General features: G+C 43.4%; 3 protein-coding genes and 1 long non-coding RNA gene across 9 annotated transcripts; 3 read left to right on the plus strand and 1 right to left on the minus strand.

Annotated features, from left to right (window-relative positions):
- Positions 1-141990: 141990 nt before the first annotated feature.
- MIB1 (mindbomb E3 ubiquitin protein ligase 1) lies at positions 141991-415825 on the minus strand. The gene is made up of 21 exons (XM_033933912.1): positions 415413-415825; positions 394048-394219; positions 385416-385545; positions 364923-365027; positions 338310-338376; positions 316879-317083; positions 306521-306704; positions 289167-289311; positions 273402-273535; positions 259663-259770; positions 252104-252301; positions 240520-240671; positions 215675-215807; positions 196642-196728; positions 195297-195458; positions 192888-193069; positions 188000-188192; positions 172443-172521; positions 161222-161335; positions 151608-151708; positions 141991-143402 (listed from the first exon to the last, which is right to left on the minus strand). Exons 1-21 carry the CDS (start codon positions 415639-415641, stop codon positions 143262-143264), a joined length of 3021 nt encoding a protein of 1006 aa, XP_033789803.1. The 5' UTR covers positions 415642-415825; the 3' UTR covers positions 141991-143261.
- On the plus strand, positions 226899-233093 carry LOC117355406. The gene is made up of 2 exons (XR_004538353.1): positions 226899-227520; positions 228727-233093. It is a non-coding gene; the product is annotated as an uncharacterized LOC117355406 (long non-coding RNA).
- Positions 415826-432866: 17041 nt separating the features above from the next.
- Positions 432867-477462, plus strand: ABHD3 (abhydrolase domain containing 3, phospholipase). Its single transcript, XM_033934907.1, has 9 exons — positions 432867-433219; positions 433333-433496; positions 434128-434310; positions 443226-443271; positions 454169-454281; positions 463573-463746; positions 463831-463879; positions 465401-465566; positions 474430-477462. Exons 1-9 carry the CDS (start codon positions 433070-433072, stop codon positions 474606-474608), a joined length of 1224 nt encoding a protein of 407 aa, XP_033790798.1. The 5' UTR covers positions 432867-433069; the 3' UTR covers positions 474609-477462.
- A 20749-nt stretch (positions 477463-498211) lies between these two features.
- On the plus strand, positions 498212-568349 carry ESCO1 (establishment of sister chromatid cohesion N-acetyltransferase 1). 6 transcript variants are annotated; one of them, XM_033933919.1, is made up of 12 exons: positions 498258-498335; positions 499117-499277; positions 515654-515713; positions 516908-519054; positions 528743-528854; positions 531462-531528; positions 531851-531968; positions 540634-540765; positions 545995-546084; positions 558527-558670; positions 559722-559909; positions 566465-568349. In XM_033933919.1, exons 4-12 carry the CDS (start codon positions 516910-516912, stop codon positions 566613-566615), a joined length of 3147 nt encoding a protein of 1048 aa, XP_033789810.1. In that variant the 5' UTR covers positions 498258-498335; positions 499117-499277; positions 515654-515713; positions 516908-516909; the 3' UTR covers positions 566616-568349. The 6 variants fall into 6 exon arrangements, with proteins under 6 accessions (XP_033789808.1, XP_033789810.1, XP_033789811.1 ...); XM_033933920.1 differs by lacking the exon at positions 515654-515713; XM_033933918.1 differs by lacking the exon at positions 499117-499277 and having other exon boundaries at positions 498276-498335.
- Positions 568350-576716: the final 8367 nt, after the last annotated feature.

The following is a 576716-nucleotide window of genomic DNA, read 5'->3' on the forward strand; positions in this document are numbered from 1 at the left end:
GGGGGATTTAGAGGGAGGCAGAACTGCAGTTGGAGGGAGAGAGGGAACTGAGGAGGCTGGAACCTGAGAGAAGAAAAGGCAGGAAAGAATTTTCAGGCCTCAAGATAGGAGAATTCTACGCAAAACACTACAAATAAAGTTTGCAGAATTTTGAAATACTGTGCACAGAATTTTCAAAATGTTTGTGCAGAATTCCACCAGGAATAATAGTTCAAACTTCAGATTTAAACCAGAAAATGGGAGGGGGGGGAGCAGGAAGAAGCATTGCCAAGATCCTGCCAGCAGGAGGGGAAAGAGGAGCACAGCAGAGGCACCCCAGGGTGCATGCCTATTGTGCCCAAAGGTAAATATGGCCCTGTATAAAAAGTATTTGCTATGAAAACCATAACACAAAGAAAAAGTCAGAATGATCAAAAAAAAAAAACAAGCCCAGAAGAGATGAAATAATAGGCTGGAGAGAGAAATGAGTTAGTGCTAATGAGACTGGAAAGGGAGTCAAGCATAGGTAAATTTAAGTTTATCTGTCTCTCTAGCCCTGAAGAAGAGCACTCCAAGGACACATTGACAATAAAAGAATGTTTAGACTTTTCATGCTGCAGCTGTGACGTTTTATGGCCTGTACTTTGGCAATCTCCCAGGCCCAGAACCTTAATTCCTCAACAGTTTTCTTCTAAACATATCCTTAAGTTCATGTAAGACTATGTTCTGCCATATATTTTACACTTGTTGAAATCTAAAATGTAAGGGGCCTGGGTCTCGCTGGGAGATTATTTTTTAAAATGTAGGCAAACTTCCTGATTCTCCATTTTCTATCTCCTACTGCAAAATTTTCCCAAGAGCCATAGCTTCTTATCAGAAGCAAAAAAAACTGCAATAATGCAAGATGCCAAGAATGGCCCTTCTCAAAGACTGAGATTCACAACCACAATGAGTGAGACTGAAGGCCAGCGAATGAGGTTTTCATCAAGGATATGAATTTGGAAAGATCTGCATATTGTTTTGCTTTCTAAATGCTGATGAAGTTCTGGGTTAGTGGCTTTCAAATGTTTTTTGGTCAGGACAGACAATACTTGCATACGTGACACACTGCATTCATGACTCTCATGGACCTTTGGTCTGACACAGTACAGCATTTCTTATGAGTTAACATGTATACATGCTTTGCGTCTACAGATAGCTAAAGAACTAACCCCCTCCTTTACTAAGCCGCGGTAGAGGTTTCTACCACGGCCCAGAGTGCTAAGTGCTCCAACACTACTCTGACGCTCATTGAATTCCTATGAGCTTCAGAACAGCATCGGAACATTAATGCCCTGGGCCATTGTAGAAACCTCTACCGCAGCTTAGTAAAAAGTGTGTGTGTGTGTGGGGGGGGTTAAGACATCACCATGGAAGACACCATACAAAACCAAAATATTTTGATTCTCATGTCATCTGAGCAGCAACATCAATCTCTCCACTACCAGACACATTGTGGAAATGCAAAATCTGAAAATATCCTAGCGCAATGTGCATGTAGCAAACATGTAATACAACAGTAGCACTTCAAATATTTAACTGGGCCCTAAAACACTGGTAATCCTACCACAGCAATAATAAACGAGTGGGACTGCCACAGATCTATGCACAGAAGCTATGTGCAAACAGAATACTACCTCAATCACACAAAACACAGACCCTCACCAAATATAGAAAAAAGGATCATTGCGTCCTTTTCTCTGAACGTCCAAGTGCTGATAATCGAAATTGTCTTTGGGACATTGCTGAAACAAGGCTGCCCTGTGAACTTCTAAAAGCTAAGTTACCATTTCATATTCTGCTCTTTTCACTGGTTTTCAGCATTATATCTGCTTAATTTCTCTTCTCCTCCCTGTTCTTACTAAAAAAAAAATATAAAAAAGCACAAAAAAATCATTCTCTTTCCTCTGTTAAATCTTATTTCTTCTTCCTGCAGTTTTGTTTAAAATACTGTGTTTTAGGTGGTATAGAGCCTATATTTCTGGTGTCTGTGGCTCAGGGGGACTAAAGTAGGGAAAATCCTGTTATAAATCCTGTGTTTTAGGGTAGCACTGATAGAACCTGCGTTTTTGTTTAAAATACTGTGTTTTAGGTGGTATAGAGCCTATATTTCTGGTGTCTGTGGCTCAGGGGGACTAAAGTAGGGAAAATCCTGTTATAAATCCTGTGTTTTAGGGTAGCACTGATAGAACCTGCATTTTTGTTTAAAATACTGTGTTTTAGGTGGTATAGAGCCTATATTTCTGTCTTACCAGTATTCAGCCATTGTTTTCTGCTGATTAGGTGGAGAAGGGAGGGGTTCTGTTTTACTTCTAAGGTTAATTGCATTATCTTTGGGACATTGCTGAAACAAGGCTGCCCTGTGAACTTCTAAAAGCTAAGTTACCATTTCATATTCTGCTCTTTTCACTGGTTTTCAGCATTATATCTGCTTAATTTCTCTTCTTCTCCCTGTTTCTTACTAAAAAAAAAATATAAAAAAGCACAAAAAAATCCTTCTCATTCCTCTGTTAAATCTTATTTCTTCTTCCTGCAGTTTTGTTTAAAATACTGTGTTTTAGGTGGTATAGAGCCTATATTTCTGCCTTACTAGTAGTCTTACTTATAGTCCCACCAACCCCAGGGACCACTATTCATATATAGAGACCCATATAATCAGGACTTCACAACCAATCAAGATGACCTTTATTCTATGCAATCACTGTGGTGCTTTAATTCCAAGACATACTATTTGGAGGCTTAAGGCTTGCCCCATCTGTCTTCAACTTGCCAGTATTAAGGAGGAGCTCTGCAAACTTAAACAGGAATTGAATACAATTAAAGCAGCTTCCATCACTCCACAAAATCATACCAACTTACCACCTCTACCTCAAAGAATAAAACAGCCCAGGAATAAATGGGTCACAGTAGGCTCAGGAAGACTGCGACATGTAACACAGAAACATCCACCTTCACTAATATTACCTCTACAGAATTCCTTCGCTCCACTAGTGCACTGCGATACTCAGGAAAACAGAAGGGAGGTGGGACTGGAACCAATGAAGGAAACTCAAGAGAACAAGAGCACCCTAAGTACAAATAAAAAAGCCAAAAACAGTAAACTATTACTGTTGGGGGATTCCATCATCAGAGGCATTAACCTTGGAACACAGGGCGAGGAGTCCAAAATAGTGAAATGTCTTCCAGGATCCTCAGCTACCAGGAGTTCCAGGCAAATACTGACTATAGTTAAGGAAGAAACTAAGGATTTTAACACTGATGTTGTTATCCATCTGGGAACAAATGACCTGGCCAACAACTCCACACTTGCAGCACAGAAAGCTTTTCGGGAGCTTGGTGAGGGCGTGAAACCTTTTGTAAAGACTTTAGCTTTTTCTGAAATACTGCCTGCATATGGAAAAGGAGAGCAAAGAGTGAAAAACACAGAGGACTTTAATAGATGGCTCAGAGCCTGGTGTCATCAAGAAGGCTTCAGGTACATAGGAGGATGGGGAAATACATGGAAGGACAAGAAGCTATATTGCACTGATGGGCTACATATTACTACAGCAGGAAAAAGAAACCTTGCAGAGAAATTTAGACAATATTTTTCCAGGCATTTAAACTAGAAGGTGGGGGTGGTGTATGTACGAAGGACAATTATAAAGACCACCCCCGGCAAAAGAAAAGATGTGATAGTAGTAAAGGCTGCAACATAAGCAATATCAGCAACTCATTTCTTAGTATTGCAACGGAAAGTGAAACGACACAAAAATCCATACGAAGAAGGAGATTATCGCTGAAAAATAGCTGGAAAGCGATGACCACAAATGCTCGCAGTCTAAGCAACAAAGTTCATGATCTGCAAGCCCTGATATTAGAGGCAGATCTAGATATTGTTGCTATCACAGAGACATGGTTCAGTGAATCACATGGATGGGATGCAAACATACCGGGATATAATCTTTTTAGGAAGGACAGAGATGGTCATAAAGGTGGAGGAGTAGCTCTCTATGTAAAGATCAATATCCAAGCGACCGAAATGCAAGGGACCTGGGGAGAGGAAGAAGCGATATGGATTGCTCTGAAAAGAGAAGATGGAACTTCTATCTACGTGGGTGTAGTCTACAGACCTCCGACTCAATCGCAGCAAATTGATAAGGATCTGATTGTGGATATCCAAAAGTTTGGAAGGAAAGAGGAGGTTCTGCTGTTGGGAGATTTCAACCTGCCGGATGCGGACTGGAATGTTCCGTCTGCGGAATCGGAAAGAAGTAGGGAGATTGTGGATGCCTTTCAAGAGGCTCTGCTCAGACAAATGGTGACGGAACCCACAAGGGAAAAAGCGATATTGGATCTGGTCCTCACAAATGGAGAGAGTATCTCTAATGTTCGAGTGGGTGCTCACCTGGGTAGTAGCGATCATCAAACGGTTTGGTTTGATATAACGGCTAAAGTGGAGAGCGGCCGCACGATACTTAAAGTCCTAGATTTCAAACGTACGGACTTTAATGCAATGGGAAAGTACCTGAAGAAAGAGCTGTTAGGATGGGAGGACATAAGAGAAGTGGAAAGACAGTGGTCTAAGCTGAAAGGAGCGATAAAAATGGCTACGGACCTTTATGTGAAGAAAATCAATAAAAACAAAAGAAAAAGGAAGCCGATATGGTTCTCCAACCTAGTGGCTGAGAAAATAAAGGCGAAAGAGTTGGCGTTCATGAAATATAAAAAAACCCAAGAAGAGGAGAGCAGAAAGGACTACAGGGTGAAACTGAAAGAAGCCAAGAGAGAGATACGTTTGGCGAAGGCACAGGCGGAAGAACAAATGGCTAAAAATGTAAAAAAGGGAGATAAAAATTTTTTCAGATATATTAGTGAAAGGAGGAAGATAAAAAATGGAATTGCTAGGCTAAAAGATGCTGGGAACAAATATGTGGAGAGTGATGAGGAGAAAGCAAATGTGCTAAACAAATACTTCTGTTCTGTGTTCACAGAAGAAAATCCTGGAGAAGGACCGAGATTGTCCGGCAAAGTTACACGAGAAAATGGAGTAGATTCTGCGCCGTTCACGGAGGAGGGTGTTTATGAGCAACTTGAAAAACTGAAGGTGGACAAAGCGATGGGACCAGACGGGATCCATCCCAGGATACTAAGGGAACTCAGAGAGGTTCTGGCGAGTCCTATTAAAGACTTGTTCAACAAATCTCTGGAGACGGGAGTGATTCCTGGGGATTGGAGGAGAGCGGATGTGGTCCCTATTCATAAAAGTGGTCACAGGGATGAAGCAGGAAACTACAGGCCGGTGAGCCTCACTTCAGTTGTTGGAAAAATAATGGAAGTGTTGCTGAAAGAAAGGATAGTGTATTTCCTTGAATCTAATGGGTTACAGGATCCGAGGCAACATGGCTTTACAAAAGGTAAATCGTGCCAAACGAACCTGATTGAATTTTTTGATTGGGTGACCAGAGAGCTGGATCGAGGACATATGCTAGATGTAATTTATTTGGATTTCAGCAAAGCCTTTGATACAGTTCCTCATAGGAGGCTGTTGAACAAACTTGAAGGGCTAAAGTTAGGACCCAAAGTGGTGAACTGGGTCAGAAACTGGCTGTCGGACAGACGCCAGAGGGTGGTGGTTAATGGAAGTCGCTCGAAGGAAGGAAAGGTGACTAGTGGAGTCCCTCAGGGTTCGGTGCTGGGGCCAATCCTGTTCAATATGTATGTAAGTGACATTGCTGAAGGGTTAGAAGGAAAAGTGTGCCTTTTTGCAGATGATACCAAGATTTGTAACAGAGTAGACACCGAAGAGGGAGTGGAAAATATGAAAAAGGATCTGCAAAAGTTAGAGGAATGGTCTAATGCCTGGCAACTAAAATTCAATGCAAAGAAATGCAGAGTAATGCATTTGGGGATTAATAATAGGAAGGAACCGTATATGCTGGGAGGAGAGAAGCTGATATGCACGGACGGGGAGAGGGACCTTGGGGTGATAGTGTCCGAAGATCTAAAGGCGAAAAAACAGTGTGACAAGGCAGTGGCTGCTGCCAGAAGGATTCTGGGCTGTATAAAGAGAGGCGTAGTCAGTAGAAGAAAGAAGGTGTTGATGCCCCTGTACAGGTCATTGGTGAGGCCCCACTTGGAGTATTGTGTTCAGTTTTGGAGACCGTATCTGGCGAAAGACGTAAGAAGACTTGAGGCGGTCCAGAGGAGGGCGACGAAAATGATAGGAGGCTTGCACCAGAAGACATATGAGGAGAGACTGGAAGCCCTGAATATGTATACCCTAGAGGAAAGGAGAGACAGGGGAGATATGATTCAGACGTTCAAATACTTAAAGGGTATTAACGTAGAACAAAATCTTTTCCAGAGAAAGGAAAATGGTAAAACCAGAGGACATAATTTGAGGTTGAGGGGTGGTAGATTCAGGGGCAATGTTAGGAAATTCTACTTTACGGAGAGGGTGGTGGATGCCTGGAATGCGCTCCCGGGAGAGGTGGTGGAGAGTAAAACTGTGACTGAGTTCAAAGAAGCGTGGGATGAACACAGAAGATTTAGAATCAGAAAATAATATTAAAGATTGAACTAGGCCAGTTACTGGGCAGACTTGTACGGTCTGTGTCTGTGTATGGCCGTTTGGAGGAGGATGGGCAGGGGAGGGCTTCAATGGCTGGGAGGGTGTAGATGGGCTGGAGTAAGTCTTAACAGAGATTTCGGCAGTTGGAACCCAAGCACAGTACCGGGTAAAGCTTTGGATTCTCGCCCAGAAATAGCTAAGAAGAAAAAAAAAAAAAAAAAAATTTTAAATTGAATCAGGTTGGGCAGACTGGATGGACCATTCGGGTCTTTATCTGCCGTCATCTACTATGTTACTATGTTGTACGTCTAGCAAGGTATTTCAACCCCCGTAGCTTCAGAGCACAAGATGGGCGTGGTGGAGACGTGTTATGGGTGGGCTTTTTTGGGCAGTATCAAGGGCAGGTTAGACATGGACATCTTGCAGTGAAAACATCTTGCAAGACATCCGGGATGGAAGTTAGACGTTTAGAACTAGACCTGTTTTCGAAGGGTCTAAGTGCCACAAAGGTGCCCAAACTGAGCAGATGACTACTGCACGCATCAAGGCAAGACTCCCCCACACTCCCCCAGTGCTCGCTGACACCCTTCCACCACACAAAAATGAGAACAAAAAGGTACATACCTGTCTCTAAAACAGCAGCATCCCAGCAGAGCTGCACACAGGTGTCTTAAATAGCCCGGGGAATAGGCTAATGAAGCAAAGAGACGAGGACCCAGGCCCATAAGTCACTCTAACCCTACTCTACTACCATATAGGTGCCACCTGCAGCCATAAGGGCTATTGGGGTTATAGACAGGTGGGTATAGTGGGAGTTTTTTTGGGGGGGGGCTCTCCATAACCCATAAAGGAGTTCTTGTGAGATGTTTATATGGCACCATTTTTGTGAATAATAATAATAATAATAACTTTATTCTTCTTTACCGCCATAATCGTGCGACTTCTAGGCGGTTCACATTGAAGAGAGCTGGACAATCAGCGAGTTACAATACGCAGATAGTCAGTGAAATTACAGTATGCAGAATCTTAAAATGCAGCGAATTACAATATAACATACAGTTTGTTAAGAATTTCAGAGGGGACATATTAGAAATAATAGAATTGGATTTAGTGTTTGGTGTAGTTACTGTTTCGGTGATATATCTGTCGAATAAGGCAGTTTTTATGACTTTTCTGAAAACGTCATAGGTCAGTCTAGCTCCATTAATGTAGTTGTCTAGCCAATGTTGTTGTTTGTTTGCTTGGTACATAAAAGTTCTATCCAGAAAGGTTTTGAAGTTCACAGCAGTGCCCTCTAAGGTGCCCCACTGCTCCATTGCCATGTATGGGTGACCAGTCCATTACTGGTCTTGTTCTGTGCATTTGGGGCCTGTGGTTATTCAACTCTCCAGCTGTTGTGCTGTGTTTACTATTGTACAGAGATATGATTTGTGGTGTCAGCTTCTTCTAGGTAAATCTAAGCATGGAGACATTCAGCTACAGAAGTGTCTCTGCATTTAAATAATACAATCAAATACAAAAGCTGTGTGTTTAAATTATACTACGAATATAATAAAAACAAAAGAAAAATAATATCTTTTTTATTGGACTAACTTAATATAATTTATCATTAGCTTTCAAAGTTAACCCCTTATTCCTCAGATCAGAAATCTGATCTGAGACAGAAGGGGATGCCTTCGAAAGCTAATCATAAACTACATTAAGGGCTCCTTTTACAAAGGCTCGCTAGGGCCTGAATGCGCGGAATAATGCATGCTAAAATGCCGCGTGCGCTAGCTGCTACCGCCTCCTTTTGAGCAGGCAGTAGGTTTTTGGCTAGCGCATGCTATAGCGTGTGCTAATCTGGTGTGCGCGGTAAAACCCTAAGTTAGTCCAATAAAAAAGGTATTGTTTTTGTATTATTTCTCTATATTAGTCCACTTGAAGAGTGGACTAACACAGCCACCACACTATTTTACTCACATTATACGACCAAATACTAAGTCATCCTTCTTTAGGCCCCCTTTTATGAAGCCGCATTAGGCTTTTTTAATCGCCAGTGGTATAAGCTCTGACATTCATAGGAATTCTATGAGCGTCAGAGATTTTACCGCCACGGCTAGCAATAAAAAAGCCTAACATGGCTTCATAAAAAGGGGGTGGGGGTGTTAGTGATTTAAGAAAATGAGAATGATGGTCTTGATAATGAATTGCCTTGATAATGAATGTGACGGTTGGGCAGACTGGATGGACCATGCAGGTCTTTAACTCCCGTCATTTACTATGTTACTATGGCAAGGGCTGAAGAAAAGGGAGAAAAGTGAAGTAAGATAGTGGTGGTGATCTAGTGGTGAACTTGAGAAGAAGCTGATGAGTCTTGCTGTTGAAGAGGTTTTCCAGAGTCAGGGAAGACAGCGAGGGGTGGGTGGGAAGGGAAGGAGCCTTACAAGCATCAATTTTTATTGACCTCATGCAGGCATTTTGACAATTAATAAGAAGTAACTGCAAAATCTTACAACACTTTAGTAAAAAGCTCCTGAAATAAATTTATTGATTAATATATAACACATATTAAATAATGTTAATTTGGAGAATGCGCTGCTTACTTATAACCTGGCTCTGTGTAATATTTAAGAACAGATACTTAAAGCATTTAAGGAAGAACTAGAATTTTATTTTTACTGAGCAAAATTTATTTATAAGATTAGACAGGCAATGCAGTAATTTTAGTTCTAAACTAAGTGATTTATATATCAGGTCATCTCCCAACAGAGCTCGACTCGGTTTAATAGTAATTAAAAACCAGAGAAATAACAAAGGGCATAAGAGAAAATAAGTATTGTAGAGCTATCAGTTCGTTAAATCTTTAAGTATACTGTTCCTTTAAAAGAAGGGACCAGTAGTTTATATCTCTGTGTATTCCTCAAATAGCAAGATCTAAGGGTGTTCCAATATAAAGGGAAAAGAGGGCCAAATATTCCGTAAGGAAGCTTAAAAATGACACATGCACATTTTAAACTGGATCCCAAAATGGATTGGGAGCCAATGAAGCTTTCGCAACAGAGGGAAGACATGATCGTACTTTCTCTTCCCTTGAAGAGTTTGGCTGCTGTATTCTGTATTAGCTGGAATCTTCTTAAACTACCCTGTTTGATACCTAAATAAACAGAATTACAATAATCCAACCGGATCTCTAAACAAGGGAAATGTGCCACAAGATAAAATATTGTTAGATAAATGGAATGATTAATTTAAGCTGAATTAAAAGTAACTCACTATAAGAAGGCCCTTGCTGGAAGAAGAGTTATTCAGTTGGAGAATAGCTGGAAGCACATGGAGCCAGCAATATGTGTTGCAGAATGTCCAGTGCCATCCAATGAGGAGGAGCTTAGGCGAATCTCCCCTTTTTATGGATTATAGGGGCTTGAAGTCAGATCCAATCCAAGTCATGAATTCAGTTCAAAATTTTTTTGTTCTGGGTGGATAATGTGGTTTGCTTTCTAGCTGATCAAAGCCTTGATTAAATTTTAATAGGGTCATTGTCCAGTGGCTCTGTCTTATCCCAATCTCCGATTACTAAGTATTGTTTATGTAGACTGAGAGTGGTTAATTCTCCTGCTCCAGACCCAGTGCCCTTTTGTTCTACTCCAGCCTCTGTTTGCTGTCCATAGCTTGAAGAATAGAGTTCAGTTTAACACTGCAACATCTTCTTTTATGGTACATATCTTGCAGAGTATAATTCTGTTTAACACTGATACTAAATCTAGCTGTCTTTCATATTGTTTCAGACTTTCAGACAGATGACTAGTTTTCAGAGTTCAGGTAATAAACTTTAGTTCCGGCAATATTTTTATAATTGCATGATCCAGTAAAAATTAATCATATAAAGCTACAAACATAGAAGCATGATGGTAGATAAAGGCCAAATAGCCCATCCTGTCTGTCCATCTGCAGTAAACATTATCTCTTCCTCTCCTTAAGAGATATCACATGCCTGACCCACGCTTTCTTGAATTCAGCCACAGTCTTTGTCTCCAGCACCTCTACCAAGAGACTGTTCCACATATCTACCATCCTTTCTGTAAAAAAGTATTTCCTTAGATTACTCTTGAGCCTATCACCTTTTAACTTCATCCTATGCCCTCTCATTCCGGAGCTTGCTTTCAAATTAAGCCAATTACAAGTGCCTTTATCAGTGGCGTACCTAGGGTATGTGGCACCCGGGGCCCATCATTTTTTGACACCCCCCCCCATGTAAAAAAATATTTTTTGTAATGACCATGAAACGGAATAAATGGTCAGAATAGAAACAGGCAGTGAAAATTTTCTTATATTCCAAACATAACATAAATTATGTCTGAATTGTCATGACATCAGAAGTACATATGGAGTAGTTGCAGGTGATGCTTGGGACAGTTCTGATTGTGTTAGTTCGGTTTTATGTGTTTTTTGAATAGAAGGGTTTTTATTTCTTTTTGAAGGTTTTGCAGTCTGTGGTCGATGTCAATTGGTTGTAGAGTTGGGGGTCGAGTGTTGCAGCTCGAATGGCTAGGAGGTTGTCGAACAGTTTTTTTCTTTTGACGTTTTTGGTTGGAGGGTGTGTGAATGGTGCGTGAGTTCTCCTATGTCTGTTTGAAGTGGATTGAATTATTTAGCTGAAGAAATTAGTTACCCCCTCATCCCACACACATTAATTCTCTTCCATTTTTGTTCCCATTATAAAAAACACTGATAAGTTCCCAGAAAAAAAATACATTAAAATAAGAAGTGAAAACAAAGGCCCCCTACAGATGAGAACATAACATAAGAATAGCCTAACTGGGTCAGACCAATGGTCCATCATGCCCAGTAGCCCATTCTCATGGTAGCCAATCCAGGACACTAATACCTGGTCAAAACCCAAAGAGTAGCAACATTCCATGCTACCGATCCAGGGCAAGCAGACACTTCCCCCATGTCTTAATAACAGATTATGGACTTTTCCTCCAGGAATTTGTCCAAATCTTTCTTAAAACCAGCTACACTATCTGCTTTTACCATAACTTCTGGCCACTTCATTTTTAAGTTTAGATCTTTCCTTTCAAACAGAGACCTTGCTAGATGTCAAATACAGCACAAGGTAACTTCACATGGACTTAGCTGTGCAGGAAATGTGAATCTCCTCATACACCCACCATATAGTGCAAAAATGTGCAAAGGTCTGTTTTTTTCTTTCGATCACTACATAGCCTAATGCCACACAAGCAGCGCTGTTACAAACATATTCTGTAGGTCAATGCTAAGGATAACAAAGTTTCCTTCCTTGGACCAGAAGGAGATAAACCACTGGAAGAGATCCCAAAACAACACCCAAAGACCCACTCAGTGTGTGAACCAGTTGAGTGGAGTGGACTAACTGGGGGGTGGAAATGGGCCCAGAGTTTGCTCAGCAGAATTTCCCAGACCACCTCTTCCTCTCAACACATTGACACGCTGCCACCATCACCACTAGGAACACCTCACTGGGTAGGCCAGCTATGCTATAAACTTTATAAAACACATTATTATATTTTCTTATAAAGCACATATTTTAACTGAACTCTCTGACATCCTCAGCCTTTCCATTCACAAAAATAGAAGGAAGAAAAGTTCCCATTTCCTGCTGTTTCATGTCCCCGGCCTATACAATATTTTTTTTCTGCAGACCCTTCAAAAGTCTGACCAAATCCTCGTTTCACTTGCATTATAAAGTACTGAGGATGCCATCTCTCCCCAATCCCAGGTCCTAAAGTCTAAGACAGTAGCGCAAACTAATGCTGCCAGATACAGGAAAAAAAATTTTGATTCGATTCAGCCCTATTGAATTGGTTTTTCAATTCGATTTTCCTGCCCAGTTGGGTGATTTTTTTCAAAACTCATGGTGGGTTTTATAGCTTTTTCACTCCCTTTGGCTTCTCCTAACCACACTGGCGCTGTGGTGTAAATAAAATAAAGAAACAAAAAGGACTTTTCCTCTCTCTGTTAAATCCTAGCTCACGTTTGCAGTCCAACACCAGCTCTGGCAGGATACACATTTCAAATCTGACATATTATACTCACAAAACAGAAAATAAAATTAATTTTTCTACCTTTTGTTGTCTGGTTATATTTCAAATCTTGTTGGTCCAAGGCTCTGGTTTTCTTCTGATAACTTGCTTGCCAGGGTCTCCTTCTTTCTGCATGCTAACCATCCATCTGCCAACTCTGTCCTCCCTTTCCATTTCCCTTCCCTTCCCAGGAAGTCTGGTATCTTTCCTTTTTTTCATCTCCCTCCACAGATCCACCTTTTCTTAAATACCCTTTCATCCGGCATCTCTCCCTCCTTCCCCACCATCCCAGAGTCCACCATCTCTCCCTTTCTTTTCCTAATTACCCTCCTATCCAGTATCTCTATCCCTCCTCCACACCATCCCTTGTGTCCAATTTCTCTCCCTTTCTGTTCCTTCCCTCCCTAAATCCCATGGTCCATCATCTCTCTCCCTCTCCTCTATTTTCAGACCCATTATTTCTTCCCCCCCCCAAGTTTGGCATATGCACGTCTCTTTGAACACCCCCTTCCCTCCGTGTACTTCTAAATCATGGTCCCCCCCAAAGGCCTGTCCCCCCTTAAAAGTCTACCTGTCCCCCCTTGAAGGCCTGCACCCCCCTTGAAGGCCTGTCCCATCCCCTTGTAGGCCTGTCCCCCCGTTGAAGGCCTGCACCCCCCGAAGGCCTGCACCCCCCCTTGAAGGCCTGCACCCCCCCTTGGAGGCCTGTCCCCCCCTTGAAGGCCTGCCTGCCTGCCTGTCCCCCACTTGAAGGCCTGTCCCCCCTTTAAGGCCTGCCTGCCTTTCCCCCCCTTTAAGGCCTGTCTCCCCCTTGAAGGCCTGCACCCCCCCTTGAAGGCCTGCACCCCCCCTTGTAGGCCTGTCCCCCCCTTGAAGGCCTGCCTGCCTGCCTTTCCCCCCCTTGAAGGCCTGCACCCCCTTGAAGGCCTGCACCCCCCCCCCCCGAAGGCCTGCACTCCCTTGAAGGTCTGTACCCCCCCCGAAGGCCTGTCCCCCCCCTTGAAGGCCTGTCCCACCCCCTTGTAGGCCTGTCCCCCCCTTGTAGGCCTGTCCCCCCCTTTAAGGCCTGCCTGCCTGCCTTTCCCCCCCCTTTAAGGCCTGTCTCCCCCTTGAAGGCCTGCACCCCCCCTTGAAGGCCTACACCCCCCCTTGAAGGCCTGTCCCACCCCCTTGTAGGCCTGTCCCCCCCTTGTAGGCCTGTCCCCCCCTTGAAGGCCTGCACCCCTTGCAGGTCTGCACCCCCCCCCGAAGGCCTGTCCCCCCTTGAAGTCCTGCCTGCCTGCCTGTCACCCCCTCCCCCTTGAAAGCCTGCTTGCCTGCCCGCCCGCCCCACCCTGAAGGCCTGATGCCCCGACCCACCCCGAAGGACCGCTCGCCCCCCTAGCCTCCCCGCACCACCTATGAAGCAGCCGCAGCAGGATCGCGAAGTCAGCATCAGCGATCCCTGCGCTGCTTCCTGCGCCACGGTCCCGCCCCTCCTCTGACATCAGAGGAGGGGCGGGATCACGGCGCAGGAAGCAGCGCAGGAATCGCTGACGCTGACTTCGCGATCCTGCTGCGGGCTGCTTCACAGGTGGTGCAGGAAGGTCAGTGGGGCGAGCGGTCCTTCGGGGGTGGCGGGGGACTGAACGGCAAGGCCGGGAACACCCCCTTAGGGCTGGCACCCGGGGCGCACCGCCCCCCCCCCCCCCGCCCCCCCTCTTGGTACGCCACTGGCCTTTATGCCATGTAGGTATTTAAATGTCTCTATCATATCTCCCCTCTCCTGCCTTTCCTCCAAACTATACAAATTGAGATCTTTAAGTCTGTCCTCATACGCCTTATGACAAAGACCAAGCATCATTTTAATAGCCTTGCTCTGGACCGACTCCATTCTTTTTATATCTTTCTGAAGGTGCAGTCTCCAGAATTATACACAATATTCTAAATGAGGTCTCACCAGACTCTTATACAGGGGCATCAATAATTCCTTTTTCCTACTGGCCATACTTCTTCCTATGCACCTTAACACCCTTCTAGCTTTTGAAACATAGAAACCTAGAAACAAGATGGCAAATAGAGGCCAAATGGCCCATCTAATCTGACCATCCACAGTAACCATTATCTCTTTCTCTCCCTGAGAAATCCCACATGCTTATCCCAGGCCCTCTTGAATTCAGACACAGTCTCTGTTTCCACCACCTCTTCCGGAAGACTGTTCCACGCATCTACCACCCTTTCCGTAAAAAAGTATTTCCTCAGATTACTCCGTAGCCTATCACCTCTTAACTTCATCCTACGCCCTCTTGTTGCAGAGTTTCCTTTCAAATGAGAGACTCGACTCATGCGCATTTATATTGCATAGGTATTTAAATGTCTCTATCATATCTTCCCTCTCCCGCATTTCCTCCAAAGTATACAGATTGAGATCTTTAAGTCTATCCCCATACACCTTATCTTGAACACCACACACCATTTTAGTAGCCAACCGACTCCATCCTTTTTATATCTTTTTGAAGGTGTGGCCTCCAGAATTGTGCACAATATTCTAAATGAGGTCTCACCAGAGTCTTATACAGAGGCATCAATACCTCCTTTTTCCTACTGGCCAAACTTCTTATGCAACCTAGCGTCCTTCTAGCTTTCGCCGTCACCTCTTCAATCTGTTTGGCTACCTTAAAATCATCACATGCAATCACACCCAAGTCCTGCTCTTCCATCGTGCACATAAGTTCTTCACCCCCTAAACTGTACTGTTCCCTTGGGTTTTTGCAGCCCAAATGCATGACCTTGCATTTCTTAGCATTAAATTTTACCTGCCAAATTTCATACCATTCTTCAAGCTTTGCCAGGTCTTTCTTCATATTATTCACACCATCCAGCATGTCTACTCTATTGCAGATATTGGTATCATCCGCAAAGAGGCAAATCATTTCTATAAATGTTACAAAGAACAGGCCCAAGAACAGAACCTTGAGGCACACCACTGATACATCCCTTTCCTCAAAGCGATCTCCATTGATCACTACCCTCTGTCGCCTTCCACCCAACCAGTTCCTGACCCAGCCTGCCACTTCGGGACTCATCCCAAGGGCACTCAGTTTATTTATCAGACGTCTGTGTGGAACAGTGTCAAAGGCTTTGCTAAAATCTAAATACACCACATCTAGCTCACATCCTCTATCCAATTCTGTGGTCACCAAGTCAAAGAAATTGATCAGATTTGTAAAAGCGTTTCTATTAATTTGCTTACCGGCCTGTAATTCCCTACTTCTTCCTTACTTCCACTTTTGTTAAGAGGAACCACATCCGCTCTTCCCCAGTCCTCCAGTACCACTCCTGACTCTAGAGACTCATTGAAAAGGTCAGTCAGCGGAGCTACCAGAAGTTCCCTAAGTTCCCTTCAGCACCCTAGGATGTACACCATCCGGCCCCATTACTTTGTCTACCTTTATTTTAGCTAGCTCCTCACGAACACAACCCTCTGAAAATCGATCAGGGTCTATTTCTCATCCATCCCTATTCACGTTTGTCTTCTGCAGTCCCGCCTGTTTGGCCACCTTTAGATCATCATATTGATTGATTGGGATTTATTAACCACCTTTATGAAGAGGTGTATAGCAGAATTGTTTTTCTGGTATCTAGGGTTTGTAAAATTTGTTATGCTCATAGATTAAATTGTTTATTTGATAATGTCTACAAGGGGAGGGGCACCCTATAGCAGTCCTGCTTTGTGTGTTGAAACTACTGGTTCTGCCTCTGAAGTGGGCTACCTGATTGTAGCAGTATTCCAGCCAGGAATTACTCATGCCTCAGGCCAGAATTAAAATGTTCCAGATATCTTTATTTTGGCCCAATATATCCCATATATCTTCTTTTACCATTGCTGTTTGACTTTATTTCAATATTCGTCCTCTGAAGGACAACATTTACTTTCCAGTAAATCATGTCTCATATGAATAACTTGTGCATTTTTTCCTACTTACATACTGTTCCCTATGACCAGTTAACAACTCAACAAGCATGTCAACATCTTTTCTGTAAGTAATTGGATTGAAACTAGCACATACTCAAACAGAGACCTATTAAAAGCAAAGAATCTTATCATGTATGTGATAGTGGTGGAAGTGAGGGATGAAAACAATAGATGTCCAAGAGAAATGAGTGTTTATCAGCTTGCCATCTGAACAGGGCAGTCATGGGTTTTTTTTTCCTATATGGCATAAGAGCCAGCAACAGTGTACAGTACCAGGCAGTGCAAAAGACTGCTCTTATGTCTTTCTGTTTGAACGTTCTGTTGACATAAGGTGGAGTTCCAGGTTATTGTGATGTGAGCATTTTGCTACCTCTGTTTCTGATGGTCATAAATCATAACTTGTCTGTATGCTGGAGGTTATGCCTATGCTTAAAAAAAAATTAATTAAAGGTTTCAGCTTTATCCAACTTGAAAACCTGCTAAATTACAGGCAAAATTGACTTGTGTGCAAAACTGTATTCACTAAAAATTTACAAAACTTCTTTCAGAAAGGCCACTTCAAAAACCATAAATAAAAGTGCAGGAAAACAAAATAACCTTTCATTGCTTCATAGGTCAAATACCATAGAAATGTGTTTCTTTGATGTTAGACTTATTTCCTGATAATTTTGCTAGGTGTGACCACAGTTATAACAGCAGTGGGCTGAAAACCAAGGAGACTCAAATCCCACTGCCTCCACGGACACTCCTTTTGACCTTTGGCAAGTCACTCTGGGGGTAATTTTATTACCGTCCCACCTAAGTGCAAAGTACACATAGATTCTGTCACCTTTTCAAAAAGAAAGTATACCTATACCTTTTACTTCAAAAATTAACCCTGGGACAACTGTGCACACATTTACACCTGCTGTTTGGTAAGCATGGTTTGTTGAGGAAAAGATATCTGTATGTGCAAACCCCACCCAAACTTTTCCCAACAAAACACCTCTGCCGAAGGTAAAATGTTTCTGGATTTAGGCCCTATGCACATACAGATACCAACATATCAGCAGGAATTTTTATAAACGCTGTGCTTCGTCCATGGATATAACTTTGAAAATTACTAACACTAAGGGCCTCTTGTATTACACTGCGCTAGCAGTTTCTAGCGCTGGGAGCTGCGCTGAATGGCCTGCTCTGCTTTCAACGCTCATAGAATTCCTATGAGCGTTGGGAGCAGCGTGGGCCATTCAGCGTGGCTCTCTGTACACAGGGTTATTTATAAATAATCTGGAAATGGGAACGAAGAGTGAGGTGATTAAATTTGCAGATGAGACTAAACTGTTTAAAAATTTTAAAACGCATGCGGATTATGAAAAATTGCAGGCAGACTTTAGGTTTGTAAAATTGGAAGAATGGGCATCCAAGTGGCAGATGAAATTTAACATGGACAAATGAAAAGTGATGCACATTGGGAAGAATAACCCAAGTCATAGTTACCGGATGCTAGGGTCCACCTTGCGGGTTAGTGCCCCAAAAAAGGATCTGGGTGTCATTGTAGACAATACGATGAAACCTTCTGCCCAATGTGTGGTGTCAGCCAAAAAAGCAAACAAGATGCTAGGATTAAAAAAGGGATGGTTAACAAGACTAAGAATGTTATAATGTCTCTGTATCGTTCCATGGTGCGACCTCACTTTGAGTATTGTGTTCAATTCTGGTCTCCTTATCTCAAGAAAGATATAGCGGCCCTAGAAAAGGTTCAAAGAGTGACCAAGACGGTAAAGGGGATGGAACTCCTCTTATATGAAGAAAGACTAAAAAGGTTAGGGCTCTTCAGCTTGGCTAAGGGGAGATATGATTAAAGTCTATAAAATCCTGAGTGGAGTAGAACAGGTACAAGTGGATCGATTTTTCACTCCATGAAAAATTACAAAGACTAGGGGACACTCGATGAAGTTATGGGGAAATACTTTTAAAACCAAAAGGAGGACATATTTTTTCACTCAGAGGATAGTTAAGCTCTGAAATGCATTGCCAGAGAGTGTGGTAAGAGCGGATAACGTAGCCAGTTTAAAGGTTTGGACAAGTTCCTGGAGGAAAAGTCCATAGTCTGTTATTGTGAAAGACATGGGGCATGCCACTGCTTGCCCTAAATTGGTAGCATGGAATGTTGCTACTCTTTGGGTTTTGGCCAGATACTAGTGACCTGGATTGGCCACTGAGAGAACGGGATACTGGGCTTGATGGACCTTTGGACTGACCCAGTAAGGCTATTCTTATGTTCTTATGTGATTTGATGAGTCATTTCTTACATAAAGAAAGAGGTATTAAATTGTCTCATGAATGGATACATTTGTGTAAACTTAGGAAGTCTTTTGCTAATCTGCTTTAAAAAGTGTCCTTTGTCCTGTGGTATCAGTAGCACAGTGCTTTCACTTGAACTAAGGTCAATTTTAGTGCAGCTTTAAAATGGCCACATTTCCTATTTCTCCCATTAATGGCCTTGTGCTAATTTCCCAATTAGCCCGTAGCCACTGATGCAGTCACGGCTCCTGCAGTAACCACGTGGCAGTGCAGCTGCACTAAACAATTAAGACTGGGCACACCTACTCTTCACCCCAAAAACGCATCCAGCTTCCAGCTTCTTGCAGCTTAGTAAAAGAACCCCTTATTGTGTATGCACCCTATAAGTATGTAAGTTTCTCTGATCTGAAAGGAAATGTTCCTGGGAGTGTATTTTGGCGGGGTATTATACGTATGGGTATATCTTTTTTTTAAATATGTAAAAGGAAATGGGGAAAGTTGTGAATGCAGCAGAATGGGAGTAACTGTGCAGGAGCATTCTAAGGTAACTTAATAATGGCGATGAAGTACATATGTTCTCTTTTTCTCTTTCTTTCTTCAATCTTTTGTATACGTATGTTCTCTTTCTTTCTTCAATCTTTTGTAGTTTATGATAGTTAACCTTTTTTTCCTTTACCTTCTCAGCTACTACTTTTGAGGACCAAAGCGGCCTTTCTTTTCCTCTTACTTCAGGGGTGTCAAAGTCCCTCCTCGAGGGCCGCAATCCAGTCGGGTTTTGAGGATTTCCCCAATGAATCTGCATGAGGTCTATTAGCATACAATGAAAGCAGCGCATGCAAATGGATCTCATGTATATTCATTGGGGAAATCCTGAAAACCCAACTGGATTGCGGCCCTCGAGGAGGGACTTTGACACCCCTGTCTTACTTACTTTCCTTACAAAATGGCTTGTTGTCCTTACAATAGTTCCTTTCAGTTTTGCCCACTGCTTTCCTACTTCTTCCAGATGTTCCCGTCCAGATATCAATTCCTTGATGTAATTCCCCATCTGAACAAAGTTATTTTTTTCAATGTCTAGAACTTTACTTTTGAATGACCTCTCTGTACATCTGTCTTAATATTACCAGATGATCACCCACTGAAATATAAGAAGCACTATCCTGGGCTCTTGTTGTTTTGAGAATGGACATTTTCTCTACTGGATTTCTGGATGTCTTTCCCAAAACATCCAAACTCAGACTTAGACATCCTATCGAAAATGCCTCTCTTTACATTCTATCAAAAAGTATACAAGCTGAATATCCAAAAAAATCAAAAAAATAACCAACAAATATTCAGAATAAAGCTGCTAATAGTAGAAGGAAACAGGCTGAAAGGCAAGTAACTAACATGGAGAAAAAGACCTCAGTGTTTCAAGGAAACAACCAAGAAACTATATGTTCAGTTATAAACTGCCATACAAAACACATCCCAGGTCAAAAAACTCCATGGAAAAGATTCATAAAGATATAGTTTAAAATACACAAGTTAAACTGCAAAAAAACAGCAAAAAACTGTAAAAACTTGCACTTATCTTCCATTGATCTCCCACAAGCAGTGGAAATAAATATCCATTGCTCCAATACATTCTACCATTCTTGTGGTCATTCCCTTACTTGAACTATATCCCCTGATAGCCACACCAGAGGTTCTAACACTATTTAAAATAAAAGCTGTGATGAAAAACGCTAGTTTCTGGTACCTCTGGGCCAATTCAACTAGAATGCAAGTTGTCAATGTGTAGTTTCACTTTTGTTTTTGTATCCAGTACCTAAATGTAGGTCCAAAACTAAACCAGTCTAAGACATAAACAGGCCTGTTTTAGACAAGTCATAGAAATAGGACATGAGATGTGCAAGTCACTGTGTCTCAAGTTTCACTAGTGTTTTATAACAAAATATGCCGGCATAGGCCTGTTTTAAAATACAGGAGAAATGGATGTTTATGCACCTGGGGTATGCAACATGAATACCCATTTTAGAAAAAAAATGAACAGGTTCAAAGCCAGCACATAACCTGTTATCTTTGCGGCCTTAGAAATATAATGGGATATTATCCCGACGCTATCACAGTGAACAGAAAGAAGTTCATAGACATACAGGGAAAAGATGCATGAGGAGGGATGTGAGAGAAGAAAGCAGAGACACACACTCATGGAGGAAAGTTAGAGATGGATACAGAGAAGCACACAAGGGAGAGGAGAGATAAACAGCAAAGAAACCCAGAGAATATAAACACAAGAGGGAGAGATATTAGGAGATACATGGAAGGAGAAGAGAAAGATTAGCAGAGACATAGGGAAGAAGAAAGAGAAAACAGAAGAGCAGAGACACATTGGAAGGGAAGGGAGAGATATGCAATGAAGGTACGATGTCACGAAATAAAGGAAGTTGCTTTGATTAAATTTCAGGGGGAAAAAATTCTGCAAAATCAGGTCTCTGTTTATCATCCCATGCAGGGCATGGAGAGTGGGAATCATCAAGTTGGATGTGATCAAATGGCACATGCAGGAATGGCAGAGCAGACAGCAGCTAATTGAAAAGCATTGCAAATGGGAAGAGAAGATAAAGCCAAGAGAAAGAGAGAGGATACGGGCTTCATGATCATCAGTGATGAGCCCAAGCATTGATAGCAAGGAGGAGTAAGCTGTAGATCAAGGCCTTGGAGGGTAGACGGTTGCACTTTGGATAGGCAGACCAGGTAGGCTACATAAGGCATCTGTTACAGATAAGGATGTTTGATTACTACATCAGAAATTTTTAAGCAACCTGGGGGTCCTTTTAGATTCTGATTTGAACATGCAAATTGCAGCTGTAGAGCACAATGTTTTCTAGCATCTGCGCCTGTATATTATTAAGCTGGGTTTAACTGCACTGATACATTCTCTTATAATAAGGACTGATTATTATAGTATGTTGGGATACGGACAGTCTGTTCATATCACCCTGCGCATTCATCCCTACTGGCTTCCTGTTGAGCTTAGGGCACTTTTCCAAACAATGTTGTGTTCCAGGCTTTGTGCACTAATTTTCCTAAGTGTCTGGCAAATTGTTTGATCAACTATCGGCCAACCAACCTCAATATCTTTGATCTTAACAGCAGGTCTTGCTTCAGCTTCCAGATTCTAGGGCTCCTTTTACTAAGCTGCGTTAGGGCATTAATGTACGGAATAGCGCACGCTACAATACCATGCGCGCTAGACACTAACGCCAGCATTGAGCTGGCATTGGTTCTAGCCGCGTAGCGCGGGGTTAGCGCACGCTAATCTGCTGCGTGCACTAAAAATGCCAGCGCACCTTGGTAAAAGGAGCCCCTAGTGTAGTTAGGCTGTTCATTTGTAGCAAGTCTCAGCTTAATGTTCAAACAATTTATATGTTGAGTGGCTGCCATAAAGTGCCCTTCTGAATTTTCAGCAGCACTTGAGGCCATATTCTCTAAATAGCACCGTGAGTTAGGCGGCAATAGGTGCCTTACCACTGCCTAAATTATTTTCATTGACTTTAATCAATGTGGTAATTGACCACGTTGTTTAAAATCGATTAAAAACTCAATAAAGTAGGCGCCAGGAGGCATCTACAGCAGGACGCCTTATGTTTAAATGGGCATGGAGAGGGGCGGAGCAGGACATAGGCGCCGTTAGATGCGATTCAATGCGATGCAATGTAGGAATTGGACGAATGAAGAAGGCGAAAGCAGGACAAGAAAAACTTGAGAAGGGTTTTGGATCCAAGATGGCCGCATGCAAGGTTGTCTGAGCTACACTCTCCCTGAAGCTCCCTCGAATTTACTTACTTCGGTAATTTTTACTTGCCTAGAGCAATGCCGAAGAGGAGGGGGACGTTGCGCTGCTGGAGCCTCGCAGCGCTCCAGAACAGCCGTCTTCAGCAACATCGAGGAGCTGGTGAGGAGAATGCAGGGCACGCCATTATCATCGGGGAGTCCCCTGCAGGAGACGCACGGTGGAGGCGATCCCGTGCCGCTCTCCATAGGGTTGGAGACATCGCTGAGCCCCGATGTGAGAGCACCTCCCCCACACCCTCAGTCAACCAGTTCCCCGTGAGCGGAGGTATTTCCGCAAGTCGGAGTACACCTCCTCCCGGAGGCTAAGGAGAACGAGAGTGGGACTGTGTTGCCGTATTCCTTGTCGGAGCAGAGGAATCTGAGCGTGGAGACTGAGGAGAAACCCCAGGAGGTAACATTGGATTCTCTGTGGGATCTTGTAGCTAATTTGGCAAGATCTATAAATCCACAATTACAACAATTGGAAAGGAAATTTAAAGAAAAACTTGAGAAGAAAGGAAGTCTAGGCAACAGCAGTGAACATGTTCGAGTAGCTTGAATAGGAAGGGGAAGAGAGAGATGGAGCAGTAGTTGGAGGGGGATGTGGGGGTCTAGTGAGGGGTTTTTGAGGGGAGGTATAACTACGGCATGTTTGAAGACATCAGGAAGTGTTGCAGGGTGAGTGATAGGTTGAGGATATGACAGATGGGAGGGTTGACAGTGGGAACGGGTGGGAATCTGATCAGAGGAACATGTGGTGGATTTGGAGGAGGAGAGAAGGTGAGCATGTTTCCTCTTTTCTGATTTCTGAAAAGGAGGAACGGGTGGCAGAGGTTGTTGAAGGGAGGTGGACAGCTGGAAGGAGTGACTTGGTTGAGAATTCAAGGTGGATCTTATGAATCTTGTCATAGAAGCACTCTGCCATCATCTGGGAGGGAGTGAGGAGGGGATAGGAGGTGGGGATACATGAAAAATACGCCACAATCTGTGCCCTAGCCATGCTTACTTTCTGGTAGGCGCCTTGGACTAAGTGCCTACCTCTAGGGTTACCAGACGTCCGGATTTCCCCGGCTGGCTTTTCAAAACCCGGCACTTTGTCCAGGATTTGAAAAGCTTCCAGCTAGGAGCGACATCGGGACAGCTTCTGCGCATGCACAGATAGAACATGGTGACATCATGCACATGCATGAGACATCATTGTGTCACATCAGCGCATGTGCAGATGCCCTCCTGACAACAGGTTGAGGGGGTGGAATGGGGTGTGACTCAGGCAGAACTGGGTGGTACTGGGCAGAACTGGGCGGGGTCATGGGTCCAGATTTAAGTTCCGGAAAATCTGGTAACCCTGCCTACCTCAAAGTGGTAGGCGTCTACCATCCAATTAAGTGCAATTTCAATTAATTACAAGGTATTCATTTTTAATTATATGCGCTGATCTAGGATTCAAGACAAAGTTGGACAAGTTCCTGCTAAACTGGAACGTACGCAGGTGAGGCTGGACTCATTTAGAGCACTGGTCTTTGACCTGGGGACCACCGCGTGAGCGTACTGATGGGCCCGATAACCACTGGTCTGACCCAGCAGCGGCAATTCTTATGTTCTTATCATTTGTAGAATCAGGACCTATTTGTTTACTTTGTTCACTGAATGCTGGGAGATGTTGGACATGCTCCCTGCATTTACCACTTAAGGTTTGCACTTATTACACCTTTGCAGTTAAGGTACAGTATGGGCTGTGTTACAGTTTAAGCAGTCCATCAAGATTTAAATACAGTGTTTCCCCCGGTGGTTCGCGGTCCCAGTAATTCGCGGTATTTTCTGACCACGAACCCCCGACAAGGAGAGGGCAGCGGGAGAGGCAGGAGAGAGCAACCGGAGCGCCGCAAGTGCATGAAATCATTCGCGGTACGCTCCGACTGCCTCTTCCTGCACTAAGTCGGGCCTTATCCAATCAGGAGCTGCTTTGACACACAGCTCCTGATTGGATAAGGCCCGACTTAGTGCAGGAAGAGGCAGTCAGAGCGTACCGCGAGGGATTTCCTGCACTCGCAATGCAATGGCTGCTCTCCTGCTGCCCTCTTCAGGCTCCCCTATGAAAAACCGTATTCGCGTTTTTTTGAGATTCGCGGGGGTTCCTGGAATGGAACCCCCTCGAATCTCAGGGGAGTACTGTAAACGTAAAACTTACCACAGTTTAATAAAAGAGCCCCATAGAATTAGGGTTGCCAGATTTCCTCTGAAAAAATAGGACACCTGGTCCCGCCCTCTTCTGCCCTAAGTCCCGTCCCATTCTGCCTCCAGCTCCGCCCTGTTCTGCCCCCACGTGAACCTCCCTGAGCTCAGGACCGCGTCTGTGCATGTGTGGGCATCGACACAATGACGTCAAATGCATACTTGCATGTGTGTGACATCATCACGTCGACATCCATGCATGCGCAGACACCCTCCAGACGCAGTCCTGAGGTCAGAGACTTCCAAAACCCGAACAAACTGCCAGGTTTTGGAAATCCCTCCGGGCTCTGGACAGTCTTCTAAAAAAAAGGACATGGACCAGATGTCTGGTAATCCTATATAGAATCTCAGGCCAGGAAAGAGTGAGATTTCGTGGCCAGGCATAGGATGCAAGAGTACTGGATTCCTGAGAGAGCTGTCATGTGTGAGACTCCTGACTGAGAACTATCACTACAATAGTAGGGCTGGAAGGAAAGGGTGAGAGAACTGAGGGTTAAAATTAAGAAAATAAAACCCCAGCCAGGGAATCTATAGCCCTATTAGAAACCAATATCAAATTGGTCTAGAGCAGTAGGAAATTACTGGGCTTGAGAAAAGAAGCCATATTTGTTTCTCTTCTGTTCTGTAAAACTCTTCATGTGGTCTAAAGCAGTGGTTCCCAACCCTGTGCCAGTCAGATTTTCAGGATAGCCTAATGAATATGCATGGAGCAGATTTGCACGCTGGTCACCTCCATTATATATAAATCTCTCTCATGCGTATTCATTAGGGCTATCCTGAAAACCTGATTGGTCCTCCAGGGTTGGGAACCACTGGTCTAAAGTAGGCCTGCACAACTCCGGTCCTCGAGGGCTGATTCCAGTCGGGTTTTCGGGATTTCCCCAATGAATATGCATTGAAAGCAGTGCATGCAAATAGATCTCATGCATATTCATTGGGGAAATCCTGGAAACCTGGCCTGGCGAGGGCCTAAGTTGTGCAGGCCTGGTCTAAAGCATTCTAGTAGCACTTAGTAATGTGCCTTTCATTCACAATATCAGATGTGCTCGCCGCTTTGACCACTCCGGAGTCCACACTGAACTCTGATTGACTGTGTATGTCAACCTGGAGCACTGAGAAAGCAAGTACAAGGAACCTTCAGAAAAATATCAGGCACCTGTTTCATTTCAGAAAGTAAATACAAATCGGAAAGGAAAGTAGGCAGGAGGTGGTCTTAACAGCCTTGTTTGCTCTGTCAACTAAAATTCTTTGAAATGTTTTATTATTACTGCCTTATTTGCTAAGGCCCAGGTTCAAGACTTTTATATGTCTCCATGTGAGAATGGATAGATTTATGCAGGAACAAACAGAACAGATCGGGACAGCACTCGCCAGGCATCCAGACAAATAACACCTATAACCACAGCTCAATAGACTTAAGCCAGAGGTATACAGAAATTAACCTTCTGCGTGATTTTTGTTATAAGTACTTTTGGCACAACTCTATTGACTGGGACAAAGAGTCTGTTATTCACTCCATAGCAGAGGAAATGGCTGGTACGACCATGGTCCCAACTCTTTGGGCTCCTTTTACGAAGGTGCGTTAGGGCCTTAACGCGCGGAATAACGCACGCTAAAATGCCACGCGCACTAGCCGCTACTACCTCCTCTTGAGCAGGCGGTAGTTTTTCAGCTAGCGCGCGCGCGCTAATCCGGTGCGTGCGCTAAAAACGCTAGCGCGCCTTCGTAAAAGGAGCCCTTTGTTTCCATCTGCTGAAGGAGCAACGAGCCGCAGTTTCCCTCCGGTACACTTAAGCATCACATATCATAATGGGCCGTAACTATCATTGCAATGGTTATGCTGTGTCTTTGAGTCATGTGCCAGGAAAGCTGATTTAGGCTTTTCTAACATATTGTAGAGCATTTATGACTACATACTTTGAATAAGGATCCAAGAGGCCCATGGCTGGTGCTTCCATCAGATGAACCATGTTGTCACCTAGCTCACCGAGATTCTCAGGGCAGCAAAAGGTCCAGTATTTACAAGGATACATCAATGACTGATTTTTTGAATCCTTTGTACTGTTATACTATCACTCGTGTTCTCCACAGCAGTACTTCATAACATGTTTATTTATCATTTTTACTTATTCATTGGTCTTCAGAAGTGCCAGTATTATCTAATTGGTTTGAATAGCCAAATGCTATGTGGCACTAGCCTCCTCATCAGACCGCTATGTTTTATATAAAGTGCTTTAGTGCTTCTATACTTCAGTGCTTGAATAAATAAATACTTAATCTTTCAATTTATCTTTTTATCTGCATTTTCTGAGTTTTCCCTTTGTCAGTAGCTATCGGGAAGGGACCTGTCATTCTGACATGTTTCGCCCGAAGGCTGTATCAAGAAAAAGTCCCCCCCCCCCTTCTGATTTAGCTCCACACCATCCCGATCATTGGAAATTTTGTGGCAAAGCACGTTATATAAAACATAATGGTCTGATGAGGAGGCTAGTACCACATAGTATTTGGCCATTCAAACCAATTGGCTAATACTGGCACTTCTGAAGACCAATGAATAAGTAAAAATTATAAATGAACATGTTATGAAGTACTGTTTGTGGAGAACACGTGTGATTTTTTTGAAAGCATTGACTCATAAGGTAGCAGTCATTGATGTATTATTAAGAATAGCTTTTGATGTGACATAGTGACATATAGTAAATAACTGCAGATAAAGACCCGAGGGGTTCACCCAACCATACATGCTCCATAAATTAATTATTTAGTTTAAATGGTCCTTTTCCTTAGATATTTCTGGGCCAGAAACCCAGAACCCTGCCCGATAGTGTGCTTAGGTTTCATCTACTGGAGTCTCCATCAAAGCTCACTCCAGCCCATCTTAATCATCCCAGCCATCGAAGCCCTTTCCAGCCCGTCCTCAACTGAATATCCAATATTTGTTAAATTATGGGGGAGTGGGGTCTTGCATAAATGATAGACAAGAGGAACCAGGTATCACCAGCACTATCATTTGTAAGGTGCTGTGTTATGGTTTCTGAGATCCTTTTTTCTCCCTTCTATCTGGTGTATGCATGAATTTACAGTACTGTACTTTCTAAAGGTCTCTGGGTTTTGCTCTATATATCTGAGTTCAGTGGTAAAGCAAGGGAGCTGTCCGTCCCGGGCGCCATCTTGGTGGGGGCACCAGTACCCGTAGTCCTCTCCGCCCCACGCTCCTTCCCAGCCCCCCCTCTGGATTTAGCTCACACCTTTCTCAATAGTAACTCAAGGTGCATTATATTCAGATAGAGTGCCTACCTTGTTGTCCCTGGAAGACTTACAGGCTAAATTTGTAACTTAGGCAATGGAGAGTTAAGTGACTTGTCCAAGATCTTGAGGTGCAATAGTGGGATTTGAACCCTGGCTTTCCAAGTTTCCAAGTTTACTGTAAATTTGATTGAACGCTTATCAAATACTAAGCGTTTTACAACAGTAAAATAAGGGGAAGAACAAATTAAAAACATCAATGATAAACAAACAAATTTTAACTCAGACAAGCACAAAACATAAAATAAATGAACTAAGAATAAGCAGGAGAGGGGGAGAACAATAAATACAGGAAAGAGAACGAATAAAGGAGAAGAACAAAAGGACTGAGGGGGTCAATAATGAGTTCATTAATCAAAAGCGGCGGCGGCAAAAAGGGTGAACAGAATGCTAGGAATGATTAAGAAGGGGATCACAAACAGATCGGAGAAGTTTATCATGCCGCTGTACCAAGCCATGGTGCGCCCTCACCTGGAATACTGCATCCAGCACTGATCACCGTACATGAAGAAGGACACAGTAATACTCAAAAGTGTCCAGAGAAGAGCAACTAAAATGGTTAAGGGGCTGGAGGAGTTGCCGTACAGTGAGAGATTAGAGAAACATGATCTAAACATTCAAGGTACTGAAGGGGATAGATGACTAGATAAGGACATGTTGTTCACCCTCTCCAAGGTAGGGAGAACGAGAGGGCACTCTCTAAAGTTGAAAGGGGATAGATTCCGTACAAACGTAAGGAAGTTCTTCTTCACCCGGAGAGTGGTAGTAAACTGGAACACTCTTCCGGAGTCTGTTATAGGGGAAAACACCCTCCAGGGATTCAAGATAAAGTTAGACAAGTTCCTGCTGAACCAGAACGTACGCAGGTAAGGCTAGACTCAATTAGGGCACTGGTCTTTGACCCAAGGGCTGTCGCGACAGACCACTGATCTGACCCAGCAGCGGCAATTCTTATGTTCTTAAGCTTTTTAAAGCTCCTTTAAATATGTCTAAATTTTGCTCTGCCTGAAGATGAGTAGGTAATGCATTCCAAATTGTAGGTGCAATAACTAAGAATATTGTTGATCTACGGGTATTTATAATTTTTAGAGAAGGAACCCAGAGCAGATGTTGTCTAGTGCAGTGGTTCCCAACCCTGTCCTGGAGGAACACCAGGCCAATTGGGTTTTCAGGCTAGCCCTAATGAATATGCATGAAGCAAATTTGCATGCCTATCACTTCCATCATATGCAAATCTCTCTCATGCATATTCATTAGGGCTAGCCTGAAAACCCGATTGGCCTGGTGTTCCTCCAGGACAGGGTTGGGAATCACTGGTCTAGTGGATCTTAAGGATCTATTAGATTTGTAAGGTATAAGATTTTTGTCGAGGAAGGCCGGTTCCTTAGTTTTGAGAGTTTTGAATGTTAAGAGGGCAATCTTATAGGTCAGAGATAGGGAACTCCGGTCCTCGAGAGCCGTACTCTGGTCGGTTTTTCAGGATTTCCCCAATGAATATGCATGAGATCTATTTGCATGCATTGCTTTCAATGCATATTCATTGGGGAAATCCTGAAAACCCGACTGGAATACAGCTCTCGAGGACCGGAGTTCCCTACCCCTGACCTATAAGATTGTCTACCCCTGTTTTAGGTTATTCTATGTTGGACTGGAAGCCAACTGGATTTTTTTAACAGAGGGGTAACATGTTCATATTTTCCGGCGTGTGTAATGACTTTGATAGCAGTATTTTGTATTAACTGAAGGCATCTACTGTCTTTCTGACAGATTCTCTTATATGAAGAGTTACAATAATCTATTTTTGAGATGATAAGGGAATGAATCAAAATATTCAATGATGAGGGTTCCAGGATTTTTGCCAGAGATCTGATCATTCTGAGTCTGCTGCTCTAACCATTAGGTACAACTAATACAGATAATACCATAAACAATAAACCAAAGGTCAGCAGATCTGATGGTCTTTGGTAACCTAGAAAGAGCAAACCAGAGGGAAACAGCAACACAAATAACAGGCACAGAAATGCAGTCTAGTGGGTTTGGATGGGAAGCAGAACCTTGATCAGAGGAAACAAATTTTATTATTGGGCCTAACACAGCCCATGTCAGGGGTTTCACAGGGCTTCCTTAAATTGCTCAAATCAGAACACCCAAAGTAAAATGCCACTGTAAAGAGATTAAAAAGTTACACATCGAGGGGTTATGAAATCTCTGTTTACAATTTATCTACTTATACGTTAGCATGATTATTTTCATAGGTGTATTCATTATCCCTCCCCTCACCCCTTTTACAAAGCTGCAGTAGCGGCTGCCATGCGGTAATCACTCCAAAGCTCATGAAATCCCTATTACCGCAGCAGCAGCCGCTACTGTGGCTTTGTAAAAGGAATCCTATATATTTCATCAAAAATATTGTCTCCCCACTCAACTCTTTCCTTAAGGGGGAAAACAATTTTTTGAATGGAGAATTTAAATATATACAGGTACAGTAGCTATTTTACTGTCCCTGGAGGGCTTACAGGCTAAATTCGCACCCAAGGCAACGGAGGGTTAAGTGACTTGTCCAAGATCACAAGGGTAAGCAGTGGAACTTGAACCCTGGTTTCCCTGGTTCTCAGCCTGTTGCTCTAACCATTAGGGCGCAATACAGATAATACTTTGCTCAAAACATATTTGGTAACATGACAAAACATAAGGCCAGCAGATCTGAAAAGTGTTGGTCTTTGGTAACCTACCAAAGACTCTGATAAGCAAATCATTTTATGGTTGCCAATAACCACAGCATTTCTGTTACAGAGATGCTGAACATTATTGTTTATAAGGCAAACAGGAAGAGGCTGGACTGGAATGCTAGGGCTGACTGAGAGCCAAGTGCTATTGTTCTGTTTAATATGTTGTATTATTTTGGAGCATTGTTTTGATTTTTTTTCTGGCACATACCGGTAATTCCCTGGAGTGTATTAAGTGTGTATAATACCATCTGGAGCATTGGTACCAAAGGGGGGGGGGAGGGGAATGCAGCGGATGTAGAATGACACAGTGAAGGGATCCTTTCCCCAATGGGTTCAAAAGTGCCCCCGATGTCCCTTTACTTCTGACATAGGTATTGTTTCCGCTTCCAAGGACTTTAATTTGCTCTGCCACGTCCCGCCCTGTCCTAGCTCTGCTCTAACCCACCCCAGCTCTGCCAAAGCCCCACCCCACTTTGGCTTCCCCAGATATACAAGTCGCCAGCCAACTCTGACATAGGACCACAGCCTACAGCTCTGTGCACCCTTAATAGCTCCGGTTTATCTTGGTTGAGCTTTAATTTATTTTGGCACAATCAATATTTAAATTGTGGAAGCCCCTGCTTTATCCTATGTACCTCTACAGTCCTATCCTTCATTGAGCACATACAATACAAACGGTATCCAACACTCTAGGTGACAGCGCAGGGTCTACCCTCCTACCCTGTAGACCAGGGCACACTACACCAGGTGCCGTGGCTGGAAGGCACCCAGAAGTGCGTGGACATCGATGCGATGATGTCACGCGCATGTGTGATGTCATCACGTTGACATTTGCACATGCACGGAGGCCCTCCGGCCGGACCCTAACCCTGTTCCTTTGCCAGTGGGGAAGAGGAGGAGAGGCACCAGCGAGGAGTAGAGTCGTCGGCGCTGACTGACAGCCTATAGGATGTGCCTCTTGCCGTGAGAAGCATGTCCTGTAAGCAGTCAGATGGCGCATCTCCTCCTTGCTGGCATCTCGCGGCATACTTGGAATCTTGCACACAGTTTGTGATACACTGCTGTAGACCCACATCTCCCCTGTAGCTTCTTAGACTATACTTCCTGGGCAATCCTCGTATGTTCTCTAGTTTCCTCCTGCTTGAATTATTATAATATAGTGCTTTCAGCACTTCCAAAAGTAGTCCTCAAGAGTCTCCAAACTGTAGAGAATGTTGCGATTCACATACTTGCTCACACTCATAGGTTAGACTATATTTCTCCCCTCCTTGCCCATCATCACTGGCTTCCTATCTCTTTCCATTTACATTTCAAGATTCATACCTTGACTCATAAAGTCCTCTGTTCTGGCAAGTCCGCGTACCTTTTGGCTCTCATTTCCTCATATGTTCCCTCCAGAACTCTTTCTTCGGTGTAAGCTTCCCTATTGACCCTCCCCCTCTGTTCATATTTCCTGCTTGAAATCAACACATCATCGTTCAGCTTTTTTTCTGTACTGTGCTTACTCTTTTGAATGGTCTCCCATTACGAACAATCATACTCCTGTTTTCATGCCCTCCTTAAAACCTACTTACTTTACACTCCATTTGACCCGTCGCTGCTGCCTGCCTTGGTGTCAGTTATTAGCTTTTAAATGTTGAATGCTCTGATGTTCACTCTGTGCTTTACCTTTGACTTGACATTATACTCAAATATAGGATGAGATTTTTGGGCCAAAAAAATGGCCCCAAAATGGGGGTCTCGTCCTATATTCAGGGCATCAACCCAACCCCCTCCCGGATGATACTGCAGGCTGGGACAGGAGGCATCCCTCATGTCCTGGCCTACCACTAGACCACCAGATGTAGGAAGGTGAGGCAGGGTGCAAAGCCTGGCATGGAGTGAGGGAGGCTGGGTATAGAGCCTGTCTAGGAGTGAGGGGGGCTGAGTACAGAGCCTGGGAGGACAGGGAGGTAAGAGAACTGGTTGCAGAACCTGGCAGGGAGTGAGGGGGGCTGGGAACAGAACTTGGCAGGGAGTGAGAGGGGCTGGGTGCAGAGCCTTGTAGGGGAGGGTGTGAGGGAGGGGACACTGGGTGCAGATCCTGGCAGGGCATGGCACTTGAATATTAAGCCCCCGTCTTATATTTGAGTCAACCACTTTTCCTCCTTTTTGGGGAGGAAAAATGGGGGTCTCGACTTATATTCAAGTATATATAGTAGTTCCTTTCTGTTTCAATGAGATTTGTTTATTTTGTACACTGCTCTGATTTGTCCTGAAAGATATCTTAGACTATCAAGTCTTATTAAACTAAACTAAACATCTTCCTTTTCCTATTCACTCTATATTAATTATCTCCACTTCTACTCTCTCCCCACCATCACTCATAACTAAGGTGACCATATGTCCTGTTTTGAATGGGACAGTCCCTTTTACAGATCCCCTGTCCCGTTGTCCCCACTCACAGCTTCAGGACGCCCTCTCTGAAAACGGGACATTTTGGCATCCCGAATATGTGAGTGGGGACAATGGGACAGGGGATTGCAGCCTGGATTCGGCAGTGGCAGCATCATCGCTCGGGCCCCGCTGACCCTCCTATCTCTCCCTCCCATGTGAGCCCTGCCAACCCTCCCAGCGAGATGACCGAGCAACAAACCTCCCTCCAGCAATGTTGGCAGCCAAAGCACGCTAAACAGGCTGCTTCGTGGCTTTCTCCTGCCGGTGAGTCCCTCTGCCGCGTCACTGATGATGTCATCGGTGACGCTTCACTGGCAGGTGAAAGCCGCAAAGCAGCCTTTTTAGCGTGCTGCGGCTGCCAACGCTGCTGGAGGGAGATTTGTTGCTCAGTCATCTCACTGGAGGGTTTACCAAAGTGGTGAACTGGGTTAGAAACTGGCTGTCGGACAGACGCCAGAGAGTGGTGGTTAATGGAAGTCACTCGGAGAAAGGAAAGGTGAGTAGTGGAGTCCCTCAGGGTTCGGTGCTGGGGCCAATTCTGTTCAATATGTTTGTGAGTGACATTGCTGAAGGGTTAGAAGGAAAAGTGTGCCTTTTTGCAGATGATACCAAGATTTGTAACAGAGTAGACACCGAAGAGGGAGTGGAAAATATGAAAAAGGATCTGCAAAAGTTAGAGGAAAGGTCTAATGCCTGGCAACTAAAATTCAATGCAAAGAAATGCAGAGTAATGCATTTGGGGATTAATAATAGGAAGGAACCGTATATGCTGGGAGAAGAGAAGCTGATATGCACGGACAGGGAGAGGGACCTTGGGGTGATAGTGTCCGAAGATCTAAAGGTGAAAAAACAGTGTGACAAGGCAGTGGCTGCTGCCAGAAGGATGATGGGCTGTATAAAGAGAGGCATAGCCAGTAGAAGGAAGAAGGTGTTGATGCCCCTGTATGAACAAAGTCAGCGAGCTACAACATAAGAGGTTTCCAGAAGAGGTAAAGTTGATCAAAGTCAAATGACTACAACAAAAGTCAGAACGGCGGTTAGCATTATTACAAAGGTTGACAACTGGAGTGGGGGAGGAGGTAGAGTAGGCCTACAGTCAGTAAGTGAGGTCAGTGGCGTAGCAAGGGTGAGAGGCGCCCAGGGTGGTGGTGCTCCACCCCCACTCCTTCCCCAATCCCCCCTGCCGCATGCACCCTCTTTCCCTTCCCCCATACCTGTAGTTGTTCACTGCCACGAGCAACGAGAACTTCAACGTGCTCCTCGCGACCCTGTCGGCTCTCCCTCTGATGTCACTTCGAAAGTGTGGCACCCGGAAGTGATGTCTGCGGAAGAGAGGACACGGTCGCGAGGAACACGTTGAAGTTGTTGCTCGCCGCAGTGAACAACTAGAACTACGGAAGATGGGAAGGGGGTGTGCGCAAGGCAAGAAGAGGAGTGGGAGGGGTGCTGGTGCCCCCACCAATATGGCGCCCAGGACAGACACCCCCCGACACCCCCCCTTACTACACCACTGGGTGAGATTGCATCTTTAAAGTCTCCTTAAGTGGGGCTGCAGAATATGGAGAATAGATGTGTTTTTAGGAGCTTTCTGAAGTGCATGTAGGTGGTTGATGCTTTGACCAGTTGGTTCAATTCTGGGTCTCTGGAGGCGACTTGATAAGATAGGAGTCTGTTGATGAATCTTTTTTGAGTGCATCCTTTGATTGAGGGCAAGGTGAAAAATGATTGTTGACGAGTAGGTCGTCCTGGCTCAGCGAAAATGAATTGATTGGTAAAGTAATCGGGCAGTAAACCGTGTAGTGCTTTATAGAAGAGGGAGCCAAATTTGAAGAGCACTCATCCCTCTATTGTCAGCCAGTGCAGTTTCTGATAAAATAAGGTTACATGATCGAATTTTTTTAGATTGAAGATTAGTCTGACTGCTGTGTTTTGTAAGTGTTTGCGTAAGCCTGCTAAGTATATAATGTTGTAATAGTCAAGAATGCTTAGGATTAGTGCTTGGACTAGGAGCTGGAATGATGTCAGTTCAAAGTATTTTCTTATGGATCTGAGTTTCCATAGTGTGTTGAAGCGTTCGATACCCTAATCTCGATTTTCTACTCCATCTTTCTCTTTTATTTTCTCTGCTCTTCCTCTTCTCATCCAGGATGGCCCCTTCTCTATCCCCTCCCTCAATACCAACCCAGCATGGCCCCACTTTTTCCACTCACAATACAACACAGCCCTGTCTCCCATCCCTCTCCCTACCCACAATCCAACATGACCCTTCTTCTCTCTCTCTCTCTCTCTCTCTCTCTCTCTTGCTCTTTGGATCCCCCTCCCCAATCCAACATTGCTCCATTTCTCTCTCTCTCTCTCATCCAATATTGCTCCATTTATTTCTCTTCCCTTTCCAGCATTGCCCCATCTCTGTCTGTCTCCATAACCATTAGTATTGCCTCTTCTCTATTTCCCCATCCGGTATTGCTTACTAGCTCTCCCAGCCCTCCCCCCATATTTTGATGAATTACAAAGAAATCTAGCCGTTGTGTTCTGGAAAAGTTGAAAACAACGATGCTGATATTGGGGAAGTCTGGCGTAGATCACATTGCAATAAACGGGAAAAACTAAATAAATGATCTAGGAATATATTGTCTTAAAATCAAAAGGAAGCACTGAATTACAGAAGAAATCTGAGGTTTAAAGAAAGGGTTGAATCAAAGAAGACCCTCAATGATTTAAAGCAGTACCTGGGGGCCACATGCGGCCCGCCAGATACTATTTTGAGGCCCTCGGTATTATAAAGAATGATTCTTTATAGAAAACTTGTGCCTTAAGTGTCCGGTGGTCGTGTTCTGGAACGTTGCCCGCCTCACTGCTGTAACCTCACACAAGCGCTTTCCTGCGTCTGTACACAATTGTCCTCTCCATTCCACCTCACAATCACGTACAGACGCAGGAAAGCGCTTGCGTGAAGTTACAGCAGTGAGGCGGGCAACGTTCCAAAACATAAGGTAACCATTGGAGGCAGTGCAGCTTGTGCTGGAGGAGGTGAAAGTTGAAGGCGGTTGCGGATGCGACCGCCAAACACTTAAGGTACAAGTTTTCCATAAAGAATCATTCTTTATAATACCAAGGGACTCAAAATAATTGGTCCAAAATAGCTGGTCCAAAATCTTGTCTCTTGCAGTTGATACTTTGATAGTTTTTTACTTTCTGCATGTTGCACTGCTTTCAGCTGTATATAGCTGAAATGATCAGCAGCAATTAAGGAATGATTTAGAAACTATAGTTAATAAATATTTCCTTAATTGCTTCTGATAATTTCAGATTTCAGATAATCCACATTTTGGATTTGTAGATACTTACCTCATGCAAAGTTGTCATTTCTTTAATATGACATTAACTATTTTTTCTGCGGCCCTCCAAGTACCTACAAATCCAAAATGTGGCCCTGCAAAGGGTTTGAGTTTGGGACCACTGATTTAAAGGAATCAGCTGGTTGAAACTAAGGGCTCCTTTTACGCAGCCGCGTTAGCGGCTTTATCGCACGCACATTTTTGGCACGTGCTAACCGAAAAACTACTGTCTGCTCAAGAGAAGGCGATAGTGGTTAGCACGGCCGGAAAATTAGCGTGCACTATTATGCACATTAAACCGCTAACGCGGCTTCGTGAAAGGAGCCCTAAGAGTCCCAAAGATAAATAGGAGTAGAGGGAGGTCTAGAAAACCAGTAGACAGTAGTCTTGGATGTATTTAATCCTAATTTATGAAGATCCAGCCAAGTGGCAACTTTTCTTACATAAACAGAGCCTGTAAATTAACAGAATAAGGTACTGTAGGAAAAACAAGAATAATGTCTGCATAAATGTAAGCACTAATTTAACATTCTTGGATAAGAACGGTCGAAGGGCTCAAAAAAGCATTAAATAAAGAAGACAAGATTGAGCTCTGTGGAACACCACAATTAATGTGTTGAACTTGGGAACAAATGACCTGGCCAACAACTCCACACTTGCAGCACAGAAAGCTTTTCGGGAGCTTGGTGAGGGCGTGAAACCTTTTGTAAAGAACATAAGAACATAAGAACATAAGAAGTTGCCTCCGCTGAGGCAGACCATAGGTCCATCCTGCCCAGCGGTCCGCTCCCGCGGCGGCCCATCAGGCCCATCGCCTGAGTAGTGGTCTATATCTATCTATACCCTTCAATCCCTTTTTCTTCTAGGAATCTATCCAAACTTTCTTTGAAACCATTTAATGTGTTCCTGTCTACCACAGCCTCCGGAAGTGCGTTCCATGTATCCACCACCCTCTGAGTGAAAAAGAACTTCCTAGCGTTTGTTCTAAACCTGTCCCCTTTCAATTTCTCCGAGTGCCCCCTTGTACTTGTGGTGGTCCTTAATTTGAAAAATCTGTCCCTGTCTACTTTTTCTATGCCCTTCAGGATCTTGAAGGTTTCTATCATGTCTCCTCTAAGTCTCCGCTTTTCCAGTGAGAAAAGTCCCAACTGCTTCAACCTGTCGGTATATGGGAGATTTTCCATTCCCTTTATCAGTTTAGTTGCTCTTCTCTGTACTCCCTCAAGTACTGCCATGTCCTTCTTGAGGTACGGCGACCAGTACTGGACACAGTACTCCAGATGCGGCCGCACCATTGCTCGATACAGCGGCATGATGACTTCCTTCGTCCTGGTCGTAATACCCTTCTTAATGATACCCAACATTCTGTTAGCTTTCTTTGAGGCTGTAGCGCACTGCGCCGATGCCTTCAGTGTTGCGTCTACCATCACTCCCAGGTCTCTCTCCAGGTTACTGATCCCTAGCGGTTTTCCCCCCATTCTGTATGTGAACATCGGGTTCTTTTTCCCCACGTGCATGACCTTGCATTTCCCTATGTTGAAGCTCATTTGCCATTTTTCGGCCCACTTTTCCAGCTGCGTTAGATCCTTTTGGAGATTTTCGCAGTCTCCCCTGGTTTGAGCCCTGCTGTATAGTTTGGTGTCATCTGCAAATTTAATAACCTCACACTTGGTTCCCGCCTCTAGGTCGTTTATATAGATATTGAACAGGAGCGGTCCCAGCACCGACCCTCGCGGAACTCCGCTCGTGACCCCTTTCCAGTCTGAGTAATGGCCCTTTACGCCAACCCTCTGTTCCCTGTTCGCCAGCCAGTTTTTGATCCATCGGTGGATCACCCCTTGTACCCCGTGGTTCCATATCTTCTTAAGCAGCCTTTCGTGTGGTACCTTGTCGAAGGCTTTTTGGAAGTCGTGAACTTTGTCTTGACTTTAGCTTTTTCTGAAATACTGCCTGCATATGGAAAAGGAGAGCAAAGAATGAAAAACACAGAGGACTTTAATAGATGGCTCAGAGCCTGGTGTCATCAAGAAGGCTTCAGGTACATAGGAGGATGGGGAAATACATGGAAGGACAAGAAGCTATATTGCACTGATGGGCTACATATTACTACAGCAGGAAAAAGAAACCTTGCAGAGAAATTTAGACAATATTTTTCTAGGCATTTAAACTAGAAGGTGGGGGTGGTGTATGTAGAGACCACCCCCGGCAAAAGAAAAGATGTGATAGTAGTAAAGGCTGCAACAAAAGCAATATCAGCAACTCATTTCTTAGTATTGCAGCGGAAAGTGAAACGACACAAAAATCCATACGAAAAAGGAGATTATCGCTGAAAAATAGCTGGAAAGCGATGACCACAAATGCTCGCAGTCTAAGCAACAAAGTTCATGATCTGCAAGCCCTGATATTAGAGGCAGATCTAGATATTGTTGCTATCACAGAGACATGGTTCAGTGAATCACATGGATGGGATGCAAACATACCGGGATATAATCTTTTTAGGAAGGACAGAGATGGTCATAAAGGTGGAGGAGTAGCTCTCTATGTAAAGATCAATATCCAAGCGACCGAAATGCAAGGGACCTGGGGAGAGGAAGAAGCGATATGGATTGCTCTGAAAAGAGAAGATGGAACTTCTATCTACGTGGGTGTAGTCTACAGACCTCCGACTCAATCGCAGCAAATTGATAAGGATCTGATTGTGGATATCCAAAAGTTTGGAAGGAAAGAGGAGGTTCTGCTGTTGGGAGATTTCAACCTGCCGGATGCGGACTGGAATGTTCCGACTGCGGAATCGGAAAGAAGTAGGGAGATTGTGGATGCCTTTCAAGAGGCTCTGCTCAGACAAATGGTGACGGAACCCACAAGGGAAAAAGCGATATTGGATCTGGTCCTCACAAATGGAGAGAGTATATCTAATGTTCGAGTGGGTGCTCACCTGGGTAGTAGCGATCATCAAACGGTTTGGTTTGATATAACGGCTAAAGTGGAGAGCGGCCGCACGATACTTAAAGTCCTAGATTTCAAACGTACGGACTTTAATGCAATGGGAAAGTACCTGAAGAAAGAGCTGTTAGGATGGGAGGACATAAGAGAAGTGGAAAGACAGTGGTCTAAGCTGAAAGGAGCGATAAAAATGGCTACGGACCTTTATGTGAAGAAAATCAATAAAAACAAGAGAAAAAGGAAGCCGATATGGTTCTCCAACCTAGTGGCTGAGAAAATAAAGGCGTAAGAGTTGGCGTTCATGAAATATAAAAAAACCCAAGAAGAGGAGAGCAGAAAGGACTACAGGGTGAAACTGAAAGAAGCCAAGAGAGAGATACGTTTAGCGAAGGCACAGGCGGAAGAACAAATGGCTAAAAATGTAAAAAAGGGAGATAAAAATTTTTTCAGATATATTAGTGAAAGGAGGAAGATAAAAAATGGAATTGCTAGGCTAAAAGATGCTGGGAACAAATATGTGGAGAGTGATGAGGAGAAAGCAAATGTGCTAAACAAATACTTCTGTTCTGTGTTCACAGAAGAAAATCCTGGAGAAGGACCGAGATTGTCCGGCAAAGTTACACGAGAAAATGGAGTAGATTCTGCGCCGTTCACGGAGGAGGGTGTTTATGAGCAACTTGAAAAACTGAAGGTGGACAAAGCGATGGGACCAGACGGGATCCATCCCAGGATACTAAGGGAACTCAGAGAGGTTCTGGCGAGTCCTATTAAAGACTTGTTCAACAAATCTCTGGAGACGGGAGTGATTCCTGGGGATTGGAGGAGAGCGGATGTGGTCCCTATTCATAAAAGTGGTCACAGGGATGAAGCAGGAAACTACAGGCCGGTGAGCCTCACTTCAGTTGTTGGAAAAATAATGGAAGTGTTGCTGAAAGAAAGGATAGTGTATTTCCTTGAATCTAATGGGTTACAGGATCCGAGGCAACATGGCTTTACAAAAGGTAAATCGTGCCAAACGAACCTGATTGAATTTTTTGATTGGGTGACCAGAGAGCTGGATCAAGGACATATGCTAGATGTAATTTACTTGGATTTCAGCAAAGCCTTTGATACAGTTCCTCATAGGAGGCTGTTGAACAAACTTGAAGGGCTGAAGTTAGGACCCAAAGTGGTGAACTGGGTCAGAAACTGGCTATCGGACAGACGCCAGAGGGTGGTGGTTAATGGAAGTCGCTCGAAGGAAGGAAAGGTGACTAGTGGAGTCCCTCAGGGTTCGGTGCTGGGGCCAATCCTGTTCAATATGTATGTAAGTGACATTGCTGAAGGGCTAGAAGGAAAAGTGTGCCTTTTTGCAGATGATACCAAGATTTGTAACAGAGTAGACACCGAAGAGGGAGTGGAAAATATGAAAAAGGATCTGCAAAAGTTAGAGGAATGGTCTAATGCCTGGCAACTAAAATTCAATGCAAAGAAATGCAGAGTAATGCATTTGGGGATTAATAATAGGAAGGAACCGTATATGCTGGGAGGAGAGAAGCTGATATGCACGGACGGAGAGAGGGACCTTGGGGTGATAGTGTCCGAAGATCTAAAGGCGAAAAAACAGTGTGATAAGGCAGTGGCTGCTGCCAGAAGGATTCTGGGCTGTATAAAGAGAGGCGTAGTCAGTAGAAGGAAGAAGGTGTTGATGCCCCTGTACAGGTCATTGGTGAGGCCCCACTTGGAGTATTGTGTTCAGTTTTGGAGACCGTATCTGGCGAAAGACATAAGAAGACTTGAGGCGGTCCAGAGGAGGGCGACGAAAATGATAGGAGGCTTGCGCCAGAAGACGTATGAGGAGAGACTGGAAGACCTGAATATGTATACCCTAGAGGAAAGGAGAGGCAGGGGAGATATGATTCAGACGTTCAAATACTTAAAGGGTATTAACGTAGAACAAAATCTTTTCCAGAGAAAGGAAAATGGTAAAACCAGAGGACATAATTTGAGGTTGAGGGGTGGTAGATTCAGGGGCAATGTTAGGAAATTCTACTTTACGGAGAGGGTGGTCGATGCCTGGAATGCGCTCCCGAGAGAGGTGGTGGAGAGTAAAACTGTGACTGAGTTCAAAGAAGCGTGGGATGAACACAGAAGATTTAGAATCAGAAAATAATATTAAATATTGAACTAGGCCAGTTACTGGGCAGACTTGCACGGTCTGTGTCTGTATATGGCCGTTTGGTGGAGGATGGGCTGGGGAGGGCTTCAATGGCTGGGAGGGTGTAGATGGGCTGGAGTAAGTCTTAACAGAGATTTTGGCAGTTGGAACTCAAGCACAGTACCGGGTAAAGCTTTGGATTCTCGCCCAGAAATAGCTAAGAAGAAAAAAAATAAAAATAAAAATAAATAAATAAATAAATTTAAATTGAATCAGGTTGGGCAGACTGGATGGACCATTCGGGTCTTTATCTGCCGTCATCTACTATGTTACTATGTTACTATGTAGATAATAAACCTGAGTGATCTATTTTGAAAGTCCTATCGGAAATCTAATGCCTGACCCCCTAATACCTATCTCATGCAATTGTAAAAGTAGAGAATGGTCAACAATGTTCTACAAGGAAAGCAAACAATCAATGTAGACCAGTGGTCTCAAACTCAAACCCTTTGCAGGGCCACAATTTGGACTTGGAGGTACTTGGAGGGCCTCAGAAAAAAATAGTTAATGTCTTATTAAAGAAATGACAATTTTGCATGAGGTAAAACTCTTTATAGTTTATATTTCTTTTCTTTTGGCTAAGTCTTAATAATAACATTGTAATTTATAGCTAAAGAGACATATGATCAAGAAACTTTTATTTTACTTTTGTGATTATGATAAACATACTAAGGGCCTCAAAATAGTACCTGGCAGGCCACATATGGCCCCCGGGCCGCAAGTTTGAGACCACTGATGTAGACTACATAACAGAGGATTTGCTATTGTGTCTAGGCATAAAAAGAAGAACAAAATAAAAGAATCCATCTCACTCTAAAAGGAATTTTTTTAAAAACCACACAGGAAACTGAGAAATCCTAGAAACAGGTTCAACCTACATATTTGGATTTTCGCAACACATTATACTTAGGTTTACCTTGATACCATTTGAGAAAATTGCAGTTGCTCTAAAATATTGCTGCCAGTGGAATCACTCGTACTCGGTTATGTGAGTATTTTACAGCACTATCGCTGTATCAGCACTGGATCAGCATAGGTGACTGATAAATAAACTGAGTGCCCTCAGAATGACTAACTGGGTTAGAAACTGGTTAAGTGGAAGGAGGGTAATGGCAGATAAAGGCCAAATGGCCCATCCAGTCTGCCCATCCGCAGTAACCATTATCTCTTCCTTTCTCTAAGAGATCCCAAGTGCATCCCATGCCTTCTTGAATTCAGACATAGTTTCTGTCTCCACTACTTCCTCCGGGAGACCAGAGCAAATGGAGATTACTGAGTATTCTTTTAGCAGAAACAAACAAACAAAAAAAAAATGTTTTCTCATGTGTGGGCCCAGCTGTATACACTTCTCCCTCCAAATTTGAGGGTTTAGGACTCACGACTTTGGTTATTTGAGAATTTGTAAACCCTCACCCACCCCACTCCCTCCCACCTCCTAGACCTCTCCACATCATACCTGGTGGTCTAGCGGTGAAGTGGGGCAGGAACGATCTTCCTATGTTCCTGCCCCATGCAGAGCCGTCAACAAAAATGGTTGCCATGAGTTCCTGTAGTCTTACGAGAATACAGCGGAAACTCACAGCAGCCATTTTTGTTGATGGCTCTGCATGGGGCAGGACGCAGGAAGACTGCTCCTGCCCTGCTTTACCGCTAGACCACCAGGCAAGTAGGGAGAGGTCCAGGAGGCAGGAGGGAGGTAGAGGTTGGTCAGAGTCAGCCCTAAAGTTGTTTGCAATTTTTCATATTCACGGGATGGCTCTGCCACTAATCCCCCTGTCCCCCCCCTGCCCCCCCCCCCCGCAAATGTGGAGGGGAAAGTGTACAATAATTTGCCTGGAGAATTATGAAAGGTTACAGAGCAGGTATATTTTCATGAAAAATATAAAACCTGGTTGTTTAGATTTGTGTGCAGGGTAGAAGATAGTGTGATAATGAAGGCTGCTGGAGAATTTCAGTTTCTCTGCTGTAATTTTTTTATTGTCTAAATCAGGGGTGCCCACACTTTTTTGGCTTGAGAGCTGCTTTTAAAATGACCAAGTCAAAATGATCTACCAACAATAAAATTTAAAAAAATACAAAGCACACTGTACGTAGAGAAAATGTTAATTATCATTTGTATTTGGGGGTTTTATCAGAGGTCAAGGCAGATGACTTTAAAATATGCAATGTCAATTCAGTAACAATTATACAGAAATAGGCAAATATACCCCATCCCCTTTTACTAAACCGCAATAGCGGTTTTTAGCGCAGGAAGCTGTGCTGAATGCCCTGCGCTGCTCTCGATACTCATAGGCTCCCTGCACTAAAAACCGCTATTGCGGTTTAGTAAAAGGGGACCATAGTGCAAAATATAGACAGCAGATAAAAATTCTCATAATGGACACATTTTGATCACTAAATTGAAAATAAAATCAGTTTTCCTAACTTTTTGTCTGGTGATTTCATGAGTCTCTGGTTGCACTTCCTTCTTCTGTAAAGCCAATATTTCTTTCTTTCTGTCTCCCTCTGCCCCCCTCTTTATTTCTGCCTTTCTTTCTCTCTCCCCCTGCCTGCCTGTCTTTTTTTATCTCTCCCCCTGCCCTCCAAAGCCATCTTGCCCATTTCTCCACTTCTCCGATTTTTTTCCCTACCCCCACCCCCAAGCCACCATTTCTCCCTGCTGCTTCCCCAAGCCAGGTCTGGCACATATAAGCACCGAGCCCACAAGACTTCACCTCTGACATCAATTCTAATGTCAGGGAGGAAGTTCAAGGCCAGCGAGGCAGCGATTGGCTGGCCCAGAACTTCTTCTCCGATGTCAGAATTGACATCGGAGGTGAAGTCTTGTGAATCCGGCGATTTTACGCGCCAGGCCTGTCTTGGGAAAGCAGCAGGAAGAAAAATATAGCAAAGGCAACGCGATCGACTCATGTTGCCTTTGCGATCTACTGGTCGATCACGATCGACCATTTGGGCACCCCTGGTCTAAACCATTATGATACAGTATTTTATAAATTAACAATATATGAAATAAATGAAAATTAAATAAATATATAAATACCACAAGACTATTCCCATAGGGCAGAGGAAGCTGACACACTAATAAGCACCCTTTCTCCTGCTGGCTACTAGGGCAAAGCAAGCTAGGACAAAGACTGGGTTATGATTAGAGAGCTGCACAAGAACGGGGACGATGGGAATCCCGCGGGACCTGCGGGGATCCCGCGGGTTCCCCCTTTGGGTCGCGGGGATCCCGTGGGGACGCCCCTAGGGTCACAGAGATCCCATGGGGATGCCCCCTAGGGTCGTGGGGATCCTACGGGGTTCGTTGCATCTCGAGCCGCGAGGCTCGTCTTCTTTTCTTACCTGCCCTGCCCCAGCACACATAGCCGACCGGAAGTCTTCCCCGATGTCAGTGCTGACTTTGGAGGGAGGGCTTTGCTTAAGCCTTTCCTCTGACGTCAGCGCTGACATCGGGGAAGACTTCCGGTCGGCTATGTGCTGCGGCAATGCAGGCAGGAAATAGAAGATGAGCCTCGCGGTTGGCGGAGTGGTGCGGGTGTGGCAGTTGTGCTGCTGTGGCCTTTTCTAGTATTTTACCATGTCCGGTGCTAGCAATGTGAAACGGCGGAAAACTGTGGTACGGGCTCCTGGTGAGAATTCTTCGCGGCGACGGCTTGGTACCCCTACACCAGCAGCAACAACTACAAGGTGCAATGTTACATTTGTAACCACTTGCTTTTCCCAGCATGATGTAACACCTGCCCGCAGAAATACACCTTTTCGGCAGGTCCCATCTAAAAGAAAAATTCCACCAAACACTCCTATTTTGGAGGTGAGAGTTTTACAAGCAAGGTTTAAATGAGAAAGCATTTAGAAAGGCACATAGTGGTAACCAAAGTTAGATTGATTGTACTTGGCTTTGACATGTTTTCAGTAATGGCGGTGTATCAAGAAATATAAAGCTAATAGCTTGTTTAATGTAACAGCAATGAGTTGGTATTCTTACTCAAGGTCACACAGCATTATTTGAAAATCACAGATGTTCCTTTGTTTATAGAACATGTAAAGTGGCACACAGCATGATGGAATGTTAAAAACAGTATTGCAGAGCTATATATACTGAATGTTGCCTTCTATTGGCTGATCTCTTAAATGGATTAAACAGAAACTTTTAACTGGCAAAGTGTGTTTTAAAATTATTTCATTTTTGACAGCATGCAAAATGTTGACATTATACCAGAAGTAATTATTATTATTTTTTTAATATATATCTAAAAATATTGGGTAAACATTCCCTTTTAGAAGTCATTTCATACTGACTTGATTATGTAATGTATATGCTGATATGATACTGTTTTTGCTTTTCTTTCCAATGAAATTGCAACTATGATCAAGTGGCATTATGGGGCAAAGATCTGGAACAATTGCTCATGCCTACTACTTATGGGGAATTTAGGAAACACCTAAAAACATATCTGTTCCTGAAGTATTTAGGCAACTAACCTGTAGAATCCTACTCCACAATAACTGATCTCTAGCGCTGTTAATAACTAGCTTCTAACCTTGTTAATTCTACTTAATTTGTAACATCTTTTAACCATTGTAAACCGCAAAGAACTTCACGGTCCTGCGGTATATAAACTGTTATTATTATTATTATATTTGGATGGTAATTTGCTGGCAGATGAGGAAGGGAGGGAAAGAGATGGTTGTGTACACGGGGAATGGAAGAAAGGAGAATTTTTGGTCATAGGGAGGGAGTGAGATACAGTTGAGAGAGAAATATTGTGGTGGAACGGACAGATTGAAATGGATGCATGAGGGAGGAATGTTGGACATAGTGGTGAAGGGAATGGAGGGAGAGATGTGGCATGGTGCTGGAGAGGGGTGATAGAAGGAGAAATGTTGGGCTTGGGACTGGTGGGCAGGGGCAAAAGATGAGAAAGGGATAAATGCTGGACCATGGTAGGAGGAACCAATGGACAGCAACAAGAATTTACAGAAGATGGCAAAGCAGAAAAAAGAAACTGGGACCAACTTTATGTAAAAATAAGTCTCCAGACAACAAAGGTAAAAAAGGGAATTTATTGACTAAAATATGTTAGCTTTGAGAAATGCATATAGCAGATGTCTTTGTATTGTGTTCAAAAGAAAAGGAAATGCATTTCTGGTTTTATTTCTACAGTGTTGAAGTACTTGCTGACCCTTGCTGTGGCTGGTGGGGATCCCCAAGCACCGCCAGCAGAGGACCTCCTCTAGAGACTGCCAGAACTCCCCTCCACCAAGCACAGCAGTCGCTGGCAGCATCCATGAGCCACTGAGGTGCCAGCATCTGTGACTCAGGGACGCTACTGCTGCCTGCCAAGCTTTGCAAAAGGGACCCACGGCCAACTGCAAAGGAAGTCCTCAGTTGACAGCTTGGGGGTTCTTATCAGCTGAATATTTATATTTACATTAGAGGCTCTGGTAGAAATCCGTTTACAAAGTATGTATTCTTCCCAATTAATATTTCCAAATGAATAAAGTGTCTTTGATTATTTGTAAATGGGTCTCTACCAGAGCCTTTAATTCAGTAGCATAATTAAATGAAATAACTATTTCTGAAGTTTATAGGGACGGGCGGGGACGAAGGGGATTCCTCGCGGGGACAGATGGGGACAGAGGTGATTCCTCGTGGGAATGGGTGGGGACGGAGGGATTCCTCGCGGGGACAGATGGGGATGGAGGGATTCCTCACGGAGACGGGTAGGGATGGGTGGGATTTTGGCGGGGACGGGTGGGATTTCTGTCCCTGTGCAACTCTCTAGTTATGATCTCCAGAGGAGGCAGGCACTGTTCTTTCTAAGCTGAGCAGGAGTCCTCCAACTGCATTGCTTCCACTGAAAGTTGGTGATTCAGTATTGTATTTTCAGTCACTAGAGACAGGCAGGAGTTCTGCAGTTTGCCTATCCCTCAGCATTGAAAATGTGATAGTGAAACAGCACCCCCCACTGGCAGGACTATAGGTAGACGATTCCCGCTCAACTTGGAGGAAACAGTGGAGGCAGAAATTTAAAATACTTGCCTACTGAATTTTTACCATGCCAAATTGTTGGTACTTTTAAATATTATGCCTTCTTTGTGTCAGCTGGGTCTGAGCCACTAGGTTGGTAGGTTGCAAAGAAAGAATAGGAGCCAGAGTCCAAGGTGCAAGATTAAAGTTCACATAGGGCAGGGGTAGGCAATTCTGATCCTTGAGAGATGGAGCCAGGTCAGGTTTTCAGGATATCCACAATGAATATGTATGAAATAGATTTGCATGCATTGCCTCCTTGAGATGCAAATCTATCTCATACATATTTATTGTGGATATCCTGAAAACCTGACCTGGCTCCAGCTCTCGAGGACCGGAATTGCCTATCCCTGACCTAGGGCACCTGATATTCTTGTACCAACCCTCATGGCCACAGTAATGGGAGGGAAACCCCTTATTAAACATGGTTTAGTATCAGTCAGACAAAGGGTGTTGCCCAGGAAAATTCCATCGCGACAATATAATTAATGAATTTGAAGAAAATTATTGCCCAAAGTTAAAGAAGCATGACATCAATTCAGCCTTTTCATAAACTTTATGGTGAGTTGCAGAAACATAGAAACATAGAAGATGACGGCAGAAAAGGGCTATAGCCCATCAAGTCTGCCCACTCTGCTTACCCACCCCCTATGCCCTAATGACCCAATTTCCTTATCTTGACCCTCGTAGTGATCCCACATGAGTATCCCATTTATTCTTAAAGTCTGGCACGCTGTCTGCCTCGATCACCTGCACTGGAAGCTTGTTCCAATGATCAACCACTCTCTCTGTGAAGAAATACTTTCTGGTGTCGCCATGAAATTTTCCGCCCCTGAGTTTGAGCGGGTGCCCTCTTGTGGCCGAGGGTCCCTTGAGAAAGAAAATATCATCTTCCACTTCGACACGTCCCGTGAGGTACTTAAATGTTTCGATCATGTCTCCCCTCTCCCTACGTACCTCGAGAGTGTAGAGCTGCAATTTGTTCAGTCTCTCTTCGTACGAGAGACCCTTGAGCCCCGAGATCTTCCTGGTGGCCGTCTGCTGAACCAATTCAATTCTGCGCACATCTTTACTGTAATGTGGCCTCCAGAATTGCATACAGTACTCCAGATGAGGTCTCACCTTGGCCCTGTACAACGGCATTATGACTTTAGGCTTTCGGCAGAGGTCCTGTCTACTGTAGAACTATTTAACTTATTCATAAATGATCTGGAAATTGGAATGAAAAGTGAGGTGATTAAATTTGCTGATGACACTAAACTTTTCAAAGTTGTTAAAACGCATGAAGATTGTGAAAAATTGCAGGCAGGCCTTAGGAAATTGGAAGACCAGGTGTCCAAATGGCAGGCGAAATTTAATGTGGACAAATGCAAAGTGATGCACATTGGGAAGAATAATCTAAATCATAGTTACCAAATGCTAGGGTTCACCTTGAGCATTAATGCCCAAGAAAAAGACCTGGGTGTCATTTTAGACAATACAATGAAACCTTCTGTCCAATGTGCATTGGCAGCCAATAAAGCAAACAAGATGTTAGGAATTATTTAAAAAGGGATGGTTAACAAGACTAAGAATGTTATAATGCCTCTGTATTGCTCCATGGTCAGACCTCACTTTGAGTACTGCGTTCAATTCTGATCACCTTAGCTCAAGAAAGATATAGCAGAACTAGAAAAGGTTCAAAGAAGAGTTTATTGTGAGCTTCTATACTGCTACTACTACTGGAGAGTCATTTCAGAGCAGTTTGCATGAGCTTCTGTAAAGGTGTTACAATGCATGAGCTTCTGTAGAGGTGTTACAATACATGGGCTCTATACGAGTTACAGGGCTTCTGTAGCAGTGTTACAATACAGAGTTTTTAAGACCGGCATAATTATGACATAATCAATCATCCTTCTTATGTTACCAGCACATCAATCGTTCTTCTTATTTGCATATGTTCATACCAAATCAATCGTCCTACCTATATTCACATCTTATATTAGGTTTACTATTGCAGCTAGGTACACTATGGTGTAGCGTGCGCTAAATTGCCATGCGCGCTAGATGCTAATGCCAGCATTGAGCTAGCGTTATTTCTAGCCATGTAGCGCGGGTTTAGCGCGCGCTAAAGTGCTGCGTGCATTAAAAATGCTAACGCAGCTTAGTAAAAGGAGCCCATAATATACGGTCAGAGAGATGAGATGCTACCCAATCGTAAATAAGAACATAACATAAGAACATAAGCAAAGCCTCCGCTGGGTCAGACCTGAGGTCCATCGTGCCCAGCAGTCCGCTCCCACGGCGGCCCAACAGGTCCAAGACCTGTGCAGTTATCCTCTATCTATACCCCTCTATCTCTTTTTCCAACAGAAAATTGTCCAATCCCTTCTTCAACCCCAATACCGTACTCTGTCCTATCACGCCCTCTGGAAGCACATTCCAGGTGTCCACCACACGTTGGGTAAAGAAAAACTTCCTAGCATTTGTTTTGAAGCTGTCCCCTTTAAACTTTTCCGAATGCCCTCTCGTTCTTGTATTTTTCGAAGGTTTGAAGAATCTGTCCCTCTCCACTTTCTCTATGCCCTTCATGATCTTGTAGGTCTCAATCATATCCCCTCTAAGCAGTGGCATACCTAGAGGGGGGCGGTCCGCCCCGGGTGCACGCCCCAAGGGGGTGCACAGGAGAGAGCTGAACGGGGACGACGGGGTACCTGTGGGTTTAAATATAACTCGAGCCGCGAGGCTCGTCTTCTGCTCCTACGTGCCCTGCCGCGCACACATAGCTGACCGGAAGTCTTCCCCGATGTCAGCGCTGACGTCGGAGGGCAGGCTTTGCTTAAGCCCTCCCTCGACTTGCTTGTTTTTATGTACATGCGCTGAAGGAAAGTGGAGAGAGAGTGGGCTGAGGACGCTGAAGGGAAATGGGGAAGAGAGAGTGGGGAGAAGACGCTGATTTATAAATTGACAATTGTACAGAATATTATTTCTTTTTATATTTTAATATAAACAATTCAAGGCTTGTGTGGATGGAATCAGGTGGTTTGCGGGGATGGGGACCGAGCTTACGGGAATTAGTCCAATAAAATGGTATTTTTTTTATTTCTCATTTGTTTTATTTTTATTTGTTAATTTGTAAAGTGGTGATTGTTATGTATCAGTTTTTTCAAATTTACATCTACTGTCTTTATATTTTGCACTGTATTAGAGGACATGTGTTACTGTTTTTGTCGTGTTGCATTGTATCCAGGGTCTGGTTTCTTGGCGGTTCAGTTTAACTTTTGTCTACATATTTCTATTTTTAGTTTGTGATTATTCCATATTGGGCGAGGGTGTATCTCTGTTCTGTGTGTATGAAAAGAACATAGTTTTCAGTTGGCATTTACTATAGGATCAATTGACTGTGCGGGATCTGGCTTGTTTAGTTTTACAATGTATGTGTTGGTGTTCTAGTGCTCACTGCAGTGTTTAAGATGCTGCCTTTTCCTAGGTATACTCTTGTTGTGCGATATGTGGATTGTTACTAAAAATCATATTTTTCATATAGATGGGAGGGTGTCAAAAAAATGATGGGCCCCGGGTGCCACATACCCTAGGTACACCACTGCCTCAAAGTCTCTTCTTCTCCAGGGAAAAGAGCCCAAGTTTCTCTAATCTCTCAGCGTATGAAAGGTTTTCCATACCTTTTATCAGACGTGTCACTCTCCTTTGCACCCTCTCGAGTATCACCATATCCTTCTTAAGGTATGGCGACCAATATTGTATGCAGTACTCCAGATGCGGACACACCATCGCCCGATACAATGGCAGGATAACTTCTCTCGTTCTAGTTGTAATACCCTTCTTGATTATACCTAGCATTCTATTCGCTTTCTTAGCGGCCGCTGCACACTGTGCCGCCGGCTTCATTGACTTGTCCACCAAGACAGAGAGGGTAAGTTGGGAGGAGGGGTAGCACTTTACATCAAAGAGAACATCAAGACAACCAGGATCACAGATGTCAAGTACACTGGGGAATCCATCTGGGCAAACCTGGCCAGAGGCAGAGAAAAATGCCTGTATCTTGGAGTGGTGTACAGACCTCCAAGGCAATCGGAGGACAAAGACGCAGAATTAATTGAAGACATTGAGAATATCACCTTACGGGGGGATGTCGTTCTGTTAGGAGACTTCAACATGCCTGATGTGGACTGGAACACACTCTCAGCGACAACTTGTGATAGCAGGAGGATATTAACGTCCATGAAGGGAGTAAGGCTCAAACAAATGGTACTAGAGCCCACTAGGGCCCAGGCCATCCTGGACCTGGTACTTACAAATGGGGAAAGCATCTCGGAGGTCTCGGTGGGAGAAAAGCTAGCCACCAGTGACCATAACATGGTATGGTTTAACCTTAAGAAAGGCTTCCCTAGGTCACAAACAAAAACAAGAGTACTCAATTTCCGAGGCACTGACTTCGCACGCATGGGAGATTTCATCCATCAGACGCTGCAGGTTCATGAAGTATCTGATAATGTGGAAACTATGTGGTCAACCTTGAAATCGACCCTTCATGAGGCAACTCAATGCTACATAAAATCAGTAACCAAACAGCAAAGAAAAAAGAAACCCCAATGGTTCACTGATGAGGTCTCGTACCTCGTCAAAGAGAAGAAAAGAGCATTTCTCGTATACAAATGCTCGGGGGAAAAAGAAGCAAACTGTATACAGGGCAAAGTCTGCAGCGGTCAAAACAGCAGTCAGGGAAGCCAAACTTCGAATGGAAGAAAATCTAGCGAAAAACATTAAGAAAGGGAACAAATCCTTCTTCAGGTACATTAGCGACAGGAAAAAGAATGCAAACGGGGTAGTACGCCTTAGAACGCCAGAAGGGAACTATGTGGAAACAGATTCCGATAAGGCCAAATTGCTGAATGATTACTTCTGTTCAGTCTTCACCTGCGAAGCACCAGGACACGGGCCACGGATTGAAGCAAAGCAAAGCATGGAAGACCCATTTCGGAATTTTGATTTCACACCAGAAGAGGTTTACAGAGAACTGTCGAAACTCAAGGTGAACAAAGCCATGGGACCGGACAATTTGCATCCAAGAGTGCTCAGAGAGCTATGCGATGTTTTGGCGGAACCGTTAGCCATGCTCTTCAATCTCTCCCTAAGTACGGGGAGAGTCCCCCTGGACTGGAAAACTGCCAATGTTGTTCCTCTGCACAAAAAGGGTTGCAGAGCAGAGGCTGCGAATTACAGACCAGTAAGTCTCACATCAATAGTGTGTAAACTCATGGAAACTCTACTTAAAGGGAAATTAGACACGATATTGGATGAGGGAAATCTGAGGGATCCCTGTCAACATGGATTCACTAGGGGCAGGTCATGCCAATCCAATCTCATCAGCTTCTTTGACTGGGTGACAGGAAAACTAGACTCGGGAGAGTCTCTGGACATAGTGTACTTGGATTTCAGTAAAGCTTTTGACAGCGTCCCGCACCGTAGACTATTAAACAAGATGAAATCAATGGGGTTGGGTGAGAAACTAACTGCATGGGTCAATGATTGGCTGAGTGGAAGACTTCAAAGGGTGGTGGTCAACGGCACCCTCTCTGAGACATCGAAGGTGACTAGCGGAGTGCCGCAGGGATCAGTACTGGGACCGTCCCTTTTCAACATATTCATAAGGGACTTGACCCAGGGGCTTCAGGGAAAAGTAGCACTGTTTGCCGACGACGCCAAACTGTGTAACATAGTAAGTGAAAGCAATCTCAAGGATAATATGACGCAGGATCTGCTCGCGCTGGAAAACTGGTCCTCGACATGGCAGCTGGGATTCAACGCTAAGAAGTGTAAGGTCATGCATCTCGGCAGCAGAAATCCATGCAGAACATACACCTTGAATGGAGAGGCACTAGCTAGGACTTCAGAAGAACGGGACTTGGGAGTAATCATCAGTGCAGACATGAAAGCTGCCAAACAAGTAGAGAAGGCCTCGTCCAAGGCAAGGCAAATGATGGGATGTATCAAGAGAAGCTTCGTCAGCCGCAAACCTGAAGTCATGATGCCACTGTATAGAGCCATGGTGAGACCTCATCTGGAATACTGTGTGCAATTCTGGAGGCCACATTACCGTAAAGATGTGCTTCGAGCCGAGTCGGTCCAGCGGATGGCCACTAGAATGGTCTCCGGACTCAAGGGTCTCTCATACGAAGAAAGACTGGGCAAATTACAGCTCTATACTCTAGAGGAACGCAGGGAAAGGGGTGACATGATTGAGACATTTAAATACGTCACAGGTCGTGTAGAGCTGGAAGACGACATATTCGTTCCCAAGGGACCCTCGGTCACAAGGGGGCACCCGCTTAAACTTAGAGGAGGGAAATTTAGTAGTGACACCAGGAAGTACTTCTTCACAGAAAGGGTGGTGGATCAATGGAACAGACTTCCGGTGCAGGTGATCAAGGCCACCAGCGTGCTCGACTTTAAGAATAAATGGGACATCCACGTGGGATCCCTACGAAGGTCGAGCTAAGGAACTAAGTCATATGCACTCAGACTTAATGGGGTGGGTCAGTAGAGTGGGCAGACTTGATGGGCTGTAGCCCTTTTCTGCCGTCATCTTTCTATGTTTCTATGTTTCTAATACCCCCAAGTCCCTTTCTTGGGTACTCTCATTCAATAACATCCCTCCCATCGTATAGCTGTACCTCGGGTTTCTGCTTCCTACATGTAATACTTTACATTTCTCTACGTTGAACTTCATCTGCCATCTCGTTGCCCATTCCTCTAGTTTGTTCAAATCCCTTTGCAATTAAATGGAGGTTTTTAACCAGTGAAAAATATCCACAGTCAATTTGTGAAACATAATCATGTGGTGTCCTCTAGTGTCTGAGATCTTTTATTCTTCTATTTTTAATATTAAGGTTATTTGAATTATTATTATTTTGCATTTGTTGTAGCTATTATTTAGAGTTCAAGTGTCTTTCCTTATACAGTTCTGGGAGCTTTTAAAAAGGCACTTCTCTGATATCTTGCATTTCAATGTCTATTTCTTTATGATTGCTGTATATGTAGAGTTTGATTTCTTGAGATTTTCAATTCGTGTCTTTATTAATGATCTGTGGTCCCTTATTTCATATTTGTTGAGAGTGTCTGTGTTTTATACCAGTGGCCAAGGTACGATATTCTGCTAGTGGAGAGATCTTAGAGCAGTCCCGTTTGTTCTGTTTTCTCACTAGATGAAACATTGGTGTTTTAGGACCTAGTATATTTACACATCCCCCTCCATATTTGCGGGGGTTAAGGGCCCTTGAATACCAAAAAAATCACAAATAACTTTAGGGCCAACTCTGACTCTCCCCTGCCTCCTGGACCTCTCCACTGTGCTTACTTTTTAAAGCTCGTTGGTCTAGCGGTGACACGGGGCAGGAGCAATCGTCCTATGTTTCAAGTTTCAAGTTTATTTCATTTCTTTGATTACTTCGCATAGTCCAAATCCAATGCAATTTACATAAGTTCAAAAATTGAATAAAATTTTAAAAACCGACAAACATAACATACACTACTAATACATTAATACATGTAAGGAGGGAAGCGGTTGACAGCAATTGACATAAATACAATTCTAAAAAAATTAAAAGTAAAAATAAAACCAGGGGAGGGTCAGACACAGAAGGTCAGATCGTCTCCTGAAGTTATTATAGGTTATAACATATCTATTGGAAAGCGTCCTTGAATAGCCAGCTCTTTAAAAGACTTTTAAACTTGCTCAGTGCTTTTTCTTCTCTTATATTAAATGGCAATGAATTCCAGATTTGTGAGTCTGTGGCCGAAAAAAAATCATCTCTCTCCTAGAATATATAACTTTTAAGGAAGGCACTACTAGCAGAGCTTTATCTTCAGATCTTAAGGATTTTATGGGAGAGTATGGTATTAGATACCTTTCTAAAAACATGGGCGCATTATGCTCCTACCCTATGCAAAGCCAGGAACAAAAATGGCTGCAGGATCACGGGAACTCACAGCAGTCAATTTTGTTCCCAGTTCTGCACAAGCAGGAACGTAGGAAGATCGCTCCTGCTCTGCTTCACTGCGAGACCACCAGGTTTTTAAAAAGTAAGTAAGTGAAGAGGTCCAGGACGTGGGGGTGGGTCATCCAGATGAAAACTATGAATAATTGAAGTCGCAAGTTCCAAACCCGCAAGGGGGGATGTGTACAGTGCTGCCTTTCATATATAAGGTTGTTCTATTTGAGTCCTGAGAGTTAGTATATGGTATGGTAACATTCTGAATGTGTTTTTGCATAAGGTTGTATATAATGTTTTGCAATACAGTGTTCACCCGCTCATTCGCAGTTCACGAATCGTGGACTCGCTCATTCGCGGTCTGCTCCGACCGCCTCTTCCTGTAGTAAAGTCGGGCTACATCAATCAGGAGCTGCGTGTCAAAACAGCTCCTGATTGGTGTAGCCCGACTATACTACAAGAAGAGGCGGTCGGAGCAGACCACGAGTGATTTTCTTCACCCGCCGCCACTCCAGCTGCCCTTTCCTGCCTCTCCAGCTGCCCTCTCCTGCCTCCCCTGCCTTTTGACAGGTGAAAAACTACATTTGCGGTTTTTCAAAATTTACAGGGGTTCCAGAAACAGAACCCCCGCGAATTTCGGGGAAGTACTGTAGGGGGATTGTGCCATCAAAACTTTTACTTTGTCATAACATCAGACAGTATCTCATGGTTGAGGGCAAGTGGGATGTGTAAGAGAGAAGACAGACTCTAAGGAGCTGTACGAATACTATATATCAACTGAAATTTGCACTGTTTCATTTTCTTGTCACTTTATTCTTTGGTGTTTGGTACATATTTTAGATTTAAATTTAACAAAATGTAATGCCTGCAACTATTTTGCCGATCCTTCTCTCTGGAGGTAGGCAGACAATTATGAACTCAGGCCCAGCCACACCCACTTTAGCCTCCCTAAACAGCTGTGCCATCAACCATAGGGTTACCATATGGCTCCAGAAAAAGGAGGACAGATTGAGACATCTGGGTTTTTCTTCCTCTGCTTTCAGTGGAAGTAACAGAGATCTTTCAATCTGTCCTTCTTACTTCTATTGCTTTCAATCTGACCTCCTTTTTCTGGAGCCGTATGGTACCCCTATCAAGCCACAATTAGCTCATTCTGCAGGCTTTACCACGGATAATCTCTAGAAAGATTCATTTATCCGTAACCTGCTTTTGGAAAAGAAAGAAGCCAAAAGAGGTTGTGAGAATAAGGGGCAGAACCTTCCATAATACAGGCCCCCCTCCTCTGGCTTTCCAAACATTATGAGTCAAGTCCTTGGAAAAAGGTACAGAGGGAGATAAGTACATAGAAAAGGCACAGTAAAACAAAACAGAACAGCTATGATTTATGGATGTGGAAAAACCTCCACCTGTTCTTTTCTGAATTACCTCAACCTGCTAATCAATCTCATTACAATGCTGTCACACAAGCTTGAGCTGGAGAGCAGGAAGCCTGGAGGATCTCCCAACCTACCTACCTACCAGACAAGATTTCTCATTCCATTATGAAAACCCCAAAACAACTGTGGCAAAGAATCTAAACACAGAAAGGAAGAGAACAAAGTGCTCACTCATTGTTTCTCACCCTCGCTCGCTGTTTCAAAACAAAGCCTGTTTTGTTTACCCGTTTGTTTATCTATGCTCTGGTAACGTGAATATTAAATGTGTATTTTGAGAGTGACAGGAATCAGGATTATGACGTGGCCAAAGTTCACTTTTATGCTCTTAATTAAATTTGTTTCTGGATCCCATCTCGGCACACCAATAGAAGTAAGAAAGGCTTTTCAGCGATTCCCCTGTAGAAAGTGGAACAATGAATGTCTGTTTGATCAACTTTAATAGCTATCAACAAAGTACGGCTGAGAAACAAGAAACTCTAAGGTGCTCTGCTTACTGATTCACTTCCTACCTCCTCCTAAACCAGTGGTTGGTATTTCGGGGCCTGTGTCCATGAAACTGGCAATTTGTGGTAGAGTTGTAAAAGGGGCAAAAAAAAAAAAAAAAAAATCAAAGGGGAAAACTAAATTAAAAACTTTAACTGAACTGATTCTGTGATGTATATATATTTAAAAAAGAACACCTGTCTAACATTTGTATTCTTCTATCACATAGACAGTCACTTAGATATGAGATACGAAGAGCCAACAGCCAAGCATTAGGTAACAACTGTGAATATGAATGTTTATGTGCCAGTGAGATGGAGGACCATATAATCTGTTCATAGGCAAAGTAATCTATGCAGGTGTGACAGAAGGAAGGATTGTTAGCTATGGGCCAGAAGCCAGAGTTAGACAGGATTCAGGAAAGAACAAATGGCTAGATTCACAAAGCAAACCGATCATGTATCGATCGGTTTGCGACCTCTTTACTATCAAATTTCCATCCGGCCTGATTCACTTACCTCTCCTGCGATCCGCTTCGAATCCTTGCATGCAAATGAGGTGAAACGCATGCAAATTGGACAGCGATGCGATTCACAACACCAAATTTCCAATCCGACTGGGCTGGCCGATCACCTGAAGAAGCGACTGCTGGGGACCAGTCGAAAACATCTTTCCGACTAGAAGCCCTGCTCTCTGCCCTGCAATCTCTCCTGCCTGCTCGCCCCGAATGCTGCCCTGCTTCTTATCTCCTGCTGCTCGTCTTTCCGATGCTCTTCTCCTGCCTGCCCCGAACTGCCATGATTTCCTGCCTGCCTCGACTCTCCCACCCTTCCCCGCAGTGCAAGCCCGTGGTTTTAACCCGCGGGCTCTAAGCGGGTTAAAACCATGGGCTCCATTTATCTTTTTATTAGCCTTGGTAACTGGTTAGTTTAGTTCCGTGCTCTATTTTTATCAGCCGCGAGTGCAAAGAACTTTTTCTCTCGTGCTCCACATTACAGCGGCAAGGTGACGGCGGCAGCTGGCAAGAGCGGGACCAGCTTTCTGGGAGTCACACAGGTTGGGGTCAGTGGAGGTAATGGCGTTTGGTTCAGTCTGTGGTGAGGGAGGAGAAATAAGGGCTTGATAGAGCAGAAAAAGCAGGAGAGTCGGCGTGAATCTACTAGTTAAAAATCTCCCTGAAGTCCTGCCGCCCTACATTGCCCTTCCCCGCTCTGCAAGCCCATGGTTTTAACCCATGGGTTAAAACCAGGGGCTCACAAGGCTCAAAACTACCACAAAAAAAAGTACAAAGTTAAAAAAAAAAAAATCACTGCTCCGATGGTCTGTGCATGTGCTATCCATGCAGGCAGATGGGGGCGTTCCTCCATTCACCCCATCTGCATATTTTACTTTCGTGAATTCGTCAGACCTGCCCGGATCGGACCCGATCGGGCAGGTTAGTGAATCCATCCCAAAGAACCAAAAAGGCACTTATAGGAATCACTAATTTTGTTTTACAGCACTTTGATCAAGATAAAGCTGTTATGCTTATCTCACTAGACTTAACAACTGCATTTAATATCATCGACCAGGTTCTTCTTCATTGCTTACAGGAAATTGGTGGACGACACCAAACTATTTAGTGAAGCTCGGACTAAAGAGGACTTTGAACAATTGCAAAGGGACTTGAATGGGCAACGAGATGGCAGATGAAGTTCAACGTTGAGAAATGTAAAGTACTACATGTGGGAAGCAGAAACCCGAGGTACAGCTATACGATGGGAAGGAGGTTATTGAATGAGAGTACCCAAGAAAGGGACTTGGGGGTAATGGTGGACATGACAATGAAGCCGACGGCACAGTGCGCAGCGGCCGCTAAGAGAGCGAATAGAATGTTAGGTATAATCAAGAAGGGTATTACTACCAGAACAAAAGAAGTTATCCTCCCATTGTATCGGGCGATGGTGCGTCCGCATCTGGAGTACCGCATCTGGAGTACTTAAGAAGGACATGGCATTACTCGAGAGGTTCAGAGGAGAGGGACGCGTCTGATAAAGGGGATGGAAAACCTTTCATACGCTGAGAGATTTTTCCAAACTGGGTTTCTTTTCTCTAGAGAAGAGGAGACTTAGAGGGGATATGATAGAGACTTATAAGATCATGAAGGGCATAGAGAGAGTAGAGAGGGACAGATTCTTCAAACTTCAAAGAACAAGAGGGCATTCAGAAAAGTTGAAAGGGGACAGATTCAAAACGAATGCTAGGAAGTTCTTCTTTATCCAACGTGTGGTGGACACCTGGAATGCGCTTCCAGAGGACGTAATAGGGCAGAGTACGGTACTGGGGTTTAAGAAAGGATTGGACAATTTCCTGCTGGAAAAGGGGATAGAGGGGTATAGATAGAGGATTACTGCACAGGTCCTGGACCTGTTGGGCCGCCGCGTGAGCGGACTGCTGGGCACGATGGACCTCAGGTCTGACCCAGCTGAGGCTTTGCTTATGTTCTTATTTACGATTGGGTAGCATCTCATCTCTCTGACCGTACATTATGGGCTCCTTTTACTAAGCTGCATTAGTGTTTTTAAGCACGCAGCATTTTAGTGCGCACTAAACCCACGCTACGTGGCTAGAAATAACGCCAGTTCAATGCTGGCATTAGCATCTAGCGCGCGTGGCAATTTAGCGCATGCTATTCCACGCGTTAATGCCCTAACGCAGCTAAGTAAAAGGAGCCCTATATTCTTCAACGGAAAGATTCTATATAATGTCCCTATCCTCTTCTATGTGGTGTCTCTCGAGACTCATTGATAGCCTCAATTTTATTTAATATCTTTATGACCTCTGTACTTTGGCATAATTCCTAGAATTTACTCCATATGCTGATGATATTCAAGCCTTATATACCATCAACTAAACGTACCCTCAGAAAATTCAGAGTATATCATATAGGATAGACTTGCTGATTGGCTTAGTCACAACAGACTTAAGTTAAATCCAGAGAAATTAAGCGGAGTTCTATTTACTAGGAGTCGAACCCGGAATAAAAGATCCCTCTCTATATGGCAAGTACAAAGTTCAATTTTAATACTACTGTAAAAGTTTTAGGTGTCATACACAACCTACACCTAAATTTTCAAACTCAGATTTCTAGTGTGGTTCAATGTAGCTTTTTTAATGAAGGATGATATATTTGGTAAGAAATTAGTTTTCCATTTCAGCCCTTCAAGTTCTAATGTATTTATTTGTAATTAATCAAATTGACTATTGCAATTCGCTTGACATTAGCATCTATGCTTTCAATATCAAAAGACTTCAGGTTGTCCAAAATATGGCTGTGAAATTACTCCACTGATATACATGGTCCCATGTCTGACCATGCTATCTTTGGTCATACAATGCTCTACCACACTTGTCATATTGCTCACCATTTTTGTCTTTCTATACTATATGTCATTTTCACCATACTATGCATAACATACTATGGGGTCCTTTTATCAAACTGCGGTAGGGGTTTAATGCGGGTAATACCACACGTTAAACCGCCTGCCGCGCTAGCCGCTAACGTCTGCATTGAGCAGGCGTTAGTTTTTTAGACGGCTGTGGGGGTTAGCGCATGATGAAATGTCCGACGCGCTAACCCTGCTAGCGCGGCTTGATAAAAGGACCCCTATGTCTGCCATACTACAATTTCTCATGCTATGTTTGCCACCCAATTTTTGCCGTTCCATGCCTACCATGCTCTTTTTTTCATGCTATATTAGCCATCCTTTGTAATACTATAATTACCATGCTATGTTATGTCCTTGCTATGCACACCATGCTATGTTTACTATATTTTATTGTACCATGCTTTGTTAACTATATTTTGCCATTTTTGTCAGACATTTGCCTTCTATTTTCTACCATACTATGTGTGCCATCACTTTGCATAAATATGCTCTATTACAGGGGTGTCAAACTCAATCACATAAGGGGCCAAAATCTAAAACATAGGCTAAGTCACGGGCCAAATTTTTTATTAAGATACTTAGGGGTCCTTTTATTAAGGTACGCTAACCAAATTAGCGTGCACTAAATATGCACCTTAATAAAAGGACCCCTTAGTCTTAATAGAAGTATAGGGTTACAACCTGTCCAACCCCACGCCGGTTCTGTGATGTAAGCAAAATAAATAAAAAAGTCTTTTCTTCTCTCTTTTAGGTCCTAGTTCGCACTTGCTGTCTAACACCAGCTCTGGCAGGATACACATTTCAAATCTGATATAGTGTAATCACAAAACAGAAAATAAAATTATTTTTTCTACCTTTTGTTGTCTGGCCATTATTCAAATCATGCTGTGGTCCCAGGCTCTGGTTGTCTTCTGATGACTCGCTTGCTAGGGTTTTCTTCATTCTTCTTCTCTTACTTTTCCCTTCCCTCCCTCGGAGGTCTGGCATCTTTCCTTTTGGCCGGCTCTGTGATGTAAACAAAATAAAGCAAACACAAGCAAAAAATGCAGTGAAATGTCAAGCAACAAACAAAAAGGAGGAAACTGCAGTAATAATGTACAAGATGCCAAGTTCTTGATTTTAAAAAAAACAAGACTTTTATTTGCAATCCTCAAAAATGTTGAACAGTTTGTACCCAAAATATGGTTCAGTTGTGTGGAAAACTGGGACTCGACATGGTCCTTCTTCAAGGGTTCTAGTGTGAGAATGTTAATGTGTAAACAAATATGTATACATTGTGAATAAAATAGTGAGTATACATGGGATGTGTATGCATTGTGAATAAGATGGTGACAGAATCATGTGAATCGGGACAGCGTTAAATGTGGATGGTGACAGCATTGTTGTGAGATTGTGGAACGTTGACCCAAGGTGATGGTGGGATATAGAAACTACTGGTGAATAAAATGAAAAAAATGGATCAATGAATGTGAATCAGTAACGGTGAGCAATGTGAATACATATGGGCAACCTATACATACCTCAGTGAGAACTAGTGCCTTAATGAACGTTAAGACCAGTGGGTGTGCGACATGTGGGAAAATGCAAAGACGTCAAAGAGAAGAATCTGTATGATACCAAACATACATACCTATAAGGTAGTCAATCGACTTGCTAGGGAACCATAAGTATTACAACTGGAAACAAAATCTAAAGGGGACATATAGGACCAATGAGATGGGGTAAAGTGCTTCTTGAGGTTGTAGTATCGACTTTTTTACAACAGCACTTATGGTGATGATTGAAATGAAGTAGGCAGACTGGAATATGTCCAGTTTCTACTTTTTGGTCCGATTCTCTGATGAAGCAGTGGGCAAAACGGGCCCATTAGAATCAGCATTCTGAATTAATGCAGGAAGACCTTAGGAAATTGGAAGACAGGGCGTCCAAATGGCAGATGAAATTTAATGTGGACAAATATAAAGTGTTGCACATTGGGAACAATAACCAAAATCATAGTTATCGGATGCTAGGGACTAACTTGAGGGTCAGCGCTCAAGAAAAGGATCTGGGTGTCTTCTTAGACAATATGCTGAAGCCTTTCCTCCCCATGCGTGGCGGTGGCCAAGAAGGCAAACAGGATGCTGAGAATTATTAGAAAAGGGAGGGTTAAGGCTAAGAATGTTATAATGCCTCTGTACCACTCAATGGTACGACCTCACCTCAAGTATTGCATTCCGTTCAAGATATAGCAGCATTAGAAAAAGTTCAAAGAAGAGTGACCAAGATGATTAAAGGGATGGAACTCATCTCATATGAGGAAAGGCTAGAGAAATTAGGGCTCTTCAGCTTGGAAAAGAGACGGCTGAGGGGAGATATGATTGAAGTCTACAAAATGCTGAGTGATATAGAACGGGTACAACTGGATCGATTTTTGTACTGCATCAAGATTTACAAAGACTTGGGGACACTCAATGATGTTACAGAGTAATACTTTTAAAACCAATCGGAGGAAATATTTATTCACTCAGAGAATAGTTAAGCTCTGGAACGCGTTGACAGAGGATGTGGTAAGAGTAGTTACTGGAGCTGGTTTTAAAAAAGGTTTGGACAAGTTACTGGAGGAAAAGCCCATAGTCTGCTGTTGAGATAGACATGGGACAGTAGCATGGAATGCTGCTACTATTCCAGTTTTGCCAGGTACTTGTATTGGCCTCCACGAAGATGGGATACTGGGCTAGATGAACCGTTGTTCTGACCCAGTAAGGCTATTCTTATGTTCTTATATACTGCCTAAAAGTTACTTCTTGGAGGTGGTATGTCAGTGAAAACAAATCAAAGCAAAAAGATAGAACAAAAGTTTCTGGATGTCACAGGAACTAATTCAAATTTAACTGAATCAAATAATAATAATTAAAAAAAAGAAACTGCCCGGAGATGATCCTTCTCTCACAGTATGGCAAAACTGTGGAACCTGCTCCCCACAGACATTCAAGCTCTAGATAGCCTTCTACCTTTTTAGGAAAGCGGTAGAAAAACATATTGTTCTCAAACCTGCCTCTCTGACATCACTTCATGGTCCAACGACCAGGACATGATGTCAGAGGGAAAGCTGTGGCCAGCATGAGCAGCAGGTAAGAGATACTGCTTACTGCTGGCAATCATTTGAAGAGGTAGCTGGGTGGGCAGAGGTGCCAGCATTCCTGCTAAGATGGCACCTGGAGTGGTCTGCATCCCCCCTCCCCCATGCTACACCACTGCTCATTCCCCTGCAGTACAGACTCCTTTCTAATCAACTCCATTTCCATTTTTAGTTGATATATCACACATCTCGCATAACCTTATATGGAAGGCTGACCTTAGTGGTAGTACTGCAAGAATATCACCATTTTGAACCCAGAGCCAGATGGGTTCGGAAGAGGCTAGCCCAGTCCCAATAGGCTACCAGAGATCGTCTTTGGATATGTCCCAAGGATGGCAAGGGGTCCCTGGGGTCCAGGGATAAGGATACAGTCACATTGTAGTTCTTCCTTTTATCCTCCCCAAAGGTTTGGGTAATGTCTGTCGTTTATATGTTTTAAGGTACCTATTTTGACATTGTAAATCGCTTAGCAATTTTTTGTAAGCGTTTTTATCAAATTATAATAAAACTTGAAACTTGAGAGGGATTGGGAGAGATCAGAACCTGGAGGGGAGTATGGCGAAGATTGTAACAAAGGGGAATGGATTGGGGGGATTGGAACCAAAGAGCATAGAAGAGAAATTGGAACCTGAGGGGGAGCATGGAGGGCCATCAAAACCCTGAGTACTATGGGAGGGAGGCTGGGGTGCTGCCACTGGACAGATTACCTTATGTTGGTTCTGGCCAATATTTAATGGAGTAGAGGAATAGCACAGTGTAGGGAAACCCAGTTCATATCCCACTGCTGCTCCTGGTGGTCTTGAACGAGACCACTTAACCTTCTATTGCCTCAGATACAAACTTAGGGCTCCTTTTATCAAGGTGCGATAGGCGGTTAACATGCGGAATATCGCACGTTCAACCGCCTGCCGTGCTAGTCGCTAACGCCTCCATTGATGAGGCATTAGTTTTTTGGCATGCCGCAGGGATTAGCACATGATAAAATGTACAACGCGCTAACCCCCATAGCGCACTTTGATAAAAGGAGCCCTTAGATTATAAGCCCTCTGGGAATAAGAAAATACCTAGTGTACCTGAATGTAATTCACCATGAGCTACTACTGAAAAGGTGTTAGCTAAATCCCAATAAATAAATGAAGTGTTTTATTTGGGTCCCAGCTGAATATTGACCAGACCCAGTCTAAATACCAGCAGCTAGCTCCTAGCCAGCAAGGCCCAGATTTTCAGTGTGGTGCTCAGATATGGCTCAGCACTGAATATCCAGGTCTAGTTCAGCGAGAAGTTGTCAGCATTAAAAAAAATAAATAAATAAGACTGTTACCGGCTGAATATTGACTGGCAGGTTTCTAAGATGGTTTTAAAATTTCCTTAAAGAGGGTTCCGACCTTATACATAAGGGTAAGATGTTCCACAGAGAAGCTCCCAGTCCAGGCTGAATAATTGCAATTATATTCAGTCAATTTAAATAAACAGGAGCACAGAGATTTCAGCCTGTTGGATTAATCAACACCCTCCACTAGAAAGTAACTTCAGAGAGTCTTGCCATCACTCAGACAATAGGCTGAGATATCACAGCAGTAGTTTATGTGTCTCAGTGTTTGCACACACTTGGTAAAGTGTCCCAGCCCAGATTTCAATAGGACAATCCCTCTGCAGGTCCAGTTTGTTTAATAAGGCAATCCCAAAGATAAGAAGTGATTTTCCTCCTGTTTGAGTGCCAGGAATGTCAGAGGAGGATCCTTGGTTTGGGCTGCCAGAATAGGCTGCAGAAAACCTTTGTTAAATCTTTCCCACTATTGGCTTGGCCTTGTAATTCCACAGCAGTGCGCTCAGGTATCTACAAGGAGGTATAAAACAATGTTCATAAATCACCAAATCATAGTGCATACAACAAAAATTTACCCAACAGCAAAAGTTAAGAAGTCATTGTAGAAAAAGCAAAGAGTTTAGGACAACACTGCCTAAGTAGCTTACCATGAATAATGATTTCTACCAAATAACCAAAAGTTATTTTGTCAACTAATCTCCTCCCACCAAAACATTCTAGTGATTCCTAAATTGTAGCTCGGGATCCCAAATCAATAAAATCAAATTGAAAGGAATGCCAATAATGCAGGACAATCAAACAAGAAACACACATACAGTCAAAATAAAACAATATACAGATACATAATTAAAACATAATTAATGATAAACATACCTTGAAGATGTACTAAGCCAAATTGACAAGTTAAAGAGTGATAAATCACCTGGACCGGATGGTATACATCCCAGGGTACTGAAAGAACTCATACATGAAATAGCTGATCTGCTGTTAGTGATCTGTAACTTGTTGTTAAAATTGTCTATAGTACCTAAAGATTGGAGGGTGGCCAATGTTACGCCAATTTTTAAAAAGGGCTCCAGGGGAGATTTGGTCCCTGAAAATTAAACAACCATGGGATAGGAGGTTCAATTGTGGATTAAAAACTAGTTATCAGATAAAAAACAGAGGAAGGTAAAACAGTGATGTACCACAGGGATCTGTGCTGGGAACGGTGCTATTTAACTTATTTATAATTGATCTAGAAATTGGAACTATGAGTGAGGTGATTAAATTTGCAGATGACACTCAACTGTTCAAAGTTGTTAAAATGCATGCGAACTGTGAAAACCTGCAGGAAGGCCTTAGGAAATTAGAACACTAGGCATCCAAATGGCAGATGAAATTCAATGTAGACAAATGCAAAGTGATATATATTGAAAAGAATGATCCAAATCATTGTTATCGAATGCTAGGGACCACCTTGGAGGTCAGCGCTCAAGAAAAGGACCTGGGTGTCATCGTGGACAATACACTGAAGCCAGCAATTGGGGCACAGTGCAGCCTTACCTAAGTCTACCTTCTAATGCAGTGGTCTCAAACTCAAACCCTTTGCAGGGCCACATTTTGGATTTGCAGGTACTTGGAGGGCCTCAGAAAAAATAGTTAATGTCTTATTAAAGAAATGACAATTTTGCATGAGGTAAAACTCTTTATTGTTTATAAATCTTTCCTTTTCGCTAAGTCTTAATAATAATATTGTAATTTATAGCTAAAGAGACATATGATCAAGAAACTGTTTTATTTTACTTTTGTGATTATGATAAACATACCAAGTGCCTCAAAATAGTACCCAGTGGGCCCGCATGTGGCCCCCAGGCTGCAGGTTTGAGACCACTGTTCTAATGTCTCTGTTAGTCTAGTGGCCTCATCAGGTGCAGGGAAGAACCCAAATCTTTCCTGCCTCTGCAGCTATAGCCACCACCCCTGATCCAAAGAATTTCAAGATGGCTTCCGAGACTTTGTCTTACGAGGCTTCTGCTCATAGTTTCGGCAGCCATCTTGAAAATCTTTGGGAAAGCACTAGCAGCTATAGTAGCAGGGGCAGGAAAGAGCTGGGTCATTTCCTGCCCCCTACAAGGCTACTAGAGCACCAGGGATGTTCAGGTAGGGCATGGGGGGTTATGTCAGGGTCATACTGCAGGGGAAGGGAAGAGGAGGGAGGGAAGGAAGGATAGATGGATGCCAGTGGAGAGAAGGAAGGAAGGAAGGAAGGAAGGATGCCACAGGAAGGAGGGAGGGAGAGAAGCAATGAAGGATGAGGCCAGAGGAGGAAGGAAGGAAAGAAGGATGCCAGGGGAGGGAGAAAAGGATGCCAGAGTAGGGAACGAAGGACCCCAGAGCAGGAATGGAGGGTTGCCAGGTGAGGAAGAGAGGGAGGGAAGGAAGGATTCCATGGCAGGGATGGAGGGATAGATAGATGGATGTCAGAGGAGCGAGGGAGGGAAGGAAGGATGCCAAAAGGATGCTAGGGGAGGAAGGGAGGGAAGGAAAGAGGGAAGGAATGAAGGATGCTAGAGCAGGGAGGGAGGGATGCCAGAGTGGGAAGGATGGCATGGCAGGGAGTGAGGGAAGGAAGGATGTTATGGGAGGAAGTGAAGGAGAGAAGGAAAGAAGGAAGCCAGGGCAGAGAGGGAGGGGTGCCAGAGTGGGATGGATGCCAGAGCAGGGAGGAAGGGAAGGAAGGATGCTAGAGGAGGGAAAGAAGGATACTAGGGGAGGGATGGAAGGAAAGAAGGATATCTGGGAAGGAGGGAGGGATGGATGGATGCCAGAGCAGGGAGGGAGGGAGGGATGCCAGAGCAGGGAAAGAGGGAGGGATGGATAGATAGATGCTAGAGAAGGGAAGGGAGGAATGAATTGATGCCAGAGGAAGGAAGGAAGGAAGAAAGGGAAGGACACCAGCCAACCTGAAAGAGCATGGAAGGTGAGAAGAGAGAGATGCTAGAGGGGAGGGAAGGGAGGAGACAGAGATGCTGGGGGAAGGGAAGGATATAGATATACTGGGGGATGGAAGGGAAGGAAAGAAAATATGATTGAGATGCCAAGGCATGGGGGAGGAGTGGAGACAAAGGGGAGATAGAAAAATGGTGAGGGATGAAGAAATGAATTATGTATAAAGGGGAGAAGGGACAAAGTTTAGATGGAAGGGGTGAGGGTGGACAGTTTATGGAAGGGGCATAGAAAGAGGGGAAATGCCATATGGAAGGTAGAGAAATATTTTAGATACCATACGGAAGACAGAAAAATATTGTAGTTCTCCTTACTTTCCTTTTGTTTTATCATATGTTATGTCTGCTAGGCACCTTGGCCAATCAGGCCTTAGGATTAGTGGGGATGGGCGGACCCGCTATGCCTAAGGCCTGATTGGTCCAGGATTTAGCGGGGAAGGGGCATGCCGTCTCATTTCCACGAGGCAGACCCGTCGGCTGGACGGCAGCAAGACCCGTCCAGCTGACCAACATTGAAAGGTTAGTTGGGGGAGGGAGATTAGTTGGGGCGGGGGGTCGTTGTGCTTTCCGGCAGGAGGAGTTGGGCATCCTCCTGTCGGCGATTACGAGTTTGGGGGAGGGGGTTCCGGGGTTCCGACAGGAGGAGTTGGGCATCCTCCTGTCGGCGATTACGAGTTTGGGGGGGGAGGGGGTTCCAGGGTTCCGACAGGAGGAGTTGGGCATCCTCCTGTCGGCGATTACGAGTTTGGGGGGGGGAGGGGGTTCCGGGGTTCCGACAGGAGGAGTTGGGCATCCTCCTGTCGGCGATTAAGAGTTTGGGGGGGAGGGGGTTCCGGGGTTCCGACAGGAGGAGTTGGGCATCCTCCTGTCGGCGATTACGAGTTTGGGGGGGAGGGGGTTCCGGGGTTCCGACAGGAGGAGTTGGGCATCCTCCTGTCGGTGATTACGAGTTTGGGGGGGGGAGGGGGTTCCAGGGTTCGGGGTTCCGACAGGAGGAGTTAGGCATCCTCCTGTCGGTGATGGGACAGGCGGCCGCGGCCGCTATACTTTATTGCAGCAGGGAGATCCCTTGCCGCGATCAGTATAGCGGCCGCGTCTACTTACAATGTAGACCAGCATTTTGCTGGCCTACATTTTAAGCGTCTCTTCCTCTACTAGGGAGACGCGTAGGGCCGCCTAAGTTCGCCTAAGGCCTGTAGGCGAGCTTAGGCATCTTGCGGGTCTCCCTAGGCTACCGGAGGCGCCTTCAGGCCTGCCTGGGGAGCATTTTTTTTTTTAAAAACGTGCATCCCGATTGGCTGATTAGACAGCTGTAGGACGTCTACAGCTGCCTAAAATCGGGACGCACTTTTGGAGAATCAGGGCCTTAGTGTACCAGGGTTTAAAAAAGGGTTTGAAAAGTTCCCTGGAAGCAAAGTCCATAAACTGTTATTGAGATGGACTTGGGAAAATTCATTGCTTGTTCCTGGAATAAGCAGCATAAAATCTGTTTTGGATCACCAGGTACTTGTGACTTGGATTGGCCACAGCTGGAAACAGGATACTGTGCTTGATGGATCCTTTGCAACTGTGTGTACTTACGATACAAATTTCCAGAATAGCAACAATCAAGAAACTTATATGTTCACTGAAGGACAATTAGGATAGCTACGATAATATTGGGGTTTCATCTTGCAGAAATGTAAATAGCCCTCTTGGGGCATGACTAAATGCTCAATGATAGTGAATATGTACTATCTTTTGATAGTTGCCTGCTATATTTTGTTAATCCTTTCCCTCTGAACAGCACTTGGGTAATGTTTCCTGATACTCTGGTGGGCTTTCAATCAAAGTCAACAAGAGGGCAGAGTTAATGCATTACATTACTGAGTGGCACGATGTTTTCTTTTAATTGATATGCTTTGTCTTTTAGCTGCATGCTGTGTCATTTGTATGGCCTGGGTTTTTCAATGGGTCCTGTATGATTGCAAGCTTCATTGTATTTTTCTATGTGTTTCCATCATTAAAAGAATTTCAAAATAAATAAAGGGCTGAAGCAAGGGCAGTAAAAGGGAGGGAAAAACCAGTTATCTTGTCCATAGGCATCGTAATGGGGGAAGCTACAGGGGCCATGGCCTCCCCCAAAATTGGTGGTCAGTTATGGCTTTACTCCCCTACCTCCCTCCTCCCGGCCACTGTAATTTTAAATATTTGGGCAGCCGCCATGCAGAATCAACGAGCAGGCCTGCCCTGGAACCCTTCATTCTGCATCGTTCTGCCTATGTGGGAACAGGAAGTTGCCGCGGAATGAAGTCCTCCAGGGCAGGCCTGCTTGTTGATGCTACACAGAGGCTACCCAGAGATTTAAAATTACAGTGACCAGGAAAGGTAGGTGGGGAAATAGGGAGCTGGACAGAGAGGTTGTGCCGCAGGATTCTGCTGGGTCTAGGGCAGAGCCTTTGCCCCCCCCCCCCAAAAAAAAAAGCGCATTCCGCTACCTATGATCTTGTCAGCAGCAATATTTAGCAACTATCAGGATCTGTTTAGTGTACACCTGCTGTTTAGTTGATTGTATAGCAGTGGCATGGTATCCATGCAATGCATATGTCCTATGCCAGTGTTTTCTACCCCCTTGCCAGTCAGGTTTTTAAAATATCCACAACGCATATGCAAGAGATTAATTTGCATACACTGCCTCCGTTATATGCAAATATCCGTCTTGCATTTTCATTGTGAATATCCTGAAAACCTGACTGGCAAGAGGGTACTCCAGGACTAGGGTTACCAGACGTCCAGATTTCACCGGACATGTCCTCCTTTTGAGGACATGTCCGGAGGTCCAGACGGCTTTTCCAAAACCCAGCACTTTGTCCAGGTTTTGAAAAGCTTCTAAGAAATCGCCAAGGGGCAGGAGGGCATCCGCAGATGCGCTCCTGCCTGACGAGAGCAGGCGGGGGTGGGACAAGGTTTGTGGGGTGGGACTGAGGCAGGGATGGGTAGAACTAGGTGGGCCTGTGGGCGGGTCTAGGGGGGGTCTGGATTTTCCAAATGGAAAATCTGGTAACCCTATCCAGGACTAACTTGGGAAACACTGTGCTGCAGGCCTGGCAGTCAAGAGAACTTTCTATGTGCTTCTGCCCCTGCTGTGCTACCTCCCCCCTCCCCATTTCTATGTACATGCAAGGGGTGGGGGTCAGCATGGTAGCAGCAGCCCATAGAAAGTGCCGTTGACTGACAGGCCACAGGTGGAGGATCTCTTTGGCTAGTAGGGCTTGGGGATCCCTGCCAACAACTTCAGGTATTTGGGGTTGAGGGGGTTGGGGGTGAGGCTCAGCCACTCCCCCAATTGACAGTCTTTGTTACATGAATGGTTGTACCACAGAAAGGTAGTAAATCGAAAGCATTCATTGTAATGATTCTTTAGTCAGTGAAAGAATGGGGAGTGGAATTTTCTTTTTCATTTACAATTTTCCCTCTTTTAACAAGAACATAAGCAGTACCTGTTAACCAGAGCTGGGGCAGTCAGTGGACAGAATGAGGGCAGTCCCAATAGTTAATGTCTTATTAAAGAAATGACAATTTTGCATGAGGTAAAACTCTTTATAGTTTATAAATCTTTCCTTTTGGCTAAGTCTTAATAATAATATTGTAATTTATAGCTGAGGAGCCATATGATCAAGAAACTGTTTTATTTTATTTTGTGATTATGATAAACATACCGAGGGCCTCAAAATAGTACCTGGCGGGCCGCATGTGGCCCCCTGGGCCGCGAGTTTGAGACCACTGCTCTACCATGACATTTAGAAGTGCACTAGAGCTACTTTCTTGTGATCCAATCCAGTCATAGGAACATGATGGCAGATAAAGGCCAAATGGCCCATACAGTCTGCCCATCCCACATGACTATCCCAGGCTTTCTTGAAATCAGACACAGTCTCTGTCTCCACCACCTCTTCCTGGAGACTGTTCCATGCATCTATCACCTCTTAACTTCATCCTATGCCCTCTCATTCCAGAACTTCCTTTCAAATGAAAGAGACTCGACTCATTTGCATTTACATCACGTATCTCCCCTCTCCCGCCTTTCCTTCAAAGTATACAGATTGAGATCTTTAATTCTGTCCCCATACGCCTTATGACAAAGACCACGCACCATTTCCTCTGGACAAGGCTAGGAAATAAAAAATAAAAAAAATTCAGAGAATGCTCTCTGGCCTAGCTTTTACATTCAACCTACTGTAAGCATTCAGCACCAGGACAGCTTGCCCTTTCAATGACCCTTAGCTTGACCTAACACTCTGGTCACTCTCACCAACAGATTTGTTTATCTTTGGAGCTCAAGGCTCCACAGCCCAAAGCATTGGCTTCCCTCTCTGGACCTTGATTGAGTTAGTTACCAGTAATGTTGGGTTTAGGTATATTTACCAATCACTCCATGAGGTATTTATGCAAGAGACAAGCATTGTCCAGGGACTGCTGAATTTAGTTAACATAAAAGACATATTAAAAAATACAACCCCCAGAAAGTCTTTGACCCTGTCCCCTGCTACAAAGCACTTATCAGGCTGCCTGTAATTTAAACAAAGTTTGCTGTCCCCTCCCTTCACTCAGAATTTAAACATTCACCTTTTTATGATAGCCTAGAATGGTCCGCCTGCGATTTTCCTCACAAATCCCAGGAATGGATCCCTGTCCCTGCCTGCTGATTCACACACCTTCCATAAAAGCCTCTTATCCCAATCTTTCCTTTGGCTCTAGGTGATAGTAAAGCAAACAGCTTCAACTGATTATATTTAACACATCACTCCACCCTTTCATAACTGCCTAGGTGAGACTCTGTGAGGTTGTCGGCTTTGGTCTTGAAAAGTAGTTTTTGCAGGACTGAATGGAAAGGCCGGTAGTAGATGTTGAATTATGAAAGGACAGAAGGAATCCTTGTGATATCCTCAGAGGGTTAAGAAGGTAATTTCATAAAACTTAGATGCTAGTTGTATAAATATAAATAGGATTTATATGTACAAAATGGCATTTATGTACCTTTTAAAGCAGTGGTTTCAAACTGGCGGCCCGGGGGCCACATGCGGCCCGCCATGTACTATTTTGAGGCCCTCAGTATGTTTATCAATCACAAAAGTAAAATAAAACAGTTTCTTGATCATATGTCTCTAACTATAAATGACAATATTATTATTAAGACTTAGCCGAAAGGAAAGATTTATAAACTATAAAGAGTTTTTTACCTTATGCAAAATTGTAATTTCTTTAATAAGACATTAACTATTTTTTTCTGAGGCCCTCCAAGTACCTACAAATCCAAAATGTGGCCTTGCATAGGGTTTGAGTTTGAGACCATTGCTTTTAAAGGGATACAAGAAAAGGATTTATTCCAGAAAAGCAGAAGCCTAGAAGTGTTTTGCCCAGTCCTTTCATTATGGAGGCAGGTGTGTTAAACGTGCCAAAAAGGCTGAGGACTATGTGTGAATTCTATAACAAGATCTGGACACCCAAATTCAGTAAAGAATACTAGCAGGAGTCTGCACTTATTTATTTTATATACTGCCTACCAAAGTTATCTAAGTGGTTTTACAATCAGGCACTCAAGCATTTTCCCTATCTGTTCCAGTGGGCTCAGAATCTATCTAATGTATCTGGGGCAAGGGAGGATTGAGTGACTTGCCCAAAGTTACAAGAAACAGCCTGGGATTTGAACCCAAAATATCAGGGTGCTGAAGCTTTTGCTCTAACTACTATGCCACTCCTGCCTGCCCACCCACACCATGTCTATAGCAAGTATAAATGTGCACGCTGAAATGTGGCAGTTTAGCATGTAAATAACACTATTAGAGAATGACACGAAGACAAATTTTTCACCGTCCCTACGGGAACTCATTTTCCCATCCCGGCGAGTCCTTTTCCTCTCCCTGCCCCATTCCTGCAAGCGCTGTCCTCATCTGCACAAGCCTCAAACACTTTAAAATCATAAGTGTTTGAGGCTTGTGAGGTTAAGGCAGAGCTTATAGGAATGGGACAGGGAAAGGGACAGGGACAAAACTTGCGGGGACAGGGAAATTGAGTTCCTGTGGGGATAGGGACAAATTTGTCCCCATGTCATTCTATCCATGGGCATAATTGTGAGAGATGCCACGATCCACCCTTTCATTTGCGCACTGTGCAAATTGTGCGCTGATTATAGAAAACCGCCTAGTGCCCCATCTAGCACTTATGCACAAATCTGTAACATTCACATATGTAAGTGCTAGGAAACTCTGTTTCACGGAGAGGGTGGTAGATGCCTGGAATGCCCTCCCGAGGGAAGTAGTGGAGAGGGAAACGGTGATGGAATTCAAAAAAGCATGGGATACACATAGAGGGTCACTAATTAGAAAACGAAGGATATAAATTAAAGAACTAAGGCCAGTACTGGACGGACTTGCACGGTCTGTGTCCCATATGCGGTGATTTGGTGTAGGATTGGGCTGGGGAGGGCATCAATGGGAACTCCACTAACTTGGAACATGAGAATGTTACTGGCCAGACTTTATGGTAGATATCCTGCAAACAAGATGATTGGATAGGCTGGAGAGAGCTTGGATGGCAACTTCAGCTTTTGGAGTCTAGGACAATGCTAGGTGGACTTTACAGTCTATGACCCAGAAATATCAAAGAAGAGACAAGTTAATTTAATCATGCATTTTTAACCCTTTCAGGACCATAAGGATCGTAGGCCAATTTTTGTGGTTTTGACGACATTTTTATAGTAAAAAGGGCTTGCAGATGCCAAAAAATTGATTTTTTTTGTGAAATATCATTATTTTTTTTAAAAAAAATCAAACTTCTGGCTTATGGACAGTGTGGCAAGTGAATCTTCTCGTCAATCTGGCAACGACGCTAATAAATGAATGTCGGAACCAGTTTGTTTACATAAAGGCAGTATCATATGGAATCCGTACATATCAAATTTAGAACTGTAGACTATCCCAATCAAAATTTATAGGATTTTAAAGTTATGGGACAAATATGTCCCTTGGTCCTGAAAGGGTTAATGGGTATAACTAGTGGGCAGACTGGATGGACCATTCAGGTCTTTATCTGTTGTCGATAGAATACATACAACTGACACTTATGCTTCATTATCTCTTTAACGCACTGGTTCCCAACTTTGTCTTGGAGGACCACCAGGCCAATCGGGTTTTCAAGCTAGCCCTAATGAATATGCATGAGAGAGATTTGCACATAATGGAAGTGAGAGGCATGCAAATCTGCTCCATGCATATTCATTAGGGCTATCCTGAAAACCTGATTGGCCTGGTGGTCCTCCAGGACAGGGTTGGGAACCACTGCTTTAACCTATTAGGAATGTTACAAGGATTCTTCCTGTCATTTCAGAATGCGCCATTGACCTTTCCATTTAGTCGTGTAAAAATACAATACTTTTCAAGACCAAGCCTGACAAGTACACAAGGTCTCACCTAGGATATCTGACAGTATTTAGCAACATAAGAACAGCCATACTGTGGGGTCTCAAAGTCCCACCTTGAGGGCCGCAATCCAGTCGGGTTTTAGGATTTCCCCAATGAATATGCATGAGATCTATGTGCATGCACTGCTTTCAATGCATATTCATTGGGGAAATCCTGAAAACCCGACTGGATTGTGGCCCTCAAAGAGGGACTTTGAGATCTTCAACCATATTTTTTGTAAGATTAAAAGAAAGGAGATGTTCTGAAGGGGAAAAGAGATGGGATTTGATATATTTTCTTTCTATGGCTGCAATCATAGTAGTTTACATATTATATACAGGTATTTATTTAGTACCTGGAGCAATGGAGGGTAAGAGATTTGCCCAGAATCACAAGGAGCTGCAGTGGGAATCGTACCCAGTATTCTTGTTTCTCAGGCCACTGTACTAACCATTAAACATTTTCCTGAGAAAATTAGAGTCATGGGATAGGAGGCAATGTTCAATTGTGGATTAAGAATTGGTTATCGGACAGAAAACAAAGGGTAGGATTAAATGTCCATTTTTCTCAATGGAGGAGGGTGAATAGTGGTGTGTTGTTGGAAGACTAACGAGGTTAGGGCTCTTCAGCTTGGAAAAGACAACTGAGGGGAGTTATGATTAAAGTCTTCAAAATCCTGAGTGGTGCAGAATGGGTACAAGTGGATTGATTTTTTACAGCATCAAGATTTACAAAGACTAGGGGACACTTGATGAAGTTACAGAGGGAGAGTGCAGCACAGTGGTTAAAAGCTACAGCCTCAGCACCATGGGGTTGTGGGTTCAAACCCACACTGCTCCTTGTGACCCTGGGCAAGTCACTTAATCAAGTTTCAAGTTTATTAAAGTTTTGGATTAATCGCTTAATCGTACTTCAAAGCGATGAACATACATAAAAAAACAATTCAAATTACAATATTAAAAATAATACATTATTTAAACATAAACATTAAAATAAACTAGACTATATACAAACTTAACAAACAAGAACAAAAGGCGAAGGGGATTTGAACTACAAATTATTATAGTAAAGGTGGTCAGGTAAAAACACAAGGTTAGGAATTTAAGATGGATGGTCAATTACAACATCATTAGTAAATTCAAGATTAAGAATTATTGCTCAAAAGCATCTTTAAAAAGGAATGTTTTTAAATTAGTCTTAAATTTATCAATATTATTTTCTTCTCTTAAATAAATTGGAAGAGAATTCCAGATTTGTGGGGCAGTAACGGAAAAGATAAATTGTCTTCTAGTATTGATGATTTTGAGAGAGGAATTGTCAGTAAATTAGATAGATTGTGAGCCCACCAGGACAGACAGGGGAAAATGCTTGAGTGCCTGAATAAAGTCATGTAAACCATTCTGAGCTCTCCTGGGAGAATGGTATAGAAAATTGAATAAATAAATAAAACCAATAGGTAGAAATATGTTTTCACTCAGAGAATATTTAAGCTCTGGAATGCATTGCCAGAGGATGTGGTAAGAGCATTTAATGTAGATGGTTTTAAAAAAAGGTTTGGACAAGTTCCTGGAGGAAAAGTCCATACTGTGCTGTTGAGACAGACATAGGAGAAGCCACTGCTTGCTCTGAATCGGTAACATGGAATGCTGCTACTATTTGGGTTTTTGCCAGGTACTTGAGACTTGGATTGACGTCCGTGAAGATGGGATACTGGGCTAGATGGACCATTGGTCTGATCCAGTAAGGCTATTCTTTTTTTATTATTATTATTTATTACTAGTGAATGAAGGAATCTTAATTTCAGACAGTAGATGTTAATCCTTTCTCAAGACGTTTAAGAGATATAAAACTGGTCAGCTGTGAAGGTTCTAGGAAAACATATTTTAGGGACTGATACCTAATCACACACTTGCAAGGAAACCTCAAATAAAAAAACACCTCCTATCTCTGTTACTGCTGGTCTCAAAATCAGAAATTGACGTCTCCTTTTTTGTGTCTCTCTCGAGACATCTGGAAATATTTGGATTTTATGTCCCAAAAATTCTTTAGATCTGTTCTTGAAGAACAACTTTAAAATCCAATCTTTATCTGGTAGAAGAGCTACCGTCAGTATTAGTGTAGCTGGAGAAGCAATAGAAGCATCAGATGTCTCCAATATATTGGTCAATGCTTGGAGAATGGTCTACCTTTGACCACCTCTTAATCACCCTCACATATATAGTTAATCTTCAGACCCTCAGAAATGCCACCAGATACTCAAGTGTATTTCATAGTATCTGGCTTTATGCATTTGATCTTCACTGGGTCACTTAAATCAATTTTCCATATTGTGAATTGTGAACATCTTAGAAATTCATGATAATTTAGTAAAACTTAATGATTTAAAGTTTATACTTAGCTTAGGTGGTCAATTCTAAGGGATAAATGTGCCAACATGTTTCACCCTGGGAGGTTTCTTCAGGGCTAAATGGAACTAGTTACCCGTAACGCGACCACTAAATTCCTGTATCCTGGTGGCATTTCTGAGGGTCTGAAGATTAACTATATATGTGAGGGCGATTAAGAGGTGGTCAAAGGTAGACCATTCTCCAAGCATTGGTTGATATATACCCTCTTACAACTATTTTGAGACGCTGATCATTAATCCAATATATTGGTGACATCTAATAGGGTCTCACGTAGATTTCCATTTTCAGGTTTTTGCAGGTCTTTTCTCTGTGGTAGATAATATGCTCTTGCAAGGGGAGGTATAGATTGGTCTGGTATGTTCAAAATTTCCATAAAATATCTTTTTATCATATCTATTGGAGTAACCACAGGTATCTTAGGAAAATTTAATATGCGCAGGTTATTAGCCCTGCTCATATTTTCAAGTACCTCCATTTTTTTTCTTAGGAAAATATTATCAGTTATGATCGCTTCTTGAATTTTTTTCCCGGAAGTCATCTCAGTAGAAACTTTCATAGAATCTGTTTTAATTGTCTTGGTCTCTTGTTTTAAATCACGAAGTTCTTTAGCATGTATATTTAGTCTCTCACCTTGCCTATTTATTTGCAGGACAATAGAGTTTCCAAGGTTAACTACTAAGGGGTCATTTTACAAAGGCGCGGTAGCGGTTTAACACGTGTAATACCGCGCGTTAAACCGCCTGCCGCGCTAGTACCTAACGCCTCCATTGACGAGGCATTAGGATTTTAGGCTGCCGCGCCTTGATAAAAGGAGCCCTAAGTCCCATAAGGCATCCATTGTAACTTCAGGGGGTTTATTTGCCATCGAAAAAGTTACCAGTGGTGAAAAGGAAGTTTCAGCTTCCAGGCATACCTCCTGAGCGCCTCTGTTCGCCTCCGCGGATGCTCCTTCCTCAGGTATTCGTTCCGGAGAAGTCAAACTCTCCTCAGGAGCCCGTAGCAAGCTCTCACCAGCCTCCCGTCACTCATCCATCGCCTCTTCGGACGTGCTGAGCGTGCGCGGGGAGCTTGCTCTCTGTGGCTGCGGGGGCGGTAGTCTGCTATCGGGGCTCAAGGTGGCATCAAGCCCAGGGAGACCAACAACAACGGCACTCTCCGCGGTGTAAGGCTATTCTTATGTTCTTAATTATCAGTGCCAATTAGCTTATTAAACAATTAAGTTTGCACACAATTTGACCATGCGACCAAATTTTCTTGTGCAACTTTAGTCACCATGTATAGAATTTGGGGGATTGTGTAGAAGTAGGCGTAATTTTGTAGGGGTCATTTTGGCTCTGATTCTATAAATGGTGCTTAACTTTTATTTACTACTGCTACTACTATTTATTATTTCTATAACACTGCCAGATGCACGCGACGCTGTACATTAAACACACAAGAGGCGGTCCCTACTCGAAAGAGCTTACAATGTAATTATGACAGACAATTTGGAGACAAATTAATCTTATTCTTGATTCAGTAATTCCCCTAATATATGAAGCCATAATTTGTGGTACGCTTTTGCATGTCGAGCCTTCTTTGGATAAATATAAATGTCATCTTTTTATGATAATGACGGGAATAGCTATCCAATTGATTACACACAATTGGAAAAGGTATGACAGACTAAATTATACGTTTTGATTGACAAATGTTTGTACCACGTATAAATATGAGAAAATGAATGCAGAGTGTTTGGGGTTTAGCAGTACATTTAATAAAGTGTGGAGCCCATTGACTATATTTGTGACATCATAATAATTGTAATGTATTTATCTATTTATTTATTTTTTTGTGGTTGGTGGACTTCCTTACACATCCAGGGGAGGGTGGGGGGTGGGAAAGGTATTTTAATTATTAAAATTACTTGATTATAATATTATAATTACATAATTTGACTTCTTGTATTAAATCTGGGAAGGTGGGGAGAAAATGATTGTTATAAGTATAAATTGTATGTTTAATAATGCGTTTTATGAAATATTTATGTTCAGATAATTGTATTGCATTGTCTAAGTTTTGAAAAATCAATAAAGATTTATTTAAAAAAAAAATAATTATGACAGACACACAGGACAAAGGAAGAATCAATATGTATGCTGTCCATGAAGGGATATACAAAGGGATAAAGAGGTAGAGAGGGTAGGGGGCTATAGAGGGAATGAGAAACAGATATAGTGTATTACAAGTTGGAAGGGTTAGGACCTAAACGCAGCTTTTAAAAAGTGGGCAAGTGTGGAAGAGAAATAGCAGAAGTGAGAGTGGAAGAAAAAAGGGCTGGGGAGGGGGAGAGAAGGGGCACAGCAACAGGAAGGATAGGAAGAGACAGTGGGAGCGGTAACAGGGCGGAGGAGAAAACTGAAAGGAAGGTAAAGTGCAATTGTCAATCGTCTGCTAGGCACTATTTATGGAATCAGGCCTAGTGATGCCTAAGCAGTCTTAGGTGCCAGTAGGTGCTGAAACCTTAGGTGCACTCTCATTTAAGCTAGGATTTTCTTGAGCTAAATGAGTGTACCAAAGTTGGAAACTAGGCCCAAACTCTGCACCTAACCTCACCTACTTTCTGGTAGATGCCTCGGAGTAGATGCTTAACTTTGTGTGAATATTATTTTTATTCAATGCGGGCATGATTACTTTTTATTTCTTCTATATGGTGAGCTAGTATAATTAAGAAGAGCACTTATCTTTTCAGCCCTTTTTTGACGGCTACCCAGCCATTTCACTGTTTTCCTCAGGGGCTCATACTCTTCATAATATCACCTTAACCCTGCATCAAAGGAATGAATTGTAATAATAAATAATTAATTGAGTGAAAATCCCAACTCTTTCCTATTAACCATTAATTCATTAATAAATGTTTATAAAATTCATACCTTCAAATTTTACATTAATAGTGTGATAGCCCAGGGCTGAAAAGATAAGTGCTCTTCTTAAATATACTAGCTTACCATATAGAAGTAATAAAAAGTAATCGTGCCCGCATTGAATAAAAATAATATTCACGCAAAGACCGATGATGAATATCCAACCCCAGTAAGAGCACAAAAAATTATATAAGTAGTGCTTCGGGTGTTTGAGGTCTTGCGATAAATAGAATTGCATATACAAGACTGTTCATATCAAGTACGATCTTCCTAGACAAACCATTCAAACTTGATTGCTTGAAATCTATAGACAACTGACTTAAAAATAACTGTCTCCTTCTCAACCTTACAAAAGCTGTCAGAGTGATGGAGTAGCCTAGTGGTTAGTGCAGTATCCTGAGAACCTGGGGAATTGGGTTCAGTTTCCATTATAGCTCCTTGTGACTCCTGGTTCAAAATAAATACCTATGTATAATATATAAACCACATTGCTTGTATCAAGTCTCATCCCCATCCATCCATCTTGGGCAGGTCACTTAACCCTCCAATGCCTCAGGTACAAACTTAGGGGTCCTTTTACTAAAGAGTATTAAACCTTAATGCATCAGGATCTTCTTTGTGGACCCTGGAAATATCACAATGCCACACCTCTACTAAAGATAAAGTAGTAGTTATTCCATTTTTATTTAGATCAAGTTTAAAATTCTGCTGCTTGTTCATTGGGTTGACTTACACCAGGTCTCTCCGCAGGTTGCCACTGGCCCCGTCAGTCCCTCCTCCAGTCACTCGCCAGTCACCTTTGGCCAATGTTCTCAGGGCCTAAAGGCTGCTTCCACTTGAGTCTTCTGGTGGCTTCCAGTACCATTTACTGCTCACTCCGCTGGTCGCCACTGGTCCCACTGGTCCCTCTGCCAGTCACTCACCAGTCACCAACCACCTCAGACCTCAGATTCTTCCAGCTCTCCTAGCTGCTTATGGGGCCACCACTGGTCCCTTCTTCCCAGCCTCTTGGGTCCCCATGGGTCCTGGACACTGCACCAGTCCCTAAGTCTGAGTCCTCCCTGGACTCCAAGCTCTTCTGTGCCCTCCAGCTACTCCTTCTTTCAGACCTAGTCACTCAGGTGTCTTTTCTCAGACTCATGCACTGAGGACTTTCCCAGTACCCTCAGTCATCTTTTCCTGGGCTCACACCCTTTGGACTCTTTCCAGCCACTCTCTGTGAGGACTCTCCCAGTCACTCACTCTCCTGGTCTCTCCCCACCAGGTCCCCTTCTCCCTGCCACTCATCAAGCTTGAGCCCCCCTTAGACTCCAAGCTCTACCAGGCAGGCCAGTCTATCAGGCCAAAGCCAGCATTTCTTCTCTTGAGGGTCGCCGAGGTCCCAAAGCTTCTGCTGTTTTCAGTTCTTAGCTTGAGAACTGTCCTTTTCAGCACCTTACTTTACTCAGAGTGAGTGAATAGCTTTTTTTGCAAATTAGCTCCTTTTTTCTGCTGCTCAGACTCCCTCTGCTGGCCAGGGACAGGTATTTCACCCTGTCAAAGACACATGATACATAAAATTATACTTGTAATGTAAGATAACGCATCTAAAACAGTAACCACTAACTCAGATGAGGAGTGGCCTAGTGGTAGAGCTGCTGCCTTTGCACTTAGACACTGTAGGAATGAATCCTAACACTGCTCTTTGTGATCCTGGGCAAGTCACTTAATCCTCCATTGCCACAGGAACAAAATAAGTACCTATATGTATGTAAAAACTGCTTTGAATGTGGAACCACAAAATGACAGTGTACAAGTTGCATTGAGAGTGTGGCGCAGTGGTTAGAGCTACAGCCTCAGCACTCTGAGGTTGTAGGTTCAAACCCTGCCCTGCTCTTTTGTTACCTTAGGCAAGTCACTTAATCCCCCACTGCCCCAGGTACTTTAGATAGATTGTGAGCCCACTAGGACAGCTATGGAAAATGCTTGAAGTACTTGTATGTAAACTTCTTTGAGTGCAGTTGTATAACTTTAAAAAGGTGGCATACAAGTCCCAATACATCTCCACCCTCCCCCCCCCACACCCACCCCCAACATTGTCATTCTGGTATACAAGTAGAGGTCTGCACGGGAACGGGGATCGCGGGGATCCCGCGGGTCCCGCGGGGATCCCGCGGGTTCCCCCCCTGGCCCACGGGACTCCCACGGGGACGCCCCCTGGCCCACGGGACTCCCACGGGGATGCCCCCCTGATCCACGGGACTCCCACGGGGACGCCCCCTTGCCCACGGGACTCCCACGGGGATGAAAACAACCTACCTAAATTCTGGCGATGCAAGTCTGGCGTCGCGTCGGGAAATAGCCATGTTGAGCAGTGAGCTCAGCACGTACACAGATGAAAGCCTTGCTTGCTGATTGGTCCGGCGGCCCCGCCCCACCGTGCCGCCGGACCAATCAGCAAGCAAGGCTTTCATCTGTGTACGTGCTGAGCTCACTGCTCAGCATGGCTATTTCCCGATGCGGGCATTAGGCTCTATTTTTTGTCATTTCGGGTGGGGGATGGCAGCGGCAGCAGCAGCCTGAAAAAGAAATCATCCTGGCCGGGTTCGGTGTCATGCTCCGGAGCTTCTACAGCCTTCCTATCTCCCTCTCCCTTCTACCTGCGGCTCTCTTCGGCAACTTAGCAGCAACGATCGACACAAGCTTCTGACGTCGGGGCCTACCCTCTGCGAGTCCCGCTTGTTTCAACTTCCTTTTTCCACAAAGGCGGGACTCGTAGAGGGAAGGCCTCGATGTCGGCAGCTTGTCTTGATCACCGCTGCTGACGAGTTGCTTAAGAGAGCCGCGGAGCAGGGGGGTGTTGCCAGGTGCAGGTAGAAGGGAGAGGGCCAGATGCAGGACTCGTGGGTGAGGGAGGAGAAGAGAGAGGGGAGAGAAACAAAAGGAAATATTTCATACTGGGCTGGGCCGGAGTGGAGAGAGGGTGGAAAGATTCTGGCTACAGGGTGCATTAACAAAGGAAAAAGGGGGAAAGCTGAAAATGGAGATAGTGACACAAAGAAGAGAAAGGGTAAGCAGGACCTTCTGAATAAGGATAGAGATACAGAGGGGACATGAAGAGGAGGTGAAATAGAGACATAGAAGTAATGCTGAAAAAGTGTGTATGGGGGGGGGAGATAAAGACATTGAAAGGGCAAATGGTGAATATGGGGTAAAGACAAGGACAGAGACAAATGAAGATTCTGAAAAAGTGGTGAGATAGGGATATAGGTGAGATGGACACAAAGAAGGGTGATGCTGGAAAATAGGTGGAATGGTAATTCTGACAGACACAGAAGGGAAATGCTGGATCAAGGAGAGATGGGGCTCAGGCTGGATGGAATGAGGAGAAATGCCTTGTTGGCCCGGAACTTCCTCTCCTACGTCAGAATTGACGTCAGGGAGCGGAATGCTGGTCAGCGCGACGCTTCTGCAGGGAAAGCTTGGGACAGCGGTGGCTTGGGGACTATTCCCCGATGGCGGTGGCAGCAAACCGAGTGGCTTGGGGGAGGGCACGGAGAAAGAAAGAAAGGGGGCAGACAGAGAGACAGAAAGAAGGGGGAACAGGGAGACAGAAAGAAAAAGTTGGGGGAGAGAATGAGGTCTGGAGGAGAGGAAACATACAGGAGGCTGAAAGAAAGGAAGAAAGATTGGATGTACAGTCAGAAGAAGAAAGTGCAACCAGAGACTCATGAAATCACCAAACAGCAAAGGTAGGAAAAATGATTTTATTTTCAATTTAGTGATCAAAATGTGTCTGTTTTGAGAATTTATATCTGCTGTCTATATTTTGCACTATGGCTCCCTTTTACTAAACCGCAATATTGTTTTTTAGCGCAGGGAGCCTATGAGCATTGAGAGCAGCGCGAGGCATTCAGCGTAACTCCCTGTGCTAAAACCTACTATTGTGGTTTAGTAAAAAGGGAGGGGGTGTATTTGTCTATTTTTGTATTTTGTTACCGAGGTGACATTGCATAGAGTCATCTGCCTTGGGAAATGTATATGGCAGATATCTTTGTTTTGTGTTCAAAAGAAAAGGAAATGCATTTCTGGTTTTATTTCTACAGTGTTGAAGTACTTGTTGGCCCTTGCTGTGACTGGTGGGGATCCCCAAGCACCGCCAGCAGAGGACCTCCTCTAGAGATGGTCAGAACTCCCCTCCACCAAGCGCAGCAGTCGCTGGCAGCATCCATGAGCCACTGAGGTGCCAGCATCTGTGACTCAGGGACGCTACTGCTGCCTGCCAAGCTTGGCAAAAGGGACCCCAGGCCAACTGCAAAGGAAGTCCTCAGCTGACAGTTTGTGGGTTCTCATCAGCTGAGTATTTATATTTTATATTTACATTAGAGGTTCTGGTAGAAACCCATTTACAAAGTATGTATTCTTCCCAATTAATATTTCCAAATTAATAGTCTCTTTGCTTATTTGTAAATGGGTCTCTACCAGAGCCTTTAATTCAGTAGCATAATTAAATAAAATAACTATTTCTGAAGTTTATAGGGAAGGATGGTGACGGAGGGGATTCCTCGCGGGGACGGGTGGGGACGGAGGGGATTCCTCGCGGGGACGGGTGGGGACGGAGGGGATTCCTCGCGGGGACGGGTGGGGACGGAGGGATTCCTCACGGGGACGGGTGGGGACGGAGGGATTCCTCACGGGGACGGGTGGGGATGGGTGGGATTTTGGCGGGGACGGGTGGGGACGGGTGGGATTTCTGTCCCCGCGCAACTCTCTATATACAAGTCCCTTTCCCCTCCCCCCTAAACAATGTCATTCTATTGGGTAAACATTTATTACAAAGTCTGAGATTCTAAGCCATGCTTTCAGACTTTTGCAGAGCAGTGCATATACAGTGCACCCACTGCCATTTATAGGAACGTCTGTGATCTCAAGGTTGACTAGAAGTAACCTATCAGAAAAGTGCAGAACCTTTATCAACCAAAGGCTTAAATAAACTTTACTGTCCATTCAGTGATCAATCTCCCACAGAGTTTCCAGCTCCATTCATCAATGTCAGGTTTTCAAAGTGGCTGCAATGACACCTCATGATCATTAACTGGTAATGGTGTGCTTTGCATTGAAATAAGATCAAATTCAGACAGACATTCACATTTGGAACAGTTAACAAATTATATAATAGACATTCTCCCACCAGCCGCATACCGATGGCAGTGAGAGCAAAAGGTGAAATCAAAATGTTAAGTTAAGATGGGGGAGGGAATTTTATTTTTTGTATAAATTCTTTTTTTTTTTTTTTTAATTTATCGTTTTCATATTTAAACAATCAAGCTAACAACTTGTACAGAAAGTTTTAAGCATAAAATAATAATATTATAAAAATTATTTAAACAAAAAAACAATACATGCTTAAACTTAGCTCTAGTCCCCAATTAATGGATTCCAAGATTAAACTTAATGGGATAAAGAAAAATTAATGAAGAATACATTGGCTGACTTGACTGGGATCAAGGTGATTTAGTCACCTCAATACATTTCCTAATATTGGGCTTTTAGATCTTATCTTTTTCCTTCTCCAGTCGTGACAGTGATAGGAAAGTTGTCAATTGAGCAGGCTCAAAAAATACTAAACTAAACTAAACCTTGGGTTTATATACCGCACCATCTCCACGAATGCGGAGCTCGGCACGGTTTACAGGAAGAAAGATGAGAGAGGAACTACAGTGGAGAGATTAAAGAGTTAGGTGTAAAGGGGGAAGGTGAGAGGCCTAAGAGGGGGGAAGTGTTACAGTTTTGAGAATAGCCAGGTTTTTAGGTGTTTGCGGAAGAGTTGGAGGGAGCTTGAGGTTCGGAGAGGGGAGGTGAGGTTATTCCAGATCTCAGTGATTCTAAAGGGGAGGGATGACCCAAGTTTGCCTACATGGGAAATACCTTTTATGGAAGGGAAGGATAGTTTAAAAATTTGGGAGGATCTGGAGGAAGTAGGGGTTGGGGAGTTCCAGGATAGAGGGATAACGGCAGGAAGGATGCCATGTAGGATCTTGTAGGCCAGACATGCACATTTGAAGTGGATCCTGGGGATTACTGGGAGCCAATGGAGCTTAGACAGGAGTGGTGAGACGTGATCAAATTTGCTTTTCGCGAAAACAAGCTTAGCTGCGGCGTTCTGAATCCGCTGAAGTCTGTGGAGGCTTTTCTTGGTTAGGCTGAGGTAGATAGAATTGCAGTAATCCAATCTGGAGAGGATGATGGATTGTACTAGGACTGCGAAGTGTTTTTGGTGAAAATAGGGTCTGACTTTCCTTAGCATGTGAAGGCTGAAGAAGCATTTCTTCACCAGGGATTGGAGATGTTCGTTGAAGGATAGAGAAGAGTCTAAGGTGACACCCAGAACTTTGCTTGAGAACTCGAGCTGTAATGGGGGGCCGGAGGACAATGGGTTGAAGGAAGGTAGATGGTCTAATTTTGGGCCGAGCCAAAGGAGTTTTGTTTTGGACTCGTTTAGTTTCATATGCATTGTGAATGCCCAGGATTGGAGGTTCTTTATGCATGAGGATATGTTCGTGGAGAGGTTAGTGAGGTTCGAGTCGGTCTCAAGGAGGACGAGGATGTCATCAGCGTAAGTGTAAAGAGTTTCAAGGGGGGATAGTTGGGAGTAGTTTCAGGGAGGACATGTAAATGTTAAAGAGGATGGGGAGAGGGGTGAGCCTTGTGGGACACCACAAGTCGGGGTCCAGGGGGAGGATGAGGTGCCGCTCATGTTAACCATGTAAGAGCGGGAGCGCAAGAATTTGGAGAACCAATCAAGAACTATGGAGCTAATGCCTATCTCGGAGAGTTGGAAAATTAGAATGTCGTGGTGGACAACGTCAAAAGCTGCGGAGAGGTCGAATTGTAGAAGGACAGCAAACTTGTTACGAGAATGCAGTTGCTGAACCTTAGAGATTAGAGAGGCCAATAGGGATTCAGTGCAGAAGTTGGGTCTGAAGCCATATTGGTAAGGTAAGAGGATGGAGAATCTTTCTAAGTAGGAAGAGAGCTGGGTAGATAAGATAGACTCGAGCAGTTTGGTGAGGAGAGGGATATTTGCTATATACATACTTTTGAGAGGAATAACGTATTACACATTTACAAGGATGACATAAGTAAAATGTTTCAACAACAAGAATTCTTTTCTACGTTTTTGGGTATTCCTGGCCAAATCCAGATACATTTGCACTTTTAAACCTAAAAAGTCCTTCTGCTTATGCTTAAAGAAATTTCTCATAAGCCAATTTTTATCCGGTGCCATTGCTACCTTCAATAACAATGTAGCCGGTGTAACTGTTTCACGGTCAGATAGCTCAAGCAATTTTGTTACGTTCAAATCAGGAGCAATTCCTTGCTGCTGATTTTGTATTTTTGCCGGTAAGTAATAAACCTGAGATAAAGGTGGTAATTATTCCTCAGGAATCTCCAAAGTTTCCATCATAAATCTTTTTAACATTTCCCTAGGAGTATACACATCACTTCTAGGGAAATTAATCAATCTAATATTATTGGAGCATGATAAATTTTCTAAGGTTCCTCCTCAGGTTAACATTGTCTTTTATTAAAGTTTCTTGAATCTTCTTAGCCGAGGACAATTCTTGTTTCACAGTATCCACTAAATTTTTAGATTCATGAATTTCAGATTGTAAATTCTTAATGTCAGTTGCTTGAGCCTTCAATTGATTATCTATACGTTGAAATTGAGGATTTAATACAGCAGGCAGATTTGCCACAAGGTCCCAAATAGAGTCTAAAGTTACCTCTTGACTTGAGGAAAGGAAAATGTCCCAGAAGAATCCTGGTCAATCACTTCTATTCCACGCTGTTCACCTCCTGGATACTTCCGTCTCCATGCTGGATCATTACTTCAGCTTCCAAGCTCAGACTTCCATCCGAATGAGAGAGGTCCGATTCAGCTCTACCCTCCATGATATCTCTGGCCTCCAGGACTTGCAGCATCTGTAATCCTTGACGATGCTCCATCCTCGAGGAGCTGGCTGTCTGAGGGTGTGGGGGCAGAGCCCTGACATCGGGATTCAGTGTAGTGTCTAGTCACAAGGAGACCGCCTCCGTTCCGCTTCCCCGGGGCATCTCCAGCGGGAACGTCTCCGATGAAGTTGAGGGGGTGTCCTGCAAACGCCGTAGAAGAGCCTCTATATCGCCATAGCCGGCCAAGGAAGGGCTAAGTGAGGCTCTAGCAGAGCTCTTCCCTCTCCACTTAAGCATTACAATGCAAAGGTGAGCTAGAGAATGAATCCAGAGCAATTCTCCGAGCGTGCAGCTTAGTCAGATCTGGCCACGGCCATCAAGGAATCCCACTCTGCCTTTTTAGGGGTATAGATTCTGATTGTTTATAAGTGCTTATTTGATTATTATTATTTGTATGTAAATTGTATTGCACTTTTTGTTGGCATTAAAAACTAAATAAAGTAAAAAAAAAAAAAAATGTTAAGTTAACATTTTCTAAATTAGATATTGTCCACCTTGATACACAGTTTGTTATCCAGTTGTCTTATAATAAGATATTTTGGTGTTGTATTTAAATGTTTACTGTTTTCCATTTTGCCTCTATTTTTATTAATGCCTCACTAGGATTTCCCAGACTAGGAGCAGCTGTTATAAAGACATGTATGTAGTGTTTCATTCAGATATTGGGGGGTGGGAGGGAGTCAGTGACCACTGGAGGGGGGGTCATAACCTATTCACTCCACTGGTCATCTGGTCAGTTTGGGTACCTTTTTGACACTTAGATGCTTTTAAAACAGGTCTAGCTCATAACATCTAAGTTCCGTCAAGGACGTCTTGGGAAAGGTTCAATTATTACCACAAGATGTCAAAATCTAAGCCCATTCAGAACAACTCTTTAACACACACCCTTTAGTACTGGATGCAAAGCAGCTAGGACGCCTTACAGTATGTCCAGAAAGATAGTTTTGAGAATCGGCACTTAGACATTTTGGTAAGAAAAGTGTTCAAGTGCCGATTTATGCCATTTTTTTTTAGATGTGTTAGTGTTTTGAAAATGCCCCTAAAAGTAACACAGTAGATGATAGCAGATAAAGAGCAGAATGGTCCATTCAATCTGCCCAATAGTCACTCTCATTATCAATTCACAATTAAATAAACAATGAATAGGGTGTGAAATACTTATACTTGATCCTGATCTTTCTTTGCCAATTTTGGGACACAGACCTTAGGAGCCCATCTGGCACTTTCCTTATGTCTCACCTACTGGAGTTGGACTCATGGAGGGAGAGAGAAAGATATTGGTTGAGGGAGGAAAGGAAGCATGCAGGAGGAAGAGAGAACATAAGATGTGCCGCTGTTGGGTTAGACCAGTGCCCCATCATGCCCTGCAGTCCGCTCACGCAGCGGCCCCTAGGTCAAAGATCAGTGCCTGTTTGAGTCTAGCCTTACTTGCGTATGTTCTGCTCCAGCAGGAACTTATCCAACCGTTTCTTGAATCCCTGAAGGGTGCTTTCCCCTTTAACAGCCTTTAGAAGAGCGTTCCAGATTTCTACCACTCTCTGGGTGAAGAAGAACTTCCTTACGTTTGTACGGAATCTATTTCCTTTTAACTTTAAAGAGTGCCCTGTGTTGGACTGGTGAAAAGGAGGGAGAAATGTTGGACTGGGGGGGAGATGTTGGACTGCAAGGGGAAGAGCTTGGGCGGTCGGTGGTTGGGGGTACTCAGCTGATATGGTAGACTTAGGGGGTACTTGGCTTGAAGTTGAGAAACACTGTTTTAGATTAACAGTAAGATAAAACAACTCTCATTCTTGCAACTGTCCAAAGCAGGAATTGAAACCAAGAACATACAAAGCAAACCAGAACAGAAAATAGGGCATACAAGAATACTAGATGTAAGGGTTCAGTCAATGATCACCGTACAGGTCATGGGCCTGATGGGCCTCCGCGAGTGCGGACTGTTGGGCGCGATGGACCTCTGGTCTGACCCAGGAGAGGCAACTTCTTATGTTCTTAAGTCAAGCTGGAACCTCAGGAACAAGAGCATGATATGTGGATAAGGAATGCAGACAATGACAATGGAAGCACAAGACAACATAATATAAAAAAATAACCCAGCACTACCTAGCCCAGAGGCAGGGCAGATAAATCCTTGGCTCACTAGGCTAGCCCCAGCAAGGCCTATTAGGACAAGACAAAACAGGAGACACAGGAACACAAAGACTCATTCAACAAAAATCAGAGAGACAGGTGCACAACTCTCATTCTGCAAAGGCAGAAGCACAATTCCAGTATTGTATAGTACAAACATATAAATAGCCTTACTGGGTCAGACCAATGGTCCATCAAGCCCAGTAGCCCATTCTCACAGTGGCCAATCCAGGTCACTAGTACCTGGCCAAAACCCAAAGAGTAGCAACATTCTATCCTACCGATCCAGGGCAAGCAGTGGATTCCCCCATGTCTTTCTCAACAACAGACTATGGGCTTTTTCTCCAGGAACTTGTCCAAACCTTTCTTAAAACCAGCTACGCTATCCGCTCTTACCACAACCTTTGGCAATGCGTTCCAGAGCTTAACTATTCTCTGAGTGAAAAAATATTTCCTCCTATTGGTTTTAAAAGTATTTCTCTGTAATTTTGAGTGTCCCCTAGTCTTTGTAATTTTTGATAGAGTGAAATATTGATCCACTTGTACCCGTTTTACTCCACTCAGGATTTTGTAGATTTCAATCATATCTCTTCTCAGCCGTCTCTTTTCCAAGCTGAAGAGCTCTAACCTTTTTAGTCTTTCCTCATACAAGTGGAGTTCCATCCCCTAAGTACATGTAACCATTTACTGTACTTAAGTAAAAGTTATGTCACTTTTACATGTAAAGTACAGGATTCCTCAGTAAACCAAATGAAACAGCTATTACAAACCTCATCACACAAACTGTAAATCATGTCTTCTTAAATTTTGCTGTTCAGTGAATATAGGCTATATAAGAACAATGGTGCTGCTTGTTTTTGTTGAACTGGTTACTGGTCTCCAGCCAAACAGAACACTGATGAGTTGGATTCAGTGGTGTAGTAAAGGGGGGTACAGGGGGTGTGGACAGCCCCAGGCACCAAGTCGGTGGGGGCGCTGGCACCTATCCACCTCGCCCTGCCACATCACACACCCTTGCACCATCCCTCCCTCACCCTGTACCTCCTTATTATCTTTGCTATTGCAAGCAACTTTTGCCTGTTGCTCACACCAGCCTGGTTCCCCTGTGAATCCTTTCCGTGTCAAGGGGCCAGGAAGTGATGTCAGAAGGAAATCCAATGCTGGCATAAGGAGTATGCTTGCAGAAGCTACTCGCACTGGTGAAGATTAAGAGGTACGGGGAGAGGGAGAGAGCAAGTGTGTAAAGGGGAGCGGAAAGGAGCAAGGGGGGTATGGAAGGAGTGGAGGTGCCTTCTATCCTTACTATGACACTGGTTGGATTACTCTAAAGTGGTGATAAAGCTGAAGCTTTTAGCAATTCTTGTTGAAAAGATATATGTGTCTATCACTACAAACTGCTGGTTATCCCATGGAAAATTTGACATAGGGGGGTGACTGTTCACTGGATTGAAGGAGTCTTTAGAGAGGAAGTCTGCTTGTATGGCCTTAAGATGTCCTTGTATCAGTTTTTGAAGAAAAATTGTTAGAACAACAACAGACAATGATTGCAACTTAGTGAAAGCCTTCTCTGTAATTGGGCAGCATGACAATGATAACAAAGGTGAAGGTGAAGATGCATGTGATGAATTAGACCAGTGGTCCCCAACCCTGTCCTGGAGGCCCACCAGGCCAATGGGGTTTTCAGGATAGCCCTAATGAATATGCATGGAGTAGATTTGCATGCCTTTCACTTCCATTATATGCAAATCTCTCTCATGCATATTCATTAGGGCTAGCCTGAAAACCTGATTGGCCTGGTGGGCCTCCAGGACAGGGTTGGGAACCACTGAATTAGACAGCACTACTAATGCAGATGATAATGACAATGATGATAACAAAGCATTCTTTGCTATAAGCAAGTCAAATGGTTCACACAGAGATTTCCTTGGATCAATACCTGCAAACCCAGTCAAAAGACATGAGTAGTTTTTCAACCTAATCCGCTATGAAGGAACTTTTTATGAGACTAACCCCCCTCCCCCCACTTTTACAAGACCGCGATAGCAGTTATTAGCACAGGGAATCGTGCAGAATGCTCCGCGCTGCTCCTAACACTCATAGGAACAGCACAGAGCATTCAGCTCGGCTTTTTACACTAATAACCACTATCGTGGTTTAGTAAAGGGGGGGTAGGGAGGTAAATAATCCAATTCCTGTCAGTGCAGTTGTTGAACACCATTTTAGCTGTGCTAGATTAGCAACTCACAAGCGCACTTGCATGACTGTCAGAGAAGAGCGACTAAGATGGTTAAAGGGCTGGAGGAGTTGCCGTACAGTGAGAGATTAGAGAAACTGGGCCTCTTCTCCCTTGAAAAGAGGAGACTGAGAAGGGACGTGATCGAAACATTCAAGATAATGAAGGGAATAGACTTAGTAGATAAAAACAAGTTGTTCACCCTCTCTAAGGTAGAGAGAACGAGAGGGCACTCTCTAAATCTAAAAGGAGATAGATTCCGTACAAACGTAAGGAAGTTCTTCTTCACCCAGAGAGTGGTGGAAAACTGGAACGCTCTTCCGGAGGCTGTTATAGGGGAAAACACCCTCCAGGGATTCAAGACAAAGTTAGACAAGTTCCTGCTGAACCAGAACGTACGCAGGTAAGGCTAGTCTCAGTTAGGACACTGGTCTTTGACCTAAGGACCGCCGCGGGAGCAGACTGTTGGGCACGATGGACCACTGGTCTGATCCAGAAGTGGCAATTCTTATGTTCTTAACTTTTGTTTTCTTAGATGCAAAGTGGACTGAATTGTAGAGCAATAAAATTGTTGGGCTAAAAACATGAACAAAAGTGTTATGTTAGCGATAACATTTTTACTTGCACTTAAGCAAAAATTTTAATGTGTAAATCACCGTACTTTAACATAGGACCCCTTTTACAAAGCTGCAGTAGTGATACTGTAGAGTAAATGCACCGAAGGCCCCATAAGAATTCAATGGGCTTTGGCACATGTACTGCGACAGCATCACTACCGCGGCTTTGTAAAAAGGGCCCTTGGGTATTAAAATATACATTTATTTTTACTTGACCTAGTACTTTGAACAACACTGCAAAACTCTTTCCTCCTGGAGGAGCAGAGGCAAATGCCCAGCAGCAGTCGGTCTAGTTCAGGCAAGCTGCCCGCCCTGGTACATGCCAACATCCTGCTAGCCCTGGCAGTTTTTCAGCAAAGGTGAAATAATTGACTGGCAAAGGGAAAAGCACCCTCCCCCAGTGATCACAGATTTATAACAGAAGGATTAGCACTCTATTAGGCCCTAGGCCAGGGGTGTCAAAGTCCCTCCTCGAGGGCCGTAATCCAGTCGGGTTTTCAGGATTTCCCCAATGAATATGCATTGAAAGCAGTGCATGCACATAGATCTCATGCATATTCATTGGGGAAATCCTGAAAACCCGACTGGATTACGGCCCTCGAGGACCGACTTTGACACCTGTGCCCTAGGCAAACATATATTTGTGGGGGCCCTCACCAGGCCCTCCCTCACCCCCCCCACCCCCCCGCCCTCCTGTTATTTCACTTCTCAAGAAATAACAGGGAAAAGTGCAAAGCCCAGCTGTGGGTATGATAGCAATAATAGTTTTTGAGTGAGCATGGGGACCATGCAAGCACATGCTTTAAACCAGGGGTGTCAAAGTCCCTCCTCGAGAGCCACAATCCAGTCGGGTTTTTAGGATTTCCCCAATGAATATGCATGAGATCTATTAGCATACAATGAAAGCAGTGCATGCAAATAGATCTCATGCATATTCATTGGGGAAATACTTAAAAAAACCGACTGGATTGCCACCCTCAAGGAGAGACTTTGACACCTCTGCTTTAAACAGAGATGTTTAATGGGTAGAGCTGCAGAGCAGCCAAGTTACTCGGTTCTAGGAGGGAAATTCTAAGCCAGTCCTGGATTCATGCAACTCTATTCTGGTACATTATGGGAGCTAAAGTGCTGATTTCAATTGGTGGTATCAGGGACTACAAACAGAACACTGAAACGGGATGTAAGTTCAACAACAGGACTGACCAAAAAATCTCCCTCCTGGAGCTGGGCAACTTAGCAGCTCTGCAACAGCGGGCTGAGAACCAGGAAAGTTGGGCAAGTCGCTTTCACTCTCCATTGCCTCTGGTACAAAGCAGACATTCCAAGAGTGGACTGCTCAAAAGAGTGACATTTAAGGGCAATGGGTACAAGGTATATTGTTGTTAGGTGCTATTGATTCGTGTGCTAGCGACTTGATGAATTACAGATCTAAAAAGAAATTGGTTTTGTGCTAGCCCGGTAAGGGCCTCCAGTGTCATCCCCTTGGTTGTTTTCAACGTGTCCAGCCATCTGATTGCAAGTCCTAAATTTTACAGGTGAAAAAAGGTTCATAAATGAAAAAAGCAAATTAAAATATGTAATTTTTTTTTAATGCTTCTGATAGGCAGAGTGGAGACAGTATTGGGAGAGTGTTCAAGGAATAACTTCAATCTAATTAGCATGTGTACAGGCATCAATGATCCTCTTCATTCTAGCTCAGATTTTCAAAGGGAAGCTTTAAGCTTGGGGCAGCATCTGGAGCGCATCTGTGCATGCATGGATGCAACACAGTGGCATCACAATGCATCTGCACATGTGCAGATACCTTCCAGATGTGGTCCAAAGAGACGAGGTTTGTATGGGGCCGGGGTTGAGGGGACAGAATGAGGCAGGGCTAAATGCGGGATGGGGTGGGGTGGGAAAAATCTGTTAACCATAACCCCCCCCCCCAGGTCTGCCCACCTTCATGTAAATTCTGGCATTTATTGCCAGATCTTTTTCTCAGCTGCCAGCAAACCCTTCATATTTTCCCTCATTCATCAGTCCTAATCCTTTTCAACAGTCCCAACCCACAGACCACACACTAGTTCCATTGATTATCTCCTAAGATCCTGTGCAAAGATTTAGTTCCCCCATAGCCCTTGCAACTCAGCCCCCGCCTTCCTGTGACTACAAGTCTTCCCATTGACTGGATCCTACCACAGCCCCTGCTTCCTCCTGTGACTAGAGCACATACAATCAACTTGCGTGCATTAAAAAAAAGTTCTGTGTACTCAAAAATGTTTTTACACTGAATATATAAAATGAACTGGTAAAATTTCTAAGAATTTCCAAAACAAACCAAAATGTTGCCTGTATCACATCCTTAAACATGGCAAGCCCCTTTTTACCTAGCTAATAATTGATAACTGGCCTATCTTTCAGAAACTTCTCCAAACCTTTTTTAAAAACAGCTGTATTATGAACCTTGTCCACATCCTCCAGCATAAATTACCATAGTTTACATGTTGGTTGACAGATATAAAAAAAAAAACAACTCCTCATTTTATTTAAAATCTTCTATCAGTTAGTTGCTTTGAGTGTCCTTGAGGACAATTCCCATAACTATTTAAACAGATTTGAAGGATTTTATCCATGTAAACTAAAAGTTGTTGGCCTTCAATGCAGCTAAAAGTCCATGCCCTTTGGAATAACACACAGACTCTCGTCAGCACTTGTGTGCCAACAGCTTATTAGATCATCAGAGGAAGAAAAGTTCACGCCTCTAAATGGAATTTCAAAATTCTCCTCCTAGAAAAGGCAGGAGTAAGTGTCCACATATGCTTTCTATCTATTTTCAAAGTGATTGCCCTCGTGTAATTCCCTTTGAGTTGTGAATAGTGAAGATTATACATAAATAGAATGCATAGTTTGAATACTATGTCCCTTCACCTCCACCCCAAGTCTTACTGAAATTTTTGAAACAGTAAATAATTGTTCCCTATTAATTGTATTTTTTGTATACAGTATTTTATTACTTTGTAAGCTGCCTTGGATTGAACTTTGATTTAAGGAAGGAGTTATTTAAGCACAGCACAACATAAGATAACTTTCTCCACCCAACTCTTTGTCATATCCCCTTTTCAGCTATATTTTATTTGGTTGACTGATTCCTCTCAGTGTATCGCAACATATTGCATGGAGCAGAGTCGGACTAAGAGTAATCTGGGCCCTTGAGAAATATGGGTCATGAGCACCTAACATAAGAACATAAGAGTTTCCATTCTGGGATAGACCAAAGGTCCATCAAGCCCAGAATCCTCTTTCCAACAGTCGCCAACCCAGGTCATGAGTACTTGGCAAGATCCCAAAGAGTAAGACAGATTTTATGCTGCTTATCCTAAGAATAAACAGTTGATTTTCCCAAGCCCATCTTAATAATGGCTTATGGTTTTTTATTTTAGGAAATTAGCCATACCTTTTTTAAATCCTGCTAAGCTAAATGCTTTCGCCACAAACTCTGACAACAAATTCTAGAGTTAAATTACATGTTGCGTGAAGAACTATTTTCCCTGGCTTATTTTAAATATACTACTTAGTAGCTTCATTGCATGCTCCCTAGTCCTAGTATTTTTGAAAATAGTAAACAAGCAATTCACACCTACCCTTTACACTCCACTAAGTATTTTATAGACCTCTATCATATCTCCCCTGAGCCTTCTCTTTTCCAGGCTGAAGAGCTCTAGCCATTTTAGCCTTTCTTCATAGGGAAGTGTTCCCATCAGTGGCGTACCTAGCATATGTGACACCCGGGGCCCATCATTTTTTGACACCCCCCCCCCCATCTATATGAAAAATATGATTTTTAGTAACAATCCACATATCGCACAACAAGAGTGTACCTAGGAAAAGGCAGCATCTTACATACTGCAGTGAGCAGTTCATCAATAAACCCATTGTAAAACTAAACAAGCCAGACTAGTACAGATCAATCCTACAGTCATTCCTAACAGAAAACCATGTCTTATTGAACACACAGAACACAGAAAACACCTTTGCCTAGTATGTAATCACAAACTAACCCCTCCCCCTTTTACAAAACTATAGTGTGGTTTTTAGCCACAGTGGTAACAGCTCAGATGCCAACGCTAAAAAACGCTCTACAGTTTTGTAAATGGGGAGATAGAATAAAAATACATAGACAAAGGTTAAACTGAAGCACCAAGAAGCTGGACTCTGCATACAATGCAACATCACAGAAATAGCGATGCATCTCACCTAAAGCAAAAAAAAAATAAATAAATAGAATTTTTTTCTATCTTGTCTTCTCTTTGGTTTCTGCTGTCCTAATCTTTTTGTCACTCTCTTCCTTTCATCCACTGTCTACCCTCTTTCTGCCCCTTCTATATGGCATCTTCTCTCTTTCTATTCCCATTCTAGAAACTATATGCATCCCCCTTCCATTTCTCCCTTCACCCCCATTAGTCTGGCATCCATCTTCTTCCCTTCCCTCCTCCAATGGTCTGGCATCTCTCCTCTCCTCTTCTTCCCTTCCCTCTCCCACACCCACATAAGTCTGGCATTTCACTCTCTCCTCTCCCTTCCCCCCACTTCCATCAGCATCTGCCCCTTTCTCTCCCTCCACCACGCTTCCATACCACCCTGACCCCCTTTCTCACCCTTCACCCTGATTCCATACCACCCTAACCCCCTTTCTCACCCTTCACCATGATTCCATACCACCCTGACTCCCTTTCTCACCCTCCACACCCTTCCATACCACCCTGAACCCCTTTCTCACCCTTCACCATGATTCTATACCACCCTGACCCCCCTTTCTCATCCTCCACACCCTTCCATACCACCCGGACTCCCTTTCTCACCCTTCACCATGTTTCCATACCACCATGACCCTCTTTCTCACCCTTTACCATGATTTCATACCACCCTGACCCCCCCTTTCTCACCCTCCACACCCTTCCATAACACCCTGACCTCCTTTCTCTCCCTTCACCATCCTACTATGCTCCTTTCTTTCTCCATCCCAAATCAGTAAGGTCCCGCGATGACTGCTTCTGCTCCGGATGGAAAAGGTAAGTGACGTCGGAGGGGGCTGGGCCGGCAGACGCAGGGAGTTGCGGCAAGATCCTGCGATGACTGCGGCTGCCAGTCCATCCTCCCCCCTACTCCCCCCCGCCTCCCTCCTTGGTACGCCACTGCTCTGGTGCAATGTTGGGTGTCTAGTCTATCACTTTGCTGACCCCGCCCACATCCAAAAGGTCTTTTTTAGGTGTTTTTGACTTGGACGAATTTTTGGATGAAAATGGGGTATAAAGACAGACGACTTAGCGGTCTGGACGATCAGACGGCTGGATGTACAGTTAGATGATTTTCAAAAATAAAAATATTTTGGATGTATTTTTCAAAAATGGACCTTTTCCTATTTCCGACTTTGGGTGATTAGCAACTTAGGCCCAAACCGGACTTAGACGTATCTTTTGATTATGCCCCTCCATGTGTATAGTCCTCAATGAAGAATGCCCCAACTTTGTTGATTGGGCTAAGAACTTTTCAGTGGCCTCTCGTACACTTTTTTTTGGTTTGGCAGAGTAAACAAAGTTGAAATTAATTTAGTACCTCACATTTTGTTTCTTTTCCATAAGTTCAGCTATGAAATTCCCAATTCCTTTTTTTGCAATGTTAGTCAGTCACTCATATCCTCTCTGAGTTTATAAAAGGCTAGAGTACCACTTGACTTCCTGTAACAAGATAAATTATCAGGGGACTGTACCTTAACAAACTTGTTAATTATTATCTACAGTATTCTGCTCAGAACAATTTTATATTGGAGGACATTATCATGCGAGAGCCTATGCAACCTCTTCTCTCTACTCACTTATATTTCCTAAATGCTAGAGATAACACTTTTAATCCTTTTAGAATTTGATTCCAAGTAATTAATATGTAGACATTTCATTTTATTCTCTTATCTCTGGGTTATGACAGTCCCTCCATTAAAGCCTCCTTTGGAAACCTGTAATTGTCAGTGTATTAACAACCTTATTCTATCATTTAATTACATTTATGCCAGAGAGATTACACAAAGATATGAACCATTACATCCATTTTTTCCCCTTCTTTACAGCTGGAACACTGCATTCTATCCACAAAGACAAACTGTAAAATGTTCTTTTTATTTTTTGCTTACATTGAGTTTCTAGATTAATTTGTGACATCTGCTAATAATTCAGATTCTGATATACCAATAGAGACCTTATCTGGCTCCACCTTTGACCCAGAAAATTGGCATGCTATCTGGAATGTGGTTAAGAGCTTTCCTGTCTACTAGGTATATAATGTAAGATTCCTATGAGACTACATGAGAGCAATATATATATTTATTTAAAAAAAATTTATTCCACATAAAACCTACTAGTTACAAAACTAATTTGATAAAATTACAGTATAGTTACAATGCAGATGTCTCAAACACGTACAATCTTTCAATAAGCAAGTAACACAGAGTAATAGCAATGAGACATTTTCTTCAGTATCTATGAGGTACAGATTAGTATGTAAATAGATGACAAGGAATGATTTTAGAATGTATGTTTGTTGTGCTTTTGTATTGGAATTGTGATTATTTTATGAATGTTTCATTGTAAATATTTTTTTCAATTAACTTCAAGGGTATGGTCAAGTGCCATGCCATTTAAGCTAATTAAAACAATTTGGGTTGCAGGTGGATTATAGTTTGGCTTCGCAAGGCATCCGCGATTAGGGCGCCTAGCAGCGCCCAGCAAAGGCACCATTTATAAAATCTGGCCCTTAATTTTGTGATCCTAGGAGTCAATATTCAAAGGTACTTATCTTGTTAGCCTGGGCTGCTAAATGGATAAGTGTTGTCCAGTGGAATAGTCAAGAGTTATAACCAGATATTGTCACTGACTATTTCCAGGGACTGCCTTAGCAGTCCAGGAAATAGTGCTGATTAGCAAGGTTATTCAGTATGCTAAGCAAATACCTATCCAGGTATAGGCTCCAATAACTGGCATTAACAATCACTAATTGGCACTAATTAGCCATTGCCCTCAACAGACATTACTATGTACAATTTCTATAGAACTGAAAGGCATACCCCGCACTGTATATTTAACATGCAATAGACAGTCCCTGCTCCAAAGAGCTTACACTCTAATTTGGACAGACAGGGCATAAAGGAGTTGGGGAGTTTCTTGCAGAGGTAATTATGCCCCTTTTCTCTATATTGAGCGCCTAAGTTCTATAGCACACAATGCAAAGGGGACATTAACATGAGAGGGACATGAGCATGTCAGGGTATTCCAACTATTCCTAAGAACATAAGAATTGCCGCTGCTGGGTCAGACCAGTCCACTCACGCGGCGGCCCTCCGGTCAAAGACCAGCACCCTAACTGAGATTAGCCCTACCTGCGTACGTTCTGGCTCAGCAGGAACTTGTCCAACTTTGTCATGAATGCCTGGAGGGTGTTTTCCCCTTCGACAGACTCCGGAAGAGCGTTCCAGATATCTACCACTCTCTGGATGAAGAAGAACTTCCTTATGTTCATACGGAATCTATCCACTTTAAATTTTAGAGAGTGTCCTCTCGTTCTCCCTACCTTGGAGAGGGTGAACAACCTGCCCTTATCTACTAAGTCTATTCCCTTCAGTACCTTGAATGTTTCGATCATGTCCCCTCTCAATCTCCTCTGTTTGAGGAAGAAAAGGCCGAGTTTCTCTAATCTTTCGCTGTACGGCAACTCCTCCAGCCCCTTAACCATCATAGTCGCTCTTCTCTGGACCCTTTCGAGTAGTACTGTGTCCTTCTTCATGTTACGGCGACCAGTGCTGTACGCAGTACTCCAGGTGACGGCGCACCATGGCTCACACTCTATAGAATTGTTGCATTTACGCAGTCAACTGCTGCTTTTAGGCGCCAACTATAGACCTGGCATAATTTGTCACACCTAACATTTGGCGTCTAACTGTGGAATTATTTATTTATTTGTTTTCTATCCTGTTTTCCCCAAAGAGCTCAGAACAGGTTACAGGTTAAACGTTCAAAATATACAGTTAACAGGTTACAATTTGCACTGTATTTATCCTAAATTGACACATACTAGGGATCTAATACCAAACTACAGTACATATGCTAATATTCTATAACTGGTTTGGCACCCAGTTATTTGGGCACTTAAGCTTATGCAACGCTTACAATTAATGCAAAATGCAGCGGTCAGACTAATCTTCGGGCTAAAGAAATTTGATCACGTGACACCTTACTACTGGCAGTTGCACTGGCTGCCGATGGAAGCTCGCCTAAAGTTCAAGTTCGCCTGCCTCTGCTTTAAAGTACTATACGGACTAGCCCCTAAATACATAACTGACCTTTTCTTCTTCTCAGCCAACAAACACAAGAGAAGCTCACATTTGACCTTCGTTTCCCCCCCAGTTAGAGGATGTAAACTAAAAAAAACACCCATGAACACCTTCTCTCACATCAGGCAGCATTATGGGGTAAAGATCTAGAACAATTGCTTTCGCCCACTACTTATGAGGAATTCAGGAAGAGCCTAAAAACACATCTGTTCCTGAAGAATCTAGACAGCTGACCCATACATCTCTCTCTCCTCAATAACGGTTCTCTTGACCTATCAACCACTTGCTTTCACCTCTTTTAAGTTCATTCAATTTGTACCTTCTTTTATTCTTTTGTAAACCTCATAGAACTTCACGGTACTGCGGTATATAAACTGTTATTATTATTATTATTATTTGCGAGGGGCTGCTGAAAAGTTCTCAACCCACCAAAGAAGAGAATGAGGTGGAGCCTTGAAACTCACAAGTCATTCCACGCTTTTCATTTCATTTCATATCGGCTCCACATCATTCTCTTCCTGGGTGGGCTGAAAACTTTTCAGTGGCCCTTCATCTAGCATTTTTCCTTAGCACACTACATGTGCTGTACACAAAACATATAAGAGACCATAGGCATCGGAACGGGTGGGGGGGGGGGCACAGGGGTCATGGCCCCCCAAAATAAAAAAGCGTTCCGCTGCCTATGTAAGAGACAGTCTATGCTTGATAGAGTTCTCAGTCTATTCAAGAAAAACAAACAGGAACAGCAGGTACAACCCCAAACAAGAGCAGAAAGGGATGTAACTACCATTACTACAGTAAATCACTCATTCACATGAACCATGCAAGGTAGAAAAAATACTGCATATGCAAAGACTTAATGACAAGGATGGAAAAAGCCTCCGACAACAGATCTTCCCACCATTCATGGATGGGATTTAAGGTGTTCAGGCTAAACCTCATAGACATTAAAAAAAACCACCCTCGACCATATAAAACTGGCTCTGTGCGGCGCAAAACTAGAGTTAAACAAAATACGAGCGGATGAGAAAAAGCAACTTATCTTGTGAGACCGACCGGTACCGCAACGATGGTCAGCGTTTCACATTACTGATGCATCTTTTGTGCATGGAGGCTTTTTGAAGAGTCCTGTTTTGAAGATACACCCTGAGGCAGCAGTAATGTGAAACGCTGGCCATCGTTGCGGTACCGGTCGGTCTCACAAGATAAGCTGATTTTTCTCATCTATTATGTTTTGCACCGCACAGAGCCAGTTTTATTACATTACATTAGTGATTTCTATTCCGCCTGTGCCTTGCGGTTCTAAGAGGATTAAAAATTAGAAGAAATCTGGACATTTCCAGGAAGTTTACATATCAAGTAAGAATAACAACACATTCAGGTTATAGAAGATTATTACATAACGTTGAGGGAAGAAATATTCTGGTTACAAATAGAGGTTGCTTGTTTAGGTTTCTGAATATATATTGGGGATATGGTTTGAAGAATTGGCTAGGAGATACTATAGGGGTGGTATTCATGAAGGAATATGCATGTGCGAGTAGGATGGAGGTTACAATTATGGGGGGTATTTTTTGAATAGAAGAGTTTTGATTTCTTTTCGGAACACTTTAATGTCTGTTGTTTTGGTCAGCAGTTTGGAGATGGTAGGGTCAATTTTTGCTGCCTGTGTCGCCAGAAGGTTGTCGTAAAGTTTCTTGCGTCGAGTACCATTGAGAGGTGGGTAGATGAATAGGCTTTGAGTTTTCCTTATTCTGTGTGTGAGGTTGCGGTATAGGCGATTGTTTAGGTAACTTGCTGCAGCTCCATGGGTTACTTTAAATAGTAGACAGTAGAATTTGAATTGGTCCAGGGTGGTTTTTTTCATGCCTATGAGGTTTAGCCTGAACTACTTAAATCCCATCTGTAGATGGTAGGAGGGTCTGTTGTCCGAGGCTTTTTCCATCCTTAACATATTAAGTCTGGTCTGTGCATATGTAGTATTTTTCTACCTTGTGAATGAGTGATTTACTGACGTTATTGGATTTTCACTTTATCTATGTTATTTTTACTAGCATTACTACAACCAGTGGCATAGTAAGGGGGGAGGTCCACCCAGGGCACCAGCACCCATCCTTCTCTCCATTCCCCACACCTTCCCCATCCTTCCGTGCATGTGCACCCCTTCCCCCCAATGCTCCTTAACGTTCCTGCCACAAGCAGCAACCCCAACCTGCTGCTCGTTCCACTGTCGACTCTTCCTCTGATGTTACTTCCTGGACCTGCACCTAGGAAGCGACATTAGAGGAAGAGCCAATGTTTCTGCTCAGAAACATGAAAGAGGTATGTGGGAAGGGACGGGGCAGGCGTGTGGAAGAAAGGGACAGAGAAGGAGCGGATGGAGGTAGGGGGGGCGGAGAAGAGGGCAGGGCACCCCCGCCACTTCTCACCCTCGCTATGCTACTGACTCATTAGGTAGATTGTGAGCCCACTGAACAGATAAGGAAAGTGCTTGAAGTTCCTGTATGTAAACCGCTTTGAGTGTGGTTGTAAAACTACAAAAAAAAGATGGTACAACTACCGTGTTTCCCCGAAAATAAGACAGTGTCTTATATTAATTTTGGGTCCAAAAAACGCACTAGGTCTTATTTTTGGGGATGTCTTATTTTTTTCATGTACAACAATCATCTCTCCCTTCTTCTGCTCTACCCCAATTCTTCCTCTTTCCTTTCTTCCCCCCCCATGTGCAGCATCTTTCCTCCCCTCTCACTCATCCCTTTATGCAGCATCTTTCTTTCCCTCCCTCCCATCCCCCTGTGAAGCAGAACCCCACCAACCCTCCCACTGTGAGACTGACATACCTCCGCTCCGAGGCCTCCTAAAGCAGCAGGGATGGGGGGTGTTGTTGCTGAATTGACAAGTCTAATTTTTTCAGCAAATCAGGCAGCACTAGTGTCAAGGATGGAGTCAGGGAGTGTCGGGGACAATCGGAGGGAGGGGGGAGCTTTGGGGGTCAATCTTATATTCGGGGGTAGGGCTTATATTAGGAGCATCTTTAAAAATACAGCTAGGGCTTATTTCCGGGATAGGTCTTATTTTCCGGGAAACAGGGTACTACTTATTTTCATAGCAGTACTAAACATACACAGTTCTGTATACATAACACATAAGAGACAATCCCTGCTTGACAGAGTTTACAATCTATTCAGGACAAACAGAAGAAGCAGGTACAACCCCAAACAAGGGCAGAGAGGGATGTAACCTGCATGGAGTAGCTGGTGCAACTCTAGCCACTATACTGGGCAGACTAGGAAGACTATACTGGCCTTTATCTGCTAACTTTTACTATGTTACTTTGTAAATGCAGAACTTTACCACAAAGCAAAGTGTAGCATTGCCTGTAAGACATCAACTTGCTATATTTTATTTCTTATGGTTGCATAATATTTAGGATAATGACTTTGTACATGCCTGATACTATGACTATACGTTCTACTTAAAGGAGACATGATAGAAACCTTCAAAATCCTGAGGGGCATAGAGAAGGTGGGCAGGGACAGATTCTTCAGACTGTGGGGAACCACAAGTACAAGGGGTCACTTGGAGAAATTGAGAGGGGACAGGTTTAGAACAAATGCGAGGAAGTTCTTTTTTACCCAGAGTGTGGTAGACACATGGAACGCGCTTCCGGAGGTTGTGATAGGCCAGAGCACACTACAGGGTTTCAAGGAAGGTTTAGATAGGTTCCTAAAGGATGAGGGGATTGAGGGTTACAAATAGATGTAGAGGTAGGTTACAGAAATAGTCAGGAACCACTTCACAGGCCACAGACCTGATGGGCCGCCGTGGGAGCAGACCGCTGGGCACGATGAACCTCTGGTCTGACCCAGTGGTGGCAACTTCTTATGTTCTTACCTTTGCTGAAAGAGGACAGCTGAACGCAGACCAACAGCGTTTGCAGAATCAACGCGCCGACTCCATTGTCCCTCAAACTGGTGTGCAGCCCTGGAAATAGAGAAGGCAAGATAATCTCAGGATTGCTCAAGGAGTAACTGTAGAAATTACTTGTGTTAAATCTTTAAGAATTAGAAATATATCTCCACAAGTTCGATTTCCAAAATAAAAAATAATTAATAAATATAAATATACTAGTATAAAGTGCAATGTGTGCTTTTAAAGTGCTTAGTCACCAACCAAAAAGTGCAATTGTACCATCAAATGTACAAGCGCTGGTTGTATTGAGGGACCATCATTGCACTAAAGCATCCCTCTTTCTGCATTCCATTTCATTGAGTAACATATATAAAAATTTCATAGATGTAAAATCCATGTCACTTATCTGATGTATGGAAAGTTAAGTGAAGGCAGATCATAGCAGTAATACAGCGCTGTAATCATTTCATTACATTATTGAGTGCTCTTAACAAACCCCATGTTTTTATAAAAATGGCCTCCCTTCAACTTGAGTTTCGCAACAGCGTTGTCAGGCTTCTATGATCTGCCTTCATTTCACTTTCCATACATCAGATAAGTGACTTATGAATTTTACATCTATGAAATTTTTATATATGTTACTCAATGAAATGGAAAGCAGAAAGAGGGACACTTTAGAGCAATGTTGGTACCTCAATACAACCAGCACTTGTACGTTTGATGGTACAAGTGCACTTTTTGGTTGGTGACTGAGCACTTTAAAAGCACACATTGCACTTTATACTAGTATATTTATATTTATTAATTATTTTTTTATTTTGGAAATCGAACTTGTGGAGATATATTTTTAATTCTTAAAGATAATCTCAGGAACAGGAAGTGTGCTGTCTTCTGGGTGCCAGGATCCAAGATGTTGGAGAGAGTTTGCCGAAAATCATCAAGCCTATTGACTATTTGCCGATGCTGCTTATCTATCTTATTACAAATGATACTGCTAGGCACCCATTCACACATATCAAAAGTGGTTCTGGAGAGTTTGGATCTGCTTGTTGTCTATAGACAAGGAAAAATAGCAGATGGGATGCCCACTCCCTCCTGCCACCAGACATCCCCTGCCGCTCTTAAATATGGCAGGAGGGATGCCCACTCCCTCTAGCCATCGGGCCCCCCATATCTTTAAGTTGGGAGCAGGAGGGGTGCTCAGTCCCTCCTGCTCCTACAGCCTCCTCCTACACAATGCAGGTCTTAGGCCCTGCCCTGGTACATCATGTAATGCACAGGGAGGAGCTTAAGGCCCTGAATGGCTTAGGCACCTTGGGCTCCTCCCTTGGGAGAGGCCTGAGGCATCTGAGCCAATCAAGGACTTCCTTAGGCTCCTCCTCCTCTGATCGCTGACTTTAGTGAATCGGGGCCTTTCTTTGACACAGCTTTGAAATAAATCATTTGCTCTGTTTTGATAAATGAAAATTTTTTGATTTAATATTAAGTAGTATTTTAGAAATGGTTAGGTGAATGTCATTGTGCCAAAGGAATATGCATATATGATGACATGCATAACAGGAACAACTATTTTATAAATACAATTTAAAAAATAGTTGTATTGGTAGTAGGTTTACACATTTTAATAACACTACAAGCAAATATAACATGCAAGTTTGCTATTAAAGCATAAGTAGCACTTCCAGGACCAGACTTTTCTTCTGTAAAATAAAGGATTTCTTCCCCTTCTATACAGGAGTTATGACAGATTTTGGAAATCTGCAAGGAGTTGTTTAGGGAGCCATCCTCCAAAACACAATTTAAACACTAGAGATGAGCCCATTTCCCCTCTGAAGCACTTCTTTGGACCTCAGCTTCAGACTGGTTTTCAAGATACTCATAAATGAATATGAATGAGATAAATTTGCATACAACAGATGTAGTGAATGCAAATTTAACACACAAAAACACATTCAGATGGATTGTGCAATAAGGTAACAAAGCTACAGCATAAACCAGATGTGCCACCAACAGGAGGAAAAACCCTCAGACAGCAACCCTCCCATCGCAACAGCCATGGCTTAAGGTGTTCAAGTGGAGAACCTCATTGGCAAAAAACCTCCCATGGGGCCTGGTAGGGCCCTGTGCCATGCAATGCAATTATACGTATAACACAGTGGTTAAAAATAATTTCAAAGGTGATTCAAACTTATCTTTTTCAACTTTTGTGAAGCTTGGTCAGAACACCAATTGTGGCCAGCGTTTCACATCAAGCTGCCTTAAGGTGTGACCTCCAATCGTGAGCTTTCAAAAAGGGACAAGCAAAATCATGTCTCCCTGCACAAAAAGATGGCCAATGCAAATTTAACTCATGCATATTTGTTGTGGATATCCTGAAAACCTCAATAGCTAGGGGACTCATTTTCATAAAAGAAAAATGTCTAAAAAGTGGCGGAGGCAGATGGATTTTTTCTCGCTAAACCCTTCCAAATTCACTAATTTCAAAACCCATGTTCTAGATCAAGGGTAGGCAATTCCAGTCCTCGAGAGCCACAGGCAGGTCAGGATTTCAGGATATCCACAATAAATATGCATGAGATAGATTTGCATCTCAAGGAGGCAGTGCATGTAAATCCATCTCATATATATTCATTGACCTAAAGCCTAAGCTTGGGGGTTTTTTCCCAGTTAGTTAAATAGCTGCCTATTGGATAACTCAAATTCTTAAAACCAGCTATTAAATATTTAATACAAACAAGTATTATCTGAATCAATTCAATTTTAATCTATCTCCCACAGTTCATTTCATTACAGTACTTTTACAACTTACCAATACTTAATTTATTAATAAATATCAGAATAATTTAGTCAGTGAACCTAATCCCCATCACTCACACTCACACTCACTTCCCAACTTTCACACACATACTACAGTCATTGTGATTACTTTTATCCAAAACTGGATCTTGGTTAGTTCATGAGTTCATTAATCTATGATCATCTAGTCAGAGAGGCTTCAAACTGAGAATTTCACAACAGTCTAGCACATGAGAATCACAGTTTCTTAAACACAATCAGCAGGCCTCTCTATCCTCATGATGGTCCTGTTCTTCAATTCATAAAGCATTCAGCTGACTAAATTATTCTGATATTTATTAATAAATTAAATATTGGTAAGTTGTAAAAGTACTATAATGAAATGAACTGTGGGAGATAAGATTAAAATTGAATTGATTCAGATAATACTTGTTTGTATTAAATTTTTAATAACTGGTTTTAAGAATTTGATATATATTCATTGTGAATAACCTGAAAACTTGACCTGCCTTTGGCTCTCAAGGACTGGAATTGCCTACCCCTGGTTCTAGATGAATTTCAATGGTGGTTGTCTGCAGTGCATCTAAATCTGAAGGGGGCACGTTAGAGACATAGTTTGGGCAGGTCTTGGACAGACTTATGATTTGGACTTTTTTCTGCAACAATCAAAAATTTTAGAAAACATCCAGGGCTTAATTTGTTCTAATAGTGGCGTAGCTGGGGAGGTTGGAACCTGGGGCGGGGGCACTTGACATCGCCATGCCGTGTGCTCCCACTCTTCACTGCCCCTCACATATCTCTTGAAATGTTCATCAGTGTGAGTAGCATCTTTTGCCTACTGCTCGCACTGGCCTCAACTCCCTTCTGATGTCATGTCCTGGTCCCGCACCCAGGAAGTGACATCAGAAGGAAGGTGGAAGACAGCAGGTAGAAGATGCCAGTGAACATTTCAAGAGGTACACCGGGAGGGTGGACAGGAGGAGAGGTGCCAATACCCCCATGAAGATGGCATCCAGGGCCGCCCCTCCCCATCCTCCACCCCCGCTCCAAAAAGACCAGATGGCTACTGGAGGGATGAAAGCATGACCCCACACACAACCCCAGTGGTCACTGGCAAAAGATGCAAATGAAAAGTACATACCGGCCTGTATGATGGATTCAGATGTTATGGTCAGTGCTAGTGGAGGAGTGGATCAGCAAGCAGGTTCCTGGAGTAGCCTAGTGGACAATGTAATGAACTCAGGCCCATTCCCCACTCTAACTCCTACACTTATGGTAGAATATGTGAGCCTGCCAAAGTCTACCCTAATCCCACTGTACCTACATACAGGTGATACCTACAGGCATAAGGGCTATTGGTTTGTTGTCCAGTTGGGTTCAGTAGGTTCTGGGTGAGTTTTGGAGGGCTCACCATACAATAAAAGGGGATTATGGTGAGACATGTACCTGGGCCTTTTTATGTGAAGTTCACTTCAGTGCCCCACTGCTCTACTGCGACATCTTTGTGGCCAGTCTACTATAAATGCTGGCCCCTCCTACATCCCACTGTCTTATTTTGTGCATTTTTGTTCTGGACATTTTTTTTTTAATGGTTCGTAGAGATAGATGCACTGAGGACAAACACATCTAAGAAATGGTCATTTTGGAATCAAAAATACATTTCTCTGCTTTGAAAATGGTCACGTTTGCTATTGGATTTTTGCACATGTTCTACAAAATGTCCAAACTCGGATTTGGACATCATATCAAAAATGTCCCTTTAGGTGTGTCCGGAGGACTGGGTTGAGAACCCCTGAACTTGAAGATAGCTATAAGTTATGCAGGACCGAAAACATTTCTAAAATGCTAATGGTGAAATTTTCTGAGATATATGGATTGTACAATGCATGCTCGGTATCTCTGAATGCTGTGTCATACATGCATAAGGAGCACCTTTTCTAAAAATTCTACTTATACATATGTACGCAACGATTTGCATATTAATCCACTTTTTTAGAAATGGCTTGTCAGTCTTTTAAAAATTGCCTACATAATCTAGAGAATGCTGAGCTTTTAATAGACCTTATTTAATAATAAGCTTTAATCCCCATAAACAGAGAAGGGGAAAGTATCTTAGTAAATCAGGCCGTATGTTATCTCAGTTCTTCAACATCCCATTTAGATGACACCACATTTGCTTCAATTTATTTGCCGACCTTTGCATCGAAGTGCTGCATTCAGTAGCCATCCTCATGTGGAAAGGGCTGAATGATGTGTAATCGTCCAATATGGTAAAAGAATGCTGACTGCCGATGGAAACATGCCAGTAAAACTATCTGAACTGCAGCACAGCAGAGATGAAGCATTGTGTTGGAGTCAGTGACCGACATACTGCAACGAATTAGGACAAAGATGATGTGGGAAAAGAACTTCTGTTCCCCAACACAAAGTCAATTCATATAGTTTTAGACAGAATTAGTTTGTATTAGTTGCTGCCTGACTTTTCTGGAAAATAAAACGTAACATTTCCACAATGAACATGCATAAGATTGTTTTCCAAATACTGCTTCATTTATTTATTTTTTATTTATACTGCTTCAATTTATGCAAACTGATCTCATGTCCATTGCAGAAATCTTGACAACCTAACTGGGTTGTGGCCAAGGATCTCGGTTGCCCACCCCTGAGTTACAAGGTTTAAAAACTGGACCAATGTATGTAGAAAAAGCCCATCAGTTTAGAGGAAATAGGTTTATTGTCTCACTGCAACCTTGGAGTGATGTTAATTGCAGCACATACTTAGAAACATTTAGTTAAGTGTCTGTTCAAAATGCCAACTTCTCTAACATTAGCACAAACAGAAGAATTGAAAAATCAATAATTCAGAGTTCAGGATTTGTTGCATCTTTCATATGTTGCCGGCGAGAACCAGAGCAGTAACCTCTAGTAAAGTTAATGTGTAACATGTTTAATTTGCTGTATTAGGAGAGGAGTTTCACTTAATCAATATACAGGCCTCAAAGTGCCTCTACGTATTCGAAGTATCTTTTTGATGGAATCTGCAGTTCTACACTACATAATGCCAGTCAGAATAACTCTGAAGGTGACTCTCAGACCAAATCATAACATCGTTCAGCAGAAACAGTGAGTACATTAGCTTCAAGTTTATTTAAGAGTTTGATTAAATCGCTTTTTCAGAATTTCAAAGTGGATGTACAATAAAAATCCTTGGTTAAGAATACATATTGCACTAATGTTTAGCACAGGGGTGTCCAGCATCGTGCATATTCATTGGCGAAATCCTGAAAATGCAGCCAGACAAAGGCCGAGATTGGACACTTTTGGTTTAGCACATCTACTGAATCCCCTGCTATAAATGTCACCAAATGCCACTGATGGGTGATAATTTATAAACACAAGAGAAGACATCTTCACAAGCAACAAACAAGAAGAGTGGTGAAGATGACCAATGGTGCAAAACAGTATTTATTTACTATGAGTGACCTGACAAGTATGCGTTTTAGCCCCAAGGCCTGCGTCAGGGGTCTAAACAAATATAAAAACATATTATTAGAGTATATCCTAGATAAATGTGAACCATATATCATGATAAAAATGGAAAATACATCAAAGTGATTGTGGTATACATAATATTTTGATTACTTTTAATTCTTTTGTTTTTCTTGTTTTTATGTATCTTCTATTTTTATCATGATATATGGTTTACATTTATGCAACACAACAAAGAAAAATGGGGAGACCCAATAATCCACAGTAAAAACAATCCACCGATGAAAACAAAAAAACTGTGGATACAGATGTTCTAGAGATAATTTATTAAACACTGACATATAAAAACATGAAAATTCAATTAAAAAAGTACATTGATAAAAAATACAGTGATAAAATTCCAACCGGACCCTACAGGGCCCGTGTTTCGGTGAACACGCCTTCCTCAGGGGTCCAATGTTTGCAAACTCACATATAAAGAATTAGATTGAAAACAGTCTATTGTCTTTAAACATGTGAGCAAAGAACACCACAGAGAAGTTGAAGTAGCAAAAAAATGCTAAGAAAGTTACTGCTGGACAGGGGGAGGAGGGAAGGGAGAAGGAAAAAAGGAAGGAAACAGCTGGCAGGGAAATTAGAGGAGGGGAAGCGATCAGGGTGGAATGGAGAGATCAGATGAAGGAAAGGGAAGAGACAAGAATGAGAAAGTAGAGAGATTGATGCTGGGAAGGGGGTCAGCAGAGAAATAAGCAGAGAGGCTCTATTTTCACAGCCTTTCTGCTTGGATGGCTGAAGAGTAATAGTTGAGGATATGCAGTATTTTATTTGATGTTAGAATACGTTAGTATTGTCTGTATGTTTTTCATATGTATTTTTGTTTTATCAATTATATGTATGCATTTCTTGAACCCACTTATTTTTTAAATAAAATTATACTATGCTATTGATTTCCTTTTGTTTCTCTTCTGAATAAAAAGATCCTTCTGCTGTTACTGAAAGTATCAAAATAACAAAACTCAAATACAAAAAGCCTGCGTGCTGCCAGATGACATTAAGCTGGTAGAGATTTATGAAATTATTAAATAAACAATTGTGGTAGCCTGAGATATTATAACAGATACAGATTAATCAGGCAATTTGAAATGTTATATGCTATTTCATTGTATTTCTCAGGGAAATGAAAACTATGACATTCTGTACATGGCATTTTCCTTTCCCTATGCATCAGGGGACAGTTTGCAAAGCTTTTTCCACATGTAAAACATGTTTCACATAGGGGAAATGGCAGGGAGAAAGCACACATACAAGTACTGTATTTTATCTATTTATTTCATTTTCTATCCCATTCTCCCCAAAGAGCTCAGAGCGGGTTACAGGTTAACATACATAATATACATAGTTAAAAGGCGAGATTTTTCCAAACCAATTTTTATTCTAACTCGACACATACCAAGGATCTAGTACCAATATACATTTCTTTGTAATCCATCAGTCGTTGGCAGGGGAGTTAGGTGAAGAGTTGTGGTTTTAGAGCTTTCCCAAAGTTGAGGAATCTTTCAAGGGATCTGATCTGTGGGGGCAGTTGATTCTAGTGGCTTGATATTAAGTGGGAGTAGGAACGTCATTTGGTGGTTTGCAGTTGAAGGGCATGAGCAGAGGGCGTTTTAAGGCATATTTCATCCTGGGAGCAAAGGAACTTGTTCGGCACGTACAGAAGAAGCTTGGTTGTCATGTAGCCTAGTGCCATGTTGTGCAAGGATTTGAACTCTAGCATCAGGCCCTTGAAGACACAGCATTTGGCTATGGGCAACCAGTGAGCCGACGATAGAGCCTGGGAGACAGGGTTGTGGGCATGAAGGCTTTTTAGAATTAATTTTAATATACCAACCATCGATGTGCACCTGGCTGATTTACAATGCTAAAAATGTAAGGTTAAAATAAATTTTTGTAGGGGGGGAATGTGAACGTTAAATAGACTGATAGTCCGATTGCCACATTTTGTACTCGCTGGAGATGTTTATGTTCTTCACTGTGAGACCATTGAATAGCATGTTGCAGTAGTCCATGAGGGAGAGGACTAAGGCATAGAGTAGTTGGGTGAATTCAGACTCAGAAAAGTAGTTCCTTATTTTTCTGAGTTGATGTAAGTAGTAAAATGAGGAAACATAGAAACATAGAAAATGACGGCAGAAAAGGGCCACGGCCCATCAAGTCTGCCCACTCTAATGACCCACCCCCTAACTTATTCCATGAAGAGATCCCACATGCCTATCCCATTTTTTCTTAAAATCTGGCACGCTGCTGGCCTCAATTACCTGTAGTGGAAGATCACCTGAGAGATATAGTTGGAAAGCAATAGGTTGGAGTCAAGGAGTATTGCTAGGCTGCATGCTTGGTCCTTCGCAGTTATGGTAGTTGAGTCCTAGTGTAGTGAGGGACAGGTGCAGTGTTCTTTGTGGATCCAAAGGAGTTCCATTTTGGTGGTGTTTCATTGTAATTTGTTGACAGACATCCAGTTTTTGATTTCCAAGAGGCAATTTAGGAGTTTTGTGATCTGAGCATCATGATTTTCTCCTAGTGGTAGGTATAGTTGGATATCATCCACAAAGGAGTGAATCTGTATTTTGTATGTGTGAGCTATGTCTATAGACATAGCTCACACATACAAAATACAGATGTAGAGACTGAATGTAGAGATTGAATAATAAGGAGGATAGTAGAGTCCCCTGTGGAACACCGTATTTGATCAGTTTTGGTTTCGATAGTGCATTCTTGCACAATATGCTTTGGGATCTATTATTCAGAAAAAGGAGGTATTTAAATTTATTTATGCCCAGCTGACTTACAAAATATATATGGTTATAATACATGGCTGAAGTGACAGGAGCGAGACAGCAGAAAACAAACGTGAATAGGGATGGAGTAGACCCTGATCAATTTTCAGAGGGTTGGGTTTGTGAAGAGCTAGCTAAATTAAAGGTAGGCAAAGCAATGGAACCGGATGGTGTACATCCAAGGGTGCTGAAGGAACTTAGGGAAGTTCTGGTGGCTCCACTGACTGACCTTTTCAATGCTTCTCTAGAGTCGGAAGTGATACCAGAGGTCTGGAGAAGGGCAGATGTGGTCTCTCTCCACAAAAGTGGAAGTAAGGAAGAAGTAGGGAATTACGGCTAGTAAGTCTGACTTCTGTGGTACACAAATTAATAGAAATGCTTTTAAAATGAGAATGGTGAAGTTTCTGGAATCCTGTGGATTACAGGACCAGAGGCAACATGGATTCATGAGAGGTAGGTCTTGTCAGACAAATCCGATCAGTTTCTTTGACTGGGTGACCATAGAATTGGATAGAGGGAGTGCGCTAAATGTGATGCATTTTGATTTTAGCAAAGCCTTTCATAGTGTTCCACATAGGCATCTAATAAATAAACTGAGTGCCCTCAGGATGGGCCCCAAAGTGACAGGTTGGGTCAGGAACTGCTTGAGTGGAAGGCAACAGAGGGTAGTGATCAATGGAGATCGCTCTGAGGAAAGGGATGTTACCAGTGGTGTACCTCAAGGTTCTGTTCTTAGGCCTGTTCTTTTTAACATTTTTATAAGTGATATTGCTGAAGGGCTGTCAGGTAAGATTTGCCTCTTTGCGGATGGTGTGAATAACATGAAGAAAGACCTAGCAAAGCTTGAAGAATGCCTGAAATTTGGCAGCTAAGATTTAATGCTAAGAAATGCAAGGTCAAGCATTTCAATTGCAAAAACCCAAGAGAACAGTACAATTTAGGGGGTGAAGAACTTATGTGCATGATAGAAGAGCGGGACTTGGGTGTGATTGTATGTGATGATCTTAATGTGGTCAAACAGGTTGAAAAGGTGACAGCAAAAGCTAGAAGGATGGTAGGGTGTATAGGGAGAAGTATGTCCAGTAAGAAAATGGAGGTATTGATGCCCCTGTACAAGACTCTGGTGGGACATCATTTAGAATATTGTGTACAATTCTGGAAGCTGCACCTTGAAAAAGATATAAAAAGGATGGAGTCAATCCAGAGGAAGGCTACTAAAATGGTCAGTGGTCTTCATCATGAGGCTTATGGGGATAGACAAAGATTAACTCAAAATGTATACTTTGGAGGAAAGGTGGGAGGTGGGAGAGTGGAGATATAATAGAGATGTTTAAATACCTATATGGCGTAAATGCGCATAAGTCAAGTCTCTTTCATTTGAAAGGAAGCTCTGAAATGAGAGGGCACAGTATGAAGTTAAGAGATGATAGGCTCCGGCATAATCTAAGGAAATACTTTTTTACAGAAAGGGTGGTAGCTGAGTGAAATAGTCACCCAATACACGGTGGAGACAAAGACTGTGTCTGAATTCAAGAAAGTATGGGATAGGCATGTGGGATCTCTTAGAGAGAGGAAGAGATAATGGTTACTATGGAATGACAGATTGGATGGGTCATTTGGCCTTTATTTTCCATCATGTTTCTATGTTACCCACTCTCCCTTATACAAAACCGTGAAAGAGGTTTTTAGCACCGGCTGTGTGCTGAATGTTCTGCGCTGCTCCAACGCTTATAGGAACTCTATGACCGTTGGAGCAGTACAGAGCATTGTGTGTCGGTCGGCATTAAAAACTTCTTGTGCGGTTGTATAAAAGGGGGGAGGGGTAAAATGCCCTATAACAATAATATAAAAATAACAGAATCATAAATGAAAATGCTTCCAACAAAATGCAATAAGTTCCAGTTATCTATAACAAAAAGATTTTTTTCTCTAACAACATCAGGTAGATCAGAACACAAAAACTAATGTTACTAAAACAAACATAGGCTCCCGTTTACAAAGACGATTACCATGGCAGTCTGCAGTAATCGCACTGAAGTCCATTGGGAATTAATGAGCTTCAGTGCAGTTGCCACACGGCTTTATAAATGGGAAGATAGTTAATAAATTCAGATGTAGTTTTTTTTGCAAGATCTGCACAAAGGTATTTTTGGAAGCATACATTTCAACATAACTGGGGGGTATCAAACACAATACAAAGGACCCCCCTCCCTGGACCCATTGAAAGAGCTTACTCAATATTTGGAGTGCTTAGCACTCACTGGCACTTCCATAATCTGGTTACTATGCCAGGGGCACAATTTGGTTGGAACAGGGGTAGCGTTTCCATGTATGCATGTTATTTTAGAAAATACAAGGGGGTGCTGAAAAGATCTCAGCCCAACCAAGAAGAGAATGAAGTGGATATGGTTCAATCAATGATCTGAAACAAATCTCTAAACATAGAATTTTGTTACTACAAATTGGCACTTAATGAAATAACACTATTTCCAGTTACAGTGGCAAAATAATGTTCAGAATTTAGGAAGTTGGTTGGTTAGTTGGGCTGAGAACTTTACAGCAGCCCCTCATATGCATGTACGAGGAGCAGCTGAAAAGTTCTCAGCCCAACCCAAAAAAGTTGGGGCAATCTCCATCGAGGGCTATACATTTAGTCCAGCGATTTTCCACTTTTTTCATTCCGTATTTTTCTGACAGAACAAAAAAAGTGGAAAATCACTGGACTAAGTTCCGGATTCTCTATTATTGCCAGTAAAATCCGACAGGTTGCTGTAGTGGTCGTAAATCTAATGATTCCAAAAAGATGAGCCATTCTCAAAGAACCGCACATGCAAATTTGGTTCATGGAGGTTTGTAGAGGGTCGCCAGATTTACATGAGATCAGTCGCTGGTGATGGCGATCGGCACATGTGCAGAATAGTTCACAAAAAGAGGCATGGGTGGATAGGAGGGGTGGAGAACTACTAGCAAATGCTACATCGTTGTGTCAATCATAGGCATGCCAGCACTATTGGATGGAGGGGAAGGAGGAGCTGTGCAATATAGTGATGGGAGGAAGATCTCGGAAGCATGACTCTCAAGCATGTGTATTAAAGGTGTGTCTTATACACGCTTGTTGAAAGCTGCCTTTAATACACGTGCTCAAGATGCGTACTTTTGAGATTTTTTTTTCCCCCCATCACTTTATTACTATAATTTATATGAATTGTGTTTTCTTTGATTTTTATCATGAGCCACAGACAGAAACACATGCCTGAGACACGCTTTTCACAGTACCAGCACCTCCAGACCTACCAGTAATTTTTGTCCATTAAAATCCATGTATAGCCCTCGACGGAGACTGCCCCAACTTTGTAGGTTGGGCTGAGAACTTTTCAACACCCCCTCGTATAGATGTATATTCATGCTCACATTTAAACACTCTTTAAAGGAGGTGCAAATCTGTGCATGAGGATTTGTGCAATAGCAGGCTCTTTGAAGGCAATTCAATAGAGAGGTTGCCCGTTTTTAGGCACCTACAACATACCTACTTGGAAGGTATTCTAGAAAGAAAAGTAGCCAACTACTTTTCTTTATAGAATACTTGTGCAATTGGGTATATACAAGTATGAGTATTACATTATTGACTTCTATTCCGCTCCTACCTTGCAGTTCTGGGCGGATTACAAAAGTGACATCTGGACATTTCCAGGAGAATTACAAAGAGATATCTGGATATTTTCGGGAGAATTACAAGAAGATTGGTGAATTACAATTTAGGGAATGGGATACAGTGAGGAAGATTGGGCAGTTTCCAGGGGTATATTTACCAGGCTCTTTTGTTATCCACAGTAAACTGTTGGCATCTATCAGAATATATGTATACAACACAATATATCCATATATGCATTTTGAGCTCTAGTGTTTATGTCAGCTATTGCTCTTGCCAACTAAGGATATGTGTGGATCTTATAGTATTCTATAATTTCCGTACGCATGCTTTGCCCATATGAACACCCACATACAAAGACTATGCACATACTTACACAATAGTCTGTAGCCAGATTAATTTCATTTATGTGTTCACATGGGCACATTAATAATTAGAATACCTACATTTATGTGTGTACTTTTTTGCCAACATTTTTGCAGCTTCTTTTAGAATTATCCACTTTGAGAATTTTATAAGTGCTCTATTATGAGATAACACTCATCTTGTTTTAGAGCACAAGTGAATTAATTTTTCCCCCCCAAAGAATGTGTCTGTATTACACCACAGACTATAGGGGTTGGTTTTCTTGTTTTGTTTTGTTTTAACAAGCATATGAAGCAACTGGGTGACATCTTTATCAGCCCTCATAAACCTTGATTGACTCCATGGTGATAAGGCCTGTTTAAACTGTCATCCACATGATAATGTACACAGAGCCAACTCAGGCCTTAGCAACGACCTGTGTAAATGAGACCTATGAAAGTGCAGAGACCAGTTAGGTAATGTATATCATGTAAACAGTTCAAAGCTCTGTTGCTGGTTTATTTTCGTGATGGTGTATGCTCATTTTCTCGTGGCACCAACTTTAAGGACGTTTTCTCCAGAGCACATCTGTTTTGAGAGGTGAACACTTTGTAATAGGCCAAGTCTGTTTTAGGAGCATTACTTGGTGGCTTTAAGGTGGATTGACCTTTAGCACTTGGATTTCCAAATAATGAGGCATCTATATCAGCTATTTGAAAAGACCTGGAAATCCCTGCTCTGTTTTACCAGCAGGATTGTAAATGTTAATGCAAGTCTATAAAATCAAAACACCCATCTAGGTTAGTAAAGCATTTATATTAAGAAATGCTCCTCAACATTGAACAATTATTCCTATTTTCTTAAAAACACTAATATAAGTCCTTGCATAAAATAGTACCTGGCTACATGTCAACTAAGCTTCCTCCATACGTACCAAACAGGTCACTCCACTCCCAGGAAGCAACATGTCTCCAGATTTCGCCTGGTCGCGCCCTCTATCTACAAAACACCAAAGTAGTAGTATTTGGAATTCCTGTATCCTGCCACAATGCAAGACCAGCCACATCAACTATTTCTTTGCCTGCATTCACTTTAGTGCTGGCAGCCATTTCTACAATGTCATTGTTTTGTTCCTTTTCTACTGGGGTAGCCACACACTTTGAAGCTGTGTAATTTATACCCTAATCTCATGCATTTTCCCATTTTTCTGATCTCCAGTGGGAGGCGCTCTATCTGTAAACTGATTCCAGCCACTGTACATTACATTACTGTATCAATCAAAACAAATTTATCCTGACCCTACTAACACTGGGGCGGCCAAAAGTGTCCAATATCAAAGGTGCCACATACCTCGAGCTGAATTCTGAGTCTGAATCCTTTCCTTTATCCTGCATCTCCTGAAGTGAGTCCACAGGTAAGTCAGTCAGTCAGGTCTATGAAGGCCTGAGTCACCTTAGTATTTTGACACAGAGGGTCAGGACTAGAGAATGACACAGGGACAAATTTGTCCCCATCCATCCCATCCCCGTGAGTTTTGTCACTGTTCCTGCCCCATTTCTGTAAGCTCTACCTTAACCGTATAAGCCTCGACCATTTATGATTTTAAAGTGTTTGAGGCTTGTGCAGATGAAGACAGAGCTTGCAGGAATGGAGCAGGGACAGGAAAAGAACTTGCGGGGATGGGAAAATGAGTTACCATCATGACCTATAAGGGAGTTGTGGTGAGATGTTTATGTGGAACCCTTTTTGTGAAGTTCACAGCAGTGCCCTGTAAAGTGCCCCACTTCTCTATTGCCATGTCTGGGTGACTAGTTCATCACAATACTGGCCCCTCCCATGTCCAAAAGGTCTTATTCTGGACGTTTTAGACTTTTAGAATTTTTGGATGAGAATGTGGTATAAAGATAAATGTACTGGCGGTCTGGACAATCAAACACCTGGATGTACAGATAGATGATTTTCAAAAAAAAATTTTGGAAATACTTTTCAAGAATGGACATTTTGCTACTGCCAACTTGTGGCAACTAGTGCCCTATGTCCAAATCGGATTTAGATGTTTTTGATTTTGCCCATCTACATATACATTTTTTATACTTATATGGCATTAGGCAAGGGAGTTTAGGTGAAGATGTAAGTTTTTATTGCTCTCCCAAAGTTTAGGAGCCCATTAAGGGATGTGATTTGTGGTGGTAGTTGATTCCAGTAGCTTGGTATGAAATGGGAGTAGGATCATGGCCCCAACAGAAATATACCCTGGAAAGTTTGTAGGAATTCTTACAATGACATACTTTGCATCTAGTTGTAAATTTGAATAATATTAATTTTTGTAGGTGTGAAATAGAGAAGTGCACGGGGACAGAAATCCTACCTGTCCCCGCCAGAAGCCCCTCCATCTCTGCCCAACCCTGCGAGGAATCTCCTCTGTCCCTGTCTGTCCCCCCCCTAAAAGTTACCTGTCCCCATAAAAAGCAGCAATTACTTTTGACAGTTTTGATTTTTTTAAAAGTCATAGTTTATTTAATCCAACAATAAAATACAATATAAACAAATAACAGTGAACAGAAATAAGAGATGCATACATCACCAGAAAGAATTAGAATAGACAGTAGGTCCTATGACTGTAGGGTCAACCATTTCTTGTTAAAAGAAATAAAAGAGTTGGATTTTTTGGCAATATAAAGCTCATATCTGTAGAGCAAACAAATCTGGTTCCACCATCTGGCATAGGTAACTTGTGAGAGGTCCTTACAAGATCCACAAATGGCTTTTAATGCAGCAATGTGTAAAGAATCAAGCAATACAGCATCAAAATCATTTAAACCAGAATTGAGAGAGGCACTTTTCAGGACAATGGTTGCATAAGAAAAATGTGCCAAAACTGAACTGAAACCCCAAAACAAACTCAGCAAGTACTTCATTTTGTAAACACAATTGGTGGCATAACCATGAGAGGGGGCTGGGTCTCCCACTTTGAGCTTAGCCCACCTCAAAATGAACATCTCCCTTGCTGTAGCTGGTGGGACATTTTGTTTATCTATTATCTTGGTCCCAGTTTTTGCTTTTGTCTATAAGAACATAAGAATTGCCGCTGCTGGGTCAGACCAGTGGTCCATTGTGCCCAGCAGTCCGCTCACGCAGTGGCCCTTTGGTCAAAGACCAGTGCCCTGAGTCTAGCCTTACCTGCGTACGTTCTGATTCAGCAGGAACTTGTCTAATTTTGTCTTGAATCCCTGGAGGGTGTTTTCCCCTATAACAGTCTCTGGAAGAGTGTTCCAGATTTCTACCACTCTCTGGGTGAAGAAGAACTTCCTTATGTTTGTACGGAATCTATTCCCTTTTAGCTTTAGAGAATGCCCTCTCATTCTCTGTACCTTGGAGAGGGTGAACAACCTGTTTTTATCTACTAAGTCTATTCCCTTCATTATCTTGAATGTTTCGATCATGTCCCCTCTCAGTCTCCTCTTTTCAAGTTAGAAGAGGCCCAGTTTCTCTAATCTCTCACTGTACAGCAACTCCTCCAGCCCCTTAACCATTTTAGTCGCTCTTCTCTGGACCCTTTTGAGTGGTACTATGTCCTTTTTCATGTACAGGAACCCCAGCTCCATCCCTGAGGGAGTCCCATGAGCTTGTGGGGATCCCCACGGGTGTCCCATAAGCCTGGAGGGATCCCTGCAGGAGTTCCGCAATCCCCATTTCCGTGCATACTTCTAGTGTGAAAGTATGGATAGATTCCATTTCATTCTTTCTTGGTGGGTTTTTTTTAAATTAAATTTGAATCCAAAAGGATACAGGATATGGAAATCAAAAGGAAATACAAAGAAGAAGAAACAACATTTTCAAATATATTATTTCATCAAGCCCACATCAAGAGAGAATGATAGCTAACTTTTAAGGAAATCCAGGATCACAAAGTTTGAAACTAACATATTAAGAGGAAAATCAAACTTTTTGGCATTATTATTTAAACTCCTTTTCATATCAGTCATTATTTTTTACTTTCATGTAATTTAAGAAATTGTTCAAATTGCTATAGATCCCAAAATACAAAATCGTTATCTTAAAATTTCAATAAACATTTAACGTGAAACTTCAAAAAATGTGCAGCTCCCAAAGCTAATACCCTAAAATTTAATACCAAAAAAGCCTTCTGTCTCAACTGTGTAGCTTTGGCCACACCTGGAAAAATCAATACTTTAGCACCACAAAACATAGCATCCTTATTTGATTCCATTTCATTCTGACCATCAGCCAAATGACAATTCTGCATGGATCCTAGACATACAAAGTTACATGTTACTATCATTCAGCATGCCAGACAGCGATGAAAACCTCTTGCACAGTTTTGTAAAAAAAAAAAGGGGGGGGATGTCCAAATGCCACTTTATGCCATTTTTGGGACATTTTTCTCTTTTGAAGATGAGTTCTATAGAAACATAGAAACATAGAAATAGACGGCAGATAAGGGCCCACGGCCCATCTGGGCAGACTAGATGGGCCGTGGGCCCTTATCTGCCGTCTATTTCTATGTTTCTATGTTTCTATAGAACTCATCTTCAAAAGAGAAAAATGTCCCAAAAATGGCATAAAGTGGCATTTGGACATCCCCCCCTTTTTTTTTTTTTACAAAACTGTGCAAGAGGTTTTCATCGCTGTCTGGCATGCTGAATGCTCTGCGCTGCTCCGATGCTCATAGGAACTCTGTGACTGTCAGAGTAGCACATAGCATTCAGTGTGCCGGCCGGCACTAAAAACCTTTTGCACAGTTTTGTAAAAGGGGGGGGGGGGGGAATTTGCTATAACATCTAAAATAGCCATTTTTGAAACACAATTTTTTAGATCGTTTTCTATGCTGTTTGCATCAGTGCATTTAAATCTCAAGAGGGTATATGTTGGAGTATCTTTTGGGCAGGATTAGGGAAGACATACGATTTGGACATTTTTCTGCAATAATGAAACATTGCAGAATATGTCTAGGGCAAAACTTGGACATTTGAGGCTAGAACTGTTTCAATAACAAATAAGTGCCAAAAGGTGGCAAACTGACCAGATTGTTGTTAACCGTGTCGAGCTCTGCGAATGTTGAGATGATGCAGTATACAAACCTAAGGTTTAGTTTAGTTTAGATAACCACTGTATGATAGCTTCCAATTTTATGGCCAGTCCTATTAGAACAAGCAGGTCATTGGGGTACCCTAGTGGTTGGTGCAATGGACTATAGAGATGGGGACCCAGGCTCCTGTCCCACTCTAACTAGTACACTTGTGGTGGAAAGTGAGAGTCCTCCATAAACCACCTAAAATCTACTTTATCAACATAGGTTGCATCTGCAGTCATAAGGGCTATTGGGGGTCATATACTGTTGGGGACAGTAGATTCTAGATGAGTTTTCAAAGACTCACCATGTACTATAATAAAACACTAAGCGCGCATGCGCACTCTTACATAGAAACATAGAAGATGACGGCAGAAAAGGGCCACAGCCCATCAAGTCTGCCCACCCCAACAACCCTACCCCCTTGAATTTACCCCCCTAGAGATCCCACATGTGTATCCTATTTCCTTTTAAAATCCTTCACGCTGCTGGCCTGAATCACCTGAGGTGGAAGTTCATTCCAACGATCGACCACCCTTTCGGTGAAGAAGAACTTCCTGGTGTCGCCATGAAATTTCCCACCCCTGATTTTCAGCGGATGGCCTCTTGTGGCAGAGGGGCCTTTAAAAAAGAAGATATCATCTTCCACCTCAATACGGCCGGTGATATATTTAAACGTCTCTATCATGTCTCCTCTCTCTCTACGTTCTTCAAGTGAATATAGCTGCAATTTATTCAGCCTTTCTTCATACGGGAGGTCTTTGAGTCCCGAGACCATTTTGGTGGCCATTCTTTGAACTGACTCAACTCTCAGCACATCCTTTTGGTAATGTGGCCTCCAGAATTGTACACAATACTCCAGATGAGGCCTCACCATGGATCTGTACAATGGCATTATAACTTCGGGCTTCCGGCTGATAAAACTTCTTCGGATGCAACCCATCATTTGTCTTGCCTTTGATGAAGCCTTCTCCACTTGATTGGCAGTCTTCATGTCTTCGCTAATGATCACCCCCAAATCACGTTCCGCCTTGGTCCTAACTAAGGTTTCACCATTTAGTGTGTAAGTTTTGCATGGATTCCTGCTGCCGAGGTGCATGACCTTACATTTTCTAGCATTGAAGTTTAGCTGCCAAGTCGAGGACCAATGTTCCAATAGAAGTAGGTCCTGCGTCATACTGTCTGGTAAAGTGTTCTCACTTACTATGTTGCATAGTTTGGCGTCATCGGCGAATAATGTGATTTTACCCTGAAGCCCCTGAGTCAGATCTCCCACAAATATGTTGAAGAGGATCGGGCCCAAGACCGAGCCCTGAGGCACTCCACTGATCACCTCCGACGTTTTTGAAGGGGCACCATTTACCACCACTCTCTGAAGTCTACTGTTTAGCCAATCACCGACCCATGTAGTTAACGTCTCTCCCAGTCCCATTGATTTCATCTTGTTCAATAGTCTGCGGTGTGGAACGCTATCAAAAGCTTTACTAAAGTCCAAGTAAACGACGTCCAGGGACTCACCCACATCCAGTTTCCTTGTTATCCAATCAAAGAAACTAATCAGATTGGATTGGCAGGACCTGCCTCTGGTAAATCCATGTTGGCGGGGATCCCGTAGATTCTTCTCGTCTAGGATTGTATCTAATTTATGCTTAATTAGTGTTTCCATGAGTTTACTCACTATGGATGTGAGACTCACCGGTCTGTAATTCTCAGCCTCTGTCCTGCAGCCCTTTTTGTGGAGTGGGATTACATTGGCTGTTTTCCAGTCCAAGGGGACTTTTCCCGCCTTCAAGGAAAGATTGAAGAGCACAGACAATGGCTCTGCCAGGACATCACACAGCTCTCTAAGCACCCTGGGGTGTAGATTGTCCGGTCCCATGGCTTTGTTCACTTTGAGTCTTGATAGCTCGCAGTAGACGCTGCTGGGTGTAAACTCGAAATTCCAGAACGGGTCATCTGAGCTATGCCTTGCTTGCAACTGTGGACCGGACCCTGGCGCCTCGCAGGTAAAGACTGAGCAGAAGTATTCGTTTAGTAGTTCGGCTTTATCGGAATCTGATTCTGCATAAGTCCCGTCTGCTTTCCTAAGGCGTACTATCCCATTTGTGTTTCTTTTCCTATCACTGATGTACCTGAAGAAGGATTTATCCCTTTTCTTAATGTCCTTTGCTAGATTCTCTTCTATCTGAAGCTTGGCCTCTCTGACTGCCGTTTTGACAGCTTTGGACTTGGTCAGATAGTCTTCTTTTACTGCTCCTCTTCCTGAATGTTTGTAGGAAACAAATGCTTTTTTCTTTTTCTTAACGAGGTCCGAGATTTCTGTAGTGAACCACTGGGGTCTGTTATTCCTCCGTCGTTTGCTTGTTGTTTTTATATAGCGATTTATTGCTTCATGTAGGGTAGATTTCAGGTTTGCCCACATAGCCTCTACATTATTGGTTTTGGCATGGTCTTGCAGTGCCCGATGGACGAAGTCTCCCATGCGTTTGAAGTCAGTGCCACGAAAATTTAGGACCTTTGTTGTTGTGGTCGATCTGGAGAAACCCTTCCTAAGGTTGAACCAAACCATGTTATGGTCGCTGGAGGCCAGCGTATCACCTACCGAAACTTCTGATACGCTGTCTCCGTTGGTGAGTACCAGGTCTAGTAATGCCTGGTCCCTAGTGGGCTCCAATACCAATTGTTTGAGCTGTGCACCCTTTATGGAGGTTAACAACCTTCTACTGCCGCTAGTTTGTGTGGTAAGTGCATTCCAATCTGTATCGGGCATATTAAAATCCCCTAACAGTACTGTGTCCCCACGCAAGGTGATTACCTGCGTGATCCGTAGGTCCTTGACCAGCAGGAGTGCGCATGCGCGCATACAACGTTCCCTCTCTCGCAGACCCCCAAGGTGATGTGGATCTTGCTGGCTCCCTTACATTTCACGCCCGGACGAAGTTTATTTTTAAGTTTAAAAGCCGCAGCGGCAGCTCCTCTCACAAGCCGCACCTGCATCGGAGAAGGTTTCTGACGCAGGCGGCAATCGTGAGAGGAGCCGCCGTGGCACCTTTAAACTTAAAAATAAACTCCGGCAAGGGACTAAGGGAGCCGGCCAGACCGCAGGAAGGGAAGGGAAAAGGGGGGGGGGGGGGCGGCAAGGGACTAAGGGTGGAGGCCAGACTGCGGGAAGAGGAGGTAGGGGAAAATGCTGGTGCTGATGCACAGGGAAATGGAAGGGGAGGAAAATACTGCTGCTGCTGCTGCACAGAGAAGTGGGGTAGGTGGAGGGAAATGCTGCTGCACAGGGAAATGGAGGGGGAGGGAATGCTGCTGCGGCTGCTGCACAGGAAAGTGGGGGAAGGAAATGCTGTTGCTGCTGCACAGGGAACTGGAGGGGGAGGGAATGCTGCTGCTGCAAAGGGAAGTGGGGGGAAAGAAATGCTGCTGATGCACAGAGAAGTGGGGTGGGGAGGAAATGCTGCTGCACAGGGAAATGGAGGGGAGGGAAATGCTGCTGCAGCAAAGGGAAGTGGGTTGGTGGAAATGCTGCTGCACAGGGAAATGGAGAGGGAGAGAATGCTGCTGTGGCTGCTGCACAGGGAAATGGGTTGGGGGGACATGCTGCTGCACAGAGAAATGGAGGGGGAGGGAATGCTGCTTTGGCTGCTGCACAGGGAGGGGGAGAGAAATGCTGCTTCTGCTGCTGCTGCTGCTGCTTAGGGGGCAGGGAGAGAGACAGATAGAAAGAAAGACAGACAGCGGGAGGGAGGGAGAAAGAAAGACAGACAGTGGGAGGAAAAAAAAAGAAAGGAAGAAAGCCACAGGGGCAGTGAGAGAGACAGAAAGACAGACAGACAAAGGGGGCCAGGGAGAGAGACAGATGAAAGAAAGACAGACAGACATATATTCTAGCACCCGTTAATGTAATGGGCTAAAAGACTAGTACAATATAAGGGGATTGTGGTGAGATGCGTACCTGGGACCTTTAATGTGAAGTTCACTGCAATGCCCCCTGGGGTGCCCCACTGCTCTGCTGGAATGTCTGTGTATCCAGTCTGCTAAGAAGGCTGGCCCTTCCTACATCCCAATGGTTGTTTTCTGGGTGTTTTTCAAAAAGATAGACACACTGAGGACAATCAAATCCTAGGAAATGGCTATTAAAAAAAATAACAAAACAGAGTAATAATTTCAAAAAAATATTATTCAAATAATATCAAATTACACATAGTAACATAGTAAATGACGATGGATAAAGACCTGAATAGTCAATCCAGTCTGCCCACTACTATTTATAATTTCTATAGCGCTGGAAGGCGTATGCAAACATACACTCTCTATATCTAGACATTATCTTTACTACAATCCAACCACTTCAGACATTGCTGTTGTATTATACTTTTCATATCATAAATGCTGACTGTGAACTACCAATAAAGGAGGAAAAAAGACCCGAATCTCTTTAAACATTCATAGATTGACATTGTGAGCCAGTTGGATTGGATATCTTCAGTTATCAGTCATAAAAAAAAACCTCCTTGCAACTTGCATTAAAGTATAATATAATTCTGATCCCAATAGGACCCGTTTCACCAAAGGTTTCCTCAGGGGATCAGAAAAATATCACCATATACAGGAACTTTAATGAACATGTAATCTGTTGCACCATATAAAAAAAAGTCAGCTATCTAAAGCCATGAATCAACTACCCCCTCCTTTACAAAGCCGTACTAGAATTCCTATGAGTGTCTGAGCTGTTACCATGGTGGCCGGCACTAAAAACACTAGCGTGGATTTGTAAAGGAGGGGGTTAATGGGTTTTTTAAAAATAACTAAACTAATCACATGTGAATACAATTATAAAAATGGCAAGCAAACCTTTTGCTGGTTACATGGAGGGGCATAATAATAATAAAAAAAAGTCTAAGTCTGTTTTTGGCCTAAGGCAGGGATCTCAAAGTCCCTCCTTGAGGGCCACAATCCAGTCGGGTTTTCAGGATTTCCCCAATGAATATGCATTGAAAGTAGTGCATGCACATAGATCTCATGCATATTCATTGGGGAAATCCTAAAACCCGACTGGATTGCGGCCCTCAAGGAGGGACTTTGAGATCCCTGGCCTAAGGTGCTAGTCACCCAAAGTAAGCAGCAGGAAAATGTTCACTTGAAAAATATGTCCAAAATGTGTTTTTTTTCCCAAGAATGGCCTACCTGTACGTCCAGGGGTTTAATCACCCAGACTGCCACTATGTCTATCTTTATACTATATCCTGGACCAAAAGTTTGTCCAAGTCCCAAACACCCAAAATAAGACCTTTTAGATGTGGGAGGGGTCAGCCCTTTGTCTAACACCACGATTCTCTAGCCGATGTCTGGCATAAGCACAGGTTTGAGGAACCTGTCCCCTGCCCCCCTCCCCACAAAGATCACTGGCAGGAAGGATGCCCAGTCCCTCCTTCTGGACCCCCCCCACAAAGATTGCTGGCAGGAGGGAGGCCCAATCCCTCCTGCCAGAACCCCCCCCCCCCCCAAGCCCACCCAGATAGACACCCCACCTGGACCCCAAAGTACCTTAAAAATTGACTGGCCAGATACTTTCTCCATCCTGCTTGTAGGCCCGTCTTCAATGAAAGGTGGGCCTGCCCCTTCCTGGTGCTTGGTGGGATACACTGGGGAGGGGCCTTGCTGCCTGGCCCAACCAGAACCTTAGGCCTGTCTCCCAGTACATTCTGGAATGCACTGGGAGTGGCCTAAGATTCTGATTGGCCAGATCCCTTAGGTCACTCTCATGGGGGTTGGGCTAAGGGATCTGGCCAATTGGAATCTTGGGTCACTTCCATCATATCCCAAAATGTACTGGGAGACAGGCCTAAGATTCTGATTGGCCAGATGCCACTCCCATGAAGGGCCTTAGGCCCCTCCCCAGTGCATTCCATCATGCACCCAGAAGGGGCAGGCCCACCATTCAGTAAAGGCAGGCTTGACAGCAGGATGGAGAAAGCATCCAGCCCGCTGGCCAGCTAACTCCTGCCAGTGATCTTTGCGGGGGTGGGGTGGGGTGAGTCCAGCAGGAGGGACTGGACATCCATTCCTCTGGCAATCTTTGCGGGGGGGGGGAGGTGGAACCGGCAGGAGGGACTGGGCATCCCTCCTGCCATTGGATGTCAGCATAGTGGCTGCAGGAGGAATTGGGCACTCCTCCTGGTGCGGACATTCAGGGGTGGGAGGCAGCTTCCAGCAGGAGGGACTGGGCATCCCTCCTGCCAGTAATCTTCACATGGGGGGACGGATACCCTGCTGCATCCTCTAAAGATCACGGCAGGGAGATTCCCTTGCCGCAATCAGCTGTCAACCTGAACCGGTACTTGTACTTGTTGTAACTTCTAAGTCACAAAGTATAAGTTCCGTCCAGGTAGCCTTGTAAAACTTTCAATTATTGCTGCAGGATGATTAAGTCTAGGTCTGCCCACATCCTGCTCATCTCCCACCCTCACCAATCCTCCTAAAATGCCCTTTTCAGCTCTAGGCGTACTGCGACATTCAGAGGCCTAATAGGTTCATGGATACATCTAAAAACCCGTTTCGATTATCGGCACTTGGATGACCTGTCTTTTAGATCATCCAAATACCAATTTGGGTGGGATTTTAGATGTATTTATGCTTCAATTAAGAGCCCCATATTCATCAAAGAACACCGATATTACAAACAGAGAACAATAACTTTCTTATTTATTGTGTATTGTGTGATCAACCTCTAACTTTTTTTTCATGATGCTATGTTAATCATATAGAAATCTCATTCACAACAAAACATTCAAACAGCTCACCATTATGACGAGTAACCTTATGATCAAAACATGGCTTTTTCTGGTTTGAAAATTGTCATTTTCTGTAGTGTATTTTTGGACATCTTTCCCAAAATGTCCATAATCAAATTTGAATGCCATAATGGAAATGCCCCCTTTGTAACTTTGCAAGTGTGCTCTGAAAATGAGCCTCTACATATCTCACTTTTGAGATCTTTTCATTTCAGGAAAGTATGCAGTTTAATAAATAAAAGTGTATACTCTTATGACAGTGGTCTCAAACTCAAACCCTTAGTGGGGCAACATTTTGGATTTGTAAGTACTTGGAGGGCTGCAGAAAAAATAGTTAATGTCTTATTAAAGAAATGACAACTTTGCATGAGGTAAAACTCTTTATAGTTTATAAATCTTTCCTTTAACAGTTAAAGGAAAGATTTATAAACTATAAAGTTTTACCTTATGCAAAATTGTCATTAACTATTTTTTCTGCGGCCCTCCAAGTACCCTATTTTTTCTGCAGCCCTCACATTTAAAGTTTAATATCTTTCCTTTCTCAAAACTGACACATTTCAATCACTATATTGAAAATAAAATCATTTTCCCTACCTTTGTTGTCTGGTGACTTTATTTTTCTGTGCATTTAACTATGTTTCCAGGGTCTTCTTATCCTTTGACTGGTTTTCTCTCCATCTTCACTTTCTACCTTGCATCATCTTTGGCATTAACTTAATATTCAATTTTTCTGCTTTCTTTTCAAAATCTACGTTTTCATGTCTTACCTTCCCTTCTATCTCTCTCTTCTTCTGTCCCTATTTCCATGGTCTGACATCTCTTTCTTTCCTTTCTCTCCCTCTCTCCTTCCTTCCTTTCCCCTGGTCTGGCATCTGTCTCCTTCCCTCCCCAAACTTTTTATTTCTTTCACCCTGCTCCCTTCTTTCTTTCTCTATCCATGCCCCCATTCTTTCTATATGTCTATCTTTCTCTCTCTCTCTGCCCCCTTTCTTTCTCCATGCCCGCCCTTTCTTTCTGTTTTTCTCTCTCCATACCCCTTTCTGTCTGTGTCCCGTTTCCCTTCTTTCTTTCTGTCTCCTTGTCCCCCCTTTCTTTCTTTACTTCTCCCTGCTCTCCCCCAAGCCACCACCATTGGGGAACAGGCTGCCGCCGCCACATTCGGGGAACAGGCCAGCGCCGAGGTCTTAACTCTCCCTGCTTATCTTCCCCAGCGCAGGGCCAACCAATTCACGCCACCCGATGTCAATTCTAACGTTGGGGAGGAACTTCCGGGCCAGCCAGGTAGCGATTGGCTGGCCCGGAACTTCCTCCCCGTTAGAATTGACATCGGGTGGCGTGAATTGGTCGGCCCCACGCTGGGGAAGATAAGCAGGGAGAGTTAAGACCTCAGGCGCTGGCCTGTTCCCTGATTGCAGTGGCTTGGGGGAGGGCAGTGGGAAGGTAAGCAGATTGGGGATCCCTGCTTTAGGCGAGGACAGATCGCAGGCCGCAAAATAGTCCCTGGGGGGGGCCACATGCGGCCCATAGGCCGCGTGTTTGAAACCGCTGTCTTATGAGGAGTTTGACACATTTTCTGAATCCTTTATCTCCATCTATAATAAAGTGAATAGAAACTGAGAATTTTTAGAATGGGATTAAAAGAAACAATTTTGAACAATAATGCATGCAAGTTTTCTTCCTCAGTTTGATCCACCTCTCTCTCCTGTGTCTCTCCTTATTAAACTCTTCAGTTGGGAAAGTTCTGTTACCCCAACATCATAATCATAGTATGTTCTCAGAATTCTGAGCACTCTCTATTACTTCTAATGGCTTTTAACTGAAACTAAAGGTAATCAGTGTATTGGAACTTTGCCCTAATCAATAGCAGTAATGCTCATGCCACATGTGAGCCAGAGTACAGGTGCTTACTGCAGTCAGCAAATAACCCATTTATAAATGGTCCAATCTGGCACAGCAGACAAGGGAAGGTCAGGACCGCCCACATCCATGTAATCATCCTTACCCCTGTTCTGTTTGTACTATAGCTGTAATAAATTGTCTGGAAGTGAGCTCTTGCCATCATGATACCAAGGTATGTGGCTGCCACCTTGTGGAATAAAAGATTTGGCTTTTTTTGTTTTGTTTTTCAATTCAACCATTTGTTACAACTTCTGCATTTTTCTGCATTTATTCTAAGAGGATCAAAAATGGTCAAACACAAACTGCTTTTTTTTTTAACATACTTGTACTATCTGGCCTTTAAAGCATCATAAAGATGTCTTGAAGAACTTTAAAGGATTCTTCTACAAGATTATATTACACTGGCCAACACTCATTTTGGTGCCTCAAATGTTAAGACCTGTTTCTGGGTATATTTGACCTGCTGATTCCAAAAAATGGCACCAGTTTTTTCCTATCAGCTCTAGTTTTTGAGATACAAAACATGTGCCATATACCACTCTTCACTCTGCTCATCCATTAAAAATATTGCTGTAGACCTTTTTGTTCTTGTTAGCTGTCAATAATTTATATACTATCATACAAAATAACTTATGCCAAATTCTATATCAGACATCTTATATAAATTTTTGTTAAGTCTTCAGAATGTGCCATCCACCCGCCAATTGATTCCTGGCTTAGGTCTCTTTTAACAAGTTCATCCTCATCAGACTTGTTTTTCTTAAAATTTTCAAAATAATTGCGATTGTAAGTGTTTATAAAGTGCTTCTAGTGCATTCCAAAATAATAAAATGGCTTAAATATTTTGTAGAAACTTTATAGAAATTTTGTACTTAGCTTTCATGCATGTTGGTTACATGAATCGCTATTAGTAGAATCTTAAGACATCAGGTGCGAGTAACGCAAGGTTAAAAGCCTAAACAATAAACGCTGTGGCCATCTTAACACTTTAGAAGTTAGGGCAGGATGCAGCGGATCAACACTGAAGGGGGGACTACTTCTTGATACAGCCTTTGGTGAAACATGTTGCCCTACCCATCGTCTTTATTCTACTAATAGCGATTCATGTAACCAACATGCATGAAAGCTAAGTACAAAATTTCTATAAAGTTTCTACATAATATTTAAGCCATTTTATTATTTTGGAATGCGAAGCACTTTATAAACACTTACAATCACAATTATTTTGAAAATTTTAAGTAAAACAAGTCTGATGAGGATGAACATGCCAAAAGAGACCTAAGCCAGGAATCAATTGGCTGGTGGATGGCACATTCTGAAGACTTAACAAAAATTTATATAAGATATCTGATATAGAATTTGGCACCCATTAAAAAGTCAGGATATTCTAATGTAGTGCTTAAATTAACATCTTTTAAGCATGAAGGAAACATTAAAAACTAAAAGAAAAGTATATGGAAATCTACTTATTTTATACCAAAAGCACAAGTTTATGATACAAACTTTCCAATCATTCGACACACAAGAAGCTCCTTTTGTAAGACTTCCAAGAATTGGATCTGCCAGGACAATCCTGCATAAGATTCCAAGAATAGTCTGCCATCATGTGTGCATCCCATCTTCCTTGGTATCTGGCTTCCATTGTTTTGCTCTTTGCTTAAGTCACCAAAATTCTCTGGAAGCAATCTAAGTGACTGTGCAAATAATGGACTTTAAAACTCATGTTACAGCCAAGCCTGCTGCAATGAAAAAGCATATCCTCTACTAATTCTGTGTAGTTGTCTGCCTTCTTATTGCCAAGAAAGTTTTTCACAAGAACAAATGAAGTCCAGGCACATGATTTGATTTCATTCACTGATGCTATGAAATGTGGGTCATTTATAAATTGTCTGATCTGTCGACCATCGAAAATTCCTGCCTTCAGTTTTTCCATGGTAAGTACAGGTAACATACAATATGCGTTATGTATTCAATGCACAAACTGTCTTTATTCAAAGCCTTTACATGCAGTGGTGGCAGTATGATTCTTTAGGTTCATTGATTACATTTTGTCCTCCAACCACCATATATTTCCTCAGAGGACAATCTTTTTTTGCTCAAAATACATGTTTGGCTCTACTATCCCAAAGGCATAAAAAGCAAGGATGCTTTTGTGTAGCCATTTTGTTGACAAGAAGAAAATTAACCATCTTCAAGTCTACAAAAATCACCCACTAATGTTCTTGGTAATTTATCTTTTCCTAGACTAAAGATATGGCCTTGTACTGTTTTTTCATCCCTGTGAAGTGACCAATTGGAATAGAACCATATTTGTTGACGTTATTTAAAAGAACACATTTCAAACCACGTTTTGAATTATCGATGAAAAGACACCACTCACTTGGGTTATATTCTGAAACACCCATTTTCTTCAGAAAGTATTCTGCAATGACATCAGAAACCAAGTTGTCGTCTCCGGTAAAGAATGGCAGCAAGTCCTTTTCTCTCTTTCGATAAAATGTAATTTTCATTCCATGATGAAGTACACTTCTCCCTCCATATTCGCGGTTTCAGCAATCGTGGTTTCGATTATTCACGGTTTTTAGCTTGCTGGCTCCTTCAGCTTGCATAGAAAAATCACTGATTCCAAGCGTTTATAAAGAAAATCGCTGATTCCCAGCACTTTCTTCACCGTGTTTTGCCTCTCCTTCAGGAACAGGCCAGGTCTCCCACCGTTTTTATTCACGGTTTCATCATATTCACAATGGTTTTTAATAGAAAACAGCGAATAACATATGAAAATGTTATTCACTGTTTTTCTGTATTTGCGGTTCTGTTAATCCCCTATCACAGCAAATACAGAGGGAGAAGTGTAAATTATTTTCCTTTAGGCTGGAGGCAAGCAATTCAGAAAACTCCTTGGAAAGATTTAAGTCCCTGATCAGATCACTCAAGTCATTCTGGTCAAAATGTTCACTATGTGAAGTTGTTTGGGAATCCAGGTGATTTGCTACTGCTCAATTTGTCAAATTAACCCATTACATCATCCAGTGTTACAGAGATTTGTAAGATTTGAAGTTAAGAGGTGATAGTCTCAGGAGTAATCTAGAGCAGTATTCTTCAACCTTTTTACACCCGTGGACCGGTAGAAATAAAAGAATTATTTTGTGAACCGGCAAACTACTAAGACCGAAATAAAAAAACACATTTCCGCCCCGTCTCCACAAGCTCGGTCCCCACAAACCATCTGATTCCATCTGCACAAGCCTCAGTTATGATTTTATATTGAACGTATTTTATTAAAGTATAAAAAGAAACAATATTCTGTACAATTGTCATTTTATAAATATTCAGAGCAAGAACCAACAAAACCCCTGTCTCTCCCCTTCACATATATCCCCTCTACTATCAAGAAAACTGAACAAGCCAAATTATTACAGAATGCTACACAGAAATATCATGCTAACAGAATACTGCAGTCAACACATGACAGGAATAGTGTTAGGCTTTGCAGTCCCCACTTATGTCTCTAACAGGATATATATTTCAAATCTGATATATTGTAATGACAAAATAGAAATAAAATGATTTTTTTCTACCTTTTGTGGTCTCTGCTTTCATCTTCTTTTCACTCTTTTCCTTCCAGCATCTGCCCGTTCCATCCACTGTCTGCCCTCTCCCCCTTCCATATGTATCTGACTTCTTTCTATGCCCCTCTCCCCTTTCCATCCAGCCTGTGCCTCCTCTCTCCTTTTTACATCATTCATTCCAGCTTCACTGCCTTCTTCATTTTTATCTCTCCTACACCATATCTATCATCTTTATCCCTCTTTCATTTCTCTGCTGACCCCCTTTCCAGCATCAATCTCTCTCTACTTTCTCATTCCTCTCTCTCTCCCCTTTCTCATCTGATCTCTCCATTCCACCCTGACCCCCCTTTACCTTCCTGTAATCTCCCTGCCAGCTGTTTCCTTACTTTTTTCCTTCTCCCCCTATCCAACAGTAGCTCTCTTCCCATCCCTTTCCCTCTTCCCCTCCCAGCAGTATCTCTCCTTCTACCTCCCTCCAGGTGCAGTAGCAGCTCTCCCTTTATCCAGCAGCTTCCCAGACTCCAACAGTGGCTTCCTCTTCTTCTAGCAGCTGTCAGTACTTGCCTGCGGCAGTGATTTCCTTAGGCAGCCTTGGGTCCGTTGCCGCCTCCGAGGAAAGGGGAAGTTGCCAAAGTGAATCACTGACCTGGTAAGTACAGAGCTGCTAGGAAAGGAGATAGCCACTGTTGAAGGCTCCCTGCACATTCGCGACCCCCCAAGTCAGCAAAAACAGCTTTGCACCGCAGGCCCTGTCGCCTAAGATGAGCCGGAGGCCCCTACCCACTGCATCCTGCACGTGGGCAAACTCTCAGCACAGACGCTGCTGATGGCCCCAATCCACACGCTGACACACACACACACCCCCCCCCCCCGCGTACGCTGACCATCTCCTTTATATCTACACTTCCTCTTCAGCGACTCGGCAGGGGCAGTGATCAAGACAGGCTGCCGACGTCGGGATTTTTCCTCTCTGAGTCTCAACTATTTTGTTTCAACTTCCTGTTTCCGCATAGGTGAGACTTAGAGGGAATGCCCGACGTCGGCAGCTTGTCTTGATTGCCCAAGGCTGGGAAGAACAGAAGATTTCCGCGAACACCACCGGGGCAGGAAATTTAAAGGCGTCAATCTCGCCGGCCCTGCGTGGACCGGCAGGAATTTTCTGCGGACCGGCGATTGAAGAACTATGCGCTAGACCACCAGGTAATGCCAGGACGCCGGGGAGAAGGCTAAACTGTGGGGTTTTTTTCTTTTTTTCCCCCCTCCCCAAAAAATCATGAATATGTGAAATCGCGATTGCCGAAACCGCGAATGGGGAGGGGGAAGTGTAAATATACAGTGTATACGTACAAATATTTACCAGTACAAAAGGGAAGGAGGGTGAACTACAATCTTTAAAGAAAATAGAAATACATTTAGGGAAAAAACAACTGGAGGGTAGAAAATAGAGATCTTCCAAGAGGCCAGTTAATGCTAAAAACTACTATAATTTTTGCTGTGCTGATTAAAGGAGGAATTGAAAGAAAAAAAGGAGAGGAAAGCTGTGGAAAGGAATTCTCTTTTTGCAAGATAATGCACCTGCTCACAAGGCTGGCAAAATGATGGATGTTTTGATGCAGTTGGGGCTTCAGTGCATGGACCACCCATCCTACTCACCAGATCTTGTTCCACCTGACTATTTTCTGTTTCCAACCCTTAAAGAGAATTTGGAAGGGTGACAATTTTAAAGTGATTTGGAGGTGATTGTAGCAGCAGAGCAGTATTTCAGTGACCAGACAGAGTATTTTTGGTAGGGTTATAGAAACTTCATGCATGATATGCCAAGTGTGTTGAACTTAGGGGTGAATATGTAGAATAACTTGTAAGTTTCATGGCTCCATGTCTTTCCCTTCTTGGTTGGGCGTAGAACTTTCCAGCACCCCTCGTATCAAAAAGGACCAATTTACTAACTTGTGTTAGCAAAACCTCTATGTAAACCCTTGGGAGCATTCCCAGGATTTTCAGGAGGCAGCCCTAGAGTTAACAGTTGTTTCAGTCAATTAATGATACCGCTGATAAATAGAATACAGTTATGGAGGCATAATTGTGTCATAACAACTACATTAGCAGTTACTTGCTGTAACAATTCCATGTTAAATGCAAGGTGCAGTCCTCTTAGAAAATAGGCCTCATAATGCATATCAGTGCCAGCTTAATGTATAGGTAGTGTTATAGACTTGTATGGCAGACTAAACTGTGATATTCATGTTTTATGACAAATATTTTTATTTCCTCTGCAAATGAACTTTTTATTGTTCTGCAAAAGGTTATGCATTTCCAAAGACAAAGGACAAAAAATTCTGGAGTCAAATACCTTGGTTAACTGAATATTTATTTGAAACAGAGTCCCTGTTAATGACTTTGAAAGAAGTAGTTAACCACAAGAATATTTCTTAAATATACTTTAAAAAAAAGTGGAGATGTTGTAGTACAATTTAGATCCCTAAAGAAAGGGAGCAAAGTCCTCCATAATCAATGTTGCTTAAAAAATGTAATAGTAACCCAACAAATACCTAGACGTGTGCTCTGGATAGGGCTACTACAGGGGTTTATAAACTGTATATTTAGGTGTTTATTTTCCACCTGATAATTGGTTTAAGAGTACAAAAAAACCTGTGCTTAAAAACATTTTGGGGATGCAGGTGCAATTGCTGGGTTACTTTTCCAGTGGAATCAAACACAATTCTGCAGAGGTGGAGTCATCAGTATGGAAAAGATATACAACAGACTGATGTAATTAAGGGAGGCAAGGAAAAGGGCAAAACATTACTCAAATGTGGTGGGTTTCTAGTATAACTCTTACTGAGAGTGATTTATCAGTGTTTACTGGCTAAACCCTAAAACTAGAAATCCTGTCTGAGCTACTGTAGAAACTCCCATATAGGCCATTCTTAAGTGTAAGTCACATCCCTAACTTTCTCCTTAAGCATCAGGAAAATGTGATGACTCACATAGCGGTTGCAATAAGGGGGTCCCCTCCCTAATCCCCCTCTCCAAGATCATCTCATCTCCCATTCCTCCAATCAGCATCTCCTTCCCCTCCCTAGATCCAATGTCTCATGTCCTGTTCCCATTGCCAAGATACCAACATACCAGGACAGGGAGAACCACAGAACACTAGGTCCTAGTGTTCTGTGGTTCTCCCTGGCCTGGGAGGCCGTTCTATCTTCTATCATCAGCTTCAGCTAAGTCGGCTTTTTGATCTTATTGGGAGTTCTCTGGGGGAAGTTCTCAGAGAGACTGTTTGCATGACCTTACTTGTGCTATTATTGTGCTTTATTTTGCACTTTTTCACGTTTTGATTTACTTATTTCACACATCACGGTAGTACCCTATGATGGTGTGGGGGCAGGGATTGGTTGGCCCTTGTCTCAGATGTGAAGCGTAGGAGTACTGCTCCCTTTGCTGCTTTATCACACTGAGGGTACACCATTATCAAATTACATTAATTTCAAACGTGACTTTTCACTATTGGTGTTCATAGGCTGGTCAGCAAACAGTCTCTCTGAGAACCATATGATTTTTACTGCCTCCTTGTTGGTATCTTGTTAAGTTTCGTTGGCAGGTGTTTTGGAGTTATTATTTTTTGGGCTGTTCCCATTGCCTGCATCTCCCTTTCTGGTCCCTCAGCCAGCATCTCCTCCTCCTTTCCTTCCTCATTGGGCTACTTCTCCCATACCTCTTCTGGCATTCCAAGGGTATTATGCCAGCATGGGGCCTTCCTGTACAGGCCGAGGCTCAAATGTGCTACTATGACCTGCCCTTGCCCTGACAGGAAAAGCATGATGTATTATGACGTACTTGTGTGTGGGCCTGTATAGGAAGTCCCTGTGCTGGCACACAAGGTCTCTGAAGCACTGAAAGAGGTATGGGGTACAGAAGCTACATGAGGAAGCGTAAGGGAGCAGATGCTGACAGATACTGCCCATAGGGCTAGGTGAGGGCACCAAAGATGAGATCATAGATCCTGGAGTGAATAAAAAGTGGAGGAGCTGGATCCAGTGTGAGTGGGTAGGGAAGAGAAATGCTAGATCAAAAAATAGAGTAACATACAGATCACCCTCTTGACTTTTGACTTTTAAATTGGTTCTAAATATTGCAACCCATACGTGAGAATCTATGGAATTGTCTTTTATCAGTCAGGATCATTTAATAATCATCATTTAGCACTGCAGAGAAAGTGACTCAGACACAAGGAAATGAGAGCATTCAACAAAATTTGAAATAAGAAAAGGATACCATGTTTAGAGAGAGGACTACAAAAACCATGCCATTTATACACATGGAGAATTTTTTTTCTTTTTAATAAACTGAACCCAAAAGTTATTCTATGCCAAATACACTGCTGGTAACAATTCATGATAAGGAATTAAATAGTTTTTCTTTAATATTAAACATGAAAAATGTGTACAAATAAGTGATAATATGTATCCAATGCATAAATAATAATGCATCCAATAAGTGTTGCCTTGTCTACAAGGCTTCAGCAGTTTATCTATCATGCTAGAAATGTCACTTTGGGAAGATTTTGATAAAAAGAAAGATAAATATCTAAGCCTCCCACTGAAATGTACTTGATTAGGAAAACTTTTAAGACACAAAAAGCAGATTTTAGACAAGGAGAGAGGAATTTAGATATCCAGGTTGAGATGTGGAAAATTCCCGAAGTATTTTACAAGCAGCTCTATCAAATGCAGATTCTCTCGTAAAATAGGTATGTTGATGGTTCCCCATGTCCCATGGGAAATGCATTTTAAAAAGCTGCATGTAGAGGAAAACCCTGTCTATCATCACCCCACATATGCATGGAAGTAGTTTTTTTTTTAATCTTTGCTCCCGATCAGAACCCACACCTGATCCTACAACATCAGTCCTCCCCTTCCACTGAATATCTTGCCCTGTCAGTGATCCCTTCCTGATACCCCCAACCTCAGGATCTCCCCCCCAAAAGGCATTTAAAAAAAATCCCCTACCACTTTCCCAAAAGCTAATCTTCCTAATCTCCTCCGCAATGCATCTAATGTCCAATCCCCTCCCCCCTAAGTATGAAAAACCCTTTTTCCTCATACCTGCCACTATCCCTCCCCTGGCAGAAACAACATCCTCAAAGGACTTTGGGTAGACTGCCCCCCTACACACTCTGCAATCCCCTTAACCTGGTTCCTACAAGGGTCCAATGTTCCTTAGTGTCTAATGGGAGGAGGAGTAAACCCCACTCACAACCTGCTCCACATTTAAAAATGGTTGTTGTGACCACTGGCTATAATCTCACAGTATTATCATTGGGAGTCAGGCTGCCAAATAAGTGCATGAATACCAACGAACATCATACCCAGTAGGAGCCAAAGTAGGGGAATTGGGGTCAGAGATGTCTGCCTAAATCCCTTTGGGTGGGGGAGGATATTTCTGTCAGCATGAAAGATGGGTGCAAGGTTTTATATGGCAGGGGGAGATAAAATGCATGAGGGGTAGAGAGAACTGGAAATGAGCTTTTACACCCGCCCTTATTTGTGCCTTGGAGCAAGTATAAATGCCAACATTCACATATTTTTGTCATCAACATACTTTACCCTTGGGGAATCCATGTTAATATTTTAGGTGCATCCTAACCACCTAAATGACATACGAATCACTATGTATAAATAGCGCATGTAAATGCTGCTACTTACAAATGCTACTAACCAAAATGTGATAAGAGGATCCTTCTATAATAGGGAAAATTCAGTTATGTACAGACAAGTGCTCTTTGCATGTAAAAGACAGACTTCAGAGAAGGTAACAAAGATCTACATAGAAAAACTTCACAAACTAAAGCAAATACAAAAATGGCATTGCATTTTACAGAGAAAACAACTTAGCTTCAGCTTATTCTAACTATCCTGGACTGTAAAATTAGAATTTGTTATTTTTTTTTTTAAATACTGCCTTTTGAGTGTTCAAGTCTTTAAGCAATGAAAATGTAGTGCATGTGCAACACTGGAGATGCTTTCATCATAAAAAAAAAAGCAGTTAATTGCCTTTAAAGCTTACAGGAAAGGAATCCGATGATCAAGATAGCACTATTTGTTATGCTCACAAAAGACAGGTAATTCTGATTTAGTACAACAGGATCCTTCGTTCTATGCCTTTGCGACAGATAGGGCATTCGCTCATTCGGTCTCCACAGAGTTGACAAGTTCCATGACCACAAAGGAAGATCATATTCTTCAAGCGATCTAAACATACAGGGCACATTGTCTGCATAAAAACATAAGATAATTGTGAAAGATCAACAAAAAAATAACTGTAAAGCACATCACATAAAACAATTCAGTTTTGAAATACAGCAATGATTCAGATTCTCACAACACTTCTTTGGAAAACATCATAAGAAAAACAAATAATGCATTGAAGCATACATCAATGATAGGCGTCACTTAGTACAAAAACCTTCAGGATCCTGACGTATAGCTTTTGTTTTCCAATCTCTTTATTGACTAAAAAGTATACAGAGATTTGGTTCTTACCTTGATAATATCTTTTCCAGTAGATAGGGATGGTATGCTGAACCAACAGTCTTCCATCTGCTTCCACGAGTCTGTTGGAGATACTGTTTTCAGTACCTCCTCCTTCTCCCTGCTGCCCCTGGGCAGTTGGTTTCAAAGTCAATGACAGCCCTATAGGAGAGAACAGAAGAAGGAGAACGAGGAGATACCCCCAAGAAAACCTTGATCTGCTCATAAATTCAAACACATAGCTCAGAAACACGCCATGGAAAGGAAAGGATCTAATAACAAAGTTTATTAACCGGAAACCAAAATAAACTGTAGAACTCTGGGTAAACTCCTAAAGAATTACATGCATTGTATATACAATGTCTTCCAATTTACGAAAGCAGGCGGTCCAGGCAGGTGCATCAACAATGATGGGCGGGGGTTCAGCATACCATCCCTATCTACTGGAAAATATATTATCAAAGTAAGAACCTAATTTCTTTTTCCAGTGCAATAGGGATGATTTGCTGAACCAAGGGATGTAACTAAGCAATCCCCAAAACCCCAGGCATGAGAGATAAGCTTGCCCTCAAAACTGACGCTCCAAAGGATGAGTCCTCCTGAGCTGCCACATTCACCCTATAAATTTGGTGAAGTGTGAAGGGATGACCAAGTCGCCACCTGGCAAATCTCATCTGGAGGAACTGTCCTGGCTTCCTCCCAGGAAGAGGCAATCTCTCTAGTCAAATGGGCCCGAAGAGCAAAAGGAGGCTGCTTTCCGCAGACAATGTGGGAGGATGAAATAGCTGACTTAATCCATCATGAAATGATAGCTTTAGAAGCCAGCCTCCCCTACTTCACTGGATTTGTCAGAACGAAGAGATAGTTTGAGAGACAAAACTCATTTGTGACTTCCAGGTAACACATGATAGCCCTCTGGACATCCAGCACCCTCAAGACTTTATCCTTCTTCTTAGATCCAGAGGGCTGAAAGTTGAATTTCCTGGTTGATGTGAAACACCAAAACCACCTTTGGTAAAAAGGAGGGAATGGTCCTCAAAGAAACCCCTGCCTCTGTGATATGCAGGTAAGGGTCCTGCAGGATAAGGCTTGCAATTCAGAGACACGCCTCACTGAAGTAATGGCAACCAGGAACACAGTCTTGATAGTCAGGGAGGCATCTTGCAAGGGCTCAAATTGAGGCCACGAGAGCCCCTCCAGCATGATGTTCAGCTTCCAGAATGGAAAGGGCTGTCAAACTGGAGGCTGGAGCCTCAGAGCCCCCTAAAAAAAAATCTGATAATATCCAGGTGCAGAGAGAGAGAATATCTGGCACCTTGAATCTGGAAATTCCCGCAACTTGGACCTTCAGGGAAGAAACTACCAGCCCCATATCCAGACCTTCGTGAAAAAAAAGACAGGACAGCTGACACCGAAGTCATGGCAGGATCCAGCTGCTCCTTGTGGCACCAACATTGGAATGTATCCTTGCTGTGGCCGGCTTCCTGGCTTTCAGATGGGTGTACACTATCAAATCTGAGTAGCCCTCTCGGTTCAAAGCCGAGCGCTCAAGAGCCATGCCATGAGACCAAAGTGCTCCGGATCTTGCAGGACAATTGGACTTTGAGAGAGGTCTCTGGAGTGGCTGAAGCCTCAGAGAGGAACTGATTTGAAGATGCACCAGATGTGCATATCATGGGTGCCGGGGCCAGTCCAGAGCCACTGGGATAATTTGTCCCTGATGCCTGGCCACTTGCTACAGAACTCTTCCCCACCATGGGCCAGGGAGGGAACGCATAGAAGAGTTCATCCACTGGCCAAGGCTAAACCAATGCCTCTATCCCAGCACTTCCTTGCTCATATCTGTGGCTGAAGAAACGAACTGCCTTTTTGTTTCTTGCCATCATCGTGAGGTCAAACATTGGGCTGCCCCAGTGGTCGACAATGGACTGAAACATCTGAGGCGAGAGAGACCACTCCACTGGGTCCAGAGTGTCTGCTAAGAAAACTTGCCTGCATGTTTTGCACTCCAATGATGTGAGCCACAGTAATGGCTAGAAAATGAGTTTCTGCCTAATGGAAGAGAGCTTCGCCTCCTTCTGGAGGCGGACACTCCTGGTGACCCCTTGCTTGTTGACATAAGCCACTGCTGTTGTGTTGTTGGAAAACACACTAACCGCCTTGTTCGAAAACCAGGGCTAAAACCGAATCAGTACAAATCTGATGGCTTGCAGCTCCAGCCTTTTGATGGACCAACGGCACTGTGATGGGGACCATCGCCCCTGGGCTGGGTAATCCTCACAATGCACTCCCCAGCCCAGTAGGCTGACATCCACTGTAAGTGTGGCCCAAGAGTCGATCTGTAGAAGCATCCCTCAAGTCAATGCCTGAGTACGAAGCCACCATGCCATGCTGCAGTGGGCCACTGACGTCCAGGGCAGGCGAACATGCAGAGGGTCCCTCTGTGGAGACCAAGGAGAAAGAAGGGAGTGCTGCAGGGGATACACATGCACTTTCGTCCAAGGAACCACTTCTATCATTGCCACCATCAATTCCAGGACTTGAAGATAATCCCAGGCTGACGGAGACTGATGTGCCAGGAGAGCGAGGATTTGGTTCCCAAGTTTCAGTCAGCGTGCCTCTGGAAGAAATACCCGGCTTATCTCCATGTCGAATCGGATACCCAGGTATCCAGAGAGTGAACAGGCTGCAGCTGGCTCTTTATCAAGTTGACAATCGATTCTAGACTCTGAAGAGTCGCCAAGACAGTCTGTACCACTCTCTCTGCTTCCTCCTGCGAGGAAACTCTGATGAGCCAGTGGTCCAATTAAGGGTGGACAAGCCAACCTAGTTTGAGGAGGTGAACCACTACCACAACCTTGGTGAAGGTCCACAGAGCTGTGGCAAGACTTAAGGGAAGAGCCGTGAATTGAAAGTGTTGTTCCAGGACATGAAAGTGAAGGAAGCGCTTGTGATCTGGAAATAGCGGGATGTGGAGATATGCCTCCATCAGATCCAATACCGCCAGGAACTCTCCTGGCTGCACCAAGGCAATGACCAACTGAAAGGTTTCCATACAAAAATGAGGTAGCTAGAGCACTGCATTGACGTACTTGAGGTCCAGATTCGGCCTCCAATCCTCTGAGCCTCTCTTGGGCATGACAAAGTATATGGAGTATCTGCCAGAGCCCGAATCTATAACAGGTTTCAGGTTTTATTAAAATTTGATAAACACTTACAAAATAATTTCAAAGTGATTTACAGCAGAATTAAAATACTCTTTGAGACATAAAAACAAAACATATTATAACGTACTTTGGGGTGGATAGAAGGTAGAACTACAATTTAGATAGGACAACACAAAAAAGGAAAAAACAACAGAAAGGGGTCAGCCATTACTTAGAATGAATTGCTGTTTAAAATATGCCTGAACTATGAGTGACTAAAGAGTGACTGGGCTACCCGTTCGATTGCCTGAATGTCCAGTAACCTTTGCAGGGTTGCCAAGTTCACGACCTTGGTAGAGAGGGGATGGGCGAACTCCAACTTGTAGCCATCCCTGATGACTTCCAGGACCCATTGGTCAGTTGTGATTGCCTTCCATGCTTCCATAAAGTCCTGCAGCCTGCCTCCGATTTTGCACGGAGAGGCTGGAGACCTGTTGTCATTGCAACTTCTTGGGCCAACCACCAGGATGGAAGGCGGAGCTTTGGGATTTTCTATTCCCGGAGAATCTCTGCTGTGGGCTCTGAAAGGATCTTTGGACCTAGAGGAGAAAAGGCTTGAACGGCGCAAGCCTCAAAAGGACCCATTGGCCTGTCCTTTAGAAGTCCTAGGCCTGCTGTCCAGAAGTGACTTCGGATGGCAGTCCTGTACACTATCCATGAAGTCATCCAACCCAAGGGCAAACAGCATATTGCCCCTGAATGGAGGCCTGTTGAGAGTGGCCTTGGACGTGGAATCCTCAGCCTAATGTCTGATCAATAAAATTCTACAAGCAGAGACAGAATATGCCGAAACCTTGCTTACTAATCTCAGCAGATCATATAGAGCATCAGCCACATAGTCTATTCTCATCAGCAACAGCTGGGAAGGAAGATAAGAAGGTGCACCAATTTAGAATTTATTTATTTAAAACATTTATATCCTGCATATCATAAAATCTATGGGAGTTACAAAATACATATTCATAAATTAATAATCAGACATTTTAAAAACACAAGTCAAACAAAACAGAAATATTAAAAATAAACTATATACAAGTTTAAAACAAAACCAATATTATAAAAAACTGCACAGTATTTTCCCATCATACATTCCCAGAATGGCATGCTCAAGCCATAAAGGAGGCTGCTGCAGCAGCCCTCACCACCAGAAACAAGGCCTCAAACTGCCTTTTGAACAACATGTCCAGTCTGTGATCCTTAAGCACTACGCCCCCTTTCACTTGGAAGGGACTTGAGCTTGGTCACCAGAGAGTCCAGTTTAGGCATTGCAAACATCTGCTGGAACTCCTGGTCCATAGGATATAACCTAGACATAGCTTTAGCCACCATAAGAGAGCCCTCAGGGTTCTCCCAGTGCTCAGATATCAGAACTTTCATATCCAGACGCCACGGAAAGGATGAGAGTATATTACACTGAGCAGAGAACATTGTGTAGTAGGCTGAGGAGGATCAATTTAGAGCTCCTTCAGAGACTCAATGAGAAGATCCATCAGTGCAGTAGACTTGAACAGCTTGCGCACACAAGGGTCCTTGCCCTGGTCCATAGCAGCACTCAGACCCTGATCCACTTTGTCCAGTGTCACATCATCTCTGACTGAAGCTTCACTCTGTGAAAAAGGATAAGTATCTATATCAACATCTTCAGTGACCCCGTCCGACCAACTGTCAGAGTCAGGGGGAGATGCAGTCCTCTGTGGAGGAGGAGCAGATACCAAAACACAGGGAGGATGCGCAGGTCGCACTTTAGCTGATCCAGAAGGTGCACCAGCACCACTGACAAAGGTTTACCAGAGCAAGTTCACAAAATCAGATGTGAACAGCAAAGAGGATGAGGAACCTCCCCCCCCCCTCCCGAAGAGGAGGGTTAGAGCGCTTTCTTTTCGTTTCAGGGCCATCAGTGCCTTTAGGTACTGGCACCACAGTAAGGGACTCCAAGAGGGAAATGTCATCCCTTAACCATCCCAACAGTCGTTTGGCAGCATTAATAAGATGTTCAGAGGCTGAAACCAAGGTCCCCGCCTCCTTAGCATGTGTAGCAGAACATGCGGTACAAGGGAGCTCTTCTGATGCCCACCTGGTACAAACTTTGCATGAATTTATGTTACTGGAACATAAGGACTCTATCTCTGGTAATCAAAGTCCAAAATGAGGATTTTTGAAGAAGTTGGATAACTTATTTAAATCTGGAAAAATCCAAGATGGTCACCGGCAGGATTTCCCACTAAAAAAATGGCTGTTAACTCCACTGGAGAACAGCCAAAACCAGCAATTTTAGGATTTTTGGGGTGGGGGAACAAGGCTACAAGTTATAATCACAACAACCTCCAATTCAGACCCCTACCCCTGAACTGCCCTGCGGGCTGTGAAAGCCCTACTCACAGTTCAGATGCTGGAAAGATGTGCTGCAGTCTGCCATAGCTCCTCTCAGGGTAGCTGGAAATCGGAGAGGACCTCTGCCATCATGAAAGCTGCCTCTTCTGATTCTTTGGCTGCTAGTCAGGCCACAGACAAACTGAGCCTTAAACCCTGGGACCAGAATCCAAACACCATGAGGAGGAGGAGGAGGAGGGAAAGTGCAATCGACACCATGTGCATTCCGAAGAAACACAATTGGTGCTTATATAGCCTGCACTAGCACTAAGTCAAGAAGTGAGCAAACTGAAGGGGAAAACCCTGAGCTCCATAGTTCAAGCAGGATGGTTGAGTAGGTCATCGCAGGAGCCATCTGTCAGCTACAGACCCAAGTTTGCTCCTCTCATGGAGCTAAGCAGTCACTGGAGCTGAAGGAAGCACAAAAACAATGCAACAACAACAACAACAAACCATTAAAAAATACTTGAAAAACAAAAAATACAACCAGAAGATCAAAGTTGCTCCTGCAGGCTCATCTGCAGAAGAAATAACTGACTGGGGGCAGCAGAGAGCAGGGAGAAGGAGGAGGTACTGAAAACAGTGAGCATAATATCCTGCAACGGACTCACTGGAGCAAATGGAAGACCCTTGGTTCAGCATACCATCTCTATTGCATTGGAATTTATTTTTATATACTATCAAGGCTGTCCTTAGGATATCAAAGCCAAGCTACCCCTTCCCCATCCCTTGAAATTCATCATCTCCACTTCTCACCCCCCCCTACACGTCTAGGTTACCAGCAACTCATCTCCACCCCCTTCCCTCCCCACTTTTGGGTTGCTGCCAGCAACAAGTTTGAAGTTGTTTTTGTAGTGTGCAGCTTCTGTAAGTATAGGTCCAAACTGAAGCACTAACATATCTGTTCCACTTCAACATGAGTCTGCTCAGAGGTGGCTTAAGACAAAGCAGTGCTTGAGTATGGGCCTATGCTTACAGGGTCCATGCAGCACTCACACCTCTTTAAGCTCAGTGCCAGAGAGGGAGGAGGCAGCAGTGACTGATCCAGCATAGAAAAGGATCTCATAGGTACTAATGCTGCATTGCCATCCCGGGCAGATACCTAGTCTGTCGTAGCAGGACCATTATCTGCCACAAATATGACAAAAAAGTTCATGGTATGTGTTTTTCTAACACCAGACCACAAAGTACCATGACATTAATGAAATATCTGAACTTCTGTAAAAACTTATATTACAAGATACAGGATTTGATTACATGTAGGCAAACATCTTGCCAAACTTCAAAAAAGAGATACTTCATATGCATATATTCCTAAATCTCTATAAAGCAACTATATCATATCACTTAATTCTAAAGATAGCACTATTTCTTACCATTGTACTGTTCCAAGGATTTGTTCCATGGGTATACCATGAAAGAAACTACTTTGAAGATAAGATTTTATTTCACAATCAATAAAATATCAAAATTATAGTGACATCATCACAGCAAAGCTTACTACAGTAGCTGAAAAACTCATGACTGAATCACACCACATTTATCTTTAAATCAACCAAAGTCATAAGAAATGAATCCTGAAATTCTTTGTGACAAGATAAATGCTGGCTTTTACAAAGCTGTGGTAGAGATTTCTACTGCAGGCCAGTGAGGTATATGCTCCAACACTTATAATTTCTATGAGCATCGAAGCATTTACCTTGCCGGCCTGGGATAGAAACCTCTATTGCAGCCTTGTAAAAGGTGCCCAAAGTCACTGACTCTAGCTGATAGGGTTGGGGAGGGGAGAATGTAAAGGGTGGGGGAGGGGAGAAGGTAAAGGGTGGGAGGAGAGATCCACTGGGCCTCTTTTTTGCCTTATTCCAAGAGTTGTTAAAGTGTTCTTTGTTGCCTAGAATTTTCTCTAGTGAGCTTGAATTTCAGTTGGGTCTAGGGCTAGGGGATGCTCCTGGCATGGTATAAGCTTGTAAGTAATTTGTTCTTTGAGATGTTTGCATTGCTGATAACATGACTGGTTCTGTTTTCTGACTAGCTGTATGACCTCAGGGTGTGGCCAGTGGCGGAGGGTGGTGGGGTTGCAGAGATAGGTTATTGGATTCCTTTCTTGGCTGTGACACCATAAGAGTCCAGGTGTCTCAATTTTCTGTTATACTTCCTTGACTATATATATATTTTTTTATGGCGGGGGGGGGGGGGTTGTGAAGGGGGAACAGGAGGATTGTTTGGGGAATTTGGGGTTGAGTCGATATATTTTGTAAGTATGTTTATATGGCTTGTTCTTGTAAAACTAATAAAAAGATTTTGACTAAAAGGTGCCCAAAGTCTTTATCACCTTCCCTTATTGATATGTTCACTAGCAGAGAGAACTTTACCTGCTCCTTGATGTCCTGTAACTGCTGCTGTAGTTTCTGTACATCTGCATTGACATTGGTGTTATCTTTATCCTTCTGTAAAGCTGGAATGTTTCCACTTACTAGAATGCAGGAAAACAAAACATTTTATAAAATCTAAATGATGCTCTGTTGTCACCGTGCAGTATCTAAATGGCTAAATAGGATTTTAAATACAAAAAAATTAAGTAGACAAAAGTTTCAAATCACAAAGCAGTCAAATATAAATAAGAAATTCCCATTATTTATAAAGGAGATTTACTACCAAAAGTCTAGAGATAAAAAAATACAAAAAGAAAAAAAGAACAAGCAGACATATCAAAACGACCAAGGTTTCATTAAAAGACTGTTCCATATAGTGTGAATATGCAATCCTAAACAAATTTCCTTTCCTTGAGTCTTACCAGACCAGTACAGATGACTGAATTAAGTAATGACAAAGATCCAAACTATTTCCCTACAAGCTTGGTGCAGCTGGGAATCTAGACAGTGGGTGTCAAACATAAAGCCCATAGGGTAGAAATGACTTGCAGAGAACTTTGATCCAGCCTGATGAGCAAAGCCAGAAAAAGGAAGTACTGATGACATCATAGGTACTTTAAAAAGACTTCCCTGGGCAAACCTCTTTAGACTGAACAATTTGATATACCACCAAAAAAAAAGATTAGGCTCTTATCTTGCTAATATATTTTCTAGTAGATAGGTGTATCGTTCTGGACAGTAGGGTATTTTCTCACTGCTTGCGAGTTGTGCAGAAGGAATTCACTCTAAGTTTTCAACTCCTCCTCCTTTTTACTGAGGGCTCTGCTGCCCCTTTCAGTTTGTATCAAAGCAAGCGATAACCCTATATAGGTGTACATAAGGAGGGATACAGGGAGACTTTCCAAAATACAGTGCTGTTCTGCTTTGAAAGTATAACACACACGTTAAACATTGCAACGGAACAATCCAAACTTTGGAATAATCATACAAATCAGAAACATTTATGGAGTTCAAACATTCCCCGATGTGCTAAAGCAATACATTGTTCTTCATACACTTCAGGGCTGACTGACATCAAAATCTCAGCTTTGACAAACCATTTGATTTAAGAGAGTAGATAAGCGAAGAAATAACTGACAGGGCAGTGCTCCAGAATGACACACCTATCCATTAGAAAAGATATGAGCAAGGTAAGAACCTAATCTCTTTTTCTAGTGCAATAGTGCAATCCATTAGAAAAGATATTAGCAAGGTAAGAATCTAATCTCTTTTTCTAGTGCAATAGTGCAATCTCTTTTTCTAGTGGATAGTAGCGATACATAAAAGCAGTCTCAGAAATCTAGGGCAGGACCTCTGTGCATGCTTGTACCACTGAGGACCCAAATATGGTGCCCTCCCATGCTGCCATGTCCACTCTATAGAACTTGGAAATGCAGTGTGAACCAGGTCGCTGCTCTATAAATTTCCTCGGGTGAAATCGCCTACAAAGAAGCCATGTTTCTTGCCGAATGCTCTTTCAAGGAGACCAGTGATTGCTTGCCACAGTCAATATATGCTGACAAGATGACCACGTGAATACATTTTAAACTGGTACCCTAGGATGCCGGTCTATTGCATCTAGCCTGACTGGTGAGCACAAACAGATAGACCGACAGTTGAAACTCATTGGTGACCTCAATATAACGTAGGAGAACTCTCCTTGAATCCAACTTTCTCAGAGTCTGATCCTTTTTTTCTTTTTTGAATTTGTGGTCTGGAATGCTGGTAATCTTACTTCTGATTGAAACACCCTTTGACAAAAAGAACAGGACCATGCGTAGGGAAACCTCTGCCTTCATAACCTTCAGGAAGGGCTCCCAGCACGACAGCAACTGCAGCTCTGAGACTCTTCTCGCTGACTTAATAGCCACGAGGAGAACGGTCTTGATGGTTAGGTCCATCACAGATGCCTCCTGAATTGGCTCACATGGAGCCTGACTGAGGCCATGGAGTACCACATTAAGGTTGCATGACGGAAATGGCTGTTTTACTGGTGGACTTAGTGTTAGTGCCCCTTCTAAGAATCTGGCTACATCTGGATGAGAAGCCAGGGGAGCTTTGAATTCTTGGGCTCTGAACACGAGAGCCCTTCCACTTGGGAAAGTCAGCACCACTGAGTTCAGAACACTAAATGAAACCACCTTTTCTTTTGTGCACCAGTGCTGAAAAGTTTCCCACACCTTAGCGGAAGCAGAGATCATCGCAGGTTCTTGGCTCTAAGGAGAGTAGCAATGATTACCTAAGAGTATCCTTTGTGTTCTAACAGCATGCGCTCAAGAGCTATGCCATAAGACTAAAGTGATCCAGATCTTCTATGCCCACTAGTCCCTGGGAAAGAAGACTGAGCTGAACCTGCAGTCTGAGACCTTTGTCCCTCTGAAGATGCACTAGGTCCGCACATCACGGCCTGTGCGGCCAATCCAGAACCACAAGGACTACTTTCCCTGGGTGGTTGCTATTCTGTGGAGAAACCATCTTATCATGGGCCATGGAGGAAACACATACAAGAGCTTGCTCTTTGGTCATGGGTGGACTAGGGTAGCCAGGCTTTTGCTTCCGGCCTCAGATCTTTGACTGAAGAAACGGTCTGTTTTCTTGTTCCTTGCCTTAGTCTTAGATCGAAAGTTGGCCGACCCATTGAAGAACAATGGACCGGAATGCTGCTGCAGATAAGGAGAAATTAGGTTCTTACCTGCTAATTTACTTTCTTTTAGCTTCTCCAGACCAGTAGAGGTTAATCCTTACGAATGGGTATATATCTAATCATGACCAGCAGGTGGAAACTGAAAACAAAACTTTGGGACAGTATATACTATCCTCCCTTCTCTATTTCCCTCAGTCTGCCGAATAGCCAAGCAGAACCAAGAACTGGAAAACAGGAAGAAAACAATACTCCGAACAGGAGTAACAAATAACATACCCAAATGCTGTTGGAAAATGCAGAGGAGAAATACCCGAAGGAAAATGTCCCCACAGCTCGCCAGCTAAGCCAGCCGAGCCACAGCCGCTGTTCTTTAATTCTCCCCGGCCCTAGAAAAATACTAGAACCCGCAGCAAAAAACAAAAACTGCCCGCGAAACAGCCCCAACAACAACAACAATAACAGACAGGGTGGGGACCTCTACTGGTCTGGAGAAGCTAAAAGAAAGTAAATTAGCAGGTAAGAACCTAATTTCTCCTTCTTTAGCACTCTCCAGACCAGTAGAGGTTAATCCTTACGAATGGGACGTACCAAAGCAGTCCCCTCACGGGCGGGACCCCCGAAGGGCCGAAACCAGAACACGCTCACCGAACACCGCGTCCCGACGCGCCTGAACATCTACCCGATAATGCCTAACAAATGAATGCAAGGAGGACCAAACCGCAGCCTTACAAATATCCACCGGAGGCACGAGCAACGACTCAGCCCAAGAAGCCGCCTGACCCCGAGTGGAAAGAGCCTTGAGAAACTCCGGAACCGGCTTCTGACTCAGAAGATAAGCGGAAGCAATCGTCTCCTTGATCCAGCGCGCAATAGTAGCCCTAGAAGCTCCAGCCCCCCGACGAGGACCCGCCAGAAGGACAAAGAGATGATCGGAGCTCCGAAATTCCCGGGTCCTCTGCACATAAGCGCGGAGGACCCGACCGACATCCAACTTGCGCAGCTGCCGATGCTCAGAAGAACCCTCCCGACTACCCAAGACCGGGAGGACCACCAATTGATTGACATGAAAAGGAGAAAACTACTTTCGGCAGAAAGGAAGGAACAGGCCGCAAAACAACCCGCTCCCTCGAAAATTCCAGGAAGGGAGCCCTACAAGAGAAAGCCTGTAGCTCAGACACCCGCCTAGCGGAAGTAATGGCCACCAAAAAGACCGACTTCAGCGTAAGGTCCTTCAAAGAACAGCCATCCAACGGCTCGAAAGGCGGGCGCACCAGAACTGAAAGAACCAGATTGAGATCCCAAGAGGGAATCGAGGGCCTTATGGGAGGCCTGAGCAACTTGGCCGCCCAAAGAAAGCGAATCACATCAGGAATGGCCGACAAACGCTGACCTGTCACCAGCCCCCGAAAAGCCGACAGGGCCGCCAGTGGAACCCGGAGAGAAGACCAAGCCAGGCCTCTATCCAGGCCAGCCTGCAAGAACTCTAGAATGTTAGGCAGGGAAGCGCGAAAAGAGACCACTCCCCGCGCCCGGCACCATTCCTCAAAAAGACGCCAAACCCGCACATAAGCCCGAGAGGTAGAAAGCCTCCGGGACCCCAAAAGTGTAGAGATCACCTTATCTGAATATCCCTTCTTACTCAGGCGGCCCCTTTCAAGAGCCAAGCCGTAAGACAAAAGGGAGACGGGTCGAACATGGGAATGGGACCCTGTGTCAGAAGATCGCACACGAGAGGCAGAGGAAGAGGATCCGCCACCAGATGCCTCACCAGATCCGCATACCACGGACGACGAGGCCAATCCAGAGCCACCAAAACCACCAGCCCCGGGTGGCGAACAATGCGAAGCAGTACTCTGCCCACTAATGGCCAAGGAGGGAACACATACAACAGCCCCTCCGTTGGCCACGGTTGGACCAGAGCATCCAGACCCTCGGCCAGACCGTCCCTGCGACGACTGAAGAAGCGGGGTACTTTGGCGTTGCCACTTGTGGCCATCAGATCCATCAGGGGCTGCCCATCCAAGAAGTGACGACTGAGGAAGTCCGCCTGAACGTTTTCTACCCCGGCAATGTGAGAGGCCGAGAGGTCCAGAAGATGCGACTCCGCCCAAACCATGAGCCGAGCCGCCTCCTGCGTCACCTGAGTGCTCTTGGTGCCCCCCTGACGATTGACATAAGCCACCGCCGTGGCATTGTCCGACAGGACTCTGACCGACTTGCCCAACAAAAGGGAGTGGAAAGCCAACAGCGCCAGCCGGACCGCTCTGGTCTCCAACACGTTGATCGACCAGGAGGCCTCCTCCGCGGACCAGGTACCCCGAGCTGAGTGACCCAGACACTGAGCCCCCCAACCCAGGAGACTCGCATCCGTAAGGAGCACCGTCCACTGCGGAAGATCCAGACCCACCCCCTGAACTAGGTGAGGGGTCTGGAGCCACCAACGCAGACTGCAGCGTGCCAAGCCTCGCAGGGGAACCGGAACATCCATTCCGTGCCTCTGGGGAGACCACCTCCGGAGCAGAGCATACTGGAGAGGACGCATGTGGGCCCGCGCCCACCTCACCACGTCCAGGGACGCCGCCATCGACCCCAAGACCTGGAGGAAATCTCGCGCCCGAGGACACCGGGACGCCAAAAGCAGGCGAATCTGAGATTGCAATTTTCTCACCCGGGCCTCTGGGAGGAAGACCCTCCCCAAGGAGGTGTCGAACAGCACCCCTAGGTACTCCAGACGCTGAGCCGGGACCAACCAACTCTTGGAAAGGTTGACCACCCAGCCCAGCGACCGGAGAAACTCCACCACCCGAGCCGTAACCCGGGAGCTTTCCTGCAACGACTTTGCCCGAATTAACCAGTCGTCCAGGTAGGGGTGTACCAGGATGCCCTCCGACCGCAAGGCTGCCCCGACGACCACCATCACCTTGGTGAACGTCCGGGGAACCGTGGCCAGCCCAAAGGGAAGCGCACAGAACTGATAGTGCTGACCCAAGATCGCAAAGCGCAGGGAACGCTGATGAGAGGCCCGAATGGGAACATGCAAGTAGGCCTCCGTCAGATCGAGAGAAGTGAGAAACTCCCCCGGCTGAACCGCCAGAATGACCAACCGCAGAGGTTCCATACGGAAAGAGGGAATCTTGAGAGCCCTGTTGACCCCTTTCAAATCGAGGATGGGCCGAAAGGTCCCCTCCTTCTTGGGCACCACAAAGTAAATGGAGTACCTGCCCGTGCCCCACTCCGGAGGGGGCACTGGAACAACTGCCCTGAGATCTAGCAAGTGCTGAAGGGTCTGGCGAAAAGCCTGCGTCTTCCCAGGAGTCTGACATGGAGAAGCGAGGAAAAAGTCCGGCCGAGAGCGGGCGAACTCCAGGGCATAACCGTCCCGCACCACCCCCAGGACCCACTGATCGGACGTGATCTCGGCCCATTTTGGGGAAAAAGTTGCGCAGCCGGGCCCCCACCGGAACCAAAGGGGGCGCCGGCAAGGCGTCATTGAGCAGGACGGGAAGCGGGGGAACCGGCGGAGGGATTCCCTGCCCCCCGACGGACCCCCCGAAAGGGCTGCATGCGCTGGAAGAACCGACCCCGGGAAAACCCTGGAGACTGGAAAGAAGCAGCCCCACGCCCAGGGCGATACTTGCGAAATTCCCGCAAACGCCCCCGGGCCGCACCACCCCGAGACGCAGGGCGGGCACGGTCCTCCGGCAGACGGGGAACTTTCGAGTCTGACAGAGTCTGAATCAACTTATCCAAGTCCTCTCCAAATAAAAACGACCCCCGAAAGGGAAATTTAGTAAGCTTAGCTTTGGACGCAGCATCCGCCGCCCAAGCGCGCAGCCACAACACACGCCTTGTGGCCACGCCAAAAGCCATAGACTTAGCCGAGATCCGCACCAAGTCATATAGAGCATCTGAGAGGAATGAGGCAGCCATCTCAATCTTCGCTACCTCTTGATCCACCAGAGACCAGTCATCAGACTCCCAATCCAAGACACGCTCCGCCCACCGAAAACACGGCGCGAGCGACCAGTCCCCCACAAATAGCCGCCTGGACCCCAAAGGCAGAGACCTGAAAATTTTGCTTAAGTATGTTCTCCAACTTGCGCTCCTCAGAGTCCCGCAAGGCAGAACCGCCCTCAACAGGCACGGTATGCCGCTTGGAAATTGCCGAGACCACCGCATCCACAACTGGCGAAGCTAACGTAGCCCGATCCCCTTCAGGAATGGGATATAGGCGAGCCTTGCTGCGCGCCAGCCGAAACGGCGTCTCCGGCGTTTTCCACTGCTCCAGAATAATATCCCGAATATCCTGATGCATAGGAAAAGAGCGGGAAACGGAACGGATCCCCCGTAACAGAGGGTCCCCCACACGCGGAGTCTCCGGCGGCGCGTCCTCAAAACGCAAAACCGAAGAAACCTGTTGAATAAGGTCAGGCAGCTCATCTCTCTGAAAAAGGCGCACCACGGACGCCTCCTCACTGGAGAACGGGACACCCGACAACCCGCCGCCAGCTTCCGTCCCCTCCAGAGGGTCCTGGAATTCCTCAGAAGGGTCCAGGACCTCCTCCAGACCGACACGTTCCTCCGACCACAAATCCTCGTCCCACGACACCCGCGGACGCTTGGACAAGGGAGGCGGCGGAGGGGACGTCACGTCAGACGAGAGAGGCAAAGCCGCAGGGAGCGCGGAGGAAACCCCACCCCCCGAAACCCCCTGGGCGCAACCGGGACCCCCAGCCGCCTGAAAATAGGCTCTGCATAAAGAAAAGAAAAAAATCAGGAGAAAAACCCCCCGAGGGTCCCAAGGGACTCCCTGCCACAGCAGGGGACCCAGCAGAAACCTGCCCCTGCATAGACAAAACAGGGGGAAGGTCACCTGAGGTGGAAGACAAAATGGAGGGGCCAGACAGAGAAGATGGCGACTTTCCCGCCAAAAAAGCTCCCTCCATAGCCTGTAGCGGCTGAGAGACCTGAACAGTCTCAGCCGCTAAAGCAGGCAAGCCGGCATCAGCTGTCAAAAAATCAGCTGAGAGGGAATCCTCAAAAACCCGACCGTCGGCGGCTCGGGGAATCCCTCCGTGGGCGGATGGAGAAGACCGGGCTTCTCCACTGCTCCTTGCCGACTCACGAGGCACCATCGGCGGGAAGCTCTGGGCGCCTGCAGCCGCTGCCGACGGAGCTCCACCACCTCACCGACCCAAACCGCCGAGTTCAGGCCGGCCGCGAGTGCCTCGCGGCTGGACTCAAATGTGTCCTACTCCCCCGGAGAAGGGCACAATTGCTCCATACGCGACCTAGCTATAAAAAAGTGCCGGTTACATGAAAAAATACAGTAAAATACAGTTTTCTTAAAGGGAAACAACCCTTCAGACCAGCACTACCTCAGGATTATTTTTTTTTTTTTTTTTTTTTACAGAACAGACTCCACAGGCTCTCGAAGCAATATGCCTTGCTTGATTTAGGGGGCAAGGCTTACTGCTGAGGCTCCTCTAAAAAAATGTGGGGAGGTGGAGGAAGTGGGGGGAGGGACCCCGCTCGTGACCCGCCGGGTTTGACACCCCCGAGGTCGGACGAACCCCCAAACAGAGTCCGCCCAAGCTCCGTCCGGCTAAAAACAGGGACAATAAACCCCCTAAACAAATTCCAACAGCCCTACCAAGGGAGATGGGCACAGATCACTCACACCTGCTGGAGACTGAAAGAAGACTGAGGGAAATAGAGAAGGGAGGATAGTATATACTGTCCCAAAGTTTTGTTTTCAGTCTCCACCTGCTGGTCATGATTAGATATATACCCATTCGTAAGGATTAACCTCTACTGGTCTGGAGAGTGCTAAAGAACGCCCATTCTCCTGGGTCCAAGGTCTGCCTGCTAAGGTAATCGGCCTGGACATTGTCCACTCCTGCTACATGCACCATGAAGATTGCCTGTAGGTATATCTCTGCCCACAGGAACAATAAGTAGACCTTCAGGCTCAGCTGAACACTCATGGAGCCTCCATGATGATCGACATATACCACCACTGTAGCATTGTCCAAGATTATTTGGATGGCCTGCCCTTCCAGAATCATCTCCAGCTTCTGCAATGCCAACCAAATAGCCTGAAGCTCCATTTTGTTGATGGACTACTTTATCTGGGAGGCCAACCACTTCCCCTAGACTGGGTGACCCTAGACAGTGGTTGCTCCAGCTGAATAGGCTGGCATCTATTGTGAGAATCACCCATGATACTAGTTTGTGGGGCATGCCCCATAATAATGACTGTGGACAAAGCCACCAACTCATACTGCTGCAGGAATCTAGATTATAGGAGTGTCATATATTTTTAGTGCAGTTTATTGGTATCATCTGCTCATATATTCTTTTTGTCTATATATATTAATTTTACAACAACCTCCCCCCCCCCACTTTATGAAGCTGTGTTAGGGATTTTTATGGCAGGCCACAGTGGTAAAACCACCAACGCTCATAGGAATTCTATGAGCATCAGAGCTTTTACTGCTGCGGCCTGTGATAAAAAAAACTTTAACATGGCTTCATAAAAGGGGGGTTAATTTTATATGGTAATTTGTCTTACATGTTATTTTATCTTTGGTAGGACCCCTGACTTAGGCATCACTGCAAAACACAGCCATGTCAGGTCTATTGTTATTAATAAAGAACCTTGTTGGCACCTATGGCTTAAGGCTCCATTTTCTTTAGCCACTTCCATTCTTTGATTGTTTGTATTTCTCCTGCAAAGATTTCTTCTTTTGTTGTGTAATATTTAAAATTAGTCAAGAGATGCATCTGTGAAACAGTGCATAGAATACACAACTTTAACTGGTTTGAACATGTATTTTTCAAGATATTCTTCTACTAGAAATTGTTCGGATTTTTATTTGAAAACAGGGACTGGCAACAATAATAACTGTTTGTATTAAGATATACTTACTTATATCATCAACAACATCCTCTGCACCTTTTCCACCACAACAGAGAATGAAAGGCACCCTCCGCTCCACCACAGAACGACACTGAACACATTTTTTCATTAAACTGGCACAATCTGCAAAAATAAATAATTTTTGAAAAACTGCTTTAGTGCTTTAATGATAACATGTACTTTCTTTCCTCCTTTCCTTTTATCTCTGTTCACTTTATTCTCCCTTAAGAAACAGCATATCCAACTGCTGGCAGAGTGGCAAAAAACAATGCATTTTTAGTGGTTTGGCAGGGTAAAGAAAGTTGAGTTAACTTTTTTAAGGTTTAGGGCTAGATTCACTAATCCAACAGATCCGATCCAATCAGTTATTGATCCAATCCATGAGGTTGCCAGCCGCCCGATTCACGATGCGTCCTTATGCAAATGGGGGCGATCAGAGTCACGCCGCAAATCGACCTCACGGATCACTGAAGAGCAATCCTGACGCATGCCCAGACCATCTTCTTTGCCTGTAGATGGTCTGCACATACTTACAGAGCTTGAAACTTTTTTACTTTGCGAGCCCATGGTTTTAACCCACTTTAAACCCGTGGGTTAAAACCATGGACTCGCACTGCAGAGAAGGGCAGGAGAGTCGGGGCAGAGAGCAGGGCGGCAAGAGGAGAGTCGGGGCAAAGAACAGGGCAGTCGGAAAAGACGTGAGCAACTGGTTCTCAGCAGTCACTTATTTTTTGATTGGCCAGCCCATTCGGTATTCCTGAAATTTTTTAGTGAATCTCTGGCTTCCTACATTTGCATGCCATTCCCCTCAATTGCATGCATGGATTGGATCGGGCATGGATCGGGAGTAAGGTTAGTGAATCGGGTTGGGGTCGCAAAGTGGTTGGGACATGATCGGTGTCCTTAGTGAATCTAGCCCTTTAGTGATCTGATCTGTGAGGTTGCCGGCCGCCCGAATCATTATGCGTCCTCATGCAAATGGGAGCAATCGGAGTCATGCCCCCAACTGACCGCATGGATTGCTGAAGAGCAATCCCGACGCATGCGCAGACCATCTTCTTTGCCTGTAGATGGTCTGCACATGCTTATAGAGCTTGAAACTTTTTTTTTTTTTTTTACTTTTTTACTTCACGAGCCCATGGTTTTAACCCACTTTAAACCCACGGGTTAAAACCACAGGCTCAAACTGCGGGGAAGGGCAGGAGAGTCGGGGCAGAGAGCAGGGCGGCAAGAAGAGAATCAAGGCAGAAAGCAGGGCAGCAAGAGGAAAGTCAGGGCAGAGAGCAGAGCGGCAAGAGAAGAGTCGGGGCAGAGAGCAGGGCGGTAAGAGGAGAATCGGGCAGAGAGCAGGGTGGCAAGAGGAGAGTCGAGGCAGAGAGCAGGGCTGTCAGAAAGGACCTGAGCGACTGGTCCTCAGCAATCGCTTATTTTTTGATCGGCCAACCCAGTCAGTGTTCCTGAAATTTTTTAGTGAATCGCTGCTTTCCTACATTTGCATGCCATTCCCCCTCGCTTGCATGCGCGGATCGGGAGTAAGGTTCCTGAATCGGGTCGGGATCACAAAGTGATCAGGACACAATCGGTATCCATAGTGAATCTAGCCCTAAGTTTGGACAAAATACTCTCATAATCTCCTGCATAAAGTGCAGCTTTTTCTGTATGACTACAGGACAAAGAAAAATGTTGGCATGACAACCAATTAAAGTGGTGGTTCAACAGAATCTTGTATTTCTCTGCTATGATGAAAATTAATAATAATAACAGCTTATATACCGCAATACCGTGAAGTTCTATGCGGTTTACAAAGATTAAGCAAAGGTACAAATTGATTGACTTTAAGAGGGGAGGAAGAAAGAGGGTTAATAGGACAGGAAATCCATTACTCTACATTACTAGGGTTTAGAGCACACTGATTCTGGACTGATGAGGCAGCCATCAAAAAAGCAGTTACTTACTGTAACAGGTGCTATCCAGAGACAGCAGGCAGATATTCTCACATATGGATGACATCATCCACAGAGCCTAGTAGACAGTATGAAAAGTGTACTGTCACTTTAAGTTTTAAGAAACTTCGTGACTGCCCGCACCATGCATGCGCGAGTGTTGTCTTGCCGATGCCCGCTCATGGTACCTCAGTTCCGTAAGCAAGCTAAGAAGCCAACAAGGGGAGGTGGGTGGGTTGTAAGAATATCTGCCTGCTGTCTCCGGATAACACCTGTTATGGTAAGTAATTGTGCTTTCTCCTAGGACAAGCAGGCAGCATATTAGAAACATAGAAACATAGAAAGTGATGGCAGAAAAGGGCCAAGGCCCATCAAGTCTGCCCACTCTGATGACCCATCCCCTCTTAGAGATCCTACATGAGCATCCCATCTGTTCTTAAAATCTGGCACGCAGCTGGCCTCGATCACCTGTACCGGAAGCTCATTCCAATTGTCAACCACTCTTTCAGTGAAGAAGTACTTCCTGGTGTCGCCATGAAACTTCCCGCCCTTTATTTTCAGCGGATGCCCCCTTGTGGCCGAGGGTCCTCTAAGAAAGAAAATATCATCTTCTACCTCGATACGACCAGTGATTAAACGTCTCAATCATGTCTCCCCTCTCTCTACGTTCTTCGAGAGAGTATAGCCGCAATTTGTTCATATTCTCACATGTGGGACTCCCTAGCTTATTGAAATGGGATGGAGGGAGAGATGACCAATGAAGGAAAGAAATTTTATAGAAAAGTACTTGCCAATACAACCCTCCCTTCTGGAAAAGATTTCAGACAGGAGAGGGGCATGAATGAGTAAACTGAGGACCAAGTAGCTGCACTGCAGAATGTACCTTTAGGAAAGGAATGTAAGAATGCAATTGAAGCCATAAGGGCTAAGATCTTATGTGCTATCAGAGATGCCTGAATGTGCAGTATAGCCCAAACATGGCAAAAGAGATACAGATTGTAAAGTATGAGGGAATAGATCGCCAGGGATAGGCAAAGCTAACCCGTGAGAAATGAAGGGGATGAACCGGTGAGAAGAGGTTTTATAGAGCATAGTTCCTTGTAAGAGAAAACCAAGGTCCTTTTGCAGTCCAAGGAATGAAGAGCCATTTCTCCAGGTTGAGAATGAGGCTTAAAAGAGAAAAAATAGAAACTCAATGATAAGATGTATAGAACATCTCCTGACCTTTGTTGCCCAGACAAAAAAAGAAGGGATATACAGAAACTACTGTATCATAGTGCAAAAACTGTACAAGGCCCAAGAGAAGGAAGTGACAATGTGGAGAGAACAAGTTGAGCATCCCAAACCACTAGAGACTGGTGGAGGTCGACAAACCTGTACAAAGCTAGAAATCAGAGGATGAACAGTTTGTTGAGCTGAACATGGAAAATACTCATAAACCAAAACAAACTCTGACTGAAGTGAAGCCAAGAGCTCAGTAAGAGAGGGGTAGGAAATATTGCCGGAAGATAGAAATGAAGTGGCTTAAAGGCTTGATAATAAAAAGAGCCTAGAAAAGGGCTGCCCAAGTCCGGGCCTCGAGATCTACTGGCAGGTCAGGTTTTCAGGATATCCACAATGAACATGCATGAGAGAGAGATGGTAAAATTATGGTCTTACCTGCTAATTTTCTTTCCTTTAGAAGCAGCAGATGAATCCAGAGACTAGTGGGTATAGCTCACATCGACCAGCAGGTGGAGATAGAGAACTGATTAACAGTTGGCCTTAAAGCCTGGTGTTCCTCCTGTTGATTCAGTTATGCACTTTGCCCAAGCATCCCGAAAGGAGAATGAGCAGCCACAAAACTTCATTCCAGTAGAAAATGTGCTCCTCAGCAATGAAATAATACAATTACCAACCAACTAAACCAATAAACCAAACACCCTACACACAGACAGTGCACTTGGGGAGGGGCTCTGGATTCATCTGCTGCTTCTAAAGGAAAGAAAATTAACAGGTAAGACCATAATTTTACCTTCCATAGCAAAGCAGCAGATGAATCCAGAGACTAGTGGGATGTAGCAAAGCAAACTCAAACCGGGTGGGACGCCAATGCCGCCTCTGCCAGCACTGCAGCGCCAAAACTTGCCTCCGAACGGGCCGCTACGTCTAAACGGTAATGCTTTGAAAAGGTATTTCCCGACGACCAAGTGGCCGCCCGGCAAATTTCCTCTAAAGACATCCCCCCGGACTCCGCCCAAGACGTAGCCAAAGCCCGAGTGGAATGAGCATGAAGGTGCTCCAGTACTTTCTTCCCTGTCAACACATAAGCCGAAGCAATAGTTTCCTTGACCCAACGCGCAATGGACGCTTTAGACGCCGCCATCCCCTTGTTTTTACCCGCGAACAACACAAAGAGATGGTCCGACCTACGAAAATCATTCGTCACCCCCAAATAATGGAGAAGCATACGTCGTACATCCAGTAGATGCAAAGACAAAAATCGTTTTCCCCAATCCTCCTTCCGGAAGGATGGGAGGAACAAACTCTGGTTCACATGAAAGGAAGAAATAACTTTAGGCAGGAAGGACGGCACCGTACGCACCGACACCCCAGTTTCCGAAAAACGAAAAAAGGGTTCTCTGCAAGAAAGCGCCTGTAGTTCCGATACACGCCTTACTGAAGCCATCGCCACCAAAAACACTGTTTTCAGCGTGACATCTTTTAAAGTGGCCGCTGACAGGGGCTCAAAAGGTGCCCCCTGCAACTTCCCAAGGACGAGTTTAAGGTTCCATGTTGGACAAATTCGCTTTACCGGCGGCCGGATATGGTGAACCCCCTTGAGGAAACGGACCACATCCGGCTGTGAAGCGAGCGTCGAGCGAGCCACCTGGCCCCTGTAACAGGCAATGGCCGCCACCTGAACCTTTAAAGAGTTATAGGCTAACCCTTTCTCTACGCCCTCCTGCAGGAAAGCAAGAATAGCCGGCAAAGATGCATGGAAGGGCGCAATTCCATGTCGTCCACACCATGCATCAAAAATCCTCCAGACTCTCGCATAGGAGGCTGAAGTCGAAATTTTCTTAGCTTTAAGCAGGGTGGAAATCACCCGTTCTGAATAGCCCTTCTTTTTTAGCCTTGACCGCTCAATAGCCAGGCCGTAAGACCAAAGCGGGCCGGATCTTCCATCAATATTGGACCCTGAGTTAGTAAGTCCGGAGTTACCTGGAACGTTACCCGATCGCCTACAGAAAGCTGAATCAGATCTGCGTACCACGGCCGACGCGGCCAATCCGGAGCCACCAGGATCACTCTGCCGCGAAAGCGAGAGATGCGTTGTAACACCCGACCTATCATGGGCCAAGGCGGGAACACATACAGAAGGGAATTTGGAGGCCATGGGAGAGCTAACGCGTCCACCCCCTCCGATCCCTTTTCCTTGCGTCTGCTGAAGAACCGAGGCAACTTCGCATTGCGGGATGAGGCCATGAGATCCATCTCTGGCAACCCCCAACGACGGACTAGCAGGCCGAACGCTCGAGCAGACAACTCCCACTCGCCCGGATCTAGAAGATTTCTGCTGAGGAAGTCCGCTTGCACGTTTTCGTGACCTGCAATGTGTGCCGCCGACAGAAGCGGAACATGCCCCTCTGCCCATCGAAACAAACTTCTTGCCTCTTCGGCCAACTGCGGACTCCGGGTGCCCCCCTGACGATTGACATATGCGACCGCCGTGACACTGTCCGAAAAGATCCTGGTCGGCTTGTCCTGAATCAGTGACTGAAAAGCCCGCAGCGCCAGCCTGATCGCTCTTAATTCCAGCAAATTGATGGGCCACTGAGCCTCCTGGAAGGACCACATCCCCTGCACTGACGTTTGCAGGCACTGGGCCCCCCAGCCTCGCAGACTGGCATCCGTTGTAACTACCACCCAGTCCGGCGTGGCCAACGGCATGCCCCTCCAAAGATGCAACTCTTGGAGCCACCAGTGCATGCTGCGAGCTGCTCGAAGACTCCATTGGAGACGCACATTGTAGTTCAGAGAAGCTGGGGACCAGCGAGAGAGCAGAGACTGTTGTAAGGGCCTCATGTGGCTCCGCGCCCAGGGGACCACCTCCAGAGTCGCCACCATGGAGCCCAGAACCTGTACATAATCCCAAACTCGAGGTCTGGCTGACCCGAGAAGTAGGCGAATCTGAGCCTGCAATTTCTCCACCCGGTCTCGGGGTAGAAACACTTTCCCCAGAGCCGTGTCGAACCGCACCCCCAGATGCACCAACGACTGCGACGGGGACAGAAAACTCTTGGGAAAGTTGACAACCCACCCCAACGACTGAAGGAGAGAGATCACTCTCTGAGTTACCGACAAACTCTCCTGTCTGGACGAGGCGCGGATCAACCAGTCGTCTAAGTAAGGGTGTACCCGAATCCCTTCCTTGCGTAGAAAGGTGGCTACCACCACCATGACTTTGGAAAAGGTGCGGGGAGCCGTTGCCAGGCCAAAGGGCATTGCCCGAAACTGATAATGCTGGCCCAGAATCGCAAACCGCAGATACCGCTGATGCGGAGGCCATATCGGAATATGGAGGTACGCCTCCTTGAGATCGAGGGACGTGAGGAACTCTCCCGGTCTTACAGCCGCAATCACCGAGCGTACCGTCTCCATCCGGAAATGGCGAACACTGAGAAATCTGTTGACCCCTTTGAGATCCAGCACCGGTCTGAAGGACCCCCCTTCTTTGGTACAATGAAGTAAAGGGAATATATACCGCGGCCTACCTCTTCCGGGGGCACCGGTACCACCGCCCCCAGATCGAGCAGCACCTGAAGAGTCATGCGGACCGCGTCTCCCTTGGCCGCCCCATTGCACGGGGACACCAAGAAAGAATCTACGACGGGAGAGGCGAACTCTAACTTGTACCCTTCTTGAACAATGTCCAACACCCACTGATCTGACGTGACTGTGGCCCACTCCGCCCGGAACGCCGAAAGCCGGCCCCCTAAGGGCAAGGCGGAGGGAGCCAAGCCCCCGTCATTGTGGAGTGCGATTGGCTGGGGTACGTGTTGACTGCCCTGAAGAGGGCTTCGTCGTACGAAAGGAACTCCTCTGCTGAAACCTAGGTCTCGAAGCAGAGAACGAACCAGATGCAGATCTGAAGAAAGGTTTACCAGCCCTGGATCGCCTAACATCCTGGAAGCGCGGTCTAGACGATGAGGATCTCACCGGGGGCCTAGCCCTATCCTCCGGTAAACGCTGAGTTTTGGCATCCCCAAAATCCTTCACCAGTTTATCTAAATCTTCTCCAAACAATAAACCCCCTTTAAAAGGGAGTCTCACCAGCCGAAGCTTGGATGCTGCATCGGCCGCCCAATGACGGAGCCATAAGGATCTGCGTGATACCACTGAAAGAGACATCTGTTTCGCAGACGCCCTGATAATATCATATAAGGAGTCTGCCAAATAAGCCAAGCCTGACTCCAAATCAGCCAGCTCCGAAGGGACAGAACCCCCAGACTCCAGTAAATTATCGGTCATCCCTTGCGACCACTGCAGACATGCTCGCGCCGCATAAGAGCTGCAGATTGCGGCCTGTAAAGTAACCGCAGCTACCTCAAAGGACATTTTTAGGGAAGATTCAATCTTCCTATCCTGCGCATCCTTAAGTGTAACTCCCCCTTCCACCGGCAAGGTAGTCTTTTTTGTTACCGCTGCCACCAAGGCGTCCACCCTAGGTAACCTAAACTTTTCCAGTTCGGTCGGGTCAACCGGATACAAGAGCCGCATGGCTTTTGCTACTCTTAAACTGGCCTCCGGCGCATCCCATTGCGCCGAGATCAGCTCCTGCATGGCTTCATGTACCGGAAAGGACTTAGGTGGCCTACGGGTACCTGCCATCAGGGGGTTACCTGACACCTTAGCGTCTTCCTGAGAAATGTTCAAACTCTGCAAAGCCTTTGAAATTAAGGAAGAAAGCTCCTCTCTATGGAACAAACGGAGAGCGGAAGGGTCATCCACCTCCCTACCCGGGGGACTCTCCGCGTCCCAATCTAATACCTCACCTTCCTCTAACGACTCAGGAAGCGAGAAAGGGGACCTTGGCAAATTATCTTCTGCATCCGCAGTCGCAAGTCTGCACTTCTTTGCCCCCAGCGACCGCCCTGGCGACCCTACCGCCCCCGCAGTGGGTCTGGCATCATTCCCATACCCCACCACAGAGGTAGAGGGTACCGCAAGGGACGGCCCGGTCACCGGCACCGGCTGGGCAGACTGCGAGGACTGCAACCTAAAAGCCTGGTGCAACAGCATCACAAATTTGGGCGAAAATGAGCCCAAGTTAAAGGACGCTAAACCGCCCTGATCCATACCGGGGAGCGGGACCGCGCCTTCCTCCAGCGCTCCCGACTCCCCCTCCCCCGCCGCCTCACACCTCTCCGCCGTGGAAGAGCTCTGCAGCAATCCTGCGTTGACTTCAAGCGGCGGGGACATCGAGCGAGCCTCCCTCACCCGGGAAATGGCCACATCACAAGCTTTCAAAAAGGCATCTTCTGCCGGTGCGTTCAAACACCCGGCAGAGCAAAAGCCCGACAGTGTTCGGCGCTTCCCACAGCGCGAACACTGCTGACCAGCCTCTGTAGCCATCCCTCGCCTCGGCACCAAAACAAAACTTTCGATGTTTTTTTTTTGTTTTTTTTACACCCGCGGCGAACGCCGCCGAACGCCGACTCCGCCCACCAACAAGCCCAGCACCCGGGAACGCGACCAAGAACCACGCTAAACGAGTAAGTAAACTTACTCACCCAAATGCTCAGCCGCTCCCCCCGAAGCCAGGTTATCGTTGGTAAATGCACTGGAAGCCGAGCCAAACACTGCACGGCTTAGCGCAAGCAGGAAGTCGGCCCCCGTTTTTTTTTTTTTTTTATACTGGAATGAAGAAGCCAGAAAGCCAGACAGCACTCCTGCAGCGTCTACAGAAACCCCTCAATCCAACGGAGGGGAGGGTGGAGAAGGGACCTGGGAGGGCCCAGGTGTAACCCCCAAAGCCGGCACCACTCAGCCAGGCACCCCTGACCTACTGAAGAGAACTAGTCTCAACAGAGGAATCCCAACAGAACACCAATCTATCCGGCAGCAGCCAGAATCCAGGAGCTAGAGAGTTAGCTCCACCCCTGCTGGGAGATAGAGCAAAACTGAATCAACAGGAGGAACACCAGGCTTTAAGGCCAACTGTTAATCAGTTCTCTATCTCCACCTGCTGGTCGATGTGAGCTATACCCACTAGTCTCTGGATTCATCTGCTGCTTTGCTATGGAATTGCATACCAAGAAGGCAGTGCAGGCAAATCTCTCTCATGCATATTCATTGTGGATATCCTGAAAACCTGGCCTGCCAGTAGTCTCAAGGACCGGACTTGGGCAGCTCTGGCCTACAACAATGGAAACCAGCTCCCCCACTCCTCCATATGGCTACTGCAAGAAGGTTGTCTGGACATAGCTAAAAGAGTCTGGAAGGATGAGAAAAGACCAGCGTTTTGTTGAGGTCACCTCGAAAGGCACTAAAAGGTGAAAACAGACTTCCGACTCTAGAGAGAAAAAACTTTTGTCTATGGCTAGAATAAAAAGAAGTATTATGGCTGTCTGGCCCACCAGGGGCTACAAGAAGCCTAGAAGCCGATTCTTGCTGAAGCTGAACTAGCTAATTGAGCAAGAGAGGAATTGGAGGAAACACATAGAGGGATTGGTCCATTCCATCCAGGAGAAAGGCCACCATTGCTAGACAATGAGGAGAAGATTGTCTAGAACAAAATGGTAATTTGTGATTGAAAGATATATGTCAAGTACTTTCCTAGAGCTAAATATTCTCAGATCATTGACAGAAAGCCCGAGAACTAGAATCACCGGCTGAGGTATATAAAACAGAGCAACTTGAATGACTCAGCAACAAGAATTTGAGATGAAGTGTATTTGAGCACAGAAGTTATCTGTGTGCGTAAAGCAAAACTGAAAAATAAAATGTAAGAGACCTGTATGGAAACCTCAGTAAGAATGCGCATACTGACTCCAGAATGCATAAGCATCTAATTGTAGACTATATGGAAGAAACCATCAGTCCAGAAACTATGACTGAGATAAACTGGAGGAAAAAGAAAAAACATCCTAAAAAGGCCTCCTCCACTGCCACTTCTAAACCTCCGGGCCTTTTGGAATCAGAAGGAAATGGAATAAAAGCTTTTGTGAGGAATGTTCATAAATGAACAGGTGTAGGGAAAAATAGTTGAAGTAAATGGATGCCTTCTGGAAGGTACTATATAAACTTTGATGGTACAGTGGAAGACATGTTTCAAGAAAAACATGGTTGGTCCTACTTCAAAAATAAAGCAGTGGTAGGTTCTGATATGGGTAGAATCTAACTTACAGGCCCTACACCCCTGTTAGATCCTATCATAACGTTATGTTCATTTATCCCAGCAGCAGGAAAAAGAATCACCTTACAGGCTCCTGTTACAAAATACTTACTATACCGCTAATACAAGACTAGTAGATCAAAGCAGATACAGACTTTAAAAAAATGGAAAAAGCAATCAACTGGTGGTAGGAATGGATGTACCTATTGTGAGAAATGAAATTCATAATATAGAGACACAGAGACAGAGACACAGAGACAGACAGAGACAGAGAGAGAGAGATTAACACATAACATAGGGAATAGGTAACATAACACATACATACATACTAACACATTAATAATGTGTGGTAATGTTAATTGAATAATTAATTATTGTGAACTGCGGAGAAAGAGGCAGAGAAAGTATCTGATAGGTTGTGAACTGTCCTTGCTCCATCCAATGAGCAAGCAGGCAGGAGGGGGCCAAGAAAAGTTTATATTAACTATAAAACTGATGGATGTATTGATCTCTGTGTGCCTACCTTGCCATTTTTGTGCAATTTGGACACCCTTCCTGGCCAGAAAGAAAATAAATAAAATTACTTTATCAAAATCTCTGTGGAATTCTTTGCAGACTTGGGCAGCGTTTCTCACACTATCAGCTTTATAAAGAGACCACAAAATGTTCAACTGACATTTTAGTTTAAAGAAAAACATTTGGCTTCAAGACACACACACATATACGAGTGCATCAGGGTTCCACGCACTAAAATTAAGACCGTCATTTGAATGTTTTACTACACAAACCATTGACACACAGCACTTTTCTGGTTTCAGGTCTCTATATACCAATTTTTATCCTACAATCGAAAAAGTCTATCTTGATACCTATACAGTAAGTCTAATTTTCTTCTAATTTTACTTACTTTCACAAGCACACATATGACCACAAGGTTGAAAGAGTACAGCTGCTTTCTTGTCTGAGCAAACAACACATTCTTCAATCTGCAAAGCAGTATATAAGACAGTTGTCAGTAGGGAGAAAAAGTGGTAAAAACAAAACCTAAAAGTTCTCTAACCTTTTAACCTTATAAAGTAGTATGACAGTAGAATTCAGATAAAACAACACAATAAAATTAATATACTTCTTGGTTGCTTTGGAAGCTGATTAACCCCTTGCTTTTTGGCCTCCAAAAGGCATGCAGCAGGTATACATTGGGTTTTCTCAGCTATTTAGAATCATAAAAGAAGATACTAACGCTCCAATAAATTACAGTAGCCCACATAAGTATATGAAGCACGCATGAGGTGGCCCACCTACTATTTTCACTAGCAAGAGTTCTCTCTATTCCCAATTTGTTCTGCAAAATCCTATTTGTCCATCCTAATATTCTGCCTTTTTTTTAACCTCCACAAGCACTCACTCCAAAATATATTTAAGCCAGTTTAGAAGAATATTATGTCGGCGTGGCTTAGCGTGCACACAAAATGGTCGTGTGATCGCAGCGCTCCTCTTACCTGGGCAACCGTTGAATAAATAAAGATTTCCTTTTAAACTGTTTTCGGCTGAAAACATCGAAGAGGACAGCGGGAGCATGGCGAGCACCCGACAGAGTAAGAGTGAAACCGGAGGGGCTGTGAAAAGGCAGAAGCAGGATCAAATTACCCCGAGTAAGGTTCCGCTTCCTGCTGATGTATCAGAGGAGTTAAGCAAAGCTGAAGTTATGGGGGAACTGAGGCAAATCAAACAAATGCTGACAGAGACTGTGAGTAATATGGCAGAACTGAAGGAAGAAATCCTGAATATACACAGACAAATGGAAGTAGCTAATAAAAGAACAACAGAGTTAGAAGTTAAAATGGAGAGCTTAGAATGTGAAGGAAATAATTCAATTGAAAAGTCAGCTGGAAGATTACGAAAACCGTGGAAGAAGAAAGAATATAAAACTTTTTGGAATACAGGAAAATTTGGAAGGGAAAAATGCAATACAGTTTTTAGAAAATTTTTTTTTTTTTTTTTTTTTTAAATTTTATTTATAAAATTTTTCAATTTTTACAATAGTTGAATTTCAAGTGATATAATTAATTACTATATATCATTGTATCTATCATTAATACAACTTAATTTATAAACAGTATATATTATAAATTATATATAATCAAAAGTTATACATCCCTCCCCTTTTTTCAATTAATGATTCTAAAAATTATACATATCCCACCCCTTTTCTATATAAGTATTATAATTGTGCTAAGAAATCTAATCATTAGAATAATTAGTCAATGGTTGCCAAATTTTATTGAAATTATGAAAGTTCCCATGTTGTAATGCTATTACTTTTTCCATTTTGTAGATATGACAAGACAGAGTTCCACCAGAACGTATAATTTAATTTGGTATAGTCTTTCCAATTTTGAGTGATTTGTTGCATGGTGACTCCTGTCAATATTAATAGTAGTTTATTATTGTTTACTGAGATCGGACTCTGAGTTCTCATTGCAGTTCCAAATAATACAGTGTCATATGAGAGTCCTACATGATTTTCTAGTAATTTGTTAATTTGGGGCCAAATCATATTCCAAAAGGCATTTACACAGGGACAAAAAAAAATTAGGTGATCTAACGTCCCTATTTCTATTTTACAATGCCAGCATCTATTGGATCTAGTATTATCTATCTTTTGCAAGCGCGTCGGGGTCCATAACACTCTATGTAATAAAAACATCCATGTTTGACTCATAGATGCTGACTTTGTAGATCTTAATCTCCAGGACCAAAATCGTGGCCATTGAGACGCAGAAATTGTCTGTCCAATCTCAATACTCCAAATATCCCTAAGACCAGTTTTCTTTTTTTTATTTAAAAATCCATATATCAATTTGTACCATTTTGCGGCTTGGTGACCTAAGAAATCCGCCTGGAAACATAAAATCTGCAGACTATATTGAGTATTAAGATTTTTCCATTCAGGGAACCCTACCTGAATGGCCTGCTTCAATTGCATCCATTTAAAATATTGTGATTTATTTAATCCAAATTTATTTTGCAATTGTGAAAAACTAAGCAGTGAACCTTCTGAAATGACATCATTTAATGTTCGTATACCTGCACTTATCCATTGTTTCCAGACGATCTTAAATCCGCCAATTTTGATCCTGGAGTTTACCCAAATAGATTGATTTAGTGATTTACAAATTGGATCTGGTGATAGATTACTTATATATCTTAATGTTTTCCAAGTGTCTAATAATATTCTGTTATCTTTGTATCTTCTAGGCATTGTTATACTAATTAAATGATCTAAATGTAATGGGAACAGGAGCCGCCATTCTAAATATAGCCAATCTGGTACATTCTCCATAAGATCTGGGAGGATCCAATACATACCCTGTCTTAGAATATAGGCTTGATGGTACCTATAAAAATTTGGAAAATTTACCCCTCCCTCCATAATTGGTCTTTGTAAAGATACTAAAGCAATTCTGGGTCTTTTCCCAAACCAAACAAATTTTGTAATAATATTATTTAATTTTTTATAAAAGGACCCCTGAAAGAATATTGGTATCATACTCATTTGATAACAAACCACAGGCAATATCATCATTTTAATTGTTTGAACTCTTCCCCACCATGAAAGATGTAAAGGATTCCATTGTTCACACATTTCTGTAATTTTTTTCAATAAAAGTTTTTCATTTTCTTTGACTGTATCATCAATTGTATTTTTTATCATAATTCCTAAATATTTTAATCCTTCCTCTTTCCAAATAAATGAATATGAATCAAATAATCCTTTGGTGCAGTGAACATTAATTGGAAGAATTTCTGATTTACTCCAATTAATTTTATATCCAGAGAATTTTCCAAATTCCTCTAGAAGATTAAGTAAATTTGGAATAGTAATCCCCGGTTCTCTCAAATATAATAATATATCATCTGCATATGCAGAAAGTTTATATTCCCAGTAAGAAAATGGGATTCCCTTTATCTCCTTAGTTTGATTAATTGCAATTAACAAGGGTTCTAAAACAATATCAAAAAGTAAGGGAGACAAAGGACATCCTTGTCTAACTCCCCTTTGCAAATTAAATTTATCTGATAAATTGTTATTTATATATAATCTTGCACCAGGAGAGCTATACAATGTCTGAATCATTTTAATAAAACCGGGTCCTATTCCAAACCATTCTAGAGCTTGATACATAAATTTCCATTCTACTCTATCAAATGCTTTTTCTGCATCTAAAGATAGCATAAAAGTTGGATCATTCATATTTTTTGCTAAATTTAAAGAGTGAAATGCTAATCTGGTGTTATTTGATGAATGTCTTTTAGCAATAAATCCTGTTTGATGTACATCAATAATGAAAGGAAGAGCTTTTGCCAATCTTATTGCTAGTACTTTAGAAATTAATTTACCATCTACATTTAATAAGGAAATAGGCCTGTAATTTGAAACCAAGGTAGGATCTTTGTTTGGTTTTGGTAAGACAATAATTAGTGAATCAGCCATAGTACCTGATATATTTCCATTATTCATTTGATATTGATACAATTTTAATAGATATGGTAAAATAATGTTTTGAAATGATTTATAAAATTCAACTGTATAACCATCACCACCCGGAGCGGATCCAACTCTAAGAGACTTCAATGCTAATTCTATTTCTTTTAAAGATATAGGTTCTTCTAAACTTCTTTTTATATGATCTGGAACATTTGGTCCAATAAATGAATTTAAAAATTTTTGTCCATCTTGTTCTTTATTTTCATAAGATTCAGAAGAATATAAATCTTTATAAAAATCAAGAAACTGTCTTAAAATGTCTTTATTGTTAGTGTGTGTATTACCTTGTATATCTTTAATTGCAATAATCTTGGATTTTCTTTTTTTTGCTTTAAGGAAATTTGCCAACAATTTTCCAGCTTTATTTGAATTTCCGTAAAATTGAACTTGTCTATTAAATAAATCTTTTCTCACAAATTGAGAAGAAATCTCATTATATTTAACTTTTAATTTTAATAAATCTTGTAATGTTTTATTTTCCCATTTTTCAATTAATTTATTTTCTAATAATTTAATTTGTTTTCCTAATTCAAGAAACTGTTTTTTATGTTGTTTATTAATATATGCTGAATATGAAATAATATTTCCTCTCATTGTTGCTTTAAAAGCGTCCCATAAAATCTCAGTATTAATATTATCTGAATCATTAATTTGAAAAAATTCTTGTATTTTTAATTTAAATTCTTCGAGGAAATTTGAATCCGCTAAAAAATTATTATTAAATCTCCAAATTGAATTGAAATGTTCAATATCATAATTTTGAAGATTAATCCACACACCAGCATGATCCGAAATTATAATAGGATCTATAACTGCTTTTAACACACGCTGCGCTAGATTATTAGAAACAAATATATAATCAATTCGTGAAAAGGATTTGTGGACCTGAGAACAAAAAGAAAATTCCTGATCATTAAAATGAAGAATACGCCATATATCTACTAAATCACAAGATTGAATCAAATTATCTAAGCCTAATGATTTCATAATTCTACTTGGTTTTTTATCCAAAATTGGATCCATTACAGCATTGAAATCTCCTGCTACTATTAAATTAGATGTAGCCAGTGGTAAAAGTAATTGTTGAATTTGTTTGAAAAACTCCATTTGATTCGTATTAGGAGCATATAAATTGAATAAATTCATGGTTGTATTTCCCAGATCCATTTCGACATGCACCCATCTACCTAAGGGGTCATAATTTATTAATTTGAAATTCGCATTGCATTTTTTGTTTATCAGAATAGCCACTCCAGCTTTTTTCTTTATAGCCGGTGCAAATAAACATTTAGAAATCCAACCCCCAGATAATTTTTTAGATTCAATTTCAGAAAGATGGGTCTCTTGTATGAAGTAGATATCCGCATTTTGATTTTTAAGGAACGATAATATTTTCTTTTTCTTAATAGGATGATTTAAACCATTGACATTCATAGAATAAATTTTTATATCCATCTTATTTATCATTAAATTTTAAGCAATATTCTATGATAATATACATGATTAGATCTCAGCACAATTAATATATATTGATTCCCATTCCCACCCTCTATTTTCCCTCCCCACCCTCCCACTATCAATGTTTGACCTGGAACACACATTGGTCGTGCAAAACCTAAATCCCCTCCCCCAGGCAACTAATCATTCATAAAAATATTCTCTAATTCAATACATTTCATATTTCTTTACCCACCTTATTATTCATTTAAAACTTCATTAAATCCCCTTGTATATTATAGTTCATATCAAATTTAATTTGATAAATCATATTAATCTTTTCAAGTCTTAGACATAAATAATATATTACCCCTTCAATAGATTAAATATATTTCAAATATAGTTCTAATTTCATATATATAAATTAGATATATCTATTCCTATATATGTAATAATAAATATTTTAGTAAATCATTTTATATATTTGAAAATCATCATTTATAGTATCGTAATATGTATAGGTAAATATTTATATCAAAAAGATTTTATATTTAATACCTATGTTATAATAATTTCCCTTTCATTTAATCAAATCCAAAAAAATTTTTCAATTAATATTAACAGTATTAAATATAGATGTAGTAATTCATATAAATTATAATTGGATAAATCATCTTAATATTTTCAAGTCTTAGATAAAACTAATATATTATCCCTACAGTAAATTCAATATATTTAAAATATAGCTCTAATTCCATATATCATATTGTAATAATAACATTTTTAAACATCATCATTTATAATAACCTAATATGTATAGGAATTAAATATCTATGTTATAATAATTTCCATATTCATTTAATCAATTCTAAAAAAATTTTTTTTTTTCCAATTAATAATAGCAGTATTAAATATATATGCAATAATTCTATAAATAGTATTCAATTCAATTATAATGTAAATTTATCATAGATCCAATATATTAATAATAATTGAAACAAAAATTATAAAATGTTTTTTTTGTTTTTTTTTTAAATATATGGAATAAAATCAAAAATTAATTTAAATCATAAAATTCAATATATTGTAATAAAATTTGAATCAAAAATTGTCATTCTTATTTTATCTTGCATTTTCTATATCCTTTCTTCAGATGAAACTTCCATTTTATTCTGATTATATGTAGACATTAGTTCCTCTTCTTTTTTCCTTCTTTATTTCCATCTATTTTCATTAGATAAATTTGCTTTATTCTGCTTTATTATGTAGACATTGGTTCTTCTTGTGTCAAAAATTCTTTCAGTTTAGCAGGATCTTGAAAATACATAGATTTATTTCCTGTAGAAATTCTCATTGTAGATGGATAGTAAAGACCATACATGTAGCCCTTTTCTTTTAATTGTTGTCTGAATGTAAGGAATTGTTTCCTTATATTTGCAGTATCTTTAGCAAAATCAGGAACGAAAATCAGTTTAGATCCTTTATAGTTTAGGTTTTTATTTGCTTTTGCCACTTTTAAGATCTCAAATGCTTGTTGGTATCTTAATACTTTGAAGATCAGAGGTCTAGGAGCTGCCTGGTTTGTTGGTTTTCTTGTGGGGATTCTGTGGGCACGTTGTATCTCCAACGGCCATTTAGAATTTAGCTGCAGCAGTTTAGGCAAAAGATTTTCCAAGAACTGTATAGGGTTTTCTCCTTCAATATTTTCAGCTAAGCCAAGGATTCTAATATTCTTTCTTTTTCCTCGATTCTCCATATCAATTAGTTGATTTTTTAAGGCTGTTACATCTTTCTTTTCCTCTTCACACTTTTGTGTGAAAGTTTCCAACTGACAGATTCTTTCCTCCATCACAGACATTCTTTGTCTGTCAGTTTGGATTTCTTGTTTCAAGTTAATCAACTCTTCCTTTACTTCTGTTAATTTGTTGGCATTATCAGTCAACATTATTTTGATTTTAAATAATTCCGCCATGATGTCAGCTTTTTCATTAATTTCATCTGCTTCCAGCAGGATTGGTACGCTGGACGGCGATACAGGGGTTACCTTTGACCTTTTCGCCGACACTCCCGATGTACAAGGTTTTTCATTTTTTCCTTGCCTTATCGCTGCCATCTCCGCCGTTGATTTTTATTATTTTTAAGTCGGACAAGTGAAGTAAATAGTTTTATTTTATTCAGTTGTTGCCTGGGACTCAGGAGCGCCGCGGTTAAGCTGCCATATCGTGCGCGCTCCAAGCCACGCCCCCTCGTTTTTAGAAAATTTAATTCCTAGATTATTGCAGTTGGATTTCAAACAGCCTTTGGAAATAGAACAGGCACACAGGATTCCAATAAAGAGTCTGGAAAATCAAGGGAGACCAAGACCATTAATATTCAAGATGTTAAGATACCAGCAAGCAATAGAAATTTTAAATGCTGCCAAAAAGGATAAAAACTTAAACTATAAAGGATCCAAAATATGGTTTTTACCAGACTTTGCTAAAAATACAGCAAATATTAGGAAGAAATTCCTTGAGCTGAGATCTCAATTAAAGGAAAAAGGATATAAGTATGGGTTATATTACCCAGCAAAAATGAGGGTATCTTGTGGGGATAAATCTTTGTATTTTGTTGATCCGGAAAAACTAAAGACCTTTCTTTCAAAATCAGAACCTATGTCATTTTAGCACAATGGGTATTGAAATGAAGGGATAAATACTAAGACTGGATTGGTGGATATTGAACAAAAAATTAAATATAAAGAACTATGGGACTTTTTGTTTGTTGGAAAAAGAAGAATATGCAACAAAGAACAGGAAATAAAAATGGACAAGTGAAAAAGAAAATAAAAGAATGTAAAGAAGAAAGAAGGATAGACTGGAAAGACAAAGTGAAGATATTAGACTGAACTTTTAGGAGACTGACAGATGGATGGTTGGAGTAAAGAATGAACAAGAAGGATTAAATGACTGGACAAATTAACACAAAAGGAAAAGTGAAGACTGAATAGGAAAATAAATAGATGTGAAGAAGAAGAAAGCAGGACTGATAGACTCACTAAAAGGATATTATAAAAAAAAAGAAAAAAAAAAATGAATGACAATTGGCAGTCAAAAGTCTTTAAGAGTGGATGGATGGAGATAAGAAATAAATATGAAAGTTCATTTTATTTAATAAGTCAGAAAAGGAGAAAGTAAAGAATGAAAGGACAATAAGGAAAAGATTGCAGAATGGACTAATGATAGAAAGGACAAGTTATATGATATTTAAATGCAAGTAAAGGAAAGGAAAATGAATAATATAAAAGAAAGATACATAAGAATTTATTGGTAGCTGAAGGAATGTAAAGATTGATGTTGTGATAATATAGTTTTAAAAAGATTGGATTTAATTTGGAGAAGAGGAAATATAAAAAGGGGGGGGAAAAAAAATTATTTTGAAAATGAAATACAAATGTTTAAATACAAATAGGGGATAAAAACTTATAAAATTGAAATTTTTTTTTTTTTAAACAGAAATATATGAAGAGATGGATATTTGCTGATGGATATTTAAAGGAGGATAGGAGAAGATGGATTAGATAATATAAGATATAGGAAAATGATACTTTTTATTAAATATATGACTATGATAGAATTTTCTTGAATGAAATAAAATGTTGGGGGAATGAATTAGAGATTGGTGAAATGATAAAAATGCATTAATGGAATGTTAGGAAATAAATATGGTTATGTGACTAAAGGTTAAATAATAGATAGAGAAATTAATTACTTTAAAATGGAAAAAAAAAAAGAAAAAAAGGTTTTATGATTAGAAGAGAGATATAATTAGATATATTGTGGAGAGGTAGTGAGTTTGTCTCAATAAAGGATAAAGGGGTTATTAATAAATATTGGTTGCCTGGGGGGGGAGGGGGGAAGTTGGGATTACTGTCCAATGTGTGTCCTTAAGCAGTCATTATATTGGGGAGGGAGGGGTGGGAAGAAGGTGGGTATTAAAGATATTACTAGGATGATTAAGGAAAAGATTAATAAGGGATTAGGTAATTTGGAGGTAAGAATGTGTGCCATGGGGAGAAGTTTTTTAGATCTTAGTTATGGAAGAAGGGAAGAGGAAGATTATGATAAGGAGTATAAAATATATTATGTCTTTTAAGATATTTTCTATTAATGTCAATGGCCTGAATCATGTAATCAAAAGGAAAAAGGTATTATCATTTTTAAAGAAGCAAAACGCGGATGTTTATTGTCTGCAGGAGACCCATCTTAATATAAAGGAATCACAGAAACTAACAGGTGGGTGGGTGAAAGAATGTTTTTTTGCTCCAGCAGAGGGTAAAAAAGCAGGAGTAGCAGTTCTTATAAATAAAAAGTGTATGGCCAATTTTAAGATAGTAAATTCGGACCCACATGGAAGATGGCTACATGTTGATATAAGTTGGACCGGACAGCTCCTCGCTCGTCTGGCCAGCAGGCCTGCCTCCGTCCAAATGAGGCGGGCCCGCCCCTCTCCTCCCCTGCCTAACCCACAGGATCCTAGGGCCTGATTGGCCCAAGCACCTAAGGCCCCTCCTATAGCGGGAGTGGCTTTAGGTGCCTAGACCAATCAGGCCCTAGGATCCTGTGGGTTGGGCAGGGTAGGGGCGGGCCCGCCTCATTTGGACGGAGGCAAGCCTGCTGGCCATACGTGTGAGGAGCCGTCCGGTCCAACTTGGAAAGTAAGACTAAGGGGGTTCCGGGGTGGGAGGGTTCGTTGGGGGGGGGTCCAGCAGGAGGGGTTGGGTACCCTCCTGCCGGCGATCTTAGGGGAGGCCATTGGGAGGACCGGCAGGAGGGGTTGGGTACCCTTCTGCTGCGATTGTCGGGAGGGCCGTTGGGGGGGGTCTATAGGAGGGGTTGGGTGCCCTCCTGCCGTGATCGCTGGGGGGAGGGGAGACTTGCAGCCATAGCCGCGGTCACTATGCTAATCATGGCAGGGAGATCTTTGCCGCGATTAGGTACAGCGGCCGCGTCTACTTACCATGTAGGCTAACATTGTAAGCATTAAAAGTACATGTCGTGTTTGTTTTTGTATAGTTATTAACTAATATTTAACTAAGTTTTAAAGTTTTAAAGTTTTAAAGAATGTTTCCTTTATACGTAAATAAAGAAAAGTATATAAAATCGTACCCGTTTGAGGCTTTTATGTATGCAGCGGTGACGGTGACGGGGCGGTGAATAGGGTTGCAGTGGCGGTGACGGGGCGGTGAATAGGGTTGCAGTGGCGGTGACGGGGCGGTGAATGGGGTGGCAGTGGCGGTGACGGGGCGGTGAAGGGAATGGCGGTGACGGGGCGGTGCAGAGGATGGTGAGACGGGGACGGGGCGGTGACGGGGACCAATTTTTTCACCGTGTCATTCTCTAATCTGTCCCTCTCCACTTTCTCTATGTCTTTCATGATCTTGTAAGTCTCTATCATGTCCCCTCTAAGTCTCCTCTTTTCCAGGGAAAAGAGCCCCAGTTTCTTTAATCTCTCAGCATATGAAAGGTTTTCCATACCCTTTATCAATCGTGTCGTTCTTTTCTGGACCCTCTCGAGTATCGCCATATCCTTCTTAAGGTACGGCGTCCAATATTGGACGCAGTACTCGAGATGCGCCCGATACAACAGCAGGATAACTTCTTTCATTCTGGTTGTAATACCTTTCTTGATAATACCTAGCATTCTGTTTGCTTTCTTAGAGGCCGCTGCATACTGTGCCGACAGCTTCATTGTCTTGTCCACCAGTACCCCTAAGTCCTTTTTTAGGCTACTTTCACCCATTACCAACCCTCCCCATTGTATAGCTGTACATCGGGTTTCTGTTTCCTACATGCAAGACTTTACATTTTTCTGCATTAAAGTTCATTTGTCATCTCTTCGCCCACTCTTCCATTTTGTTCAGGTTCCTTTGTAAATCTTCACTGTCCTCTTTAGTCCTAACTCCACTAAATAGTTTTGTGTCGTCTGTGAATTTTATAACTTTGCACTTCGTCCCTGTTTCTAGATCATTTATAAATACATTGAACAGAAAGCTCTTTTGGAAAATGTGCTTGCAGCTCCATGTTTAGTTTACAATTTACACCCAACATGCACATACCAGATTCTTTTGCTTTCCAAAGCCAATTTAAAGGCGAAAACACAGACATTCAATAAGACTGCTCAGTGTACTAGTGAGCATCATTTCTTTGCTGTATTTTCTAAGCAATTTTAAGTTGTATAAAAATATGAATCAAACAGCAACAGAACAGCAATCCTATGGATATCTATGACAAAAAACAAAGTAAGAATAGGATCAAAAAGATGACTTCATTTCTGGGTTCAGTATCCACACACAAAAATTATTACATTATCTTGCATAAATTCATAAAACCCAACATAGTAACATGTTTTGACAGGAGTTTGGCTTCCTCAGGAGTTAGCATGATAATATATTGGATACTGTAATCAGAGTATACTTATTGTTAAACAGGATAAGGACAAGACCCAAGTCACTGAAGATGAAGAACATTGTGTCTGGCATCTTGGGGAAAACCATGGGTTATCCAATATTATCTTGCAAACCCCCGAGGAAGGCAAACTCCCGCCAAAACATGATACTATGTTGGGTTTTGTGAATTTATGCAAGATGATGTAATAAATTTTGTGTGTGGATACTGAACCCAGGGAATAAGTCATTTTTTTGATCCTGGTATAAATAAGACTCGCGTAGCTTTAATGGTTTGCCTTTACTACAAGAATTCCAAAACACCAAAAAGCCCAAATAGTAAAACGACCTACAAATAATTCTACCAACAGTCACAGTAACAAACCTCAAGGGGAATGTAACACTTTAAAACCCCACAAAATAAATTAACTCTGAGTGTGTGGGTCCTAAGCGTGAAGGCTTAAGCTATTAAGAACCAATCCCATAGTGAGGGCAGGGCTCAAATGCTTATGTGTAGCCTAAATATTAAAGGTTGGCTTATTTTCACCAATCAGTACTGCACACATCATCAGATCCCACCTGTGTGCATAATTTTGATGACTTTGACCAATTTAGTGTTACAACAATTACTGTATTTTTCCGCTCCATAAGACAAACTTGACCATAAGACGCACCCTAGATTTAGAGGAGGAAAACAAGAAAAAAAAACAACCATTCTGAACCCAGGCTCTGCACCCAGCCCCCCTCACTCCCTGTCAGACCCAACCCCACACTCCTTGCCAGGCTCTGTACCCTGTGTCCCCCCCCCCCCCGCCAGACTCTGCACCCCATATCTTTTAAAAACATCCCCTCTACCTTTTAAACCCCCCAGCTCGTCGTACCTTTTAAAAACACCCTTATAGGCTGGTGGTCCAGCGTGTATCGGCATGGGCAGGAGCCAGCTTTCCACGTTGCTGCCTGGGCCCGCACAGCTTCCTAAATGGATACCTTCAGTTCTCATGGGACATGCGAGAACTGATGGCAGCCAATCAGAAAGCGGCACAGGCACAGGCAGCAACGCGGAAAGCTGGATCCTGCCCGTGCCGATCCACGCTGGACCAAAGGCTATAAGGGTGCTTTTAAAAGGTAGGACGGGGCGCCGGCGGCGGCCGAGTTCCCTCTAAGCTGAGCAGGTGTCCTCCAGCTGCATTGCTACCACTAGGGGGTGGAATATTTTCAGTCGCTAAGGACAGGTATGTTCCCTGGAGTCCTGCAGAACTTGCCTGTCCCTCACAATTGAAAAATGTGACAGTAAAACAGCACCCTCTATTGGTGAGACTGTGGGTGGAGGACTCCTGCTCAGCTTAGAGGGAACAGTGTTGTTTTAAAAGATAGGATGGGACGGGGGTGTTTTTTTTAAAGATATGACGGGGTGGGAGGGTATTTAAAAAAGGTACAGGCGGTAAAAATTTGTATCTTTGCTGCATAAGAAGCACCAACATTTCCACCCACTTTTGGGTGCAAAAAAATGTGCGTCTTATGGAGCGAAATACACTGTACTTTACAAATAGAACTGACTGTCAAGATCAAACACATGGGGTGGTCATGAGAACATCTATGGCCCCAAGTGTGGTTAATTTGTATGTGACTGTTTGAAGAAAAATATTTATATACCTCTGCTTGGTTCACTCATATGAAAATATGGGTTAGGTTTATTGATGGTGTTTCTATGATTTGGACACACATAGAAGCCTCTTTAACTGATTTTATGTCATGGTTAAATTTATTGGACCCCCATTTGAAATTTACTAAGACAAGTGACTTTAATGCAGTGGTTTTTTTAGACACTAAAATGGAGAAATGTGAATTTGGCCTTAAAACTACTGTATACTGGAAGATAGTAGAAAGGAATACTTATTTACAATATGATAGATGCCATTCTAAATGATTAAGGCAAGCTCTACCTATCAGCCAGTTTCTCTTTGAGGGAACATTTGAGGGAATATTTTGATTGCTGCACTATTATTATTATGACTATCATTTTGTTATATATTATTCTGTGTCACATTTACTTTAAATATACAAACAGGTGGGATCCAATGATGGTGTGCAGTACTAGTTGGTGAAAATAAACCAACCTTTAATGTTTAGGCTGTCATCCCTCCTATCTCTCATATCCTCAACCTATTGCTCTCAACTGTCCCTGATGCCTTCAAACATATCATGGTCACACCCCTCCTCAAAAAATCCTTTCTAGACCCCACGTGCACCTCCAATTATCGCACCATCTCCCTCCTCTCCTTCTTATCCATGTTACTTGAATGTGCTGTTCACCGTATTTGCCTGAACTGCTTCTCATCCCCAGCTATTCTTGATCCGCTTCAGACAGGCTTTTGCCCATGCCCTTACTAAAGTTTCCAATGATCTCTTCCTGGCTAGATCCAAAGGCCTCTACTCTATCCTCGTCTTTCTCGATCTACCACCTTTGATACTGTTGATCACCACCTATTCCTTGATATGCTATGCTCACTGGGATTCCAGGGTTCTGCTCTCTCCTGCTTTTTTTCCTCTCTCCCATTGCTCCTTCACTGTATGCAACAGTGGTTCCTCTTTCATAGCTATCTCTCTATCAACTGGTATACCTCAAGGTTCTGTCCTGGGACCACTCATTTTCTCAATCTACACCTGCTCACTTGGAGCGCTGATCTACTTCCATGGTTTCCAGTATCACCTCTATGATGACAACTCTCAGATCTACCAATCTGCACCAGATGTCTCCACTGAAACCCAGACCTGAGTCTCAGCCTGCCTGATTGACGTTGCCGCTTTGATGTCTCACCACCATCTAAAACTGAATATGGCTAAAATGGAGCTACTCATCTTCTCGCCTAAACCCACCTCCCCACTTCCCCCATTCTCTGTCTCTGTGGACAACACTCTTATCCTTCCTGTCTTATCTGCTCGCAATCGTGGAGTCATCTTTGACTTCTCTCTCTCCTTTCTCCACCCAGATACAACATATCATTAAAACCTGCCGCTTCTTCCTTTATAGTATTACCATAATCAGACCCCTCCTCTCCAAGCACATTAGTAAAACCCTTATCCACGCCCTCATCACCTCATGCTTAGATTGCTGCAACTTGCTACTCTCAGGTCTTCCGTTCATCCATCTTTCTTCAATTCATTTAAAATTCAGTTGCATAACTCATATTCTGCAAGAGCCACTATGCTCATGTTACCCCTCTCCTAAAGTCACTTCAATGGCTCCCCATCCGTTTCCGAATACAATTCAAAATCCTTTTACTGTCCTACAAATGCATTCACTCAGCAGCCCCTCTTTATCTCTCTTCACTTATTTCCCCCCTATATCACCCTCTCCCCCCCAGTGAGATCCGCTCAGTCGGTAGGTTTCTCCTGTGCCCTTCTCCTCCACTGCCTCCAGACTGTCCCTTCTGTCTTGCTGTGCTGTATGCTTGGAACAAACTGCCCAAATCCTACCGCGGGCTCCGTCTCTGGCAGTGTTCATGTCCAAGTTAAAAGCCCACCTCTTCAAGACTGCTTTCAACTCCTAACTCTTCTCACTTTGTGTTCTGCATCCCCAACCCTATATGTCATGTCTATCTGTCCAAATTAGACTGTAAACTCTTCCGAGCAGCACTGCATATGCCTTTCAGTACTATAGACGTGATAAATAGTTGTAGTAGTAGGCCACACATAAGCATTTGAGCCGTGTCCTCACTGTGGGGTTGTTTCTGAAGTCTTCACACTGAGGACCCACACACTCAATTTATTTTGTAGAGTTTGTTACATTCCCCTTGAAGTTTGTATTACTGTGACTGTTGGAAAAACTATTTGCAGTGAACTATGACAGGGTAGATTTTTTTCTGCTGAACTCTAAGCATTAGAAAAAATATTAAGTACCAGCCGCCAAGTGTAATATTTATTTATTTAGATTTGCCTCATGCCTTTTTAATTGTAGCTTAAGGCAAATTATATTGAGGTACAGTAAGTATTTCCATGTCCCTGTTGCTCTGCCCTGGAAAAAGACAGTAAAAATAAGATTTAAGAAAAATACCTTTGTTCTTGACTGAACTTGATCTTTGCATATGAGACACTTTTTGACTCTTGGAGAGCACAAAGAGCAAGTAGCAATATGTCCACATGGTCCAAATAGAGTATCTCTCTTCATATCAGAACATACCATACATTCTTCTAAGGTTTCGGTGTCATTGGTAATCATGGAAGGACTGCGAGATCCTACCTGACCACTAAAAGAGAAATATGTTTCAGTACTTTTTCAAATAGACCTGCTAAAAGAAATCTGGGGCTCAATACACAACCTTCACTAGTCCTCTCCTTCCCTTCCTTTAAATCAGGGGTGTCCAACCTGCGGGCCGAGGGCAGTATGCGGCCCCGTGCAGTATTTTGTGCGGCCCCGGTCAAGGGCGATGCAGTGTTTTCCTCTGCTGCCCCTGGGTGTTTGCCATCTTGCCGGCTCCCTCCTCTGTCTTGCTGCAGCATTTGCGCGGCCCCAGAAACATTTTTTTTGGCCAATGCGGCCCAGGGAAGTCAAAAGGTTGGACACCCCTGCTTTAAATAATCCAATTATTTCTAACATGAAGCTATTGTTGGCCTTAATATTTAAAATGTTACCACTCCTCTATTTAATAATACCTTGTTTAACAAGATATGTCCTACACTTGTTACTTTGCTATTTGCTGTGTGCCGTACAACTAAGTTCTTAGACAACATGAGCAAAACAGAAAATCGAAAAATTTTTGGCAGAACTATATGATGATCTATTGTCCTAGTGATCACTGGAGTAGAAATCTTAGTTTGTGCTTTTCTTGTTCCCATTTTTAGTAATAAAATTAAAAAGTACCTTGACTTTAATTCCGTCGCTCCATGGAACTCCAAGGAGCTCACAAGGGGCAGTATGTCTAATTCCTTATCTGATGGTGTTGGCAAACACAGACAGTCTGCCGCTGTTGTCCAGAAAGCTGGAAACAGGTAAAATAATTCCCCAAACTTAAGGATGCTCTCAAAAGTAACTTTTCAAGCACTAGGCAGAAGCGTGGGTTTTAGTAGGGAGCAGCAAGGCCTCCTATGATGTTACAGTAGAGAATGACACAGGGACAAATTTTTCCCCGTCCCTGCAAGTTTTGTCACTATCCCTGCCCCATTCCTGTAAGCTCAGCCTTAACTGCACAAACCTCAAATACTTATGATTTTTAAGTGTTTGAGGCTTATGCAGAGTGCAGATGAAGACAGCTTACAGGAATGGGACAGGGACAGAACTCGCTGGGATGGAATGAGAAAATGAGTTCCCACAGGAAAGGGGAAAAATTTGTTCTGAGAGAGAATAAAGCATGGAAGCTCTGGATACATCCCGGAAAGTCCTGACATTGGCCAGGTGAAGGGGGATGGAAGGAAGACAAAGATCACTTTTCTCTTTACAGAAAAATCTGCTCTCACCCCCTGCAACTGACATCTACCTTATCTATCTCTGCAGATGATAGAAACAGTAGATTAACTATGGAAAGATATTTCACCATTAACTGAAGAGCATGCAAAGATGGAGAAATACGCTGTTTTATGAGTTCAATTAGCTACTAAAGCTAGAGAAAAAGCAACAGGTCCTGAGGCTGTGGGCTAGCTGTGGTTTTACACCAAGGCCCACCCAGCCAGATACCATAAAGAGATAAACAGACCATGGTCAGAAGACAGAATTCTCGGAAGAAAGAATTCATAAGAAATATCATCTAATAGAAAGTATCAGAGATGTTTAGAGTTGGGAGGGGGGCTTGTGCTCGGAAATACTAATATGGTGGGGAAACAGGCATTTCGGGGAAAAGGTAGGCTTTACGGAAAACAGAGTAGACATATAACATGACGTAGGTGAGAATAGCCAATAAATGAATGTAGTTAGGCAGTAATGCATAAGTAAATAACCAATAAGGATGTATCATGTGATGTAAACCAACGTGGTGTTGGCCACTAAGAAATGTATAAAAACCAGGCCTTTAGAAGGGAGAGGTCAGAACAGACATCGGAGGACCTCTAGGCCTAGAGATCGTCACCTTCTGTTACGCTATATACTATATGATCTATTCTTGTAAGCTGTTATTGATTGACTAAATAAATATATACTTATTGAAACTAGTATATAGCGTTCGAGGTCTCATTACCGAGGTAGGCCTGGACAGCGGCCTATCTACCTCAGTTCCTGTGTCATTTTCTATGTCATAGGAGCACCCACTTCCTTGCCTGGTGTTGGCAAACATAGACAATCCACTGCTGTTGCCCGGAAAGCTAGAAACAAGTAAAGCAATTTCGAGAGGAACGAGGCAGCAATCTCAATCTTTGCCACCTCCTGATCCACTAAGGACCAGTCATCAGACTCACGATCCAGGACACGCTCGGCCCACCAAAATGTGGCGTGAGCCACCAGCCACCCCCCCCCCCCCCCAAATAGCCGCCTGGACCGCCAAGGCAGAGACATCAAAATTCTGCTTAAGAATTGTCTTCAACTTACGCTCATGAGTCCCGTAAAGCAGAACCGCCCTCGTTATGCCACTTATGCCATGTTATGCCACTTAGCAATCGCTGAAACCACGACGTCCACCACTGGTGACTTTAAAGTAGCCCTATCCCCCTCTGGGATAGGATACAAATGAACCATGACGCACGCTAACCGAAATGGCGCCTCCGGAGTATTCCACTGCGCCAATACAATATCCCGAATATCCTGATGCATAGGAAAAGAGCGGGAAACAGTACATATCCCCTAAGAAGAGGGTCCCTCACACGCGGGGTCTCCAGTGGTGCTTCTTCAAAACGCAGCACCAAGGAAACCTGCTGAATCAGTCTGGTAGCTCATCCCTCTGAAAAAGGAAATTTGTCCCCGTGTCATTCTCTACTCACAAATGGTCAATCAACTCCAAAACCATGCATCAGATCTTAATGGACTGGGGGGACCCCGGAGATAGATCTCTTTGCTTCCCCCCACAACCACAAACTTCCACTTTTCTGTTTCAGACTCTATGATCCCAATCGTCTGGAGTCAGATGCCTTCATCCTAGACTGGCAGAACCAATTCCTTTAAGTTTCCCACCAATACCTCTAATCAGGAAGACTCTCCTCAAGCTTTGTCAGGACCGATCCACCATGATTCTCATAGCATCTTGGTGGCCACATCAACCTTAGTTTACACTCCTCCTGCAACTCAACAGCAGGGAACCCATCAATCTTTCCAACCTTAGTTTACACTCCTCCTGCAACTCAACAGCAGGGAACCCATCAATCTTTCCAACCTTGAGACAGAATGAGGATTCTCTTCTCCATCCCAATCTACGTTCGTTAGCACTCACAGGTAGTATCTCTCTCCCAAACATTAGATGCCACTACATTTTTGGTATCGGTTTTAAATATCAAAACTTCCAGAAGACCACCCACAAAGCGTTGCTATCGCTTTAAATAAACTTGCTTCTCAGTTTGGTGTAATCTACATTTGCTAAATCTACATTTGCTAAATCTGATAACCTGCAGCTCTCCAACATTTTCAGTGAGAGTCCACCTCAGTGCTATTAGCACTTTTCACGCATCAATAGACAAAATATCAATGTCTCTCCGTATTCGAGTAACTAGATTCATGAAAGGACTTAACAATATCAAGTTGCCCCCTCTAGCCCCCCTAGTGCCATGGGATATTAATGTAGTAACTTTCTCATCTGAGAAAAGCCTCCATTTGAACCACTATCAACCTCATCTCTTAAATATCTCACTTGGAAAGTGATATTACTTATAGTAATCACATCTGCATAGAGTTAGTGAACTTCAAGCACTAATATTAGATCCACCTCATACAATTTTCTACCAGGACAGAGTTGTTCTCTGAACTTGTCCAAAGTTCCTTCCGAAGGTCATCTCAGAATTTCATCTATATCAATCTACAGTTCTTCCTGGGTGTGTCACTGCTCATAAAGTTCAAGCAACAGCAACTTCAGTAGCTCATTTACATTACACTCCTATTGAGGACATTCATAAAGCAGCCATTTAGAAGCCAACTTACCTCCAACCCTGTTGGATTTTGCCAGGCTCATGGTTGTTCTCAATAACCCTCTTTTTAAGGTCATGATTCTGGCAGCTAAGGAATCCCACGTGTGTGAGAATATACTGCTTGTTTATCCTCAGATAAAGCAACGTTACTTACTTGTAGAAGGGGTTATTAAAGTACCTAGATAATCTCACAACCCTCCCACCTCCCCTGGTTGACTTCTCAACTTTTTTTACTGAACTGGCAGACCCACGAGTCATCATAAGGCAGGAAGGTACTTGCGCATGTGCAGTGCAGGTGGTCTTCAATTTTTTAAAGTGACAGTACACTTGTTGACTGTCCGTACCGGGGCTCTGTGGATGATGCCACCTATATGTGAGAATATCTGCCTGCTGTTCTCAGATAACACATGCTACATGTAAGTAACTTCGCTTTTTTGGAACATACCTATACACGGTTTTTGCTGCTACACTTGTGAAATGGAATGTTTCCATTCATAATACAAAAATTACACAACAGCTGCTTTTTGAGGAAATTATTATAGCTTAGCTCCAACTGCTTTAAAGGCAAGACAAACTACCAAATTTGTTTAAAAAAATGTCCTTCAGTCCTAAAAATAAATAGAATCCTAGTGAATTCTAAGAAATACTTTTGCTCCTCAGATACAAAATCCATTCCTAAACACAGTTTACATCAGCGATTCATTGCCCAGTTCTCAGGAGCAGTCCAGCTAGTTTAATTTTCATGCTATCCAAATAAGTATGTGATACTTGGGTTTAAGAATCAAGTTTGTTTCCAAATTTATCAAATGTATTTGCAGTATGGAAAGCCTGGCAAACAAAGAGAAAGCTTTACAGGTATCAATAGTAAATAGGACCTTATATTTTAAGTTTCTTAACATACAAACCTGACTTTTTCTTTGTGACATTTAGCCAAAGCTTTACAGAGACTAGGATCAGGGCAAAGATCAAGGGGAGACTGTCCTTTTTTATTACGAATTGTGAGATCGGCTCCTTTTGCAGCAAGAAAGCAAGCAATAGATGCTGCACTCTTCTTTTCTGCTCCTTGCGTTCCAAGTCCCATTATTAGCTGCAACAAAGCAAAAATTAAATATAGCAGAAATATCATGAACCTTTGTAAGTTGCCAGGTTTTTGCTTTCTTTATCAGTACTCTAAATCCCCATCTATAGCCTCTCATGTTTTAGGATCCTACTGAAAATAGGCACCTAAATTTAGATGGTAGAATGGCACTTTTACAGACTATTAACACTAGGATTTCCATTCTCAAGGCAGTGCACATTGAACATATTGGCATATAAACACTTTTAAATAAATAATTTAAACTAACTAAACAGGAATAAAAAATTAAACATGTGAAACAATGAAAGCAAAGAAAATATACTTACTTTATTAAATATTTAGAGTTAATCAGAAGGGAAAATTATTCTTCATTATACAATGCTTTTACAATGCTTCTCTAGAGTTGGGAGTGTTACCAGAGGATTGGGGTCCCTCTCTACAAAAGTGGAATTAAGGAAGCGGTAGGGAACTACAGGCCGGTAAGTCTGACTTCTGTGGTAAATTAATGGAAACACTTTTAAAACAGAGAATAGTGAAGCTTCTGGAATCCAATGGATTACAGGACCTGAGGCAATATGGATTCACTAGATCACACAAATCTGATCAACTAGATGTGGGGTGTTTAGATTTTAGCAAAACCTTTGAAAGTGTTCCACAAAGGCGTCTAATAAATAAACCGAGTGCCCTCGGGATGGGCCCCAAAGTGACTGATTGGGTCAGAATCTGGTTGAGAGGAAGGTGACTGAGGGTAGTGGTCAATGGAGATCACTCTTGAGGAAAGGGATGTTACACCACTGGTGCACTTCAAGGTTCGGTTCTTGGGTCAGGTTTTTTTTTTTTACATTTTTGTAAACAATATTGTTGAAGAGCTGTCTGGTAAGATTTTCCTCTTTGTAAATGATACCAAAATCTGCAAGAGTAGACATAACATAACAATAATCTTATATACCATCTCAACCTCACTGTTTACAAGAGAACTGCGCATACATAGTGAAATGACAATTCTATAAAAAGAATTCAAAGAGAAAAAAGTGGAAATAATACAACTGAGTTACTAAAAGTTTTTAATAATTTCCTGAATTAATGTAAGAGTAGGAACTAGAGATCAACTTACTGAAGCTCTAGCTCTTATCCCAAAGGGCAGACTGGTAAGCCATACTTCGGCTGAAAAATCTTTTATATCGGCAACCCCTTACCACAGGAAAAGTAAAGAGTCTAATACCTCAAACAAGACAACTACCATTTGCAAAAAGGAAATGCTCAGAGATTTAAGATGGAATTAAGCTATGTCGAGTTTTATAACAAAAACACCCAAATTTGAATACAGTGCTCCCCCATGAATTCACGGTTCATGACTCAGTAATGCTCTGACCGCCTCTTCCTGCATTAGTCAGGCTACACCAATCAAGAGCTGCGTGTCAAAGCAGCTCCTGATTAGTGTAGCTTGACTTTAGTAACAGGAAGAGGTGGTCGGAGCATACCGGGTATGATTTACTGTACCGCCGGCTGTACAGCTGCCCTCTCCTGCCTCTTGACATACTTTTTTGAAATTCGAGGGTGTTCCTGGAATGGAACCCCTGCAAATTTCGGGGGAGTACTGTATTATCCTTGATTCAATTTGCAACCAATGAAGTTTCTGATAGGAGCCTGAGACATGATCAAATCTCTTGAGGTTAAATATCAACCTGATGGCGGAGTTCTGGATGAGTTGAAGCCTCTTAATATTTTTCTTACTTGAAGCTAAATAAATCAGATTGCAATAATCTAAGGTACTCAGAATCAGGAAGGTTCACTGTTGCGGCAGGAGTAAGGGCTGTTGCGGACAGTTGGGGAAGGGCTTCAGGGGTTCTGGCAGGAGGGAGTGGGCTTTCCCCTTGCTGGCCGACTTCGTGGGGGGACGGGTTCCCTGCTGCAGCTGCTAAACTGATCACGGCAGGGAGATTCCCTTGCCATGATTAGCTCAGCAGCAACATGATTCTCTAACTGGCGCCTTTGACATGGATGCCAGTTAGAGAATTGGGGTGGTTATACGACGGACATACGCGATTCTATATAGGATGTCCATGTGTGATTCTCAAAAGCCGCTTAGGTGGCTGCTGAGACTGGTCGTCCTACACAGAATCAGGCCCTGAAAGTTTGTCATCTGTAAAAATCAATACCATTAGAGATCAACAATACAATAATTTCACAACTGATTATAGAAAGGAAAAAAAAAGGAAGAAAGTAAATTATTTACTGTGTTCTTTGATGGCTCCCAAGTGGTATCTACTTTGCCCACATCTTGCATATCTTGGAGTTGGCGAAGCTGTGACAAAGTATGGTGTCTCAAGGCTTCATGCAAAGGAGTGTCCCCATCTTTATCTTGAATGTCTAGCTTAGCACCTGCACGAACTAACAACTGGAAGAAAATGAGAAAAATCTTACTCATGGAGAACTGAGAACTATCACCCCCCCCAATAGCTTACCCAAGTAGTTAAGAATATGATTCCAAAAAAGCTTTACATGTTTGCAATGCCATACTGCATAAGAGATATTATTGGGCTGTCTGCTTGCACCATCTGCACAGTGACATGTCCGTCATATCTAAGTAGTAAGCTTGTACCTGAGTAAATTATGCCCTACTGAGAATCCTAAATGTACATTCTCTCCAGGCAACCCCTGGTATACGCGCAATCACTTGATAAATGTCTTTGGCACCTACGGCCACCTCCATAGCTATAATGGGAAACGTTTAGACTACTGAGTTGCTCTTCTAGGGAAGCAAGGTAGACGTTTAAGAACAAGGACGATAATGGGGAACCTTGTGGGACACCACAGTCACTGGTCCATGCCATAGATAGTGTGTCCCCAATCTTGACTTGATAACTGCAAGATTCCAGGAAGCCTTTGAACTAGTTCAGTACATTTCCCGATAGTCCGTAGGCATCTAGGCAGGACAGAAGCAGGTCATGATCCACAAGTCAATGGAATTGATCCCCTCTCTTGCCCCCACACACCCCTCTAAGTCTCCAACTTTTCCTAGAGGCTTGCCATTGGCACTAGTGTTGGAATAGTAGCTGTTTTCTTCCTGCACCATTCGGGTTTTACCGAGCTTGAGCCCAATCTCCTGCATTGTACTCAGTTTCCTGGTATGGGAATTTAGGCACTTTGCAGGTCAGACTCACTTAACAAGAACCTCATGATGCCAGAAGAACACCGAATAAATGTTTTAGAGGAAGTGTTGGCAACAAACCTCCATTAAAGATAGGAAAGCGTGTACATTAGAGGAACATGCACATAAGAGTTAATGAAGACAAACTGGCTCTGGGCCTCATAGTGAAGAACACTAAACTAGAAAGAAAGACAAGATTGAAAAAGAGGAAGAAGGAAGAATTCTAGCGTAATTACAAATGAAGGATTATGGCACCCTACCTTCACTCAAAAGTATTTCCAACTGAGATATTAAAGGAGCTAAAGAAAAGACAGGCACAAAAAAGGTCATTTTTAAAGAATAATAGATTTAAAAATGATACTCAAGAAAAACAAAAATTACACACTAACTTGATTTTTGTTCCTTTAACTATTAACAGGAAAACTCTTACCCTGACTATTTGTGTGTGCTGACGTTCAACTGCCAGGTGCAGTGCCGTTTGCAGGTTTACATTCTGGATGTCCAAGTTAGCACTACCCTGTGAAGCACATAAGCAGAATTACAGAAGTCACAAATGAAAGTACATATTAAAACAAAAGAAAGTCATACTCCCCACTATAGCCTTTTTTCCTCTTATCTCTAAATTTCTAAGAATTCCTAATTTCTTAACCCTCTGCTTGCTTTCCTTCCTCTCTCCTAAATCATGTCTCCTTCTCCTAGCTCCCTTTCGCCATCATTGCCCATGCAGCTCCTCACAACTTCTTTCTTGTTCACTCACACAGTTCCAATCCGAGTTACTGACCCCATCAGTCAGCCTCTCTACCCTTTAAAGCTGCATTAAGCCACTTCCAGTTACTTAGTGTATATATTCTCTCTCCCAACCACTAACCCAGTGATTCCCAAACCTGTACTGGGAGAATAGAGGTCAGTCAGGTTTTCAGCAGGGCCGGATTAACCAATAGGCCCAGTAGACATGTGTCTAGGGCCCGAAATAGTCAGGGGGGCCTGCTGAAGGATGACTTACCATGCCATTTTTTTTCAGATGACAAAGGGCCCCACCTCTTCCCTCTCTGCACGGCAATGGGCCCCCACCTGACAACAACGCCGGCCCCCCCCCTCGGCATCGACGGACGGCAATACAGCCAACCACCGGCATCAACACAATGCAGCTTCAAGAAGGTCCCACGATGACTGCGTCTGCCAGAAGAAGTGACGTTGGAGGGGGATGGATCGGCAGACGCAGTCATCACGGGATCTTCTTGGAGCTGCATTGGCCGCATTGCCGTTGATGCCGGCGGTTGGCTGCATTGCCGTCCGTCGATGCCGGGGGGTGGGGGCGATGTTGTTGTCATCGTCGATGCCAGGTGGGGGCCCATTGCCATTGCTGGGGGGGGTGCGTTGCCGTTGCTGTGTGGAAAGAGTGGTGGAGGGAGAGAAAGGGGGCATATGCTGATGGAATTGGTATGCAGGGAAAGGGGGACAACAAGGAGGAAAACAAGGAGGAAGGATACTGGATGGATTTAGGTTGGAGGGAAAGAAAGGGGGCTAATGTTGATGGAATTTGTATGCAGGGAAAGGGGGAAAACAAGGGTGAAGGATACTGGATGGATTTAGGTTGGAGGGAAAGAAAGGGGGCAGATGCTGATGGAAGTGGGGGGGGGAGAAGGAAGAGAGAGGAGACAGTGAAATGCCAGACCATGGGGTTGTGGGTGTGGGAGAGGGAAGGGAAGAAGAGGAGAGAGAGATGCCAGATCATTGGGAGGAGGGAATGGAAGAAGATGGATGCCAGACCAATGGGGATGAAGGGAAAGATGAAAGGGGGAGGGACATACAGTTTCTGGAAGTGGCATAAGACAGGGTAGTTGGGAAGAGAGATGATGGACCCTGGGGTGGTGGGGAAGGAGGGAGAGATGCTGAATGAAAGGGTAGTTGAAAAAATGACAGATGGTGGGGTCCATTGCCGAAGCTGCGGATATGGACACGAGAAAAAGCACAGTTACTTACCGTAACAGGTGTTATCCAGGGACAGCAGGCAGATATTCTTGACTGATGGGTGACGGCACCGACGGAGCCCCGGTACGGACAATTTTAGAGTGATTGCACTCTAAGAACTTTAGAAAGTTCTAGCTAGGCCGCACCGCGCGTGCGCGAGTGCCTTCCCGCCCGACAGAGGCGCGCGGTCCCCAGTTAGGATAAGCCAGCTAAGAAGCCAACCCGGGGAGGTGGGAGGGACGCAAGAATATCTGCCTGCTGTCCCTGGATAACACCTGTTACGGTAAGTAACTGTGCTTTATCCCAGGACAAGCAGGCAGCATATTCTTGACTCATGGGTGACCTCCAAGCTAACAAAAAGAGGGATGGAGGGAAGGTTGGCCATTATGAAAATAAATTTTGCAAAACAGATTGGCCGAAGTGTCCATCCCGTCTGGAGAATGAATCCAGACAATAATGAGATGTAAAAGTATGAACTGAGGACCAAGTAGCAGCCTTGCAGATTTCCTCAATAGGAGTGGAACGGAGGAAAGCTACAGATGCTGCCATAGCTCTAATTTTGTGGCCAGTGACAGAACCCTCCAGTGTCAGGCCCGACTGAGCATAACAAAAAGAAACGCAAGCAGCAAGCCAATTGGACAGAGTGCGTTTAGATACAGGATGACCCAGCTTGTTAGGATCAAAGGACAAAAACAGTTGAGGAGATGATCTGTGAGGTTTGGTGCGATCAAGATAGTAAGCCAGAGCACGTTTACAATCCAAGGAATGCAAAGCCTGTTCACCTGGATTAGAATGAGGCTTTGGGAAAAAAACAGGTAGAACGATGGATTGATTAAGGTGAAACTCAGACACAACCTTAGGAAGGAATTTTGGATGTGTACGAAGGACAACCTTATCATGGTGAAAAACAGTGAAAGGTGGATCAGCCACCAGTGCATGGAGCTCACTGACCCTCCTGGCAGAAGTGAGAGCTATCAGAAAGACCACTTTCCAAGTTAGAAATTTAAAATGCGTTGTGGCCAAAGGCTCGAAAGGAGGCTTCATTAACGCAGAAAGAACCACATTAAGATCCCATACAACAGGAGGGGCCTTAAGAGGTGGTTTTACATTGAAAAGGCCTTTCATGAACCTTGAAACTAAGGGATGAGCTGAGAGGGGTTTTCCATGGATCGGCTCATGAAAAGCTGCAATGGCACTAAGGTGGACCCTTATCGAAGAGGATTTAAGACCAGAGTCAGATAAGGACAAAAGATAGTCCAATACCAATCCCACTGCTGTAGATATGGGATTATGGTGATGTAACAGGCACCAGGAAGAAAACCGAGACCACTTCTGCTGGTAACACTGAAGAGTAGACGGTTTCCTGGAGGCATCAATAATAGAACGGACAGGCTGAGAAAGGAGAGCATGAGGTGCAGTCAGCCCGAGAGATACCAAGCTGTCAGGTGCAGAGACTGTAAGTTGGGATGAAGAAGCGTTTGCTGATTCTGTGTAAGTAGTGAAGGAAACAGAGGAAGAGGTATGGGTTCCCTGGAACTGAGTTGAAGTAGAAGGGAAAACCAATGCTGTCTGGGCCACCGTGGAGCGATGAGGATCATGGTGGCTTGTTCCCTCTTGAGCTTGAATAAGGTGCGCAGCATGAGCGGAAGAGGAGGGAATGCATAAAGGAAGAGATTGGTCCAATCCAGAAGAAATGCATCGGGTTCCAGACGGTGAGGAGAGTAAAGTCTGGAGCAAAACCGGGGCAGCTGATGGTTGTGGGGAGCTGCAAAGAGATCCACCTGAGGAGTGCCCCATAGGGAGAAAATGGACTGGAGAGTCGAGGGGTCGAGAGTCCATTCGTGAGGTTGAAGAATTCTGCTGAGATTGTCTGCTAAGCAATTCTGTTCCCCTTGTATGTAGACTGCTTTCAGGAATAGGTGACGAGCAGTCGCCCATGTCCAAATTCTTTGAGCTTCCTGACATAAAGGACGGGATCCCGTCCCTCCTTGTTTGTTGAGGTAATACATTGCAACTTGGTTGTCTGTGCAAATGAGAAGAACCTGAGGAAAGAGGAGATGTTGAAAAGCTTTGAGGGCGTAAAATATCGCTCTGAGTTCCAGGAAATTGATGTGGTGCTTCTTTTCCTGGGTGGTCCAAAACCCCTGAGTTTGGAACTCGTTCAAGTGAGCTCCCCATGCATAGGGGGAGGAATCTGTGGTGATGACTAGTTGATGAGGAGGTAGATGGAACAGTAGACCTCTGGATAGATTTGATGAGTTCAACCACCAAAGAAGCGACTGTCGAAGAGACGAGGTCACAGATATGTGTTGTGAACAAGGATCCGTCGCTTGTGACCACTGAGTCGCTAGGGTCCATTGAGGAGTGCGCAGGTGGAGACGTGCAAAGGGGGTGACATGCACTGTGGATGCCATGTGCCCCAAAAGTACCATCATTTGATTTGCTGAGATGGAAGTTCTCTGGAAAACCTGCTGACAGAGATGAAGGATGGTGTGAAGGCGGTTTGGAGGAAGAAACGCCCTCATTTGAACAGTATCCAGAATGGCTCCAATGAATTGAAGTCGCTGAGTTGGAATGAGGTGTGACTTGGGTAGATTGATCTCGAACCCCAACAGTCGAAGGAAGGAAATGGTCTGATTGGTGGCTATGTGAACGGACTGAGGAGAAGGAGCCTTGATGAGCCAGTCGTCCAGATAAGGGAAGACTTGAAAATTGTGGGAGCGGAGATAAGCTGCGACCACAATCAGACATTTGGTGAATACCCTGGGAGAGGAGGCTAAGCCGAAGGGTAGCACCTTGTATTGGTAATGATGTTGGTTGACAAGAAAGCGAAGGTATTGTCTGGACATCAGATGAATTGGAATGTGAGTATACGCCTCCTTGAGATCGAGGGAACATAGCCAGTCTTCCTGAGAGAGAAGAGGGTATAGGGTGGCAAGAGATAACATCTTGAACTTCTCCTTGACCAGACATTTGTTGAGGTCTCTGAGATCTAATATTGGTCTGAGATCTCCGGTTTTTTTGGGGACAAGAAAGTACCGGGAATAAAATCCCAGGCCTTGCTGGTCTAGAGGAACTGGTTCGATGGCATTGAGAAGGAGGAGGGATTGAACCTCCTGACCGAGAAGGAGGGACTGAGCCTTGTTGGAAGCAGACTCTTTTGGTAGACTTAACGGTGGAGGAGTCTGAAAGTTCAGGGCATATCCGTGAGCGATGATAGCAAGTACCCACTGGTCGGAGGTAATTGCTTCCCATCGAGACAGAAAAACCTGGAGTCGACCTCCTATGGGCTGAGTTTGAAGGCATGAGGGAGGAAGACTGGCAATGTTCTCGAGAAGAGAGTCAAAAGGGCTGTGTAGACTTAGGTTGAACAGCCGGTTTTACAGCAGGCTGTTGTTGTTGACGAGCCTGTTGCTGCTGTTGACGCTGCCTGCGAGGTTGAGGAGGATGAGTCTGAGCTGGGCGAGCAGAAAACCTTCTTTGATAAGAAGGTTGTTGCCTGAATGGACGAGGAGGAGGAGGCTTCTTCTTGTTTTTCAACAAGGAGTCCCACCTAGTCTCATGCGCGGAGAGCTTTTGTGTGGCGGTATCCATGGACTCCCCAAACAGCTCATCCCCAAGACAAGGCGCATTGGCTAGTCGGTCTTGATGGTTTACATCCAGTTCCGAGACCCGTAGCCATGCCAACCTTCTCATTGCTACAGAAATAGCAGTGGCCCGTGACGTCAGTTCAAAAGTATCATAAATGGAACGGACCATAAACTTCCTTAGTTGCAAAAGACTAGAAGTACATTGCTGGAAAGCAGGAAGTTTACGGTCCGGAATGTACTTTTGAAAAGAGGTCACCTGTTGAATGAGATGCTTCAGGTAAAACGAGAAGTGGAATGCGTAATTACCTGAACGGTTGGCCAGCATGGCGTTTTGGTAAAGGCGCTTTCCAAATTTATCCATGGCCTTTCCTTCTCTGCCAGGAGGAACAGAGGCGTAAACACTGGCACCTACAGACTTCTTCAGGGTTGATTCCACCAACAAGGATTCATGGGGAAGTTGTTGCTTATCGAACCCTGGAATTGGAATGACTTTATAAAGAGATTCCAATTTTCTTGGGGCTCCCGGGATGGTTAAGGGAGTTTCCAAGTTCTTATAGAAAGTTTCCCTCAAGATATCATGGAGGGGCAACTTTAAGAACTCCTTAGGAGGATGATCAAAGTCCAAGGCATCTAAGAATGCCTTGGACTTTTTAGAATCAGACTCCAAAGGAATTGAAAGGGTGTCTGACATTTCCCTTAAAAATTTGGTAAATGAGGAGTGCTCTGGCTTAGTAGCAGGGTCTTGCACCGATACATCCTCCTCTTCAGATGAATAATCTTCCTCGGTACCGAGGTGATCATCCGAGTCATCCCACAAGTTAGGGTCCCGTACCGATTGGAGACGGCCCTGAGAAAGTGGAGTCGAGGTGCCAACATGTTTAGTCTTGCGTACCGATTTCCCCGAACGGTTGGAGACGGTACCAGGAGAGTGTAGAACGGTACGGGGCTCAGAGAACGGTACCGGTTCAGAAGTGTCCGGAGCAGAACGTCGTTTCGGCTCCGCTGAAAGAATAGGCATGGACATGGATTTGTGCGGTGCCAACAAAGTCGATGTCAATAAAAGGGGTTGATCGACGGTCGGCACCGAAGGCTCACTGGGTACCGACACTGGAGGATTCGGTGTCAACAGAGCCGGGAGCAAATGTTGTAGTTGCTGTTTAAGCTGGACCTGGAGGATAGAGGCAATGCGCTCATCCAACGTAGGTCCCGATTGCACCGGTACCGGTCTTTTCTTGCTCGGTACCTTCGGTGCCGCTCGACGCTCGGGTGAAGTCGATGCCGATGACGAGGCAGTGACTTCAATGGGAGCGGAGCGTTTACGGGGCCGGCGCTCAGTCTGCAGGACTTGGCTCACTGCATGCTCGACTGGTGGCCCTAGGACAGTAGGGGAAGGCTTCTTAGCCGGCTTACCTACAGGGACCGACGTCGGCGATGTATCTGTCGGTGCCGAGACAGTCGGTGTCGATTTGGAGGAAGTTGCCGATGTCGATACTGGTGCAACTTCCATGTCGGTGCCGAACAGAATTAGTTGTTGAATTTGTCGGTTTTTTAAAGTTCTTTTTTGTAAAGAACTACAGCGGGTGCAGGTGTCAGCCCTATGGTCCGGACCCAGACACTGAAGGCACCACTTGTGCGGGTCGGAGAGAGATATAGGGCGCGCACACCGCTGACACTTTTTGAAACCCGGTGACGGGGGCATGAAGGGAAAAACTGCTGTAGCAAAATCGAAGCCGGAGGCTTCGATGGTGCCAACAGGCCCCGCCGGGGTAGTCAATAAAAAGTGAAAAAAATAAAACAATTTTTTTTTTTTTTTTTTTACAAACGGTAAAAGAACAAGAAAGAAATAAAATGAAGAGAAAAATACGCGCGAGCGGGAAGGCAAGTGAACAGTTAAGGAAAAAACTTCCAACAGCCGTTGGAAACACGCGTCTTCTTAGCTCCGCGGAATTAAGAAAACTGGGGACCGCGCGCCTCTGTCGGGCGGGAAGGCACTCGCGCACGCGCGGTGCGGCCTAGCTAGAACTTTCTAAAGTTCTTAGAGTGCAATCACTCTAAAATTGTCCGTACCGGGGCTCCGTCGGTGCCGTCACCCATCAGTCAAGAATATGCTGCCTGCTTGTCCTGGGATAAAGGAAAGATGCCAGACCTCCGAGGGAGGGAAGGGAAATGGAAGGGGAGGACAGAGATGGAAGATGGATGGTTAGCACGGAGAAAGAAGAAAACAACAAATGGGCAGGAGACCCTGGCAAGCGAGTTATCAAAAGACAAGAGCCTGGGACCAACAAAAGGTAGAAAAAAATAATTTTATTTTCTGTTTTGTGATTACAATATTTATTTTGTTTACACCACAGAGCCGGTGTGGGGTTGGAGATGTTGTAATCCTATATATCTGCTAAGACTAAGCCTTAGTCGCTTAGGGGTCCTTTTATTAAGGTGCACATTTAGCGTGCTTAATAAAACTTAATTTAATAAGCGTAACTTAATAAAAGGACCTCTAAGTATCTTAATTAAAAATTTGGCCCGCGACTTAGCCTTTTTTTCCAGATTTTGGCCCCTTATGTGATTGAGTTTGACACCCCTGATGTAGAGTGAGGCAGTTAGGCGATATAAACTTGGTTATTAATATAGACTTATATTTCAGATAGTATTACTGCTTTACAATATATTTGAACGCTTTTATATACGTATTGAAAGGGTTCAGAGTTAATGTCCTGGGTAAGTAGGTGGGAAGGGAAGGAAGGGGGATTTGTTGAGATGTTTGGGGGTTGCATAGAAGAAAAACTGTGCACTGGTATGCTAATCTTTCTTTGTTTTGAATTTAAAAAAAAAAGAAATAAATGGAAATAAAGAAGTAAATAAGAAAACAGATAAATGGGGGCGGGGTGTGGGCGGGGCAGGCCCAGGGGAGCCCAGGGTACTTGTGTGCCTAGGGGCTCTCGAAGAATTAATCCTGCCCTGGTTTTCAGGATGTCTGCAATGAATATTCATGAACTAGATTTGCATGCAATAGAGGTAGTGCAGGCAAACTTAACTCTTGAATATTTATTGTGAACGTCCTGAAAATGTGACTGGCTTGAGTTTCCTCAGGACAGGTTGGGAACCACTGCAGCAATCCTTTTCAATACCCTTGACCCCTTCATAGCACCCTCATTCCTTCCAACTCTACTCCCAGACTCTATCCCCATTACCCAGCTTCTCTTCCCCTTACAACCTTTTGCTTCTTCCAGCCTTTCATAGCAGAATTCTCTCCAACAGTAACTCCTTTCAGTTCCCTTCACCCCTTCCTAGCCCCCTCTATTCTTCTCTCCACAGAGCTCTCAGCCTTTTCCCTTGCAGAAGATTTCATAGCTGTAATCTGCCTCCCAGCCAGTAATCTCTTTCAAACCCCTTCACACCTTCCTTGCTCCTCTTCCAATACTCCTGTTTTTCCCCCTCAGTAGTTAAACATATTGCTGTAGCAACATATGTAAAATTGTCGTAAAGGTATGTGACCCAGTCTCATTTCCTTTTCTTAGTGTCTATCCTCTACTCTTCCCTTTTGCATTGGCACCTGCAGGCAAGAAGTACCTTTACTTTTAGTTACAGTTGCTCCTTCCTCCCCCCTGAAACTCATCACTCACACACAGCCAGTCAACAGGCTGCAAAACAGCTCTCTTCCTCCTGTAGCCCACTGTTCAGCTATTCCAACAAATAGGCTACAGGGGGAGGCGGGAGCAGTAATTGGACTAGAAAAGCATTTCCATCCTACCTTCCATTGTTGCTCTGCAGCTTGGAGATTTCTGCTCCAAATTTAATAAAGTATAGCATAAAAATATTGAGGATCCTCAGGCACCCACAAAGCTGGTGCCTATAGTTCCAGCAATAAAGAAATTACGAGCATGTTGCTCCTCATGTTCTGATTCCACAGTTCAGAAATTTGGGGGAAGGGATTCAGGTTCTGTCAATGGAGTGGCATGGAGCCACTATGCTTAAGGAGCTGGGATACCTTTGTTGAGGGGGCTGTAAGGAGAGTACAGCAGCAGATGGTGATTTTGAATCTTGCCAGGCAAAGTTAATTAATACATTATTTCTACCCATATATACTTGTACGTAAATATTAGGCCACCACTGCAGTGAGAAACTAGAGCGGGCTTAAGGGACTGTGGCATCCTAAGCCAAATTCTTCATTGGTGATCACTCCCCGCTCCCCAATTTCTCTCAACCCTCCAAGTTTATTTAAAATTTTCCAACCTGCCCTTGGGAAAACCTTCAATGCGGCTTACTATGTAAAACAAAGTAGTTAAAAGGAATTAACAATACAATACACAAAGTAATCCATACGTACTAGAGTACATAAGGTTTAAGGAAAAAATACAATTTTTTTTTACAAAAAAAAGAAGCTACATTAGGGATATTTGTTTTCACAGATACCAATAGTGCCACCCATTATACCTGAGAGTATGCATCAGAAAAAAAAGATAGGTCTTTAAATTTTCTTTAAACTTATCAACTGAAATTATTGTTTTAAGTGCCAATGGGATTTGTGTTCCAATATCTTGGATCAGTTACAGAAAAAATTGGGTCTTGTACATGTTCATGTACAATATCTTCGTATGATGGGATTATAAGCAATTGCTTATTTGTGGATCTCAAGTTCCTACCATCTATATAGAGAGTTAGCAAGTGTGCTAGATAGAGTGGTTCGAACTTTCTCAGTACTTTGAAAGTAGTAAGAATCAACTTATATACAATACGATATTTTACTGGGAGCCAGTGAGCATTTTTCAAAAATGAAGATATATGGTCAAATTTACGGAGACTATGAATTAATCTAATAGCTGTATTCTGCATTATCTGCAATCTTTGAATGTCCTTCTGTCATAACCCAGCATAAAGAGAATTGAAGTAATCTATTTGTTGAATAACGAGAGAATGTACCAAAATGTTCAAAGTCTCTGGAAATAACAAAGAGCGAATTGATCTAATCGGATGTAGTTTGAAAAAGGAGCTGTTCATCACCTTTGAAATTTGCGAATGATATAATAAATTTGTATCTAGGATTACTCCTAATATTTTAGTGCTAGTCACAGATGGAATTGGATTATGTCCAAATTTAATCTCTGATGGCAAAATTATTAGATCCTGATGGCTAAAGATTATTGATGTTGATTTTTCTGTATTAAGTTTCAATTTCTGAATATATAGCGATACGATCTATATTCTCATTAAAGAGTAAAATTTCTTGAGGGAACCAGATTCAAAAGTATACACTAATTGTGTATCATTCTCGTAAACAAACATGGCCAGTCCAATTGATTGTCCCAAGGTCAAGAGCAGTGCTAAAAAGATATTAAACAGCAGCGGTGACAAGATTGGTCCTTGAGATAATCCCACTCCCATATCAAAGGAGTTTGACTCTGAGTTTCCCATTTTAACGATGCTACGTCTGTCCTTGAACTATGATTGAAACCAATCCAGAGCCACATCAGTAATACCAATATCGGTTAATTGGGCAAGAAGGAGATTATAGTCCAAGACATCAAATGCCAATGAGAGATCTAAAGAGATCATCAAAACGGATTTAAAACAATCCAATCTCTCTGTGGATATAAGTGGTTTCAGTGTTCCCGCTAAGCTGCGTTGGCCTGCGCTCGCGCACAAAATATTACATCGCAGCGCAAAGTTTCTCTTCACAGCGCACACACGCGTCGGTAAGGTAAGGGGACGCATTGGGGGGATTGCACTTCCCCACAATTGCCATGCTTCGGTTCCTCTTCTTCCTTCCTTCCTCCCCCCCACCCCCGCGGGACCCTGCGGCACCATCAACTCTTACTCCCTCTAATGTCGGCCCTGCAGCTCCAGACTTCCTCGCACCTTCTCCCCTCCCCCTTTGGATCGCTATTATTTTAAATGTTATAGCCGCGGAGCTGTATCCATCAGTGGAGATGTCTAACCTCGGCCTGCCCCGGAACTCTTACTGCAACAGTGACTTCCTGTTCCTGCCTAGACGGGCGGCTGCTGCAGTAAGAGTTCCGGGGCAGGCCGAGGTTAGACATCTCCACTGATGGATACAGCTCCGCGGCTATAACATTTAAAATAATAGCGATCCAAAGGGGGAGGGGAGAAGGTGCGAGGAAGTCTGGAGCTGCAGGGCCGACATTAGAGGGAGTAAGAGTTGATGGTGCCGCAGGGTCCCGCGGGGGGGGGGGGGAGGAAGGAAGGAAGAAGAGGAACCGAAGCATGGCAATTGTGGGGAAGTGCAGAGCTGCAGGGAAGAGTGTTGCGGTACCCAGCTGGAGGGAGAAGGAAGATGAGGGAGGGAATTAAAGGAGATGCCAGGGCTTGGAGCGTAGGAGGAAGGTATGCCAGTCTAAGGGAAAAGGAAGGGGGAGATGTGAGAGCATGGAGGGGGAGCGAAAGATGGAAGAAAAGGAAAGGAGAGAGATGCCAGAGAATCAGGGAAGGGGAGATACCAGACTATGAGGAGAGGTGTGGGAGAGGGAAGGCGAGGAGAGAGATGCCAGACCAATGGGGTGAAAGGAGAGATGGAAGGGGGAGGCATACAGTTTCTGGAAGGGGCATAGAAGGAGAGAAGATGCCATATAGGGGAAGAGAGACGGCAGACAGTGGATGGAAGGAAGAGAGTTACAAGAAGATGAGGAAAGGAGAAACCACAGAAGACAAAGGTAGAAAAAAATTTCTATTTATTTATTGCTTTAGGAGACATGTGTCACTGTTTCTGTGAAGCATTGTATGCAGAGTCCAGCTTCTTGCTGGTTCAATTTAACCTTTGTCTATGTATTTTTATTTTATCCCCCCTTTTACAAAACTGTGAAGCGTTTTTAGCACCAGCCTTGGTGGTAGCAGCTCTGATGCTCAGAATTTTATGAGCATCAGAGCTGTTACCTCCGTAGCTAAAATCCACACTACAGTTTTGTAAAAGAGGGAGGGGTTAGTTTGTGATTACATATTCCTTACTAGGCGAAGGTGTTTTCTGTGTTCTGTGTGTTCGAAAGACATGGTTTTCTGTTAGGATTGACGGTGTAGGATTGATCTGTGCTGGTCTGGCTTGTTTAGTTTTACAATGGGTGTATTGATGTACTGCTCACTGCAATATGTAAGATGCTGCCTTTTCCTAGGTACTCATGTGTGACGTGTGGTTTGTTACTAAAAATCATGTTTTTCTTACAGATGGGGGGGGGGTGCCAAAAAATGATGGGCCCCGGATGTTACATATGCTAGGTACGCCACTGTATGTAAAGATACCAGAAAGCTGGCGTAGCAAAAACTTCTAAGTTTTGAGTATTTAACCCTCCCACAATCTCACGGGCACTCGTTTCAAGTTTATTGAGATTTTGATTTAAACGCAATATCAAATATTTTCAATGCGTATAACAAAAATAAATTTGGGGAAATAAATAAAACCATTTGAACCAGTGTTCCCGCTAAGCTGCGCTGGCGTGCGCTGGCGCACAAAATATTACATCGCAGCGCACACGTTTCTCGTCACAGCGCACGATCGGAAGAGGCGTACGGCAGATGGCAGGGCGGCGAGAGGAGAATCGGGCGAGTTGGCTCATAACTTGCTGGCGCCCGATATTTTTGGCTCACGGTGAAAAAAGTTTGCTCACAACACCCGCCCGCTTAGAGGGAACACTGTTATACCAAGTAAAATTGTCTCAGTATTATGATACTTACAAAATGCGGTCTGATGGGGATGAAGTATGTTAGCGCTACTTAATGAAATTTCATAATTGGAGATGCACTGTTGCTTCCACTATCTTCGCTAGGAACGGGATATTAGCAATTGGACAATAGTTGCTAGGGTCTGAAATTGCCTTTAATGCATTTTTCAGTATAGGTGTGAGGTATGTTATTTTTCATTGCTCTGGAAAATCCTGTCTCTAAGCTTGTACTAACCATCGAATGTACATCCCCCTGCAATGGCTATCTTCAAACTCCTAGAGGGTACTACAAATGTTGCCTGAGTCCTGCCCAAAGAATTCCCTTCTGTCATAACTTTTTGTTTCCAGTGAGACAGCATACAGCAGAGGAAAGGCTCTGGGCCAAGTGCAAGTAGCACATTTGAATTGCTGCACTGCAGGCACCATCTAGAATTCTGAAGATATATCGGGATGTGGGGTGAGAAAAAAAGAGAGATGTCAATGTGTATGTGTGTGGGGGGTGGGTGAAAGTAAGAGAGTGAAATACCAGGCAGATATTTTGAAGGCCTTAGCTAGTGCCTTACTTAGTTCACAGGTTGAGCTAGTCCTGGATTTATTGCCTTGCTGTGTGTATGCATGCACATTGCATTTATTGTTTTCCCTCTTTTTGTGGTTCCTCTATCCTTCTCTCTTTTCTTCATGCCCCCTCTCTGCACTCTACCCACTGCTCCCTTCTGATATCCTCCCTTTTATGCCATGGCCCTCTCCCTGCTCAGTGTCATCATGATTTTCATTAGCAACGGTTTTTGTTGAAGTTCATTTACAAATATGCTAGTACAGTGTTCCAATTCTCCAGGGAAACCTCTAAAGCTAGGAAACACAGAAAGTCACAAGTTATGCAGGTGTTGAAGTGCTTAAGTTTGCTAAACAAGTCCTTCTCCAATGACTGTGGTTGGCCGAGGGAAGGAAAGGAGAATTCTTCATTTAACACTTATAACTTCTCCAGCACCCTTTTTTCTAAAATATGTTTCAAGGCAACCCAGTTGTCCCAGGTCACTGAAATTAAGATAGTCCCATGGATTCCAGCATATGACGACAGGTAGTGATAGCATATGACGACAGGTAGTGATGTGGTGGGGGTAAGGTGATAGAAAGAAGCCTAATCAGTGGGTTTAAAATATGCAGTTACTCACTGGCCGCACACTGGGCAGGAGTGGCTGGAAAGAGAAGAGAAGCAGCACAGCAGGAGTTTTTTGAGAGCCAGGCACCAACCTTTGTGCCACTGGTCACAGCAGAAGCATGATGGAGAAAGGAGCCAAGCCAGGTACACAGATGCTTAGAGAAAGTATACAGAGCAAGGAGACAGTGATCTGGTGTAGAGTTGCTAGGGGAACCTGCAACAAGAGAGCGCCCTGGAGATTCAAAGAGTGGAGAAAAGAAAAGGCTGATGAATGCAGTAAAGGCCCTGGAGGAAGGGAAGAATCAGCTGAAGTACTAGAGAATGACATGGGGATGAGGACCTGCGGTTAACTGTGAGACGGGGGTGGGGATAGGGACAGAGCCCATAGGAAAGGGGCAGAGACAAAGCTTTTGGGGATGGGATGGGGACAAACTGTCAGCCTAAAAACTTGTGACTAGCCTTAAACAAACTGTTCCAACTAGAAGAAACAGCATTTATAAGATGCTAGTATCAATATGTAAAAACATTAACATCTTTAGACAACTGACAATTGAACTGAATAATTAAAAAACTGCAGAAGATGCTTTTGGATTTAAATTAACTACTATTAAATGACATTACTTGTGTTTTGTCTGCCTGTGATGTGGCAACGAGAGTCTTTGTCTGCTGATCAGGCTCCTTCCTTCATGTGCCCAGTTGCTCAAGAATCTTATTATTACTGCAACAGATTCATCCACCGTTGCTGGCATCAAGGAGCATTTCCAACATTTAGACAAAACTTATTTTCCCATTCATGCACTAGACAGTGGTGTTTCTCTTTTACATCCATGTCTGAAAGACAATCCAATTATCTTTCCAGCTGATGTAAAAACACTAAACTAACTAAACTAAACTAAACCTTAGGTTTGTATACCGCACCATCTCCACAAGCGTAGAGCTCGGCACGGTTTACAGGGTTAGGTTGAAAAGGAGCTACAATGAAGGGTTATAGGAAAGGAGCTAGGAAGATAAAGAGGGACAGGGTACCAAAGGGCCAACCAAATCGTTAGGAAGGTTGTGCTAAAACAAGATTGAAATGTAAGACTATTTGTGAATTATAAACAGTTGTAAAGAATATTGTCCGTTTTTATACTTTAATAAAAAGATTTAAATATAAAATCATAACTGTTCAAGGCTTGTGCAGATGAAGACAGAGCCCGCAGAGAAAGGGTATGGGCAAGGGCTGAACTTGCAGGAATGGAGCAGTCCCCATATCATTCTCTATGAAGTAGTCAAGAAGCAGAGGCCAAATCAGTGGATCCAGAAGAAGCAGGTAATGGATATTCAAATGCCGACTCAAGACTGTGCTGTGTTACTTTCACCAACATTAGACACTGGATGCAATGGCAGAAATAAAAAGAAACTAAACTGTAAGGGGCGGGAGCAAGGCAGGGATGAAGATAGCTAATGGAGCTTGGGTCTTGCAGACAGAGTAGACGGATCTCTTACAAAATTTCATTAATAACTTTTAAAACATTACAGATTAAATCCCCCCCCCCAATTTATTGATTTATATCTGATTCCATATGAGCCATCCCGCCTTCTCAGATCCTCAGATCACAGATTACTTACTGTTCCCTCGCTGTATGTAATTGGCACTAAACGTCAAGACATCTTTTCTGTGGTTGCCCCACATCTTTGGAATACTCTCCCCGCTCTTGTGAGGGAAGAAAGCAATCTAGATTGTTTCAAAGGCCTCAAGAGCCATCTGTTCAAAGAAGATTTTAATATCTAATTCTTTCTCACGCCTTCTCATATCATTCTATCCAAAGAAATAATTTACAGCATTTACCTTCTTTTTTGTTCTTTCCTTAAATGTTCTTCTATCCTATTTTCAATTGTATTTCTTCCCCAACCTACTATTTTCCTGTTAGTCTAGTCTTGTAAGTTCAATTAAGTATGCCTTTAAGTTAAAGTTGTTTTATCTTCTTTTTATAATATTTGTATTGTCATAGGTGTTCTTCCTTTCTCCCTTATTGTAAACTCGCTTAGAAATGTGATAAATGATAGAATCAAATTTTCATAACAACTTGAAACTTGAAAACCTGATGTGAAAGGCTGAAACAATCTTCAGTAGAAAGGAAGGTACTATGTGTAGGAAAATTCCTGCTTCTGTAATCCTGAGGTATAGTTCTCCGAGACAAACACCACTAGAAACACTGTCTTTACCGTAAGATCCAGCAGGGACATCCTTTGAAAGGGTTCATACGGAGACTTACAAAGTCCTTTCAGGACAATGTTAAGATTCCACATCAGAAAAGGCTGCAAGCTGAGCATCCCCTTCAAAAATTTGGTCACATCTAGATGAGATGCCAGTGAAACATTTCCCACTCGGGCTTGAAAGCACAAGAGGCCTGTCACCTGTACTTTGAGCAATGCTACTGCCAGGCCTTTCTTTAGACCTGCCTGTAGAAAGTCAAAAATCACCGGAAATGGGGCCTTCAGGGGCTCCACATCATCTTTGGCGCACCAGAGCTGAAAAGCATTCCAGGTCTTAGTGTAGGCTGCAACAGTCGAAGCCTTTTTAGTTCGGAGGAGAGTAGAAATGACTACCTCCGAATATCCTCTGCATATTAAGGCAAAGCACTCAACAGCCATGCCATAAGACCAAAGCAATCTAGGTTCTCCATGTGGATTTGACCCTGAATGAGTAGCCCCATATGGACCGGTAAATTGATGCATTTGTCCCGTTTGAGTCATTCTAGCTCTGCACACTATGGTTGGCGAGGCCAATCTGGGGCTACCAGGATCACATGCCCTGGGTGGGTTGCATATTTTGAATGACCCAGCCCACTTTTGGCCACAATGGAAACACAAAGCAGCCTCTCCTGTGGCCAAGAGCTGAACCAAAACATTCAATCCTGCGCTTCCTGATTCATCTCTTCGGCTGTAGAAATTAGTTTTCCTCGTGTTTTTGGCTGAAGGCATCAAAGACCATCACTGGACTTCTCCAGTGTTGCACAATGAGATTGAATGTTCTTCGAGACAGTAACCATTCTCCTGGGTCTAGCGTGTGCCTGCTGAGAAAAATCGGCCTGCATGATTTTCACTCCTTATACATTGGCTGCGGATAGCGCCTGAAAGTGAGCTTCCGCCCACCTGAAAACATCTGAGCCTTCAAACATAATGGAGTACTCCTGATGCCTCATTGTCTGTTCACATATGCAACCGTGGTGGCATTCTCCAAGAACACTCTCAAACAAATCTCTGTAACATTGGAAGAAGTAATGGGTCAATCTCACAAACTTGAACAGTAGCAAATCACCTGGACAGGATGTTATACTTCCTAGAGTGTTGATAGAATTGAAAAATTAACTTGCAGAACTATTGTTGGTAATTTGTCATTTTTCTTTGAAACTCAGCATAGTACCGGAAGACAAGGGTAGCCAATGTGACGCCAATTTTTAAAAAAGGTTCCAGAGGTGAACTGGAAATTACAGAACTGAAAGAAATGAAAAATACACAAAAATACTGAAGAAAAATAAAGAAATAAGCAGAGTAAATCAGAAACACTCCTTCAAGCTCATGTACAGAATGAAAGAAATTGTACGGAGTAGCAGAGCCCTCTGTGAAGTAGGAGGGATTAAAAAACTGAAGTGGAGTCTTTCTGCGTGGCTTGCGGGCACAGGGATATAACCCGTCCATCCAGAATGATACACCTATTGCACTAGAAACATATTTTGTTCTCCAAGTCTCACCTCATAGCCCTCTTCTAGAATTTTCTCTATATCCCTTTGAGACAAGGGCCTCCAGAACTGTTTTATTGTACACTAGGTGCTGAAGCCTGCTTCCAGATGCTACAGTATAAACATTTCAAAGTGAAGAAAAAGAGGGCCCCCTCAATACTCAAATCTGTATCAAATATGAGTGTGTGTTAGTGGATATCTATATCCCTAAATATAAAATATATACATATATATATATATATATATCCATTTTTTTAGCCCATTACATTAATGGGTGCTAGAATAGATGTGTAGACAGGCATTTCTTTCTTTCTTTTTCTTTCTTTCTTTCTCTCTCCCTGCCCCCTTTCTTTCTTTCTGTCTATCTTTCTTTCTGTCTCTTTCCCTGGCCCCCTGTCTGTCTTTCTTTCTGTTGCTCTCCCTTCCCCCTGTCTGTCTTTCTTTCTTTTTGTCTCTCTCCCCCTGTCTCTTTTTCTTTCCGTCTCTCTCCCTGTCTGTCTGTCTTCCCCCGGACAGCCACAGCGCCCGCCCACCTACCAGTCTCGCGCTCCCAGCCGGGGCTTCTGAGCGCCGTCGCCCCAGGCAATTGTCGGCTGCCTTGGTCTGGGTCGCTCCGTAGAACTGAGCATGTGTAGGGTACCAGCATTGGGGCTCCAAGGGCTGACTGCTGCAAGCTTTAAAAAGGGGTTCACATCTTTATTGAGTGGCTGATGTCTTCCACTGGCAGGGCTTGGAGATTCCTGCTATGTTCTTCGTCACTCTAACGGCCTCGCCTCCAACCCCCGGACAGTAACAGCGCCCGCCCCCTACCAGTCTCGCGCTCCCAGCCGGGGCTTCTGAGCGCTGTCGCCCCAGCCAATCGTCGGCCGCCTTGGTCTGGGCTGCTCCGCGGTGCTAAGCAGGCGCAACCCATGCCGCTGTCACGCCAACCCGCCACCGAGCTGTCTTTCCTTCTCTGCCGGCAGGGACCGCCGGGGCCGGGTGCGGCGGGGAAGGGGGGTCTTGCCTGGCCGGGGCCAGCCGAATCCAGGGCCTGCTCTCCTTCCCCTAAGTCCCGGCCCCTCACTCCGCACCATCTAGCGCATGCGTACTCTTGCCGCCACATCCCGACAGATCAGGGATCAGGGAACATGCGGCGAGAGTGCGCATGCGCGCGTAGCGTTTTATTATTATAGATAGGAGAGGTCATATCTGTATATATTCAGAGAGATAGATAGCTATGACCTCTCCTATTTATGATAAAATGGATACAAGTATGAGAAAAGCATTTAATTAGTCTATATATAAAGGTAGTATGTGATTATTATTTTGCCTTATATGGAGAGCTGAAATATAATTACCAACATTAACTTACCTGATGCACTAACAGTTCAGCCACTTCAACATGATTATTGAGTGCTGCCAGATGTAATGAAGTATAACCATCATCCTTCTTCTCATCCACAATCCATGGCCTTGGAAGTTTTGACAAAAGTACACGCATTGCGCTGAAGGAAATTAAAAAGTCAATGTGAAGGCAGCAGTGGAAATCAAATTAAGCAGTTGGCAATTACACAGCTGAGTCTCTAGAAGGAATGAAACTATGAGATCTTGATAGCACATACTGAATATTCCTCAACTCTCTCAGATGCTAGAACAATAAAGCTAAGATCCCATCTAGATGGCTATATATAAACAAAAAAAGTTTTACTCAACAACAAAAAAACCAAACATTGACCATTCAATTTGGGGGAAGGGAGGGAATCACCACAGCTATGTCTTGTTTGGTTGGCTGGCAGGATCTAGACTTTCCTCAAACTGTATCATTTGGCTTGCCAGATCACACCTAGCACTGTGAGCTTCCTTTCACATGTACATGTGGCACTCTCGTTGCAACATTCACAGGAACAAACTACCTTTTATATATAGGGAATTAATCCCATGCCTATTTGAATAATCTTTTCGTTTACCTTCAAATCAAATTTTCCTATATAATAGGGGATTTCAATAAACAATGCTAAAAGTTAGGCACCCAAATCTAGGCGCTAAGCTAGTATGAGGATTTTATAACACCAAATTTGTACACTTAATGTATTATAGAATAGGTTCCACCACTTACTCCAGTACTATGGCAGGTACAAACATGAATGCTTTAAATGCAATAGTTAGGTGCTTAATTGACAGCATTCAATAAAACATGTGCTCAAACAGCTGTTAACATCCATGACCCTCCTATGTGAATACCCCCTTTACACTTAGAGCTAGAACATTTAGGTGCTCAGTTATAGAATAGTGCCTAAGTGCACTTAAGTGCTAAAATGAAGGTGGGGGGAGGAAGAATGACAGTTAGGCACCTAACTATCTTTAACTTCCATTTGAGCACCTAGAGTTAGGTGCTAAACTTTTAGTACATTACAGTGGAACCTTGGTTTACGAGCATAGTTTGTTCCAGAAGCATGCTCGTAAACCAAAATACTCGTATATCAAAGCGAGTTTCTCCATAGGAAATAATGGAAACTCACTTTGTTACGTTCCCACCCCCCGAGGCCAGCGGCACTGCCCCCCCCCCCTCCACTTGCAAAGACCCTCCTCCGCGCGAATCGGCACCCCCCACCCGAACAATTTAAACTTACCCCCCCCCCCAATCTGGCACTGGCATGCAGCCTACAAGACGTGCCGATGCTGCTAGAAGATCTTCCTGCTTCTGCTGGCCTTGAGCATGCATCTGCGCATGCTCAAGGACTTCTAATTCTCCCTCTCACCGAGATGATGCATATTCATTGGGGAAATCCTGAAAACCCGACTGGATTGTGGCCCTTTAAGAGGGACTTTGACATCCCTGCTCTAGGTAGTGTTTATAGAGTATGATAGTGTGGTACTGAGTGATTTCAATTACCCCAATATTGACTGGTTAAATGTTACATCGGGGTGTGCCAGGGAGGTAAAATTCCTAGATGTCATAAATGACTGCTTCTTGGAACAACTGGTCTGGGAACCGGCAAGAGGGGGAGCTATTTTTGATTTAGTCCTTAATGGAATGCAAGGCATAGTACAGGAGTTAACTGTGTCCACTGGGAAAAAGTGATCATAACATGATCAAATTTGAACTGATTCTGGGAGTGACATCGCAAAAGAAATCGACTGTAGAGGTATTTAATTTTTGAAGGGCAATTATGATAAAATGAGGAAAATGGTTAAAAAAAAAAGCTAAAAGGATCAGTTGCAAAGGTTAGTATTGTAAACCAGGCGTGGATGTTATTTAAAAATACCATCGTGGAAGCCCAGACCAGATGTATTCCATTTATCAGAAAAGGTAGAAAGAAGAGGAAACAAGAGCCAGCATGGTTTAAAATGTGAAGTGAAAGAGGCTACTATTAGAGCCAAAAAAAACCATCCTTTAAAGAAAGGAAAAAAGGGTTCAAATGAAGAAAATAAAAAGAGAGACACAAGCAGTGGCAAGTTAGATGCAAAGCATTGATAAAGAAAGCTAAGAAAGAATATGAAGAGAAATTTGCAAAAGAGGCAAAAACTCATAACAATTTTTTTAGGTACATCAGAAGCAGAAAACCTGTGAGGGAATCTGTGGGACCATTGGATGATCAAGGAGCAAAAGAAGGGCTCAGATACGATAAGACTATAGCGGAGAAACTGAATGAATCTTTTGCTTCGGTCTTTATGGAAGAAGATGTAAGAGATCTACTTGAACTGGAAATGATTTTCAAGAATGATGATGTGGAGGATATCTCAGTGAATCTGGAAGATGTCTAAGCCAAATTGACAAGTTAAAAAATGATAAATCGCCTGGACCAGATGCTATACATCCCAGGGTACTAAAAGAACTCAAACATGAAATTGCCGACCTGGTGTTAGTGATCTGTAACCTGTTGCTAAAATCGTCTGTAGTACCTGAAGATTGGAGGGTGACCAATGTTACACTGATTTTTAAAAAGGGTTCCAGCTGAAATCTGAGAAATTACAGACCAGTAAGCCTGACTTCAGTGCCAGACAAAATGGTGGAAACAATTATAAAAAATAAAATTGTGGAATACGTAGACAAACGCGATTTAATGAGACAGTCAGCATGGGTTCAGCTGAGGGAGATCTTGTCTCACCAATTTGCTTGACTTGCACAATAAACGCCATAATGAAACACCAGGCTTCTTTAGGAAACATAGAAACATAGAAGATGACGGCAGAAAAGGGCCTCAGTCCATCAAGTCTGCCCACTCCAACAACCCTACCCCCTTGAATTTACCCCCCTAGAGATCCCACATGTGTATCCCATTTCCTTTTAAAATCCTTCACGCTGCTGGCCTGAATCACCTGAGGTGGAAGTTCATTCCAACGATCGACCACCCTTTCGGTGAAGAAGAACTTCCTGGTGTCGCCATGAAATTTCTGTAGTGCTGTAGTGCCATTTTTCTCAATGAAAAACAATACAAAGCACTACAGCACTTTCCCTGAAGAAGTCTGGGTTATCCTGGTGAAACGGAGGCTACATCGTGCTTGAAGAGCAGTACTGGCGTTTCATCATCTTTTTGCATAAAATACGTTTGAAATGAAAATTCACTTTTCCAATTTGCACTTTATATATGAAGTAATCACAAGGGGTTTTGACTGGTGACTGAGACATGACCTGCTCCATTTGCTAAATCTTAAGCAGCACTGTGGCTTTTTAAAGGTCTCTGAGGTTTTTCCATCCCCTTATATATAGTAGTGATTTGAATTATTATATGGATGTGTTTGTTTGAGCTAAAGCATAGCCCAGGGTTGCAAAACGTAGAGCCAAAAAATGTAAATGATGCCTTCTACACAACTTGTGATTAAAGAAGAATAACCCATTATTTCAAGATTTGTATGTCTTTTGCACTAGAATTATGTTTGAAAGGATGCTCCAGAATGAGAGGGCACAGAATGAAGTTAAGAGTTTATAGACTCAAGAGTACTCTAAGGAAATACTTTTTTACAGAAAGAGTGGTAGATGAGTGTAATAGTCTCCTGGTAGAAGTGGTGGAAACAAAAACTGTGTCTGAATTCAAGAAAGCGTGGGGAAGGCATGTGGTATCTCTTAGGGAGAGGAGATGTAGATGCTGTGGATGGGCAGACTGGTTGGGCCATTTGGCCTTTATCTGCCATCATGTTTCTATGTAAAAATTAACAGAAAAGCACCGGACACAGTAGCGTACTAAGGGGGGGGGGCGGTCCGCCCGGGGTGCCAGCCCTGAGGGGGTGCTCCCGGCCTTGCCGTTCAGTCCCCCCCACCCCGAAGGACTGCTCGCCCCACTGACCTTCCTGCATCACCTATGAAGCAGCCCGCAGCAGGATCGCGATGTCAGCGATCCCTGAGCTGCTTGGGTGCTGCTTCCTGCGCCGCGGTCCCGCCCCTCCTCTGATGTCAAAGGAGGGGCGGGACCGCAGCGCCAAAGCAGCGCAGGGATCGCTGACATCGCAATCCTGCTGCGGGCTGCTTCATAGGTGGTGCGGGGAGGCCAGGGGGGGCGAGCGGTCCTTCGGGGTGGGTCGGGGCATCAGGCCTTCAGGGTGGGACGGGCAGGCAGGCAGGCAGGCTTTCAAGGGGGAGGGGGGGTGACAGGCAGGCAGGCCTTCAAGGGGGGACAGGCCTTCAAGGGGGGGGACAGGCTGGCCTTCAAGGGGGGGACAGGCAGGCCTTCGGGGGGGGTGCAGACCTTCAAGGGGGAGGGACAGGCCTTCAAGGGGGGCAGGCAGGCCTACAAGGGGGTGGGACAGGCCTACAAGGGGGTAGGACAGGCCTTCAAGGGGGGGAGACCGGCCTTCGGGGGGGTGCAGGCCTTCGGGGGGGTGACCTTCAAGGGGGGTGCAGGCCTTCAAGGGGGTGCAGGCCTTCAAGGGGGGGACAGGCCTTCAAGGGGGGGACAGGCAGGCAGGCCTTCAAGGGGGGGGACAGGTCTTCAAGGGGGGGACAGGCCTTCGGGGGGGTGCAGGCCTTCAAGGGGGGGGACAGGCCTTCAAGGGGGGGATAGGCCTACAAGGGGGGACAGGCCTTCAAGTGGGGGGGGACAGGCCTACAAGGGGGTGGGACAGGCCTACAAGGGGGTGGGACAGGCCTTCGGGGGTGTGCAGGCCTTCAAGGGGGGGACAGGCCTACAAGGGGGTGGGACAGGCATTCGGGAGTGTGCAGGCCTTCAAGGGGGGGACAGGCCTTCAAGGGGGGGATAGGCAGGCAGGCCTTCAAGGGGGGGACAGGCCTTCAAGGGGGGACAGGCCGTGGGGGGGACCCTGGTTTAGAAGTACACGGAGGGAAGGGGGTGTTCAAAGAGACGTGCATATGCCAAACTTTGGGGGGGGGAAAGAAATAATGGGTCTGAAAATAGAGGAGAGGGAGAGAGATGATGGACCATGGGATTTAGGGAGGGAAGGAGCAGAAAGGGAGAGAAATTGGACACAAGGGATGGTGTGGAGGAGAGATAGAGATACTGGATAGGAGGATAATTGGGAAAAGAAAGGGAGAGATGGTGGACTCGGGGGTGGTGGGGAAGGAGGGAGAGATGCCGGATGAAAGGGTAGTTAAGAAAAGGTGGATCTGTGGAGGGAGATGAAAAAAAGGAAAGATACCAGACTTCCTGGGAAGGGAAGGGAAATGGAAAGGGAGGACAGAGTTGGCAGATGGATAGTTAGCATGCAGAAAGAAGAAAGAAGGAGACCCTGGCAAGCAAGTTATCAGAAGAAAACCAGAGCCTTGGACCAACAAGATTTGAAATATAACCAGACAACAAAAGGTAGAAAAATTAATTTTATTTTCTGTTTTATGATTACAATATGTCAGTATTTGAAATGTGTATCCTGCCAGAGCTGGTGTTGGACTGCAAACGTGAGCTAGGATTTAACAGAGAGAGGAAAAGTCCTTTTTGTTTCTTTATTTTATTTACACCACAGCGCCAGTGTGGTTAGGAGAAGCCAAAGGGGGTGAAAAAGCTATAAAACCCACCAGGAGTTTTGAAAAAAATCACCCAACTGGGCAGGAAAATCGAATTGAAAAACCAATTCAATAGGCTGAATCAAATCGAAATTTTTTTTCCTGAATCTGGCAGCATTAGTTTGCGCTACTGTCTTAGACTTTAGGACCTGGGATTGGGGAGAGATGGCATCCTCAGTACTTTATAATGCAAGTGAAACGAGGATTTGGTCAGACTTTTGAAGGGTCTGCAGAAAAAAAATATTGTATAGGTCGGGGACATGAGACAGCAGGAAATGGGAACTTTTCTTCCTTCTATTTTTGTGAATGGAAAGGCTGAGGATGTCAGAGTTCAGTTAAAATATGTGATTTATAAGAAAATATAATAATGTGTTTTATAAAGTTTATAGCATAGCTGGCCTACCCAGTGAGGTGTTCCTAGTGGTGGTGGTGGCAGCGTGTCAATGTGTTGAGAGGAAGAGGTGGTCTGGGAAATTCTGCTGAGCAAACTCCGGGCCCACTTCCACCCCCCAGTTAGTCCACTCCACTCAACTGGTTCACACACTGAGTGGGTCTTTGGGTGTTGTTTTGGGATCTCTTCCAGTGGTTTATCAGTATCTCCTTCTGGTCCAAGGAAGGAAACTTTGTTATCCTTAGCATTGACCTACAGAATATGTTTGTAACAGCGCTGCTTGTGTGGCATTAGGCTATGTTGTGATCGAAAGAAAAAAACAGACCTTTGCACATTTTTGGACTATATGGTAGGTGTATGAGGAGATTCACATTTCCTGCACAGCTAAGTCCATGTGAAGTTACCTTGTGCTGTATTTGACATCTAGCAAGGTCTCTGTTTGAAAGGAAAGATCTAAACTTAAAAATGAAGTGGCCAGAAGTTATGGTAAAAGCAGATAGTGTAGCTGGTTTTAAGAAAGATTTGGACAAATTCCTGGAGGAAAAGTCCATAATCTGTTATTAAGACATGGGGGAAGTGTCTGCTTGCCCTGGATCGGTAGCATGGAATGTTGCTACTCTTTGGGTTTTGACCAGGTATTAGTGTCCTGGATTGGCTACCATGAGAATGATGGACCATTGGTCTGACCCAGTTAGGCTATTCTTATTTTATGTTCTCATCTGTAGGGGCCTTTGTTTTCACTTCTTATTTTAATGTATTTTTTTTTCTGGGAACTTATCAGTGTTTTTTATAATGGGAACAAAAATGGAAGAGAATTAATGTGTGTGGGATGAGGGGGTAACTAATTTCTTCAGGAAATAATTCAATCTACCTCAAACAGACATAGGAGAACTCACACACCATTCACACACCCTCCAATCCAAAACATCAAAAGAAAAAAACTGTTCGACAACCTCCTAGCCATTCGAGCTGCAACACTCGACCCCCAACTCTACAACCTATTGACCTCGACCACAGACTACAAAACCTTCAAAAAGAAATAAAAACCCTTCTATTCAAAAAACACATAAAACCGAACTAACACAATCAGAACTGTCCCAAGCATCACCTGCAACTACTCCATATGTACTTCTGATGTTATGACAATTCAGACATAATTTATGTTATGTTATGTTTGGAATATAAGAAAATTTTCACTGCCTGTTTCTATTCTGACCATTTATTCCGTTTCATGGTCATTACAAAAAATATTTTTTTACATGGGGGGGGGGTGTCAAAAAATGATGGGCCCCGGGTGCCATATACCCTAGGTACGCTACTGACTGGACATAATAATACTTTCAGGCTTCACTGTTAGCAATTTACTTTCCACTTCTAAATTTTAATAATCACAGCTACCTATGAGGGGCACACAATAATTTATCTACCCGAGTATGAAAGTAGCAAGTGTGTTAAAATAAGTCTGTACAGGTTACTCATGCACAGTTGCAGCTCAGTGCAAGTTTAATATTTCAAGAGACATTACTGTCAGGAGAGTTCTCGTATGAATAACGTAAGAAACTGCTAGATTTGGAGCACTGTTCAGTGATAAAAATTTCTCACAAAAGAAGAGAAAAAGCCAAAGGAGATCCATGAACGCATGATTGCAGTTTACAGCGAGTCTGCCCCATCATCCTACAAAGTAAAATTTTGTAGCAAGCTGTTTAAGTGGGGTAGAGTATTCACTGAAGATGACCCTCACACTGGACGGCCTATGGCAGCAACTTCCACAGAAATGTGCAAGAACGTTGAGGATTTAATTTTGTCAGACAAATAAATTAAGAAGAAATGGGCATCTTGGCAGGCACAGTTTGGAAAATAATTCATGAAAAGTTGGGCATGTCCAAGGTTAGTGCCAGATGAGTTCCAAGAATGCTGACACCATGTTAGAAAGCCACAAGGCTTCAGTGCTGTCAGGAGAACTTGGAGATGCTCTGTGAAGACCAAGTGATTTCTTTTCATCATTTGGTTACTGGAGATGACACTTGGGTCTATCACAGAGATCCTGAGTACAAAATGGAGTCCATGCAGTGGAAGCACAAGTCGGAGAAACAAGATGGCCGCGTCGTAGAGAGGACGCTGAGTTGAGCTCTCCTGCGAAATTAAATTCCTACCTGGTATCGGGCTTAATCTTGCTGGCGACATGCCAAAAAGATGAGGCAGAGCGGCTGCTTCAGCCCGGCAGCCGGGATCCGCTTCAACGAGGCAGGAGGGAATAACTCGTTTCTTCACATCTTCACCACAGGGCGTTCCGGCTGAGCCGAATCGGAGAGAGATTTCGGCTCTCGGGAGCGAAGTCTCGCTCAGCCCCGCGGGACCTCCATCTCCTCTGCAGCCGCGAGACTGGGGAATAGCGGCGGTTCCACAGGGATGGATGGCGTCGCCGATGGAACTGGAGGGCTTGCCTAATCCTCAAGTGCTCTCGGCAGGAATAACTACATCGGAGGAGGTGGTTGAGATTTCAGCGAGTGAAGGGCAGGTTTCTACAGTCCTTCCTTTGGTAAGACCAGCTGAGATAACTTTAGAGTCTATTTGGATGGCGTTAGACTCTTTGTATAAACTATGTGCAGGAACCCTACCTCAGGTGACTCTTCAAGAAAGGAGATTGGACAAATTACAAGAGGAGTTGAAGGATCAGGAAGGAAAGGTTCAAAATTTGGATCAGAAATTTCAAAGTTTACAAGCTTCTCAGTCTGTTATTTTGCAGGACAGATTACTATTTACTTGGAAAATGGAAAACTTTGAAAATTATATGAAAATGTTGAATTTAAGAATCCTTAATTTTCCTAAGGTGTTAACAACACCGCCTAAGGAAATGTTTTACAAGTTCCTAAAAGAAATATTCAAATATCCTGATGCCGGACTACCTCCTTTACATAGGATATATTATTTACCATATCAAAACAGAAAACTTCAGGTACAGAAGTTTCTCCTGAATTTCCTAATCCTTTGAACTTAACAGAAGTTCTTGAAACTTCAGAGGATGAAGTAATCTGTCGTTCTACTCTTGTGGTGGCGTTTGTCTTTCAACAAGACAAAGAGGCACTTCTTAGACTGTTTTTCAGGTTGAAAGAAGTGACCTTTCTGGATAGTAAGATCAGTATGTTTCCAGACGTCTCAAAAGCAACTCAGACCAGACGGAAGAGGTTCCTTGAACTGAAACAGTTTGTAATACAATTGGGGGCCAAATACCAATTGAGATATCCTTGTAAATGTAAGATCCTTTTGGATCAACATTCATATATATTCTTTGAGCCCTCACAATTACAATTTTTTCTTGAAGGAAAGGTAATAACAACTTCAAATATCTCTGAAGGGAATGTAGGATAACTTCCAAAGTAAAGTAAGAGGAAGATGTACTCTACAAATATGGTTTACTGATACTATCTTATTATAAATATCTCTCACAAATGTGAATTGTTTCTCCTCCAGAATGTGGACTAATTAAGAGTGAATTTTTGGCTCAATTATGAAAATGGACATTATCCAGATATATTTTTCTCCTTTAAAACTTGTGGAAGTTCTCTCTTTATTTTCTTATACAAGTAATGTATATGTATCTATATATAAAATGATAAATAAATAAAAAAAAAAGGAAGCACAAGTCATCTGCACCCCCAAAAAGTTCAAGATAGAAAAATCTGTAGTCAAAGTCATGGCAACTCTCTTCTGGGATGAAGGGTTTCTGGAGTTCATGTCACACAAGACAACCATAACCAGGGAGAGTTACGCCAACACAGTGATCGTTTTGCAGGAGTCAATCAAGGAGAAAAGACAAGGAGAATTCACAGCAGGCATGCTGTTTCTTCATGACAATGTACTAGTACACTTGTCACAACAATCACAGGCTGCCATCCGAGAATGTGGGTTTCAGCACCTGATCATCCACCCTACAGTCTTGACCTGGCTCCCTCAGATTATTTCCTGTTCTGAGTTTTGAAGAAATCTCTCCACGGACAGCGGTTATCAAGTGATGAAAACATCAAGGAAGCTGTGACATCCTGGTTTGAAGGTCAAACTGAAGAATTATTTTCAAAGGTGTTAAAGTCATTTCAGGAAAGTGGAAGCATACATATATTGAAAAATAAAACAAACATTTTTTGAAAACTCTTTTCTTTCCTACTGAGGTAGATAAATTATTGAACACCCCTTGTACATTCTCAAATAAATATTTCTCTGTCTTTCTAAGAAATGAAGTATGAATGAGTATTTTATATGTTGTTAAAGTTTCCAAGTTTGACATAACTAAATTCAGTGATATGTATTTGCAAATAATGTTTTTTAACATACCTAAAAGAGAAACTAAATTCAGAGTCAAAGACAATGTTTTAGTAAATCAAGATAAATGTCATTAAAATGCTTTGTGTTGCCTAAATAAACACTACTTAATGAATTTTCTGAACCTGAAATAATTTTAGTGCTTTTGTCATAAAATACATTTTTTTTCTCTTTGCTATCTTGGAAGTGTCAACAAAGTTTTAAAATGCCATCTAATAAGGCAAGCTAACTAACTAGGATTTCAGAACTTGCTGCTAACCATCTCAGCCTTTCACTGTCACATAACACCTATAAGATCTAAATTACAAAAAAACCTTTCTTTTGGGGGTGCTGGGAAGGGGGGGGGGGAAGAGGCTAAAGCTTCTGCAAGGACCAAAAAAATACTCTCATGGAGAAGCTTAAACAGTCCCTGCACAATCAACTGGGCTACTTGGGCCACTCACAAAAGTCATATACTGTACTTATAATAAAGTGACCAGAACAACTTTTTCAATCTGTTGTGGCAGTAGAGAGATACACATTGTTCCATATCTCCCCTTTTTTTTCTCATATTCACTCTCCATTGTTTCTAAGTACAGTGATAGCCACATTAAGTTCTACCAGTAATGGCACAAGCTCTGTGCAAATCTGGGAAATCTAAGTGGAAATATGAGAAACCGCTTTATTTGGCTGTGCTAAAAATAGCACAACAAATGGCAAAGCAGTGCTTAGACACTACAGGATGAAGAATCAATAGGCAGAAAGAAAGATAGAGGCTCCCTGAGCTCTTGGATCGACAATCGACAGCTGAGAGACTATTTTTTGCTATGGTTGACTAAATATGGTCAGGGAAGAGAGAGACACAAGCGAGCCCATTTGCCTACAAGTGCATGTTTCAAATGCTTAGCTGCCTATAAAGCTGTAACAGTTTTGCTCGTGCTTTCTGAGTGGGAAATAGTGTTAAGGTTGGAGACCTGACCTTGCTAAATGACTTGGCTTCTGGAGAAGAAAAAGTAGCTTCAACACAGATATGTCTGCAGCTGATCCTGGAACTAAACAAAAAACAAAACAAAAGTCCAAAGCAAAAAAAAAAACCACAAAACAAAAACACTCTGAAGAAAAGATGCAGAGCTCTATGTCTAAGGATCTGGAAAAATACTTCAATATGTGCTGTCTTTTTAAAGAACTATTTTCTCTGCAGCTTACTCCTCTACAGATTCTTTGCATCTGTGCATGGGTTAGCTTCATCTAAGCATCCTTCTCTGAACGCTTTGGGTTCAGCTGCCACAAGGTACTCTTTTCTCTACTGTGTTAATAGTAATTCTCTCCCTCCCAAGATAAAGGGTAGCAAGTACTAACTGATAAACCATTTACACTGTTTTTCTGTTGTTTTTTTTTAAATTGTATTTGAGAATGTGAAGTACTCCGGTTTATAACAGTCTCACCCTCCTCCCACTACTATTTGCTGAATCAGCGAAAAGGATAAACACTTGAGATGGTGGCTGCTGGTCTCTTTCTTTCTCTCTCTCTCTCCAGGTCATTACCTCTCTTCCAGCTGCAGGATACTAACACTTAAAAGGTAACAGTACTGGGAGGCCTCTGCAAATTGGACTTCTAAGAATGCCTGTGACTTTCTGCATGCTTTATTCTTTGCTAATTGTTTGAACTAATAATCTCCTTTTTATATTGTACCTTGCTTAATTTTAATTAGTTTACATAACCCTCAATTATACTTAAAATAAAAACCCAACAGCAGACTTGGTCTAAAACTATCACATATGTCATAGCGGATAACTTGTTTATAGTGCTATTACTGAAGGACACTCAAGTTATATTCCAAAGATTCATGAAAATAGAAATGTTCACTGCTTATAGTTTTGTTATAAATTCACTCACCCTTTGCAAAGAACTTGAACTGATTAAATCTATTCCCATCATTATATTTTTGTCAATGTTATGCAATGTTATGCAATATTTATTAGAACAAAAGTACATTTGAATAGACAATCTAAAACTTAGTGCAGACAATCATGTTGAGCACCAGATTGTATATTCTGTCATTCTAATGCTGCATTGCTGCTCCTCCCTGTACTGCGGTGCTAACTACAGCTACACATTGATTTGTTCTCTATTTGCTGCACTAGATTATTTTGTCATAGGCTGCAGGAATTCTGCTGCCTCCAAATCCCTCTTTATCCAGTGTTCTCTGAAAATATATAATTTGTAAAGTTTTAAATGCATCTTTAAAAAACTACATTTAATGTTTAAATCCATTTGACCACTGCTAACATTTGGACTTTATTATGGTATTATAAAATTAATTTCTTACAAACATTTTTTTTTACTAAAAACATTGTTGCAACAGAACAGCACACCAAAGAGATATTGTCCATTCCAATGCTTTTGATATTTACAGGAGAAAAGGGGGAATATGCTCTTGCACACATTTATGTACTCAAAGCACAACTGCTATAGAAAACTGTTAAAAAAAAAAAAGGCTAGCAATAATAGCGAGAGAAAGCAAGTGATTGACTAATCAGAGTTTTTAAACCATTCAGAAGTTTCAAATGGACAGTATCTTGCACGTTGCCTCTGGCCTAACAGAAGTCTAAAGGCTACTGGAAACGCTTATCTGTGCTTGTCTTTTTACCATTTTAAATTCTGGGACAATATTTAAAATACTAAAAACTGCACTACCATTCTCTGCCATATGCCATGGAAAAACAAGTTATTATTTTGCATGAAAGTATTCTTTAGGCTTCAAATAACTAACTTGTCTTCTTAGGATGCTACAGTAAATTATAAACCAGTCAGACAACCCTGGTGGAATACCTCAGGAACTGTACAGTGGAATGAAGCTACAATTTTCAAACATCGTGCAAGCATCAGACCGGAATGGAAGGGAAAGAAAGGGAGCAAGACAGAAGGGCCCACATCTCAAAGTTTGAAAATTCTGAACGTACTGTAGTTCATTGTTCTATTACATTCTGGAACAAAGAGGCCTGAGGGAATTCTGCAGGTAAAACTAAAGGTAAAAGCCTTACCTTGGAATGAAAGAGCATCTTACATGTAAGCAAGCATATTAATACAGTGCATCTAACAAGCAGTTTTCAGCTCCAGAATCATGCAAGACTGGAAAATTAGAGATACACCTTTACATCTCATTCATCAGATGATGACCTACAACCTGCCCAGAGAACATACTTCTTTATGTACCCATATTAACATGCAGTGTTATGGAATGTAAAGAAGTATGTATTTTTGGTAGGAACAACAACTACAACTTTAATATTGCTGAAGTCACGCACCTTATCTCATTTGAAAGACTGGATCTTGATATAGTAACAGTGCAAGTCAGTCATTACTATTTGCAGGTGCCATAATAAATATCACGGTTAACTGTAATAATATGTGACTCAAATATATCACAAATGATGTTCTTAAACTATTAGTGTTTAAAAATTTTTTTTTTTGGGGGGGGGTACAAAAGATAGACTATAATATATAATTGTGGTTTTAGTGAAAATGTGTTAGACCATGTATACAGTTATTTGAACGCATATACATTTAGGTCTTGATCATCAACATAATTCAAATAATCACTTATGAAAAAGGTAAGGGAGAGCTTTTGGACAAACTATTTTGAAGTGCAAACATAAAACTCTTCAGTCCATAAAATTAAATTAAGACTATTTGAAAAGAAACCACAAAGGGTAGTAAACTATAAATATGTTTTCCCCTGAATATATTAGAATATGTTTTTCCTGTAAATAATTCCAGTAAGATTCAGTCTCAGAATTTTGACAACTGATCTATGATTGAGAAAATATGGAATAGGTCTATAAGTTTGTTTCTTCCAATCTGCTCAAGATCTGATGTGCTCATGAGAGCACTTTCATCTAACATGCTTAAAGTGATGCCACAGAAATTAATTATCCGCCTCCTTTCCCTTAAGTCTGACAGGTCTTTCTCAAATTAACACTTGTTAAGCTTGCTGTTCACTTTGCTGGAAAAGGGTTATGTATGAAAAAAGTGCTTATGCAAAAAAAATGCATTGGGGCTATGCTGAGTGAATCCACGTTACCAATAAGATTCTCAAGTAAAAAAATATAGGAATAGTGCAGAACTATTTATAGATATTATTTTGAAAATTAAAATTATTTTGATATTATGGGGTTTTTTTTTCTTTTATTGAGAATTTCTTTTATAATGTTGACAAATTAACTAACTTGTCTTTAGATTAATGAAAGATACCAATAATAACTTCTTGCTGTTCTAGCATTTTTGATTATTTTCCAATTGCTGCAAAAAAATAAAAAAATAATTGAGCTCTGCAAAATAATTCTAAAAAAGATGTGCTGGTATGCCAGGAGTATCAGTAACTACAGCAAAATATGCATTCATATAGTACAATGGTGTACATTATGCTGATAATGCATGTTTACTGATTAAAGAATGCATTAAAGTTTTCTACTGTACAGTTTGGCTCTTAAAGACTATTAAATTAAAACAAATTGTCATTAATATAATTTTTCCCCTTAAGAGAGAGACAAAATTCATTAATATAAAACAACACTGATGACCTGTGGCTTACAAAAGTTAAAATTTATTACTGGCATTGCTACTTGCTGCTTCATGTCAAGGGATTTCTAAAAGTGCACTGAGCCACTCTCAAATGTCACACCCATCACTTAGATCAGCTGTTCATTTTTAACTGAGCACACAGTGAACTCGGAGCATGTGCTGACACTGTTGTAACTCAAACATTTCAACCATCTGAGTGACATGGAAAACAGATGCTGACATTATCAAATGCTACACTGCTTTTTTCCATGGCTGCCTCTTGCCCTGATATGGCTAATACATGAAACTGTTTTGCCGTCCAAAAGCGCACTTGAGCAGCTGGATCTGAAGAACAGTTCCCATATAACTGGTAAAAATAGCAGCTAGTCTTAGAACCTGCCTTTATTGCTTAAGACTAGACAAATGACACCTGCTAGGTTTCTATAATACATGGTGTAAAGAATATCGATATATAAATCTCATCATGGTTATCAGACTTAAACAACTTCAAACATTCCATACTATGAGGGCTGCTAGAGAGCATTTCAGCTAAAATCAGCCCTGTATCTTCATCAAGAAACTGAGCACATGTTTTAAAATCAACTTGCTGAGCATACACGGGAGATTGCAATATTTTTTATTTATTAAATTTTCTATACCATTCTCCCAGAACGGTTTTACATGAATTTATTCAGGTACTCAAGCATTTTTCTCTGTCTGTCCTAGCAGGCTCACAATCTATCTAATGTACCTGGGGCAATGGGGGGATTAAATGACTTGCCCAGGGTCACAAGAAGCAGCTGTTTAAATGAGAACTATATATCTGAAAACAAAATCCAGTGAATTTTAGCTGCAAAGATAAGCCGACTACTAAAAATCTTGAAACTACAGTGTAGTAAGTGCTCATAGCTAAGGCTTGCTAAACCTATGCACCCCTCAATCCAACCAGTTATTGTGTGCCCATTAGCAATTTTTTTTAATCCGGAGGGGAACAAACAAACTGTGATTTTAACAATGTCCACATGTGTACAGAATCCAATCAACACTATATCTGAATACCAGAGCTCTCATGAGCTTGTGGGGGATGTCAATATAGGTTTACTCAATTCATGACAGGCTGCCTTCATTGTCTAAGTAAGATTCCATTTATTTCAATAGGCATCCAATTTTTATTTAAAATAATACTATTTCACAAAACAATCTAAAGTTTAGCTCCTTAAATTTGGGTAATTTACATCTACATATGTTTCTTTCTCCCACACTCTCCAGGCTATTAATCTTCAAAAATCAATTTGATCAAAACTATCATATAACTGGCATATGCCAGTCAACACAGAAATATCTTGCTTCTCACTAAAGCACTGAATAACTGTATATGCTAATTTTTGTTCTTTCATAAAAGATACTAAAAGACATAAAGATTGCCATTTTCAGGTATTATTTTTCTAGCCAAGAAATTTAAATAAGAGCTTTAACAAAGTGAATTATCTTTAAAATGACTGAAGGGTTGACCTGACAACTCACTGGCATTGCTGTGCCTTCTGCTGCTTCTTGGTATGCAAGTGATAGATGCTATAGGAGCAGCTTTCACAGCCCAGGAACAGGAAGTCTTCACACAATAGTGATACAATGAACAGACTCAAGGTTCCAAAGAGAGCTACTGTCTATGGGCCCTGGTAAAAGGTCTGTTTTTATCCATCTCGGCCACAGTAACAAATAGGAGAGGGATGAAAATGGGCAAAACTTATTGTATAGTTATAAATGAAGGTTCAGAATTCTGCAGTTTAGTAGAAGCCAGCTCTCATTAGGCTAGAAGCTTAAAAAGACTGTCAGGTAAAAATAAATTTAAAATAGATATAGATATAGATATATACACACATGTACATACACGTGTATATATATATATATATATATATATATATATATATATATATATATAAATAACATCTATAAGAACGTTGAATAAATAATTCTCTTCGATATTAGATTCAGAGACAAAATTTGTTTCTGAATGCTGCTTGGCAACTGTACACTTTTAGGACAATCCCCTGTGCAAGTGGTTATCATACAACTTAGTACAATGTTAACTCATATCTACCCTAAAAACAAATGCTGAAACACAGAAATCAATATACAGACATAAAAAGATCATATAAATTCTAGAGGAGAACTGCATATGGACATTCCATTTATTATGTACCACTATGTGAGCATTTTAAAAACAAATGTAGAAAATTATTCTATATGCAAGTGTTTGTGACATGATTTATTGAAAGCCAATGCTTTGCTGAAGCTGGTAAAATGGAACCAAATCACCTCTTCAATGGATTTGGTCCCCTTCAACCAGCTGTAGCTATGCATTGAATGCTACGCCAGGCTATTATGTAATGTTGGACATAAACAAAAAGAACTAACAATTTCTGGAAAATGAACTCCACAGGTGAACTGCTGAAAAGCATTTGACACACTTATTTTATTTTCTTTACTTTTATCAATCACTATGAAAATCTGGTTGTATTATACACAAATGTCACAAAATAGTGGCTATTCTGTGATGAAAAAGGTTCAATAAACTATTTACAAATATTACTTCTTCATATGTGTTCCTAACAAAGTCTGCAAAAATGTTTTACATTATATGTATTTGCTAGAGCAATTGATCATTCTCCATGCAACAGTGTTTCAGTACTAGTTATTTTTGAAACTGACCCTGATCTTGTTACTCTTACCAGCTTTTTTACTAGTTCAGTGTGTGAGGTTACAATAATTTTAACTGAACCACATCTCTACTGAAAAGATTCTGGTTTAAAAAGTGTATCTGCACTTTCTACAATATGGTTAGAATATGTCACAAGCTGGGTGGCTACAAATCAAAGATTTTTTTAAAAAAAATTTTAAATCTGATTTTTATTAAAATTTGATTTTTTTTTTTCAGATTGAGTTAAATTGGACTCTCCTTTTTTTTTTAAGAAAATGTATTTTTTGAGTAACAGTCTATCTAAAGATAGCTTTCTAATTAAGATATACTATAGTCCAAAATAATAATTAGGATTAGTTTTTAATTATGTAGCATGAGGCTGTATATTCATGCAATGTTTACATTTTTTGATAAGTCTTGATGGGTGGAGTAATATACACAATGATCCTTTTGTATGTGCTTGTATAATAACAAAAGAAGGGAATGTCTTTCTTGCAGAAATAATTGATACCTCAGGAAATGCACATACAGCAGGAAGTAGCAGCAAGTTATAATAAAATGTGAACAAAAATTAAAATGTCTAGTATGCAGTGTAGTCACAGACAATGCTGCAAATGTATTCAGGATGAGAAGTAATGTGAACCATTCTTTGGATAACGTTTTATTGACTCTAATAAAAGTTCATGTATCCTGTACATCATCTCTCTGCAATTTTTTATTTTATTTGGTTGATTGACATTTTACCGCAGGCCTGTTGGATTTTTCTTTGTCAAGTAATTTAGAAGAGCAGGAAGAGAATATCTAGCTAATAACATAAGGTTGCAGTGCTCATTTTTCTACACCTCCTAGTCAAAGAATTCAGTGTCCCAGAACTAAAGACTAATCTCATTGAAATTGCTAAATACATCCATAACAATCATTTTGCAGTAGCAGCTCTAAAAACAATGGGTGGAATCAAGCTAACGCTCCCACAAGATGCTAAATGGAACTCTGTAGTGGGCTGTTTTGAGCAGTAAATCAAGAACTGGCATATACTGATGAAATCTGGTTGTAAATATTAAGATTATATCGAAAAGAAATGAGGCTGTAGAAAACCATGATTTAAATCAAAATCACCCTGGTCACAAGTAACTGCTGTTTAGACACATCAACCTTATATATACTCATATTATAAAAATATCAGGTTCAAATTTACCAAGATTTCATGTTTCAAGTTTATTAAAATTTTGATAAAACGTCTATCATAAATTCTAAGCGTTTTAGAGTAAAAAGGGGAACATAAACAAGAGACTAATAAAACAAGACATACAATAGGTAAGAGGGGAGAGCTACAATATTTAAAAGTAAAGCAGACAATGAAGGAAAAAACAAAAGGTGGAGCAGGTGAGATCAGCTTACTGTTGAAACAAGAAGCATTAAGAGGACAGGATCAGTCTTCATAAGCGTCTTTAAAGAGGAAGGATTTTAATCGACCTTTGAATTTATCCAGATTATGCTCTGCCCTGATATTAGTTGGCAGTGCATTCCAGATCGTAGGAGCTGTTACGGAGAAAGAAGTGGCCCAATGAGTACTGATAATCTTTAGTGAGGGAACGTGGAGAAGATGTTGGATGGTAGATCTTAGGGTTCTAGGCAGATCGTGAGGGATGAGAAGTCTGTGGATGAAGACAGGTTCTTTAGTATTTTGGGCTTTGAATATTAAAATAGCGATTTTGTAAGTTATTCTATGTGGTATTGGTAGCCAATGAGCTTTTTTTTTTTTTAAAGGGGATTGGCATGATCCAATTTCTTAGTGTTAGCGATGATTTTAATAGCAGTGTTTTGGATTAATTGGAGGCGTCGAATATCTTTCTGACATATACCTTTCTATAACGAGTTGCAGTAGTCTATTTTAGATATAATGAGAGTGAATCAATATGTTTAGAGACTGAGGGTCTAGAATGCTTGCTAAAGACCTAATCATTCTGAGTTTGTAGAAACAATTTTTGACTACTACACTGATTTGTGGACGATAAGATAGTTTACTATCGATAATTACACCCAGGATTTTGACTGAACTGACAGATTCAATTGGAGTGTCTGATGGATATAGGAGATACAAGTTGAAGATTAATTTTCCATGGAAAGAGAAGACAGTTAGTTTTAGAGATACTGAGCGAGAACATGTTTTCGCTTAGTCAATGACTGATACTAACTTTGAATTAATAATGTTGATGTCTTTGGGATCAGTGGAATCGATAGGGTGGATAATCTGTATATCATCAGCGTAGGCGAAAGCAGTGAGACCTACACATTGACATTATGTTAGTAAAGGGGCCAGATAAATGTTAAAAAGTAGAAGAGAAAGTATAGCACATTGAAGAATGCCAAAGTTATTTTGGAAAGATGAGGACCTGGAGTTATTAAAGGAGACTGTGGGTTAGTAAAATAGGAGGTGAACCATTTAAGAATTTGATTGGAAATACCCACCGAAGCTAGCCTTTTAAGTAGAAATTGATGATCTGTTGTGTCAAAGGCCGCGGAGAGGTCCAAAGAAACAAGAATAACTGATTTTTGCTGGTCAAGAAAATACTGTATGGTGGTTGTTAAACCTAATAGTGAGTGCTCTGTGGAATGATTTTTACGAAACCCCATCTGATTAGGGTGCAGGATTGTGTTTGTCAGCAAAATCTGAAATTTTATTAAATACGATATTTTCTGTTAATTTAGTTAGGAATGGGAAATTAGCGATTGGCCTATAATTGAACTAGGCCAGTTACTGGGCAGACTTGTACGGTCTGTGTCTGTGCATGGCCGTTTGGAGGAGGATGGGCAGGGGAGGACTTCAATGGCTGGGAGGGTGTAGATGGGCTGGAGTAAGTCTTAACAGAGATTTCGGCGGTTGGAACCCAAGCACAGTACCGGGTAAAGCTTTGGATTCTCGCCCAGAAATAGCTAAGAAGAAAAAAATAATAATAATAATAATTTAAATTGAATCAGGTTGGGCAGACTGGATGGACCATTCGGGTCTTTATCTGCCGTCATCTACTAATTAGAGCATTTTTGAGTACTTCCTTTATAATTTTTGATTGTAGGGTAGATAATGGAGTGCTTCCAGGCATTGGGCATTGTAGCTGTGATAAGGCTTTTGTTAATGAGATTAAAGATGTATGAACCAAAGATAGAAAAATACTGTTTTAAGATAAATGGCGGAATGGGTTCAGAATTCATTCCTTTTAGGTTAAGAGATTGCATGATATGTTGAATGTTTTTTAAAGAAGGGAGAGAGAAACTAGAACAGGAGGAGCATAGAGGATTTAGTTTTAATTCTTCGGAGTGAGATATTAAACTAGCTTTACTTTTAATTTCTTTCCTAATGGTGTTAATTTTTCCTTGGAAAAAGTCTGTGAGATTTTGAGCTGAGGGAGAGACCCCATTTAAAGTGACTTGTTTCTGCTTAAATTGAGTGATTTTTTGAGGATGAAAAAGAGAGCAGATGAGTATTTTTTCTTTTCTGAGTTTATAGAAACATAGAAAATGACGGCAGAAAAGGGCCACGGGCCCATCAAGTCTGCCCACTCTAATGACCCACCCCCCCTAACTTCTTCCCCCAAGAGATCCCACAAGCCTATCCCATTTTTCATTAAAATCTAGCACGCTGCTGGTCTCAATTACTTGCAGTGGAAGATCATTCCAATGATCAACCACCCTTTCGGTGAAGAAATGCTTCCTGGTGTCGCCATGAAATTTCCCGCCCCTGATTTTCAGCGGATGCCCTCTTGTGGCCATGGTCCTTTAAGAAAAATGATATCATCTTCCACCTCAATACGGCCCGTGATATATTTGAACATCTCAATCATGTCTCCCCTCTCTCTACGTTCCTCCCCTCTCTCTGTTTATAAAATTGCGAGTCCTCCTTGTATTTACTGAGGTTAGGTAATGTAGGATTAGAACACCACTTGCGTTCCAGTGAATGCAGCTGATAAGAAGGAGCAGCAAAGAATTGAATCAAGGGTTTTTCTGCTTTTTTGAAGAAATAGTGTGGGTAGAAATAGGGGCTATATTATCTAGGAGGGAGCGACAAGTGTCATCCCAGATCTTTATTCTATATCTTAAAAAAGAAACATTCTACCTCATGTGGTACACATACATAATTCTTTTTCTAGATCTGCTAACAAATTAAACTGTACAAGAAAAGTCAAATTTAGTTCTTTAATTCACTTAACACTGCCTAAGTAACTTTTATAGAGATAATTTACATTCATACTATATTTAGAGTTAAAAAAAATAATCATGGAAATAGAAAGACCTGGTTTTGTTTCAGTATTCAGAGCATTTAAGATTTGCTTCTAAAATATTAAAAGTATCAAATGCACAAATCACTACTAAGAGTACACAGAAATATGGAGAAATGTACTGGGGCAGAGGTTCTCAACCACGGTGTTGTGACTCACCAGCTTTTGCAAAGAACTGAGGTGTGTTGCCAAAAGTTTGACAGACATTAAGCCTGCACTTTCCATAATGGCCAATGTGCCTGCTCAGGCCTGAAGAGTGCAGAAAATCAAGTACTTGAAATTCCTGTCACTTCTTCCTATGTTGTTGCTCCCCCACCCACCCTCCAGATCTGACTGGAAATATGGGGTCTTGCTTGCTCTCCTTCCCCTCTTCTGCCAACTCAGATCACTGAAAGGAGAGCAAGTTTCAAAAAAATGGACACAGCAGAGGGGAGAGAGAGAATATAAATCGCTGTGATCTGCTCATTAGTCCAGGCAGTATTATAAAGATTTTAATAAATATAAACAAGAGTGTGTGTGAAAAGACTAGCAAGTTGCATCATAAAAGAGGCATGCCCCCATAATCCCTTGTATATAGTGTGTCACATGAATGAGCCTGTCAGGTTGTATCACAAGAAATAAAAATTGAATCATTTTACTAGGGGATCAAAACCACAACAGAATCCAACTCTACAGTTTGAAAATCCTAATTTACCACACTTATTTTAATGAAACGGTCAACAGTATAAGTTAACTGGATAATAAATCAAACATATCCATTTAGTTAAACAAAATAATATAATAAGATAAAAACTGTTTTATCATCTAAACTGCTGAATTTTTATTCAGGTAACTGAAAACTGTAAACAGTCAATCAGCTTTCAAAGAACACTACAGTACTGTAGATACTACCAAAACTTTCACTGAACAGCATTAAAGACAGGGGAAAATAGAACACAATAAAATTATAATAAGAGATGTTGTAAGAGTAATGTGACCATTTATTTTTTTCATCAAAAGGGGACATCTATTAATTATCAGTCCCGCCCCCAATCCTGCCCTAGCCCGCCCCAATCCCGCCCTAGCCTCACCCCCAATTTCTTCCATTCATTTTTCATGTACACATAATATCTTATTAATTCATAATGGTAACAATAAAATTTTTAAAAACTACAAAGCACACTATATGCAGAGAAAATGTTAATTATTTATATTTGGGGGGTTTCAAAGATATCAAGGCAGATGACTTTAAAATATGCAATGTCATCTCAGTAACTATAGAAAAATAGACAAATATAGTGCAAAATATAGACAGCAGATATAAAGTCTCAAAACTGACACATTTTGAACACTAAATTGAAAATAAAATTATTTTTCCTACCTTTGCTGTCTGGTGATTTCATGAGTCTCTGGTTGCGTTTCCTTCTGACTGTGTATCCTTTCTTTCATTTCTTTCTTTCTGCACTCAGGCCCAACAATTATCCATTCCCTCCCTCCTTCCTTCACATGTCCTTAGTGCCTCCAGTGCCTCTTTCTTATGCCCTCAGTGCTCCTTCCCATGTCCTTGGTGCCCCCAGTGCCTCCTTCCCATGTCCTTGGTGCCCCTTCCCATGTCCTTAGTGCCCCTTCCCATGTCCTTGGTGCCCTCAGTGCCTCCTTCCTATGTCCTTAGTGCCCCAGTGTCTCATTCCCATGTCCCTCTCACTGCCTTCTAGACTTTGTCCCACCCCCTAAACCTGCCTGCCTACCTACTTACCTCCCTGCCGTGCCAAAGCCAGCCTGCTTGCCTACCTCCGTCCCTCCCTGCCGCGCAAAAAAAAAGCCTTACTTCCAGCCCCCCACCCAGTCCGCCATCGCTGCTGCTGATTGCCAGCCTCTCTCCTTACCTCACTGCTGCTGCTAATCGCCACCCAGAAGCCTTCTTCCCTATGTCAATTCTGACGTCGGAGAGGACGTTCCGGGCCTATCGCTGCCTGGTTGGCCCAGAACGTCCTCTCTGACATCAGAATTGACATCGGGAAGAAGGCATCTGGGTGGCGATTAGCAGCAGCAGGGAGGTAAGGAGAGCAGCAGTGGCGGCGGACCGGGAGGGTTTGAATCAGGCGCTGGAGGGAGGCTTTTTTTCGCAGCAGGAAGGAACAGGAAGCGATCGTCTGTCCCGTTGTCCCCGCACACAGCTTCGGGACACTGTCCCTGAAAATGGAACAGCGTCCCGAAGCTGTGTGTAGGGACAACAGGACAGGGGATCTAAAAACGGGAGGGTCCCGTTCAAAACGAGATGTATGGTCACCTTATGTAAGAGGATTTCCAGAGAAGGAGAAAACTTCACTGGTGTGAGTATTTTACCTGCTGGGAAATTACCTAATAAACTTGGAAAAATGTAGGCAGAGTTAAATAGGTATATTTTAGTGTCTTTATTTTAAATTACTCTGATTATTTAGCAAAGGCAGTTTAAGAAACTTTTTTTTTTTAGTATTTAAAATATCCGTTACAAAGACCCCTAGGCATTATTGTTTTGAGAAGTGACACAATTAGAGAAGCCATATTCACATTCAAGGCACGCTAAACACAATGTGTGCTTGTCTAACTACCAACGTCATGGTGTAATACCTACACATCCCAAAACTGCTAAACGTATTCTCTTTTTGGAAATTGATAGAAAAACAACAGATGCAAAACCAAACGACTCAATGGCAAACATCTTAACCACTGCCGCTCAATACATCAAACCTAAAACCCTATCTAGGTGTTTCTAAGAGGAGAATTCTGTGGGCTCTAAGGAAAAACAAACTAAGGAAGCCCAGTAAGACCATACCAGTACAGAAAGACTGCGTGTCCTGCCTGTTTTCTGAGAACTTCTCTTCTGACTACTATGATTTGAGAATTCCAACCATTACTTAAAAAAAATAATTACAAGTATTTGTTAAAAAAATTTAAAAATAAAATAAAATCATGCATCATACAGATAAATTAAAAGACTTAAGCACTCATTGTATTATAAAACTAAGGATCAACTAATATCAAACAATCCTTACAGTTCAACAACAACAAAAGTCTGCATTACCTGGGATTTCCTCGCAGTGCAGCATGATGGAGCGCATTGAAACCATTGTTGTTTGTGATGGTAACATCTGCAGCAGCCTCTAAGAGTACAGCTAGTATATCATCACGTTTTTTACTTATTGCATCATGTAGAGGAGTATCTCCTTCAGAATCCTTAAAAAACAAAGAAAATGGGGAGAAGAGAGAACAGATCAATTTTTACCCAAATCACTCAAATACGAGTTTCTTCTCTACAACTTCCACCTTCAAAACACAAATTTATTGTAACCTGAAAAATATTGATGACTTAAGGGCCCCTTTTACAAAGATGTGGTAGCAAGTCCTGTCATGGCAAATGTGACGCAGCCCATAGGAACTGAACTGGCTGCGTCACATTTGCTGCGTGGGAATCACTACCACAGCATTGTAAAATTGCCTTTTCATAAGAAGCTAGTAAAGAATTATCTCTAGATAACCAAAAGCAAACAGCAACTCAGACATATGCAATTTATAGAGTGGGAAATGGCATAAAGCAACCTGACTCGCAAGAACTGATGGCAGCCATTCAGAAAGCGGCGCAAGGCCAGGAAGAAGCACAAAAATCTTGCTCCTGCCTTGTGCGCCGCTGGCCAGAAGAGATGAGGAGGCAGCCATCCAGCAAGGGAGGGGCAGGGGCACGGAAAGCTCCTGCTGATACAGCGCTGGACTACCAGAATTAAAAAAGGTACCAGGCCGGTGGGGAGGGGGACTGCCTGCCTTCCACTAGATCTGCCCTGTGTCCTGTCCCGGCCTACTAATAGACCACCAGAGGGAGGACAGGGTACAGGGCAGGGCAGTTGGACAGGGTACACAGCCTAGAGGGAGGGGGGGCTGGGTGTACAGCCTGGCAGGGAAGGGGGAACAGGGTTCAGAGCCTGGTAGGGAAGGGGGAACAGGGTGCAGAGCCTGGCAGGGAGTGAGGGAAGCTGGGTGCAGAGCCTGGTATATTTTATTAAATAGTAACACAATCTGGTTCAGAATGTTTTTTTTCCTTGTTTTCCTCCTCTAAACCTAGGTGCGTCTTATGATCAGGTGTGTCTTATGGTCAGGTGTGTCTTACAGTACGAAAAATACGGTAGGTTGTTCAGTAAAATTTGATAATACTGAGTTGCAATTTCTTTATAGTGTAAGTATCTTGGAGTTATATTGTGCTCTTAAAACACAAATAAAGATTGTCATTCAGAAGGTTTTTTTAGGCTGAGACTATCAAGACGCCTGAAGAAATTGTTACCAAAGGTTAATTTTCATACAGTGTTGTAGCAATGATCTTATCAGTTTTAGGTTATTATAACTCACTCTATTTAGATCTTTTGAATACTATGGTTCATTCTTTACAAATTGTGCAAAATTCAGCTGCTAAATTACTGATGTTTTATCAAATTTCAACCATGTCTCTATAGCATTACAGAATTACCGTATTTTTCGCTCCATAAGACATAGTTTTTCCACCCCAAAAAGTGGGTGCATCTTATGGAGCGAACACAATTTTTTAAACAGCTCCCCCCGCCCCTGGTACCTTTTTTTTAAATGTTGGTGGTCCAGGGCAGTCTCGCCAGGGCTTTCCATGCTCCTACTGGATGGCTGCCTCCTTTGTTGCTGCAGAGCAGCAAATAAGGCAGGAGCAGGAGCTTTTCACTTCCTGCCTGGTCCCGTGCCACTCCATGAATGGCTGCCGTCAGTTCTTGCAAATCGCGAGAACTGATGGCAGCCATTCACAAAGCGGTACGGAATCAGGAAAGAAGCGAAAAGCTCACGCTCCTGCCTTATTTGCCTCTCTGCAGCAACAAAGGAGACAGCCGTCCAGCAGGAGCGTGGAAAGCTCCTGGCTAGATCCGCACTGGACCACCGGCATTTTAAAAAAAGGGGAGGGGGCTGCCTACCACCAGACGCACCTACGTGTAGAGGAGGGAAAACTAAGAAAAAAGAATTCTGAACCAAATTTTTTTTCTTGGTTTTTCCTCCTCTACATGTAGGTGCGTCTTATGGTCAGGTGCGTCTTATAGGCCAAAAAATATGGTACATTGGCTGCCTGTCTATTGGCATATTATATTTAAGTACCGACACTGATTGTTATAGCCCTGAGTGATGATGCTTTGGCTAAAGTTCTATCAACCTATCCACAGTTTAAAGTCAGCTGACAAATTATTGTTAGATTTTTCCATTGTATAAACATGTCAGATTAGAAATGAATCACACAGCAATGCTTCTGAATGAAGGTGCACATATTTGGAATATATTGCCTACTGTAATATGTATGATGATATCAATACTTCAATTCAGGATATAATTAAAAACACTCTCTTTCTCTCAAGCTTTCTCAGATTAATAGTATAAAATTGTTCATAGTACAACTTGACTTTTTTTTTAATATCAAGATATTTTATAATTGTCTTATTATGAAAGTTTCTTATGAGATTGTGTACATTTAACCTGTACACTGTCTATAGTACTATTGAACAAAGCAGTGTACAAATAATTTAAATAAATAAAAGCACCAGAACTGAATATCCAGTTGTATGTGGCCGGCTAAAACTAAATGCAATATTCAGCACTTAAACGTATAAAATGGCATATAGTCAGGACTATGTTTTGTGCAGTCCTATTTTTGTGGTCACTTTACGTAGTTATCAGCATTTAACCATATAAGTGCTGACTCTGCCCCCAGAATAACCAGTTTTGTGTTTGGCAGATAGTGCCGATAAGTGCAACTGAATATCAGTGGACAGCCCTATACAACATTCATAATGTATTACTACCAAAACTTTTTTTAAGTACAAATACACCCCCGGAAATTCAACTGGTAAATGTCAATAAGTTTTTAAGCAGTGACCATCTCAGCTAAATTAGGTCCAGATATTCAATGTCTGGTTATGTCTGGGCATAAAAGTATTAAAAGTTCTTAGTTTGTTCCTTTTTTGTTTTTTGTCGTTATATATCCTTTGGGAACAAATCTTTGTATATTATTCACCCAGTTGTTGGTCTTGGGTATGTCTGGGCATAGGCATGAAATATCCAAGTCTGTTCACCAAGATTTATGTTGATTATTGCTAAATATCAGGGGGACACATATAAGGGGGATCTCCAATTTCCTACCTCCAACAAAGCACAGTTACTTACCGTAACAGGTGTTATCCAGGGACAGCAGGCATATATTCTCACATGTGGGTGATGTCATCTACGGAGCCCCGATGCGGAAGCATTTTCAAGCGAACTTGATTGAAGATTTAAGTTTGCTCTGCTGCTCCACGCATGCGTGCCTTCCTGCTCCACTAGGGGGTGCATCCCCTCGTGGTCTCCAGTTCACTTAATTAGCAAAGAAGCCAACCTCGGGGAGGTGGGCGGGTTGTGAGAATATATGCCTGCTGTCTCTGGATAACACCTGTTACGGTAAGTAACTGTGCTTTATCCCAGGACAAGCAGGCATGATATTCTCACATGTGGGTGACCTCCAAGCTGACTGAAAAGGGATGGAGGGAAGTTGGCGATTTAAGCAAATAGATTTCGTAAAACCGATTAGCTGAACCGGCAATCGCTCCTGGACAGTGAGTCCAGACAGTAGTGGGAGGTGAAGGTATGAACCGAAGACCACGTGGCAGCCTTGCAGATTTCCTCAATAGGTGTGGACCTGAGGAACGCTACGGAGGCTGCCATCGCTCGGACCTTGTGTCCTGTTACTCGACCATGCAGCGTGAGACCAGCCTGAGCGTAGCAGAAGGAGATGCAGTCGGCCAACCAGTTGGACAAGGTGCGCTTGGAGACTGGGTGACCTAACCGGTTTGAGTCGAAGGACAAAAACAATTGTGGTACTTTCCGGTGTGACTGAGTACGTTGGAGGTAAAAGGCCAACGCTCTCTTACAGTCAAGAGTATGGAGCGCCACCTCTCCGGGGTGAGAGTGGGGCTTGGGAAAGAACACAGGCAAGACAATGGACTGATTGAGGTGAAAATCAGACACTACTTTAGGCAAGAACTTTGGATGGGTGCGGAGTACCACCTTGTCGTGATGGAATACCGTGAAGGGTGAGTCCGCTACCAGAGCTTGTAACTCACTAACCCGCCGGGCGGAAGTGAGCGCGAGCAGGAAAATCACCTTCCAAGTGAGGAATTTTGTGTGGCATTTGTCTAGGGGCTCAAATGGAGGTTTCATTAGTTGAGCCAGAACCACGTTAAGGTCCCAAACCACCGGGGGAGGTTTGAGAGGAGGGTGGACATTCAGAAGACCCTTCATGAAGCGAGAGACTAAGGGATGGAGCGAGAGGGCTTTCCCTTCCAGGGGCTGATGAAAGGCCGCAATCGCACTGAGGTGTACTCGAATGGAGTTGGTCTTTAGGCCGGAATGAGATAATTGAAGTAAATAGTCAAGGACCAGAGGGACGGGGACCGACACCGGGTCCTGGCTGTGGGAGAAGCACCAGGTTGAGAATCTGGTCCACTTTTGGGAGTAGCAGGTTCTCGTCAAGGTCTTTCTAGAGGCCTCCAATATCTCCTTGACTGATTGAGACACGGGGAGAGCAGTCAGGGGGAGAGGAACCAAGCATTCAGATGAAGAGATTGAAGATTGGGATGTAACAGCGAACCCTGACCCTGTGATAGTAGAGAGGGAAACAGAGGCAGAGGCAGTGGATCTCTGACACTGAGTTGAAGTAGAAGGGAAAACCAAGGCTGGCGTGGCCAGCGAGGAGCAATCAGGATCAGGGTGGTTTGTACTGTTTTCAGGTGGACAAGCGTCCGCAGTATCAGAGGAAACGGTGGGAACGCGTATAGGAACCTTCCCTCCCAGTCGAGGAGGAAGGCGTCGGCCTTGAGCCGGTCTGGGGAGTACATCCGGGAGCAGAAGAGAGGCAGCTTGTGGTTGTGGGGGGATGCGAATAGATCTATTTGAGGCGTCCCCCACTTTTCGAACACCTGTCGTAGGATCTGAGAGTGCAGTGACCACTCGTGTGGCTGGAGGAGGGGGCTGAGTCTGTCCGCCAGACAGTTTTGTTCTCCTTGTATGTACACCGCTCGAAGGAAGGTGTTGTTGGAGATTGCCCATTTCCAGAGGCGCAGGGCTTCCCGGCAAAGGGACCAAGACCCTGTTCCCCCTTGTTTGTTTACGTAGTACATTGCTACCTGGTTGTCGGTTCGGATGAGAACCACTCGGTCGTGGAGCAGATGTTGAAAAGCTACAGCTGCGAGATAGATGGCCCAAAGCTCTAGCACGTTGATGTGGCAGCGACGGTCTTCTGCTGACCACATCCCTTGAGTGCGTAGGCCGTCCAGATGGGCTCCCCAAGCGTACTCCGACGAGTCCGTGGTAAGTATCTTGCTGTGGGGTGGGGTGAGGAAGAGCAAACCTTTGGAAAGATTTGAAGAGTCGGCCCACCAGCGGAGCGATCGTTGCAAAGAAGGCGTCACTGTCACGGGGCGGTCGATCGGGTCCCGGTCTTGACACCATTGAGAGGCCAGGGTCCATTAAGGAATTCTCAGATGGAGGCGGGCGAAGGGTGTGACGTGGACGATGGAGGCCATGTGGCCCAGAAGAGTCATCATCTGCCGAGCTGATACCGAGGTCAGCAGGGAAAACCTTCGACTCAGGCTTACTAACGCCTCTAGACGCGGAGGGGGGAGGAAGGAACGGAGGTGAACCGTGTCCAGCGTGGCCCCGATGAACTGTAGGGACTGGGAGGGGCGTAGTTGGGATTTTGGGAAGTTTATCTCGAACCCCAGACTTTGTAGGTAGGTAATAATCTGTTGGGTCGCTGAGATAACCGCTTCCCTGGAAGGGGCTTTGATCAGCCAGTCGTCCAGGTAGGGGAATACCTGGAGGCCCTGGGAGCGTAAGGTTGCTGCGACCACCACGAGGCACTTGGTGAAGACCCGAGGTGACGATGCTAGGCCGAAGGGAAGGACACGGTATTGTAGGTGCCAGTCCCCTACCTGAAAACGCAAGAACTTGCGGTGAGCGGGGTGCACTGGGACATGTGTGTACGCCTCCTTCAGATCGAGGGAGCAGAGCCAGTCGCCCTCGTCGATCAGGGGGTAGAGGGTCGGTAGGGAAAGCATCCGAAATTTTTCTCGTATCAGAAATTTGTTGAGGCGTCTCAAGTCTAGTATTGGGCGTAAGCCTCCCGTTTTTTTCGGTACCAGGAAGTAACGGGAGTAGAAGCCCTTCCCCCGTTGGTCGGGGGGAACCTCCTCCACTGCTCTCAGGCGAAGCAGGTCTCGAGCTTCGGAGAGGAGTAGGGGTAGCTGTGTCCGGTTGGGAGGGCAATTCCTTGGGGGGTTTTCCGGAGGAATGGTCTGAAAGTTGAGAGAGTATCCTGATGAGATCACGCCAAGGACCCATGCGTCTGATGTGACTTGTTCCCAGCGAGGGTAAAAGGCTTTGAGGCGACCCCCGATGGGAAGGAGGCCTGGGACTATGGCGGAGGGGGCCCGCCCCCTTCCGCGTATCCCGTCAAAAGGACGGGGATGGTTTGGAAGTCGCAGGCGGTTGGGACTTGGGCATGGCCCGGTGGTGGGCTTGCGGGCGCCTGGGTGGAGGCCGCGAGAAGGCAGGAGTGGATTTTTGTGGGTAGCAGCGCGGAGGGGCCCTATACGGCCTGGACGCGGGCGGTTTGGGCTTTTGTCGGACGAGGGAGGCAAACGAGCATTCGTGTTCGGAGAGGCGTTTTGTAGCCGCCTCGATAGTGTCATCGAACAGTTCTTTTCCCACGCAGGGGAGGTTAGCCAACCGGTCCTGTAAGTTGGGGTCCATGTCGACTAGGCGTAGCCAAGCTAGTCGGCACATGGCGATAGCGAAAGCTGCCTCTCTGGAGGAGAGTTCGAAGCCATCGTAGGCCGCGTGGAATAGATGGAGGCGTAGGTTGGAGAGGGATTCCAAAAGCAGGCTAAAGGCTCCTTGGCGGGAGGCCGGTAGGTCAGTCTCAAAGGCTCTCAGTAGTCCAATGAGGTGTTTGAGGTAGGATGTGAAGGTGAAAGTGTAGCTTTGCACCCTAGAGGCCATCATCGCATTTTGATATAGTCTCCTGCCGAACTTGTCTAGGGTTCGGCTTTCTCGGCCTGGGGGGACCGCCGCTGAGACCCGGGAGGGGTGAGCCTTTTTTAAGGAGGATTCTACTAACAGCGACTGGTGGGAGAGCTGTGGTTGTTCAAATCCCGGAAAGGGTACTGTACGGTACTTGGCCTCCATTTTGGAGGGCATGGCTGTGACCTTATAGGGGGTCTCCAGGTTCCTGAAGAGAGCCTGTTGGAGTATCGGGATAGGTGGTAAGCGAAGGGACTCTCTGGGTAGTGATGGCATATCCAGTTCCGCTAGGTACTCTTTAGAGTATCTGGAGTCGGACTGGAGGTCTAAATTCAAAGCGTGGCCCATGTCCTGGACAAAGCGTGAGAAGGATGGTCAGGATGTTCCCGAGGCCCCGTGGGGGGTCGGTGAACGAGACCTCCGTCGGGTGGAGAAGGAAGGGGAGGCTTCCCTCGAGTAGCGAGGTTCCTGCTCCGATCCAAGCTCCGAGACCGGGGAAGTACCGTGAAAGTGTTCCGGGGTCGTGGATCTCCGACGTCTCGAGGAGCCCCTCGGAGACGATGCCGGGGTTCGGGGTACCATATCGATGTCGAATCAGTGACCTCAACCCGGACTCCCTTGGTGAAAGCCTGAAACCTCGGATCGGAGCCCCGGTCCAAGGGGGAGTTCGGAGGATGCGTGGGTTGGAGAGTGATAACTCTGCCACCTTCAGCGGTCCCGTACGAGGTGTAGGTGAACGGCCTCGTAGAGTGGGGGAACCCCGGGCCTTCTTAGAGGTACGGCGGTTCGAGGTTTCTGCTGGTTTAGCCCGACGTTTTGCCCTGTGGCGGTCTGTGGAGGGAGAGCGCCTCGGTTGCCTCGGCGAGGAGTCCGAGGAAGATGAGATGCGGCGAAGTTTGCGCACTTTTCCCCGAGGTGGCTCGACGCGAGGCTCAGGCTGGTCTGGCACATGCGGGGTCGAGGTCGAGGCATAGGCCGGTTGTAGATGGGCCATTGCAGCGGACAGCTCCGACGAGATCATTGTTCGGAGTAAGTCCTGGAAGACGGGCACGGACAGCATCGAAGGCATGTCCCCTGCCTCGGTGCACTCCACCGGGGATCGACTTCGTATCAGAGTATTCCCATGTGGTGGAGGCACGGCCCGAAGGCTTGGAGGGCTTCGTCGGGGCTGTAAGCATGGGACTTCCGCCATGCGTCGCCGGTGTCCCCGAGGTTGGTTTCTTCGCTGGTACAGAACCTGAAGAGGGAAGAGGGGACTTACCCGGAGCCGAGGCTTTCTGTTGTCCCGAGGACTTCGGAGTCGAGTCTTGAGGCGATGCCGAGGTATTCGGGGCCGAGGTCAAGGCCGGGGCCGAGGCCGAGGTAGAAGGTTGGTCTGGGGCGAAAAGATCCGCCATGCGGGCTTTCCTTCGACGGAGGGCCCGGTTCTGGAAAGTAGCGCACTGGGGACAGGAGTCGGTTGGATGAGCGGCCCCCAGGCAGAGGATGCACTGGCGATGCGGGTCTGTGATGGAAAGAAGCCGCTCGCACCGGGTGCACTTTTTAAAGCCGGTCAAAGGCTGGGACATAGAATTGAAAGTGGCCGCGGCTCGAGTAGCCACGCGGCCACGGGGACCCGGAAGCCTCCGGGTCGGTCAAACAAAGCAGGAATCAAGTTGAAGAAGAAAAAATTTCGCGCACAGCGACTTAAACGATGAAAAACAAGAAAAATCACGGTGCTAGAAGGCAGTTGGGGCAGAGCCTGAAAAAACACAACTTCTAGGCTCAGCGTAAAATTTTGAACTGGAGACCACGAGGGGATGCACCCCCTAGTGGAGCAGGAAGGCATGCATGCGTGGAGCAGCAGAGCAAACTTAAATCTTCAATCAAGTTTGCTTGAAAATGCTTCCGCATCGGGGCTCCGTAGATGACGTCACCCACATGTGAGAATATCATGCCTGCTTGTCCTGGAATAATTCTGCCTGCCAGAACAGCACCCACTCTAGAACCCCCCCCCCCCAAAAAAAAAAAAAAAAAAATCACACACACTCTGGACCTATTGGCACATTCTTGGTAGTCTAGTAGCTCTTCAGGGTAGAAATAATCTATAGTTGCTTAACCTGGAATCACTCTCAAAATGTGTGCTGCCTCTAGAAGCAGTCTTGTGGTTTCTATGGTGGTTCCAGAGGGGGGTACTTCCAGAGGTAGCATTGTTCTTAGGGAAGGGGTAGGTAGCTGAAATCAACGAGTAAGGTCGACTCTTGCCAGGACTTCAACAGTGAATTATCCCGGCTGCAATCCTGGAGCTCTGTAGGTGCCAGGGGATATAAAGTGCCAGCACCTGTTCAGCTAAGCAACTAAAATAGGACTGCACAAAAGGCTGTCCTATTTACTCAGCTATGAGGGTACCAGCACTGAATATGTATGGTGCTCACATTTCTCCTGACTCCACCTCTGAATATCGGCAGCCAGCCCACTCAGTGTATTTTAATCAGCCATGAGCCTGCTTAATCAGCCCCCAGCAAACTGCTGAAATAGCCAGGTCTTAAGAAGTTTCAAAAAATTTCAATAAATCAGAATCTTCCCTAATCTCTCTTAAGAGCATTCCCAGAACTATGGCACCACACATAAATGGATGAGCCCAAGTATTTTTGGTCCTAAACTATTTTACTGATAAGACCTTAAAAGCATCTCCTCCAGGGATTTTCATTTATACTTATCCTCTCCAATAAGTATTTAGGGCCTAATCAACGCAAAGCTTTAAAGAAATGAGCAGCCTAGTTTAAAGTGGATTTTCTAAGCAATAAGTAAGCAACGTAGCTGTTGCAGATAGGAAGAAATGGGTTTGAGGCCAAAGCCCTGAGAAGAAGCACAAGCAGGCGTGCGATTTTGCGCTGCTGCTCAGTGCTGAGCGGCTTCCATAATGGCTCCTGCAAATTCTGAGTGTGAGGAAATGGTGACTTGGTGATAGTTGAGAAAGATACCTGATAAAGGTTTGGTAGTAAGTCTCCATTAGTGATGATATTCAATTGTCAGAATCAGTTGGTGGATTGCTGAGGGTGATTGATAGGTGTATAAATGTAATGTACGCTTAGGGATGGGTGGGATAAGGGGCAAGGTGGGAGGGCCTAAGCAAAATGGCTGTGTACACAGTGTAGCTGGGAAAACAATCTGTAGTACTGCCAATCAAGCAGAAAGGGGGAACGCATCAGGGAACATAGCACACACACAAATATTATTAAACTCTGCTTAAAAATTAATACCAACCATAACATTTTTGGTTGTGTGCATCTCTATGAAATTGAACAAAAAAGCAGTACCAAACATCACTTTTAAGGTTTCACGCAAGATCTTCAGAAGTGCGTCTCATGGGCTCTCAATTATACTCCATAAGATATGCACTTAAAATCATTTGATCTGCTGATATTTTACTTTTTAGTCTTATATTGTGAATACATCTAAATAAATTGAATGTGATTCACAGATAACTTATATCACTCTTTCACTTAGCGTCGGGTAGGGACGTAACTTTCCAACATGTTTTGCCCTGCGGCTTTTTCAATGAAGTGAAGGTATGGGGCACTTCCTTGAAAACATGCAGGAAAGTTATATCTCCACCCGACGCTAAGTGAATATCAGCAGATCAAATGACGGTTTTAAGTCACCCTTTCCTCATACTCAGAAGCTAGCTGGCCTAGTGATCAAGCCACTGCCTCTGCACCCAGAGTTTGAGAGATCAAATCTCAGCACTGCTCCTTGTGACTCTGGGCAAGTCGGTTAATCCCCTACTGCCCTCCACTTTGAATATATAACCACAAGATTGCAATACCCATTCACTCTCCCCTTTCCCTTATTACTGCTCATTTAAAGTAACCTCTTCACCACATCCACTTCTCTCACTAAAAGGTAAAAAAATAACAGCAAATCAAATGACGATTTGCGTGCATAATATCTTATGGAGCATAATTGAGAGCCCATGAGATGCACTACTGAAGATCTTGTGTGAAACCTTAAAAGTGATTATTTGGTACTGCTTTTTTGATCATAGTAACATAATAAATGATGGCAGATAAAGACCCGAATGGTCCACATCCAGTCTGCCCAACCGTACATGCTCTATAAATTCATGATTTAATTTAAAATGTCCTTTTCCTTAGATATTTCTGGGCCAAAACCCAGCGCTCTGCCCAATACTGTGCTTAGGCTCCATTTATGAAGTCTCCGTCAAAGCTTACTCTAGCCCATCTAAACCATCCCAGCCAGCGAAGCCCTTCCCTAGCTCATCCTCAACCAAATGGCCATATATGGGACATAGACCATGCAAGTCTGCCCAGTACTGGCCTTAATTCTTCAATATATACCCATTATTTTCTGATTAGAGATCCTCTGTGTTCATCCCATGCTTTTTTGAACCCTGTAACAATTTTTCTCTCCACCACCTAACTCGGGAGCACATTGGATCAGTTTCACAGCAACAGTACTATTTATTAAACTAACTGCATTTATATAGCATCTCTAAGAAATAGCATATTAGTTAAATAATATGATCAAACTTTTTGATTTAATGTAAATGGTTTTACCTGAAGACTAGGATGGCAGCTATAAACCAATAATGTTTTCACAACCTGAAGATGGCCTTTGTTGACAGCAATATGGAGCGGAGTCTGTCTACGCTTGTTGCGAGCATTCAGATCTACACCACCTCTGTGTAAGACTTCAATAACAGCTCCTTCATCACCAAAAGCTGCATGATGTACTGCTCGGTCTCCATCTTTATCCTAAATCAACACATTAATTACCAATAGTAAAACAGTTAATTCTATCTAATTCAACCTTCTATAAACTTTTAATTTAAAAAAAAATACTAAGTGATGGGATTATTCTATTGTTAAGCCTTTCTGGCAGAATGTTTTTAATGTTATTTTATCCATAACGGGGACAAAGGGTACACTGTCTCTAGGTCTACGTCGGGTATAGGGCTATCAGATAGTAGTAGTAAATTGCCTCATAACTGTTCAGAAGACCAAAGTGAAGGGATGGAAATTTCTAGTTCCTCCTACTTGGATCACTAGCATAGGAAACTTCACTATGTAACTTTCACAGAGAACTTGCCAGCCATTAGCTATGATTACAAGAAGAAATTCACTAAAAGCTAGGGTATACTACAGCATGGGGGAAGCCACTTCTTGCCCAAGATCAGTAGCATAGAATATTTCTACTTCTTAGGTTTCGGCCAGGTACTAGTGACCTGGAACAGCCACCGTGAGTGCGGGCTACTGGGCTTGATGGTCCATTGGTCTGACCCAGTAAGGCTATTCTTATGTTCTCAATACTAGAACAAAACTGGAACACAGAGACTTGGCTACTCATATATCACTTTATCTGTTGGGTAGTTGATTTGTTGATTTTACATATGTACAGGGCTAGATCTGATTTACTGGAGACTGGAAATGATGAGAGTTACGGGGGGATTTTGGGTGTAGAGGGAATGGAAACATTAGGTTCTTACCACGATAATCTTCTTTTCAGTATAAAGGAATGAGTCTCAACCAGTGGGTTATTCACCTCTATCCACAAGGTTTTGTAGAAGGAATCATCTCCAGCTTTTCAACTCTGCCTCCTTGTGTCAGTGGCTAGTCCCCATCTCCTCAGTTTGTACCAAAGCAGTTGATCACCCCTAAAAGAGGAGAAATAACAAAGAGGGCACGGGGAACTCCCTGACCAAGTTAAGTCATTTCTGCTCTGCAACAAAGCCAATTAATTAATTCCCATAAAACGTAATACAAACTAGGTAGACCCAAACAAACCACCTACCTGAATGCAACTAGCATTAACATTTCTACAGCTATTATAGGCTCTCCCACAGATGTTGCCACTACGAGCTATTGCATTACTCATTGAACTTGTTGGACAGTCAAAACAAAAATCTTCATCATACTCTCTTGGCCACTCCAACGCAAGCACTTGGAAACACATATACATGTCTGAGACAGGAAACAGGCTAAATTGAAATCTGAGAGGGCAGGCATCAAGACTAATGTTCCTTTATAATGGAAAAAAGATTATCAAGGAAAGAACCTTCCCTTTCAGTGCAAAAGAAACACAAGTCTTTACCAGTGGGACATACCAAAGTTGTTCCCTGAGTTTAGGCTGGGGTATATGAGCCTGAAGCTGGGTCCATTTGCACCATCATGTCCACTCTGTAAAACTTTGGAAAGTATGGAGAGTGTTCATTGTTAAATAATCTTTTATAAACCACGTTGTACTAATGGTTACGCGGTTAACAAGTAACAATGTAATGTAATGTAAGTGGACCAAGTAGCTGCCCTACAAATCTTAGGTGGAACTGTCCGGGATTCTGCCCATGAAGAAGCCAACTTTCTGGTGGAATGTGCCTTCAATGAGATTGGCAGCTGTTTACCACAGTCAATGTATGCAGATGAAATAGCCATGTGGATCCATCTGGAAACAAAAGCCTTAGATGCTGGCTTTCTCAGTCTACCAGGACTGGTGAGCACAAAAAGATGATCTGAAAGATGAAATTAATTTGTCAACTCGACATAATGGAGAACTCTCCTCATGTATAGCAGCTTCAGAATTTTGTCCTTTTTCTTTATATCTGCAGCCTGGCATGCAGAGAGTCGGACTTCCTGATTGATATGGAATGCCAACACCACCTTTGGCAGAAAGGAATGCACCATGCACAGAGACACACAGCTCTCTACATGATAGAGTCTGAAGTTACAAAACCCTTCTTGCTGAGGTGACAGCTACCAGGAAAACCATCTTTGACAAATTCATCAGCGAAACCTTTTGTAAGGGCTTATACAGGGCTCTACTGAGGGATCATAGCACAATGTTAAGATTCCACATTGCAAATGGTTGTTGCAAGGTTGGATGCAAATGCAATGCTCCCTTCAGAAACCTAGACACGTCAAGATGGGCAGCCAAAGACCCTTTCTCCACTTGAGCCCTAAAGCAAAAGATGCCTGCCACCTGTACCTTGAGGGAGCCAACCTCCAGGCCTTTTAGAGACTCCTGAAGGAACAATAGGACCACAGAAATCAGGGCGCTGAAAAGTCTTCCAAGTCTTAGAATAGGCTGTGACCATAGCCAGCTTCTTAGATTGTAGGAGGGTAGCTATAACCCCCTCCGAATATCCTTTCTTTTTGGAGCTGCATGTTCAAGAGCTATGCCGTAAGCCCAAAGTGTTACAGACTCTCCAAGACAACTGGACCCTGCGAAAGCAGCACTGGAAGCAGTGGCAATCTGAGGCACTTGTCCTGCTCTAGCTGAACCTGATCCACCTACCATGGGTGATGCAGCCAATCCAGTGCCAAGAGAATCACCACTCCTTAGTTGCTGTTCTTCAAATAATCTGGCCTATCATTGGCCCTGGAAGGAATAAATACAACAGTTCCTTTGCTGGCCATGGTTGCACCAAGGCATCTATGCTGGTGCATCCCAGTTCCAATTTGCAGCTGAAGTATTGAGAAGCCTTCTTGTTGACTAATGACGCCATTAAATCGAATGTTGGCCTCCCCTGGTGCTTTACAATTGTATTGAAAGCACTCTGGAGCAAAGATCATTCCCCCATATCCAGAGTCTCGAGACTGAGATAGGCTGCTTACATATTGTCCACTCCCAATATACACATCACTGAAATGGCTTGTAGCTGTGTTTCTTCCCAGCAAAACAAATGGGTCTCTAGCTTCAATAGAGAACTCTTGGTGCCTTCCTGACTGTTGACATATGCATTGTCCCAAAAGACCCATAGCGTTTTGCCTCCAGGATATTTTTGAATGACAATGGTGCTAGACGAATGGCTCTCAGTTCAAATCTGTTGATGGACCATTTTCTCTGAGAGGGTAACCATCGTTCCTAAACCAAGCGACCCTTGCAATGACATTAGCCACAGAGATTGACATCTATCATCATTAAAAGCATAAAAGTATCCCCCCATGTGGGGAAAAAGACCACTTCCCAAGCCAAGGGCGACAGCTCACAACCCCTATCCACAACCAAGAAACCTCCTCCACCCAAAAAGTACCGCCAACCCTCACACAAAGTACACCTCAATAGCCTGTGCTTACATGAACATAAGATCGATTGGCCCAAAGGCAGACCTAATAAAGGACTGGATAGTTAAAGAACAGCTAGGTTGCCTGTTCCTAGTCGAAACCTGGCTAACCTCCGTCTCAGACCCCAGCATAACAGAATTCTGCCCCAGAGGATACAAACTAGAAATGATCTGCCATGAGAAAAAGCGTGGGGGAGGACTGGCCATCCTAGTCAAAAACAACCTTAACATAAAAGTTCTAGACAAATACTCTACTCCCCATTTGGATCTTCTCGCCTGCCAAATATCCGATGACACATTCAAAGGCACCATGACCTGCCTTCTCTGCTACATAACACCAGGAAAATGGAGCGCCACAAAACATGAACCCGAAGACTTCATCTCCCAGAACTCTCTAACGTCAACACATAACCTGCTCCATGGAGACTTATACCTCCACCTCCAAACATGTTGAAAGCATTCTCTCATACCTCAAAGCACTATCCTACCAGATACTTAACTCCCAACCCACACATTAAAAAGGCCACCAACTTGATATTGCTGCATACATGACCCAACACCTTCACACACCAAAAATCCACATCTCAAATGGGGCTTGGCACCCCTCCCTCTGGTCAGACCATTACAAATACACCTTCAACATCAATTGGGCTCATTGCAAACACAAACACGAACCCCATAAAACTCCCTTCAAAACCCAACAAAAAATCGAACCCACCACATTCTGGGACAAAGCAGACTCCGCGATCGATTCCATAGACCCCCAAAGAATTCATAATCCAATGGCGTACCTTAAGCGAAACAATCCTGAATGAGATAGCACCAGTAAAATTGAAATACAGAATCTGCAGACCGTCTGACAAATGGTTCGACACCGAACTTCTCCAACTCAAAAGGCAATGCAGACAACTGGAAAGAGACTGGAGAAAAAAAGAACCAAGAACACACTAAAGTAGCATGGAGAAGCCAAATAAAACAATACAAGATCAAGCTCAAGACACAAAAATACTATTCAAACTAGTAAAAAACCTCACCGATACCAAACCATTCCTAGCCGCACAAGGAAACCACCCACCAACAGCTACCCAATTAGCAGACCACTTCAAAAACAAGATCACTACAATCAGGACCATCTTCAACAACACACCAAGCCACCTCGATAAGATAATAATATATCCTGCAACAGGAGAAGCCATTGCAGCAGACAGGACCTGGACCGACTTCCCATCAGTACAATGGCCTGATATGAACCGACTTCATAAAAAATACAGCCAAGCATCATGCGACCTGAACAGTTGTCCCACTTATCTGATAACAAATGCCTCCCCCAAATTCAGAGCCCACCTCATGCAATGGGTACAAACCACACTCACGGAAGGTCAATTCCCACAGGAACTAGACAAGATCATAATCACCCCAATTGTGAAAGATCATAAAGGCCCAATAGATATCCCCTCCAACTACAGACCCATCGCTTCAATACCAATATACGTTAAGCTAATAGAAGGACTAGTTGCACAATACCTCACCAACTACCTGGAAGACACAACCTACTTCATCCCTCACAATCAGGATTCAGCTTCTCAACTCCATGGAAAATGAAGAACTGATGGGCCTGCAAGCCAACTCCGTGCAGGAAGACACTAGTATGGGCATGGCCAAAAATTTTAAAGTGACAATGCACTTGGGTAGTGTCTGTACCAGGTTCTCTGGATGATGTCACCCACATCTGAGAATATAATGCCTACTTGCCTTGGAGAACACTAAGTTCTATAGTGTGACTCCTAATGAGAGAGAGCTTCTTTGACCAGGATAAGCTGAAGACCTATCGGTCAGTATCTAATAACACTTTCCTGAGAAAGCTTATAGAACAGTCTGCATTCAACTCAACAACTGGCTATAAAAACAGAAAACTGGCTAGACTTATTTCAATCTGGCTTTAGACCTGGGTATATTTCTCTACTGATGTTTGTCTAAGTTGCTGCTCTTACAAATTGATGTTTGTCTAATAATGAATTGCAATTTGAACTGAATAATTAAAAATTACATATAAGAGTCACACTCACGGGATGGGAAGGAGGTTTTGATATAAATGATTATATGGTATAAATTATACAGGATGTGGACTTAAGATAACATATAAGGTATATGAGGTTCTATGTACTGAGATTTCTTATCTATGTGATATATCATCCTCCTAGTGATACACCACTTGGGAGAGGCTCAATATATGGGTTGGTTGTTAGCTAATTAAAAGGTTGCGGGTGGGGATTGTAACTGTGAAAATTAGTTGCATTAGTTTGCGTTAAAATCTTAGGTTATATGTTTTTGATTATCCACGGACCCTTATTCTAATAACTATATAGAAACCGTGAAGGAATAAGGCCTGATACTAACGCTGCTGAATTTCTCAACAACCTTCAATACTGTAGACCAGTGTTCTTCAACCTTTTGACACCTATGGACCAGCGGAAATAAAATAATTATTTTGTGGACCGGCAGTTGAAGAACACTGGGCTAAGACATGCCCATCTCTACCCAATCTCCGCCCCAGACCCCGACACCATAATAGTACTAATTGTGACACTATTTTTCCATTAATTTTTCATATATACACAAACATACAGTATAATCGTATTAACAACAAATAATGGTTAACCATAAAATTAAAAGACACAAAAGCACACTGTCGGCCTCTTTTACAAAGCCACGCTAGCGGCTGCTGCGTGGCAACAGCCCCGAAGCCCTTCAAATCTCTATGAGCTTCAGGGCCCTTAGCGCAGAGCAGCCGCTAGCGCGGATTTGTAAAAGAAGCCATGTATGCTTTTCAATATTCATTCCTACCAGAAAACAGATAATCCCATGCAAATGCAGGACCAAAAACTAAAAGTACTAATTTTACAGACAAACCATAAGATGCAAAGACTCTGCAAGCAGTACAACCTCAGAGGAAAAGAAACAAATGCATTTGTTCCTGAACAGACAGCAGATGTAAATCATACATAGAAACATAGAACATGACGGCAGAAAAGGGCCATGGCCCATCTAGTCTGCCCACACTAATGGCCCACCCCCTAACTATCTCCATGAAGAGATCCCACATGCCAATCCCATCTTTTCTTAAAATCTGGCACGCTGCTTGCCTCAATTACCTGTTGTGGAAGATTATTCCAGCGATCAACCACCCTTTCGGTGAAGAAATATTTTCTGGTGTCGCCATGAAATTTCCCACCCCTGATTTTCAACGGATGCCCTTTTGCCATGGGTCCTTTAAGGAAAAAAGAGATCCTCTTCCACCTCGTTATGGCCTGTGACATATTTGAACGTCTCGATCATGTCCCCCTACTGCTGTTGTCTCTCTCCCTCCATGCTGTGCCTTGCCTTCTGGCCTGCCCCTCGGTGTTATCTTTGGGCCAGTCCATGGTGCGATTAATGCAGCGTCTTCAGGCAGGCTCCCTGAGTGCTGCATTGCACAAAGCTGTGGGCAGCGGCTCCTCGCGCACGCCCCACACCTCATCTGGAAGCCTTCCCTTTGACATTGCGACATCAGAGAGAAGGCTTACGGTTCAGGCGCAGGATGCACATAGGAGCCTTTTCCCACAGCTTTGTGCACTGCAGCACTCAGGGAGCTGGCCTAAAGGCGTTGATCGCACCATGGACCGGCGTCTGAAGAACACCATCTTCTGCCCGATGGACATGCATGCCCTGTGGACCAGCAGAAAATTTCTGCGGACCGGCACCAGTCAACAGACCGGCGGTTGAAGAACACTGCTGTAGACCACAATATCATACTTATATGGTTAACAGAAACAGGTACTGGAAGCACAGTATTTGCATGGTTCAAATCCTGTCAACTAATCAGTTCTGCTCACCTCCATGGACACCAAACTGTGGGGGTACTACAGGGATTCATACACTGGTCATATTTACTATATTCTTCCCCAAATTTTCAAAATTACAGGGTAGGTTTGGTTTTTTTTTTTAAGATGGGACCTCAGAGACTACATTCACCTCCTGAGACAAAATGAAAGCAAACATTTACATTTTACAAATACTTACCTCAGCTTCAACATCAACATTATGCTTCAAAAGCAGTTTCAAAATGTCAACGTGTCCATTTTGACTGGCTGCTTGCATAGCAGTATGTCCAGCACACTGACCATTCACCTTAAAGAGAACACATATTACTGAAAAGTTAGTACGCTAATAAATATAAATATTGATGTCAAATACATTTAGAATGTTTATAAATGACTACAGACAAAGCTAACTAACAGTTTGTACTCAAAGTGCTCTCATGCTTATACAATTTAGCAATAAAAACCCCTGCCTCAAATGTTTTCTCTCATATAAGAATAAAATTACATTCACAGGTATGGGAATCAATTTTTTATGCAAAGCTTTGCTATTCACAACTGAAACATGACAATGTTGTAAACTACATAAACAGCTCAGGATGATACTAGAAAAAATTTCTGCATTAAGTGAAACAAAACATCTTTGAATATTTTAGTCTAATTTCAAGCAAGTTATGGCAGGATTCCTATTTAGATCGTACAAAGGAAATTCAAAGTCCACTCAAAAATACCTCATACATGCAAATGCTTTAAAGCAGTGGTCTCAAACTCAAACCCTTTGCAGGGCCACATTTTGTATTTGTAGGTACTTGGAGGGCCGCAGAAAAAAATAGTTAATGTCTTATTAAAGAAATGACAATTTTGCATGAGGTAAAACTCTTTATAGTTTATAAATCTTTCCTTTTGGCTAAGTCTTAATAATAATATTGTAATTTATAGCTAAAGAGACGTATGATCAAGAAACTGTTTTATTTTACTTTTATGATTATGATAAACAAACAGAGGGCTTCAAAATAGTACCTGGCGGGCCGCATGTGGCCCCCGGGCCGCGAGTTTGAGACCACTGCTTTAAAGTAAGCAAACTATGCTATATAACTAATTTTTTTCACACAAGACCTCATACCCAAGGCACTACTTTAATTTCTTTTGTGCCCTTGCTGGAGTGGTGCATTCACCATTAGTCTTGTTGGCAATCAAATGTATGAATTAAAATATAGGCTATTATATAAATTATTGTGTGTGATTGATAATATCTCTTCTGTAGCACTGAAAGGCTTATGCAGCACTGTACATGGACATTTATATCCAAAAGAACACTTATCTCCAACCCAAAATATACAAGAAGTTAAGTCTCTTCTTGTATATTCTGGGTTGGAGATAAGTGTTTTTTGGATATATTATAAATCACACACAATCATTTATATGATAGCCTATATATTTATTCATACATTTGATTGCCAACATGATCAATGATGAATGCACCACCCCAGCAAGGGCACAAAAGAAATTAAAGTAGTGCCTTGGGTGTATGAGGTCTTGGGTGAAAAAAGTTAAATTATATTACACAGTTTGCTCTCTTTAAGCATTTGCATGAATGAGGATGCCTATTTATTCAGTTTTTTAGGGGCCTTAATCTCTGTAGTTTCCTTCCTTTCCTCTAAACCTCTAGCTCAATAAAATCCAGGTCCGAGATCCTAGGGTTATTTTTCTTTCCAATCCAGCTAATTCTGAAAATTTTACAGAATAGTATGAAACTTTGCATAAAGGAAAAACACTAAAAAGACTCAAGTTTGAAAATGGGCCAAATTGGACAGCAGGTTCCAGAGATAAAAGTGATCCAGTGCATTTCTATGAAAGAAGGAATTTAAGCTTCTGTAGAATAGAAAAATTAACAGAATGGAATGAAACTTGGTATGTAAAGGGAAAAAACCCCACCAAATCCCCACACTATCTTTGAAAATGGGCCAAATAAGACCAGGGATTCCAGAAAAATGAGCCCCATCCCCCTCCCAAAAATTGGTTAAGAGATGTCTTTTTTGGACAGTTTGGCCCAGGTGCCTTTGAAGTATAATAATCTCATTTTTTATGACTGTATTTTCCAGTAGATATCTGGGGGATTCCTTTGTGCCTTTGATAACCAAATCTGTATATGGGTAATTTTGAGAAAAAAATGGGTATACCCTTCTGATTATTTTTCCTTTGTTCATGTGTAGTATTTTCACATCTGACATTTTTGCTGTATGGACAGGATTAGTATTTTTTCACCAATTTGTTGACATTTTTGCAGATTACTTTTTTGGATGTAAAACTGAAGTGTACTAGAGATTAATTTTTTTAATATTCTGTCCCATGGGTTATCCAATATCCAGATATCCTCTGCAACTGCCACACCACCCCTAAACTACCCCACTCCCAAAACTACTTCATTCAAAACTGCTCCACTCCCAAATAAACTACCCAACCCACAAAAGCTACCACCCTCTGCCTCATAGCTACCCCATCATACCACTGCCCCCACTCCTTTAAATATTACCCTCTACCAACTAACCCACACCCAAATACTACTCTATCTACTAACTGTCCCCCCGCAATTCTCTACTACTGGTTGCCCCCCCCAAACTAGTCCCCATATTTAATGTTGGTGAGTTTCAGGGTGGCACCGAAACCATCCTAGCTGCCCTGACAAATTACCTCCTCCACCTGTTCTCTCTGGGTAAAAGCGCCCTGATACTTCAATTCGACCTGAGTAGTGCCTTCGACCTGGTCGACCACGACATTATGCTCAACTGCCTTGACTCCATCGGCATCTCCGGACAGGTAATAGATTGGTTCACAGGCTTCCTAACAAACCGTACCTACCAGGTCCACAGTAATGGAGCCTTCTCCCACCACTGGCGTAACCCTTGTGGAGTCCCACAAGGCTCTCCCCTATCCCCCTCCCTATTCAATATTTACTTGACCCCTCTGGCACGAAGCCTAGCAAACTCTAACCTAAAATCGTTCATATATGCAGATGACATCACCATCATTGTCCCCATTACCTCACACACTCTAGAAACGGAAAAACTCATCGCATCTATCCTCACCAAGTTAGAATTGTGGACCTCAAAACTCAAATTAAAATTGAACTCTGAAAAAACCAAAATCTTCCTAGCGAGTCCCAACCACAAATTAACAAACACTTCCCTCAGATTGAATGGGCTAGATTACCCTATCTTACCCACCATAAAAATCCTTGGAGTCATCCTGGACCGCACCCTAACCTTCGATGACCATACCAGTGCCCAGGTGAAAAAATGTTTCTATACCCTCTGGAAACTGCGCTCCATCAAACGCTACTTCGACCACCAAGCCTTCCGTCTACTCGTTCAATCTCTGGTATTAAGCATATTAGACTACTGCAACATTATTTACCTGGGATCCTATAAAAATACCATCAAACGTCTTAGAACAGTCCAAAATGCGGCCGTCCGCCTCATCTATGATCTCAAAAAATACGACCATGTTAGCCCCTACTACACCAAACTCCATTGGCTTCCAGTTGAGGCAAGGATCATCTTTAAGTTCGCCTGCCTCTGTTTCAAAACTCTTACAGGATCTTCCCCAATCTACTTGTCTGAGCACCTTGAAATAGCAGGCCCCTCTCGCACACGAAACGCCCACCTATTCACCTTTCCCTCCCTAAAAGGCTGCCTCTACAAGAGATTCATTGATAGAACACTAGCATTCCAAGCGGGCAAATGGAACAATTGCCTTACCACCCTCATCTTCAACTCCCCGCCCTACCACCTGTTCAGGAAGTCACTAAAAACCTACCTCTTCGACAAATTCCGCTAACGCTGCCTTCCCTCCTTCCCTGCACCCTCCTGACCTCGACATGCCTCCATTCCCTCTGACTACGCCCCCCTCCCAAGCCACTATGGCCTCTCTTTCTCAATCTCTGTTTTATCTAATTGCCCTGACTTTTCATTGCCTCCATTTACCACCGCTATAACATGTAACATCGCTATATACGTACTGTCTCTTCCTTAGTATATGCCTTTTTATTACTGCTATTTATGTAACTTCGCTGTAAATGTAACAACACTGTAATATGTATCATCGCTGTAAATGTACAGTCTCTTCTATTGTTAACCACATTGAACTTCCATGGTATTGCGGTATACAAGAATAAAGTTATTATTATTATTATTATTATTACAGTACCCAGGATGGGTTTCTGGGATGGTTTATGTCAATGTTCTTCAACCGCCAGTCCGCAGACCGGTGCCGGTTCAAAAAAATTTCCTGCCGGTCCATGAAGAATTAGTGTCCCCTGCAAGCGCATGTCTGTCTTCGCTGCTCCTTATCTTCAGCTTTGTGCACACTGCGGCAGTGAGGAGGAGGGAGCTGGCCAGAAGATAACACCAGGGGTCAGCAATGATAACATTGCATAACAGCCAGGCGGGAGCCAGCCAGAAGGTAAGACACCCGCCAGAGGGAGGAACCTAGTTGAGGCACAGCATGGAGGGAGGGAAACAACAAAGGTATGCGGAATGATTTTATTTTCAATTTAGTGATTGAAATGTGTTAATTTTAAGAATTTAAAAATAATAATAATAACAGTTTATATACCGCAATACCGTTAAGTTCTATGCGGTTTACAATAGATTAAGCGAGGTACAAATTGATTGAATTTAAGAGGGGGGAAGAGGAGAGTTAATAGGACCGGAAATGCGTTGTTGAGGAGAAAGATTAATAGGACAGAGGAATCACCATGGAGGAGAAAGAAGATGAGTGGGTCAGTTGTCTAGATACTTTAGGAACAGTTGAGTTTTTAGACGTTTTCTGAATTTACATCTGCTGTCTATATTTTGCACTGTTCAGGAAGAAATGCATTTGTTTCTTTTTTTCTGGGGTTGTACTGCATCTTTAGGGTTTCCTTTGTATATATTAGTATTTTTTGTTTTTGGTCCCATATTTGCATAGGGGTTATCTGTGTTCTGGTAGGAATGAATGTTGAGAAGCATACAGTGCGCTTTGAGTAGTTTAATTTTGTGGTTAACCATTATGTGTTGTTAAGATTATATTGTGTGTGTATACATGAAAAATGAATGGAAAAAATGGTGTTACAATTAGTACTATTATGGGGGCAGGGTCTTGTCCACGACTTAGCCTGTATTTTGGATTTTGGCTCCCTTGAGTTTGACACCCCTGATCTACACTATGTGAAAACTGCGACTCACCAGGCCATACTTTCACCCATATCATTTTGCTCTGATCGTCCAGATGATGGTTTTGCCTCAATTATACTACTGCAACTCCGCCTACCTAGGAATCAACACCACCCTTATCCACAAACTGCAGCTCATCCAGAACACAGCTGTAAGACTTATCTTCAACCTAAAGAAATATGATTCAATCTCAACATTCAAAACAATTGCATTGGTTTCTAAAATCATCCCGGATTAATTTCCAAATATCATGCATATTACACCACATATTACATGGAAGCTGAGCTGCCCCCTTTATTCAGTTATTCTCAATGGCTTGGTCCACATCCAGAGAATCCTTAATAGAATCCAGCTAAACCTGCCATCCACAAAGAATCTCCACTACAAGCGAATCTTCCACTCTATGCTAACCTACCTGGGTGTAAGAACCTGAAATGACCTCCCTGAAGTAACCAGGAAGGAGATCAACTACACCTCATTCCGGAAAACTATTTATTTGACAACTAATGTTTTTTGCTTATGCTTATCTTCCCTCCCTCCCCAAGGCCCTCCCTTTTGCCCCGCCTCTTTCCTTCCTTGCCCCTCCCTTTCCCCTCTTCCCCCTTCCCCTCTTGATCTCCGATCAGTCGCCTAGAGCTTGAATAGATTTGTACGACTCACAAATGGAAGATTAGATTAGATATTCTCTTTTTCATTTCAAAAAGAGAATAAAAATGTATTTAAAACAGAAAGAAATAAAACAGCAGAGGGCAAAACTGAAAGGAACTATTTTAAAGGTGACAAACCTTTATGTTACAAAAGTACATAAAGGTAAAAGGAAAAGAAGGCCACTTTGGTTCTCAAATGTAGTAACTGAAAAGATAAGAGAAAAAAGGTTAGCCTTCATAAATTACAAGACATTGCAGAAAAGAAAACGGCAGGCAAAAATATATGGAAAAGCTGTCAGAAAATCAAAGATACAAATGGAAGAAAAGATAGCCAATATGGTAAAACTGGAGGACAAGATAGTATTTTTGGAAATGTACCGTATATACTTGAATATAAATTGAGATTTTGGGGCCAAAAAAAATAAAAAGGCCTAAAAAATGGGGGTCTTGATTTATATTCAGGTCAGCGCTGACCTGCCCTCTCCCAAACCTGTTTGCAGGTCCTGGTTGGCCAGCAGTGGCTGAGACAGCCTCCTGTCCCAGCCAATTCTAATTATTTTTATCTCCCTCCTGCCTCCCCTACGTACTTTTAGTTTCCCTAGTGGTCCAGCAGTGAATCATGGTAGAAGCAACCTTCCTTCAAGAACTCCCAGCAGCCAATAAGCTAGTGGCTCTGCATGAGCAGGAGTGAAGGAAGGTCGCTCCTGCCGTGATTCACCGCTGGACCACCAGGGAAACTAAAAGGTACCGGGGAAGGCAGGAGGGAGATAAAAATAATTAGAATCGGTTGGGACAGAAGGCAGGAAGGATCCCTCCTGTCCTGGACACTGCTGGCCCAGTGGAGGCCTGCAAGGCATCGGGAGGGAAGGGGGAAAGGGTAAATAACCTAGCAGGGAGCGAATGGGGCTGGGTGAAGAGATTGTCAGGGCAGGGAGGGAGTGAGGGGACTGGATGCAGAGACTGGCAGGGCCAGGGAGGGAGGGAGTGAGGGGGCTGGATGCAGAAACTGGCAGAGCAGTGAGGGAGGGGGAACAGGGTGCAGGGCAGAGCAAAGGCACTGCACTTAAATATTAACCTAGGAGATTGACGTTATGAACATTGAGGTGAGTGCTCAGACGATCGTCAACAAATCGTGATGAACATGGCAAGGAGTGTCGATAATAGGATGATGAATTGTGTTCCTTCAATGATTTATGCAGGCCTCAATGCAGATCCTTGACATTGTGGCATCCGAGCTTGATGCCTCAATGGAGCTCTTGGGCGTTACATTGAGTTGAGGCTGGGAGTGTGGAAGTAGAAATTGGCACAGTGTGCATCTGCAGTAGCCCAGCTGGTTCTTTCTGTAACAGCATGAGAAGCTGTTCCTGCAGAGATGGCGTCAGTACTAATGTTGGCAAGGGTGCATTAGGCACTGATTGTGCTGGGTGTTGAGGGATCAGGGACCTCAATGTCAAGGCACATCTCAGAGAAGATACCAACTGTGCAGAAGATCTGGCATCAATGCACTCATGCTTTTAATGCGTCAAGGGCTACAATGCTTGAGAGGATGTTGAAGCATGCTTGGAGGGAGAAACGCGTCTGTTTCATAGCTTTCTTATGCATTTCCCCCGAGGCTGGCAACACTGATGAAGAAGAGGTTGATGGCGCTGGTGCCAGTGTCTTTGCTGGAGTTTTTGATGTTGAGTGTCAGCATTGGAGTCTCCAGCTATTTTGTACTGCAACTTACCAGCTTTAAGCAACCTCTTCTGCAGTTTTGAGCAAAGTGGACAGAAAGGCCCTGATTCTGCAAAGTGCGTCCCAATTGTAGGCAGCTGTAGGCGTCGTTCAGCTGTCTAAATCAGCAAATCGGGAGGCACATTTTCTAAAAAAAATGCTCCCAAGGCAGGCTGCCTATATTGAAGGCACTTCTGGGAGCCTAGGGAGGCCCACAAGCCCGTCTAAGCTCGCCTAAGGCTAAACAGTAGCCTTAGGCGTCCTTAGACGGCCCTGCACGTCTCCCTAGCAGAGCGGGAGACGCTTACAATGTAGGCTTGCAAAATGCTAGTCTACATGATAAGTAGATGCGGCCGCTATACTTTATCGCGGCAAGGGATCTCCCTGCTGCGATTAGTATAGCAGCCGCAGCTACAGCTGCCAGTCTCCCCAACCGATGTTCGCGGCAGGAGGGTGCCCAACCCCTCCTGCCAAAAGAACCTGCCCCCACCCAAAGATCGCCGGCAGGAGGGTACCCAACCCCTCCTGCCGGACCCCCCCAAACGACCCCCCAAACAAAATGCCCTAACCATCCTCCCCGGACCCCCCCAACGGCCTCCTCGAAGATCACCAGCAGGAGGGTGCCCAACCCATCCTGCCGGACCTAACGCCCCCCCCCCGAAGATCGCCAGCAGGAGGGTGCCCAACCCCTCCTGCCGGACACCCCCCTAATGAACCCCCCCCACCCCAGAACCCCACCCTCAAGCTTACCGCCAAGTTGGTCGGATGGGTCTTCGCACCGTCCGGCCAGCAGGCCCGCCTTTGTCCAAATGAGGTGGGCCCGCCCCTCCCCTGCCCATCCCACAGGATCCTAGGGCCTGATTTGCCCAAGCGCCTAAGGCCCCTCCCACTATAGGAGGCCGTTGGGGGGGTTCAGGGAGGGAGGTTAGGGCATTTTGTTTGGGGGAGTCATTGGGGGGCCGGCAGGAGGGGTTGGGTACCCTCCTGCCGGCGATCTTTGGGGGGGCAGGTTCTTTCAGCAGGAGGGGTTGGGCACCCTCCTCCCGCAAATATCAGGGGGGGGGGGTTGGGGAGACTGGTGGCCGTAGTTGTGTTACAAATCCCCTACCCAACCCAGTTTCTAAACTTAACATTATGATAGAGTCAAGTTAATATCAAGTTTCAAGTTTCAAGTTTTATTGGATATTTGATTAATCGCCTATTACAAAATTTCTAGGCGATGTACATTAACAAAATAAAAGTATTCAAGAGGCTAAAATATAACAAATATTGACAAATTACACATTACACTTAATATAAAACCTACATGAGGGGTAAGGAATAGCATAAAGTTACACTGTGGGTTCGGAGAAAAAGGAAAAAAACAAGAGGATAGGTTTAACTATATCATAACACAAGCTAATCTATCTTTAAAGGAAGTGAACACTATAAAATTCAAAAGGCTCTTTAAGTAAGTAATTTAAAAAAGATAAAACAATAAGTTTCAAGCCTATATTAAAAAGCGTTTTTAGGTCAGTCAGAAGTAAAAGCATCTTTAAATAAATACGTTTTTAACAATTTTTTAAAAGTTGTGATATCCTGTTCCATTCTGATATACTGGGGAATTGCATTCCACCATTGTGGCCCCATTACTGTAAACGTGTCAGCTCTTCGTGTACCTATAATTTTCAATGACGGTACTGTTAACAGATTTTGTTCCGATGATCGTAATGGACGTTGGGTTGTGTAAGGGATTAATGATTTTGAAATAAATTGTGGTTCATTGTATAATAAAGTCTTAAAGATGAGAAGCATTGTTTTGAATAGAGTTCTGTGACTTATAGGTAACCAGTGTGCGTCTTTGAGTAGTGGGGAGACATGATCATATTTTTTTGCATTATATATTATTTTTATAGCAGTATTTTGGATGGTCTGTAATCTCCTTTTTTCTTTTTGTGTAATATTAAGAAATAATGCATTACAGTAATCTATTTTCGATATCAGAACCTGAGCCTTGGCCTCTAATCCAAGTGTCACATCTGTTGTTGCCATGCTCCTTATGGTTTGAACCAAAATGAAAAATAGATGAGCTCTCAGTCCTGTGCCCATATCAGAGCCATACTTGATGCCAAATCCATCCAAGTGAAACAGAGCAATATATGAGGAACCCCTCAGTAAAAAAATACCTTCATGCGGGTGCTGTGTCTGTTGAAAGAAAGTCACAGAAACATTGAGCGTCTGCAACTTGCTCAAAGAAGCGAGTTTGGCCCGCATGAGAGACACACAATTTAGCTGGGTAAAAGAGCACAAATCGAATCTATTTCCCATGGACAGCAGTGCAAATCGGAGCAAATAATCTACATCGCTGCTGTACTTGTGCAGAATAATCTTGGAAACAGAGTATTGGTTTATTTTGGTAAGACAATGTTCTCCCTGTTCTTATGGCCTGTAGTATGCGTTATATTGGAAATTGAGAACGCGGAGAATCATGACACGTGGCCTGGTCATGTCCTCTCTTCGTACTCCTAATCAATGGGCCCATTTGATATAAAACGCAGGTATGGAGTCCGTAAGGGCCAAAGTGTTGGGGATCCAAGTTTCTAGAAAAGTCAATAGGTCTTTATCCAAGATTGTTTCCAAGAGCCCCACTAACCTCAAATTGTTATGGCTTGATCGATTTTCTAGATCATCCAGTTTTTGCTCTAAATCCTGGTCTGACTTTTGAAGGGATGTTTGCAATTGTTTCAGCTGGTTGGGGGCGATCTTCTAATTCTGAAGTTCTCTGGAGGCTCACATCTAGTTCCAAATTCAGGCTATCATTTTTCTTCTGGGCTTCTTCTGCCAGGTCATACAGTTGTTGGAAGTTTTTTTTATCCAATAAAGCCTCAACCGCCACCATTACTTCGGCTGTTATTTCCGCCATCCAGGCCAAGCTGAATGTATTTGTAGTGGACAAAGATGGCGTTGCCATTTTAAGGTCTGCCAAACGCAGCCTCTCTATCTTTTTTCATCATTTTAGATGCCATTTGCAGCTGCAATGTTCTGGCAATGCCGGTCCGTTGGTACGTAAGTAATAGGAGCTTAATTCAGTTTCCCAACGTTGCTACTATAGGCATTTATACTTAAGGTCTTGAAGGGTAGCATGACAACACATCAAACGTGTTTTAATGAGAAAGAGTCAGCATGGATTTAGCTGAGGAAGGTCTTGCCTTATCAATTTACTTGACATCTTTGAAGGTGTGAATAAACATGTGGATAAAGGTGAGCTGGTTGATGTAGTATATCTAGATTTCCAGAAAACTTTTGATAAAGTTCTTCATGAGAGGCTCCTGAGAAAGTTAGAGTCATGGGATAGGAAGTAATGTTCAATTGTGGATTAAGAATTCATTATCAGACATAAAACAAAGGGTGGGTTAAATGGTTATTTCTCAAGTAAATAATGGTGTGTCGCAGGGATCTGTACTGGGACTGGTGCTATTTAGCTTAAAATTTTAAATGATCTGGAAATATAGGTGAGGTAATTAAATTTGCGGATGACACTAAACTGTTTAAAGTTGTTAAAATGCATGCAGACTGTGAAAAACTGCAGGAAGACCTTAGGAAATTGTAAGACTGGGCATCCAAATGGCAGATGAAATTTAATGTGGACAAATGAAAAGTGATGCACATTGAGAAAAATAATCCAAATCATAGTTACCAGATGCTAGGGTCTACCTTAGGAGTCAGCACTCAAGACAAAGATCTGGGTGTCATCATTGACAATACGCTGAAACCTTTTGCCCAATGTGCGGCAGAAACTAAGAGAGCAAACAAGATGCTAGGAATAATTGGAAAAGGGATGGTTAACAAGACTAAGAAGGTTATAATGCCTCTGTATTGCTCAGTTCTGGTCTCAAAAAAGATATAGCGGCAGTAGAAAAGGTTCAAAGAAGAGCAACCAAGATGATAAAGGGGATGGAACTCCTCTCGTATGAGGGAAGACTAAAGAGGTTAGGGCTCTTCAGCTTGGAAAAGAGACAGCTGAAGGGAGATATGATCGAAGTCTACAAAATCCTAAGTGATGTAGAACTAGTACAAGTGGATCAATTTTTTACTGCATCAAGATTTACAAAGACATGGGAAAACTCAATCAAGTTACAGAGTAATACTTTTAAAACCAATAGGAAGAAATAATTTTTTCACTGAGAGAATAGTTAAGCTCTGAAATGTGATGCCAGAGAATGTGGTAAGAGCGGTTATTGTAACTGGTTTTAAAAAAGATTTGGACAAGTTCCTGGAAGAGTAGTCCATAAACTCTTGTTGAGACAGATATGGGAGAAGCCACTGCTTGCCCTGGATTGGTGGCATGGAATGCTGCTACTATTTGAGTTTTGCCAGTTACTTATGACCTGGATTGGCCTCCGTGAAGATGGGATACTGGACTAGATGGACCACTGGTCTGATCCAGTAAGGCTATTCTTATGTTCTTATATCAGTATCTCATAACTGTGTTTGTGTCGATGTATGGCTGTGTCTTGCTAAGTGATGTTCATTATAGTTGCATGTTTTTGTATGCCGTCGCAAGAATGTCGGAGCTTGAATTGGAGCAACAAACATACAATAAATTTCTTGTTAAACTTGGCAAGAATGAAAGTGAAATCGGGAACATGTTAGTCCAAATTTATGTGGATAATACCATGAAGAAAACAAACATTTTTCCGAGGGTAGAGAAAGCATCACTGATGAAGAGAGGTCAGGGCAGCCAGTAAAGACCAGAACTGACGAAAACATTGCAAAATTTATCAAATTGTGTGTCAAAAATCATCTGCTTTCTGTGGGAAGAATAGCAGACCAAGTAAACATCGATAGAAATACAGGAAAATCTTAACTGAAAATCTTGGCGTAAAAAGGTGTGTGCAAAAATGATCCCTCATGGCTCTTGCATCATGACAATGAATCAGCTTACACGGCACTGTCTGTGAGGGAGTTTTTAGGCCAGTAAACAAAAAACTGTATTGGAACACCCTCCCTACTCACCTGATATGGCCCCCATTGACTTTTTCTTTACCCGAAGATAAAGGAAATATTGAAAGGAAGATACGAGGATCATTTCATAAATAATGCACACTATTTTTTTTAAATTTACATGTTTTATTTTTTTCCAAGTATTTCTTTACAATCCTTCAATATAGTCTCCCTGCTTTGCAATGACCAAGTCCCAACGTCCGGGAAGCTTCATTATTCCATCCAAGACACCGTTTTTGTTCAGTTGCTGAATGTCTTGGGTACCGGTGGAAAAAAGCTCTTGCAGAGATGCAAAACGATGTCCACGTATAGGTTGTTTCAACTTTGAAAAAAGGTCGAAGTCGGGTGGACTCATGTCTGGACTGTAGGGAGCATGAGGTAACACCTCCCAGCCATATTTGTGTAGTTTTTTGATGACGAGTAGAGCGCTCCATCTTCCCAATTTCAACGAGCTCAATCAAAGGTCAAACAAATGATGATTGTTTGCTTATGATCATGAAGGCATCATCATTACAGACAAAGTTTCATATGGATGAAGTGTCATAGTAGAGTATTATCATGATTTATTTTGCAAAAAATGTGCAGAAAAATGCACAAAACCCAACCTCAGTTGCTCTTGGCTGGGCCACTCATTCTTCACAACAATGCTATCCCGCACATTGGGAATGTCGTCATTGAAAAAATACACAAATACGGCTTCCAAAGTTGAAATAACCTATGCGTGGACATTGTTTTGCATCTCTGGAAGAGATTTTTTTCCGCCAGTACCCGAGCTATTCGGCAACTGAACAAAAACGGTGTCTTGGATGGAATAAGGAAGCTTCCCGGACATTGGGACTCAGTCATTACAAAGAAGGGAGACTATATTGAAGGATTGTAAAGAAATATTTGAAAAAAAAAATTATAAAAAAATAGTGTGCATTATTTATGAAATGACCCTCGTATTTTGATAACATTCAGGACATCAAGAGTATTACAATGACAGCTCTGATGGCCATTCCAAAAAAAGAGTTCCAAAATTGCTTTGAAGGGTGAACTAGGTGCCGGCATCGGTGCATAGCTTCCCAAGGGGAGTACTTTAAAGATGACCATAATGATATTCAGCAATGAGGTATGTAGCACTTTTTCTAGGATGAGTTCATGAACTTAAATTGTCAGACCTCGTAAAATAAGTTTCAAAATATATTACCTTGTTGAAGGACTCTTTTACTAAACATTAGTGTGTGCTATTTGCTGTACATCCTAATTTATACATATGGAATAGTGGTACATAGCACACCCTAAAGCTTTAGTAAAAGGGCCTCCTAGGCTCCAATAACAAACATACAAAGAGTTGTTAAACACAATAACTAGAATAAGACTAAATGAAAAGCAAGGATTCTTACATCCACATCTGGCCTTTTCAGTAGGTCCTCCACTTTAGCCACATCTCCATTAGCAGCTGCTTTTACCAGTTCTTCATTTAGGTCCCCAGACTCTTGAGTCTCAAACAGCTTCTTCAATAGCTGCGACAATCGCTCTAAAGCAATAAAAGATTTTTCTTTAAGCACGTATTATTTTATGCCTATGTGCCATGTGGTACAAGTTAATATCTGTTAGAGCCTTTAGTCATATACATATATATGTGTCTACTAGTGCTGCCTGATTCACGATTCGAATCGGTTCACCGATTCACTTTGGGTGAACCGATTCGAATCAATTTAAAACAATAAAAAAATTGGCTTCTCGATTTGGACCCTCCCCCCTCGCCCACTAAAGCAGGAGCGGCAGCGCTGCTCTTGCTGGCCTTCCGCTGCCGCTCTTGATTTAGAGGGTGAAGGGGGAGAGTCAGTCAGGAAGTGCTGCAGCGTCCGGCTTCTCCCCTGGCCTCCCGGCATCAAATTTACCTAAATCCATCAGCCTGCATAAGATCACTAGTGCTAGCGATCTTTGCAAGCTACCGTCGGGTCTTCTGAGCTGTCTTCTCTCTGCCGCGGTCCCGCCTCCTTCTCTGACATCAGAGGAGAGGCGGGACCGCGGCAGAGAGAAGACAGCTCGGAAGACCCAACGGTAGCTTGCAAAGATCGCTAGCACTAGCGACCTTATGCAGGCTAATGGATTTAGGTAAATTGAGACCAGAGGGAACACACAGGCCTTCTGGGGGGGTGCAGTCCTTCGTGGATGGTGTTGTACAGGCCTTCCAGGGGGGGTGCAGTCCTTCGTGGGGGGGTTGTACGGGTCTTCCGTGGGGGTGCAGTCCTTCGTGGGAGGGATTGTACAGGCCTTCGGGGGGGGATAGGCAGGCCTTGGGTGCAGACCTTCAGGGGGGACAGGCAGTTCTTGGGTGCAGGCCTTCAGGGGTGGGATGTAGGCCTTCAGGGGGGGACAGACCTTCAAGGGGGGACAAACCTTCAGGGGAATGGGCCCTGGTGTAAAAGTACACAGAGGGAGGGAGGAAGGGAAGGGGGGTTCAAAGAGATGTGAATATGCCGGACTTTGGGGGGGAAGAAATAATGGATCTAAAAATAGAGGAGAGGGAGAGAAATGATGGGCAATGGGATTTAGGGAGGGAACAGAAAGGGAGAGATGGTGTGGAGGTGGGGGGATAGGGATACTGAATAGGAGGGCAGTTGGGAAGGAGGGAGAGATGCTGGATGAAAGGGTAGTTAAGAAAAAGTGGATCTGTGGATGGAGACAAAAAAAAGGAAAGATACCAGACCTCTAGGGAAGGGAAACAGAAGGGGAGGAGAGATGGCAGATGGATGATTAGCCCGGAGAAAGAAGGAGACCCTGGCAAGCAAGTTATCAGAAGACAACCAGAGCCTGGGACTAACAAGATTTGAATAATGACCAGACAACAAAAGGTAGAAAAAATCATTTTATTTTCTGTTTTGTGATTACAATATGTCAGATTTGAAACATGTATCCTGCCAGAGCTGGTGTTAGACCGCAAACGTGAGCTAGGATTTAACAGAGAGAGGAAAAGTCTTTTTTGTTTGTTTACACCACAGCGCCAGTGTGGTTAGGAGAAGGCAAAGGGGGTGAAGAGACTATAAAAGGGTGAAGAAGTTATAAAATAAACTCACCAAGATGTTTTTTTAAAAAACACCCAATTGGGCAGGAAAATCGAATTGAATCAAAAAATCGATTCAATAGGCTGAATCGAATTGATATTTTTTTTCCTGAATCGGGCAGCACTAGTGTCTACATATGCAAGTAAATGACCTCTACATGCGAACAAATGAAACTCTGAAGTAACAACTATCACATGGCACTCAAATATTTTACAGTTTTCAGTTTCCTGATTGAACTCTACTCAGATTTTATTTCAGAGTATCTATAAACACTACACAAAACAAACTGCAGAATTCAAAAATACTGTTTACAGAATTTTAAACTGTAATATAACAGTTTAAACCCCATCTTGACCATAGGCAGCACAGCGCTTCCTGGGTCTGTTAAGTAGGCTTTTCATAAAAAGCTGACAAAGTCAGTAAAGCCCTACATCAGAGGACCTGAGGCTCCATGTACAACCCTGGTCTGGGGGATAGAAGATTCTTCTGCCACCAGGCTTTTGCGCTTTACCCCATCACTGCTCAGCTTTTCTGAGCAAGATCTCTTTCCCTTAGACCAGTTCTTTCAGGACTTTGGGGGTTCCAAGGCCTCGGAGGACTGAATAAGGCTCAAGCCCAAAGCTCCCATCCATTCCTCTCATGCCCCATGGCAAGTGCAACACGACCGCTCCACAACCGGTAAATCTGTACAAATAATGCAGAATACAGGGCTAGAATGGCCTGGGGCATCCATGAGAGGTGAACTCTAGGCAAATCAATTGGTTCTGAGGCAGAAAAAAGTGAAATTTAAAAATGATCGCTAAAAATCCAAGATGGCTGCTGTCGGGAAACAGCTTGGTGCCATGTATGGAGAGCAGAGGTATTTTAGTTTTCTAAGAGCCACATAAATATTTTAGTCTCTGAAAATGTGACTTAACCACCCAGCACATCAATGGTGTACTGGATTCCGGTACAGTAGTTAAGGCTGCCCCAGCGCACTGCTCTTTCTGACCCTGGGCAGATTTCCCTTGAAAGCCTTTGAAAAAAACATTCCCATACTGTTGTCTTGGTATGTTGCCAGTTTCTTATCAAAATGCTGTCTGCGCAAGCCTATTTTAATTAACAGGCTCTAATCCATCTTCCTTCAATAAGGGAGAAATTTTTGTTATAAAATTATCTGGAAGGCCCTCTAAATTAAATTATGCATCACTTCTGTTGACACCCTTTTTCCTTTATGTATTCTCTCTCTTTTGTCATCGTGGTGTCCCCACTTTCTAATTAGAGTGTCCTGTTTAAGGGGCATTTGCAAAAAGCCGAAGATTGTTATAACTTCAACTCCCTAGGTAAGGTGACCATACGTCCCGTTTTCAACGGGACTGTCCCTTTTTTAGATCCCCTGTCCCGTTGTCCTCACGCACACCTTCAAGATACCGAAATCTCCCGAAGTTGTCCGTGGGGACAACGGGACAGGCGATTGCTTCCCCTTCCTCTAGCGCCGAAGCCTGCCCCCCCCCCCCCCGGACTGGCCCCTGCTGCTGCTGCATACCGCCACTTCAAACACCCCCCCCCACCCTGTTTTGAAGGCGACGTTGGACCGGCACGCTTAGTTGCCCTGTTCTCATTCCCTCTAACACCGGCCCTGCAGCTCTGGACTTCCCCACACCTGCTCCCCCCTCTCCCCTCCCATATCGCTATTATTTTAAATGTTATGATAGCTGCGGCGCTGTATCCATCAGAGGAGACTTCTAGCCTCGGCCTGCCCCGGAACTCTTCCTACAGCAGCCACCCACCTAGGTGGGAACAGGAAGTTGCTGTTGCAGAAAGAGTTCCGGGGCAGGCCAACGGCAGAAGTCTCCTCTGATGGATACAGTGCCATGGCTGCCATAACATTTAAAATAATACCAATCCGTGGAGGGAGGGGGAAGCAGGTGTGGGGAAGTCCGGAGCTGCAAAGCCGAAATTAGAGGGAGTGAGAGCTGATGGTGCCGCAGGGTCCTGCTGGGGGGAGGGAGGAAGGAAGAAAGAAGAGGAACCAAAGCATCAGCAATTTTGGGGGAGCAGGTGAGGGGAAGTCCGGAGCTGCAGGGGAGAGTGTTGCTGTACCCAATTGGAGGGAGAAGGAAGATGAGGAAGGAAATAAAAGGAGATGCTATGGCTTGGAGGGAAGGAGGAAGGTATGCCAGACCAAGGGGAAAGGAAGGAGGAGATGTCAGAGCATGGAGGGGGAGGGAAAGATGGAAGAAAAGGAAAGGAGAGAGATGCCAGGGAATCAGGGAAGGGATGTTGCCAGACAGTGGGGTGGGAAGGAAAGAAAGGAGAAGAGAGAGATGCCAGAGCATAGGGGAGGGGGTGGTGACAGAGAGAGAAAAATGGAGAGGTGACAGAGCTGAAATCAATCATGTACAAAGGAGAGAAGGGGCCCAGGATAGTTTATGGAAGAAGCATAGAAAGAGGGAAGATGCCATATGAAAGAGAGAGAGGGCGGACAGGATGGAAAGGGCACAGAGGGCAGTGAATGGAAGGGGCGAGACAGAGGGTGAACAGTAGATGGAAGGGGTAGAGAGAGGGAGACAGACACTGAATGGAAGTGTGAGGGAGAGGGGGAGCAGATGCTGGAAGGAAGTGGGGAGGAGAACGAAAAAAGGGCACATGGTGGATTGGGGGAAGAGGATAGAGTTAGATATTGAAGGGGTGAGGGAAAGAGGTGGCAAGCTATAGGTAGACACAGTGAATGAGGGAAATAGAGGACTGAATAGTAAAAAAGAATTTAGACAGAGTCAGAAAATAAATTGAAAAGGAAGAACAGGAGGAAGGGAGCGGAGAGAGAGATGCCAGAGCAGGGGGAAGGGGAGGAGACAGATACCAGACCTGGGAGGAGGAAAAGAGGAAGGAGATAGAAACTAGATCTGAGGGGAAAAAAGGAGGAGAAAGATATGCTAAAATCTGCTGGGAGGGAGGAAGGAAAGAAGGAGAGAAAGAGGCAGAGAAAGGGGGGGGGGTTGTAAGCAAATTAGAAAGACTACAGAGAGAAAGGCCTGGACAAAAGGGGAAAGACAGGAAGCAGATGCAGGACTATGGGAGGTTCAGACAGAGAGGGAGAGAGAGGGAGACCTGAAACAAAGGTTCAGAGAAGAACTGACACTGGATCTGGGGAGGGTAATAGAGGGAAAAGAAAGAGAGAGAGACCTGGACCCAAAGGGGATAGGGCTGGATTGTAAAGAAATGTTGGATGCAAAAGAAATAAAGATTGGATGCACAGTCAGAAGGAAGTGCAACCAGAGACTCATTTTTTTTAAGTTCAATAAGTTTTTATTAAGGTTTTACAGAACACAGAAAAGAAAAAGAAAATACATGAGAATAACATCAAAGCATTGCAGCAATACTTAAGTCGATATATAACAAATCCATGAATCAATGCTTCACTTCAGGTGATCAATAATATACAGGATTAGTACAACCAGGAAAGGGGGAAAAGTAAAAGGGAGAAATAAACAGATCAGAATATCTTATATTGAGATAATGATGTAATGTCTGTATACAGTCAAGAAATGAGCACATACCACTATAATGTACCATAATCAATAAGAAAATGAAGTACAAATGAATTATGAATATCGATAACTAACATCTAAGCGTATCAAAGGGTATATTGAAATAAAACCATCAAGCATTACAAGGGTATATTTGAATTATGGGATGGCAATTCAGCATATTGCAATAAAGGACCCCAGAGCCTGTTAAACTTATGCAACAAGCCTAATCTTTCCGCCGTTATTTTCTCGTATTTAACTGTCATGCATGTGGTATTCCACCAGGTGTCATAGCTCACTCGTTCCAGGTTTTTCCAGTTAGATAGGATGATCTTGACCGCTATTAGGAAGAGCATGTGAATGAGACAGTCCACATCTTTGTTAAAAACACCAGAGGCGTTAACGCTACCCAATATAATGGAGTTATATGATAAAGGAATAGACGTTTGAAGTATGTTGTTAATGTCTGATATGACTCTGGCCCAGAAGTGTTGTAACAACGGGCAATCGAAAAGCATATGCTTGAGTGTACCTTGTGATGAGTTGCAGGACCAGCATTTATCTGATTCCTCTTTTTTAAATCGAGCCAATCGACTGGGAGTCCAAAAAGCTCTGTGAGTGAGAAATAGAGAAGTCTGGAGGAAGGACGCCGATTTGCAAATGGTATGAGTACGGGACCACAGATATTCCCAATGCTTTTCATCTAATGGAATCTGTAGATCTAATGACCATTTATGTTCCGTTTCAAGGGGATGTTGGATTTTCTGCTTTCTCGCATATTTATACCACCTCGATGCTTCTTTTTTGTGAATAGGAAAGAACGCACAGAGCGAAAGCAGGGGCGGGGCAACATTGAGAAGAGGCTTGCGTTTAAACTGTGACGCTATAGCGTGTTTGAGCTGTATCCAGCGATAGTACTGGGCGCTAGGTAAACCAAAAGTAGCATGTAATTGATCGAAAGATTTCCACTCTTCACCATCCCATAACTGGGAAATTTGGTGCACTCCTGCTGCCTACCACATCTTCCAATCAACAACATTTTTATCAATACGAATTGAATTGTTGCGCCAAATAGTAACAGAAGTTGTATCCAACCAGCTGAGATTAAGCGACGATTCTAACCATTTAACAACTTGGATCATGGATAATAAAATGTGGTCACGTACGATAGGAGATGCAGGCGGCATCATAAAGGGGAGGTGTTGCAAGCTGTAAGGGTAATATCTTGCTCGTTCAAATTCAAGCCAGCGATTAGTTGGAGTTGTGAAGATTTCCGGAAGCAACCATCTTACACTTTGACGCGATAAGAAGGCATGGTGATATTCCAAGAGGTCAGGGAAGTTCACGCCCCCACTATATCTTCCTTGTTTCAATTTGTGGAGAGCAATTCTGGGCGTGTTATTATTCCACAAGTACTTGGTTAGTAACGATTCCAGATTTTTATAAACCGACAATGGTAGTAGTGTAGGAAGCATGCTCAGAGTATACAGTATTTTAGGCGTCAACACCATTTTGATCGATGCTAAGCGACCCCACCAAGAAAGATTTAGAGGATTCCAATTAAGAATTTGAGCCTTAATAGAGTTTAATAGATGAGATGAACAGTTCTCAATGGTGGAGTCTAGTGATTTGCCAAACGGAATGCCCTGATATGTCAATGTAGAGTCGGACCAACGAAAGCCATATTGAGAGATTAAGTGTTGATGAACATGAGAGTTTAAGGGCATGAGTTCCGTTTTACTATTGTTGAGTTTGTATCCAGAAATAGATGAGAAGTCATCAATGAGGGAAATCAATGCAGGAATGGACTCAGGAGTTAGATACAGGAGAACGTCATCCGCATATGCAGAAAACTTTACTTCAGAGTCACCGCAGCGTACCCCACAGATACGATCATTATTTCTGATGGATTGTAAGAAAGGCTCCAATGCTAGATTAAAAAGCAAGGGTGAAAGAGGGCACCCTTGTCTCGTACCTCTAGTAGGTTTAAATTGGGCAGATGTGTAACCATTGATACGCACATTTGTTGTGGGAGCTGAATAAAGAACTTTGATCATTTGTATGGAGGAATTGTCAAAACCAAACCACCTAAGAGTCTTGAAGAGGTATTCCCATTCCACCCTATCAAACGCCTTTTCTGCATCCAACGCTAAAGCAAGTAATGGAGTTTTTTGTAAATTGGCATGAAGTATGACATTTGTAAACATACGTGAGTTATCACTGGAAAGTCTATTCAGCATGAAACCATTTTGATCAATTCCGATTAATTTAGGAAGAAAGGTCTGCAGGCGAGTTGCCATGATCTTTGCGTAAATTTTTGCATCAACATTGATTAGGGCTAACGGCCGATAATTAGCCACATGAAGATGATCCTTGCCTGGTTTGGGCAGAACGATTATACTTGCTTCGGTGAATGTTCCTCTCACATCGCCTGTGCGTATAAAGTAATCATAGAGGTTAACTAGGTGTGGTGCAAGTTCCTGCTGAAATGCAGCATAAAATTCTGATGTGAACCCATCGGGACCAGGGGCTTTCCTTTTCGCCATGTGGTGCAGAACCAATCCAATGTCTGACTCCGTTATATTCATAGCTAAGACCACGTTGTCCTCAGGCGTGAGGGTGGGATGAGGGGCATTTGTTAATATCTTTGAAGAGTCAGGGTTGGAGATTTCCGAAGTATAAAGTTTTTCATAAAATTGACTGAATGTTTGTGAGATCGAATGAGGATCTGCAGTGATGGACCCGTCAACACCAGTGATAGCAGATATAGTTAAACGTTCCTCCTGTATTTTCAGATATTGAGCCAAGGCTCTGCCAGCTTAGTTTGAAGTACAATAATAATTCGCTTTTTGCATAAATAAAGCATTCCCAGCCTTTTTGCTGAGTAGCAAGTTGTAGCTTAGCCTCTCGTGATGTAACATCTGTAAGGTTTTCATGTCTGATGGGTTAGTTTGGTGACTCCTTTCTAGATCTTTAATAGATTTTTCATGAGCTAATAGTTGTTTGGTGAACATTTTAGATTGACGAGCCTGATACGATATGATGGTGCCTCTGAGCGTGGCTTTGAAAGCATCCCACAAGGTCGGCCAACTAACATCGTCAACCGTATTAAATGTGAAGTATTCAGAAATCGCCGTTCTAATAAGTTTCTTGAATTCATCGTCCAATAATAAAGCATTATTAAACCGCCATGTCTTCCCTTTTTTTGAGAGGGAGTCTTCGTCGAAGGTCAGGTCAATGGCTGCATGGTCCGAGACTGAAATTTCATGGATATAAGCATGTGTTACCGAGTTCAAAAGGTTGTTGCTGAGTAAAAAGTAGTCCAGTCTCGAGTACGAGTTATGAGGGGCAGAGTAGAAAGTATATTGCCTGTCTTCTCCGTTCAAGAGTCGCCATACATCAACTAGTTTCAGTTGTGTAATTAGATTATGAAGACTGTGCCAAGACCTGGTGGGCTTATGGGAGGCAGTTGATTTTCTGTCAATCATCGGGTCAAGAATTAGATTAAAATCACCAGTCAATATATGATGATGTGATTTATCTTCGAGCACCGAGGCTAAAAGATTGTCAAAAAATTCTGGTGTATCTTGATTGGGTGCATATATGTTCAACAAGGATATCTCTTTCTGATGAATGAGGAGCTTAGCGAGAATCCAACGTCCTTCAGTATCTGTAGTATGTGATAATATCTTAATATGGTCACATTTTCTAATCAACAAGGCCGTACCATTCTTTTTATGGGTAGCAGGTGATGCTATGATGGGTAGTGACCAGTTGGTTTTCAATTTAGCTGATTCTAGCATAGTTAAATGAGTTTCTTGAAGACATACAATATCTGGTGATTTTTTAGTGACATAATCTAATATTTTTTTTCGCTTGATAGGGTTATTAAACCCCTTGACATTTAAGGACAAGATTTTTACCATACTGTGACATAAAGATGATTAGTCATAAATACAACAGTGTTATTGAAAATATCAACAGAAAAGCAGTGTGGTATGTTACACCAAGTATGACAGATTATCAGTAAAGTGAGATACAGACATACATAAAAGCGGCCATGTCCTGAGAAGGACAGGTGGCAGCTATACCCCATGGGAAGAGGGAGCATAAGGGAAGTGCAATCAGTGCACTGACAATGTAAATATAATATCCTCTTAGGTTATAACCGATATGTCCAGTGTCGGCGATGTGGTAGACATGAAGGGAAAAATGTGCATGACTATTTCGAAGAATATACGAGTAATCATACAGATGAGCAACATGTGAAGAATAACTATAGTAATATGCATTAAGAACCTCAAACTGTCAAATACTTGTATCAAGCAGTACAATAAAAAATATCTTTAACATAACTATAAAATTCCAACATAGCAGTAAACAGTGGAGTCATACCAGTAGGGATGTCATAAGAGACCCCCGGAATGTAACATTACAAGGAGGAACATGGCTAAGATATTGACGAGGTGACAGGACACAGCATGAGAGAGTGCAATTATCAGACAAGAAGAGGGTGGACTTCTGATACTGCTAAGAGCTTAGCACAAACTGGTCACATCGAGTCATACACATGTGAACACATCCGTACTAAGCAGTAACTTGTGAATTGGAAGCATTGAATACATTAGCATAACTAGGAGTGCAAAGACATTATAATAATCAAGTAAAGCAGTTCATAGAATATGCATCCAATCGAAGGCTGATATTGTTAAAATAAATCATAAATTAATGGTGGGATGTTAGTGTGAATTGTAAAGGTAAAACAGCTCATGGATAATGATAACAAAAACTGAAGTTAACGATAATGATATAATGTAAGTAGATTAAGAAGAGAATAAATTAAATGACTAATGTAAGGATTAATAATGCGATACAAAAATTCATAAAAATAATGAGCACACAATATATTACCACTGTCATACTTAATAAATGCTAGATATGAGGTAAGTTACTAACAAGGCATAGATTAAACAGGAAGAGATAATTCATGTATAAACAGTACAAAATATCAAAGAGAGATTACCCAAAAGGAAAGTTCATGCAAATCCTGGAAGTTCATGCGACAGTTTAAAATACATTAATAATTCATAGAATGCTTAATAAGGTAATCACGCTATGGTGAACAACGTAATTCAATGGTGGGGACAGGGTCTATTATAGTAAAGATTGAATAAAACAACAATTAAATTGATAATGTCAGTTGATGGTGAGTGCAGTGTTAAAGGAGGATAATAATAAATTAGAGCACCAATGAGAGGAAATAGTAGCAACGAAAAAGAATCGGGTGATAGTTCATAGGGGAGAGCACAGTGATTCATAAAGAGTAATACATACAACATAGAGAATATAAAGAAGTTTAAGCAGCCCCAAGAAATTCATGTGACAGGCCAAAATTCATTAGTAATTCATATGATGCAAAGAGTAGTTAATCATGCTGCATGAAGGACAGTAAATTAACGGTAATATGAAGTTCCTGTAAACTACGAATTGATTGATATAAGGAAAAGAGTGACAGTGGCAAGCAAAATTAATTTATGACTATAAATAAGTAAGAGAGGTAATGGGAAAAGAGAGAGTAGAAGAGTTAAGATGTGTGATGCATAAAAATAAATCATAGAACAGGTGCCATGGTGTTTAACAACATAATAGTTCACGCTGTAAGAATGAATAATTAATGAGGCTCCGATATATGTAAAGGAGACGGTAGCTAATGACACCAACAACAGAATAAGCATTAAACTAAAACAAGAAGAAATAAGGTGAAAAACAAAAGAAACAATCGAAAATGATGAGAGCAAGTGAATGATATTAAAGAACCTTCAATAGATAAGTTTGGTAGTGAGAAGGCAACGTCCACGAGGTTGGCAAAATATGGCTGCCATGCTGTACTAATCTCCCTTCATCATGTTCAAAAGACTCCATCGACGAACCCGGTGAGCTTAAGTAGTTTAAACTCTGTCGATAGTGGTCGGGTTAAGCTCCTCCAGGAAATCCGATAACAGCTGTGGGTCGGTGAAGTTTTTGGTCTGATTATTGATCGTGACCCGCATCGTGGCTGGAAAAAGCAAGCCAAATTGAGCCTTGAGTTCTCTGAGCCTCGGGCGATAGGCTAGCAACTGCTTTCTTCGTTGCGCCGCATTTTTGGTGAGATCCGGAACGAAGAGAACCGTGTGAGTGTCAAGTTTAAGAGGTGATTTCAGCTTTGCACATTGCATAACTTCCGAAAGTTGTGTGTAGCGAAGAAACTTGACAATGATGGCTCTTGGGTACCTGACGTTCGCCGGACGAAACGAGGGAACCCTATGTGCTCGTTCCAGTTCAAATTCTCTTGTGAATTGCAGCTCTAGGATGTCAGGTATCAGCTTTTCCATAAACGATAAGATATCAGCTCCTTCTTTTCCTTCTGGAATCCCAAGCACACGTAGGTTATTTCTACGTGATCGAAGCTGAAGATCCTCGAGATCTTTTTCAAGTTGTGGAACTTTTTTCATTTGCCCTTGCATGCTTTTAATAGTAGCCTGCGACGATGTTTGTATGGCTTCAACATTGTCCAGTCTGGATGACAATTGTGCTAAGTCTTGTTTCATCTCGGTTAGATCTTGTTTTATTTCTGTAGTGTCTTCTTTCGTATCATGGACTATTTCTTCTATAGCACGTAGCTCAGTGAGGAGCGCATGGTTGGATTCTGGATCCGATTTATCATCCGTTGTTTTTTGAGGAGAAGTAGGCTCAGGTTTGTGGCGTTTGCCTACCTTTGATGCAGCCATCAGTAAAGGCAAGGTGGAGGGCTAAATAAATTGAAAATCCACAGAGGATAACTTCGATTTTATTTCGATATTTGTGTTGTATTGTCAGAGCTCACTGATTACGCCGCCATTTCCTATCGCGCCCTCTAGCGCCCCCCGCAACCAAAGACTCATGAAATCACCAGACAAAGGTAGGAAAAATGATTTTATTTTCAATTTAGTGATCAAAATGTGTCTGTTATGAGAATTTATATCTGCTGTCTATATTTTGCACTATATTTGTCTATTTTTCTATAGTTACTGAGGTGACATTGCATATTTTAAAGTAATCTGCCTTGACATCTTTGAAAAAACCCTGAAACTCGTAAATGATAATTAACATTTTCTCTGCGTACAGTGTGCTTTTGTGTTTTTTTTTATATATTTTATGTTTACCATTATGAATTAATAAGATATTGTGTGTACATGAAAATGAATGGAAGAAATTGGGGCGGGGGCGGGACTGAATATTAATAGATGTCCCGTTTTGACAAAAAAAATAAATGGTAGAACTTGTATCCTCGGTTGAAGAGCGTTATGACTATATAGCATTGTGTACCTCATGAGATTATGAAAAGGTAGCTTAAGGAGGTCTTTAGGAGGTTCATCAAAATCCAAGGTTTCCGAAAGTTCTGCCCTTGGTTCTATATCCGTTTCCATAAGGCAGGAGAGCTTTCCCCATCTGCTGGATATAACTGGTGAAGGACAAACCTTCTAGAAGAGAACGGCGCCTAGGTTCAGAGGGCAATGGGTCATAAAGTATGCCATCTGACTCTGGAGCTGATAAGTCAGGCTCTGGTTCAGTGTCATTATGCTGAGAAACGTCAGCATCTTATTCAGGCATCCCCAGTGATTCTTTATAAGATGGCGAGGAGGTGTGTTTATGACTGGAAGTGGTAGGAGTCCAATGTCGATATCGACATTGAGAAGGACTCTGATGCCAGTGTCAGTACCGATCCAATGATGAAGATTGTGATCGACGTCGAGAGTGCCTCAAGGAGGATTTACATCGAGACCACTGGTATTCAGTATCGATAGATCTCGAAGCTCTCTGAGGACTGGCTTTAGTAGGAGAGCGAGATGCAGTACCATGGGGCTGTAACTGCACTAGTACCACTTGCATTTGTAGAATCATAACAAGCTCTCAGTGTTAACTGGTCATGTATTGATTGCATCGGTATCATTTGTTGCACAGGTATTTTGGGTGCTACAAGACATCAGGGTGATGGTGATCCTGATGAGGAGGTGCGGTGCACAGATGACACTGCACCGATGGAGAACAATGGTGTCAAAGTTTGGCATGCATCGATTGAGGGCTCGATGCAAGAGATGCCTGCAATGCTTGCTGGAAAGGTGGTTTCGTAGACAGCTTACCCAATGCCGGTACTGACTCCAATGGCGATGGAGGTGATAATGTCAGTACCGCTGGTGATGTCTTCTGTTCCAACAACATGGAAATTGATGGCACTCCCGAATAAACTTTTGTTGCTGGATGAGTCGGGCTTTTAGAGACCATTTCAATAGCGTGGAAGGGCAGGTAGAGGCGTTCACCCGATGCTCCGGCCCAAGACACTGGAGACACCATTTCTGGGGGTCAGTAATTTAAATGGGCCAATTACACAGTGTGTACTTTTTAAACATTGATGCTGGTTTGGAAATGAGAGGAAACACAGCAGCTGCTAATTCAAACAGCTCAATGGCTGCTGTTGAGACAAAGAATGGGACTAGGCCAAACTGAGGCAAAAAGAAAAAAAAAAAATCTGTATAAAAATTGAGTTAGCTGGAAAAAAGCTGTATGAAGGGCAGAGAATATAAGAATAGCCTCACTGGGTCAAACCAATGGTCCATCAAGCCCAGTAGCTCATTCCCACGGTGGCCAACCCAAGGAGTAGCAATATTCCATTTTACCGATACACGGCAAGCAGTGGCTTCTCCTATGTCTCTCTCAATAACAGACTATGGACTTTTCCTCCAGAAACTTGTCCAAACCTTTATTAAAACCAGCTACGCTATTTGAAGGTATAAAAAAACATGTCGGAAGGCTAGAAAAATGCTTGGACGAAGTCCAACTAGAACTTCGCTCTGCAGAGAAGGAAGAACTGATGTATTGTGAGCCAATGTCAGGCACAAAGGAACTTGCATATGCACGGTGTGGAGAATCGCAAAGCTTCTGCGAAGCTTAAAGTGACACTACACTTTTCATTGTCCGTACCGGGCTCCGTGGATGACATCACCCACATGTGAGAACATGCTGCTGCTTGTCCTAAGATAAAGGATATTACCACAAAAATAAACGCACAGAGTAGGCTTTGGAATCCTGAAGGCGGCATGCATATCAACTACTTCAGACTGCGTAAGGTGCCTGATAAAAGAAATAAGTAGAATGTAACTTGCTAGAAGAAGTAGTCGCAGCAAGTTACAAAAGCAACATCACATGATTTGAATGGTAGCATTGAGAGAAAACCGGGATAGATTTTGATTGCAAATCCTTTGGACGTCAGCGTATCATAGGCAAAAGCAGGCTATTTTGACATGTGTAGCTAGTGGAGAAAGTGTACATGTTACCAGGATTAGCCAGGAGGGGAGCTGTGTTGTTTCCTGCGAGCCACAGAAAAGAATGGAAAGTCCGGAATAAAACTGACATTAATAGATAAACATAACTCATCAGCGAGATAGGGACTGGTAAACAATAATAGAGCTGAAGTGGAAATTGAACCAGAATCAGTCTACAGTTTATTGTATGTGACCACTGAGCGATGGTTCAGACATGATCTCTTGTTTCTTGTATCTGTTCTCAGGTATACTCCTTAGTAGTATTAACAGGTAGAAAAAACAATAATGCTCTGAAGAAAGAGCGATTTATACATAGGAATAGAAAATAAAGTGTTAACAAAAGCATGTCCCAGTATAAGTATTAGAACAATACCAAATGCAGAAAAAAGAAAGCTGTGTAGAAATCCTCAATAGGTTATGCGCTTCAGAATGACAATCTGCATCAAAGAATGATGGCGTCGAGGAGAGGCATGCATCAAGAGACTCGATGCTAGATACGCCAATGACACTAGTTTATGTCGATGTCCACCGGTACCGACAGAGATCAGTACTACAGAGAAGTACAAGTTGCTGGAAATTTGACTCCAGGCCTAAGATTTCTAAAAAAAAGAAGAAAAAAACATGCTGGTAGCTTGTTGATTTGGGGTTTTCTTGGAGTTTTTTTGTCCCAGAGGCAGGACCAGTCAGAAAAATGTTGACGCTGACGGCAGGAACAACAGCTTTAAAGTTGTGTAAAGGCTCCTTGAAACCAAAAGTTATTTTTATTTTGAAATAGAAGGTAGAAAATAAAAATGAACAAATAAGTAAAAGAATAGTAAATATGTAGAAAATGAAGCGGGAAAGCAAACCTGAGGGAACAAAGTTGAGAGCCTTCTTTATTCCATGGAAAATGCAAAACTGATGACCTCGCAAGCTGGCATCGGGCTGAAAGGCACTTGCTCATGTGTGCTTCGGGCAGTCTCGAAGCTTTGCAAAAAGCTTAAAGTGACAGTATACTTTACCACTGTCCGTACACCAGGCTCCACATGTAAGAACATGTTGCCTGCTTGTCTAAGGATAATCACTACTTTGACCTGCACTCTACTGACATCCCCATGTAAATAGAGTCAATATTTTCTCCACTCACTGTTCTAACAATGTTTTATTTTCACTATAATGCATCATGATAGTCAACAGTGCTATTATGAGTATAATGGGACTTCTGTTATTTCTACCATTGTGGAAAAAAGGGAAAAACCTAATATACATACCACCAGAAGCATTGCTTATTGCTGATCCTGCTGATGCCACTTTGGAGACAGCTGCTGGATTGTATGTCCAAGAGGTTCCACAAACCTCCACCTTCAGATCACTGTCTGAATAAATCTGTTGCACCCGACCAACTTTACCCAAAGTCTGCATTATAACAAAAGAAGAAAAAAATAAAATATTTTTAAACACTTCTTAATTCTTGTTACACAATTTAAGCCAAAGGGAAGAAAATTAATTAGCTGTTCACATAGAGGAGCATTTTCAAAAGATTGTCTATATCAGAATATTTATTGTTTATTGAAAGCTTCTATACCGCTACTAATGACTGGGGAGTCAATTCAGAGCGGTTTACATGAGCTTCTGTAATGGTGTTACAACAAAAGATTAGGTTCTTATCTTTGCTAATCTTCTTTCTTGTAAATCCACACTTTATTCCGGGACCTGTAGGTTATTTCCATCTACCCACCAGGACTTTGTAGGAAGCCTCAAACTTCAAAGACTTAAACCCCTTCCCCTCTTACCTCATCACTGTCCCTGTGAACATCAGTTAGTCTTAAAGCAGCCAGGAACCAACAGTTAATGGGTCTTTATTCATTCTTTCTATTCTGTGCTGTTTGTGTGCGGGGCACTGTTTGTTTTTTTGCTGTATATGATGCCTAGGCAGGGTTCACGAATGTCCCATTTGTCTGTTCTTTTTGCTATATCTATGTTTATGTTCTGGGACTTGGGTTGTGCTGTATAATTCCTCCGCATTGTTTATGGATACTGTGCCTTTGCTTTGTTTGTTTGCTTTCTTAATAAAAATTTTCAAACAAAAAGCAGCCTGGAACATCTGTAGAGGATAAGAAAAAGAGAGAAAGGGAAACAGGACACACCCCAACAAATAAGTCAATTCTGCTCATATTAACAAATACAACAATTAAAAACGAGAGAATGTTATAAAAAATTAAAAACCTGAACGACAAAACATTGCTACCAGGAGGCACAGCCTGCACTGTCAGAAGGATGCGCCTGAACTAGGGACCCCCCCCCCCCAACTAAGTGCTAAACCCATTCTGATGGCACGCTAGTCAGAAACAGAAATCCCACTTACCAGTACTTGGAAAAGCAGACAATTGGCAAATCAGCAAGATATAGGGAGGGGTCCCAAAATTAAACTTTGGATTTATAAGAAAGAAGATTACCAAAAGTAAGAACCTTCATTCTTGTACAATCCCATTTTATTCCGGGATCTGTGAGAAGCAACAGAGCAGTCCCAAGCAGAGGCACCAAAAGCAGTATCCTTCTTGGCCGCCACATCAATCCTGTAAAACTTTGTGAATGTATAAAAGGAAGACCAGGTAGCAGCCCTACAAATCTCATCCAGAGAAACAGCTGACAACTCTGTCCAAGAGGACGAAACACCTCTGGTAGAATGAGCCCACACCACGAGGAGGGACATATTTCTAGATGCTACGTAAGCCACAGAAATGGCTATAAGGATTCACCTAGAAATGGTAGCCTTACAAGCTGGGCTACCCTTGCGAGCAGGACCCACCAGAACAAATAGACGGTCAGAAACGTGAAACTTGTTGGTGACCTCCAGATACCGTAACAAGATCTTACACACATCCAGGGACCTCAACACCCAGTCCAGCTCCCTCGAACCAGAGAAAGCAAAAGCAGGAAGTTGGACTTCCTGATTCACATAGAAAGTGGAAACCACTTTGGGAAGAAAGGAAGGAACAGTGGGCAGCATCACACCAGAAACCATTATACGCAGAAAATGATCCTGGCGGGAAAGAGCCTGAAGCTGTGAAACCCTATGGGCTGATGTAATAGCCACCAGGAGGACCATCTTAATCGTGAGATCCATAAGGGATGCCTTCTTCAGAGGCTCATATGGTAGACGAGCCAGAGAACGGAGAACCAGGTTAAGATTCCAAGTCGGAAGGCACAATGGAAGCCGAAGCCGCAGAGCACTCTACAGAAAATGAGCTGTCTGGATGAGCCCCTCAGAGGAGGGCCCATACATGAAAAGACCGGCAATCTGCACCCGTAGAGAAATTACCGCTCGGCCCTTCTTCAGGATATCCTGCAGGAACTCCAGGGATAGATGAACAGACAGGTTCACCTGTCGCAGGCCGCACCAGGCCTGATAACACCTCCAAGCCTTCACATAGGCAGCCACTGTGGATTTCCTTTTGCTGTGTAGCAATGAAGAATAGCCCCATCTAGCCAAGGCTGCACACTCAAGAGCCAAGCTGTAATACCAAAGTAGTCCGGATCCTGCATCTCAATCGGACTCTGCATGAGTAGGCAAGAATGACAAGGTAGCCAGAGCGATTGATCCTGATAAACGGGTATGACCAGGATCACTGGACCTATATTGGCTGCTATCCATCTCAACAGATGCCCTATCATGGGCCATGCAGGGAAGACATATAGGTGACCTTCCTGTAGCCAGGACTGAACCAGAGCATCTAGGCCTTCGCTGCCAGCCCCACGATGGCGACTGAAGAATCGATGTGCTTTCTTCAAATCACCAGACAAAGGTAGGAAAAATTATTTTCAATTTAGTGATCGAAATGTGTCAGTTTTGAGAATTTATATCTACTGTCTATATTTTGCACTATATTTGTCTTTTTCTACAGTTGTTACTGAGGTGACATTGCATATTTTAAAGTCATCTGCCTTGACCTCTTTGAAAAAGAAATAAATATAAATGATAATTAACATTTTCTCTGTGTACAGTGTATTTGTGTTTTCTAAATTTTTTGGTTACCATTATGTATTAATAAGATTATATTGTGTATATATGAAAAATGGATAGAAGAAATCGCATTACAATTAGTACTATTATTATAGGGGTGGGGTCTGGGGCAGAGCTTGGGCAGGGTACTCGGTTGATATTTGTTAGACTTAAGGAGTACTTTGCTTGAAGAAGTTGAGAAACATTGTAGCATTCTAGATAATCTATTCATTACATTCTAGATAAACTATTCATTACATGTACTAGTACAGAGAAGTTAGAGTGTAGCTAAATGGGACAAGTTTATACAAGGCATCAGCCATATAATCCACTCCAGAGATCACAAAATCCACGTCGCGAAGCACCACAGGGTCAGGATCATGGCGTAGCTTGGAATGGCATGCCCGAGCCATGACAAAGGCCAATGCTGCCTTAATACCAACAGCGGCAGAATCATACAGACCCTTAAGGGACAAAATCCACACATCTGTCCTGAACATCCTTCAGGACTACTCACCCATCACTAAGGAGAGATGTACGCTTGGTGACCTACACCACCAAGGAATCCACCTTTGGGGAAGCAAAGTGCTTGTTAAAGGCATCTGCCATGGGATAAAGCTATGCCATGGCACGAGCACATTTCAAGGGACCCTCAGGTGTCTCCCAGATGTCCATAAGAATCCAAACGAGGGCAGGATGATCAGGAAAGGAGGCAGATTGTGGTCTTTGGTCACTCATGAGAGAACATTCTGCAGTGACAGGCTGCTCAGCCTGCAGCTTCAATTCCTGTAGAGATTCAGAGATCAAATCAACAAGGTGTGCATGCTTGAAAACTCGGCACACAATAGGATCCTCCCCAAAGTCAGGGAGTCCACACTGATCCAGATCCTGGAGATCTGCCAAATTCACCACATCTGCAATTGTCGCAGTGCCTTGGATGACTCTCAGTCGTTTGATGGTTTTCTTGAGAGATCCCAAGTATATAATATTGCAGTAGTCTAAGGTACTTAAGATCAGGGATTGAACCAGCAGTCGAAAGGAAAAGAAATCGAAGTATTGTTTAATGGTACGAAGTTTCCATAGAGTGAGAAAGCATTTTTTGACTTGAGCATTAGTGTGATCTTCAAACATCAGGCTTCGGTCCAGGGTGACGCCAAGGATTTTGGTTGTGGGATTAATTGGGTAGTCTGATCCATTTAGTCTCAAGGAGGTATTCATGATCTTGTTATTGGGACTTGCCAAGAAAATCTTGTTTTTTCGGGATTCAGTTTTAGTTTGGAGTGCATAGTAAGGACGGATGAGATGAATTGGCTCTGTCTCTTGGGTCAATGAGGTTATGGGAATAATTGTTATATCATCCGGTATATGTACGATTTCAGTTTTAAATCGGATAACATATTTCCTAGTGAAGCCATGTAGATATTGAAAAGTGAGGGGGGAGAGTGGGGAGCCCTGTGGCACTCCACAGGGACTGGACCAAGCTTGAGAGTAGGCTCCTTCGCTGTAGACCTGGTAAGTACGTTTTTTTTTAGGAAACCCGTGAACCAATTACTAAGTTTATTGCCAGAGACACACTTGCATTTCACGAAAACATCGCCAACACACTCCCGAGGGCTCCCTGCTTCCATTTTCACGGGAGTTGGAGCAAAAGGTGCTAAAAGACCCCCCCCCCCTTGGAGGTCAAAGGCACTGAATCCGGGCAAGCCTCGCAGCCCTCGTGGGCCGCAGCACATATGAAACACAGCTACGTTCCCTAAGGCCATCCACTGCAAATATGGCATGAATCCATCGCATTCTGCCCTGGAGAGGCCATCTATGAAGTTTTCTTGCCTAAATGAAGCTTGGAAGTATGAAAAATATGTTTAAATTTATATCGGGAAAAATCCAAGATGACTGCCGCAGGTGCCAATTTTGACTAAAAATAGCCTGGGAAAATCACAGGAACCCTTAAAAAAAAAAAAAAAAAAAAAAAATTGAAATTTTGGGATTTTAGAGGTGGGGAAGGGTAGGGCATGTAGGGAAACTACCCAAACCTCCCTTCTAAAAACCTCCAAAATCACTGATTCAGGCTGTTAACTTGTGGGAAACACTGCAGACTGAGCTGAAAAAACTCACAGGAAGATTCTTTGCTCAAACAACTGGAAATCTGGATTTCAAATCTTACTGTCCCACCAGCCTGACCTCCATGACCGAGACCTCCACCACCCTTGGACATGCTGCGCAAACGACTGGCAGAGGAACACAGTCTGGCTCTGATTCCGGTTGCACCTCCATGAAACCACTCAGCCTGCGCTCTACCCACTAGCAGATGAACCTGGGTAAGGAAGCTCCCAAGGGAATGGTCCCTGAGCCCCAATCTAATGTACAGGCTGTCCATGGGGCTTACTAACAATCAGGGAACCCCCTAAAAGCAAACTTTTCCAAAGATCTGCAATCTCCCACAGTCAAGAATGTCTCTGCAGGGAACCTCCACAGCCCGAGGGCAAAAACCTAACTCAAAATACTGAAATTACGTGACACGAAACACGAGCAGAAAAGATAAGCTCCTACAACCTAGCTTGTAGGAAGGAAGACTGAGGAACATGCACAGTGATGAGGTATGAGGGGAAGGGGTTTAAGTCTCTAAAGTTTGAGGCTTCCTACAAAGTCCTGGCAGGTAGATGGAAATAACCATTAAAGTGGGATTATACAAGAACTTTAAAAATGTGGTTTCCAATAAAATTTTAAAAAACAAAAAACCCTCAAATTAGTCAAAAACAATTAATGAAATAACACTAGTAAATTAAATCAAGAATAATTAATGAGTATGAATTAATTGAAAATAATTAAATCACATAGAAACATGATGGCAGATAAAGGCCAAATGGCCCATCTAGTCTGCCCATCCATAGTAACCATTATCTCTTTCTCTCTCTGAGAGATCCCACGTGCCTATCCCAGGCCCTTTTGAATTCAGACACAGCCTCTGTCTCCACCACTTCTTCTGGAAGACTGTTCCATGCATCTACCACCCTTTCTGTAAAAAAGTATTTCCTTAGATTACTCCGGAGCCTATCACCTCTCATCTTCATCCTATGCCCTCTCATTGCAGAATTTCCTTTCAAATGAAAGAGACTTGACTCGTGTATTTATATTACATAGGTATTTAAACGTCCCTATCATATCTCCCCTCTTCCGCCTTTCCTCCAAAGTATATAGATTGAGATCTTTAAGTCTGTCCCCATACGTCCAATGAACTTATATGATACAAATGAGCAAACCAATGTAAACAGTAATCCAAAATAATTACCCCCCTTTTACTAAACCGCAACGCAATTTTTAGAAACATAGAAATTGACGGCAGAAAAAGGCCTCAGCCCATCAAGTCTGCCCACACCAATGACCCACTCCCTGACTTTTATTTCCCTAGAGATCCCACGTGAATATCCCATTTTCTCTTAAAATCTGATACGTTGTTTTAGCGCCGACTGTGGCAATAACAGCTCTGACATTCATAGAATTCCTATAAGCATTGGAGCTGTTACTGCCGTGGCCAACACTAAAAACCGCACTGTTACATTCTCGTGTGTAGAGAGCAAGCTAGCAACATAGTAAAATATATGGCACTTCTTCAAATACACAGATATTCACAGGTAGTATTTCACAAACTCTAGTTAAACCTTGAAAATATATTTTCCAGTAGATAGGGATGGCATGCTGAACCAAGGGTCTTCCATCTGCTCCCGCAAGTCCATTGCAGGAGATACTGATCACCGTTTTCAGTATCTCCTCCTCATCCCTGCTCTCTGCTGCCCCCAGTCAGTTAGTTTTAAAATAGGCAACAGCTCTACAAAAAAGAATAGGAGGAGAATGGGGTAAAACCCCTCCCCAAACAGGAACTTGAACTGCTCACACAAAGGACACAATGCTCACAGACATGCCAAGGAGAAGAACAGAACAAAGGCAACAAAGCCTTACTAACAATAAGCCTTAATAAATTGTGGAACTTAGGAGAAATCCCTTTAGAACTATACTAGTTTTTAAGCCCGTTACATTAACGGGTGCTAGAATAGATGTGTCTGTCTGTCTGTCTTTCTTTCTTTCTGTCTCTCTCCTTGGTCACTGTCTTTCTTTCTATCTTTCTTTCTGCCTCTATTCTTGGTCGCCTTCTGTCTTTCTTTCTCTATCTCTCCTTGGCCACTGTCTATCTGTTTTTCTTTCTTTCTTTCTTTCTGTCTCTCTCTCTCACTCTCCTTGACCACTGTCTGTCTGTCTGTCTGTCTTTCTTTCTTTCTCTCTGTCACTGCCTAACTTTTCCATCTTAGCATCAATGTGTGTGTCATTCTGTGTATATTCAGTCGGCACCTCTTGCTTTACACTACCCAAACTGTGGTCTTCTTCCCGGTTCTTGTCTTCACCATTCTCATTCTGCTGGGCTGCAAATTTGCCATTCACTGGGGCAGAAACATCTGCACAGGGCTCCTTCCTCTCTGTCTCATTCGTAGCTTCCTCTCCTGTTAGCTTCTCAACGTTCTTCTCAGCTTTATCCTTCTCAGTCATGCTGTTTTTGTTTGTTTTCTGAAGTGGCCCCCTCAGCACAGGCTTTGTTTTCCTTCTGATTTGGTTTCCTTGCTGACTTGGACTGCTGCTTCTTCACGTCATCACCAGTGTTGCTGTCACTATCACTGTCCTGCCCTTTTTCCATCTTTTCTCCGGAACTGCCACAGGTTCCACCACTGTACGCATCGCAGAAGCAGCATTGAGAGAAAAGCGCTGCACCGCACTACCGCTGGCTTTGCCGTCTTCTGTCCACTGCGACCCGCCCTCTCTGACTACTTCTTGTTTCCGCTAGGGTTGGACGCAGTGGATAGAAGACGCCGAAGCCAGTGGTAGCGCGGTGCAGCGCTTTTCTCTCAATGCTGCTTCTGCGATGCGTACAGTGGTGGAGCCTGTGGCAGTTTATGGCACGTGTGGCAGTTCTGGAGAACAGATGGAAAAAGGGCAGGACAGTGATAGTGACAGCAACACTGGTGATGACGTGAAGAAGCAGCAGTCCGAGTCAGCAAGGAAACCAAATCAGAAGGAAAACAGCGGTGCAGCGCTTTTCTCTCCATTTAAACGCGGGTGAGCCGGCGAGAAGGAGGAGGTGGTGGTTTTGGCAGTGAGTGAGGGTGGGAAGGGGTAGTCTCCGGCTGTGCTGTGCTTTCCCGATCTGGCCGCCGCATACACACTCTGGCCACGGACCTACGGATCAGAGATTACAGATCATGCAGGTCTGAGTGCGCATGCGCGGCTAGCGTTTTATTATATAGGATGCATGCAATATACAATATCTTCAAATTAATAACAGCTGGCAGAGAGTTCAGAGATACAGCCTTCAGGCAGCAGACAATTGAGGTGGGCATATCGCCTATGATGGACAGGATGTTTAGCATACCATCCCTATCTACTGGAAAAGATATTATCAAGGTAAGAACCTAATCTCTTTTTCCAGTGCAATAGGGATGGGTATGCTGAACCAAAGGACATAACTAAGCAGTCTCCGAAACCCTGGGTGGGAGATAAACCCACCCACAAACTGAGGCTCCAAATGAGGAGTCCTCCTGTGTCACCACATCCACCCGATAAAAGCTGGTGAAAGTGTGAAGAGACAACCAAGTTGCCACTAGACAAATCTCATCCAGAGGAATAGTTCTAAATTCAACCCAAGAAGATACAACTAGAGAGTTGCGCGGGGACAGAAATCCCACCCGTCCCCGCCAAAGTCTCACCCGTCCCCGTGAGGAATTCCACCCGTCCCCACCCGTCCCCGCGAGGAATCCCCTCCGTCCCCGCCCGTCCCTATAAACTTCAGAAATAGTTATTTCATTTAATTATGCTACTGAATTAAAGGCTCTGGTAGAAACCCATTTACAAATAAGCAAAAAGACTTTATTAATTTGGAAATATTAATTGGGAAGAATACTTACTTTGTAAACGGGTTTCTATCAGAGCCTCTTTTGTTTATAAATTTTTATCAACACAACTAATATACTACTTTATCCTGAAGCAAAAAAAAAAAAAAAAAAAAAAGAAATAGAATTCTTTTCCTACCTTTGTTGCCTGGTTTCTGCTTTCCTCATGTTCTCATTCAGTTCCTTCCATCCACTGTCTCTCTTCCTTCTGCGTCTTCCATTTGCTCTGTTACTGTGCCTTTCTCCCCCCTTCCAAATTGGTCTGGCACCCATCTTCTTCCCTCCGCTCCCCCCATAGTCTGGCATCTCTGTCTTCTTCCCTGCCAGCGGTCTTCTCCCCACTCTCTCTTCCCCATTTCCTTTCAGCGTCCTTCTCCCCCTCTGTCTTCCCCATGTCCTTTCAGTGTCCTTTTCCCCCCTCTGTCTTCCCCATGTCCTTTCATTCAGTGTCCTTCTCCCCCCTCTGTCTTCCCCATGTCCTTTCAACGTCCTTCTCCCTCTCTGTCTTCCCCATGTCCTTTCAACGTCCTTCTCCCTCTCTGTCTTCCCCATGGCCTTTCAGCGTCCTTCTCCACCCCCACCCCGTCTTTCCCATGGCCTTTCAGCGTCCTTCTCCCCCCCCCGTCTTCCCCATGTCCTGTCAGCGTCCTTCTCCCCCTTCTGTCTTCCACAAATGCTTTCAGTGTCCTTCCTCTCCCCCCCCGTCTTCCCCATGGCCTTTCAGCGTCCTTCTCCACCCCTTTGTCTTCCCCAGTACTTTCAGCGTCCTTCTCCCTCCTCCTTCTCTCTCGCCCCGGGTGCAGCACAGCCGGCCAGGTCCCCTTACTTTTATGGCGCTTCCCCGACCGACCGACCGACCGACAACAGCCCCGGTCTGACAAACCTCCCTGTCCTTAACCGCGAATCTAAATTTCCTTCTTACAGCTGCTGTAAGAAGGTAATTTAGATTCGCGGTTAAGGGCAGGGAGGTTTGTCGGACCAGGGCTGTTGTCGGTCGGTCGGGGAAGCGCCATAAAAGGGGACCTGGCCGGCTGTGCTGCACCCGGGGTGGGGCGGACCTCCCTCCTCCCTTGGTAGCCTCTCGAGCCGCGAGGCTACTCCTCCTTACCTACCCTGCCTGCAGCACAGAGCCGAACGGAAGTCTTCCCGACGTCAGCGCTGACGTCGGGAAGACTTCCGTTCGGCTCTGTGCTGCAAGCAGAGCAGGTAGGGAGAAAAGCCGCGCGTCTTAGTACATCCAGCCCCGCAGGATCCCCGCGACCCTAGGGGGCGTCCCCACGGGATCCCCGCGACCCTAGGGGGTGTCCCCACGGGATCCCCGTGACCCGAAAGGGGAACCCTCGGGTCCCGTAGGACTCCCGTCATCCCCATTCCCGTGCAGCTCTCTAGATACAACCTCTCTTGTTGAATGTGCTCAAAGAGCGAAAGGAGGCTGCTTTCCACAGACAACATAGGATGAAATAGCTGATTTAATCCAACTTAAAGTGGTAGCTTTGGAAGCTGGCCTCCTCTTCTTTGTGAATTCATCAAAACGAAGAGATGGTAAGGAGTCAAAAATCATTTGCAACTTCCAGGTATCGCAAGATAGCCCTCTGGACATCCAGACGTTCAAACTTTCTTCTTTTTTTTTTTAAATAATTTTTATTGGTAAAGCAGCCAACAGCAAACCATGAAAAGCCAGGCACCTAACCTCCTGATTGATATGAAACACGTATAGGAACTCATCCACTGGCCAAGGCTGAACCAGGGTGTCGATCCCCACGCTTCTGGGATCATTATTTGCAGCTGAAGATGACTGTTTTCCTGTTTTTAGCCATGAGGTCGAATGCTGGCCTGCTCCAACAGATCACTATGGTCTGAAATGCCCGAGGAGAGACCATTCTCTCGGGTCCAGAGTTTTTTTGCCAAGGAAGTCCACCTGCCCATTTTGCACTCCGGTGATGTGGGCCGCTGATATGGTAATAAGGTGAGCTTCCACCCAGCACCTCCTTCTGTAGCCCAACACTCCTAGTGCCCCCTAGCTTGCTGACATAAGCCACTGCTGTGGTATTGTCCCAAAACACTCTGACCGCCTTGTTCGTCAGCCAGGGCTGAAAATGTTCAGTTAGAATACACATTTTTGTGGATATCTTTTGTTTCATGAGTAAATCAAAGAAAATTTTTGTGGTTTACCTGCAATTACATTAGAGAATGACACGGTGACGGTTTACCCGCGGCCACCGCATTTAAGCCGCGGGTCACCGCCGAAAACGGGGAAGAAAACTAGCAGTCGCTGCGGTGACGGTGACAAGGCCATTCACTGACCGCGGAAACGGTGAACAGGTTTGTCCCCGCGGGCCAATGTACCCCCTTCTAGGAACCGCTATTTACCTGTGTTTCACCGTGCTCCTCATTTGTCAGATCAACCCTTCCTGCCAATCGCAGCAGAAGGGTACCCAACCCCTCCTGCCGGTCCTCCCAATGGCCTCCCCTAAGATCGCCGGCAGGAGGGTACCCAACCCCTCCTGCTGGACCCCCCCCCCAACGAACCCTCCCACCCCGGAACCCCCTTAGTCTTACTTTCCAAGTTGGACCGGACGGCTCCTCACACGTATGGCCAGCAGGCTTGCCTCCGTCCAAATGAGGCGGGCCCACCCCTACCCTGCCCAACCCACAGGATCCTAGGGCCTGATTGGTCTAGGCACCTAAAGCCACTCCCGCTATAGGAGGGGCCTTAGGTGCTTGGGCCAATCACGGCAGGAGGGCACCCAACCCCTCCTGTAGACCCCCCCAACGGCCCTCCCGACAATCGCAGCAGAAGGGTACCCAACCCCTCCTGCCGGTCCTCCCAATGGCCTCCCCTAAGATCGCCGGCAGGAGGGTACCCAACCCCTCCTGCTGGACCCCCCCCAACGAACCCTCCCACCCCGGAACCCCCTTAGTCTTACTTTCCAAGTTGGACCGGACAGCTCCTCGCTCGTCTGGCCAGCAGGCCTGCCTCCGTCCAAATGAGGCGGGCCCGCCCCTCCCCTCCCCTGCCTAACCCACAGGATCCTAGGGCCTGATTGGCCCAAGCACCTAAGGCCCCTCCTATAGCGGGAGTGGCTTTAGGTGCCTAGACCAATCAGGCCCTAGGATCCTGTGGGTTGGGCAGGGTAGGGGCGGGCCCGCCTCATTTGGACGGAGGCAAGCCTGCTGGCCATACGTGTGAGGAGCCGTCCGGTCCAACTTGGAAAGTAAGACTAAGGGGGTTCCGGGGTGGGAGGGTTCGTTGGGGGGGGGGGGTCCAGCAGGAGGGGTTGGGTACCCTCCTGCCGGCGATCTTAGGGGAGGCCATTGGGAGGACCGGCAGGAGGGGTTGGGTACCCTTCTGCTGCGATTGTCGGGAGGGCCGTTGGGGGGGTCTACAGGAGGGGTTGGGTGCCCTCCTGCCGTGATCGCTGGGGGGAGGGGAGACTTGCAGCACTGCTTATACAGCGACTCTGGCTGTGAGGAACTACAGTAAGGCCAGTGTTGAACAGACTTCTATGGTCTTTGTTCCATGTGTGGTAAGACAGATTAGGATGTGTTAGATAGGGCTTCAACAGCAATTTCAGTAGTTGGAACATTAGAACAAAGTCAGGCAGATTTCTACAGTGTGTGTCTCATGTATGGCAAGACAGATTAGAATATGCTTCAATGGCAACTCCAGTAGTTGAGACTTAAAGAGAACACCAAGCAGACTTCTACGCTCTGTGTCCCTTCATGGGTTCTAATTTTGGCCATTGGGGTTCCTTGGAATAATTGTACCTAAAGGGAGGCCCTACATTCTTTGGGCTAAAGTACTTTCGGAAACCCTTTTGGCCCAAATGAGGTGTATGGGATGGGAGCTTGGGGGTTTGAAGGAGCTCAGTAAGATCTCTAGTAAAGAGGTGGGACTTTGTAAGCATTTAAAGTGCATGTCGTGTTTGTTTTTGCATTGCTAGCCCCAGGGGTGGTGGAAGATTAGTGATTGAAAAACTGTATGAAAAATAACTATTTTAAATTTAGTGATCAAAATGTGTCAGTTTTGAGAATTTATATTAATTAATTTTTTCTCTGCGTGTTTTGTTTTTGTATAGTTATTAACTAATATTTAACTAAGTTTTAAAGTTTTAAAGAATGTTTCCTTTATACGTAAATAAAGAAAAGTGAATGGGATTGCAGTGGCGGTGATGGGGCGGTGAATGGGGTGGCAGTGGCGGTGACGGGGCGGTGAAGAGGATGGTGAGACGGGGACGGGGCAGTGACGGGGATGGTGAGACGGGGACGGGGCGGTGACGGGGACCAATTTTTTCACCGTGTCATTCTCTAAATTACATCACATTCTTTCCAGAGATAAATTTTTTAAAAAAAAGATTTGACATCGATATATGAACATTTCTTAAGAAAAAAACTGAATATTTTATGGGTATCCTAATTTTTTCACATGACTGTATGAGGTGAGTCTCTTTCAATTGAAAGGAAACTCCAGAGTGAAAAGGCATGAGATGAATTAAGAGGTAATAGGCTCAGGAGTAATCTATAAAAATACTTTTTATGTGGTAGATGCGTGGAATAGTCTTCCAGTAGAGGTGGTGGAGACAAAGTGTCTCTGAATTCAAGAAAGCGTGTGACAGGCATGTGGTATCTCATACGGAGAGGAGATAGTGGATGCTGTAGATGGGTAGACTGGATGTGCCATTTGGCCTTTATCTGCCATCATGTTTCTAAATCCATTTGGCTCAGTGTATATCAATACTCAATGAACATGTGCCATTCCCTTTGGCACGAACATTTGTTGAAGATGCCGATACAATATTTTGCTATGCGATTTAATCTTACCACTATGGAAGTTATTTTTTTGTGGGGTTTTTTTTCAATCGCTTGTTTGTCCCCTGAGGAAGGCATTCCAGATTGCCAAAACTTGGATCCTAGTTGAGACTGTATAATCATATGATTAAGACTTTATGGTTTTATGGACTTTATGGTTTTGGATTTGACATCTCACTTGCTTTTTGTGTATTTTCTAAATCCAATTAAAACACAGAATAAATCAATCACTGTAAAGCTTACTATTGGGGTCTCCAACTGCAATCCTGAATCCTTCCTTCTCCTTTGCTCTGCTCACTCCCACAGTAATGTATTGTCTCATCAATCATCAAGCACTACCACTACTCATCTACCACTCATCACACATTGAAACTCACAAAATGGCATACCTTTGTTGCAAGCTGTTTAGCTGTGTGGTGGCAGCAACATGCAATATAGCCTAAAAAAGAGACCAAATCGGGTCTTCTCGATATGTCATCATGCTTGCAGAGAGGTGTGTCGTCATGTGTGAAGAGGAAGAAAAGATAGGCAGGTGAGTTCTAGGGAGCTGTGCCAGAGCATAGATAGCCTGAATCCCTGTCTCCCATCCACTTGGGCAGCAGGAATCAGAATCCTCTCACACAAAGTGCCAGAAGAGCTGCTGAAGCACATTCAGAGATGATCCCTTGCTCTGCAAAGGCTCCTCTCCTCTGTGCATGTTTCTTATTCACTACTGGGAAATGGAAGAAGGTCCCAGTAACGATCGGAGCCCTGAAGGCCCAGGAGTTAGGACCCCTACCACACCACAGCCAGAATCAGAGCCTGGGACTCTGTAGAAGACGTTGCCCTCCTATGTCCTACTGTTGAAGAAGGACACGGATTCTGCTTCCTCTGATTCCAGATTCCATAATTATTTTAATAAACTTAGCCTGCATCTTGTACTTTGTCTGCAGTTAGAACATAAGAACATAAGAATTGCCATCTCCGGATCAGACCCTGGGTCCATCAAGTCCGGTGATCCGCACATGCGGAGGCCCCGCCAGGTATGCCCTGGCATGGATTAAGTCCCCATGTCACTGTATGCTTCTCAAGGGAGATGTGCACCTAATATACCCTTACCTGTGTCACTCTATGCCACTCTTAAGGAGATGTGCATCTAGTTTACCCTTAAACCCTAGAACGGTGGATTCTGCAATTACTTCCTCTGGGAGAGCATTCCAGGTGTCCACCACTTGCTGTGTGAAACAGAACTTCCTGATATTCGTCCTGGACCTGTCCCTCCTCAGCTTCAGTCTGTGTCCTCTTGTCCGTGTCACATTGGACATTGTAAATAGCTGCTTTCCCTGCTCTATTATGTCGAATCCTTTCAGTATTTTGAAAGTCTCAATCAGGTCCCCTCACAGTCTCCTCTTCTCGAGGGAGAAAAATCCCAGTCTCCTAAGTCCTTCCTCGTAGTCCAGATTCTCCATACCATTCACTAGCTTCGTTGCTCGTCTCTGCACCCTCTCTAGCAGTTTTATATCCTTCTTTAGGTATGGGGACCAATGCTGGATGCAGTATTCCAGGTGCGGTCTAACCATGGCTCTGTAGAGCAGTACTATAACTTTCTCTGATCTACTCGTGATACCCTTCTTTATCACGCCTAGCATTCTATTTGCTTTCTTTGCTGCCACCGCACATTGCATCAACGGCTTCAGTGTCCTATCTATCAGTACACCCAGGTCCTTTTCCTGTTCGGTCTTTTCCAGAGTTACACCTGACATACTATACTTGTGATCTTTATTTTTTCTGCCCAGATGCATCACTTTGCATTTTTCCACATTAAACTTCATCTGCCATTTGTCTGCCCACTTCTCCAATTGATTTAATTAGTCGCTCTGGAGTTCTTCGCTGTTCTTCTGCGATCTGATTGCCCGGCATAGCTTTGTGTCGTCTGCGAACTTGATGATTTCACTGGATATTCCTTTATCTAGGTCATTTATAAAAATATTAAATAAGATGGATCCAAGCACCAAGCCCTGGGGTACACTGCTAGTCACTTTTTCCCATTCTGAGAACTTCCCATTAATGCCCACTCTCTGTTTTCTGTTCTCCAGCCATTTGCCTATCCATCTTAGTACATCTCCCCCTATTCCAGGGCCTTGTAGTTTCCTGAGAAGTCTTACATGTGGAACCTTGTCGAACGCTTTCTGAAAGTCCAAGTATACAATATCCACCGGTTCTCCACTATCAATTTGTCTGTTCACTGTCTCAAAAAATTGGAGTAGGTTCGTCAAACATGATTTCCCTTTCCTGAACCCATGTTGACTAGCTCTCATCAGGTCGTGTGTGTCTAGGTGCCGGACTATGTTCTCTATGTAGATTATTCACTTAGCTGCTAGGATCTGATTACACAAGAGCCCCTAGGCAGGTACCATTTCTGTTGAGGATTCTTCTGAAATAACAGTGTACCACTTTACTGAACAAAACAAAGATCAGCAGCAGTTGGTATACAGTATATCCATTTTGGTCAATTCCCAAGCAATATCTGCAACTTATTCAGATCCCTGAAATAGATATTTCCTCGTTATTCCTTGTTTACAGGGCTACTTCCACACATTTTCAAAATACACAGAGGCAATCTCATGCACCTTATTTTTAGTTTGCTATTCTCCTCAACTCTTACAAGACTCTTGGAGGATATCTCTTTTCATGGACTTCCACTTTGTTAGCACTCAGGATACACCTAGCCAGTCAGGTTTTTAGGATACCAACAATAAATATGCATGAGATACATTTGCATGTATTACTTCCACTGTATGGAAATCTATAAAGATGTTCTGAAAATGTGACTGGTTTTAGAACCCCTACGCTAAACGATCCTTTCTCCTCAGTGCAATTCTAGTCCTTAGCACTAGGAGCCTCACCAGATCTGAATGGCAGGAATACTGGATCCTCCAATTGACTGGAAGACTTGGGCAGCGCTGCCAGTTACTCTCTTTCATTTGTCTCTGAATTAAACCAGTGCTAGAGTCCCACAGACTTTATACGTTTGATTCCAAATCAGCTTGGCACAACGGAGCCTCTGCCAATCAAGGCTTAGCAGAACACAGACCAGACCAGGCAGCAAGTTTGTTCAGAAAGGAGCAAATATCAGTTACTGGTTTCTTCCACTCAAACATGAGTAAAAAATCTCCCCATCTTCCCAAACCAGGCTCTTCCCAATTTGGACCCAGTTAGAAAATTATTATGCTGCTTCCACCACACATGCACTCGAATATCATGTCAGGAAAAAACGTTGCCTCTTACTGCAAAAATTTAGTCAAGAAAGAGAAATTCACCAAGTAGTTCCACAGTCAAAAGGAAACAACCAAGAACAAAACAAAACTGTGGAGTCGATCTTGATGAGGAGTTTATTGTGAAAGTCTTCACAGATAAAAGTGATGCATATGCTTGACAAATCCTTACAGTACCCAGTATCAGTTCTGTGGTATTGCTGGACTCTAATCACGTTGACAGTGCTCCAATTTTTATTACACAGCATTTCGGATGCTTTTCTAGCATTTTCTCTTATTGTGGTTACATTGGAACAGACCTCAGAAGAAGGTTGTTTAATACCGAAAACACAGACCATGTCAGGTCCATACCATATAATTGATACTGTGTACTATAAGGATTTGCATCACTTATCTGTGAAGACTTTTCACAATAAACTCCTCATCAAGATCAAAGACGATGTGAAGACCACAGTTTTGCTTTCTTCTTGCAAAGATTTAGTGACATCTGTGTCAAAATAAAAGTCTCAATGAAAGGCACAACTAGCACCTCAAATCCACTTGGATTATGTCTACCTTTTAATCTATCACCATCATTAATATATACATATTTAAATATATTTTGTCTCAAGTTCAATTATACTTACAGGAAGCATAGCTTCAGCCCACTCTCCATGACCTCTTTGAAGTAGCTTGATTCGTTCTAAATCATAACAAATTTGAACAAGGTCGCCCACTTGAAACTGCGATGCCCCTCCTTCTGCACCTTGAGCAGCATCCCCACTTCTAACCATGTTGGCCTTTGTAAGAACAGCTGGATTAAATGTCCACCTATGGAACAAATCACTTGCTAAAGTATGGCAGCAATATAAAATGACAGCAGCTTTCACTAAGTCACAAAACAAAGTATACAACTAATTTGGTTGCGGCTATCTCTTCTATTCATAAAGTTTCAATGCAGGCTCAGATGTTTTCCAATATGGCAGTGTCTCTCAAACTGTGTGCCCCGGCACAATGGTGTGCCCCAAGAGAGATTACGGGTATGCCACGAGAGATTCTAGAATTTTAATTTATTTTTAAAAATCCCTTTCATAGGTGTTGTACATTGCAATGTTATGAGCATCTGTGTGCATAAGTAATTTTAGTTTTATTTTTTTATGTAGTAGTTATCCTAACGAACAACAAAGCAATCAAGGCTTTGATACCATTTGGATCTTATCATCTTTATGAACTTGAATTTTCAGCTCTAACAGAAATTAAATTGAAAAAAAGAGAACTGCAGGTGGTGGATGATTAAACGTGTGCTTGTTTGTCGACTATTGAGCCACGTTAATTTGCACTCAAAAACAAGCACATTCATCACATTGATTAGCATTTCTATTCTATCTACTTTAGTTTCACCATTGTTACAAATACCCATACATAGTTTAAAGAACTTTAAATAAATAAATTTACACACACACCCTCCTTTTATAAAACTGTAGAGTGATTTCTAGCACCGGCTGCAGCAGTAACAGCGCTGACGCTCAAAGGAATTCTACGAGTATCGGAGCTGTTACTGCCACGGCTGGTGCTAAAAACTGCACTACGGTTTTGTAAAAAAAGGGGGGGGGAGGCGGTAATTTTTTGTTGTTCTTGCAATTTTATAATTTCAATTATAATGTGCCACAAAAAACATTTGCTCCTAAAAAAGTTTGAGACACACTGCAATAAAGGATTGTAACTGTGGAATGCCCTTTCAATACAACTTGAATGCGTGTATGATTACTTGACATTTCAGAAAAATTAAAGGCATTCTTCTGCTTTTTGTATCGTTTTCCTAAGTTATTTATATAATCTTTTTTTTTTAAACTTTTGTATGTTTGTATAAAACATCAAACTATACAAACATAATGCTATTACGATGTATTGTGATTTTGTTCCTCATCTAGATATATAAAGATGCACAAATTTAAAGAAAGGAAATAAAGTGGAACCTTGGTTTACGAGCATAATTCGTTCCAGAAGCATGCTCGTATATCAAAGCGAGTTTCCCCATAGGAAGTAAGGGAAACTCGCTTTGATTCGTTTCACCTCCTCCTCCCCCCCCCCCCCCCGCGAAGCTACCGGCACTGCTCCATCACCCCGCTCCCCCCCACCCCGCTCAAATCGGCACCGCACCCCCCCGCCCACGAACGCCCCCCACTAGAACCGCATCACACCCCCGTGCTGGAAGCGACATCCACCCGCCCACCCTAGCAAGCTCCTTACCCCATCTGCTGCGTGCCGGTGCCATTTAAGGAAAGCTCCCGCCTCTTCCCTGGGTTGGGCCTATAGCATTTGCGCATGCTCAAGGCCTTCCGGCTCTCGTTCTCTCCAAGATCTCAGAGAGAACGAGAGCCAGAAGGCCTTGAGCATGCGTAGATGCTCAATGTCCAGCCCAGGCAAGAGGCGGGATCTTTCCTTAAATGGCACGGCACGCAGCAGATGGGGTAGAGAGCTTGTTTGGGAGGGCGGACGGGCGGATGCCACTTCCAGCACGGGGGTGCGATGCCGGTTCTCGCGGGGGGCATTCGCGGGCAGGGGGTGCGATGCCGGTTAGAGCGGGGGGGGGGTGCTCGTTTATTGGGACATGCTCGTTTTGCGAGTTAAGGTTTGCAGGAGTATTTTGCTATTCTTGCAAAACACTCGCAAACCGAGGTTCCACTGTACATTGCAAGTGCTATTTCTGAGAAAAACATGCCTGGACATCAAGATCTATGAAATGGGAGAAATTGTTTGCCCTTTGATAGTAACAGGAAGAGAAGATTAGGTTCTTACCTCAATAATCTTCTTTCTAGTAGAAAGGCATACGAGTCTTGAACCAGTGGGTTATTCACCTCTAATCACGAGTTGTGTAGAAAGCATCATCTACACTTTTTCTCTCTCGGTTCTGCCTTCTGCCTCATTAGGCTGTGCTGTAGTTCCTCAGTTTGTACTAAAGCAGCTGGCCATCACTGTAAGAAGAAAAATAAGGAGGCGGCGCACCCCTGACCAACCACTTCTGTTCTGTTCTACAATCATTAAAATGCAACAACTCAATGCAAATAGGAATATGTATACTGTAAACTAAACAAGGTGGAAACAACCAAGCCAACTACCTGAATGCAACCAGCACTAAACCCTTATGTAGCTCTCAAAGTCTCTCATTTACCTTTTCAGGCCTGTCTGACAGAAAAAAAAACATGTGTGAGAAAGGAAGCAGTCTAAATGAAATCTGACAGGCTCTCTGCACAACAAAGCCTGCAGCTCTGAGATTCATCTTGCTGAGGTGATAGCTACTAGGAAAATTGCCTTTACAGTAAGATCCATCAGTGATGCTTCTTGTAGAGGTTCGTAAGGGGCCTTACTGAGGGCATGCAAGACAACATTAAGATTCCATATTGGAAATTGATGTCTCATAGGGAGATGCAGCTGCACTGCCCCCTTCAAAAATCTGGCTATATCAAGATAAGTGACCAAAGAAACTTTCTCTACTCAAGCCCTTAAGCACAAGAGACCACCTGCACCTTGAGGGAATCTAGCCACTAGGTCCTTCTTAAAACCATCCTGAAGAAAAGCCAGGACTACCGACATTGGAGCCATGAAGGGCTCCATATCCTGTTTAGCACACCATCACTGAAACATTTCCCAAGCCTTGGCATAAGCCACAACTATTGCCAATTACTTAAATCTTAGGAGGGTAGCTATGAGCACCTCCACATATCCCTTCTGCACTGGCAGTGTGCTCAAAAGTTATGCTGTAAGCCCAAGGCATTCAGGATCCTCCAGGGCAACTGGCCCTTGTGAGAGGAGATTTGGGTGAAGTGGCAGACTGAGACACTGGTCCCTTTGCAGCCTAACCAGATCCATGTACCATGGTCAACGCAGCCAGTCTGGAGCAACCCAGATTACTAACCCTGGGTGCATTGCTATTTTTTAAATGACCCTTCTTACCATGGGTCATGGGGGAAACACATACAACGGTCCCATTCCCGGCCAGGGTTATATGAGAGTGTCCATGCCAGCACTTCTGGGCTTACATCTTCAGCTGAAGAAGTGAGAAACTTTTTTTCTTTTTTCTTGTTAAATGCTGATGCCATTAAATTGAACATTGGGTATCTCCATAGACATACAATGCTCTTGAAGGATTTCCAGGACAGCAACCACTCCCACAGATCCAGGGCTTGCCAGCTGAGATAGTTGGCCTGCACAGTACTGCTAATAGAGCTTGTAGGAGGACTTCTGCCCATTGACCAGTCTTAAAAAGAACACTCTTGGTGCCTCCCTGACTGTTGCCATAAGCCACAGCTGTGACATTATCTGAGAAGACCCTGACAGCTTTGCCTTCTAGGGTGTTCTCCAAAATCTGAAGCGCTAGACAAATGGCTCGTAGTTCCAATCGATTGATGGGCCATGTCTTCTAAGGGCAACCATCCCCCCGAACTGGATGACTCTCACAATGACCCCTTTGTAATCTTTTGTGTTTAAAAGTGTGTTTTTGGCTAGTCTTTTGTGGGTGTGTGAGAGGTCCTGGGTTCAAGCCTCAAGAGGTGCAGCGGGAAGTAAATTAGTGACAAAAATAACCAAGAGTCGTTGCATAAAGAATATATTTTGTAGAAATAGGCTCAATATTACAGGAGTGCAATGCTTAGAAGAAAGATTCATCATGAATTTAGAGATGCATCTATGCTTTTGTGAATGAGAGAGAAAAGACAGTTTTTTCTGTGCGTCTCTGAATAGGTGACATGCCAAGGTGCTGTGAGGGGGAAGACAGAGACAGAGTCACACACTTGGAACCTGTGACAAGGTCACCGGCAAGCAGACTCCCAAGGGAAGGGACCCAGAGTCTAGAAATGGCTGGCTCCACAGATCCACCAGAGTTTCTCTATGAAGCAGCAGTCCAGCACCGCGGGTCTGCGTCCTTTCCTCCGATAGGGGATTTATCAGAAGGGCGATCACCCAGAAGGGGTCCAATGCACTGAAGCCACCGAGAAAATGAACTTTAAAGCGTAAATTAAGAAAAAGCAGCAGAGCAACTGTAAAACACTGCTTGCAGAAACTGTAACTGGATATGTTTACTAGCTCACAGGTTAAGAGGGTGGAGCATGTGATCAGGAAAGTTGTGGATTTCTCCAACTCTCAGATTGCGGGTTGGGATTGAACAATTAGCGTATGAACATAACAGAACATTCTTTTCCTGATGCTTTTGTATTTGATGTCTCTGAAGGAGGGAATTTCCAGCAGGTGATTTTGGCTTGAGCGTAATGCAAGTGTTGTTGTGTGCTGATGTAGTCTGGCCACTAGATATTGTGGTTCAGAGAGATGAATGATTTTTTGTGTTAGCAGTAGGATCATGAATTTCACCCTGCTTTCAATCGGGAGCCAGTACAATAATTAAGATAATGATTGGCTGAATTAGAACATTAAAGACATGATTAACAGTAGGCAAATACCCAAAGAAAAGTTCCCAAAGAAATGAGAATCTTGTAGAAAATTTTCAATAGTTTGTGCAATCTGTCTGTTTTCAAAAGCAATGGTATGATTTACTTCTTTGGAAGTTGTCTTAAGTTGGCATGGAGTTCCCCATACCAAGAGGTTGTAGATGCTCAATATGAAATAAAGTCTGGGATGACAATATTGTCCCATTAATTGTGATGGAGATCAGTGATGTATGGCTACACCAGATATTGTTCAGTAAATAGCTTGACCTATACAGCAAAGTGTTCTTAGAAAGGTGGCTGTCATTTACCTGGGGATTCAGAGAAAAGGAAACATTTTGTGGAAACGGTTCCAAAATAATTCAAAACTGTAATACAGTTGTTGAGCTTAGCAGTCAACGAACAGGAGGATGAATTAGTCCAACAGGAGCTGTCAGTGAGCTACCCTCCATGTGAGAGAGAGAGAGAGAGAGAGACTGTGTTGCCTATACTGAGCATGGCAACATGTGACAATATTAATGCATTTAAAGTGGTATACGTTTGACAAAAGAGAAACAATATTCATGTACTTAATGGGACATTCAGAAGAGATACCTTTTTATATTCTGCACACAACTATTATGTCACTCAGGTGAGACCATAATTACGTACTAACTGTACTGCAAAATAATTCATCTCAGAAATATTTGCTATACTGATCATATCTGATATCCAATTGGATTCCCAATACAGTTTCATAGTAGGGCTGACACCCCCCACCCAACAGGATATACAGAGAGGCAAGTTCTTGCCAAGGACTCTGGCTGGAGCAACCAACGCAAACTGACATGCTATCTCCATCCAGGTCAGCAGCATCTGGAGCGAATCAATCTATGGCAACCAACATGACAACAGCGCATTCTGAAGAGGGCATAGAAGAGCTTTCGCCCAAGAACAACCTCTATGGTTGCTACCATCAAGCCCAGTGCCATGCCATAGAATAAGTGGAGGAGTTAGCTTTTTGGAAGCATTTTCCTATATATTTTTGGGTGAGTACCCTCCATGTAGCCAGGATTTTTATAGTAATGCCTTAAATATGATGTTTTAAAAAAATGTTTGATGGGTTTTAACAAATAAAGTTGTTTAATTTTATGCTTTCAGAGACCATTCCACCCTGTAAATTTTTTTACTACAAACACATTTGGTTCCGACGCAGGATCGAAACGGGCCACGTCGGAACCCCCGACTACGATAAGTCTTTCATTAACGAATTTATAGTGGCTTATCCACTGTTTTGATTACTTGTTGGCAGCGAAGAAAGTGATTTCTACACTTATTGAACTATATACAATGACTGGGTGGTGAGGTGATATTCTTGGGGTTCGCCCCTTGTTTTTGCCTCTGTGTCTTTGAGCATATATTTTTTGAACTTTAAATGATCATAAAATATGCACAAGAAGAATATGGAATGTGTTGAAGGAGTGATTTTCTATATTTTTGATATATTCTCTTTAATTACTCCAATAGATAGAGTACCAAGGTTTTGGTTTCCCCATATATTTGTTTTGACTGAAATCTGGCGTCAGCTTCAGTTTGTATGGCTCTGCAAGAAAAACACGGCCCTCAGCCTTGCTGAAGCATATCCCCAAGTACTCCAGGGACTGTGTTGACTACAGGAGGCTCTTGTGAAAATGTATGATCCAGCCCAGTTCCAGCAGGAGTTGGAGAACCTGCTGCGGACAGCTGCTACACCGCTTAGGAGTGAGGCTCAGGTGACACACCTCCTCGGTTAAGCTGGAATTTTTTAGTTTTAAATGCTGGAAGGTGAGAGGCAAATGTGCAACTGCTCTCCTTGTTCCCCCCTTCTCCCCTCCCCCACCAGTTATGTCTCTGGAAAATGATGCCAGTATGTTGTACCAGCACAAAAATGCTCAGAGGGAGAAAGCTGTGTTAACATGCGTTAAAATTTTTAACTCACATTGGAATTTAATGCATTATTCATATTACTAATGTTGTTAAACATGCAGACTGTGAAAAATTGCAAGCAGACCTTAGGAAACTGGAAGACTGGGCGTCCAAAAGGCCGATGAAATTTAATGTGCACAAATGCAAAATGATGCACACTGGAAACAACAACCCAAATCATTGTTACCAGATGCTAGGGTCCATCTTGGAAGTAAGTGCCCAAGAAAAAAGATCTGTGGCATTGTAGACAATAAATTGAACCCTTTTGCCCAATGTTTGGTGGTGGCCAAAAAAGCAAACAAGATGATAGGAATTATTAGAAAAGGGATGATAAACAAGACTATGAATGTTCTCTCAGGGTTTCCACAGCTGGCATCATGCTTGTTGCAGGTTTCCAGATCTTGCTGCATCATGTCAGTTAGAAACTCACATTTCAGCCATCACACTGTCACTTTCTTTAGGGTATGCTGTGAGGTCTGCAATTTGTCTTTGTAAACAGTGGGTCCACTGACCTGATTGGGAACAGGGCAGTCCATTAGTCACCAATTTGAATCTTGGTGGGATAGTCAGTTGGTCTTTATTTTAATTTTTTTTTTTTTCCTAGAGTGGAAAAGTCTCTGGTGAGTTTAAAATGTGCTCCCCATGAAGCTAGGTTATATGTTTTCTCAGGTTTTCTGCAGCTGGCATCATGCTTTTTGTAGGTTTCTGAGTCTTGCTGCATCTTGTCAGGTAGAAACTGATGTTTCTACCTAAGAACATAAGAAGTTGCCTCCGCTGAGGCAGACCAGAGGTCCATCTCGCCCAGCGGTCCGCTCCCGCGGCGGCCCATCAGGCCTATTGCCTGAGCAGTGGTCCCTGACTATTTTTATAACCTACCTCTACTCCTATCCCTATAACCTACCTCTACTCCTATCTGTACCCCTCAATCCCTTTGTCCTCTAGGAACCTATCCAAACCTTCTTTGAAGCCCTGTAACGTGCTCCTGCCTACCACAGCCTCCGGAAGCGCATTCCATGTATCCACCATCCTCTGGGTGAAAAAGAACTTCCTAGCGTTTGTTCTAAACCTGTCCCCTTTCAATTTCTCCGAGTGCCCCCTTGTACTTGTGGTTCCCCATAATTTGAAAAATCTGTCCCTGTCTACTTTTTCTATGCCCTTCAGGATCTTGAAGGTTTCTATCATGTCTCCTCTAAGTCTCCGCTTCTCCAGGGAGAACAGCCCCAACTTTTTTAGTCTGTCAGTATATGAGAGATTTTCCATACCCTTTATCAGCTTAGTTGCTCTTCTCTGGACTCCCTCAAGTACTGCCATGTCCTTCTTGAGGTACAGCGACCAGTACTGGACACAATATTCCAGATGCGGGCGCACCATTGCACGATACAGTGGCAGGATGACTTCCTTCGTCCTGGTCGTGATACCCTTTTTAATGATACCCAACATTTTGTTTGCTTTCCTTGAGGCTGTGGCGCACTGTGCCGACGCCTTCAATGTTGTGTCTACCATCACTCCCAGGTCTCTTTCAAGGTTACTTACCCCTAGCAGTGATCCCCCCATTTTGTAAGTGAACATCGGGTTCTTTTTCCCTACATGCATGACCTTGCATTTCCCTATGTTGAAGCTCATTTGCCACTTTTTGGCCCACTCTTCCAGTGTTGTCAGATCTTTTGGAGATCTTCGCAGTCTGCCGTGGTTTTAACCCTGCTGTACCTGACAATGTTTCTGTCTTGAACAAGCAAAACTAAGAATATGCCGCCTCTATATCGCTTCATTGTGCAGCCTCACCTTGAGAACTGCATTCAATTCTGGTCGCCTTACCTCAAAAAAGATATAGCGGAATTAGAAAAGATTCAAAGAAGAGAAACCAAGAAGAAAAAAAGGGATGGAACTCCTCTCATATTAGGAAAGACTAAAGATGTTAAGGCTCTTCAGCTTGAAAAAGAGACAGCTGAGGAGAGATGATTGAAATCTACAAAATTCTGAGTGGTATAGAATGAGTACAAGTGGATTGATTTACTCCATCAAAAATTGCAAAGACTAAAGGATACTCAATGAAATTACAGGGAGATACTTTTAAAACTAATAGGAAAAAATACTTTTTCAGTCAGAGAATAGTTAAGCTCTGGAACGTATTATGGTAAGAGCAGATAATGTAGCTGGTTATAAAAAAAAGATGTGAATAAGTTCCTGGAGGTAAAATTCATAGCTTGTTATTGAGACAGACATGGGGGAAGCCACTGCTTGCACTAGATCGGTAGCATAGAATGTTGCTACTATTGAGGTTAATGTCAGGTACTTGTGACCTAGATTGGCCAACTGTGAAGATGGACAACTGGTCTGACCCAGAAAGGCTATTCTTAGGTTCTTATGTACAGGCAGTCCCCGGATTACGAACGTCTGACTTATGTCGGACTCGTAGTTACGAATGGGGGTCCTGCTTCTCCCTTTTGTGTCCCAACACACCCTTCTCCCTCCCTCCTTTCTATGTCCCAAGTTCATGCCTCCCTCCTGCAGGTGTTTACTTATTCTGGCCAGCTCCCCCCTTTTCCTTCCAGACACACTTGTTTCTCTTCACAAAGCCATGGGCAGCGGTTCCTATACGTGGCCCATGGCTGACCCAGAAGCCTTCCCTCTGAATGAGGAAATACAATAAGCTATGCAAAATTTTACTGCCCCATAAAAATATTTACATATAATGTACACATACCCAAATACTATTCCTCAGAAAAGAAAAGTACAACTGATCAAGGGCCTATTACTCCTCCATATTACACTGCACAAACACTTAAATTGTATTATATTCAGTAAATCATGATAATAGTTTGTGTTATTTTAAATGTAGTCACTCCTGCATGAAAAGCAGATCTAATCTGTATTCTTAAAATATAGTAATACCAATTTAAGAGCAATGTGCAACTTCCCAGGTAGTGATGAGAAATATGCTTTCTAAACAAGTATTCTAGCAATATACCATGAGGTAACCCTTTTCCCCCCCAAAAGGAGGAAAAAAGGTTGACACAAATATAAACCGGGAATGGGGAGGGGAGGGGGAGTGTTATACTCAAATGCCCTGCCTTGCACCCAGCCTTCCTTTCCTCCCTCCTTACCCAGACTCCCTATGCTCACTAAAGGCATGCCTGAAGCCCTGGTGGTCCAGCGGTGAGCCAGGACAGAAGCAATCCTTCTCATGTCCTGTTCTGGCAGACTATAAACCATCCTGCCTTCTTCTCACGAGACTGTAACAGGAACTTGCAGCAGACATTTTTAATCGTAGCTCTCACAGGGCATGAGCACAGGAAGATTGTCCTGCCCCGCTTCACCACTAGACTAGGGCTTTAAAGGTAAGGTCTGCAGGGGATAGGGAGGGAGGCATGGTGGTTTAGAGTCAGTCTGGACAGGACACAGGAAGGATCACTCCTGTCCCGGCTCACAGCTGGACCACTAGGGCTTCAGTCAGGCCCATGGGAGGCCTGCCACAGATCTCGGCGGGCAGGCGCAGACTCGAGGATCCAAATATAAACCGAGTACCCCATTGGCACAAAAATCTCAGTTTACATTTGAGCATATACAGTAAACTCAGGATGAAAGACTATAATCATGCCAAGTATCATTTTGCCATCACAAACCTATTGCCACTTGGGTACTGCACAACAATATCATGGTCTTCATCGATGCCACATACAGTGCCAGTGGTGGTTAAAGTCTCAAACATGCCATCAGTCCACCCTCCGTGACCATGTTGCAAGGACTGTACAATCTCTAAGTCAAGGTCAATGTTGACTAGATCACCAATCTGAAGCCCACCTGGATTTCGGTTACCATTTTGTTCCCCTGAAATGAAATAGTAAAACAAGATTTTTTTTCAATCAATTGTATACCAATTTTCCTAATTTGACATTCGAAGAAGGGGTCTATATGGCCTTGAAAATATTACATATGTTTTTTCTTTTTATTATTTCTCTGCTTATATATAAACATAAGAGTTGCCATAAGATGGATCGAAGGTCCATCAAACCCAGTATCCTGTTTCCAACAGTGACCAATCCAGGTCCCAAAGACCTAACTAGAGATTTTAAAGGTCCCAAGTACCTAACTAGAGATTTTTACTAATCGAGAAGGTGGGAGGGAGTTGATAATTGTTAGAGTTGGCCATGACAGGAGGCAGGAGGGATCCCTCCTGTCACGGCCCACCGCTGGCCCACCATGTCTTACAGCAAGGTGTATAACTTGTCAATCAAACCTAAGTACATTACAATGAAACATCTAAAAGGTCAAGGGTGCAATGCTGATCCAATAAGAAGTATTTCAGCTTGATTGACATCCAGTTTTCTTAAAGCAGGGCCTGCTCGTGGGATTACGGCACCCCGAGCCCCCTTTTGCTTTTGTACTCCCATCTTGGGCCAATCTTGCAGTATCAGATGGCATGGAGATTTCAGGGTTTATACCATGAGAAGAGCCACACATCAAAGGAAGATGGTGCTACTGCTTACCAAATTTTGCACTTAGAAAAGTATTCCATATACAGTAAAACCTTGGTTTGTGAGCATAATTCATTCTAGAAGCATGCTTGTAATTCAAAGCACTCGTATATCAAAGCAAATTTCCCCATAGGAAATAATGGAAACTCAGACTATTCGTTTCACAACTTTAATACAAAATGCTGTATTTTACTGTATAAAATAAAAATATATAAGTAAAACAAATAACCTGCACTTTACTTTTGAATAGAATCATGGCTGATGTGAGGAATATTGTGCGCACGTGTATAGCAGGTAAATTGTGCGGGTACGCTGTGCGTGCTTGTATCACGGGTAGAGTTTTTGTACTGCGCATTATGTTGGGAATTCCCATTCATCCCTTTCACGCGAAGGACATAGAGCAGCCTCCCGCTTCGGAGAGGGGGTAGCCATGACTGCATGAATGAGCCAAGGTGGAGGGCTGAATTTAACAGGGAGGAGAGGCGCCGAGCTCAGTGCCATTCTCATCACATGCTGCTGAATACCAACAGTGAGGGGGGACCGGGGGTGGGGGCGTTTTGTGGGCCGAGGGTGCATGCAGCTCCCACGTGGCCACTTCTTATAGCAAAGCATCAATGGGGCACTAACCAATCGCAAGGCGCATCAAGTGACGTACAGACTTCTTCTTGAATTAGCCAGGGTTACACAAAGAACACTCATTCACAGGCAAAAATTAGCAAGGAAAGAAAAAATAAAGAAAGAAAGAAAGAAAGAAGCTGGGAACGCCCAGGGGCTGAGCAGGGCCAGAGCTTTAAAGCAAGGAAACTTCCTGCACTTCCCACGCATGCATGTGGGCTGCGCTGCTACCTCCTCATCCCTTCGCATGGAAGCACACACCCTACTTGTCACCCCACCCACGCTTGAAGTTGTGATGCTTGTGCTGCGCTCAGCGATGTGACGTGCGTATTGTGTGAACTTGTATTGCGCTCAACTATGACGTGCCGCATGTATACGTATTCGTATTGCACGACAATGCTCGTTGATCAAGTTAAAATTTTATAAAACATTTTGCTCATCTTGCAAAACACTCGCACACCAAGTTACTCGCAATCCAAGGTTTTACTGTATTTAGAACCCATAACTCCTCCCCTTTCATAAACAAACACTCTCACTGCTAGGTTCTGCCTCCTTGTCTGTGAATCATGCAAACTCTGCACCTTCTCTCCTGAGCTCTTATTACTGATACCAGCTAGCTCCAGCTGAAGCTAATAGAAAGACAACAAGCAGCTCAGGACATTTATCAGCTCCTGAAGTGGAAATGCAAAGCTCCAATTCAAGGCTTATTGCCAAAAGCTACTAAGTCCATTTTAGTTGCATCAAAGAAAAATCAACTATTCATATAAACAAATATTTTTTCATTTCCCACTAGAGTGAATATACATTTAGAAAGCTAAAACATGATGATTAGAAGTGTTGTTGAAAATTTTGCATGAGGCATATGTAAAAAAAAAAAAAAAAAAAAGAATTTTAGAGAAACCTATTATGCATTTCATTCTATGTCAATGTTATCTTATAAATCTTGAAACTGAATCATATACAGTATGTGTTAGTTTGATATTTTTATATGTTGCGCCAAAGATTAAAACTGTAAAACATTTTTCTGTTGCCTTTTTATCCAAATATGTCACTGCACATGACAAAACTGGCATATCACATTACTGGCTGCTGCATTCCTTGCTACCTGGTATGTTACAGCCACAGAATGTGCAAAACTTAACTGGTTTTAGATTTAACATCTCCCTGGACTTAGCTGATTGTGGAAACAAGTATTATTTTAACTTGGCTGCAAGCAAATGGCAAACATTTTTTCATCTCAACTCTTTACAGTGGTAGATAGCAATATTTTTGTCCATACAAAAAACTACAGCTCATTTTATGAGCAAATATTTTTATTCAGTGTAAACATTAGTCTCCAGTATCAGATACCAACTCCCAAAAGAGGAGGCTACACCCTCTTTTTGTAAACCTTTTGTAACCTTTACTCAACCATTTTGGCCCAGATGCACTAAAGCCAGCAATCGTCGCTAAACCTATTTTAACAGCTTCAGCAATGATCGCATTTACTGACCCGATGCAAAAAATAGCTTACCACCTGTTTTCTGCACAACTGCTCATTCCCAATCCGACCACGTAAATAAGCTAATATTAAAATGCTGTGCAGACTAGTAGGGCAATTGATACTCTAACATGGCTTCATGATGCACTAAAAAAAAATATGATAGCTTTTAACAATCCAAAAAAATGACTGGTCTAGACCAGTCGCTCAACTGTCTAAGCTTTTATTTATTTTTAATGTGTACAGATGCTGTGCATGTGTAATCTGCCCCATTACATAAAAACAACCAACTACCCCCCCCCCCCCCCGCCATGAACCAGCACAACCACCCCCATCCTGGCAATGAGAACGGCAACAGGAATGCCCACTTCCTCCTGCCATGTCCACTCTCTCCTGCCACAGGATGCTCTCCCCCAATACCTTTTAGCGTTGGAAGGAGAAAGAAAACATGGTCCCTCCTCTTTCAAGGTCCGCCGATCCTAAATCCTAAAGGAGGGAAGGCCCGCCATTTAGGATTGGCAGACCTTGAAGGAGGAAGGACTCTGCTTCCCTCCTCCTTCCAACGCTAAAAGGTACAGGGAGAGGGGGAAGGTTTGGGGAAGGGCTCCGTTGGCAGGAGGGAGAGGACTTCCCTCCTGCCAATTTTCTTTCACGGGGTGGGAGGATGGCGTCAGCACGTCAGGAAGAAGTGGGTATTGCTGTGGGGGGGGGGTGAGGGTTGATTTGTGGTGCCGGTTCGTGAGGAGGGCCGTCATTGGCAGGGAGGGGGTACTTTTTTTCTCTTTTTTTTTAATGGGGCAGATATTGTATGTGTGTAACACACACAGTATCTGTGCCCATTAAAAAAAAGGTTTCCTGCCCCAAACAGCTGAGTGGCAGGAGGCTTTCCCCTGCCTCTCAGCTGTGTGGGCTTCCCCTGCCAGCTCCGAACATGTGTGAGAGTCGCTCTCACAGCAATCAATTGGAGGCCAAGTCAGTGATTACGACGACCAGCCTGAATCATTTGCATGCAAACTTTTTAGTGCATCAATAGCTCTTTTTAAATCGGCCAAAAAATCGGATCAATGCAGGCCCACACAATCTTACTGATCCTCTTAGTGCATCTAGGCCTTAGTCCTTGCTCAGTTTCTTAATCTCCATTCTTCCACTCTATCCTATACCAAGTCCTTACTCATCTTACCCAAGCCCTGAATCCCCAATTAAATAGTCAATATGAAGCAAGTGTGTTGATATCTCCTTTTATGTTTGATATACTGCTTACCTTTCCCAGATCAAAGCAATTTACAATATAAAATCTATTGCATTTGATTAAAAAAAGGAACTTCATAAAAATAATAAAACAAACCCAATACATCCTCGAGACAACATTCACTCTTCCATACATTATATTAATAAATTTAAAAGAAAGTAAGCTCCCTGGAGGACATGCTAGTCTCCCTCATACTGTAAGTTGACAAGGCCTGCTTAGAAAAGTGAATTTTAAGTACCTTGTGTGGTTTGTTTTTTGTTGTTTGTTTTTTTTTTTGAGGGATGGCATTTCATTCCTTGCCTCAAGAGCAAAATATCTGGGATGCCTCAAGAAAAGTGGAGTGCACAGCTAAAAGCTCATCTAGGGATTCAGATACCCTTCGGTTAACCCTGTGTATAGAACATGATGTTTCCTTGGGGGAAAATAGAACCATTTCCAGTCTTCAGGCTCCTCCATCGTAATAAGCTTAGTTTTCACAATAACCAAAATATGCACATAAAGCAGTTACTGATCTATAGCAGGTGCTCTCCAAAGACAGCAGGCATATATTCTCACATCTGGGTGATGTCATCTATGGAACCTGGCACAGTCAATCAAAAAATGTACTGTCACTTTAAAACTTAAGACTGCCCATATCGCACACATGCTGGTGCCTTCCTGCCCATCAGTTTGTGGGGCCTGCAGTTCAGTAAAAATAAAAAGCTAAGAAGCCAACAAGGGAAGATGGGAGGGTTGTGAGAATATATGCCTGCTGTCCTCAGAGAACACCTGCTACAGGTAACTTTGCTTTCTCCGAGGACAAGCAGGCATCATACTCTCACATCTGGAACCCCTAAGCTGCAAGGATCATGCCTCTGAGAACAAGGTTATTGACAACTACCATGAGCCTGGCAAAATCAAAAGGGTTGGAAAGTAAGTTGGCATTTAAGTAGAAAATAAATTTTGCAGAACTGTTTGGCCAAATAGACTATCCCATCTGGAACAACTCTCTAAACAGTAACGGAATATGAAGGTATGAATTGAGGACCAGGTGACTGCTTTACATATACGAGTGAAATGTAGATGGGCTACTGAAGTCACCACTGATCGAACTTTATGTGCATTGACATAACCTTCAAGCATCAGTGCAGACCAAGCATAGGTCAAGGAGATACAATCTGCCAGTCATGTAGAGATAGTTCTCTTGGTGACAGGAGCTCTAAGTCTGATAGCATCAAACAACAGGAACAACTGAGTGGTAGTTCTGTGAGATTTGGTTCAATCTTAGTAGTAGGCAAGAGCATGTTTACAGTACAATGTATGAAGTGCTGTTTCACCAGAATGAGAATGTGGTCTTGGAAAGAAGACAGGTAGAACTATGGACTGGTTTAGATGGATTTCATTGATGACCTTCGGGAGGAACTTGGGAAATGTGCGAAGAACCACCCTGTTTTGGTAGAATGCTGTATAGGGTGGAACCAACAGAAGCACCTGAAGTCCACTGACCTGTAGTGCAGACATAAGAGCTATAAGAAAGATCACTTTCCAAGAGGGATGCTTGAGGGATAAAGTTGAGAGTGGTTCAAAGGGAGTCTTCATCAGAATGGAAAAGGCTACATTAAGGTCCCAGGCAACGGCAGGAGGCCTGAGAGGAGGCTTGGAATGATAAAGGCCTTTCATGAATCTAGAAACCAAAGAATGTACAGATAATGGTTTCTTTGTCCAATGGTGAATGAAAAGTACTAACTGCACTGAGATGAACTCTGACCCAAAACCAAAACTGGAAAGGTGTAGGAGATAGTCTAGGACCGATGGAAGAGACAAGTGATTGGATCTAGCAAGTGGAGATTACACTAGACTGTGAAGTGAGTCTACTTGAAACAATAGTAATGTGGTATAGGAGGTTTCCTAGAAGCTTCAATGATGGCATACACTGATGCAGATAGCACAAAAGCATCTACTCTCTAGGAGAGAGATACCATGCTGTGAATGTTAATAAATGTAGATTGGGATTAAGGAGAAAACCTTCATTCTGCGTCAGCAATATTGGAGAAGAGGGAAACACAGTTGATGTGGCCACTGAAGTGCTATGTGAATTATGGTGGCTTGTTCCTGGTGAAGTTTGTGTAGAGTTCTCCTGACTACAGGAATTGGAAGGAAAGCATATAGAAACTTGATCTGCCAGTTGAGGAGGAAGGCATCTAACTCTAGATGACTGGGAGTGTAGAGTCTGGAAGTTTATGATTGTAGGGGGAAGCAAAGAGGTCTATTTCGGGGGTCCCCCAATCCGTGAACATCTGTTGCTAGATCTTTGTGTTGAACAACCATTCATGAGGTTGCAGAAGTCTGCTCAGCTTGTCTGCTAAGATGTTTTGTTTTCCTGCCAGATAAAAAGCTTTGAGCAATATGTTGCAAGGAATTGCCCAAGATCAGATATGGATCACTTCTCAGCAGAGTGGGTGAGACCCTTGTGCCTCCTTGTTTGCTCAAATAGAACAATTTGACTTGATTGTCTGTGTGAATTACGACTACTTGATCCTGGAGGCGATCTTAGAAAGTGCAAAGGGTATTGTCGTTTTCTAGGAGCACTAGAAGATTGATATAGAAAGTTCTCATTAATCTTATTCTTGATTCAGCAATTCCCTTAACCTATGAAGCCATAATTTGTGGTACGCTTTTACATGTCAAGCCTTCTTCGGATAAATATAAAAGTCATCTTTTTTTGATCATGACGGGAATAGCTATTCAAATGGTTACACATAATTGGAAGAGCTATGACAGACTGAATTACACGTTTTGGTGGACAAATGTTCGTACCACATATAAATATGAGAGAATGAATGCGGAGTGTTTGGGGTTTAGTAGTACATTTAATAGAGTATGGAGCCCATTGACTGTATTTGTTACATCGTAATAATTGTCATGTATTTATTTATTTTTTTGTTGTTGTTGGTTTTCCTTACACATCCAGGGGAGGGTGGGGAGAGGGAAATGTATTTTGATTATTAAAATTACTTAATTATAATTTTGTAAACACGTAATTGTCTTCTTGTATTAATAATTGGGAGGATTGTTTTATGTATAAATTGTGTATTAATAGTGCATTTTATGAAATATTTATGTTCAAGTAATTGTACTGCACTGTCAAAGTTTAAAAATCAATAAAGATTTATTAAAAAAAAAAAAAAGAAAGAAATTTCTCTCATGAGCATCCATTATAAGTAGCTCCTGATACAGTGAAGATTGGAAGAGAAGGCCCCTGGTATGACTGGCTCACAGCATCCACCAGTGAAGTGATTGACAAAGTTCTCAGGTCACTCGTATTGGTTGAGAAACAGTCCCAGTGGCTTGAGTTCACTGGGTGGAGAGGGTTCATTGAGGCACTCTGAGATGTAGATGTGCAAATGAAGCAACGAAAACTGTGGATGCCATGTGACCTAGGAGAGGTAACATCTCATGTGCAATAATGCATTGAAGGGAAGATATTTTCTGACATATGAGGGAGGAGAGTGTGGTGTAGTGGTTAGAGCTATAGCCTCAGCACCCTGTTGTGGGTTCAAACCCTGCACTGCCCCTTGTGACCTTGGGCACGTCACTTAATCCTCCACTTCCCCAGATATGTTAGATTGTGAACCCTCCAGGACAGATAGGGAAAATACTTCAAGTATGTAAACTGCTTTCAGTGTTGTTGTAAAACTACAAAAAGTCAGTATATAAGTCCCAATCCCTTTCCCTAGTCTATATTGAGGTAGAGAAGCTCAAGCTTGTGTTGTGTCTAGGAGAGATCTTATGAATTCTAAGGTCTGAGATGATTAAAGATATAATTTCTAGTAGTTCCAGTCATAGGCGTCGGAATGGGGGGGGGGCCACAGGGTTCTTAGCCTCCCTAAAAATTGCCCGTTCACACTTCTTCCAAGGCTGGCAGTGGCACCTTGCTACTGGCCAGCATGCCTGCTGATGGGCAGTCTCTGCTGCACCCCTTCACTGGCATCCATTCCTCCCGTCCGCTGTGTGTCTATCTTTAGTTTCTTATTAAAGCGCTGTGGCCCTGGCATCTGCTCTCCACTGCGGCCAGCCCTAGCGGAAACAGGAAGTTGTCAGAGGGCAGGCCGCAGTAGAGAACAAATGCCTGGGCCGCAGCACTTTTCTAAAAAAATTAAAGGCAGACATGCGGCGGGAGAGGCAAGGCCAGCGTTAGGGGGGGAGGGTGCAAAGCTCACATCCATTTTTGTGGCAGGGAAATGTCAGATGCGGCAGCAACTCTAAAATGCAACCTGCGACCTCCCTTCAAACTTTCCTTGTGCCGCGCTCCGCCCACTAATGACGCTACTTCCGTTTTCAGCTTAGGCAGAGCGCGGCACAAGGAAACTGCAAAGGGAGGTCGCAGGCTGCATTTTAGAGTTGCTGCCGCAGCCGACATTCCCCTACCACAAAAACAGATGCAAGCAGAGGTGAAGGAGGAGGATGTACCAGACCAGGAAGCCCCTGGACTGTTCTTGTAAAGGTAGAATGGGGGTTGGGTTCCCAAGCTGTGCTAGACTGGGGGTGGGGAGTGAAGGGGAAAAACTTATAGGGCCATGAAGAGAGGGTACCAGAGAAAGAGATGGTGGGCGATGTTGTTGAGGGAGAGAAAAGGAGAGTAGTTGGGCATGGGGTGCTGTTTCATGTATGGTAATCCAAATTTGTCTAGTATATTTAATATTTGATAAAATATTGCTTTTATTTACCTATTTTAATTGTCCCTTACAATCTTTTTATATTGTACACCATCTAGACATTTGTTTTGATAGACGATATATCAAAAATAAAGAAACTTGAAACTTGAAGACAGTTGGAAAGAGGCAGAGATGGTGGACCTGGGGTAGTGTAGAGGGAGGGAGACATATAGAATAGGAGAATAGGATAATTGTAAATGGAGAGATATTGTATGAGAGGGCAGTTGGGAAGAGAAAGGGGCATGGGGAGGGAAGGAGGGAGAAATGTTAGATTTGGGGTGGAAGGGAAAGAGATGGTGTACACGGGGAAAGGAAGAAAGGAGAATTATTGGACATGGTGATGGGAGAGGAGTGAGGTAAAGAAAGATAAGAGGGAGAAATGTTGGATGTGGTGGCGGAGAGGAAACAGTGGGATAGATGGAAATGAATGCAAGAGGGAGGAATGTTGAACATGGTGGCAGAGGGAATGGAGGAAGAGATGTGGTATGGAGCTGGAGAGGAGTGATAGAAGCAGAAATGTTGGACATGGGGCTGGTGGGCAGAGGCGAAAGATGCTGCACACTGTCCGGGGGATAAGAGAGGATGTGGCAATAGTGGGGGTGGGAGAGAGGCATCCTAGATCACTCTCTGCCTCTCTCTTTCCCCACTCCCTTTGCCACAAGGGAAGGAATGAGAAAGATGGTAGATGACAGTGAGAGAGAGAGGAAGATGCTGCACATGGGGGTAAAGGAGAGAGAAAGAAATGATTACAGTGGTGGAGAGGGGAAAAAGTGTGCTTTGTGTAGTTTAATTTTGTGATTACCATTGTGAATTATAAGATTATACTGTGTATATATGAAAAATTAATGGAAGAAAGGGCATTTACAATTAGTACTATTATTATGGGGCGGAGTCTAGTGCGGAGTTTTTGGACCCTCCCAAACAAAAAAGCATTCCACCGTGGAATTGATGGCTTGCTGAGCTTAGTTACGATAAGGCCTTGATCAACCAGATGTCTAGGTAAATAAATACATGAAAGCCGCATTAAGTGGAGGATTGCAGGTACTACCACCAAGCATTTTGTGAACACACTTGGTGCTGACATCAGAACAAATGGTAGTACTGGAAATGGCATGACCCCACTTGAAAACAAAGATATTTCCTGTGGGCAGGTAAGATGGAAATGTGGGTGTACGCTTCATTGAGGTTTAGAGAGCAGAGCCAGTCATTCTTTTCCAACAGTGGTAACAGGGTTCTCAGACAGACAACACAAAACTTTTCCTTCACTAAACATTTGTTGACTGCACGGAGGTCAAGAATTGAACAGAGAACTCTGATCTTTTTCAGTATCAGGAAATACTTGGAGTAGAAACCTCAGCCCCTTGGTGAAGGAGGGTCTTATGAAGGGAACTCAAAAGAGACTTTTGGAGGATGGTTCGGAGGCTTTGGCTGTAAACAACAGGCATAACCCTGGCTAACCACTTGCAGAACCCACTGATCTGATTTTATGAGGATCCATTGATGGTAAAAGCTGTGAAGTCTGCCTCCTATGGCAAGAGTCTGAAGTAGAGAAAGAGAGAAGCTGGCAATTTTCTCTAGAAGGAAGTAAAAAAAAACAAAAAACAAAAAAACACAACAACAAACCAACTTGTTGTTTGGATGGACATTGAGACTGAGTCTTCTATTGGCTCTGCTGTCTAGTACACTTTGATTTGCTGTCTGGGAGGATATAGAAGACTGATTATATCTGTGCTTAGAGTAGCAGGAAGAGCATTTGGAGGTATTGGGATACCTTCATGATTGATTGTGACTGAGAAACTTGGTGTTTAACAAGGTTGTCATGCAGTCATTGTGAGTCTTGGCTTTTTGAGTAGCCTCCTCCATGCGATCTCCAAATAGATCATCTCCTATGCATGGGATATTGGAGAGATGGTCCTGAACATTGGTGTCTAAGTCTGAAATTCAAAGCCAAGCTTGCCTACACATTGCAATAGACACTGCTGAAGTTAGGAAGGTGATGTGAAAGGCATCAAATGTTGACCAAACCATGTATTTTCTGGTCTCCAGGAAATCACTGATCAGATGTTAGAAGGACATAGGGTGTTATGGTAGAATTTACTGTTCAAAAGATGGCAACTGCTGAATGAGAGATTTCATATTAAAAAATAAATAAAATAAAAAAATCGCCCAAAAGTTGCAATTTAGTATTCTGTTAATTATCATGATACCTTGGAATACTCATCTGCCAAACTTGTCCAAGGTTCTGCCCTCTCTGCCAGGTGGAGTACTGGTGTAAGTACAAGAACTATTTGCTCACTTTAATGGAGACTCTGCTACCAAAGATTGGTGCTGTAGGTGTGTCCAATTTATGTGGAGTCACTGGGATAGAGAGTGGTGTTTCCCTGTTCTTAAATAGGGCTCCTTTCATGAGATTGTGAAGTGGTGCTATGATACAGTCTTTAGATCATTTCTTATAACCTAAAGTTTCCATGAGTTCTGCCCGAGGCTCTGCTTCTGACTCCATGCTTATAAGAAGCGCTTTCCTTATTTGTCTAATACAGCTGGTAAACGACAGACTTTCAGAAGAGGATCTGTGTCAAGGAGGCAGTGGAAAAGGATCCAATGGTATCCCATAAGGCTCATCAGCAGAGAAGTCTTAGAAGAGACAGATCTGAGTCATATTCCTCTATTGTTAGCTCTTCTGGAAGTGGAACATTGAGCAGAGCATCAAGGGGAGAGTCGAGAGTGGGATAAAGTAGATCAAGATAAAGTTGGCGTGCTCCGCTCCCTAGAAGATGACATGTGACGTGCGTCTCTTCGATGCAGATGCTCAATGTTTAGGAGTCCGAGAACAATGTCTCAATGTACTGCATAGGCGTTGCTTGCACTGGGCTGAGACTGGGAGAGTTAATGCAGGAGTTTGCACAGGGCGCAACTGCAGTATTCCAGCTAGTTCTTGCTGCAAAAGCATTCAAAGCTGTTCCTGCAGCAATAGCGCCAGTACTTCAAGCCCTTTTTTAGATACATAAAAGGAAAAAAACCAGCACAAGAGGCAGTGGGCCCACTCGACGACCAAGGAAGAAAAGGGTACATCAAGGAAGACAAACAGATTGCAGATAGGCTAAATTCATTCTTTGCGTCTGTTTTTACCAAGGAGAATACTGCATCAATACCTGAAACAGGGAGAGTATTCAAGGGAGAAGTTGAGGAAAGCCTCACCACAGTGAATGTGGATTTGGACATGATATACTATCAAATCGACAAACTAAAAAGTGATAAATCCCCTGGACCGGATGGAATTCATCCGAGAGTGCTCAAGGAGCTTAAGGTAGAAATCGGAGAACTGTTACAATCCCTAGCTAGCTTGTCAATTAGAACCGGGCAAATACCAGGCGACTGGAGGATAGCGAATGTCATCCCAATCTTCAAAAAAGGATCAAGGGAAGAACCAGGAAACTACAGACCTGTGAGTCTTACGTCAGTTCCTGGGAAGATGGTTGAAGCCCTAATTAAGGATAGCATAGTGCAGCACCTGGATAATCATGACCTGATGAGAGCTAGTCAACACGGTTTCAGGAAGGGGAAGTCATGTTTGACAAATTTGCTTCAATTTTTTGAGAAGGTGAATCAACAAATTGATAGCGGAGAACCGGTGGATATCGTATACTTGGACTTCCAGAAAGCATTCGACAAGGCTTCTGAGGAAACTACAAAGCCATGGAATAGAAGGGGATATACTACGATGGATAGGCAAATGGCTGGAGAACAGATTGCAGAGGGTGGGCATAAATGGGAAGTTCTCAGACTGGGAGAAAGTGACGAGCGGCGTGCCCCAGGGCTCGGTTCTTGGGCCCATCTTATTCAATATCTACATAAATGACCTAGAAGAGGAAACAACAAGTAACATAATCAAGTTTGCAGATGACACAAAACTATGTCGGGCAGTTGGGTCGAAAATGGACAGAGATGCACTTCAAAGAGATTTGAACCAATTGGAAAAATGGGTGGAAAAGTGGCAGATGAAATTTAATATAGAAAAATGCAAAGTGATGCATCTGGGCAGACAAAACCAAGAACAAGAATATAAAATGTTAGGTGTAACATTGGGCAAGAGCGAACAAGAAAGGGTCCTGGGGATACTGATAGACAGGACACTGAAGCCATCGGCTCAATGCGCAGTGGCGGCAAAGAAAGCAAACAGGATGTTGGGCATGATAAAGAAGGGCATCACGAGTAGATCGGCGGGCGTCATAATGCCGCTTTATAGAGCAATGGTCAGACCACACTTGGAATACTGTGTCCAACACTGGTCTCCCTATCTAAAGAAGGATATAATCCTGCTGGAGAGGGTGCAGAGACGAGCCACGAAACTAATAAAAGGTGTGGAGAATTTGAGCTACAAAGAACGCCTCGAAAAATTGGGATTGTTCACCCTCCAGAAGAGAAGGCTGCAAGGGGATATGATAGAGACTTTTAAAATACTAAAAGGTTTCGACAAAATAGAGCAAGGAACTTCGTTATTCACATTGTCAATAGTGACTCGAACAAGAGGTCATGGACTAAAACTGAGGGGCAGCAGACTCAGGACTAATGTCAGGAAGTTCTGCTTCACACAGCGAGTGGTGGACGCTTGGAATGCTCTCCCGGAGGAGGTTGTGGAAGAGACCACCATTCTGGGATTCAAGGGCAAGTTGGATGCACACCTTCTTGCAAATCACATTGAGGGATACGGGTGAACAAGGTGTCCATTAGGGATCACCTAGCTTGGCCTCAGCGTGTGCGGATCACCGGACAGGATGGACCTGGGGTCTGATCTGGTGAAGGCATTTCTTATGTTATGTTCTTATGTACCGATGTTGACAATGGAAACTTTTAAAAACATTATTTGCGAAGCTTTTTTTAAAATAGATGGAGAGTAATATCCATTGGGGAAATATGAATAAAGGTGACTAATTTTATGCTATGTTATTGTCTAATATTATATGTTATTAGATTTTATGTATGTCTTTTGTAACCCACTTAGGTTTTAGCGGGATATAAGTTGGTTAAATAAATTAGGCACTGGCTGCATTGGGTGTTGAAGCATTTGGGACCTCAAAGTCAAGGCATGCCTCAGAAGAGAGGCCAATTGAAGCAATGACAACCAGGCATCGGTGTGTTGATGTAAATGATGCTTGAGACGATGCCGATGCATGCTTTGAGGGGGGAAGACATGTTTGTACTTCTTAGCTTGCTTACAAGGCTCCCCTAATGACAGAAGCACCAATGAAGAAAAGGTTGACACGATTAATGCCAGGGTCAATGCTGAAGTAGTATGTGGCAGTGCACCAGGGTCGGAGTCTCAAGCCATACTCGATGTTCCCAAAGTTGTACCAAAAGTTTTCTCGAATTGCAATTTCCTGACTTTAAGCAACCTCTTCTGCATATAAGATGCATGCACGAAATATCTCAACGCTCCTGGAATGAAAAAGGGGTTAGAGAATAACACGGGGAAAAAATCTGTCCCCATCACTGCACCGTCCCCGGCCCACCATCCTCTGCACCGCCCCGTCACCGCAGTTCCCTTCACCGCCACCGCCATCCCTTTCACCACCCCGTCACCGCCACTGCCATCCCATTCACCGCCCCATTCATCCGCCCACCCCCAGCGCGTCACCGCCAGCGTCACCAGCAGAGCGCCGGACTCCCCCTTAACAGGAGGAGAGCGCGGCGCTTCACTCTTCATTTTCAGCCGGCGCGGGAGGAAGCAGGCCCGGCGAAGACAGCGGCAGAAGAGGGAGAGAGGAGAAGCCGAGAGAGGGAGAGGCAGGACACAGCGGCAGGCAGCGAGCGGTAGCGTGGGGGAGCGAGAGGGAGCTCCGCCCACCCCCAGCGCGTCACCGCCAGCGTCACCAGCAGAGCGCCGGACTCCCCCTTAACAGGAGGGGAGCCAACGGCGCACAGCCGTTCGGCGCGCGGCGAAGGCGAGCGGTAAAGGCGCTCGCCTTAGCAAGAGCGCCTTTGCAAAGGAGCCTGCAGAAGGAGGCAGGAAGCTGGGCCGACTAACAGGGAGCACCAATACGTAAGTTACATTCCAGTTATTGTTCCTTTGTTTACTATTACCTAGCCACACAGCACACACCGAGACAAGCGCTCTCAAATAGCTCAACAGCACCAACACAACCAAGACCAACGATCAACAGGAGGAGGACTGCTATCAGGAGGGCAGGACACACACAATTGAGAAGGAGAACAAGACATGAGCGCCCACGGAAGCCAGAAGATGAGCTTTCCAGTCTTCTGCACCGGCTGCAGTATGTATGACTACCTCCCCTCGGGGACTAGGGCATACGTTTGCAGCCGATGCAAGGAGCTGGACAGCCTGAAACTGCAAGTTCGGCTGCTGGAGGGAACTGTGATGGAACTCGAAGAACTCCTTGCCAGGAAGGAGGAAAACTGCATGCAGGAGAAGCTGCTAGGGGAGTCCGATACCAGCGAAGGGATCATGGAACTAGAAAGATTCATCGAAGAAGCCCACCAGCAACACGTAGAGATCCCAGGGCTGGAAAACTGTACCCAGGATACCCAGAAAGAAGGCCTGGAAGAGAGGAGAGACGACACCCATGCAAACACAGAAAAAACCGAAGATGAGGTAGGAGACATCCGCACACCAGGAGGAAGAGAGAGAACGCAGAATGACGTCCCCCCATTTGAAGAGCCGAAAACAATTTCAAGAGTAGCACTGGAGGAAGAGGACTGGCCCTATACCATAGACGTGGACTTACGACCCCCAAGAAACCCCCGAATAAAGAAGATGGGGATCATCGTAGGGGACTCCATTATACGTCACGTGGACAGCCACACTGCAGGAGGAAGAGAGGACAGAGTCGTCACCTGTCTGCCTGGAGCAAGAGTGAAGGACGTGGCCAACAGGATCTCCAGGATCATAGACAGCACAAGGGGAGAGGATACTGCTGTGCTCATCCACGTGGGAACAAATGATGTGAGCGGACGGAAGTATGACAGGGAAAAGATGAAGGGCCAGCTCCGCTCACTTGGAAGACAGCTGAAGATCAGGGAGGTGAAGGTGGCCTTCTCCGAGATCCTCCCAGTACCAAGAGCGGATGGAAAGAGACAAGGGGAATTGCAAGCTATTAACGCCTGGATGAGACGATGGTGCGAAGAAGAAGGCTTTGACTTTGTGCGCAACTGGACGGCGTTCTGGGGAAAAAGCAAGTACTACAGAAATGATGGACTACACCTCAACAAGGAAGGAGCAAGAGTTTTGGCAGGCAACATGAAGAAGGCCATCGAGAAGGCTTTAAACTAACAAATAGGGGAAAGCCGACAGTCGACCACCAGTTGATGGCACGGACGACAGGATGCCCCGATGAAGGAGCCATGGGCAACTACTCATACACAGGAGGGGACGACCTGACAGCAAATAAGGAAGACAAGGCAGGAAGGGACAACTCAGACACAGGAGGGGATGACCGCACAGCAAACAAGGGAGACAACATTGGAGCAGTTAAGGATAACGTGAAAGAAACAGTAGGGACAGCAAAGAGTAGAAAGTCCAAAAAGGTAACACGAAGAGAACTCAAATGTATGTATACGAATGCTAGAAGTCTAGGAAACAAAATGGGGGAACTAGAGACAATAGCAAGACATGATAAGTTGGAAATCATTGCCATAACAGAAACATGGTGGAATGAAGAAAACAAATGGGACACCGTACTACAGGGATACAAACTATATAGAAGAGATCGAGTAGGGCAGAAAGGTGGAGGTATTGCCCTATATGTTCAGGAAGGAATAGAATCTGTTGAAGTGGCTACGACGGAAACGAAAGAGAAGCTAGAGTCCCTCTGGGTCAAGATTCCTGGCCAAAACAGCGCAGACACGAAAATTGGCCTTTACTATCGTCCCCCAGGACAGGCGGAGGAAACTGACTCAGAAATGATAGAGGAAATCAAACAAGAATGCAAGACGGGCAATGTAATAATATTGGGAGACTTCAATTTTCCGAGGATAGACTGGAAACTAGGAACCTCCAACTGCGGCAAGGAGGCCAAGTTCCTGGAGGTGCTAGGGGATTGCTTCCTGGAACAAATGGTAAAAGAGCCGACAAGAGGCAACGCCACCCTGGACTTGGTACTAAATGGCCTCACGGGACCGACAAAAGAAGTAGAAGTTACGGTACCGCTGGGGACGAGCGATCACAATGTGATCAACTTTAAGCTTGACATCGGGAATAGAAAACGTGCCAAAACCTTAACCAAAACCTTTAACTTTAAAAAGGGCAAATACGATCGCATGAGAGCCATGGTGAAACAACGACTCAAGAAAAAGGTGGACAAACTTGAAACGGTAGACCAGGCATGGTCCCTACTGAAAAATACTATCACAGAAGCACAAAATCTCCACATTCCAAGGATCTCCAAAGAGGGGAGAACAAAAGGTAAGGGAGAACCGGCATGGCTTACCAGACAGGTGAGGGTAGCCATAAAAGAAAAGAAGGACTCTTTCAAAAAATGGAAACACATGAAAACAATCGAAGCATGGAAAATACATAAAGATGATCAAAAGAAATGTCACAAGGCGGTGAGGGATGCCAAAAAGGACTATGAGGAAAAAATAGCGCAAGAAGCCAAAAACTTCAAACCCTTCTTTAGATATGTGAAAGGGAAAAAACCCGCAAAAGAGGCGGTGGGACCCCTGGACGACCAGGGAAGAAAAGGGTACATCAAGGAAGATAAACAAATTGCTGACAAACTAAATTCCTTCTTTGCGTCCGTCTTTACGGAGGAGGATACCGCTAAAATACCAGAAGCAGTGAAAGTGTTTAGTGGAGTAATAGAAGACAGCCTCACCACAGTTGAAGTGGAGTTGGACCAGATATACTACCAGATCGACAAACTTAAAAGTGACAAATCCCCTGGACCGGATGGAATTCACCCGAGAGTTTTAAAGGAATTGAAGGTTGAAATCGGAGAGCTATTGCAAAAACTTGCCAATCTGACAATCAGAACTGGACAGATACCAGAGGACTGGAAGATAGCGAATGTCACGCCAATTTTCAAAAAAGGATCGAGAGGGGAACCGGGCAACTACAGACCTGTGAGTCTTACGTCTGTCCCTGGAAAGATGATTGAAGCACTGATCAAGGATAGCATAGTCCGGCACCTAGATACACACGACTTGATGAAACCCAGTCAACATGGGTTCAGGAAAGGGAAATCATGTTTAACGAATTTACTTCAATTTTTCGAGACCGTGAACAAGCATATTGATAGTGGAATGCCGGTGGACATAATATATTTGGACTTCCAGAAAGCATTCGACAAAGTTCCACATGAAAGGCTTCTCAGGAAACTACAAAGCCATGGAATAGAGGGAGATATACAAAGGTGGATAGGCAAATGGTTGGAAAACAGAAAGCAGAGAGTGGGCATAAATGGGAAGTTCTCAGACTGGGAGAAAGTGACTAGTGGTGTGCCCCAGGGCTCAGTGCTTGGGCCAATCCTATTTAATATTTATATCAATGACCTGGAAGACGGAATATCCAGTGAGATCATTAAGTTTGCAGACGACACAAAGCTATGCCGGGCAATCAGATCGCAGGAGGATAGCGAGGAACTCCAAAGCGACTTGTATCAGTTAGAGAAATGGGCAGAGCAATGGCAGATGAAGTTCAACGTGGAGAAATGCAAAGTAATGCATTTAGGTAGTAAGAATAAGGAATACGAGTATAGAATGTCAGGCGCAACTCTGGGTAAGAGCGAACAAGAAAAGGACCTGGGTGTACTGATAGATAGGACCCTGAAGCCATCGGCACAATGCGCGGCAGCGGCAAAGAAAGCAAACAGAATGTTAGGCATGATAAAGAAAGGAATCACGAGTAGATCGGAGAAAGTCATAATGCCGCTTTATAGAGCAATGGTCAGACCACACTTGGAATACTGTGTCCAACATTGGTCTCCCAACCTAAAGAAGGATATAAAACTGTTGGAGAGGGTGCAGAGACGAGCAACGAAGTTAATAAGAGGTATGGAGAACTTGGAATATGAGGAACGACTCAAGAAACTGGGACTGTTCTCCCTTGAGAAGAGGAGGCTGCGAGGGGACATGATCGAGACGTTCAAAATGCTGAAAGGCATCGATAAAATAGAGCAGGAAAATAAATTATTTACATTGTCCAACGCGACACGGACAAGAGGACATGGTTTGAAGCTAAGGGGGGACAAGTCCAGGACAAATGTCAGGAAGTACTGTTTTACGCAGCGAGTGGTAGACGCCTGGAATGCTCTCCCAAAGGAGGTTATTAAGGAATCCACTGTGCTGGGATTCAAAGGCAAATTAGATACACATCTCCTTATGAGAGGCATAGAGGGATATGGGTGACTAAAACTACATCAGGTGTATACCTGACTGGGCCTCCGCGTGTGCGGATCGCCGGACTCGATGGACCATGGGTCTGATCCGGAGATGGCAGTTCTTATGTTCTTATGTCACCGTCCCCGCAGCATCCATATAAGCCTCAGTACTGCGAAACACCATGAAGACAGAAGAGAATCCTGCCACCACTACTACTACTACTGCACTGTCAAATCAGGTCAATTGTGCACACTAAAATGCAGGTGGATCTGGAACGTGAGCGCAGGCAGGCAATGATACAAAAACAGCAGACACCTGACCGATTGCAGTGTTCCGGCATCTCCCTCCCTCCATCTCACCTTAGATGTAGAGTATGCCGGCTTTCTTTTTCGCCCAGCTACACGTGCGGGTGCTCATTTGTTCAATATTCTCCTCTGATGCAACCGGAAACAGGAAGTTGTAAGAGAGGAGAAGATTGATCAACTCGAGCAGCCGCACAAGCGCGGCTTTTTGAACGCATGCGGCTGGGCAAAAAAGAAAGCCGGCATACTCTACATCAGTGTTTTTCAACCTTTTTACACCCGTGAACCGGCAGAAATAAAAGAATTATTTTGTGGACCGGCAAACTACTAGGACTAAAATTTTAAAACCCTGTTTCCGCCCCATCTCCGCAAGCTCAGTCACCTCAGTAACTATAGAAAAATAGACAAAAATAGTGCAAAATATAGACAGCAGATATAACTTCTCAAAACTGACACATTTTGATCACTAAATTGAAAATAAAATCATTTTTCCTACCTTTGCTTTCTGGTGATTGATTTCATGAGTCTCTGGTTGCATTTCCTTCTGTCTGTGTATCCTTTCTTTCATTTCTTTCTTTCTGCACTCAGGCCCAAGAATTGTCCCTTTCTATTCCCTCCCTCTTTCCTTCCTATGTCCTTAGTGCTCCCGGTGCCTCCTTCCCATGTCTTTAGTGCCCCCAGTGCCTCTTCCCCATGTCTTTAGTGCCCCAGTGCCTCCTTTCCATGTCCTTAGTGCCCCCAATGCCTCCTTCCCATGTCCTTAGTGCCCCTTCCTGCCTTTAGTGCCCCCAGTGCCTCCTTCCTATGTCCCTCTCACTGCCTTCTACACTTTGTCCCACCCCCACCCCCGAATCCTGCCTGCCTACCTTTCTCCCTCCCTAACCAAAGCCAGCCTGCTGCCTCCCTGCTGCTCAAAAAAAAAAAACCTCCTTCCTTTTCCCCTGCTCTTACCACCATGTTCATGCTGCAGCTACTAAAGCTGACAGGAAGTCTTTCCGACTCAATTCTGAAGTCGGAGAGGACGTTCTGGGCCAGCCAGGAAGCGAATGGCTGGCCCAGAATGTCCTCTCCGACGTCAGAATTGACGTTGGAAAGACTTCCTGTCGGCTTTAGTAGCTGCAACATGAGCATGGCGGTAAGAGCAGGGGAAAAGGAATGAGGCTTTTTTTTTTTTTTCAGGGAGGGAGATGGCGGGGACCGCGCGATCCTTGATTGCCTCACTGCGGGGACAAGTCCATTCACCGCTCCACGGGGCGGTGAATGGCCTTGTCCCCGTCCCGCAGAGGCCACTATTTTTTCTTCCCCGTTTCGGCGGGCTACCCGCGGCTAACCGCGGGTAACCCGCCACCGTGTCATTCTCTAAAAGGGGTGAAAAGAGCCCAAAATCCCCCCCCCCCAAAAAAAACCCAGTTTGAAAAAAAAAAAAAAAATGAGAATTTTTGATAAAAGGGAAGAAATAATAGAAAACAAAAACTGAAGGAAAAAAACCAGTAAGGCACAAAAAAATTAGAAAAGTTTGGTGCAATTAAGACTCTAAAACACAGCTTCTCAGCTCCTCAGAAAACTAAGAACTGCAGGTGCCATGAGCTAACATCGTGTGAGAAGGCATCAGCACTCAAGTGGTACAGGCGGTCTTAAAAGTTTTAAGGTGACAGTACACTTTTTGACTGTCTGTACTGGGTTCTGAGGATGACATCACCCAGATGTGAGAATATGCTTGCTTATCCTTGGAGAACTTCAATCACAAACCAAATATAATTTTGCTCAACTCATCATTTAGAATGCCTGAACAGAGTTCTGATGAACACTGCTAAACCTAAGAACTACCGAGATGTATGTTTCACCAATCACTAAAGGGATAGGTTCACTATTACCATAAGCAAAATTCACCCTTCATAACTTACCTAGGACTGGACAGTGGTCTCTGTAGAAAGAACCTCCTTTGGCATCTTGGACACATTTCAAATCAGACTGAAAAAAAAGTATTTGTAAGGCTTTAATAGGTTATAGAAAAGTTGATCCTGCTGAATGGTCAGCTAGGTTACAGAAAAGTTGACCTGCCAGATGATCAGCTCAGAATTTCAAAGCTTGTAGCCATAACTAATGAGCTCGTATCTATGATCCTTTGGAGCCAAACTATTTTGTGATCAACTATTTTTTTTCTGAAAGCTTTCATACATTCATAGAAGCTTTCTGCATTTTTTCTGCTTGTACAATTGAAAAGGGTTTTTTTTTAAACCCTCCTAGGTAGGTGGTTTGTAGTAAGGTGATATCAGTAACTGCATTAATATTTGGTACAAATAAACAGACTGCGTCTTGTACATTTTGATCTGCAGTTTTTTCCTTGTTTTTTGCTTTTGCCTACTGTACTGCAGACTTTGTTGATCTGTTTGTTGTGTTTTGTCATTATAGCTTAGTTCATTTTGTTACCTGGACATCAGGGAGCAGCAACAATAGATCAGAAATTACGTTTTCTGAAAAAAACCAAAAACAACTGCAGTATGCCATGCTGATGGACCAATACCTTGCAGATATTGTCAGATAAACAAGGGACAATTAGACCTGACTACCAATGAAAAGAAAAAATAATATAAAAAAAGAGATTAGGTAAATAGGTGTGACATTCTGGACAAGTGGGTTATCTCCCCCAGGCCACGAGCCTCTACAGAAGAAATCCACTCCGGATTTTTTCTCTAACCCTCCTACTTCAAAGAGGGCTCCTACTCACAGAGAGTTCTACTGCCATCTACAGTTAGTCTCCATGCAAGCATGAGCTCATCCAAAATTTGGTGAAAATAGGGAAAAGGGAAACCATCCCCAACAACAGATCTTTTCTGCTCCAACAACTTAACATATGAACTGAGAACAATCAAACATCAATAAAATGCCAACAGAACATAAGAACATAAGAATTGCCACTGCTAGGTCAGACCAGTGGTCCATCTTGCCCAGCAGTCCGCTCACACGGCGGCCCTTAGGTCAAAGACCAGTGCTCTAAATGAGTCGAGCCTCACCTGCGTACGTTCTAGTTTATCAGGAACTTGTCCAATTTTGTCTTAAATCCCTGGAGGGTGTTTTCCCCTGTAACAGACTCCAGAAGAGCTTTCCAGTTGTCTACCACTCTCTGGGTGAAGAAGAACTTCCTTACGTTTGTACGGAATCTATCCCCTTTCAGCTTTAGGGAATGCCCTCTTGTTCTCCCTACCTTGGAGAGGGTGAACAATCCGTCTTTATCTACTAAGTCAATTCCCTTCAGTATCTTGAATGTGTCGATCATGTCCCCTCTCTTCAAGGGAGAAGAAACCCAGTTTCTCCAATCTCTCACTGTACGGCAACTCCTCCAGCCCTTTAACCATTTTAGTCGCTCTTCTCTGGATCCTTTCGAGAAGTACTATGTCCTTCTTCATGTACGGTGACCAGTGCTGGACGCAGCACTCCAAGTGAGGGCTACAGACGCTAGAAATACAATATTCTTAATGGCCCAAAGGGCTGACTGACATCCAAGCTACAGATTTGGAGAATAACAAACTGAAAGAGACAGTAGGCAGGCACAGGAATGACAGGGCAGGAGTCCAGAATGACACACCTACCTACTGGAAAATATATTAGCAAGGTAAGAACCTAATCTCTTTTTCCAGCACAATAGGTTTGTCATTCTAGACAAGCAGGACATACAAAAGCAGACACCGCTGAACCTCCTACAGAAGCCCAACATACTGCGCTCAAACCTGTGCTAAACAGTAGGTGAGCCACGCTAACCAGGGATGGTCCCAAGCTCCAAAAATGCTTCTGCAGGCTGGCTAAAAGGTACCACAAGGGATTGGCCTGTCAGCTGTGGACCACTGTCTGCTTATTCTCCATGCAGGTAGGGCTGGACCCACAAATAGGGTAGCTCCAAGCACAAGAAACCAAATATAACTCAAAGAATCTAGCAGACCAGAATAGAAACACTCCTTCCAGCTCGTGTGCAGAAGGGAAAAACTGTGGGTGGCAGTAGAGCTCTCTGTGAAGTAGAAGGGTTAGAGAAAAAAATCCAGAGTGGATTCCTTCTTCAGAGACTCATGGCCTGGAGGATTATCCAGAATGACATATCTATTGCACTGGAACATGATTTGTTTCATATCACTGTTTTTTTAACCCTAGCCCATGGAAGATACAGACATGAAAAAAATTGACAGAAATGGAAAATGAACAGTTAAGAAGTTAGCTTCTTTACTGCAAGCTGAGCTCGTAAGATTGACAATCCAAAGCTGAAAACACAAATATTTTGAAACTATTTTGCAATTATTTAAACATTTAGTAAGAAGATTTTTTCGGCTGTCCGGGTCTCACCATATCTGGCTAAGCAGAAAAGATGTTTCAGTCACCATGCTGTGACTTTTCTTCAGGGTATGCCAGGACTCAACAGTTTGTCTTTATACATAGTGGATCCTCAAACCTGATTGCTTGGGGCTTGAGGCGAATGAGGCAGGAAAGTCCATTTATCACACATTTGAATTTTGTTGGAAACGTCCATTGGTCACAAATTTGAATTTTAAAGCTGTTCTCCCTGTAAAAGCTGGGTTGTATGTTCTTTTAGGCTTTTGCAGCTGATATCATGACTGTTGCAGTTATCCAGTTCTCACGATATCTGGTAGGTAGAACAGATGTTTCAACCATCATGCTAAGGCTTTCTTTAGGGTGTACTTGGAGTTCTGCAGTTTGTCTTTACTACTTGGGATCTCGCTAGGTTCTTGGGACCTGTATTGGCCACTGTTGGAAACAGGATACTGGGCTTGTTGGACCTTTGGTCTGTCCCAGTATGACAATTCTTATGTTAAGTTCTCGATACATAGTGGATCCTCAAACCTGATTGTCAGGGGCTTGAGGAAGTCCGTTGGTCACGAATCTGGATTTTGGCAGAAGAAAGCTACAGCATGATGGCTGAAACATCAATTCTACCTACCCAGATGCAGCAAGACTCAAACGGCAACAATCATGATGCCAGCTGTGAAAGCTTAAGAGAACATCTTTAAAATTCAAATTTGTGACCAATGCACTTTCCTGCCTCGATCAACTCAACCCTAGTCAATCAGCTTTGAGGACTATATATGAAGACAAACCGCAGACTTCACAGCATACCCTGAAAAAAAGTCACAGCATGCTGGCTAAAACGTCTGTTCTACCTACCCAGATGTGGTGAGTCCCAGACATCTGCAACAATCATGACTCCAGGTGCAGAAGCCTAAGAGAACATTTAGTATGACCTTTGAAAATATATTGGTATAATGGGTTTTTCCTTTAGTTAATTTATAATTTGTATGCAGTGTCCTCCTCCAACCTTGACACATTCACAAAGTCTTCAACACCACTGAGCTGTTGGCTCAATGAATTCTGAAATTTCATTAAGAGTGCAACCGTTTTACAAACGCAAGGTGCTGGAGCTCCATCCTGTTGAAAAATAAAGTACTCAAATGTCTCAAATTTCAGGCAGAAGTTTCTCCTGCAGTAGCACATTTTTGGGTTATTTTGAAAAATGCTAGGGGTCCTGTATACTGCAGACTTGTCAATTTCTTCCAGTGAAAGAGACATAAGAATGGTAACTAGTCCATCAAACATTAAACTTGCCAGGATACAAACTTTAAAGATTCAGTGTGTGGATGGCGTTCGGGAAAGACTGAGTGAGGAGTTCCTTACCAGCGCCATTTAACTGACCCTCTTCCCCTTTACCTGAGCCGCAATCGCGGTAAATTTGCAGTTCCTCATATCGCTGGAAGCCGGCTTGTGCTTCAGCATATTTGGCTTTTTTCTTGGGCACGTTTAGTGCTGTTGGACCAAGCGCAAGAACACAACCCAATTAACATGGGGAAGAGGAAGAGAGCAGCCCAGCTGACTCCTTCAGCGACTGGGACCTCCAAGAACCTTATTCAGACGACGCTGGATCAAGGAATTACCTGCCAGATGGGAGACACACTCCCGACTTTGGGAGGAACGCCGAGCATGGCAGCGAACCTCAATGATAATCAGGTTTCCCTAAGCCCAAATCAGGGGCAAACTCCTGTTCAACCTGGAAGTGGAAGACCTGAATCGATCGTGGCAAATCAGTCAGCCCAAGAAAGTGTCTCACTGCTGAGCCCCAGAGGAGCAGAGGGAGGAGTAGTGGTACAGAAAGGATCCCCCACTGGAGCCCAAACATCGGTAATCAAATCAGTGGCTAGTGAAAGCCCAACTCCTATAAGTAACATCCAATTTGGACAGTTAAGCCCGCAGTAATAAATTTAGAGGAACAATGGAGGGCTATAGTAGTCACGGACTCCAACCTTCAGAAGGTAATGACTGTGGTTCGAGCGGAATATGCTTCTATCAGCTCTCAGGTAGTGACCCATGAGAAAATGTTAAAAGACCAGGGAGATGCTATTAAGAGGCATGAAGACCAGATAACTCAAATGAGAAATGTAGATATGGAGATTATTAAAGAAAGATCTTTTATTAAAAAGAACTGGAATATATGGAAAATAAACAGAGAAGAAATAACTTAAGACTGTTAAATTTTCCAAAATCTCCAATAATATCTCCACTTGAAATGGTTCGGAAATAAATATATGAAGGAAGTTTTAATGATTCCACAAGAAAATATACCACCTATTAATACTGTCCAATATATATTTCTGGGAAAGAAACAGAATAGTTCAACTCCTACTGAAATGCCAGCATTGAAAGAGGGAGGAATGAACTTAAATTTCTTGGAGAACTCCCTAGAAGTGGTTATGGAAAGAACTACCCCTCTTGGTGACATTTGCTCTAGAGCATAATAGAGATTTAATTTTCAGACTTTATTTTAGAAACATGAATGAAAAGTTCTTTGGTTCAGCTATTTGTATTATTCCTGACATTGCTGAAGTAACACAGAAACGGATAAAAGACGTTTTGCTTTATAAATCCAAGGTTTTAGCTCTGGGTGCATCTTTTATTTTGAAATTTTCGCAAATTGTTGCATTTTGTTACAGGGAAAAAATTTCTTATTTTTCGAACCAAAACAACTGTTAGAATTTATTCTGGCCAAAGAAGGTGGGAATGTGACGATTGGCCGGATAGCTCTTCCTGCAGTTTAAACCGGCTGTTGGGGGGTTTTTAGATCTTAGGGCTCCTTTTACGAAGGTGCGCTAGCATTTTTAGCGCAGGAACTGGATTAGCACGCGCTAGCTGAAAAACTACCACCTGCACAAGAGAAGGCGGTAGCGGCTAGCGCGCGCTATTCCGTGCGTTAAGGCCCTAATGCACCTTCGTAAAAAGAGCCCTAAGTCTCCCAATGCTGCCCTTAAGATTGTTATGTATTTCTGGATATGATAATTCTATTACTTGGATCTCTATTATTGTGGACTAAATAAGGAATAATTATTTTCCTTCCTGTATCACTGGTTTAAGTGATGCTAGGTTTACATTTTCTTTGTATTATTACAAATCTGTAAACAAGGATTTGATTTGTTTGTTTGAAAATTGAAAAGTTGAATAAATAAATAATTTTTTTTAAAAAGATTCAGTGTGTTATCTAACCAGAAATTGTATTTTTGGGTCAGTGCTGCCCATTTAGATTAACAAACAAAAACAAAAATATAAACAAAACCATGACTACTTTTATATAGCTTTAGTTTGCTCCAAATGAGAGACAGCTGGCATGATGAGGTGAAGGAAGCTATTAGAGCGAAAATAAATTCCTCCAGAAAGTGAAAGGATCCGACTGAAAATAATTGTAAACAGCACAAGGAATGGAAAGTCAAATGCAAGGCACTAATAAAGAAGGTAGAGTCCTTGAAAAGAAGATTGCACCGGAAGCAAAAACACACAGTAAAAACATTTTTAGGTATATTAAAAGCAAGAAGCCAGGAAGAGAATCAGTTGGACTGCTAAATGACTAAGGGGTAAAAGGGGCTCCTCAGGGAAGACAAGACCATAGCAGAGAGATTAAATGAATTCTTTGCTTCAGTCATCACAAAGGAAGATGTGGGGAGTTACCAGTGCCAGAAATGGTATTCAATTCTGATGAACCAAAGAAACTCAAACAAATCTCTGTAACACTGGAAGATGCAGTTGATAATTTAGAATCTTTTGAAACAGAGACCAGGATCCAGGTCTGCCAGCTGAGAAAGTAGGTTTGGACGTTCTCTACTCCTGTCACATGGGCCGCTGAGAGGGCCTGCAAGTGAAGTTCCACCCACTAGAACATTCAAGCTTCCAAGCAGAGGCCGTGCTTCTGGTGCCCCCCTGCCTGTTTATGTAAGACAGACTGCTTTCACCTGGACTGCTTTCACTGTCAGGAAAGACTGTAAATGAGTCAATAACAACTGAATGCCTCTCGGATCCAGATGATTGATGGACTACTTACTCACTTGCCCTGGAGGGAGCAATCGCAGTACAGGCCCCCCCAGCCACTAAGGCTGGTGTCAGTTGTGAGGGTCACCCATGCCTCAATTCAGAGAGGCATGCCCCTTGCCAAGTTCTCCCCTTGGAGCCAACAACGCAGGCTGCACTTCGCCTCCACCATCCAGGAGAGCCGCATCTGCAGGGAGTGATGTTGCTGGGACTATCTGGACAAAAGGGAGTACTGGAGAGGGTGCATATAAGCTCTCACCATTGGAATCACTTCTAAGGAGGTCGCGATCAATCCCAGTACCTGCAGATACTGCCAGGCCAAGGGGCTTGGGAGGACTAAGATTGTGAGGATCTGCGTTCTGAGTTTCTGTTTGTGTGGCTTGGGAAGAAAAACAGGGCCCTTTGCCATGTCAAAGAGGACTCCCAGATACTCTAGACACTGAGTCTGTTGAAAATGACTCTTCCGAAAGTTGTCTACCCAGCCCAAGTCCTATAAGAGGCTCAATACATGCTGGACAGTTCACTCACAGTCTGCCAGCGAGGGGACTCTGATTAGCCAATCATCCAGGTAAGGATGCACCTAGACCCCCATCCAGCGAAGGAAGGCCGCTACAACCACCATCACCTTGGTAAAGGTGCAGAGGGTCATGGCCAAACTAAAGGGGAGCGCCACAAATAAAGTGGCACTGAAGCACATGAAATCTCAGATATCTCCTGTGAGCCAGAAAGAGAGAGATGTGAAGATATGTCTCCGTTAAATCTAGCAAAGCAAGGAATTCTCCAGAAGCCACCGCCACTATGATGGAGTAGACCGTTTCCATGCAAAAGTGGGGTACTTTCAGGGTCTTGCTTACAGATTTTAAATTCAGAATGGGCCTTTGTCCTTTCTTGGACATTATGAAGTACAAAAAATATCTGACTGATCTTTCTTCGGGAACTGGTTCTATGGCACAAATGTCTAAGAGTCATTGCACTGTCGCTCTGACTCTGACCTGCTTCTCCAGTTGTCTGGCTGGGGAGTCGAGGAACAAATCTGATAATGCCCAGCTCCTAACAGTCGGATGAAATCTGTTCCCATTTGTCCCTGAATGCTGACAGCTGCCCTCCAATATGAAGAAGATCAGCCATCCTCCTAGAGTCATTACTGCTTCTTTGAGGCTGAGCCACTGCAGGTACCAGCGGATTGCTGGCGCCGAAAGCCACCAAATCTCTTTCTGGAACCCTGAAAGGGCCTTTAAGAGGAGTAGCCAGAGGAAAATTTGCAAGCTCTCCTGGAGGTATGAAAATTCCATCTATTGCCTCCGGCAGGTCGACATTTTCTACTATCCAGGAGGGATTTGGGCAGCTATCTGACACACTGGCCATGAGGTCGCCTAGCCAGTCCTTCTCTAAACAGCATCTGCTCCTTGAAGGGTAATCTTCTGAAAGTGGCCTTGGAGACTGAGTCAACCGCTCACTGATCCAGTGTAGAGGTCTACAAAGGAAATGGGGATTACGGGGATCTCCCCAACCCCCCCCCTCAACCCCTCCCCAAAGGTCCATGGGACTCCCACAGGGATGGATGCTGGTTCTCCGGGGTTCCCACAGAAATGCTAGCCTATCTTTGTTCCAATGTTCCCTCTAAACTTCTTCAATCCCTCAGCAAACCAGTTGCTAACTGCCACTCACATGGGAGAGCTCTGTACATCCACCAATTAGGGTGACAGAGCTGGCATTTGATGGTCAATCATGAGCACTTCCTTGTAGAAGTGCTCCTGATTGGCCATCAAGCTCCAGCTCTTTCTCCCATATTGGTGGATGTGCAGAGCTCTCCCTGCATGAGCCTTGGCGTGAGACCTCCCCTCAAGAATCTCATTGGCTCAAGCCTGCCACCACTCACTGCGGCTATGTAGAGAAGTGCTGGAGAGACTGTGCAGCATAACTGTGCAGCTCAGGAGTCAGACTACCCAGCATTAAACTGCTTCAGCCCAGCAGGTACCAACATTAAATATGTAACTTTAAAAAAAAAAAAAAAAAGAGTGGCAGGGGAGAGAATTGCTGCACTGGGCATCTTCTTCCTGTTTATCAAATTCTGCCTTAAATCTACTTCTTTGGGATAGCATGTTGTTGAAATGCCAACCCCACCTGACTGGGGAGAGGGAGGGAGAAGGGATATTGGTTTTATGCTTGTTCTGGCAGATATCTGACTTTGTTTTGAATTTTCTGTAAAATTCAATTAAAACTAAAATCAAAACTGTCAAAAGTAATTGCTGCTTTTTATAGGGACCGGTAATTTTTAGAGGGGGACAGAGGGGATTCCTTGTGGGGATTGAGATTCTGGTGGAAACGGGCAGGGACGGGTGGAATTCGGGCAGGGACGGATGGGGATGGGCGGAATTCTGGTGGGGATGGGTAGGATTTCTGTCCCCGCACAACTCTCTCATTCAGGTTGAGATGGAATAAGCTGCTGCCCAGGACTCTGTCATAAAGAGTATTGGCCACATAATCCACACCCTCCTTAAACATTAGTGGACAGGCATCCCCAAGCTCTGAGGGACTTGTCTGCAGTCTGGTATGCCAGGCACGTGCCACAAAGGAGGGAGCTGTTTCAGCAGCTCTGATACCCAAACTGTCTCTTCAGGACTGCATCCAAACTACAGTCCTGTACGTCTTTCCGCATCACTCCACCCTCACTAGGAAGGGAGGTGTACTTGGTCACTTGTGCCACTGCGGAATCCACCTTCAGTTGGACAAACAATTGTTGGAAGTCCGGAGTCATAGGACAGAGCTGAGATATAGTTTTGGCTACCTTAAGTAAGCATTCAGGATTCTCACACTGGTCAGTGACCAAAGAGGTAAGATCCAGGTGAGCTGGAAAAAAGCTCATCTGTGCAGTAGTGTCACATATGACAGAGCTGCAAGGTAGAAGGCTGCTGAGCATCAAGTTACAGCATATACAGGGTGCCAGAAATTACATGGGCGACTGAAGATGAACTGAAAAGGCGACACATGGAGGGATCATCACCGTGACATACCGTCGTACCAGCTCCATAGATACTGGACCCCAAAAGGGATCCCACATCATCCACCATCGCAGAATCCAGCAAAAATAAGGGTATGGAAAGGGACTTCCAATTCTGCTCTGAAGGGTTGCTGACACTGGGAACTGGTGTTGTATGAGGCAGGGATGCTCATTTGGAGAAATGATCTCTGTTAGGCGGAGTAGGCATGCCTGAAGGCAGCCCAGTGCTTCCCAGTCCCATTAAATAAGCTGACAAAATCAGAGAAGCTTTGCTATCAGGGGACCTGAGGCTTCTTGCGTAACTCCAAACTGGAGAAGATCTGCCATCATGCGCTTGCGTTTCACCCCATTGCTGCTCAGTTCATCTGAGCAGGATCTCTTCCCTTTCAACTGGTTCTCCTGGGAATTTGAGAGTTCCAAGACAGATTGGGGGCCGAGCCCAAAGCTCCTGCATACCATGGTACATGGAAAATGGTTGCTCTTCAACCAGCAACTTTGCACAACTGATGCAAGATCCAGGCTAGAAAGGCCTGGGGCATTCATCAGAGGCAGTCACTTGTCAAAACAAGAAGTTTTGAAGCAGAAAGAAAAGTTTAAAATCAGAATGCTAAAAATCCAAGATGGACGCTGTCAAAAAAATCGTGCCAAAAATGGGTCATTGGAGCTACATGTAAAAATTAAAAAAATAATGAGTTTAAGGTTTCAGGGGAGGAGGACCCAAGTACTAACCGCAGAAACAACTAAAACTTCAATTTTCAGACTCCTTTTCCCCTCACCCCCGATGTTCCCCTTAGAGAATAATGGGAGTATTTTCTGACTTCAGGTGCCTATTTGTCTGAATAAGCCTAGCTACAGGGAATGGATTTCTGCCTCAGAATTGATCAGATTCTCAAACATCAAAGGAAATCTTCTGGCTGCCAGCCGAATGACCACTGTCAACGACTCCCACCCCCAGGACTCCTCATACAGCGAAGGTGAGAGAAATTACGCAGCTGGATCCATAATACCCTTAGGGTTCTTACACAGACACCATACAGCCTGCAATCAAGATTCTGATCGAATCAGAAAGCAAGCCATTCCCAGGGGAACAGCCCCCCCAAGCTTCTGAAGGCACCCACTGCAGGCTGGCTCCACAGGAACTCAAAGATTGTCCTGGAGCAGCAATCCACCCACGTGGGACTTTGTACTTTCACTAGCAGAGTATGCTGAGCAGAGGACCTCTGAGCACCAAAGCCACAAAGAACTTCAAAAATCCAGTGGAAAAAAAAAATCTGAAAAAAAAATAAAGAAACTGGGCAGAGCAAAGCACACATTCTGAATTTGCTAAGGAATAACCAAGGAGGGTGCTTTGCTCTAATGCAGAAGGGGAGGCGTTCTCAAGTTCTTTGATATCCTTTTGCAGTTCAAGGGAAATGGGAATCAACAGTTTGGGTATCCACAACAGAAATGTGAATTGCTTTCCAAAAACACTAGGACTAGGGGGCATACGATGAAGCTACTAATTAGTAGATTTAAAACAAACTGGAGAAAATATTTCTTCACACAAACGTGTAATTAAACTCTGGAATTTGTTGCTGGAGAATGTGTTGAAAGCAGTTAGCTTAGCAGGGATTGAAAAAGGTTTAGGTAATTTCCTAAATGAGAAGTCCATAGGCCATTATTGAAATGGTTTGGCGAAATGCACTGCTTATTCCTAGGGTAAGCATTGTAAAATCTATTTTACTACTTGGAAACTTGGTAGGTACTTGGGACCTGGGTTGGCCACTGTTGGAAACAGGATACTGGGCTTAAAAGACCTTCAATCTGTTCCAGTATGGCAATTCTTATGTTCTTAGCTGTCTTGCATTCACCTCCCTCTTCCATGCATGCTCAGGCAACAATACAAGTATTGCAAGAAATGATGGAATAATTACAGTGAAAATCAAACACCAACTTAACCAGAACTTTCAATAGATATAGAGTACCATGTCATTCACAATGAATTTAGTATAAGGTGTGAAAGTCATGAGCATGGCAGGATCAGGCAGCTCAACTCACTGTGCAATTATGTACTTGCAGAATGCCTCCTCCAGTGGGGACATCGTAGTGCCACAAATCTAGCTAATCCATGAAGTCTACAGAGTGGAATAGGCTTCCATTAGACAACAAAAAGATCTTAAGTTCACACAATTGTTAAAGTGTCATCTGTTTTGTAAAATGAGGTATCAAGATTGATGTTTTATATGAATTTATTCATTTTGATGTTTTTTGATATGTCTGCTTTGTCTTGTCATTATTTTAATTATGTATGCATGGTTGTACTCCACCTTGTTTAAAGGCAGAATATAAATAAACTATAAACTATAAGTCTGAGCAGCACTACAAAAGCTGACTATCTTCACTCCCTGCCCTAGTCAGTAGAAAAGGTGACATCATAGTATACATTTCCTGCACACTGAGACCAATCTTACAGCAGAAGCTTTAACATCTAAGATAGTGGCACAGTCCCTTACAAATAAAGCTGATAATCTGTTGTGTTGCATGCTTCCTGGTAGTCAAGTTGAATAGTATGAAAAAGTTGCATAGGGATTGCAGAGCATAGTCAGTAACAGGAAGTTGTGTCTTTTAATAGATTTCAAGGAGAGAAAGACAAGAACATAGCTATGGCTTAACAGAGGCTAGAGGATCAAGGAGAAAAAAATATTATCTAGGACTTCTGATTTGGGATTTTAGCCAATAAATACCAATAAAGCACCCCCAATTAAAAAAATATTGAAGTAGGAGTGTACTGGATAAACACTGGAAAAACACCAATTCTCCTAGTATTCTCTCAGTCCTCCCATAGCTCATCTTGTATCCTCTACTCATGTTTTCTGCCTTTTCAGCACCAACTCCTAAATGACACAGTTCCACTGGAAAAGAAACACAGCAATAATACCTATAAAGCAAAAATACTGATGAAAAGATTTTAGTACCCTCTACCATCACTTAATTAGCTAGAACAAAATTTATAATTTATAAATCCTAAGTACAGTACATTGAACACAAAGAAGCTGCAGCTGATAATTCCTTATAGCCAGTGATGTACAGATATGTGTGGGGTGAGTAGGGGGTGGCCCTGTCCCTAGACACCAGAGAAGCTTGAAGGTCAAAACCTCTACAAAAACATGGTGCCTTTTGAGGTGGTGTGCATGGTAGTATAGGGGTGGGGCACAAATGTAAAACATTGGCTCCCAGGTACTAAAGACCCATGGTGCAACACTGTTTATAGCAAAAGTCACCGATGTGGTTTCAGCCTTAAAACACAAAGTACACATCTCCCTCGTCATTCGCAGGGGATAGGGGCAGAGCCGGACCGCGAATAGGGAAATACCGCGAATATCCGGCTCTGACCCACCCCCGTCTCCCTCCCGCCTTCCCCTGGCCTTACCTGGTGGTCTAGCGGGCTTTCGGGGCAGAAGTGATCTTCCTACGTTCCTGCCCCGTGCAGATTGCCAATAGGAAATGACTGCCATGAGTTCCCGTAGTCTCTTAAGACTACGGCGGGAGCTCACGCCAGCCATTTCCTATTGGCGATCTACACGGGGCAGGAGCGTAGGAATATCGCTCCTGCTCCGAAACCCTGCTAGACCACCAGGTAAGAGCGGGATGCCGGGGGGAAGGCAAAATATGGGTGGGGGTTTTTCCCCCTCCCCCCAAAAAAAATTGCGATTATGTGAAATTGCGAGTGCGGAAACCGCGAATGGGGAGGGGGAAGTGTAAAGCATAGTTACTTACCTGTAACAGGTGTTATCCAAGGACAGCAGGCAGATATTCTCACATGCGAATGATATCATCCACGGAGCCGGGTACGGACAGTGCAAAAATGTACTGTCACTTTAAAAAGGAGGTTCTCAACACACAGTATGTGTACCCCAGGGGGTATGTGCACCATTATCATGGGGTACACAGCGCTGTAGGTTTCCCACCCTCCTGCCATCGCTTGTCTTCCTTTTGCCACCATTATTTTCTATCCTCAGCCCTCATGGACTAGCAGTAGCAGCCCTCATGGACTAGCAGTAGCAGCTTTTAATTTCCACACACAGCTGCCACTAGCGTTACTTTAGCAATTCCATCAGGCAGATGGCCGGCCTAGCAAAGGCCCCGAGGTTGTTTGATGGAATTGCTCTCCAGGCCCCAAACCTTTAATCTCCCTCCTCTCCCCACCCCACAACCCCTACCCCACCCCCGGGCCTATTGAAATACCTGATGATCCAGCAGGGATCTTTGTGGCAGGAGTGCGGCACTCTTGCTCCTGCCTTCTCACGGCTGCCTTCTAAAAAAACAACTGCTGTGACCTCTTGCAGTTGCTTGTGGCATTTTCTGTAATACCGCAAGCTGCTGCAAGAACTCACGGCAACCATTTTAGAAGGCAACCGCGAGGAGGCAGGAGTGAGAGGACTGCGTTCGTGCCACAAAGACTCCCACTGGACCATCAGGTACCTCGGTAGGACCAGGGTAGGGAATCTTGGGGTTGGGAGATTAAAGGGTCAGGGCCTGGAGAGGGGAGAGAGCCTTGGCTATGAATTGGAGGGAGGGAAGGATAAGATGTGCAGAAACCTGCGAGGGATTGGAGGGGAGAGAGATGCCAGACCAGTGGAAGGGGGAGGAAAGGAGAGAGAGATGCCAGACTAGTGGTTGGGGAAGGAAAGGAGAGAGAGATGCCAGACTAGTGGTTGGGGAAGGAAAGAAGAGAAAGATACCAGACCAGGGGGAGGAAAGGAGAGAGAGATGCCAGACTAGTGGTTGGGGAAGGAAAGAAGAGAAAGATACCAGACCAGGGGGAGGAAAGGAGAGAGAGATGCCAGACTAGTGGAAGGGGGAAGGAAAGAAGAGAAAGATACCAGACCAGGGGGAGGAAAGGAGAGAGAAATGACACACCATGGAAAGAGGGGTAGAGAGAGATACCAGACTGCAGGAAGGAGAGGAGAGATATGCCGAAGTCTGAGGGAAGAGGGGAAAGGAAGGAGGGAGATGTTGGACCAATGGGAGAAGACAGGGAAGGAGAGAGATGGCAGATCATGGAAACAGGGAGGGAAGAAGAGATAGAGGCCAGACCATGGGTAAAACTTGGGCGGGATACTCGGTTGATATTTGTTACTTAGGGGTACTTTGTTTGAAGAAGTTGAGAAACCACTGCTTGCCCTGGATCGGTGGCATGGAATGCTGCTATTGTTTAGTTTTTTGTCAGGTACTTGTGACTTGGATTGACTTCCGTGAAGATGGGATACTGGACTAGATGAACCATTTATCTGACTCAGAAAGGCTATTCTTATTGTTCTTATGCAACTTTCATTTGTTCTTGTATCTAGACGACTGGTTTGTCAAAGCATCAACATCTCAACAAGCTCATCAAGCCATGAATGCAACGGTTCATCTATTAGAACTCCTGGGATTAAAAGTCATCTACCAGAAATCCCATTTACAAATCACTCAAATTCTGGAGTTCTTTGGCATGTTCTGGACAACAGAGGCCCAACACTCTAATTCATATCTGCCAGAAGATCTCTCTTCAAACCATCATTGCAAGTCAAATGATTAGTTTTTCTAGGTAACATCCATAGTAAATGACAGCAGATAAAAGACCTGAATGGACCATCCAATCTGCTCACCAGTCATACCCATCAAAAATTCATGATTAAATTAAATTGTCTTTTCTTTGATATGCCTGGAAAATGGACTGCAGGTCACATGGCATCTATAGTAGAGAATGATACGGGGACAAATGTTGATGCATGCCTGGAGGGGAAAGATTGTTTGTGCTTCTTAGCCTTTTTACATGAATCACCAGATGGAGGCAGCGCTAATGATAACGAGGATGAGCGTGGTGTCGATGTCATCTGTACTGGAACCGATGTTGAAAATGATCTCTGGACATCGGCATCAGAGTCTGCAGATATCTTGAATACTCCCAATGATCCAAAAGGTTTTTCAAACTGTAACTCTCTGGCCTTGAGCGACCTCATCTGTAGTTTAGAACAGCGCAGGTAAAAGTTAGGGTAGTTTTCGGGACTGAGGCATCGACACCATGAGGCACTGGACACATCAGTTATGTGTGTCAGTAGCTGAAATGATCTGGTTAGACTGGGTGCACTGACTGAAACTGCTTGGAGCCTTGGACATCAAGGGGAACACGGCCAACGCAAAGTCAAAGGACTCGATGGTCTGGGGTGGTTGAGCAGATTGTGAGCCAAACAAAAACTCAATGCACCCAACCTGAACATAAGAATAGCCTTACTGGGTCAGAACAATGTCCATCAAGCACAGTAGCCCGTTCTCATGGTGGTCAATCGAGGTCACTAGTACCTGGCCAAAACTCAAGGAATAGCAATATTCCATGCTACCGATCCAGGGCAAGCATTGGCTTCCCCCATGTCTTTCTCAATAACAGACTATGGACTTTTCCTCCAGGAACTCGTCCAAACCTTTCTTAAAACCAGCTATGCTATCTGTTCTTACCACAACCTCTGAGCCTAGATATTCTCTGAGTGAAAAAAATTTCCTTCTATTGGTTTTAAAAGTATTTCCCTGTAACTTCATCGAATGTGCCCTAGTCTTTGTAATTTTTGATGGAGTGAAAAAATCGATCCACTTCTACACATTCTACTCCACTCAGGATTTTGTAGACTTCAATCATATCTCCGCTCAGCTGTCTCTTTTCCAAGCTGAAGAGCCCTAACCGTTTTAGTCTTTCCTCATACAAGAGGAGTTCCATCCCCTTTATCATCTTGGTCGCTCTTCTTTGAACCTTTTCTAGAGCCACCATATCTTTCTTGAGATAAGGAGACCAGAATTGAACGCAATACTCCAGATGAAGTCGCACTATGGAGCCATAAATGGGTATTATAACATTCTTGGTCTTGTTTAAACATCCCTTTTTTAATCATTCCTAGCATCCTGTTTGCTTTTTGGCCACCACTGCATATTGGGTGGAAGGTTTCTTCGTATTTCTACGATGATACCCAGATACTTTTCTTGGGTGCTAACCCCCAAGGTGGACCCTAGCATCCGGTAACTGTGATTCAAGTTATTCTTCCCAATGTGCATCACTTTACATTTGTCCACATTAAATTTCATCTGCCATTTGCATGCCCAGTCTTCCAATTTCCTACAGTCCGCCTGCAATTTTTCATAATCCGCATGCATTTTAACAACTTTGAACAGTTTAGTGTCATCTGCAAATTTAAGCACCTCACTCGTCGTTCCAATTTCCAAATAATTTATAAATAAGTTAAATAGCACCAGTCCCAGTACAGACCCCTGAGGCACTCCACTGTTTACTCTCCTCCATTGAGAAAAATGACCATTTAACCCTACCCTCTGTTTTCTATCCGATAACCAATTCCTTATCCACAACTGAACTTTGCCACCTATCCCATGATACTTTAATTTTCTCAGGAGCCTCTTGTGAGGAACTTTATCAAAAGCTTTCTGAAAATCTAGATACACTATATCAACCGGCTCACCTTTATCCATATGTTTATTTGCACCTTCAAAGAAGTCAAGCAAATTTGTGAGGCAAGATCTCCCTCAGCTGAACTCATGCTGACTTCGTCTCATTAAATCATATTGGTCTACATGTTCCACAATTTTATTTTTTATAATCGTTTCTACCACTTTGCCCGGCACTGAAGTGAGGCTTATCGGTCTGTAATTTCCTGGATCTCCCCTGGAGCCCTTTTTAAAAAATCGGTGTAACATTGGCCACCCTCCAGTTTTCAGGCACTAACAGATGATTTTAGTGACAGGTTATAGATAACAGCAGATCAGCAATGAGCTTGAATGAGCCCAAAGGCTCAAAATAAAAAATTGGTCAAAATCAAAAAGTTTTAACCACAAAAAAAGATAAAACAATGAAGAAAATAACATGGCACTTTGGACACGATTTTCCTCTCCACCCCCACAGAAACCAATAAAATATCCAATTGGTATGGCGAGGGGAGGGATACAATTGGGAAGAGTTGTCTTCACACTTTGGTGAGAGAATGAGCTGCCGAACTTGAGATGGAGGTATCCCTCCATGACATCCGACTCTTTTTCCAAACGTTATACCTCCATGTGAAAGCGGCGAACTTGCAAGAGACACAGTATAAACTTTTGCATCGTTTTTACCTTACCTGAGCCCGGGGATATGTCATGGGGTTATGGCCTGATGATAAGTGTCTTAAATGTAAAACTCATAGGGGTAATTTCCTTCACTCCTTCTTTGTTTGTTCAAAACTGGCTTTCTGGACCTCAGTTAGGCGGTGTTTGGCTGTTCTACTGCAGTGCACGTTACCTTGGAATGCACCTGCTCTGCTGTTGGGGGATGTCTGTGACCTCCAACACCATGGTTTGGATTTCCCTTCCCAGAAATTTGTTTTACATGCAATTCTTGTGGGGAAAAAACTTCTTTTGAAATATTGGACTTCTGAGGAGGCTCCGTCCTATACCCTGTGGGTGACCATGATGCAACAGCAAGCCCGCTTTGAGTTGGACACTTATGAGTCCCGAACACAGGACCACTGGAAGTCTTACTGCTCCCTCTGGCAGCAGTTTTTGGATATGGATGCCTCATTGCTATAGACTGTTCTTTTGGGTCAGATTGTGTGGATTGCTGGATCATTTTTCCACTTCTGTTTACAATATACCGTTGCCGGCAGAGAGAGTGTGCTAGGGGGTTTGTGGTTGTGAGTGTGTGAGTGGCTGGGTGCGCCTGTGGAGTATGGCTGAGTTTATGTTTGGCTGGGTGTGATGCGTCTGGCTGTGGTATGCTTGTCCTGAATCGTTTGGGGATTTGGGTTGTTTGTTCTCTATATTCAAAATGGACGGAGGGCGCTGGTCTGCGAGCCTTGCAAGCCTTTTTCAATTGCCCATGTTGTGGTTCTATGTTATCTTTTGAGAGCTTTGCGAGTTCATTCTTCTTACTTGTACCATTCTGCTCATGTTTGTTTGCCATCATGTTTATATTAATGCCATGTCCTGGGCTCTTGCTGTCCAGTTGTCCTTTGTCTCAATAAACACGATATAAAAAAAAAAAAAACAATGAAGAAAATAAATGAAAAAACAGATGGAAAGGCACTGAAAAACACAGCTTCGCAGCTCCACGGAAACTGAGAACTGATGGTCCCGTAAGCCAATGTCAGGCAGGAAGGCACCAGTGTATGCGGAGTACTAGCAGTCTCAAGTCTTTTCAGTCTAAAAAGTGACAGTACACTTTTGCACTAGCCATACCAGGCTCCATGGATGGGGTAACCTGCATGTGAGAACATGCTGCCTGTTTATCCTAGGATAAAACAAATTACAATATCAGAGAGCAAATTAGGCCTGGCATGACTCCATAACACAGATCTGGGTCTGGCCTCTTACCTATCAGGAACAGCAGAACGCCGAGACATTATATAAATATTATATCAGTCTTTAAGCCCATTACATTAATGGGTGCTAGAAAGTGCAGTTACTTACCATAATAGGTGTTATCCAGGGACAGCAGGCAGATATTCTTAACATGTGGGCGACGTCACCGACGGAGCCCCCTAGCGGACGTTTTCGCAAGCAGACTTGCGAGCCCCTCCCGCCCGACCTAGGGCATGCTTCTCCTCAGTGTGGCTTCAGTTCAGATAGCTAGCAAAGAAGGAGGTGGGTGGGTTGTGAGAATATCTGCCTGCTGTCCCTGGATAACACCTGTTACAGTAAGTAACTGTGCTTTATCCCAGGACAAGCAGGCAGCATATTCTCAAGTGTGGGAGACCTCCAAGCTAACCAGAATGGAATGGAGGGAGAGTTGGCAATTTAGGAGAACAGATTTTGCAAAACGGACTGGCCAAAATGGCCATCACGCCAGGAGAAAGTATCCAGAGAGTAGTGTGAGGTAAACGTATGAACCGAGGACCAAGTGGCAGCTTTACAGATTTCCTCAAGCGGAGTGGAGCGGAGAAAATCAACAGACACCACCATCGCTCTGACCTTGTGGCCTGTGACTCAACCCAGCAGGAAGAGACCAACCTGAACGTAACAGAAAGAGATACAAGCGGCCAACCAGTTAGAAATGGTCCGCTTAGAAACAGAACGACCCAAGCAATTAGGATCGAAAGAGAGGAACAGCTGGGGAGCAGAACAATGAGGAGCGGTGCGCTTCAAGTAGAAGGACAGCGCATGCTTACAATTAAGAGAATGCAGAGCCACCTCTCCAGGGTGAGAATGGGGCTTCGGAAAAAACACTGGAAGAACAATGGATTGGTTGATGTGAAACTCAGAAACAACCTTAGGCAAGAACTTAGGATGGGTACGGAGAATCACCTTATCATAATGGAAAACCGTGAAAGGTGGGTCCGCAACCAAGGCTTGAAGCTCACTGACCCGACGGGCAGAAGTGAGAGCAATAAGAAGCACAACCTTCCAAGTAAGAAACTTCAAGTGAGCCCGCACTAGCGGCTCGAATGGAGGTTTCATCAAGCGAGCAAGGACCACGTTAAGATCCCAAACCACCAGAGGAGGTTTAAGGGGCGGATGGACGTGGAAAAGGCCTTTCATGAAGCGGGAAACCACAGGATGAACAGAGATAGGCTTCCCGTCAATTGGCTGATGAAAAGCAGCAATGGCACTAAGGTGGACTCAAACCGAAGAGGACTTGAGCCAGGCACCAGACAAGTGTAACAGATAATCCAGGACATCAGATAAGGAGGCAGACAGCGGCTCCTGCTGTCGAGTAGCACACCAGGAAGAAAAGCGGGTCCACTTCTGATGGTAACATTGGCGAATGGACTCCTTCCAAGATGCCTCCAGGACGTCCAGCACAGGCTGAGAGAATTGGAATGAGGGCATTAAGTCTCAAGGAACCAAGCAGACTGAAGGGTGGGATGAAGCAGAGAACCTCGACTCTGCGTAAGCAGAGAAGAAAAAACAGGCAGAAGAAGAGGCTCCCTGGAACTGAGTTGCAACAGAAGGGAGAACCACGGTTGTCGGGGCCACCAAGGAGCTATCAGAATCATGGTGGCACTCGTGGACTTGAGCCTGACGAGGGTCTTCAGAATCAAAGGGAATGGAGGGAACGCATACAGAAACAGGTTCGTACAGTCCAGCAGAAAAGCATCCGCCTCGAGTCTGAGAGGGGTGTAAACCCTGGAGCAGAAGCGGGGTAACTTGCGATTAAGGTGGGGGAGGGACACGAACAGATCGACATCCGGAGTCCCCCAACGAGCAAACACTTGATGCAGGGTCAAGGAATGGATGGACCACTCATGAGGCTGCAGAAGACGACTCAACCTGTCCGTCAGACAATTGTGCTGGCCCTGAATGTAGACCGCTCGAAGGAATATGTTACGGCGGAAAACCCAATCCCAGAGCCGCATCGCCTCTTGGCACAGGGACAGGGACCCCGTGCCCCCTTGTTTGTTGATATAATACATGGCGACCTGGTTGTCCATGCGGATCAGCACCACTTGGTCATGAAGCAGGTGACAAAAAGCCTTCAGGGCAAGGAAAATCGCCGAAAGGTCAAGCAGATTGATGTGACAAAGGCGGTCGGCACTGGACCAAAGACCCTGAGTGCGGAGACCATCCAGATGAGCCCCCCCAAGCATAGGTCGACGAGTCCGTCGTGAGGACCTTCTGTGGAGGGGGGGCATGAAACAGAAAACCTCTGGAAAGATTGGAAGAGAGCATCCACGAACAGAGAGATTTCGTCAACAAAGGAGTCACGACAATGAATCGAGAGACAGGATCCCGATCCTGGTTCCATTGGGACATAAGAGTCCATTGAGGAATATGGAGGTGAAGTCTGGCAAAAGGAGTCACGTGAACCGTAGAGGCTATGTGACCCAGGAGGACCATCAGGAGCTGAGCCGGGGCCGAGGACAGATGACCCACCCTCTGGCATAAACGAACAAGGGCCTCTTGACGAGGCAGAGGCAAGAAGGAGCGGAGACGAACCGTGTCCAGGACCACTCTGATGAATTCCAGAGACTGGGACGGACAGAGGTGGGACTTGGGGAAGTTCACCTCGAAGCCGAGACTCTGAAGGAGCATGATGGTCTGATTCGTCGCTCGCAGAACTTCGTGGTGCGAGGACGCTTTGATCAACCAGTCGTCGAGGTAGGGAAACACCTGCAGGCCGCAGGGCCATAGCTACCACAATGAGACACTTTGTGAAAACACTCAGAGAGGCCGCCAAGCCGAAGGGAAGAACACGATATTGGAGATGGAGATCCCCCACCCGGAATCTCAGATACCGGCGAGAGGCCTGGTGTATCGGAATGTGCATGTATGCCTCCTTGAGGTCCAGGGAGCACAGCCAGTTCCCCTCATCCAAGAGAGGGGTACAAGGTAGGAAGGGTGAGCATTCTGAACCGTTCCCTGACCAGAAACTTGTTTAGAGCACGGAGGTCCAGGATCGGACGCAGATCCCCTGTCTTCTTGAGTACCAGAAAGTATCAGGAATAAAATCCGGTATTCCTCTGGTCCGGAGGAACCTCCTCAACTGCCCGAAGGCGAAGCAGGGCCTGAGCTTCCTGCAGAAGGAGAGGCAGCTGAGACCGGGCAGAAGGAAACTCTCTTGGAGGAAGGTCCGGGGGCACGTGACTGAAGTGAAGGGAGTACCCCTACCAGATGATGGAAAGCACCCAACTGTCGGTGGTAAGACTTTCCCACTGGGTATAGAAATGATAGAGACGACCCCCGATGGGGAGGGGGGAAGGCTCCAAGAGGAAGGGAGCCCGAAGGCTCAGACTGGAATTGTCAAAAAGATGGCCCAGGTTTCTACGGAGCTGGCGGCTGGGCCTTAGCTTGTTGCTGCTGCTGCTGTTGCACCCGCTTCAAAGGAGGCCGAGAGAACGCAGAAATAGATTTCTGCAGATAGCTCCGGAGAGGAATTTTGTATTGCCGAGCAAGAGGGGTCTTTCGGCTTAAGTCTCACCAGAGAAGCAAAGGACCGTTCGAGTTCCGAGAGGCACTTAGTGGCTGCCTCTATGGAATCATCAAATAGCTCATTACCCACGCAAGGGAGATTGGCAAGACGATCCTGGAGGTTCAGATCCATGTCCACAATCCTGAGCCAAGCGAGGTGACGCATGCCGTGACCCTCGAGGACAACTCAAAGGTGTCATAGGCCACCAGAAACATATAGAGGCGAAGCTGGGAGAGAGTCTCCTCTAGGAGACAAAACTCCTGATGACAAGAATCCGGCATGTCCACCCGGAACGAGTGGAGGGCTTCCAGGCAGAACCGGAGATAGGACGTGAAGATAAAGTTATAGTTGAGGACACGGTTCGCCATCATTGAGTTTTGATAAAGACGGTGACCAAATTTGTCCATTGTATGGCCCTCCCTGCCCGGAGGGACGGCAGCTTAAACCTTCGAGGGGTTGGACTTCTTCAAGGAAGACTCAACCACCAAGGATTGGTGAGAAAGCTGAGAACTTTCAAACCCCTTAACCGGGATCATCCGGAAACAGGACTCCAACTTGGAGGGAATGGCCGTGACATCATAGGGGGTCTCCAGGTTCCGGAGAAATGTTTGCCGGAGAACCTGATGCAATGGCAAGCACAGCGCCTCACAGGGCGGATGATCAGCACCCATTTCTGCCAGGAATTCTTGGGTATAACGGGACTCAGGCTGGAGGTCCAGGTTCAAGGTCCTACCCATGTCAGAGATGAAACGAGTAAAAGAGTTTCGAGAAGAAGACTCATCCTCCTGAGGAGACCTCGAGCGAGATCTGGGGGCAGCCAAGAAAGAGGGAGAAATTTCCCTTGAATAGTACGCCGGGGCCTCGGAGTCCCACGAATGGGAGATCGAACAGGCTCGACTAAAGTGTCTGGGGGGCGTCGAGGAACAACCCCATGCAAGGTGGACCGGGGAGGACCCCGGAGTCCGAGGAATCAGCTGGCGGAGCCTCGGAGAAGATGGGGCAAAGGAAAATTCCTCCACCGGTTTCGAAGAAGACCCCCTAGAGGCTGGCATCTGCCTCGATGGGGAACGCAAACTAGAGTCCAACTCAAGGACAAGGGTGTGCCTGGAAGGCTTTGCGGTCGGAGATCTGTCCCGAAGGGGCGGAGAAGACCGGAGCTTTTTAGGAGGGGCAAGCCCTGACATAGTAGCGGGCGAAAAGTGGGCCCCTGTCCTGGACCCCTGAAAAGTCACAGGTGACTCGGGTGATGAAGAATCGCTGGAGGGGACCCGACGAGTCTTGCGGGCACGGACTCGAGACACGAGAGAAGGACTCTCAGGCAGGTCAGACCGAGGCTGGGTCGAGACCGAGGTCAGAGGCGTCGAGGTTGGGACCAGTTGGCTCACCACTGAGGAAAGCTGCGTGGTAAGTATAGCCTTAAGCATGTCCTCGAACATAGGCACCGAGACCAAAGGCTGTTGGATCGAAGGTGCAGCAGTGCGTTCCTTCGGGGGAGACCTCGAGGAAGAGTATTCCCTACGTGAGGAGGCACGCTTAGAATGATGTCTCGAAGACGCCGACGAGGCGGCACTGACATGAGACTCTGAGGCAGGCTTCTTTGCCGGCACACCCGAGGAGGAAAGAGGAGATTTACCCGAGATCAGAGTAGCAGGAGGAGCCGAGGCCGGAGCCTTGGAGGCCGAGGGGGACTTCAAGGCTGAGGCACCCAACGAGGAGGCCGAGCTCGAGGCCTGTCCCGCAGGATCCATGGGGCAATCTTGTCCACCCTCAGACGAAGAGCCCGCGGTTGCAAAGTCGCACAATGTGGACACGACTCAGCGCGGTGCTCAGCACCCAGGCACTCCACACACCAACGATGAGGATCGGTGATGGAGATAACCCAGAACGAGGCCGGGACCTAAGAAAAAAGACGGCCGTGGCCCCGCAAGGCCAGGCGGCCAGAGAAAGACCGGTGAACCCGGTCAAAAATATAAGAACGGAAAAAAGAAAAATAAAGACGCGGGTACAGCAACTAAACCAAAATTAACCAAATAAGCCGCGGTGTAAGAGGGACAACGAAAACGCGTGAAGCAAGGGAGCAGTGCTTCTGGCTCCGCGGAAAACATAGAACTGAGGCCACGCTGAGGAGATGCATGCCCTAGGTTGGGCGGAAGGAGCACGTGCGCATGTGCGGGCCAGTCGCAAGCTTGAAGGTCTTCAAGCAAGTCCGCTTGCGAAAACGTCCACTAGGGGGCTCCGTCGGTGACGTCACCTACATATTGAGAATATGCTGCCTGCTTGTCCTGGGATAATAGATGTGTGTGTCTGTCTTTTTTTCTTTCTTTCTCTCTCTCCTTGGCCGCTTTTTGTCTGTCTTTCTTTCTCTCTCTCTCCCCCCCCCCCCCCCTTGGCCGCTGTCTTTCTTTTTTTCTGTCTCTCTCTCTCCTCGGCTGTCCACCACCACCCCTTGCCTGCTCCCCCTGTCCAGCAACAGCCCTTCTCCCTTCGTTTTACCTCCCCCCCTGTCCAGCAGCACCGCTTCACTGCTCCCTGTCCAGCAGCACCCCTTCTCCCTTCGTTAACCTCCCCCTGCCTAGCAGCACCTCTTCCCTGCTCCCCTGTCCAGCAGTAGGCCTTCTCCCTTCCTTTTACCTCCCCACTGTCAAGCAGCACCTCTTCCCTGCTCCCCCTTGTCCAGCAACAGCCCTTCTCCCTTCGTTTTACCTCCCCCCCTGTCCAGCAGCACCGCTTCACTGCTCCCCCTGTCCAGCAGCACCCCTTCTCCCTTCGTTTAACCTCCCCCTGTCTAGCAGCACCTCTTCCCTGCTCACCCTGTCCAGCAGTAGGCCTTCTCCCTTCCTTTTACCTCCCCCTGTCCAGCAGCACCTCTTCCCTGCTCCCCCTGTTCAACAGTAGGCCTTCTCCCTTCCTTTTACCTCCCCCCTGTCCAGCAGCACCTCTTCCCTGCTCCCCTTGTCCAGCAGTAGGCGTTCTCCCTTCCTTTTACTCCTCCCCTGTCCAGCAGCACCCCTTCCCTGCTCCCCCTGTCCAACAGCAGCCCTTCTCCCTGCGTTTTACCTCCCCTCTGTCCAGCAGCACCTCTTCTCTGCGCCCCCTGTCCAGCAGTAGGCCTTTTTCCCTTCCTTTTATCTCCTCCCCTGTCCAGCAGCACCCCTTCCCTGCTCCTCCTGTCTAGCAGCAGCCCTTCTCCCTTTGTTTTCCTTCCTCCTGTACAGCAGCACCTCTTCCCTGCTCACCCTGTCCAGCAGTAGCCCTTCTCTCTTCCTTTTACCTCCCCCTTTCCAGCAGCACCTCTTCCCTGATCCCCCTGTCCAGCAGTAGGCCTTCTCCTTTCCCTGCTCCCCCTGTCCAGCATCCGCTAGCCCAGGCAGCCTCAGGACTTTTGCTAGGCCGGCCCACCTCGCATTATTGAAGTGGGCTGGCTTAGCAAATGCCACGTGGCTGCTGCGTTTGCTGGTCCGGGGGTGAGAAGAGACATCCCGGCAGCGCAGGAGTCAAACCGCCACCTCTGTCGCAAGCGGCCCCACATGCAGGAAATCAAATCCGGCACGGAGGCACACAGCACGATGGCAGGGATCGCAAAACCCTAAGTGCGCACGCGTACTTAGAGTTTTATTGCAGAGGATTATACTGGAACCTAGAGGAAGGAAGAATCCTATCCAATGAAGTTAAGCAATGATGGGTATTCTCCCTGCTCTCTCAAAATGCCCAGGGGTTGTGAACCTGGGGAATAGATACATCCTGCTTGTTTATTATTATTATTATTTTTTTTTTGGGGGGGTGATTAAAAATAAATGCCCTATTCTTATCTACAGTAGATTTTGGTACACCACTTCACACTAATGGCTTTTGACTGTTAAGTAATTTTACTGTTATACTTAAACAATTAATCCGTGTCGAGCTCTATATTTATAGAGAAGATGCGGTATATAAGCTTAAGGTTTAGTTTAAACAGTTAATCATGCTTACTCAAAATAAAATATACTTACAGAAATCAAGAATCAGCACACTTTTAAGAGACTAAAATGCCCTGCATGTTAATCCACTTCACATAGAACAAGCTTTATTTCTAATGTATATGCATGACCCTTACATCTGTGTTCACAATAGCTTTACTAATAGTATGCAAACTGACAGACGGGCATTACTAAAGGAGATGGATAAAAGAATACAAAGCAAAGTACTCTCCCAACTTTCTCTTCCCCAACTGCCCACCCCTCCTCAACAATAGATTTTTTTTTTCTTTTGTATTTCTATATGCCTTACCATGCCCTCAAAGCCAACTCTGTAAAGGTTTTTGGCTCCATTGTCCCATAGAACATATGCTGCACTATGTGGGCTTGAAGCACTCCAGTCCTGGATCTCTGTCACCTAAAAGATTTAAAAATAAAATCTATTAATTAAGCGTTTTTAATGTACTGAGAAACACATCTCGCAAGGTATCAATGAAGACAAAGCACTGAGGCCAGGATTCTCAAAAACCCATGTTAAAAAGCATGGTCTGCTAATGCAGCCATTTTTATAGCAAATCTAAAAAACCAAGGCATTCTCAAAAAAATGCGAATGCAAATAAGACAGCAGCAAAGATTCACTAAATTTGCATGTGCCCATCACTGGTAATAGCAATGGATACATGGCAGAAAAGCTGTCAAGGGAGAAAAAAGCCCACACTCTCCTGCTGTCCTAAAATCCCCGCCAATCCAGCCATTGCAGGAGGAGAGATGCCCACTCTCTCCTGCTGCACTAACTGCCATGACCTGACCACCCCCCTGCAACAGGAGTGATGCCCACTGTCTCCTGCTGCACTAACCGTCGTGACCCAACCACTCCCTGCAGCAGGAGAGATCCCCACTCTCTCCTGCTGCACTAACCGCAGCGCCCCGACCACTAAAATACCCAACGCAATCACCGCATCACTGACCCGACTGCACCCCCCCCCCCCCCGGCATCAGGAGATATGCCAATTCTCCCCCGCTTTGAAGTGACCTCCTCACCCCTATATCTGCCGCCCCCTCCCCCTTACCCGGATGCATCAGGAAGGGTCCTAAGGCTATGATTGGACCAGGTTGTTTAAGGCCCCTCCCATAAAGGCCTTAAACAACCTGGGCCAATCAAAGCCTCGGGCCTCACCCCGGTACATTCCAAGATGCACTGGGGAGGGGAATTCCCATTTTAGACCACACAGCAGTAGCTGGATGTACACATCCCTCCGGCTCTACGTTGAGATAAGGGGGAGGGGGATCATTTCAAAGCGGGAGAAGGTGGGCATCTCTCCCGCTGCACGGGCGGTTGGGTCAGTGGTAGGGTGGTCGCATGGGGTATTTTAGTGGTCGGGTCACTATGGTTAGTAGCGAGGGAGAGTGAGCATCTCTCCCGCTTGGGGGGGCAGTCGGGTCAGTGGCGGGGTGGTCAGGTCGCTGTAGTTAGTGCAGCAAGAGAAAATGGGCATATCTCCTGCTGCAGGGGCATGGTCTGGTCCCAGCGGTTAGTGCAGCAATAGAGAGCAGGCATCTCTTCTGTTGTAAGTGGGGGAAGGAGTGTTGTGATGCAGCAGAGAGAATGGGCATTTCTCCCACTGTATCACAACACAGGGCTTTCTAGCAGTCTCAGACACTGACCGGCACCCCTGTACCAATTGCTTTTTTTGTCGCCAAAAGCCAATGCCGCTTTTTGAAAATGGCTCGGCAATGATGAAGAACCCATTTGCATGTCAGTGTTGGAGACTGCTAGAAACCTCGCTAAAGAGGGAAATAATCCCTTTTGATAATCTGCTGCTAAACTGGCGGAAAACAGTTTAGCGACAGCATTAAACTTTTAAGAATCTTGCCCTGAATCATTTTTAACAGTTTATCTGATATAATTATCATCATCTGATAAGCAATACATCTCAATACACTTCCTTAATAAGCAATACACCTCCTTAATATTATTACCCCAAATCATCATTTAACCCTAGCCTCACTTAATTTCTCTTACATCTGACAATTTGTTTTTATACATACAAGAAACCCGATGTACATAGCTTTTTATCCCCATAGAGACATATGAAAGAACATGATGTAGAGGCCTCCCAGGAGAAAGTAGTCTTGACAGACTGCTCAAATTAACACTTGGCAACCAAATTCAGGCCCATGTTTTTAATGACCAATGCTAAACAAATTTTAACTGGTTTGGTGAAGTATTTCAGCTATCAATGCCCAAAATAGCTATTCGTGGTCTCTAGAGAACAAACAGCGAAGGAGACTCTGGGCACTATGTTCAATGCCTTTAATTATCTATTAAGACTCGACACAATCGTGTTTCAGCCCAAAAGAGCCTGCCTCAAGAGTCTGTAGTAAGAGTGATGTTAAGTGTGATGTTCTTCTAAATCAATCAGAAATCAATCTTATAAAGCATAAAGCAATAGCTCTGCAATCCTTATACACAATTTCCTCTGAAGCATCTGATAATCGTATATAAAATGGATTACAATGAGCTCATCAATATTAAATGAACACTCAAATCGATGCACTAAATGAAGTGCTGGTTTTTAAAGCTCCAAAATCTCCAACAGGTCTGAAGGTGCCAGTAGTGTTAAAAAAGTGCAGCTCTTGTATGTTGTGTGTGTATTACACACACACACCCACACACACAATATCTGTTTCTTTTACAAATAAAACTACTCTTCCTGTCCCAAACAGCTGAGCGGCAGGAGGCTGCTTTGGGGCTTCCCCGCCACTCAGTTGATTGGGCTTCCCTTGTCAGTTTTGCGTATGTGTTAGCTTCCCCTGCCAGCTCAGCACATATGTCAGTCACTTTCTACACTGAATGATTGGATGGGATTATGGCAGACCTCCGCGAAACTCATTTGCATGTAAAATTGTTTCAACATTGAACACAGTTTTCAAATTGGACAATTTACCGGCATCACAGCAACCCACAAGATTTTAACGGCAGTTTTAGAGCATACACCCATCTGAGTTTACACTTACAAATTCAAAGGCTTGGTAGCTTAACACTTAGATTAAGGACTACTACAGAAAGAGAATGTAAAACAGAGAAGGGGTGGAGCACCACGTACTTGTAGATCAGTGGTCTCAAACTCAAACCCTTTGCAGGGCCACATCTTGGATTTGTAGGTACGTGGAGGGCTGCATGAGATAAAACTGTTTATATTTATAAATCTTTCCTTTTGGCTAAGTCTTAATAATAATATTGTAATTTATAGCCAAAGAGACGCAAGATCAAGAAATTTTTATTTTACTTTTGTGATTATGATAAACATACTGAGGGCCTCAAAATAGTACCTGGCAGGCCGCAAGTTTGAGACCACTGTTGTAGATGAAGGATCATTAAATTGATTGTGAGCCCACCGGGACAGACAGGGAAAAATGCTCGAGTACCTGAATAAATTAATGTAAACCATTCTGAGCTACCCTGGGAGAATGGTATAGAAAATTGAATTAATTAATCAATCAATTTGAGTTGTATGAAAACACTGGAGTGGAAGAGGAAGACCACCAAACTGCTTTATTTATTCCAAGGAGGACAGCTACTGAATAAAAGATATACGTATCAAAAGCTATCATGAAAATATTAATATCCTGTCAAACTTGTAATTTTGTTCTAGGTCAGTAGAAACTAAAGTGTGCCTAATCTCCTGTCTAAAACTGAATACCTATGCAGAAGTATAAAGACATGTAATTAACATTCTTTCTATAAGTACAGCTAGGATTTTATCACCTACTTACCATTGTTGTATTTTATAAAACCATATCCTAAGAAGAATTTGTCTTTTTTTATACAAAAACCAAAACAGGATGCTATGTGAAAATGTCTTGAGGTCAGCAATGAATCAAACAAAAAGAGATTATGTACTTACTGTGGTAAACTCTTTTCCAGTAGATAGGTGAGACATTCTAGACGACAGGGTTATTTCCCCATGCTCACACAGACTGCAGAAGAAATCCACTCTGGATTGTTCACTGTGCCTCAGTGTACTTCACAGCTCAATATAGCGCCCTCTAGCAGTCAGTACCTAAGCACAGAAAGGTATCCACAAATGTGAAGCAGTGGCACCTGCAACAACAGGCCAAACTAGAGTTCTGCTCAGGAACAAATAAACAGTACCATTAACTGCCAACACAGGCTTCAAAGGAGCTGAGAAACTACTCCTGAACAAGTTGAACATACAGTATAATCCCATTATATCGGACTCGCTTATAATGGAACCTCGCATATAGCGGACGAGGTCTGCTGGTCCTGGGCGAGCGCCATTGTAAACATACAGAAAATCATCGGATATAGCGGACTCGCATATAACGGACTTTCGGATATACCGGAGAACTATTTTGGTCCCCAGAGCTGCTTTTAGCTGTAGTTTTATTCAGCTATAACGGACATGCAGGCTCCGCCTACAAGGCACGTGGCATGCCGGTGATATAGTATCAAAATGCAGCCCAGAAAAAAAATGACAGAGTATTTTTCTTTCCAATACTGTGTCCTGGTTTGCAATCATTTCATGCCATACCAATATTTTGCTGAGTTTTGTTATTGATGTTGCTGATATGCTTGTGCAGTGACCGTTGTTCATCGATTTACATTGTTTCAAGTTGCCCTAAATAAAGTTTTTTAAAAATGCAACTCTGGATATAACGGACTGTTTTTCCAGGTCCATTGAAGTCCGTTTTAACGGTATTATACTGCATATACAAATTCTTCACAACCCCGAAGGGCTAACCGGTCTCCAAGAATCAGCTTGAAGACTGAAAAGCTGAAAACAGGCGCAGGAAGGACAGGGCGGGAAGTCTAGAATGTCTCCCCTATCTGCTGGAAAACAGCTTACCAGGTAAGTACATAATCTCTTTTTCCAGTGCAATAGATGAGACATTCTAGATGACAGGGACATACAAAAGCAGTCCCCCCAAAATAGCTAGTTACCTTCCATACTATGTCCTGCATTCTACTAAGGACCAAATCTAAAACAGCTCTCCCCCTTATCGGTTCCTGGATAGTTACTCCAAGAAGCAGTCAGTTACTCCAAGAAGCAGGAATTTTACCTCCCTGATGTAACATTTATCCAGTCAATGTTGGGGTAGTTGAAATAAAAAAATAAGAAAAAGTTAAAGTGTGCTAGCACTAATTTAGGGAAGCTAGCTACTATAGTGTTGTGCCAAACTTGCATTCAAACCTGATCACACCTCACATAGGAGGAAGGACAAATTTAAATGTGGAGAAAAAAGATCACTTCAGGTAAGTTTATATGCCTCACTGAGTTTGCTGCTGTGAGCGTTTGCAGTCCAATATGTGCCACCGCTGACGCAGCAAGATTGCGAAACACCGATTTCTTTGTCAGGTGAAAATAGGCTGAGTCCCGGCAACCTGACGGCAGTTGGAACAGCTGTGCTGTAGCTCCCGAGGTGGAAGGAGTTGGGAGTCCTCGGTGAATAACATCTAGTGTGGCCATGCCTACAAGCGGTGTTGGATTGGGACTTATTGCAGCTAAGTTGATGTTTCTGCATACTCATTGATAATAGTGGGACTCTGAGAGCTTCTTTTCGCCATGGAGTTTGGGTGAAGCTGTTAATTCCAGTTGTGAACCAAAGCTGTGAAGTGAAAATTTATGGAAGAACTAATATAAATATGTGGAGTTTCTTTGTGATCCATGAAGTTGAACTGAGATCTTTTTTCTCCACATTTAAATTTGTCCTTCCACCTATGTGAGGTGTGATCAGGTTTGAATGTAGATTTGGCACAATGCTATAGCAGCTAGCTTCCCCAAACTAGTGCTAGCACACTTTAACTTTTTCTTATTTTTGATATTGCAGTGTGTTATCTTGATAATGTAAATGGTAGATGAAATCACCCATTCTTATACTGTTGCCCAATTTGCTAGTTTTCCTAATCTCTGAAAAACATTTCTTCATCTGTCTACTCATTCTGTCACAGGAGATGGTAGTATAGCCCTACCCGTATATTCCTTCCTTTCACACATGGAATTTCTATCCATATGGATTCCACATTGCTATTTGTCATGCAGAATGTTTATTTTGATTCAATTCCCTCTTTAACATATAGCACAACCCCCTCTCCCCTCCAATTTGATCTACTCTGTCATTGCGATATAAATCTGTACCCAGGTAACACAGTGACCCATTGATTGTCCTCCTTCCACCAGGTCTCTGATATGCCCATTATATGTACCTCATCATTCAGTGCTATATACTCTAACTCTCCTATTTTATTTTTTAGGCTTCTAGTATTTGTATACAGACACTTCAAATTGTGTTTTTCCCTTGTACAGTGGTGCCTCGCATAACGAACGCCTCGCACAGCGAACGCTGCGCACAACGAACTTCATGTCTTGCTTCCTACAACGAACTTCGTTTCACACAACGAAGTCGCCCGAGCTGCATCCTTCTGCGCAGGCACTGCGCTTAACTGCCCTCTCTCCACCTGGCTCCCTGTGCAGTGGCGGACCGTCGGCTCGCAGGGGCCCGGCGCCTACTGCTGATGCGTTGGGGGGGCGGAGCTACTCTCGCCGCTTCCCCGATGCTAGAAAAAAAAAAAAAAATGAACAGTTAAGTCCCAGTTTTTGCCGCTGAGACTCTGCCCTCTCTCACTGTAAAATTAGACTCTACTTAGTCTGTCTTTAAATTTAAAAAATGTGTGTTGTTTTAAAAAACAATTATGTTTTCAGATGTATCTAAATAAAAATAATAACAAAAAATTTATCTTTTTTTATGTCATCTTAGCATATTTTATGCTACAGAACGAATTATTTTTTTTAACATGTATTGTTATGGGAAAACGCGTTTCACATAACGAACTTTTCGCATAACAAACTTGCTCCTGGAACCAATTAAGTTCGTTGTGTGAGGCACCACTGTATGTACAGACTGCTGAGATGATGACAGGGATAACTTGACATTTTTACTCTGCTTCTCTCTTAAGCTTGCTTTCACTATTTTTGAAACCTCTTTTTTGGGACTCCCTAAATGTTCTGATTCAACAGTATCCTTCAAGGATACTTCAAACCGAACCATCTGTTCCTGGGCAACTGTCAACCTTCCCCCACCTATCTTAGTTTAAAAGCTGCTCTATCTCCTTTTTAAACATTAGCACCAGCATAAAAACATAAGAATAGCCTTACTGGTCAGACCATTGGTCCATCAAGCCCAGTAGCCCATTATCATGGTGGCCAATCCAGGTCACTTGTGCCTGGCCAAAACCCAAAGAGTAGCAATATTCCATGCTACCGATACAGGACAAGCAGTGGCTTCCTCTATGTCTTTCTCAATGACAGACTATGGACTTTTCCTCCAGGAACTTAGCATAGCTGGTTTTAAGAAAGGCTTGGACATCTGCTCTTTACCACATCCTCTGGCAATATGTTCCACAGCTTAACTATTCTCTGAGTAAAAAAAATTTCCTCCAATTGGTTTTAAAAGAATTTCCCTGTAACTTCATCAAATGTCCCCTAGTTTTTGTAATTTTTGATGGAGTGAAAAATTGATCCACTTGTACCCATTCTACTCCACTCAGGATTTTGTAGACTTCAATCATATCTCCCCTCAGTCGTCTCTTTTCCAAGCTGAAGAGCCCTAACCATTTTAGTCTTTTCTCATACGAGAGGAGTTTCATCTCCTTTATCATCTTGGTCGCTCTTCTTTGAAACTTTTCTAGCGCCACTATATCTTTCTTGAGATAAGGAGACCAGAATTGAACGCAATACTCCAGATGAGGTCGCACCATAGAGCGATACAGGTGTATTATAACATTCTTAGTCTTGGTAACCATCCCTTTTTTTAATAATTCCTAGCATCCTGTTTGTTTTTTTGGCTGGCACCACACATTGGGCGAAGGTTTCATCGTATTATCTACGATGATACCCAGATCCTTTTCTTGGGGGCTAATCCCCAAGGTGGATCCTAGCATCCGGTAACTGTGATTCAGGTTATTCTTCCCAATGTGCATCACTTTGCATTTAATTACATTAAATTTCATCTGCCATTTGGACACCCAAGTTTTCCAATTTCCTAAGGTCTGCCTGCAATTTTTCACATTCCACATGCGTTTTAACAACTTTGAACAGTTTAGTGCATCTGCAAATTTAATCACCTCACTCATCGTTCCAATTTCCAGATCATTTATAAATAAGTTAAACAGCACCGGTCCCAGTACAAATCCCTGTGGCACTCCACTGTTTACTCTCCTCCATTGAGAAAAATGACCATTTAACCCTACCTTCTGTTTTCTATCTGATAATCAATTCTTAATCCACAACTGAACTTTGCCACACTTTAATTTTCTCAGGAGCCTCTCGTGAGGAACTTTATCAAAAAATTTCTGAAAATCTAGATACACTATATCAGGGATCTCAAAGTCCCTCCTTGAGGGCCGCAATCCAGTTGGTTTTCAGGATTTCCCCAATGAATATGAAATGAAAGCAGTGCATGCACATAGATCTCATGCATATTCATTGGGGAAATCCTGAAAACCTGACTGGATTGCGCCCCTTAAGGAGGGACTTTGAGACCCCTGCACTATATCAACCGGCTCACTTTTATCCACATGTTTATTCACACCTTCAAAGAAGTCAAGCAAATTTGTGAGGCAAGATCTCCCTCGGCTGAACCCATGCTGACTCTGTCTCATGAAATCATGTTTGTCTATTTGTTCCACAATTTTAATTTTTGTAATTGTTTCTACCGTTTTGCTTGGCACTGAAGTGAGGCTTACTGGTCTGTAATTTCCCAGATCTCCCCTGGAGCCCTTTTTAAAAATCGGCGTAACATTGGCCACCCTCCAATCTCCAACCAGCAGCCTGGTTCCATCCCAGTTAGAACAGAATTTGGTTAGAACACATTGAACAGAATCAATCCTTTGAGGCACTCCACTACTCACATTTCCTTCCTCCGAGTAAATTCAGACCAGAAGGGAGGAGTTAGGACAGCTGTTGCAGTGGGAGATTCAATCATTAGGCATATAGGTGGTTGGGTTTCTGGTGAGCATGAGGAAAGCCTGGTCACTTGTCTGCCTAGTGCGAAGGTGGTGTACCTCATGCGTCACTTAGATAAGATATTTAATAGTGCTGGGGGGAAGCTGGTTGTCCTGGTATATATAGGTACTAATGTTCAGGAAAATATGGTTGGGAAGGAGGTTCTGGAAGCCAAATTTAGACTCTGAGGTAGAAAGCGGAAATCCAGATCATCCAGGGTAACATTTTCAGAAATGCTCCCCGTTCCACACACAGGACGCAAGAGGCAGGCAGAGCTCTGTAGTCTCAATGCGTGGTTGAGACGATGGTGCAGGGTTGAGGGATTTAGATTTCTTAGGAACTGGGCTACCATTCTGGGAAAGGGGGAGCCTATTCCAAAAGGATGGACTCCACCTTAATCAGGAAGGTAGGGTGATTTTAAAGGATATGTAAATCTGCTGGGTAGATTTACCATACCATACCACCCTATCTTGAAAAGAAAGTTTGATGCCTTTTTGAATTTTGGGCTGAAGGTGGCAGCAGTGGCTACTTTTGTTGCACCTGCTAGCCATATAACACAGTTACTTACCATAACAAGTGTTATCCAGGGACAGCAGGCAGATATTCTCACATATGGGTGACGTCAACCATGGAGCTCCGATGCAGACAGCTTCACAAGCAGACTTGCTTGAAGAACTTTTAGAAAGTTTGCGACTGCCTTCCTGCCTGATGTAGGGCGTGCATCTCCTCAGCGTCTCCTCAGTTCAGATAGCTAGCTAAAAAGCCAACCAGGGGAGGTGGGTTGTGAGAATATCTGCCTGCTGTCCCTGGATAACACCTGGTACGGTAAGTAACTGTGCTTTATCCCAGGACAAGCAGGCAGCATATTCTCATATATGGGTGACCTCTAAGCTAACCAGAATGGGATGGGGGGAGTGTTAGCAATTCAGGAGAATAAATTCTGTAATACTGCCTGGCCAAAGTGGCCATCCCACCTGGAAAAAAAATCCAGACAATAATGAGAGGTGAATGTATGAACCGAGGAACAAGTGGCAGCTTTGTAGGTTTTCTCAATAGGAGTAGATCTAAGAAAGCTACAGATGTCGCCATAGCTCTAACTTTATGGGCTGTGACTCGACCCTCTAGATCTGCGGTCTCAAACACGCGGCCCAAGGGCCGCATGTGGCTCTCCAGTTTTATTTGCGGCCCGCAGTCTGGACGCGATCAACAGCATTTCTCTTCCCCTTTCCCTTCCTTTTGGAGCAGCAGCGTGTCTGGCCAGCTCGTTCCTTTCAAAGCCGCGAGTTGGCGGCTCCTCGCGCTATCCACTCCTGCATCGGAAGCCTCTCTGACGTCACAACATCAGAGAGGCTTCAGACGCAGGCGCGGATCTCGCAAGGAGCCACCACCCACGGCTTTGAACGGAACGAGCCGGCCAGACATGTTGCTGCTCCACAAGGAGGAGAACGGAAGGGAAGGGGAAAGAGAAATGCTTCTGCTACATAGGAAAGGGGGACCCTAGGGAAATGCTGCTGCTGCTGTACAGGGAAAGGGAGAGGGAGGGAAAAGGGAAGGGGAAGAGAAATGCCTCTCCTGCACAGGAAAGGGGGAAGGGAAATGCTGCTTCTGTTGCTGCTGCACCCAATTGGGGAAAGAGAGGGAAGGAAGGAGAAGGGAGAGAAGAGGAACAAGAGAAGAAGCCAAGTTCATGGGAGGGAGGGAAGGAAAGGAGATATCAGACCATGGAGGGGGAGGGGGAGATGCCAGGGCATGGGGGAAGGGAAGGAGACGGATGCCAGACTAGGGGAAAGGAAGGAGGGAGGGAGAGAAAGGAAGGAAAGAGATGCCAGACCATGGAAATAGGACGGAAGAAGAGAGAGATAGGAAGGGAAGGTAAGACATGGAAGCGTAGATTTTGAAAAGAAAGCAGAAAAATTGAACATTAAGTTAATGCCAAAGATGGGCACGGAGAGAAAAACAGTCAAAGGACAAGGCGGCCCTGGAAACATAGTTGAAAGCATAGAAAAATAAAGTCACCAGACAACAAAGGTAGGGAAAATTATTTTATTTCAATATAGTGATTGAAATGTGCCAGTTTTGAGAAAGAAAAGATATTAAACTTTAAATGTGAGGGCTGCAGAAAAAATAGAGTACTTGGAGGGCCGCAGAAAAAATAGTTAATGTCTTATTAAAGAAATGACAATTTTGCATGAGTTTTAAAATAACAATTTTGCATGAGGTAAAACTCTTTATAGTTTATATATCTTTCCTTTTAACTGTTAAAGGAAAGTTTTATAAACTATAAAGAGTTTTACCTCATGCAAAATTGTCATTTCTTTAATAAGACATTAACTATTTTTTCTGCGGCCCTCCAAGTACCTACAAATCCAAAATGTGGCCCCGCAAAGGGTTTGAGTTTGAGATCACTGCTCTAGATGAAGTCCAGCCTGAGCATAGCAGAATGAGATGCAAGCAGCCAACCAGTTAGAGATGGTTCTCTTAGAAACTGGATGTCCCAACCTGTTTGCATCAAATGAGACAAAATGTTGAGGAGAAGATCTATGTGGCTTAATCCTTTGTAAGTGGAAACCAAAGCATGAAGCATGAAGAAACCAAAGTATGAAGAGCTGTTTCTCTAGGGTGAGAATGAGGCCTTTAAAAAAAAAAAAAAAAATTACTGGAGGTACAATGGATTGATTGAGATGAAATTCTGAAATAACTTTTGGTAAGAATTTAGGATGAATTTGGTAAGAATTTAGGAATACTGTGAAAGATGGGTCCGCTACTAAAGCTTGTAGCTCACTGACTCTGCAAGCAGACGTGAGAGCAATTAGGAAGACCACTTTCCAAATAAGATATTTCAGATGAGCCGTAGACATTGGTTCAAATGGAGGCTTCATCAATTTAGCAAGAACCACATTGAGATCCCAAACCACTGGAGGCGGTCTGAGAAGTGGTTTGACATTGAAAAGTCCTTTCATAAATCTGGAAACCACAGGATGAGCAGAGAGGGATTTCCCCTCTAGTGGCTGATGAAAACCAGCAATCGCACTGAGATGGACTCCTCTAATGGATGTTGATTTGAGGCCTGATTGAGATAAATGAAACAGGTAATCCAGAATTGAAGACAAGGAGGTAGACTGGGGCTCCTTGTGATGAACAACACACCAAGCAGAAAACCTAGTCCATTTCTGGTTGTAACATTGCCTAATGGTGGGTTTTCTGGAAGCCTCTAAAATGTCTGCTATAGATTGAGAAAACTGTAGGTTGGCAGTTACATTGAAAGGTACCAAGCTGTCAGGTGCAGAGACTGCAGGTTGGAATGAAGCAGAGAACCCTGACTCTGTGTAAGTAGAGATGAAAAAACTGTAGAGGTAGTGGCTCCCTGCTGCTGAGTTGAAGTAGAAGGGAGATCCAAGGTTGTCTGGGCCACCGAGGAGCTATCAAAATCATGGTGGCATGTTTGTGTTTGAGGAGTGCCTTGAGAATTAGAGGGAATGGGAGGAACACATACAGGAATTTGTTTGACCATTCCAGTAGAAAAGCATCTGTCTCCAGGCGGTGAGAAGCGTAGATCCTGGAGCAAAACTGAGGCAGCTTGTTGTTGTGGGGAGACGCAAATAGATCTATGTGAGGGGTTCCCCACTGAGAAAAAATGTGACGGAGAGGCGACAAATTGAGTGTCCATTCTTGAGGCTTTAGAAGATGACTCAATATGTCCACCAAAAAGTTTTTCTCTCCTTGAATGTAGACAGCTTTTAGAAAGATGTTGTGAAGAATTGCCCAATTCCAAATCTTCTGAACTTCCTTGCAAAGGGGAGGGATCCTGTTTCTCCTTGCTTGTTGACATAATAAATGCCTACTTGATTGTCTGTACGAATGAGGACTACTTGATCCTGAAGATGTTGAAAAGCTTTGAGTGCATGGAAAATCGCTCTGAGTTCCAACAGATTGATATGACTTCAACGGTCTGTGATGGACCAAAGCCCTTTGGGTACGGAGACCATAGATATGAGCCCCCCAAGCGTAGGTCAAGGAATCTGTCATGAGGACCTTCTGATGAGGGGACATCTGAAACAGTAAACCTGTGGACAGATTGGAAGAGAGCATCCACCAGAGAAGAGACTGTCGCAACGAAGGAGTCACCATAATGTGTCGAGAGAGAGGGTCTACAGCCTGCATCCACTGAGAAGCCAGGGTCCACTGAGGAATTCTGAGGTGAAGTCTGGCAAAAGGAGTCACGTGAATTGTAGAGGCCATGTGACCTAGAAGAACCATCATGTGTCTTGCCGAAAGAGAAGGTAGGGTATACACCTTGCAACACAATTCTACCAGAACATCCTGACGCTGATGTGTAAGAAATGCTTGGAGCTGTACAGTGTCCAGTACTGCTCCTATGAACTGTAGAGTCTGAGAGCTGCAAGTGAGATTTGGGGAAGTTTATTTCGAACCCCAAGCTTTGTAGAAACCAAATAGTCCGTTGGGTCACTACAATAACTCCCTGAGATGTTGAATCTTTGATTAGCCAGTCGTCCAGGTACGGGAAAATCTGAAGACCATGGCTGCGCAGAGCTGTTGCTACCACCACCAGGCACTTGGTGAAAACTCTGGGAGATGAAGCCAGACCAAAGGGTAGCACTCTGTACTGAAAATGATGAGTTCCCACCCGAAATCTGAGAAATTTGCGAGAGGCTGAGTGAATGGGAATGCGAGTGCAAGCCTCTTTGAGATCCAGAGAGCATAACCAGTCGTTGTGATCTAGGAGAGGGTACAAGGACGCCAGAGAGAGCATCCAAAACTTTTCTTTGATGAGAAATTTGTTGAAAGCTCCGAGATCCAAAATAGGACGTAGACACCTCCCCTCCCCCCCCCCCCGTCTTCTTCGGGACAAGGAAGTAACAGGAGTAAAACCCTGTGCTCTGCTGATCCAGAGGAACTTCCTCGATGGCACGGAGAAGAAGCAGAGCTTGAGATTCCTGGAGAAGAAGGGGACTCTGCGACAAGTTGGAAGGATACTCTCTTGGAGGGAGATCTGATGTAATCTGAAGGAATTGAAGAGAGTAGCCCTCCCTGATTATTGCGAGCACCCAGAGGTCGGATGCGATTACTTCCCATCGTTGATAAAAATGATGGAGGCGATCTCCAATGGGAAGAGGGGAAGACAGAGGCAGAAAGATTGATGCTATGCTCTGGGTTAGATGGTCAAAAAGGCTGAGTGGGCTTAGCCGCAGCAGGAGTCAGGTTTACGCTGACTTTGCTGTTGCTGATGTTTCTTAGGAGGTGGCCTTGAATAAGGAGCTGACTTTTGAGGGTAACGCCTCTGGTAAGATGGAGGAGGCCTATAACTGTTAGCAGTGGAAGGCTTCGGCTTTGGTATAACTATAGAAGCAAACGATTTCTCATGCTCAGACAAGAGTTTTGTGGCTGCCTCAATGGAGTCATCAAACAGTTAATTTCCCTGACATGGAATGTTGGCCAGACGATATCCATGTCCACAATGCGTAACCAGGCTAAACGACGCATGGCCACCGAGAATGCAGTGACTCTGAAGGACACTTCAAAAGCATCATATGCAACCTGAATCATATGCATACGCAGTTGACCCAGAGTATATACATGTGTTGAAACTCTGGAAGCCGATGTTTTGGTAGATACTTAAAGAAAGTAGGCATGGCATTGACCCAATGCTTCAGATAAGATGTGAATACAAAATTATAGTTTAAATCCGATTCATCATCATAGAATTTTGATACAGACGGCGGCCAAACTTGTCCATGATCCTTCCCTCTCGACCTGGAGGGACTGTGGCATAAACTTTAGCAGGATTGGATCGTTTTAAAGAAGACTCCACAAGAAGAGATTGATGGGACAGTTGAAACTTCTCAAATTCTTTACAATGTACCATCTTATAACGAGATTCCAGCTTTGCTGGCACCGCAGGAATAGAATATGGGGTATCCAGATTTCTTTTGAAAGTTTGACAAAGGATGCCATTCATGGGTAATTTGACAGAATCTCTAGGAGGATTAGATATACCCAGTTCTTCCAAATATTCCTTAGAATATTTTGAATCAGACTCCAAGACAATATTGAGATCTTTACTCATTTGACACAGGAACTTAGTAAAGGACACCGGATCAGAAGAGGGATGACTCTCCTGAGGTGAAGGTGAACAAGAGCCCCTCAGAATTCCCCTTACTGCAAAGAAAGAAGGTGAAGCCTCTCTGTAATATTGGTATTGAAGATCTGAATCCATAAGCAAAGATGTGGAAAAAAGTCCACTCCTGGAATGAGCAGGAGAAGCAGAACATTTTCTTTTTGAGGAACAAGCTGGAGAAGTAGATACAGGTTGGGAAGTTAGATGTCTTGAAGAAGACCTTGCAGGAGAAGAACTCGACCGACGAGAGTCATACAGCTGCCAGATACGAGGCTCCACAGCAGATTGCCTCAAAAGGGGAGTTGGTGGTCTCAAAGAGTCTTGATGAACAAGGTCTCTCTTAAGAAGATGACCTCGGCAGATGATGTGAGGATGAACTGTGCATGGTAGAACGGGGCATTGACCGAGCCAAATCCAGCCTCGATGAGGAATGACGAGGTGACCTTGACACATGCCTCGAAGAAAGCAATACCTTATGTTGTGAGGTAGGACTGGAAGCCGGAGATTGAGGTCGAGACACTCTCAAGGACTGATCTCCTTGTAATAGTGCTGAGTGCTCAGGCTGGACTGCAGAAAGCAGGGTCGAGGCAGGAATCAATTTGGCAAGCATGTTACCAAACTCCTGATGCAGAATAGTTTCCAACATAGTCTGCAAAGCCGGCACCGAGACCACTGGAGCTGGTGCAGCTATAGACTCCGAGGAAGACAACCGCGAAGAGCGTTTCCTCGATTTTGAGACATGCTTCTTTGGAAGTCTCAGAATAACCGGCCTGACCAAGTTCACTGTTGGAATGGCCTGTGACTCCTGATGGGCTATCTTAGGTAACTGACCTGTTGGAGACACTGAGGATAACGGTCCCTCCGGAGATGACTTGGTAGACTTTCCCTTCGAGGAGGGTTTAAGCAAGGCCAAGGTCAAAGCTTTCAGCCTCGTGGAAGACTTCAGCGCATCGAAGGAGCAGTCAAGGTCGAGAGTTTGGTTGGAGTTAAATCCATGGCCCCGAAAATTTTTTCAAGTCGAACAGGATGTCGTTTAAGGGCTCGATTTTGAAATGTAGCACAGTGGGCGCACGACTCCGGACGATGATCCGGTCCTAAACACTGAACACACCACTTGTGTGGATCAGTGTGAGAGATCGCGCATTGACACCGGCTACACTTCTTGAACCCCGTGACCGGCCGGGACATGGAATGTAAGACGGCCATGGCTAAATCGAAGCCCACAGGCTGAGGCCGCGGAGTAGGCCCTGCCGTGATACGACCAAAAATCAAAAACAAAGTCTATTTTTTTTTTAAACACGTGTAACAGCGACCCTGTAAAAAAATAAGAAATTACACGAACCACGGTGGCACAAGTAGAACTAACTCTCAGGCAGAGTCTTGAAACGAGGGCTTCTCAGCTCCGCAGAAAACTTAGAACTGAGGAGACGCACACCCTACGTCGGGTGGGAAGGCACTCACGCATGCGCAGTACGGCAGTCGCAAACTTTCTAAAAGTTCTTCAAGCAAGTCTGCTTGTGAAGCTGTCCACATCGGGGCTCCGTAGTTGACATCACCCATATGCAAGAATATGCTGCCTGCTTGTCCTGGGATAATATATTGCATCAGGCTCCATCAGCAGAGGAGGATGCCTATTCACAGTTGCTAATTTGGGGGGTGGATTTTAAAAGTCAGTCTCTTATGGTGACCTGAGCATGACAGTGGACTTACTGCACCTCTCAGGCTCATCCCTAGACCCTTGTCCAACCAATCTGCTGATCAGTTAAAGAAACCTTTCTACAATCTTCCTTTTAATCAATGACTCTCTACAATCTGGAGAGATACCTGAGAGTTGGAAGTTGGCTATGGTCCATCCTTTCCTAAGGAAACCTAACTCAGACTCTGATCTACCCAGCAATTTTAGACCAGTCTCAAATATTCCATTCTTAACAAAGAACTTCCTACAACAACTGCAAGATTTTACAGACAAACCAAAAGCACTGTCTATCTACCAACCAGAATTCAGAAAATTTCACAGTACTGAAACATTCCTATTAGACCTTGTCAATGACTGCTGGAAATTCCTGAACAAAGGAGAAGATGTTTTTTTTGCTTGTTCTTTTAGATCTATGTGCTGCTTTTGACACCATTGACTACACTCTTCTCTTATCTAGGCTAGCTAACATTGGTATTACACTGGTTCAAAGGGAAGAGCCGAGAACTGGTAATGGTTTTCCAGGACATGAAATTTCAGGAAAGATGGGAATGTGCAGGTAGGCCTCCATCAAATCCAGAAATTTCCCCGGCACTATGACCAATTGCACTGTCTCCATGCAAATGCGCAGAACTTTCAGTGCTGCATTGACATGTGTAAGATCCAGAATGGGTCTCCAATCATCTGAGCCTTTCTTGGGTATGATGAAGCATCTACCCAAGCCCAAATCTTCGGGCAGCACAGACCATGACCTAAATATCTAAAAGCCTTTGAACTGTAACTGCAACCTTGCTTACTTTCTGTGATCACCCCACCAGGGAGTCCACAAACCAGTCCGTTAAGGACTGGGTGAATTTGAGCTTGTAATCTCTCTGAAGGCTCTCCCGACCCAACAGTTTGACGAGATCTTGGAGGTTGTAGCAGAACGAGAACTGGAGGCTTGGCTCTGCCTGTGACCTGAGAATTTGTGTCTGGCTCCCTGGAAGGATCTCTGAGAGGAAGCTTCTCCTGAGTAATGTTGAAAGCGCCTGGAGCCATGAAACATAGACCACTTGATGACTCAGAGGTTTGTGGTCTGCTGCCAGGTAGAGATTTCGGCTGACAAGCTGCCACGCTGTTCTTTAGATCATCCAGTCTCTTTCGGAAAAACATTTGTCCCTTCAAATGAAGTTTGCTGATGGTAGCCTTGGAGGTAGAATCTCCCGCTTGTTGCCTGATCCAGAGCATTCTGTGGGCTGAGATGATGTCTTAGAGAGCATAAGCTATGTAATCCACTCCAGCTAACAGGAACTGGAGCAAAGGCTCACTGTTGGTCAGCTCAAGCCCCCACAACCTGGTATGAAAGGCATGTGTCACAAAGAAAGCTGTTACAGCTGGTTTGATTCTTTTAAGAATCACATCCACTCTGCGATCCTGCATATCCTTTAACATCATGCATCCCTCACTTGGTAGGAACATGTATTTGGTTACCTGTGCTACCAAGGAATCTACCTTGGGCTGAGCAAATAGCTGCTGACACTCTTGTGCCATCAGATACAGCTGAGCCATTGTCTTGGCTACTTTAAGACACCCTTCAGGAGCATCCCAATGCTCTGTGACTAATACACTGATATCAGGATGCCAGAAAAATGAAGAAGACTGGACTCTCACTCCGTTCATTATAGAGCAGGGAGCAGAAGGAACCTGCTTGGAGACCAAGTTTAACTCCCGCAAAGAGTCAGTAATAAGCTCTGAGGGTCTGAACAGCCTGTGGGCCATCCCCTTGATCGAGGACCATCACTATATCTTGCGTACTTGCACGTGTCTGCGACCCTGCATCTCCTAACAGGGAGAGCTTGCTCTGAGACACTAGGCATACAGATAGACCCACAAGGGGAGGCATTCTTTCAGCCAAAATAGTCTTTATTTGAAAGTAAAGTCTTTTATTTTGTACATACTCCACGAAGCTTGTATATTTACAACATCCAAAGTAACTCAATGAGTCAATGAGTTATTTTGGATGAATAAAGACATTTGGATTTATCAGATGAGTTGAAAGACACTTTTTTGTGCACCATTCTGATTGGACATTTCCACTTTGCTCTTGCCTGTTCGATTTTTGTGGATTTGTTTCCCCTGTTTTAGTCTGCTAGTTAATCAGTAGAATCAGCAGATCGAGTACAATGTCAATATAATAGCCCATTGCCTTTTAATCTCTGACACAGAGGGAGCCTGTTGTAGCCCCCCAAAATGCAGGCTGCGTCGGACTGAATAAATGAAGCAGTTGCGGTGGTAAAGCTCTGGCAGCATCTAAAATGCATAAGGCTACAAGATAAGTGAAATACTAATATAGCTTAAAGCAGTAAATGATAGTATTTGGAGAAAAGTTTTGTTTGGAAAGTGACTCCGATTCTGTGCAAGGCAACTTGTGGGAATAATTGTGTGTTAATTACACCACCTGAGATAATTCTGGTTTTTTATAAAAATAAATTTCTTGTAGAAAAAGATTAGACTTAAATGAAATGAATAATATAACATTAAATATAATGAAGTATTTTTATAAGTAAGTAGGTGGTAGGATGGAACTCAGGCCGATGAGGTGAACATGAGCTCTTGAACTCCGGTTCAAAAAAGACCCATAGTGGGTAAAAGTAGCTCAATAAGTTTGAGGCCCCTGTTCCGGTAAAGATCTTAATTATAAAATTTATTTTCCCACTAAGCTGTTTTGTATTGCACTTGGTATTTTTGGATTTTGGTATATAATACTTAGAACCACAAATTTTTATTTGATTTTGTTAATTAACCCTAACAGGAAAACTAGTAAAAAAAAGTGAAACATGTATTTCAGATACTCCATAACTTGGCAGCTTTTAAGGTTGGAACTTCCTACTATTCATAAATTCAAATCTGTATTTGACTGTGAGAAACAGAAAATAGAACAGTCTGTACAATAGCCTGCCCAAATTTAAAAAAAAAACAAACCCCAAAAAAACCTATTTAAAGAAAGCTCATAAAATTAAGAATTAAAAAGAAAAATATGATGATTTAAGCCCAAAAGTCATATTTTTATTTGCTTTAAGTCTCAAAGCATATTTACAGCTTCCTTTCCTCAGAACAGAAGAAAGGCTTGGGAATCAAAACCAGGTCCTCCACAAAACAGTCTAGCCAAAGAGCCACTGAGTCAAACTCAAGTGATGATTTTACCCCACTGGCAAACAGTTACATGGGCTGAGAGAAGAGTACAGTCAAACCTCGGTTTGCGAATAACGTAGTTTGCGAGTGTTCTATAAGACGAGCAAAACACTCCCGCAAATCTTATCTCGCAAAATGAGCGTTGACTCACAAAATGAGCTCTCAGCTATGGTGTCCCATGGTGGGTACCTGCCTGTGGGTGCTGCAGCCCCTTCAGCGAGGTAGCCTCCTTCCATCGGGATCCCCATGCAGCTGCCCTCCCACTTCAGGCAATGCCTTTGCCGTCCACCATCACCTCCTGGCTCCCGATCCAAGCTGGCCGCCATCCTATACAAGCATGCGCATGACCTCTCAGCTCCCGAGCCAAGGGAGCCGCCGCCCCGACAACACGTGCAAGCACGAACAACGTTGATGAGCACAGGACGTTGTGCATGCGTTGTCCGGGGGGAGGAGTGCATCTTATAGACCAAAAAATACTTCAGAAAGAAAAACTGTATATGACAAAACAGTTTTGGGGCTACCTTTTACACAAAGATGGGACCACATGGACGACTACTGTAGTGTATCTGTATTGATTTTAAATAAGGAAAATTTCTATTAAAATGTACGTTGTCTTTTCTAACTCACTTGCAAAGACAGTGAACAATGTATAGAACAATACAAATCAATACGTTTTGTCAAAATTGCACAAAAAAGAATAAATACAAGTTTCTGACTTTCATTGCACAATTAAGGTTTAATCTTATTTGCTAGTTTCCACTGCAATAAGAGTTGCCCTACCTTCCCTCTACGACCATTGCCACCATCTTGATCCTCCCACTGCCAGTCAACTCCTCGTACAACCCTAGCACTCGCAAAGATCCCCCTTGCAGTAATTTTCTTTGACTTGCGACGAGACTCCAACAGTACTCTAAAATTAAAATATATATGTTAGCAATAAAATAAGAAAATGGACATTCAAGAGTTACAGAAATTCACAACCGGAGACCAAACCCTATTATAAGCGAAAAGGGCATTTTTTGTATTCTATTGTTTTTGTTTAAAACAATAAAAAAAAGATTGAACTTAAAAAAATATATATATATGTTAGATTATAAGACGTATACAACTATGGTTGCCAAAAATCCAAACATAAGGTACACTGACATTAACAGAGACCAACCTCTGCTGACTTTCTAGAAATGTCCAATTCACATAACAGAGGTACAGATTTTAAATAAGAGTATAGTAGGACTCCAATCATCCAGACTAACCTCATCAGACAGCAGTCCAGATAAAAGAAAATCCGGATGATTGGACAGTCCTTTTTCAAACAAGTACTGTACACACTTTGAGCATTTCATGTTAAACATTATTTTTTTTTTGTTTTTGATAATAAATGGGAAAAATACCAAACTATCTGTGATGTTATAACATTTTTTCCTGTATATCAAGCATAATATGAAAACTATGATACAGAGATGATACAAATTTAAGAAATAAAGAATGGAACCAGTTCAGATAATTGGTGTTCTACTGTATAAGATGAAATTATATGCACAGCTGAGTTACTGCTACTTAAAATATCAAAAACAGCAGCATAAGGAGAATGGGAGAACCATCACGACAAATTTGTTTATAGAATTACTGTCACTATATAAAGAGACCCGTATTTTCTTCTTTCCAAATATATTTTGATTATCACTGTAGAAGGCTTGCTTGGATTAAACTGCATTTACACATGTAAACACATAAAGAACAATTTTAAAAAGCTAAAATTCAATCTATTTGTTCCATTTCCTCAATTAGGCTCTCTTCGTATTCTTCAGTTTTATCTAAGCTTGATTATTGTAATTCTATTTTTATTGGTCTTCCACAAAGCAATGTTACTTACCGTAACAGTTGTTATCCAGGGACAGCAGGCAGCTATTCTCACTAGTGGGTGACGTCATCCAATGGAGCCACGATGCGGACATCTCACAAGCATACTTATAGAAACTTTTAGAAGTTTCGAGTTGCCCACACCGCGCATGTGCGAGCGCCTTCCCGCCCGATGCACCGGGCGTGTCTCCTCAGTTCAGATAGCTAGCAGAGAAGCCAACCCAGGGAAGGTGGGTGGGACATGAGAATAGCTGCCTGCTGTCCCTGGATTAACAACTGTTACGGTAAGTAACATTGCTTTATCCCAGGACAAGCAGGCAGGTATTCTCACTAGTGGGTGACCTCCAAGCTAACCACAATGGGATGGTGGGAAAGTTAGCAACTTAGGAGAATAAATTTTGTAACACCGTTTGGCCAAACTGTCCATCCCGTCTGGAGAAGGTATCCAGACAATAGTGTGAGGTGAAGGTATGAACCGAGGAGCAAGTGGCAGCTTTACAAATTTCCTCAATCGGTGTCGATCTGAGGAAAGCTACAGAGGCTGCAATTGCTCTGACCTTATGGGCTGTGACTTTACTGTGAAGGGGTAATCCAGCCTGGGCATAGCAGAAAGAGATACAAGCAGCCATCCAGTTGGAGATGGTGCGCTTAGAGACAGGGCGTCCCAACTTGTTCGGATCAAAGGAGATGAAAAGTTGAGGAGCAGATCTGTGAGACTTGGTGCGTTCCAGGTAGAAAGCCAAAGCACGCTTACAGTCCAGAGTGTGAAGAGATGATTCTCCAGGATGACGATGCGGCTTCGGAAAAAACACAGGAAGAACAATGGATTGATTCAGATGAAATTCCGAGACCACCTTGGGGAGGAATTTGGGATGAGTGCGAAGGACCACCTTGTCATGATGAAACACTGTAAAGGGCGGATCCACAACCAATATTTGAAGTTCACTCACTTGGCGGGCAGAAGTGAGGCCGATGAGAAGCACCACTTTCCAAGTGAGAAATTTCAGAGGAGCCTTATTAAGAGGTTCAAAAGGAGGCTTCATAAGTTGAGAAAGAACAACATTGAGGTCCCAAACCACTGGAGGCGATTTGAGGGGAGGATTGACATGGAACAGTCCTTTCATGAATCTGGAAACCACAGGATGTGCAGAAAGAGGTTTCCCCTGAAGAGGCTGGTGGAAAGCAGCAATTGCACTAAGATGGAATCTGATCGATGTAGACTTGAGACCAGAATGAGACAGGTGCAAAAGGTAGTCCAAAACAGAGGACAAGGAGGCATGTTGAGGTTCCTTGTGATGAGAAAAACACCAAGTAGAGAATCTAGTCCATTTCTGGGAATAGCATTGTCTAGTAGCAGGCTTCCTCGAAGCTTCCAAAACATCCCGCACAGCTGGAGAAAACTGAAGGGAAGTTACGCTGAGAGGAACCAAGCTGTCAGGTGTAGCGACTGCAGGTTAGGATGAAGCAGAGATCCCTGATGCTGCGTAAGCAGAGATGGAAACACTGGCAGAAGGAAGGGCTCCCTGCAGCTGAGTTGCAGAAGGAGGGAGTACCCAGGTTGTCTGGGCCACCGAGGAGCAATCAGAATCATGGAGGCCCGGTCGGACTTGAGCTTGACCAGAGTCTTTTGAATGAGAGGAAAAGGGAGGAAACGCATACAGAAAGAGATTCCCCCAGTCCAGAAAGAAAGCATCTGCCTCGAGACGATGAGGGCTGTAGATCCTGGAGCAGAACTGAGGCAGTTTGAAGTTGTGAGGAGCTGCAAAGAGGTCTATCTGAGGCGTTCCCCACAGGGAGAAGATTTGATGAAGGGGCGCAGAATGGAGTGTCCATTCGTGAGGCTAGAGAAGACTCCTCAAGTTGTCCGCCAAGGCATTGTCCGTCCCCTGAATGTAGACAGCTTTGAGGAAGGCGTTGTGATGAATCGCCCAATCCCAAACTTTCAGAGCTTCCTGACAGAATGAGGCCGATCCCGTGCCTCCCTGCTTGTTGACATAATACATGGCGACCTGATTGTCCGTACGAATGAGGACCACCATGTCGTGAAGCAGATGCTGAAAAGCAGTGAGAGCATTGAAAATCGCCCTGAGTTCCAGGAGATTGATATGGCACAGACGATCCGCACTCGTCCAATAGCCCTGGATGCAGAGACCGTCCAGATGAGCCCCCCAAGCATAGTTCGAGGAGTCGGTCGTGAGGACCTTCTGATGGGTAGGCATGTGAAACAGCAAACCTCTGGAAAGATTGGAAGAGAGCATCCCCCAGCGAAGCGACTGCAGCAGAGCAGGAGTGACCTGAATGTGACGATTCAGAGGGTCGGAGATCTGCGACCATTGAGAAGCCAGGGTCCACTGAGGAATCCGCAGGTGAAGTCTGGCAAAAGGTGTCACGTGAACCGTAGAGGCCATGTGGCCCAGGAGCACCATCATGTGTCTCGCCGAGATGGACGGGCGAGAAGAGACCGAGTGACAAAGATGAAGAAGAGCCGCCAGGCGCTGAGGAGGAAGGAACGCTCTGAGTTGAATAGTATCCAGAACAGCTCCGATGAAGGGAAGAGTCTGTGAAGGTTGAAGATGGGATTTGGGAAAGTTGATCTCGAATCCCAGACTCTGTAGAAACTAGATTGTCCTCTGAGTGGCCCGGACGGCCCCCTGAGACATGGAATCCTTGATGAGCCTAGTCGAGGTAGGGAAACACCTGCAGACCATGGGTCCTGAGTGCTGCGGCCACCACAACCAGGCACTTGGTGAAGACTCTGGGAGACGAAGCCAGGCCGAAAGGAAGCACTCTGTACTGAAGATGAAGGTGTCCCACCCGAAATCTGAGGTATCGACGGGAGGCCGGATGGATGGGAATATGAGTGTAGGCCTCCTTGAGATCCAGGGAGCATAACCAGTCGTTCTGCTCGAGGAGGGGATAGAGAGAAGCCAGGGTCAACATGCGAAACTTCTCCCTGACCAGGAACTTGTTGAGCACCCTGAGGTCCAAAATAGGACGCAGGTCGCCCGTCTTCTTCGGAACAAGGAAGTACCGGGAGTAAAAACCCTTGTTCTGTTGGTCCACAGGGACCGGCTCGACGGCCGAAGTTGGAGCAAAGCCTGAGCTTCCTGAAGAAGAAGGGCGGTCTGGGTTAAGTTGGAAGGATACTCTCTTGGAGGATGGTCCGGAGGAACATGATGGAACTGAAGAGAGTATCCCTCTCTTACGATGGAAAGGACCCAGAGGTCGGTGGTAATAGTCGTCCATCGATGGTAAAAATGATGGAGACGACCTCCGATGGGCAAAAGCGGGGAGGGCAGAACGATGGAAGTTATGCTCCCTAAGAGACAGTCAAAAAGGCTGGGGAGCCTTAGGGACAGTAGAAGGCTGAGGTTTTTGCTGGGGCTTCTGCTGATGTTGCCTCTTTACTGGCGGCCAAATGGCGGGGGCCTACTTCGGCGGGTAGCGCCTTTGTTAAATCATAAGAGGACGAGACGGACGAGAGATAACAGGCTTGGGCTTCTGCCAGAGAATAGACTGAAAAAATTTTTCATGTTTGGACAGCTTCTCCGTTGCCGCCTCGATGGACTTGTCGAAAAGGTCCGTTCCCGCACAGGGAACGTTCGCCAGCCTGTCCTGGAGATTTGGGTCCATATCAATGGTGCGAAGCCACGCCCAAGCGTCTCATGGCCACCAAACAAGCAGCCGCTCTGGCCGAGAGCTCAAAGGCGTCATAAGACAATTGCATCATCTGCAGGCGGAGTTGTGACAATGATGCCAGCACCTCCAAGTACTCTAAGCGAGCCTGAGAGTCCAGATAGGGTAAAAACTTTTGAAGAATGGATAGAAAAAACTCAAAGTAGGTTGCAAAATGAAAGCTGTAATTCAGGACTCGAGAAGCCATCATCGAGTTCTGGTAGATGCGCCTGCCAAATCTGTCCATGGTTTTGCCCTCCCGGCCAGGAGGAGTGAAAGCATAGACCTGGGAGGGATGAGACCGCTTCAGAGAGGATTCAACCAAGAGAGACTGGTGCGAGAGCTGTGCCCTGTTGAAGCCGTTATGGTGCACCGTGCAGTATCGAGCATCCAACTTCCCCGGGACCGCCGGGATGGAGTATGGGGTCTCGAAGCATCTCAAGAAAGTCTGATCCAGAAGCTTGTGTAGAGGCAGGCGTAGAGACTCGGCAGGAGGTTGAGGAAGATGCATCGTCTCCAGATACTCCTTCGAGAACTTGGAACCCGAATCCAGGGTGATATCCAGATCCACCGCCATCTGCCTCAGGAAGGACGAGAATGACAACTGGTCCGCCAGGGCCAGGTCTCGAGGCGGGCTCGAAGAAGATGAGGCGGCCTGGTCTGCCGATGCCGAGGACCGGCACAGAGAGAACGAACCCCCGCAGTCCTCGAGTTCCGGCATAGGAGAAGGGGGCGAGTACTCTGGAGAAAACTCCCAGAAAGGTTGCTTCCGACGAGGCGAGGCGTGTCTCGATGAATGCCTCGATCGACGACTGGAGCTGTGTCAAGAAGCAGGCCTCGAGCGATGAGGCGAGCGACGCCCAGACGAGGCAGCCCCCAAATAGATGGGACTGGAGGCTGTGGACCGAAGCGTCAGAGGCTGAGACAAGGCCCCCCGAGGCGCTCCCCAAGTTTCGAGGTCCGGCATTGCGGAGGAAGGGTCCGGGCCAGGCAAGCCATGCATCGAGGGTATCGGTTCCAAAGGTGGCATGGGCAAAGACTCTGCTCCTTGCGAGACATGCCCCGAAGCCAGACCAGACACTCGCCGAGACTCTGCTCCCAGCAGCGAGAGTGTGCGCCGAGGAGACACCGGAGGCAGCTCGACCTCGCGGGAGGCTTCCGCGTGCCCAGGCTGGATCTGGGAGAGAAGCGTCGGCCCAATTTTGGTAAAGAGCTCGACAAATCGCTTCTCCATCAGAGCGTGGAATGACGCCGGCAAAGAGGGATCCGCATCAGCAATGGGACCTCCCGCACGGACATCGGTCACTCGGCCGCCAGGGGGCTTGGATTTAGAGGCCTTGGGCACCTTAAGCACCACTGGAGGGATAGGAGGCTGCGCTACCTGACTTGAAGAGACATCTGAAGGCACCGCAGCATGCGTCGGAGTCGAAGCCAGCACGAACGAGGCAGACTTGAGCAGACTCGAGGCCGAAGATGTAGAATCGGAAGTCGAAGGCGTGGCGCTCTGTGAAGAGGGCAGCACCGGGGACGCCTCCATGCCAAACAGCGACTTCCACAAAATACAGCAACGCTTAAACGCACGTGCTGTGAGCGTGGAGCAAGGCCGGCACGATTTCGGAAGGTCCCAAGACACTGAAGACAGCGTCGATGCGAGTCCGTCAACGAAATCACGCACTGGAACTTGACACACTTTTTAAAACCGGTAACAGGCCGGGACATAGGCCGAAAAAGCTCCGCCGCAAGGTCGAAGCCGCGGGGCCGCGGCCACGCAACCTGCCTGGTCGAACGATCGAATGAAATTTTTTAAATTTTTTTTTTTTTTTAAACAACAAAACGCAACATGAACCAACGAGAATGAGCACAAAAAAAAACCCAAACCCGCGGGCACAGAAGGCACAATAAAGGAACTTCGCACAGAGAGTTTCAAAGGCAAACTTCTCAGCTACGCGGAAGAGAAAGAACTGAGGAGACACGCCCGGTGCATCGGGCGGGAAGGCACTCGCGCATGCGCAGTGTGGGCAACTCGAAACTTCTAAAAGTTTCTACAAGCAAGTATGCTTGTGAGATGTCCGCATCAGGGCTCCGTTGGATGACGTCACCCACTAGTGAGAATACCTGCCTGCTTGTCCTGGGATAATACAAGTTACACCAGTTACAATTAGTTCAAAATAGTACAGTGAGACTACAATATCACCGTTCAAAATTTGATCATGTTACACCTCTTTTAAAAGCTAATCACATTTTCCCTGTTTCTCATCATATTCCTTTTAAATATAATACTCTTTCTCATCAGATTTTATCAAGTGGTCTTCCTTCTTTCTTATTTAAACTACTGTAAACTAAACCTTAGGCTTAAATATTTTTTCTTCCATTTGTATATTTGCTTTCCTGACTTCTCGATCAGCCTCTCTTAACTTTTCCAGATATTTCTGCCTGTCTTCTTCTTTCTACGATCTTCTGTAGTTTATGAAAGCTAACCTCTTATTCCTTACCTTCTCAGCTACTACTTTTGAGAACCAAAGCAGCCCTCTTTTCCTCTTACTTACTTGCGTCATAAAAAGATTTGTCACCTTTACAATAACTGCATTTCTACCTTCCAGAAGTTCCCATTCAGACAACAATTGCATGACATAATCCCCTATTCAAACAAAGTTAGTTTTTTTAAAGTCTAGAACCTTTACTTTTCAATGAACCCTCTCTATACCCGTCTTAATATTAAACCGTACCATGCAGTGATCACTGGATGCCGGATGATCACAAATAAACTGTGAATTCTGTTGCCAGAGGATATGACCAAAGAAGGAAAAGTCCAGAAAAAATTATTAACCAGGTAGATTTAGGAGAGCCACTTCTCATCCCTGGGAAATTAGCTATGAGAATTAGAAAATGACCTGGGGACAAATTTTTCCCCATCTCCGCAGGAACTAATTTCCTCATCCTGTCCCCGCAAGTTTTGTTGTTGTTCTTGTCCCATTCCTGTAAGCTCTGACTTAACTACATAAGCCTCGAACATTTATAATTTTAAAGTGTTTGAGACTTGTGCAGATGAGGACAGAGCTTGCAGGAATGGGGCAGGGACAGGAAAAGAAAAAGAACTCACCAGTACAGGACAGGAAACTGAGTTCCCATGGGGATGGGGAAAAACTTGTCCCTGTGTCATTTTCTAAAATAGATCTAGGGGAGTGTGTGGCACAGTGGTTAAAGCAACAGTCTCAGCACCCTGAAGTTGTGGGTTCAAACCCACACTGCTCCTTATGACCCTGGGCAAGTTACTTAATCCCCTCACTGTCCCAGGTACATTAGATGTACCTGGGACAGTGAGGGGATTAAGTAACTTGCCCAGGTTAAGTAGTTTGTGAGCCCACCTGGACAGACAGGGAAAAATGCTTGAGTACCTGAATATGTATAATCGTTCTGAACTCGTTCTGAAATCGTTCTGAAAATTTGAATGAATGATTAATTAATTAATTAATTACATACACACTTTCAGGAATCTACAAGGTATTCGTGACCCAGACAGATGTCTATCACTCCTAGGAATCTGAGCTTGATGGATGTTAATCTGACTCAGCATAGTTTCTCTTATGCTCTTAGGACAAATAGTTTAGATCAAAAATCTAAGTCATACTGTTGAATTAAATTAAAGAATCTACCCAATTTTCCAACAGACAATGCACAACTGAAAAAAATAAACCACAGATGTGTTCAGTTTTTCAATTGTGCACCTAGTTTCAATTTTAGCCTCATCTACCATGATGCGACAAAAGAGGAATTTTCAAAATTGGAAAACCATTTCCTACTTCCTAAGCAATATAATGGAAGTAGTCATTTAACAATTCTACTTCATCAGAAGGCAAAACAGACTGCTCTTGTTTACCTTTCACTTCCTGGTGTAGTGATGCGGTAAAAACGATGCCTCAGATGATGCTTATCCCCATGATAACAGACAGTGCACAGATCATAGTTGGTACATTCTGCACACTTCCATCGGATGCCAATAATGGGTTGTTGGCGACAGGTATCACACATAGTTCCATCATGCTTGATGCCTCAGGTAAAAGAATAAATACATAGATCAATTTTACGACTTGTAAAGTCAGACTGTATATGGCAAATGTCAAAAACAAAATTTAGAATACTTTTTCCCAGCTATCTCTGACCAGTCAGTTTTTTACAAGTGTCACAGTGAATATGCATAATATATATTTGCATACTCTGGGTATACAAATCATTTGTTTCAGTAATCCTGAAAACACAAATGGCTAAAGTGTGCCTTCAGAAGAAAGCTGGGAAACAGTGTTTTAGAAAGTTATATCATATACTCATATTTATCTGAATCTTTTAAATTATGACAATCCTTAAAGCCAAACACCATTAAGCTATGCTACTGAAAATGAATACTAATCATTTATAGCAGGTTTATTTTGGAAATCATATCTTTATTTTAAAAATTAAAAAAAACTTAGTCCTTCCTTTTTAAATACCTTTCCCTATATTTCTCTTAAACAATTCGGATAGCACAATAACAGAGCTGCTGTCATCACTACAGGAAAAGTACTGCAGTTTCAATTATGGTGCTAATGCCTATATGTCAAACATGAGGCCCTTGGGCAGAATTCAACCCGCCTGGCCGTTTTATGTGGCCCACAGTGACTGTGCACCTAACACTACACTGTAGTGAAACAATCTCCAGGAAACTCCTTGATTCCCAACTCCCCCACCTACCTCCTCCCTGCCACTGAAATTTAAAATTTTCGGGCAACCGACAGAGCAATGAAGCCAGTCTCCCACTGCCCCAAAAGTGTTCTTTCTGCAGCACCTCCTCTTCCTGCATAGGCAGGACGCTGCAGAAAAAACACTTCCGGGGCAGTGGGAGGCTGGCTTCGTTGCGCTGTCGGCTGCCCGAAGATTTTAAATTTCAGCGGCAGGGAGGTGATAGGTGGGGGAGTCGGGAACTGGGGACAGGTCGTACCCTAGGATCCAGCTGAGAGGGGAGAGCTGAGGTTGGGAATGAGGGAAAGACATGCTGCACGGACTGAAAGGAGGGGGGTTGGGAAAGCAAGAAGAACAGATGCTGCATGGGCTGGGAGGGGGTTGGGAAAGACAGAGGCTGCATGGGTTAGGGGTTAGAAAGGGGGGAAGAGATGCTGCCAGTGGGTGAAGGAAGAAAAAAAGAAAATTCTTGACATAGGTGTGTGAAGTGGGAGGGAAAGAGATGGTATACATGAAGAATAGGGAGAATTGTTGGACATGATAGTGGTGGAGAGGAGGTGGGGAGAAATGTTTCCTGGGAGGGAGGAGAGATCACACAAAGAAGGGAGAGATGTCAGATTCTGGAGAAGGGTGATAGAAGGAGAGAGAGAGAGATGTCAGACCACAGAATGGAAGGGAAGGAAGGGAGAGAGAGATGCCAGACTGTAGAAAGGAGAGGAGAGAGATGTCAGAACTTGGGAAGAGGGAGGGAAGGAGAGAGAGATGCCAGACCATGGGAGAGAAGAGAGATTCCGGGCTATGGGAAGAAGAAGAGAAAGATGCCAGACCATGAGAGGGGGGAAGGAGAAAGACAGAGTTGTCTGACCATGGGAGAGGGATGAGATGGTGTGAGGGGAAGGGGAGACAGAGGGAGGAGATGGAGCACAGCAATGGGTGCGGCAGGGAAGAGATAAGAAGAAATGCTTCTTATGGATAGATGTGAATAGGGGAGAAAAAAGAGGGAGGAGATGGTACACATGGATAGATCCCAGGGTAGAAGGGAAGACATGGAAAAGTAGATAGATTTTGAGAAGAAAGCAGAAAAATGGGAGAAGGTTAAATGTTAAAAGTTAAAAGTTAAGAAACAAGGGATTTAAGTATGACAACTGTTATTCGGGGGGAAGGAGAAAGAATCAATTTTAAACAAATGCAAAACCCTTTATCCACAGAATAATAAACTTTTTTAAAGAACTTGCTGCAAACTGTTAACTTACCAATGAAATATTGAACTTCAAATGTGCTCATAAACCCTTCAGCAGGGCGCCAAACAGCAATATGAAGTCGCTGACACAATGCGTAAGGTTTTAATCACATCACATTTAATTGAGCATTACAGCTTCCATAAATATATGATATTGTTCATATGGCTCTACATACAGCATGTAAAAAAGCCACTTATCTAAGAACTTGTGTCTCTCGGCTCCAACACAGTCTGTGTTTTGCAGAGCTACATCAGGAAGCCGAATGAAATAGCATTTTAAATAAATTTTCTATTGCTTTGGTGCAATGCCCGAGTCCTCTGACTGTGACACTCCTAGTTGAAAAAGAAACCACGGGTGGGAAAGATGGATATATGGCAGAAAGTGAAGGAGAGAAAAAACAGCAAATAGATAATGTGGCCCTGGATACACAGTTAAGAGCACAGACAGAAGAAGTGCAGCCAGAGACTGGGAAAGATGGTTTGAAAACATAAATCACCAGGAAGGGAAAGAAAAGGAAAACAAAGGAAGGGGAAAATTATTTTATTTTCAATTTAGTGATTGAATTGTGTCAGTTTTGAGAATTTATGTCTGCTGTCTATATTTTGCATTGTTCAGGAAGAAATGCATTTGTTTATATTTCTCTGGGGTTGTAGTGCATACAGAGCAGGGCTGTGGAGTCGGAGTCGAGGAGTCGGAGGAAATTTCGGGTACCTGGAGTCGGAGTCAGAAGTACAAAAAACTGAGAAGTCTGAGTCGGAACATTTATCTACCGACTCCATTTTTGAACTTGGCATACCAATCACGAACGATTTTTTCAGCTATAGCACCCACAATATACACAGCACAAATGTTGCGAGCAGCTTCTGCGGCCTTAGAACCTTGATTAAAAGCAAAAAGAAGGTGGTGTCGAAAATGCTCATTTCTCTCAACTTGACATTCCATTTTAACGATCTGAAAATTAACCAGTGCTGTGGAGTCGGAGTCGAGGAGTCGGAGTCGGATGAAATTTCGGATACCTGGAGTCGGAGTCTGAAGTACAAAAAACTGAGGAGTCGGAGTCTGAAGTACAAAAAACTGAAGAGTCGGAGTCGGAACATTTATCTACCGACTCCACAGCCCTGATACAGAGTCTTGCATCTTAGGGTTTTGTTTATATATATATTAGTACTTTTAGTTTGTAGTCTTGTATTTGCATGGGGTTATCTGTGTTCTGCATGTGTCACCAAAGCCAGGTGTTCTGGTAGGAATGAATGTTGAGAAGCATACAGTGTACTTTGTGTAGTTTAATTTTGTGGCTAACCATTATGTGTTGTTAATATATTGTGTGTATATATGAGAAATTAATGGAAAAAATGGTATTACAATTAGTGCTATTATGGGGGCGGAGTCTTGGGCGGAGCTTTCAGACCACCCCCCCAAAACAAAAAAGTGTTCCACTGCCTATGCTTAGAATAACTATTTGAATAAAGTTGGAATTAAGTATGGTAACATCTAAGAGGTGAAAATAACCAGGTGGATCGCTGGAATGGTGTCTCAGGGTGAGGAAGGATCTATATTTCTACTAAGACTAAGTATCTTAATAAAAAATTTAGCCCACAACTTAGCCTGTGTTTTAGATTAGAGATTGACACGGGGAAAAATTCTGTCCCTATCACTGCCCCGGACCACCATCCTCTTCACCGCCCCGTCCCCTTCATCACCCCGTCATCCCCTTCACCGCAGCATCCTTACAAGCCTCAGTACTGCAATATTTAGCTTATTCCTTCTTTATAAATCAAAGTTCTGGCTGCTGAACTAGAGAAAGATGTTCAGCTGGCAGGGCTTTGTTTATAAATTTTTATCAACACAACTAATATACTACTTTATCCTAAAGCAAAAAAAAAAAAAAAAAAGGGAAATAAGTAGAACATTTTTTTTCTGCCTTTGTTGTCTGGTTTCTGCTTTCATCATCTCATTCAATTCCTTCCATCCACTGTCTGTCTTCTCTCAGCGACTTCCATTTCCTCTGTTACTATGCCTCTCCCTTCACCCCCCCCCCCCCCCAATTGGTCTGGCACTCATCTTCTTCCCTCCGCTCCCCCCATAGTCTGGCATCTCTGTCTTCTCCCCACTCTTGTCTTACCCATTTCCCTTCCAGTGCTTTCTCCCCACCACCACCCTTCCCTCTCGACACCTCACCACCCTTCAGCACCTCCTCGCGCAGCCCAAGAATCCCTCTCCCCTTACCTTCGCGGCATGTTAGTAAAGTAAGTTGCTCAAGCCGGCCAAGCCTGCCTGCCTGCAGTCGTGTGTGTGTGAGCGGAAGTTTCTCCTCTGACGCAACCAGAAGTCTTCAGCTCCAGGGATTTAAGTCAAAGTTAGACAAGTTCCTGCTGAACAAGAACATACGCTGATAGGTCTAGTCCCAGTTAGGGCGCTGGTCTTTGACCAGAGGGCCACCGTGTGAGCAGACTGCTGGGCATGAAGGACCACTGGTCTGCCCCAGCAGCGGCAATTATGTTCTTATGTACTTTACTAACGAGTGCTGCGAAGGTAAGGGGGGGGAGGGAGATAGATTCGGTAGGTAGGAAGGAGGGAGGTGACCGTGCACGTTCCCTCCCTTAACTGTGGGGACAAGACCATTCACCATTCCATGGGGTGGTGAATGGCCTTGTCCCCGTGCCCACAGTGAGCACTTCCCCCCTTCCCCCCCCTCCAGTTTCGGCAGGTTACCCGTGGCTAGCCATGGGTAACAGCCACCGTATCATTCTCTATTTTAGATTTCGGCCCCTTATTTGATTGAGTTTGACACCCCTGTGCTAATGTCACACACTACATAACAGTGATACCATATACAGAATTACATTAAATTATATTAATGATTTCTGAGGTCACGTGATGATATGAGCGAGTGAGGACGTCTCCTCGTTCGCTCCGGGGCAGCCCTGCAAAATCGTGCCTGATTTCTTGCCCATCTGCCTTCCACCGCAGCTTGTAAATTCTCCGAAGCGCATCGCCGTTGCATGGACCGGTATCTTGCCCGGTCGCCCGACTCTATGCCGCCGAAATTCACGAAAAAAGAAAAAGAACGTGCCCGGCCCGTGGACCCTAAAATGGCGGCGAGCCCCGCGACGGCAGTCTCTGGCCTGACTGAATCGGCCCTGAGAGACATCAAAACGGCTTTGGAACAGGTCCTGGGGCCCCAAATGGAGACGCTGACTGCCCGGATCTCCAGCATTGAATCCTTGTTAGCCACAGCTGCAGCCCGCACGACGGAGCTTGAACAGAGGGTGTCAGACCTCGAAGACTCCACTACAACACGGGACTCTGCTATGGACGCGCTGCAGGCGCAGGTTAGAGCTCAGGCAGACAAACTCGATGACCTGGAAAACAGGTCTCGTCGCTCTAACCTGCGTCTGATGGGCATCCCCGAGACGCTGCCGGACCGCTCTCTGCCGGAGCGATTGGAGAGCTGGTTTAAGACAGAATTTGATCTGCGCCCTTCGATGGGTCCCCTGCACATTGAGCGGGCGCATCGTTTAGGCCTTAGACCTGGCCTGGAGGCGCGCCCGCGCGTGGTGATCCTCAAACTCCTGAATTACCAACACAAGGTTGAATTGCTGCGACAATACAGACTGATGAAAGATACTCTGAAATTTGATGGAAATCCGGTCCGCATTAGCCAGGATTTTTCTGTGGCTCTGCAGGAACGGCGGAGACCCTATTACCCTTTGTGCTCCCGCCTGGTGGACTTGAAGCAGCGTTTCCAATTTACTTACCCGGCTCATCTGAAGATTCAATGTAATGGCCTTTGGAAATCCTTCCAGACCCCGGAGGCCGCAGATGACTACATCAAACAGCTAGCGGTCCCGAATGAGTGACTGGCAGGATGGATATGGCTGCGAGTGGTGGCTGACATGGATACTTGGGCTACATTACATTTGAAGACTGCACGCTTCAGGAAGGTTAACTTTGGGGCTGACAATTATTTGTAGGGGCTGTCCCGGGGAGGTCATTTTCTGTGACTCTAGATCTCCTAAATGGGAGGTTTTGGGTGTATTACCAGGGATGTGGGGGTTGGGATTTGTTCTGGGGCAGCAGCGGTGTGGTATATTTTTCCTTACAGTTATATTTTTTCTGTTTGCCAGGTACACATACTGACCAATAGAGGGACGGATTGGGAGTTGAGTGACGGTCCTCGGGGTGAGGCTGGGCGCCCTGGGACTTATGGTTATGGTGGGCATAGATGTTTTTCCAATCGCCCTATCATATATTATGGGTGATCGGAAATTACGCATACTTTCATGGAATGTGTCGGGGATAACTTCGCCGGTTAAGCGTACTAAAATATTGAATCAACTGAAACATCACTCGGCAGATATAGCTTGCCTACAGGAGACCAGGCTGACTGATAGTGAACACTTGAAACTTCGGAGAGGCTGGGTTGGAGAGATATTCTTTGCCTCCTCCCCGGGGAAAAAAGCTGGGGTGGCAATACTATTTCGTAAGGGCTTTTTAGGGGTAATACGGGTTCTACGACGTGACCCTCTGGGCAGGTATTTGTTAGTGAAAGTGGAGGGGCCTAGTGGGACATTTCGATTATTGGTGGGCTATGGTCCGAATAATTATCAGCATGCATTTTTCCAGAATTTGGTGAATATATGTGTGCAGGATCAGGATGGCCCTTTACTATTGGTGGGTGATCTGAATCAAGTACATAATTCGGCCATGGATCGCTCAGGGTTCGCCGGTGGGAAGGGGGAGAGTCAGGCCAGGGGCATTCCATACCTGTGTCGAGCTCTGGGGTTGGTGGACCCCTGGAGATTGCTCCATCCGACCGAACGGGATTATACACACCAATCCAGAGCACATGGCTCCTTTTCCAGAATTGACTACATACTGCTTTCAGAGGCATTGTTTCCTAAAGTCACTGAGGCCACAATAGGTCCCCTAGAAATATCGGATCATAATATGATTTGGCTTGACGTAACATTGGGGGGTCCTGCAGGTCCTGGGTCAGGTTGGCGTTTTCCCTCTTACTTGCATACTGATACACACTTCACCTCATATTTGCTGGAAAAGTGGGAGACCTACTGTACACATAATGCCCAACACATACACCAGCCAACTTTGTTTTGGGATGCGGCTAAGGCGGTATTGCGTGGCGATATTATCGCATATGTTGCGACTAGAACCCGTCGAATAGCATGTCGCATAGTACGCCTAGAGAGTAAATTAAGAGCGCTGAAACGAACTTTATTGCAAGACCCCTCTGACGCCAATCATGAGGAATATAGGGCGGTGCTCACGACCTTAAATGCGTTAATTCATGAACGTACTAAAAAACTCCTGTTCTACCGTAAATTTCATTTTTACAAACATGGTAATAAAGCTGGGAAGTTATTGGCCTCCATAACCAAGAGTTGGAAGGGATCTCGTTATGTCCCCGCAATCCGAGATGGTTCTGGAAAATTTTTAACTGCTCCAGGTGATATCTCGGAGGGATTCCAGAAATATTTTGAACAATTCTATGCATCCCCTGGCCCCTACACAGGTCCTGAGGTATATGACTATCTGGCAGATGCGGGGTTACCTCGCCTGACAGCTGCTCAGATAGCTAGGTTAGATCGTCCGCTACATGCACTTGAAGTGACCCAGGCCATACACAATTTAAAATCTTGTACTGCTCCAGGTCCGGATGGCTATTCCCCTGAATTTTACAAAATTTTATCCCCGGTTATACACACATCTCTTTTAAATTATTATGTTTCTATTCAGGATAGTGGGGCTTTCCCTAGACATTGTAATGTAGCCTTGATTACATTAATTCCAAAGCCTTCTAAACCAACGGACAGTATGGATTCATATCGCCCCATCTCTCTGCTGAATGTGGATGTCAAAATACTGGCTCGAATATTGGCGGACCGCCTAGCCCATATTTTGCCCTCCATTATTATTCCTGAACAAGTGGGTTTTGTTAGAGGCCGACAATCTACGGTGAATGTTCGCCGTATACTTTTAGCTTATTCTCGTGCGCAACTGGAACAACGCCCGGGTTTGTTGGCTGGCCTTGATGCAGCTAAGGCCTTTGATAAAGTACACTGGCACTATCTGTTCCAGGTCCTTCACTATGTAGGGCTCCCACCTGGATTTATGTCCTGCCTCCAAGCTCTCTATACTAGTCCGACGGCCTCGGTGTTGGTCAACGGGATACGTTCCTCCCCGTTTGAGATAGGTAGGGGGACCCGACAGGGATGCCCATTATCTCCCTTATTATTTTTATTATACTTAGACCCATTGTTGCGTACCATTCTCAGAGATGATGTTCTTACAGGTCTTTCGGAAGGTGAGTCCCAATTGCGAGTGCTGGCCTTCGCGGATGACCTCTTACTTGCACTGGGGGACCCGCATACTTCCTTACCACGAGCGTTGGAAATATTAGATGAATTTCACCTCTATTCGGGCCTGGAATTAAATAGGCAGAAATCTCTAGCTCTCCCTACACTATTGGAAGTACAACAGACTTGGCCGGGTGAATTTCCTTTGCAGTGGGCCTCCTCTCACCTGACATACTTAGGTGTGATTATTCCCAGGAATCTAAATACACTATACATTGCTAATGTCTTGCCCTTACTCCGTAAATCCTCTCACACACTGCAGGGATGGCGACACCTCCCCCTTTCACTGTCTGGCCGTATAGCCCTTTATAACATGATGGTGCTACCACAATGGACATATATACTACAAATGTTACCAGTCATGCTGTCTAAAAAACATTTAGCGCTCCATAGGTCTCATTTGTCACAATTCTTGTGGCAGGGTAAACGAGCGAGGATAGCCTTGACCAAACTAACGCTGCCACTCACTAAAGGGGGGTTAGGATTATTATGTGTAGCTAGACTAAATCTGGCTTGTCAGCTACGTCACATACACGATTGGTTTTGTAATACTACTGATTTCTCATTGCCTGTGATTGAATGTTTCTTTTTTCAGCCCTTCCATTTTAGCTATCTCCTCCATACATCTAGGTTGCCAGATGTGCCCCTGTTGCTCTCTCACCCACTTCTACCTGCAATGCGCAAAGCCTGGAAATTGTTCTGTAAGACACTTGGGACTACTTCGCACATTACACCTTATCTGCCCATAGTGGGTAATGGGGACTTTCTGCCTGGTCTGGACTCTCCAGTGATTCGACGTTGGTCACGTGCCGGCCTTACTTATGTGTTTCAGGCCATTCAGCCTACTGGTTCTCCATTGTCCTTTGGCGACCTACAAGAGAAATATCACCTCTTATCCACGGATTGGTTGGCCTACCGGCAGCTTCAACATTACTTGCATGCTTTGACCCCACTGGGGCTCTGTGAGGAGATTCAGGACAATTTTCAAGAAGCGCTTTCTCTTACAACACAAGAGTCTGTGCCACTTCGGTTCTATCATAAGTGGTTACAGGGGCGTGCTGGTGAATTGGACTTTTCTTCTTTGGCACGGAAATGGACTGTAGATCTTCAACTACCTATATCGGCTGATGTACTTCGAAAGGGCTTGCGTGCCGGCAGGACTGCTACTATCTGTGCTGTTGAGAGAGATCGGAATTATAAGTTCCTCCTCCGAGCCTTCTATACACCGAAAAGGGCACATACCATGGGACTTAGTGTGGGACATTGTTGTAGTAAATGCACCAGTCCTATTGCTTCGTTTGGACACATGTTTTGGTCCTGCCCCATGATATCTTCCTTTTGGATGCAAGTGGTGACTTGGGTGGCACGGCTCTGGAATTGCTCTTGGAGACTACACCCCAGTTTTCTCTTTACCCTGCAGATTCGATTTCATCCGCCCATACCAGGCTGTGCAGCTTTTATTCGAAAAACGGTGCTTCTGGGACGGAAATGTATATTACTGCAATGGCTCTCGCCTCAACCCCCGACTATCTCACAATGGAGAGCCTTAATGCTACAACAAATGCTGTTGGAACGCCGTGAGATACTGGATTTGTCGTCCAAATCTGGACGTCTCTATTATCAATGCTGGCACCTATTTAGTTTGACTTTTACTGCTTATGTTCAATCCCAACTTTGGCCTGTTTGAATTCCTTAGATTCATTTGTTTTTTGATTACACCGCTGCTGCCGGGGTGGGGGGGGGGGTGGGTGGGAGGGTGGGGGGTTTGGTTGGGTGGGTGGGGATTGGATTTCTGGTATGTTTTGAAAAATGTTTTGCTGTGCCTGTTGTTCTGCAAATTCTGTTTAATAAAAATGATTCAAACATATTAATGATTTCTATTCCGCCATTACCTTGCGGTTCAAGGCAGATTACATAAAGTTGTCTATTCTGAACATTTCCAGAGGTATTAAAAAGTGGAGCGGGTTGCTACAGGGGATTGAGGTGATTTTTGTGGTGTTAAGTTTGTTTTTAAGGGTTTCTTGAATAGCATGGTTTTTATTTCTTTCCTGAAAGTTTTGTAGTCTGGGGTCGTGATCAGTAAATTGGAGAGTTGGTAATATAGTTTTGCTGCTTGTGTGGCTAGAAGGCCATCGTACAATTTTTTTCATTTGACGTCTCTAATTGGAGGGTACATGAATAGTGTGTGGGTTCTCCTATTCTGGTAGTGGTAGTTTGGATTAGGCGGTTGTTCAAGTAGGCTGGGCCGTCCCTATTAATGGTTTTAAACAGTAGACAGTTGAATTTGAATAGTATTCTTGCTTGTATTGGGAGCCAGTGTGATTCGAGGTATGCACATTCCCAAGAACAAAGTCAGACCTTAACAAACATAAGAATATTCTTACTGGGTCAGACCAAGGTCCATCAAGCCCAGTAGCTCGTTCTCATGGTGACCAATCGAAGTCACTAGACCCTGGCCAAATCCCAAAGAGTAGCAATATTCCATGCTACTGATCCAGGGCAAGCAGTGGCTTTCTCTATCTCTCTCTCAAAAACACTATGGACTTTTCCTTCAAACCCTTCTTAAAACCAGCTGTGCTCTCCGCTCTTACCACAACCTCTGGCAATTCCAGAGCTTAACTATTCTCCGAGTGAAAAAATATTTCCTCCTATTGGATTTAAAAGTATTTCCCTGTAATTTCATCTAGTGTCCCCTAGTCTTTGTAATTTTTGACATAGTGTAAAATCGATCCACTTACTCCACTCAGGATTTTGTAGACTTTAATCATATCTCCCCTCAGCTGTCTCTTTTCCAAACTGAAGAGCCCTAACCTTTTTAGTCTTTCCTCATACGAGAGGAGTTCCATCCCGTTTATCATCTTAGTCACTCTTCTCTGAACCTTTTCAAGTGCCGCTATTTCTTTCTTGAGAAAAGTAGACCAGAATTGAACATAAACCTCAAGGTGAGGTTTATGTTTATGATTATTTGTATTTATATACTGCTCTTCATTATAACATCAGTGCAGTGTACATCACACCATTGAGCGATAGAGAGGCATTATAACATTCTTAGTCTTGTTAACCATCCCTTTTTTAATAATTCCTAGCATCTTGTTTGCTTTTTAGGCCACTGCCGCACACTGGGTAGAAGGTTTCATCGTATTATCTACAATGACACCGAAATCCTTTTTTTGGGCACTAATTCCCAAGGTGGACCCTAGCATCCGGTAACTGTGACTTCAGTTATTCTTCCAAATGTGCATCACTTTGCATTTGTCCACATTAAATTTCATCTGCCACTTGGACACCCAGTCTTCCAATTTCCTAAGGTCCACCTGCGATTTTTCACAATCCGCATGCATTTTAACAACTTTGAACAGTTTAGTGTCATTTGCAAATTTAATTACCTCACTCGTCGTTCCAATTTTCTAATCCTAAGTTAAATAGCACTGGTCCCAGTACAAATCCCTGTGGCACTCCATTGTTTACTCTCCTCCATTGAGAAAAATGACCATATAACCTTACCCTCTGTTTTTATCCAATAACCAATTCTTAATCCACAACTGAACTTTGCCACCTATCCTATGACTTTTTAATTTTCTCAGAAGCCTCTCATGAGGAACTTTGTCAAAAGCTTTCTGAAAATCCAGTTACACTATATCAACCAACTCACCTTTATCCACATGTTTATTCACACTTTCAAAGAAGTCAAGCAAATTGGTGAGGCAAGATCTCCCACAGCTGAACCCATGCTGACTCGTTTCATTAAAACATGCTTGTCTACATGTTTGTCTATGTGTTCCATAATTTTATATTTTGTAATTGTTTCCACCATTTTACCCAGCACCAAAGTTGCAATTTCCCAAATCTCTCTTAGAACCCTTTTTTAAAAATCGGCATTTCATTGGCCATCCTCCAATCTTCAAGTGCTATAAATGATTTTAGTGACAGTTTACAGATCACTAACAAGTCAGCAATTTCATGTTTGAGTTATTTTAGTACTCTGGGATATACCGTATTTTTCACTTCATTAAGAACATAAGAAGTTGCCTCCACTGGATCAGACCAGAGGTCCATCACGCCCAGCAGTCCACACCCGCGGCGGCCCCATCAGGTCCACAACCTGTCAGGTTTTCTTGATTTAGCCCTATATCCCTATCTACCGCTATCTGTACCCTTCAATCCCCCTATTCTTCAGGAATCTATCCAATCCCTCTTTGAATCCCTGTAGTGTACTCTGCCCGATCACATCCTCCGGGAGCGTGTTCCATGAGTCCACAACCCGCTGAGTGAAGAAGAACTTCCTGGTGTTAATTCTAAACCTGTCCCCTATCAGTTTCTCCGAATGCCCCCTTTTACTTGTGGTTCCCCGTAGTCTGAAAAATCTTTCCTTGTCTACCTTCTCTATGCCGTTCATGATCTTGAAAATTTCTATCAAGATTATGAATGGCATAGACACACTTTTTTCCCCCAAAAGGTAGGTGTTAATAAGGGCGTGTCTCATGGAGCAAATATGCAAAGCATCCCCACACACACACACCCCATTAACTTATTTTAATGTTGCCACCCTCCTCTTCCTCCTCCCCTCCCCTCGTACCTTTTTTTTTTTTTTTACTTCTGGAACTCACTCACTGAGAGCGATGCACAAGGGTTGCTGGCTGCCTGGTCCCCGCTTCTGCCGAGAACAGCAGATGCAGCTGCCTCCTCTTTTGTTCTCTGGTGGCATGGCGACATAGCAGCGCACCAGGCTGCCTGACTGGTCCTGCGCCACTTCAGGAAGAAATGCATTTCTTTCTATTTCTCTTGTGGTGTACTATGTGCAGAGTCTGGCATATTAGAGTTTCATTTGTGTACAATAGTACTTTTAGTTTGTGAGTTTGTAGTTGATAAGGGTTTTGATTTTTTTTTGTTTTATGAATGCATGATTGAGGCGACATGTTCTGGTGGAGAGGACAAATGACATTCACATACTCAAATTTCTAACTTTGGTTTATATTTGAGTCAACCTTTTTTCCTCCTTTTTTGGTGGGGAAGGGTTACCTCTTTATATTCGGATCAGTTTATATTAAAGTATATACATTAAAACAGTTATGGGTCAATATATCATGAATGGTTATGACAAGAAACAGCAATGCATTGTAAGTGTAACAATCCAAAACTGAAGCAAACATTTCTAGAGATAACATAATAGTCCCATTCCACTTTCAAAAAAATTCCAAAATATAAAACTAAGAACCACCCAAAACCCTCTCTCCCACCCATCCCACCAATCGAAAATAAATGAGGTACAATGAGAAGGTAGAAAACATTTTCTGGTCATACACTGTTGCCATTAGTGTGCGCAGTCATTTGAAAATAATTTAAGTGTCAGTAAGGGCTCTCTTGCTAAGTCCACATTAACCAATTAAACTGCTAACACACTGACATTACTGCGCACTAACGCTTCCAAGCCCACTCTCCACCCCTGTAATTGCCCCCTCCAAAATTTGAAGAAATAAACATCACACGCTTAGCGAGCACAGATGTCACAATTAACATGAAACTTTGGCTCATCCCATATTAGACACAAGTTAGCTCCTTAGTAAAAGGATCCTCTCTCTACTGATTTTTGTTTATACTGTATCATATTTGTGAACTTCGACAATTGTGTATGGGTCGGTATCAAATCTCACAACACAAATAAAGATTAGGTATGGGGCATGTTGCTAAAACTATATGCATTTTATCAAGTTATTTTCATATCAGCTATTACACTAAAGTAAGCGAACTGCCCTTCCATCACCAAGTATTATAGAATACAGTAGAATCTCAGTTAATCGGCACACACGGGGATTGTTAGATACCGGATAAATGTTCTTTTGGTTAATTGAGAGTGTTTTAGAAACCTTGTCTAACACACTCTCAATTCCCTCCTGCTCCGAAGCACCAGCGTGGCAGCGGTCCTGAGCTGCAAAGCGGCAGAAGCAGGCGGCAGTCCTGAGCTGCAAACTCCCTCTCTCTCCCTCTCCCGAAGTGCAGTGGTCAGCAGGAGGCACAGGCTGCTTGCGGCCAGCCCCAGGAAGGCTTTTCCTCTGACATGTCATTTCAGAAACATCAGAAGAAAGACCCTGCCAGGGCTGGCCATGAGCAGCCTGTTTTGAGGTTGCCTCATGCTGACCGCTGCACTTTGGTTAAGGAAGAGAGAGAGGGAATTTGCAGCTCAGGACCACCGCCTGCTTTTGCCTCTTTGGGGCTTGGGGGAGGGGGAGAAGGGCTTTGGGAGGGAGGGGGGTTCGTAGCTGCTTCAGAGCTTGGTGGCTTGAGAGAGGGAGGGAAGATTTGTGACTCAGAATGCTGCCACTGGTGCGTCGGGGGATTTTTTTTTCCACTGGCAATTATTTTGCCAGTTGTGCGAGAATCCTAATTAACTGAGACCCAGTTAACCAAGACTCTACTGTATATTTTTTTTTTACCAAGATTTCCAACAAAATTAATACAAAGCACACATACTAAGTCTATATAAATTAATGAACAAGATAAAGTAATATTTTTCAGCTTTTATAGCTTTTAGTAGAAGAAATATCCTAAAAGAGCTAGAACAGTACTGAAGAGTATATTTTGCTATTTGCCCAAATATGAATGGGCATTGAGCTTTAACATAACAAATAAAAGAAGCAACATTAAATCAGAAATCAAGTATTTCTCGTATTTCAGTAGGATTTAGCACAGTAGGGCACCAGATTATTTGTATTTAACTTTAAATCACTATTCTACTGAATATGAAAAAACTGTGCTTTGCTGCATTTCATTTCTAAAGTGTCTAGATATTTACTGTGATGGTATCTCTCCTAAGTGATTGATGGGTCTTATGCAAGTTGCATAAAGCTTTGAAGCAATTGAGCATTTGGAAGTAAATTTGATTCAGACTATTCAAATTAAAAACGATGATTAATTCTTTTTAGGTCTGTGCTGAATATTTGGATTCAATTTGGCCTCAAATAATGCCGCAAATACATTTACTTACCGTAACAGTTGTTATCCAGGGACAGCAGGCAGATATTCTCTACATGTGGGCGACGTCATCTACAGAGCCCCGATCGGACACTCTCACAGGCAAACTTGCTTGAAGATCTTCAAGCTTGCGAGTGTACCGCACATGCGCGTGTGCCTTGCCGCCCAAGTCAGGGTGCGCGTCTCCTCAGCGTGGCCTCTATTCAGATAGCTAGCAAAGAAGCCAACCTGGGGAGGTGGGTGGGTTGCAAGAATATCTGCCTGCTGTCCCTGGATAACACCTGTTATGGTAAGTAACTGTGCTTCATCCCAGGACAAGCAGGCAGTATATTCTCTACATGTGGGTGACCTCCAAGCTAACCTAAAAAGGGATGGAGGGAGAGTTGGCAATTTAGGAGAACAGATTACGCAAAACAGATTGGCCAAACTGGCCATCTCGTCTGGAAAAGGAATCCAGACAGTAGTGAGAGGTGAAGGTATGAACTGAGGACCAGGTAGCGGCCTTGCAAATCTCCTCAATAGGCGTGGACCTGAGGAAAGCAACAGATGCCGCCATTGCTCTGACTTTATGCCCCGTGACCCGACCCTGAAGAGGGAGACCAGCCTGAGCGTAGCAGAAAGAAATACAAGCAGCCAACCAGTTGGATAAGGTGCGCTTAGACACGGGACGCCCCAACCGATTCGGATCGAAAGAAATGAAGAGTTGGGGAGCAGTTCGACGCCCTCTTACAGTCAAGAGTGTGGAGCGCCACTTCTCCAGGATGAGAATGGGGCTTAGGAAAAAACACAGAAAGAACAATGGATTGGTTGAGGTGAAAATCCGAAACCACCTTGGCAAGAATTTAGGATGGGTGCAGAGAACCACCTTATCATGATGAAAAACGGTGAAAGGAGGATCCGCCACCAAAGCCTGCAGCTCACTACCCTGCGGGCAGACTTGAGAGCAATAAGAAACACCACTTTCCAAGTGAGATACTTCAGATGAGCCCGATCGATAGGTTCAAAAGGAGGCTTCATCAACTGAGCAAGGACAACATTCAGATCCCAAACCACCGGAGGAGGTTTGAAAGGAGGATGAACACTGAAAAGGCCCTTCATAAACCGGGAAACCACCGGATGAAGAGAGAGCTATTTCCCCTCAAGCGGCTGGTGAAAAGCAGCAATGGCACCAAGGTGGACTCAAATAGAATTCGATTTGAGACCAGACCGAGACAAGTGCAACAGAAAGTCCAGCACAGAAGACAAGGAGGCAGAATGCGGCTCCAGGCACAATGCTGAACACCAAGAGGAAAATCTGGTCCACTTCTGAGAATAACACTGTCGAGTGGACCGCTTTCTGGAAGCCTCGAGAACATCCCGAACAGATTGAGAGAACTGGAACGAGGCAGTTAGGTGCTGAGATACAAAGCTGTCAAATGCAGGGACTGCAGATTGGGATGAAGCAGAGATCCTTGACTCTGAGAGCAGAGAAGGAAAAACCAGAAGAAGAGGCTCCCTGACACTGAGTTGAAGAAGCAGGGAGAACCGGGGTTGTCTATTAGAATCATGGTGACGTGAACAGACTTGAGCGTGACTAGAGTCTTCAGAATCAGAGGAAACGGAGGGAACGCATAAAGAAACAGACCCAACCAGTCCAGTATGAACGCATCCGCCTCGAGTCGGTGCAGAGAATAGATCCTGGAGCAGAACCAGGGCAGCCTGTGGTTTAGGGGGGAAGCAAACAGATCCATCTGTTGGGTCGCTGAGATAACCTCCGAGCGAGACGACGCTTTGATGAGCCAGTCGTCGAGGTATGGGAAAACCTGAGGACTCTGCGCCGCAGGGCTGCAGCAACCACCACCAGACACTTCGTGAACACCCTCGGGGAGGACGCGAGGCCGAAGGGGAAAACACGGTACTGCAGATGGAGATTTCCCACCTGAAATCTCAAGAACTGGCGAGAGGCCAGATGAATCGGGATGTGTGTGTAGGCCTCCTTCAGATCCAGGTAGCAGAGCCAGTCCCCCCTCGTCCATTAGGGGGTACAATGTCGGAAGAGAGAGCATGCGGAACTTTTCCTTAACCAGGCATTTGTTGAGAGCCCTTAGATCAAGAATGGGACGCAAGTCCCCGGTTTTCTTGGGGACCAGGAAAAACCAGGAGTAAAACCCTGAGTTCTGCTGGCAAACTGGGACCTCCTCAACCACCCGGAGGCGGAGGAGAGCCTGGGCCTCCTGCAGCAGGAGGGGAAGTTGCGGCCCGTCGGAAGGAAACTCCCGTAGGGACTGAACTGGAGGCACATGCCAAAAGTGAAGAGAGTACCCCTCTCAAATGATGGTGAGAACCCAGGAGTCGGTTGTCAGCAACTCCCACTGATGGTAAAAATGATGGAGCCGACCCCCGATGGGCAGAGGGGAAGGCTGATGGATGAAGGACACTAGCGTGCTCGGACTGGAATTGTCAAAGGACAGCGCTAGCTTCGCCGCCGCAGGCATCTGAGACTTTGAAGGACACACCACATGGCCACCGCAAAGGGCGTGACCCGGAATGACAGTTCAAAGGCGTCATACGCAGCCTGGAGCATATAGATACGGATTTGGGACAGCATCTCCAGAAGGTGCCGGAACGCCGGCTGACGTCGAGAGGGTAAGTCAGAAAGGAAAGACTACAGGACCTTTAGGCAGTGCTTGAGATAAGAGGTGAAAGTAAAATTATAATTCAGGACACGGTTCGTCATCATTGAGTTCTGGTAGAGCCGGCGACCAAACTTGTCCATCGTCCGACCCTCCCTGCCCGGAGGGATGGCAGCGTAAACCCTGGAGGGGTTAGACATTTTCAGCAAGGACTCCACAACCAGGGATTGATGAGAAAGTTGTGATTTCTCGAAACCCTTACACGGAACCGTGCGGTATTGAGATTCCATCTTGGAAGGGATGGCCGGAATGGCATAAGGAGTTTCCAGGTTCCGGAAGAAGGTCTGTTTCAGAACCTGATTGAGAGGAAGCCACAAGGACTCCTTAGGAGGATGGGGGAGTTCCAACTCATCCAGATATTCCTGGGTGTACCGGGAATTAGACTGGAGGTCTAGTTAAAGAGACAAACCTCGCAAAGGAGGAGGTCCGAGAGGAAGAAAGGACCTCTTGAGGTGAGGAAGACCTGGAACGTCAAGCTGCCAAAAAGGATGGGGACACGTCCCGAAAATAAAGAGCAGGCATGTTCGAGTCTCGAGAAAAGGACAGAGAGGACGTCCTGCTCCAAAGCCCCGGTGAGGTAGACGAGCGCACATGTTGCAACCTACCAAGGGAAGAGCCTGGAGTGTGAGGAATGGGAGAAGAGACCAACTTTTCCGATGGCTTCAAGGGAGGGGTCCTCGACCTCGAGCCACCCCAGCCCGGGGGACCGACGGGGAGGGCCGCCTTCGAGAATGAGAGGTGCGTCTCGACCGCACCGAAGTCCCGAAGTGCCTCAAGGTTCGCGGGGCAGGAGACCTACCCCGGCGAGGCAAGTCCCTCGGCCGCTTTGAGGGCGGGAGCTTCGAGGAAGAAGCGAGTTCGGAGAGCTGCTGCGACCGAGGCGCACGGGCCAGAGACCCAAGCCTCAAAGCAGGAGGGGAAGACCCACTGGAAGAGAGCCTGCAAAACCATTGAGACCGTCCCCGGGGGGGAGTCGAGCGGGTGCTCAGGCTGGTCCACCAAGAGCGAGGTCGAGGCAGGGGCAAGCTGGCTCAGAACCGAGGAGAGCTGCGTTTTCAGGATAGCCTTCAGCATGTCCTCGAACATCGGCACCGAGACCATTGGATCAGGCCTTACAGGTGCAGCAGTGAGCTCCAACGAGGGCAACCTCGTTGAAGAGTACTCCCGTTATGTGGAGGTCTGGACGAGGCAAGGCCCACCGCATTCCCCTGAGACCCCAGGGAAGGCTTCTTCACTAGCAAACCTGAGGGAGGAAGAGGAGACTTACTCGAGGCCGCAGGCTTCGTCGGGGCAGCTACTGAAGCCTTGGTGGAAGAGGGTGACTTTGACGAAGTCGAGGCCTTCAAGGCTCCCACCGAGGCTGAGGTCGCCCCGGCCGCTGGATCCATGGCTCCAAACAACTCGAGGATCCGAGCCCGTCTCCAATAAAGCACCCGCGGTTGGAGGGTAGCACGGTGCGGGCAGGATTCAGTCCGATGATCAGCTCCGAGGTACTATATGCACCAACGGTGGGGGTCAGTAATAGAAATCACCCAATCGCACTGGGTGCACTTCTTAAATCCACTGATAGGCTGGGACATAAGGTTGAAGCGTCACCGCAACCGCATGAGGCTCGTCGGCCTAGTCGGACCCGGAGCCCCAGGTCAACGACGAAGAAAGGAAAAGTTTTTTTTTAAAGTATCAAATTGAAACGCGCCGCATAGCAACTCAACTGAAAACAAAAATCAAGCCACAGTACTAGAGGCACTCCAATCTCACAGAGCAGAGAAACACGGCTTCTGGCTCCACGGAAAACGAAGAACTGATGCCACGCTGAGGAGACGCATGCCCTGACTCGGGCGGGAAGGCACACATGCATGCACGGTACACTCGCAAGCTTGAAGATCTTCAAGCAAGTTTGCTTGCGAGAGTGTCCGATCAGGGCTCCGTAGATGACGTCACCCACATGTAGAGAATATGCTGCCTGCTTGTCCTGGGATAATGTATTGTATCAACAAGATCAATTTCCCAGTATCATTTCAGCCAGTCATTGCATTTTGACTGACTGCCCTCAAAATTAAATGAATGATGCTGATGTAGCTCATCAAGCTATTATAGACTAAATTATATGCTAGTAAATCAAGCACAGATTCAATGTACTAAACTCTACTGTATATTTCTTGGGGGAGGGGGGAAGACAAGCATGATCTGGTCTAAGGACTCTTCTAGCGCCAGCTGGTGCTAAATCTTTTGTGCAGATGGTACTTTCAGCCAGTAGTGGCAGACTGACAAACACAGCTTTGAGAATTCCAATGGTCAACCACAGTTAGTTGCTTACCAGCTCTAGCCTCCTGACAAAAAAAAATCCAAGGCTACAGTATAATAGGGCTATGAACTAAACAAATGCTTTTGATCTCTCTTATACCTTACAGTTCGCAATTTTAATAATATTTTTTTAAAATACCACCATATTCCCTTACAAACAAAATCCAACATTGCAAAATCACTGAGAGGGAATAAGTAAATGGTTATTTTAAAAATATATATTTAGTACGTTAGACCATTTTTATCAGATTAACAATATGTCTTAACTACTTTGTCCTGTAACTAATCCATGAGTTCTGTAATCAGGATCCCACTCAAAGTGGATCACAAAACAAATCAAAACTGAAATATGAAAATAGAAGATAAGTAAATTATTTTATGTTTTAGTTTAACAACTGGTGGGTATTTAATAGTGACAGGAGCAACCTGTTGCACCAATCAGAAAAAAAAAAAAAGAATTAAAAAAAAAAAACCCACAACCGCAACAGCTTCGATAAACTATTAAAACATGTAAACAGATTTTATGTTTTTCAGTTACTTAAGTAATTTAAATCTGCACCCTAATAATCTCACCTCCAATAAGAGTTCCACAGATATACATTAAAAATAGCAGAGAACAAATAAAGCCAAACATAAAAGCCTGCAGCAGTCAATACCATTACTTAGTTCCCATGCCAGTGCAATCCAGATATCACTGGAAGTAATAATTATTGACAGGGGGGTATCAATGCCTTTTTGGGGCTATTATTATTTTAATGTTTGCTAAGCAGAGAGGAAGGAATTAGGTGTAAAACTAAATAAAGTGAATTTCAGGCGAGCGCCAACAAGAGGAGAAGGTTCGGAGGGTGAAAAAGGATACCTAAACTTTTGCCGTGAACACAGGGCACCCACTTCAGAACAAACACACCAATGCAACGTCCCTCGCCTGCCCCGTCGGGAGGCGACAGGCCCTGCTTCTCCCCTTACCGGTCGGTGCGCTGTCCAGGATGCGCAGATCGTAGGCCCCGGAGCAACGGTAGTTGGCGGCGGTGCCGTTGTCCCAGACCACCACCACCTCCTCGGGGCTCTCAAAGCTGCGCACGGTGCCCACATGTCCCTCGCCGCCGTCCTGCTTGCCCCACTTCCAGTCCGGGCCCCGCGCCACCCTGGCGCCGACCCCTTCCACCATTACGCGGTTATTCCTCGAGCCGCTCATGGTCGTGGCTGCCTTCCGGCACCGGAGCCTTTCCGCTTAAGGAGCGAGTAAGAGCGACACCGTCTCTCGCCGGAGAGAAACAGCGGTGAAAACCCGGCTCTCGCTCTCTCTTCGCGACCCGTCCGCCCCCTCCAGCTGGTTCTCTACTGCTTTCACAAGACAAGACACAATGCGCATGCGCCGTAACCACAACGATTCCCTATCACCCCCTCCCCCCTCCCCCCCCCGGTCCACTGAGTCCACACAGCTGACAAGCGGCGTAGGCTTCAACACTGGAGTACGGGACGCGAGAAAAGCTGAGGTGTACAGGGAAAACAATGCCCTCGGGGGCCTAAGCTTGTGCGTCTGCGCATTAGAGTCTTTCTTTAAAGCCTCTACCACAACAAAGCGCTGAGGAGAGAGGGGGAGGTTTTAGTAGTAGGAGATAGACTGTGAAGCTGGGGTTTGGTATTGGCCCGATTCTTTCCTAATCCCAAACCGAACTGTATAATGAGGGGCCTATGTAAAAGTTCCAAAACTAAGTGTCCGTTTGCAACTTACACTCTCTGATTATTCCTAATAGTGACTGGGGGAGAAAAAAAAAACATTCAGCATAAGAGGATCCAACACATGCTCATCTTCAAATACAGTGTATATTATTCAGTGCAAAAAATGTGAAGAAGGATGCTATGTTGGAGAGACAGGACAGATGGTTAAAGACGAGAAAATAGCTATGTGAGGCAAGGTTCCACATTAAGAATCACCATCCAGGAAAAGGATCTAGATGCCATTGTTGATGAAACCCTTTGCTCAGCATGCAGGGCAGCCAAAAAAGCAAATAGCAATTATCAGGAAAGGAATGGAAAACAAAGTGGAGAATATTGTAATGCCTTTATATTGCTCCTTGATGTGGCCACACCTTGAATAATGTGTACAATTCTGGTCACTTCATCTCAAAATAGGTAGATATACCAGAATTAGAAAAAGTACAGAGAAGGGTGATGAAAATTATAAAAGGGATGGGAAAACTTCCCAATGAGAAAGGCTAAAGTGGCTAGGGTAGGGTTACCATATGTCCAGGAAAACCCGGATATGTCCTCTTTTTAGAGGGTACCTGGAGTAGGGTTACCAGACATCCGGATTTCCCCAGACATATTCTCCTTTGTCCAGGTTTTGAAAAGCTTCTGACAGCAGGACAGCATCCGCAAACGTGCAGATGCAATACAGTAACATCACGCGCACATGTGCGACCTCGTTGCGTCACATCCGTGCATGCATGGATGCTGTCCCAACACACAAACAGGTTAAGGGGGTGGGGGTGGGATGGGGTGTGATGTGATGTGGATGGACCTGGGGCGTGGCCATGGGTCCGGATTTTCCTTTAGGAAAATCTGGTAACCCTAGCCCGAGGGATTTCTAAAACCCAGCAGTTTGTCTGGATTTTGGATATCCTGAGCTTGGAGGCCACATCTGGAAGCCTTTACGCATGCGTGGCTGTCACCATGATGATGTCATATGCATGCACGCATTCGTGTGATATCATCGCGTTGATGTCAGTGCATGTGCGATGGCTTCCAAATGCGACCTTCAAGCTCAGGGAGGTTCATGGGGGGTGGGGCTAGGAGGAGGAACAAGGCGGAGATGGAGGCGGAATGGGGCAGGACTGGGGGGCAGAACAGGGCGTGGCCAGGTGGTCTCTTTTTTCAAAGAGGAAATCTGGCAACCCTAGTCTAGGGGTTCTTCAGCATGAAGAAGAGATAACTCAGTGAAGATATATGATTGAAGTCTATAAAATACTGAGTGATATGGAACAGGTAGATGTGAATTGCTTGTTTATTCTTTCTAAGAATATTAGGACTAGGGGGCATGCAATGAAGCTACTAAGTAATAGATTTAAAACAAACTGGAGAAATGTGTAATCAAACTCTGGAATTTGTTGCCAGAGAATGTGGTGCAAGCAGTTAGCTTATCAGAGTTTAAAAAAAGGATAATTGCCTAAAAATAACAACCATAGGCCATTATTAAGATGGATGGGAAAATCCACTGTTTATTTCTAGGATAAGCAGCATAAAATCTGTCTTACCCTTTGGGATCTTGCCAAGTACTTGTGACCTGGGTTGGCCATTGTTGGAAAGAGGATATTGGGCTTGGACCTTCGGTCTGTCCCAGTATAGCAACTCTTATGTTCTTGTATACTGAACTTACACAGACACCATATTAAATACTATAGCGCTACTGAGCTATGCCCTGGCGAAACCATTGGCTGAGCTATTCAATCTCTCCCTAAGTAAGGGGAAAGTTCCCCTGGACTGGAAATTAGCTAATGTCATTCCTCTGCATAAAAAGGGTTGCAGGGCAGAGGCTGCGAATTATAGACCGGTGAGTCTCACATCAATAGTGTGCAAACTCATGGAAACACTAATTAAAAGCAAATTGGACACGATCTTGAATGAAGGGAATCTTCAGGATCCCAGTCAGCATGGATTCACCAAGGGTAGGTCCTGCCAATCCAATCTCATCAGCTTCTTTGACTGGGTAACAAGAAAGTTGGACTTGGGAGAGTCTTTGGGCGTCGTATACCTGAACTTCAGTAAAGCTTTTGACAGTGTCTCACACCGCAGGCTGCTAAGCAAGATGGAATCGATGGGGTTAGGAGAGACACTAACTGCATGGGTCAATGATTGGCTGAGTGGCAGACTTCAGAGGGTGGTGGTTAATGGTACCCTCTCTAAAACATCGAAGGTGACCAGTGGAGTGCCGCAGGGCTGGGTCCTGGGTCCACTCCTTTTCAACATATTCATAGGGGATCTGACTCAAGGGCTTCAAGGTAAAATAACACTATTCGCCGATGACGCCAAACTATGTAATATAGTAAGTGAATGCAGTTTACAGAATTATATGGCGCAGGACCTGCTTACATTGGAAAGTTGGTCCTCAACCTGGCAGCTAGGCTTCAATGCTAAGAAATGTAAGGTCATACACCTTGGAAGCGGAAATCCATGCAGGACGTACTTCTTGAATGGAGAAACTTTAACTAGGACTTCAGCAGAACGAGATTTAGGAGTAATCATCAGTGCAGACATGAAAAATGCCAATCAAGTGGAGAAGGCTTCATCTAAGGCAAGGCAGATATTGGGTTGTATCAATAGAAGTTTCGTCAGCCGAAAGCCTGAAGTCATAATGCCGTTGTACAGGGCCATGGTGAGACCTCATCTGGAGTACTGTGTGCAATTCTGGAGGCCACATTACAGTAAAGATGTGCGCAGAATTGAATCGGTTCAGCGGACGGCCACCAGGATGATCTTGGGGCTCAAGGGTCTCTCGTACGAAGAGAGACTGAACAAATTGCAGCTCTACACTCTCGAGGAACGTAGGGAGAGGGGAGACATGATCGAAACATTTAAGTACCTCACGGGACGTGTCAAAGTGGAAGATGATATTTTATTTCTCACGGGACGTGTCGAAGTGGAAGATGATATTTTCTTTCTCAAGGGACCCTCGGCCACAAGAGGGCACCCGCTCAAACTCAGGGGCGGAAAATTTCATGGCGACACCAGAAAGTATTTCTTCACAGAGAGAGTGGTTGATCATTGGAACAAGCTTCCAGTGCAGGTGATCGAGGCAGACAGCGTGCCAGACTTTAAGAATAAATGGGATACCCATGTGGGATCCCTAAGAGGGTCAAGATAAGGAAATTGGGTCATTAGGGCATAGACAGGGGGTGGGTAAGCAGAGTGGGCAGACTTGATGGGATGTAGCCCTTTTCTGCCGTTATCTTCTATGTTTCTAACTAGGGTAAGGAAAAAAGAGAAAGTTTTAGTTAAAGTCTGTTTATGCACTCGATAATGCTTTCTGACCAGTTGGGTAAGTAACTTTACTCTATTTGTACACTATGTAGTCTCTATGTGCTTCCTGCCTCATGTCTTAATACTCAATATGAATATTATGCAGCCTATTTACAGATTTGTACATATTTCTGGAATATTTGAGCTAACACTTTTATTTACTATTTCACATATTTTGTTGCCTTCATACATACTTGTAATAGGTTTACATCAGATATAATTATTATGCATGTTTTACTTCTGCCTTTGGCATGGGTTTATATACCTTTTTTTACGTGGGTTTTACTAAACGGCGGTAGGTGTTTCTGCCATGGGCTGGCAAGTTAAATGCTCTGACACTTATAGAATTCCTATGAGCATCGAAGCATTAACTCACCTGCCCATATAGAAACCTCTACTGCCATTTAGTAAAAGGAGTCCATGGTCCCTTGTTAACTTTAAATATATATGTATTAGGCCTGCAGGAAAATTACACATTTTAATCACAATTAATATGTAAGATATTTTTAAAGAAAATACAACACAAATTTTTTTAAATCCTGAAATCAAGCATAAATCACTTGTTTATCTGTAGTTTCCTCTCTTTCATCTAGTACCTAGTCCCTGTTTCCTTATTTTCTACTCACCCTCTCAGCTCTATCCTGGTCTCTCCGTTCTTTTGCTTCCAGGTCAGTGTGTCCCCCTTACCACACCACTAGGGTGGAGAGGAGGAAAAGCAACAACAGTGAAGTGGAGAATATGATTCATCACAGCCTTATTTATCAGTACAGGCGCAATGAAACATCCTGCACTGAAACTGCCATGATTGTCCCATTCTACCAGTTTCCCCCTTCTTGCCCTCAATCCCTGCAATGGATCTCTCTCTTCCCTCCTCACCCTCTCCCCTGAGTTCAGTAATTCTTTCCCTCTTTAACACCCAATACAGCACCTCTATCTTTCCTCCCCCCCAAGTAACATCTCTTACGCACCATACATACCGCTCTTCTGAGTCCAATGCTTCTTTCCTCCACCACGCATCACCTTTCTTCCTCCTTGCTCACTCTCCCCTTGATGCAGCATCTTGTTCCCTCCATGCCCTAAATCCAATGCTTCTTTCCCTCTCTTTGCCCCCATACATCACCTGTCTTTCTCCTTGTCCCCCTCAAGGTAGCAACTCTCTCCCTCTTTGCCCCGAGTCCAGCATTTTTCTTTCTCCTTGCCCCCCTCAGTGTTGCAACTTTATCACTCCATCCAGCATCTGCCCTTTTTCTCTGCTGTTCCCTTCCGTCAAGCATCTGCCATTTCTCTCTCTACCCTTTCCATTCAGTGTTTACCCTTTGGTACACCACTGCCCCATGGTCTGGCATCTGTCTCTTTCCCTTCCATCTCTCCCTCCCTTCACCCCCCCATGCTCTGATATCTCTTGCCTCTGCTTTTCTTCTTTACCCCCCAAATCCACCCTAACCCAAGGTCTGTCTCCTTCCCTTCCATCTTTCTCTCTCCTTCCCCTGTGGTCTGACATCTCTCTCCTCTTTTCTGTTTCCCTTCCTACCCTGTGGTCTGGCATCTGTCTCTCCTCCCTTTCCTTTTCTTCCCTTCCCTGGTCTTCCCTCTTCCTCCCTCCCTCTTTCTCAATTTGATGTCTTTTCCTCCCAGTTGGGTGCGACATTTCCCACCCACCCCCCTCCCCCTGTGGAAAGGGACCTCTCTCTCTTTTTTCCTTTGGGCCACCAGCAACATCAGTCAGCTGAACACGCTGCATTTGGCAGTCCCAGCTTCTTTCTCTGCTTCAGCTTCCTTTCCTGCAGAAGGAAAGCTCCCAGGGCTGCCAAAGCCTGGGAATGTGTTCAGCTGACTGACACTGCCTGCGGCCCAAAGATGGCAGATGGCAGCATGGGAAAGAGACTGGAGCATCCCCGCAGACAAGGTAATTGCTTTAATTGCAATTAATGTTATTGTCATTACAGATTTAGCATGTTAATCATGTTATTAATGTGCTAAATCTGCAGCCCTAATATATATATCTTAACATTGGTTTTGTATTATGATTTTATTTCATTCCTATTTTATATTTTCCTTGAGCTCCTGATGTAACACTTGTTGTGTAGGCAAAACAATGCCTTTCTATATGTTACGTGTCTCTCTTTCATCACTATTATGCCTTCTCTGGAGAACTCACTATATTGTTGGCTAATTTGCAGCAATTTTGGCAAAGAAATATCTTTCCAAATCCCACAGCCCACAAGACACTAATGACAAATGTATCCAAGCTAGGGTAGGGTGTTCATATAGAGAGGCTAAACTTGAAAACATGGGCTGGTGGTCTGTTTAGAACAGTGGTTCTTAACCTGGGTTCGGTGAGTCAGTCTCGCGGGTTCGGCGGAGGTCAAAACACACCTCCGACTCATATAGCGCTTCGGTCACGTTCAATCATCTATCAGTTATTCAGTGATTTTGATCAAGACTGATCGTGTACTCGGTTTCTTGATCTATCAATCTGTAACTAACGCCTTATATACATCAATCAATTCCTGATCAAAATTTGTGATCTAACTGATAGATGATTGAACGTGACCGAAGCACTTATGATTCGTGATGATACGCCCCTCTTGTCCATAATTGGCTGCAGGTGATCACGCAACATCGCTTGGCCTATCTGTCCTGCAGGGGATTTGATGCGCACAGTAGTCGAATTGTAATTGTTGTGATGGTACGTCATGTGATACCTATCTTAATATTTTAATCCCTTATTAACTATGTCGAGCAAAATACGAAAGTGGTCGGACGAATATATACAATATGGATTCACATGTATAACGGAACGTGATAGGAGTCAGCGTCCTAATTGCATGATTTGCAATGCCAAGTTGAGTAATTCTAGTCTAGCTCCGGCAAAACTAAGGGAACACTTCCTTAAGCTGCATGGAGATGGAAAATACAAGAACACAACGCTCGCTGAATTCAAGGTGAAGAGAGCAAGATTCGATGAAAAGGCTACTCTGCCTGTTCTCGGCTTTGTACCCATCAACAAACCGATCCTCACAGCATTGTACGAAGTTGCTTACCTGATTGCAAAGCAGGGCAAACCACACACCATTGGTGAAACACTCATAAAACCAGCTGTGTTGAAGATGGCGAATATCATGCTGGGAAAAGCGGCTGAAGTTCAGTTATCTGAAATTCCTCTTTCAAATGACATCATCAGCAACAGAATAGAGGACATGAGCAAAGACATCTTGGCTCAAGTAGTTGCAGATCTGATTTCAAGTCCGGCAAAATTCAGCCTTCAACTCGACGAGACCACAGACGTTTCCAATCTAAGCCAGCTTGCAGTATTTGTGCGCTATGTGAAAGACGACGTGATAAAGGAAGATTTTTTTATTTGTAAGCCTCTTACAACAACTAAGGCAACTGATGTGAAGAAACTTGTGGATGACTTCTTCAAAGACAACAATCTTTCGTGGGATATGGTTTCTGCAGTTTGTTCGGACGGAGCTCCAGCCATGCTCGGAAGAAAGTCCGGTTTTGGTGCGCTAGTGAATGCCGATGCACCACACATCATTGTTACGCATTGCATTCTGCACAGGCATGCGTTGGCAACAAAAACCTTGCCTCCAAAACTGGCAGAAGTTTTAAAAATTGTTGTGGAATGCGTGAACTATGTGCGAAATAATGCTCTGAAGCACCGCATCTTCAAGGAGCTGTGTAAAGAAATGGGATCTGAATTCGAGGTACTTCTGTACCATTCTAACGTTCGGTGGTTATCCCGGGGACAGGTGCTGAATCGTGTTTTTGCCATGCGTGTGGAATTAGCTCTGTTTTTGCAAGAGCAGCAACATTGTCATGCAGATTGCTTCAAAAATTCTGAGTTCATTCTCATTTTAGCGTACATGGCTGATATCTTTGCAGCTCTCAATCATCTCAATAAGCAGATGCAGGGTGGTGGAGTCAACATCATCGAAGCGGTAGAAAACCTGAAAGCTTTTCAAAAAAAGCTACCATTATGGAAACGACGAACAGAAAACGATAACTTCGCAAACGTTCCCCTGCTAGATAACTGTGTAAGTAAGATCAAAGATGTATCTGGAATTGGAGACATTTCTGTACCCGCGGAACTGAAGCAAACTATTGCCACACACTTAGATGAGCTTGCAAAGTCTCTCGACGGATACTTCCCTACAAGAGAGACATATCCAGCATGGGTGAGACAGCCGTTCACGTTTAGTGTTGAGACAACAGTTGTCAATGATGAATACCTCGATGAAATCATTGAAATTCAGCAGAGCCAGGTTCAACAGCAACTCTTCAGAACAACAACGCTCTCAACGTTTTGGTGTCAACAATTGGTAACGTACCCTGTTATTGCTAAGAAAGCTCTGGAAATTTTCATACCGTTTGTTACAACATATCTTTGCGAGCAATCCTTTTCGAGGATGCTGGACATAAAAACAAAGAAAAGGAACAGACTTTGTTGTGAAAATGACATGAGAGTGGCACTTGCCAAGGTAAAGCCGCGCATTTCTGAACTGGTCTCTGAGAGGCAACAGCAGAAGTCACACTGATTTGCAGTAAATTTCATTATTATGTTATTATTATTTAAAATATAGGAGAACTTTTTTGTTTTCAAAATTGATATTATTTTTTCCCTCACTGTATACCTATGTTTTGAATTTGTAAAAATCATATTTTATTTTTCCAATAAAGAAGGGTTCGGTGAACACGCATATGAAACTGGTGGGGTTCAGTACCTCCAACAAGGTTAAGAACCACTGGTTTAGAAGATCCAACATCTATAGCTAAGAACTATCTGGAAAGCTCTAAGGACTTGTTTTCAGAGATCAGCTGGTGAACCAAATTATCTTGATGTAGACAATCGGGTTGCAGAACTCTTGTATGTTAACAAGCAGGGAAGCACTCTTTACATTATTCCACATTATCTATAATTGAGAACTATTGGACAGTTACAATCAATCTTTACAATAAATTGTATTTATTCATTCAGATACACTCATAGAGCCTGTTATCCCACTTTGTTTTGTTTCTTTGGTATTACTGTGTAGGTATTTTTGTTCCCTTTTTTAACCTGCTAGACTAGCCTGGATTGGGGGAAAGGTCTTCTGTATGCATGGCTTCTAATGCATCTAATAGTGAAAATTCTCTTAAAACTCAAATAGGATTAGGGAGCAATGATTCTCTGTACTGGTCTTGGTATAACTGATTCCTGCTACTTCTGGAACGAGCCTCTGAGGGTTCATGGAGATCTGTTTTCTGTCCATTACTCAGCATGATGGTTTCTTCTTGCATCCTGACCTCCAATCACTATCCTTGCTGCTTAGATGTTGAAAGGCTAGAAGTGAACTCCTTGAACCTGCTGGAAACATAGAAACATAGAAGATGACGGCAGAAAAGGGCTACAGCCCATCAAGTCTGCCCACTCTGCTTACCCACCCCCTGTCTATGCCCTAATGACCCAATTTCCTTATCTTGACCCTCGTAGGGATCCCACATGGTATCCCATTTATTCTTAAAGTCTGGCACGCTGTCTGCCTCGATCACCTGCACTGGAAGCTTGTTCCAATGATCAACCACTCTCTCTGTGAAGAAATACTTTCTGGTGTCGCCATGAAATTTTCCGCCCCTGAGTTTGAGCGGGTGCCCTCTTGTGGCCGAGGGTTCCTTGAGAAAGAAAATATCATCTTCCACTTAGACATGTCCCGTGAGGTACTTAAATGTTTCGATCATGTCTCCCCTCTTCCTACGTTCCTCAAGAGTGTAGAGCTGCAATTTGTTCAGTCTCTCTTCGTACGAGAGACCCTTGAGCCCCGAGATCATCCTGGTGGCCGTCCGTTGAACCGATTCAATTCTGCGCACATCTTTACTGTAATGTGGCCTCCAGAATTGCACACAGTACTCCAGATGAGGTCTCACCATGGCCCTGTACAACGGCATTATGACTTCAGGCTTTCGGCTGACGAAACTTCTATTGATACAGCCCAATATCTGCCTTGCCTTAGATGAAGCCTTCTCCACTTGATTGGCAGTTTTCATGATCTGCTGGCTTCTAGGAGAGATTCCATTAGGAGATCATATGGTTTCAAATTAAAGATGTTTGCCATCGGGTGTGAGGGCAAGTCTCAAGATCCTTTTCCTGTCCTACTCAAAAACTGCTTGAATACTTTCTATATTCGTCAGAGTCAAGTTTCATAACCAACTCCATAAGAGTTCACTTCAGTGAAATTAGAATTTATCATAAGTATGTAGAGGGTAAGCCCATCTCTGCTCAGCCTTTATTTGTTTGCCTAATGAGAGATTTGCTTTTGTTGAAACATCCCCTCAAGCATTCCAGTGTCATAGGATCTCACTGTTGTCCTCACCCAGTTGATGAAAGCTCCTTTTGAGCTTCTTGATGCCTGGCACCTGAAGTACCTGATCGCTGTCTTTTTAACTGAACCAGGGTTTGATTCCTCTGCTCCTGCAGCTGTCTCTGACAGACCCATATCACTTTGTTCTCTCACATGACATAAACTTGCTAGTGCAAAAACCCCTAGTGGTGATGTGATACAATTGCATCACAATTTAATTATTACAGTTAAATGTATGAGATGTTATAATCATGGTCAGATGTTTCAATAGGTTTCTTCTTCAATTAACACCAACACAGAAGTTAAACATTTAAATATTTGTATTTATTTGTTGCAACTAAAAAAACAATAACATTTGAGGATGAAAGAATAATTGTTGTTATCAGATGTTGTTTAAACAAGGTAAATTAAACTTAAATATAAATGAATAGCAAAGTTAATTTACCATTCATGTGTGATCAAGTTTACATTGATGACACCATTATAATTAGTGATAATATTCAAACCTCAAACAAACATGTTATGCCTTTCAACTTAATACCAACTTTGTTCCAGGATATCTAGAAACACAGGCAAGTATTTGACTAGGTGACTCTTTAAAAAACAGACTGTTTCTCAGTTACAAAATTCAATAACATACAAAAAATGTATATATTTGTGCACACAAAAATAAAGTAATCAAAATAACCTGTTTTCACTGGTATTGCCACTTTCTTACGCTGGATACCGCTGAATTGTTAACCCGTCACCTGTCTGGAACCAGCAGCTATCCGGATGTTTGCTACCATCCTATCTATAAACAAATTAAACAAAACCCTAACCTCTCTGGATGAATGCAGGCTAAATTCAGTGTCTTAGGCCAAGGCCATGCATTTCTAACTTATCCCACCCACCCACCCCACCCTTTTTTTTTTTTTTTTTCAAAACCACAAATGCAGTTTTTAGCCAACACGCTGAATGCTTTACATTACATTAGTGATTTCTATTCCGCCATTACCTTGCGGTTCAAGGCGGATTACATCCAAACTAAAACAAGAATTACATTCAAAATTTGAAGGAATAGAATAAGCGATGACATAAAATTTTTAAGGTAATAAAACGTTGGGTAAAGAGTTACCAAAGGGAAGTGGAGGTCTTTAGGAGATAAGAATAGGGTGAATTAAGGGGTTTAAGATAAAGCACTGAGCATTCATCGCACTAGCTGGCACAAAAAAACCAAACACTTTTGCAGTTTTGTTAAAGGGGGGGAGAGAGTAAATATGCAAAACAACAGATAATTCTTTTATCCCTAAACTGATCCTCCCAGGAAAAAAGACTCTAAATGCTTCTAATATGAAATCGTACTCTCCAAAAACAGTACTTCAAAGCATATTTATTATAATTTTTAACTTATTCATTGGTCTTCAGAAGTGCCAGTATTAGCCAAATGATTTGAATGGCTAAAATACTATATGGCACTAGCCCCTTGATCGGGATGGAGTGGAGCTAAAACAGAAGGGGGGGACTTTTTCTTGATACAGCCTTTGGGCGAAACATGTCGGAATGACAGGTCCCTTCCCGATATTTATTGACAAATGAAAACTGAAAAAAAGACAAAAGATAAGTTGAAAGTTTTTTTCAGATTAATCATCTATATATTTACTGATGTATTGAAAGTATTAAAGCACTAAACACTTTATACAAAATAACGAGTCTAATGAAGAGGCTAGTGGTAAACTGGTAAATAGGTTAACAGACACAACACAGGTTCTGAAAAAGAATAATGAACGCATACCATCGGTTGATACCCTGGACAACTACTTCAACAATAAAATCTTAGACTTAAGAGCAACAATACCTACACCCACACCCAAATTCGAATTCCAGTTCAGACCACATGAAAGGGTGCCCAGAGTAGACATGCTCTGGGATCATTTTGAGCTCCCTGATTGGCATCAATTCCTCACTTTGTTTAACAAATACACCAAATCAAACTGCTTGCTAGATGAATGCCCATCCAAGATCATGAAAGTGGCAGTACCTGAATTTAAAAGGAATTTATTTAACTGGATAACAACCACTCTCATCAGAGGGACATATCATGAGGAAATGGGATACATCCTGATCACACCCATCCCTAAAGACCAGAAAAACTCTATCGCACTGAAGTCCAATTACAGGCCCATAGCAAGTATCCCCTTATTCACAAAACTACTGGAAGGATTGGTCAATATGGAACTAGTGAATTATCTAGACAAATTCAACATCCTTAGTGAACACCAATCAGGATTCAGAAAAGGATACAGCACAGAGACAGTGTTGGCTTCAATACTCAATCACCTTTACAGTCTCTTTAGCAAAGATACTAGTGCTCTGATCTTACAACTAAATTTCAGCAGTGCTTTTGACCTAGTGGATCATGAAATAATGCTACTTTGTTTGGACGCATTGGGGCTCTCGGGAAGAGTTTTGAACTGGTTTCAGGGTTTTTTGACCAAAAGATCATATCAAGTAGTCTGCGATGGGAAATACTCAGCTCTTGGAAAAAATCCTTCGGGGGTGCCCCAAAGCTCTCCCCTATCTCCCACCTTATTTAATATCTACATTTCATCTTTAAGTCATCTATTACAAAAGTTAAACCTAAATTACTACATATATGCTGATGATATCTCTATTTTAATTCCGCTGAATAACGTGACCAATGAAACTTTGGAACATATTACCCATATCATGACCAAAATCGAACAGTGGACAATCAATTTTAAATTGAAATTAAACACAGAAAAAACAAAAATTTTCCTGGCAAGCCCAAAGGATAAAATTACCAGAACATCTTTACACCTACATGGTCACGATTACCCAATAACAAAAACCATAAAAATACTAGGAGTCACATTAGACATCCACCTGACCATGATCGAACACACAAACCTGGTGGCAAAAAAGTGCTTTTATGCACTATGGAAATTGAAGACCATTAAAAAATATTTCGATCCTCTATCTTTTAGACTTCTGGTTCAGTCATTGGTCCTTTCCACATTGGACTACTGCAACATCATTTATGTGGGTTTACCTAAAAAAACTGTAAAAATAATTAAGAATAGTGCAGAACACAGCCATCAGCTTAATATTCGGACTAAAGAAAAGTGAGCATGTTAGCCCCTACTACAAACTGCTACACTGGTTACCAGGCACGAATGGAGGCACAAATAATGTTCAAGTTCTCTTGCCTATGCTTTAAATTGGTGTGGGGAATGGCCCCTACCTATCTCTTACCACATTTTGAGCTACACATTCCCAGTAGGACAACCAGAAAATCCAATCTTTTTGCCTACCCAAGGATCACTGATTGCAAATACAGGTCCTTTATGGACAGAACTTTGAAGTCTCAAACAGCAAACCTGGCTAGGCAACTACATCAACAGAGCTAGGCTGACCTACGTCGCATTTTGGAAAGAAATTAAGACAGCACTATTCAACAGATTTATTTCCTAATCAGTTACCAGTTCTAAACGATTAACTCCATGCTGATAACTTGAGAAATTCATGTACTGTACTAACTGTATTTATCGTATTGTATTTTACTAATTGTAATCTGTAATTCACTGACTGTACTGTATCATCCTCGACATTTGTAATTCGCTGACTGTCTAGCTCTCTTCACTGTGAACTGCCTAGAAGTCATAAGATTATGGCGGTATAGAAGAAATAAAGTTATTATTATTGTTATTATGATTATATAGTATTTTACCCATTCAAATCATTTGGCTAATACTGGCACTTCTGAAGACCAATGAATAAGTTAAAAATTATAATAAATATGCTTTGAAGTACTGTTTTTGGAGAGTACGATCGATAATATAACAGTACAAAGGGTTGCTCTATACAATTCTAATATGAAATCAGCTCTAGAATTTCAACAAATACATTCACATAGGGCTCCTTTTATCAAGGTGTGCTATGGGGGGTTAGCGCGTCAGACATTTCATCACGCGCTAACCCCCGCAGCAAGCCAAAAACCTAACGCCTCGTCAATGGAGGCGTTAGCAACTAGCACGGCAGGCGGTTGAACGCGCGGTATTCCGCGTGTTAACCGCCTACCGCACCTTGATAAAAGGAGCCCATAATATCTGAGCAACCTCAGCTTTATCTGCATATCCAAGTATTTTTTATTCAGAAATGATTAAACTCCTCCGTAATTATCTCATAGTCCCACAGAGCCTGCCAGTATATCCGAAATATTAATTGGAAACAGCTCTGCACCACAGAATCTCTCAGAATTCCAAGATAATAGATCACTTTTAAAGTTTTAGACCTTCAGTTCTCAGAAAAATATTTAGCTTTCAAAAAATAGTTTCAAATTCTCCAAACGTCACACAATGGTGTACACAGGTTAAGGGCTCAGTAGATTAGTAATCAGAAAAGACTACAAGAATGCATGCTAGCTGAATACTAAATTAAATATATAACATTTGCCTTAAACACCAATAATATTAGGCAATCTGAGTTGAATCAGTGGTTTTACATAGCAAAGGGATTATAACTATCTATTTCCTAGTACTTAGTACTGCTTTTCAGCAACAGGAGTCAAAAAATCCAGTTTAAATTCTGAAGCACACTTTAAAAGTTCTTATAAACTTTCCTTTAAAAATAACTCCATACTTCATTTAGAAGTCTCAATAAATCATGAGAGTCACCTCTCTGCAGTCTCTCTCTCTCTTCCCTCTATACACCTCCAAATCCAACATCTGCCGCCCTTTCTCTTCTGCCTCCCTTTTGTTTCAGGTTTCTCCCTCTCTCTATCATCCTTCTGCTAACATTTTGAGTGTGTTTCCCCTCTCTACCCCCTCTAGCCCAGCATCTGCCTTATCTTCAAGTCTGTTTTCCTGCCCCTCCTCAAGGTCCTTTGAGTGATTTACTTATATTGTGTGGGATTGCTGCCTGCCATTTCCTGGAAGTTTCTAGTTACTTTGTTGAGATAATCTACTCTATCCATCTATTATTTCCTTTATGGGTAAAATAATAGTACATATTACTCAGAATCAATGTCCCCTGGTAAAAGAATGTTTTCTTTTTAATGTGCCTTTCCTGAGCTATACTTCCTCAGCAAATTGTTTGGTGGTGTTTCTCTGTACGGTGGCTCACCTGGCACTAGCAAAATTCTGGAAATCAACTAAGATCCCTGACCGACGCTACTTGTTGAACTGTCTTAATTATGTTAATTTAATGTGTCAACTGACTGCGCTAAGGCGTCAGCAGTTGGATAAGTATCATAAAATCTGGGATCCCTATACTACTTGGAGATTGGCCACTTCTTCGTAGACGTAAAAAATGTCTTGATCATACACTAGCGTACCAAGCAGCCTCTCACGACAAAGAATTTTGAGCATTATTGCTCACAGCTTATTCTTATAAACATTTTAGAACACAGCTGAAGACTTATCTATTTTCCAAGTATCTGATTAATTAATTCATTTGTACTATGCTTATCGTTAATAGTCTTTTGTAAACCGCATTGAACTTGTGGTTATGTGGTTTAACAAGCACAATGTAATGTAATGAAACATTACTCACTGGGGGTGGGAGGGTAGGGCTGTCTGAGGGGGGGGTTGCGGGGTATGGGGATGCTAGCTTCTGATATGTTATTTGACTTTTGCATATGGTATGGGTTTGAGGGGGGGTTGGGTAATGGGATAGCTGGTAAATTGTGCCGACATTGTATGGCAATTGTTGTTTTATGTTGGTACTTTGCATAACTTCAATAAAAATGATTATACAAAATAAAAGACAGTTCTGCCCACAGCCCTACCCTGTTCCACCTATACTCTGCTCCCATATAAACCTCATCTTCACTTCTTCCCCCAGCTTGGGGCCGTGACTGGAGAGCCTCTGAACATGCGTGGATGTGATGTGCGCCCCCAGATGTGGCTCCAAACTCTGGCAGAGTCGGAACTGTGCAAAATCTAGACAAATTGCCAGGTTTGCAAAAACCATCTGGACACCTGGACAGTCCTATAAAAAGAGGCCATGTCCAGGTAAATCCAGACATCTGGTAACCCTAATTAGGGCTGCCTGTAGTTGAAAGGTGTGGCTGTTAGGTAATCCTATCTGTATTTTCCATGGAGATAGGAAGATCAACAGAAGTTCACAGAAGGGGGGAGAGCTAGTTGAAAGTAGCCCTACCTCTAGAGGAGATTTAAGGATGGCGAGAGGGCACAGATTTGTCTTTTGTTGTTCCCCAACCATCTGATAAGGATCCATCCAACAGGAAGGATTCTTACACTGGAAGTAGCTGAAGCTTGAGGGGAGAATCTCTTAAAGTTAAAATTTGTTCTGCAACATTCAGTTCCCTGTTGAAGAGAAAAGTGCTCTTTCAACTTATTGGAAGAGTAAAGTTGAAGTTTAGACTTTTACATCCTGGTGTGGTTTACTTTTGTGGAGAGTGAGGAGTGTATCTGGTGCTTGCCTGCCTGCTACAGGACTTAAACTGCTGTGTTGGTCCTGGCTCTGGTCCTAAACAAAATATGGGTCAAAGAGGGTTACAAGTATATAGGACCTCTATGGGAGTGAAAGGGTATATATAGATGAGCAAACTGGATAGGCCCATATATATATATTTTTTAATCTGCTTTAATTTTTCGCTGTTTCTATTGCACTTTTTTTTTTTCCTGGAAAAAATGCACTGCATATTCATTATATTGATCCTGAAACTTGACTGCCTAAGTATGTCTCCAAAAGAGGGCTGGGGAAGCAATAACCTAGATAGACTTTGTCCTACTGACACAGTCACTCTGAATACGAGAACAGTGTGTTCACATCATCACCAGTGTACCCGCCCTAGTCCGGCTGTCACAGGAAGGGAACTCCACCCCCTACCCCCTCGGCCAGCGTACTGGCCACCTTTTCCCTCCGAGGTCTTGCCTCTGAATGAAAGTTCAGTTTGGTTGGTTGGTTTGTGCCCCTGCTTGAAAAAAAACAGCGACAATGAGGGGGGTAGGGGGGAAGCGGGAGGGGCAGGAGGAGGGGTGGATGCACGGGAAGTAGGAGGAGAGATAATACCGGTTTCTGAGCGAAGGTGTGTATCGTGGAACCTTCTACTAGTTACTTGTTCGGGCTCGTGATCGACCTGCACCCACCTGGGGGTGGGTGGGGGGAGCGATACCGCAGGATTAGTGCGCGCGAGGCACTGTCCCCTCACTTCGGCTCAGCAAGCGGCGGCTCTTGAGCGGCTCCGCCCATCCCTCCCCCCCCCCTCCCCGTTCCCGCCGGCCGGAGCGCAGGAGAATGTTCAGCCTGCAGGTGCTGACCCGGGAGCTGTCCGTCTACCTGGAGAGCCAAGTGCGAGTGGGGCTCTTCGGCTCCGGCGTGGGTTTATCGCTGGTACTGGGTGTCAGCGCTGCCTATGTGTGCTACTATCTAAGTAGTATCGCCAAGGTGAGAAGAAGGGGGGGGGGGGAATAAGAGGCTCGTGGTGGTGGTGGTGGGTGTTGCTGGGAGCCGCCCTCGCTGCGATTCGCGCTCACTTTCCTCTTCTGGTTCGTCCGCAGAAACCGCGGCTGGTGGCGGCCGGCGAGGCTTTCCGCACCTTCCTGGAACAGCACTGCCCCGCCGTAACAGACACTTATTACCCGACGATCTGGTGCTGGGAGGGCAGAGCTCAGACCCTGCTGCGGCCCTTCATCGCCTACAAGCCCAGCTTTCAGTACACTAAGTAAGCCGGGAGGGGGGGGGAGGGGGAAGAAGAGGCACCGCTCTCGGGTGGGGGGTAGAGGAGGAAGATGGGATCGACTGATCGCATCCGCTCATCTGCCATTATGCATATTAAGGAACCCATATTAAAGGGCTTAAAAAGACCCTGATCTGGCACGGTGGGGCGGGGGGGGGGGGGAGGGGTTAAGAACAGGGGTTGATTACTTGATTGTCCCTCGGGTCCTTCCTGCACCTGACAGTTTTTGTAGGTTAAATTGTCTCTTTTGCCTCTCTGCCTTCCTTCACCTTTCATTTTGACCTGTATTTCTTCTTAGGCGCAGTTATGAGTCAGTTGCCGGAATTTCATTGACGTTATGAGTCTCTGAATAGTGTGATTTAGGAGCCTGAGTGTGCTAGAAAAAAAAAAATGAGAACAAAATAATTTCCTAACCTGTCCTTCTCGTGGTGCAGTTTAGTTATACTGCTGTTCACGAAAATAAATCTTTTCTAAAATTGTTTGATGTGGGCTTTTTTTTTTTTCTTCTTTTAAAAGAAGTCAGTTTACTGTGGTAAAACGAGTATAAAATAGCTTGTAGTGGATTTTTTTGTTTGTTATAGCTAAGGTTGTTAAGGTTTTGAACCATTTCTTACAGTGAGCATATCAAAACAGCAGATGGAGGACAGATTTCCCTGGACTGGTTTAACAATGATGTCAGCACCTTGTACCCTGATGCTAGTACAAGACCTACCATCATCTTGTTACCAGGTCTCACAGGAACCAGCAGAGAATCCTACATCCTTCACATGGTCCAACAGAGTAAAACGTTGGGATACAGGTAATACAGAATAGGTTTCGTTTGCTTTTATAATCCCCCCTCCCCCCCAACAGTAAAAATATTGTTGCAATGGAAGTTTGTAAAAGTGATTACCAGTTCGTTTATCTCTGAGAATGAGGGAGCACATTTTCATTATTTGGAAATATGCATGAGTGATTTTGTTTCATGTGTACAAATTGCTGTATTCAATATGAAAGGGAAGCAAAATGTTACTTTATGCTAAGGCTTTGCATATCAGTTCTTTCTCTTGATGTGTTTAAGGCATTTTTTTCTTGACCAGTGTGGCGGAACTCACTGGTGCCGATTTTCTCTATTGCATGGAACACGCTGGTGTGTGATCAAGAAATGGGAGGTGCGTTGGCCAAAATTTTAACACTGACAGCAAGTCCGTGCTTTCTTTAACAACCATCTGTGCTTACAAGCTGGGGAGAGAGTCAGGTTCTGTAGTTGAAAACATAACTGGCCCCTGTTTCTGCTTCACCACTATCCCTGGTGATAACTGCTGTCACCAGCCCCAACTGGAAGTTTCACAAGACTACTGCTTGCTACGTGGTTTTGTGTTCTACAGTTTCTGGCAGCAGATGGATTTTGTGTTGCTGTTAACTAAAGAGACACCAGAATTTGAATATATTGGTATATTTGAATGATGAACTGTAAGGGAAAATATCCTTAATCTATGGTTTGTATATACTTGAGACTAAAGGCTCCTTTTACTAAGGTGCGCTAGCATTTTTGGATCTTTTCCAGATAAGCCCTGCCACTAATGGAAAAAGTGCACGCGTGAAAACTTAAGCCCTGCCACCTTTTGCCAGCGCACCAACCTTCACCTATTTACCATAAATGAACTTTCTGATGCTCGCGTACCCAATCTTGACCTATTTACCACAAATGAACTTTCTGATGCTTTTGACTCAAACTTTTGTAACGTAAAACCAGACATGAACTTTCTGACGCTTTCGACTCTCGTTCATGACAAGGAGACGGCAATACATTTTTTTCAAACCCACGGAGTGATCCATCAGCAACGTTTATGCAACAATGGCCACCAAATGACACTTTCAACTGTTTCTGACAGGTGGAGGTGTAATGCCCAACAGTGTCGGCAAGAAATCGGTGTTCGAAAGGGAACTTGGCTGGAGCGGTCTAAAATGGAGTTTAGGACAATAATTCTATTCATTTATTGCTGGTCCAAAAATATGGCAACAATCAAATTCTGCTCAGAGGAATTATCTATTGGCCACACGACCGCTGTTGACTAGAAGAACTTTCTTCGCAAAATTTGTGCCTAGCGGCTTTTGCAGACTTCAACAATTGTTGGCGGCCCCAGTCTACACGTCGAGATCGATGAAACGCTAATATCTCGCCATAAAAAACACGCAGGGCGAGTCCTTTCCCAGCAGTGGATTTTTGGAGGGATCTGCTGGGAGACTAAAGAAGTGTTCATGTATGCAGTGCCAGGTCGAACTGCATACATACGGACCTTTTCAAACAAATTATTAATGACATGTCCCAATTTCACCCTCTTCAATAAAAACTACAAATACAAGTTTCATATCCTCTTTTTTATAATCTTTTCTGGGTGGTGGGGGTTAACATTTTGGCGGGGCTTATATTTTTAGTGCACGCAGGATATTACCACGCGCTATGTGGCAAGAACTAATGCCAGCTCAATGCTGGCGTTAAGGTCTAGCGCGCGCTATTCCGTGCCTTAATGCCCTAACGCATCTTAGTAAAAGGAGCGCTAAATAAAAGTTTCTTGATATTGATAGGTACATTTACTAAAAGGGGGTGCTGAAAAGTTCTCAGCCCAACTAACTTCCTAAATTCTGAGCGTTATTTTCCCACTGTAATTGTAAAGTGTTTTATTTTGCAAAATGCCAATTTGCAGAATCATGATGCTGTGTTTTGACAATGTTTCAGATCATTGATTGAACCAGATCAACAAAAAGTATGGAATTTTCAAGGGTGGAACTCTGAGCCAACATAAAGTTCCTATTACTGTAGAAGAAAATTCCAAAGGAAATCCATGAATGTATGATGTAAACATAGAGTAACAAATGTCCATCATACTCCATAGTGTGCAAACTTTCAGTGTGGAGATTTTGAGACCGAAGATGCAGCATTTGGAGCATTGAGTTACAGCAGCAGATTTCTGCTACTCAATGGTCACAGATTTGGACTTGGAGGATGAGACTTGGAGGATGCGTCAGCATCTATGAGACAAACCTGGTTCTTTTTGTTACATATAATTTTTTGGACCCCAGTTCGTTTGCAAAAGTTGGACAGTTCAAAGTCTAATAGATGCTGGCATTGTCATCTTGAAGTAGGGACACTGGATTATTTGTTGTTTTATTGTACCTTGATACTCAATATTTGGAAATCAATACGGGGACAAATTAATAGGATATTGGGAACATTGATTCCATTGTCCTATGATGTGATTATTTGTGGGACGTTGTTGAATGCTAAAAATACATTAGACAGGTATAAAAGCAGACTCCTTATAATTATGACATGGATTGCTATGAAATGATTACTAAGAAATGGAAAAATTGGGACAGGCTAAATTTTTCCTTTTGGTGGTACTCTTTGTCTGTTATAGATATGAAAAAATGAATTCAGAAATATTGGGTCATAATAAACTATTTTAAAACAACATGGAGTCCATTAACAAATTTTGTTAACTCTGATTAGTTGTATAATGCCTTTATGTCCTATTTGATTTGTACACACATGTAGGGAGGGAGGGGGGAATAAATTTTGTAATAATATTTGATTGAATATAGTGCTGTTCATGTTATAAATTGTATTTAAAATTTATTGCACTTTGTACTTGAATTGAAAATCAATAAAGAAATTTAAAAAAAAAAAGGTCTGGGAGGTCTCGAACAGTGTCAGCTCATGAAATTGTTGACCATGTCCATGACCTGATGTTGGCAGAAAGGCAAATATCAGCTAAAACAATTGCTGAGACACTACAAATATTCAGGGAATGTGTTAGGTGTATAATTATACAAGATAGAAAATATGACAGGCTATTAGCTCAGATGTGATGGGATCACCAGATAACCTTTGGACTCAGGGGGTGTCTCTTATATACAGTCCCTGACTGTTGTAGCATGTCATCCTGAGGCTAATATAAACATTGTTTTTGACCTTCTGACTTAAACCACTGGAATGTCCATTTTGCTTCAGCAATATTGCAATTCTTGAAACTTGGACAGTGACATGGGCTCTGTGCCATTTTTCCATGCCCAGACTCTGGAGTGGCTGGGTTAGCCTGAGCTGGGTACATGTAATCACCTGACAAACATTTTTGTACAGTGACATTAGGCAAGTAGTTCTTAAGCAATTAATTCTTGCTAAATTAGGACTTTGGTGAAATCAGAGCATAGTTCATGCTGTATTGATACATGGCTTGAAGTATGTGTGTGGTACTGAGGTTTTTGCTAGTTTTGTTAGTAGCTACCTATGCAGGGGTTTGACACAGATGAAAATCACATGGTTTTGATGCTATGCATCTTTGTGTACAGTTTGAACTATCTAGGGTGAACAATATAATCTACATTTGACTTGAGATCTGAAATTCCCGTAACTCTTGAGTTCATTATACATGAGATGCTTGATTGACAAATCTGACTTTTTCCCTCTGGTTGTCTCCCTGTCAAGATTTTAAATTAAAACAAAATTTACGTAATAATATTTCCATCTTCAAGATTCTTGTTATGGTTGCTTTACCTCATTCTCTTTTTTCACTCTTCTGCACTTTGATTTAGATAATTTTTAATACAAAGACACTGTTTTCCCCAAATCTATCAAGGAGAGAGATGTTGTATACATGTATGTAGTCAGGCAGAAGAACAACACCTCGCTTTGAGATATAGAGGAAGGATTACCAAGGAGGATGTGGACAGCACTTTTGAATTGCTGCTGTGCTGGTGACCCCCTTGGATTTCAAAGGTGGGAAGGGAGCGCTTTGGATGGGGAGGGGAGAGGAAGGACATTGAGCTGCCCTGCCTGACCCATCCTAATATTGGGTGAAGCCACAGGGGAATCCACTGCTTGCCCTGTATCGGTAGCATGAAATATTGCTACACCTTGGATTTTGGCCAGGTACTAGTGACCTGGATTGGCCACCATGAGAACGGGCTACTGGGCACTGGGCTTGATGGACCATTGGTCTGACCCAGTAAGGCTATTCTTATGTTCTCTAATCAATTCTTTTTATTTTACTGCTGCCTCCCCCCTCCCCCCCCCCCCCCCGAATGCTGGTGTTAATGCATTTGTTTTTTTAATGCTAGTTGGACAATTAACATATTAATCACATTATTAACAGGTTAATTGTTCAGCCCTAAAAACTATTAAATTTTTCAGATGGCTTTAAGACACTACTGGGATAAGCACAATTGCACTTTTTACTGGTAGAGACCACAGGTCCAAAGAAACAGGCAGCTGATATGCATCTCAGAACAGGTATAAATGATCAGCAGATAGTTTGGATGGTGCATATACATAAAAACTATGCCACTTTATAGGCCTGAAATTCAGTGAGAGTTCTCTGCTGTAAATCTGGTCAGACTGCTTTGCACTCTCTGGGCAGTCTTGAGGGCAGAGTTTGAGTTGAGCCAGAAGTTATCCAGTTAGCATGAATATTTAGTCCACTAACCAGGTAACTAACTATCTGGATGAAGTTAGCAAAAAAGCCAGCCTAACTTTATTCAAGTAGTTATCTGAGTACTGGCTTAATATCACCAGTACTCGGATAAGTTTTGGCAGCTGCCCTTTCATGTACAATCCATCTGGAGGCTGAACTAGCGGGTAATGCATCTATTTCAGCCTTGGCTGCAGAACTTAAAAATAAAACCAGCTCCCTCTGTGAGGTCACCTGTGCGGCCACTCCCCTTGAAGTTCAGTTTGTTTCTGCAGCCTTGCTGAGAACTTCTAGTTTTCTTCTGCTCGTGATTTTATTTCTCAATTCCTAGTCTTATTTTCTTTGGTACCGTGGGTTTGACCACGTGCTGCCAATCAACTCTGTGCAAATGATCCTTTGGCGGGAGATCGCAGACATTTTAAAGTTTGTCTGCTTCTGGAGGGTGCTCTGTAAGCCTGAAACTGCAGTAAGCCCTCTGGGCAGCCTGCAGATTGGATCGGGTCTCCAGGATCGGGAGCCATCTCTCCCCTGGTTCATCCACAAAGGGGTAGAGCGCAGGCTGCTGCAGTTCCGAGGGGATACGCCGGGATTGGAACCGTGTCTTCCCTGATTTCCCTGAGGGGTCCTGGTGGTCGTAATCTGAGGTGACGAGGAAGGTGAGGCAGTCGGAAGACCTGAAAAATCCTGTTTAATCAGCTCCTGAGGTACTGATCTCCCTATGCTTGCACTGTGTATTGCTGGCTGCCATTGAAATGCATTGCACCACATGTCTCTGTGGTGTCTGAGTCACAGAGTTTGCCAATTTTGGGGGGGTGTTCAAATCGGGGTTTTGATGGGTTTCTCTGTGTACTCTGGTCCCCCCCCACACCTGTAAAATCCTAAGATTGCCTTTTTTCATGTTTTCCTGCATTTTTTAGGCAAATTGGCACCCGCGGAGGCCATCTTGGATTTTCTTCAAAGTTTTTAAAAGTATATTTTTGGACTTAGAAGCTTCGTTTTTGCTCCAAACTTCACAGATGGCCACCTCAGGGCAGGATGGCATGGATTCATGCCTTAGATGCAGCGGATGGCGGCAGGATTCGGGCCGTGTATCCGTTCACTGTGGACCGCGAGGGGGGGTGAGATATGTGTATTCCACGCTCCCCTACTCCTGAGAGGCCCTAACGCCCTTTAATTCCACCAGAGTTGTGATTGCTACATCCGGGGTGCCTAAACTGGGCGCGGATGGCATTTTCACGAAATGCAAGTGCATTTCCGGGAAAAAGTCTCCTCAGTCTGCTAATCCTGTGAGATCTGAGACGCACAGAGTGGTTCCGGCTGCCGGTGACTGTTTTTACCCAGAATTTGGGGCTCTAAGGTATCTGTAAAAAAACAACAACCCAGGAGTAAAAGGGGCTTTGCCTGTTTCTCCCACTCAGACTCTAGTACAACAGTCTGTTCCACCTTCGGATGCCAGCATGACGATTTGTTTCTTTACTGGGGTACCAGAAAGCAGGCGGCTCGATCCCGTCCTTGCTTCTGCTTCGGTGTCTGTGCCGTTGCCTGTTTCTTTGGTGGAATCAGCAGAGATGGCTAACTTAGCAGATCTGGGTGATACCTAGACCAATGGGTTCCGAGACCTTGCAGATCGCCAGACAGTGTGCCGGCTTTTCAAGACTAGCCGCCTGCCCATCTTTATTTTTGGGTCACTGTGAACACGGAACCTGGTTTCAGACAATGTGGTTCCGACAGAATGTAGAGTTCGGAGTTCTGAGCCTCCACTGTTCGCATCCTTGCTGCAATGCGGTTTTGGCAGAAGTGCTGTTAGAGGTCTGGGAGTCCATGGAGGGTTCCATTATCCTTGGACTTGGCAAAGTTGTATCCCATGGCATCGGACTTCAACTAGAGACTGGTCTTGCTGACAGTGGATTCAGCTGTGGCTCAGGTTGCCAAGCGTACCCCCTTTTCCTCAGATGGAGGGATTATCATGTAGGATGTTCAAGACTGATGATTGCATTTTGATCTTAATGTATTTCTGTTTCCACTATGGCGGGAGGGTGAACTGCGGCGGCCACTTTCTTGTGGCCTGGGCATGTCTGAATTTTTTGCCCGAGGCACTCTGTAGCATCTTGAACTAAGCTGGGAGCTTCTTCAGGCTCCACTCAGTGAATGACTTAGCTTTGCTACTTACTGAACTTCAAGGGGAGTGGCCGCACAGGTGACCTCGCAGAGGGGGGTTGGTTTTATTTTTAAGTTCTGCAGCCAAGGCTGGAATAGATGCACTTCCCGCTAGTTCGGCCTCCAGAGGAGATCTACAAGAAGGAAGATTAGCAGAGGTAAGAAACCTAATCTTTCAATGCCCAGATATTCAGCGCCAATATCCAGGAATAAAAAATCTGTAATAGCTGATGTCTAAAAAGACATTGAACACTGCAGGCTGAATATTGACAAATATGAACTAAGAGTTAGAGAATGACACAGGGAAAAAATTTGTCCCCATCACTGCCCCGTCCCCGTGACCACCGTCTCTGTCCCCACCCCATCCCCGTGACCACTTTCCCCACCCCATCCCTGTAACCACTGTCTACGCCCCGTCCCTGTGACCAATGCCACCGCAACATCCATACAAGCCTCAGTACTGCAATATTTAGCTTATTCCTTCCTTATAAATCAAAGTTCTGGCTGCTGAACTAGATAAAGATATGTTCAGCTGGCAGGGCTTTGTTTATAAATTTTTATCAACACAACTAATATACTACTTTATCCTAAAGCAAAAAAAAAGAAAGAAAATTAAATAAATAAGAATTTTTTTTTCTACCTTTATTGTCTGGTTTCTGCTTTCCTCATCTTCTCATTCAATTCTTTCTATCCACTGTCTTGTTTTCTCTCTGTGTCTTCTATTTGCTTTGTTACTGTGCCTCTCCCTTCATCCACCCCCCCCCCAATTGGTCTGGCACCCATCTTCTTCCCTCTGCTCTCCCCCATAGTCTGGCATCTCTTTCTTCTTCCCTTCCAGCGTCTTCTCCCCACTCTGTCTTTCTCATTTCCCTTCAGTGTCTTCTCCCCACGCTGTCTTCCCCATTTCCCTTCAGCGTCTTCTTCCCACCTTCTGTTCCCTATTTCCTTTCAGCATCTGTTCTTTTCTTTTCCACTACCACCACCCTTCCCTCTCGCCGCCCTTCAGCACCCCTCACGTGGCCCGATAATCTCCCTCCCTCCCCCTTACCTTTGCGGCGAAACTTGCTCAAGCCGCCTGAGCCTGCCTGCAGTCAGAAGTTGCGTCAGAGGAGAAGCTTCCGCCCACAGACACACGCGACTACAGGCAGGCTCGGCAGGCTTGAGTAAGTTACTTTGGAAACTAACACACCGTGAAGGTAATGGGGAGGGAGGGAGATAGATTCGGCCAGTAGGTAGGAAGGAGGGAGGGGGGCCGCACGCGATCGGTGATTGCGCGCGTTCCCTCCCTTAACTGCAGGGACAAGGCCACTCACCGCTCCACGGGGTGGTGGATGGCCTTGTCCCCCGTGCATGCAGTGAGCACTCCCACCCCCATTGTTTCGGTGGGTTACTCGCAGCTAGCTGCGGGTAACGGCTATCGTGTCATTCTCTACTAAGCGTATCTGCATGGCCAACATTTTAAAATTAGTATTTATATGTGTGTGCCATTTTTAAATTGTAAATGAACCACAACTGTTGTATATTGACCCCAGTAGTCATAAGAACATAAGAATTGCCGCTGCTGGGTCAGACCAGTGATCCATCGCGCCCAGCAGTCCGCTCACGCGGCGGCCCCCAGGTCAAAGACCTGTGCTCTAACCAAGACCAGCCCTACCTGCGTTCGCTCTGGTTCAGCAGGAACTTGTCCAACCTTGTCTTGAATCCCTGAAGGGTGTTTTCCCTTATAACAGACTCTGGAAGAGCATTCCAGTTCTCTACCACTCTCTGGGTGAAGAACTTCCTTACGTTTGTACAGAATCTATCCCCTTTTTAGTCTGATTTGCTAAGTGTTTTATCCAGAATGAGAGACATGCCTTAATGAAACAGCTCTTAAGGTATTGAATACTTTATTTGGTATGGTGTGCATTTAAATTTTGAAATGTAAACTCTTGAACTACTCTGTAGTCCTCCCCTCTCCCCCCTTCAGATAGTAGTGTTCCCTTCCTGAAGAAATTGAATGAAAATACTTCTGTGCAAATTCCATAAAGGTTATCAGAGCTACATATTAATAGAAAGCAAATAAATATAGTTTATTCACTTAGTTAATGAAAATTACTTTGTTTTACAGATGTGTTGTTTTTAACAACAGAGGAGTTGCTGGTGAGGATCTCTTGGTAAGCTGTCTCTAATTCTTATCTATTATTTTATGCTTATAAACCTGCTTTGTACCTTTTGGAAAAATGGGAAAATTAAATAAGTTTAGAAGTTTCACCAAAGGCAGTTTTATTTTCACATGATTATATAGGTAAACATAATGCAGTTGTAATCTTCTTGCTGAGGGGATGGGGTAGCTCTGGTGGGACTACATAAACTAAACTAGGAAAGCTGAGGGCCGAGTAGCAAAAATGACTGGTACAGTAATATTTACATCTGTCTGTGCTTCTCAGTCTTCTCCTCGAGGTACTTCTTGTCAATCAAGTTTTCAGGATCACCATACAATGAATATGCATGAGAAAAATTGTGATCCTGAAAGGCTGATTACCTACATGTCTTCAGCACTGGTCTAAGTAACCTGAGGGAGGCTTGTTATCCTAGGACAAGCAGGCAGCTTAGTCTCACAAATGGGTGACGCCATCCACGGAACCTGGTACGAACAGTCTGAAAAGTGAACTGTCGAGCTTTGTGACTACTCATACCGTGCGTGCGCGACTACCTTCCCATCAGAAGAGGCTCGAGGTACCTCAGTTCTTCATTTTCTGCGGAGCGAAGAAGTACCGTATCTTTTTGACTGAACTCCGTTCAAGTATGGTTAGATGGTTTGATTGAACAATCTGCATCTTATTGCACCTTTAGAAAACTGGTTAAGACCTATTTATTCAAAAAAATTGTTACTTGACTGATAACTATATCATTGATTCATACTGTATTTTTCATTATTGAAATATTGTACTGCCTTTTTGCGTTCTTTGTATCATCACTGGAATGTTTAGTCCTTCTTACCGTGTTTCCCCGATGATAAGACACTGTCTTATTTTTTTTGGAAGGCCAAAATATGCTCTAGGGCTTATTTTCGGGGGGATGCCTTATTTACCCATGAAGAAGACTACAGTACACAGTTATTGTTGAAAAAAAAACAGAATTTTATTACCTGTATATGGTACAGTATAATGGTAATAACGGTAGTTGTCATTACAAACCAGCATAACCAGACAATGTCTCCGACTCTCCAGTCGCCCGCCCCGACTCTCCTCTGGCCACCCCGACTCTTCTTTCGCCCGCCCCGACTCTCCTCTCCCCCTTGAAGTCCTGTCCCCACCCTGAAAGCCTGATGCCCCCCCCCCCGACATCCGATTCACCCCCCCCCCCGCAGGACCGCTCGCACCCCCCCCCCATCATGTAGAAGCTCCTACCGGTGTCCTGCTGCTTCCCCTCTTGCCCCGCCAACTCCCCGACACGATCGGGGCAAAAGGGAGCCCAAGCCCTCTTGCCCCACCGACTCCCCGACAATATCGGGCCAGGAGGGAGCCCAAGTCCTCCTGGCCCTGGCGACCCCCCCCCTAGTTGTTCGGGCTAGGAGGGAGCCTAAATCCTCCTGGCCACGGCGACCCCCTAACCCCACCCCGCACTACATTACGGGCAGGAGGGATCCCAGGCCCTCCTGCCCTCGACGCAAACCCCCCTCCCCCTAACGACCGCCCCCCCCCCAAGAACCTCCGACCGCCCCCCCAGCCGACCCGACCCCCCTGGCCGACCCCCACGACACCCCCACCCCCTTCCCCGTACCTTTCTGTAGTTGGCCGGACAGACGGGAGCCAAACCCGCCTGTCCGGCAGGCAGCCAACAACGGAATGAGGCCGGATTGGCCCATCCGTCCCAAAGCTCCGCCTACTGGTGGGGCCTAAGGCGCCTGGGCCAATCAGAATAGGCCCGGGAGCCTTAGGTCCCTCCTGGGGGCAGGGCCTGAGGCACATGGTTCAGAAACAAAAACTCACAGTTTATAGCTTAGCCCTTGAACATGGTTGCCAATCCCATTTCCATTGGTTCTGGCAACACAGCTAGCTCCTCATCAGGCAGTTCTCCCTGAAGCTCCATGGGAGTCTCTTCCTCTGGTACTGGTAGTCCTGGAGGTGTTCCAGCTTCTTCTACCTCAATGGGTGTACAGCCATTACTCCTGCTTGAGCCTGTGAGGTCCTCAAGGAAGAGAGACCTCAGCTTTCTCCCAATCCTGCCTAACAGCTTGTTCCAGACTGCTGGTTTTTCTAGGGGAGGGACACGCCCTGCTCTGCCTGAGTCAGCAGGGATCTGTTCCTCTCTCTGGCTTCCCCGGTGGTGACCTGGATTCTGGTTTCTCTGTGGGCTCTTAGTTCTGACTTTGCCCTCCTGGGTCCTAGCTCTACTGTGTTCCCGAGGTGTGTAACCAGTTTTCCCAACCCTCGGCCCTAAATGACTAGCAGGCTCAGAGGACTCCAAATAGGACTGTGGCCGGGCTCTGAGCGCTCCTTTTCCTGGTTTCCTACATCCTTTCCTCCCAGCATTCACAGGGATCCTAGCAGACGTGGAGTCTGCTTGGTCACAATAGCAAGGTCAGCCTATCATACTTTTGAGAGGTCATCTAGACTTTCTGCAATGTCGGGGACTATGAGACACCTAATTTGGCTAACAGTCTCTTGTACCATTGTGGCGGCCACAACATGAAGGAAATGGGAGTGTTTTGAATAGCACAAAGTCTACTTCCTATTCATATTAGGGGCGATATTTTTTTTACATTGTCTGCTACCGCAAAAGCAGCAAAATTAACAGTAGCCTCAGCAACCTCACATGGCAGCTCCTTCTGAACATGCTCAACGTTTCTTCATATACCTCTGAAGAGCAGTGCTCTTTCTTCCTCTTTCTCTGACACTTCCTAAATCAGTCTGAGGTTGTCTGCAGCATTGATTTCTTTTTTTTTTTTTTTTTTTTTTTTTTACTTTATTTATTGGATTTATTCATTACAATATCTCTGTAATAAACATACATGAATGAACACAAATAATAATACAAAGTACAAAAATGTGAATTCCAAAAAGGAATTAACATAATATAAGAAAACTAATTCAACCATTTCCTAGTCCACATTAAAGCTGATCGCCAGTACAAATGAAACATCAAAGTAAAACTTCAATCTACTTTCTAGGAACAGGCAAATGGCTATTATATATATTATACATCATCCTCCAAAAGTAAACAAAAATAAGGAATTAAACTTTCAACAAAGGTTTCTCTTTAATAAAATCTTCCACCTGGGCTGGATCAAAAAACACATACTTATCATTTCCATATGATATTAGGCATTTACAAGGAAATTTTAAGAAGAAAGTGGCTCCGACTGCCAAAACCTTAGGCTTTAGCTGAAGGAACTGTTTCCTCTTAAACTGAGTTTGTCTAGAGACATCTGGAAAAATTATCACCCGTTGACCACAAAACATCTCTTGCTTTTTCAAGAAATATAATTTCAAGATATCTTGTTTCTCAAGTTCTGTCTTGAAGGTCACGAGAAGCGTTGCTCGTTTCTCAATTATGTCTTTAGAAGACTCCAAAAACTGTGATACATTCAAACTTTCTGGTGACACTATTCTATCCATTCCACCTTCCTCTACCTTTTCTTTGGAATCTCTTGAGATGTAATATAAATTATCGACCTCAAGGGTCTCCACTTTGTTATAGTGTAATATCTCCCTCAAATACATTTTCAAAAGTTCCAATGCAGAAAGGTAGTGTGTGGTAGGAAAATTTAACAAGCGAAGATTTTTAACTCTAATAGCATTTTCCATTTTCTCTAACTTAGCATGTAACATCATACTATCCTTAATATTAGAAACAGCGCTAGCTTGTAAATTACCTACTACCTGATCTAACTTTTCAACCTTTACAGCTGTTTCTCCAATTTTATTATTTTGTTCTTTAATTTTCACAGTTACATCAGATGAAAATTGACATAAGTTCGAAACGGTTTTTTGTAAAGATGACTCTATTCTATTTATACTAAGCCAAACATCATTTAGAGTGATCACTTTATCCTTGGGGAGAACATCCGAGCTTTGCCCAGTACTCATCTGTACTGGGGTTAGTTCTTTAGCTTGCCCCAGGGAGTGTCCTGAAACCTCCAGATCAGATACTGACAATGATTGCAGGGAAGAAGAAATTATTCCTTCCTTGAAAGAGGAAGGAGATTCTTCTAACCTTAAGGAATATGATGGTTGAGGAGGTGGTGTTGGTTCCCCAGAGGATAAGGAGACAGCTTGAATATTAAAAGTTACCTGTTCCTCAACAGGAGGCAAGATGGGAACCACAAGATGACGATCCATCGGGCCTGTTGTTGCAGCAGATGGTATTGCCTTAGCTTTCCTCTTACCCATGCTGAAGAGATGGTAATCCTGCTCCTTACTCCTCTTAGGCTCCGAAGGGGCTCAAAAGGGGCGAGCCCCTTTAGCCACGCCCCTTCAGCTCGCGACCCGAGGCTCACGACCGCGGGCCGCGTACCGCGGCTGCACCGTAATTTCAAGGCTCCCTCAGGACCCTCTCAGCTGGCTGGGTCGGGCTGCTGCGGGACTGCCTGTCCCGATGAAGTCAGTGCTAAACAGCACTAGCGACAGGCTTCCCTCGGCGGCTGCACCGTAATTTCAAGGCTCCCTCAGGACCCTCTCAGCTGGCTGGGTCGGGCTGCTGCGGGACTGCCTGTCCCGATGAAGTCAGTGCTAAACAGCACTAGCGACAGGCTTCCCTCGGCGGCTGCACCGTAATTTCAAGGCTCCCTCAGGACCCTCTCAGCTGGCTGGGTCGGGCTGCTGCGGGACTGCCTGTCCCGATGAAGTCAGTGCTAAACAGCACTAGCGACAGGCTTCCCTCGGCGGCTGCACCGTAATTTCAAGGCTCCCTCAGGACCCTCTCAGCTGGCTGGGTCGGGCTGCTGCGGGACTGCCTGTCCCGATGAAGTCAGTGCTAAACAGCACTAGCGACCTGCAGCATTGATTTCTGATGATACCTATGGGTTCTTAAAGTTATCGCCGACGCTGCTTATATCTAATTTCAAAATGAGGCCTCGTCAGCCCTTGGCAGATGACCTTCTCCTTTGACAAATGCCGGCTCTACTTCAATTGCATGCCTTCTCAGAATCATCAGGGATTCTAGATGAACGATCTACGTCCACCTGACCTCTGAGATACATTGCCAGAGGATGTGGTAAGAGCGGGTAGCGTAGCTGGTTTTAAGAAAGGTTTGGACAAGTTCCTGGAGGAAAAGTCCATAGTCTGTTATTGAGAGAGACATGGGGGGAAGCCACTGCTAGCCCTGTATCGGTAGCATGGAATGTTGCTACTCCTTGGGTTTTGGCCAGGTACTGGTGACCTGGATTGGCCACCGTGAGAACAGGCTGCTGAGCTTGATAAACCATTGGTCTGACCCAGTGGGGCTATTCTTATGTTCTTATGAGACAAACAGCTGCAGTTGCAGACACACCTTCAACATTTTCAATACAGAGTTTTGTTTTTCAGCCTGGCCTCTTTCCCAAGAGATTTTATTAATTGCCAGGTAGTAGTGGCAGAAGCTTTAACAGCTCGCAGCACTACAGTCGACAGGATTTGAAGTCAGCTTTTCAAAATCCCTCTCAACCACTATACTCAGCCAGAGTTCCCCTTTGCAATCAAGTCTATCATCTGCAATCCATCTCAGTCAGTCCAGTGATGATCCTATATAAGAAATAAATTACATTACATTACATTACATTAGGTCACATGGCGTCCAAAGTGCACGTTACACTCTTTGCATTCATCTCAGAACAGCTCAGTTGTCCCTGGCGTCTCAATGGTCTCAAGCTCTCTATCCATTTGCTCAGAAGATTGCGGTCATATCATCGCTTCCTCTCTCTTCAGTGGTGCATAAATTTGTCAAATCTTTCCAAAGGACTGCTCTTTCAAATGCCTCCACATCAGAAAGTTTTGACCACAGACTTGTCTATATGTGCTTGGGGGGTGACCCATCAATTGAGTGTACAACAAAAGCGCACCACTGGTCCCACCGCTTTAAACCAGTAATGTTAGCACTGTGAGGTGGTGTGTGTGGGAGGGAATCCCCCACTACATGTACAAGTCCTCACACTCCCGTTGGGGGAGGTGTGGGGGGAACTCCCCCCACTATACTGAAAAACTCCTGATCACTGAAAAATGAATGGAAAACAGAAGTTTTAAGTGTTCTTAGGGGGGGGTTCCCCTCCCCACTCAAACTCCCCCCTCCCCCAACAGGAGCACGAGGACTGCTACATGTACTGGGGGTCTTCCTCCATACCCCCTTCACTTGGCTAACATTACGGGTTTAAAGTAGCGGGACCGGCGGCGCGCATATGTCTTGTGCTCAATTGTTGGCGCGTCTTTGTCAGCACGCCAATGTCCGGCATGCTTTAATTACGGAACCTGCTTGGAGAGGTTTCCTGAATGGTCTCAGAACACAGAGTCTCTGGTCTGCTCATGAACAGATGTTCTACATAACCCACTTGGAATTCAGAGTGAACTTCCAATTGATTTTTGAAATATAATATTTCGCCCACATTTTATGAATCTTCTGCACACATCTTCTCACCAGAGTTGGGGGGGGGTTGGGGGGAATAGTAATTTGAGAAATCATAGATAATTTATAACTGTAAGTATTTGTCATGGTATAAGTTATATAATGAAGCAATGTATTGTTTTGTACATAGTTGTATAAGTCAGATGTTTTTAATTGCATTATTTTTCAATAAAAAAAGGAACTCGGAGCGATTCAGAATGCTCTAAAGACTTTTTTCAACAATATATTCAATCCTGTCCCCTTTGTTCACACCAACAATCAAGTCGCACTGTGTTACATAAACAATCAAGGAGGGACAAACTCTCTGTCAAGAAGCTGAGGAGATTTGGAATTGGTCAATTGCCTGAAAAGTTTCCTCAAAGCTGTCTATGTTCAAGGAGCACAAAATACACTTGCTGATAATCTCAGCAGATATATTCGTCTCCACGAGTGGACGCGCCACTCCAAGGTCTTACTTCAGAATATTTTCTCAGAGGGGATTCCTCAGATAGACGAATTTACGTCGCTCAGCAATCACAAATTGCCTCAATTCTGTTCCATCATCGTCTGGAGGAAAATGCTTTTCTTCTGAATAGGGTGGACAAGTTCCACTCATACTCAAAACGCTGATCATGCTCACTCAAAGAGTCGGCCACCATGATCCTCGTCTCCTTGGTGGTCCAGATAACCGTGGTTCTCTTTTCTGCTTCAGCTCACGGTCAAAGATCCAATAACCCTGCAGATCTTTCCATCTCTTCTCACTCAGACTCAAGGGTCTCTTTTGCATCCAAATCTACAGTCATTACACCTGGCAGCTTGCTACCTTACAGCTTGACCTCAACAGATGTTCTCTGATCCTGTTAGTTATTTTAGCTGCATCCAGAAAACCTTCCATGTAGCAGTGCTAGCTGCAGAAGTAGACATGGTTTTAAGCATGGTGTGATCTTCAGCATCTTGATGCTTCATCCTTCCCCATATCTTCAGTGTTGGAATATCTTCTTAACTTCTCCAACTCAGATCTTAACACTACTTCAGTCAGATTCCACCTGAGTACTATAAGTGTTTTCCATGTTCAGGTCAACAATAAACCTCTGGCTTCACATCCTCTTGTTTCCAGGTTTATGACAGGCCTTTTTAATAGCAAACCAACTTTTAAGCTGCCTCCATTGGTTGGTGAAAAGCTGTAATAGCGCTGAGATGGACTATAATTGATGTAGACTTTGAATCCTGAATCAGACAAATGAAGAAGGTAATCCAGGACTAGTGAAACTGAAATGGAATGTGGATCATAGTGATGAAGAAAATACCAGGAGGAAAAACGAGTCCACTTCTGCTGATAACATTGTTGAGTGGCTGGTTTACTGGAGGCTTCTAGAATAAGTTTCATTGGCTGAGAGGCTAAGTTCAGCAGCATTCAGCCTGAAAGATACCAAGCTGTCAACTTATTAGCTGGGATATATTTATGATATGCAGGAAACTGTTTCATAAGATGTTTCAAGTAGCAGGAGAAGTAGAAATTGTTGACAACTCTATTAGCCAACATGGAATTTTGATAGAGCCTTCGCCCCTTCCAGGTGGAACCGACGCATAAACTTTAGATGGAGTACACTTTTTTTTTTTTTTTTTAAAGAGTAGACTCTACGATGAGGGATTGATGAGAGAGTTGAGGTTTATCAAATCTCGGGAGAGAAATTATCTTGTAGAGACTCCAGTTTCCTAGAAGCCACTGGTACCAAGAGGGGTGATTTCAGATTCTTGTAAAAAGTTTCTCTTAAAATACCATGCAAAGGAAGTTTGCATGCAAAGGAAGTTTGAGCATGTTTTTTGGAGGGTGATCATAGTCTAAGGTTTCAAGATACTCCTCACTATACTTATAATCAGCCTTCAACTTCACCGAAAGATCCTTTCCCATTTGTTGTATAAATCTAATAATAATAATAATAATAATAATAATAGTTTATTTTTATATACCGCCATACCCATTCGAGTTCAAGGCGGTTTACATTGAATTACATTAGGGTCTGCATAGACAGGCAGATTTACAATTATTTGTCAGAATTATAGATTTGTTATTAGAATTACAGATTTGTTATTAGAATTACAGAGTAACATAGTTTCAATTGTTTATCGGCTTTATTTGAACTAGATAGAGGATGCGGGAAGAGGGGAAAAACGGGGGAAGGCCTCATGAGGGGGCCCGATTAGGGAGGGGGGGAGATATTGTCAGGGGGGGGTATCTAGTGAAAGATAGCTTTTCGGTGGGAGAAGTAGTCCTAGCTGGAGAACATCTGGGAGACTTTGATGCAGTAGAATCATCAGCATCGGTAGTAGATGAGACGGATCAGGGTCGGAGACTTCCTGAAAATCAGAGTCCTGCAGCAGAGAAGAATGGTGCTTTGATTGGTGCCGGTCCAGTGTCGGGGTCTTGGAATGTTTTTTCTTTTGAGAAACCTTCCCAGACTTTGTGGAGCTCCTGTCAGAGTGCCTGGAAGAGGACATATGACGTTGAGCAGATGGGGACCGGTGCTTAGAAGACAGATGCATCGACGGTGCTGGAGGTCCTAGCAATGTTGGCTCAGGCTGGACTGGTACTGGAGGAGTCAATGTAGGGAGCAGAAACTGAAATTGGTCCAAGAGCTCCTCTCGAAGCAAAGCATCAAGCTTCTGTCTCAAAGTAAGCACCGGTACTTGAGGCTTTGTTGCCGGTACCACAGGTGCTGCAACACGTTCCAGAGAGGATGAAGCACCTCTCGATAAAGGAATTGGTTGCTGTAGGGACTTGCACTTGGTCAACATGAATTGGCTCGATGCCTTTGTGACCTGCGCCCCTGGAAGAGAAGGGGATGGCTTCTTAGCTGGCTTACCCGAGGGTGCGATGGCCGGTGTCGATGCTGGTGCCTATGGTGTTGCCGAAGTTTTTAATGCTAATGATGTCGTTGGTGCATCTCCATCCATGCCGACACCAAAGAGTTTTTTCTTGTTGAAGATTACGATTCTTTTTTGTAAGGAAGAGAAGTGTTTACAAGTTTGAACACGGTGTTTGGGACCTGAACACGGTGTTTGGGACCCAAACACTGCAGGCACTAGCTATGAAGGTCCGTTAATGAAATAGTGCGGGAACACTGTCTGCACTTTTTAAATCCTGTCAGCGGGTGTGACATCGATGGAAACACTGCCTCAGCCAAATTAAACTTGATGGCTGAGACTGACCAAAGGCCCCGCTGGGCCAAAACCTCGTAGAATAAGAGATAAAGAAAAAATGAAATAACAGACCTGAGAGTGGGAAAGCAAGGAAAAAATTTCAATGGCCGTTGAAAAATGCAACTTCTTAGCTCTGCAGAAATCTAAGAACTGAGGGACCGTATGCCTACGTCAGGCAGGAAGGCACTCGCACATGTGCGGTGTGGGCTATCGCGAACTTTCTGAAGTCTTAAAATGGCGATGCACTTTTACACCTATGGACCGGTAGAAATAAAAATAATTATTTTGTGGACCGGCATCAGTCCGCAGACCGGCGGTTAAAGAACACTGGGATAAGTTGTGGGCCAGACCCCGCCCATCTCTACCCAATCTCCACCCCAGACCCTGCCCCCATAATAATACTAATTGTAACACTATTTTTTCCATTCATTTTTCATAGATACACACAATATAATCTTATTAACAACACATATTGGTTAACCACAAAATTAAACTACACAAAGCACACTGACAGCAGATGTAAATTCTCAAAACTAACATAATTCAATCACTATATTCAAAAATAAAATCATTTCCCCCCACTACCTTTGTTGTCTCTCTCCCTCTATGCTATGCCTTATCTTCTGGCCTGCCTCCGCCAGGCCATTTTATGCTGGCTCCCTCTTCCTCACTGATGCAGTGCACAAAGCTGCGGGCAGCGGCTCCTTGCACGTCCCATGCCTCATCTGGAAGCCTTACCTCTGACATTGTAACATCAGAGAGAAGGCTTCCAGTTCAGACGCAGGAAACGCATAGGAGCCACTGCCTATGGCTTTGTGCACTGAATCAGTGAGGAAGAGGGAGCTGGCCCGAAGATAATGCCGCATCGATCGCACCGTGGACCGGCAGTTGACAAACACTGTTTTGGGTCTGATGTACGTGCCGGTCCTGTGGACTAGCAGACAATTTCTGTGGATTGACACTGATCCACGGACCGGTGGTTGAAGAACACTGATCTAATTGCATGACTGCACACTGTATCTTAGCGTAAAACATATGGTATCAGCAAAAAATGCTAAGTACAGTATACCGGAAATGAAACTTTTGTGTATCTCTTAAGTAGAATTTATATTCCAAATATTTGTGTGTGAATTGCTGATTTTTTGTAATAGGAGTTCATGTGACATTTTTAGATGCTTGATGTCATATAAGCGTTTTGGGTTGTTTTTTTTAAAACCAGCACCTGGTTTTCTTCTTGAATTACAGATGAGAAAGTGCTTATGTAATTTTTTTCCCCATTTGATATTCTTACAGACACCAAGAACATACTGTGCATCTAACACAGAAGATCTGGAGGCTGTAATTTATCATGTATACAGCATTTATCCATCTGCCCCACTTATGGCTGCAGGTGTTTCTATGGGAGGGTAAGGATAAATTTACTGTAAATATAAAAGATTTAATTCACTTCTTCTGAAATTATAACTTTTTAGTTCTATACAGTTTTTATTTTTTGGAAGTGCAGATTTATGAGAATTTTTTTTAATGAATGTTGTCAAATATTTGACTGTTTATCATGCTTCCACAATTCTTTCCTTCAGGTATGTTGAACAAGTTGTTAATATGAATAAAAAGCATTGTTTGAAGTGTCTGTATATAAATATTAGAAAACTAAAAAATGGGAGAGTTAAAATGTATTGCACTAAATGAAAAGATAGATATAGTAAGCATCTTTGAAACCTGGTGGAAGGAAGATAACCAATGGGACACTGTTATGCTAGAATATACATATCACAGTGACAGGGTTTATCGGATTTGTGGAGGAAGTACCGTGTTATGTTGGAGGTCCTTGAATCAAATAGACTAAAAATATGCAGGACACAAAATATACCTTGGAATCCTTATAGATAGAGTTTTTAATTGCACAATTAATTGCATAGAGTGCTCCCTGTACAGTGTAATATAGAGATGGCAGATATAAATTCTCAAAAGTGACATATTTAATTAAACTAAAAATAAAATCTTTTATCATATGTTTGTTGTCTTGCAAGTTTCTTTCTCATCTTATCATTTCCTAACTCTGGTTCTCTGTGCAGCACCAGCAGTTCGCTGGGGAGATGGGTGGCAACGGTACCAGTAGCTCACTTGGGGGGGGGGGTGCAGTGGCACAAGCAGCAGCACTAGTAGCTTTTTTGTGGGGTGGGGGGGGGAGACCAGCTGTTCTGAGGTTGGAGGGTGTTTTAAAGATTTCCTCATAAAAGAGAATATCTCATTAAGAAAGATGACACCTTCTCCAACAAATGGAAGGCCTTCTATGGTGTACCCCAGGGCTCACCACTTTCCCCTATATTATTTAACCTATTTATGAGCTCACTTGGAGATATTAAATTCAACTATGAGTGCATACTGTCATACACAGATGACATCCTTTTCCTCATACCAACAACTAGCAACCAATCTGATACAACCCAAAAAATCTCAGCTAACAAAGTTAAAATACAAACATGAGCAACCAGCAACAAAATAAAACTAAATGCATCTAAAACCAAAATTCTTTATTTCCATACTCCACAACAGACAGCTCTGACAAACATCATTCTCCAGTCAGGTAATACCTTCATAGTTGACAAATCCTCCAAAGTTCTAGGCTGTATTCTGGACTCTACGCTATCAATGGCACCACAAATCTCTAGTCTCCGGAGAAAAACCTTCTTCATCATGAAACAACTGAGATTAATCAGACCCTACTTCCATCAACAACACTTTGCCCTGCTTGTGCAGATGCTGATCCTTTTTCAAATAGTTTACTGCAACTCCATCTTCATGGCCATCAATATTACCCTTATTCGCAAACTGCAGCTCATACAAAACAAGGCAATAAGACTCATTTTCAGACTGAAAAAAATGACTCAATCTCTAACTACCTCAAACAAATCCACTGGCTACCCATTGCATCTCAAATATAATTCAAAACATCATGCATTATGCACCACATACTCAACGGAAACTCCGCTGTACCCCTAATTCACCTACTATCCTCAGCATGGTCTGCCTCTCCCAGAAATATTGACAGGGTACAATTAAACCTCCCCATAACAAAAAAATCTCAAATATAAATTTATATTCCACTCAACGTTCACATTCTCTGTGGTGAAAGCTTGGAACGACCTCCCAACTGCCATCAGAACTGAATTTAACACCACCAAGTTTCGCAAGAAACTAAAGACCTTTCTCATCAACTCTACCAGCAACTAAACCCAACATCCATCAATGCCAAACCAGATCCAAACCCAGCAGACTCTCAGAGTAATAGACACTCTTCATCCTATTACCACCAGGGAACCAAGTACTCTGCTAACACTGGATAATGACTGAAACAGACTCTACCTACCTCATGACTTGCTTCTTCTAACTAAGCTAGCTCATCTGTCACATATGCTCCTCCCCTTATGTTTTTTTAATGTACCTCCCGCAACAGAGTTGTATTAATCTCCCTTAATCGTACAATATGTCTTCTCTATCTTTTCAATTCCCAATCATCTTAGCCTATGTTTTTCTTTGCTGTAATGTATACCTATGCTGTAATGTATTCCTAAGATTCCTTTTACTGCTCCTTTCAGTTCTCTTACACTTAATGTGATTTAGAAAATGCTGTTCTTGCACGATCCCACTTTATTCTAGGACCAGTGGGTTATTTCCGGCCTCCCGCCAGGGAAGCTTCAAAACTTTTGAAGCTTTTACCCCACTCCCCCTCACATCTTACCACTGAGCATGCTCCTATGTACTCCAATCTTAATTTCTACAGGCCAGGCTGTAGGAGCTTATCTTTTCTGCTCATGTTTCTTTTCATGATTTTATGGTTTTGCCCTCGTGTTGTGGGGATGTCCTTGACTGCGGGAGATTGCAGACTGTTGGAGAACATCTGCTTCTGGGGAAGTTCCCTGCTCAGCAGTAAGCCCCCTGGACAGCCTGCACATCAGATTGGGGCTCCGGAACCTTTCCCTTGGGAGCTATCTCACTCCAGGATCGCCCACTAGTTGGGTGTAGCGCAGGCTGAGCGGTTCCGTGGAGGTGCAACCAGGATCGGAGCCAGACTGAGTTTCTCCGCCCTGGCATTTGCGTGATGTTTGGGTGGCGGTGGTCAGGCCGGTGGGGCGGTCAGAAGATTTGAAATCAGATTTCCAGTTTACTGAGGCAAAGGACCTCCCTGTAAGCTCTGTTCAGCTCTGCATGCAGTTTCTCTCATTACAGTGAATGTAAATGTTGCAGTTTCCTGAAACACATGGTTATGTGAGAGCAAGCTAACAGCTTGAATCAGAGATTTTGGAGGATCTTTAAAAAGGGGGTTTTAGGTGATTTCCCTGCATGCCCTATGCCCCCACCCCTAAAATCCTAAAATCTCTGTTTTTGAGGGTTCTCTGTGGTTTCCCCGGGCTATTTTTATCAAAACAGGACCTCGGTGGCCTAGATTTTTCGAGATTTGATTTTAAAATTATTTTCCATATTTACCAGCTTCATTTTTGAAAGAAAACCACATAAATGACTTCCCCAGGGCAGGATGGGATGGATTTGTGCCTTATTTGCAGTGGATGGCTGTCGGTGCGCAGCCATGTTCCATGTGCATTGTGGCTTGTGAGAGGGGTGAGATTTACTCGAAAGCGGTGTCTTTGTCCTCTGGGAAGGATCTTTAAGCACCTTATGCCCCGACTCCCATGAAACTGGCATCAGGGGGCCCTAGGGAATGTGCTGGCAGCATTTTGGCAAAATGCAAGTGCGGCTCCAACGATAAACCTCGTGTATTTTCCAAGCATTCCAAATCTGTCATGCAGAAGTTGGCTTCTGTCGCAGAGAAGGGTTTTCCACCGGAATTTGTGAATATGCTTTATCAGGCATATTTAGTTAAAAAGGCTATGCCTGTTTCCTTTCCACCGTCCTCAGTGCCGGTCACAGGGATTCCTGCTCCAAGAGACCAGGGTCTATCTTCTTGCCTCCCTGTGGAGGTACCAGGGAGTGAGCCGGCTGTGCCCACAGTTGTGCTAGACACACTTCTCATTCTTCTGCTTTCGCCGGGTGGCACTGTGGTGGCCATGGATGTGGCGAATCTGGCGAATCTCCAGGATCCGGACTCGTGTAGAGCCTGTGATTTGGGGTAGGACTCCACAATAAGAAAATTCTTTTAGCCCGTGCACTTTGTGGATTTAATATCTGAATCTCTGCAAGAATTGAAGCTGCAGATGGAACAGCCAGTCACTGCTGAATGTTCTCTCATGAGTGTCCAGAGGCCACAATTTACCTCTTTTCCATATACTCCTGATGTTGTTTGGATTCTTACTGATACCTGGGATAATCCAGTGGGTCCCTTGAAATGTGCTTGAACTATGGCACGGCTTTATCCCATGGCAGATGGTTTTAACAAGTGCTTTATTTCCCCAAAGGTAGATTCTTCAGTGGCATCAGTCATCAAGCGCACATCTCTCCCCAGCAATGGGAGGGGGTGGTCCTGAAGGATGTCCAGGACCAACATGTGGATTTCATCCTTAAGCGTCTATTTGCTTCGGCCACAGCTGATGTTTAAGCGGCAACGGTCTCCTTCTTTGTGGCTCGGGTATATCATTCCAAGCTATGCCATGATCCTGACACTGGTACATCGTGATTTGGAATTTCTCATTTCTGGAGTGGATTGCATGGCTGATTGTATGGCATCTTGAAAGTTTTCACCAAGAGAGGCACTTATTCTGTTTCAGCTCACAGAATGCTCTGGATCTGGCAATGGTCTGGGGATTCCTCTTCTAAGGCTACGTTGAACCAGTTGCCCTTTAAGGGTCAGCTCCTGTTCGTCCAGAGTCTGGATGACCTTGTGGCCTGTATTCAGGATCGTAAACCTAAGGCATTGCCTGGAAGCAGGTCCTGACCTACTAGGAGTTTTGGGTGTTCTAATTTTCTTCCCTACTGGTGTTTTCATCTGTACTCATGTCTTCCATAGGTCAACGGTCCTTGTTGTCTGCAAGACCACACTTTAGCAGGCCCTGGCGTCAGCAGTCCATGGCAAATCGGCTGGCGGCTTCCGCTCAGAAACAGTTCTGACATCAGGTTGATGTCTCCTCCTCTGCGTGTCGGGAGGGAGGGGGTGGTTGTCAGCCTTTCTGGCAGAATGGGAGGCCATCATCTCTGACCATTGGGTTCTAGAGGTTCTCAAGGATGGCTGAAAATTGGAGTTTCTCTGTCCTCTGACTGAGTATTTTCTGGATTCCCCTGCGGGCTGCCCTGAGAAGGTGATTTCGGGTGCAGCCCACAGATTTTTGGGATCTTGCAGCAGTCGCCCCGTGCCAAAGTGAGACTTAGGCTCTGGGAAATATTTGAAATAGTTCATCATTCCAAAGACAGGCTCCGACGATTGGAGACCAATTCTGGACCTCAAGGTAGTCAATGCAGCCCTGAAGTTTCCTCAATTCTGCATGGAGACAGTGCACGCAGTGATTGCGTCAGTGGTGCTGGGGGAGTTTCTAGCCTCCCTGGATCTGACGGAGGCATATCTCCTCATTCACATTTTCCCAGAATAACAGAAGTATCTGTAGTTTCATGTTCTGGGGCAACATTTCCAGTTTGCGGCACTGCCCTTTGGATAGGTGACGGCACCTCAGACCTTCACCAAAGTGAAGTTCGCCTATTCTTGGATGACTGGTTCTCCAGAGCTCCCTCACTGTTTGAGGGATATCTGGCTGTCCGGCAAGTGGTGCATTTGCTGCAACATCTGGGCTGGGTAATCAATTTCAAGCAGAGTCACCTTGATCCCACCCAGGACTTGGAGTTACCTGGGAGTTCAATTTCACACAGGTCAGAACACTGTTTCTACCATGTCCCGTCAGGAGAAGCTACAACAGGTTGTCAGAGGCCTGAAGGTGTGGCAGTATCTCCTGGTTCTGGAGACCATGATGACAGCGATCTATGTGGTCCCATGGGCCCCAGAACCCATCTGTGTCTGCTACAGGAGGTTCTACTTTCATGCTGGAATCCACACTGGGACTCGTCACATGCACCCTTGCCCTGGTCGGCAGTAGTGTGCTCTCTCACTGTACAGGGATCTTCTGCTCCAGATCTCGGATTGGGTGATTCTGTTGTCAGATGCGAGTCCAGAAGGCTGGGGAACAGTGTGCATGACTGTCCTGGTTCAGGGCTGGTGGGCCACACTCTATCAAAGTAATGGAAAAAGTCCTCAAATTACAAAGTGAAATACCGGCAAAAGACACCATATAAGCTAAGTGCTGGTTTTTCAGTTGCGTTCTAATGCATAACATTTTATTTTGCACATTAAGTTTATTGCACATAGCATCTTAAAATTCTCAAAAAAGTTTTAGAATACTCTAGAGCTCGATGAAAGATACCTTCTTTCATGCATAGGTTAGCTTAAACACATTGTTGTAGCTAACGCAGGCGTCTGAGAGCTCAAGATTACCTTTGATGACAACACTATAAGTCCTAGTCGGCTTTCACTCAGGGCTGGTGGGCACCATCAGAGCGCAAGTGGTTGATCAATAGCCTGGATCTGTGGGCGATTCGGCTTGCCTTTCTACACTCAAAGGATCATCTCCGTTATCGAACAGTCTGTGTATTCTTGGACAATGCCATGGCTGTGGCTTACATCAATGGAGACCATGATGACAGCGATCTATGTGGTCCCATGGGCCCCAGAACCCATCTGTGTCTGCTACAGGAGGTTCTACTTTCACGCTGGAATCCACACTGGGACTCGTCACATGCACCCTTGCCCTGGTCGGCAGTGGTGTGCTCTCTCACTGTACAGGGACCTTCTGCTCCAGATCTCAGATTGGGTGATTCTGTTGTCAGATGCGAGTCCAGAAGGCTGGGGAACAGTGTGCATGACTGTCCTGGTTCAGGGCTGGTGGGCACCATCAGAGCGCAAGTGGTTGATCAATAGCCTGGATCTGTGGGCGATTCGGCTTGCCCTTCTACACTCAAAGGATCATCTCCGTTATCGAACCGTCTGTGTATTCTTGGACAATGCCATGGCTGTGGCTTACATCAATCATCGGGGGGGGGGGGGGCTTGAAGAGTCCCTCTCTGAGCAGGGAGGCTCGGCTGTTCTTTTGTGGGCAGAGAGGCATTTTGTGGCGTTGTCTGCTACATACGTGGCAGAAGTAAACAACGTTCAAGCAGACTTTCTCTGTCATCAGACTCTGGACTCCGGAGAGTGGTCACTCTCAAAGAACATTCAATGGCATAGTGGATCAGTGGGGTTTCTCCATATTTGACCTCATTGTGACTGTTGCCAACAAAAAAGGCCGATCGGTTCTTTAGTAGTTGGTAAGAGGCAGGCAGCGAAGGCCTGGATGCTCTGGTTCAGTCCTGGCTCCAGGAGGATTTTCTTTTGTCTTCTCTCCGTGGCCCATGATAGGGTATCTGTTAAGGAGGGTAACAGACCATGAGGGTCCGGTGATTCTGATGGCACCCCATTTGCAGAGGCGGCTGTGGTATGCTGCCTTGGTTCGGCTCCAGCAGGATTGGAGGCTCTAGTTACCTTGTCATTCTCACCTCCTCACACAGGGTCCGTTTGTGACTCAGCATTTGGACCACTTCGGTCTTACGTCATGGCTTTTGAGCATGCGGCTTTGCATGGCTGGGGCTCCTCTTCGGCGGTGATTGCCAGGTTACTTCACTGCAAATGGAAATCCACAGTAGCGGACTATGCAGAGGCTTGGAAGTGTTCCCAAGCTTGGTGCACCCTGAGACAGGTGGACCCTACTCTTCCAGCAATTCCTTGGGTCCTGGAATTTATGTAGGATGACCTGCAGAAGTCTCTTGGCAGTTCATCTGGATGTGGGTTGTTTTCTGTGGGGTGCGTTAACGTCTGAGGCCTCCCTTGCACCTTCCCTGTCCAACCTGGAACTTTAATGTGGTTCTTTGCTTTCTGGCTCATCCCCCCGTATGAGCATCTGGAGCAGGCATCTCTGATGGATCTCATGATCGAGGCAGGTCTTCCTTGTGGTTATTATGTCAGTCTGGAGAGTTTTGGGGTTTCAGGCTCTTTCCTGCGTTTCATGAATTCCACAGTGATGCTGCATACTGATCCTTCTTTTCTTCCGAAAGTGTTTTCCAATTTCCGTGTGGATCAGGAAGTCCGGTTTCCTCCTTTTGACTTCCTCTGGTTCGAGGGAGCAGGACCAGGTGTTGTGGTCCTTAGCCATGCGCAGGCTTCTGTTGCAGTATCTGGAGGCTACCAACAAGTTTGGCCTCTCTGACCACCTGTTTGGTCTGACAGGTTCTGCCCGCAAAAGTAGTCCAGCCTCAAAGACTGCCATTTACAGGTGACTTTGCATGGCCATTTCCACAACTTACATAGCGGTTGGGAAGAAGCCCCCCCCCCCCCCCTTTGACTAGAGTAGTGTCTCCTCTTGGGCAGAGTCGTCAGCTATGTCTCTGGATGAGATTTGCATATTTTCACCAAGTTTTGCAGGATACTGCTGTTGGTTCCTCTGGATTGGCAGCAGGATCATCAGCCCCACTGTTACATCCCACTGGTCCTGGAATAAAATGGGATTGTACAAGAACGAAAGATTAGGTTCTTACCTTTGCTAATCTTCTTTCTTGTAAATCCTTACTTTATTCTGGGAACCTGCCCTATACTTGCTGATTTGTTAGTTGTCTGCTTTACAAGTACAGGGGTTTCTGACCAGCCTTTATAAGAGTGCCATCAAATTGGGTTTAGCTCGTCACCTTTTAAAATAAAAAATTTATATTCTTCATATCCTACAATTCTATTCAGGTACTCAAGCATTATTTCCTAACTGTCCTTGTGGACTCCCACTCTATCTAATGTACCTGGGGCAATGGGGATTAAGTGACTTGCCCAGGGTTACAAGGAGCATTGTGGATTTCGAACCCAGAACCTCAGGATGCTGCTGAGGCTGTGGCTCTAACCACTGCACCACACACTCTCACAACTTGAACATCTGGTGGGAGAGTGGGGGGTTCCCTAGTTCAGCTGCCCTCTTCTGTCACTGCAGGCGTCTCTCCCTTTAGCACTGTTTTGTTATTCAGGTTTTCAATGTTTCAGAACCTGTTAGTTGTTTGCATTATTGTTGCATTTGTTTATATGAGCAGAATTGATTTGCTTGTCAGGGAGTTCCCTGTTTCTCTATTTCTCTTTTCCTCTATAGATGTTCCTGGCTGCTTTAAGACTGAGTGGCATACACAGGAGGGGAAGGGGTAAAAGCTTCAAATGTTTTGAGGCTTCCACAGATCCCTGGTGGGAGGAGGGAAATAATCCACTGGTCTTGAAATAAAGTGAGGTTTTACAAGAAAGATTAGCAAAGGTGGGGAGTATGCAATGCAGTGGTTAGAGCCACAGCCTCAGCACCCTGAGATTGTGGATTCAAATCCTACACTGCTCCTTGTGACCCTGGGCAAGTCACTTAATCCCCCATTGCCCCAGGTACATTAGATAAAGTGTGAGCCTACTGGGACAGATAGGGACAAATGCTTGTGTACCTGAATGTAAACTACTTAGGTTATAAGTGGTATATAAATACTGAAATAAATAAATAAAAAGAACCTAATCTTTTGTTATACGAAGTCTGTAAAATAAAATGGACGTAGTCCAAATTTTTACTATTTGCATGTCTGCTCACAAAACAGTTCATACATTTTGTATAAAGAAAAAATCTATATTGCATTTTCCTTCTCTCTGTTCTTGTTGGCAGCATGCTGCTTTTAAACTACTTAGGCCACACAGGTAAAGAAACACCGTTAAAAGCAGCTATAATTTTTTCCGCTGGTTGGAATGCTCCTGAGTCAGCAAATTCTCTTGAGAAACCAGTCAACTGGCTACTTTTCAACTACTACCTCACAACTTGTTTACAGTCATCTGTGAATAGGTAAGACACCTTTCAAGAAACTGAAGAATTTGTGTGAATGTAGGAGATTTGTTAAATATTTATTTTATTTTGATTAACTTTCAGGCATCGGCATGTTTTGGAGAAAATATTTAATTTGGATCTTGTCATGAAGGTAAGAATTCTGGTAGTTGTATTGGTACTCTTAAGTTCTATGCATACTATAATATATTTTCTTGGTCCAACACAGCATAGTAAAGATGTCATAGAATACCAGCTTTTTAAGATCTTTCAGGTCAGCTCTCAAGCTTGTGTACTAAAATACTAGTGTTACTATTGGCCTCTCTTTACTCTGACTTCTGCCTCTGCTCCCCAGTCTCCCCAGCATTTGCTTCTTTATCTGGACCAACTTCTAGTGCCCTACCTACCCGCTCAAACCCTTCGATCTTTACAACAAAACCTACGTACTTATAGTCCCAACAAATCACATGATTCCAGCATTTTTTTCATTTACTGGCCCCACTTTGTGGAATGTAATTCCTTCTCATTTAAGATTAGAAACTAGTTTGGACAAACTCAAGGCTACTCTCAAATCTTACCTTTTTCAAGATGCTTTTGAGCTCTAATCTTTTTAGCCTCACTTAATTCTTTAGCAGAATGACATTACTGAATACTCAGAAGTATTTTTACCTCTTGCTCCATCTTTCTCTATCCTATCAAAGATTGTAGTGCCTCTTTCTCACTCTGTTTTTCTCTTTTCCCTCTCCTTTTTATATTATTGGTGACTTTTGGAAACAAGATACTTGGCTTGATGGCAACTTTGGTCTGTCCCAGTATGTCAATGCTTATAAGATTGGTGTGTGGTAGTACAAGTTTCCAAGTTTTATTCAGATTTTGATGTACTGCAAAAAAACACAAGATGCCAATGCAATTTACAATTAATTCAGATTATCTAGATCCCTAAAAGTCAATAAATTTGTTGCTGCCTATCTCGGGATTAAGTTGTAGATTTCCCCAAGCTCACCTCTTCCATGTAACTACCTGTGCTTTTTTTTTTTTTTTTTTTTTTTTTTTTTAACTCTCCCACATTAACAGCTTTTACTACATTTTCTGGCAGGAAGAGAAAAATTTCCTCAGATCTGTTTTAAATGTACCACTTAGTGACTTCATTGCATGCACTCTAGTTTTTGTCCTTTGGAAAGAGTAAACAAGCAAAAAAATGTACTGATCCTAAGAGAGAGCACCGGCTTCCAGGCTCAGTCAGAGGATTTCACCAGTAAGTGTGACTGCATTTCCCTGTTGTCTACAGAGAACACCTGTTACTTTGCTTTCTTGGTGGTAGGGCACAATCATGAGCCATAGTAACAGTAAAAGTGTCTTCTTTTTCCTTGGCTGCCTTGCAGATGGTTGTCATTGACTGCATCAATTTTCTCTCTTCAGTGGCCACCTTGATCTCAGTAAAGAAGCTTGAGAGCAGGTTTAATCTGGGTCCTTTTCTCAGGAGAAACAAGGGGAGCTTCTTTGGTCTTGAATGCTTATGTCTGTTTTTGGATCATTCTTATCTTGGTCCAAGATAACATATAGCCTACAAAGAATTCAGTGCTGCATACATATAAATACATCTTGCTAAGAAAATTTGAATGTTATGCCTTTCCAAGAAATAAATCTGTCTGCTATTCTGAATTCTGTATGACAGGCTAAAACTATTAGAGAGTTTGACAAAGAGTTTACCTCAGTCATGTTTGGCTACCCTTCAATTGAAGATTACTATAAAGATGCAAGTCCTTGCTACAAGCTGAAGTCTGTAGAAATTCCAGTGTTATGTCTAAATGCCTTGGATGATGTCTTCTCACCAGGACATGGTAAGTATTTTAAACAGATTTTTTTGATTTCTAGTTTTTGTCTATTATATAGTGGTTTATTGTTTACTCTGGTGGTGTTTGTGCTTTTATGTATAGTATTTATGTATACGAGGGTCAATTGAAAAGTTTCGGGCCTAATCAAGAAAACATTTTTTGGGGAAAAATGAAATTTATTTTCAACTTAAGTCTCCTTAAGACTTAACTCATATTTGATTCAACATTTTTCCAGACCTTTCATGTCTTCAGTAAAATAAAACGCATCTACACATCTCCCTCGTTATTCGCGGGGGATAGGGGCAGAGCCGGATCGCAAATAGGGAAATACATAGAAACATAGAAAACATAGAAATAGACAGCAGATAAGGGCCATGGCCCATCCAGTCTGCCCACCTCAATGACCCTCCCTCTACCTTTCTCTGTGAATAGATCCCATGTGTCTATCCCATTTGGCCTTAAAATCAGGCACGCTGCTAGCCTCAATAACCTGTAGTGGAAGATATTCCAGCGATCAACCACCCTTTCAGTGAAAAAGAATTTCCTGGTGTCCCCGTGCAGTTTCCCGCCCCTGATTTTCCACGGATGCCCCCTTGTTGCCGCGGGACCCTTGAAAAAGAAGATATCTTCTTCTACCTCGATGCGGCCCGTGAGATACTTGAATGTCTCGATCATGTCACCCCTCTCTGCGTTCCTCGAGTGAGTACAGCTGTAATTTATCCAGCTGTTCCTCGTACGGGAGATCCTTGAGTCCCGAGACCATCCGGGTGGCCATTCTCTGGATCGACTCAAGTCTCAACACATCCTTATGGTAATGTGGCCTCCAGAATTGCACACAGTACTCCAGGTGGGGTCTCACCATGGATCTATATAATGGCATAATGACTTCAGGTGCAAATATCCGGCTCTGACTCACCCCCGCCTCCCTCCTGCCTTCCCCCGGCATCCCAGCTTTACCTGGTGGTCTAGCGAGCTTTCGGGGCAGGAGCGATCTTTCTGCGCTCCTGCCCTGTGCAGATCGCCAATAGAAAATGGCTGCTGTGAGCTCACGGCAGCCATTTTCTATTGGCAATCTACACGGGGCAGGAGCGTAGGAAGATTGCTCCTGCCCCGAAAGCCCGTTAGACCACTAGGTAAGGCCGGGATGCCGGGGGGAAGGCAAAAATATGGGTTTGTTTTTTTTCCCCCCTCCCCCCCCAAAAAATTGCGATTATGTGAAATCGCGAGTGCAGAAACCGCGAATGGGGAGGGGGAAGTGTAAACTGGAAAAATAGATATTTACAGCATCTATGACTGCAGAATCCAAAGAAAATTTCTGAAGAGATGAGCTCCACTAGTATTCAAGATGTTGATTTTATTTGATATGTTTTACTGCCCAAAGGTAATGTTTGTTCATTTATACATTACAGTTTCATTATTGACTGTTATAACGTTATATGAGCAGATCAGAACCTTGGTTTTGGGGAGTTCTCCGTGTCCTTCCTTCTCCTATCTTTTACTCTAGAGCAGTGATGGCTAACCTTTTTGAGCCCGAGTGCCCAAACTGCCGCACAAAACCAAAGAATTTCCTCAAAGTGCCAGCACGTCAATTAAACCTTAATAACAAGATTTTAGTATCTAAAAACTCTTTATAAAGTTGCCTGAATTATGTAACATCATTTTTAAAGGTTGGAATCTTTGTATTGTCAGAGAATCAATTTGATTCACAATCCTTTGGTTTTCATTTCAATTTATTGGCAATTTATATGTTTTAATGATTTCATTCAATTTAATGAATTTAGGAAGAATTTGATTCAGTTACACAATATATTTTAAATGTATTATTCACATAACATGTCAAATGTATCCTGAGTAAAAAAAAAAGATAAACTTCTTAAAACTGTTAACTGTGTCAAGACTCGGTGTGCATTCCCAAAGAGTCTATACATGTTTTTTTGTAAAATTTACAATCAAATTAGAAAATAGTTAAATCATTACATTTCTAATAATATGATGTAAAGAAAACAAAAGAGCTTTCAATTAAACCAACCGTTTTTATTGGAAATTCCAGATTGGAATACAACAGGGCCATGTAAAGTCCCTTTTTTAAATAACATCTTTAAATAATATTTAAATAACTTAGAAAGTGTCTTAACTGCAAACTGAAAACACTGCTTCATGTAAACATATGCATTGGGCATGCTCTGAAAAAAATTAATGTGATTTTTGTTGTTGCATGCATGCTGATAACTTGTCAATCCTTGGCTCATAGTGCGTTAATTTCAGAGCAACACATGCAGCACTCATGTCATCCGTTAATCTGTTTCTAGCATCAGATTTTATATGATTCAAAGCCGAAAACAGCTGCTCACAAGCATAGGATGACCCAAACAAAGTAAGAAGAGCAATCCTAAGTGCTTTCATGGACTTAAAATTGCTTTTAGGATTTCATTTTCAGAACTGCTAGCAGTGATTTCATTTGTCACCCTTTCACACTCAATACGTTCAAGAGCCGCACGCAGGTCATTGAATTTACTTTTCCAGATAGAGCTTTCTTGAAATTCCAGTAGCTCCATTTCCAAATTTTGAATATCCAACCACTGTAAGCAGGAAAGATCAAGATCTTCAAATGTGGACTTTTCTGGGGAAGTTATAAATGAAAGGGTTGTCTCCATCTTACAGAACTGAGAAAATCTTTTACTAAAATTCTCCTTTGCTTCGGCTACAATGGTGGAATATGCTTTGTGGATTTCCTGGTGTTTTTTATGACTGTCCACAAATGTTGTAGAATTATCTAAATGTATTTTTAGGTTGGGAAAATATTTTAGCTGTCCTCTCTCAAGGTCTTTTTCAAAAACATGCAATTTTCTCTCAAAAGCTTTGATGTCACTAAACATGCTTTCTGCTGTTTTTCCCATGCCTTGTAATTTTTTGTTTAGTACATTAAAGTGGTTAGTAAAATCTGTAAAGAACATGAGGTTGGTAAGCCAGGCCATGTTGGTGAGTTGAGGATAGTCTTCCCCCTTTTCGTTCATAAATAGCCTAACTTCTTCCAAGCAGGCCACAAATCTCTCTAACACTCGTCCTCTGCTCAGCCACCGGACATTATTGTACATCAGTAAAGTGTTATATTGTGCCTGAACCTCATCAAGAAGGGCTTGAAATTGTCGAAAATTAAGAGCACGCGCCATGATGAAGTTCACCATTTTTGTTACATCTTTGAGGACATCGTCAAGTTTTTTGCTGCTTTCTTTGGCGCAGAGAGCCTCTTGATGTATTATGCAGTGAAATTGAATCAGTGGATGTTTTGCTTCCTTAGCAAAGAAATGAATGAATCCTGATGTTGTCCCCACCATGCTAGGTGCTCCATCGCTAGTAACTGAAACTACTTTTTCTGGACTTATGTCTAGTGATGAAAAAGCCTCCATCACAGCATTGTGGATATCTATCCCTTGTGTTCTTCCAGGCAAAGACAGCAGTTTTACCAGCTCTTCTCTCATGATGTCACCAGTAGCATAATGCAAAATGAGCGCTAGTCTTGCATGGTTAGTAATATCTGTACTTTCATCCAAGCACATGGAGTAGAAGGGTGCTTTTTGTAATTCGCAAGTAAGCTGTTGACTAACATCAGCAGCCATTCGCAGAACCCTATCTTTTGCAGTATTTCTGCTTAGCAGCATCTCAGAGATGCGCTGCACAATTTTATCCTTGTTTTGGAAATCATGGAAGAGTGAATTACTCCCAGCCAAAATTGCCTTTTTGATAAAATCTCCATCAGAGAGGGGCTTACCATGTTTTGCCATGCACAGTGAAATTTGAAAGCTGGCAACTGTAAGATGATTAGTTTTTGAAAGATAGTTGCTAAAACTAAGAGACTGGGAGTGATATTTCTTTAATTTTCCTACAAGGAACTCTTTTCTTTGAGCTAAACCAAGTTCAGTAACATTGTTATGGTTGGTCTCAAAGTGACGTTTGACACTTGATGTGCGAGACACAACACTTTCATTACACATAATACACAATGCTTTCCCACTGCGTTCAATCACTCCATATGTACTCTGTCCAGGCCTCTTGGAATGGTCTTCCACTATCTGTTTTTGCTTTTTTTGCTATACTCATTTTCTTTGTTCAAGACTTCAAGTCTATAAAAAGATAAAATTTGTATAATAAAAAAAATCTAATGAACTGCTGTATACAAATCCATCCCCATAAAAAAATATGTGATTGGGGAATTTTACTAATTGTAGACATCCGTTTTGGTCAAAAAATATACTGTCCGGGTGAAAACCGGACTTGTGCAACCTGAGTGTATGGGAAAAGGACTTTTATTTTTCATTATTGGAGCCTTTGTTATTTTATTATGATGTTTACAAAAGCACTGTGAAGGGCCACATATACACTTTACTGTTTTTTGTTATATTGAGTTTTCCATAAGGTACAGCGCAGAAGATTAGTGTGTTGGTTGTTCACAGAGAGCCCAGCCCTCCTCTCAGCTTACTGAACTTCTCTATGCAATCATCATAAGCAGCTTTTTTATTTCCTCGAATTTAGCATGTCCCCCATGGAACATACAGAGGTTTTTACAGAGGGGCACATTATTAGACACATTAACTTCCCCCCATATCCTCACCTCTCTAGCATGGGAGCACTAGGAACTGTTCCTGATTACAGATGTCACATGTGGAGTCACACTACAGCCTCACTGAGTTCCTGTGACAGACTCAGTGTGAAGCTTCTCTTCCTCCCCCCACTTCCCCCTCACACACTGCCTGGCTCATAGGATAGTAAGGGGAAGACAGGCAGGCTAAACATCCACTCACAGGACTACAGCCAGCACAGGAGGATGGGCCGCGGCCCACCGGGACAATGCCCGGTCCTCCCAATGGCCAGTCCGGCCCTGTTGCTAGGTGAGCTGCAAAGCAGACACCGGCACACTTGCCTCCCACCGCGCCGCATATCTTAATTGCGGACTAGAGAGTTGCGCGGGGACAGAAATCCCACCCGTCCCCGCCAAAGTCTCACCCGTCCCTGTGAGGAATCCCACCAGTCCCCGTGAGGAATCCCTCTGTCCCCACTCGTCCCCGCGAGGAATGTCCTCCGTCCCCGTGAGGAATCCCCTCCGTCCCCGCCCGTCCCTATAAACTTCAGAAATAGTTATTTCATTTAATTATGCTACTAAATTAAAGGCTCTGGTAGAAACCTATTTACAAATAAGCAAAAAGACTTTATTAATTTGGAAATATTAATTGGGAAGAATACACACTTTGTAAACGGGTTTCTACCAGAGCCTCTTTTGTTTATAAATTTTTATCAACACAACTAATATACTACTTTATCCTGAAGCAAAAAAAAAAAGAAAAAAAGAAATAGAATTCTTTTCCTACCTTTGTTGCCTGGTTTCTGCTTTCCTCATGTTCTCATTCAGTTCCTTCCATCCACTGTCTCTCTTCCTTCTGCGTCTTCCATTTGCTCTGTTACTGTGCCTCTCCCTTTCTCCCCCTTCCAAATTGGTCTGGCACCCATCTTCTTCCCTCCGCTCCCCCCATAGTCTGGCATCTCTGTCTTTTTCCCTGCCAGCGTCTTCTCCCCACTCCCTCTTCCCCATTTCCTTTCAGCGTCCTTCTCCCCCCCATCTTCCTCATGTCCTGTCAGCGTCCTTCTCCCCCCTCTGTCTTCCCCATGGCCTTTCAGCATCCTTCTCCACCACCCCCCCCCCCGCCTTCCCCATGGCCTTTCAGCGTCCTTCCCCACCCCACCCCCTTTCAGCATCCTTCTCCACCCCCCCGTCTTCCCCATGTGCTTTCAGCGTCCTTCTCCCCCCCCCGTCTTCCCCATGTCCTGTCAGCGTCCTTCTCCCCCTTCTGTCTTCCACAAATGCTTTCAGTGTCCTTCCCCCCCACCCCGTCTTCCCCAGTGCTTTCAGCGTCCTTCTCCCCCCTCCTTCTCTCCCGCCCCGGGTGCAGCACAGCCGGCCAGGTCCCCTTACTTTTGTGGCGCTTCTGCGACCGACAGACCGACAACAGCCCCGGTCTGACAAACCTCCCTGCCCTTAACCGCGAATCTAAATTTCCTTCTTACAGCTGCTGTAAGAAGGTAATTTAGATTTGCGGTTAAGGGCAGGGAGGTTTGTCGAACCAGGGCTGTTGTCGGTCGGTCGGGTTAGCTCCACAAAAGTAAGGGGACCCGGCCGGCTGTGCTGCAAACAGGGCGGGGCGGACCGCCCCCCTCCCTTGGTAGCCACTCGAGCCGCGAGGCTACTCCTCCTTACATACCCTGCCTGCAGCACAGAGCCGAACGGAAGTCTTCCCGACGTCAGCGCTGACGTCGGAGGGAGGGCTTTGTTTAAGCCCTCCCTCCCCTCCGACGTCAGCGCTGATGTCGGGAAGACTTCCGTTCGGCTCTGTGCTGCAAGCAGAGCAGGTAGGGAGAAAAGCCGCGCGACTTAGTACATCCAGCACCGCAGGAACCCCGCGACCCTCGGAGGCGTCCCCACGGGATCCCCGCGACCCGTGCAGCTCTCTATTGTGGACCTTCCCGCGTGCCAGCTGCAAGGCCTTCGCGTGCCACAGCTGGCACGCGTGCCATAGGTTCGCCATCGCTGCTCTAGAGCTTTTGCATGATTTGGAACAAACTGAAGGGGGCGGCAGACTCTTGGGAGAAGGAGAAGGTTTCAAAAGCTGTGATTGACATCTTTCTGCAGTATGCTCGCATGAATGGATAGAGTACCCTAAGGTTCAGCATACCATTCTTATCTACTGGAAAAGATATTATCAAGGAAAGATCTTAATCTCTTTTTAGTAGGCACGGGGCATCTGATCAGGTTAATTTTTCATAGATTATAACCGAGTGTGGGGTAAACATCAGCACTAAGGGATGGATTCTGTGTAGGATGCCTATATTAAACATTGCAAGAATGCCTAGTGATGCTTAACTTTGGAATCTACATGCAACTTTTTTTTAATTGGCCAGTTTTCAGCCAATCAAAAAATTAAATTACCAATTAAGAGTATTGCACAGAACTCTTAGGACGCCTAACATTGCTATCTGAAAAGTAGGCATGTTTAGGGGCAGAGAATAGGCATGGTAAACTTGGGCGCCACTAGGCATGCAAGATAGGCGCTGGTATATTAGGCCAGATAAAACTTGGCCTAATATACCGGTGTCTACTTCTACAGTGCCGCTAAATGTGATTCTATATGTGGTCCTAGCAGTCGATTGACAATCGTGTAGAGTAGTGCCTACCATGTAGGCACGCTTAGGCGCCATTTATAAAATCTGGCCCTAAATGCTTCACTCTATGATTAGAGATATGGTATGCTCCAAGAAAGGATTGGAGTTTAGATTCCACAAGTAACCAAAGTAAATTAGGCCATTGATATGATCATATGAACCTCTTCTCAGTATGTATCCAGAATGTGGGTGTAGATACATACCAGTCAAATAAGAATCTAAGGTAAGACTACCCAATAATATTTTTTGAAATCAGGAACTCCCAGGTATGCTCTTGAGTATTTTGTAGATGTGGAGGACTGTCTATCCCAGGAATGCCTCAGTTTTAGAACTAGTGGTATGTACTTCAGATATATACAGTTTCTGATAAAATCCTGAGTAAACACTCAAAAATCTTTTGGGGATCACTCACTAGAACTCCCCATCATCCCTAAGGGAGGAAACTTGTGCTTTGTAGCCTTTCTCCTTTTAAGCTGGTGCACCAGCAATTTGCTAGCCTCATTCCCCTAAAAAAATCCCTCTGTTCCACGGATCTCAAAGTCCCTCCTTGAGGGCCACAATCCAGTCGGGTTTTCAGGATTTCCCCAATGAATATGCATTGAAAGCAGTGCATGCATATAGATCTCATGCATATTCATTGGTGAAATCCTGAAAACCCAACTGGATTGCGGCCCTCAAGGAGGGACTTTGAGATCCCGGCCTTATTCACTAATTTTATTTTCCTTTTGGCCTAGAGACTCAATTGCCCCTGTAGTTTTACAATATTAGATATAATTTTGAGGTGGGACTCTGAGTAAACCTCTGTTATTTTGAATGTGCTTGCCCATTTAAGTGACCCCTTACATACTCTTTAAAACTATCACACACCATCCCCTTAGGCATCTCCTGAGAGGAATTGAATGTTAAATATTCTAGAATCGGGCATTTGATGTCGGTCAGAAGATTTTCATTAACTCTCCAGAATTATAATTCACAATCTAAAAGCCAGATTTTTGCATGTGATCAGTACTGGTGCTTGGTGTAACCACATACTGAGTATTTCAGACCTGAGCCACCAAGGACTTCCCACAAAAATTATAAATTGTTTGAGATTGGGAATTATGGGGCAAAGAGTGAATAATAAGAAAACTGCCTAGCCTGTGGGTGCATTTCTTTTCAGATATCTATTATCCATCCCCCAAATGTTTTCTACTCTAACAGACTTCAGAAATATTGTCCAGAGGTAGAAAAATTCTAATTAAAATCCCTCATCTGTTATCCAGTTACGTGTTCCAGTATATTTTGAGTCTTAATATTTTTCCTATCAGCGCCCCTGTAATGGGAGTTGGTAGCAACATAGAAAACAAGTAGGAATATAGTAGGAAAAACTGTATAATTTGAGTGGTTCTTGGTTCAGGTCTTAGAAACTTCTCAGCCAGTCGGGATCTCCCCAATGAATGTACACAAATATCTGCATACTCCTATACTGTCTTCATTTTGTGCGGATATATCTTGTGCTTGAGAAACTAGACTGAGTGAGCAAGGTCATGAGATCTAGGAGAGCCACTGATCTGCAAAGTAAAATGAAATATTATTGATGTGACGTATTCATTAGACATTTCTCTCACCATGGAAATATTGTTTCTAATCTTTTTAATTTTGCATATTTTTTGTCTTCTAGCAATCCCAATAGAAAGTGCCAAACAAAATCCAAATGTTGCTTTGGTGATTACATCTTTTGGTGGCCATATTGGATTTCTGGAAGGAATCTGGCCAAGACAGTGCACTTACATGGACAGGCTTTTCAAGCAATTTGTGCAGGCCTTCTTTGAGCATGGAAGTGAAATCCATAGCACATAGGTCCTCCAGCTATTGCCTGTCTACACCATCAATGCACAGCGACAAAGGCAGCTCAGCTTACATGCACAAGCATTAATTATGTTGTAGTACATATAACAGATAAGCCAGCAGACTAGATGAGGTTTAATATTTGAATATGCAAAAAATATACATACTTATGTATTATGTTCATGGTGTTGACTAAAACTTTGTAGCAAGAAATTAAGCACTAGGTTATTTATGTATTTTGTCTTTTTTTCATGTCTTACCGAGAATGACTTTAAACAAAGCAGTTGTCACTATAACATGAAGCTACAATTAACCAAAACTGTTATCTAAGAAGTAGGATCCTCAGGGTTTTAATTGAGTAGTTTTTTTAAAGTAAACAAAATGTACACACATGTAGCGATTTTTAGTCTTAGCAGTTGAAAACCATTTTATGTTGTTTTAATGCATGTTATATGTTGTTTATGCACTTATCAAGACATGTTGAAGAAAATTTTCCTTGCCATTTATGTGGGTGACTTGAATTTTACATGGGTCAATTAGCTTGACTGAAAATTACACATAAGCATATACAGGGTTTTAACCACATTAGAGGTAATTTTATAAAGTCATTTAATGCATATATGCCAATATACATATGTGTAATATATCTTATAAAATTACACTAGCAAAAGTGCATCAAATAAGACAAAACATTAATAGAACAACCAGAGGAGAAAACCATTAGAATTTGAACAACTTGACATTTTTATTTGAGAGTAAGCATGAGACTGTGTTTATTTTTTGACCTTTGGCCCACTTTGAGTACTTTTATTCTTCCTAGGAGGGTCATCCATTTTTGGCATCCTAGTTATTCAACCTCCCTGGGTCATTGAGCACTTTGACTTGGCATTGGCCATTTTCCCTTTCATGTCGGGGAGTACTGAGTAGCTTTAAGAAATGTTCTTGATTATAATCAGACCATTTCAGGCTCTGACCCACATAATTGGTGTCTGGGTCCTGAACATAAAAACATTAGCTGTCCACATGAAAAATGTAGTCACTGAAAGTCTGAAAACTTCAGATTGAAAAACTTTTCAGTATTATGTTGACATCAACACTGAACATAGCATAGGACTTGGAACCTGACATCCAGTCTCCTATAACTAGGGCATCAACATCTGCACTGAATGCATAGACACTGCATCCAGAGTTTCTGGCATAGGGCTTCTTACAGAGACAGGACTCTACTTCTTTATCTATGCCTCACACATTGAGGGACTCAACACATAAAAAGCTAAGAAGCACAAATATTCTTCTCTTTGTAGGCATGAAACTGCATCCTTCCTCAATACATAGTAAGCATCAACACATCAAGGACCATTCTTGTCCAGCTGATGTCTCTGTGTAAGTGTGCCTCGACATCAGCTACAGCAAACTGCTTCCATGCCAATATCTGTGCCAGCACCTTATCTCCAGTAGATTGGGGCTATGCTTAGACAAGAGCTTTTGGGGCCACTATAGATGGTCTTCACAGGCTTTAAAAACTTCCAAACCTGCCACAGCCTAGCCCAGCCCAAGGATATATTGAAGCGTTGATTGAGGATGAGGCCATGTGCATCCCTGCTCAATGTTGAGCATTGGTGTCGCAATGAGCCCACTAGACACATCATCACTGGAGGAATTATCTCCTGGATCAGACCATTAGTCTACACCTCAACATATAGTCAACACTCCACTTGATGCACACTCTCTGATTCATCTGGTAGGGAATACCTTGTGGAATATGACTCGTATATCTTTAATAATTCAGATAAGGATTTTCCAGAATACACAACAGAAGAATCCTATGATGTACCTTCTGATACTTCCCCTCCTTCTCAACGATGTAAGTCTCTGCCATATAATATATCTCTCATTGGCTTCATGAGGCAGATGAGTCAGGCTTTGCCCATCAAAATAGAAACAGAAGGAAACTTGCTCTGAACTTTCTGAACTCTGACTTTGAGGCACCACCAATGAATGCATTAAGATACCTTTGCATAGGGTCATGAAAGATACTTTATTAACTGGGAGACTCTCCTGTCAGTCCAGGTAGCTCCTAAAAAGATACACAGAGTATAGAATTCAAATGTATCCAGGCTTTGACGGACTTCAACATCATTCAATAGTTGTGGAATCTGCCCTTAAACGATTATGCAGCTCACGATCTTACGCTTCTGCTCCTCTAGGCAGAGAAGCCAGCACCTTGGATTCTTGGCAAACACACTTTCCAATCATCTGTGCTCATCAACAGAATTAAGGACTACCAATTCTACATAACCATCTATTTTATATCCTTAAATAGCAGTCAGAGTTTGAGGAATGCCACCTTCTAGATACTAGAAACAATTTCAGCAGTTATCTAAGAAATTGTTCACTGTGAGAAAGTATATAGCTAGAGGAACTTTTGATGCATTTGATGTTTCTTTCAGCACGTTTGCAGTGGTAATTGCAGTGCACCACTCGGCTTAGTTTAGAGTGTCTGATCTGGAAACGTCAGTTCAAGAATGCCTTTCCAGTGTTCCTTGTAAGGGAAACACCTTGTTGGAGATAAAATTGAGGAGGTAGCAGATATTTAAAAAAAATACAGCTACTACGACCACTTTTTCTAAACCACAAACCTATCAATCTTCATTTTCTAAAAGATAATTCTGCCTCATCTGCTCATATTACTATAACTCCAAACAATTACAATCAGCCACCTTGCTCAGTGAGTAACCCTGTACAAGGCTACAAAGGACACAAATCACAACCTCCTTCTCAGTCCAAACAGTAGTCTTCCTTTTGACTCCTTTCAGTACTTGGCAATATACCAAAAGTGTAAAAACAGATTTTATGCTGCTGATCTTAAAAAAAAAAAAAAGCAGTGGATTTTCACAATCTGTCTAATAATATACTATTTAGTTTCATTTTGTGTCCCTTAGTCCTTCTATTTTTGGAAAGAGTAAACAGGCAATTTCATGTCTATTAGTTCCATCCACTCAGTATTTTACAATTTTTTTTTTTAAATAGTGCTCAGTAGAACATAAGTCAAGATTGGAGTTTTCATATGCATCTGTGATAGGGAAATTATTGTGAAATAAGTGACTTGGTGCTCAATAAAATGTTCAAAAAATCTATGACAAATTGTAGAATAAGCAATCACAAAGTATGACGATTAGAGGTTTTTTTGCCATCTGATACATGGTGTCTCATGGTCTCAGAGGGAGCTTGAGTTGTACAAGTTCTGAGGTTTTGTCTCCTGCAAGCTCACTCAGTGCTGCTGGTATGAGCAAACTGGTTATTGTGGTGGTGGTTTATAAAATTACTAAACTAAACTAAACCTTAGGTTTGTATACCGCACCATCTCCGCGTGCGCAGAGCTCGGCACGGTTTACAGAGGTTGAGAGGAAAGGAACTACAAAGAAAGGGTATAGGAGAGGGACTGAGAAGATAGAGAGGGGCAGGGAACTAGAGAACCCATATATAAAAGTAAGACTGTTTTGTGGCAGAGTTGAGTATAAATGTACATGGGTCATTTTACCTGTGATTTTTTTTCAGTTTGTGCTAGTATTTTGTAAAGTCACACAAGTACCTGTGTGTCTTCATTAAATAGGCTGCAAATTGCCCCCTCCAATTCAAGCAACCAGTTATAAAATTACTCCCAAGACAGCCAGCCTTTGAATATTCCTTTTGGCAAGGAGGAAAGTAATGCATATAAATGACATTTTGATTTGATTCAATTTTAATACTGTATATATTGCTTAGCACCAAGACATTAAAGTGTGTGGCACAGAGGTTAGACCTACAGCATGGATGCCCACACTTTTTGTGCTTGCGAGCTACTTTTAAAATGACCAAGTCAACATGACCAAGTCAAAATGATCTAACAACAATAAAATTTAACAAAACACATTGTACACAGAGAAAATGTTAATTATGCCGGGGTTTTTTCCAAGAGGTCAAGGCAGATGACTTTATGCAATGTCACCTCAGTAACAACTATACAAAAATAGACAAATATACCCCTTCCCTTTTCACTAAACCGCGATAGCGGTTTTTAGCACAGGGAGCTGAGCTGAATGCCCTGCGCTGCTCTCGATGCTCATAAGCTCCCTGTGATAAAAACCGCTATTGCGATTTAGTAAAAGGGGGCCAAAGTGCAAAATATAGACAGCAGATATAAATTCTCAAAACGGAGACATTTTGATCACTAAATTGAAAATAAAATCATTTTTCCTACCTTTGTTGTGTGGTGATTTCATGAGTCTCTGGTTGTACTTTCTTCTTCTGACTGTGCATCCAATATTTCTTCCCTTCTTTCAGCTTCCTGTATGCTTCCTCTCCTCTAGACCTCATTCCCTCCCCCAACTTTTTCTTCCTCTCTCCCTGTCCCCTCTCTTTCTCCCTGCCCCATTCTTTCATTCTCTCTCCATGCCCCCTTTCTTTCTTTCTGTCTTTTCTCTCTCCATGCCCCCTTTCTTTCTGTCCACCTGCCCCCCCTTTCTTTCTTTGCCTTTCTTTCTCCCTGCCCTCCCCCAAGCCACCGCCATCGGGGAACAGGCCCCCAAGCCACCGCCACCAAGTTCTCTCCCTGCTTCCCAATGCCGTAAAGAGACAGGAGCGCCAGGCTCAGCAGCCTTCCCCACCCGACTCCAATTCTAACGTTGGAGAGGAAGTTCCGGGCCAGCCAGGCAGCGATTGGATGGCCCAGAATTTCCTCTCCGACATCAGAATTGACGTCGGGTAGGGAAGGTTGCTCGGCCCGGCGCTTCTGCGTCCTCTTTACGGCGTAAGGAAGCAGGTAGAACGCGAAGGCAACGCGAGTCTATCACGGAGCCTGGGATGGGCTCCTCAACTGACCTTTTGGGCACTCCTGACCTGCAGCTTTAGCAGCCTGAGTTGTGGGTTCAAATCCCATGCTGCTCCTTTTGACCCTGGGCAAGTCACTTAATCCCCCATTGCCCCAGGTACATTAGGTAGAGAATGTGAGCCCACCAGGACAGATAGGGAAAAATATTTGAGGCTATAAGTGGCATATAAATACGAACAATAAATAAATAAAATACAGTACAATTCAAAACAGAATCTGACCATCATAGAGAAAAGGGGCAGCAATGAAGAAAGAACAGTAGATGGTACTGTTGTACCCTTAGCTGCTTGGATGTAGATTCAGGTTCCTAGTATTCTGCCAACCCCCAGGGCAATTAGTTTAAATGTGGTAAGACAGTGAGCAAATAGACTTTTCTTTCCAAGGTCTATAACTCTTGTGTGAATCAATTTCTTCCCAAACCTAGAGCCCTTATCCATTTCCAGTAGTGTGTGTTACTTTTAATCAAGATCCTTTTTGACCATCTCCAGGTGGCAATAGCCATTCTGATTTGGCACTTTATTTCTGTAGCCACTGAATGCAGGGCTGGTGATCAGCAGAGTCCTCTGACTTCTCTTAATGTAGTCAGTATTGGCTGGGTCGGAGCCCTGTCACCACAGTAGGCATTGCCCCTCAATATCTTTAGCAGAAAGCATTGGGATTTTCCTATTTTTGCGACTGGCTCCTTGGTTCCCCACACAAAAGAACAAATGCAGACTGCATGGGTAGTTTTAACTATGGTCTAGAAATGATCTGCATGGTTTCTTTTTAAAAATACTAAAACCACCTGTGTAGTTTGCAGCTGTGTTGAATATTTTAAAATCTATACCCTGAAAGCTTTGTGTTTCCTCTAATAAAGAGTAATATATCAAAAGAGAAATGAGAGCAATGCCAACTTTGCATTGCTTTAATATAAACTCTGGTTTGGACCATGGATTGCAATATAAGTAGATTTCCAGTGCAATAGGTGAGACATTCTAGACAGTAGGATTATTTCGCGTTAGTCGTTAGTTAGTTACAGAAGGAATCCACTCCAGATTTTTCACTCTGCCTCTATAGTACTTCATTGTAGTTTAGCACCCTCTACAGTTTTTTCCTTCTGTATGCATGGATGCAGTTGTGTGTGTTCTGCTCTCCCCATTTATTGTTTAATTCAATGTAATTTCATCCCCTTTTCGGGTAATTTAGTGCTTGGAGCATTTTTAAAGGTCTGCCTGCTTGAGAATTCACAGAGTTCGGTCTGTAACTAACAAGCCAATCCCTATGGGTATCTGTTGGCCAGCCTGCATAATTTTGTCCGGATCCCAGGGCTGTCCCTGAGGTGAGCTCACCTTCTGTTAATCAGGGGTCAAGCGCAGGCTGTTAGGTGCCCTTAGGAGAAACAGCGATGTCTCGTAGGGTTCTGGCTGCTTCATTGCGCCTCCGCCCATTCAGGTGTGCATTCAATGGTCTGCAAGAGTGGAGGTTTAGTCAGACATTAGAGTGACTGGCAGCCCAAAGATCAGCTTTGTAGGAGCATTCCCAGCATTGTGGCAGTGATTATTCTCATCTAGCTACTGTGAGACAGCTGTATGCAGGCTTGCATCACTTCTAACTGATCCTTTCAGGTCACAGTACACCAGCTGACAGCCTGTGAAAGACATCAGGGGAGGTATGAAAAGCGGGGTTTTGAGTGTTTCAGAATGTTCCCTCTCCTGAAAAATCCTAAAATCGCTGTTTTTTGAGTCTGGGAAATGTGAAAAATATTGCGATTCTGGTGAGAATTTTAAGACGGTGGCCATCTTGGATTTTTTGCATTTTTATTTTCTAAAGCTCCCTGCTTCTTCAAAACTACAAATTTTGCCTGGAAACTTGCTGGGATGGAGTCCCTGGGCTCTCCTCTTGGGCTAGATTCTTGCCAGGATTGCGCAATTTTCATGTTTTTAGAGTGTTTTAGCACCACATGTCATGTGATACAGTTGGGTGGAACCACAGCATCTGGTTTATCAAGGCTGGTAATTCCTTCTGCCAGGATGCGGACCCTGCACAGCCTCATAAAAGATCAGTTTAGCCACTTTAATGTGACTTATGCCACAGGAGCTGAACACCTTTGCAACATTTTTGAAATTTTTGTGCTCTGGATTTCAGAACACTGTTTTCCCCCTGCATAGTCCCAATCCATCTACACAGCGTCTCTCAGTGGAGTTTCTCCTTTGGACATGTTCTAGACTCATCCTGCTGCTATGCTTGTGTTGCCTGACCCTGCTCTGCTGGATCCAGATGCGGATGATTTGCTTGCTGATCCCTTAACTATAGGTGTAGCGCTTTCTGGGAAGGGAGATCAGGGACTGTGTACTGGATCTGTGGATCCTTCTGGGGTTATGGGATCCAGGAAATGCTCTCATGAGCCTGTGTCTGTTTGAATTTGCAGCTTTATCAGACCTTCTTTTTGAATCTTTACAGGAGGTCTTTTGGTGTCTCAGCCGGCTCCAGCCACTTCTTCCTCCTAGCTTTGTGGTGTATACTTGCTACCTTACCCTGGTACCCTGATATGTGCATTCTGGTCTTGGAGCAGTTTAATTCTTCAGAGAGTGCTCTGACTTTTGCTAGAGCTATGTATGCCATGCTGGATATTATGGCAAGGGAGTGTCAGCAACATTAGTTCAGCCCAGGGTAGATTTTTGGTAGAGCAGGTGGCAAAATGCACCTTTCCCGACAATGTGTATTGGAAGATATACAGGTTCACCATGTGGAGGTAGTCCTCAGGAAGCTCTTTGATGCAGCTGCCTTAGACATTAAAGCTGCTTTGGCAATGTTTAGTGTCACTTGCGCATGTCATTCTTAAAAGCGCACTTTGGAAAGTGAGGCTTTGGTTCCCTCTTCAATTTTGTTTTGGCAGGCACAGTTTATATGCCGGATGCATTGTATGCCCTTATGAGAGTTTAGCTCAGATAGCACAGTTACTTACCATAACAGATGTTATCCAGGGACAGCAGGCAGCTATTCTCACATATGGGTGACGTCATCGACGGAGCCCGGATGCGGATGCCTCACAAACAGACTTGCTTGAAGAAACTAGAAGTTTCGAGTCGACCGCACTGTGCATGCGCGAGTGCCTTCCCGCCCAGCGTAGGTTGCATCTCCTCAGTTCAGATAGCTAGCAAAGAAGCCAACCAGGGGAGGTGGGTGGGTTGTGAGAATAGCTGCCTGCTGTCCCTGGATAACACCTGTTATGGTAAGTAACTGCTTTATCCCAGGACAAGCAGGCAGCCTATTCTCACATATGGGTGACCTCCAAGCTAACCAGAATGGGATGGTGGGAGAGTTGGCAATTTAGGAGAATAAATTTTGTAATGCTGTTTGACCAAACTGTCCATCCCGTCTGGAGAAAGTATCCAGACAATAGTGAGAAGTGAAGGTATGAACCGAGGACCAAGTAGCAGCTTTACAAATTTCCTCAATAGGATTAGATCTGAGGAAAGCAATTGAAGCTGCCATTGCTCTAACTTTATGGGCTGTGACTACTGTGTAGGGGTAATCCAGCCTGGGCATAGCAGAATGAGATACAAGCAGCCATCCAGTTGGAAATGGTACGCTTATAAATAGGATGTCCCAACTTATTTGGATCGAAGGACACAAAAAGTTGAGGAGCAGTTCTGTGTGGTTTGGTGCGTTCCAAATAGAAGGCCAAAGCACGTTTACAGTCTAGAGTATGAAGAGCTACTTCTCCAGGATGAGAATGAGGCTTTGGAAAAAACACTGGAAGAACAATGGATTGGTTGAGATGAAATTCCGAGACCACTTTAGGGAGAAATTTAGGATGAGTATAAAGAACCACCTTGTCATGATGGAACACCTTGAAAGGTGGATCAGCAACTAAAGCTTGACGCTCTCTGAGTCGTTGAGCAGAAGTGAGGGCTATGAGAAACACCACTTTCCAAGTGAGGTACTTCAGATGAGCCTTATCAATTGGTTCAAATGGAGGCTTCATCAGTTGAGCAAGGACAACATTGAGGTCCCAAACCACAGGTGGCGGTTTGAGAGGAGGTTTGACATTGAAAAGTCCGTTCATGAATTTGGAAACCACCGGATGAGCAGAGAGGGGTTTCCCTTCAATAGGCTGATGGAAAGCCGCAATTGCACTGAGATGGATTCGGATAGATGTTAGACTTGAGGCCAGAATTGGAGAAGTGCAAAAGGAAGTCCAAAACAGAAGCTAAGGAGGAATGCTGAGGCTCCTTATGATGAGAAAAACACCACATAAAAAATCTAGTCCATTTTTGGTGATAGCATTGCCTAGTGGTAGGCTTCCTAGAAGCTTCTAAAACGTCTCTTACAGATTGAGAAAACTGAAGAGGGGTTATGTTGAGAGGTACCAAGCTTTCAGGTGTAGAGACAGCAGGTTGGGATGAAGCAGAGATCCTTGATTTTGTGTAAACAGAGAAGGAAAAACTGGTAGAAGGTATGGCTCCCTGCTGCTGAGTTGAAGTAGAAGGGAGTACTAAGGTTGTCTCGGCCACTGAGGAGCAATTAGAATCATGGTGGCATGATCGTTCTTCAACTTGACCAGAGTCTTGAGAATGAGAGGAAATGGAGGAAATGCATATAGGAAGAGATTCGTCCATTCCAGAAGAAAAGTATCTGCCTCGAGGCGGTAAGGAGAGTATATCCTGGAGCAGAACTGAGGCAGTTTGTAGTTGTGGGGAGCTGCAAAGAGTTCTATCTGAGGCATTCCCCACTGTGAAAAAATGTGATGAAGAGGCGAGGAATGGAGTGTCCATTCGTGAGGTTGCAGAAGACAACTCAAGTTGTCCGCTATGCAATTCTTCGCCCCTTGAATGTAGACAGCTTTAAGGAAGGTGTTGTGGCGGATTGCCCAATCCCAAACCTTCAGAGCTTCTTGACAAAGGGAGGCAGATCCCGTCCCTCCCTGTTTGTTGACATAATACATGGCGACTTGGTTGTCCATCCAAATGAGGACTACTTGGTCGTGAAGATGTTGAAAAGTGTTGAGAGCTTTGAGGATCGCTCTGAGTTCCAACAGATTGATATGCCACTGACGATCCATACTGGTCCAGAGGCCTTGAGTACGGAGACCATCGAGATGAGCGCCCCAAGCGTAGGTCGAAGAGTCTGAGGACCTTCTGATGGGGGGGCGTTTGAAAAAGCAAGCCTCTGGAAAGATTGGAAGAGAGCATCCACCAACGGAGAGACTGCTTCAAAGAAGGAGTGACTGTTATGTGTTGAGAAAGTGGATCACAAACCTGTGTCCATTGAGATGCCAGGGTCCACTGAGGAATTCTGAGGTGAAGTCTGGCAAAAGGAGTCACGTGTACTATGGAGGCCATGTGACCTAAGAGTATCATCATGTGTCTCGCTGAGATGATAGAGCAGGAAGATACTGCATGTCAAAGTTGAAGAAGAGCTTCCAGTCGTTGCTGTGGGAGGAATGCTCTGAGTTGGACAGCTAAGCGGTCCTGAAGATTAGGGTCCATGTCAATGGTACGAAGCCAGGCAAGGCGCCGCATAGCTACAGAGCAAGCAGCTGCTCGGGCAGACAACTTGAAGGCATCATAAGATGACTGGAGGAGATGCAATCGGAGTTGAGATAAAGAAGCAAGGACTTCTTGAAATTCAAAGTGCTTTTGAGTATCCAAATAAGTCAAGAACTTTGGTAATAGAGAAATGAGGAACTCAAAATAAGTAATAAACTGAAAATTATAATTGAGAACTTTAGAAGACATCATGGCATTTTGATAGATGCGATGTCCGAATTTGTCCATAGTTTTCACTTCCCTTCCAGGAGGAACGGTGGCATAAACCTTGGAAGGATGGGACCTTTTCAAGGAGGACTCAACAAGCAGGGATTGATGAGATAACTGCGAGTTGTCAAACCCTTTGCGATGCACAGTTTTATACCTAGAGTCCAATTTTCCTGGAACAGCTGGTATGGCAAAAGGTGTCTCCATGCATCGACCAAAAGTCTGATTCAAAAGCTTATGAAGAGGAAGCTTAAGTGACTCTGCTGGAGGTTGAGGAAGATGCATGACTTCGAGATACTCCTTAGAGTGTTTGGAGCCAGTATCTAATTGAAGATCCAAGTCCACAGCCATCTGACGAAGAAAAGATGAGAAAGATAGCTGATCTGCCAATGCTTTGCCTTGAGAAGGACTCGAGGACGTCGAGGCAGCCTGGGTTGAAGATGAAGCTTCGGCAGGAAAAAAGGCATCAAAGGAATATGGTGACTTGGAAAAGGCAATCGAAACCGCTACATCCTCGAGGTTCGGCATTGGAGAGTCAAAGATGGACTTCTCGGCTCCGTGGAGAACTGAGGAGACGCGCCCTACGCTGGGCGGGAAGGCACTCGCGCATGCACGGTGCAGTTGACTCGAAAGTTCGAATTTCTGCTTGTGAGGCGTCCACATCCGGGCTCCGTCGATGACATCACCCATATGTGAGAATAGGCTGCCTGTTTGTCCTGGGATAAGTTAGAGTAATCCAGCTCTGCCCACAGTGGGCTGCTGTTTCTACTTTCAAGGCTCCTTTGGATGGCCTGTCTTTTTTCAGGAGCTGTGATTGTTTGGCAGATGTCTGAATGACTTATAACATAAGAATAGCTTTACTGGGTGAGACCAATGGTCCATCAAGTCCAGTATCCCATTCTCACGGTGGCAAATCCAGGTCCCTAGTACCTGACCAAAACCCAAGGAGTAGCAACATTTCATGCTACCGATCCAGGGCAAGCAGTGGCTTCCCCCATGTCTTTCTCAATAACAGACTATGGACTTTTCCTCCAGGAAATTGTCCAAACCTTTCTTAAAACCAGCTACGCTATCCACTCTTACCACAATCTTTGGCAATGTGTTCCAGGGCTTAACTATTCTCTGAGTGGAAAAATATTTCCTCCTATTGGTTTTAAAAGTATTTCCTTGTAACTTTGAGTGTTCCCTAGTCTTTGTAATTTTTGATGGAGTGAAAAATCAATCCACTGGATTCTAGACTGGACTGTCACCCTATGACTAGGCCTGATAGCAGACTCTGCCCTCCTGAGGTTCTGGTTGTTCTGATTTCTTGGCGCCCAGTGCTTCCAACTGTGTTCAAGTGACATATCTCAGGTGTTTTCTCAGGGCTACTGATGCTGGTATAATGGCTACAGATGTTCCTAGCCTCCTGATTTCAGTACTGCGCCTCCTGATGCACAGGTACACTGGTGCCAGGTCAACGGGTGCCCCACTGCGGATTGGGGGCCGTGTCAAAATATTTTTGCCTGTCTGGATGCATTACGTCTGACCAATGGAGTTTATTTGGTCAGGTTACCAACTGGAATTTGCTCGACCTCTGACAGATTGATTAATGGGCTCTGCTCTGATCGCCTGGACAAAGCGCTCAGAATTCTAACCACCGTTCAGCACTTGCTGGACCCAGTATCGCGCAACCTTTAAGGCTCAGGCAGATACTCCATATATTTTCTCATGCCTAAGAAAGGCTCTGAAGAGTGGAGGCCTCTTCTGGATCTTCAGCACGTGACTGCAGCTCTCAAGATTCCACGATTTCGAATGGAGACCGTGCATTCGGTCATTGCAGCAATGACTCTAGGACAGTTTCTTGCCCATCTGGATCTTAGACAAGCTTGAGCAACAAAAAGAAATCCAACCAAAACTGCAGGAGAAACACCGAAGCAGGAACAACAAAACAAAACCTGCAGACAATGTACACGAAGCAGGCAAAAATTTACTATTCCAAAGTTAAAATGCAGTAATATAAAAACCTTTTTACCAACCAAGGGATCCAACATTTGTGAAATGTACCACAAAAAATGAAGATAACAACTGTCATAAAAAGCATAAAAACATAACATCATATAAATATATGGCCTATAGTAAAAATATAAATTCAGTCAATAAAACCAAACCATACTGTAAAGAATGGTAACAGTTATCATAAAAGGCATAAAACATAACAGCATATAAAATGTGTAACCTACAGATAAAATAAAATATCTTTAAATGCAATCATAAGGTCATATCATGTGAAGAACTGTCATAAAAGGCATAAAGCAGAACAGCATGTGAAATGTTTAAACTACAGATAGAATAAAATATCTTTAAATGAAATCATGAGATCATATCATGTAATAAAATAGTAGTTATCTAAGGGATGCTGATACTGCAAAACACATCAGTAAACATGAGAAAAATAGGGGAACAAGCAAATGGAGAACAAAACGTCATATTAAAAATCAAATAGTGAATGTTGACAACGGGAGTATATTGAAAAAGTGTTAGAAAAAGATGTACTAAAGAAATTTAGAACGAAAAGGCTAATGTATGGAAAGAAAATGTTGGTGTGAAATTATCTTGAACATAAAGATATGAACGCTTCTAGGAAAAATTATGGAAACAAACAATGCTTAATTTAACCATGCGAGACAAAGTTTTGGGCTAATGGAACCAACCTAAAAGCCTGCAAACACAACCATCTTTAAAACACCGGATATTAAAGATCAAACGGAACATAAGCTCGAAGAAATAGGTTTAAAAGAAAAAATAAAATAAAATAAATAAAATGTGTGGCCTGAGATGAAAAAAAACTGACGTACAGTAATAATAGCATAATGAAGTACGATACAGCCTGGAGAGTTGAACGGAACATAAACCAAAACTATGGTGTATGGCTTGGCGCAGTAAATAATAAAGTTGCCATAAAAGTTATAAAGATCAGACCGCCAGACACATGAAATTTGAAAGGGACTTACCGAATGCCTGTATGTAAAATCTGCTGAAAGCTCTGCCAAAAATAAAGCCACTCAGCAAAAAAATGCTACAAAACTGTGGTGATTTAAAAAGGAACCCGGCTAAAACTTAAATGGTAGCAATTGGTTGATGGGCTTGTCTAACAAAATGCGTGGCCCAAGGAACTAAAAGGGTGACGCATATAACGTTGTCTGAGGAAGAAAAGAGCCAATCAGCATGCTAGTGGGCGTGTCTCTAAGTCGGCAATGCAAAAAATTGAGTTCATCGACTGGTGAATATATTATGAACTGTAAGTCTACAGGATATATATTCAAAAAATATATTAAAAAGAAAAATTGAAATTGAAATTATATGATATGTCCTGAATCTGACAGTAAGGGTCTATGCATGGCAGAACAAAAAACATAAGGTAATGGTTTTGGCTATGTGACAGCTCCTATCTGTATGAAGTAAAAAAAATATATATATATGTGTCAATGAAATAACAATCTCAAAAGACAGAGCTCATGACATTTCTAGAAATGAGTCGTAATCAATATGTTTAAAATGAAATCTGGTGTGTGCAGCTGTATCCTTAATCAAATTCCGATGTCAGGGACAAAGTGTACGCTTTGCCATCTGGGGATAAACAGTAAATGAGTGAAAGAATAGATAAAAGAAACGTATTATGAAGTACATAAAAAAATGCTGTTAGCATATAATTTAAACACAAACCATAAAATCTTTGAGAGATAATAATAATAAATGAAATATAATGATAAAACAGCGGGAAAAGAAAACAATATAAATGTATCATAAAAAAGGCCGATAGTCTATCTCTAAATTCAAAACAGCCGGTGTGGTGGTGTTAAGCTCAAAAATTGTTCTCTGTTCGGCTTGCAGCAAAATGTTATCTATATCGCCACCTCTCCAGTTATATTTAAAAGTCTTGAATACAATGAAACGCAGATCATTAATGGTATGGTCTAATCCTGTCCAATGTTGAACCAAAGGTGCTGTCATGATCTCCCTCAAAATGCAGCTTCTGTGTTCAATGATTCTTGTCTTTATTTTCCTTTTAGTTTTGCCAACATAGAGGAGTTTGCAGGGACAAATGATGATGTAAACCACGTACTGGGTGTTGCAATTGCTGTTGAAGTTGAGATTGTACTTCTTGCCAGTGCAAGGATGTATAAAGGAAGTGGCTTCCAGAGAATGTCGGCATACTGAGCAGGAGGTGCAAGGTTGATGTCCGGTGTGATGATTTTGATGGCTCCGCATAACAGGAAGAGCAGAGGGCACTAATTTATCTTTGAGGTTAGGATTCCGTGATATAGCAATAATAGGTTTCTTACCTCTAAAGCACTGGTGTAATTCTAGGATCTGCCAATTGGCCATAATTATACGTTTCACTGTGCTGGAAAGGTGTGAATGTTTCAAAACATAGGTGAAATCTGGAGATGTGCAGGTTTTATTTCCAGTCTGGAGCAGGTCTTCACGGTGTTGAAGCTGAGACTGTTGATAACATTGATATATCTCAGTTAAAGGGTAGCCTCTTTTGGCAAATCTATAGGCCATTTGTGGAGCTTGTTTCTCTAATTCCTCTACTGTAGTGCATAACCTTTTAAATCTAAGAAATTGACTGTAAGGAAGATTTCTTTTCAAAGGACGTTGATGGAAACTTGAATAATGTAGATAATTATTTCTATCTGTAGGTTTTTTATAAATAGTGGTATGGAATCCATATTGTTCTTTAGAAATCATGATGTCAAGAAAAGCTATGTGGTGGTTATGGAATTCCATTTTAAATTTCGATCGCATGTATTAAGCCATTCCAAGAACGAATGAAGTTTAGGGATGCTCCCTTTCCATAAGATGAATATATCATCTATATATCTTTTGTATAGTCTTACCTCTTCTTGGTATGCGTGTGTAGTGAGAAACTTTTCTTCAAAATCTGCAACATATAAATTGGCAATATCGGGAGCCATGGAGGCCCCCATAGCTGTACCCTTGATCTGTAAATAGAATTTGTCTAAAAAACAGAAGTAATTTTTCGTGAGGGCTATAGTTGCCGCAGTTATAATAAACCTATTGGGTATACGTTCAGAGATATTCCTTTTACTCAATGTTTTCTCAATAACACTTATTGCTTCCATTTGGGGAATGTTCGTATACAGGGATTCAATGTCAAGAGTGACGAGAAGGACTTCTGTAAGATCTCCATCAAAAGCGTCCAAAGTGTTAATCATATGAGATGAGTCGCGAACATATGAAGGTATCAAAGGTACATGTGGACGTAAGAAAAAGTCTGTAAATTCTGACAGAGGTTCTAAGACAGATCCATTTGCCGATATAATTGGCCTCCCTGGGGGATCTACTAAAGTTTTATGAATTTTAGGCAAAATATATATAGTTGGTATTACAGGGTGTTCGTTAATCAAGAACTGCTTTTCTTTTAAGGTGATATAACCAGCACTATACGCTGTATCGACTAATTCTTTTATATCCTCCATTAGATGAGGAGTAGGATCTCTATCTAGAGGCATATGGAATGTAACATCTTTGATCTGTCTGTGAATTTCTTGAACGTATTTCTCTCTGTCCATGATTACTATCCCACCACCCTTATCTGCTGGTTTAATGACTATATCATGATTCTTATTGAGTTCATCAATTGCTCTCAACTCTAATTGGTCCATATTTTGTTTTGTGTCTCACATATCTATGTTTTTTCTCCATGTTTGCAATGTTTCTAAGCACACATTCATAAAAAGTGGTAATAACAGGGTCACAAGTACCTGGAGGGATCCATTTAGATTTCTTTTTTAAGATAGATGAATCCGTATATGTATTAATGAACTGATCTTTATTAAAGAAATGATGTATATGTAACTTCCTTTTGAATTTGTAAAGATCAATACGTGTTTGGAAAGCATTGTATCGGGTAGTAGGGACAAATGAAAGACCTTTTTGTAAAACATTTATCTGTGTTGCTGGTAATGAGTGAGAGGAGAGATTAATGACGGGTATCTCATTTACCAATCCCTCTGATAGGGATTGGGTTGCCCCCTGCCCCTGTAGGGGCCTCTGTACCCGCCCCTGTATGGTGCCCTGTATTGATCCACCTCTCTGATAACCTCTGTACCGACTTCTGTTGCTCATGTCTCTCGGGGTCTTGTATGTTTGTATATCTTGATTTGTAGAACTCCAAAGTAGTTCTAAAAAATGGTTATGGTTACTACATGATGACCTATGAGTGTTACGTGATGACCTATCTTGGTGTGGGCTAGAGACAATGGGTGTGTTAGTGTTGATAGGACTGGTCACTGTAGAAGTGTATTCCTCATCTGAACAACTTTGTATCTGTTTGCGGCCCCGATCTCCTATCTGTGTATGGTTAGGAGCATTGATGTGAGTTTCGCTATCCCATTTGTCTCTTTTGGAATCTATTATTTCTAGACGTGGATCTATGCAGTGATCTCTGTCTTTGATAGACTCTAGATTTGCACCAGAGATATATGCTACCATTCTAATAGTCCACTGTGTCACGTTTCAATTTGTCCATTTTGTTAGTTTTGATCTCTTTCCTATATTCTGTCATTTTATTGTTTACATCTTGTATGATGTGATCAAAACTAGGATCTTCTTTTTTGACAAATTCCAATTTATCTTCAAGTTTCGTTCTGATCGTGTCTGACTTCTGTTTGGAAGTTTCGATCAAAAGGATCATAAGATCTAATGAACACTTGTTCAGAATACAACACCAACTATCAAGAAAAGCCTGGTCATCATGGTACATTGTGGGTCCTTTCATAATACGCAAACCTCTGGGAATCATTTGTTTCCGGCAGTATTCCAATAAGAAGGCAAAGTGGAGGTCTGCTCTAATGACCTCTCTGTTCATAAAAATGATATCCTTCCAAGCATCAAAAGTTGATGTAGAATTGTCTTCCTCTTCTTCAATGACAGGTTGTTCTTCCAGTAAATTACTGAGCCTTTCTTCCGGAAAACTGAAAATATGATCCCAGGCGGGAAAGGCCATGTTGGAATAAGCAATTGAGAGCAACAAAAAGAAATCCAACCAAAACTGTAGGAGAAACACCGAAGCAGACAAAACCTGCAGACAATGTACACGATGCAGGCAAAAATTTATTATTCCAAAGTTAAAACGCAGTAATATAAAAACCTTTTTACCAACCAAGGGACCCAACACGGTCCGTGTACATTGTCTGCAGGTTTTGTTTTTTCTTCTTAGACAAGCTTGCACATCCCCATTTTTCCGATCCACTGCTAAGTTTTGAGGGTTCAGGTTGGAATGGCATTATCAGTTCTTGGCCCTGCCCTTTGGACTGGCTTCAATGCCCCAGACCTTCACTAAGGTGATGGTAGTGGTGGCGGCTTACCTATGGCAGATAGCTCTCCAGGAGCACCCTTATTTAGAGGGCTTGCTGATCAGAGCTCCCTTGTTGGCTGAGTGATGCTGCACTTTGGAGCAGGTGCTTCATGTGCTGGAAGACCTAGGTTACATTGTCAGATTCAAAACATAAAAAAGAGACAAGAATGAACCATCTGACACCCATGCATTCGCTCGGATACCTTTCGACCCGGCAGCGGGCTGCATCTCTCTACAGTAGCCCGCTGGCAGAAACTGTGTGTTCAGCTTTCTTCCTTTCTGAAGTGGCTTGCTCCTTCGGCATGGGATTATCTTCAGCCGAGAGAGATAGTGCCTCACTAATTTGCTTGACTTCTTTGAAGATGTGAATAAACATGTGGATAAAGGGGTGTCCAATGTCGGTCCTCGAGGGCCGCAATCCAGTCGGGTTTTCAGGATTTCCCCAATGAATATGCATTGAAAGCAGTGCATGCACATAGATCTCATGCATATTCATTGGGGAAATCCTGAAAACCCGACTGGATTGCGGCCCTCGAGGACCGACATTGGACACCCCTGATGTAGTGTATCTAGATTTTAAGAAAGCTTTTGATAAAGTTCCTCATGAAGCTCCTGAGAAAATTAAAGAGTCGTGGGATAGGTGGCAAAGTTCAGCCCTGAAGCCCTTTAAATCTCTATGGGCTTTGGGGCCGTTAGTGCAGCGAAGTCGCTAGTGTGGCTTTGTAAAAGAGGCCGATAGGGTAGGGTTAAATGGTCATTTTTCTCAATGGAGGAGAATAAACAGTGGACCGGTGCTATTTAACTTATTTATAAAAGATCTGGAAATTGAAACGAGTGAGGTGATTAAATTTGCAATGACACTAAACTGTTCAAAAATATTTAATATTCAAGGAATTGTGATAAATATATACACCAAGGAGGTGAACACCAAAAACAGTGACTAAACTGGGTGTGAATCACCTGTACAGAGCAAGAAGCTGCAAGTAAATAACAGACGAACAAATCCATAGGATATGTAGAGGCCATCAAAATGAACCTAGGGTTACCAGATATCTGAATTTCCCTGGACATGTCCTCTTTTGGGGGCTCCATTTGATGTCTGGGCAGCTTTTCTAATTTGCTGTAGTCTGGATTTTGCCATTTTGGGGTGGGGGGTGGCAGCAGCCTAAAAAAGAAATTACCCAGCCGGGGTCAGCATTATGCTCTGGAGTTCCTTTCTCTTCTGGCAGCCTTCCCATCTGTCCCTTTCCCTTCCACCTGCACCCCCTTCCCTACGGCCCTCTTCAACAGGCTGCCGATGTCGAGGCCTTCCCTCTGAGTCCTGCCTATTTGTTTCAACTTCCTGTTTCCACATAGGCAGGACTCGCAGAGGGAAGGACACAACATCAGCAGTCTGTCTTGATAGCTGCTGTCACCAATGTGCAGGTGGAAGGGAGAGGGCAAGTTGCTGGCTACAGAGTGCAGGAACAATGGAAGAGAAGGGACACTGAAAATGGAGACAAATAGTGACAGTTGAAGGTTGTCCCGATCTCTCCTCGTCTTCAACCAATTCACAACCATTATGAAATCACTTGAACTACTTGTAAACTGTATTCATGGTCACTTCATCACCATAACTAATTTATTCCATGTCATGTGGTCTAATTTTAGAAAAGTCACCCACCTCACCATCATGGATTTTGATGAAACTTTGTATGCTGAATCTTACATGACCCAAATGAACTCTGGTAAAGTTTAAGATCTGCCAGTGGAATACTTGTGGAGATATAGCTCTTTGTTTGATACCATGACACAACCATGTACAGCAGGGGTGTCCAACTTTTTGGCTTCCCTAGGCCGCACTGGCCGAAAAAAAATTTTCTGGAGCCGCACAAACTGGCAAATGCTGCAGCATGACAGAGGAGGGAGCTGGCAAGATGGGGGCAGCAGAGGAAAACACTGCATTGCCCTCGACTAGGGCCGCACAAAATACTTCACGGGGCCGCAGATTGGACACCCCTGATGTACAATATCCCTCCTCAATGTTGGCAACTTTGAGTCAAAAATATTTCCTTGGCCATTGAAGCAAAACCAATGAAACTTAGCAATATTATACAACCTTTTACAATCTATTCAATGGAACAAATGTGGATTTTCATATTTTGAAACTGAGGTATGTAAAAAGCCTCAAAAGTGGGCCGAAAAAATGGACCGTACTCAAAAAGTTCAAAGTTTAGTATTCTGTGGCTCCTGTAATAATGAAGTTATCCCCATCAAATTTTGTCTGTTATTTTGTGATATGACTTTGTTCTCAAATATATAATTTCAACTTATTAGCTAATATCGTTACTTTATAATTTAAATGTAGTTTGTATTTTTTCCAAATATGTAAAAATTGTGTATTTTTAACAAACGTTCCTGGCTGGCAATAACGAAGCCAGACGCCATGGGGACCTTCCCTCTTATCAAATTGCTATAGGCTCTGCCAGTCTCAATCCCGCCCGTTGTGAAGTTACTTCTGATTTTGAGGGGTGGGATTGATACCGGCAGAGCCTATAGCAATTTAGTAAGAGGGAAGGCCCCCGTGGTGTCTGGCTTCGTTATTGCCAGCTGGTTTAACAGGCCCAGGACAGGACCGAAGGCAGGGCTACTCACAATTTGGATTTGCCGCTGATTCCTCACTCCCCTTCCTCCCAGTGGCCAGCAAACAACATGGAGGACTGCTGCAAGGTACTGAAAGGGATAGACTTAGTAGATAAAGACAGGTTGTTCACCCTTTCCAAGGTAGGGAGAACAAGAGGGCACTCTCTAAAGTTGAAAGGGGATAGATTCCGTACAAACGTAAGTTCTTCTTCACCCAGAGAGTGGTAGAAAGCTGGAACGCTCTTCCAGAGGCTGTTATAGGGGAAAACACCCTCCTGGGATTCAAGACAAAGTTAGACAAGTTTCTGCTGAACAAGAACGTGTGCTGGTAGGGCTAGTCTCAGTTAGGGTGCTGGTCTTAGACAAGAGGGTCGCTGCGTGAGCGGACTGCTGGGCATGATGGACCACTGGTCTGACTCAGCAGTGGCAATTCTTATGTTAATCAGCTGCTTGCCTTGCATGTTGGGCCTGCCCCTACCCCGTGACTCTGTAGAAAGATGGATGGAGGTGGAGAGAGAGAAATGAGGTGTTGGTAGGAAAGAGAGGAGAAGATATGCTGAATGGAAGAGGCAAGACAGAATGAAGGGGAGAAGAGTTAGCAAAAAAAAAAAAAACCCACTGGAGAAATAGAAGCAGATAGAGATGTAGAAAAATAAATGGAGGAAAACAAAGGAAAAGGTTAAAATTAGAGATGAATGTAGGAGAGGAAGTGAAGACAGGAATGAGAAGAGGCAGATAGACTGCAGACCCTGGAAAGAAAATTAAGAAAAGACTGAAAAAAGCAGAAACTGAGATAAACCTGAATAAAATGGCCAGACAACAAAGGTAGAAAAAAATAGTTTTATTTTTAATTTCATGCACAGAAAAAGCAATTTTATTGTAAATTTGCACTGCTTTTTTATATTCCAAAGTGTAGAGTGCTGTTTCTTTTGCTAGTGTTGAATTGCATATGGCTTCTTGAGGTTTAAATCTGATTTTTGTGTACATTTTTTAAGTTTGTGGTTGTTTGTAGTTGTGTTTGTTTGTAGTTGTGTTTTCTTATGTAGGGGCCTTGTTGTGAATATGTTAGCTTTAGGATATATGCATTACAGATACTTGTATTATATTTAGTGACTTATGAGATAGCTGATGGGGAGAGAGGGTGAACAGTCTCTATAGATTGGCTCATCATGATAACCCAAATTTCTAACCTTGGTTTATATTCAAGTCATAAGAACATAAGAATTGTCGCTGCTGGGTCAGACCAGTGGTCCATCGTGTCCAGCAGTCCGCTCATGCGGCGGCCCTTAAGTCAAAGACCAGTGCCCTAACTGAGACTAGCCTTATCTGTGTACGTTCCGGTTCAGCAGGAACTTGTTTAACTTTGTCTTGAATCCCTGGAGGAAGTTTTCACCTATAACAGCCTCAGGAAGAGCGTTCCAGTTTTCTACCACTCTCTGAAGAAGAACTTCCTTACGTTTATACATAATCTATCCCCTTTTAACTTTAGAGAGTGCCCTCTCGTTCTCTCTAACTTGGAGAGGGTGAACCACCTGTCTTTATCTACTAAGTCTATTCCCTTCATTATCTTGAATGTTTCAATCATGTCCCCTTCTCAGTCTTTTCAAGGGAGAAGAGGCCCGTTTTCTCTAATCTCTCACTGTACGGCAACTCCTCCAGGCCTTTAATCATTTTAGTCGCTCTTCTCTGGACCCTTTTGAGTAGTACAATGTCCTTCTTCATGTACGGCAACCAGTGCTGTTCACTCCATTCCTCTACAATTGTGGACATGAAGCAGATTCTAGGTTCCCAATCCATACTTTCACATCCCATTTCTGTCTGGAGACTAATTCCAGAGGGGCTAGTCGGTTTGGCCAAGCAGTTCTACAAAATGTATTCTATATTTAGTCATCAACTTCCCTCCATCCCATTTGAAGTAACTAGGTTGTCCCATCTGTGAAAATATGCTGCCTGCTTGTCCTGGGATAAAGCACAGTTACTTACCTGTAACAGGGTTTATCTAGGGACAGCAAGCAGATATTCTCACAACCCTCCCACCTCCCTAGTTGGCTTCTTAACTGAACTGATGATTCCCTGAACCAATGTCAGGGGGGAAGGCGCATGTGCGGTCTCGAGACTTCTAAAGAAGTTAAAGTGATAGTACACTTTTGCACTGCCTGTACTGGGCTCTGTGGATGATGTCACCCATCTGTGAGCTATGTCCTTGGATAACACCTGTTACAGGAAGTAACTGTGCTTTTACATCCACACATTTTTGTAAAAGCCATCTCCACATGTAGAACATGACACACAGAAAATGGTTTAGGAAATTATATTTAAAGTAGTTAAAAGGGAAATCCTTTTTTAGAGTTACAACAGTAAAATAAAGCTACCACCCATACTGCCTTAGCGCCTGAGGCTTTGACTTCGATTCCAGCCTATGCCTTGTGACTGGGCAAGTCACTCAAGCCCTCCATTGCCCCAGGTACCACAGATTGTGAGCCTGCAGGGACAGATAAGGAAAATACTTAAAAGTACTTCATTACTATTCAAACCAATGACTTTGGGTCAATCCAAATAAATAAATTGCGAGGCAGTACGTATAATTCTTGACAGCTTAACTTGAAACAGAGGCTTCTGTTCTGATGCCCTTTACTGTACACAGGCTAGGTCTGTCACAAAGTACGGCTCGGGGCGGCAGCGCTCTCCTTGGAGATATCAAAGAACGGTTCCAGGGCCCTTTCTCCAGGCAGTTCTCAGGCAGCCTCAACACAGGGATGAGGTCGAAGCCAACCGAAGTAACAACACTTCCTAGTGCGTTGAGAGGCAACCCGGAAGAAGACAACTCACACGCAACGTCTTCCCCTCCGTCCCCATTTGGTATTTTTCTCTCTCTCACACTCACAACTCCAACCCAGCATCTCTCATGTTCGTGCACCCCTGCGTGTCACCCATTACAAACACCACAGCTTCTCTATCACCCTGTCCCCTCTGAAACAACTTCTTCCCCTTCTCCAGCATCCCTCCCACCTCCCCTGATGTAACTTCCTGTTTCCGGCAAGGCGGAAGGAGGCCGAGGGAGCGATATTGCGTCAAAGGGGGCGGGGCTCCGGAGGAGGAAAACGTCGGGGCCGGTATCGGGCGACCTCAGCATGAGTTTGAAGGTAGGATGGGGTGCTTGAGATTGAGGGAGAGATATTGGACTGGATAGAGCAGAAGACAGAGGGAGAGATGGCAGCCCACGGGGGAGGCGGAGGAGGGATCCTGGGTCAAGAGGGGCGCTCGGCATGTGAGAACGCGAGAATAGTCAAATGCGTGTCTCTTGGTATGTCTGGTTATGGCACAGAGGTAGTTGGGTTTTCGAAGAGGATCTGGCATATCAAGTCATCAATGCATAGGCTATTACTTGCTTGGAATTTAGTAAAGAACGTCTTCTGAGCTACTTTTGCAAGCTTCACTCGTGATGCTAACATAGGGCAGTTTTCCTGCAATAATATTGGAGCTGCAGGTGTTAGCGTGCGTGGAACCCTACTTACGATTTCTAAAGACTGGGTCTTGTGTAAAAAAATGTATTTGTAATATTTCCAGTTCATCTTAACCAGACCATTGAGCTTCTAACTTTTGTCATTCCAGTCAATGACTTCTAATGTTATCTAGATGTAGGACACTGGTCTCAAACTCAAACCCTTTACAGGGCCATATTTTGAATTTGTAGGTACTTAGAGGGCCTCAGAAAAAATAGTTAATGTCTTATTAAAGAAATGACAATTTTGCATGAGGTAAAACCTTTCCTTTTGGCTAAGTCTTAATAATAATATTGTCATTTATAGCTAGAGAGATATATGATCAAGAAAGTGTTTTATTTTACTTTTGTGATTCTGATAAAAATATCAAGGGCCTCAAAATAGTACCTGGCGGGCCCTATTGAGACCTTTGTGTTTTTAGGAGATCCCAGGAAGGGAGACATCAAAGGTATCTAGCCAGGTGGATTTGGAAGGTGATACTATCATGCAGAGACACCAATGTCCTGACATGTATAGATACTAACAGCAAGGCAGCAAAAGTCACAAGATTCCGAGAGTGGTAACTCAAAGACGAAAAACACTGTGAGTATAAACATAACTTGAAAAAATCTTCTAGTGAGCAATTAATTAAAGTGATAGGGTGCCCTCAGTGTGTAGGATCAGCAATGGGAGAATTTCTCCAGCACTTACTCCACAAGGTAGAGGCAACCATACCCCCACCTGCACACCATCATCGGGCACCGCATGTGTGCCTTAAATCAAAATGTGAATCAAAACATAGTGAAATATCTAAATAGACACCAGTGTCATTGAGACCACTCTGAGAACCCCCCAGCCAACTCCCCAAACAATGATAATAGACTTAGCTTTAAATCGTCTTCATAAATCAAGCAGCAAGGACAAGGGGAAGATGATAAATATACCCCTCCCCCTCCCCGGATACCGAGTTCGATACCAAGTTCAACCAAGCCCAGTTGAGCTCAGAGTCTCTTCATCAGGAACCTGCAGATGAAAAAAATCAATGGTATCAATCCCAGCCGGCTTGGATTGATACCATTGATTTTTTTCATCCTTACAACAGATGGAACATAAACTAGAGAAAAATTGCCGCGAGAATCCCCTCTCTCCCTGCCTGTTTCTGCGAGGAATCCCCTCCGTCCCCCCCATAAAAGTTGCCTGTCCCCATAAAAAGTAGCAATTACTTCTAACAAGATCATCAATTCCACAGTTTCTTTTGTGTTTGCGCTGCTATTTTCCTTGTGGAATCTCTTTGGTGGAACCCTTTTTTTTTGTTTTCTGTTCAGGTAATTAACTTATAAACCCCCTCTTTTACTAAGGCGTGCTAGCACTCACTAAATGCTAATGTGTCCATTATATTCTATAGATGCGTTAGCAGCTAACGCACCTTAGTAAAAGGGGGTTTATAAGTTAATTACCGGAGCAGAAAGCAAAAAAAGGGTTCCACCAAAGAGATTCCACAAGGAAAATAGCAGCGCAAACACAAAAGAAACTGGAATTCTTGATCCTGACGAAATCTTTATTGGAAAAAGGTGCAGAATTAAAAAATAAAACACAATATGAAAATATAAAACACAAGTAAAAATATTTCATCAGGATCATCAATTCCACAGTTTCTTTGAATCCTTCTGCCTTTCCGAAGCACCTCCTTATCTCCTGCCTCCTCTGCTCAGTCTCTTTGAGTCTCGCCAGTATCGGGGCCTTTGGGGTGCTGGGCGGATCACTACTCTGGGAGCAGGTACATGAGCCAGTGATGTCTGCATAGCAGAATGTGGGAGGGAATAGCACAGCCTAGTGCTTTTCATGATTGGTAACTCTGCGGCTCCTATTATCCACCATCCTTAGCCAGAAATAACGAGTACTGTGTGTAGCCTCTTTGATGAGATCATGTGGGAGCCAGAGGGCTTGGTTCCTAGACTAGCAGAATCAAACCCCCATTTACATTTCCACTGGTATCTCTGGCCTGGGAGTCTAAAATATTTCCACAGGCTTCCAGTGGTATCCCTGAACTGGGGTTAATTGGATGGGGTATGTAAGGGTTTTCTACTCTCCTTTCCGAGCTGTAGATATAACATTGCTAAAGCTTAAGCGAAGATAATGACAGTTTTCATTCTGTTCGTTTCGTATTTATCCTATGCCTTTTTTAACAACTCACGTGGCTCAATATCTGGTCCATGTTCCTCGGTTCACAGTCATAAGTGCTCGGGACAAAGGCGCACTGACATTACAGAGCAGACAATTGAGCGCAAGACTCCAGCGCACTACCGTAAAAGTTTATTTTAAAGAGCTCCGAGGGTGTGTGTGAGGGGGAACCCCCCCAGTTTACTTAATAGTGTTCGTGCTGCCGTTGGGGGGGGGGTTGGAACCCCCAATATAGAGGAAACAACTTTTTCCCTATTTTTTAGGGAAAAGTTACATTTTCTGTATAATGTACCCCCACCAATGGTAGCATGAACACTATTATATAAAGTGTGTGTGGGGGTTCCCCCCAAATCCCCCCTCAGAGCTCTTTAAATTATACTTTTATGGCGGCGCGTTGGAGTCTTGCGCTCAATTGTCTGTTCTGTAATGTTGTTACACCTTTGTTCGGCGCACTTTTGTCTTGTCACCATGTCCCTCTATCTTTCTGCTCTAGCCTTGCTGACCATTCAGCAAGCAAGGCTTTCAGCTGTGTACATACTGAGCTGTGAGCTCAGCACGTACTGAGCTGAGAGCCTTGCTTCCTGTTCTTGCCCCGCTGCCAAACCAATCCGCAAAGGCTTTCAGCATGGCTGTCTCCACCGTGGCACCAGACTGGTCTCACAGCTGCATCACCGGAATTTAGGTAGGCCTCAGGAAGTAGACCTCTGTTTCCATTCCTTTGGGAGTCCCGTAGGCCAAGAGGGGGGTTCCCCATGAGAGTCCCGTGGGCCGGGGGAGTTCCCCGTGGGAGTCCCATAAAGATGGGGGGGATCCCCACGGGATTCCTGCGATCCTCGTTCCCGAGCAGACCTCTAACGTAAACTTGATGATATGGAGGGCCAGTCTAGGCATAAAAATTTATGCCTGGTAGGGCTTCCTGAATCCTTGCAAGATGCACAACTTGTGAGAAATCTTGCAGCTGTGCTGATGGAGAAGGGGTGGGAGTGAGGTTTGGAGGTTTGGACTGGCACACTGAAGGGTTGCTATACTATAATTAAAAAAAACAAAGCAAATGGAGCTAAAAAAGAAAGGGACTTATTCTATGTGTAAATCTGTTTTATTGTTGACAAATATATCAAATAATGCATCCATCCTTGGTACCAGATTACAAAATGTTGGCATAAATTATAACAAATAGTCATCATTTAAATCTATAGTACTCCCACACACCATAATTTCCAAACCCAAACCCAAACCCCATTCTCCATGGGACTTATCATGTTAGCTCCCCTTTCCCAACCTCCCCTTGTCACAACCAAACCCAATACACCCCTCAAAACAGTATTTAGAGCCACATGCCCCTCAATTCTTAAACATATTGTACAAGAAACTAGGGACATATTAAACATTCCACACTTCTGTGTTCCGTAAATAACTAGTAAAAACATAGCTTCTTTATGTAAGAGTCCAAACATCATAGTTCTCCAGGCCTACTGGCAGGGCTGTGGAGTTGAGGAGTCGGAGACAATTTTGGGTACATGGAATTGAAATTAGAGTCTTGGGTACCAGAAACTGAGGAGTCGAAGGATTTATCTACTGGTGAAAAGGACCTCCTGGCTGTACCTAATCTGTGAGTCTGGAAAGGAGATGCACGACAGTTATTGGGTAAGGTTAAGGGGCTACATCATCTACTTTTGAGGTTTGCCCCTGATTTTGTACCGGGTAGGGAAGAGGGGATATTTTGGAGATGGGAACAAAAAGGGTTGCAGTACTTTAGCCAATTCCTGGAGGGGGAGTCCATTCGAACATTTCCTGTGCTTCATGCTCAGTTCCAACTGGACTCATAGGGCTGTGGAGTTGGAGTCGAGGAGTTGGAGACAATTTTGGGTACCTGAAGATGGAGTCGTGGGTACCAGAAACTGAGGAGTTGGAGTTGAAGGATTTATCTTCCGACTCCACAGCCCTGTCTACTGGTATTGCATAGAGATCCAAAGCTCCCTAAGGTTTTTTTCTCTTGCTGGAATATTTTGATGAAAAAAATAGGGATTTGCTGCATCTACAGATATCAAGAAATGTGTTTGTCTATCATAGGCAATCCAAAGTTGCATTGGATAAAGAAAGACACTCTGAATCTTCTGATCGTATAATTCTATGCATAAGGGCATAAAAACTTTACATTGAGTATGCACTTTAACTGTAAAGTCCTGAAAGCACAGTGCTTTCTGATTGACATAGTCCAAATGTTTCCATTGTTTCAGAACCTGTAAAATATGTTCAGAATTTAGTACAAGGAAAACAACTATATGTAGATGTTCTATGTCACTACTCTTTAACACCCAGCCTGCAAGCCCACTCTATTTTAAAAGGTCCCCACTGAAATTCCAGGTTCAAAAATTGTGCAAGCCAAGTCTCCAGATTTCCTACAAGTTGTGCATCTTGCAAGGATTCAGGAAGCCCCACTGCACCTAGACTGGCCCTCCATAGCATCAAGTTTACGTTCATCTGTCGTATGGAACATACGATGGAGCTAAAGTTGTTCCAAATCATGCTGTGCAGACTGGGCCTTTTATTCCTGTAATTTTATGTGGTTACTGCATATACATCTCCAAATCTATGCTGTTGAAATGCTCTGAGAGACTTCTGTTCTATAGTGCATTTGCTGCAATTGCATATCTAATGCAGCTTCCACCAGAGCCCGTACTTCATCACGATTTCCAAAGTCCAAGCAGAGCTAACCGAGAAGCTCGAGCCATCATCTTAGAATTTGCTTCCTACTATTTCTCCTTCTCTTTGTGAGCCATTCTCAATGCTATCTCAAAATAAAAAAAACTTGAGATCCTCACACTTCCAACCCAGCAGGAACACTTAATAACAAGTAAAGTTTAATGCAGCCTCTGCTTCTGCTCAAGGCATCACTTGATTCAAGAAGGGAGTATATTCTTATGAAGGTCTGTGTTTTAGAAGGTTTCAAGTTTATTAGGTTTCTTGATTAATCGCTTAATCAGACTTCTAAGCGATGTACATATTAAAATTTACATTTGTTGGGAGACAATACAATACATAAAATACTTAAAAAGGACAAACTTACACTCAATTTAACATATTCTTAACATTAGGTACGGAGGGATGAAATACAATTCATTAAAGTAAAGAAAAGACATTAAGGGAAAATACAAAAGGGTAACAAATTAAAAAATATAATAAAAATTAGAGTAATAAGATCATAAAATTAGTTTGTAAAGGCATCCTTAAAAAGAAATGTTTTTAAGTTACTTTTAAATTTTCCAAAGTCCTTCTCTTCCCTTAAAAAAATTGGGAGGGCATTCCAAGTTTGCGGAGCAGTACAAGAAAAAATAAATTGTCGTCTAGTGTTTATAATTTTCAACGAAGGAATAGACAATAAGTTTTGTTCGTTAGATCTTAATATTCTCCTAGTAGAATATGGAATTAATAACTTAAATAAAAAAGCAGGGGTCATATTATAGAGGGTTTTGAAAGTAATTATACATAGTTTATACGTTATTCTATGAATAACTGGAAGCCAGTGAGCATTTTTAAGAAGTGGTGTTACATGATCAAACTTTCTAGATTTAGTTATTAATTTAATTGAAGCTTTTTGTATTATTTGAAGGTAACTGCTTCTACATGCTACTAAGAGGGCACTGCTTGCCCTGGATCGGTTGCATGGAATATTGCTACTTCTTGCGTTTTGGCCAGGTACCAGTGACCTGGATTGGCCACCGTGAGAACCGGCTACTGGGCTTGATGGACCATTGGTCTGACCCAGTAAAGCTATTCTTATGCTTTCCTAGGGTTTAAAGGTTTCCTAGAGAGTCATACCTATCAGGTTTGAAATGAAAATTATTCATTTAAATGGAAAAATACATGTAGAGTACCACAAGGATCACCTCTTTTTTCAACACTGTTTAATCTTTATCTAGCTTCTTTAGGAACACAATTAGCTTCCTTTAAAATCATACACTTTAGCTTTGCGGACGATATAACAGTTATAGTCCCAATCCTATCTTTATCAGCAGATACTCTACAATTTATCTCTTCACTAATCTAGACCACACATGTTAAACACAAGGCTTGGGGGGCTGAATCCGGCCCAACTGGCCATTTTATGTGACTCGCGGTGACTGTGCTTAATCTAAGTGCCTGACTGTGTAGCCCCAGTCCCAGCGGCGTTCCAAGTTCCTCACCACGCTGCCTCAGTACCCATTTGCAGGCAGAAGGACCCAGTCTCAGTGTAAAAGCTAGGTTAGAGCAGGGTGCTCCACACAAGTGCCTGACCGCGCCACAGGTGTCTAAGGGTAAGAAAGGATCTACAGTATACTTCTACTAAGACTAACCCCCTCTTTTACGAAACTGCAATAGCAGTTTCTAGTGCGGGGACCCGCACTGAATGGCCTGTGCTGCTCCCGACACTCATAGGAACTCAGTGAGCGTCGGGAGCAGCGCAGGCCATTCAGTGCAGCTCCTCGCACTAGAAACTGCTATTGCAGTTTCGTAAAAGGAGGTTTAAATATCTTAATAAAACATTTGGCCCTTGACTTAGCCTGTGTTTTAGATTTCGGCCCCTTATGTGATTGTGTTTGACACCCCTGATCTAGACAGTGGACTCCTGGATGAAGGACTTTAAACTCAACCCAGACAAAACTAAAATCTTCCTGGCATCACCTTCCAATACAATCACAGAGAACACTATAAAGTTGAACAGCATTACATACCCTATTATGCCAGTTCTAAAAATTTTAGGGGTTTATTTAGACCAAAATCTATCACTTGATGCTCAAATTAATGCACTAGTTATGAAAACTTATTTTATGCTATGGAAATTGCAATCGATTAGGGCATATGTTGATCCTTCCTCAGACTACTGGTACAATCATTGATTTTGAGTTCCCTGGATTACTGAAACATCATTTATCTAGCCTCCAGTAAAAAGGTTGCAGATCATTCAGGAACATAGCGGTTTGGTTGCTTTTCAACTTGAAAAAAATTGATCATGTAACTAAATTCTGGTGGAAGCTACATTGGCTCCCAGTTGAGGCAAGAATATTATTCAAGTTAGGTTGTACCTGTTACAAGACATTATTTGTTCCTTATACCTGATTATATTACTGATCACTTTAAATTTACTGACAGAGAATGTTTTTCTTGGCATTTTAATTACAGTATTTACATTTCCTGCTGTAAAAGGTTGCATATACAAAAGATTTTTCCATAGAATTTTATCTTTTCAAGCTGGATCATGGGATAAACCCTTTTCTTTCCTGATAAACTCTAACTCCTACTTATTTGACAAATTCTTCTGAATGTGATTATAATACACTGTGCTTGTTAACCACATTGAACCGAGAGGTTACTGCAGTATATAAGTGAATTTTGTTATGTCTTGCAGGACTTAATGAATGAAAATAATCATTCCTATAATAATAATAATCATACTTTTTTATTTTTAGAATAGGGATTATGGCATAAAAGTAGCAGTATTTTACATCCATTTTATCATCAGGGTTCCACTTAGTCATAGGTAGTACAGGTTCAAGATCCTTTAACCAAAATCCTTGGGACCAAGCAAATATCATTTAGGGAGTTTTTTGGTTTTCAGAATAGTAATCTTAAGTCAGAAAGACAGACCATAAAGCCATAAAATTGCCACCAAACGTTTTTGTTTTTTTTAAATTTCAAAATAAGGCAAACGTTAAAACATTTCAAAAGCTTCAAACAATCTTGTTCACCAAAGAGCCTTCAATCTGTCATATGCCTGCACTGGCTGACATGTCCCTGCCTCAAATTTTCATGTAAAACAGATAAAATATTTAATAAAATAAAATATAGGCATGCACATGCCAACAATTTTCCAACACTGACAACAGCTGATGAACGAGCACTATGTTGCTTATGGAAAGAATGTACGTGACTGAAGAAAGAGTTGTACTATAGGGATTTTTTCTCCAGTGTTCACAAGGTCTTCATCATTACTACTATCTTCAAGCTTTTATTTATTTAACACCATATCAGCAATCTCGCCATCACTGAAAGAATGTACAACAGATGCATCTTTGTCAATATTCACTTCATTAATATCAGCTGCCTGGCATAAGCAATGAGGTTTGATCATCAGCATTTCATCACTGATATGGAAACCTTCAAAGTCTTCCTCTACAGGTTCATTTTCATCAAACATTGTTGATGGCCAAAGTTTACACCAAGCATTTTGTAATGTTGATCTAGCTAGTTACAGCTTTTCAGGCAAAAATATAAATGGCAACCTTAAGACTGAATTCCTTAAGAAAGTCTGGAATTCTTATGCCTCTATTAATTGCATCAAGCATGCAGTTTAGAAAATGGTCTTTATACTTGGTCTTCATGGAATGTAAAATTTTTGGTCACAAGGCTGTAGTAAGGATGTCGCATTGGGTGGAAGGTAAATGGCAGAAACATTGTTTTTCACAAGAAGTTCTTGAGGTAGATATGTAGAGCAGTTGACTAGAACCAGTAAAATTTCACAGTTCTTTCAGTTCAGCTTCTCTACAATGAGCTCTTGTTGCTGGCACAAAGCAGTTGTGGAACCAATCAGTAAATGTTTCTCTGGTTACCTGTGCTTTCTTGTTAGCATAATAGTCCACAGGTAGATGACATGCACCTTTCAAACATCAGGGATGTTGGCTTTTTCCAATCACTGCAACATATATGTGTGTGCCTGCAGCATTGGTAGATGCAAGAACAGTTACCTTGTCCTTTGTGTCCATAAAACCAGATGGTGCTTGTTCATCGGCTGTTAGTGTTTTTCTAAGCAGAAAAAAGTGAGGACGAAAGGATAGTCCTTCCTTAGGAACACACAAACTTTATTGGAGAATCACATAAAATGGATTACAGCTCAACTTGACATTGTCAATGTTTCGACACATAAAGTGTTTTCATCAGGAATCTATAGATTAAAATGTAATACATCAATTTATTAAAAAATTCTATCTATTATTAACATATATAGATATGTAAAAAATCTCTTAAATATAAAACATACCATTAGAATAATCCTATACTCAGATAAAAAAAAACAAATAAATATCTATCTGAAACAGTGTGTGCCATAACAGAAACCATGAAGAGGCTATCTATCAACATACAATGTAAAAACCATATTTTTAGCCAAGGACAAAAAATGCATACAAATGCTGTGGTTTAAAACAAGCATTTCTCAGAAAGCTTTCAATGCAAACAGCTTGAAAGTGAACTGAAAAAGGTAGAGTAAGAATGGTGATAGAGAGATCCTCTCAAAGGCATGAGAATGATGAACAGTAGGCAGTAGTCCACAGACTAAAGAAAAAGGAACAATATAAATCATTACAAAGATGATAAAAATAGCAAAATACCAAACACAGATATGAAGAAAGAATCATGGACTTGTCAGAGCGATTCACCAGAACAGCAGGATGCAAAAAACACTTCCAAATGTTGAAGTGAAAGAACCAGATCCCTCAAACATTTAGTTCTAATAAAGACACCTGTGAAAGTCAAACAGAGTCTTGGGAAGCATGTAAGTCAGGCAAAGAGATTCAACATGAGTCTTGGAACGCTAAGCATCAGAGAGAGGCTTGGAGAGCAGTGAAATAAAAAAAGAGGCTTGGAGAGCACATAGCTAAGGCAGTGAAATTCAAAAAGAGACTTGAAACTCCTATAATGAGATCTAGTATGAAAAAAGCTTGGAGACACGTAACACAACTGGGGAAAACAAAAACCCTAACAATGTTAAAATAATTCAAATAAAACAAGCATGTATGCTAAAAATGTAAAATTAAAATATATACATTTCAACAATAAACACAGATTATAAAAACCAAATTAGGCATGGATTTTGTATAGGATGTGTGGTCTCAGAAGTCGCTTAAGTGGCTGTTGATAATCCACACGGGCGTCTTACACAGAATCGCGTCTAAGCCCGCCTAAGAACTCAATTCTCTAACAGACGTCCATGTTACAGACGCCTGTTGGAGAATCAGATTGCCGCTGAGCTTATCACGGCAAGGGATATTCCTGACGTGATAAGTTTAGTGGCAAACCGGTCCCACCCCCTGTGAAGACTACCGGCAGGAGGGCTGCCCAATCCTTCTTGCCAGAACACCCCCCCCCCCCCGAACATTGCATGGCAGGAGGGATGTCCAGTCCCTTATGTCGACACCCACCATGATTCCCCCCCCGAAAGATCGCAGCAGTAGGTATGCCCAGTCCCTCATGCCCGGCACCCATGAACCCACCCCAATGTTCCCCGGCAGGACGGATGCCCAATTCCTCCTGCTGACACCCCCGAAAGTTCACCTTCCCCCCACCAGGACCCCCCCAGACCTTCCCCTAACCTGGAATCAGCTGGACGGATGATTCCTGCCTGTGTCCAGCCAGGAGGCCCACCTCCGCTGCACTTGGGATGCACCTGGGAGGGGCCTGATTGACTCAGGTGCTTAAGGCCCCTCCATTAGGAGGGGCCTTAGGCACATGGGCCAATGGAATCTTAGGCCCCCATGGGAGGGGCCTGAGGGATCTGGCCAGTTAGCCCCTCCCTGGTGTATCCCATAATGCACCTGGAATGGGCAGGCTCGCCATTGCAGCGGAGGCAGGCCTGCCGGCCAGAAGCAGGCATGAGCTGACCAGCTGGCTATCGATTCCAGTTTAGGGGGGTCTGCGTGGGGGTAGGGGGGTCTGTGTGAGGTTAGTGGGGTCCTGGTGGGGGCAAACTTTTTGGGAGGGGGGTTTCAGCAGGAGGGATTGGGCATCTCTCCTGCCGGAGATGTACAGGGGATGGGGAGTGTCGGCGGGAGGGACTGGGCATCCTTCCTGCTGTCATCATTCAGGGGGGGGATGGGCAGCCATGGCCGCTGAACTTATCGCGGCAGGGAGATCCCTTGCCATGATAAGCTCAGTGGCCACCTCTGCTTGCAATGTACGCGTCATCCGCTGGCCTAGGGAGACGCATACTGCTGCCTAAGGCTACTTCCCTGCCAATCCATGCCTAGCCTTAGGCGGGCTTGCATGCTTCCCTAGGCTCCCAGAGGCTCCTCCAATGTAGGCATCCTCCCTCGGGAGTTTTGTTTTTTTGGGTTTTTTTTTTAGAAAACATGCATCCCGATTGGCTGGTTAGGCAGCAGTTCACCACCTACAATCGAGACGCCGTTTATAGAATCTGGGCCAAAATGTATTAAGTCTTAAAACAAAAACTGATAAATAGACCAACAATCTAGTATGAGAGAGCTCTGATTTTAGAGGAAGGAGCTCCAATCTATCTCCAAATTGAGACCAAAAGGTGCCACAGTCTTCATCTCATAAATTACACTTTGTTCTTCTTGTGAAAGAATAAGATCCATGTCTCCTCCTCTCTTCCTTCGTTTAATGACCTTAAAGACCAAAAACCTTAGATCTCCAGTTTGGTATCCCACTTCATTCCAATGTTCAACCAAGGGTGCACTAGTGATATTTCTATTGATGCAACTCCTATGTTCAATGATCTAGGTTTTGATCATCCTTTTGATCTTTCCAATGTAAATAAGAAGGCATTGACATTGAGTCAAATAAATGACATTGCCGGTGACATTATGATGCAGAGGATATTGTTTGGAAGTTTGAGGATGAGTGAATACAGTTGTACTCATACTAAGAGCACATATACTGCATCTACCACAACTGTGGGGTCCCATCTGAGATTCATCTTGTCATTCGCCATCAATCTCGAGTAATGTTGATGGTACGATCTTCTCTTTGAGATTTCAAGTGCCAAATGTTTATCTTTAAAGCATTTATGATTCTCGAGAATATGTCAATGAGATCTGATGATGTGATTAATATCCCTGGAAAGGTATGAGAAAAGTAATGTCAGACAATATCTGGAGTTTGTTTAGGTGGTTTCTCCCTACTTTTCATAACAGCCTTGTGGTATCCTTGTGGATAACCCCTAGAGTAAAAATGTATTTATTTATTTAATTTTCTATACCATTCTCCCAAGGGAGTTCAGAATGGTTTACATGAATTTTTTCAGGTAGTCAAGCATTTTTCCATGTTTGTCCCGGTGGGCTCACAATCTTTCTAATGTACCTGGGGCAATGAGGGGATTAAGCAACTTGCCCAGGGTCACAAAGAGCAACGTGGATTTGAACCCACAATCCCAGGGTGCTAAGGCTGTAGCTTTAACCACTGCACCACACACTCCCCTCTCTTCGACATTTCTTTTGCCTTTTCTTGAAATTCAGTGACATCCGTACATAATCTTCTTACTCTCAGAGACTGACTATAGGGCAAATTGTCCTTAAGCACAGGATTATGGAAGCTTGTATACTCCAGAAGGGCATTTCTATCCGTCAGCTTTCGGTAGAGTAAAGTAGTAATTTACATGGTCCATTCTTGATCATGATATCCCAAAAACTGATCGCATGTGCATGAAAATATAATTTAAGTGAAAAATTCTGGTCTCTGGAATTCAGCCAAATATGAAAACTATGAAGGACATTAACACTACTGTGCCAAAGAATAATATTGTGTCATCGATATATCTCTTGTACAAACAAATATTGTCTTTAAAAAGGATGATTCGTAACATGATTCTCTTCAAAGTTATGCACATATAGGTTGGCAATATCGGGTGCCATGGCAGCAACTTTGGCAGTACCTTTGAGTAGAGAATGACACGGTGACGGTTTACCCGCGGCCACCGCATTTAAGCCGCGGGTCACCGCCGAAAACGGGGAAGAAAATTAGCAGTCGCTGCGGTGACGGGGACAAGGCCATTCACCGACCGCGGAAACGGTGAACAGGTTTGTCCCCGCGGGCCAATGTACCCCCTTCTAGGAACCGCTATTTACCGCCCGACGCCCGATTCACCCCCCCAGCAGGACCGCTCGCACCCCCACCCCGAACGACCGCTCGCACGCGCTCCCACCCGCACCCGCGATCGGAGCAAGAGGGAGCCCAAGCCCTCTTGCCCGGCCGACTCCCCGACGTCCGATACATCCCCCCCCCCGGCAGGACCACTCGCACCCCCACCCCGAAGGACCGCCGACTTCCCGACAATATCGGGCCAGAAGGGAGCCCAAACCCTCCTGACCACGGCGACCCCCTAACCCCACCCCGCACTACATTACGGGCAGGAGGGATCCCAGGCCCTCCTGCCCTCGACGCAAACCCCCCTTCCCCCCCAACGACCGCCCCCCCCAAGAACCTCCGACCGCCCCCCCAGCCGACCCGCGACCCCCCTGGCGACCCCCACGACCCCCCCACCCCCCTTCCCCGTACCTTTGGTAGTTGGCCGGACAGACGGGAGCCAAACCCGCCTGTCCGGCAGGCAGCCAACGAAGGAATGAGGCCGGATTGGCCCATCCATCCTAAAGCTCCGCCTACTGGTGGGGCCTAAGGCGCGTGGGCCAATCAGAATAGGCCCTGGAGCCTTAGGTCCCACCTGGGGGCGCGGCCTGAGGCACATGGGCCCAACCCGACCATGTGCCTCAGGCCGCGCCCCCAGGTGGGACCTAAGGCTCCAGGGCCTATTCTGATTGGCCCACGCGCCTTAGGCCCCACCAGTAGGCGGAGCTTTAGGATGGATGGGCCAATCCGGCCTCATTCCTTCGTTGGCTGCCTGCCGGACAGGCGGTTTTGGCTCCCGTCTGTCCGGCCAACTACCAAAGGTACGGGGAAGGGGGGTGGGGGGGTCGCCAGGGGGGTCGCGGGTCGGCTGGGGGGGGGGCGGGCGTTGGGGGGAGGGGGGTTTGCGTCGAGGGCAGGAGGGCTGCAGTACAAACATAAGCCTTTCATTAAGACAATCCTGGTTCGCTTTTCCAAGTTAAAACAATTAGAAAAATATTTCTGGAGTGCTGTAATAAATTAAAATTAATAGTGCTCAGAACCCCCAAGGTAACTTCAGGCATCATTTTGAAGCTTTTAGGGAGAAGATTTTGAGATGTCAACAAAGATATTTTATGTTTAAACAATTTTTCCAGTGTTACAAAATATATGTCCAACTTTTTTATATGTCGGTAGATTAAACAACTGACATCTCCATCCAAAAATGTTTACTGGGAAGCTTCAAGGGGGGACAGTGCAGGGAAGTCAGGGAATTTATATTAATTAATTTTTTCTCTGCGTGTTTTGTTTTTGTATAGTTATTAACTAATATTTAACTAAGTTTTAAAGTTTTAAAGAATGTTTCCTTTATACGTAAATAAAGAAAAGTGAATGGGATTGCAGTGGCGGTGACGGGGCGGTGAATGGGGTGGCAGTGGCGGTGACGGGGCGGTGAAGAGGATGGTGAGACGGGGACGGGGCGGTGACGGGGATGGTGAGACGGGGACGGGGCGGTGACGGGGATGGTGAGACGGGGACGGGGCGGTGACGGGGACCAATTTTTTCACCGTGTCATTCTCTACCTTTGAGCTGTTGTTAAATATCCTGAAAAGAAAAGTAATTATTGGTTAGGACTAAAGTAGCAAAAGCCAGAATTAAGTAGTTGGGTATCCTATGATCAAAGTGTTTTTATTTTTTTTAAATATATTTTAATAAGATTTTTCAAAAATAGAACAACACAAGCTTAGCAAATTCACAATACAGAAATCCAAACAGCTAATCATCAGATATCTGCATAGAAAAACACAATGTGAATCCACCACCATCCAATTCCCTCCTGACCAACCCTCCTCCCCCTCAAATTCTAACAAAACAGCCAAAAAAAAAAAAAAAAAAGGGGGGGGAAGGAGGGATCTCTCGGGCACAAACAAAAGCAAAAAGGGGGAAAACAGTGCAGTCCCATTAAGGAGGCCCAGCCAGACCATAAGCCCCTACCCAGAACTCCTAAGCAGACTTCAAAGTATTTTTCTAGGAACATAGTGCCAGTAGAGAGCTGTTTTATCAGCATTGTAAATTTGTTCCGGACCAATATTTCCATCAGATTCCTCTTAGCAAATTTATGAAGTTTCAGATGCTTCGTAATCAGCAGAAGCTTTTTCACACAGATTTTGAGATATTTAACACCATGGCACTTCTTAAATTTCTGCAGCCAACTTTCTGAATATTCATACTTGCCATCACTGTTCAGTTCTTGATGGTATTTTTTGACTTGTTTCATTACCATCAAACCAGTTAGTGGCATGCGTTCATGCCTTCTTTGCTGAACCCACTTAATCAACACACAATCTAAATTTGTTTTTCTGGTTTTCATTAATTTCTGGTCATCACTTACTGTAAAGCTTCAAAATCATATCTTTCTGTTTCTTTAAGTCATATATGGTTGTCGTTCCCACACCATATTCTTCAGTCAGACACACTTTCATCAAGCTACTTCAATACCTCTACTTTCTGTGCTGTTGACAGAAATAAACACTTCATTTTCTGCTTCTCACTGCCACCTTGAGTGGAATCTGCATCTCTCTCTTTGCTGTTTTCCAGTGCGCCGATATCTTCTGCTTCTCTTTGCCACCCCGGAATCTGCATTGCTTCACTTTCCAGCCCTCCAACCTGAATTGTGCAGAGATCAGGAGAAATGCATGCACCTGTGTTTCAGCATGTGTCACATTGGGGAAATTAACTACTTTCTGGTCACGTCAAATTTCAGTTTTCGGAATTTAGGATAAAGGATCTTGTACCTGTACTCTTGATTTGTTTTTTCCACTAATTGTTGTGGGTTATCTCCTGTTGCAGTGGGTCCATGAACAGGTTCATTATGGCTTATTGCTACACCAGGGGTTGTTATATTCTTTTGAAGAACATAAGAATAGCCTTACTGGGTCAGACCAATGATCCATCTAGCCCATAATCCTGTCTTCATGGAGGCCAATCCAAGTCACAAGTACCTGGCAAAAAACTCAAATAGTAGCAACATTCCATGCTACTGACCCAGGGCAAGCAGTGGCTTCCCTTATGTCTGTCTCAACAGCAGACTATTGACTTTTCCTTGAGTAACTTGTCCAAACCTTTTTTTAAACTAGCTATATCAACCGCTTTTACCATTAACCACATTAACTGCTCTGTTGCTACTGTGCTCAAGAAAAAGATCTGGGTGTCAACGTGGACAATACGCTGAAATCTTCCACCCAGTGTGCAGCGGCAGTCAATAAACCTAACAAGATGCTAGGAATTATTAGAAAAGGGATGGTAAACATGACTAAGAATGTTATGCCTCTGTATCACTCAATGGTATGAGTATTGCATTCAGTTGTGGTCTCCTTATCTCAAAAAAGGAGAAGCTAGTAGTAGAAAAGGTTCACAGAAGAGCAACCAAGATGATAAAAGGGATGGAACTCCTCTTGTGTAAGGAAAGACTAATAAAGTTTGAGCTCTTCAGCTTGGAAAAGAGACAGCTGAGGGGAGATATGATTGAAGTCTACAAAATCCTGAGTGGTGTAGAACGGGTACAAGTGGATCTATTTTTTACTGCATCAAGATTTACAAAGACTAGGGAACACTTGATGAAGTTACAGAGTAATACTTTTAAAACCAATAGGAGGAAATTTTTTTCACTCTGATGCACTATAGAGAATCGCGTTGAGCGGTGCTGAGCAAATCTAAGCGCGTCTATATTGTTAGACGTCCTTTGCAGAATCGCCTTTTAGGTGTTGCTTAGATGTCCTAATAACGTCTTATAACATTATCATGTGTTACCGTTATGATGTCACTAGAACGGCGATTTTATGCTGGTTTTTTGCATTAAAATGGTATGCAGTAAAATGCTGGCACCACTATTATATTTTATTTATTTATCTTTTAATTATTTATGTACCACTTATATTCTATGTGGTATTTAAATTTGGCTCCTTTATCATATTTCTCTTTTGTTCCAGTTGCCCAGGGTCACAAAGAGCAGTGGGGGATTTGAACCAACAACGTCAGGGATAAATGAGGCAAGCATTAAGTCTACCGAATTGGTTCCTTTACAATTAAGGCACATCAGCTATTGGATAATAGTCATTTTGAGTATTCAGTTAGATATAGAGCATGTTGTTCCACTAGGTAGACAAAAGGATCCGTTATACCAGTATCCTGTTTCTAACAATGAGTAGACCTGATCAGATACCCGGTAGAGTCCCAAAATATATCAAGACTCCGTTCTACTTAATCCGAGGGATAAGCAGTTATATAACAATGAGATAATTTGAGAGGAAGTCACTTAATTGAAGGAGACAGGCTGTGGCTTAGGAGGACTGTATAGAAAGTGTCACCTGGGGTGGGTGAGATGAGAGGCTGTTGGGTCTGAAAGCAATCCCTAATCCTTTATTTATTAAAAAGCCAGTAGAGAAAATATTTTTTAAATAAATATCTTTAAATATATATATATCTTTATTCATTTTCATTCTAAAAACAGTGCAAACAAAAATTGCCTGAAAAAACAGCACTTATATCCATCAGTAGAGAAAATCTTAATCATAGATTAAAATAGAAGAGGATGAGAGTAAAGCAGAAATAGGATTAAAAAATAAATAAATAAGAATATATACGGTAAACACAGAATAACAGAAACAATACAGAGAGCAGAATATCTCAATGCAAAATAAAAGTTAGAGAAAAATGTAAAAGAAGCCAGAAATATGCTTAGCTGTTGAGAAGTCTGGTTCCCCATAAGTATGAGCTGTGAAGGAATGAATTGGCTATGGGGAATGCATGTGCATAGAAATGCAGTTACATTGGAATAGCCATACTGAATCAGACCAGTGGTCTGTAGCTCAGTATCCTTCTTCTAGCAGTGGCCAATCCAGGTCAAAGTGCCTGGCAGAATCTCAAACAGTACTCAAATGTTACTGATTCCAGGGCAAGCAGTGACTTTTCCCATGTCTCTCTTAATAGTAGACTAAGGCCTTTCCTACAGGAACCTAACCACACCTTTTTCTAACCCCAGATATTCTAACCACTCTTACCATATCCTCTGGCAATGAGTTCCAGAGCTTAACTGTTCACAGAGTTGAAAAAATACAGTATAAACTGAAGAGTCAAAATAAACTTATGTACTTACTGAGATGGTCAACATACTATGCTAATACAGTAGAAGTATAGCTGAAAGTAGTTGAAGGATTCTGATTCTCCTCTTTTGCATTTTACAGAAATGGCAGCCCAGAAAAGAAAGACAACACTAGTGGAAGATTCAGCAAAACGGAGGCGTCTGGACAAGGACAATAAATGGACTGCCGCGACAACCAAGAAAAAGAAGGTGCCTCCGGTGAAAAGTAGTGCAAATAAGTCAAAAGGAAATGTAGGTACAGCACAGAAGAAAAAAGAATCTAAATCCTCTGGCAGACCAAATAGGACAGTAACGAAAAAAGCCATGCAACCTTCCAGACAGAAAAAGGCAGTGCAAAAACAGACTCAGTTAAGCTTGAAAACACCCGTAAAGAGAATTGCATTAAAATCCCCTTCAAAAACTGCACCTTCAGTTTCCAAGATAAGCCATGCTACCCTTTCAAAATCTTCTCAAAATAAAGTGCTCAAAGTCACAAAACGTTCTTCAAGCACAGTGCGTGTGCAGACAGACACATCTAAAAGAAAAGTAACAGGACTTTTACTTAAAAGTCAAGCTCAGCATCGATTGAAACCATCCATAACTGAGAAAAAGTGTGCAACTAAGACTGTAAGTGTTAAGAGTGCCAAATGTTCTTTACTGAAATCTGTAAGAATGTTAAATAAAACTGTTCCAGGGACCACAGAGTTAGACGTGCAGGCCACGCCAAATAATTCAAGGAATGTTCCGGAGAAACTTGTTGAAACTGAAATAAATAACAAAACTGACTTAAGAAAACATGTGCAAAGTCCTAAAAGGGACATGCCAAGGAAGCCAGTTGGTCGAGGAACCACTCTGTCATTGCAGAAATCCTGTCGTGGAAGCCCCAGAAATGCACACGAGACAAAAATCTGTAGGACTGCGCAGTCACTTGTTGCCACAGCTTATAATATAGCAGAAGTGAACAAGGTGAAGTCGCCTGAGCCCCGACCCAATAAGAGAAGGCCAGTGTTGAGCAACAGGAGATCTCAACGACTGCAGGCAGCTTCAAATGTGTCTTCAAAATCCCCTCAAAGTAAAGGAATTAAGGATGGGAAGCATGGAAAAACAAAGCAAAACGCTGCGGTGAAGAAAGGAGAGATGCCGAAAGTTAAGAGTAGAAAACCTAATCAGAAAAAATGTAATTTAGCTACATCGAGAACAAAATGCAGCAAGAAGGGCAAAACAGAGCAAGAGGTATCCAGAAACATTAAAGAAAAGAAAAATAAAGGTGTAAGGAAGGTGCAAAAAGAAAAAACAGTTGGTAAAGTTGTCCATAGGTTAAGTAATCAGAGCAGTCTTAAGACTAACCAGCAAAAATTAAAGATTTGTTCTGAACAGAGTCATCTTCAAGAGACTGGAGAAGATCAAAAGGACTCTTCAGTTCTTTCCCTTAAAGAACCTAAAGGGCAGGCTATTGCTGTCCAAGGAAAAACTGTGAAAGCGAAAAGAGGACAAAAGCTGGGCTCAAAGCAAGCCATGCACCAGAAGGTGAAGAGCAAACTGAAACCAAAACTTTCACAGTTACAGGGGCCTGACATCAAACCAGCCCAGGAACCAGAGAATGACGGCAAGGCCAAACGAATAAGCATTCTTGAATTATGTGAGGAAATAGCAGGAGAAATTGAATCCGATACAGTGGAAGTGATCAAGGAGGTAGCGAATTCTGAAGAAGGAAAGGAAGAGGCGATCCCGGAAAACTCACAGCAAGAGCACAAGGAGGCTGAAGCACAGAAATTGACTTTGTGTGACCAAAGTCAAAATAATCCATCAAAGTGCTTTTTCCCTAGCAGAAAAGCACTGCCTGTGAAATGTAAGATAAATGGGAAAAGAAGCCCAGCCACTAAGAACTCCAAGTGGAATAAAATTAAATTAAAGAAAGCCGGTCTCGTGAATCAAAATCATTTCAGAACACCTACAGCACTTCCTAATCTGGAGTTGCTGAAAAGAACTAAAAAAGCCCCTTTGGGAACACAGTGTAATAGTAGTGCAGAATCTCATTGTCCAAAGAAAAACACCCAACCACCAGTGGCAGGTCCACAGGCGAAGGGATGTGAAAGTCCTAATTGGATTAAAATGGATGAAACGCCTTTGGAAAAAGGAAGGCCTACTGAGTTGAGACCAGGCATATTCAAACCAGCAATGTCTGAAAGTGGTGAAAATGGTCAGGTGGCTGAGCATGCAGAACATGAAATAGAGGCCATGCCAGATGAGGTAACTCATGTGTTATTTGTGGTGTGCAGCTAAGCAGTTTTTAAAAGTCTAGCTTGTGTTGTCCTATATTACTCTGCTATTTATTTATTTAATTTTCTATACCGTTCTCCCAGGAGAGCTTGGAACGGTTCACATGAGTTTATTCAGGTACTCAAGCATTTTTCTCTGTCCAGTGACATACTGAAACAACGATTCAGGAGAGAGTTACGGTTAGTGATGTGAAAAAGTTTCTGCTCCCCTCATAATTTTCTCCTATTATTGCATATGTGTCTTCACTGAATGGTTTCTGATCTTTAAACAAAATGTTGTATTAGACAAAGGGAACCTGAGTAAATACAACAAAGGGGTTGGGGATAGGGACAAACATTTTCACATCACTGTACCTTAGTGTACAACTTTAAAACAATTGTTAGGTGAAATTTTAACACCTGCTGATTTGTAGTGCCTACTTGTGATTATTAGCTTGAGGTCTACCTGTCTCCTTCCATCTGAAAACTGAGTGCTGGAGCTGGGAAACACACAAGCACTGACTGAGCTTTGCTTTTCTGGCAGTGACTGACAGCTGCTCAAGCCCAGAAGGAGCCTTTATCTAACCAGTACAGCTTTTGATAAAAAAAAATAAAACCCAACAACCCAAACAAGCAACATATTGTAGTTTTAGCTTTAAAAGGTACAAGGCAATTGTGGAAATTAGTTAAAGACATGGAGCATGAGCAGAAAATCCATCATTGACTAAAATGCCATTCTTGGCACCTGCAGCCATGGCCTAGCCACCAAGATTATACACGAGGGGAGGTGTTGCTGCAGGAAAGTCTTGGTTGCTGGGCTTCAGAAAGGTGTGCCTCTGATGACATCCTGGTGTCTGGCTCAGGGAAGGTGGTTGTTGGGAGACCCTGTGGACTAGTGAAGTCTACCAGTCAGGCTACAGAAAGGGGAAGGTGCTGCTATTTCAGCTGCTAGACCTATGCTTATCAAACTGTCTATGGCTGCAATCCCATTTTCACAGTCACAGAAAACGTGTGACAGTGAGGCTTATCTTTTGATCAGTGTTACTGCTGCTGACACTTGTGCAGCATTGGTGGCAGTGCTGCCATCTGCAGCTGCATTTTACTGCACAAGGCAGAGAGAAACTGCTGTAGTGCCAGAAGAAATAATGCCATCGCAGAGGAGATGGCCCCTTCCCCCCCCCTGCAATTCATTCTCCTCTCATGATCCCTCTCACGATAGTGACCAGACCCTGGAAAAGAAATTGTGTCTCCCCATCACCTAAACCCTACCACCCCCTGGATCTACCTAAGAGTCTCTGTGATGGGTTTTTGGTGGCCAAATAGTAGCTAAACAAAACTATTCTCAATGGATTAAACACTCTAAACTGTATAGTATATTTACTATTCCATTGGAAAACTATCATAAGACCTTTATTATGTTACTTAAGCCCAGTGGTCTATATTACCATCTAACTATACTGGTGTGTTACACCTTTTGGTAGAGACGCTCCAAGTCTGAGGCCACTTTTCCACCTAGATATAAAGGATAGTTAGATGGTAATATAGACCAGTGTTTTTCAACCTTTTTATACCCGTGGACCGGCAGAAATAAAATAATTATTTTGTGGACCGGCAAATTACTAGGACTAAAATTTAAAAACCCCGTTTCCGCCCCATCTCCGCGAGCTCGGTCACTTCAGTAACTATAGAAAAATAGACAAATATAGTGCAAAATATAGACAGCAGATATAAATTCTCAAAACTGACACGTTTTGATCACTAAATTGAAAATAAAATGATTTTTCCTACCTTTGCTGTCTGGTGATTTCATGAGTCTCTGGTTGCGTTTCCTTCCGACTGTGTATCCTTTCTTTCTTTCTACACTCAGGCCCAAGAATTGTCCCTTTCTATTCCCTCCCTCTTTCCTTCCTATGTCCTTAGTGCCCTTGGTGCCTCCTTCCTATGTCTTTAGTGCCCCCAGTGCCTCCTTCCCATGTCCTTAGTGCCCCTTCCTGTCTTTAGTGCCCCCAGTGCCTTCTTCCCAAGTCCTTAGTGCCCCTTCCTGTCTTTAGTGCCCCCAGTGCCTCCTTCCTATGTCCCTCTCACTGCCTTCCACACTTTGTCCCACCCCCACCCCCCAAAGCCAGCCTGCCTGCCTGTCTACCTCAATCCCTCCCTCCCTGACCAAAGCCAGCCTGCTTGCCTGCCTACCTCCTTCCCACGCCAAAAAAAAAAGCCTCCCTTCTTCCTTTCCCCTGGTCCGCTGCTATCTTACCGCCCTGTTGCTGCTACTGCTAAAGCCGACACAAAGTCTTCTTTCTGACGTCAATTCTGACGTCGGAGAGGACGTTCTGGGCCAGCCAGGCAGCGATTGGCTGGCCCAGAACGTCCTCTCCGACGTCAGAATTGACATCGGAAAGAAGACTTCCTGTTGGCTTTAGCAGCAGCAGCAGGGCGGTAAGATAGCAGCCGACCCGGGGAAAGGAAGGAGGGAGGCTTTTTTTTTTGGCGTGACATGTAGGGACAGGAAATGATCGCCTGTCCCATTGTCCCCGAACACAGCTTCGGGACGCTGTCCCAAAGCTGTGTGTGGGGACAACGGGACAGGAGGTCTGAACACAGGACCCGTGCTCACCTTAATCTTGTTGGCTCCTCATGGACCGGCAAAAATTTCCTGCGGACCGACACCGGTCCGCGGACCAGCGGTTGAAGAACAGTGATATAGACCACTGGGCTTAAGTAACATAATAAAGGTCTTATGATAGTTTTACAAGGGAATAGTAAATATACTATACATGTAGTAGTTAAGCCAGTTTCCAAAATGCCTTCCCCCCCCCCCCCCGAACCCTAGCAATCATCTTATGGTATTACAGTAGTACTGTGAGTTTACTCCTAAGGGTTATGGGGGCCATTTTTAATCCTGGCCCAACCCTAAGCAGTAGCAAAGGGGCCCAGCTGCCACCACCATATAGAGACCCCCTTGGGTAAGTCCAAGATGGTGGTGGGGAATTGGGATATGGGGGAGGCTCAGTGTTAAAAGGCAGGTCTTATTCTTGGAGGATGTAGGGCTTCATTTTTCAGGGCCTGATGAATGTTGAGAAAGGAATTTGGGTGCCTGGTCGGTGTAGGAAGGAGGGGATTTGGAAGGAAAAATGATCTTATTATTGCTTCTTTCCTGAAAGGTTCCATATGCTACCACCTTGCTGGTAGCATAGGTTTATATAATGTCTTCTTTAGGATGGTAGTAAGATCAACTGCATTTTCGGCAGTAGGATAGTAAAGACATGTGCGTTAACTGTTGCAGCTTCCACATCTCTGCCTGCCCCTATCACTCCCAGACCCAACCTTCTCTTGCTTTAGTAACTAATGCTGGGTTTTTAATGCAAAGGGTCCCATTTTAGCACAGTAGACTGTAGCGTGGGCTTGTGCTATTGTCTACCATGCTGAAAATCTCACTTTTGCCATTAACATAGCTTAGTCAAAGAGCCCATAAAAAACAAGAATAAATTAAAAGGCAAAAAAACCCTGGAATTTCCCCAACTTCTAAATATTTTACTGGGACTCAGATTTTCTTTTTTTTTAATTTTATAAAACTACAACAGTGTAATACATTTGATTGAATACAGAAAAATATTTCTGAGATTACACCCTTTTATACAATTAGTATATAGAACCATAACTTTACCCACCCACCCTTCTATCAATTATTTATAATACAAGACATCTTTATTTATTTATTACATTGATATGAAGAATTAATATCAATTTCTCAATTACTTCTTCCTCCCCCCCACCCCAGATGTGTAAGGAAAAACTTAGAAGAAAAGTACATAAACCATTAATGTGAAGCAGCAAATAAAGCCAGTGGACTCCTTACTTTGTTAAATGAAACACTGGACCCCAAACATTCTGCATTCATTCTCTCATAAATGTGTAGTTTAATCTATCATGGCTTTTCCAATTTTTCGTGACTCAGATTTTCAGACTCAATTTTTCAGACTCAGATTTTCTAATCATTTTTCTATCCTTCATTAGATGGGACCCTGAGAGTAACTGCCTCTCTGGCTGCACTTCATTGTTCTACATTTGGGGTCTATTTTCCCTCTAGTGATGAGCTTTCTACCCTGCCATGAGTGGGTATAGTGTGGAGGTATATGCTTGATTTTTGAGAGAAGTGGATTACTACTGCAGGAAAACTTTTGCTGGCAGAAGGGCAGTGCCAAAGGATTCAGTTTCACTGTTAGATGGTCTTGTTTGCTGCTATTTGAAGATATGGAAGGGGTTCTCTGTAAACAAATCCGCATGCTTGTCTATGGAAACTATATTCAAATATTGTATATATGGGTCTACAGCCAAAACATTTTCATTTCATGTCATTTCTGGGAATTTTCTTTTTTTTTAGGGCTGCAGGAATATTAAAAATTTTAAACGTGATTAATTGCGCTGTGCATTAGCAATTAATCGTGATTAATAAGTAAGATTTTTTTAAAAGAAAATACCCACAAAAATTCCTGAAATCGAGCATAAACCACTTGTTTATAATTTCCTCTCTTTCTTTCACCTACTACAGGGGTGTCCAATGTCGGTCCTCGAGGGCCGCAATCCAGTCGGGTTTTCAGGATTTCCCCAATGAATATGCATTGAAAGCAGTGCATGCAAATAGATCTCATGCATATTCATTGGGGAAATCCTGAAAACCCGACTGGATTGCGGCCCTCGAGGACCGACATTGGACACCCCTGACCTACTACCTAATCCCCCATTTCCTTTTTCTGTACTCACCCTCTCAGCCTTCAACAGCCTTAGCCCCATCCTTGTCTTTCCTTTCTCTTGTTTCCAGGTCAGTGTGCCTCCTCGTTTTTCCTTCCACTCATCCCTCATATCCAATATCTCTTTCCCTTCCTCTATGCATCCAGTTTTCCCCTCTCATCCTCAATCCTCATTGGATCTCTCTCTTCCCTCCCCACCCCTTCCTTAAGTTCACCATCTCTCTCCCTCCTTGCCCCTCAGTGCAGCACCTTTCTCCCTCCTTGCTTCCCCTCTTCCCCTCATGCATCACCTCTTTGTCTCCTTGTACCCCACCCCACCCCACCGATGTAACAGGTCTCCCCCTCTTATCTGATCTAATGCTCCTGTGCCGAGCCTGCTGCTTCTCTGGATCTGAAAGAAGCTGTGATGTCAGCATCAGCTTGTGTGGCTCTGTCTGGCCCATAAACAGGAAGTTACATCAGAGCTTGGTGTAACTTTCTGTTTCCAGGTTAGGCAGAGCCAGCTGCAGCACGGACACGCTGATGCTGACACCGTAGGCTCTTTCCAGAGCCAAAGAAACAGTGGGTCCAGCGCAGGAGTGGCAGATCAGTTAATTGCATTAATAGTGATTGTTTTAATCAACATTAAAGATTTAGTACGTCAATCTGTAACCTTTTTTTTCACTTTTTTCTTGTCTTCAAAATAATTCATATAACTCATGAAGATTGCAAAGTTTCCCAATAACGTGTGGATGCTAGAGATGCATATGCAGCTCTTTGTGAATAGTGCGCACTATATATGGCATATGGAAAAACATAGCACTTGATCTTTTTTTCTGTTCATTTTTGTTTGACATGAAACTTACATGAGATATATTGTTGACATTCCTATGTTATTTCAAATGAATGCACATCCCTAGTATACTGATCCTGGTGAAAAGCAGAAATAATTCCAGTACAGTGGTACCTTGGTTTACGAGCATAATTCGTTCCAGAAGCATGCTCGTAAACCAAAACACTCGTATATCAAAGAAACTTTTCCCTTAAGAGTTAGTGTAAACTAGAACAATTCGTTCCACATCCCCAAAAACTTAATTAGCATTAGTGACACCTCCACCTCTGCCACAGACCTATCCATGCGGCTCCTCCAGTTCTCCTCCTCTACTGCTGTTTGCTGCCTCTCACTGTGGATGGTGCTGGCTGTAAGCAAACCGCCGCTGCCGCAACAGAGCCCGACTAGACACTATTGGCTCTGCCGCTCCTGGACACTGCCCCCCCTCCCCCCCTCCGGATATCCACTACCCCCTCTGCCGGGACTCTCAGGTGCTGGCTCACTCCTGCTGGACGCACCCCGACTCCCATGCTCCACCCAAGGTCCTGTCCTCACCCCTGCACCACCAGTGATAGAAAGTGCCTGCCGCCTATCTGCTACTAAGCTTAGCATCTGCGCATGCTCAGGCTTTCTGGATCTCACCCTCTCCAAGATTCTTATGAGATCTCGAGTCTCATGAGAATCTTGGCAAGGATGAGATCCAGAAGGCCTTGAGCATGCACAGATGCTCAAGGCTCAGCAGCAGACTGACGGCAGGCACTTTCTAACTCCGGTGGCACACAGGTAAGGACAGGCCGGTCAGTAGAAGGGGAGGCGACGATCATGAAGGGAGGGAGCAGCGCCGGTGGCCTCGGGGGGTGCAATACTGTTGGTTCCCGCGGTCGGGTCGGGTGGGGGTTCGCAAATCAAGTCAATGCTCGGTTTGTGAGTTACAGTTTGCTCGAGTGTTTTGCTCATCTTGCAAAACACTCGCAAATCGGGTTACTCGTAAACCAAGGTTTGACTGAGTTTCACAATTCTTCAGAGGTACTGTAATACTTTTTCTATTTCACTTCTTTGGAAGCTCACCTTTCTAATTTTAGCTAGCAAGGGCAACTAAGGTTAACAGACGAGGCAAAAAAACCAAATAAACCTCTTGGTCTGTAATTTTAACAATAAGTGATAGTATGATATGGAAGCTCATTTTCGAAGCACTTAGGGTTAGATTCACTAAAATCAGTATTATTTATATATTTTGTTGTGGTTGTTATATTCTTTTGCGGATTGCAAAAGAAGCAGAAGGGTGGCGGTGGAGCTATATGGAGGTGGAAATGCCTCCTTCTCTAAGCTCTTGCGTCGCCGAAAAGGGTGCATCCTCCCTCCCACTCCTCTCTTATCTACCCCCCCCTTTCTCCGCCCCTCCCCCCCCTGGCTACTAGTGGCAACGGCTTTCGGCCGATTTGCCATCACTCCTCCCTATGGGGATCGGAGCTGATTCTAAACCTGTTTTCACAGGTTTTGCAACAAACACTGCTACCCACCTGATTCACTAAACGGCCTACCGCTTGTTATGCGATCCGATCCAACCCAATCCATGCAAATTAGTAAAACCCCATGCAAAATAGCCAAGCGATTCACTAATATTTGCTTGGCTATTTTGAATCGGGTTTTACTATCCTAAAACCCAACTGCTGCAGACCTGTTGGTAACTATGTTACCGACAGGTCTGCCGTTTTTTTGACAGGTCTGCCAGTTTTTTTTATTCATTTTTTTTCCTTGGCACAGATATTTTGCAGGTGTGAGGTGGGCAGAGGTGTGCAGAGTGGGAGTCTTGGCGGTTGTGCGGGGGGGATGTTCGGGCGGGCAGGGGAAGAGGGGGCTGATGGCTATCTCTGGACATAGAACGTTAATTCAGCTGACTGTCTAGTGCTTCTCCATCTTGGGATGTGCATGGCTCAATCTCTGCAAGGTTTAATCTCTGGATGTAATACGCGGCCCAGCCAGGCTGATGGGTACACCTCCTCCTTCAGATGCAGATTATGAAACATAACTCCATTTCATAGTGGCTCCATGGGGGCTTGCCCACTGTCTCTCCTTCACCTTAAGTGGCACGCACCTCCAGAGCTTCTAGCTGAGCAGGGCCCTCACATGCAGTTTTGTCCCTTCCTGTTGTGCGCTCTCCTATATTATGGGCAGGTTGCAGATGTAGCTTTGACCATCCCACCCCCCCTCCCGGAAGTAAGAACAGGACAGCAAACAGGTGGCAATATTTGACGTAATCTGCCACCAGACCATTTTAAAAGGAGTGAGCGTATGGATACCTGTTGGAATAAGTGATTCCTCCTTTATGGACCTCCTCAGGAAGCGAGAATAGGACAGAGATAGGCAGTAGCATTTGACATCATCCGCCACCGCTGGACCTTCTTATAAGAAGAGAGCACCTGGGTACCTGTTGGAAGAAGCAGCTCCTTCTTTCTGAATCCCCCCAGGGAATGAGAATGAGACAAGGAACAGATGGTGATGTCTGACATCATCTGCTGCTAGTGGACCATCTTAAAAGGAGAGAGAGTTTCTTTGGTGCATGGCCACGAGGCACGCAGCTATGGGGAATGATGTAAGAGATGTGCCACGAGGGGCATGTTAAGCCCCTTGAGAGCCTGGAAGGAGCCAGGAGTTTGATCACCACCTTTTTCTAAGGTGCTGTTTTCTTTATTTTTATTATGATTAAGCATAAGGGGAAGATTAATAGTGCCGGGTGATTTATCTGTTTTTGGGAGTCTTTTTAAGGGTTCCTTTTACAAAGCCACGGTAGTGGCTGTCTGACGCCCATTGGAATTTAACCGGCATTGGAGCGTTTGCCGCGCAGCAGCCGCTAATGTGGCTTTGTAAAACAGGGTGTAAGTGAGGGAGGAGGGTCCATTCCTTCCCCTCCTTTTCTTTCTGGTTCTATAGGGACATCTTGACAAGATATTTGCAGATATACTGTACATAAATTGTCTTCAGTTCAATCACAGGCTGTTTGTGATATTCCAACAGCAGTGGTGTGTCCTAACCTGACTAAAAGGATTGATCCGCCTCAGGGCATTACTTTGAAAGATATATGGCAAGTGGAAGTTAGGACTGAAGAGTGTCACAAATCTCCTCTTCTGTGGTCAATAACCAGTTGGCTTCCTCCGACCAGCTAAAAGTAACGAGCTGCATCACATTTTTGAATGGGCTGCAACACATTTGCCGCAAGTACCGTGCGGCAAATGTGATGCAGCCCATTTAATTCCTATGGGCTGTGCCAAATTTGCAGTGCTGGTACTGTACGCTCTACCACAGCTTTGTAAAAGGGACCCTAAGGGCTCCTTTTACGAAGGTGCGCTAGCGTTTTTAGTGCATGCACCAGGTTAGCGCGCGCTAGCCGAAAAACTACCACCTGCTCAAGAGGAGGCGGTAGCAGCTAGCACGCGCAGCATTTTAGCACGCGCTATTCCGCACATTAAGGCCCTAACGTGCCTTCATAAAAGGAGCCCTAAGTGTAGCTGGTCTGAAGAAAAAAGTGCTCGTAGAGATGTGTTTTGAGTGGCATCAATACGCACACAACATATACTTTCAAATCTTCAGGTTTTTAGACAACCAATTTAGCTATGTAAATGGTTTTGAAAATTGTCTTGAAATCTTTTCTGCGTAATCACCTGGTGTTAGACATCTGCCCATATGTAATGTAGGCATGTGCATTTGTTTGAAAAGAAATGTCATTTCTAACCTGAAATGACAGGAAAAATGGCCCCCAAATTTTAGGCTTTTTTTTGTGTCATCATCACTGCACCCTACTGTTCAGTAGCACAGTATTGACAGTATTACCTCCCAAACAAAAGAAAAATTATAAAAAATCTCATAAACACAGGAAACTAAACAAAGTGAAAATTTTTGGCCTGCAGACCCCTAATGAGCCTTTGGAACAGTCGGGGAACTCTAAGTACTTTTTCTTCATTTTAATTATCTTACTTAATTGCATCTCTTCTGTATCTACTGTAAACTGCTTTGAACCTCACGGTATAGCGGTATACAAGAAATAAAATTATTATTATTATTAATGTCATATGTGGTAAAAAGAGAACAGTTCCGATTACCATGAAGAATAATAATACTTTTAGACTTTTAGGTTGCATTTGGAATCAAGTCCTGAAAATACACCAGAGAAATGCACAACAGGACCATCTCCACCAAAACAAGCAAAACTGGATAATAGGGAGAAGGAATCTCCAGGTAAGGTGGTACTTATTTTTCAGGAAAGCAATTACATGTCAGTCAGTCAGATATGGTTAAAATGTATTTTTTTAGTTCTTTTCCTTCCTTTTTAAAATTTATTAAAGACCAGTCATTTTGTAGACAGATGTATTTTAACTTTTGCCTTCTCCTGTGCTTAGTCAAGTATTTTAGTGAACGCTTGTGGCTCATTACTAAATTTTGCCCTAGGAATTGCTTATTCACTATAAAAATAAAACACCAATAAATCAAACAGTTACTGCTTTACTTAATAAAGCATACATTCATTAATAATCTTCATGTGCTCATAAATCAATAGTTTATAGGGCGCTATGCGGTAAATAAATTTTATCAGTGGTACATGTTGTACTCTAATCATGCTACTACTACTATTAATTTCCATAGCGCTACCAGACGTATGTAGCACTGTACAGAATCACAAAGAAGACAGTCCCTGCTCGAAAGAGCTTACAATCTAAACAGACAAGACAGTTAAGGGGAACGGTTAATCTGCTGGCTAGGTTGGTAGGCAGTGGGAAGTAGAGTTATGGATTGAAGGCTATATCAAAAAGGTGGGTTTTCAGTCTGCTTTTAAACAAGGTAAGGGCACATAGGCTTCAAGTAGCTCACTGGTACAAAACATTCTATTGACATACTTCATATATAAAATATAAAGATTTAGACACTTATCTCATAAGCAATAGCAAATCTTTTGAGCTATGAAAGTTCAACAGTGCACTTCTTTTCAGTGCACTGTTTTGTCAGTAAAGAACCTCAGTCTCAGGCCTTTTGACTAACCTCCAAGATGATGCTTTTAGTTCACTTATGCTTATATGTTTATATAAGCAAAAAGAATATTAAAATATTTTTAAAATTGTTCATTTGGGCTTTATTTTAATCTGTTTAATCTGTTTTTTCCATTTCTTTATTCATTTTTTCATCTTACATCAAGTGTACAATATTACATCAATTAAATCATATACATCACTTGAAATTCTTTCCTATTATTATTACAATACATATTTTAAGCCCCTCCCACACCCTCCCTTTCCACAATTATTGTAAAGCAAACATATCAATGCAAGTCACTCACTTTTATTTTCTTACTCTTTTTTTCATCTTATTTACAATGATATGAAAAACCTTCTGCTCCACTCTTGATTTAACATAGATGACGGCAGATAAAGACCCGAATGGTCCATCTAGTCTTCCCAACCTAATTCAATCTAAAAATTCATTGGGGGAGGGGTTCCCCTTAGCTATTTCTGAGCAAGAATCCAAAGTTCTGCCCGGTACTGTTTTTAGGTTCCAACTACTGAAGTCTCCGTCAAAGCTCATTCCAGTCCCTCCCAGCCATTGAAGCCCTCCCCTGCCCATCCTCCACCAAACGGCCACCTACAGACACAGACTGTGCAAGTCTGCCCAGTACTGGCCTTCGTTATTCAATATTTACTATTATTTTACAGTAATTTTCTCTGTAAAAGCTTGGAATCAGCGATTTCTCTATGCAAGCTGATATAATTGGGGGGGGAAGGAGCCAGCAAGCTAAAAACCGTGAATAATCGAAACCGCGAATGCTGAAATCGCGAATATGGAGGGAGAAGTATATACAGAACTTCCCCCCCAACCTCAGTCCGGATCTTTCCTATTTTATAATGTAATTCTTTACCTTAATCCTATCGTTCCAGTAGGTCCTGTATGTTTTAATGTATGTTACCCTATTTTATTATTTATAAATCGTTTAGAAGACTGATAGGCGAAATACAAATTTTTATTAAACTTGATAGAAAATCAAAGCCATTGTATGACTCAAGGGAGAGAAAACATAAAAAAACAGCAGACTGGCTTATAGGGGAGAGGGGAGTAAATAAATGGTAGCTCAGCCCCTTGTATGTGTGTACAGTGTAGGGGAGACAGAGAAATATAAATATAGCAGCATTAGGGGAAGAAGAATGCATACTTTTTTTTAACCCCGCAGGTTTTGCCCCTATTCTAAAAATAGAACTGTTCACATACTTTCACTTCAGATATTGGCATGAGTACAAATGAGGTCGCTTAAATCTTCCTTTTATAATTTGCTAGAAAAATGCACACAAAGATTTGAAATTTGAGCATTTCAATTCCACTTAACCAGCGTAGGCTTAAGGCGGATCACAATACAAGAGATGGGGCTAGAGTTCAAAGGAAACATTTTTTCCCTAAAACATGGGGGAAGAAACCTATATCCATTATTTAAAAAATAAAAACAAACAAAACCTAATGTGATTTTTTTTCTCAATAAGCATTAGGAGTACAACTAAGATATCAGATGATGATAAAAGAATAGTAGGAGTCAAATTTCTCAAGGTTTTTGGTAGCCTATTCCATGGATCTTTATCTTGTGGAAATTTTCCCCAATATTAGAATATACCGGTATAGGGCACCTACTTATATAGCATACAGGGGGTGTGCATGGTTTGTAAAAATGTGTATAGCACACACATTGTATGCATGAAAATATGATAGATAAGTGAAAAAATTTGTCTCCTTCAAGAAGTATAAAGCATGTAAATTTCTGCACAAAAAAAAAAAAGACAATAAGATCTGCGTTTTCAAATTAAATCTTAGGTTCTGATCCAAAACTGCCAGTGCGGAACTTGTTTTCTACTCCGACATCTGAGACGGATGAAAAACGGTATGGCCTCAGTTCAGTAACTTAACAACTGGTGGTATTACTACTGGACATGTACAGTAACTTTCGAGTTGCTTAGAGCTATGTTGTTGCCATATGATGTTTTTGCTTTATCTGTTGAATTTATTGGTTCCAGTCTGGGTTTTTTGGGCAAGGAACAAGCATGGTATATGTGTACTTAGAATGGACATAGAATATTTCATCAGACTGTTTTACCGTGACATTTATCATATATGGGAGTTTCAGGCATACAGTATCTTTTCTAGAATGTGAAAACAATGCCTGCTTTCTTTTCCTGACATGGAACTTGTGTTTATATTGAAAGGATACCTTTATCAAATAGCCCTTCAGTAGAGAAGACCCAGTCTCTAGAACTGAATATTCAGAAAGAAATAAAAAAATTAAAAGATGCTGAAAAAGAGAGTGATAAGCAACTTGTCATAGTAAGTATCTATTTCAAATCCATTTTGCAACTGTTTGTTAATTTTCTAATCAAAATAAAACAAGTATAAATTTTTACCCATTTTGATGTAAATTTTTTATATGTTAGGGAAAAAATTGGCACAGATAAAAAGCACTTAACGCTCTTCTGTAAACTGGGCCTAAAGTTAGGTGCAGTTTATAAAATACCCATAGTGACTGGCCCCATGACTAAAATTTAGATGCAACCATTTGCACCAACTAGTGTGCATAATCTTTAGGATCACTCATGAGCCACCTGTGCCCCTTCCATGACCACACCCCCTTTTTGAGATCCACGCATTAGAATTTAGGCATGTCACTTTATAGAATATGCTTAGAAATTTGGGTGCATAAATTCTAATTAGTGCCAGTTATTGGTGCCGATTGACTTGTAAAACAATTAAGTTGCGTGCACAATTTAGCCATATGATCACAGTGGCATATGCAACTTTAGTCACCGTATATAGAATCTGGGGTCTGGGTGTTCAGTTCTGCAAGATGGAGCACTTGCATCATATATTTATATGGTCATTAATGCTCAAGTATTTTTTTGGCTGTGCCAGGGAAGTATGTCTTAGTTTTTTTTCTGTGTAGGTTTCTGTTTTGTCTGTCTAGAGCAGGGGTGGGCAACTCCGGTCCTCGAGCATTGTCCAACTTTGAAGGCAATTCTCTTTGTAAAAGGAGCCCTAAGATTTTTGTATGCTGTTTTCTCTGTCAATAAGCAGGTTGTAATTGGGCACATAAGTGTTTTCCACCCTTCTCCCATACTCTGCCTATAAACATACTTGTCAGCAAAGTACACGCTTATGTAAAAAAACAAAATAGTGCAAAGAAAAAAAAAAAAATTATATATATAGTCACCGACAGCCTCAGGGCAATGGGTCCTAGGGCAACAGTGGCAAGAGAAACCTCTTGTGAGCCGCTATGGGCAGCACAAGGAAAGAAAAAAAAAAGGTTAGCAGAAGTGAACACCACCACACCAGGTAAGATATTATATTCATCCGGCACTCAGGAGGAGGATCCCATTTGTCCTTTAGGATATCCAGTAACCCTCTAGGTTTCCAGCCAAACAGCATTTCACAGGGGCTAACTAAAGAGACTTGAATTTTCTCCCGAGTAGCATATAAAAGCCAAGGTATCATCAGGTCCCAATCAGTCAACTCCTGCCTGCCACCTTCTTGAGCATAAGCTTGAGCGACTGGTTGAACCTTTCTACTAACCTGTTCCCCTGGGGATGGTAGGCAGCTGTCTTTATTTGCCTGATTCCAAACCTCTGCCAGAATGACCCCATCTCCTGGGAAACAGTTACTTCCCTGATCTGTGAGAACCTCCCTTGGGAACCCCACTGAGCAGAACAACCCAACCAACTCTCTAGTGATTTTCTGGGAGGAGGTTCTCCTTAATGGAAAAGCCCACGGGAATCTGGTGGCTACATCCATAACCACCAGTATATACTGGTACCCTCAAGGAGTTCTTTTTAGGGGGTCCCACAATGTCCATGGCCCATCTACCTATGTGTTCCTCCACCCAGGGAATGGGAATCAAAGGGGGTCTAGGGGGATTCTGTATGGACAACTTCTGACAAGTAGGGCAGGAGGCACAGAACTGCACTAGCTCTTGGCGTAACCCAGGCCAAAAAAACCTTTGCAGGATCTGTGCTTCTGTGGCTTCTACTCCCTTGTGCCCTGCCAAAGGATGGTCATGCGCCATCTGCAAGACCAGTGCCCTGAACCCTTGAGGGACTACCAACTGTTCTACCTTGTTGTCCTGGCCCCTGGCAGCGTTAACCCGATACAACAACTCTTGTCTTACCCGCATACTGAATGCTCCTTTGTGAGCAGCCCCCACCTGCTGCCATGCGGCCCGCAAAGTGGGGTCTGTCTTCTGCTCAGCCTAGAATGTAGGAAAGGTCTGTAACACCCGCTTGGGTATAGAGGGGATTCCCTGCTGCTGAGAAGTTCGAGCTAGAGCCTGCCTGCCTCCTTTGTCATTTCTGACGCTTCCGCTACGCCTTGGATGGATGTGACCCCCTTATATTACCTTCCTGGAAAATGTCCCCCTGAAATGGGAAGGTGGTACCAAGGGTCTCTTCGGTGGGCCCCTGTTTAAGGCACTGGGCTCGGGTACTAACTAGAGCCTGTTCTGGGTTCCATGCTCCAGACCAGCCCTCCCAATTGCACCCCAGGATCATATCATAAGGTGCTCCTGGGACCACTGCTACTAATAGCCTATCCTCTCGGGACCCATACTGGACCCTCGTCAAGTGGGTTGCATAATCATGGATGTCTCCATGAATGCACCGAATGGAGACCTTAGGGCATGGATGTCCAATGTCGGTCCTCGAGGGCCGCAATCCAGTCGGGTTTTCAGGATTTCCCCAATGAATATGCATGAGATCTATTTGCATGCACTGCTTTCAATGCATATTCATTGGGGAAATCCTGAAAACCCGACTGGATTGTGGCCCTCGAGGACCGACATTGGACACCCCTGCCTTAGGGCCTTCCGGGCTACCCATTTTGTTCTCAGCCTGGATAGCGGTCCAGACTTGTCCTTTCACCATGGACTGGGAGGGCCCACTATCCAAAAAGGCTGTGATAGAGTGTCCCTCCACCTGAACAGGTACCTGGTACCCCTCCTGGGTAGTATCAGAGGAAGGCTGGGTCACTGGAAGATTCACTTGACTCCTACACCTGCTTTGCACATGTCCAGGCTTCCCGCACCTAAAGCAGGTTATAGGCTTTCTACTGAGTGTTCCTGGGTCCTGAATTTTCTTCATGGGCTGGGGTATGCTATGCTGGGACTTACTATGGACAATTGCCTGTGTCAACTGTCCCCTACATGAAAAAGTACCCCGATGTATGCCCCCTTCAGGCCCTGTGGAAGCAGTAGAATCAATGTAGGCTTCTGCCAGCTCAACTACTTGGGCTAGGGAGCGACTTCCCTGCCTTCGGATCCAGGCCTTCAGGTTCTTAGGCACAGCTTCCAAAAACTGCTCGAGCAATAGCTCGGTAAACAATGCCTGGGGATCTGCAAGACAGGGCTGTAGCCACCGCTCGGCTAATTTCCTCAATCTGTGCAGGAGTGCTTTAGGTCTTTTCCTATCCATGATTTGGGCTTTCCTAAACTTCTGACGGTAGTATTCCCTAGTAAAGCCTAAATAGTAAAAGAATATGGTTTTTGATGGCTCGGTAATTGCTGAGAGTCTGATAGGCTGCCAACGCTTCCCCAGCAAGGCATGGTATCTGCCTCGTGGCCCATTGTTGTTCTGCCAATCTGCAGCCACCGCCATTCTCTCGAATGCAAGTAAAAAATCGTCCGGGGCATCTTTAAGTCCCATCTTACACAATTGCATGTTTGTAAGAAAGTTCAGTCCTACCGGAGCTCCTGCCGCTGCTGGTAACCCTGTGCTCCTTGCAGGTACTGTGCTAGTGTTCTCACCTGGTCACCCATTACTTGCACGAGCTCCTCATGCTGCCGACCGGACTCCAACTGGCTCGCCCGCCAGAGTTCCTGGTTGCTCTGCAACATGGCCTTTAAGTCCTCCATCTGCTTCTGACGCCCTGAAGCCAAGAGGGTAAACAGCTGCTGGAAAAAAAATCAACAGTCTTTTGGGCTGATATCCTCAGCCTGTGCTAGTGCTACGGCACTAGGCCCCATCAGCTGACGTGCTGGCCAGGGAGTGTGCTCTGCGTGGTCGGAATTCGCCAATCATAGGCCCTCTATCCCACCACAGAAAACGCATAGCATTACCCCACTTCCTGGGACTGGTAACAGCCCTTCCCCCACTCAGAGTGAAGAGAACCTCCCCACACACAAAATCTCAAAACAAGTCTTTTACAGTTCTTAGAGGTGCCTCCAAGCACCACACCTTTTACAGAGTTACCACAAAAAAAACCCAAAACCATTCAGTCAGTTTAGTTAAGCAGTGTTCAAATTAAGCATTTAGGCAATCTGAATTACTTGCCTCCAGTCCAGCAAACCTCCATTGGCAGGACTCCATTCCGGGGCTCAGCATAGGGCTTCCGCTCCATGTCCTAGAAATCTTGAGGCATGAAGTTGGGTGACTCCAAACCAGCCTTAGTCAGCTCCATACCTTCCAGCTGTTCACTGCCATTCAGAGCTCTCAACACTGAGTCTCTCTGCCTTTCCTGTTGCTGCTCCTTTCTCTTCTGCCTCTCTAACTGTTCAGCTCTCTGCCCAAACCCTCAGGTGAAAAGGTTTTCCTGCTGTTTCTGCCTCTAACCTGCAGGTGATTTCTGGGAACTAAACTAGAGCTTTTTTGGAGGGGGGGGGGGGGTTGGGAAACCTGCAAATCTGTTCTCCCGCTCTCTCTAGGGACCAAAGAAGGAAAGTCATCAAAATGTTCAGTTTGAGGTTTAAATTGAGCTGTGTGGAGTGTCTACTCTTGAGCTGTGCACTGCTCTGGGGACAGACCTAGCAGGCATAGGATGAATACCACAATATATATATATATATATATATATATATATATATACATACATACACTAAAATCTACATAGAACATAATACAAATAATCTTAGTGCTCCTTTTACAAAGGTGTGCTAGCGTTTTTAGCACATGCACAAGATTAGCATGCGCTAGCCGAAAAATTACCACCTGCTTAAAAGGAGGTGGTAGCGTCTAGTGCGCGTGGCATTTTAGCTAGCCGCTACCGCCTCCTTTTAAGCAAGCGGTAATTTTTCAGCTAGCACGCACTAAAAATGCTAGCGCACCTTTGTAAAAGGAGCCTTTAATCTCTCATGTGGAACCTACCCTCCAACATAAGGTTCCAGAATAGCAAGCGACTTGATATTTTTGAATTCCTGAGGCAAACATATTCCACAAAGAAGTATCACAGTAAGAGAAAGCAGTGCAGTATGTTGATGTTAGCCTAATTTCGGATACAGGGTAGTTTTAGAGTGTAAAGTATTTAACAACAGGAAAAAAGGTTACTAGTGATGGACATGAACCAAATGCTAATGAATATGCATCCTATTTGGAGAGTAAGTTAAAAAACGAGAGAGAAGAGTATGTTGGATTGGATATGGGACAGGTAGTTGTGAGATATCTGGATGGTAGATTTTGGAATTCTTTTATGCCAGTTTCAGAAGAGGAAGTAGTTAGGATGATTAGGACTATTACTCCTACACGAGCGATATTTGATCCATGCAACACCAGTATTTTGTGTTTATTGAGGCACAGCATGGAGGGAAGGAAACAACAAAGGTAGAAGGAATGATTTTATTTTGAATTTAGTGATTGAATTGTATCAATTTTGAGAATTTACATCTGCTGTCTGTATTTTGTACTGTTCAAGAAGAAATGCATTTCTTTCTTTTTCTCTGGGGTTGTACTGCATGCAGAGTCTTGAATCTTAGGGTTTTGTTTGTATATATTAGTACTATTTTTAGTTTTTGGTCCCATATTTGCATAGGGGTTATCTGTGTTTTGGTAGGAATGAATGTTGAGAAGCATACAGTGTGTTTTGTGTAGTTTAATTTTGTGGTTAACCATTATGTGTTATTAATAAGAATATATTGTGTGTGTATATATGAAAAAATTAATGGAAAAAATGGTGTTACAATTAGTACTATTATGGAGGCGGAGATTGGGTGGGTAGGGTCTGGCCTACGACTTAGCCTGTGTTTTGGATTTTGGCCCCTTAATGTGATTGAGTTTGACACCCCTGCCCTAAGGAGATGTGCATAGATCTCAGGAGCTTATTTCACCAGAAGTTTCATTAAGTCCTCCAACTAGAATTCCACCACCTCCTATAAATTCTCCAGCAGTAAGGGAACCCCCAAGAGATTTCCCAATCTCTGGTAGGTGATCTTTCTAGTCTTCTTATTCAACCTCAGATAATTGCAATTTTGAAAATTCCTGAAAGAGTATATATTGTTGAGGCTAGTAATGAATCACCTAATATAGAGCCAACCAAGGATATCTTTACAAGATATTTGGAAAATAAATATATCTATGGAGGGTTTGCTTAGAACAGTGATATTTCAGACAGCTACCTCTCTAAGCAGTATGGGAAAAATATGAAAATATGGATTCAAACTTAGGGGAGCGCAGGCCATTCAGCGCGGCCCTCTACATTACAAACTGCTAGCACAGTTTAATAGAAGAGGGGGGTTAATGTTACTTGATAAATATGTCTCAATTGTAGAGACACAGGTTTCCAATCTTAGAGCTGCTTCTGTCTCAGCAATTAAAGATTTTTAATCTATGCATTTTAAATTGGAAATGATGGAAAATGCTTGCAGATCTAAGAACCTACATCTCCCTCTCCTTACTTAATATCTCCAGGAATACTGTTTAAAAAGTATTTAAAGGAAGTATTGGGACTGGTAAATTCTGATGAGATTCAACTGAGTAACTCTTATTATTTATCAATTAGAAAGAAGATAGTTGATACACAGCAAAAATTGGATCAATTGATAGCTAGAGAAGTGGAGACTCCTAGGATGATATAACCAGATCCACTTTACTAGTTACATTTGCCCATGAAAAAGATAGATAGTTGGTAATGAAAACCTATTAAAAAAAAAAAGTTAATATCTGCGGTGGAAAAATAAATATCTTCCCGGATGTTTCCAGATCTACTTAGGGCTCCTTTTACAAAGGTGCGCTAGTCGCTACCGCCTCCTTTTAAGCACGCGGTAATTTAATCTTATGCATGCGCTAAAAATGCTAGCGCTCCTTTGTAAAAGGAGCCCTTAGTTAAAATGTAAAGCATTTTTGGCTATAAAGCCTGGAGTGTTAGCTCTGGGAGCTACCTTTTCCTTAAGTATTCCTGCAAAGGTCTCATTACTTTTCAAGAGAAGGAATAATTTTGTTGGAATTCATTGCAGTTAGATGAATTTATCATAAGTCATGAGATAAAGATCTAAGCTAATTTCAAATGAAAAAGATTACTGATGACATGAAAGTAAACAAGATTATGTCTGGGTTTCCTTTACTTCTAATAACTAATAACTGGAAAGATCATACTAGGTTACTTCTGATTTTCTTTAAACAAGGCAATATTTCTCTCCCAAGATATAAGAATATTAATATAGTTCTGCTTTAAATTGCCTGTCCTGTTTCCTGTGTATAAATGGAAATGTTATAAAACTCTTAAAAATAAATATTTTAAAAAAATGCAGGATGAGAGGACTTTTGAAGGTTCTAGACTTCAAAAGAACTAACTTTTTCAAGATGAGGGAATACCTCAAGGAGGAGTTAGTTGGATGGGAACAGCGGAACGGAGTAGAAAAGCAGTGGGTAAAACTTAAAGGAGCTATTCTAAAGGCGACAAACCTTTATGTTAGGAAAGTACATAAAGGTAAAAGGAAAAGAAGGCTGCTTTGGTTCTCAAATGTAGTAGCTGAACAGGTGAGAGAAAAAAAGTTAGCATTCATAAATTACAAGACGTCGCAGAAAGAGGAAGACAGACAAAAATATGGGGAAAAGCAAAAATGCAAATGGAAGAAAAGATAGCAGATATAGTGAGTGAGGCTCAAGGGTGAAGGGGACAAGTGCTTATGGATGAAAGACCTAAGAACATAAGAATTGCCATCTCCGGATCAGACCCTGGGTCCATCAAGTCCAGTGATCCGCACACACGGAGGCCCCACCAGGTGTACCCTGGCATAGTTTTAGTCCCCATATCACTGTATGCTTCTCAAGGGAGATGTGCATCTAACCAGGGTTAGGACCACAGAAAACAAATGGGAATGGATGTGTAGTAGATCGGGAAAGATTCTCAGAAGACTGTGTTTGTGAGGAGCTAGCTCAATTAAAAAGAGACAAAACAATGGGGCCTGATGGGATACATCAGTGGGTACTCAAGGAACTTAGAGAGGTTCTGGCGACTCCGTTGTCTCTTCTTTTCAATGCTTCCTTAGAGTCTGGTGTGGTCCCGGAGGAGTGGAGAAGGGCGAATGTGGTCCCTCTGCATAAGAATGGAAGTAATGATAGAGACATTTAAATATCTCCATGGTGTTAATGTACAGAAGGTGAGTCGTCTTCAAATGAAGGAAAACTCCGGAAGGAGAGGGCATAGGACGAAGTTAAGAGGTGACAGGCTCAGGAGTAATGTAAGAAAATACTTTTTTACAGAAAGGGTGGTAGATGCGTGGAATAGTCTCCCAGTGGAGGTGGTGGAGACAAAGGCTGTATCTGAATTCAAGATAGCATGGGACAGGTATGGTGGGATCTCTTAAGGAGAAGAGGAGATAGTAGGTGCTATGGAGGAGCAGATTGGATGGGCCATTCAGCTTTTATCTGCCATCGTGTTTCTGTTTCTGTGAAGAGTAAGACCAGCAAAAGAGAAATCTTAAGTTCTTTCCCTTTCAATTTTAAAAAGGAGGGAACAGGAATGAATCTAAGATGAGTTCATGATGTTTCCTTTGGAAGTGAGTACTTACATATTTGCCTACATTGGAACTAACATTGACGTCGGTATATTCAGCTGGGTATCCTTTAGGAATGCATTAAGATTTATTTCTATACGTATGTTTATTTTTGACCAGTTGTATCTCTGTATTGACTGGTGTGAACTAATTTTATACAGGGTTGTCTACACTGTCAACATTATACAAAAATAACCTTTTGTGTATTCTTTTCCTGTTGATTAATAGCAAATGCTTCTTTTACAGGATGTAGAACAGAAACGATTTGGGGCCATTTCCTGCACAGTATGTGGAATGCTTTACACTGCCTCGAATCCTGAAGATGAGACTCAGCACCTGTTTTTCCACAATCAGTTCATTAGTGCTGTTAAATATGTGGTAAGGCGGGCATTAGAAACAGCAAATGATTCTCTGGGAAACAACAGTGCCTGATCTACTATGATTTTGAGAAAATAAAAATTATGGGACATACCTAATAACCTATAATCAACTGAGTTACTGTTCACAAAATGTTAAATACAAGGGGACAAGCCAGCAAAAAGCCAAAGCACTTTAGAGCCTCAAGAGCCTCTTTACCTTTTTTTTCACAGAAACAACATACTTTTCTTATAACTAGGTTTTATAAGTATTTGAAACTCCTTTCCCCTTTCAAATGGGTGCTACATGCTATTCATTTCTAAAATCTCTGGAAAATATATCGTACCCTATGGGGCTCGTTTTCAAATCACTTAGAAACAGACACACAAAGTACCAGAGGTTGTGGTAAGAGCAGATAGCATAGCTGGTTTTAAGAAAGGTTTGGACAATTTCCTAGAGGAAAAGGCCAATAGTCTGTTATTGAGAAAGACATGGGGGAAGCCACTGCTACTCTTTGGGTTTTGACCAGGTACTAGTGACCTGCATTGGCAACTGTGAGAACGGGCTACTGGGCTTGATGGACCTTTGGTTTGACACAGTAAGGGTATTCTTATGAAAATGAGCCTCTATTGTTAGTTAAATCTTTATTTCTTCCCTAACCCCCAATTAACATTGTGGTTCAAACTTCAAATTGCAACCTTGAATCTGGATATCAGTGTTGAATATCCAGGGAATAAAGTGGCTGCCAGAAATTATCCAAACAACTAGATAACTTCCAGCTCTACCTTGGCTTTGTCTTTGGACCTCTTTAGTGCAGCCTGGGTAGTGCAAGACGGTCAGAGAGGATATTCAGCAGCTTTATCCAGATAAAGCTGCAGAAAATCTGAGTTTGGGTAGGAGCCATGCCTACTTGGATAAGTGACATTGAATACTGGGCGACATATTTTTAACTTGTTAGAAATAAGATGTTTGTTTTTTTAAGATATTGCCTGAAACCTTGGAAACAATCCATTGGCAAATGGGATCTGATTGGTCCATACAGGACTGGAAAAATCTTGGATGCCATTATATTGCATTACATTATATGGTATTTCTATTCCACCTATACCAATTACAGTTCTAGTGCAACAGACCCTTTATTCCTGAACTTTCAGGTAGTCAACCCCTCTCATGAGAATTCTTGTAGAGTCTCATTAGCATTCTTTTGTTCAGCCTCCCATCCCTCTGGACTGTCCTTCAATTCCCCAGTTGTCTCTCTACAAGCGAGATGGTAGGAGCCTGTCTTTTCTGTTCATGTTTATTTTTCAATTACATTGGGTTTTTGCTTAATATTTGTGAGGCTTTTTCGGTGCTGTAAAGGAACCCAATCTTGGGCTATCTCTGGCTGCAGGACAGTGCAGACTCTAAGGTCGAGGGTTTGCTTCCAAGGGGAAGACTGCTGCGTAGTGCACCCACTTGGACAGTTCAGGAGCTCTGGGACCGATCCCTTGAGAGCAAGGCTCGCCCTAGGTTCTGTCCACAGTGGGCTTGAGGCAATGGTGTAGTAAAGGGTGGGGGGTGGACCACCCCAGATGCCATCTTGGTGGGGACACCGGCACCTCTCCGCCCCACCCCATGTCGCGCTTATGCCCTCCCTTCCACGTGCTGGCCTGGCTCCATTTTGAAATCACTTTCGGGTCGTGGGGGAGGTACTACAGATGATTTTGGCGACAGGTTACAGATCACTAACAGCAGGTCAGCAATTTCATGTTTGAGTTCTTTTAGTACCCTGGGATGTATACCATCCGGTCTAGGTGATTTATCACTTTTTAACTTGTTGATTTAGCTTAGTACATCTTTCAGATTCATGGAGATTTCTTTCAGTTCCTCTGCATCATCACCCTCAAAAACCATTTCCGTTTCAGGTAGATCTTTTACATCTTCTTCCATAAAGATCAAAGCATAGAATTCATTCAATCTCTCTACTATGGCCATATCCTCCCTGAGCTCCCCTTTTTGCTCCTTGATCATTCAGTAGTCCCACAGATTCCTTCCCAGGTTTTCTGCTTCTGATGTACCTAAAAAAATTGTTGCTATGAGTTTTTGCCTCTTTGGGAAGTTTCTCTTCTTATTCGTTCTTACCTTTCTTTATTCAATGCTTTGCATCTAACTTGCCAGTGCTTATGTCTGTTTTTATTTTCTTCATTTGGATCCTTTTTTTCCATTTTTTAAAGGATGTTTTTTTTTTCCTCTAATAATTTATTTCATTTCACCTTTTAACCATGCTGGCTCACGTTTCCTCTTCTTTCCACCTTTGTTAATACATGGAATACATCTGGTCTGGGCTTCCACAATGGTATTTTTAAATAACATCTACATTTGATTTACAGTCCTAACCTTTGTAACTGATACTTTTCGCTTCTTTTAACAATTTTCTTCATTTTATCATAGTCACCCTTTTGAAAATTAAATGCCACTACAGTAGATTTCTTTTGCGACGTCACTCTCAGTTTAAAAAATAGTGGGATTGGGCTACCTGTTAATAATTTCACTTTTGGTCAATACAAGGAGGTTTTTATGATGACTGATGTTTTTAAAATCTGGAGAATTTGCATCTCTGTAGGACTGCTAACTGATGTCCCTTCCCCCTTTCATTAGACTCTGTAAATAAAGATTTTTTTCCATATTGTTGATATGAAAGGAGTCCTGGTTTTTCTCTTAGGACAAGCAGGCATAATTACTTTACATTACATTACATTAGGGATTTCTATTCCGCCATTACCTTGCGGTTCAAGGCGGATTACAAAAGAGTTAAAGAGGGTGTTTTACAAAAAGATTTATGGTCCTTTTTGGGGAAAAAAAGAGTAGAGCAGGTTAATTTGGGGGTTCGGGGGGTTAGAGGGATGAAAGAAGGAAGCTTGAGAGGTTAGGATTTTTTCAGGGATTTTTTGAAAAGTATAGTCTTTATTTCTTTTCTGAAAGTTTTGTAATCTGGGGTCATTATCAGAAGGTTGGCGATTTGTTTGTCTATTCTCACATGTGGGTGACATCATCCATGGAACCAGGTACAGACACTACTAAGTGCACGGCCACCTTACATCGATAGGCAATGCCCATACCACATGCACCAGTGCTTTCCCACATGTCGACTTGTGGGACTTTTGGTTCTTTGTTTTTCATGAAGCTGAGAAGCTGTGTCTTCAGTTTTCTCTTCAGTGCATCCAACATTTCAACTTTGTCTGGTAAATGGACTAAGACCCTGTTTGTTAGCCCATTTGTTTAAAATAGTCTTCCCAGCCTACAAGTTTTGATGTACTACCTGGACTGGACTTAACCTCATAGAGGATCCTCCTAGCTTTTTGTGGCTTTTGACCCTAACAAACTCGGAGTGTCTGTTACCAAGAGAACCATCTCCAGTTGACTAGCAGACCGTATCTCCTTCAAGTATACTAGGACTAAGCTGGCACTGCAGGGCCGTGTGACAGCTCATAATGTCTGAGCTGTAGCTACTTTGGTGGCTTGTTTCCTCTCTGCGGTTATTGAAGACATCAGCAAAGTGACTACATGGTCCTCAATCCATACCTTTACTTCTTGCTACTGTTTGGAACACAACGCCAGAGAAGACTTTCGGTTTGGACAAGCAGTTCTGCAAAATCTTTTCTCTACATGAAAGCCAATTTTCCCTCTGGACCTGTTGGATTTTGCCAGCATCCTGTGGATTCAGTGTTTAACTTCTTCCAGAGACGTGATCCTGGCAGCTTGGGAGTCCCACATGTGAGAATATTATGCTTGCTTCTCCTTGAAGAAAGCAGTTATTTAACTAAAGCAGGTGTTCTCTGAGGACAGCAGGCATATATTCTCACAACCTGCCCACCTCCACTAGATGGCATCTTAGCACTGTTACTGAACTGATGGTCCTGCGAGCTGACGTCGAGCAGGAAGACACCAGCACGTGTGCAGTATGGGCACTGCCTAAAGATTTAAGGTGATCATAATGGTAGTGTCTGTACTGGGTTCTCACATATGAGAATATATGCCACTAGTAAACTACTGTACTACAGACATGTCCAAGTAGATATTCTACTCGTACTAATGGACTAACAAAGCAAGCATGCTATATTAACTGATTTTAAACTATGAAGAATCATTTTAAAATATTTTGCAGATCTGTTAATTGTTTAGCAATTGGATATTGAATTTGACAATAAAGGGAAAGGCTGATGATATTTCTATTTTTATTCCTTTGAATAACACAACCAATGAAATTTTAGAACACATTTCCTATATTATGAATGAACTAGAACAATGGACAATCAATTTTAAATTGAAATTAAATACAGAAAAGACAAAAGTTTTCTTAGCAAGCCCAAAGGATAAAATTACTAGAACATCATTACATCTAAATGGTCATGATTATCTGATTTCTAAAACTATAAAAATATTAGGAGTCACATTAGACACCCATTTATCCATGGCTGAACACACGAACTTAGTGGCGAAGAAGTGCTGTTTTGCACTATGGAAATTAAAGACTATTAAAAAATATTTTGACCCTTTATCTTTTAGCTTATTGGTGCAGTCATTGGTTCTATCTATATCGGACTACTGCAATATCATTTACCTGGGTGTACCTAAAAAACTCTGTAAAAATTAAGAATAGTACAGAATACAGCTGTCTGTTTAATATTTGGACTGAAGAAAAACAATCATGTTAGTCCCTACTATAGATTACTGCACTGGTTATCAATGGAGACACGAATAATGTTCAAGTTCTCTTGCATCTGCTTTAAATTGGTTTGTGGAATAGCTCCTACCTATCTCTTACCACATTTTGTGCTATACAGCCCCACAAGGATAACCAGAAACTTTAATTTATTTGCCTACCCAAGGATCACCGGTTGTAAATACAGGTCCTTTTTGGATAGAACTTTCATGTTTCAAGCAAGTAAACAGCAGTCTTGGTTAGGTAATTACATCAATGGAGCCAGGTTGACCTACGGCGCATTTCAGAAAGAAATTAAGACTGCATTGTTTGACAGATTTATTTCCTAAACAAAAGTCATACTAAACTTAATAATTCTATTCTGACTATTCTTGAGAAATATGTTGTACTTTTACTATTAGTATTTTGTAAACTCGCTGATTGTCCAGTTCTCTTCAGTATAATCTGCCTAGAAATCGTATGATTGTAGCGGTATAGAAGAATAAAGTTATGTTATGTTATGAAAATCTGTGCCTTCTATGAAAGTGTAGTTTTGTCCTTTAACCTAGGGATGGAAGAAGGAGAGAAGTGTTGCTGAATACCCCGATGGCAAAGTGATAATGGTTTTTCCTGATGATCCAAAATATGCTCTTAAAAAGGTGAATTCAAGAGGCTCATAGCTTACATTTTGTGTGTGGGGAAGAAGTTTTAATGCAGAATCCTGAATGTCTTCTTTTTTTCACACAGAATCCTGCCTTGGACCTTGCTAGCTTTTAAGTAATTTATCCAACGTAGGATGATCACAGATGTTGAGATCTGATTATGGCATGTCTTGACTTTCTTGAGAGGCCTTTGGTGACATGATTCCATTTTTTCCTTTACTCTGTCCCTTCCTCTACAGATAGCTTACATCTTTATCAGTATTAGCTCAAGGTATTTCCCTATCACTGGAGGGCTTACATTCTAAGTGACTTACCCAAGATCACAAGGAACATAAGTAGGGCTTGAACCTGGCATCTCAGGTTGTCAGGCCAGTGCTCTAGTCAGTAGGCTATTCCTCCACTCGAGAGTTGTATCTTTGTGGTTCAAAGCCTCCTTTGGTTAGGCAATTTAAGTGTCAGGGTCTTTGTTTTGTTAATGGTAAAGTTCAATCTACTACACTTCCCCCTCCCCATTCGTGGTTTTGGCAATCGCGATTTCACATATTCTTTGGTTAGGCACTTTAAGTGTCAGGGTCTTTGTTTTGTTAATGGTAAAGCTCAATCTACTACACTTCCCCCTCCACATTCGCGGTTTTGGCAATCGTGATTTCACATATTCGCGATTTTTTGGGGAGGGGGAAAAATCCCCCATAGTTTAGCCTTCCCCCCGGCATCCCGGCCTTACCTGGTGGTCTAGCAGGCTTTTGGGGCAGGAGCAATCTTCCTACGCTCCTGCCCCGTGTAGATCGCCAATAGGAAATGGCTTGGGGAGTTCCCGTAGTCTCTCGAGAAGATTGCTCCTGCCCCGAAAGCTCGCTAGACCACCAGGTAAGGCCGGGATGCCGGGGGGAAGGCGGGAGGGATGCGGGGGTGGATCAGAGCCGGACCAGAAGATATTCGTGGTATTTCACCATTCGCGGTCCGACTCTGCCCCTATCCCCCCTGAATAGTGTACTTCTATTATTTCTATAGTGCTACCAGATGTACACAGTGCTGTACAGAGTCACAAAGAAGACAGTCCCTGCTCAAAAAGCTTACAATCCAAACAGACAAGACAGATAAACAGGACGTCATGGATACTGTTAAGGGGAACGGTTAATCTGCTGGCTTGGATGGAGGGCAGTGGGGGAGCAGAGTTATGGATTGAAGACTATATCAAAAAGGTGGGTTTTCAGCCTGCTTTTAAACAAGGGAAGAGGCTTGGCAGGCAAACTCAGGTAATTTATTCCAGGCTTAGGGGAGCTAGATGAAAGGAACAAAGTCTAGAATTGGCAATGGAGAGACAGGCACAGCTATGAGCAGCTTATCTGAGGAACGGAGTTCTCTGGGAGATGTATAAGGAAAGAGAAGAGAGGAGAGATATTGAGGGGCAGCAGAATGAACACACTTGTAGATCAGCAATTGAAGTTTGCACTGTATGCGAAGGTGGATAGGGAGCCAGTGAAGTAATTTAAGGAAAGGGAAGACATGAGCGGAGCGAGGTTGGTAGAAGATGAGTCGTGCAGCAGAGTTTTGCACAGATTGCAGGGGGGGAGAGGCGGCACTGCAGGACACCAGTTAGAAGTAGATGCAGTAATCTAAGCATGAGGTTATGAGAGTATGCGCAGAGAGGAAGGGGCGAATTTTGGTGATGTTATAGAGATAGAAGTGACAGGCCGTAGCAGTTTATTGGATGTGCATAGAAAATGAGAGGTCAGAATCGAAGACTGCTCCAAGGTTGCAAGCAGAGAAGGCTGGAACGATGACAGTATTATTTACTGAGATGGAGAACGGAGGAGGAGGAGGAGCAGAAGAGAGTTTAGGAGGAAAGAGGAGCAGCTCAGTCTTGGACATGTTTGATTTCAAATGACGGCAGGACATCCAGGCAGCAATGTCAGCCAAAAAGGCAGAGACTTTTTCTTGGACTTTAGGAGAAATTTCAAGTGTAGAGAAGTAGTTCTGGGAGTCATCATCATATAGGTGATACTGGAAGCCATGGGAGGAGATCAGGACTCCGAGGGAAGAGGTGTAGAGAGAGAAAAGGTCCTAAGACAGAACCCTAGGGTATGCCAACTGCTAGAGGAATAGCAGCAGAAGAGGACCCACCAACACATACACTAAAGGTGTGATGAGAGAGGTAGGAGGTAAACCAGGAGAGGATAGATTCGCAGAATCCAAACGAGGACAGGGTATCATAAGAACATAAGCAATGCCTCCGCTGGGTCAGACCTGAGGTCCATCATGCCCAGCAGTCTGCTCACGCGGCGGCCCAACAGGTCCAGGACCTGTGCAGTAAACCTCTATCTATACCCTTCTATCCCCTTTTCCAGCAGGAAATTGTCCAATCCTTTCTTAAACCCAAGTACTGTACTCTGCCCTATAACGTCCTCTGGAAGTGCATTCCAGGTATCCACCACACGTTGGGTAAAGAAGAACTTCCTAGCATTAGTTTTGAATCTGTCCCCTTTCAACTTTTCCGAATGTCCTCTTGTTTTTTTTATTTTCTGAAAGTTTGAAGAATCTGTCCCTCTCTACTCTCTCTATGCCCTTCATGATCTTATAAGTCTCTATCATATCCCCTCTAAGTCTCCTCTTCTCCAGGGAAAAGAGACCCATTCTCCAATCTCTCAGCGTATGAGAGGTTTTCCATCCCTTTTATCAAATGTGTCGCTCTCCTCTGAACCCTCTCGAGTAACACCATATCCTTCTTAAGGTACGGCGACCAATATTGGACGCAGTATTCCAGATGCGGGCGCACCATCGCCCGATACAATGGCAGGATAACTTCTACCGTCCTTGTTGTAATACCCTTCTTGATTATGCCTAGCATTCTATTTGCTTTCTTAGCAGCCGCTGCGCACTGTGCCGTCGGCTTCATTGTCATGTCCACCATTACCCCCAAGTCCCTTTCTTGGCTACTCTCATTCAATAACATCCCTCCCATTGTATAGCTGTACCTCGGGTTTCCGCTTCCCACATGCAATACTTTACATTTCTCAACGTTGAACTTCATCTGCCATCTCGCCGCCCATTCCCCCAGTTTGTTCAAGTCCCTTTGCAATTCTTCACATTCCTCTTTAGTCCCAGTTCCACTAAATAGTTTTGTATCGTCCGCAAATTTTATTATCTCACACTTTGTGCCTGTTTCTAGATCATTTATGAATATATTAAATAGCAGCGGCCTGAGCACCGAGCCCTGCGGAACACCACTCGTGACCCTCATCCAGTCCGAGTAGTGGCCCTTTACCTCTACCCTCTGTTTCCTACCCGCCAACCAGTTTCTGATCCATCTATGTACGTCTCCGTCCACTCCATGGTTCTTCAGTTTCCGGAGTAGATGCTCGTGAGGCACCTTGTCAAAGGCTTTTTGGAAATCAAGGTATATGATGTCTATGGGGTCTCCTCTGTCCATCCGTTTGTTAATTCCTTCGAAGAAGTGCAATAAGTTCGTTAGGCATGATTTCCCCCTGCAGAAACCATGTTGGCTTGTTATCAGAAGTTCGTTTCTTTCCAAATGTTCATCGATGTGTTCTTTAATCAGTGCTTCCGCCATTTTCCCCGGAACCGAGGTCAGACTCACTGGTCTGTAGTTTTCCGGGTCACCTCTTGATCCCTTTTTAAAGATGGGCGTGACGTTGGCTATCTTCCAATCTTCTGGGATCACGCCTGTTTTCAAGGATAGGTTGCAAATTTGCTGCAGTAGTTCCGCTATCTCTTCCTTTAATTCCTTCAGAACCCTTGGATGGATTCCGTTCGGACCCGGGGATTTGTCAGTTTTAAGTTTTTCTATCTGCCTGTGTACATCATCAAGGCTCACTTCCATGGATGTTAATTTTTCTGCTTGATTTCCATTGAAGTTTTGCTCAGGTTCCGGTATATTGGTTGTGTCTTCGTTTGTAAATACAGACGAGAAGAACATGTTGAGTCTTTCTGCGACTTCTTTCTCCTCCTTCACCGCTCCCTTCCTGTCTCCTTCGTCCAGTGGTCCTACCTCCTCCCTAGCTGGCTGTTTCCCTTTAACATATCTGAAGAATGGTTTGAAATTTCGTGCCTCCCTGGCTAGCCTCTCTCCATACTCTCTTTTGGCTTTTCGAACCACACGGTGACATTCTTTTTGATACTTCCTGTGCTCCTTCTGGTTCCCTTCAGTTTTGTCCTTTTTCCATTTCCTGAATGAATTTTTCTTATTGCCTATCGCTTCCTTCACTATTTTAGTCATCCATATCGGGTCTTTTGTTCGACTCTTTTTGCACCCCTTTCTGAATCTGGGGATGTGCAGATTTTGCGCCTCGCTCACCGTGTCCTTGAAAAAAGACCAGGCATGTTCCACTGTTTGCCATTTTTTGGAAGTGTTCCTAAGTTTCTTCCTTACCATTTCCCTCATTGCTTCATAGTTTCCTTTCCTGAAGTTGAATGTTGTCGCTATGGTTCTCTTTCTGTTCGGTATTCCTACTTCAACCTTGAACTTGAACATGTTATGATCGCTGTTTCCCAACGGTCCCACTAATTCCACTTCCTTTGCAGGTCCCCTTAGTCCATTTAGGATTAGATCCAGAGTGGCATTTCCTCTCGTCGGTTCTCTAACAAGCTGCTCCATGAAGCAATCTTGTATAGCCTCCAGGAATTCTGTCTCCCTAGCGCATCTTGAGCTTCCAAGACTCCAGTCTATCCCAGGGTAGTTGAAGTCTCCCATAACAACTGTGTAACCGCTTTTGCATTCTCGCTTCATCTCGGCATCCATTTATTTATCGCTATCTCCGGTTTGCCCGGGTGGACGACAGTATAGTCCCATCTTTATTTCATGCCCTTTCCTACCCGTTATTTTAACCCATAGCGATTCCAGTTTGTTGGTCGTCTCCGCTGTGTCCATTCTTGTCGATTGTATGCTTTCTTTTACGTATAGGGCTATTCCTCCTCCTTTCTGTCCTGACCTGTCCTGGCGATAGAGCTTGTACCCGGGCAGTGCCGTATCCCATTTGTTTTCCTCATTCCACCACGTTTCAGTGATTCCAATGATGTCTATGTCCTCGCTATTGGCCATGGCTTCTAGTTCCCCCATTTTGTTTCTTAGGCTCCTTGCATTAGTATATATGCAGTTTAGATCCTGGCATTTTGTGGTCTTCATTTCTTTTCCCTGTGCTTCGGTCTTTGGTGTCTTCTCTTTTGCTACAATCTTTCTAACCTCCTCCTCTGGGTTAGTTGACTCCTGTAATTTGTCCCTTGTTTCTTCCCAGCCTTTTTTCCCCTCAGTATCTTCACTGGATACCTTCTTCCGAATCATCGACGCTAGGTCGACTGTCGGCTTTCCCCTTTCTCTTAGTTTAAAGCCTGTTCTAGTCCTCTCTTGATGTTGTTTGCTAGAAGTCTTGTTCCCGCCGTGCTCAGGTGCAGTCCATCTCTCCTGTAGAGCTTGCTCTTGCCCCAGAACGTTGTCCAGTTTCTCACGAAGAGGAACCCTTCTTCCTCACACCATCTCCTCATCCACGCATTTATTGATTGTAGTTCTTCCTGCCTTTTCACATCTGCCCTCGGTACCGGTAGGATCTCTGAGAATGCTATCTTCTGGGTCCTCATCTTCAGCTTCCTTCCCAGAATCCTGAACTGTTCTATCAGCGTGCCTCTTCTGTAGTCTCTCCTGCTGACATCATTCGTCCCGATGTGGATCATTACTGCGGTCTCTTCCGTCTCCGCTCCTTCCAGGATCATCCCAATTTTGTCCACGATGTCCTTGGTTCTCGCTCCTGGGAGGCAGGTCACCAGTCGATCCTCTCTCCCTCCTGCTATGTGGCTGTCCACATGCCTCAGTATCGAGTCTCCCACCAGGATTGTTGACTTTCCCTTCTTCAGTTGACGTTTCGGTCTCAGGTCAATGTCCTCGGCATGCTTTGCTCTCTCTTCTTCTGGGCATCGACAGGTCAAGAAAGTTGATGAGTGAGTAAAAGCCCTTAGATCTGGCCATGAACAAGTTACTGCAGACTTTGGTGAGGGCAGTCTCTGTGGAGTGTTGGGGGGTGAAAGACAGATTATAGAGGATCAAGAATCTGTTGAGTTGAAAGGAAGTCCAGGCTGCGATGGACTACAGCACGCTTGAGTAGCTTGGATAGGAACATTAGAAGGGCGAAGGGCGATAGTTGGATAGGCAGGTGGGGTCCAGGAAGGTTTTTTGAAAAGCGGCATAACCACTTCATGTTTGAAGGCAGTGGGCACAGTTGCAGAGGAAATGGATAGGCTGAGAATATGGCAGATGGAAGGGTTGTGAGATGGGGGTCAAGTAGAGGGGTGGGAAAAGGGTCTGAGGGGCATGTAGTAGGCTTTGCTGAAGACAGAAGTTGTGCAGTTTCTTCCTCTATGATTTTAGAGAAGGAAAAAAAGTCAACAGTAGTTGACGGAGGGTTGAGAGGGTGGGACCAGGCAAGGGGACCTTCCTGAGTTGTTTGGGTGAAGGATGAAGGGGTGGTATGAGTTTGAAGTTCAGGAAAGTGGATGGTGGGTAGGAGAGAAGGATGTGATTTTGTAGTGAATTCAAGGGCGATCTTGTGGTCCTTGTCATGGAAGTAATCAACCATAGTCTGGGGGGAGAGAGAAGGAGGGGTTGGAGGTAGGAGCGCTATGAGGAGGGAGTCTGTGGCAAAGAGATGACGAGGATTGGAAGAAAGTGAGTAGTTAGTTGGATGTAGTAGTCTTGCTTGACCCGTATAAATGCAGAATTAAAGCAAGTCAGCATAAATTTAAAGTGAAGAAAGCAAGTGTGCGAGATTTGAGCCAAAGGCACTCAGCACATTGGGTACAGGAACATAAGTAACGGATACTGGGAGTGAGCTAAGGTTGAGGTTTGGTATGCCTGACAGAGCAGGGAACAGGAGGAGTAAGGGTGTCCAAAGCAGAGGAAAGAATAGAGTTGTATGATGAGACAGCCTCATGGACAGACTTGGATAACATAGTGGAGGCAAGGAGAGGTGAAACAGAGGTTGAGAGTGTGGAAGGATTGAGGGCTTGAAGATTTTGAAACCTGTTGGTGGTGACTGGGTGTGACTGAGTTGGGTGGGGGGGAGTAATTGTGAAGATTATCAGATGATGATCCGAGATGGAGAGCAGTGAGGTAGTTAGAGAGAGAACAGTTGGAGAAAAAGACAAGATCAATGCAGTGGTCATCCCAGTGAGTGGGGGTAGTGGAGCATAGCTGGAAGTCAAATGAGGAGGTTAAGGCAAGGGATCATCAGTGCGAATGTTAAAATCTCCAAGAATGAGGGAGGGAGAAGATGAATCAAGGAAGCCTGAAAGCTAGGAGTCAAATTCAGTGAGAAAGGCAGAAGGTGACTTTTTGGGGGGGACATTAAATGACCGCTATCTGCAGAGATAGAGGAGTGAATAGTACTGTGAGTATTTTGAAATATGTACATTTGTATAATTCAAAGTATATTAGAACATCATAGAAACATGACGGCAGATAAAGGCCAAATGGCCCACCAGTCTGCCCATCCGCAGTAACCATTATCTCTTTCTCCCTCTGAGAGATCCCACATGCCTATCCCAGGCCCTATTGAATTCAGACACAGTCTCTGTCGCCACCACCTCTTCCGGGAGACTATTCTACCACCCTCTCTGTAAAAAAAAGTATTTCCTTAGATTACTCCGGAGCCTATCACCTCTTTTTTAAAATTTTAAAATTTATAAGTTTTCAAATTACATACCAAGATTAAACTTGTACAGAAAGCAATTTAAAACATGAAAAGAAATAGGTAAATAGAGAATAAGAAGCATAAGTTATTGCTTAAATTAGCTCAAGTTCTCAAATACTCAATAAGATCCAAAATGTAAATCAAGCGGACATAAATAGAAAATAACATATCAAAGAACTAAAGTCGTTTAACTGAGTTTAAGGCATCAGTCGTTACTTTACATAGCCCTCATACTTTTTCCTTATCCAGTCGCAATAACGATAGGAATGTTGTCAGTTAGAATGGCTCAAAGAAAACATATTTTTGCGAATTATAATATATTATACATTAGCAAGGGTGACGTAGGTAAAAAGTCGCCCCTAAAGCTATTGCACCAGTCTTTAGCTGAAGAAATTCTCATCTACGTCTTCGTGTATCTCGTGCCAAGTCCTGAAACATTTGTATTTTAAAACCCAGAAATTCCTTTTATTTATTTGTAAAGAAAAGTCTCAGAAGCCAGTTTTGATCCGGCGTAAGAGCTACAGTAGCAACTCTCTATTTTTTATTATTGTTTATTTATACATTTTCACTTGGTACAGAAACTTTGGACTCCTTTTACTAAGGTGTGCTAGCGGCTTTAGCGTGCACTTAGCGCATGCTACAATACCGCCTCCATAGAGCTTGCGTTAGTATTTTTCTTTTAGCTTGTGGTTAGCGCGCACTAAAAACTCTAGCGCACTAAAAACGCTCCCGACTCCTTAGTAAAAGGAGCCCTTAGAGTAAATAAGAAATATAATCTCAAAAGAAGAATAAAGAAAAGTAAGATAAAAATTCAACTTAGAAGCATTTCGCATAGGTATTATGATTAAGCAGTATCTTTTAAACTTTCTTAGACCTCAATGCTTTTTTGAGAAACAATAAAGTAAAGAGACAAAGAGATCTCATTTATAAGAGGTTAACAATAATGAAACAGAAAAGGCATAGAGGGGCATAATCAAAAAAACCGTCTAAGCCCCCTTTTGGCCTAAGGCCTTAAACATTGAAAGTAGAAGCAAGGAAAATGTCCATTATCAAAAAAAACGTCCAAAAGGAGGGTTTTTTTTGATAATGGCCTGCCTCTAAATTCAGCTGTTTAAACGCCCAGACCACCACTACGTCTAAACTTATACCATATAATCAACCTAAAAAAAGCCTAAGCTCCAAACGTCCAAAACAAGGGCTTTTAGGCGAAGGAGGAGCCAGGGTTGGGTAGCTCCCATATTTTTTTACTTCTTCCTTCATATCCAAAAATAACTTCCTACAGTCTTGGGTTGACTTTGTCATGTCAGGAAATATCCAGAAACAAACTTTGAAAAGAGTGAAAGAACATTCTCATTATCACATTAAGATCTTGCTCAAATACAAGAGAAATTATCAATGTACTTTGATACTTAGTCTCTTCTTGGGAGTTATGTTATTCACGTCAGTTGGTTGTGATTTATCAAGCTGTTTATCATCAGATGAAACTTCAGATTTTTTTGACAAATAATAAATCCTATTGATTGGAGGAATCAAATCCGAGGTAAATTTCAAATTTTCAATCAAGTATTTTTTAAACATATCAATAGGTGTAGTCATTATCAATTTAGGAAAATTCAATATCCTTAAGTTAAGTCTTCTATTACAATTCTCGAGGTGTTCGATTTTCCTTTGAAGAAAAAATTTGTCCTTAACTAAATTCCCCGAAAGATTTTGTAATGAGGCTATTTCTTTATTAATTTGATCAAACTTAGCATTAGTTTCTGATTTAATATTTTGAACAGACATTAATAAATCATCCAATTTACTCACTATGACTGAGATATCACCAGCTGATTTAGTAGTTGCAGCTTCCAGTTTATGGAGCACTCTCCATATATTGTCCAGCGTCGCCTTTGAGGGGCCGATTTCCTCGGCTCCTTGAACAGTTATAGACTCAGCGTTCTGGTCGGCGTGAGGCCCCCCACTGTGTGACAGCGTCGGACTCTTTTTGACCTTGGCGTTTTCGCCCTCAACATCATCCCCCGCCGGATTAGGTGGCGATTGGGCTGCAGGATGGGATAATAATATTTCAAAGCCCTAGAGCTCCAGTGGCCCTAGAGCAACAGGGATTTCCCCTCCAATAATGGCCGGAGAGCCAGTCAGAAAATGATCCATCGCAGCTTGTCTGGGCGTGGAGAAGTCTGCCCGAAGAAAGCCCTTAACGTTTACTGTGAGGCATCGCACAATTCCAAGTAAAAAAAATGAATTCAATTCTAAAATATTGTAAGGTAGGATGGAGCTCTAATTCTGGCTGCTAACACGCCGCCTCCATCTTGCTTCTCTGCCTATCATCTCTTAACTTCAACCTATGCCCTCTCATTGCACATTAGTTCTGCACCCCCTAAACTGTACCGTTCCCTCTGGTTTTTGCAGCCCAAATGCATGACCTTGCATCTCTTAGCATTAAATTTTAGCTGCCAAATTTCAGACCATTCTTCAAGCTTCACCAGGTCTTTCTTCATGTTATTCACACCTTCCGGTGTATCTATTGCAGATTTTGGAATCATCCGCAAAGAGACAAATCTTACCCGACAACCCTTCAGCAATATTGTTTATGAAAATGTAAAAAAAAACAAAAAACCCAGGCCCAAGAACAGAACCTTGAGGCACACTACTGGTAACATCCCTTTCCTCAGAGCGATCTCCATTGATCACTACCCTCTGCTGCCTTCCACTCAACAAGTTCTTGACCCAGCCCATCAGTTTGGGACCCATCCTGAGGGCACTCAGTTTATTTATTAGAGGTCTGTGTGAAATACTGTCAAAGGCTTTGCTAAAATCTAAATCTAGCGCTCATACTCTATCCAATTCTCGTGTCACCCTGAAATTGATCAGATTTGTCTGATAAGACCTACCTCTAGTGAATCCATGTTGCCTCCAGTCCTGTAATCCATAGGATTCCGGAAACTTGATCATTCTCTGTTTTAAATGCGTTTCCATTAATTTGCTTACCACAGAAGTCAGACTTACCGGCCTGTAATTGCTTACTTCTACCTTACTTCTACTTTTGTGGAGAGGTACCACATCCACCCTTCTCCAGTTCTCCGGTACCACTCCCGACTCTAAGAGTCTCGTTAAAAGGTCAGTCAGTGGAGCTACCAGAACTTCCCTAAATTCCTTCAGCACCCTTGGATGTACATCATCCGGCCCCATTGCTTTGTTTACCTTTATTTTAGTTAGCTCCTCACAAATACAACCCTCTGAAAATCGATCAGGGTCTTATTACTCTGGTAGAGAGTTGCGCGGGGACAGAAATCCCACCCATCCCCGCCAAAATCCAACCCGTGCCCACCCGTCCCTGCAAGGAATCCCTCCGTCCCCATGAGGAATCCCTCCATCCCTGCCTGTCCCCGTGAGGAATCCCTCTGTCCCATCCCGTCCCTATAAACTTCAGAAAGTTTATTCATTTAATTATGCTACTGAATTAAAGGCTCTGGTAGAGACACATTTACAAATAAGCAAAGACACTTTATTAATTTGGAAATATTAATTGGGAAGCATATATACTTTGTAAACGGGTTTCTACCAGAGCCTCTAATGTAAATATAGTAGAAATGCTTATCTGATAAGGACCCCCAAGCTTTCAGCTGAGGACTTCCTCTGCAGTTGGCCGGGGATCCCTTTTGCCAAACTTGGCAGGCTGCAGTAGCGTCCCTGAGTCACAGATGCTGGCACCTCAGTGGCTCATGGATGCTGCCAGTGATTGCTGCGCTTGGTGGAGGGGAGTTCTGGACATCTCTAGAGGAGGTCCTCCCTGGCCTTTCCCATCAATTTGCTCCGTGCTGGCTCCCTCAACCCGCTGCTAAGCCAGGAGTCCAAACCCCCCTGCCACTGCTGCTCCGTTGATGTATCTTCACAGCGGCAGCAGTGGGAGGTAATTGAATTCAGGGGGCGGGCGGGCTTGGGAGGGGGCAGATGAGGACAAAGGCTGGAAGGCAGTGAGGGAAACACAGGAGGGAGGGAGGAATACCGGTAATTGTTGGGCCTGAGTTGGGGGGGGGAGAGGACAAAGGCTGGAAGCCAGTGAGGGGAACATAGAAGGATAGAAGGGAGAGAGGAAGGGACAATTGTTGGGCCTGAGTGGGGGGGGAGGGGAAGAGTACAAAGACTGGAAGACAGTGAGGGGGAACTTATGAGGAAGGAAGGAAGGGACAATTGTTGGGCTTGAGGAAGGAAAGAAAGAAATCACCAGACAACCAAAGGTAGGAGAAATAATTTTATTTTCAATTTAGTGATCAAAATATGTCAGTTTTGAGAATTTATATCCGCTGTCTATATTTTGCACTATATTTGTCTATTTTTCTATTGTTGTTACTGAGGTGACATTACATATTTTAGTCATCTGCCTTGACCTCTTTGAAAAAAATGAATGTAAATAATAATTAACATTTTCTCTACGTGCTTTGTGTTTTTTTAATTTTGTGGTTACCATTATGTATTAATAAGATTATATTGTGTGTATATGAAAAATGGATGGAAGAAATTGCATTACAATTAGTACTATTATTATGGGGTGGAATCAGGAGTGGAGTTGGGGGGGGTACTCGGTTGGTATTTGTTAGGCTTAAGGGGTACTTGGCTTGAAAAGGTTGAGAAACACTGTTCTATGCCACCTCTACAAATAGGCTGTTAATATTTCTAGCTATGTGTTCTGTATATAATCAAGCTTGTAAGTAAATTGTTTTCTGGTATGTGTTTGACAGGTGGAAGAGATCAGAGAGATGGTAGATAATGACCTGGGATTCCAGCAGGTTCCCCTCAAACTTCATTCCAGAACTAAAACACTCCTTTTTATTTCAAATGACAAAAAAGTAGCTGGCTGTTTAATAGCAGAACATATCCAGTGGGTGAGTTACTAAGTGAAATTATCTTTACAGATGTGTTAGATTCCATTGAATTTAAGAGGTGATAATTTGTCAATCATTTTCCTTGAAACGTTAGTCCATCTTAAGGGGACTTGCTGGCCTTGTAGATTAGCAGAGAATTACAATTCCTTTATCTCTGGATCACTGGTTCAAGTAAAAGATCTGGTCAATGATGATCAAAGCTATTTCCTTTTGAACATCATTTGGTGGTCTTAGTCTAGGTGGGCAGCTATCCAAATTGCAATGCTACCATTACAGTTTTATAGTAGCATGGTCAAAGGCAGTACAGAATGGAGAACTCTAGGAGGCTATTTCAAAGCCATTTCTGCTGGTAAACTAGATCTTTGCTGGAAGAAATGGGCTTTTACAAGACTGTCCATTTGATTTCTAGGTTAAAGGACAGTCTTTGAGCCTGTATGTGCAGCTTTTGTTCTTGCAGTGAAAAGAGGCATTCCCGGGGGCAGGGCTGAGGAGAAGCTGGCACTGAAGCACATAGTTCAGAAAAATTAGATTTATGCATGGAGTTTTTCATGGAAAAACTATGTACCATCTAGCATATAAATGTGTATGTGAGTTGTTTTCAGCGAGAGTATGTACTTTCAGTTTTCAAAATCCATGCACTTTTCACTGAGGTCCAGAAGTACCTGAAGGAAATGTCTGCTATTGAGACAGACTTTGGGGAAGCCACTGCTTACCCTGGATCGGTAGCACAGAATGTTGCTACTATTTGGGTTATCGCCAGATACTTGTAACCTGGATTGGCCACCATGAAGATGGGATACTGGGCTAGATGAACTACTGGTCTGACCCAGTAAGGCTATTCTTATGTTAAAATCGTTTCACTTTTACCTGTTCTACACCATTCAGAATTTTGTAGACCTCAATTATATCCTCTCTCAGCCATCTCTTGTCCAAGCTGGGGGGGGGGGGGTAGGATATGTGATAATTTCCAGTGTTCTGGAAAGAAATCGTAACTGCAGAATACTTGAAATAGTGAGTAGAAATTGAGCTTAACTGCTACTATCATTTCCAGGGTTATCGGGTTATAGATGAGAAGATTGCTGAAGGAGATTCAGAAAAAGAGAGAGCCATTTCTGAGCGGCAGAAAGCTTGGTGCTGCTCCACCTCTCCTGAACCTGCGATCTGCGGAATCAGTCGTATATGGGTGTTTGGAATGATGCGTCGGAAGAAAATTGCCTCACGGATGTTAGAGTGTCTGAGGTACATTACTGTTGAGGAACATTTTTAAATTCTGTACACAGTATTTAAACATTCTGCATAGTTTTGTTAAAAATAAATAATATAGTCATAATACAGAAAACTGGTGTTCAAAAATGCAAAATTTTTAATGTGTTGGCCTGAATTCCCATATGCCTGGAGAGGCACCAGGTATTCAACTGTTCCAACTTTACCCTCCCCACCTAATATCAACAATTCTATTTTGTCATGGGTCCATCCTGCAGCTTCCAGTAAGGACTAGATGCACTAAAGATACCGACTGGATCGCTGTTGGCCGATTCTCAAGCAGCAATCAATGCGCTATCAAGTTTGCATGCAAATGATTTGTATGCAAACGTGACCGATCAATCACTCAGTGAGCGACTGACACATGTGCAGAGCCCTAACAGCAGTGACAGGGGAAGCAGCCTCATGTCACTGCTGTTAGGGCTTCTTTTTTTTTAATTGCACAGATGTTGTGTGCGTGTTGCACACAATCAGCCTCATTTAAAAAAAGAAAAAAGCCCCCTGCGCTGACCCCCCTACCCTGCGCCACCGACTCCCCTGAACCAATCCCTCCATCCATCCTCCCAAAGCCCCTCCAAAATGGCTAATGTAGCTGGTTTTAAGAAAAGTTTGAACAATTTCCTGGAGGAAAAATCCGTAGTCTGTTATTGAGACAGACATGGAGGAAGCCATTGATGTCCCTGGATCGGTAGTATGGAATGTTGCTACTATTTGGGTTTTTGCCAGGTACTTGTGATCTGGATTGGTCACCATGAAGAAGGGGTAGATGGACCATTGGTCTGATCCAGTAAGGCTATTCTTATGTTCTTACTTAGGTACCCAATTGTACAATTCAGTATACATTTGCAAAAAAAAATAGTTAAAATACATATTTTACATAGATGATTACTTGGGCTCACTTCGTTTGCCGGTTATCACTGAGCCTGATACTCGGTTGCTGGACTGTCTGGTGATTGAAGCGCAACAAACTCTTAGATCACCAGGTTTGGACAGATTCACTGTATAATTTTATAAGTCATTTCAGGAACTGTTACTGCCGCCACTATTACAGCTGTTCAAATCCTTGGAGAAGGGATCCCAGCTACCCTACTATATGCGTTTGGCAGTTATCACTGTTCTTTATAAGATGGGTAAAGATCCTCTGTCTTGTGCTTCGTACCACACTATCTCCCTGCTAGGGATTAACACCAAGATCTTTTCCCGTATACTAGTAAACTGCTTGATGAGTTGGGTTCTCAGACTTATACATCCAGATCAGTCAGGATTTATCCCAGGAAGGCAGGTGGGGGATAACATTAGGTGGATGTTGATTTTACAAGAACGGATGATAAGACAGGGTAGGTCCATGCTGCTGTTCTCTGTGGACGTGAAAAAAGCCTTCGATTGGGTGTCCTTGGAGTTTCTGTTTAAGGTTCTTGCACAGTTTGAGTTTGGGCCCCAACTATTGAACTGGATCAAGGTGTTGTACGCGGGACGGTTGAGTTGTGTGAAAGTTAATGGTAGTTATTCAGCTCCTTATCAGCTTTTCAGGGGCACCCATCAAGGCTGTCCTCTTTCCTCCATTTTCTTTGTGTTGGCAATTGAGCCGTTGGCTCAGAAAATTAGAGAGGATAACTCAGTTTGGGGAGTAGAGGTTGGAGATAAGCCTTATAAACTTAGTCTGTTTGCGGATGACTTGCTATGTACCTTGACAGACCCGGAAACTTCTTTACCTAGGGTAGTGGCTAGCTTGGAGCACTATTGGAGGCTGTCCGGATTTCATATTAATATGACTAAATCGGAAATTTTGAATGTAATGGTGCCTGCAGATTGTGTAGAATATTTAAAGGCTGTTTTTCCATTCCGCTGGGTTTACGCTACTTGGGGGTACCCTGAATATGTCCTTGTTTGACTTGAAATATTATCTTCCTGTTCTTCGGAGAGTGCAGAGAGACTTGGCCTGTTGGCGAAGTATGTTTTTTTTTTCCTTGGATTGGGAGAATTGCGCTAATTAAAATGATGGTTCTTCCACATTTTCTCTTTCTTTTTCAAGCTTTGCCCATGTGGGTTGATAGCCGATTTTTGCACAAGCCCAGCGTACTCTTTGGAAGTTTATCTGGGGGAACTCTCAGCCGAGGATCAATAGGCAAACTTTATATTGGAGCGTGTTAGAGGGGGGTCTGGCAGTGCCTCATCTACAGAAATACTACTAGGCGGCTCAATTGCAAGCATTATTGGAATGGCAGACACAGGAATACAAATCATAGGTTGATATGGAACAAGAAGCCCTAGGGTTGGATGCCTTGTTGCATCGCCCATGGGCTCGCCCAGGAGGACCCAAATGGGGTGTTTTATCAACGGTATGCTTGACTCTTCGGATTTGGCGGTAGGCTCATTTCCTTCTTTTGGAGGGTAGGAGGTACTCTTGGTATACCCCCTTGCTATGTAACTGGGAATTCTCTCTGGGTCGGGAGGGGCAGGTGTTTGAGATATGGGCACGTAAGGGACTGGTTTGTTTGGGGCAGCTCCTTGATCTCCCCAGTATGGCTTGGACTCGAGAGACCCTTTTTCCACACCTCCAGGTTAAACACTATGGGCTCCTTTTACTAAGCTGCGATAGCATTTTTAGCACGCGCTATGCGTCTAGAACTAACACCAGCTCAATGCTGGCATTAGTGTCTAGCGCATGCGCTTAAACCGCTATCGCAGCTTAGTAAAGGGAGCCCTATATTTCTCAATCTGGGATGTTGGGTGAACTGCTCAAGAGTAAGACACAGTTTGTGCTTCTTTTAGATCCAGTCATGTAAAAGGGGCTCTATCGGGGATCTATAAATGCGTAATAGCTAGGTGAGGGGCTAGAACTTCTTATATGACAGCTTGGAAAGGTGACTTGGGCAGGCAGCTGTTGAAAATTCATATTTTACATAAAAATATCTGAATTAATTTTACTACAACATGAATAGATAACATAGAATTTTTTTTTTTTTTTTAATTCATTTTCAAACTTACAATAAGTGTGACAATATATTCAAACAAATTAACAATAAATATATCACTTAATAATCATCAATGGTACAAACGATATGCTCTTATCTCCCACCCTTTCTTATCATATAATCAAATATCTTGTACAATTTGTAATAATAAATTACCCTCCCCCCCTCACAATTGAACTTGTAAATTTAAGGGAAAAAATGTCCTCTAATCAGTACAATAGTTTGTTAATGGCTCCCACACATCTTGAAATTTCTTAAAATACCCTTTCTGTATTGCAATAAATCTTTCCATTTTATATATATGACTTGGAGAATTCCACCAAAAATTATAATTGAATCTACTCCAGTTCTTCCAGTTATAAGTAATTTTTTGAATGGCAACCCCAGTCATTATAAGTAATAATTTGTTATTATTTGAAGAAATCTGACTTTTTGCTCTCATTGCCATACCAAACAGCAAAGTATCATATGACAATGCCACTGGATTATCTAATAAACAATTAATTTGGTACCAAATTGATTTCCAAAAAGCTATAACATATGGACAATAGAATAACAAATTATCTAATGTCCCTGCTTCAAGATGATAGTGCCAACATTTATTAGACTTACAGCTATCCAATTTTTGTAACCGAACAGGGGTCCATAATACTCTATGTAACAGAAAAAAACATGTTTGTCTCATAGATGCTGACATTAAATTTTATAATTCCTAAACAGCCATGTATTTGTAAATGACAGAATTGCACATAATTTGTCTTTATGCAAAGCTAAAAGAAGCACGTTCTAAAAATGTTTAATCTTCTTTAGAAATCAACAGTGGACTATAGCAAACCCACCTATAAACAACTAAATCTTCTCTATGGATTACTATCACATACACCAGTGGTCTCAAACTCGTGGCCCGCCAGGTACTGTTTTGAGGTCCTCAGTATGTTTATCATGATCACAAAAGCAAAATAAAACACCTTCCAAGACTCCCCTGCCTGTGGATGCTCTAGACATGATAGAGCTAACTGAGGAGCTGAGAAATATTAGATTAGTGATGAAAGACAACACAGATAAACTGACGGCGGTGAAGGAAGAAGTGGCAAACTTGGCACAGAAAGTGGAAATGGTACATACCAGAATGGAACAGATAGAAACCTGAATGGAGAAAGTGGAAATTGAGCAGCTGCAAAATAAAAAGATCCCAGGGTTCTTCAGGACATGGAAAAATGGATGGAAGATTTTGAAAATCGTTCAAAAAGAAGCAATTTGTGAGGATACTGGGATTAAAGGAAGAGGTGGAGGGAAAGAATGCTATATCTTTTTGAGAAGAAATCTTACCAAAAATACTCCCCCCTTAATTTAAAAGTGCCATTAGAAATTGAAAGGAAACATAGGATCTCAGGAAAGAAATTTAATGGTTAGTTGGGACCTAGACCATTAATATTTTGCCTGTTTCATTTCCAGCATGCTATAGAAATTTTAAGTATCAAGTTACCTAGGATGTATAAGGACAATAGAATTTTATTGGACACTTTGCAGACATTAAAATTTATTAATAATTTAACACCTATTCCGACTCATAAATCCACCTGTCAGTCCCTTTGGCTGAACTCCAAGATTCAGATTGGTGGGTTTAAGATCCTCTGGAAGTTTTGGATGCAGGCGGGTATACGTACTCTGGATGATGTAGTATCAGAGGGAAAGCTGCTTGACTTTTCACGGCTGCAACAAACATTTGGTATTGCTAAGTCTCAAAATTATAAGTGATTGCACTTGAAGCAAGCCATTCAGAAGGGGTTCCCTGATTGGCGAAATCTTAAAAATCAGTATAGCTTGCCGGTCCTATGCTTCCAGACAGATTTCCTGGGGCATCAGGCCACCCAGTGGTATAAATTAATATCTGAATTTTTGAGTAAGAAACCAAAGACCGGTCTTCGTAACATTTGGAGCATTGAGATAAAGCAGCAGATTTCTGCGTCTCAATGGCCACGAATTTGGACTTGGAGGATGAGATGTATGGCATCTGCATCTATGAGACAAACATGGTTTTTCTTGTTACATAGATCTTTTTGGACCCCTGTTCTTTTACAGAAATTGGATAGTTCTAAGTCTAACAGATGCTGGCACTGTCATCTCGATGTAGGGACATTGGATCATCTACTGTTCTATTGTCATTTGATACTTAAATTTTGGAGATCCATTTGGGGTCATGTGAATAAAATATTGGAAAATCCAGTGGCATTGACGTACGATACCATGCTATTTGGCTCGTTAATAAGGGCTAAAAGCCTAATATCTTCCCATAATAATAAACTTCTCTTTATTATGACGGGAGTTGCCCTACAACTTATCTTGAAGAACTGAAAAAACTGGAACTGGTTAAATTATAATTTCTGGTGGGAATCTTTATGCCACATTTTTAAAATGGAACGTATGATTGCTATACAGCAGGAACATTATAGGAAATTTAAAGATGTTTGGGAGCCATTGACAAAATTTTGTAAGGAGTGATTACGGATTTTACCCTTTAACATACACGTCCAGGGTGGGGAAATACTTTTAATTTAATTATGGTTGAGAGCAATTGTTGGGTATATACCGGAGGATACATGTATTTGTTATGAAATATAATTTAATTGAATTTAAGTGCTGTTAAAGTGTAAAATGTCTGTATAATATGTTGCACTTATTTTTAACTTTAAAATGAATAAAAAGATTTAAAAAAAGAGAGATGGTCTTTTCTTCATGAAAGGCAAAACACAATCAGAGGCTTCCTTTTGCATAATTATAGGGAATTTGTGATAATAATTAGAACAAGACTGATTACAGTGTTATAATCTGTGCCCCTCTGGAGTCATAGCAGGAATCTAGAGACAAAAAACATTGCTTCTCAAACCAAGAGACAGAAAATGGAACCGCTCCTCCTTCCAACTCATGACCTGTGCAGAGCATTATTTTGGGTACTGACCAAGACCCAGGACTATTTTACTGAGACCACTCTGGGAGGGAAATGCCACAGCAAAGGCTTCATGCACTCACTTCTCTGTCAACCTCAATATGTCTCTGCTGGGAACCACACCGACTTTAGTAAAAGATCCATAGGCTCCATTACACTTATAGGATATGGGAAAACCTACAAGATGGATAGATAACTTTGTGCATGTTTTAATAAGTGTGCTTTAATAAGTAAAACTATATTAGTAGAACACTTTTTTGAATGAATCTTTTGTTTAAAAATGTACAGAGATTTGAAGTAAGAGAATGTTTATTCCAACTAGGTAACAAAAACAGGCATATACATCCTATGGCTCATGACATAGGCATTTTACCCTTGTAGGACATGCAGTAACATTACCCCTTACTTTCTAATTCTCTTTTGACTGATGCTATTGCTGTTCTTCTAAAGTTACTCTTTCAGTGTGTGGAGATAAACATTTGCTCCATGTTAATGCTTTATTCCAGAGAACCCTGCTTTTGATCAGTTCCCTTGGTATTGTCTAACTTGGTAACGTTTGAAAATTTAAATACATGACCATAAATACTTTTGTTTTTTGTTTTTTTACAGAAATAACTTTATATATGGCTCATATCTGAGTAAAGATGAAATTGCTTTCTCTGACCCAACTCCGGATGGAAAGCTATTTGCTACACAGTATTGTGGGACTAGCCAGTTCTTAGTATATAATTTTCTCAATGGACAGCAACTGGCTAGGTGAAGGCGACCTACTACGAACTTGCTGATTGGTTTTCAGTTTTAAAAACATATCCCTGTTAAGAGTTGGTGTGTGAAAATGAGAGCTGCGGGTGACTAAAAGAAATCTCCGTTTTTCCACCTCAGATTGTGTTGTGACTTGAAAAAAAAAAAGTGTACGCCAGCAACCGAAAGAGCTTGTTTACTTTACGCCAACACTTATTAGCAGAGGGGCATTTTGAATGGGAGCTAGGGCAGTTTTTTTTATTAAAAGAACTCAGGACTGGTAACACCCAAAGGGTGGTTCCTTTTAATAAAACTGGAAAAGATGCAGTAATAGCTTAGTTTTTTAAAGCAGATATTTTATCTTTTACAGAAGATTCTGGTTAATGTATTTTCTTTATAATTAGTCATGTTTACATGCAGCATACAATTGTTCATAATGGACTGTGAACTATGAATAGAGGCTACAGTCTCAGCAATTAAATATAAGCTGAGGTTCTTCCTATGGGAATATACCAGTATTATCTGGGTACTCAGCCTTTTTCTTCACTGGTGTACAACTGAAGCCAGCTGAGGAATACACATGACCAGCAAAATCAAAGGTCTTATTACATAGTATCTTATGCAATTTTAAATATTACAGACTCATTAAATATACCCAAAACTTTTACCTGATTACCATTCATCCTTCAACATGTACAGAATGGTTAAACTTGAGCACAGCTGTGGAAGCTTTAGAACTGTGTGCACTGGTAGTTGCCCTGGGAGGGTATATGCTGCTAACCTTCAGGGAGAAATCTCTGATGCAGCTGAACTTAAATTCCTCTGTCATAGACAGAAAATAGCAGTGACACACATGAGCAAGATCTTTGGAAGAATAAACAGCAGAGAGTTTTTAAGGGTGCTGCAAATTATGTAATAGAAATAGTTAATAGCATACTCTGCAGCATTCTTGCTTGTTTGTTTTCATGGTGTTTTGTTTCTTTTAAGAATGTTTTTACAGGGAGAGGAGGATTTAAATTAATGACAATTTAAAAGTTTTTCCCTCATCTAATTTATGTGAGTAAACTGTAGCTACTTTATCTCTCAACTGGCTACACCATCACCATTTATCAAAAGGATTCTGCCATGAGTTGTGGCCTGCAAGATGTCAGCCTTTGAGTTCCTAATACATGGCCAAAGGCAGGAGGGTGTATCCTCCAAGGTTACTTAGATACCTGGCCAGAAAGCTTCAGGGTTTTCATGACAGTTTTATTTGTTCAAATTACATCCAAAGAGGTAATTGAATAGTTTATTAAAGAGAACGTGCTGCTTTACATGTAGCTGTCCTAAACTCTTTTTCTGCTCAGACTCTAGAAAGGAGAAGCATAGCGGTGCGTTACATTCCTCTACTGGCAGCGAACAATTCAACCTAAGAGGATGCTCCTTTCCTATCCTTGGTCAAGCTTTGTCATTCAGAAATAGGGAAGGTAACAAAAGTTATCAAGCAACTCCTAATGAAGTTGAACTAGGCTCCATTTTTCTCTTCACATTCTGTACTGGTATATTTTGTCATTAGTAGACTTCAGTGAGATACTTGCAGTTCTTTGCAAAAATCCTCACACCCTTGTCTATTTTTCACATTCTGCTATCTGAAAATACAATTCATTTCATGTCATTCATTTATATTCCGTCAATCTCAAATTTACAGTGGTTTATGAAAAATCAGGAAAAGAATTCAGGATTTATTAAAGTAGAAATTTTCCTCTGACCTATGCAACAATGCTACACTCCTAGCTGTGTTGACACGTTTGGACCTTTGCTTCATACTCACTTTGTACAGTAAAACAGTCTCGATTCTTTACTTGTGGGTATTGAATCATCTGAGCCACTGGCTCTGTAAACTCTGTTTAACTTATGGGCCTCCTTAAGACAATTTTTACAAATGGTGCTAATTAGAATTTGCTATGACAGAAGGTATGAACATTTGTGCAAGCAAAACCTTTTGGTTTCTTATCCCACATTGATCATGTAGAATATGATGGCTAGCTCAATAAAACAAATCATACTTTAAATACATTTTGAATTGTATTATTTAAGCAACAGAATGTGGAGAATGCACATGAATGTGATGAATTTTGGAAGGCACAATACCTATCTTGCTTAATGCCTTTCCCTTTAAAAAGAATTTATATATATATATTGATGAATTGCTGTGGCCTTTATGTACTGTAAATAATGTAGAATGTTATAATAAAAATCTTGATAAAATTTCTAAAGAATATACAGTCTCAGCTTTTTTCTTTTTTTTTTGTTTTATAACCTTATTATATTTATTTATTTGTTTTGGTAGACCCTATAATAGAAATCTATTTAGATAACCATTCTGTGATAGTTTGCATCATCAGGAATTGTTCCTGCAATAGCATTTGCTGACTAGGACTTAAGTGTATAACTAGAATTTGGACTTGCAGACATAACATCAGCTAATGGTGTTAATATTTGTATGAGAACTGTTCAAATGCCTGCAAATGCATTTAAAAAGATGTTTGAGAAATTACAAGAAAAAAACCCTAATCCACAGACAATAACAAGTACTGCAGTCGGGCCATGAATAAAAAACATACCCATGATCATATAAATGACAGCTTTATACAATTACCAGCAGAAGATTTGATCCTATATCAAATCCTATCTCCTTTCCTTGACTTACTATATTGCAGCTCTATTTTATTTATGTACAGGGCTTTTGAATTTAGGATTCAATAAACACTGAAAACATCCCTAATGCAAGAAAATTGTTGGATACAGGGAAATTTCCCATGTCACGTGCTGGGAGGAAAAAACTGAGGGAAGTTATTCCCAACCCCTGCCCTAAATTCTCATTATTCAACCTGTTTTTCTGGCACAATTTAAAGTGAAATTTGGGTGAAGGTGACTAGCAAGGGATGGTACCCTTTAGAAAGCTGGACGTGCAGCACGACGTTGTGGCTGCAGTGGAAAGAGAGAGACTGAAACAAATCTGGAGCACAGTTTGATGGGTGCATCTGTAAGCTCCACATGGGTTGCTAAAATAACAGCAGAGGTGATAGATAGCAGAAGTGGAACGGGCACTGGAAAAACATCTGCCACCTGTAGATACCAAGTTGAACCGGGTCTAGGAGAAGCTGGAGAGCCTCGGTAAAGATTTCTCAACCTACTAGCATTTATCATCTTTTTGAAGGCATTCACAAGGTAGCATACAGCAAGAATATGTCAAAGATAAGTAAATAGACAATTACAGCATTTTAAAAAAATTCAAATTCAAAGTATGGCATAGATGTTACGTGTCACTGTCAACACAATGTGCGATAAAACATTTTAATAGCATAGGGTGAAAGCAAAGGAAGAGTATATAGATAGAAGAAACAGAGTGTCAGCCTAGCATTGCTAGCTGTCAGCATTTTCTGTTGGTCTAACCAATGTCAGCAGAGGCCTATAGGCCATTATATCAATATGACTCTGGAATGGATGCATATAGACCCTAAATACCCCTGCACAGAATTCACATACATTAAGCATCCAGCCAGACTGAATTGTTTATCAAGAAGCTAGGCTACTTGAATGAGACAAAGAAGCCAGTCACATTAATTCCATCTACCATTCCTGCAAGTGTCACACCTTCCTTATCAATTAAGCTAACCATTGTTTCAAACAGTTTACAAATTATAAACAGAAAGATACTGGGAAATACAATAGATTCTATTTTTAGAATAAGATTCCAACCTATAAAAGCCTCCTCTCTGCAACACCTCTCTTTCTCTGGACCCTTGGTTGCCTTCCTCTCTCTCTGGATTCTTTTTTTTTTAATATTTAAAGTTTTATTGAAGTTTTCAAACAAATAAACCAAGCAAAACAACACAAAAAGTACTCATATGGTATATCAGCAACCAACCACCAACAACATGTGGTCTCAAGAAAATAACAAGTCACATTACAGACAACAGAGTATTACCCCTCCCCCCAATCACAAATAAAACACAATAGGATCAAGTTCCCCTCTTCCCCTCCTCTAGAGCCAATTTCTGAGTAATAACATTCCGGGTAGCTATTGACTGCAAATAATCCATACATTTAGCCACATATATTTCCATTTTCCCCAACATAGATAATTTCACTCTCCATTCATTCAAGTCCGGAACCCGGGATTGCTTCCAATAATTGGCGATGAGACATTTAATCTCAGCCAGCCCCATTCGCATTAAGCGGGTTTGTCATCTGGTCTCACAGTGATTAGACACCCCCAATAAACAATGTTGGGGAGTGACAGGAATCCGAACCCACAACATGTGCGACATGGCCCCCACCACTGCCACACAACAAGGAGCTAACACAGGACACTCCCACCAGATATGAAGAAATGTACCCACTGCCTGGTGACAGCGCCAGCAAGTATCTGAAGTTTGAGGATACAACTTGTGAAGCCTCTCCGGGGTATAATACCACTGACTCAACACCTTATATTCATTCTCTTGTATCAGAGCACAAGTAGTCTCCTTACCCACCTCCGAACAAATGGCATCCCACTCTTTAGATGTGAATGTACATTGCAAGTCTCGCTCCCAATGATGGCGGAACCCCATATTCAGGGCCACGCACCCTCTAAGGTACTGGTAAATAACAGATATGGTCCTGGGCACCTTCTGCAAAGTCTCCCAGAATTGTTCCAATTGTTCAGCCTCAATAGGAGATGTCCCCTTCCACCCCTGAGCACGCAAATAATGTTTCACTTGTAGATAAGCCAAATAGTCTCCTGCCCTCACCCCAGGGATGCATTGCAAAGCCTCAAAAGATAACACCGTCCCCATCCTCAGAAAATCATGAAAACGCATCAACCCCAGATATCCCCACCTCTCAAAGACAGGATTGGTTTTACCCACCAAAAATTGTGACTCATCCCTCAAAGAAGCTAGAGTGGAATACCCCAGCCCATTATTACAAGTCTTTTTCATGTCATCCCACAGTTTAAGTGTAGAATATAAGGGTTGTCAGTCTCCACTGCCCACTGCTGTACAGTCTGAGAAGACCAAAGCCTTGTAGTCAATCTACCCTGTGGTGCAAACGCCTGTTCCAACAACACCTCCCACTTATGAGAACCCAGCTCCCACTCCAGTAACATCTTCCTCTGCGCAGCTTGATAATACCAGTGGAAGTTAGGGACCCTTTTCTTTCCCCTCGCTCTATCTGCCCACATCACCATCTGAGAAATTCTAGGCGTTTTATGCTGCCAAATAAAATCCTGAAATTCTGCTTGTAACAGCTTAAACGTCCGCACCGGTATGGGGACAGGTAAAGTCTGGAACACAAAGAGCAACCTTGGCAAAATATTAATTTGAAGGACCGCTATGTGCCACCCCCCCAGGAGAGCCAAAGCCCATGCCAGCGTCGGGAAATCCGATCGAATCTGTCGGACAACCGGCCCATAATTAACCTCATATAAACAAGTCAAGTCCCCAGGCAAATAGATACCCAAATATTTAAGTCCCTTAGATGCCTACTTAAATGGGAACCGGCGTCAAAGGGCAAGAACCCCAGACTCCCTGAGTGTGAGATTCATAATTTCAGTTTTATCTAAGTTGATCTTAAATCCAGAAGCTCGCCCATACTCCGTAAAAATATGCAACAGTTGAGGCACTGCATGTTCCGGCTCCACTATATACAGGAGGATATCATCAGCAAAGAGAGCTATATGATGTTCCATTCCTTCTACCAAAATCCCCTTCAAATGTGGGTGATGCCTTATAATTGCCAATGGTTCAATAGAGAGTGCAAAAAGCAAGGGGGATAATGGACACCCTTGCCTAGTGCCACGTGCAATTGAAAAATAAATCAGTGTACGCTTGGTTAATCCGAAGACACGCTCTAAGGGCATGATATAATGCTTGAATCCATTCACTAAATGGCCCCCCATTCCCATTTTCCCCATCACCGCCCAAAGGAAGTTCCACGACACCCGATCGAAGGCTTTCTCCGCATCCTCCGCCATCAATACCTCAGGGTCCTGTCTCTGCTTCACTTTCCACATCAGATGTAAAGTATGCCGAATATTATCCCCCACCTGTCTCCGTTGAATGAACCCCGATTGATCCATGTGGATCACCCTTGGCAGCAATTTTCCCAAATGTGAAGCCAAAACCTTAGCAATAATTTTTGCATCAACATTCAACAGGGAAATAGGTCTATAAGATCCTCAATTTAATGGATCTCTCCCAGGTTTTAGGAGAATCACAATACCCACTTCTTACATCGTGCCAGGTAAGAGACCCCCCTGTGGAACCCCATTCGCAATATGCACCAACAATGGGCCCACCTGCTCTCCAAATTTCTTATAGAATCGACTCGTATAACCATCCAGTCCAGGTGACTTCCCAGACTTGGATCCCCTAATGACACCCAAAACCTCCCCCAGCGTGATTGGTTCATTAAGTTGCGCTTGTTCCTCGGAAGACAGGACCGGCAAGCATACCTTATCCAAGAAACTAGTCACCTCCCCAGCTCCCCCATCTCTTCCTCTGGATTCTTGTTTCTCTCTCTTTGCCCTCACAGCACCTATTCAGGAAGCTGTCTTTTCTCTCTCATTCACAAGAACACAGAAGCAGTCACTAAATCCACTTTCTATTTGTACATTTGTAACCCAGCATATGCTTGATGTATCTTTATAAACATTGTCTTCTGTAATATTAAGCCTATTTCTGCACAATATATTCTTTATGCAACCACTCTTGGCTGTCATTGTCATTCATTTCACTTCCTACTGAACCTTCTATGAGGGTATTGAACCCAGTACCTGGCAGATTGTAAGGCCGCCACCTTACATATTAGGGGCTTGTCTGCTGCAACATCACCCCTGCAAAACCTTACATTTTGGGGGGGCTCGTCCTTACACAGAGTAACAGAGGTTGGAAAATAAGGGACTAATTTGAAAAAAGTTGCACGAGATCAGATTGGTTCTTGAAAATTATCTAGGGTAGGAGTGGATAAAACATGTCCTATAGTATATGCAGCTGATGTCACTCCTGTGTGTGACTAGCAAGATACTGTAGTTACTTCTTCCATTAAAGGCCTGATTGAAGCTTTCAAACTAAACTGAACCTTAAAGTTATATACTGCATCTTCTCTATAAATATAGAGCTTGGCACAGTTTACAGGAAATTTAAAAAGAAGGAAAAACATAATAAGAATTAGTGATTGTATAAATAAAGTAGATATAGTCTTGTGTTAAGTGAAGCCTTTCAGGGAGTGCATACCAGTGTGTGGGAACTACTCCAGAGAAGGCTCGCTGGTGGGTATCACATCATGTGATGTCCTTCAGTGATGGTGTGGTTAGGGATACTCCTTGGAAGGACCTTAGAGACCTTAAAGGTGTGTAGAGGGAGATTCTGTTCTTCAAGATCAAACATAAGGCTAGATTCACTAAGCAAACTGATCATGTATCGATCGATTTTCAACCTGATTTCCCTCCGACTTGATTCACTAACCTGTGTCCCGATCATCCTCCGATCTGTGCATGTAAATGAGGGGGAATGGCTGACAAACAAAAACCCTGCAACACCGACTGGGCTGGCCGATCACAATCAAGCGACTGTTAAGGACCAGTCGCTCAGGTCCTTTCCGACTGCCCTGCCTTCTGCTGCCCTGCTCTTTGCCCTGTTTTTCTGCTCTCTGCCCCGAATTCCTGCTTTCAGCCTCGATCTCCTGCCTGCCCCAAACTCCTGCATCCCCGATCTGCTTGCCCGAACTCCTGCATCCCTGACTCTCCCAACCTTCCCTGCAGTGCAAGCCTGTGGTTTTAACCCGCAGGTTTAAAGCAGGTTAAAACCACAGGCTTGCAAGAAAGTTAAAAAGAGTTTTAAAAAAATGATCTGCCATGCTCGGCCAGTGCATGCGCAGACCATCTACAGATGGTCTGCGCATGCATTGGGATCACTATAGAGTGATCCAGTCAGGCATTTGGGGGCGTGATGATGGCGATTCGTGAATCAGCCCCTCGGACACGGATCGGATCCGTGCCCTTAGTGAATCTAGCTCATACAATTTTAAATTTACTGTTGTAGCCAGTGAGGTTTTTACAAAGATGGTGTGTTGTGGTCACATCGTTTACAGCCTTTTATTAGTCTTGCTGCAGCATTCTGAATTGGAGCTGGTGCAGACCCTTTGTAGTCAGACCAGTGTAGAATGCATTACAACAATTCAATCTTGATATTATCATGGCATGCACAACTGAGACAAGATTTGCCTTCTCAGTTTAAGGAGGGAGGCTGTGTAGTTGTCACAAATGATAGAAGCAGCTCTTGAAGGTTGCTTGGATTTGGCGAATCAGAGTAAGTGTTGAATCTAGCTGTATTCCAAGGTTCAAAGAGATTTTGATGTCATGTATTTGCCTATTTTGGTTAAGGACCCATAGCAACTCAGTTTTACTTGGGTTCAGGAAATGATTGTTGCTTTTAGCCCTTTCTTGATGTTAGACAAGTAGTCAGTTTATTCAGTACTATGGCTATGGGTATGAGTAGCTTCATCACCCGCATAGATATAGAACCGAATGTCCATTGACCCAGCTTGGCTGAACAGAATAGAGAACAGCATTGATCCTTGTAGCGTCCCACAGGTCAGTGCCCTTGGTGGTGATGAAATGCTGTTAAACAGAATGGAGTGTTGTCTGGCCGATAGGAACTGAACCAAACAAGTACTGTTCAATGATACCTGTTTCTACCAGTTAGCGCTAACATATTGTGTTATCCACAGTGTCAAGTGCTGAGAAATCTAGCAGTACTAACACTGAGGCAAATCCTGGGTCTCAGTTTCTGTGTAGATCATCTAGTAGGGATGCAAGAACCATAACCAGGTTTGAGTCCAGATTGGCATAGGTCTAGCCAGTTTTTCTCTTCTAGCCAATCATCGAGTTGGACACAGACTGTTTGCTCTATAAGTTTTCCTAGAAATGGGATGTTAGATATTGGCTGGTAACTTTTGAGTTTGTCCTGATCAAGTGGTTCTTCTTTAGCAAAGACTGTTCTTTTTAATCAAGTTTATTCAAGTTTATTCATATTATTTGATTGAATGCTTTTCCAAATTACAAAGCGTTGTACAAAAGGTAAAAATATGATTTTAGAGAAATCACATATGCATAATACATTAACGAGACCTACTTGGGTAAATGCTGTTGTTAGTTGACCATTTGAAAGAGAGGAGTTCATGAGTTTTGTGGCACCTTCTATGTGGCCCCTGTTTTCATGCTACACCATCTTTGATGGGTAGGGGTCGAGGGAGCAGATAGTTAGTCATAGGTCTCTTAGGATTGTGTCAAGGCTCTTCTCTGTTATTGAGTTGAAAGAGTTCCAGAAAATGCTGGAAGTACCTGTAGATAAACCGCTTTGAGTGTGTTTGTAAAACTATAAAAAGGTGGTATACAAGTCCCAATCCCATTATATATCTGTCAGTAGGGAGGGCTCATGATTAGCTGATTGGAGGCTGGACGGGGCTGCCTGTAAATCTTTTGTTGGCAAAGTATGCAGCAAAATCATTGCAGTTCAGTTTGGACTGGCAGGCTGGTTCTGCATGTCTTCCTTGAGCCGTCTCTTCTCCAAGCTGAAGAGCCCTAGCTGCTTTAGCTTTTCCTCATAAGGAAGTCGTCCCATCCCTTTTATCATTACATTGAAATGGCAATGAGAACTGGGATATGGGACACAATGTTGCAAGTAATTCTATTAGACATGTGTTTTTCAATTTCTTCAAGCCAACTACCCCCTAAGTCTAACAAATATCAACTAAGTACCCTTACCCGAGCTCTGCCCTAGACCCCATTCCCATAATAATAGTACTAATTGTAATGAAATTTCTTCCATTCATTTTTCATATACACACATAATGGTAGCCACAAAATAAAAAAAAACAACACAAAGCACACTGTATGCAGAGAAAATGTTAATGATCATATATATTTGTTTGGTTTTTTCAGAGGTCAAGGCAGATGACTTTAAAATATGCAATGTCACCTCAGGAAAAACAACAACAACAAAAAAAGACAAATATAGTGCAATATAAATATAGCAGATATAAATTCTCAAAACTGATGCATTTCGATCACTAAATTTAAAATAAAATCATT

This window comes from Geotrypetes seraphini, chromosome 2 (assembly GCF_902459505.1).
Source record: "Geotrypetes seraphini chromosome 2, aGeoSer1.1, whole genome shotgun sequence".
In the NCBI taxonomy this organism is placed as follows: domain Eukaryota; kingdom Metazoa; phylum Chordata; class Amphibia; order Gymnophiona; family Dermophiidae; genus Geotrypetes; species Geotrypetes seraphini.

Coding starts and splice junctions, on each gene's coding strand:
- ABHD3 (XM_033934907.1), top strand. CDS start 433,070: ATGTTCAGCCTGCAGGTGCTGACCCGGGAGCTGTCCGTCTACCTGGAG. Junction 433,220..433,332: donor ATCTAAGTAGTATCGCCAAG/GTGAGAAGAAGG, acceptor GTTCGTCCGCAG/AAACCGCGGCTGGTGGCGGC. Junction 443,272..454,168: donor TTGCTGGTGAGGATCTCTTG/GTAAGCTGTCTC, acceptor ATATTCTTACAG/ACACCAAGAACATACTGTGC.
- MIB1 (XM_033933912.1), bottom strand. CDS start 415,641: ATGAGCGGCTCGAGGAATAACCGCGTAATGGTGGAAGGGGTCGGCGCC. Junction 195,459..196,641: donor AGCACACACAAATAGTCAGG/GTAAGAGTTTTC, acceptor ATTTTCTTCCAG/TTGTTAGTTCGTGCAGGTGC. Junction 172,522..187,999: donor AAGTTCAGTCAAGAACAAAG/GTATTTTTCTTA, acceptor ACTGCTTTGCAG/ATTGAAGAATGTGTTGTTTG.
- ESCO1 (XM_033933914.1), top strand. CDS start 498,403: ATGGCAGCCCACGGGGGAGGCGGAGGAGGGATCCTGGGTCAAGAGGGG. Junction 498,497..516,907: donor AGTCAAATGCGTGTCTCTTG/GTATGTCTGGTT, acceptor TGCATTTTACAG/AAATGGCAGCCCAGAAAAGA. Junction 531,529..531,850: donor TCTGAGACGGATGAAAAACG/GTATGGCCTCAG, acceptor TTATATTGAAAG/GATACCTTTATCAAATAGCC.